The sequence below is a fragment of the Pteropus medius genome, unplaced genomic scaffold (assembly GCF_902729225.1).
Source record: "Pteropus medius unplaced genomic scaffold, Ma_sr-lr_union100, whole genome shotgun sequence".
Taxonomy (NCBI): Eukaryota; Metazoa; Chordata; class Mammalia; order Chiroptera; family Pteropodidae; genus Pteropus; species Pteropus medius.
The window spans coordinates 10,441,770-10,983,289 of NW_024342474.1; the positions used below are offsets into that span (position 1 = coordinate 10,441,770).

The 541,520-nt window shown below is 35.9% G+C and overlaps 6 protein-coding genes, 1 long non-coding RNA gene, 1 other non-coding gene and 3 pseudogenes across 32 annotated transcripts in view; 5 read left to right on the forward strand and 6 right to left on the reverse strand.

The window, feature by feature from the left end:
* Positions 1-17,656, forward strand: part of MYRFL (myelin regulatory factor like) — a 105,499-nt gene extending 87,843 nt beyond the window's left edge. The window contains exons 16-24 of the mRNA XM_039865998.1: positions 1,245-1,330; positions 3,979-4,053; positions 4,137-4,192; positions 4,314-4,493; positions 11,818-11,905; positions 13,842-13,916; positions 16,511-16,631; positions 16,964-17,038; positions 17,201-17,656. Coding sequence (XP_039721932.1) covers positions 1,245-1,330; positions 3,979-4,053; positions 4,137-4,192; positions 4,314-4,493; positions 11,818-11,905; positions 13,842-13,916; positions 16,511-16,631; positions 16,964-17,038; positions 17,201-17,287 — 843 coding nt within the window. The 3' untranslated portion in view covers positions 17,288-17,656. The remainder of the gene's footprint in view (positions 1-1,244; positions 1,331-3,978; positions 4,054-4,136; positions 4,193-4,313; positions 4,494-11,817; positions 11,906-13,841; positions 13,917-16,510; positions 16,632-16,963; positions 17,039-17,200) is intronic.
* A 30,752-nt stretch (positions 17,657-48,408) lies between these two features.
* On the reverse strand, positions 48,409-193,122 carry LOC120605063 (uncharacterized). 17 transcript variants are annotated; one of them, XM_039866012.1, is made up of 5 exons: positions 192,460-192,817; positions 191,962-192,032; positions 181,984-181,988; positions 67,704-67,805; positions 62,199-63,501 (listed from the first exon to the last, which is right to left on the reverse strand). In XM_039866012.1, the coding sequence occupies exons 1-5, from the start codon at positions 192,561-192,563 to the stop codon at positions 63,472-63,474; spliced, it is 312 nt and encodes a 103-aa protein (XP_039721946.1). In that variant the 5' UTR covers positions 192,564-192,817; the 3' UTR covers positions 62,199-63,471. The 17 variants fall into 17 exon arrangements, 5 of the variants coding, with proteins under 5 accessions (XP_039721945.1, XP_039721946.1, XP_039721944.1 ...); XR_005653511.1 differs by lacking the exons at positions 62,199-63,501; positions 67,704-67,805; positions 181,984-181,988; positions 192,460-192,817 and adding exons at positions 95,113-95,855; positions 108,561-109,019; positions 109,638-109,695; positions 136,521-136,638 and having other exon boundaries at positions 191,962-192,107; XR_005653510.1 differs by lacking the exons at positions 62,199-63,501; positions 67,704-67,805; positions 181,984-181,988 and adding exons at positions 107,910-109,019; positions 109,638-109,695; positions 136,521-136,638 and having other exon boundaries at positions 192,460-192,602.
* LOC120605149 (uncharacterized) lies at positions 113,485-113,603 on the forward strand (annotated as a pseudogene).
* CNOT2 (CCR4-NOT transcription complex subunit 2) lies at positions 192,447-295,111 on the forward strand. 8 transcript variants are annotated; one of them, XM_039866001.1, is made up of 16 exons: positions 192,447-192,594; positions 226,895-227,037; positions 252,172-252,294; positions 262,659-262,725; positions 272,716-272,863; positions 273,516-273,698; positions 276,032-276,111; positions 278,671-278,796; positions 280,524-280,648; positions 281,621-281,741; positions 281,832-281,988; positions 284,262-284,323; positions 284,414-284,463; positions 286,254-286,354; positions 288,011-288,155; positions 293,959-295,102. In XM_039866001.1, the coding sequence occupies exons 2-16, from the start codon at positions 226,990-226,992 to the stop codon at positions 294,043-294,045; spliced, it is 1,623 nt and encodes a 540-aa protein (XP_039721935.1). In that variant the 5' UTR covers positions 192,447-192,594; positions 226,895-226,989; the 3' UTR covers positions 294,046-295,102. The 8 variants fall into 8 exon arrangements, with proteins under 8 accessions (XP_039721935.1, XP_039721939.1, XP_039721937.1 ...); XM_039866000.1 differs by having other exon boundaries at positions 192,469-192,594; positions 226,965-227,037; positions 293,959-295,106; XM_039866002.1 differs by lacking the exon at positions 192,447-192,594 and adding an exon at positions 242,352-242,409.
* Positions 236,286-236,414, reverse strand: LOC120605167 (small nucleolar RNA SNORA18). Its single transcript, XR_005653540.1, has one exon. It is a non-coding gene; the product is annotated as a small nucleolar RNA SNORA18 (small nucleolar RNA).
* Positions 295,112-303,823: 8,712 nt separating the features above from the next.
* LOC120605065 (uncharacterized) lies at positions 303,824-306,292 on the reverse strand. The gene is made up of 2 exons (XR_005653514.1): positions 306,073-306,292; positions 303,824-305,528 (listed from the first exon to the last, which is right to left on the reverse strand). It is a non-coding gene; the product is annotated as an uncharacterized LOC120605065 (long non-coding RNA).
* A 268-nt stretch (positions 306,293-306,560) lies between these two features.
* On the forward strand, positions 306,561-360,884 carry KCNMB4 (potassium calcium-activated channel subfamily M regulatory beta subunit 4). Its single transcript, XM_039866008.1, has 3 exons — positions 306,561-307,243; positions 332,528-332,655; positions 357,567-360,884. Exons 1-3 carry the CDS (start codon positions 306,908-306,910, stop codon positions 357,733-357,735), a joined length of 633 nt encoding a protein of 210 aa, XP_039721942.1. The 5' UTR covers positions 306,561-306,907; the 3' UTR covers positions 357,736-360,884.
* Positions 350,876-350,994, forward strand: LOC120605196 (uncharacterized; annotated as a pseudogene).
* An 11,319-nt stretch (positions 360,885-372,203) lies between the features above and the next one.
* On the reverse strand, positions 372,204-372,322 carry LOC120605178 (uncharacterized; annotated as a pseudogene).
* Positions 372,323-383,091: 10,769 nt separating this feature from the next.
* Positions 383,092-485,725, reverse strand: PTPRB (protein tyrosine phosphatase receptor type B). 2 transcript variants are annotated; one of them, XM_039866015.1, is made up of 34 exons: positions 485,585-485,725; positions 483,958-484,353; positions 474,518-474,774; positions 462,752-463,025; positions 451,607-451,882; positions 450,448-450,705; positions 448,711-448,974; positions 446,617-446,886; positions 443,037-443,297; positions 438,153-438,419; positions 434,126-434,389; positions 430,467-430,730; positions 429,664-429,927; positions 427,942-428,205; positions 425,408-425,677; positions 421,783-422,046; positions 419,917-420,180; positions 418,907-419,188; positions 414,637-414,915; positions 413,974-414,123; positions 411,578-411,821; positions 404,629-404,735; positions 399,142-399,241; positions 398,233-398,316; positions 398,109-398,126; positions 397,909-397,990; positions 397,211-397,301; positions 396,458-396,534; positions 394,602-394,736; positions 393,455-393,577; positions 393,142-393,305; positions 391,424-391,559; positions 385,064-385,184; positions 383,092-383,421 (listed from the first exon to the last, which is right to left on the reverse strand). In XM_039866015.1, exons 1-34 carry the CDS (start codon positions 485,637-485,639, stop codon positions 383,399-383,401), a joined length of 6,648 nt encoding a protein of 2,215 aa, XP_039721949.1. In that variant the 5' UTR covers positions 485,640-485,725; the 3' UTR covers positions 383,092-383,398. The 2 variants fall into 2 exon arrangements, with proteins under 2 accessions (XP_039721949.1, XP_039721950.1); XM_039866016.1 differs by lacking the exons at positions 474,518-474,774; positions 483,958-484,353; positions 485,585-485,725 and adding an exon at positions 463,416-463,865 and having other exon boundaries at positions 383,132-383,421.
* Positions 485,726-486,323: 598 nt separating this feature from the next.
* PTPRR (protein tyrosine phosphatase receptor type R) overlaps positions 486,324-541,520 on the reverse strand; it is a 222,931-nt gene continuing 167,734 nt past the window's right edge. Inside the window, exons 7-14 of the mRNA XM_039866018.1 lie at positions 530,020-530,206; positions 527,688-527,772; positions 518,409-518,488; positions 517,824-517,961; positions 507,636-507,746; positions 506,167-506,324; positions 502,493-502,606; positions 486,324-487,525 (exon numbers count right to left, since the gene is read on the reverse strand). Coding sequence (XP_039721952.1) covers positions 487,432-487,525; positions 502,493-502,606; positions 506,167-506,324; positions 507,636-507,746; positions 517,824-517,961; positions 518,409-518,488; positions 527,688-527,772; positions 530,020-530,206 — 967 coding nt within the window. The 3' untranslated portion in view covers positions 486,324-487,431. The remainder of the gene's footprint in view (positions 487,526-502,492; positions 502,607-506,166; positions 506,325-507,635; positions 507,747-517,823; positions 517,962-518,408; positions 518,489-527,687; positions 527,773-530,019; positions 530,207-541,520) is intronic.

Here is a 541,520-nt window from a genome sequence, read left to right on the forward strand (position 1 = left end):
TTACGAGCAGAAAAAAGGGAGGCAGCAAAGCATGGTAGTTAAAAGCACAGATTCTGGAGCCAATTAATTTTCATATCCTGGCTTTGTGACTCATTAGCTGTGTGATCTCAGATAAGGAACTTGGCCTTCCTGGGCCTTATTTTTTCCTCTTTTCTAAAATGGGGATAACAGTACCTGCCTCATAGGATTGTTAAGGATTATTGTGAAGATTAAATAATTACTATGTATAAAGCACTCAGAAGAGTCTGTGGCATATAATAAATGCTGTATGAGTGTTCACCCATATTAATATTCAAGAAATTCAAAGAAAGACCAATTTTAAGCTATTTCCGAACTACCATCAACCTCCAATTCCTTTCTGATCAAAAAAAATGGTTCTGCCCTATTTCCCCAGGTGAAAGCCAACATGATCCTCCCCGTTACATTAGTAGGAAAACTCATATTTAAGGAGCACCTTATTTAAGGGAACAGAAAATCTCTCTTATCTCTCCAGCCAGATTTCCCAGCAGTTGCACAGCTGTCTACCCTGTACTTCTTGGCCCATTTCTCATATGCAAGTTTTCATACCAATATGTATCTGTTTTAAAGGTTTGTCTCATTCACTTCTGAGAGACTGTAATTTACTTATTTCCATATCCTCCGTAGTTTTGTACATTATAGAGTTTAATCAATATTTGTTGAATGGATATAAGGATAAATAAGACACAGTCCTCACAGCTGTCCTTAAAAATGGGTGGCAGAATTAGATACCGATGTTTAAGGTTTAAAGAGTACTTAGTAGCATTTCTTGCCGCAAAAACCTTTCCCACGGTTTGTCATGATGCCTGAAATACTTCCATTGGGATTTACTCCATCATGTCCTGAAGATCTTTTGATTTTTAAAAGTATCCTATTAAAAGAGATGGACATCTGGGTTCTGACAGTATCTTGTCTGGTAGGTCCTCTTCTCTCATAAAACTTCAAGAATAAGCACTAAATGAATGTTACAGATAATCACCCCGCAGGATTTTCGGGAAAAGAGAGATTACTGTAGCCTGGAGAGTCATGGAAAGAGAAGGACTGAGCGGGACTTTGAAATTGCTTTGTTTTCAGGGAGGCAGAGAGGAGGAGAGAGATGTAGTTTGAAAGGAGCACACCAACCGTCCCAAGGGAGCCCCAAAGATCGCCACGGGGAGTGCGTCTTCATGCATCCTCGCAATTAGCTTTGTTGATTTATCACTGCTCATTACTGAATCTTTTTATAGCTTTATTTTTCAGGGAAAAAACTGTTGTGTCCTAACTGGGTTTTCCAGACCTTGGTTATAACTCTCATTGCTGTGATGACATTTTGGTAAGACAAACTTCAATGTTATGCTATGTCACCTTTCCACCTTCCCCCCGCTCCCATCTTCTTTTTCTCACATGTGAACTGAGGCCTGACCTTTTACTCACTTTGAAGACTAAGAGCCCTTTAAACCAAGCATTGACCTTTGATGCAGCTTAGCGGTGACAGAGCCCTTTATAAACTCATACTTTGAAGAAAAGAAGCACAGGCTTTCTGTACTTAAATGTGAGATGAATGATGAATTTTTTTTTTTCAATCAACTGATATTTTCTAACAGCTCACTATGCCTTTCACATGTATGTATGTACGTGTGGGTGTGGGTGTTTTTTTTGTTTTTTTTTTGTTTTTTTTTTTTGATCTTGTAAATAACTTTCTCTAATTCTTTGTTCTTCTTCCTGTCTACTGGGGTTGGGGAGTGGGTGGCGGGGAGTGTGTAAGGAATCAGGCACAACCCCCTCTCCCCTGGACATTCATATTTATTAGGATTCTTCTAGATTCTTCCATGGAATTTCACACCAAAGGGACTGTGAAATTCCCTGAAGATGTACAATATGAAATTATAACCAAGTTTACTAATCAGTTAAAGCAAACAAATACAGTAAGGACAAAAGTATTTGCTTTACAAACATCGGGTCCCTTTTGACTGCTGTCCTTCTTCTGCAGAGCGGCAAAGTCACCTCCTTACTGGGATACAGGAGTCTTTCCTGGCCTCTGGTCTCCAGACTTCTGCTGCTGCTGTAGGGCCCTTGAGCTCTGGTCATCTTGCCTCTCTCCTTTAGGGCTTCTTGTTTTCAGTCTGACTATTCACATGGTGAAAAGAATATTTACTTATCCCTTGAACAGTGCTTTGTTGGTTTGGGGAAAGACTGGCTTCTGGGTTTGTCTCAGGGAAGACAATCATTCTCAGAGATAAAGTAAGAGAGGGGCCAGGGTGCTTCCACTTTCTTCATCTAAAGCAGCTTCCTAGCTATAGAAGACGGCATGGCTCTCTCTGTCTCCTTATCTCCCCTTATCATTTAACTTTTCCCTTGCTACTGCCCACTGTGGGAAGCATCCCCAAGTATTTGACACAGAATTCCCATTAGAAGCCGTTATACTTTTCTCACTCTCCTAGGGGAGCTGGTCTTCTGCTGGGATCCCTAACTGAGGGAAGTGTGAACATCTATCCTTAGCATTCTCTAGAGACACAGATTCCCGTGAAAACTCAATAGAAAAGTTATAGGAAGTCTAAATCTGATATAAAGAGGCTGCTTTTTAAACGTGCTTATCAGATCTTACGAATTCCAATATTGTTGACTGTTAAGACCATAAATGGGAGGAATTAGACTTATTATCATGTGGTCTGGCCTGTGGTCTACCTGGGAAGGGTCAAAACCAGAGTTTGCCTTGAAGGAAAGGAGCAGACGGCCTTTCTATGATCATTCTATTATCCTACAAGTTCTTGGACTGTGCATTGAAGTGGATGCCAGAGACAAATCAGAAAGAGTTTTTAAGGATTAGTAACAGGGAGATAGAGAGTGGTGGATGTGGGAGAACAGAGTAAGGGAGACTGTACCCACAGCATGCAGTTGCCAGGGTGATACAACAAATTCTGTCTGACGACATTTTGGGGGTTCAGCACCATTTTTCCCAGGCAGGGCTGTGCCTGCTGGGTGGTAACCAGCTGCTCCTGTGAACACTCTAGGAATTCTTTCATTATGAGTGGAATTCAAACATGTGGCACATACTTCGTGTATATTTAATGACAGAAATCCACCACCTTTGAAGAGAAACAACATGATGAGGAGTGGAGTCTACAGAATCAGGTGTGAAAGTCAATCAGGAAGTCAAGTTAGGTCGCACCGTGTCAGGCCCAGCACACAGTGGGATTGTAAGGTCACCAAGCAGAATTTTTGATGTGGCTCCTGTGAGAATTCTAAAGACTCTCCGAAGAGAAGAATGTTAAGTATTTGGATGCATGAGCATTGTTGGGGATAGCTTTCCAAAGCTGAGAACATTTAAGGAAAGCTTTCATTTGGGTATATAAGTTCTCATCATGGCTGGGTGGGGGGTAATATACTCAATTATTTTGAAGCCATGTCGCGTGAAAATGAATGCTTTATTGCATTTCTTTCCTTCCTCTGTCCAATTTGGTGTGTTCTGCTCTGAAAAGACAGGCAGCTGGAAGACGTCAGTGGTGGCCAAAGGAGTTGACGTCCACAGCTGACTAAACCTGTGCCGCCTTTCACTTCCAAACTCCACAGGCAGACGCCCTCCACCAGTGGGATGTGAACTTTGCTCTGACTTTTTCCTGCAAGGAGCAGAGGGCTGCCTCCAGTGACTTACACACTTCCTCTTGTAATCTTCCACTGATGACAGATGCTTCTGATACAGCTTGCCAGGGCCAGGGGGCTGCTCTGTGGAAAAATTCACCAGCTTGGATTACCCTGGGAGGCTCTGAGCTCCAGGAGGATGAGAGTTTTTTCTCATCAGGGCAGAGAAGCGTAACTGTGCTGGTTTCTATGGCACTTCTGTCAGCTATGGACCCCCCAACCCCCTCTTCCCACCCGCCCATCGCTGTGGCCTGTGAGAGTACGTCTCTGGCCAGCTGGTTGTGTAAGATATATCTGGAATCAAATCTGACACATAATGCTTTCTTATCATTTTTTTAACAGTGCCTTGACGATAGTCTCCCTTTACATACTTAGCTTAAAAGGTCAAGACCGACACACCCCAAATCTCCCTCTGAGGTGAGAGTGCTAACTTTGTTTTCCTTTGGGGAGAAGGATCCTTGAAGGCCTCTTTCATGAATCATTTCTTTCTCCTTTCCCAGCAATATCACAAGCTCTCAGGAGCCAGCCCAGCCGCCCACAGCCTCCTCCCCCTCGGGTAAGATCTTTACATTCCTCATTCTCAAACCCAGCCTGTGTTTCATGTGAATTGTCAACAGTAGAACCAGCCATTCAGGTTAACCTTGTTGCTTCTTTCTCCTCTACCCAATGCCTTGCAGCACCTAATATATCTTTGGCAACCACACAATCCTCCTTCCAAGTACCGGAAATCACTTTCTGTGAGATCCTGCCATGTCAGGAGATTTACTGCTGCCCTATCTGGGGAATGAGAAGAGTCCTCTCAAGTCCTGTGCAAAGACAGTCCAAGGAGAAGGGACCCCGTCAGAGACCATGGGCAGGTAAATGATGTTCAAAGAGAAACAACTAGCGCTTTGAACCTGAGGTTTCTTCTCTTGTCAATATTTACTTGGATAGTCTGTGAATGGGTCCACTCTTCTATTTGGAATGGCAAAAAGACAAATTTGCAATCATTTAAAAAAACAAAAAGACAAATTTGCAATCATTTAAAATACAGTCACATGCCCCATAACAATGTTTTTGGTCAATGACAGACCAAAGCACGTTCAATGGTGGTCCCATAAGTTATTATGGAGCTGCAAGATTCCTATCGCTGATGATGTCATAGCCATCCTAACGTCTTAGAGCATGCATCACTCATGTGTTTGTGGTGATGCTGATGTAAACAAACCTACTGCACTGCCAATCATATAAAAATAGAGCACATACAATTACGTACAGTACGTAATACTTGATAATGACAATAAGCAACCACGTTACTGGTTTCTGTATTTACTATACTATACTTTTTATCCTTATTTTGGAGTGTACCCTTTCTACTTATAAAAAAATGTTTGCTATAAAACAGTGTGCCGTGTTATGCCAGCAGCAGCCTCACACATGTCATGTTTACCACGTCTCTTGGTTGCATCATTTTCTCTTGTACTTGATTTAACCGCGTGTTGTTCACACAGTAACATACTGTACAAGTTTGCAGCCTAGGTGTGTAGTAGGTTATACCATCTACGTTTGTTTAAGTATACTCTGTGATGTTCGCATAGTGACGAAATCACCTAAAGACACGTTTGTCAGAAGTATCCCTGTTGTTAGATGGCGCCTGACTGTATCGAATTCCCTACCCAGGGATACAATTTTGGTTGATTCAAGTGAAAAGATCTCATTTGTTCATTGCCAAAAAAGATAGTAATAGTTGCACAACTGAAGTAATTACATGTGGATGGGTAGATTTTTTTGGCTCACTTAGAACTTAAAAAATTATGTAGTTCCTCGGCTCTCTGCCCAAACCAAGTAGGGCAAATGTAAAAGGCTTTAGAAACTCTAATAAGTTCAAGGTAAGCTTTAAGTCAGTGAAAAACACAAGGCTGGCATATCACTTTCAAAATATCCTCTTCCTCTTCCTCCTAGACACACGCACACACAGACACACACACACAGACACACAAATGCTTTTTAAGCAACAGAATTTTCATGTTAAAAAATATAGAAACTTGATCAAGGGTTGAAAGTGTTATTATTTCTGTAAATGAAATAAATACAAATAAATCTATGCTAATTTGTTGTTGTTTTTAGAACTCTTCTATAAACATACATATTAAATGTCTAAAATAATAATTATTATTGATGCAAAAATAGCAATAAATATATATGAGTACTGCTTATGAGGATGCTGTGGTAAAAAGTGACATTGGTCATGTCTAATTTAAAAACAGAGAAGTGCAGACATAACATGCACCTGGAAGAAGAAGAACCAAGATATTTTTGAGCATATCCCATAGAATATGGCCATAGAATACTGAAGTTTTGGGGTGACAACGTAGTTTCTTTTTCTTTTTGACAATATCCGATATCCTAGTCTTGAATAAATAACTTTTACCAATCATCATCATCTTCTTCTTCATGTAATGAAGTATTACTGCATGCAAGACACTGTCATAAGAGGTCAACATGAATAAAATGTTTAATCCTCACAAGCATAAAAGATAGGCACTGTCATTTTCCCCTTTTTTTCCAGTTTGGAAGCTGATGCACAGAGAGTTTTTTCACATCTATAGGAGGCAATGCTTGCACTGTTTTTCTCATGAAAGCAATTTCTAAGTGAACTTGGGTACATGCATCACTGTAGGGTGAGGATAAAAGTTTAATTTGAAGAAAGAAATTAGTTTCAGTCATCACTGACTCAATATTTTTAAATACAAAAAAATCCAATACTGTCCCCCAAATACTCCCATCTCTTGTGAAAGCACATGAAACCATGTGGCTGCTAAATCCTTCTTATCTTGGTAGTCCACCTTGAGGTCCTTTTCTGTCCTCAGAAGAGACCATCTCACCTATGACAGAAGGACATATAACAATGGATCTTGTGTAGGAAGAGATCATGGTCTGATCTAATCTTCATTTTCAAGAAGTTTCTTGACCTTTGAGCAAGTTCAATCCTATAGCAGCCAGCTCTTCACATCAAAGGAAGAGCAGCCCTATCAAACCAGGTGAAAATTTGTTGCTTTCTTCTCTAGGATGATGAGTATCTGTTTGTCTTAGTTTCCACAACTAAGGAGGACACTGAAGAGACTCCTAAGTAAAGATCTGTTCCAAGGTGCCTGGATGCGTCCTCTGAGACACAACTGTCAGCCTCTCCGGCTAAAAATGAAATTTGAGTTCTGCCTTACCAGGCTCCCCGATACACTGGAAAAGTTGTCTCCTCTATCAATTGAAGAAAAATGGGAAAAATTTAAGTGTTCTATTTACTTCCATTTTCAGGAAACCTGAAAACTTTTGGGGATTTAGAGTCACAGAACACTAGAGAGCAGCTATGCCAGTGGCATCCCAACTTTTTGAACCTGAGAATTCATTATACTTTTACAATTACTTGACTGAGAAAATACATAGAAGAAGAATGTAAATAGAAGCTCAGTTAAGCTTTCAATCAAATTACTTTTGTTAATCCAATGGCAACATTTGAAAAACAGTACAAATTTGTGAGAGATATGTCACTTTTCAAGTGCACAGACAACACCACAGACCTCTTTGTGCAATCACCTGAAATACCAAAGTCTCCAGGCCAGGAGAATCTCTGATCTGTACCAACCTACCCATTTTACACCTGATGAAATGGAGATCCAGGACCTAAGATTCTGCAGTTCCAACTAACACAGTTGGAACTGGAATCTGGATCCCCCATCTCTCTCTCCTGGGTTCCTTCCCATTCTGCCTCCACTTATTTGGGCACAACGTGTGCACGTAGCTGGGATCAACTCTAAAAATGCAGGAAGTAGCCACTCTATGGTTCTAGAAAGCCCCTTTAGCAACAGCCGCCCCCGCCAAGTTCACCTATAGCCCTTGAGATGTGTGTGGTATGGAATGTTTCTGGGGGTCTGAAGTAAGGCACTTCTCTTCTGCTGCTGGTTCATGCTTCCCCTTTGTTCAGGGCACTGTGTAACACAAGGTCCCTAAATCCAGAGTAGGAGAAACCCAGGCAAATATTCTTTTCAACCAGATGTTTCTGAGGCATTAAAGACCAATTAAAAATTAAGGAATAAAAATAAAAATGAAATCCAATGGTTAAAAAAATAATAATAATGAAGAGTCATAGTTAACAATTTACCAAGCCCCAGAACACATTCTTGAGCCTTCTTCCTGGGGCAAGGGTGAACTACTAGAAAAGAAGTGAAGGGAAATCAGAATTTTTATGACATACCGAACTCAAGCCATTATTCTTTTGGGCTTAAGTTGAATTGTGTAAAGTGTCTTTCAGAAAGGTTATCCCCTGTCCTCACATTTTATTAAAAGGTTTGGGGAAGACTAATCAGGAAATGGAAAGTGGGTATTTTGGAATACTGAGCTTCTACACTGAAGGATCAAATAAATGTGATGTATAAGATTTTATTCTATGGAACCAATAAAGATTCAAGTAGACAGCAGCATTAGATAGCAAAAAGTAAAGGGCCTGGGATGGGGAGGGAATCTTTATAGAGATTTGGTAAAGATGTTTTTTAAATCTCACAAAGCAAAAAGGCATCTGGAATTCATGCTTATTTTGTTTTGGAGGCCAGAACTTTGAGGAGAGCAAATGGCCAAAAGAAAATGGTTCCCTGTGTTAAAGGACTCAGTCATTGATTGGTTGGGCTCATTGACTTTTTTCTTGGCATGAATCTGGTTCAAACAGAAAAGAAAAAGTTATCCAAGATACTGTATTGAGACTCAACCATCAGCCCCATTTTATAAGTGGTACAAAATACGCATTCTAACACAACGGGATATGCTTCAGTTGGACACCATCTTAAATCTCTCCTCTCCAGAAGGTTCTAATTTAGTTTATTGAGAGATTTTATCTGCTGATTGTGAAATATATCTTCAACTTTACTATGAAAACCACTGGGAATGTATATTAAATTTATAGCGAACGTTGCTGGAAGGCATTTGTAAAATGAGAGCCACCCCTGTAGGACAACAGGAGGACTTATGGATTTTCAATAACCAGCCTTCTAGAATTGAATAGTCTTGCCTCAAACAAGTGACAAATTAGAGGTGTTTTATAGGTGTTTTATAGGAGATTTAAAATTCGTTATTTCCAATCCTGCTTATGAAAAACCATTTTTGTAATTCTAAATCTGCAAGATGATCTCTCCTCAATTTCATCTTTAATTACTGTTAAAAAAATATATGTGTATATATATATATACATACATACATACATACATACATACATACATACATACTGTTCTCTCATCAGATACTAAGTCCTTCATAGGGTTCTATGTCTCCAGGAACCTGAAAACACACTTCTATGGAAGTGAGGTAACTCCGTAGTTCTATTTATAGAATTTTTAATGAGCCCTTTCCCGGCAACTTCAGCAGGAAAGTAGAACAAAAGGTAGAGGAAGAAAACAGAGGGATAGAGAAGTTCTGGTTTCCCCTTCTCTTTATGCCTCATTTGCCTTGTAAATTCACAGCCTTCTGTGGAAGCAATCATAAGCAAAACTCATAGCAGGAGACATGTGCTTGAAAATTATTATTGGAATAGCTGGAATCCAAGCAATCTGGAGGCCTTTTAGATAGCACATATATTTATATATGATGAGAAATAAATATTCAATTTTCCAGAAAATCCTCATATATCAAGATCCATTTCTTCTTCACGGGAAACATCATGTTGGGGAAGATGCTCAGAAAACTTGCCTCGCCTTCAAGTTCTGTCTCATCCCCATTTGCTAATACGGTGAAGGAGCCCAGCTTCCCACGACCATTCCCAGCATCCCTCTGCATCCATCCCCTGGGAATTTCCCCTTTGAATGTGCAAGAGGAAACATTTTTCTAGAGGGCATATGATTGGCCCTCCCTCTTCTCTTCCTCCTTTCCCCGCCTCTCTTCCTTCTGTCCTTCCACAAATATTTATTGAGCACCCACAGTGGAGCCTGGCCTGGCCTTAAGTGAGGATGTAACAGTGAACAAGATGCAATCTTCCAGAAGCTGACAGTTAGATCAGTGGACAAGTAAAGAAGCCCTTCCACCTAGTGTGAGAAGTACTAACCTGGAGAGAGAGAGGGACTTAGGAGTGATTGCCCCCAAGTAATGTGCACCGTTGCTTTTGTTTTCTCTCCTGAAATTCCATAAAGAAGCTCAAACAGAAGCTTGTTTTAGATCACGTCATATTTTTCTCCCCATGAAAGCAGTACACATTGTATTAATTTATGTCTCTTGGTAAATGAGGTTAGTGTCTTTGTGTTTTGTCCAAAACTATATTGAAAAATATATAATTATGTTGTTTAATGCAAATGAAGGAATGCAATAAAAAGTACATATACATGAAAAAAGTCTGCAAATGAAAAAAACCTGCAAATCCTTGAAAATTCTTTTGTTAAATTTGTTTAGAAACCCACTAAATGATTGCTTTTATTATCCACTTTAAAAAGATACATATTGTTTTCATAGCCTTAACAACAATCATCTGAATGGTTACCTTTATAAAAATTTTTTTGAAATGCTCTATTCTGCTATGATGCTCATAACCTACAAGCAGCTCTGGCCCCACATACCAGTGATCTGATTCCTCTCTTCAGTTGGCCACAGCTCAGTTCTTACCTTAAGCTCGATTTTTTTTCTGTGTGGATCACATTATGCTCGAAGTTATGGAGAGTTCGAAGAATGTTAATAGAGGTTCCCTATTCTAGAGCTGTTGAGAAAGGGCAAAAATACATGAAAAGTTAATGACAGCGATAATGTGCCCTTTGGTATAGTGACAGATAATAACACCGATTGGTCACCGCATAAAAGATTCAGTAATAAGTGCTACGTGGCATTGGAAGGGAAGGTGCTGTGAGCTACACTGACGTAATCTGGGATGGGGGTCTTAGTCTGCTAGTGCCGTCATAACAAAATATCATGACTAGGTGACGTAAACAACAGAAATATAGTTTCTCACAGTTCTGGAAGCCAGTAGTTAACACTGAGTGTTAGCAGTTCTGGTTTCCTCTGAGGCTTCTCTCCTTGGCTCACAGGTGGCTAGCTGCCTTCTCACTGTGTCTTTACAAGGTCTTTCCTCCATGTACACATGCGTCTTTGTGATTCCTTATCTCCTCTTTTTATAAGAATACCTTGGATTAGAGCTCACCCAACAGTCTCATTTTAACTTAATTACATATTTAAAGGCCCTATGTCCAAAAGCAGTCACATTCTGAGGTACTAGGGGTTAGGATTTCATACATGAGAATTTGGGGACATGATTTAGCTCAAAGCAGATGGCTTCTTGGAGAAGGGCGAGAATCCACTGTAAGAAATAAGGATGTGATGGGTTGAAATGTGGTAGAGAGAAAGGATAGGGAAACATTCAATTGACAGAGACAAACTAGGGCACACACTGGGTGCCTTTTCATCCTGAACAAGCCTTAAAGATTGTCAGACTTTTTTCCTCTTCAGAAGACAGGAGCATACCATTCTTGGCAGGAGATGCGCTAACCATCCCTAACTGGAGGAGTGACTTACAAGTTTAAATTTAAGTGACTTTAGTTTTTGATTTGTGGAGCCAGGCAGAGTAACAAGCTATAAAAGCATTACTGGAGTGAGGAACAGGGACAAAGGCTGCAGCCCACCACAAGCACCCATGAGATTACATTTTTATAATCAAGCCAACCTAATCGTTAAGGAGGCATTAGAAATGGTTGCTCATTACTAGACAGGTTGTGGTTGATCTCCATTCATTTTAATAATTTATTCCAACTTCCTGTCCTCTTCTTCTATTTTTCTGACTATATATTTAGTTTGTTTTCTGTTTTCTGATTTTTTTAAAGCTTTCTTTTTTGGCCAGCTTGCATTTCTTGTTGCCTTCTCCATTTTCAATAAACTTCAGTTTAGTAGGACTTCCATGATCCAGAAATTCTTTTGGATATTATGAGACTGTCTATTGGAGCCTGTTATTTTGTTGTTGTTGTTCTCATTTACTTGTTTTTCAGTTTTCTTAAAATTTACTATAACAACAATAAAAGGGCTTTCTCCCCTTCCTTTTCCTCCTTTTTCTCTTTGATGCAAATGGACTCCATTTATCTAGAAAACTCCTATTTTACATTCTGCAATCTGGACACTGTGCTGGAGCACAATACTCTTTTTCCTCTGCAGAAGAGTTTACTTTCTTTTCTCTATTTTTTCTCAATCCAGGGATTGATACAACCATCAGCTCTATTCAGATTATGGAAATCCGGCAAATAATTGATCATCGTTATTGCAGTGGAAGCCTCCAGTGTGGGTGGGTAAACCTTCTCACTGCTCCCTGATCATTTCTGGAATTTACTCAGGCTCTGGGTTTTTGAGACTGAGTAAGCTAAAGCTAAAGCTACATGGGAGAATCAATGTGTGCTTACATTGCTCCTTAAGTAAAAACACATGGTGGAATAGGGAATCATAAAACAGTTGGTGTTAGCAAATGTCAATAAACCATAGCTCCAGTGATCCCAGTCTCCTGGTTAAATGGGTACGTCCAAAGCAAAAAGCTTAGGGGAAGCTTTGTGGCTGACTCTCTGAGGGCAAAAACTATAGGTGCAGAACTGCTGGTTAATTTTATAGACAAGAAAGACATCATTACTGATGGCTCCAAGTTAGGAGTGAGCTGACATTTATATATTTAAATAACAAGAGATGTCATTATTTTAATTGCTGAAAAAATATAGATTATCTTAGCTTTTTCAGCTAGGAGGAAAAAATCCCTAAACAGCCAAAGTTATCAGCAACATCCATCTCTCGTGTATGCTCTATCACCTGTATGGAGATAATGAGGTAATGATGCATCTAGAAGCATAGAATGCAAGTAGCTTCAGCAAGCACAATTTGCAAGTTGTAGGCGTTAAGAATGGGGAGTTATTTTTCTTTGAGAAATAGTCACTGGGTGCCTGCTAGGTTAAAGGCGAGGCCCTACATTTTGAACTAGTGTTGGAAATCCTATGGATTCTCAACCTTATTCCTTTTTCAACATGATTTAACTTAAGCTTCAAGCTGGTGGTCTTGAGTTTTAAAAATAAACTACGGTGCTTTATGATTTGTTTATGATCTCTACATTTATTATCTCATTGAGTCCTCACAAAATCTAGACTAGTATTACTTATCTGTATTTTGTCATTAAGGAACCTGAGGTTCAGTAAGTTTGAGAAAGTCAGAGACAGACATTAATTAATACGGTGGGGGGCATAACGAAGAAGAGTATGATGATCTAGGTTTAAATTCCAGAATGTTGACAAGATGTTTATTCTCTCTACATATCCCTTTCTCATCTGTAAGACAAAATACTATCTACGGCTGTGGGTTGCCGTGAAGCATACAGATGTTGGGAGGCACAGAGTAGGAAATGAATTCTAAGCTTCCTCCTGATCCCAGTGCAGATCTATCTCTTTTACTTTTGCTTTCTCATTTTTAATGACTTACTTTAGTATTCATTGAAGAGACTCTAAAATGACTGGCTATTTTTCCCACTTTTTCTGGTTTTAAGTTGTTTCTACGTATAATTTAAAGAATGGCCAGATCATAACAACTTAGATATGATATGCTTTTTTGTTGGAGTTTTCATTACAGTATGAATCAAAAGAACTTCCACTTTCCTCCAAATATTTCTCTTAAAGAGGAAGGTGGAAGGAATCTCTGTCTAAGCATTTCTGTCTTACAGTTTTCTGCATTACTAATTGGTAATTAGGACTATAATAATTTTAGTTGGTTCAAGTTCTGAAAGTACATAATATTTCCTGCTAATGTTTCCTAAAAGGGAGTGATTTACAGTAGAAAAGCTGGTAGTTATTATTTTCAATTCTTCTTTCCAGAGGGATTGTTAGCTTGAAGCCTTTGCTTCATTTGTCTTCTGAAATCTGTATCTCCTTAGGGGGATTGAAGTCATTTCCTGTGTGTTTAGTTTTGTGAATCTGGCCTAGAATTTGGCTTTCCATCATTTGTCTGTGTGTTCTAGCAAACTATAAATCTTTGTGGTATATTTTATATATTAAGTCCTGAAAGAGATCACTCTGAAATTTGACAGGCATGTCTCTGAAAAACATAAAACTATACTGTGTTAAATTTAACTTTCTGTATTTATTATTTATTATAGAATATTTCACAGTTTACATAGTATATAATTAGTAGCAAAAAGCCTTTTGAAACCTTTCCTGCCTATTTTGATTTGTGATTTTTTTTTCCATATTTAGGTCTGGAAATTACAATTACAATATTCCTGTTAGTAAGCACACACCCACCACTGTCAAATTCTCTCTGGAAATCAAGTAAGTGCATATCTCTAAAAAACAATTTCATTTTTATCATTATTTGAAAGCCAGTCTGAATTTACTTCACATTTTTTTTTTTTTATCAGTAAGTTAAGATGTGGAAAGTTACCAGTTCCTGTCAACTAATTGATGATGGTTGGGTTGAGACACTGGGTCAACTTGAGGAAGGGGTTTTCAGAATGAGGACTGGGACCTTCCATGCTTTCTCCAGTGGAATGGAAAGGCTCTAAGTGTACAATCACACCTGCAAAGTGGAAGTGACCTTGGGTTTTATGCTCACAAGTTGCAGACTGCCCCTGGCTGTGTCCCTTTGGATTGGGATGGGAACAAGATCAATGGTGTTGCCCCTGGATGGGGGGACTGCACATTTTTGTGAGCTCCTGATAGCAGTGCTAATGCAGACACCACCTTCTTTCCCCAGGGGAGTTAAAAAAAAGGAGTCAGAGTTTGGAGCTGAGCAAACCGGGGTTCAAATTTTATCTCTCTTACTTACTAGCTCTGTAATCTTGGAGAAACCTCTTATCCTCTCTAAACTACTGTTTAGTCATCTATAAAATGAGTTTGACATTATACCATAACAGGTGGAGCTGCTGTGGGAATCATTGTTAATAGTGAAATTAATGACTACCATTTGCTGAGCGCAAATTATATGCCAGACGCTCTACACTTTAGTACTGGGTCTGAAGTTGGTAATTTTTTTTTTTCTAGTTTATATTTTTCAGGTAGGAACACTTAGGTTTAGAGAAGGTCAAAAAACCTGGTTTAGAGAGGTCAAAAAAACCTATCACGAAACTCATCGCTAGTAAGCAGTAGAGCTGGGCTTCAAACTTAGCCTACCCTTTTATTCACACTTTCTTGCCTTCTCAATGAGTTGAGATATGAAGAATTGTCCCTTCCTGGCACAGAGTAGGCATTCTATAAATGATAGCTTTTATTATGACTACTTTTCCCCCCAAATCACAAAACTCTAATTTATTCTTATCAATTATAAATAATTATGGTACTTTAAGAATTTGACCCACTTCACCCAAAAGGTATGCCATGAGCTACTACTCACCATGCAGATAGATGGTTTTCATTTTGTATCTCTTGATTTTACACCTTTTTTCTCCTCCTTCTACCTCTCTTTCCTCCTTCCTTTCCTCCTCCTTACCCTTTCCTCTGCCCTCCCCTCTCTCCCTCTGCTTCCCCAGCTCTGTTATTCCTCCTCCATAATTTTCCCCACTGCTCTGTCTCTTCCTCTGTTTCTCTCGGGCTTTATATACCTTCTCTCATCAACTTTTTTTCTACAGTGAACTATGGACTCAACCTAGCGGCTTTCCTTGGAAAGGTTTCTTTCAAGCAGCTTATATTTCAAGACTCAGAACCCATCATATTTCAAGGCAGAGCTAAAGCTACATGTACTAGTCTTCTGAACTAAATGTACTATTATTCTCTAGCACTCCTTGAATAACCTGAAATAACATTTCCTTATTTATTCCTAGCTTCGGTAGAGGGAAATAAGCTTAAGTGGTCTGTCCCCCAAAGTGGCAGAAGATCATCTTGAGCCACTAAGTCAGACATTTTCCTAATATGGGTGATTTTAAAATAATAGAAACCTCAGATACTCAGATACTCTCTGAAATTATAGGTTGTCCCATTTGTGCAAAAAGATCATTCTGAAGACAGATAATCTCATCTTCTCGATGACGATTAATGTGCCAACCTCCAGAGAAGAACCATTCTTTCTGGCAAGCCTTCCACTCTGATGGCTTTAAAGGCTGGTGATTTCTAATGGGGCTCACTCCCACATCCCGACCTGTATTTGTTAGTTTGCTTCTTTAAACAATATCTGTGCAGACCAGGATTTTGCAGAATCTGAAATCCTGAAAACTTCAAATAGATGCAAATTCAGCTGCAGCATAAAGAGAAGGAATATATCCAAAAATTATTTTAAAATCTATGGAGATAAGAATTTCTGATGTTGAGGTGATTTAAGCTATGAGATTAGGTTTAGAAGCTGTCATATGCTATCTCAGTAGTTGTCTTAGTCAGTTGGGGCTGCTATAGTAAAAATACCATAGACTGGGTGTATTAAACAACAAACATTTATTTTTCACACTTCTGGAGCTTAGGAAGTCCAAGATCAAGGTGCCAGTAGATTTGGTGTCTCGTGAGGCTATGCTTCCTGGTGCATAAATGATCATATTCTCACTGTGTCTTCACATGGCAGAAGGGGTGAGAGAGCTTTCTGGGGTCCTTTTTATAAAGACATTAATTCTACTCATGCAGACTCCACTCTATGACCCAATCACCAAAGACTATCTGCTAACACCATCACACTGAAAGTTAAGATTTCAATATATGAATTTGGGAGGACACAAACATTCAGGCCATAACAGTAGTCACCCGAGATTGCTTTTCTTTCTGTAGTAATGAGATGTGAGCTAGCATGCTGACACCAGTGAGCTTTGTGTAATAAAATGCTTATTTGGAACTTGGAAGAATTTCCAAGTTATGTTCCCATTAGTCCCTCTTCTTATCAAGGTGTAGCCTAGTAGGAGCTGGTAACTGCTTTTCCATTTGCTTTTTCTTTCCTTTGTCTCTTGAAGCACCACAGAGCCATTGATAGTCTTCCGGTGCAAATTCACACTTGGAAATATATGTTTCCAAAGGAAAAGAGAAGCCAAAGGGATGCAGAGCCACGGAGAAGGCTCCCAGGAGATGACACAGGTGATGTTTTCCAGCTCCTCGGCATCATGTCCTTGTTCCAGGAGAATTGTGTCTAGAATTGTGGCACAGCCTTTATTTCCTACTAAGAGAGAGATGTCTTGAGCCACATGCCAGAGTTTCCCCTTGCTGGCTGACTCTGGTCCCCGGGATTTGCTCAGCATCTTCCCTGCCTACTACTGAAGCTGCCAACTGTTCTAGCAATCCTTATCAAAAGCCGTTGTCACAGATACTTCTCCCACAGTAGTCAAGGAAATACTTTCTCAGCCTATCCTCTTTCCAATTAGGTGTAAAATGTGGTCATGAAATGGATCTCCCTTTCATTCACTATTTAGGGCTATCAGCACATTTGGAGCCTCCCTGTAGCCCTGTTCTTTGACAGCGCATACCATTTCCGTGTAGCTGCACCGGTAAGGCTTTTTTTCTTTTCTTTTTAGTGAAAATGAACTATAAAGGGGTGGGGGGTGGAGAGAGGAAGGAGAAGGAGAAGGAAAAAAAGGAAGAGAGAGAAAAAGAAAATACTTTAATTAATTCTTATTTTAACGCTTCTCTCTTTTCTCCTTTCCTGACAGGATTTAGCTGACTGCTCAACGGATCCTTATTTTGCTGGAATATTCTTTACAGATTACTTCTTTTACTTCTATCGACACTGTGCCTAATTTATTCAAGTTTAGTTGAGGACTTTACTAAGGAAAAATACTCAGGAATACAGTTAACAGAAACTTATACCCTCTTGCACCTTCTTTCTGCTTTTTGTAAAATATTCACATTTATTGCCAAAGGACTTGTTCAGATGTTGGCTTCCAACAGTTTTGAGACATTAATGAGAATAAAGTGTTTTCTGGAACTTGAGATAATGTGGTGTTTGATTTTGCCATGACCATGAAGAAAACATTTCCCAGAGTAAACAGCACTCCTGGATTTTGAAATGCTGCTTCTGGTATTAAGGAAGCTGTGAGATCTAACTTTAAATTGGCAGGTCTAACTTTACTTTGTCTTAATATATTTCAAAGCTTTGGAGAAGAACAAAAAAGCTCATTCAGCCATGTCAGCTTGGACTCTTGAGAATGTGTGACCTGGTGTGTGTGGGCAGGCAGGGTGGATGGTGTCTGATGCTGAGCTCACATTTAAGCAAACTTGCTGTGTGTGTGTGTGTGTGTGTGTGTGCGCGCGCGCACGCGCGCGTGCACGCATGCTACATACACTAGACTACAGAATGTAGCTTGCTAATAAAATGGATTTAAGAGCAATAGTTGCAACTTTACTTTGTAATGTTTGATGTACAACAAACTTTCTGTGCTATGATATATGTCCTCTTGTAAAGATGGAAGCACTAGTGTGTAGCGAGTCTTTTAAAGCAACCCAGGCAATCTGATCTTCCAGTCATCATTGTTTTTCGCCATTTTTTGCTTCTCCTCTATGTGTGAGGGATTCTCTTACAGGGCATTAAGACTCACCTTAGTTCTTTCTGACTAAATCAACCTTGGATCTGTCTCTGTGGCTTATGGGTAGGTTTATATGCCTTTCCCAACCCGGCTCTAGCTGGAGTGCATTAACCATGTTTTTTATTTTGTGTATTCTGATGTTTTGACACCTTAGGGTCTTGCTAACCCTGGAGGGTCCACACTTCCCAGGGTTAGCCAGTTCCTAGAGTTAGTAAATAACTTGCCTGGAGTACTTTTTGAATACGAATCATCTAATCCAGAGCCCACAGCCCAACCACCTTCTTTGTCAGGCTCTCACATGCCACCTGCCGTAATCACCCCAGGGCCACACACCAGATGACTAAGGACAAACTCTATATCCCAGAACCTGCTGAAAATATTCAAACTAGTAAATCTTAAGCTGGTTCATGGTGTCTCACCCATTCACTCTCGTGGAAACCACAATAAAGGATCTTGCCCACAGTCCCTCCCTCTCCCTCTGCTTCCTTCGGACACAAGCACTTCCCACTGCGGTTCCCGGGGCATGGCATGTCCCCTGATCTAGGGAACTGTGAGTAGCAAACTATCTTTTCAATGCCAATCATCTGATCTGTCAGCCTTCCTATACCTCAAATTTTCTATTAATACACTGCATTCTAGAACACAGAGATTCAAGCTGCTCTAGCTCTGGTTCCAGGTAACAAGGATGCTGAATGGCTGGCCTTCCCTGTTGGCCCTTTCATCAATTAGGATGAAACAATTTGATTTTTTTTTGACAGTGGTAATCATAATCATATATCTTCTTCTTCTTTATTTTCAAATATTATTAAACATGTCCCTCATGGATAAAAATTAATTGTGAGACCACAGCTATTAAGAAAAGAAACAAAGAAAACAAAACAAAACAAAACACATTCCTTTCTCTCATAGAAGTCATTTTGAAATAAATTATTAATATAAAGGTAGTTTAACCCAGGAGGAGCTGAGACTTTGGAGCCAAAAAGCCTTCATCTTGAATTCAAATTCTGACTTTATCTGTATACACTTAGGCAAGTTATTTAACTTTCTAAGCCTCAATTTTCTCATTTATAGAAGAGGACAGTTAGTATCTATAATAGATAGTATTAAATGTGATAAAATATGTAAAACACGGATAGGCTGTAAGTAAATATGAGCTCTTATTGTTATACAAGCACAGAGCAGAATCATTATAAAGATTACCATGGGATTATAAAGAAATTGTATGACTAAACACTCACAGAGACATTAAGGCATTTTCATCAATTATAAAAAACTTAGAGTCGAAGGACAGATAAAGAGCTTCCCAGACAAAAATAAGCTAAGGGAATTTATTAACACCAAGCCAATATTACAGGAAAGGGAGGGACTTCTTTAAGAAGAAAAAAACATGTATCAAAAACAGGAATAAAAAATGGTAATAACTACATTCCTATCAAGTACTTCAAATGGAAAAGAATTAAGTGCTCCAACAAAAAGATAGAGTGGCTGAATGGATAAGAAAACAAGACTCTTACATATGCTGCCTACAAGAGACTCACTTCAGATTAAAAGACACACACAGACTAAGAGGAAGGGGATGGAAAAAGATATTGTCTCGATGGACCTAGAGGGTATTGCGCTGAATGAAATGGGTCAGATGGAGGAAGACAAATATCACATGATTTCACGTACATGTGGAATGTAAAGAACAAAATAACAACGAAAGCGGAAATAAATTCATAGATACGAAGAATATTTTGAGGGCTACTAGATGCAAGGGGGGCTGGGGGATGGCAAAAAAAGGCAAAGGGATTAAGAGATACAAATGGATAGTTGCAGAATAGACATGGAGATGTAGAGTGTAGCATAGGGAAGATGGCTAATAATGTAATAAATAGGTAAAGAGAAAGTGAGCTACTAGATTTAGTGGGGTGATCGCTTTGCCATTTATGTGGATCTCTGATCACTATGCTATACAACTGAAACTGGTTGTATACATACAACATGTTATTGTATGCCAACTATAATTGAAAAAAAAAAAACCTCATTGAATTGTACAATGTAAATATGAGCAACTAATTGTCTTTTTATATTTCAATAAAGCCAGAAAAACCAAACCAAAACCAAAACCAAACCAAACAAAAAAACAAACTGCAGACAGAACATATGCAGTTGTATTATATAATGTTTATATTTTTCCTATATTTGGAAAATGGTTTTCCTTTTTACTAACAGCATAGTCTTTGTGGAAAATAAAATAAGGGAGTTAATTCTTGGTAGGAGTATCTTAGGATTCCTTCAGTTTCTTAGATTCAAACTCAAACTTGGTTCTCCTGAGTTATATCAGCCTATCCCACCATGACCTAGCTATTGACACTGCAGTTGCCACTCCATTTTTTAATAGCATCCCAGGTGCTTGGTGTGGGAGAGACTCCATCAATTTGACTCTTCTCCTGGTAAAGAAATGCTTGTCAACAGCAGAATTGCAAGAGTTTTCCTCAGCACATAAATCCCATGTTCTTATTCATGTACTATGTTAAGGATAATATGAGGGTTATTCAAATACCTAATGCAGTTTAGTGCTATTGCTCATAAGGGAATTTCTGTAAAATGAATACAGTTTTCCCATTAAATTCCACTAAAAAAATAGAAGTCTCTTTCCCGCAGAAACTTATTACAGGAGTTGTGCTGAAAGCCTTCAGGAAAAAGGAATTGAAAATAGCAGACAGACCTGTGGTAATCCGTGGCTTCCTAGGACTAGTTAAGCTTATGAGGAAAATAGACTTTGCTGGAAGATTCTCTTGTACTTACAGCACTGTCCCTGTTGTGCGCTGTCCACTGTGGGCCACGCTGCTTCAGGACAAAGGATTTTCCCTTACGTCAGAGAATTTTCTGACTCTCCACTGGACTGTCCCCAAATTAAAGTAATTAAAGTATCTGTATGAGTTTTCCTTTCCAAATCCCATAACCCTAGTCTGATGAGAAAAACATCAGACTAACTCCATCTGAGGGACATTTTACAGAATGCCTGACCAATACTCCTTGAAATTGTCAAGGTCACCAAAAATAAGGAAAGTCTGAGAAACAGTCACAGCCAAGAGGAGCTTAAAGAAGCATGATGAACAAATATGATGTGGTATCCTGGAACCGAAAAAGGACATTAGATAAAAACTGAGGAAATCTGAATAAGGCATGGACTTTACTTAGTAGTAAGTTACCAATATTGGCTTATTTATTGTGACAGATATACCATACTAATGTTAAGATATTTATAACAGGGAAACTAAGCTTGGGTTTTACTGGAACTCTGTGCACCAGCCTTGCAATTTTTCTACAAATCTAAATTTGTTCTAAAGTAAAACATTTATTTTTTAAAAAGTCAGCAAAAACGTCCATAGAAACTGGGCTGAAATAGCACATACTGCCTCCATGTGCCATTTCTGATAGTATAGGATACGTTCAAGCCTGAAAAACAAGTATCATTTTTAACTTCAGTCCAAAGTATTTTAGTTCCTTACTTTGCTAATTATTTGTTAGATTCTATATATCAATTTAATTAGTTCCCAAATATCAAAGAAAATACTGTAGAATATAAAACATAAATAATATAAATACTACAAAATATAAAACAATCATGTAAGAAACAAATAGAATTACAGTAATTTTCCATGAGTTCTAATAAAGGAACTCAAACAAAATTTTGAAAGCTCTGTCAGATTTTTTAAAAACAATCAAACCATAAAAATTTACTTAAAACAGTTAACATGCATGTGTTCAACCCTACGGCATTTTTTAAACAAAATTATTTTGTATGCTCTTAACCTACTTCTTTTTAAATTTTAATTAAAAAAATTTTTTTATACATGTTTCAAATTTCAACTTTAGTGGCAGATTCCCAACACCACAGTATTCGAATCATGAAACTAAAGATTTTCAAGAAAAAAGCAAAGTAACAATTCCTTTGGCAGTTTGCAAAGCACTTTCATAAACCTCCTCTCACTGGATTTTTGCAATGACTTTGTGATGTTGAGAGTGAGGGGAAATATTTATATTTCCTCATTCTACAGATAAGGAAACTGAGGCACAGAAAGGTTAAGCAAGGATGACGGGTAAGCCAGGTTTTCTAGTGCTAAATTTCATCCCTTCTCGCTATTCTGTATATCTTATTCAGCAAGGGATGCCATAAAGAAATAAAAATAAGACTGGGTAGCTTAAACAACAAGAATTTATTTATCACAGTTCTGGAGACTGGGAGTCCAAAATTAAGGTGCCAGCTCCTCTATCCTTGAGTTGCAAATAGCCGCCTCTTGCTGTGTCCTCATGTGGCCTTCACTCAGTGCAGGCAGGCAAAGAGAGAGATAGATGTGGCAATCAAATTGTTTGGTGTCTCTTCTTATAAGGGCACTAATCCTATCATGAAGCCCCACCCTCATGACCTCATCTACACCTAATTACTCCCCAAAGGCCTTGCTTCCAAACACACTGGAGACTAGGGCTCCCACATAGAAATTTATTAGGAAGATGATTCAGTCCATAGCGTTACATCACTCACATTTTGGAAAATTTTTCCTTTCTTCACAACTCTTTGTAGTTTTCAAGTGACCGTCAGCTCAGATATTGACTCACCAAAAAGGCACTGATGTGTTTGTTAATGGCACTGGTAAGTGAGATTCATACTTATTAGGCCTTGTAAGCTGATAGAATTTATTAGAAGGCATTTAGTCATAACACACAATGAAGAGAAGGGAGACAGACAGAGATGAATGGAATCTCCCGTCACCAGCCATTAAGTTACATCTATTTATATTGCACCGAGGCTTAGCAGCTCTCTTAAGAATGCTAAATATCAACTTCACTCCTAGGAACACTTCAGCAAAATCTTCACTTGGCAAAACTAAAAGTGTTTTGGCTTTTATTTCTTCAAGGACATGTGTCATTGATTTTTGTGTCTGATTCTAAAGAGCCAGTTGAGCTCTTAAGAAGTATCCAAGGATTTAGAAGCTAGTGTATTTTTCATGAGTGGTTGCTTAAAGCTTGTAGACGCATAGCTTTGGAGACTTCCAATTTACCAAGTTTTCGGCATATAACTTCATCTTTTCTTGGCTGAATTATGTGAATGGGAAAGCTTTGTCAGTTCTTAAGACATATAATTGGAAGAAGGGATGGGTGCCAGAAATCACAGTCTCAATTCTTCGATTTCTTTATGGCCCCACACAAATATAAAATGAAAGCATATTTTAGAAAGATTCTTGATAACTCATCTTTGCTAGAGTTGAGTTCTCAAGCCATTTTTAGCTGCATCAGTTTGACTTTCTGTTGAAATGCAGAATAACTGGAAAAAGAACCAGACTCAGAGCCAGGAAATTTGGTCATGGTCCTGACTCAGTACTTTGCCGTTGGTGTCATTTTGGAAACTTCACTTTTCTGGTTGCAAAACTGGATCCATGATAGTCCCATCTACACCAAGGGTTATTATGAACATTAGATGAGATATTTACATAAGACCTCTTTGAAAAGTGAATAAATGGCACAGTAAGAATGCAAGAGCCACTAGGAATGGTCCCTGTAAAGACATTATTCTGAGCAAGTAAATGAAAAATTGGAAATTCTCATTTCTTTTAATGAGTTTCAGTTTTATTATGCTTAAGTTACTCACATTTCCACCCACTATCTTCTTTACCTGAAAAACATGTTGCCCAGCACACAATAAATGCTCAATAAACATTTATCGAGTGAAAGGTGGATAAACAGGAACATTTCTTCTTATTTACCAGGGAGTATGGCATGATGGCATATTAAACAGATTTTAATTCCTTTCACTCTTTCACTGTGAATTTTTTAATTGCTATTCTTTGGAATGTTAAGATGCCATTATTCTCTTCTCTAAGCATATTTAAAGCACCTCTAAATGACTTCCAATAGAATCTAGAAAATCAAATGAACTCTTTGAGGATTCCAGAACCCGATAATCAGCTATAGCCTTTTATTCATTGTCTATATTTATACTGCTAAATTTTATTCTGTACAGCACCTCCACATAAGTGCAGATTAATTGTAAATCGCTTAACGAATGTTTCATAATATATTCAAACATTTAATGCATTATGACAATAATTAGGCTGCTGTAGCTTTCCCATGAAGAGAGTTGTAAGAGTTCAGACTTGTCATTCTGCAGTTACTGAAAAACATATTTTTAGTGTAGATGTTCTTGGTTCTCAGAAGCAGTCTCTGGAATTATTTACAGTAGAGAAGCTACTCAAGTTTATGTTAGGGAGAAAAAGGCTGTTAGGTACTTCATAGAGGGTGCATTTGCCTCTAAAAAAACACTCCACTAGATCTTTCACGTATTCGATCCCCAAGCTCTGTAACAGTTTGTTCATTTTCACTCACTTACTTGCTCACTTACTCAGACACTGGGGGAGGACTTCCTATGTGCCAGTCTGTGTGTGGTGCTAGGGTACAAGAGAGGCATGGCATCATTCGTGACCTCTTTGCGGCATCCACCATCTGGTGGACCAGCCAAACAGACACCCCGCTAGCCATCGTACAATGTAAAAAGCACTGTACTTGTGGCCTTGACATTGTTCTGTGAAAGTACAGAGAAGGAGTGATAAATTCTGCTTCTCAGGTAAGTGAGAAAAAAGAATGGAAGGGAAGAAAGGGGGAGATTCAAGAAGGAAGAGACATCTGAGCTATTTGGATCCAAAAGGATGATAAGAGGATTTTTTTAGTTTGTATTGACAATGTGTTTTGTGTGTGTGGTGTGTGTGTGTGTGTGTGTGTGTGTGTGTGTGTTTAAACAGAGAAATGGGAAAAGGTAGAATTTATGTATGAATCATTTTTTGGTAAGAAAGAATCTAATTTTAAGCGTCCCAGGAACTGCAAAGTGAATAATTACCATCCCCACCCACTTGAGCTAGCTCTTCTGTTAGCTTTGCTTACAGGAGAAGAACTCTTGTTCCTGAGAGATGTCCCCTCTTTTCCTCAGCTCCAAGAGCCAGCCATTTGTCCCAGGAGATTCAAGGAAACTGTGGGAAAAGCAAAACATGTTGGGTGGGGCATGGGATGACTCAGGAACTGGCACTAAGATTCTGGGTGGGGAGGCTGAGCCTCAGGACAGTGACTAACTCATCAACAGGTACCTCTTTCTCTGTTGTAGGTGCTTGCTAAATATTTGTACAGTGGGCAAGGGCTGCTTGTATGCAGCTTACGCCCACAAATCTTTTGGTTACTCTGTACATTTTAATATAAAGAGGTTTTCCTTTCTAAAGAAAGTTAACTTCTCATTTTTAAGTCTCAGTGCTCATGGTGTGAAGAGCTAGGAGTATCTCTTAAAAGTCCTCCTAGCATGCCTCCCCTGTTGTTTTGGTAACAGTACCCCTTGAATTTCTTTTGGCAAACAATCTTGCTCCAGCTGTCAATCTCTATGGATCAGGTGAGGCTGACACCATTCCCTCACCCCAGAGAAGGACGTGTGATCCAGGCCCAAGCAAAGAAAATATTACATGCCCTCGGCAACAATGGTTGGTTTAGGAGTAAGCATCTGACACAAACCAGGCCAATCAGAAGCATCCCTGGGAGTTTGAAACTATAAGCAAAGAGGTACTTTCTGTGAGAGTTATTCAGTTGGTAGGAGAAAGCCAGGGAATACTCAGGGCCATCTTACCATCACAGCAGATTGCCTGCCTGAGAATAAAGCTAACACAAAGGAAAGTGGAGTAGAGATAGAGATATGAGGACAGATTTTCAAGCTAGATATGTCCCACTCCCCTCCACGGACTTGGCAGTTAAGTGAGCTAATACATTTCCGCTTTGCTCTAGCTAAACCAAATTCGGATTCTGCCACATAGCCAAAAGAATTCTGATGAACATTAGCCCTCATCAAGAACCTTTGAACGTTTTCCACACAGGATACTCAACTGGTTGACTCCAGATACTGACACATTATTTATGAGGGTGTTGGTCACACCTTCAGGGTTTGGAAGGTGACACCTGGGGCTGCTCTTGCCTGTCAGGCCAGGTTGCTTATCCATTCCTCTTTTCCCTAATGGCTGCTACATCCTAAGTGACAATCAAAGACAAAACTAATCTCATATTTGTATGGTGCTTTCCATTTTATAATCTGACAATTATTTTTTTTATAAGGAACAAAAACTTAAAGTAACTTAAGAATGATGGATTTATTATATTATAACATAGAAGAATTGCATACCAAATGTAGGACGTAGATTTGAATTGAGCTGCATGAGAACTAGACAGTTACCAGAACTTTCTCCCATCAACTCTCTTTCTCTTTTGGGAACTGCACAGCACCTTGTCTGTTTCTCTCTGCAAGGCCGCTTCAGTCTTCCTTCTGTAGACCAGCTTCTCTGTTCATTCATTTGCTTGCAACCCCAAAATGTAGTCTTGGACCCCAAGTCTCCAGCAACTTCCACCTTGGTTTTCCAGGGTGACATGACTCAGTCTCTTAAAGTTAAAATTCCTATGAAAGAGAATCTGACTCATCCAGCCTGACTCAGCTGTCTACCTGTGATTTAATCAGCTGTTGCAGGTCAAAGCGTTGTGTGGTTTGCAGGGCTGCCCCTGTTAGGCTCGGCGTAATGTTGGATACAATCTTTAAAAAGTGAATGTGGGAGGGAAGGAAATCAAAAGTATCTTCAGTAAAGCCTCTTTATCTCATTTGATCCCTATATTTCTGACAGATAGAAATGATTACCATTCTCATTTCATATAACTATGGATCTTGAACAATGTGTTGCTATCCATTAACAAAGAAGCAAATGAGAGTGAGAATTCTATTAGGAAAAATTCAAAGGAAAACACAGTTGGAGAATGGTGAACCCTGCGCTTGGGGCATCAGTAGCTGCAGAGGCTTTGGCAGTAGCTGATAGTACTATAGTACTATCATCTTTTTGGTAATATCCATTTTATTTTAATTTTTAAAATTTTACTGATTTATTTAAATTGCAATATTGACATATAACATCATACCTGAGACAAGCTGTGCCATTGTGTCTGGAAGAGAAAAGAGAATTAAAAACTAAAATAGAATACAACCAAATTTTATATATATATATATATATATATACATATATATATATATATACACACACACACACACACATACATTTGTGTGTGTGTGTGTGTATATATATATATGTGTGTGTGTGTGTGTATACACACACAGATATATATACACATATATATATGTGTGTGTGTGTATATATGTATATATACACACACATACACACACATATGTATATATATGTGTATATATATATACAAATTTATAAGTTTGAGTAGTAGATGACACCAACCAAATAGTTTTGTCTTGTTATAAAGTGTCCTACCTGGGCTGTCTGTAAGCATCATGGATAGCTGAATCTCAGTTTTATAGCTCACACTTCCACAAACTTAGACTTTTCCATTCCATCTTTGGCTTCCCATATCCCACTAGTCTTGAGATGGTGAGAGGGAAGCAAGAGTTCATTAATACAGTCGCAAAATTACATTTCTTTGTCTCTAATATAACCTGCTGTGCAGAACTCACCATCTCTCCACCAATCCCACCAGTCTCAAATTCTACCTTAAATAATTCTCAGTGTCATTTGTGCACGGCAGTCATTCATAGTTGTGATGTGACAATTGCCATTCCTTTTTTCTTTTTTGTGGCTTCTCAAAGTGTTATCTCTGGTCACTACCACTGCCAAATTTAGTGGCTCGCCACTAAACACCAACACCTGCCAAAGATGCCCCAAATAGCTGCTGTTACTGGCCCTCAGCATCTGCACCTTGGCAGCCTCTGCCAAACCTGTGTTGACGGCTCTGTCTGCACCAGTGCCACCAGAGGTACTTGGTCTAATGATGCCAGTGCTTGTCTTCCATGGAGTTTGTGCTGAGGCAGCTCTGTTTTGGCAAACTTTTCTACCAAGGAGTTGGCCTTGCTTGAGTTCATGCCCCATGGATCAGGGGATGGTCTGAAAGTTGGACTTTACTATATTAGAAACATCTCTCAGGAAGCTGCTTTTTGTCCAAGGACCAAACTTGTAGACATCTACTTGCTTCCTCTAGGATGAGCTCCTGAGTCTCTCATTTAAAAGACCCTAGGGACTTACTCCATGGCCAGACATGCTTAAATCCTAAGTGAATGCAGGTTTTAGAACAAAATGTGGACAGGTATATAGAAATGTACGGGCACCTCTGACAGACTTTCCACTGTTCTCTAATAATGCTTTATATAATTCCACTTCTGGGATAGAATAAAACCAACTCATATCAAACTTTTGAAAAATAAAGTTGTATCCCAGGATACACACAGCTGTACCTCAGCTCCCGTGTTCCTAGGCCCATATCTACCTGGCAGATATTTCTCTTGGTCTTGATGACCAAGTCCTCCCCAGCAACTCTCTGCACCTTACACCAGCTCGTTGGTGCCTGGCAGCTCACTTTTCAAGGAGAGGGTGTTTTTGGCCTTTCCAATATATTGGCTTCCTTTTTCTTTGTGGCAAGAGCAAAACCAACCAAACAAAAAACTTAAAATAGCACTACTCCTAAGAAGCACATAAGCCCACCTGGTATAGTCTCCAATCGAGACGTTCTCTACCTGGCAGATATTTCTCTACCCTGACGCACTTCTACATAGCACAGATCTCTGACCTTTGATGTTTCAGAACAATGCACAATTATTTAAGTCTGTGCACTAATACTTCTTTAGTGTGTTTTAGTTGTTCAGTCAAATGTTAGTCATAAGCTTTCTGGAACAAACTGTTTCTTAAACAAACCAAATTTAGGACATCTATTTAAAACACTTTTGAAATGCAAAGAATTTTTTTTTTTTTTTTGGTAAATAGTGATTTACAAATGGAATCATTCCATTTCCATTATGGCATTTTGACAGATTGTTAAAACATTCATGTGATTAATTTTTGACCAGGGGAATGGAAGATAGAGAAAATAATAACAAAAGAAGATAAAAAGAAGGAACGATGTTGTATGTGTGTGTCTGCGCACATAAAAAGGAGTTAAGCTAGCGTAAGGGAGGAAAAAAATTTTCCTTGATCATCTTAAAGTCCCTGGCTGAGTTTGAAAATGAAACTGAGAAAGATACATTAGCAGGAGAACAGCATACAAATTTATTTAGTATAAATGCTATGTGACATGGGTGCTTTCATAAGGAAATAAAGAGCCGAAGAAACAGTTAACCGTTACTGAGTATTTTTATGCTAGGTTTGTTGAAGAGTGGGCAGCTGTGCAGGAATATCATAGGTCAAAGAGCATGAGGTGAGTGTCTAAACTGAGAGAACATTAGCAAGGCCTGTTTGTTCAAATTCTTCTCAGCGATGTCCCTTTGTCTTCAAAGATAAGGACCCTTCTTTCCTCAGGGTATCGGAGGAAATCTGCATGGAAGTTCTGTGACCTGTTTCAGAAAAGAAAGGCCACTTGGGGTAAGAGGTCCTTTTTTGCTGTTTTCTCAAACTCTTTCAGCTTAATATATTCAAGGTGCTATATTTTGGGGTAGCATATCCTGAACCCTGTCAGTAGCCAAATGTCAACGGGTCCTTAGGGGTCCTATCTATTTAACCCCTGGTGTTGTAACAGGTTCACAGATATATTAAAGATCTTTTAACAATTAGGAAGCTGATAGAATATTTAACCCAGTTGAACGGGTATTTGTGAAACACCTATTATGTGTCTCTCACACACAACAGGGATCTAATAAAAGATGTATTTATAACAAGGAGCCCTCTTACTCTAACTTGCTTCCTTTAACTGTTGCTCTCAGGAACCTTGAGCGGGAAAGATTAAAGTCCGCTCCAACTCCACTTTGGCAGCTGCTTATTTTCAGTCTCATATTTACCAATCTTTCCCAGGGCTGAGACAGTTTTGTATATGCAGGTTTACCTCCAAAATGGCCAAGGATGTTACAAGACAATGCCTTTCTCAAGTGGTCCTTTCCTGAGCAAAGGAAACTACCGCTCAGACAAACCTGGTAAACTCATCAGGACCCAGGGAAGGAGGATAAGGAAGCCTTTGAGAAAGCCCAGTCCTTTCAGTTCGGTCCTGCTGTGTTTCACTAGCAGCAAATGAAAAGAAAACAGAGCCCCAAATTATAACAGGCTGTAGTTGCTCAGTGCCTTAGAGCAGAGCTTCTCAAACTTGAACATGTGTACAACTAATCTGGTCATCCTGATGAAATGCAGGTTCTGACTCAGTAGGTCTGGGGTGGGGCCTGAGAATTTGCTTTACTAAACTCCTAAGTGATGTTGATGCTACTGGTCTGGGGACCCACTTTGAGTGGCAAGTCTTTAGAACTGGCCAAGTGTTTTCCTATGTCAACTCATTCAGTCCTCATGACAAGCCTGTGAGGTACTCGACACCTCCCTATTTCACAGAAGTGCAGGCAGGCTCAGGGAGGTAAGCAGACTTGCCTAGGACTGTGCAGCTGGTAAGAACTACACTCAGTCATTAGATTTAAGCCCTGTGTTTTCCCTCCGATGTGACTAGGCTCCTCTGCACCCATTGGCCTTTGGTCCTTGACGTTACTTGGGGAAATTACCTATCAGACCTTTCGATTTCAGAGAGTTGGTTCAGCACTCCACTGCTGAGTTTACTCCTGCTTCTCCTATCTTGTTAGGTCCACTCCTTTAAGTTCCTTGTAGCATGTTTTGATCGGTGATTCTGTCATGCAACATAATTTCCATCTCTCTCCCCTTCATATTTTATCTACAGGTAGGTATAAATTTCCTGATTTCCATATTTGAATTATAAATACAGGCTTTTCAGTGATGTTTGGAGGCTCAAGTATTGAAGGACCAATCAATGAGAAGCAAAATAGGCAGTCTATATAGAATTGGGATAAGAGATTAAATATTTTCCCATTGATAATAAAAATTAACTAAGTGTGAATAATAATAGTACAAGCTAGAAGTTGACAAAACAAAGTAGGTAAGCACGTGGGCTTGGAAGTTTTGAATCCTGGTTCTGCATCTTATCAAAAGAGTAACTTTAAGCCAGTTACTTAACCTCTCTATGCTTTGATTTCCTTGTATGTTAAAAAGAGATAATATGGTTTTTGTGACAACTAAAAGATTTAACTAATTCACAACAGTGGTCAGCACATAGTAAGTGCTCAATAAATATTAGTGAACATCACTATTACTGATCATACCAACCTCTTTATTTTTAACATAGAGCCATAGAGGCCCAAAAAGCTTAAGCGATTTGCACATCCATTAACAAACAGTTTTAGAACTCTCGCTATGCAGCAGACGCTTGCCAGCTAATAACTAGACTAATGTTATGAGATGGAAAGTAATGGAGCTGATAACTGAACACAGACCCTCTGATTTCTATTCTATTATGATGAGTGTGAGCGCATGTTCACCCCACTCAGTGCCACTCCAGGTCTGTAATAATTCTTTGATATTTCAAACGGTTTCATGGACAGCATTGATTGCAGTAGCCACCAAAGGGTATCTTCTTTCCCTATTGTCTTCTTGGAGGAGCATGGAAGTGTGGACAGAAAGGCAAGGAGCCTTGAGTTAAGTCACAGGTGATGCAGAACTGATTAAAGGGGTATCTGGCACGCACATATGGGATGCTCTTAGAACCCAGTGCTTGGTAGTGATCTCTCTAAGCATGAGTTTCCAACTGTACCCAGAGACTGTTGGTTTTAGAATCAGCATAGTTTACCTGGCTGAAGTTAGTGCTCTTAGCATCTCTCTCCCCAAGGACAGTAAGGAATCTGGTTACCTTGGGTTTGTGGGTGGGGTGCTGATTTGTAGCTGACCCTTCTGCCTCATTCTGCAGTTCTCTATTTCCACTGGATTTAAAAGCGTTTATCTCCAGGGACCTCTCTGGCTCTGAGCTTCAGTACTTTTGTTTGGAGCAGCCTCTCCCAAGTGTTCAAGTTTCAGGTAAGGCATCTGGTGTATAACTAAGGGATAAGCACAGAGTGAAATAAAAATCTTTTATTACGTCTGCGAAGCCAGGTATGTGCAAATAAACAATGAAGACGTGCAAATGAATTCAAGAGAGGAATTGTATAAACTCCCAAAAGGCTATTATCCATCTTGACAAACGAAGAGTTGCTTAACGTTTCACTACTTTGTTTTCCTCTTCATTTAGAACGCTAATTTATGGTCATTGGTGGCAATTTAAGGGGTGCATTCCCTTAAAAACTAAGCTTCTTATTGTGTTTGTCTCTTATTGCACATTATTGCAGTGTTATCTAATAATTCTTCCTTCAACAATACTACCAATAATATCTCCTGTACATGAAGCCTTTGTGTGCAGAAAACTCAGGAATGTTGAAAACAGGCCTTCAGAGTTGCTCTAGCCTAGGGGAATCATTGCCCCAGTTGCAGTGCTTTTAGATTGCTCAGGATAAAGGGTCCATGTTGTGGAGTGTGAGAGATGGAAGATGCTGTGATTCTTTGCCTTTACACAGGAAATGAGAAGGTAGTAATATTGACTTCCCGATGCATGGCTTTGTGGAATTGGACAAACTTTAATTTCTAAAAATGTTGTTTTATCAGAGTAATACAGGCACATGATTTCAGAAGTTGAATGGGGCTAGTAAGCTTATCCCCAAAGCTACAGTTTTCTCCTGCACTCTCATTCCACTCTCCAGAGACAGCTATTTGTATCACAATTTTGTAACCATTCGTATTCCGTGTTTTCATTATTCTGAAAGCAAATGTCATTCATTGTTGAGCCTAGAAGTAGGATTATGTTTTCTGTAAATGTTCGTTGTTGTTGTTGTTGTCTGGGCTGTTTCCTGCAGCTGTTGGGACGTTTTCCATTGGCCGCACATTCTCCTTACTTTATTAGGCCGATGACCAGAATTTGCCTAGTCCTGTGGTCAATAAATGTCTTCACTACCAGCACCTCTTCTGGCAGCACATTAATCTAGATCGATTCCCTCTGGCTTCTGCCCAACCTCATCGAGCAGCAAAATGTGAGGCCTTATAGCCATAAATAGGATTTAGAAATAGCAAGAAGAGAGGGCAACAGAAATAAAGGCAAGAGGTAATCTAGAGCTTGGAAAGAATTTTCTGAGATCTTTAGATGTTGCATGCCATAAAATCTTACCATAGTGTAGATGTGGACACTAAGTCAGGAGTCACAGTGGGGGTTTTTGTTCTCTTCATAAATATGCCGTGTATATTCAGACCATCTAAATGTTGATTTTATTCAGAAATCTATCATCTGGCTCACAAAACTTGAAATCACTCACCCTGTGTTTAACCATTAGGTACCTTTTGGCTGTGTCCTCCTACCCCTCCTTTTCTTGTCACTAGTTGAGAAAAGACAAGGATCTAGCAGCAGTTACATTCTAGCCTCTATCATAGATCCCCTGAAGCAGTGAACACAAAAGGAATCAAAACATTTGTATGCATGCGTGCATGCGCGCATGCGCGCAAGCACGCATGCACACACACACACACACACACGCAGATGTTAATCTTCTCTGGATTTTCCTTTAATCCTCTCTGATTTATTTAAGTCTTTGAGTATACACATCAGAACACATTTTTAACTTTGGGATGGGGATATATAAGGAGATATCACATGACAAATATTATTTGCCAGATTTTATTTTCATTTCTATGAGGATTAGAGCCACCCTAAAATGCTTCTTTTTGTTTGTTTGTTTCTTTCTTTGTGTCTAGAGACATAGAAAAAGGTAATGATGAATGGAGGAAGTGGCAGGGAAGGGATGATGGGAAGCTTGAAAGCATTTTTGCTTTCAAACCCAGGATATAGAAAAACATCATTTACCATAACCAATGCAAGTTACTCTAGATCATAAGTCAAGAACATGAAAAAAAATGTTGATAAGTAATTTTAATAAAAAACTAAGAATTTCTCTGTTTTAGTTTCCCTGTTTCATGTCCCTAATAGGGATGGGACTAGCTCTCAAAAGATTTATAAAGCAGTCGGTCTTCTCATGGCCAATGGAGACTCCTAGACCTTCTTCCAGGCTTGTTACTAGTATCTAGTCTGATAAAGCATCAACCAAGATTTTTATTTTTATTTTTATTTTTTATTTTAAAAGACAAGAATTTCAAACAGGAAAAACAAAGCCTAAAAGTACATTTAAATCTTATCTAAAATAAAAAGAAATGTTTGACTAATTATTGGAATTAATATATGTAAAGATAGAACTGTGATTCATAAACCAAGTGGGGGTGGTCTGTGGAAGATCCAAAGATTGAAAATTGTCCTAAGTATTCTTCTTAGGAGCAGCTGACAAGCTGGCATTGTAAGCACTGGGTCCATTTAGTAGGTGTATCTCCAAACCTGGATGTGGATATCTGAGGATATCAACTTGAAGCATGGGCCTTGCTCTTACCTCCCTTTCCTCTGACTCTATATTTGCCAAGAATACATCTGATTATGATCTGACTTTCCATATAGAGTTTCCTTTAGGGAACAAATGATCAACATGAACATCTCAGTTGGCCTGGCAGCTTTGGTTCTCATTGCAAATGAACTTGCCTTCTGTTTGTGCACCACATGCTTAAGTGGTGGGTTTGCATGAACCTGGCCACCAGAGAGCTAGTAAGTTATGGTGCACTAACAAAATTAATTTAATTACCGACAAATTTGAGATGATCCAACTAACTCACCCCCTTACCCCCCAGCAAGCCTGTTCATGCCATTTGCAGAGCCCAGGGTAAAAATACAAATGGAAGACTCAAGCTTGTGTCTTACTCTTCACCCCCTTTTCATCCCATAGACCACTCTAACCTTCACATCAGTGGCTATGTGAACATCCACAAGGATACCCCAGTCACCAAATCCAAGGTCTGTCCCAATCCCTGCCTGCCCAATAGCCACTCCTTGGCCCTTTCTCAGGCCCATAGATGTGCATATGGCAGTGGCCATCTTTGGGAAAACAGACCCAAGGAAGAGGCCCAAGCAGGACTGGGCATTTCGTACAGGCCAATTGGTGGAGATGGTCTGGGAGGAAGGGGTTGACCTCGGGGTGGGCACATCTCCTTGGCGTTACGGACTCCTCACTGTGTAAAGAGCAGTTTGCCCAGAGGAAGGCCAGAGGAAGGCCCAGGGCAGGGACCCAGTCGCCCAGTTCTAAGGGTGATACTTCCGATATGACCATCTTTTCACCATTCTGAGGATATTCAGGAATGACCATATTACCTCTTGAAGTAATCTCTCTAGCTCAGCTTTCTAAAACTGCAGTACTTCCTAATGGAATGTAACTTGCCAAATTGTGGTCTAATTACTCAACTTACTCAAGTCATAAGCAAAACCATATTTTGTTTGAAATTGCTCTCCAGAGAGCTGAAAGAAATGTTGGGGTTCTCTATTAATATTTATAGAGGTTCCTCAGGCAATCAGACTAAATTCTGACCTGAGTAGAAATGTAGTCCAGGGTCACAGTCTCATCTGTCTTAATTACAGTGTCAAGGACAGAGGAGACTTAACTGCTAATGAAAGTCCTTAATCTGAATGAACCTGAACCATTTGGTCCAGGAAATGAGAAATTGAAAGGGATAACGTGGAATGTACTTGCTTATAAATGTGCTTTGGGGCAGAATGGTTGCAAAAGCGATCTCATTTTGTTCCAAGAGATTTCATTGCTGTTTCAGAAATACTCCATCCGGTCTTGCTTACAGAACAAAGCCACAGAGCTGCATTAAGAGTGGAGCAGAAAAGGATTTTGATCTACTCAGCCAGCTGGTTTACCATCTAGATTATACAGGGGGGGAGGAGGAAGAGAAAAACTTAAATCATAATGTGACACACAGAGCAATTTCATGTGATTATTTGATAGAAGATGCCTTAAAGGGAAATGGATGGGAAATCAATATCTACAAAGTTCTGGGTGGATTAAACAGTTGGCCCTTTCTGATAATATTGAAATGGCTAAAGAGCTGTGGCCAGGAGAAGAATTGGCCTCCTCGATAGTTCATTTAATATTATTTCATGTCAATCATTTATTCAGCAAATATCTAACTACTGGCTAAATGCAAGGCATTGTTCAACAAGAGACCACTTCTGTAAATTCTAATCTTCTCTTCTAGTCTGTCTTCAACTCTGTCACCAGGGAGGTAGTACAATGTCACAGCTAACCATGCAGGCCATGTAACTGTGAGAAGTGATTTCACATCTCTGAGTCTTGGTGAAATAGGGATAGTGATTGTGCTTAGGTTATACTGGTGGCTCAGTACACACTTCCCAATAAATGTTCTATTTGAATAATGTTATAAAAAACAATAATAATTTTCTTCTTAGGCTGCTGAAGCTAACTTAGAGACCACCTTTAGGAAAAAGTAGCATTAGCCAAAAATGAATTAAGGATAATGTTTGTAACTTCCAATGCTCTATATTTCTTGGGCATGAAGAAATACCAACATTTATTAAGCATGTGCCATGATAAGATATAAGCAAAACTTTTTGAATATGTGATATTTTGGGGGGGAGAAAAAAACTTTTGCTCTGCCATCTTGCGTTCAGTGGCTGGGGCCCTGAAAAATAAACTGATGAAAGACAGATTACTGAGAGAAAAAAGTTTATTTCATGTAAATATTGGAGGTCTCACAGAAATGAAGTAAAAACTCCAAAGAAGAGGTCATACCTGCAGGCTTATATACCATTTTAACAAAGAATGATAAGTGTGGAGACACGAAAAGACAAAAGAAAAAGGATTTGAACTTCTTAGCAGCAATAAATTGTGAGAAAGTAAATATATGAGGGAAACTAATGGAAGATAAGGGTCGTTCATTTTAGTAAGCGTTGTAATGCAGATTCATCTCAGTGCCATCTCTGGGCCAATGAGAGCCTAGAGTTGTCTCCAGGGATGATGCGCTTCCTGGTACGGGAGTGTAGGGCAGGGGGAACACCTTCAAAAAGAGAAATCGATTCCCTGCTTTTAGGCAAGTTCAGTGTATGTTGTTGCTCGATTGCCTTCAACCCAAAATAATTTTTATGCCAAAGTGTCATATTTCTGGTGGCATATTCTTATCTCCTTCATATTATTTAATAACCCTAAAACGATACTCCATTAATTGGGTACTGTTGTAATCTCTATTTTATATTTGAGTAAGCCGAATTTTAGAGAGGTAAGATATTTGCCATGTTTACACAGCTGATAAGTGATGGAACGGGGAATCAAATCCAGGTCTTGTGAGTTCAGAACCAGCACCCTCAGCCATCACCCTCCTTGAAACTCTCTGTGGACAAAGCAGTGGCAGAGATTGTGAGACAGCCAGGATTACAAATCAATTCCAGTTCTAAATGCTAGATGAGGGAAAAAACTGTTTGCTTAGGAGTTGGGCCCTGGACTCTGGTCATCATTTAAAGGAAATCATCAGATAGTGCCAGATGACAGACTCTTATTACAATAAGAAGGGAGATATGTTCTGAAATTCGAACTAAGCCTCGGAAGTTACTGTTAACTGTGGTTCAGTGGTGCCCAGTCATTCCTTCCTCCTTGGTTTGCCCCCATCAAATATCAGAGAACCGTATCTTCAGCACTTGGCAGAGTCCTTATGCGTTTAAGTAGTTCCCTGTTCATGGAATGAGAAAATTTTAATAGATTGGTGTTCCTCTCTATAGATGAGACAAACTATTATGCAACTAGAGAAAAACAATTAGGGCTATTGAAAACCTTTAAGATGGACTAATCTAGCTTTATTAGGTGATTAGTGTGTACAAAATAAGCAAATAGAAACTAGTTATAGAATACTACCATGCATAATTTTACCTTTTAACTCAACAAACCTAATTCTCAAAGTCTAACTTTAAGTCATCAAACTCAATTCTCAAGCAATTTCCTCTATTGTTTTGTCTGCAAATTTATCACAAGTCTTGATTAGTTGGTTTGCCTTGCTACTAGAAGACTTTCAGAATTTTTTGACTAGTCCTTTGGTTTCCCATTTAATGGCTCTAAATCTTGGGGGATGAGATTCTGGAACCATTTTGGGTTGGTGAACCATTTGCAGATTGATACCTGGTCAAATAGGTTTAGTCTTCATCTACCCAATGCCCATATAGGCCAAAGTAGCTGAGGCTGGAGGTAAATTAAGGTAAATTAAGACTATTGAATACAGGATTTCCAATATTGGGGTACAGAAACATATGGGAAATTGATTTGTTATTTCCACACAAACACTTTTCAGGATAAAATCTCAGCTCTAAGCTCTACACAGTCTCTGGTGCAGTGATAAAGAATGCAGTTCTAAAGACAGTCTGCCCAGCCATTGGACTGCTACAGCCACCTTGCTACTGAGAGGAAAAGGCCCCTTCATATTATGTATGAAGGGTAGGGCATGAAGGTGGGACCAAGGAGGCAGAAAGCAGAGCTAAGAGAGAATGAGAAACCAGGGCCTGAAGATGCTATGGGGATCAAAACATGCCACCCCAAATAAGCCACTTTGGCATAGGATTATTTTGAGTTGGGGGAAAATGAGAATCAACAGATGCAGCAAGAAGTCTTCTTGGAGCTTTTCTTATCTGACTAATAGTAGAAATTTCTGAGAAATGAGGACTGCCATAAACTCCCTCTCCTGAGGAAGTTTTATGGCCATAAAGAAGATGGAAAGTTGGCACTGAGATAGACTTGCACAAACAAACCTTCCTCTATCAGTTTCCCCCACATTTTTACTTTCCCACAGTTTGCTGCTCTTAGCCTAAAACCTTTTCCATTGTCTTGTCAGTTCTCTACAAATTTATTGTTCTTTGTTAGGATACTATTATAAACCCCAAGTTCTAACCACCCTTTTGAGTTTCTCATCACTGAGTTTCTCCTATATATATGTATGCTGCATATGTTAATGAACTGTTTTTCTTGTGTGTGTGTGTGAGCGTGTGTGCGTGTGTGTGTTTGTCAGTCTATTTTGTAGGGCTCCAGCTGGAGAACTGAGAAGAGGAGAGAAAAAAATTTTCTTTTCCCTCCTATATTGCTATTAGAGAGCCCAGAGCAAGCTGAGCGCAAAGCCAGAACTATCCCTAGATTTTTCAGACATATAAGCCAAAACTTTCCGATTTAGCCAAAAGCATTTTAGGTGGGGTTTTTCCATCCATCACATTCTATTTTCCTTCTATCAAAATTTCCCCTTATATACAAGCCCAGTTTAAATGCACCTCCCTGTGAAGCCTTCCTTATTCTCTGAAGCTTTCCTCATTCCCTCCAGGCAGAACGTCATCTACCTGCCTCTCTCCTTCTGCTTCCATGTAGTACTCAGTAGCCACTTCTCATATTGCCCTTATCATTTATGCCTTCGGCCATTAAGTGCCTGGGGACTCTGGAGCTAAATTGACTAGTTTGGAATACTGCCTATAACACCTACTAAGTGTGTCAAATCTTCCTTAATAGAATATAAAGGGCAGATAGAGATCTTGGCTTGAATCATTTTCCTACTGTGCTATCCAACTTGTTGTCCCATCTCCTGTGAACAGGGATTGTTTGTACACCTACCTTTGGATTTATGCACTGCCCCTCTGCCCTCACTAATCAGAAGATTGATAATCCCTTGGTCTCCATACTACACTCAGACTCCAGGTCTTTGCCTGGCTCTGCAAATATGTTGGAATTCTGGATATTTTCCATTCTGTTGATGCCTGATCAAGATTATGACATAAACATATAATCTCAGTGACTGACCCTTTTCTCTTTTCTGGATTCTGGAAACCGCTGGTGCTTGAAGACAGATAAAGTTTGCTCCAACTCTCTGCCCTGACTGCTAATGTTTCATTCTGCAGAAATACAAAGTAACTTCTCTTCTCTGACTTCTGAAAAAGGTCAGTTCCAATTCTGTACTGTCTTGTCTTTGCTTTCCCCAGAGGCAGACTGAAGGGTTAACTGTTGACAAAAACCTTGCACATGAAGAGACTGAAGAATTTGTGGAAAGAATATTATATCCAGATGTTCTACTAAGATGTTGTCCTTGAGCTAATGTGAAAATAAAAACAATTTAATTTAATTGAGTCAAAATGCATATAAACAGAGAACAGAAAAGATTAAAGGCTTTTAGACAATGGCCTGTGTTATGGTCCCATTTCTGCAGTTTAATAAATATACGACCATGGGCAAATTACACTATTTCTCAGTGTTCCCTTTTGTATAATGGGATTAATAATAAGCTACTCTATCTCTATTACACTGAGTTGTGATGAAGATCAAACTGGCTGATGCATAGTTGCTTGGCTGCTTACATAAAGTGTTGTTGCTACTGTTACTATTTTGCACTGTTTGCTACTATTATTACCAAGTGATCCAAAGTATGAAATCTAATTTTTTAGTAAGACTTACACAACATTATTTGGTATTGATTGAAATCCAACATGCTTGAGAAACTCAAGTTTAATTCTTTGTGAAATGGCCACATTTATTTTGTGGGCAAAGAATGTCTGAATTTTGACATCTATTCCCGCTACTTTCATGTTTAGAGCTGACAACAATAATTAGACTAGGTAATAATAATGTAATATGACTCCATAATTATAATTCTTATGATGGAGAATGAAATAGAGCAGAAAAGCAAGTGGGAGTATTGAACTGGAGGAATCCAAGTTTGTGTTTTCGGTTAAGGTTCTTGAGTCTTGTTGTATGTTGGGCTTGTGCTTACACCACCCTAATCAGTATTAGATTTCCCTACTGTAACATCATATAGCTATATTCAGACTCCTTCTCACCATGGTGCGAACTTAGATTCTTAGGTGTTATGGAACTTGTGTCCCAAAAGTACCCCTTAGCAAGGTGTTATGGAACTTGTGTCCCAAAAGTACCCCATAGCCAGGTCAATTTATCTAAGGTTAGACTGTAGACAGTCACTATGATGACATTTGCACTGATGATGCAAAAACAGTTCCTTGGCACAAATTAAGGGAGTAACACATATCTTACTAATAGTTGTTGATTATATTTCTCACCACCAGTAACTTCCAACCTTGACTCCCTGAACACCTGCATGTAAGCGAGATCTCACATGGGGTAGTCAGGTAGTGTCTTTGGGAGGCTGGACCGCTGAGGCACTGAGTGCAGACAAAGGTGCCCTAAGGCATGATAGGGAAGCCAGGAGCATCTGGACTTTGGTTTGGGCAACAAGGAAATCAGGAGGAACCAGGACAAACTGGAGGTTGGAGGACCTTCTCCCAGTTCCGGGTCCCAAGAATTCTCCTACTTTCTGGTTTTATCTCAGGAACAGATTCAGGCTCCAATAGTGTCTAATATGAAACTTTGCTCCAGAAAGGTGCAATGAGAGCTTAGAGGAAAAAATTAAGTTGATTTTTTTAAAAAATGAGCAAATGCAAAGGAAATAATTCTGGCACACTTGAGTTTGTGGATGGGGATGAATATCTGCTACTACAATAATAGGCACTGCATTTGTACTCTCCAATTTAGGGGACTGCTCATTTCAAGGAAGGTGTGTCATTGAAGTGCATATCTGGGTGGCATTTCTTTTGTCCTAAAGCCAAGTTGAAGTTTATTATGCTCTGCTGAGCCACTAATGTCTTGCATGGTAGAAGTGTTTTTAAGGCAATTGATGACACCATAGAAAGAGCAGAATTGGAATTTGGAAACTTTTGTCTCATTCTTTGGAGAATGGACAATATAAGCAGAAAGGAATCTAATAGGGAAAGAAGCAATTCACTAAAAGAGGAAAAGTAAGTGGTATAGAGAAGATTGAGTTTGCATACAACATTACCTACTTAGTCATTGGGTCAGAGAACAAACACAAATCCATAATTCCAGTCAATTCCTTGAATTCTCATTTCCTCTAAATAACACTCCTCTCATTTTAAATCTTCCCAGATCAGAATTTTCCTTTTGTTACCAGAATCCACTCCATTCTAATGAACCCAACTCATTTACTTTCTTCATCTGGAAAACATTTATTGAATAATTCCTAGGTGTCAGCCATCACATATACAATGGTAACAGCACATGACCTTGAGTGTAATAACAAAGACAATCTCAGCATAGCACCAAACTCTATTTCTTTTTCTTTCTAGACACACAGCTAGATGGAAATAGGCTAAAAAAATGTTAAATAAGTTGCCCAAGATCACACAGCTAGTAAAGTTGCAGAGTGGGATTTAAATTTAGAGTAGAGCAAAGTTCAAATGTAGATTATAGGCTCAAACACAGACCATTAGCTTACCGGTCCCTGTATTTAAATCTCATGCTTATCTGAATTTCAGAAAGGATTTCACTAGAAGGTACAGTTCATAAGGGCTGGCAATCTCCCCCGCAGTTAAGTGGAGCCATGTGACTGAGTTCAGGATGGTAGGGTGTAGGTGGAAATGATGTGTGTTACTTCTAGGCACAACCCTTAAAAACTTCTCTCACAATCCCCCATGGGCTCTATTTTCCCTCATCTGCCAGCCAAATGCTGATGAACTAGTGGAAGATTCTGAGGACTTAGGTGATGGGGAAATCACAGGATGGAAGAACCTGGGACCCTGGAGTGAATCACCCCCAACTAATTTCCATTGGACCATGATATAAATGCAAAAACCAAATAAACAAAACAAAACAAACCCTTTATTGTGTTAAGCCACTGTGAGAGTTAAGGTTTATTTGTTTTAGCAGCTAGACTACCATGACTAATATATGTGTCTTTTAAAAAAAGTTCATAGTCCAGTAGGGGACAGGATAATGTAAAAATATTACATCCCATAATAATACTCTTCACAAAGACATCTTGGTATTTATGAACTCCCTTTGGTAACAGATTCATAGAATCACAATCCTAAAAGGGAACATGACAAATCTTCCTATGCGTGACACTTAAAACACATAAATGTACCAGGGGCCAGGCTTCACACTCTTAAGTATAAGGATGTGAAAAACAGTCAAATGTGACACAAGAGGGATTCATGGGAAATGGGTCCAAATTAGAAAATGGCACACCCATAACAAAAAGCAATCATATTGACTCTTAAAAACATTATTGGTTAAATAATGAATGTATACAGGTAAATTTTTCCATCAGATCCACAGCTCTCACATGGGAAATTTCACCTAAATGTCCATTGGTGGCCCACTCTAGCCCTGATTGTCAAGATGTTCTTGGATGTATAATATTTTTTAAAATCTATTTTCCCTTGGGAATATCATCTTAAGAAAAATATTCCAGTCCAAGATGCTACTGTTTCTGGATCTTAGTGCTTTATTACTTTGAGACCTCAACGTTTTGATCTCCAAAAGTCTAAATTAGTAACTTGATATATAATCATTGACAGGACCATTTACCTAATTTGTGGGGCCTTTTGCAAAATGAAAATGTGTGACTCTCAGTCAGAAAGTAGGAAAAAAAGTGTGATTGAAGGTACTTAAGTATTAAACTTTTTCTTTTGTAGTTTTTCTCTTGATCTGTCAAGGTGTTTTTTAATTTAATGTTTATGTAATTATGTTAATTTACTTTAATTAATTTAATGTTGCTATTTAATGTCATGCTTCTCAGGGATGCTTCTGGGGAAATACAGATCCTCGCAGGCGCCTGGGGCCCCACTCCATGACTCCTTGCGTAGCACTGTGCCCGATATCTCGGGCCTTGGCAGGAACAGGTAAGGCCTCCAAGGCACAGCAACCTCCACACCAGAATGTACTTGGCACCTGGATCAGGTGTGGATTAAGAGGCTTGCTGCTACAGAGGCGCCCACTAAATGCACTGCCAGTCCAGGGTGGGACAATTGTTGTCATGCCCCTCTGGGAGATGCTTAGGACCCAGATTCAACCTTCCCATGCCCACACCCAGATCCAAGCCAAAGTCAGAGTCTCCTTCACCCCACAACATAACCTAGTTGCCACCCAAGGTGAGTAGTAGGCAGCCAAGAACCCAGGGAGGCAGGAGATACAGAGGTGGTGGAAGGTAAGACCCATCACATGTGAGCCAAGGCTCCACAAGTACACTGCCATGTTCCATTATCCCCTCACACTTTATCTACAGAACACAATTTCAAAGATTGAATTAAGAATTTCAAGATGGAAACTACAGAGCATTAACCCCAAGTGTGGACCCCTTCTGCGTAGGGGTGCGGTGCCACTGTCCTGCTCAGAGACCCGTGAAGCTGATTGTGATTATAGACTACCTACTACTACCTGCTAAATGCCAGGGATGCAGCTATGATAAAATAGACCAAGTCCCCACCCTGATGAGATTTACATTCTAATAAAGTCCTTATTGAAATGCAGATAAGCATGGGAGGGGCATACATCAATGAACAGTTTAATTATAGGGAAAGGCTATCATATGGTCAGCTTTCGAGCCTACCATAAAGATTTGAACTTTGTACAGCCTAAGATTTGGACCCTGCTCTTTCGCTTTTACTAGTAGTATGACTTTGGGCAATTTACTTAACATTCTTTATTTCCTCATCTGTAAAATGGGAATTATAATAACCACATGCTCACATTCACTATTACTATGTTTTAGTAGTAGTATTGATGATACTACTCTCCATTACCTTTAACTTAAATGAATAAAAATAAAATGCATGGAGTTGGAGAAATGGCACTGGAAGGAAGAAAGAGATATGGTAGAGAAAGCATCTCCTTATTTCACTGCAGCTAACTGACCCAAATTTAGGTTATTTTTACATTTAATGCCAGCTGAATTAGATTGTCTTTTTTATTTTTTCTTCATTGAATTGACTGATTTAGTATTGCATGAAAAAGAATCTAATGGTATAGCTTCCTTTTATTGTTAAATAAAATTTAGATTTTAAAGTTAAGTGAAGCAGTTTATTTCTGATTTCTAGAGGCGGGAAAGTTGTAACGTGCAATGGACTTCTCACTAAACTATGAGTCATGAAATTCCACGTTTATGTTCAAGCCCCCAGTGACTGGTTAAGTGCATTCTCTTTCATTGCTGGAGGTTTGTATTGGTAACACTTGTGACATTTTCTACTGAAGTATTTTGAGTATTAGGTCAAATTCTTAAAATATTAGCAGTTTAATGAAGGGCACTTACTCAAAGAGGAGAAAAAGCAATGTAGAAGCTGTTTCCTGATTTAAAAAAAGAATCCAGAAATTGTTTGAAATACAGATGGATTTCTACACATCTTAATTGTGACCTTCCAGAAAAGCATTCATAAGTCTGGAATTTCCCAAGATGCTTTGCCAGGAATTAGTGCTGAATTACCAGAGAATCAATATGGCACGTAGTACACATTTGTCTAGATAGTAATTCAACAAACACACACATACACACAGTACCTTTCATTGTTTGAGGACTCCGATTCAAGAGAAGAGGGAGTAACTAAACAGAAATGGAAAGGATTCATTTTACGAGTTGTTCTAAATAATCATCCATAGCTAGAAATATACCTTTTTTCATGATAAAATACAGACTTCTTAGTTTTTATGCCTACCCTGTAAGATAGATTCTGTATTTGCATTCAGACTTATTTTATTTTAGATTTATTTTCATATCTTGTCATGCAATTCTCTCAATTCCTGCCTAGTATCTCTTTAATATGAACTGCACTCAATCTAAATTATCTCCATTGTTTCCCTTCCATCTTCTTTTCTCCCATTCAGTGTGTGTGTGTGTGTGTGTGTGCGTGCGTGTGTAATTTCAGCAATTTCCCTTAAGCATCAGTCTTTGCTAGAGATTTCATCGATAGTCCTTTTCTGAGAGCATGGATGAAGTCTCTACAAATCCAGTCAGGAATCACTCCATACTGTGTCTGAAGATCTCTTTTTCTTCCCTGGGTCTGCACATTTCCTCACTGTCAGAAGTCCTTTCTGTGCCTGGCTGAAAGCCCAAGCTATTTAGACTATCTTATAAAATAAATTTCTTCCATCTTTGGTTAGTGCACTCCCTGAAAACCCATGTGCTAGAAAGAGATCACAGGGTTAAAAACTCAAAGAATTGGGAAGGGGATGAGATGGAGAAAGGAGCCTGGGAAAGTGAATAGAAAACATTTGGCTCTTCATCTGGACTGAGTTACTTAATCACCATACCTTCGACCAGATCCTGAAGAGTCCTCGAGAGAATTCCTGGACTCTCTCAGGAAACAGATTACTCCATCTGAGTGAAATCTTCCTTGGAAAATAAATTGCACAAAGAGAGAGAGAGAAAAAATGTTTCAGGCTCCCATATGTCTATTTCAAATGATTTATCCTCTCTCTGGAATACTTGAGCTTCTTCATGCCTTGGGTTTATTTTGTTTAAAATAAAATTCCAGTGTCTACCCAGAATTCAGCAACCTAGATTCTGTCCAATTTTAGATTCCTTTAAGAATTAAATTCATAGTAGTTGTCAGGCACCATAACGGAATTTTCCCATTTTTTTTTTAAGGGAAAGTGAGGAGGAAATGATTCAGTATCTCCTAATTTAAATTAGCTCCATAAGCAAGGCTTATGGAATCCACCCATTTGTCATAAAGGTTCAGTGCCCAGAAGTAAGCTGGGCACATTCTGTTGTGTCTGTTTACAATACTTATGGCCTGCCTGCCACACTTGACAGAAATGTCTATAAGATGTGCATGTGTGTGTGTGTGTGTGTGTGTGTGTGTACAGAGGAACACTTAGATGCCCTATAATAGTGGTCCCCAACATATCTGGCACCAGGGACCAGTGATCCTATGAGAATCTAATGCATGATGATCTGAGGTGGAGCTGAGGCTATGCTGCTAGTGCTGGGGAGCCACTGCAAATACAGATGAAGCTTTGCTCGCTGGCCCACCACTCACCTCCTGCTGCGAGGCCTGATTCCTAATAGGGCACAAACCAGTACAGGTCTGCAGTCCTGGAGTTGGGAACCCCTGCCCTAGACTATTGCTGACGGTTCTGTCCACACTTGAAGGCCTTTTTGGAGCTCCTCATTACTAACTAATTCTCAAAGGAGAGACCTTTTGTGTGCCGGGCCTTAAGTTCAGCATAAAGTATGGAGGCTGAAATTGTGTTTGATCCTGGTTCTGCCACTTATTAAACATGAAGTTATTTAACCTCTCTATGCTCCAGTTTCCTCATCTGTAAAATGGGGATACTTACATGATAATATCTAACACTTTTGAGTGCTTTTTTTTGCCAGACATCATTAGCACTTATGTGCATGCAAAACCCTATGAGGCAGGGAGTAGGTACCAGGGATAAAACATAGAATTTAAGTAAAGCGCTTAGCAGGTAAGTGTTCAGTAAGACTTAGCTTTTATCATTATGATAATATATCTTATTTTTACACAATATGTCTTATAGATATACCTTATCTAATTTTCTCAAACCCCTTGCCAGGTTGGTATTCGCATCCCTATTTTTAACTCATGAAGAAACTAAGGGAGGTTAGGTAACCTATACACGTTTGCTTGGCTGCTAAGACATAGAGCAGGGAGATGCAAATTCAGGCCTTTGTGACTCCAAACTTGTTCTCTTTTGACTATGCTGCAAACATTTTTTTAAACCACTTTATGATATAGAAACATTGTCATCTGCTCTGTGGTTTCATAGATCTTAGCATCTATGACCCTGCATCACAGGTCTGAGTGTAGTCCCAAAAACCTTGTTGAGGGTGCTCAGCATTCCAGGGCACATGTGCTTGAGGTGGCATGTGAGAGCATTTCCACAGATGGGTTCAGTTGTTCCTGTCATTAGTACCGGTCCCCAACTCCTTTTCTGAGAAAGCTCCTGGTACCACCACCACTGCCGCGTTCTGACTAACCCTTGCTCATCTTCCAAGTCTTGGTTCAAATGCCATGTTCTTATGAAAGACTTCCTTGACCTTTTATTCTTTTTATCATGCATTCAGCAATTATTTTCTGAGGGCCGACTATGTATCAGGTACTCTTCTAGAAGCTCTAGTACAGTGTTAAAAACTCTGCCTTCATGGTGCTTTCAATCCTGTTTAGATAAGGTTCCCCACGGCGTCCTGAAATTCTCATTTATAACAATACATGCTAGTGGTTATTTATTAGTAAGAATTTGAATTAATGTCATTAATTCTTCCCCACTATTTTCTAAATACAAAAAAGTCACAGACCATGATATTTTCTTTGTTAGTACAGAGCTTTGCACTTAGTATGTACTCAATAAATATTTGTTGAACGACTGACTAGCAGTGGGGCACATTGATTCATCTTTCTTCTAGGGAGCCGTAGCAACAGGAATTCTCAGTACCAACTGCCAGGAGTTCCTCAGGTGCTGTGAGCTCAGGCATTGAGCAAGACCCAAAAGGTCCATAGTCTAAAAGGGAAGGGCTCCATATGGTGACCTACCTCCCTGCCCTGGGGATGTGGAGACGGGGATTTTCACACAGTGCTCAGGCAAGTATAGATTTGGCAGCCATTCTGGTAAGCAATCTTGCAGAATTTAGTCAAATAAAGTATATACACATCCGCAGTTCCAACAATATAGCTCCTGGATATATATCCCAGGATATTTTCATACAGGTTCATAAGAGGACATATACAGCAATGTTAATTGCAATATTATTTGCGAGCATCCATCACTGGGAAGGCAGATGAGTAAAACGCTGTGGAGGCAAGTGATTGGGCAGTTTGCAGCAGATTAGGAACAATAGGTTAGATACATATTCATGGCCATACAGAATCTAGCAACATATAGCCGTGCTAATGTTTAGTGGGAAAGGTAAAAAACGGGATGAGAGGTTTAACAAAACTATTTACATAACTTAAAAATCCATGAACACAAAACATTTTGTGTTTTGTGAAAACATATGCAAATAAAAATATTCACACTAAACACATTAAAATGATTGCCTATGATGAAAGGAGCATGGGGGTGGTGGTGTGTATAATGAACATTAATTTGTGTGATAATTATGTAATAATGGAATTTTTTATACAAATAATTTATAAGTAAAATAAGGGAGAAGGCTTGCATGGACTACTGATGTCCCTGAACAGAAGGTTCAGAAGCAAACAGACAAAAAGTGTTTTCCAGAGCATCTGCCCTGTTTGTAGCACCACTTGCCAGACTTGCCTGTTGTGTCCATTCCTGATGCCATCTTTGGGTCACGTGACTTGCAGAATTGCTTTTAAGTGTCTTGAATTTGTTTCTTCTTCTATGCTGCTCACCCTTGTTCAATTTCCCCCGTGGTAGCTACTTGAAGACTCTGAGTTCCCAGTGTTTGCTCCTGTCCAGATTACAGGGGAATCTGGCAAAACAAAGAGTGTTGTTGCAGTCGGCTCAACTGATTCTGCTTCAGAAAATCACTGTGAATGATCAATCCTGTCTTGCTGAGAATGTTGAAGCTTAGCCTGCTCAGTCATTCAAATATGGCATCTGGGCAGGGCATCGTCTCCCAGTCATGTGGAAATGTGGACGTGACTCTTCCTTTTAGTTTGGATCTTGATGCCATATTAGTGCAGCTGTGGTCTCAGGCCATACCTGGAGTTTCCTGAACACAGGCAGGTGTCTAGTGCTCCTTGTTCCACTCCCCGCACTGTGATTCCCCATCACTCACACTGTTGTCTTGCCACGGCTCCTGAGGCAGTATTCCAAAACTTTGGTTCTGCACGCAACAGAGAAACCACAGCACCATGTGGTCGTTAGGCTCTTACTGTACTGCAACAGGCAGGCATATTTCTCATGGGGGGAGGGAGTTGATAGACTCTCCAATGTGAGAGCCACTGTGTTAAAATCACCTGAGGAACTCCTAGAATATATTTTGGGAGCTGTAAGCCCAGAGACTCAGTATAGTCTAAGAAAACTAGAATGAAGAAACACTGGAGAGTGGATAGAATGAGGTATGCCATTGTACTGATGTGGTCGGTCCAGCTTAGGACAGAGGCAGAGCCTATTACAAGGATGTTAGGAGGGGCATACGACTCCAAGTGCATATTCTCAAAGGACCTCAAATTTTAATGGATATTTTGATTTCCAATATTACCTTCAAAGGACTATATAGCCAGGCTCAGAGATTGGGTTGGAACGGGGTTGGAAGAGGAAGAACTTCATCATACTATTTAAAACTTGTGGCCCATTATAGGACTGCATGGTCTGTGGTACACTGCAAATAAAAATTCCCCATGAATCCTATTTGTCATATAAAATTATGTAGAATGTTTTTCTTGATCAAAATATTAACTTGTTAAATGTAGTTATAATAGACTATAAAATTTGTAACCCTCTTTTGCCATTTCTCCTTCAATAAGAGCCTCAAAAAAGTAAAAATGGCCTGAATATCTCAACCCTTGAGAACCCGATGGTAGAGGACCAACTAGCAGATGTCATGAAGGAAAAAGCTGTATTAGAATTAACTAGAGTGTTAAAACTAAAGGAAGAGGACCACCAGATATCACTAGCTAGTTCTTGGAGAGTTTTTGTTTCTGTACAGTTTTCTCTAATTAAGAAAATAATACACACTTATTCCTGAAAATTCAGAAAGTATAGAGAAATGTAAATATTAAAGTCAAGCTGATGCTACTCAGAAAAAACTGCTGTAAAAATGTGCTGTTCAGATTTTTTTTTCTGTGTGTGTGCCCATAGAATCAGAGCACACATCATTTTTTTCAACTTAGTAACATATAAACATCTATCTTTCCATGTCTATAGATATAGATCCATATCATTCTAGTCAATGGCACCATGGTTTTAATGGTGAAGATATGCCATAATTATTTAACCAGATTCCTATTGATAAATGTTCAGGTCATTCCAGATTTGTCAGTACCATTAACTCTCCAGTAATTAACACCTTGTTTGTTCATCTGAACACATTTATCCAACTATTTACTTAGGGTAAATTTCTAGGAGTGGGACTCTAAGTCAAAGACTATTTAAAAAGACTTTTCAACATGTCGTCAAATTTTCCTTCAGGAAAGTTGCCCTAATTTACACCCCCACCCAAAGTGCACGTATGTGCCTATTTCCCCGACTCTCAGCAGCACTATATATCATCAGTCTCCTTGACCATTCTCGTTTTGACATCTGGTTCTTCTTTTGAAGCGTGGGCTCCATCACCAGTAGCTTGACCTTTTTCGAGGTTAAACAGGCATGGCACTTTATTATTTAAAGAGCTAGCTTTCCAAGGGGACAAATCAGCTTTCTCCATAAGCCATTGAGTGTTTATTCTGATCTTCAAGGTTGAACTCAACTTTCCTTTAAATGTGTGCCTGCATTTCTGAGTTTTACTGGCAAGGATAGATTGAGCTTATTTCAAAGCTGAGTAAAATTAATGGCCAAATGGAGGATCATCTGTGGTGAGGGCTGAACCTAAACTGGAAAATCACCGCCAGGATAACACTCAGTTATACCCAAGTCACCAATCTCTGATTTATCTTAGAATTCAAGCTAAACAGTTATTTATGTTCTTCTTAAAAAATTTATCTTTGGTTTGTCATACTTTTTGTTTTAGGCATTTAAAAATTTTTGCTAATAATGAAACTGAGATCTCACACTTAACAACACAGTATTAACAATATTTGCTTCACCAGATTTTTTTTTACTAAAGTAGTGGTGAGATACTTACAGAAATTATGATATTTTATCTACAAGAATAATTTAACCTTATAATTTGTTTTTTTCCATTTTTGAATATTCCAAACATCACTTCCATAAATATACATACACACATACAAATTTTTTTTCCTGCTAAGAGTCACTCTCCTCTCAGGAATTAATTTTCTGTGCTTTATTTTTTAAAATGACATGAACAGAACTCTAAGCTTGTCCTGTCAGCTCCTGAGGTGGAAAAGTCATTTGTCTGACTTGTGTCAGTCAAGAGCAAAGTCCAGCCCAGGAACTTATGTGACCCAGGTGCCTCTTTTTAGCCTGATTTTTGGAAATACGTTGCAAGGCCTACTCAACTTCCATATTTTATGGAGCTCTTCAAAAAAGATAGTTGCAAGTGTGACTTTGCTTATTTCTTCTGGGGTGAGTTTACTGGATGGCTGTTAGGAAGAAAGTAGGGAAAGGGGCTGGCTGCAAATGATGGCTAAAGGGGGATGCATGTATGAGTTAGTGGCGAATGCTCAAGGTTATTCCCTGCATAAAAGACCCAGGATTTCAAACTGGGGTGGCATAGGCTTCTGTGCTAACTTTCAAATTAGGTAAAATGAGTTCAAACCTAGCTAGCTCTGCCATGTTCCCACTGTGTGACCCCACAGTTATTTTTCTTCTGTAAGCTTCAATAATAGTATTTATTTTTGGATAGTTTTAAGGATTAAATGAATGACTGTATATAAAGCTCTTAGGATAGCACTTGGTGCATAAAGTACTCAATAATGAGGGTTGTTATTCCTGTTCACTGAGACATAGGGATCACCTTTTCCATTTTTGACACTACTCAGTATATTATACTTCAAGGCAGTGTTAAGCGAACTATAGCCCATGGGCCAAATCCAGCCCACTGCTTGCTTGTATATAGCTGTGAACTAAGAATGGTTTTTATACATATAAATTGTTGAAAGAAGATCAAAAGGAGAATAATACTGCGTGACATGTGAAAATAATATGAAATTCAAACTTCAGTGTTCATAAATAAAATTCACCTATTCAACACAACCACACCCAATGGTTACGTATCGTCCACAGCCGTTTTTGTGCTATGAAGCTGAGTCGAATAGCAGCAACAATAACCAAATGGATTGCAAAGCTGAAAATATTGACGATCTGGCCCTTCACAAAAAGTTTATCGAAGCCTGCTTTCGGGAGCTGTTGAGCATGGAGCCAGTGAGGACTTTGACCTTGCATAAGATCAAAGAGGATGCTGCTCTCTGTCCTCCTCCACACGTTTAGTCTCATCTTTGCTAAAGGAACTACTTGGCCAAAGCTGTTCCTTGCAGCCAGAAGGATCATCCTTAGCAATGACATGCTAATAAATGCTTAATAAGCAGCTTTACAGAAGGAAAAGAAGCCCAGTTTGTACCGTTGGCTAATTTCCATGAGGTGAATACTCACACTATTTCAAGCTACCAACACGTCATCAATTGGTTTGCAAGATTCTTAAGACTCTAACCATTGGTTCTTGTGAGCCATGCCAGCATCAGCACACTATTGCCCTTGACCCTCCCTGGGAGCCTCACCACTGCTCTGCAGCCCGGAGCTCTGGGAGGCCATGTCTTTACTGCACAGGGAGACCATGATTGGTTACTGAATCACCAAGAAAGGAGCTTGACTTACATTTCGGTAAGGGACATATCTCAGAATACATGTTATTCAGAAGTACTGATCACCTATGAGAGATTTAGCACAGAGGAAAGCTGACACACATGTAGAGAGGAAAAGTACTGTGAGCAAAGAAGTTGGTGAGTAATATGGTAAGATATTTGGTACATTTAGTCTCTGATTAGAGGATGGATCTCAGGGATGGCACAAACCCTACAGATTCATTCATTTTGCCTTTGTCTCCCTGATGCAGGTCCTTATTTGAGCATAAGTGAGGGAGTGAGCCATAAGGATATCTCAGGAGAGCCTTTCAAGTCTGGGAGAGGAGCAGGTGCAAATGCTCTGGGGTGATTACCTCTTAATTCACTTCCTTCTCTGTTGTTCCTGTGGGCATTGATCCTTGAACTCTGCTTTTACCTTTGGGAAGTCTTGGGCTGCTTGTTTACACATTTATTTAGACTATCAGCTCCTAGAGGCTAGAACTGTCTTATTTGTCTTTGAATCTCCAATGCGTAGCACAATGGTAGTCACATAGTAAGTGTGCAATAAACAGGACACATCATATCAACACTTGATTAATTTAACTCCCTCTTCATGCTTCCTTTATGTGTTCTTACCAGCGATTTCTTTAAGGTTTCTGAGAGAGAATCTCATCTCCATAAAACAGATCTTCCCCTGCCAATATTCTTGCATGTTGGGGCTGAATTTTCCTCTTCACACATGCCAGGCAAAAAGTTGAAAGTTAAGACAGAGAAGCATAGCAAGGGTTTTTTAACGAGTGTTGCCAGCAGAATACACAGAGCTTCAGAAGAGGCTGGAGGCTCTACTGTGATTTTCCACCTTAAAATCAAGTCAGAAGATGGAGGGAAGAAAAGAGATGGACTGCTGTCCTCCTACTTGACCAGTGTGTGAAAATTAAACAAAATCAACCTGGCCAATGAAAACAGTCTGAAGAGATTTTATTTAGTCTTCTTTCTTCTTCAAATCAACTGCCAATCAGCCTCACACTCATCCTTCTCTCTCACTCCCTCATTCTTTCCCTGGACAGGTGATCTTAAATTTGCATGACGTAGAGTAAATTCCAGGCTGTTTTCCCAATGTGACTGGGGTTGTCCAAGGCCAGCTATAGTAAGAACTTATTTGGAGCAGGAAATACATTGACTCATAAGGGGTTATTTTTGCATTTCTTGTTTTTCTGATTACAACCGTACTCCAGAAACATACTTGGATTGAAGCTTAAGCATGACGCATAAAAGCCCACAGAGTGTTCTAAACACAGGATAATTTTAGTTCAGACCACTGGTCATGCTAACAAGCTAGGACACTTTCCACTTTAGGTTTCCATTCCTTCTGAGTCTGAACAGAAAACAAACTTCTGATTTGCCTGTGGTTTGTGTGCTAGATTATTTTGCTCAGAAAACTGGAAGGTGGGTGAGGGGTAAGTAAGGTAAGTTAAAACAGGCAGGCTAAACCAAATGAAAAATTTATTTTGTTGGGGTCAATTTCCAATTGTTGGCTTTCTCAAGGACTCTCAAATAAAGATCTTTACAGGGCCAGGAAATGCTTTTCTTCTTCTCACTTTTCTGTGTGTGTGTGTGTGTGTGTGTGTGTGTGTGTGTGTGCATGTACTACAGACTACAGAGGAAGAGATAAAGACTGACTATAGATCCATTCAACGGCTACCCAAAATTCACCATGTTCAATGTAAATACAATGTTTCATCAATTCTGAGACACACATTTATTTTTACATTTTAATACTTCTAATATCAGAATGAGCCTCAATCTACACTATACCATATTTAATTGGTAGTAGTTTTTAATTTTCTTAGTGACACACAAAATGAATGGTGTGTGTGACAATCAGTGGTGTCTTAGATTGAATGACGTGTGCCATCTGACTTGGATACTTTATCTGCGCCTGTAGCTATAAAGGCAGAGCACACCTGTCAAAGTCTTCAAAAGTCATAAAGTCAAGGTATTGCTCCATGAAAGCCATCTGTGCCATCTCTAGTATATTGTCTAACTGTTCTACTGTGTCTCTATATATTATATATAGCTCATACTTACTGAGTTCTTATGACAGTCAGTATTCTAAGCACTTCACACATCTAGCCTCACGACTCAAAGATGTAAGTGTTACTCTGTTTCAGTCAGGGTCCAGGCAGGAGAGAGAAGTCATACTAGTTATTTAAACAGGGAAAATGGAATAGAAAGAATTGTTAACCAGGTAGGTATAAAGGTGACAACTGCTAACTAAAAGGGTAAAAAGAGGGCTGTAGGTATCAAGGAGGCAGCAGCTATAAGAAGCAGCCAGCACCCCTAGGGCTTGGGGAACAAAGGGAAGAGGCTGGAGTTATTAAAACGTAGAAATATAAAGGAGGGGAGCTTCAGACCTGAGCCTCAGGCCTCTGCTGGTGCTGGAATCTCTGAGTGGGGCAGGGGGAGCCATGAAAGCTGGCTCTGCAGGTGTTAGAAAAACTACAAACTGGGTTTAGTTGCTGCTACAGAAAAGAACTGCTGACACTGTGGTGAAGAGGCTTTGGAGAAACAACGCTCTCAAGAACAGAAGCAGGTGGGAGGAACAAGGCCCTTCTTCCTTCTCAGCCAGTTGGCAAAGTGTAATGTGGTCTGCAGAGCTGCAGCCCCAGCAACCCAAAGCAGAGTATGAAAGAGTGGTTTGGAGATAAGAGAAAAATAGCTAAAAACCTGGAATGTAGCCTTATTTTTACATATGAAGAAACAGACATAAAAATCTTAAAAGTAGTGAGTACACTCCCCCAAATCATACAAATCTGAAGATGCAAAGCCCAGATCTAAACCCAGGCCCACCTAATTCCATGTGCTATATGCTTGATGAGTACTCAGGCTTCTTTCCTATCTGTTGCCTTCTATAGCTTTCTTTGTCTTGCTTTTTCATTTATTCGGCCAACAGCTAGTTCTTGAGTGTCTGTGTCAGGCACTGTGCTTGGCTCTGGGGGAAACAGCAGCAAACAAAACAGACGTGGTACTTATATACTCAGGGAACTGACAGTCTAGCTCTATTTCTGTGGACAGTATTCTTTCTCTCTCTCTCTTTTCTTTCTCTCTCTCTCTCTCTCTCCCTCCCCTCCTCTCTTTCTTTATCCTCCGCCCCCACTGTGACTTTCTCTTTTGTGGGCAAGTCTAATCTGCAGGTGTATATTGCTTTCTTTTTCAATTATTTAATGTCTGTCCTTCTCTGCTTTGCTGTTTCAATCTCTTTTATATCTTTGCAATTTCTCCTAGCCCCTTTCTCTCCTTATGTTACCTTCTTTTCCCTTTTTTCATATTTTCCTTTATTTGAATGGTTAAAATGAAGACCCAAGTGTAGGTTCTGTTTATGTTTTCTCTTTTGACAAATTTCATTGTTTTGTTCTTAAAAATTTTTAAGTGAGTGAGCAAAGTGGTTTATAGTTCTCTATCTCAACATACCAACAAATAAACCTAATTCAGTAGGCTTTTGCTTATTGGCCTTTCATTTTCTTATGTGGCTTGCTCCTCCAAGAAAATCAATCATTGAGAGACTAAAGCAATAGATCAAAGGAAGCAAGATATTTATCATAGTTTTTATAAGCAGGACTTCCGATACACCAGTCGTGACAGCATATTTCTTTCTGTTTAAGGAGAGACTCTGTGTGTGTAGTGGTTAAGCCTGACGAACCAGATTACCTTGAGTTTGAACCCCAGGTCTTCCATTTCTAGCTATGTAGCATCAGGTAAGTTACTTAAATGCTCTATGCCTTGATTATCATCACCTGAAAAATGGGGACAATAATATTAGCGATCTCATTGGGTTTTTGGGAGGATTGAGTGAATTAATATATAAAGGTATTCAGAAGAATATCATGCTTAGAACGGATGTAATTAGCTATCGTTATTATTTATAACACAAGCTATATATATCGTGGAAACAATTCCCTCACTTCCATGATCCTTTTATTCTGTCTCTCTATACTCTAGATTACTGTTCTTCAGAATTTTTGAGTTGTGAGCTCTCCTTTCTATGGTTCTGTTCACATAGTACTGAAAAGGTAAATACATATTGCCAAAAAACTATGAAGTTTGTCAGTTTATTCTGGTTGTATGTGACAGAAAATCAACTCAATTCAGTTTAACCAAAATAGGTCACATAGCTGGGAACTCCAGGAGTAGAACTGGCAGCCACGAGTAAGTCTAGGGTTTCCAGCAAGGTCATCAGGGGGCTCACCCCATGTTAGTCTCTCACCTTGGTTTCCACTGGCTTCATTCCCTCTTAATGTGGTCAAGTCTTCTCCAGGTGGTGACAATGATGTGCTCTGGCGACCCATGCTTTCCGTATTTCCAGTTGCCCTGCAGTGTCACACCCAAAAGCACTCCTCTCCTGAGAGTCTGTAGGTACCATAAGCTGTGGCCTGTCCCAGGGAATCATTGTCCTCTTGAATAATACTCTGTTCCTGGGGATTGGGGCAGCCTTATTCGCTTCTGTTTACCTGGAAGGTTAATCTCAGTGTCCTGGCTAAGATAGCAAATGTCCCCTTCACCATTTCTTTCAGTTGGGCTTGGGTATCATCATACACATAGGACTCTTGGTAGCTGGTTATGATAATCCAGTATTCCCAAGACTGGCCTGTGTGTCAGGCCTATACCGTGACCCATCCACACAACACTGATACTACGTTTGCCTCATGATTGACTTCATTTTGAAGAAGGCTCCATGTGGCAGCACTGGACAGGAAAGAAGTATAGGGAGGTAAGAAATTAGTAGGCATTGGGACACTTTTTGCCAGTTCAAATTTGAGCATCAGTAAATATCATATCCTATTTCTTCCCTCTCCTCATAACTCATATCTGCCATTCTGCCTCTTTTATGAACTTGTTTCCAGTTAAGCAGATACTGGACCTCTGGTGAACATATTTTCCAAAGATCTATTCTGATCTCTGAACCGCTTTAATCACTGAGTTAAGAAATATGAAAAATTATACTAAATGTCCTACATGTCTAAAATCATATAGAGATTTGTGATGTGCTTAAGTGGTGTCAATTGTTTGTTTTTAAAAAGTGGTTATTAGAAGGCAAGGATTAGAATATAAGTACCTAGTCACACAGTTCTTAGTTCTCAAAAACATCAGAAAAGTTAATGAACAGGCCACTACTGTGTTTCTAAACCTAAGGGGCTGCTTGGATTTTGGGGTGATCTCTCTTGAGCGCACATGATGACTTTCTGTTCTGTTCTCCTTATGGTCTTTATTGACACAGCCTGATCCCAAGGCCTGAGCAACAGTCCAACAATTCCCTCACCATGGTGCAGAGGGCTCTGGCAAAGGAGGGAGGGTAGATTTGCTGTGAAGGATGAGGCTGGATTCCTCAGAGTGGGGCCAAGAACTGAGAAACTGGGTGGAACCCAAGGAGCTTGTCAACCCCAATTTCCCTGGTGAGGACTCTGGGAGCTAAGGAGGAGACAGTGAACCAGCTGGCAGGAGTGGCTGGGCTGGGGGCAGCGGTATCTGCTGCTTTGAAAGGCTGGAAGCCTTGGATACGAGAGGCAGGGAATCTGTATAAGGCCTCAGGCCAAAGGAATTTGGAACTGGGTGGCCGAGACAGCTGTTTCTGAGCTCTGAAAGTTAGGCATGGCAAGTGTGCTGTCCTGGAAATGCAGGCAGGGGCTCCCACTGAGGCCGCCTGTGAAGCTGTTTGCACGAACTGCTCCTCGACCCCATGTTGGTGCTTCTGTGCCTTTTACCCCTGTGATTCTGGGCGTTTATATCCTGTGAAGGTGGAGACTGACAAAGGCTGTTTGTACCAGACTGTCACCCTTCAAGAATTCAGGAGGCAGGGAGCTAGTGGTGCAGGAAGAGGGCTGAAGGGTAGAAAGCCCTGTTTTCTGACCTGCCTCTGCCACGCAGGCTGCAGCAGTGTTTACATGCTGAAAGTGTGTGGGAGGAGGGAAAGCAACGCCTGTCTCTTGAATCGCTTCTCAGGGAGGTTGCTAAGGTGCCTGAAGAAAGTCATGTTTTATTTCTGACAAAACTTGGCCAAGAGCCAGAAAAGTAATTCGTTTTTGGTGGGATCTTTTTGGAAGGGAGAAATACAAAATGTTCTAATTCATCTGCTTTAAAATTATAAGCAGGGACCATATGAGTGTTCAGCAAAAACAATTAATAAAAACACATATAGCAGTTCCTCATCTATTAAACTTTGGACAGCGGTGACATGTTCAAAAGAAAAAAAATGTTGCATAACATTTTTCTTTTAACTTCTAAAAACATTATATATTTCTCTGCCCGCTCAACCAGAGTATATGGAGCACAGTCTAATCATCTTTTGGTGAATCAGCATTGTCCTTACAGACATCAATTACAGTAAATATCTCCAGACTCTTACACTTTTCCTAATTTCCTTTCTCTCATCTCTACCAGGCTTTTACTTATTGCAGGTATCAGTATTTCCTTCTAGAAGCAGTCTACGTTCCCTCTTTTTTGGTTTCAACTTTTTTTTCTTAGGCAGGAAACTTATTAGATGAGCTTATTCGAATTCTATCTGAAATAAAAAGGTGAGCAGGATGGCCACTGGAGTCTTCAGACTCTGATTTTTAGATATAGATACAGAGACACACATAAGTGCACATAGACGTGCTTTATAGACATGATTTTTTTTTAAGGAATTTAGATTAATTCATTAAATATCTATGGAACTCCTTCTGTATGCCAGGCACTAAGTTAGACACTGGAGGTCAAAGGAAATAATTTCCAGTATTTTTCCTTGAGACACATATAGTTCATGGGTCAGACAGACAGCCATGATGGCCCCTGACAAGATAATCAAATATTCTAAGTAAGTGCCAAAGAGATACTAGTGGACTCCCAAGGAGGGGCCCTAGGCAGGTCTAAGCATCTGGGGGAGGAGCTCACGGAGAAGTCCTCCTCAGGTTATGTCTCAAAAGATTATATTTATAGGACCTGTAGGCCTTCCTTCACTTCCCTCTCCTACCACAGCAACTTAATTTGAAATGTTGTAATGGGATTTTCTCCCTTTGGCCCCTAAATAGTTGAAGGCTGTAGGCTTTAAATTAAAAGCAAGCTAATGCATTTTTAATACAACTTAACAGTTTGAATTTAGGCACAAATGCCATGTTTGAAAACTAAGAATGTAATTGGCATTTAATAAGGTGGAATGTAGTCACCGCCCTTATAGCGAACAGTTAATGATTAAGGGGTCAAGGTGCTCACACTGAAGAAACCCACAAAATTCTTCAAAGTGGCACTGTCAAATGCCAGTTCCTTTTCTCTCCAGCCTGGTTGTTCCCATTCTTTCTTTGATTCCATGATCCATTCCATATGCATGCAATAAATTTCATTTACTAAAAAATTGAAATCCCTCTAGTCACACCATACCTTCATTTTTTAATTGCTCAAAGATAACAAGATATTCATAACAGAATCACAAGTAATCTGTGAGTATGATAGAAGTAATCAGTATTACTAATAGCGAAAGAAATGTGTCCTCCAAGAGCGAGGATATTTTCCTTCATAATCATAATGACTATGATTAAATTCAGGAAATTTAATGTTGATTTAATATTGTTTTCTAAAGTACGTTCTGTGCTTCATTTTGCCAGTTGTCCCAGTACTATTTTGATAGCTTTCATCCTTCCTCCGCCCCAACTCAGTATAACGTATTACATTTAGTTGTCATGTCTCTTGAATCTCCTTTTATCTGGAACATTTCCTCAGCTCTTGTCTTTCATGACATCAATATTTTTGAAGAGTACATATCAGTCGTTTTGAGAGATCTCCATCAATTTGGTTTGTTTTCTCTTGATTAGATTCAAGTGATCCCTTTGGGCAGAAATGGGATGTATGTATTTTTTTGAAGGTGAAAATTTGTGTCATCTCTCTTCATGTAACACCATGGGCTCTGGAGCCCAGTGAGACTTGGTTTGAAGTACCACCTCTGCCATGTTGTGGCTGTGTCATCTTGGGCAGGTTATTCACCCCAGCCCAGCATCCATATCCTCACCTGTAAAAGGGATATAAAAAATACCTATCTCTAAAGGCTATAGTAAAGGTTAAGAGATTTAATCAATTTAAAGAACCTAAAATAATGCCTAATCCCTAAAAAGTGCTTCATCATTTTATTTTCACCTAGTTGTTTTTCCAATTCCTGAAATTGTTGATATGACTCATTTCAGAATTTACTGAGTTTTTTCAGAAGTACCATCCTGAATTCTCTGTCATTTAAGTCACATATTTCTACGTCTGTAAGCTTATTTTCTGGAGATTTTTCTCTCTCTTTCTGAAATGCCTTGCCACCTTGATTGTTCGTGGTGTTTAATAGACTATTTCTCTGCCTAGGCGTTAATGGAAGTGTATTCTGCTGTTTTTCCAGAAAGAAGATTTATTATATAAAGGTCTCTCTTTAGCCTGCTGCAAAGAAGGCACTTTTCTTTTGGTTTCCAGTAGGTGGCATCTAAGCCTCTTGGATTCCTGCTTTATATAAAGCCTTAATAATGCCTTTATATAATGCCTTTATTTTCTTGTAGATATTTAATCATGCTCGTTACCCTCAGTTTCAGTCCCTGTCAGTGTTAGCAACCGTTTCAGTAGCATTTGCTCAGATTCCTCTGGGGTTCTGCGGTGTTCCATCTCAGAGGATATGGGGGGAGGGACCCTCTGAGTTGGGAGTGGGGGACTGCAGCTCAGCCTTGGTTTTGCAACCGTGGTCGACAAAAAGCAACTGTTGTTTTTCTGCGTCCACGTCTCTGCCTTCTGCCTGATGACTGGGCCCTTCTGCTGGCTGCGCGGAACTCACAAACTCTCCGAGGCAGGGCTGTTCAGGGAAGTCGCTGCATCATCTTCCCTCTCCTTCCCCCTACAGGGAGCTCCAGTGGCTTCAAAAGGCAGCAGTCCACTGCCTGACACACAGGGTTCTGACCTGTGGTAGCTCTTATGTGCAGATTCCACGCTCAGACATGCCGGTGTGCAGTTTGGGTATTTTTGTTGAGTTTTAAATGTTCAGCTTATTGTTGTTTCAAGAGGAGAGATCTGAGGACATCTCTCACTCTCCCGTGTTTCCCAGAATCTCATCATTTTATTTTAAATATGGAATGACTATTAAATAAACTAATATTGCAAAAATTGAGTGGTTCTGAAGAATTGTTTTGGACAATGGTAGCATTTTGAGGTAGTGGTGTAGCCTCTCCCTCAAGTGTGCTTTGGAATGTATAATTTCTGAATTTTGAAATTTATGTTAAGAAACATAAATCACAGACACATTTTTGTCAATATACTTTCTTAATATGGGAGAATAATCATGTTACCACCAGATAGTTCCTTCCTTGGAATCCCTTATATTTCTTACCAGACAAGTTTCTCAGACTCTTCCCAATACACAATTTCAAGCTGATACGCAAGTCCCTAGTGAAGGCGTTGACAGATTCCAGGTAGGCAGAGACTGGCTGAATGAGGTGATCTTGTCATTTGAACGGAATGAAGGTAACTGGGAAATATTTTGATGTAGTTTTTGAACGTGTGATCAAATTTGCTCTTCATTGATGATGCATAATGTCTTGAGGGAATTTTTTAAAATAATAAGAAGAAAAAAATCTAAATATTTATAAAGATTGGAAAGCTGTTTGTAAACAAAATATCATTCGCCAACCATTTTAATTGAAGATGCCTATGCCTCATGTGCCAGCAATTCCACTTCTAGGAGACATAGAGGAAAGCAGAATCAAGCCAAATGTTTATTGATGAAAGAATGGACAAGTAAATTGAGATACTACGACAAATAAATAACATAAAGCAGTTAAAATATTGACTAAAAAAGCTTTTTTCAAAAAATACCTACAGTATGAATGCATTCATGTAAATTCTAAAAAGACATCACCAACACTATATATATTTCTGGAGCACAAAAATGGATCGCGAGAATTAAAAATCTCCATGGGAAGGAGACACAACTTTAGAAGAATAGTGATATCTGGGGAAGAGGCAGGGAAATAGGATTAGTGACAGATTTGAAAGGGCCTGCTATCTGTAGTCTTTATTTCTTTATTTAAAAAAGAAAGAAATGAAGTAAATATGCCAAAATGTTTAATGATCACCGAGTCTAGGTGGTGTGGGTAAAGATATTTTCTATATTTTGAAAAGTATATTTTGAAAGTGCATTTACTGTTCAAAATGCTTCATAATAAAATAGAAAACTAAGGAGAGAGGAAAAAAACTTTTCTATTTGAATATAAGCCTGTTCTCCTTCCAATACTAGAGACCTGAAACCTGCACTTACGTTTCACTCAGCTGAGATGTTGCTGTGACGTGGGAAGCACTGTTATCTATGTATGTCTGGCTTTGTGGAGGGTTTATATATTCTTGGACTATGTCTTCTCTCCTATTGGATGGAAATCCTTCAAAAGCAGGAAGCAGAACTGTTTTGCACACAGTAGATTTCCTCTTTCAGAGCAGGTTCCCTTTTCGTCCCCAGAACTAGAGTATCTTGCTCACAGCCAGAGTTCAACAGAAATTGTTAGGTGAGTTTAAGCCAACTTTCATTGAGCTTAGCAGGCTCGTGCTGAGTGCTACCCTCATGCAGCTCGCATGCTAAAATGGAGACAGACACAGGCGCCTAACAGGACTGAAGAAGAGGGTGACTTAGCACAACAGGTGCACAGCACAAACGATTAATTCTGAGCAGGATGGCAGGGGGAGAGCAAACTGTGATTAAATTTTCCATATATTGGTGTCCCTCCTTGGGCTAAGAGATCGTTTGCCCTGGAGACTTGGTTAAAATATGAATCTCTTACCTGTAGGGAATAACTCATCGAGCCATTATCCTCCATCACCGCATCAGCAGGTTGACCTAATTAGATTGGCCCCAAGACTTAGCTAGACTGAGAGAAGTCAGGCTAGTAGTGCCACAGATTGGCTTCTGAGACAAAGGAAAAGTCCGGATGTTCAAATAGAAGCTGGGAAGAACTAGTTAGAGGGCAGGCTTTGGGAGGTCCTGCCCTCTGAAAGACACCGTGAAGGCACCAAGAAGGAACCGTGAGGGAAAGGAATAAGGAATAAAGGAGACAATAAAAAGTAAGTGGGACAAGGCTGCATGTTTAGGGCGCAGGACGGGAAGACAAGCTTTGGCTGGTTTATCCATCAGAGCTTACCCAACCTGATCCTACAATCTTTGTACAAAAGGTCTCAAGAGTTTATAACACAGTAAACTCTCAGTAAACGCCCACACACTGCCTGAAAAAGATGCTGGTGGTAGTGATGCCAAAGCTGCCTCAAGGAAGCCTCTAGGTTTCAGCATTACTCCCAGTGATGAAGACAGCTGTCCCTGAGTTGGACTTGGAACCTGCCTGTGCTGCCCTGTGGCTGCTTCGGTTCAGACTGAATGCTCTGATTGTGCCTCCAGTCATTCACAGCTCCCTCTGATATGGCTTGTTTTATGGCTGTCTTGTCCACATGGGGGGTGAAAACAACTGTGTTGAAGATGAGCTAGAGGGGAATTATAATCATGTTCACACTTTATGGAATACCTGAGGCACACTCTGAACCCTTCCTTCCCTTCTTTTATCTTACTCTTCAACACTTGGAGAGTCATGTCACCTTCTCAAGGATATTTACGCTGTGCCCTTTTGTGCTTCCTGGGGTGAGTTAGGAGGACCCTTCCCAGGGCTCCTTACAAACCCCCTTTGTATTTTTATCCTTCCACTGACAACGCTATATGGTATTTATTTGTTTATGTGTCTGTCTGTCCAGCCCACTGGGAGCAGAGGGGCCTGCCCTTCTTTATCTTTGTCTCCACTGTATTTAGTACAGGGTATAGTGCTTAAACTATTAGCTCAGTGGAATCAAACTGATATGGGGCTGGTGTCTCCTGTATTCCATTTGCTATGTGCTGGCCCACTGATTTTCTTTTTTATGTTTGTTTTGCTGCATTGAGTACATAAGCAATATTTGAAAGCATTCTCCTTGTAAAAATTTTTTAAAAAGTATACAGAAAAAAATGGAAAAGTCAAAGGGTATTTCCCCTATTCTCTTCCCTACTCTCACTCCCCTCCCCAAAGGCTGCTGCTGTTATCATTTGGGTTTGTAGTCTCTCAAAAGTTATCTCCACATTCACAAATATATACATACATGAAGAAGTATGCCATTTTGTTTTGTGATACTGCATTTTACTTTTGTCGCATAACAACGTTTTGGGCATTTCATGTCAGTGTGTATAACGTTTCGAATTCTTTTTAACTGCTACAGAGCAATCCACTGACACTAGGTAAGGGGCTAGAATTGGTTTAAAGAAGAAGGAAACGTATTAAGGGATATCAGCCAGTTCGCAGAATTCGTGGGAGGGCAGGAGAATGAGAGACTGAAGCCACACAACAGAAATGCCCAGCAACACCATATGAGTGAGTATTTGGGGGTCAGGCGTTCTGTAGTGAAGACCCCACTGTCGCCCCTTCCCAGTCCCAGTAGTGCTCAGGGCTGGACTTTCAGAGCTCCTCCAATGTCACGCCAAAGGGTCCAGGTGCCTCTACCACACTGTTTCTAGAAAATTGCACCCCGCCCCTCCCCGTTGCAACCTCCTCTTCTGTCACCATCATGGTCATCTTTCCATCCTCAGAGTAATCTAGCAATAGAGTGATCTTTAAGAGAAGTTCAAATCTTGGGTTGCCGAAACAAGCCATGATGTAGTGGTATATGTTAGCAATAACCAATTAACCATTAAATAGAAAAATAGATCACATACGCAATAGCAAAAAAAAAAACCCTGTGAAATGTGAGGAACAAACCATGAAAAATTAGAATCCTGGCTTCTGGTATTCAGGTCTCATATGGAGGCAAAGAAAATATAGCCAGTGACTGCAGAGTTCATCCTTTTTTGTTATTGTGCCAGGAAAGATGACATGTAATTCCACTTTGGCACCTCTCATAGGCACTAAAATTTATTGACAGAATCATAATTAAAATGACAGGTGTGTGCTTGAATTAATTAAGTACTCACTTTTATGGAAGATATAATACAACATAGAGCTCATTTTACTCTCTAACTACTCATGCTGGGTATCTCTCTACTAACCTTCACCCCATTTAAACACAGAGAGATTGAGAGTGGAGGGGAGGCTGGTATACGGCTCTTCCAATGTGATAACATGAATAAAATCTCAGCTATAAGAAGCATTTTTCATGACTTCCTGTTATATTTACAATGATCATATTTTCTGAACCCCAACTCAAATGCATGTTTTGAGTAAAAAATTTTGAGGCATTTTCTCTTGGTTTCACTGGTACTCCTGTCTTAGAGCTCTGAATTCAGTAATTGGGTTATGATTATTTGTATTAAATATATTTTTCTGTGATCTCCATGCCTTTGCATCATGTTCACTTAAAAAACATCTGTTCCAAATGGGTGTGGACCTTGGGCAAGTCATTTGGAATCCCCTAGTCTCTCAGAGACTAAGAAAATTACACATACCTGGCAAAAATGAGAGAGTTAAGAGAGGTAACATATAATAACATTTTGGGGGAGAGTGAGCTAAGCTGTCTAAATGAAATGATTTCTCTTTAGGCTGAGCTCGTAGAGGTCTGGAGAACTGTTTGGTTGCTCTTGTACCAGGTTGTCTCTCCCATTGCCTAGCCCAGTGCCTGGCGCAGAGAAAACTGAATAACAGCAGCCACGGCAGCAGCAGCAGCAGACATTATCAAATACTTACTTGTGTACGTGGCACCGGGCTGGGTGTACTCAGTATCTCACTTTAAACCTCAAAAATTCTTTTGCGTAGATATTATAATCTGCATTTTATAGATAAGAAAATGATTTATTTGTTAAATTAAAATTCTAAATGCAAAGAAGATCTCTCTCTCTGAACTTGTCCCAGCACAGTCTCTTTATCTACTGGTACGAAAAAAATTGCACAATTAGAAATCGCTTTGTTTGACATGAAGCTTTGTTGCTTCTTAAGAAGAAAATGCTTTCGGAGGAATGGCATTGCGCCTCCTCAGAGCAAACTCATTTATCAGATCTTCTGGGAGCCACGTTGGATAAAAAGGACAGAGACAGTAAGAGGAATTTTCGGGGTTGGTGGATAAAGAAATGGATTTTTCTCAGAGCTCCTTAATCAAAAAATCAAACCCACAAGCAGAAGCAAGATAGGAGAGCAGGAAAGGGGACTGGAAAATAGGCTGGGCTAGGCAGAGGCCAGATGTCGAGATACCTATGGAATAGACAAGAAGCCGAAGGCACAAGGACAGACACACACAGACAGCCACAATGCAAGCCAATAAACACACTGCACACACACAATTGCACAGTCATCTCTGAGGTACAAGCCCAGCAAAGCTATAGACCAGAGGCCTCATTGCCTCAACTAATTAGGGACCTAGACCCTCATTTCTTGCTTGCAGAAATGTATTTTCCTCTCTTCCCATTCCTACTACCCTCCCATCACCCATCACATAGCCAGTCTCAAAAAAGTTTGAGATCCCACATATTTACTCTGCACTAGGCTGCCCGCAGGTCACTGATCTACCTAATAAGAGAAGCACAGTTGAAACAAGTTCCTGCATGAACAGCAGAGAGGAGCAGGCTCACCTTGCTCAACACATTACTTACTAGGCCAGTTGAATGGGAAGGGTGTATCTCCGCTCCAAGCTTCCCGTGTATAAGGCCTCCATGTCCTATGAAGTTCCCACATTCCATCCAACAGCCCCACTGAAAGAAGGGAACATTCATCATACACTTTAGACTGAGAAGAAGGTCTGAAAGAAGGGAACATTCATCATACACTTTAGACTGAGAAGACTACATCATGGGTATGAATTTTTTTTTAATAAAATCTAGAATTTTCTCATGAAGAATACAATCATATTGTTTTGTTAAATGTATTAATTTATAATGTATATTATTCATTTATTAAATTTAAGTAATTACAATATATAAGACGATTTAAAATCTAGTTTTGGCATCGAAAAAATTTTTTTCATACAAAAGCCTCTCTGCGAAGCCCAGCACATACTTTAGCTAACATTACAGTCTGCTTTCAAATGAGGAAAGCAAGAAAATTATCCATTTGTTTGTTTACTATTCTTATCACTTAATTTTTAACATCTCTTCTTTTTTCAAGTTCTATTATTATTTTCTTTTCCCACCTACAGCTGTCCTAGGCCATTTTCACATCTCACCTAGTCCAGCTGTGTTCTCAGTTGTTAACTAGAATATATGCATTTAACTAACTTTTTAATACTCTCCCAAATCTTTTTGAGGTTTGGAGTTTCTCAGGAGTCTTTGGGCTTTCGCTCCATAAAGTTCTGGAGTTTTAATTCTCTCTCTCCCTCCCTCTTTCCCACAGCCCCGATGGCCTTCCTGGAGTCTAGAGCCTAAGCATAGGGGAGAAAGTTATTTAGCTTTGATTTTACTCCATGCTTTGCCAGTTGAATCATCTCACCATGCTCAAAAGCTGAAGTTCTAGCCAATATTTAGAAACTATTACATCACTCTTCTAGGAGGAGCAATTTGAATGAGTTAATTAGCAACAGCTGTTGCTAAACTGTGAGTGCAAATACCCTCTCTGGAAAGCAGTCCAGTGTCTCTAGAGGAGGGAGAAAGGTGGGGCTGTGGGAAAGGAGTGACTGGGAGACAGGAGTTAGAATCTCAGGCTGTCTTATGGAGTGAGGGCTTAGGGTGAGAGAGCCCCTCTGCAAGATTTTTTATCTTAGAAAGATTTGTAGGAGAATTAAAAAGCGAAATACCTCCTTTCTAATTAGCTGCTGAGGACATAGCTGGTCTAGGTGAGATAAATAAAAATTACCTAGGGCAGCCTTCAGTGGGAGAAGGTAAATAATTACAGATCTTGAAAGAAGAGATGTTAAAAGTTAAATAAGAACAGTAAACAAACACATGATAGTTCTCCTTGCTTTCCTAATTATAAAGTGGACAGTGATATTATCCAAAGTATTTGAGGCTTCTTAGAGAGGGTCTTTGAATGAAAAAGTGAAATAATGCCAAAACAGGATTTCAAAAAGCATAGTGTATCATAATTGTCTACATTTAACGAATACAAATCTGAACAAGATGACTACCTACACAAAAGAAGATTAAAGAGGGAACAGTCTCACGATGATACCCCAAAATGTCCAGGATCCAATTAAAATCACCTGTCGTACAAAGAATCAGAAAAATCTCAACTTGAATTAGAAATGATAATCAACAAATGCCAACAAGGAGATAACACAGACTTTGAGATATCTGACAGGATTTTAAAACATCCATCAGAAAAATACTCTAACAAGCAATTGTTAACATACCTAAAACAAATTTTTAAAAACTAAGAAATAGAAGATACAAGGAAGACTAAAATGGAAACTTTAGAACTGAAAAACAAAAATACAATAACTGGGGTGTGTGTATGCGTGTGTGTATAAATAAAACCAATAGAGCAAGTCTATTTACTGGAGACATGAAGAATTCATGAATACATTAATATTAAGAGGTAATGAGGAAATAGGTGTACGATTTAAAAAATTACAAAGGAATAGGTGTACAATTTAAAAAATTACAAAGGAATGCTTTGGCTAGTACAAGACTTAGATAAAATAAATTAGTTCCTACGAAAATACAAATTACCAACATTTTCTCTTAAAAAGAGATAGAAATTAGACCAATAACCTCAGAAAAAAAATGACAGTTATTTCAGATCTAAGAAAAAATTTCAGATGTCAAGAAAAAATTGACAATCAGCTTCAGAATGTTTCACAGGTGAATTGTTTTTTACCTTCAAGAAACAGATGCCACTTTAATCACCACATTATTATTACTATTCCAGAACATAGGAATGCTACAAATACTTCCAAACCATTTTTTATTGTGGCAAAATATACATAACATAAAATTTACCATTTTAATTGTACAGTTCAATGGCATTAAGTACATTCACGTTGTACAACCATCACCACCATCCATCTCCAGAAGTTGTTCATCTTCCCAAACTGAAACTCTGTACCTATTAAACAATAACTTCTCATTCTCCCCTCCTCCTAGCCCTTGGTGAGCAATATTCTACTTTCTGTCTCTATGAATTTGACTACTCTAGGTATTTCATATAAGTGAAATCACACAGTATTTGTCATTATGTCTGGCTATGTCACTTAGCGTAATGTCTTTGAGGTTCATCCATATTGTAGCATGTGTCAGAATTTTATTTCTTCTTAAGGCAGAATAATATTTCATTTTAGGTACATACCACTTTTTATTTATCCATTCATCTATCAATGGGCATTTGGGTTGTTGTCACCTTGTAACTACTGTGAATAATGCTGCTATGAACATCGATGTACAAATATCTGTTTGAGTGCCTACTTTCAATTCTTTTGACTACATGTCCTCCAAATTAGTTTTAATATATTTTAAAGCCAACTTCATGCAAAATACCTGAAGAATTTCTATTAAAGCTGGAGCTACAGAAGGACGGCCATAATCAAACTTATAAATCATCATTGTTCTGGAAGTCTCAGTCAAGGCATTTGAAGCAAATAAATAAATAAATAAATAAATAAATAAATAAATAAATAAATAAAAGAAAAAAAGAATTTGCTAAAATTGTTCATAAGTATGATGTTTATCTGGATAACTGAAACCCCAAAATTTATTCAATCAAAATTACAGGAAAAAGTTAGATTTGCAGTATATGCAAATGACAAAGAAAATGTAATGAAAAAAGAAAACTGTAGTCAATAATAATGAAAATATTGGGAAAAAAATTTGAAGCATACTTAAGAAGATAATAATTTATATGATAACGGGTAGAATTCCTGATTGCGTGATTATATAATACCCATTTCAGGATCTCTGCTGACTAGGTGGTGACTTGTGCTTTCACAGCACTGCTAAGCTATTCTCTACCAATGCAAAACCTTATGGCACTATAATTATTTACAGGTCTGTCTGCTACAATAGTCTGAGAACTCCATGGCTGGTGATGGAGTCCTGTTAGTATTTGAATCCCCTAAATCCAAGAATCTCAAACTAATTGAAGGGCCAGATTTGCTTAACAAATGTGTCTTTTCTTTCCAGCCCATTTTTTTGAAGTTTAAGTTTTAATTTCTTCGGCATGGTATGCACTCTGCATTTTAGCATAGGGTCCGCCACTCTCTATTGGTTTATAGCCAGCCTGATTCATCCATATATGTTATCAGCCTTATCTCTCTGGGAATTTTATTTTTTTACCATTGCATGAGTCTAGTGCATTCTTTTATATTTACTATGTAGTAAGTTTTCAATAAATGTTATATAAATGAGTGAATTGACAATGATTTTCAAGTAGAATGTCTCATAAACTAATTCTGCTATTCAAATATGAAATTAGACTTGGAGTTCTGGAAGAATTGTTTCCAGATCAGTTTTTTTGTTTGTTCGTTTGTTTGTTTTGCATTACTAAATAAATAAATAATTTTTACTTTTTTGGTGAACTTTTCCAAGTCTCTTTTGTGGCAATTTTATTTTTATTTATACTAAATAAAATATAACACATAGTCCTGTTCCCCTCTGTTTTTTAGTAACTCCTTTATCTCATTACGCTTATCATGTTATTTAATATGAACAACTTTAACATGATCAAAGTCTCATACAAATCTTCACTAGTATATCTGTTATATGGTTTCCCTTTGGTCAAGATCTAACCGATACAAAAAATTGATTGTGAGATTGCCAAGCTCAAGAAGATGTAGCAATTTGTCTTTTTTGGAGACTTTTCCAGACTCCAGTGGGCGAAGAAAAGCAACTCCTCTTCTGAGTTCCCAGAGCAATCTGCACCTATCTCTATACAACTTATACTATACTACTCCAATTTTTTTCTATGTCAATCTTCCCCTTAATGATCTTTTTTTATCTTCTAGTATCTAGCATAGTGCTTAACACCTAACTCACATGCAACATCTATTCCATAAACAAATGAATTAATAAAATGGATGAATAAAAAGAATCTTTAAAGTATGAGAAAAATGTGACATTGTTTTATCCACTTTATGGCCTGGTCATGTAGCATATCTGCAAGGGCTGAGATTGTCTATATCTTTGTTACAGGGGAAAATTTGTCAAACCGAAAAGTTAATGGTATCATAAAGTCTTTTAACAAACATGAGATTTTAAAAGGTTGATAGATTTGAGGTCTGTTTGGATTAACAGCAGCTTCTCAACTATTGTTTCAGAAATACGTTACTGCCACACAAGTGTATTGAGGCAAATATCTTCATTAAACTGAATCCTGTGGAATTCATCATAGTGAGAACAGCTTCAGATGTTTGTTCTCTGTGTTATTACTGAGAAAAATTACTGTTAGTTTTGACAGGACCCACTCAGCAAGGCTAGGAACACATACTAGCAAATAGGTTTGCTATTCTTATTTGTTGGAGGGAACAATATATGGTAGTTTTACAAATGATGTGGATGTTGGGTTTCAAAGTCAGCGAGAAAGGGAAAATCAAGCAGTATCGAAATTGTTCTTGAATCTCTTAAACCATCTGTGATTTGGGGTAAATAATCTTCCACCATTTATATATGTATACATATATACTATGCATAGTAACAAACATACTGGTATTTTAGGAAATAATGATGTTTCCCTTTCCTACTTTAGAGCTGATTGAGAGAGACAAAAAGTCACTTAGATGGAGATCAATTATTACCTTATCATTAAACAAATATTTGAAAACAGGGTGTGTGATTACAGTGGACTTCCTAATACACTCCCCTTAATTAGACACTGTATACACCTAGTCCCAAGCAGGATAAACAACTATAGATTTCCCCAGAGGGTAAGTCCCTAAATACAAGGCAGAGAAAATTCGTGCATGCCTGTTGTGGTCAAGCTGGATGTACATAAAGAGAGATGCCAGAATGTGTGAAGCACGCTCAGTCCCTGCAAATAAAATTCGCCAATCACATAATCAACATTCCTTCTAAGGGAAGAAATAAGTAAGCAATGAGAAGAGAGGCCGGGAGTATTACTCTAGCTGATATTCTGTACATGGGAAAATTAGGCCAGGAGAGAGTTGGTTAGCCCCTTAACAGTACAATTTGTAATTTCATAGATGGATTCTTTCTAAGAATTAAATAGTCAAGTGTTTGATGTTTGTACCACTTCAGGAAACTAATTAATATTTTAACTTGCTGATTCTACTCATTTATAGTCATCATTGTTATTATCTACAGACAATTTCATCAGTCCTCTAACTTGTCCTTAGTTAATATTTCTCTTGGCATTCAATTAATACTTTAAAAATGTCTTACTCAAACATATAATACAAAAACATTTCTCGGGCCAACTGAAAGCTCAGTGCAAGGAATGTAAAAAGACATACAGTAATACACATCCTTAGGAAAAGATAAAGCTAGAAGACAGCAGAAGAATGTCTTAAAATTTCTGACTGAAATTATTGGTATTGGGGTATAATAAGATATTTTCGGACAGCAAAGATTCAGTACTTATCTTCCATGAATCATTTTTCAGGAGGCCGATTACAGAATGTGCTCCAGCAAGAAGAGGAAATAAACTAGGAAATTTAAAAAAACATGGTATCCAGGACACAGGAATCCCAACTGGAAATGGATAAAGTCCATGATGTTAGCTGTGCAGCAGGCCTAGAAAGCAGGTAGTCTAGACTGGAGCAGAAAGAGGGAGAAGCTAGGGGGGAGAGAAGAATGGAACATTTTCTGGCATGTACAAGCATTTGGAAAATTATATATTCAAATATGTAACAGGTGTTTGAATGTGCAGAAAAATTAAGATCCAAAGAAACTAAGCAAATGAATTTATAAAACAGAAAAATTAAAAGTTGTACAAAACTAATATACTACTTGATTCAGAAGCAAATTATATTTATATTGGCATAATGAGAGTAACACTAAATATTGATTAAATTAAAAGTTATAATTATACTGTGAGGATAGGAGGAGGAGATCTGGGGAGAAAAAGGCAGAGAGGTTAATCTTCATCAACCCTGGTAAGAAGTTAGGAGATGATGTCTAATACCAACAAATCCAAAATGGCAGTAAACACATCACATTTAGAAGTATGAAGGTAGATATCAAGCTGGAAGACTTTGTTGTGATTATTTTGAAAATAAAGCAGTTGGAAAAATAAATAGCAAAGGGCAATGCTATGCAGGACAAACAAAATATATTAACAGATCCGTTTAACCTGAAGTCTACCTTTTGTGACTACCCTCTTGAAACCTTCACCTAGGGCTTCCACCCAGACCTTGGGTGCTATACCAGGTGAGGGAGCAGGTGATAAGAAGAACTGAGCAGTCACGGCTCCAGGCTCTATCTCCACATCAACTAGAGCAACAATCTTTATCTTGTTTACCTTTTGGGCTGCTGTGTAAGATCATATTTGAAAAGTCTTATACCATCTTCACAAATAAATGTTTGGAAATTATTGGCTCAGAAATGTGGCACTGGAGAAAGTTTCTGAAGGAAATATACAAGCCCATAAACCACCCAGCTTTGATTGCTACAAATGGGGTATATCTTTAGATCGGCTGGGGAGACCAGTGAGAAGAAAACACTTTCAGCTGCAGACGATGCCCCTGGCAGTTACGCAGTAATGGTCACAGGAACTGGGGCTCTGGTGAAATAATATAGTGGCCTTCAGGGTTATTGCCTCCTAACAGATTTGGAACTCTGGCTTTAGCAACATGTGAAAGCAAAAGCCTCAGGCCCCGGAATGCACATTTTAAAAACTGAGAAAGAATACACGAAAAGAGACCAAGCATCCGCTGCATCCAAGTGAAAAAACTCATCAATATAAGGGAAGCTATGGGAAAAAGAATGATCTTTGGAATCCTAAATCCAAGGGCACCGGGAAATATTTATATTCATGGCATAAATAAAAAATTTTAATGTAATCAAAAGTATAAATAGAGGTTAAACCAGAAATGAATTCAAAGCATATTTAAAACGTAAATAAGAAAATTGAACATTTTCTCAAGTAGTCCCAGTTTCACATAATTTACTCTTTTTTAGCCAAGGTGGTTTATGAAAAGTGCCATAACATGATTTGATTTTTATGCTTTTATAGGACTTTTCATATAAATAAATTCACAATGAAGGCAGAAAAGGGAAGTCCAACAAGGCTTGGATTCAGGGGCTCATTACATCAGAATTGATGCTGGCACTTCCTTAAGCATGCAGTTTATTAGAGCACAAATTTGGATTTCAGTCCTGCAAGATCACATTGCACTGTCCTGGAGAGCAACAGGCAAAGGAGGAACTGCAAACCTGCTTCTCTTCCTGCTTCTATAAGTTCCTCTAAATTAAGGCTGTTCCAGGTATAGTGTGTGGTATCATGTCATTCATCCATTCAGCAAACATTATCAAACTCTCCACTTTTCTTCATAGCTTTGTACTTCAGGAACAAAAAGAAGAGGAAAAAAAAGAAAGAGAAAGGTAGTGTTGTTTCCTAACCACACATCCAGTATTCTGTATTATAATGACTTGTTTTGTAAGAGTTTGAGAAACTCTGGCCTAGAAAGTCCAGAAGAAGATGGAAACTCAAAGCATTAAGGCATTTTTCAGTACCAGCAATGAGTTCTTACGGTAGGGATGGCAAGTGTAAATTTCCCTTTGTACCCATCGTACTTCAAAGCCATGGCAGATGTCAAGGCACTCTTTTTTGCTGATTCACTCCAAGAAGATTTTTTGCACAGTATTCCAGAGAACCACTGCAATTTGTTGGAGTTAGCATTGAATACTCTCATGTGTGCCTTTTGTGATAAAGAATGCATTGATTATGATAGTCAAAGAAGATGGATCCTGGGCATTCAGCACTGGCTGGAGGGTCAGTGCAACACATCTGGAATTTTTATTTTATAAACAACAACAACAATTTTGAAATTCTATTCACTTCCCTAATAAATTCATAAACTAATAGGATCTGACAGCCTTCTTGCTTCTATTTCATTGCTACCAGTTACATATTAGCCATCTTGTCTCATTTACTGATGGTATTTAAAGCTGAATATGATCTGAACCATAGTTTTGTAATCCATCACGAAACTAGGCTAGTATGAGATTGCTGACAAAAAAGAGATACTATGGTATAGTACAATATTGTAAATTCTAGAGTCAAACAGATGTGAATTTGTATCAAATTACCATCTCTCTGACCTTAAAGAAGTTTCATAATATTCCCAAACATCAATTTCTCTTCCACAGAATGGAGACAAGAATACTAAAAACCTTGCAGGTAATTTTTATCTGCCATGAAAACGTAATATTATATGTAAAGTATCTAGTACAGAAGCTAGAACAGAATTAGTGCCCAATTAATAACTATTACTATAACTATGTAAATAACATGCACTCAACTTACTATAGACCCCATGCAATTTTCCTATGCCAGGTAGTGACTTCTCCACTCATCATTATTAGCAAGAAAAAAAAAATATACAAGCAGCTGCTTCCATGTGGATTTTTGATAATGTGAGTCACTGTTAAAAATCTTGGCTGCCCTGGTCAAAACTCTGATAGCTTTACAAGCTGTTCCAGAAATAGGTCACAGTATTTTTTTTCCCCCTTTTAGTGGGAAAATAAAAAGATGAAGCTTTTATGTGTGAATGCTACATTGGTTAGCCTCCATGTTTTTTACAAACTTATGATATTCTAGGAGCATATAATGAGGTTGATTGTAGCCACGACTACATTTCTGTGTACAAGAGGGATTGTCCCTAGCTAACAATCTCAGTTCCAAAAAAAAGGAAGGAGGTTATCATCATGTTTTCCCCAAAGCCAAAAAAAACTAAAGCCACAGAGAAGACATCACCACTACTGGAGAGGTTCTCCTTAGTCGGGAAAAGAAAAACAAAAGCAGGAGATGGGGGTAGGTAAAGAATATCCTAGCTTCTCTCTTTTGCTCACATTCCAGTCTCTTACCAGTCTGTTCTATTGACCAAACATAGCGGAGGCACCTGACAAGATAGCATGACATGACCTGTAGGAGTCCTATATAATGTAGGAGTCTCTATAATACCAGTAATACCAGGGCCAGGGGACAGAAAGTGATCTGAGGACCAACAGGAGAACAACTGATAGACAGCCTTCTTTCAGTTTTTTGGAAAGGCCAGGTTCTTTCCAATGGCAAGATATTTACCTATTCTGTGAACAGGCCTCTGACTATAATTCTTTTCACACCACTAGTCACCTAGCTGCTTCTTTCTCATTCTTCAGGTCCCAACTTAAAATATCATTTCCTCAGAGAAATCTTCACTAATTATCAATCTAGAGTAGGTAACCCCTATTATTTTTTTTAAACCCTATCTTCCTATTAACCTTATAATTATACACATAGTTGTGTGATTATCTCTTTAACGTCTACTTATCCAGGGGCAAGACATATTTGTTTTGAGTCCTACTACTTGGTCAGAATCTAGCACAGTGCTTAGTTTGTAGTCAGCATTCAGTAAAAAGGTAGCCGTAATTTGTACCATTATTTTTAACAATAATTGAATAATCAGATGGAGATGTCAGTCCTTTCTGGAATCTATGTTAATTTCTTTCTGATGCCACTTTCAATTTTTTTTTGTTCCTAATATTTAACGCAAGTTGTATGTTCCAGTTCCATGAATACTTTTTAAACATTGTCTAGAATATCAAATTAGTACATCTTGATGCTTCTAAAGCTATTAAAGAAAAATCGATACATTTCTTAAACTGTCAAAACAAAAACTATGTTGGCAAACTAGGAATAAACAAATTCTTTTCATCAAATGATCTGTAATTGAAAAGAGAAGAATGTGTAAAGGAGAACAATTTATCATGTGCAAAATCTGTTTATGTTTTACACATTCTGGTTGAGATCTTTTGATTTTTGTTTTTAAAAACTACTGAATGATATGTTTTCCTTGACACTTCCCAAGATATCTTCATTATTTTTTTCTACAATCAATTCATTTTTTCCTCAATAAAATTCAGCTTTCTTTTCTTTCTTAATATTTTATTCTATTTGCTACACATGGAGTACAGTAATGCCCCATCTTTTGTAGATAAAAAAGATATGGATTCCACACGAGGAAGGGCTGTTTTGTCTTTAGAGACTTTGTCTCTCAGACAAAGATGCCCAGGCTGTCTCAATCCCAGGCTTCCTCAACCCCATCTGCCACAATCTCTCCATGTTATCATATGGAGAAAACAAAACAAAACAAAACAAAACAAAACAAAACAAAACAAACAAACAAACAATACCCCTGTAAGCTCAGGAAGGGAAGAGTTAGGAAAGTCAACAGACTGATTCTTTAGCCAGGGGGAGGAGCGGGGACTATCTTGGGCAACCAGCAAATATTGAGCTGAAGAGTCCACATTCAGGTTCATTTTTGCCATCACTCTGAGATTTACCCTTCAAATACTTATGGAACACCTACTGTGTGTTAGACACTAAACTAGGGCTAGAGATTAAATCATGAATAAGCTATGGTTCCTGCTCTCAAGGAGCACACTGTATAGTATAGGAAGTCAGGAAATTAACATATTTATAATTCATTATGTCAAGTCCTCTAAGAAAAGTAAATACAAAGCCCTATGGGCAAATGTTCCTAACCCGATCTTCAGGGGGTTAGGAACATTGTGAAAGCGGGGATGCTACAGCAAAAGCTTAATGGAGAAAGTGGTGCTTGAGTCGAAAGATGAGTAGGAGTTGCCTGGATGGAGAGTAGAAGAATGTCCAGAAAAAAAAACAAAAGCAACAGCATGTGCAGAAGTTCATACCAGTGTGTTATGAAAGAATTATTAGTAATTTAGGGCCAGATCTAGGAAAGGGAAGGAAGTGGGAGATAAACTAAAGAGGTAAGTACAGGAAAAGGTGTTGACAGGTTTTACATCAGGCGAGAATCCATTCTTTATGATCAGGTCTTTCTGAACTAACTCAAGTTAAAAGGAATTGATGATATACATGGAAAGTAGTCAGACTTCTGGAGTTAGACAATTTGGATTTGAAACTTGGTCGAGTGACTAGTTTGTGACCTTGGGCAAAATTACTTAGCCTCTCTAAGCTTCAGTTGCTTCATCAATAAAATAAACATAATATCTGCTCTAAAGGATTGTCATTAGGATTAAATAGCATAATATGTATAGTGTCCAGGACACTGCATGATATAATGTTAAACCTCTACTATTGCAGAATAAACTGCTATAATCAAGAATATCTATGCAAAATCTTGAGTTACAAATTTAAGTGAACACAAACTAGTAATGGTTTGTCTCCAGTAACTAGAGAAATATTTGTCCTGCCTAAACCTGTTTGTAACCTTTTGTTTGGGCTCTTTGTTTCTGTGCTTTTAATGATAATGTATATATTTCACAAGTTGGTGCTGTTTCACTGGCTAATAAACGAGTTCTTTGGAAGTGAACTATTATGTCCTCAGACTCAGACTCATTTCATTCCCTTCATGCCACAGAATTTTTTGAGCTAAAAGTGGCTATAAAATTCATCTATGGAAGTTGGGAACAGAGACCCACGTTGGAATAGAAATATGGGCTAACAGCAAACAAACAATAGTCATCAGTCGGGAAATGGCTAAATAAATTTGTTTCTGTATGCTACGAAATATACTATGCAACAGCTGAAAGGAATAAGCTAACTCTCTGTATACTAGCATAGCTAGGTATCCAAGACCTATAGTTAACAATACAATGTTAAAATGGTATAAAGCTGCATAACAATATTTGCAGAATGATATCATCATTTTTTGTAGAAAAATATACATATACATAATTGAACAATATTACATGCTTTCTAAGGTTATACACATAGTGTATAAATGCATAGAAAAACTCTGGAAGGATACACTAAAATGATGAGTGATTATATATGGTGACATGAGAAGGTTTGTTGGGGCGCGGAGGGACAGTAGTCCTAGGAGACATTAGCCTTTTCAGAAACATTTTAATTTTTTTTTTTTACAAGTACTACTCTTATTGTTTGTATAATTCAAAGTTTGTCTTAAAAAAAAGAACCAAAGAAAGAACAAGGGCTTGAGGTTGGATGAAACTTGCTCGAATCCTGACTCAGCAGCTTGCTAACTCTGACTTTTAGAAAGACCTGACCCCTCCTTCTCCATTTCTTCATCAGTGAAATGAGGATACCAACACTTGTCTTCTTGTTGTAAAGATTAAAAAAAAACTTCTTGTACATTATCAGTACTCCCTTGTGTTAGTTGTTTCTTACCCCTATCCTGATTCCAATGGCTTTTTCTTTCTTTTTAAAACAAAATTAAAAAAAAAAAATTAGAAAACCAAATACAAAGTGATTAAGTCACATTTTCAAGGTCACACAGTTGGTTAATGTGAGAGCAAGGGCTATCACCCAGGTGTCCTGTATCACAGGAAATGAGCATTTCACTCTAGAGGAGTTAGTTGGGTTACTATGTGTAATGTGGCTGTTTCTATGAAATTTTCAGATTCCACCAGGCAGGTTTGCTTGCAGTTTTATAACGTAGAGCATCATATTCAGGCTTTGGCAGCTGTTGGACAAACCGAACCAAGGAAGGCCAGGCAGGGAGCCTTGGGTAGACCTGCAAGGTTATAGCTGACACGACTTTGTTCTTTTGATTTTACTAGTTATCAAGGAAGTCTAGCAAGGACCAAGCAGACGTCGGAGAACATTGGTACCAGGCAAGTAGTCAGTTAACAGGAAAGGCAATAGGGGCAAAAATGGACACCTAAATTTATTTTTGGCCACCTTCTTCTGAACCTTCTTCTTATGTTTGGGTAATGTTTCTAATTTGTGAGGCAGAGATTGCCACCCATCACGGTAGTTGAAAATGACAAAATACTTTCCCAGTTGCCCTTGCAATGAGGGTTTGGTCAGGTGACTTAGGCTCTAGCAGTCAGAAGTACCTTCCTTGTCAGGGTCCAATTTCCTTAGAGCTACCGGGATTGCTTCCAAGCGTATGGAGAGTTACCCACCAAGAGTTCTTATCACTAATTTTAACTAAATCCAGGAATTTTAACTTTAACTGAAACTTATTTTAACTGTTACGGACTCCAGCTGGGCTTGTGACTGCTAGTATCTTGTTTAGTCCAAAAAAAAAGGGGGATTGTGTTTTCTAAAGCCATTGCATAGGAGCAAGACGATCTATCAGACTCTAGGTCAGGGAGCTCTGCAATGGCATCCTATGCAGTTCAGGGGTCTTAACCCAGATGATCTAATTCGGATGAAACCGCACCATAGTTGCTGCACTTCCCACTCCAGGAAAGAGAATGTATTTCTTAGGGACTTCTACAAACTGACTGGAACCCCTTGGTTAACATTCTTGAAAGAATTAATGACTAAATGGATATTTTATATTCCTCTTCTGTACTTTTGGCCCTTTTTGTGCTTTGTAACTGCTGTTTGTCTAAGGTGCTTGAAGACTCTGCTTTCTGGACTAGGGCATAAGAATTTACTTCATTGTCTACATGGGACTCCAAGCTAGGCTTCCCCATTTTAGTCATCAAATGGCATCCCAACCACTTGTAACATTTTAGAACTGAGTTGCTTCTTGCAATCCTGCAGAAAAAGAGGACATATATGTCTCAGATACCTTTGAAGCAATGCTTTGGATCCTCTTAGCTTCACTCATCTCTTGTTTCAACACCAGCAATTCTTCATGGGCTCCTGTTGACACTGACTCACCTCAAGCTGTACCACATGCCTCTCACCTCTCATCCCAGGGAGCTATTAATGTCAAAATACAAAATGCCACATGATTCTGCTTGTGACCTACGTATGTGAAACCCTGAAGCACCAGGAGTTAATACCTCATGAGGAAAACTTTTGACAAAAGGGAACAAGCAAGTAGATAAATTCTTCCCCCTTTCTCTATGTGGACTGTTTTGAGATGTAGTTTATGTGACTTCGTGGAGGATGATCCTGTGAATTTTGAACAATCATTCTCATTTAGCAGCCAACTTGATAACGGAGTCTTATATTGGCTTCCCCTTTTCTGCTATACCCTCTTTGTCCCTCACAACTGAAAATGCATTTCTTAATCCAATAGAAATACTATAATATCCTTGCCTCAGGCTCTGCTTGCTGGTAACCTAGTCTAAGACAACACCACAGAATTCATAGAAAAAATTATGCCAATTTCACCATGATTGGTAACTTTTTCTCATTTGGAAATCTTTTATGGCTTCTCACTCTGTTCTATCCTAAATGGTGATTTTGGGAAAGTTACTTAATCTCTCTGAGGCTCATATTCTTCAAGGCAAAATGGAGATAATAATAATGCCCATCTCATAAAGAGTTTAGTATATCATTTAGTATAGTGCTTGGCATGTAGTGAATGCTCAATAAATGTCAGTTATTATTATTATTATAAAAATTAGTCTTATTTGCAACATGATGGAGCTCTAGGAGAAATGGAAAGAGGAAAGAAGATTCATTTACAGATACTTTAAGGAGGTTGGAGAAGGTTCACCTACGAGGAGCACATGTAATACTGTTACACGATAAGACCTCTAGGCTCCATTCCATTAGCTAAAGAAAACTGATTCAGAAATGGAGCTACAACTCCTTCCAGAGTTAGACTTTCATGGCTATAGTTAAAATGATCATTTTGAACAGAGAAATAAACTTGGTAAATTTAAACTGAGTTAGGTTCACAGTGGTCCTAGGCTTTGTTGGACTGTTTCATCTGTGAATTCAGGGGGCTGGCACAGCTCAGGGATGGCCAGGCTTCTCTCATTTGAAGCTCTGTCAATTGATTCTGAACTGTGCCTGAGGCTCCTAACAGTAGATGATCTGACTCTCACATCTTGTGATCCTTTGATCCCAGAGTTTCAATTGTGTTGGTGTTGGCTTTTACTTGATGATGAAGAAATTTATGTGGATTTAATTTTCTTTATTTTCTTGCTGCCAAAAATTTTGGTGTTTGTCATATTCACAGGAAACTATACCAACTTGATCATTTTTTTGGTGTAGGTTTTCACAGTAGCGGGAAGTCAGAAGTAATTTGTAGGTTACTAAATCTTTGGCTTTGTTTAACATATAATTTTTATGGCCAGTGAAAGTCAGTAAGGTCCTAATATTTCAGAACTGCATGTAGGAAGTAAGCCAGAATGAAATATTACACTGTCCACCAACTAAACCTAGCAATTGCATAATGTATCTTCTCAGAAAACAAAATCCCGACCCCCTCCTCCAATCTCATTTTTGTCTTCCAAATCTGAAATTCCTGTTAAATGAACTTTTGGTGCTTGTTTTTCTTTAGAAATGTAGCAAGTGCAAAATGTCCCCCACACCACATACAAATGTGCAAAGCAGATGTAGTTTCCTTGAGGACCACTTAACTGATATTCTCTTCCTGATGATCCCTTAGCTTGTTAGATGACAGAAAATTAAAAACCAAGTTTCAGCCTAAATATGGAACCTTAGTCTGGTCCAATGATTTAAAATCTCTTTAGGCATTTCAGTCCCTGGTCGGTTAACTCAGGTACATGCTAAATGCTTCTGTGCTCCTTTTGCTTCTCTTCATGAGACCTCATGGTCTCAGATGTCATGGCAAGAAGAGGCTGCTCCCTCAAATGGCATTCACTAAGGGACCACTGGCCCTATTTGTCTGCACATCTACCCAGCAGCCTCTCTATTCTAACCTCGGGCTCGTATTGGACCACTCTCTCAGTACTTAGAGCCTATCTTTTTGGGGGCTAGTATGTACTTCAGAGCCCTTCAGGTAAGGTGAATTAGGAACTTCGCCTCAGACTCATTGTGGCAGACATGAAGGATGTGCTGCCTTGGTAGCTGAGAGAGTGGTCAGCAGATAGTTTCTGGCTTTCAGTTCCCTCAAGATCTGCATCAGCTACAGAAAGGCATCTTACCTGAGGACATGCTCTTCCCAGGGCCACTTTCATCCTATGACTGAGTGAGGGGACAGTATAAAGGCCTGCTCAATTCAGCAGATTACAATGCAATACTGATGGGAAGTTTTCACTTCAGAGCTTCCCTTCAAGTTGGGTGAGATTTTGTTGGGTCTCATCACAGACTTATCACCTTCTCCCTCAGCCCAATATTGCCTCCTCCGTACGTTTTCACAGGTATTGATCTCAATTAAACATTTTGTACCCAAATGCTGTCTCAGCATCTACTTCCAGAAAAGCCAATTTACAACACTCATCTATTCACCTGTCTTCTCCACTACCTTTGTGCCATCCCTGTACAACACAAGAATTAACTTCGTGTAGGCTACTATTTCCTAAGGCTCTCAGTCTCCCTCTGTATGAAGGATGCATGGTGCTAGTCTCAGTGCTCTTGGCCTCCCATTCCTGTCTGGTTAATTTTGAAGACAGTCTCTAACCCCCACTTGAAGCCTGGTGTTGAAGGAGAACAGGACAAGGACCTTGGCCTCTCACCTCCTTGATTCTCTCTCTCTCATTATACACAAAATTCCTCAAGTCAGAAAAAGTAGACTTTTGGCTTCTCTTTCTCTCTTTTCTCTTCTCTATCCTGATAAAATTCTATAATCTAGTCCACCAAGTCTGTCTCTTGATATGATAAAAGTAGGTGTTAAAATCAGGAAATCTTTTTATTTCTTAAAAAAAAAAAATCTCACTTTCAACATCCAATGCTGTCCTCAGCATGCCCTGGGCCCTTTGCTGAGCAGCTCCAAGCCCCGCAATAGTGACACCTGGCCTCGGTTTCTGGCGTGACCTCTTGAGACAACTATAAGCATGGCATCTGTGGATTGGTTGCTGAATATTACCAGGTGGCCGCAGAGGGCTATAGGCTGGAGCTAAAGTTGGCCTACAGCTGGACCCCTCCTGAGAGGGGTGCCACTGGACAGCTACTACACAAAACCATGCTAATAAGACTGGGAGACTTAGGAGCTTTGCTTAATTCATAGAAACAAACACAATAGGCAGCCAAAATGTGTAGACAAAGAAACATGTCCCATATGAAAGAACAGAATAGAGCTCTAAGAAAAATAGAGTAAAGCAATCTACCAGATGCAGAGTTCAAAACACTGGTTATAAGGATGCTCAACGACCTCGGGAAAAGTAGATAAACTCAGTGAGAAATTTAACAAAGAGATAAAAAACAAAAATGGAATTATAAAAGGGATGAAATTATAAAAGGGAACCAGTCAGAAATGAAGACTACATTATCTGAGATGAAGAGTATATTAGAGGGAATCAACAAAGTGGATGAAGCAGAGGATCAAATCACCAATATAGAAGATACGGTAGCAGAAGACACCCAATCAGAACAGCAACAAGAAAAAAAGAATTCAAAATAATGAAGATAATTTAAGAGGCCTCTGGGACAACATCAAACGTAACAATGTTTGCATTACAGGGGTGTCAGAAGGAAAAGAGAGAGCGCAAGAAGTTGAAAACTCATTTGAAAAATAAATAATGGAAAACTTTTCTAACCTGGCAAAGGAAATAGACATACAAGCCCAGGAAGCTCAGAGAGTCTCAAAAAATAAAAATAAAAATAAACCCCAAGAGGCCTACACTAAGGCACATCATAATTAAAATGCCAAAGGTTAGATACGAAGAGAGAATATTTAAAACAGCAAGAGAAAAGCAGTTAGTTACCTGCAAGGGAGCACCCATAAGACTGGCAGCTCATTTCTCAAAAGAAACTTTGCAGAATAGAAGGGCTTGGCACAAAATATTCAAAGTGATGAAAACCCAGGATCTACAACCAAGATTACTTTATCCAGCAAAGCTATCATTTAGAGTTGAAAGACAGATAAAGAGCTTCCCAGACAAAAAAAAAAAAGCTAAAGGAGTTCATCACCACCAAGCCAGTATTACAGGAATTGTTGGAGGGACTTCTTTAAGAAGAAAAAAAAATGTACCACAAGCATAAATAAAGAATGGCAATAATTACGTATCTATCAACAAGTACCTCAAATGAAAAAGAATTAAGTGCTCCGACTAAAAATTAGGGCGGCTGGATGGATAAGAAAACAAGACCTCTACATATGCTGCCTACAAGAGACTCACTTCAGATTAAAAGACACGCACAGAATAAAAGGAAAGGGATGGAAAAATATATTGCATGATGGACCTAGAGGGTATTGCACTGAATGAAGTAAGTCAGATAGAGAAAGACAAATACCACATGATTTCACATTCATGTGAAATCTAAAGAACAAAATTAACAACAACAATTAAAATGGAAACAAACCCATAGATACAGAGACTATTTTGAGGGTTACTAGATGGGAGGGGGTTTGGAGGGTCGATGAAAAAGGGATTAAGAAGTACAAATGGATGATTACAAAATTGTCATGGAGCTATAAAGTATAGCATAAGGAATATAGTTAATAACATTGTGATATATATGTAAATAGAAAGGTATTGGATTTAGTGGAGTGATCACTTTGTGAGTTATATAGACCTCTAATCACTACACTGTACTACTGAAACTAACATATTATTGCATGCCAACTATAATTGAAAAAAATCATTGAATTGTACTCTGTAAATATGAGCAACTAATTGTCTTTTATATCTCAATAAAGCTGTAAAAAAATGAAAAAAAAAAAAGTTTCTCTAAGAACCAATACAGCCAATGGGACTTAAGTAACCAAGTGACAACAACCAATGGAAAAAAAAGAATCTCACTTTTAAATCTGTCTTCTTGCACATTCAAAAAGCCTATTTTGAATGCTAGAAATAACATACTTTTTCTCTTCACATTTTTGTATAACAATTTTAATTCCTCTTCTCTTTTTTTTTCTCATAGGCTTACGGCCTTGTCCTGAAAACAACTTTTAATTTTAATTTTACTGGAGGTTGTAACCAGTTCTTGGTGTAGATACACACTATACACTGATTTTTAAGCATCCTACACAGGCCCTTACACGAGGCAAGAAGTGCAAAAGAACCATGCTTCATTATTTCCTATAATTTTTCTGTTCTACCCCAGGAGACCCAACCCACCAGGTAGCAGAAAAAACATACTATACTTTGGTACAATTCAGTAATGTCAGTCTGACCTATGGCTCGACCCCCACAATCTCTGCCTGGATGTCTCAGGAAAGTGTTCAGTCTTTCAGAGTTCTGCTTTTTTCTCGGTTCCTCTCCAAGCTGGCACTAAGAGTAAAGGGGAGGGAGGTCTACAGGCTTACCTTTAGCTATAGAGAAAATTGGTTGTTGGGTTGTCGTTGATCACTATTCTGCATTTGTTTATTTGGATTTCTCCCTGGCCCATGCCACTGAGGCGTAACTAGAACTGTCACAGTTTGTAAGGAGACGTACCAGACCCACTACTGGAATCTGCATTTTCCACTACCTGTTTCTGGGGTAGGAGTGTGCTGGCTGGAAAATTACTGCTTGGCTATTGCCCATGGGAACATAGGTTATCACCCATGGGAACATAAGATTCTAACAATAAGCTTTCTGCTTCTGTACCCCCGCTTGCAAAACCTACCTGTGGGTTGATAATTAGTAAATAGAAGAAAAATAGACTTTTGTGTTTAGACAGAATGAGGAATGGGGTATAGGGCTTAAAAACCCTGTACCCCTACATTTCAGGGCTGCTTAATTTGGGGTCTGCATATCCCTGGCAGACCCAGCTGGCTGAATAAAGAATGTGTTTCCTATAACTCACTGGTTTCTGGTGGTCCGTGTGTCTATCAGGGGCTGGCGGCTACAACAGGAGTCTCAACTTTTTGCTGTAACCCTTGGTTTCTGCTGATCTCTGGCCTCTTCAGTGCCTCTGCTTACTTTCCTGCATGCATTCAGTCACCTCTGGGCTCCAGGGAACCAGGAGTGCTGCTAAGGCTCATTGACCTGGTCTTCTCTTACCACCACCTCCATGCCATGTGAATGTCACAATCAGCCACCAACTGGGCTTCTCCCAGAGGCCTGCAGCCCTCCTACATTATACCCAGGCCAAAGAAACTGGCCATCGCGCTTAATGTTTTTGGATCTTTTCCACCTCTCTGGGTGTTTCTGAAACTGCTTCTGTCCAGGTACTTTCTGGTGCTCCCAATACTAAGGAAGAGGGCTGGTTCAGGGACTCTCCTGATTTCCTTAATCTCCTTTTGCTATGCTTCTTCCCATAATCCCTACTCCCTCTATGTTATGTCCTCATTCCAGCCTAAACAGAAAGCTAGCTGAGAGAGAATTCAGAGAGATGTCTTCCCTACTCAAAGAAATTTACATTTTAGATATTCAGGTTTAATTCTCTGTGGGCTAATAAAGCTAAAGGAAATTAAAAATTAAATTTTTTTTTCTTAGCAAAACTTGGTTTTTGAGCCTATTGTCTTCAATCTCAAACAGATAAGCAATAATCTCCTTATTCTAACGAGTATCTTTTTGAATCACTTGAGCCCTTCTGTAGGGTTAGAAGTTGACAGTTAACAAGATTTATAAGACATGGAAATATATCTGAATATAATTCAAAAAAATATTATACTGGTTGTATAATAATAATAATAAATTTAATAGCTATTAACTATGCTCCAATGACTATGCTTTGCATATATTATCTCATTTAATTTTCACAATAACTCTGTGGAGAAATTATTATTAGATCAATTTCAAAAAAAAATGATAAATGAGGCCCTAAGATAGTACAACTAATCATTAGGAAAGAATTGGCTACAAAATATAATTTTGATCACACAGAACTCTCATTTGGTGATTTAACTTTTCTATTCAGTGAGCAGGAGCTGGACATAGTGTTTGAGAACCAGGCTAGAAGATGAGCTGTATTCCTCTGCTTTATCATCTGTAAAATGGAGATAATACTACTGCTAGTCCACAAGGCTGCTGTGAGGTTTAAATGAGTTAATAAATGACAAGCATTTGGCACAGTACTTGGCACATAGGAGGCTTCAATTACTCTAAGCTATTATTGTTATGAAAGTCTCAGGATAATATTGTCTTCATTATCAGGCTGAAGATTTCAAAAATGAATGCAAAAAAAAGAGTTTTTGATTTTTGACATTCATAAATATATAAATTGTGTTCTGTTGTTTCTTTTCCCCTCTAATCTCTTAGAAATTAGCTTCTTTTTAACTGTAGGAAAGAAAATACTGTTGTGAATGTTTAGGGAGAAATAAGCTTTGAGTGTATCACCCTGTCAGAAACATCACTGATTGCTTTCATTTGTGTATTGTTTTGATCTGTGCTAAAAGCAATTGCTTTAATAAAACATTTCCATGAGTTGTTATTGTTATTATTATAATTATCATGATCATTAATATTTTGCCTTTACAGAGAGGCAAGGAGGGAGTAAAGTGCCTAGGCTTTGCAGTAAAATATGTCCAAGTCTAAATCCAGTTTCTAATTGATCCTTGGAAAGCAAATTATTGAGTCCGTTTTTGCCATTTGTGCTTGACATCCTGATACAATTGATATCAGATTAAATGATTAATATGCTTCAAATTAACTGATACATTGCAAAAGTTCAGTGAAAGTTATTTCACTTTCTTACTTCTGCCTTCTATCTGTCCTTTCCAAATACCTTTACTTTAGAAAAGTGGCCATAAATATATGTAGAAGGTGTGTGGGGGCAATTTTATTTTTGGAGACCTGCTTGTTATATGGTAAATGTAATGGGTTAAATTATATCCCCCCCACCCGCCCAATTTATATGTTGATGTCCTATACCTCAGAGTGTGATCTTATTTGCAAATAGGATTGTTGCCAATGTAATTAAGATTAATTCATACTGGACTAGGGTAGGCCCCCAACCCATTATGACTAGTGTCCTTATAAAAAGGGAAAAATCTAGGCATAGACATGCACACAAGGAGAACCCCATGCAAAGATTATTGCAGAGATTGGGATAATGTTTCTACAAGCCAAGGAATGCCAAAAATTGCCAGCAAACTACCAGAAGCTATGTAAGAACCATAGAACAGATTTTCTCTCACAAACTTCAGAAAGAATCAACCCTGCCAACACCTTGATTTTGAATTTCTAGCCTCCAGAACTGTGAGACAATAAATTTCTGTTGTTGAAGCTACCTAGTTTGTGGTACTTCATAACAGCAGCCCTAGCAACCTAATACAGAAAACAATAAGAACTAGAGCCTTCTCTGAAATGTCAAGTTTATCCAGAGAGAGTTATTAAAGATGAAGACTATAAATGACAGATAAACCTCTTATGGAAATTTATAGAGCACTACTATAAAAAATTTAATAGCTCAACACTTTTAATTAGCTTCTGATGCAATTTTACCAATTCCTCATTAAAATTATTAGAAACCACACAAAAAAATGTGACAAACATAATACTAAAATCCAATACTGGCAATCAACCTTTTGCCAAAATCTAGTACACACATAAAACACAAATTGATGGAACTGAATTGAGAATCCATTCTCAATGGTCTATAAATGTGTTCCTTTTCGACACCAAGGAAACCACTGGCCTGAATGAAGATGAAATAATTTGCTTTCCAAGGATCAATTAGAAACTGGATTTAGACTTCCTATGCCTATCATCAGGCTACTTTACTCAAGGTCTTTAACCCATAAGAAAAATGCACAGCCACAGGTTACTGTTTTGACGTCAGGATTGTTAGTCACCATTCTCCTGTCCCAATGAGTGTCTAGCTTTCCACATCCATTCCAAAATTAAATTTCTTGAATGTAATAGGGCAGAAATGAGGTGAAAGGAAGGAGTAATGATATGCTATATACTTGGAGGTGGGTTTTTCATAAAGTGTTTGTGGAAAGGCAGTTGATGACTATTCTAGTTCTTTCCTTCTTCTAGGCACATGATAGAACTGTATTTTCCCACCATCTTTGGAGGGTAGCTTTCTTGGTCAATGAAGTACAAGTAAAAGTGATTTGTGTTACTTCCATGTGGAAGCTATAAAAGCCAGTGTATGATTCACCCTCTGTTTTCTTCCCTCTGCTGTGGTTTTCAAGAAAACTCAGGCCGGGATGGAGACTTCAGCCCTGAGTAAGTATAAGCAGAACTCCCGACAACCTGCACTAGACACACAGAATGAGCAAGAATAAACGACAATAAATTTCTCTTGCATTAAGCCACTGAGGTTTTATGGCTGATTGTTACTGCAATATAACCTAGCCTAGACTGGTACAAGTGGAGGAAGAGATGGGAAGAGCCCTGTAATAGTCATTTTGGGCACTGTGATTTTTCATGAGCTACATTGGTTCAGAAAGAATAAGAAGGTTTTCAGTTTCCCATTACATATTATATCCAGCCATGTTGTTCAGCATAGCCTAGCAGAGGCCTTGCAATGAGATTAGCCAATTAAAATACTATTATTATTAAAATACTATAATAATAAAATATTTTAATTAGCCAAATAATAAAATATTTTAATTAGCCAATTAAAATACTATTATTATTAAAATACTATAATAATAAAATATCAACATGGAAGTGCCCAATATTCTCATATATACGACCCTTCCATTATCAAATTCCTGGAGAGAAATTTAAGTCTAAAGATGAAAATTCTTTGCATATTAGAGTCCAAAGACTTAAAGATCCAGGGGATTTTAAGTCTGAAATCAGATTCCCTTGTTCTTGTGAATTAAAGTTCAAAGAAATTAAATTGTGCTCTTATTTTGCACTGTGCTCAGTCTAACATTTATGATGCCCAGGCAGAATTGATGTTCCCTTGGTTGCTGCAGCCTCAGGTCTCTCTCCTGGGTTGGGGGTGGTTCCTTTAGGCCTCAGAAGCTGAAGAAGTGTCTTGTGGGACCCATTTTATCATGAGCCTCCTAAATAGTTAATGGGACATACCAGAATGAGAGAGAACCTCCCCAAATCCACTAAAAAATAAAATAAAATAAATCCCAGTATCTCAGAATTTGGTGTTGCCAAAGATCATAGCAGACTCTCAACAGTGTCCTCTAAGAGGGAGTAGGCCTTTGAAGGAATCTTGATTTCAGCCTCACCAGAATGCCAGTCAGACTTGATTGTCTGTTATCTGTGTAAATACCACATGTGCTAGGATTGGGGACGGGATAGGGGTGAAATTTACCTTTGCAAACTGTCTTCTCTCTCAGACAGTGGCATTTGACACATTGCTGTCTTCTTCCTTTCACAAATGATAAAATTTGCCATTTTGCATTTTAAAACCTCTCAATTCCCATGTGTCTAGCATCCTGGTACTACAAGAGTAGGTTTCCACCTAAGAGACACTATCTTTTGGAAGAGAGCATTTTCAGCCCCATATGCCAGAGGCTGTTGCCACTGTCTCTTGCTATAGAATTAATTAGGCCTGTAAACTATACCTCCTTGGGAAATTTTTCTCCTACCCTCATGTTTGTTTAAATGCTGTCTTTTCTCTATAATCGAATTCTTCACTCAGCTGGCCCCACTTAATAAGCCTTCTATAGCCTACCAGCATCTTCAATGCTCCTGCTAAGCCTTAGTTTGCATGCTAAGGCCAATGCTGTATAGTTAAAAGTCAAGCTCATTCGTCTTCCTTTGCAATAAATGGAGCAAAGTATTAATATATCTTCTACACAAAGAAATAATACTTATCAATAAAAAAATCCACAACATTCCTAAAAATAGGCAGAAAATATAGATAGAAAATTCCCAGAATAACAAATATAAATGGCTAGCTAGTAAGCATATAAAAATGTTCAATTTTAATAATATACAATAAAAAATATAATAAAATTTGCCTATACATTTAGAAATGTTAAGAAATTGGTTTTCAGTGTTGAGGAGGGAAATGAGCATGCAAGACACTGTAAAGTGTTATGAATGCATGAATAAAATGAACAAGTAACTGAATGAATATATAGAAGCTTTCTAAAAGCTTTTTGACAATATATATCAATGGCATTTAAAAAATTTTAACAATAACAACAAAAAACTTTAAACCCATTATCCCAGTAATTCAGCTCCTAGAAATCTATACCTAAGATATAGTCAGAGCTGCAAATGGATATTGAACAAAGAGGCTCACCACCGTGTTATTTATAATGGTTAAAAATAAAGAATAAACTAGAAACAGAAGTAATTAATAACTTATTGTACATTCATAGTACTTGACTAAATACATATTTAGTCACAAATAACTTAAGTCCTTTTTTCACAAATACTCCTTTCAGTCAGATTACATTGTTCATTTAAAATTCACTGGGTCCATTTGTTTCTGTTTGCATTCAATTTTAGAGGCTTTCCCCCCATTTTTGCTGATTTTTAAAAAATATGTATAACATTAGCATGCTTCTAAAAGTCAAAATTATACAAAACTGTATTCTCAAAGAGGTGTTATTCACTCCTCTACCCCACCCCATTTCCCTGACCCTAAATAGGCAACAAATTTTATTTAGTTTCTGGTTTATCTTTCTTGTTATTTTTGCAAAATTAATTTTAAAAATATAAATGCAGGCTGTTTTCTTACTTCCTCATTTCTTATAGAAAAGGTAGTATACTACAGATACTCTTTTGTACTTAACATATTCTAGAAATCCATATCAATTCATAAAGCAAGTCCCCTTTTAAAATATACATAGATTTGTGATACCATATTATATATTTGTATCATAGTTTATTCAATCAATTTCCTATGCTTAAATATTTAGGTAGTTTGCAATATTTTGCTATTACAAATAATGTTACCAAGAATAACCTTTTGTGTATTTTCATATTCTTGAAGGTATACCTCCACAGTCAATTCCTAGAAGTAATACTGCTGAGTAAAAAGATAAAGGCATATGTAGTATCATTAGGTATTGTCATATCCTTCTCGGGGTGTTTTCTGGCATCGACAATGAATTTTCTGATTATCCGGACACCAACTGGGTGTCCAACAATTCATTTCAATTCTGACACTAACTACGCACAATTAGCACAGAACTTTCAGGTTAAAGACTCAGTCCTATAAGACCGCTCTCCTTTCAGAAGCTAGTTGCGAGTCCTGGGCCACCTTTTGACCTACTGGCTATAAATCGGGGATTCCCACCTCCCCTCCTCAGGTTTGATAATTTGCTAGAATGTCTCACGAACTCAGGGAAGCACCTTATTTATGTTTACCAATTATAAAGGATACAACCCAGGAACAACCAGGTGGAAGACATACATAGGGCACCAGTGGGAGGAGGGGTGCAGAGCTTCTAAGCCCTCTCCAGGGCATCTCTCTTCCAGCACCTCAATGTGTTCACCAACCCAAAAGCTTTTCAAATCTCCTTGTTGAAGAGTTTTTATAGTGCTTAGTATCGAGCTTCACCTTCTTCCCCACCCCAGAGTTCAGGAGTGGAGCTGAAAATCCCAAACTTCTAATTACTTGATCTTTCTGGCGACCAGCACTATCCTGAGACTATCGAGGGGCTCCAACCTACGTCTCTTCATTAGCATAAACTCGGGTGTAATATAAAGGGACTACTTATAAATAACAAAACACGCTTCAATCACTCAAGAAATTCCATGGGATTGTACCATTTTTATTCCCACCAACATTGTACGCAAGTGCCCGGTTTCTTCTCATTCATGTTAAGCTCTTAAATTTTTGCCATTCAGATGGTTGGATATAGTATCTGTTTCTTTTCAATTTGCATTTATTTATTATGCATAAAATTGTACATCCCTACGTAGTTAAGGGTTATATAACATGTGTATGTATATGTAAATTCTCATGTCCATTTTTAAATAGGATTTTTGTCTTTTTCTTCAATCTTTATATGTTTTTTATATGTTAAGGAAATTAGTACTTTCTCTGTAATATACATTATTAATATTTATTCACAATTTGTTGTTTATCTTTTGACTTTTCTTATGCTGTGGGGGTTTTCGGCCATGCAAAAATTTTTAATTTTTAATTAAAAAAAATTTAATTTATCAAAAAATTTTAATTGCACCTGAATTCTAAGTCATATTTAGTTAGCTTTTCCTACCAAGGCTATAGAGAAAATTATTCATGTTTTCTTCCAGCATTGTATAGATCAGTTTTTTTTAACACTTAGATATCTGATTCATTTAGAGTTTATTCTTGTGTGTGGTATGATAAATTGATCATATTTTATCTTTAAAAGAATTTTCAATGACATGGAGAAATGCACCCTGTAATGATAACTCAAAAAAAGAAAAATACGAAATTACATCTTTAATATAACTCCTATATATACACAAAAAAAAAGTTAGAAGGAAATGCATCAAAATATTACAAATGTTTACATCTGGTTAATAGCATTATGGAAAATTTAAAAATTATTTTCGATATGCTTTTCAAGGTTTTTTTTGTAATAAATATTTATTACTTTATAACCAGTAAGAAAAACAGCATATGGTCTTTTAAAAAAATTTCCCTGCCTTTTTTTTTGTAGTCTGAAAAGAGACTTAGAAAATACATATTTAGTTGAAGTTAAGGAGAAAGAATAGAACCAATATAAACTTTTCTCCCTCTTCTCTTTGCAAATCTCTGTCTCTCCACATGTTTTTCTCTCTCCCATTTTCTCACTTTCCATGTCTTACACAGCAGTAAAATACATTTAGAAAATGAGCAAGCCTTCCACAGCATATTATTTTATTGCAGCAAAAGCTGCTTGGGGTTAGTTCTTTCATAAAACACCACCGCAGGTTATGACAAGAACTCAGAGACTACAAGGCTAATGGATCATGTAAAGCCTCTAGCATACAGAATACCCCTTCCTCTTTAACTAACGGTCTTGAAACCAGCAACAGGGTAACCTATTACAAGCTTTCTCTGTGTTATCTTAGAGGGTGTAAAATTCCAGCTCCTTCATTTTAGCAGTTGAGTGGTCAGAGGAGAATTATTACTTCCTTTTTCTTTTATGGTCTTAGTGATGTGCAGCTTGTCCCCAGGATGTGCAGCTGAAAAATCAATACCAGATGGCTCAGTAGTAGATAGATCTAATGGTTCTGTATTATTTTCAGTCCCCCCAAGCAGAAAGCTATACAGTGGAGCACTCAGAATTTTTGCTTCTAGCGGTTAATAATGAGTTGAGTTTTCACAGTGTGCTAAGGTCTGTTTTACATACCTTGTCTCATGAAATCATCACAGCAGCCTTGCAAGGTAAGCACTATTATTATGTCATACATATTATACATATTACAGGTATGGATAAATAACTTTCTCTAAATCAGATAACTTGGAGGTGGCAGAACCAGAATCAGAACCCATACCCATTTGGCTCCAAAGTCAGTACTTTGAAGGCTATTCTGATGCCATTGGATGGAATGTCAGTACCAAAAAAAACAGTAGCTTAACACATATGACACATCCAGATGGGGCAATGCCTCCTTTGAAGATATCTTCTATGGTCTTTCCCAGTGCAGGTTCCATAAGAAAATTAACCTCTACCAAAAAATCATTTGAATATCATCTTCTTACTTCTTAAAAACTGATGAGACATAATAATAACATTCTAGGCACAAAGAAGTTAGTTCATTACAAACAATGGATGTCTTAGGACATTAAGGTTTGCTTCTCTCCCTCTCCCTCTCCCTCTCTCTCATTGCAAGGGTAACAAGCTTATACTGCAGTTTATCAGCTGAATTCTCCCCAGTTCCATTAACAATGCCTGAAGGAAGACTTGTACTCAGGGCTTTATATTGATAAAAGAGTAAATGCTGCATTACATATTGTTACTCCACCATCAATCTCAGCAACCATTCATAACACAACAGACTACAAGTAATATTTAGAATGCTTCTGGTATTTGCTCTAATCTTTCCTTGTTAAGGGATAAGTGAATTCTGAGCTGGGAGGATCAAAGGGGTGTTTCCTGCCCTCTCCTGCCTAGAGCCTCTTCATTTTCGTATTCTTCCTTTGCTTGATGATCCTCTTCAGAGCTTCCCACTCCCTACTGGGTTGGGGGTTGGTATTTATACACAACTACTTATGTTAATGCAATTGCTCAGAGTTCAAACTTTAGTTACAAAATCTTTATTAATACTATTTTATGCCTGTAACTAGTGTTGCTTGTAATTTGCTATTCATAAAATGAAGAACTTGGAGTAGTTTGTTTCACTGGTGCATGTTTTTTAAATACCAAATACCCAAAACTTCCTTTGCTCTTTCATTGTTCTTCAAACTTGCCTTTTTTTTTTTTTCCTCAAAAGAGACTAATGTTCAGGTTAAGTATAATCTGAAAAAGTCCCTTGAATACTGATGTCTCCATAACTTTATGAGTCTCATGATTTTTGGCTAGATGTGACAGTTTGCTTGCTTCATACTGGTTTTCATTTAAGAAAAATCAGATTTGTTAGCTATCAATGATTGACGTTCCAGAAAATATCCTCATGCTAGATAGTTCAATGCCAAATAACATCTTTTTTCAAACAAAAATGAAAAGTATCAGTAATGTTTGTCTTTTAGGGGAAAAGAAAAAAAACATGACATTCTTGAAGTGTTTTCAAGATAGTTTGTAGGATGTCTTGTAGACAGCAACTTGGATTGAGTAGTCTAAGTATCAGCAGCTTTGGTGATGACATGAGAAATGTCATCAGGTGTCCTAAGTTCTCTTGTTTCCACTCTTGGATATCTGAGATAGTAGAATGATACCAGAATTCCTAAACTCTTTCTTTGATTTATCCGGACTTAAACCTCCAGTCACAGTGGGAATGGTGATAAGAGTATGGGATTTAGAGTTAAAAAGACTCAACTACAGCTCCACCTTCCAAGGTAATAATATTATCATAGGGTGCTGGGAGAGTAGAGGAAACAGATCGCTTAGTACAGTACCTGCACAAAGATGTACTAATAATCGTTTTAATTACAATCATAATTGACATTTATTGAGTGCTCAGTAAGTGTCAGATATTATACTAATAACTTCTATGGTTTGGCTCACTCACTACTCATTGAAAACAATGGCAAAGAGAGGGCAGTTTGTGCCCTTGTAGAATCACTAGGGAGGCAACCTTGCAGAATGACTTCATGCCAACAGCACTCAGTTGCAGTAGAGTCAAAATGGAAGTATAGTGTGTGTTTAGTCAAGGAGAGAGCCTGGGCTAGCACTTCCTAATTTTCATCAGTTCCTGTTTGACATGAAAGAGATACAGAAGTATACTAGTGCCCTCTATGAGGGTAAGAGGAAGGATGTCACCTAGGTTAAAGAAATATGATGTCACTTTTTTACACATCTCAGATGTAGTATATAAATTGTCAACTCTAATTTACAGAGAATATTTGGTAATAATAATATTGAGTACAATAACAAAATAGACACACTTCTAGGTAGACTTACCAAAATAAAAATTGATAAAAAAGCAATATTAGAGATTGCATATGCAATAATTTTATGCCAATAAATTAGAAAATTTCAAAAGAATAAGCAATTTTCTAGAAAAAAATTACCAAATTATTCTTCAAACAGATCAGAAATGTTTAGGAGTGTTAAACTGCTTCTTCCTCTGTTTGGAATATTCTTTACCCAGTTAGCTGCATAGCAAGGTCCTCTCATTTCCTACAGAACTTTCTTCAAATTCATATTTTTATGAAGACTTCCCTCAATACTTCATTTAAAGTCCATCCCTTTTTACAGCTTTCACATCCCTTTTTTCTCATCGTTCTCTTCTTGAATAGCAATCACTAATATACTATATATTTTACATATTAATCTTGCCTATTGACAGCTTCCTTAAATATACTCTATGAGGGCAAGGAGTTTTTAAAAATATATTTTGTTCACTGTTGTACTTCTATTGTTTAAGTGCCTGTCACACAGAAAGTGCTCAGTGAATATTTGTTAAATGAATGATATAATTAATTAATTTAAAAGTACCCAAATTACCATATTCAAAGTACACATATATGCATATATACATACATATGGACCACGACCAAATAGATTAAGACTAGAAAGGCAAGGATGATTTCACCTTAGAAAAACCTATCAAATTAAATCACTTCATTTATTGCATTAAGAGACTGACAGAGAAATGCCATGTTTCTCTCAATAAAGAAGAGAAAAAAAACTCAAAAAATGTATGTAGAAGGCAACTTCTCCTACCTAATCAACTGAATCTATCAAAAACTAACAATAAACATTAGTCTAAATGGTGAAACTTTAGAAGAATTTCCAGTAAAATAAGAAATATGACAAGGATGCCTGCAATTATCCTATTATTCAACATTAAACTGAAGTTCCTAATCAAAGGAATAACACAAGAAAAAAGGGTATAAGGATTGGAAAGGAAGAGGCAAAATTTTATTTGTGGACTGTATAATTACTTTACTAGAATATTCAGAAGAACCTTCAGAGACCTTATAAAATTAAAGAATTCAGAAGGTTATCCAATCTAAGATTGATAGACAAAAAGCAATACCATACTTAAACAATAACAATTCAAAAATATAATAAAGTTTTTTTAATTGAGCAAGACATTTATGAAGAATATATAAAACTGAGTTAAAGAACATAAAATAAATGTAAGAGCAAAAAAAAAAAAAAGAACAAAAATATAATTGGGATACATATACCAGTTGATGATGACCTTTGGAAAGAGAAGAAATGGATTTGGTGAAGAAAACATAGCTTTTAATGTTTTACTTAAAAAACAAACAAACAAATAAGCAAACTGAAGGGAATAAAAATTAATATGTGTTCATTCAGGTGGTGAATATTTATCATACGTGTTTATTACATTTCTCTTTCCTGCCTTCCAATGTAAATAAATACAGAGAATGATCTCATTAATCTGAAAAAAAAAAGTCTTATGAAAAAATATTTAGAAAGATTCTTCATTGATTACAGAACCAATTACCATCTAGTGTGCATGGCCATTTATAAAAATTTTTAGAAATGCTACGATATCCTTAAATACCTTATCCTGGGCCTTTTAGGCATGATTCACTTCTTGGGCTTCGAAGCATTTGAGACAAGATGGCATAAGCTGCTTCAATGATCCCTGAGTTTTATTCTAGTAGATTTGAAAAGTCTATTCTCAAGTGGGCTTTTTGCAGAATCTACACCCTGGTTTTTGAAGCTACAAGCAGAACATGTATATTAAATAGCTAAGCAGGACTTGGCACGCCTGGACATGTAGGAAGACCTTCCAAAGCTAGCATTTTCTGCCTTCTGCGGACCTGTTTGGCAAGCAATCTATGCCCAAATATTATAGAAAGCCTTTTACTGAAAATGAGTCAAAATTCTATGGCACAGTAAGGCAGTCTGACATGTTTTCAGAATTTTGAGTTCTTTCTCCCTTTTGAATTATAGGAAGTTTTAGTGTGTAAAGAGAGACTTTTTGAGCCTAGTTTTATTTTATCTAATTTTTTCCCAGAGTTTATGCACTGTTCAGAATATATTTTATAAGTTAATTTATATGTTAATAACAACCATCCAAAGGGCAAAATTGACATACAAATTATTAAATCAGTCTGAATGCATATTCTCTTTTTTTTTTTTTGACAGTTTCTTTTTCCAAATAACACAAGCCAATTAGACAACTGTAATTACTTTGTGCTCTGCTAATAAAGGTCTGGTAGAGAGCGAGCAGTCCGAGAAATCCTTATCTGTGGCTATAAGGAAGACTGTCCTTTGGAATGTCTTTTGACATACATTCCATTTAAATAATGAGAAAATTATTGGGCTTCTTCGACAGTGCAGTTGTAAATGTTTTGACCTAAATCACAAACATTTTGGTTTATTTCTTATTCACTGATCTACTTTGTAACAAGATTCAGCATGAAACTGCTTCTGTGCATGTAGAAGTCTGGTAAACTCAGATGTGACCACAAAGAAAAATCATTCAAAACAGGCATCGAAGTAGGGTGGGGGAGGGGAATATACTTGGAGCATTTTTCCCGAACTCTTAACTAAAAGGTTTAGCTCTGAAACAGAGCTACTGTTTGTCAAAATCATGAGACACACAAATGAATCTGAATTCAGTGCCCTTCTACTTCTTTTTGGGGGGAGGCGGGGGGCCCTCTCCCCTCTCCTCTTCCTTTGTGATCCATATCCCATGGCACCCAGCACTGTCATTGTGTTCCATATAGACTTGGGCAATTCCCAGGGCTTCAAAATGATACTTCCTACCTCCTCTACATCAAAACCCTATTTCTACAGTGTTGGGCTCTGGGGTGGTAGCTCTAAAGTAAAACAACTCCTCACTAAATTACTAAGGATTAGAGATGACTCTATCTATAGGGGCCTGCCCACAGAGGGCAACTCTATAAGAGCCATCTAGAGATCCTCTGCCTGCCTTGTGGGCTCCGCTCTGCTCACACATCCACCTCTCTCGGTAATTAGGTCAAGTCAGGGACCTGAGAGTTTGCAGAGTTGCAAAGCAAATTCAGGACCAAATTTAGAGCTAAGAGCCAACTCTACCAAACCTAGAGTGCTATCCTGACTAATATACTTAGATATGGAAGCCCCAAATATTGGGAAATGGAAACCTGAGAGAGTGACAAAAAACCAGCTAAGTTATGTATGTCTAAAGCGACCAATCCCTTTGGCATCTCTCAAAGTGGAAACTGTGAGTGTAGCATTATCTACTTCTCAGATCCAAAAGTCGTTTTCCCAGAACAAAACAAAAAGTACCCAAGAACAGGCCAAGTTGATTTTGTCTTCCTGAGTATTTTAGAAGACCTAGCAGTAAAAATATCACAGATAAATTATAATATTGGAAAACTATTTTCTGTGGCTCATGGCCCTTAGAGCACTCTGAGTGTCATAACAATTCTATAAAGTCTACCAGACCTTCAAAGCAAATTATCCTGGAATTTGAGGGAGGGAGACACACGATACTAACTAACAGCCCCAAGAAGTCATTCTTTTGCAAACAACATTAGACAAAGCATTCTGATATTTTCTAAGGAGATTATAGTCAGAAAGAGTATGGAAACTATTTTTAAAAGTAGATATTGGAGATAAGATGGTTTTTGTTAAAATTTAAAGCATAGGGAGGAGGCATCTCCTTAGACTTCAGAATAAAGTCTGGGCACCTAAAGTCTATTCTTCGTTTTGTAAGTTTTAGTTAAAGACTTTAATTTAAAGTCTATCTTTGAGAACTAAATCCAAAGTAAAGCTAGCAGGAGGATTATAAGGTAAATATAAAGATGTTTGAAGTGAGGTGCTTTCTTTTTCGTCCTTAGAAGTAATTATGTACATAAAAGAGGATTAACTAGTAAAAGGACATGGATTTGACCTTACTATTAAAACTATCTGTGGAGTATTTTAGTTTCCTTCTGTAGTATTTTAGTTTCCTTCTGTAGTGTGTGTGTGTGTGTGTGTGTGTGTGTGCGCGCGCGCGCGTGCATGATCGCACACATGTGTGCAAGCACACGTTAAAGCTAATGTACCATGAAGTGAATGGGAATTTTAGAGTTTAAGTGACTTTATTTTCCTCCATTAGAAAGTCACAGTCTCCCCATTCCCACTGCAAACTTTCATTCTGAGACATAAGTAAATAAACATCTAACAGAAATTACTATTAATGAGCAATATTCTGTTTTCTACTGCTCCTCTTGAGAAAAGAGGATAAAGACTGCAAATCTAAGAGATTTAAATGAGAGCAAGTTATCTCAGGGAAATTTTTCTTCAGATGAGTAAACTATTGAAGCTTTGCTTGCTTGCCCTCTGCTCACCACCTGCTGTGCAGCCCAGTCCCTAACAGGCCACGGACCAGTACCAGTCCATGGCCCCAGGGGTTGGGGACCCCTGGTATAAACCAAATGGCTTTTCCATATAAGTAAAAAGTTAAGTGCTAGTTCTTATTATGTGGTACCACACAGCTAGTTAATTATTGAATCTTAGGTTCAGATAGTATACTTAACAAGACTGCAATATTCAGAGACTTGGAAGGATGAACCTAGATATTAGAATGTGTTGACTTTGAGGCCTCAAGTAGCTTCCTCCAAGAAGGTGACAATTTTCAGCTGTATTAGAGATGGGGAGAGAAGCACATATATTTTTGCTCAAAAGGTGCTTTCTGTCTAATATCCAAGATGAATGACAATCTAGTAATCTGGAGATGTCCAGGATGGGAAAATATAAACTCTCTGTTTTACCCTGGGGCTGGTGCCAGGAAAAGCATGGAAGGAAAAACAAACTTGGAAACAATTCTGGAGAAAACCTGATTTCCCAGGACCTTCCTAAACATCTAATGTTTATTTGCTTTTTTGATGGAGTAAAAAATATGACAAAAAAGTTGAAAAATATTGTATATATGACTATGGTACCCTAAAGATGTCCACAGCCTAATCCCCAGAACCTGTTCATAAGCTGACTGTTGGGTGATGGAACTGACAAACAAAATGGATGCAGTCAGGCTCCCTCCCAGTAAGCCAGGTGTTTCCCCATGGCCTTACCTACAGTGTCCCGGGTGACCTTTGATACAGAGTCCTATACAACCTGTAGAACACATGCGCACTGTGATTGATTGTGATTGATTATAGTACTTGGCCTTAAGCCACTATTGTGCACCTTGTTATAAGAACAGCCCCATCTGTGCTGGCAGGGGAGCTGGAGATGTGCTTGTGCCTTGCTGGGTCCTGCTATGCCTGAATAAAACTGTGTCGCATCAGCCCAGGGCTCCTCGCATATTCTTCCAGCTGCCAGAACCACGCACCCCAAGTTTCAGTACCCCGAACCTGCAGAACATTAATTTACATGGAAAAAGGTATATATATATGACTATGGCACCCCAAAGATGTCTACAGCCCAATCCCCAGAACCTGTGAATAAGTTAACTTACACGGAAAAAGAGACTTTGCAAATGTGATTAAATTAATGATCTTGAAGCGAGACTATCTTGGTTATCCAGGTAGGCTCAATGTAATCACGAGGATCCTTAGAAGAGAGAGATAGGAGGGTCAGAATAAGAGATGTGACAACAGAAACAGAGGTTGGAGTGATGTAGGGTTATGAGCCAAGGAATATGGATAATCCCTAGAAACCGGAAAAAGCAAGAAAACAAATTCTCCCCTAGAGCTTCCAGAAGGAATGTAGCCCTACCAACCCATTTACACCTCTGAACTACTGAACTGTAAGAAAATAAATGTATGTTGTTTCTAAGGCACCAAATTTGTTGTAATTTGTTACAGCAGTATAGGAAACATACATGACAGAGGCAAATAATGCAAGTGGAAAAAGAAAGGCAAATAGGAACCCAGGAAAAACAAAACGAAATAAAAACACATGAAAAACATGGCCTAAACCAGAAACAAATTAAAAGGAAGCTACTGGTTAATAAAAGTGTAACAAAGGGTATACATTTGACCTTAAAGCTAGTAACATTTTCCTTTAAATAAGCAAGGGGTTATCGCTTCGAATTTAAAAGAAGGAAATACAACCTTGGCACATTAAATTGGCCTGGCATTGAATAAAGTTTACTATCATGATAATACAAAGACTATGTATTGCTTTTTAACTTTTGAGTGTTAACTTATGGCAAAATACAGAAGACTTCATTGTGTTTGTAAGACAAGATGCAAATTTTAACATACTTGACAGAAAAAATTTAAAGTTTCGTTGACAAGGAGCAGGATATGGAAATAGGATGAAACGTGAAAAAAAAAATAGATGCATTCATACCATCATTTTTTATAAAGTGGGAAGTTAAAAGACATTGTTGAGAACTGATGGAACAAGAAATAGAGGATTATGAATGCACATTAGAGTTAAAAAGATATACAGTAGAAAAACTAAAAGTAATATAAATAGCAAACATATGGAGGAGAGAAGAAAAGATGAGAATAAAGTAAATGAGCTAAATTCATTTTTCTTATCAAATTATCTCATTTTTAGCTTGTCAGTCCCAGAAAGTATGTTTATCTGCAAACACTGTCTCATTAAGCAGCTAATATCCAGAAGATTCAAAGTCAAAAATTGTTGAAAGAGTTTAACTGTGCTCATAGAACAAAAGGTGCGATCAGAAGGGTAGAAGATTTGCTGGCGAATTCTATCATGAATTTAAGAAAAAAAAAAGCGGGAATCCCACACAAACAAAGTAAACAAGGGAACACTTCACCACTCTTTTTTATGAGGCCACATTATCCTGACACCAAAATCAGATAGACATTACAAGAACAAAAAGCATATAATTTTGAAATAAAATATTACAAAATTAAATCTTGTAACATATAAAAACATTAATACATCTTGACAATGGGATTTGTTCTAGGAATGCAAAGTTGATTTAATTATTCAAAAATCAATCAATGTGATTCATTAAATTAAAGCAGAAAAAGCATATGATCATCATAATAGATAATGAATAAGCGTTTGACAAAATTCAAGAGCTCTCATGATAAAAAAAAATTATCAGTGATATCTATGGAAAACCCAAAGCTAACATCATACTTAATAGTGAAAGACTTTTCTCCTGTAACTGAGAACAAAGCAAGGATGTTTGCTTTTACCACTTATATTTCCCTCACAAACATGATTGTTTATATAGAAAATCCAAAATAATCTGCAGAAGCTATTAAAATAGATATGAGTTTAGCAAGCCCATAGGATATATGTGGTAGCAACAAGAATTTGGAAAACAAAATTTTAAATTAACATTTCAAATAGCATGAAAACATGAAATATTTAAGAATTAATTTAAGAAAATTTAGGTAAGACTAGTACACTGAAAACTGCAAAACATTGGTGAGAGGAATTAAATAAAATCTAAATAACAGATGAAATGAATGAGAAAACTCAATAATATTAAGATGTTACTTCTCCCCAAATTGATATGTAGATTCAACACAATTCCACTCAAAATATCTGTAGTCTTTAGTAGAGTAAGGCAGTAACTCTAGGATTTGGGTAAACTTGGCTTGACACTAAGATCATGACAGAAAGAACTATATCTGTCTTGTTTACTATGTGTTTCCAGTACTTAGCTGAGAACTGTACACCTATTAGGAGCCTATATTTTCTGATTAAATGCACTAAACAGAAATGTGAGTACAAAGAAGGAAGAAGCCTAATTTTGTTAACTAGGACATTAAATACACCAAATATTCCCTATCTGCCAGCAACTCCTTATAAGAGAAACTACCCACACTACCAACTCTCTCCCGCAACGGAATTGGCTACATAATTTACGGAGCCTTCATTCAAAAATTAAGAATTTCATGACAGTGACAGCGGAACACTGAAACGAATGCACACAGTCCTTCTGAGCCAGGATACCTATAAAGCTACCTGTCCCGCAGCCATGTTTACATGAGTAACACCTGCTCCCCAGACACAGCTGACCCAAGCCAGGACAGTTAGAGCCTCAGAAGAATTGGATCCAAAAGACAGAGAGATTAAGTCAGTTGGGTGGTGGTGGGCCTTGAGCTCTAAGCTAAGGTGAACTTTAAGCTGGTGGCCGTTTGCAGTTGCATAAACAGAAAAGGCCAGTTGTAAGAAAAATTGGAGACTGTAGCAGCATTAGGGGAGATAATCAAGACACCATGTGACCACAGAGTGTCAGAGGCAGAGAGAGAAGCTGCCTGCCTAATGAGTTCTCAGGAGACCTGACTGTATAGTTCACTTCCTTGTTTTCATGAGGCCCAGCTATACTTGAACTTCCCTATGCCCTCTTAGCAGACATATGAGTTATGTGTGCTAACTCATGTATACACACAGATCTATAATTGTTTCTGTATCTATCCATTTGTGCATATATTAATGTAATAAATAAGATGTCTCTGACTCTAGTCTGGTACCATAGGGTTCATTCTTCTTGCCTATCTGTAATTTCCCTCTCCAACAATGAGAAACCTGACTCTTACCATGCACCATCCATTTAATTATTTGTTCAACTCTTTCAATCATTTTTAATTGGATTATTTATCTTATTACTAAATTATGAGTTCTTTGTTTATTCTCTATTATTGTGGATATGTCTTTTATCAGGTATATGTGTTACAAGTAATTTTTTCCAGTTCATAGCTTATCTTTTCATTTTCATTCAAAGATGAAAAGTTTTCATTTTGATGAAGTTCAATTTATTGCTTTTTTTCTTTCTAGTTTGTGCTTTTTATGTCCCATCTAAGAATTTTAACAGAACTCAAGTTCTCAAAGATTGACTCCTATGTTTTCTTCTAGATGATTTATAGTTTTAGCTCTTATATTTAGGTCAATAATCCATTTTGAGTTAATTTTTGCCAACTTAGTACTCGCAAACAACACTTTTATTTTTACACTCATATATTTTTGGTTACATAATATTTAAATTACATTATTACAATAACAAGTACAACTATCAGGAACTGCTTGGGAAAGCACAACTGAGTCTTGGTAAATATACTACTCAATTGGGAGAGAAGACATAGAGTATACTAGAGAATAGCCGCCTTAACCTTGTTTTCAGCACTGTGGACCTCAATGGGTAAATTTTACTGAAGGAATAGAGAGTTTTTGTTAATATGGTATACAGGTGAAGAGGAGACGGTTTTAAAATACATCTACAAAATATAAACAAGTGAGCTGACAGATCGATTTTCTGCATGCCAAACTAGTCCCAAATCATGTCTTTTTTTTTTTTTTTTTTTTAGATGTCACGATTTAAGAAAAATTGACAAACTAGAACAGAGATTGACCACTGTTCTTCAGAGTTCTGTGATTCCATGGCAGTTACCTCGGTAATGTGCAAGTGAAAGAAGTTCTTAGGTTTTCTTTTCTTTCTTTTTTTTTTTTTAACTCTTCTGGTAGCTCTGTAGCTAAAAGTAAAGGAGTAAAAATTTGAAATTGTGATTAAACAGGTAATCACTCAGAGGGAGTCAATCAGATATGAGTATGCTGGGTAATATGGGTGTTTGCTGCCTCACCAAGAGCTGTTTCCTTATCTTCCCTAATAGAACCCCAACTGTGTACCAGTAACAATGCAGTAGGCAGAAGCATAGCTGCAAGGGCTTGTCAGCTGTAGAGACTCAGTGCTCAGCCACCATCCTGCTTGATCCCACTTCAAGAAAATTTTCCAGTCCTGAGACATTTCTCTGAGTTTTCACTTCTTGCTTTTATTTGGGCTTTATAACAGCCAAAGAAGGTTGACAGGTAAATGAGTAAATGGTGACAAGCTATGTGATATCATAAGAAGGCCCTGATTCATTTTAGTTATTTAAGATTGATTCATGAATTGCCTCACCAGGTTGATTCATGTTTACAAGTCTCAAGGAGACCACTTTCTCTACTTCCTTTGGAAGACAGTTTACCAGCCTTACCAGTCTTAACGTCAGGATGTAATGTATTTGTTTAGTTCTCCCAAGCAAAATTTTTCTCTGTAAAAAATGAGCTTAGAATATTGCTTTACTCACCTTCAAAATATTTTTAAGTTTGAGAAATGATGGGTTATTGAAGAAAAACCTTCTTCTTTGATCTACTTTAATTAAATGAGAAAAATCATTTTTGCTGTTAAAAGAACCTGCCTAATCCATTCTCCGAATCATGAACAGATAAATTTAATTATAAATTTCCTTAAATTGCCTTTTGAAACATTCTTTTAAGCATCAAATTATAAAAGCCAGGACTAATATTTTGACTAATCTAAAATGCAATCATTAGTAAGCACGAAATAAAGAACAGTTTAAAATACTGTTCCAGATAAATTTGAAATGACATAAAAAAGTAACAAAAAGAAAATGCCTACCTCAATTGCATCATTGGAAGGCATGTCCAGAACAGTTAATCAGCAATGATGCCAAATAAGAAGTATGAAAGTCATTTCCTCCCACCCATAATTTCACAGAAGTGAAAACCGAGGTTCAGAAAGGCTGAGTGACTAACTTTAGATCATATTCCTTGTCATCGGCAGCAGTCTAAAGCCAGGTTTCTTCATTTCCAGTCCCATATTGTTAATCATTGTTGTTTCCCATTAAATTATCTATAGTGGGGCTAATCACATCTGTTATGGCCATCTTTATGATGGATATCAATGAGCAGTCTGTGGTCAGTCATCATTCAAGTGATCAAAGTGATTAGGGAGGTTGGCTCTTTTGTTTCATTCACTTCTGATGGATGGAATTCAACCTTCTTATAGTTGACCTGGCTTTTCAGCTTGGTTATATGAGCATAAGTCCATCAATCTTTCCAGTTTTCCACTTCAATCCTGAGGAGAAAGAATTAATAGATGTTAATCTAGTACATAGAGTTGTATAAGTTAACCAAAGAATGAAGAAAGCTCATATTTGTAAAGCACTTTGCAAATGATGAAGTGCTTTTATATGTATCACAACTAAGTGGGATATTATTCTCACTTTGCAGATAAGAGATTAGAATTTTCCAACTGTGTTATGGTGCTTGACTAGAAACAAATTCTTCAAATCCAGTGCTCTTTCCACATTTTACCTTTTGCAAATCACTTAAGAAATTATTTACTTTCTATTATAATGGACATAATTAACTCATTCCAAAAAAGAAAATGAGTGAAGGCCAAACTTTTTTTTTTTTATCTATTATTATTCTAATACTTGGAAAATTCAAACCTTAACTAGGAAGGTTAAAATATTTATAGTAGAATGTATTAATTCACAACATATACTGAACATTTACTATGCACAACAACCTATTAGTTATGAAGGACAAACCTGCTGCTAGGAGTAATTTGTAAACTGTAAACACTAATGTAGAGTGTTATTATTTTAAGCGAAAACTTGCAAATTAGTTAGAGCCTGTAAATCCCTGCTGTCACTAGACAAAGGTCCAAAGTAGACTCAAAAATGCTTACTTAAAAGGAATCTTCCAAATCACCTACTCCAATAACCACCTCTTCAAGATAAGGAAACCTAGAAGGAAGAGGTTAACTGACTTGACAAACATCACATCACCAGTTAGTGTCAAAGCAATACACAGTAATTGTTTTAGAAAAGGTTAAAGTTTCAGAATACAATAAGAGGTCTTGAGACTTTTTTGGAACTTTCCCATTCAGGAACCTAACAGTAAGTTGACTTGTCTGTAACAAGTAAATATAGAAGAATACAAAAGAAGGCCCTAATTTTTTTTTTAATTTTTTCAATAATATAACAATTCCCTTACAATTACAGAAAAATGATTAATGGGTTTATAAGATCAGGCAAAATTGGTGTATTTACATTTCAACTACTTTTTTTTTTTTTACAAAAGTAAAAAGATATTGATGGTGTTGATTTCAGCTCCTGGTAAAGCTCAAGTTATCACTTTCAACTGCTAGGCAGTTTACTTTGAGCTGGGAACTTAAAAAGGTACTATTTCCACAGCACATTAGCATAACGAACACAAAACACCTTCAGTCAATGACCACAGACATAGAATTAATGGAATGTAGACAAATGAGATGTGATCAAAAAGTAAAATCTTTGTTATCAGTCCACTTTATTCATATCAAAGAGTTTCCTCATAATTCAAAGCAATTTCAACTATCTGTCATTAACTTCCAGTCTAAGAAATGGAGAAATCTGGTAATGAGCACAGCTTGTCAAATGGGAATCTCTATCCTTTCAGATCAGTGGAACACTGTAAGCATAAAACCCAAGCACATATGACTGGGTCAACAATTGGGTATCTATTCACTTTACTAAATGGCAAATAACAAAGGCATGCAAATAGATATAAAGTACGAGTCCACTCAACTGTTCTTTAAAAAACTTGTCTCAAAATAACATGCAAAGTATATGCAGGAAGATTAAAGGAGAATGAGGCAAAGGAGGAAATCAGATACAGAAAGATCTCTGCTGATGTCAGCTCTACTTAGCTGTAGCACTGAATTGGCCTTTCATTACTTAGTCTGTCCACTCTGGACATTAGGGTCCTGACTACAAATATTCATTAGGTCCACTAAATTTGGGTATTTCACCAATTAAAGTTTTTGAGGTTCATTTGCAAAAGCACTAATTTGAAAGAATTAGTTAAGGTTTCAGTAATAGGCATGAAATTACATAGTGATTTATAAATCAAGTTATAGGAATAAATATTCATAGCAAATTACAAATAACAAGCCCACTCACTGAACTAAGTAAAGAGGATAGTTTCTTTATCTTTCATGTTAAAGAATAATTTTCAAAAAAAAAAAAAATTCATGACTCTCAAGCAAATATAAAATTAACACCTGTAAAAGATTTTTCTTTAACTCATTAACTAATGAGAGAACCAGTAAGATGTTACAACAGATTCAAAAAGCATTTAAGAAGCTGGCGTATTTATAGCATATTTAACAAAGAAATTTTAGGATCAAATTGCTGGATTAGATATAAGCTGGTAATGACCAATAGACCATAAATCTAAGATTATCTGTCCACCACCATTTCTACCTGACAAAGTCTTTGAGTTACCTAAGTCTAGACCTTCCATCAGTAGTAAGCAAGCTATGAACTAAGTACATTCCCTACACAATTCTTGAATGGCCTTTGTCCGTGTTTTATATTGGAAGACATATTGCCTACGTGTGTGTGTGTGTGTGTGTGTGAGCATGTGCCTTATTTCCTAGTTTTTACTAAATTTTCTTGCATGTTCTCACATTATTTAGTTTCTATAGGACCATAATCTAGGTGAGTCCTGAGAAAAGAGTGCAGATAAGGAATACATAAGTCATTTTAGCCAAGCTGTTAAAATTATTAACATTATGAAGGTTGAGGCATGAGGAAAGACTAGAAACAAATTCTTGTTCTAACTAGTCTGAGAACTTAAACTGTTTTTGAACTTTCCAGTCCTGTATCAATGCCTGGATATACATCTGAACCTCATGATAACCCTCTAATTACCTCCTGAAAGACTCACATATCCAGCCCACCTGACATCAGTACCAGATGTAACCAGACCTTCTGGCGCCCATCTTCCGGACCACCTGGCATCCATCATCCAGAGTGCTTGACATCTGACTGATAACCATCCTGGAGCAATCCTAGAGCTAACAATGCAAGACTGATAATTCTCAAGAATGTGCTTTTTATTACAAGAACTTTTAACTTTTCTTTCTTCTTCGGGACACTTTCGAATTTTTACCTAGCTGTGTTTTCTGTTTGCAAACTCTAAGACCTTTGAATAAATCTTTATCATTTATTTTAGCCAAAGCCTCCCAACTCTTTTTGAGTTCACTTGAATTCTATGGATCAGGATGAATATTCTAATCAAGAGCTTTTATTCTCTCAGCCTGCTTTATTTAATAGTCAGTCATTAAAAGTACAGTAACTTTCAAACCTAGATACATAGATTTCATTAAATATATTTTCTATTGCCCTAGGTTTTCTGTTTCTGTTTAATTTTGCACAAATTCATGGAATTAAGATGTTGGAGACGTGCCCATCATATGTGAACACTCTTTGTTAAAGCTTCCTGAAAAATCTCTGAGAGTGCCTTCTGTAATTGTATTTGAGGTAACCCTAGAGCTCTCATTAGTTTCAGGTAGTGGGGAGAAAACAGTATCTTTCAGGCTAACCTCTGACTGAAAGACTTTCTCTCATTACTCGAAACCCATGTCCTCTGTGGTTATTTCTTGCCTTTTTACTTTATATGTTCCCTTCCCACTCTATTATTTGCCTTTCTCTAAGTACAACCTGATAAAATCTGACCACTTTTCTAGAATTTTGATGGTTCCCTATTTTATAACCTCTTACATATAAATCGTTTTAAAATGGGAGATAAGGAGCGTTATTAAATAAAACTGTAACTCAATCTGAAATCTCTCTCAGTCTCCAAATAAAAGACAAGTAGAAATTTGAAAATCAGTGGGTTGAAAGAATCTTCCTTTTACTAAGTTTGTATTTGAATTTCTGATTATTTCTTTATGATCGTTTTTCTAGAAGTGGAATTACAGCTTCAAAGGCTACAAACTCTGGAGTCAGATGCAGGATTATGTCCCCACCAATCCCCTACCCTTTTTCACTTCTTACTAGCTTTGTGATCTTCATAACTAAGGCCTTGGTTTGCTCATCAGTAATATGGGCAACATATTATAGAGTTGTTAAATAACATATAAAGTAAATTTAACCCGGGGCTCAATAATAGGTAGCAACCAAAAGCACCACCTCGCTCCCACCATACTTGACCACGTATTCCATTTAAATGTCTTTTCATAGAAGCCTTCCTTGCCAATCTCCTTTACCTCAGATATTTCCTACCAGAGATCCTATTTGTTCCTTTTATAGTATTTTCACAATTTATAATTATTTATTTATCTTTTCTGTCTTGCCCAGAAGCTTCAGGAAGCAGAGGGAATGTATATCTCATTTATCATAATGTATCCAGAACCTAGCCCAGTACCTGTCACGGAGTAGACATTTAGTAAATATTTGTTAATAAATAAATCTAAGTCCCACATAGGATTTTATTCCCCAACATCATAGAACAGGGGTTCTCATAAAATATGTAGAAACCTTCTTTTTCCTCTCAGCTTTTACCACTATCAGAGAATTGAGAAAAGAATTTCTGAAGGCTTAAATACTGTTAATTTTCTTTTTGCCATGTGCTAAAGGTATAGTATAAGGATATAGGTATTTTTGAATACCATTTAATTAGTGAATGTTAAAATGCATAAGTTCATACAACTCAATAACAACAACAAGAAAAGCCACAAAACATTTAATTTTAAAAATGGGCCAAGGGTCTATGGCCATGCCACCTTGAACAAGCCTGATCTCATCTGATCTCGGAAGCTAAGCAGGGTCGGGCTTGGTTAGTACTTGGATGGGAGACCACCTAGGAAGACCAGATGCTGTAGGCGTAAAAATAAAAATAAATAAAAATAAAAGGGGGGCTTGTAAGCTGACAAGTTCCTTGCAATCTGCAAGGTCAACCAAGGGTTGCCTCGCCTAAAAAAATAAAATAAAATAATAAAATAAAAATAAAAATGGGCAGAGGAACTAAATAGACATTTCTCCAAAGACATCCCAATGGCCAACAGGTACATGAAAAGTTGCTGATCACTAATCATCAAAGAAATGCTAATCAAAACCAAATGAGAGATAACCTCACACCTGTTAAAATGGCTTTTATCAAGAAAATAAGAGGTAACAACACTGGCGAGAATGTGGTGAAAAGTAAAACCTTGTGCACTGTTGGTGGGAATACAGATTGGTTCAGCCACTATGGAAAACAATATGGATATTCAAGAAATATTAAAAATAGATCTACCAGCAATCCCACTTCTGGATACACACCCAAACTAGATGAAAACAGAATATCAAAAATACATATGCAATAACTGAAATGAAGAAAGCATTAAATGGAATCAACAGTAGGTTAGATAAAACAGAGGAACAAATTAGCAATTTGAAAGACAAGGTAGTGAAAAACACCTAATTGGAACAGCAAAAAGAAGAATTTATTTTAAAAAATGAGGATCATTTAAGAAACCTCCGGGACAACATCAAGTGTAACAATATTCACAGCATAGGGGTATCATCAGAAGGGGAAGAGAGAGAGCAAGGGATTGAAAAACTACTTGAAGAAATAATGACTGAAAACTTGCCTAACTTGGCAAAGGAAAAAGACATACAAGTCAAGGAAGTGCAAAGACTCCCAAACAACAGGAACCCAAAGGAGCCCACACCAAGACACATCATAATTAAAGTGCCAAAGTTTAAATACGGAGAGAGAATCTTAAAAGCAGCAAGAGAAAAGCAATTAGTTAGACACAAGGGAATTTCCATAAGACTTTCAGCTGGTTTCTCAACAAAACCTTTGTAGGCCAAAGGTATTGGCACAAAATATTCAAAGTGATGAAGAGCAAGAACCTACAATCAATACTACTCTACCCAGCAAGGCTATCATTTAGAATAGAAGGCAAGATAAAGAGCTTCCAAAATAAGAAAAAGCTGAAGGAATTAATCACTACCAAATCAGTACTATGAAAAGTGTTAAAGGGACTTCTTTAAGAATAATAATAAATAAATCACAAGTACAAATAAAAATATATTGCAAAAAAGAAATTCTCAGTGACAAAGATAAACACATAATAAAAGCAGTGGATCAACCAACACTAAAGCTAGTATATAGGTTAAAAGGCAAAATTAAGAAGATCATGTGTAATTACAAAAATAAATTAAGAGATACACACAAAAGAAGTAAAAAAATGACAAAAACAAACGAGGGGATGAGTAAAAATGGTAGTGATTTTAGAACGTGTTCGAATTTAGGTGACCATTAATTTAAAATATAAACATAGGTTGGTATACAGAGGCACATGGTAACCACAAAACAAAAATCTACAAAAGATACAGAAGAAATAAAGAGAAATGAATCCAAACACAACACTACAGAAAGTCATCAACACACAAGAGAAGAGGGTAAGAGAATAAGAACAGAGAAGAACTATAAAAACAATCAGAAAACAACTAATAACATGGCAATAACTACACACCTATCAACAATTACTAAATATAAATGTATTAAATGCTCCAATCAAAGGTGAGTGAACAAAGAAGTGGTATATATACACAATTGAATATTACTCAGTCATAAAAAGGATAAAATTTTACTATTTGTGACAACATGGATGGACCTAGAGTAGAGGGTATTATGCTAAGTAAAATTAGTCAGACAGAGAAAGACAAATACCATATGATTTTGCTAATATGTGGAATCTAAAAAATAAAATGAATGAACAACAACAACAAAAAACAGAAACAAACACATAGATACAGAGAACAAACTGATAATTGCCAGATGAAAGGGATGTTGGGGGTTGAATGAAAAAAATAAAAGGGTTAAGAAGTAAATAATTGGCAGTTACAAAATAGTTACGGAGATGTAAAGTATAGCTCAGGGTTTGTAGTCAATAATATTGTAATAACTATATATGGTGTCAGGTAGGTGCAAGATTTATCAGGGGGATCACTTTGTAAGCTATATAAATGTCCAACCACTATGCTATACACTTGAAACTAATATAATATTAAATGTCAACTGTAATTGAAAAATAAATAAATAAAAAGAAAAAAGATATCTGCAATCCTATGTTTATTGCAGCATTATTCACAAGAGCCAATATATGAAAACAACCTAAGTGCCCATTGATGGATGAATGGATAAAGTATATGCAGTACACACACACACACACACACACACACTGGAATACTATTCAGCCATGAGAAAGAAGTACATTCTGTCATTTATCACAACATGGATGGATCTTGAAGACTTTTTGCTAAGCGAGATAAGTCAGACAGAGAAAGAAAAATACTGTGTGATGTCACTCATATGTGGAATCTAAAAAACCCAAACTCATAAAAACAGAGAGCAAAATGGTGGTTACCAGAGGATGGGGCAGAGAGTATAGGACAGATGTTTAAGAGTACAAATCTACAATGAGTAGTAAATAAGATCTAGAGATTTAATATAAAGTATAGGGAATATAGAAAAAATATTGTATTATAATCATCAAACTTACTAAGAGACTGAAACTTAATTATTCCAACCCCTAAAAAAAATTATAATTATATAATGTGATAGAAGTGCTAATTATTGCTACAATGGCAATCATATTACAATAAATTAATATATCAAATTAATAAATTGAACACCTTATATTTATACAATGTTATTTCAATTAAAAAATGTACAAATATCCATTTTGTGTTACATACTTAAATGTAAATTAATTCGTTTAGCTTATGAACATTCTTAAATGTAAGAGATTTATATAGTCATTTCTTAATCTTTAGTATGCTTTTCTTCTCAAAGTAATGATAAATTAGATTCCTAGATATATGAATTATAGGCATCCATCACCCTCATTTGTCACTCAGCATTTAAATATTCTTCTCTGCATTTCATTTAACAACCCAAGCCTTTAGCAAACTCTTTTAAAAAAAAGCATCAGTGTAGAAAATTCATATGACTTTATTTGAAATGCATACTGTAGTAAGTGTTCTGGGTGTGGTGCTGGCAGAGCTTAGTTTTGCAAAACATATACTTACTCAAATGACATCCACAGAATTGCATCACAAGTCTATAAATCTGATAACACCTACCCTCACTATCTATTCTTACTTAGTCTTCTGGGAATTCCAGACCACTTTATCAGAAGAAAACTATATGAACATTATGTTCACATCAGCTTTATCCTAATAAGCAATGTTTTTGTTATTTCTGCAACCTAATTATTTTAAGTAGTCAACTCATAGGCTCAAGATCGAGCTTAAGGTCAAAACCAATGAGAAAGACAAATACCTTGTAAACTAACATAAAGTGGCTTAAATAATGGCTTTAATTTCTAGATCGAAGAGAAGCACAGAATTTGTGATGGAAAAGTTTAGAATGAACTCTTCTAAGGTAAGCACATTTGAGAGCAAGTTATAGAAATTCAAACACATAAATCTATATGCATCAATTTATCCTTTTATTTTCTACACTATTTGTTCCATTAAACTACAAGAAGAAACTGTGATTTATACTGTTGTTTCGTTTGGTTACTCTTTGTGTTCAACATATTTTTCTATTTTAAAAAATAAAACAAAGATCAAAATAGAAAAAAAGAACACATTGCAACATGAAACCGTTTCAGGCACAACTTCTGCCTTAAGTGATTCCATATAGATTAAAACAACACATAGGACAGATGGTACAGAAAAAGTTTCACATTGGGATTTTAAAACTTAGGGATATGAATTGGTTGAGTCTCATGTGATTCTGTTAATAAAATATCAGAAAGATACAAAGCCTTGAGAGTAAACATTAGTCACTATGTAGCTTGGCCTAAAAAAATTGTATCAGAGAAAATCATCTAGTAGAGGGAAAGAAATACCCTCCAAAGTCCATTCAAAATAATTTTGTTTCATCAGATTCATGTACATTAGGAAACAAAGAGGCCTCGGTATGATCAGAAAGCTCTAGATTAAGAGAATCGACAGACCCAGATTCTAAAGCATACTCTATCACTGCCAAGAAATTGTAACCTTGCCTCTCAGGCCTCAGACTTTTATCTGTAAATTGAAAGAATTAAATAAGATCATACTTAGTATAGTTCTAGATGCCACCTCTAATGTTCTAGTAGTGTTCTCTACATCACAATGTTCAGACTGTCTCACCCACCTTAATACAGAAAGCTCTTAATGGACACCCTTCTTCTCATCAAACACTGCTTTCAAAAAGGGTGCGTACTGGCTGAGAAAGAGTACTAAACACAGGCGTTTGCCTTTACAATTTTGTCTAGGCGTGTCTTTTCTTTGCCCTTACGCTCAGTAGCAAAGTGGCTTCGGGATCAGGTAGATCTGAGATGAAACATCAGCTTTGCCAGTAGCTAGTTTATGACCATCTTGAGCAAGTCACTTAATCTCTCTAAAATTTAATTTTCTCATCAGTACAATAAGCATATGAATAGTACCTTTATCATAACTTTTATAAGGAGTAAATGAGGCGACACAGAAAATCTTTGGTGTGGTACTTGCCGCATATGCTCAATTATTAGTATTGACTATCTCTTTCTATTTTGACATGTGCTATGGATACGTGTGGTTGTGGGGGTTTTTGGCTTACACATGTAGGTGAGCAGAGATTGGTACAGTAGAGTAAGTTTAAAGGGGGTGAGCTCTGGGGTAGCAAATGTAAAACAACAAATTTAAGTTTCTAAAAAAAAAACCTGCAGGAAAACTATTTTAAAGGTCTCTTTATAAAGCTAAATTAAGAGCTGCTAAGGTAATTCTTGTCTTGTTTCTATTTAGCAAATTGGTAACCAAATAGGTAATATTTATTTGCTCCTTTACACATACTTCATTATTTTCCAAATTATTGTTTACTAAAATAAAGGTATTATTTTATTTACTTATTTTTACTAATTAAAAAAAATTTTTCAGTTACAGTTGACATACAATATTATATTAATTTCAGGTGTACAATCAATGATTAGACATAAAGATATTTTATATTCAGGAAATTAATCATTATAAAATATGTAATAACTGGAGAAAAAAGAATATGGATCTTCCATTGATGTTTTTCAAAGTTTTTAGATTCTCCAGCTGCTGTTTAGTATTTGCACTTTTTTTCTGTTAATAATATAATTATTTAACCCTCCTCTGAGCTTGTAGCATCAAAGACTCTGCCTCATAGACTGAAATTCTAAGATGATTTCAATACAACAAACACTCCTATTGGACACAGTAGAAGTATTCAATTTAGGAATGAGGGGGGGAAAGCAGGCAGAGGAAGCAAGATTTTGAAAAATCGTTTACACACTTACTTTCTTTCACAGACACATGCATACATAAACAAGCATACACACACATATACACACTCCCCCTAACTCACTGCCTGTTGCTTTTTATACTGGGTAAGGTTTGATCATTGCTAATGATATCCAGCTGTGCCAATTCCTTTGGCTCTTTATCCATGTTTTCCTTTCTCTCAGATGTAGTTTCTCTTGTCATTTAAATAGTCTTTCAAAATGAGGCCATTCTGACAGGCCCTGATCTAGCATATGGTTGGCAAATATCCAATGAGTTCAGGATGCTTAGCCAGATAATTCAGATACCACAGATGTGGCCTCTGCTTAAATGACCTTAAATGGACTCCAGGGCCTAGAAGCTGAAGGCATGCTAAAAGACCAAATTAGAAGTCACAGTTAATGGGAAAGTGCATTAGCCCCCAACCTATTCATCTAGAAATAGGCATATGTTCAGAATTATTAAAGACTTCTAAGGAAAGCTAGCCTTATATATTTATTTCTTTTTAGAGTTAGATGAGAAATTAGAAACCATGTAGTCCAACCACTTCCTTTTCCCATGTGAAAAAAATAAATAAATAAATAAAACCAGAGATGCTAAGTATTTCACAGAGAGCCATTATGTCTCCTGATACCTTGAATCAGATGCAAGTATATGGCTGTAAGCAACAGAAGCCTCTCTGACTAATCTAAGCAAGAAGGAATATACTGGAAGACAACAGAGTCCTCAGAGAAGGAAAGCGAAGCCTGAAGTGCCAAGATTAGAAAGGCCTTCATACAAGAGGAACCAAATGATGCTTTTTCCCTATCCCCGCATCATTCCATTAGCGTCAAAGATCCAGGGTGAGTCAGATTAACTCTTGAGTCATCTGCCCACTCCTCAGCAGATACCTTGATTTATGGTCTCATCAAGTTTTCACTTAATAGAGGAGCAGTAATTCCACAAAAGGAAACCGAAATACTATTATATCATTGCTCCAAAAAGAAGAAGGGATGAAGAAATCTCTTATGCTCATTACACTTATTCAGTGCTCATTTTACTACATCAAGCTGTTTTATTTAGGTGGAGCAAGCCATGTGTTCATTAAACACCTTCCTCATATTGCTTACAGAGTCACACGTTTTGAAAATGACTATATATTCCTCTGACTTTGTCCTGTGTTCTTTGTTAACAAGAAAATACACTGAGGGAGGTAATACATTTATAAATTAAAGTTGATTTAACAGACCCTCCTCTAAAGAGAAAGGCGAAAGCATTTGAGTGCCCTGTGTACCAAGGATAATAGGAAAAGGGGAATGAAAGAAGAAGTCGAGAACACCAAAGAAAAACATTGTCTTTTTGCATTTTTGTCTAGTTTTGACCCAAAAATTATCAGAAATTCTACTATCTAGAGGTTAATATTAGTTTAATATTCTTAACAAGAATATATCATTTCTATCCTTTATCTATGCATTTATACATAACTAAAATAGGATTATTCGTATATACTATTTTATAATCTGATTTTTAATTAGATTATATTATCAATATCTCATGATATTAAATATTGTCTTATAAAATCATTTTCAAGGAATGACTGCAAAAATGGAAGTTACCAGGCACTTGCCAAGACTGACTTACGTATTATCTCATTTAACCCTTACAACAACCTTGTATATATACTAGGTACTAGTATTATCTCATATTTTATGAATGAGGAAATTAAAGCTTAGGCTAGATTCAGACTAAGTAATAGTCTGAATCTAGCCTAAGCATAGCCTGATTCTAATCAAGCTGTCCAAAGCCAAATACTGAGGGAGGTAATACCTTTAAACACACACTTGCAAAGAATTAAAAAACTCTTGTTTCTTACCTATAAACTGGAGCTAGATCAAAGAACCTACATACCTTATAAGGTGGTTGGGAAATTTGACAGAATGCTTTATTTTTTCATCATTTGTTATTAATATTTTCAACTGGCAAATCTTTATCAAGTCCCTTAAAAATTTTATACCAGTATACTAAACAGAAAATGAATGTGAAAGAGATAAGAATGTTAGAGAATGAAGGAACCAAAGTCCCAATTCACTTAAAATAGAATAAATGCATTTATTGCATATAGTTTTGTCAACAATGTGAGATGGGAGACTAAGTCCACATGTGAGACTCAGAAAGCTTCACAGAGAAGAAAATGCTGACTTGAAAGTGTCCATATTAGTGGATAAGAGCTCCTGTCCTTGACTCTGAAAGCTCTGGATATAAATATGAGTTGTGTCACTTTATTAGCTATATGATCTTGAGTAAATTACTTCTATGAATCGGGCTATCTATGTCATAGGCCTATTGTGAGAATTAAATAAATAGTGTATGTAAGAGTAGTAATCACTCAGTAAATATAAACAAAAATAGTATTAATAGGTCGCTATGCATAGAGGGAGAGAAGTTTGAATACAAAGGTCCCGAGGCAAGAACATGTGATATCTTTAGAGAAAAGCAGGAAAAACGTAAGTCTTGAGCAAAGATTTCGTAGGGGAGAATAGTGGAAAGGAAGTTGGTAAGTTAATACAAAAGATATCATACTAAAGGTTTAGATTTTATTCTATGGTTTACGAGCAGCCTTTGAAAACTTTCCGTCCGCAAAGGAATTCTCTAATGGTAATATAAAAGATTTATTTTGTTTTATCTTCTCAGGAATATATTTATAATGATATTTTCCTTTAAAATAGTTACTTTAAGGATTTGCTGCTTCCTTAATAGTAATTTTATTATTCCTTGAAGTCAACATATTTTTTGTGGACATATCTGTCTACAGGAAGCAATGGAAAAAATTGGATTTAAAATCTTTCTTTTTTTCCCTCTTTAATTTCCGCCGTTCCACTTCCACCCCTGACCTATAGATGTTGCCATTTCCCCTTTTTTAAAGAACTGGATCTCTGAAGGTGGAGTGTCTCCTCCCACATGCTCGTGGCGTGCACCTGGGGCCAGGGGCCAGGCGCATCCAGGGCCAGGCGCATCCAGGGCCAGGCGCATCCAGGGCCAGGCGCATCCAGGGCCAGGCACACCCGGGGTATGGTCTATGGCTCCACCTGGGGCATGAACCCAGGACCCTCTGCATGTAAAGCAGACATGCTAACCACTACACTATGGAGCCACCCCCAGGATATGGAATCTTTACATGAAACCTTTAAAAAACACCTCTATTTCTTACATAGGATAGTTATTTGTTCTCATGTGCAGCCAGGGTCATATGGTGTGGATTCAGTGGTAATTGTGTACACTTCGATTTATAGCTCAAGCAATAGAATAACAAGGACAGAAATGAGAAGTGATAGTTAAATGGATAACCTATAAAAATTATATTTTTAGGCAAAGTTTTACTTTAGTGATCTTTTTGTCTACATGGGTTAAATCCAAACATACAAAATAACTATTACAACATACTGGCATGACTGGCTACACAGTCAATCTAAATTTTCAATCAGTCATAAAAATAACTGGTATGAACACACAGGCCATGCTTCAACTCCCTGTCTGCCTACTAACACAGCCATGGCACACAGGCAGTTGTGGCATTCAAGTTTGTATAAGTTTATTGTCTTGATTACATACAATAACAAACAGAAAATGATGTAATGCTAAATAACAATATCTTAGCCAAATTAGAGCACGTTGCTGAAAATTAATGCTGTACTTCCACAATTTGAAAATTACAAGATCCACCCAAATTGTAGTATTCACCACAATTAAACTGTTATATGATAATCATTATAACATCAAAGACCAGAGACGAAGATCAAAGACTAAGAACTAGGGCTGTCTTAACCCGCACATACAAGCCCCTCTCAATTTTCGCTAATCTTCCATCTCTCTTGTACATTGTATTAAATTAACCGCCGTGATAAATGTCTCAGGCATTTAGATATGGATTTTAACTCTGGGAGAAAGCTACAGTTTTCTTGTGGACTTACTTTGTATATGTGCAGCTGAAAGGAGTACTGGACTTATTTACTTTGTAAAAAAGACTATGCTATTTGTAGGTCTTATTAATCCTCCTTCATATAAGCTTTTATAGGAAATATAAGGACAAAGAAAAAGTAGTGCATTGCAATAAAGAGATCATGACCCCCACTCTCAGATCTTCCTGGCAATCATTCACTCTGGATCCTGCCATCACAAAGGATTCTACCATATCTATAGTCCAGCTAGTCTAATCTGACCAGATTGCTCTTCTCCAAAGATTCAGTACCTACCACAACCCTCACTCTTCAGCACAGATATCCACTTGGCGAACTCCCTGTCACTAATCAAGAGCCAGCTCAAGTGTCATCTATTCTATGACACTTTCATAGAATTTCACTTTTGTACTTACCACACCACATCTGTCTTAGTCGTTTTCAGCTACTTTAACAGAATACCATTGACTGGGTGCCTTATAAACAATAGAAATTTATTTCTCACAGTTCTGGAGGGTGTTAAGTCCAAGATTAAGATGTCAGCAGATTTGGCATCTAGTGAAGATTGTCTTCCTGGTTCATAAGCAGCCATCTTCTCACTGTGACCTCACATGGAAGGGGTAGAGAGCTGTACAGGGTCCTTTTTATAAGGGCATTAATCCCTTTCATGAGGGTTCCAGCCTCGTGATCTAATCACTCCAAGTGATCTGCCTCCTAATAGTATTGCATTGGGGGTTAGGATTTCAACACATGAATTTTGGGGGGATATAAACATTCAGTTAATAAAAAAGTAATAACGATTTTTGAAAATATTTGTCTCCCTTACCTGGCTATAATCATTTTTTATAACCTTAATGCCTGGTAAAATGTCTGGTGCAAAATGGCTGCTTAATAATTTTTTCTGCTTATTTATGCCTTGCCTCCTTTCAAAAAGAATTGAGTACGGCTTATAGTACAATGTGATTTTAAAAATACAGTTAAAAGCAAATAACTAAGAAGGGAATAAAGAAAAATAGATAAACAATTATATCAGAAAAAAAGTCTCAGTGAGGCTACCACCAATACAAAACTAAGCATTAAGCTTCCTGGTAGCCATGGCAACAAATAAATAAATAAGGGGAAGGGGTATTTGAAATTGCATAAAATAATTTTTAAAAGTACAAGATCATCAAAATAAACACTTTCAAAACTCTGAGAAGTCTTTACCTCTTGAGTCTTCATAATATTGGTGATATTTTCTTCGGAAGTAATAAAAACTTCAAAGATGCTCTTCCTTTGGCCATTTCTTATGTCAGTTTAATTTCTCCATTTAGTTTCACACACCATGTTCTCTCAACCTTTTATATCTTTTTACATATGGTTTCTTCTAAGTTTAATGCTCTTCCCTCTTCATCTTTGCCTCGATTACTCCTTACTGATCCTAAGGTGTCAAGCACTGCAGGAAACCTTTCCTCAACCATCTACCTCACTGGTTGTTCACAGGAGTGCTGAGGTCTCTCACTCTCTCTCACACACACACACCTCTGCTAAGTATTCCTCCTCATCCTATCATAGGGCCTTGGGCATACTTCTGTCCTAACTCTTACAGATGCTATCGGGAGTAACAGATTATAAATGAAAAAGGGGAAAGTTGACTGTTGCTTGTGGCATTTAGTCCTTGTCATGCTTCTCCTAGTAGCCCTTAGTTTCTTTATTTCTACAATGAAGAATAAACTGGGCTTGAGGATCCTCAGAGACCCTTTATAGTCCAATCATTAAATAATGGTTATTGTTTTGTTTAAAGGATTCAAAGGATTGAAGTAGCAATTGGAAACTAATGGAGAGATAATTAACATCAAGACTAAAGCAGACACAAACAAAACGACAATCATGATCTATTTCATCCATGACTAGAAGAGCCACAGACACCTGGCCTATCTAGCAAGATTTTTCCATGCTATAAGATTAAATGAGATTATTATTTAAAGTGCCTGGCACAGTGCTTCTTAGTCCCTTATTCCTTTATTATTCCCTGCCTGGTTGGATTGGCCAAGAGATAAAGAAGTGGAATAGGGATCATATGAAAGACACAAAGAAGCACTAATGAATGGGAGGAAAGACACTAAGAAAAGTAACGTTAAAAATACGAAAGTCATTATTTTACATTTGCGCAGTGCTCTATATCTTTCAAAGTACTTTGATATAAATTATGCATTTGTTTTGACCATAAAATATGGAAATCTTTTCATTGCTGATTCTTTTAATAGTTCTATTTCCTAAAGGATATTCTATTGACTTATTGTCAAAAGACAAGTGAATAGATAATATTTTATAGGGAAAATTTATGTTATAGCCTTGAGAATTAACATACTATGCTATGCAACTTTCAGGATGCGAGTTAGTAATAGAAATCAAAAGGAAATGGCAAGATGTCATTATTTTCTACTTTGCCAAAAACATAAAAATAGTTGAACTATTTCTGAGCTTTAATTTAACCTTTTCATTAGAGTAACTATAATGTAAAGCAATTACAGGAACAATTTATTAATTGATATTTATATTCATAGTAGCAAAGTTTCTCATCTAGCTATCTTTTTTTACCAAAATAGGATTTCAGATGAAAACCTTTACATTATCTTTTCAGCTTTGAGGTTTTTTGTTATTGTTGTTGTTGTTTACAAATACATATTTGCAGCAGGCTTGAATACTTTATGTACATAAAAATGGTACAAATAACTTAACCCATCATCAGTCTACTCCAGTTGATAAAAACAGGTGGTAAAACCAGGAGAAATGTAAAAGTTTTTCAAAATGCAAATTAAAAAAACTAAAAAAAAGATATTACATGTTGATTTTAGATAACTTTTGGTAGTAAAACTAGAGGCATATTTGTTTAGGTTTAAATTGTTCTCTTTTTCATTGAAATTTATTTAATAATATAAGAATGAGTAATCATTTGTCATGTATAGTCTTGAAACACATAATTTTCTAGAAATTTCATTAAAGTACATGTATATCTCATTAGAAGAAACAGCAAATTAATTGTAGTTTAAATGCAGTTTATTAGCAGAGGACACTTGATATCGAGAATGTCTTAATCTAGCAGATAGGTTAAACAAAATGCAAATATGTTTAATTTGAAAGTTGAACATTATAATCTAATTTAAAATATTAAAATATAGTGCAATAAGCTTTTTAAAAGTTTTTATAGCCAAGATTTCACATTCTTTTTTCAACCTCTAAATGAATTCTCTAAATCACAGTAGTAATCTCGTCCACAGATATAGTAACATTTTGCAAAATGCAAACATTATGCATCTTCTCTCTCTTCTCATGTCTTTACCTAAGCACAGGGAAGATAGAATTCTGCTCATTTATTATATTAGAAGACCCTTTATTATCTACTATTGCCTTAAAAGTCTATTGGACTAATGGATGGCTAAATAGTTCAGAAGCTTGGGGTTAGGTAAGTCAAAGTACACAGATACTGCAGTGTGTCAGTTAATTTAACACACATTTACTATTCACCTCTAGAGGTGGTATGTGGGGAACAAGATAATGATGAGGAGTTCTGTAGTCCCCTGCTGTGATGTGGTGGATGTGCCCTGAAAGGTCCAGAAAAAGAGGATTTCTCTGACATTCTAAGGGCATATTATGTTATATACAAAAAAGACAATAGACTGTCTCACTTAAAGCTACAGGCCCAGGATGTGACTACCCGCCATGACCTGCTTTTAGATAGGAATTTTTATGTTTAGCCCATCCTACGTGGTAAATTTTAGACTCTGCCATGCTGGCTTCCCCGAGCTTGTCAGGTTTAGCATGAGGCCACCTTTTCATTCACAAGATATAGGCAGACAATTAAAAGTAATAATACAATGTAATAAGTACTAGAATAGATGTAGGTAAGATGTCCCTGAAAGACTAGAAAAGTCTTAACATAGTAATTGATAGTAAAAGACATAGTAATTGATCTGTATCTGATGCAGATGATCTTTAACAATAAGACCTGAGATACTGCATGAAGAAAACACACATACGCTATATTGGCTCATTGGGAAGAATCTACCAGAGGACAAAAGTGGTAGAGAAAAGGAATTTTAGGAAGATGAAACAGTATGTATCAAGGTTCAGAGATGTAAAACTTCATGGTATGGCCAAGAAGCTGCAAGTAATTTAGTATAGCCTGAATTTATAGTAAAAGAACACTCTGAGTCATTTATTTTGATGCTACAAAGTCATCTCTTAGGGCTTAGTACAATGTATTTTCGATTTCTGCCTCACATAGTTTGATGTATTACTTATCTTTTATTTCTCAACTTTATATTTTGAAAGGAATATTCTCTTGTGACCTATGCCATTGAAAAAAAATAAAAATTACTCTACTCATTGTCTGGACTCCTATTGATTATCAATATTCTTATCTTGCTTATAATTAAGGGTAAAAACCCTTGGTAAAAAACTTGGAATCAATGAGGTTCTGATTAGAATATTAGAAGTGGATAGTAGTGTAGAATCAATCTTAAGAGTTCATTATTTTCCTAAGATTTCACATTTTATTGAGTCAACTCAAATTAAAATATTTAGTATAAACAATAGGATATCAAATAATGTCTAGGAAAATAAGAACTGTGGCAATAGAAATAATAGTGTGTACTAATTGCCAAACAATAGCTCATTTAATCACACACAGGTACTAGTGTGTAGTGCAGTGGTGGAAACTCTATGAGGAGATACGATTATTATTAGCATTTTATAAAGAGAAAACTAAACTTTAGAGGTTGAATAATTTTCACATGCTTGCACATCTAATAATTGGTAGAGTCACTACTCAAATTCAGGTCTGTCAGATTTCAAACCTCTTGATGACAACACTATATTACTACTTAAATTCAGAAACTCAGATAATCGCATGAAAAGATTTATTTGAAAGGGGTGAGGTAACAAGAACTTGGTTTGGACTAAGGCAAGGACTAAAAACATCACATTATTAGGAAAAATTTATATTTGAATTTTTGAAGAGCACATTATATTATAGAATATATAGGTTATTAATATAAAATCAATTGCAAGGACATTTTATATAAGCTATTCTTCTTGATGTCCATAGAATTTAACGATGAAGATCAAATCCAGTTCCAGTGTAAAGAAATATGTTCTTATTCAAGAAGAAATTTTCTTTATTTAAAAAATGCTTATGATTTTTAAAAGTAAGTAAACAGTGCTATGGTAAAATTTATTTTAAAAATTCTAGCCATATTTGCGCCGGAATGTTGCAGGTGAAAAAGTGTATCACAGGTACTAGTGTGTAGTGCAGTGGTGGAAATTACATTGTGAGATCCTAAAAGGTAAGTAAAATCTAGTTAAAACAGTCAGAAACATAGTCTTGTCTTGAATCCTCCAGGGATGGAGGAAAGAGCAGCCAAATTGTGTCTCCTACTGCTAATAAGAGAGTTCGAAAGGGTGAGATGTGAAGGGGTAAAAATTTGCCTGTCAATAACCAATTAGTAAGGTGATTGGATAAATAATCAACCTGCCGAGATGAATAGCTTTTTTACATGCTACTGATAACGTGTTTAAAAAATATTATAAATTAAAGATATCATTCACAGTTCCAATAAAAACTGTAAAATAATGAATAAATGAAACCAGAAATGTACAAAATCCATGTGAAAAAATAGAGCCTTTACAAACACATAAAACACCAACTAAATAGAGACATTTTCCTGAATAGGAAGACTCAATACTATAAAGCAAAGCAATTCTGATCCAAATACCCTCAAAATTTAAAAAGAAAAATGAATCTTAATTAGATTGTTCTAAAACTTACATGGAAGAAAAAATTTAATTTACAAATATTATTAGATTTCAAAAAGAATAACAATCGGGAAGGGAATTTACCCTACCAGAGATCAAAACATACTAAAGCATTAGAATAAAACAATATAATATTAATTAGCCTAGAACTAAATAAATAAATCAAGGTAAAAACAAAATTTAGGGGAGCAATTCTGAAGCAAATTTCTACAATTTTACAAGATTCCTCTGAGGTTTCCTCAATAAAATTAAGGCTCGATTATCTACAGTAGTAACCCATTTATTAACAAACTCTTTTTTGGCTTTCTTCCCCTTTCATTTCACTTTCTTCACTCCTTCATCTCCCAATTCAAATACCTATTGTGATATTGTGATTTATTATAAGAAATATATGTATTTGGTCTTCATCCCTATTCCTGGAACAAAGTCCTAACTCCTTAGAATCTCCTCAGTGATAAGAGAGATAAAGGCGTGTTTGCTATTCATAACAAGTCCTTTTCAATTAGGCTTGAGTTTATGTTAATGAGATTTTTGGAAAGCTCCTAGATAACCACAGGTTGGGGACTCAATGTCAGAGGAACTAACCAAGTGATTGGAGAGTTGGAATTTTCAGCTTCACCCCTCAACCTTTGAAGAGGGTAGGGGGACTGGAAGCTAAATTAATCACCAACGGCCAATGATTTAATCAGCCATGCGCACATAATTGAGCCTCCATGAAAACCCAAAAGGCCTGGTTTTGAGAGCTTCCGGGTTGGTAAACACGTTGAGGTGGCGGGAGGGCGGTGTCTTGAAAGGGAGTGGAAGTTCTGTGCTCCTTCCCTCAGACCTTCCCCTATGCATCTCTTCCATCTGGCTGTTCCAGAGTTGTATCCTTTGTAATAAACTAGTGATCTAGTAAGTAAACGGTTTTCCCTAGTTCTGTGAGCCATTCTGCAAATTATCAAACCTGAGGAGGGGAGTTTAAGAACCTCTGATTTACAACTCATCAGTCAGAAACCCAGGTGAAAATCTGGATTTGCAATTGGCATCTGAAGTGGGTCAGCAGTCTTGTGAGACTGAACCTTCAACTTATGGAATCAGATATTGTCTCCAGGGAGATAGTGTCAGAACTGAATTGACTTGTAGGACACTCAGCTGGTGTCTGCAGAGAAATGGAGAATTGTTTAGTATGAGAAAGAACCCTACATACTTGGAGTACAAAAGTTTTTAGTGAGCATTGAAGAAAGGAGGAAAACGAGAAGAGTCTCCCATTACATCTATATACTCAAGTCATTTTCTCAGACTCTGCTTTTGAGGGAACCCCAACTAAGATAAGAGATATTTAAGTTTTTACTCTGCATGCTTCATAATATTAATTTTTCACAATCACAACATATTCATGTAGAACTTGTATCATTCAAAAAGTATGATTAAAAATTATTAGCCTGGCTAAATCAGACCTGTGAGTTTAGATTATTGTTTTAGGGTTTTGTTTTGTTTTACTAAGGGTAGACCTTATAAATGGTAACTATTGTCTTCATACTCTACTAAATCTCTCAAAATTTAGATCCAAAGTCCCACAAATATTTCCAGTTCATTCTGCTCTTGGCCTTTCACATTTAGAGACCGATAACGTAGAATCATAGAAAAAGATTCCCGAAATGGAATTTTATAGATTTACAAATCTATAAAGATCTGCCATTTATAAATCTGCTATCTCTCAAGAAAGAACGTTAACAGTATTTATCTGTCTCTCATCTTAAAATATTTGAAGTCTCATGCACTATAACTAAAGTACATTTAGAAATGTTATCTCTTAAAAACATGTGAGTGTTAATCACCAAAAAGAATATGGGGGAGTGTGCAGAGTTGGATATGTAATCCAGGGAATGACAGGAGCATAGTCTCAACAATTGATGGAGCCCAGGAAATACCATTTATTTCTAGTCTAAACTGAGAAGCAGGAAGTTGAGAGCCCAGGCTAAAAGAAAGCAGGAAGTTGAGAGACTAAGCAAAAAGGACACAAGCTTAGAAACAGAAAGAGTGTGGATATGACACCATGCAGAAAAGCTGGAGTTAAAAATGAAAATGGCCAAGGTATTACATGGATAATAGAGAAAATCATTTGAAAGACTAGTATAATCCACAGGCAAGTGCTATTGGATAAACCATGGCTAAACCACACAGACCCCAGTGGATCAGCAAATGGATAGCTTTCACCACAGTTGATGCTGATGGGAAAGTAGAAAAGGGATATTGATTAAACAATACTCAAAATAATTATAGAAAAGTGGGATTATGAGTAACAGGAAGAGTTTTCAGTAAACACATGTCAGAAACTGACTACTCTCATCAAACTCCATAGATCCTTATAAAACTACCATAGTAGTAAAAAAAGAAGGTTCCTAAAAGGAGTTGTAGCAGGTATCCTTCTATAATTGAGGAATTATTCAGCCTGGATCTGTTCAGCAGCAAAATGGAATAAATGTAGTAAGAATAATAAAAAATCATAAAGACATGGCAACCAATGTCATCATACTCTTCCAAATTATAGTGGAGAAGAAGCAATAATTAAGGCCACAGCTACATGGTACACAACAATGATGTAAGATTTATTTATTAATGTGGGATCCATTAGTCTTAATTATATCTTTTTAAAGTCCCAAATTGAAATTGCTCTTTTGATTACTAATGATAAGTTCGTAATACAGCAAGAATCAACAAATAGTAGTCGAGATTCTACTACTTAGGGCACTTACACCCATAATTGGTGAGTAGAATGATATGTAAAAGTTTCCTAAGCTGGGAAATCTAGAACATGTGCTAAAAAGTTTGGAACAGTGAGAAAGGACTCTGAATCCATCTGTTTGAGTTTAGCCATGTCCTGTGCCTGTTAGAATCCTTTCTCTGTCAGAAAGTAGAAATAATCTTTCAATTCTGCATATATATATGCTTAAAATGAAGTAATTTGAAAAATGGGTGAAAGTTCAGCATAATGCATTCTGGCACCTTTCAAGAGACTTCTTGAAGAAGCAGTCAGACAGCAACTTCAAGGTCAAAGAGATGACATAAAGCCCCCCCCCTCCCCAAAGATCTTTGGAGTCTAGCTAGTTTCTTAATGATCTATGCTGTATAATAAACATAGTAGCTTAAAATGACAACCGTTTTATTTGCTGATAATTCTGTGGGTTAGAAATTTGAGCTGAGTTCAGTTGAGTGATTCTCTGCTGATCTCACTCATTCTGCTGACAGTCTCTCATTGCAGATGCTATGAACTGGAGACCATTAGGGATGCATGGTCCAAGCTGGTTTTACCCAGAAGCCTGGCAGTTGGTGATGGCTTTGGCTGGGCCTCTGTGTCACGTGGTCTCTCGACCTCAGAGAGACTGCCTGGCGCTTTTTCACAAGGTGATGGCAGTTTTCCAAGAAGACAACAGCAGAAGCTTCAAATGTCTCTTGGAGCCTATATCCGCAAGTTCCACAAAGTTACTTCTGTTACATTCTATTTGTAAAGCAAGTCACAAGGGCAGCCCAGACTCAAGGATTTGGGGAAAGAATTTGACCTCCTGATGAGAGAAGTAGCAAAGTCACAGTTGCAAAGAAACACTTGTACATAGATGAGAAGAATCATTGCAGATGTCTTTTTTAAACAATTACCACAGCTAGGAAAATGCTTTTCTCCTTTAGGAGGTGGAAAAGAAGCTGAGAAGGCCACAAGAAGCCTCATACAAGAGACTACCAAGTACATTTACAGTGGGAGCTTAGAAGCAGACTGGGCCACTGAACAAATACTAAAAGAGTTAGGGGAAATACCAAGACAAACTGAAGCTCTAGACTGACATCCATATTTAACAATCAGTTAGTTTCCCAAATAAACAATTCCCTCGTTTATCCGAAAAGTTTTTCTACCAGAACTTCAGATGGCTGACTTTTTCACATTATTTAAGAATAAACTTAACATTTGCCTCTTTCGGCAAACTTTCCCTGACCACCTCAATTAAAGTTAACCTCCCCCATTTCACTGTCACATTTTCTTCATGGTAACATCACTATCTGAAATAACTTTAATATTTATTTACTTGTTTATGATGTTTCCCTCACTAGAATGTACAGCCCATGAGATTTAAGATTCTATTAATTTGTTTAGCATAATAATATCAGCAAGTAATGGGTGCTCAGAAAGGTAGTAAGGTGAGGAAAAGATTTTGATAATTACTTCTCCACTAATATCTCAAGTTTGGCCCAAGTTTTAATATCTGATTGAAAGCACAAAGTTAGTAACCCCATCTGATTATCCTGGACTCAGAGTTTACTAATCTTTTCCTGTATAAACATGCCTGCTTAGAATTTCCCATTGTCTTTGGAAAGCATCTAATTAATCTCAATTCCCTTCTTTTGTAAACATGAGAAAATCCTCACCCTGATTATTACGTAAGTTAAATGAGGTTCCATTTGTAAAATGCATAGTATAATACCTGGCATCGGGTAGATACTCAATTAATGGTACTTACTGTTATTACTATTATTCACGATTTAATTGTGACTAAATGGGCTTGTACATATCTCAAGCCCAATCAATATTCCATCGATTTTTTGTTTTGTTTTGTTTTAAATAACTAGTTCTAGTCTTCTTTTTCTGAAGGATTCCCTGACTCCTCAGAAGGTCTTAGAAAAAGTCTGATAATTGTTTATAATTTTACAATGTCCAAAGCAGAATACAATACGGCTTGTATTCATAGGGTCAGAATAACACGTAGAATACATATGTTCTTTCATATGTGGCCATTGGTGTTCTTGCCCACTGAGCAGTCTTTCCACTTTTCTTAATCTTCTAGCCATCCCTTTCTCCCTCTCTACAAAACCCAGGACTTCTTTAGCCTAAGCTTTTATTGCTTATCTAGGTGGTGATATCCTTACTTTCTCCATTCCTTCATATTGCAGCTCTTAGTAATGACATTTTTTTTAGACAATTGAGGCCACAGACATTTTATCACTTCGCATTTATTAACATTATTGTAATAAGTTCTAGTCACATTTTGTAGTCATAGCATAAAATCCTTTTTATTAAGCTAAAACTGCATTAACGTAACAGCTGAACTATCCTGAATCTGAAAAGCCTGCTGTGTTTATCCTAGAAGGGTGTTTTCCCTAGAAACAAGAACATTAGTTTGCTCAAATCACAGGCTCCTTCTCATCCTCCTGTTAAAATACTTCTGTTTATTCTTGTGGGTATGTTAGATACAATCCCACTGGTGAGGGCAGCACATGATTATGTCCCCGTCACTTTCCTCACCATTGATTGGTCCTTCAGGGTCCCTAGAGCACCATTTTAGACTCATTGGGCCATTTCACTGCATTGATGTCTTATGAGAAAGATTTTTATTTAAATTTCTCAGCTGTTCCCAAACAGTTCCTTTTTCATTATTCATCCCTATGAGGATGCAATTCATGAACAATTAGTTTCATTTAGGTCACTTAGCTGACATAAACAGCTAGCAGCACGTTTAATGACATAAACCCAGTCTTCTTGATTCCCCTCATAGGGCTTCTTAAGAAAAGAAATAGGAACTTGTTGGCTATCAGAGGAAAGTAATTAAATAATCTATTAACCTAAGAAAAATGATATGTAACAGTTACCAAGGTAAATTCTGTTTTTTTTTTTCCTCTTGGTAAAGAGGATTAGTAATTCTGACATAGGGATTATTAATTAGGAATATGTAATCGTGGTATCCACGATGGTCAATAAGAGATCCCTATCAATGACTTCATAGTTTAAATTAAAACATTGAAGAAACTATGTGATGTTGGTGCCTTAATGAAAAACGTGATCTGCTTCGAAAACTTGGGATGATTTATAGACCAGAGGTCCCCAACCTTTTTGGCACCAGCGACTGGTGCTCCTCTGAGAAGCTAACGTCTGATGATCTGAGGTGGAGCCGAGGCGGTGCTGCTAGTGCTGGAGACCGGCTGCTCACCTCCTGCTGCGCAGCCCAGTTCCTAACAGACCACTGATCAATATTGGTCCACGGCCCGGGAGTTGGGAACCCCTGTTATAGACTATGACAATTACACAAAAGGTTTTTAAAAACTCAGGGATATAAGAAGCTATGTGGCCTGCCCTTACTGGAATTCAATTTGGTACAATACAAGGATGAGTGATAGTATTTAAGCTTCCTTTTAGTTCAGACATAGCATTATTTTGCCTGATGCCATATCCTTTTTAAGAAAAAAAGATATTTTTAATGATAACTCCTGAAAAAGAAGGAAAAAGGTGAAACTGGCTAGAGACTGAGGGATGCAAAAAAAGATTTCTAAAGAAGGCTCATTTGTTCTGTTGAGAACTTTACTGGCTTTGGATAGGCCAAAATATACCTCAAGTTGAGTTTGGCAGTAGAGAACATAAGTGAATTGCTCTGTCACTGAAGTGTAGGAGGAATTGAAATATTTTCCTTAGAGGAGAGGACAGAAAAGTAAGAAGAGTAAGAAAAGTACAGGAAGCTGACATCAAGCTGAGTTGTTTTCTGTTACTGTGATATAAGCATCCCTTTACATTACCACCTTCGGCAAGGTCATCTCTACATATACATATATGTCTCTGTGAATATTTTAATGGCCATTAAGGAAAAGACCAAAATCCACAACTGGGGTTAATATAATATGAAACAGGTGACATGAGCAGGGTGATGTATGATCTGTACACTAGACTAAGTTAAATGGAAGCAGGAGCTCTGAACTAGAAATGATTATGAGATCACAGGACCTCAGGTAACATACATAAATGTTGAGGAAAATTTCGGACAGCTAGGATCCACAGGATGATGATGATGAATTAAGTCAAAATCATCCATGACTTAGGTGGCCCCAGGGAACCAAGAAGTCATCTGAGTTACACAAGTTATGTTTGACAATTTCATCAAAAAAAAATCAGTTATTGCTTATAATCTGAAATACTACTTTTGAATTGAGTTCTGAAAATGAAACATCCATATACATGAGAAAATGTCAATATAGCATTAACCTACCTTCTTTATCTTTTTATCTCTAGGAAAACATTTAAAGATAGAAAACTTCAAAATATTAAGCACTTAGGTACATTAATGGATAAGTTTATCGGTTACGTTTGAAATTTCAGCATGCCCTGGCAATCCTTTTATTCGTCCTTGGCAACTTTATATTTTCACTCCTTACAGCTTTGTTTTCACATCTTCACTGCTATCTTCTGCTACCTTCCCATACTCACTTTTTGCAGATGACTTAGTTTCCTGATTAATAGAGAAGCTTGAAGCCATCGGATATTATTTCCCTAAACTTTTTGCCCACTCCTGTAAATATGCCTGCATTTACACAGATCTAACTTAATCTCAAAGGTACCCTGTCACCTCTTCCAGAACTTGGTACCTTCTCTCTTTCCATTGCATTCAAATGTCCCTTCTGTACTAGCAACATGTTCTCAGACTAAATATAATCAATTTCTCTTACACTAAAAAATAAACTCCTTAATTCATATTTCCCCAAACATCACCCACTCTCTATTTTTCCCTTCTCATACAAACTTCTTGTAAGCATAGTCTTAATTTTCTGTCTTTACTTTTTCACGGCACACTTATTCTCAGTTCAACAAATATTTCTTTAGCAACTACTATATATCAGGCACTGTGCTGCATGCAACCATAATAAAATTGCTCTGTCCTCGCTATTCCACTGAAACTGTACTGGGACCTCCTAATTGCCAAATATAAGGAGTATATTTTGATCCTCAAGCTTCTTGACCTCTCTGCAGCATCTGATAATTTTGTTCATTCTCATCTTCTTGAAATTCTTATCATCTGTGACAGCTCGTTCTTCTTTTACTCCTTTGACAGTTTCTTCTTTATTCTTAGCGGAAAGGCTGCAGAGAAAGGTAGAGTAGGGATTATTACAGGGAAAAATTATTCTGCCAAATTTTCCTATGGAAAAAAGTGGTAGGACCCCAATCTATGTGCAATCTATCAGGGACACAAAATTAGACTTAACAGATATATCTCTTGTAAGCTTTTTGAGAGCAGGGTCTTTGATGTCTTCAATAAATTATTTCCAGCACTTAGAACAGTTTCCAGCACAGAATGGATATTTTTATAACAGCATTATCGAGAAATAATTCATATACCATAAAATTCACTCTTTTAAAGTGTAAAATTTATTTTTTTGTATATGCACAGAGTTGTGTAACTATTACCACTATGTAATTTTATAATATTTTCATCATCTCAAAATGAAATCCTTTACGAATCAGCAATCACTCTCCATCCTCTTTCCTCCTCTCAATCCCTGGAAGCCACTAATCTGTTTTTTGTCTATATATTTGCCTATAGTGGACATTTTATATAAATAGAATTATAAACTACATGCCCTTTTCTTGCCTGTTTTCTTTTACTTAGCATAATGTTTTCACAGTTCATCCATGTTGTAGCCTGTATCGGCACGTCACTCCTTTTTATGACTGAATAATATTTCATTTTATGAATATATTATATTTTGTTTCTTCATTCATCAAATGATGGGCATTTGGATTGTTTCTATTTTTGGACCATTATAAAAATGCTGCTATGAACAATCATCAATAAGGTTTAGTTTGGACATATGTTCTCCATTTTCTTGGGTAAATAACAAGGAGCAGAATTTCTGGGTCATACGGTAACTCTCTGTTTAACATTTTGAGGAACTGCCAAACTGTTATAAAGTGGCGAACCATTTTACAATCCCACCAACAATGAATGAGAATTCTAGTTTCTCCACATCCTAATACTTGTTATTGTCTGTCATTTTTATGTTAGCCATCCTAGTGGGTATGAAATGGTCTTTCACTGCCGTTTACTATGCATTTCTTTAACAGTTAATAATGTTGCGCATCTTCCAATGTGCTTTTTGGTCATCTGTATACTCATTAAATATTTTATGAATGAATATATAATCATAGACACCAAGACAAGTTCTCAGGGATGCCATTTATATAGCTATTCAGATAGTTACAGTATAATAGCAATGAATGATGATCAGCAGGGGTAGGGAGTACATTATGAATCAGGTAATTTTATACCTAACCACCTTACTTAGTTAATGTAGCTGATGTCTATAATTGGTTTGCTTTGCTCAATACTGACATTTGATTTTTAAATTATCAAAGATGATCAATGCCTCTTATTCTGATTTCAAATTCTTTCAAGCAAATGGAAGAAAAGAAGAAGGAAAGGTCAGGAGTTATGTAGAAAAAGAATTGTCAGAAGGGATGACTGTCTTACACCATTTGGAGGTCCAAGAGTCAGGAATTATCATGACTCTAATGTCTCTTGACTTACCTGTTCAAATGTTAATAAGAAATATGTGTAGTGAATCACTTTTGAGGTAACTTATTATCTATCTTGATGTTAGAATATTATACATCTGAGGTAATGGTTTAAAAAATAATCCCAAAATTTCATAAACATTTAGTGAACAAAACATGTTCTATTTGTAATCAGAGGTACCATAGCATTTGTTCTTTTGAAATATTAATTTTTTAAAAGTCTTATATTTTGTTCATTATAAATCTTGTGTTGTCTTTAATTACAACATATTCTTGTACATATTCTTGCCTATAAACTCATTTTTTAAAATTTGTTAATTTCCTAGCTGATCGAATTTTAGAAACTTCTTTGAATGGTCTTGCCCCTTTGATAAGTTTGCTGCTTACAAGAATAGGATTGATAAATATCACATCAGGACTATCTCAAATATTTAGGAATTGTGATGTAATAGAAAAGTGGTAGGTTTAGGCTGCCTAGCATCTATTGCCTCATTCTGACAGCAACTCTATTTCCTTTTGGGAAATAAATTCTAATCTTGTGAACACAGTCTGATGAGATTGTAATTCCCTTAATAACATGTATCCCTGACCTCAAACTTCCAGTTGGGAACTTCTTTCCTGGAATGTTACTCAAAAAAAATTTTTTTAAAGCCTTTTTGTTATAACACTGATATGGTAAACCACACAAAATAAATGTATGGTTTAGTAAATTATTAAAAGCAAATACCCCTATAACCACAACCTGCATTAAGAAAAATAGCTTTTCCAACCACTTCAGAAGTCTCTTTCTGTTGCCCATTCCAAAGGCTTATTTCTCTTGCTACAAAAATAATTTTCATTCTGACTCTTACAGTGATCACTTCTTAAATTTTTTCATGATTTCATCACTCAAAGGAGTGTCCCTAGATAGTATAATTTAGTCTTGCCCATTAAAAAAAATCTGATAAGTCTTTTAAATATCTTTTAATCTACAGGCTCCCTCCCCACCATTTCTCTTTTCCTAAGACATATCTGTTGAAGAACCTTAGTACCATTTGACCTAAAGAGTACTTCAAAGTCTGGATTTTGCTCATTATACACGCATTATGCAGTTAAATATGTTGCTTTCTCTTATTGCTTACAAAGTGGCAGTGGAATTCAGAGACTTAATCAAATTTGTCAGGAAGCACATAACATCTGTTTTTCTCTCTTTTTTGATGTTAGTAGCCATTGATGCTCAATGCTTAAATCTCTCAATTCATTAAGATTGCAAAAATGCTGATATTTTAATTCTATCATTTAACTTTCATTTATTAGCTGGAATAATTTTATATTACTTGGCTATCCAGCAATAGTTTATTTAGAAAATGCAGGTTAAATACATATTTCTTTTATTTCCTTAGTTTTAAAGATAATGACTGGATTCCCTGTTGGCCTCAGAAAGTAATTAATTGGTTTTTTCCCCCCAACACCATTATGATAATTCATTATCACATATTTAAATTTACCTAATGGATTTTGATCCATTGCAATTTTTATCTCATTGACGCTCAACTTATCTCATATTTGGCCAGTGAGAGCTTATTCAAATTGTTTTCCTGTATCTTATTGACATGACTTTTTTTTTTTTAGAAAGGAGAGATTTTATTTTCAGTATGTAAAGTTGTATATTTTATGGTTTAGTGTTTTGTTTTTATTTTTAGTTACTCCTTGAAGGAGAAGCACCATAATATTTTCTGTGACTATGTGCTAACGGTCATGATCCAGTCAGAAGCACAGCATAACAAATAGGTAAAGTTGAGAAAACCTGTAGAGCTTACTCAATCCACACCATTCCACTCGACTCCACTCCTAGAATTATGTAGATTGATAAATTGAAGCCAATTCAGAGGCTAACATCAGTTCGTGTGTCCGATCTTTTATGATTAGATTGAAGTTATATATTTTTGGCAAAAATACTGCAGAAGTGGTAAAAATGTAGAGAATGGTATTTGAAACTAAATCTGGGTTCAGATGTGCTCATTGCTTTTAGACCCACTCAGTGAAAATCAGTGATTACTGAAATGAGTTCTGCTTCCAGAAATAATAGAGTAACATATACCAGACTAACCTTCCTATTGATTATAAGTTTTAAATCTGGAGAAAATATTAATAAATAAAACTTAAAAACAACCAGTTGAAGGCTCTGGAGAACAAACAAAAGGAGACAAAAACTAAAGGAGTATTGATCCTTGAAATAAAGGAAATGTACTATGTGATATTTGTGTTCATATGGCTTTTTGCCTGAGGGAAACTCCCAGTCCGTGGAGCATGGGGTAGCTAGAACTCAAGTAGAAAGTCCAGTCTTAGAGGGACAAGGACTCATAGGACAGTGTGGAGCTGCCAGAATGGCTGGGCATAAAGGGAACCCTGAGAATAAGGAAGTAAAAATCTGCATAAAAATTCCATCTAGATCGTTGGCTCATCCTAGAACTATGCACGTATAAAGGGAAACTCTGAGGCACCCAGTAGAAAACAACAGCTGAAACGGTGAGGGAATTTAACACATTTCAGACAGTGTCTATCACAAGGAAGACAAGAATTCTAAGTTTCTATCCAGTCAAGTTAACTACTGCTCAAAAAACAACTTTCTTCAGAGGAAGATAACAAAGTCCAGTGTCCATACAATGTCTAGATTACAATAAAAATATGCAAAGAAACAAAAAATATGACCTATTAACAAGAGGAAAAACAATCAATAGAAACAAAGCCTGAATGGCCTACGTACTAAAATTAGTAGACAAGGACTTTAAAATAGCTATTAAAATTTAGTTGTAATGAGTGAACTAAAGGACAGATTTCAACAGAGGAATATCAGTAGAGAATTAAAAACTATTTTTTTTTAGAAAAGATCCAAATGGAAATTTCTGATCTAGAAAATATAATACTAAGATATTTTAATTCACTAGCTAGGATTTACAGCAAACTGGAAGTGGCATTGATAATTAAATAACATCTTTAAAGTGTTGAAATCACATTTTAAGCTATATTTCTATAGCTAATAATAGTATTCCTCCAAAAATGAAGGCAAAAAAGATACTTTCAGATAAATTTAACAGAAGAAAGGATAAGTGAACTAAAGAGGCCAGTTAATTTATTTAAATAGAAATTACCTAATCAAAATAAAAGATAAAAAATGAAGTAAATAAATATAGCTTTGGTATAACTGTAAGAAAATATCAAGTTAAAAATGTGTGTAGTGTGCTTATTTCCCTCACATTTTATATGATTGTATTATATGTATATTGTTAGACCACATAGGCTTTACAAACTGGATCCTCTTTACCTGTCTTTAATATTTGTTTTTTTAAATCTAATTCCTTGTTTTTCATTTCTTTTTTCTTTTTAAAATTCGTGCCCGTTTTACTTCTTTTTCTGTTAAAGAATTATTTATTGTATTTATTCTTTTATTTATTTTAGGTTACTTTTTAATTTTTAAATTATATTTTCTTTTGCTTTTAATTTTGTCTTGAGTCTCTCACCTCATTTATGAATTTTTGTAATTGTTTTTGTTGTTTTTTCATAACTCGTATCATTTTAGTGTCTTTTTGCTTGTTTTGAAAGATGATATACAGTTCTGACCTTATATTTCTATATTTTTCATGATTTCATTATCTATAAGGATTCATTCATTCATTTTATTGTCGATGGTCCTTATTCTTCTGTCTTATAGTAACTTTGTAAGAGATTTGTGATACTTTTCTGTTCCATTTTTATATAAATTTAGTGTTCTCAAATTTTAGAAGGAGGGTTGTTGCAGATAGATTTCCTAACTACATAGAGCTCCTTCTGTTGTTTTTTACACTTAGCGTTTAAAAACTTAGAGGTTTATTTCTGAGATTTTCTGGCCCCTTATTTTCTGAATCTTCCCCCTTTTAAATTTCTATTGCCCCTACCCTTAATATTCATTTCATTCTCAAAAGTCTCTCCTTCAGTGTGGGACCCAGTCCTGCAAGAGAACTCTGACAGATCGCTTTTGAGAACTGAAGATAAACTGTTCCAGCAGCCCTTATACCATGGCTCATCTACTGGGTTGGGCAAAATTCCTTTCATTTTCAGCTGTTATTTTCATATTGGTCCAGTGGAATTTCCAGAGAATACCTGTTAGCTATTTGGGTATTATTCTGTTCCTAAGTCTGTCAGATGCCTTACTGCTTCCGCCAGTTTCTTCCACCAACACAGTGATAACAAACAGGCCTGTGGATATTGGTTTGGAGGAACATCTTATACAATTCTGTTATAGATGCTCTCCAGATAGTTTTGCTATCTAGTTGCTTACTCTACTTTTATGTGAAGATTTAAGAAAATTAAAAAACGTTGTCGCCACTCCTGTGAACTTCTTCCCAGAATTCCTGAAATTTTGATCTTGAGTAGACTAATAAAGGTACCAAAAATAGTTGAAATTCATTCATCTCAGTGATGTTTTAACTAAAATTTTGCTGATAAAACTTTTTCTACAGTTCCTGTTAATTGATGCCCAGAGCTGCCATGGCTTTCAATATCCTTCTGACAAATGCCTTTTTACTTAAGTTAGCCAGGGTTAGTTTCTTTTGTTTGGAAACGAAGATCCCAAACTGTAATGAAAATTTAATAGTCAGTAGCAAAACTTCTAACTTCAGCTATGGCATGTAAAGAGCATGGAAATTGTCACCACCATTCTCACAACAAGAAAAAACTGAGCAAACCGAAAAAAAGCAATGACTTTTTTTAGACTCATTTGAGAACTGACACCTTAGAGCAAACCACCAACTTGAAATCTAGAGAGAGAAGTGCCAGAGAGATAGAGCAACTGAGATCTGCTTACCTGGAGTAGAAGCCACTGGAAATATAAACTGGTAGGAACTCTTAAATGGAAATTTTGACAAATTGCTGAAGGTTGAATATGGACTACTGTGAGAATGAGAAACTCCTAGGGACTACAGTCTTGAGGGGATCCCACTGTTACATGGGCTTTCTCTCTGGGAACCCCACTAAGTGCTCATGGTGAGGATTCCGGAAAAATTCCCTCTTGGTTCTAGCAGGAGGAGGGGAAGAGTAACAATTTCGAACCACACCCAGTGTTTTCTCCATACAAAGGTCTAGTCTCCAGGGAAAAAGCTGTTGCCAGAGCACAATTCTGAAGATTTATCCTAGGTGAGGAAAGGGTATTCCTCCTCAATCCAGTCTCCTTTTGCCTTCCTATATCATGTAAGGTAAAACAAAAACAAACAAACAAACAAACAAACAAACAAAAACCTTAGTGAATGGGACACGACTTCAAGAAAATAGGTTGAGAACACTGTAGCCAGGGTTTAAAAGCTGTAGATGAAAAAGAGGTTCTACGGAAAGTAACCTCACAGGGTGATCTGATCATAGACTCCTAACTGGACAGGTCATGGTGGGTAGTCACACCCCAGGCACATAAGTTTTTTAGTAAAAGGTTTATCTTTGCCTTTAAGCAAGCCCTGTTCATTGTTTCTGGGCATGCAGGTTAACACGCCTTTGAAGTAAGTATAACCACCCTCAAGGAAACACATAATCTTGTTAACGATACTGTAATCCAATCCCCACCTTGCTTTCTCTCACCCTCAGGTAATCTTCCTTACATCCCTACTTAATTTTAAATGCATAAAAGAAACTGCAAAACCAGAGCATCTGAGATCCTGCTTCCTGGCAATTGTCATCAGTTTGGCTCCAATAAATTCTTATAAAAACTGTCTACAGGAATGGATGTTTCATACTTCGACAAATCTATTAACTAATGAAGGACAGAAACACTTGTGAAGGCCACAGCCCCAAAGCACAGGTCTACTAAAAGACTGAGACTCAATTAGAAGATTATAAAATGTTCCTCTTCCCACATACTCTACCACCACATCAGCAAGGCTCTTATATAACAATGGATTATTGCTGAAAGACCTGCAAGACAGATTCACATCTCCTGAAGAGGGGAGACAAAAAAAACAAGGACTCTAAAGAAATTTGAAGCCTATGACTCAAAGCTAAAACAAACATTAAATAGCATATCTCTTATTTAGATGAACATACCTCTTTCGACAAAAGCCTATTTGACTCATTTCCTACAAACTGATACAATATGTCTGACTTTTAACATAAAACTACAAGACATGCTAAAAGGCAAGAAAAAAACACTCTGAAAAGATAAAGCAACCAGACTCAGATATGTTACAGATATTAGAATTATAAGATAGGGAATTTAAAATATATGTTAAGAGATATAGAGAACATTTTCACAGTTGCCAGATGGAAAGGAATTTGGGGAGATGAGTAAAAAAGAAGACAGGATTAAGATGTACAGATTGTCAGTTACAAAAAAACAGTCTCGAGGATGTAAAGTACAGCATAGGGAATATAGTCAATAATATTGTAATAACTATGTAGGTGCCAGATGAATACTAGACTTATTGGAGGTGATCACTTCATAAGTTATATAAATGTCTAATCGCTATGTTGTACACCCGAAACTAACATAATATTATATATCAACTGTAATTGAAAATTTTTTAAAAATATTTGTTAAGGAAGATAGTGGGAAAAGTAGAAACACGTAAAAATTGATAGGTTATATAAGCGAAAAATGGAAACTTTCAGAAAGAAAATGCTAGAAATAAAGAACACAGTAACAGAAATAAATAATGCCTTCAGTAGATTCAACATGTCTGAGGAAAGAATTAGCAAATTTGAAGACAGAGCTATAGAAACTTTTCAAACTGAAATGCAAAGAGTAAAAAGAATGAAAAAACTGAACATCCAAAAATTAGAGGACAAAAGCCAAAGATGTAACATATGTATAATTATAACACCAGAAGGAGGAAAAAAAAGAGGAAGAGAAATATTGGAAATAACAATAACTAATAATCTTCCTAAATTAATAACAGACACCAAACCACAGATCCAGGAAGCTCAGAAAACATCATGCATATAAATACAAAAAAAAAAAAAAAAAGCCACACCTAGTCATAGTATATTCAAATTTCAGAAAACCAAAGGCTAAGAGAAAATTTTGAAAGAACTGGGGTGGGAGGACACCTTACTTATAGAGGAACAGAAATTGCAGCAGGCTTTACATTAGAAACTGCAAGCAGGAAGAGGGTGGAGTGAAATATTTAAAATGTTGAAAGAAAAAAAAGTCAACCTAGAATGCTATATTCAATGAAATTATCCTTCAAAAGTGAAAGAGAAATAAAAGTGTCAGTAGTATGACAATATGGTGAATTAGAAATCTTAAAACCTTTCTGCCTTGGATATCTAAAAATGTTCTATAAATGAAAGATAATTCATTTTACATTAGCGAATGAGCCTGCAACAAAGTAACAGAAATCCACAGAAGATAGGACTGAATTCAGAAACACAAGATCAGAAAGATATATGAACTTTGAAGCCAACAACTTCTTAGCCGACTTATATGAGTTATGGTAGCTTAGAACTACTATGCAGAAGATTATGTGAGAACAGTTTGTGTATACCAGAGATCATAATGTATAAACTGGAACCCTGGAAGGCCTATAATCTCAGGGAAAGAGTGAAATAGAAAAAAAAAAGAAAAACAAAAACTTGACCCTACTGATAGGATAATAGATGACTGGTCTCAGAATTGGCTCTGGATAGAAGTAAAAAAAGAAAAAGAAAGTCTTTTCACAAAATCGTAGTTATTATCTGACATTCACAAGGGTTTGGGATCAAAATATACTTTAATGGAATGTTAAAATTTAAGTGGAATTGGTGTGTTGTGTTTCTAGGCCTCTGAAAGAAGTAAACACAAACCTTCCCTGGTGGAGCATACTCATGCTAGCATCAATTTCTACAGATAGTGTTCTGAGTATTATTTAATAATAATTTTTTTAAAATCACAAACACAAAAGGAAACAAGCTGCTAAAAACAAGAGTAAAAAAAATATCAGATAACCAGACCCTGACAGACTTGATATTGGAATTATCAGATAAAAATACAAAATAAGTTGTTTAATATGTTTGCAGAAATATAACAGATTGAAATGCATTAGCAATGAAAAAAAAGGCAATTGGAACGGATCGGGAAGATTTGAAGACTAACTATGTTGAACTTCTAAAAACAAAAATGTAATAAATGAAATTTGAAACTCAACCAAAGGATTAAAAAGCAAGCTACATACAGTTGATTATAATAAATAAATGGATCATAGACATGAAAAAATATTCAGATTGCAACTCAGAGAGAAAAATAGGTGTCAAACACTAAAGATTGTTTTGGAGATGAAAGTATAGAGTAAGAAGGGCTAGTTAGAATTCCTGGAAGAGGTAGTTCAAATAAGGAAAAGCAATATATGAAGAAATAATGGCTAAGAATTTTTTAAATTGATAAAAGACATCAATTATAACATCGAGGAAGCCCATTAAATCCTGAACAGTACATATAGGTAGAAATACATACCTAGATATACAGAGTGAAGCTGCAGAGCAAAAAAGACAGGACGAAGACTTTAAAAGCAACTGAAAAGAAAAATCCACAAGGGAGACATAATTAAATTGGCAGCTAATTTCTTAATAACAGTAATGGAAGCCAGACGATAATGGAATATCATTGAAATGATCTGAGAATGAAAATGAGATTTACTATTAAAGAAATAGAAAAAAACAAAACCGAGAGGACTACCACCAAAAGACCCCCATCAAAGGAATAACTAAAGAATGTACTTCAAGAGGAATGCGTGTAGTTCTACTGAAATGGACAGTAGCACTTCTCAAGCAGGAATGTCAGAACTTTACCGAAACAGATGCTAGCAATCCTCTGGGCCACCTCTAAGGAAAACTGGTTTCTTCCAAGCATGAATTTAGATTTACATTTGACGTTGCCAACAGATTAAAAAGCTCTGTCAGTAAGACCTTGGGGTGCTTTTCAGGCAATATACTTGAAAACAAACAAAAAACAGTGGTTTTCTTAAACGCTACTAGCTGTAGTGAATTTTATATTTCTGTAGTCCAAGAGACTTGCTTTTGGCTAACAAGTGGGACAGCTTGCTCTATCTGAATCAGAAAGCAGAGAAAAGAAGCAGTCAGATCAGCAGGAAGAACAAATGTTGCAAATGGAAGAAAACACAAACAGATGGTTGAATCTGTGTTAGATCACACTGAACCATTGTGGAGGCAAGTAAGGACATTCGTTGTTGAGAGTGTTCATATAGTGAAATGGGGAGAAATTATTCAATATTTTCATAAGGATTTCCTGATAGTTTATATAGGACCACTGATATACATTGTCCTGGAGGAAATGAACAGATTTGGTATTTTCCCTCCAAACCCATCTGAGTTTCACAGTTCTAGAAGGGCCTTCACTGGACTATGTATCTTTATAGTCGTTTTTATTTAATTGTCTTTTCATTGGTCTAAAGCTGAGAGATATTCAGAAAATTTTGGAGAGATTTACTTGCTAAAAAGTCAGGTTATAAGTCCTCATTACTTCAATTGGTGGCAGATTATTGTCAAATTATTCAATTTGATTGACAATATTATTATCAAAAAATGCGAGCATTTTGCCTGTGAAAGTCAAAATTGTAAAGAAGGCAGGTTTCTACCACCCACACCCTAAACGAAAAACTATCTTTCATCATCTTCCCCTGGAAGATTTGACCTCCAAAACCAAAATTACTGTCCTGGGCTACATTTATCTCAGCGGGGTATTAAGAACACAACATTATCTAACTAATTTACACTATAGTATTTTAACTGGTATCCTTTCCGGGGTTGCATTTTTTAAATAATTCTTAACCAGAATGAAGCACTTACTAGTAGACTGTTTGGAATGTGACAAATTTCTGATCATATACCATATCAAGGTGGCACATCAACTCATTAAGGCAAGGACATGTTTTAGGGATAATTAGCTAGCCATGTGGGGGAAAAGTAGATCCCTACCTTAGATCATAGACATAACAATAAAAGATTCAAGATTAATTATCATAAAGTTAAAAATAAAAGCATTAAAATTCAGAATAAAAAATAGTAGGAGAATATTTTTATAATTCTTCATACTAAGACTTTCTTAATTTGAAACAAATCTGAGTAAAATTTTTTAAAATACTGAAAATTTCACTACATAAAATTTTAAATGTCTATACAGTGAAAAACACCATAGCTATAATGCCCTGTGTTATAAATTATAAAAAGTATACAGCAGCAAAAGTTCTCTCATATGATGCTGACAGTATCATACTCCCACAAAAAGTTCTCTCATATGATGCTGACAGTATCTATTATCATTATTTAGGGAACTAGATCATAAATATTTTCATTATTTCATTTTAACTATTATATTTGTGTATACTTTTCCCTATTACCTATCTATAGCACTCAGTATAATAATCAGTTCACCCTGGGAAATAAAGATGAAAACAGTTGAGATGAATTTATACTTGATAGCAGAGGAGTACCTCATTGTCATTTCTCTAAAACATCATGTGCTAAACTGCATCCAAAGAGATGACAAAATAGCCTATTCCTGGGTTATTGTGAGTTATTTTCCCAGTAGTGATGATAAGCAGATCCTGATCTGGCTGTCCCCACACTTCCTTCTACAAGCAGCACCTACTTGCAAGATGTCTGCCCCTGACTAATTTTAAGGGGACAGTGTGTGGTCATAAATTCAGACAAAACAAAGTAATTGATTAGAGTGATAGCTAAGCTCCCTAGTGACTCCTCATTGCTTAAAGGTCTTACCGTGATTATCCTAGAAGCTTAGTATAATTGTGCTGTCAATTCTCAATCATGAATACTAACAAAAGAAGATTTGGGGAATGAGGATTGATAAAGATAATCCAAGGATTTTAGATTGACTTTAGAATGACCTATATAAAGATAACTTCCAATATGCCTTCATAATTATGTTTCCTTTAGAATAATTTAAAATCATTAGAGATAACTGCTGTTATGTAGGTAGAGAAAGGAGCCTAGCCTGAAGCAAAAAATCAGTTGCCCATAATTACAGATGGATTACAAAGTCTAAACTAAACAGTTTTTTACAAAAGTAAATATATTCATGTGTTTGCCTGTGACTTTGACCTCCTGCCATTTAAGGACCATTTTTGCCCAGACAGAAATGAGAAGCTATAGTAATCTAGTGTTGAAACAAAAGGAGAATTCCAAAATGAAATGAGGTCAGAGCCATGTGCCATGATTTTGCAGGTAGTTAAAAATGAACTGAGAAGTCACCATCTGGTGGGAGGCATCTTAGGGAAGCAGCCACCTTCTGTTGGACATAAATAGAATGAAAGCTTGTTGAACTATTTATACTCATATGGTTGTGATCGTGTTTTGCTCCTCCACTAAAATATGCCCACCTTATGATCTCGCACTTTTAGAATGGATGTTCTTAGCTAACTCTGAGCTAGTCTAACCAATTAATTTGTCCTGAGAAGTTGTAGGAGACAGTCTCCTCTCTCAATACCTATGTTTGTTTTACCTTTCCAGGTAAAATATAAATGTTTTCAGATTTTTTACTGTTTTTGTCTACCCTACTAAAAACACTAAATAATAAATTTCAGGTAAGGTAAGAGAGCTGCTCCCTATCAAGAAGAAGAAAGACTGGTGAGCTAGTAGAATCTTGTTACTCCCCTGCAATCACAGCATGTATGTATTTAGGGCTAGAAAATACACACCTACTTTTAGAAAGCAGTTTACACATTAATAAAGTTTTCAGCTCTCTTTTCTTATAGAAAAACGTTGTCATTCAATTTCATTTAAAAGATTTGTAAATAGAAGTAACCTGCACAATAAACAATAATTCTAACTCATATTGATAGTTTTTTTAATTGAAGTGTAGTTGACATACAACATTATATTAGTTCCAGGTGACAATATAGTGATTAGACATTGAAATACTTTAGGATATCATGACAATAAACCTAGCAACCCTCTGTCACCATACAGTTTTTATAATTTTGATTATATTCCCTTCATTGTACATCCTATCCCTGTGACTTATTTATTTTATAACTAGAAGTTTGTGTCTCTTGTTCCCCTTCACCTTTTTCGCCTATCCCCTACTTCCCATTACCTCCCCTCTGGCAACCATCAGTTTGTTCTCTGTATCTATGAGTCTGTTTCTGTCTTGTTTTATTTGACCGTTTCTTTTATATTCTACATATAAGTGAAATCATATGGTATTTGTCTTTCTCTGTCTGACTTATTTCACTTAGCATAATACCTTTTAGGTCTATCCATGTTGTCACAAATGGCAAGGTTTCATTCTTTTTTATTGCTGAATAATATTCCATTGTATATTTATTTACCACATCTTCTTTACTCACTCATCTTTTCAATGCAGCTAGGTTGCTTCCATATCTTAGCTATTGTAAATAATGCTGCAATGAACATGACGGTGCATACATCTTTTCGAGTTAGTGTTTTCATTTTCTTCAGATAAATACCCAGAAGTGGAATTGCTGGATCATATGGTAGTTCTATTTTTATTTTTTTTTAGTAACCTCCATACTGTTTTCCATTGTGGCTACATGAATGTACAATCCCACTAACAGTGCATAATGGTTCCCTTTTCTCCACATCCTCTCCAGCATTATGTATAGTGTTTTAATAGTACTCCCACAAAAATGATCTTATTTCTCATAACAACTTCTGTGAGGTAGGTAAAGTAAGAAAAGCCCTATTTTACACATGAATAAACTAAGATTTAAAGAGATTAAATGGAGTACCAGCAATGGTATACAGTTAGTACATGGTGTGAAGAGAGGGAGCTAAGAGGGCTTGCATTCAAGTGACTACAATAAGAACTACCATTTGTAGAACACTTACTATACTCCAGTCATTATGTTAAGCATTTATAAGGATATTGTTACATTATAAAATATTATTACTTTAAAAAGCCCACAGTCGAGTAAGTATCTAACAAAAGGGAAATAAAAAAATAGACTTACAAAAAAATCTAATTCAGCAAAAACAGTTTAAGACTGATGATGATGATGATAACTATCATTTGCTGAACAGCTACTAGTTGCCACACACTGCGCTAAACACTTAATTTATATTTTATCGAATTCTCACCACTACTCATCAAGGTAGATATTATTTATGTAATTTACATATGAAAAATATAAGGCATAGGGAGATTAAGTGACTTGCCTAAGATTGAACAGCTGGTAAGTGATGGAACATTCTAGTATATGTCACGTAATACCAAATATCTGGTTTTACTGAATTTTTCCCTATTTAAATAATACTTTAACTGTCATGAAAATTCACCTATCATAGACCTAACTACATAACTCGTATTTAAAACAATTTATTTGTGTTTCCTGCTACTCTTTTTAAATGTCGAATGTAAATAGTGTTTCTTCTACCCTTGGATCAAAACTCAGAAAGGCCACTTGTTTTATTCTGGCCATGCTTAGGTAAAGTACTATAATCATATTAGACCACAAATACAGTCTGAGTACAGTTATTGTAATAGTCCAATAAAAATCAAAATGTCAAAATTGTTTTAATGTTAAAATCTTCCCACCTCTTCCAACAAGGGCCTGCTACAGGTTGGACATGTGCAAGCTGAGAGTGAGGGCAGCCCGCCTTTCTTTCCCTGCTCACCTTCCCCTAATTCATTAACTATGATTTCTGATTTTCTGTTTCCATCAGAGTTGAAGTTGGGATGGGGTGGGGAGAAGATATACAAGGATGAGAAAGTTCTTATATGATTATTATCGTTGTAATGTGGCTTTGTGTTCTCTGGGACTGGATGATGTGAATTTTGAATTTTGACTTTTTTTTTCCTATGAGACATTTTTCTTACCTCTTTGGAAATCTCCAACCTTGTTAATGACCTCTCAAATTTAGTTCCCTTGAGCTGAGTGAATATATGTTATTCTGGCAGTTAATTACTTTCTCCCAGTTCCTAGAATCCTGTAACATACCTTTACTTCCCTCCTGAGGCCCCATCATTCCTCCAATTAGCACTATTGAACAGAATCTAGTACAAATCCATAATGCTGATGTAGATCGCCTTTATAGCTAGCTTTAACGTTTGCCCTCATCTCATATCACTTTTACAATGTGACCACTCCACTCCTACCACAAAGAAATAGGGTTGAGAGACCAAGTAAAATGGCATAGATGATAGAAGTTTTGTTCATCCCCTCTTGCGACCACATCAAAATTGAGATGGAAACATGGAGCAAATAGCAGAATTTCTTGGGGTCTAGATGAACAGAAGCGCTACAACTAGGAAGAGAAATATTTAATCAACTTGCAATGGTAGAAGGTTGGAGGGGGTGAACATGCGAGGGTGCCGGGTCTTGAGTGACTGAGTGGGACAGAGGCTACAGCAGCTGCAGCTGGCAGCTGCACACATTTCCTCTTAAAAAGGCCAAGTCCGTGACTGGACTTTCTCCATGACGGACCTGCTCACTCTGAGTACCAGTTCCAGGTAGGCTGCTCTGGGGGCACCAGGGACTTACAGGGGGACACCGAATTGTCAGAGCAATGGCTGGAGACTTTCTCCCAGGCAGAAGTGCTGGTGGTATCCGTCATTCCTCAGCTGAGCCCTCTCCACTCCTAGTGTATGGACACAGTGCCACCTCATCAAAATGGATAACAGAGGTCATTCTGCCTAGAGGATTCCCTGAAACTCTGCCTCCCCCAACTCGCAGCCCCACCCAAGCCACATCCAGTTGTGTCCTTGGCGAGTCCTATGCCATTTGCGGCGCAGCGCCAAGACTCGCACTGGTGGCAGATGACCTCAGTTTCTGGCATGGCTTCTCGAGGCAACTATAAGCACAGCATCTGTGGATTGCTTGCTAAATCTTAACAGGTAGCCCCAGAGGGGCACAAGCTTGGGCACAGTCCCTCTCAGGACTGTGCTGCTGGACATGTACTACACAAAACCACACTAATAAGACTGGGAGACTTAGGAGCTTTGATTAGTACATAGAAGCAGACACAGAAAGGCAGCCAAAATGGGAAGACAAAGAAGCAGAAACCATAGGAGAGAAGAGAACAGAGATCCAGGAATAATGGAGTCAAGTAATCTAACAGATGCAGAATTCAAAACACTGGTTATAAAGATGACCAATGAAATTAAGGGAAGTGTAGATGGACTCAGTGAGAACTTTCAGAAAAAGGTAAAAAACATAAAAATGGAAATGGAAATGATAAAAGGGAATCAGTCAGAAATGAAGAATATATTATCTGAGATGAAGAGTATATTAGAAGGAATCAACAGAGGATCAAACCACCAATATAGAGGATGGGGAAGCCAAGGACACCCAATCAGAACAGCATGAAAAAAGTAACCAAGAGTATAATAATTTAAGGAGCTTATGGGACAAAATTAAGGGTAACAATATCTGTGTCATAGGGGCACCTGAAGAGGAAGAACAAGAAGTTGAATATATATTTGAAGAAATAATGATGGAAAACTTCCCTAACCCGTTGAAGGAAATAGACATAAAATCCCAGGAAGCTCAGAGAGTCCCCTAAAAAATGAACCCAAAAAGGTCCACACCAAGACACATCATAATTAAAATGCCAAAGATTAAATACAAAGAGAGAACCTTAAAAGCAGTCAGAGAAAAGCAATTGTTATCTACAATGGAGTTCCCATAGACTAGCAGTTGATTTCTCAATAGAAACTTTGAAGGACACATGGGCTTGGCACAAAATATTCAAAGTGATGAAAACACAGGATCTACAACCAAGAATACTTTATCCAGCAAAGCTATCATTTAGAGTTGAAAGATAGATAAAGAGCTTCCCAGACAATAATAAGCTAAAGGAATTCATCAACACCAAGCCAGTATTACAGGAATTGTTGGAGGGACTTCTTTAAGAAAACAAAACATGAATCAAAAACATGAATAAAGAACGGTAATAACTACATATCTATCAACAAGTACCTCAAATGAAAAAGAATTAAATGCTCCAATCAAAAAATAGAGAAGTTGAATAGGTAAGAAAACAAGACCCCTACACATGGTGCCTACAAGAGACTCACTTCAGATTAAAAGACACACAGAGACTAAAAAGAAGGAGATGGAAAAAGATATTGCCTTGATGGACCTAGAGAGTATTGCACTGAATGAAGTAAGTCAGATAGAGAAAGACAAATACCACATGATTTCACATTCATGTGGAATCTAAAGAACGAAATTAACAACAACAACAAAAATGGGAAAAACTCATAAATACACAGACTCTTTTGAGGGCTACTAGATAGTGGAGGGATTGGGGGGACGATGAAAAAGGGTAAAGGGATTAAGAAGTACAAATGAATAGATACAAAATAGTCATGGAGATATAAAGTATAGAATAAGGAAAACGGTCAACGATGTTGTAAAAAATATGTAAGAGGGAAGAGAGGTATTAGTAGATTTAGTGGGTGACCACTTTGTGAGTTATATAGATTTCTAATCACTAGGCAGTACAACTGAAACTAATATATTATTGTATGCCAGCTATAATTTAAAAAAATGAATTGAATTGTACAATGTAAATATGAGCAACTAATTGTCTATTACACTTCGGTAAAGCTTGTTGTGGGGTGGAAGAAACGGGGTCTATTTCCTTCCTTTTGAAACTAGGATAGTCCCAGTAAAATACAGCAAAAGTGATGCTATGTGATTTCCAGGCCTAGAATTTAAGAGGTCTTGCAGCTTCTGTTTTTTATGCTTTTGGAGTTGAGTCATCATGTAAATTAGTCCAGTTAATCTGCTAGAGAGAGGGGCTCAGCCAGACCCCAGATGTTCTAGCCATGCCAGCTGAGGCACCAGATATGGAAGTAAAGACATTTCAGATCCTCCAGCTGCACTGAGCAGAGACATTCTAATCAACACAACAGAGACAAGCCAGCCCTGAGCCCCACCCAAATTGCAGAATTGTTAGTAAATAAATTCTTGTTTTTATTATAAGCTCCTAAATTTGGGAGTAGGTTTTTTTTTATTTATTTGTTTTTAGCAGTAATAAGTAACAAATAAAAAAGGCTATCTGGTTTACAGTAAGCACTCATGTATTTGTATCCCAGCATACTCTGAGAGAGCAGACAGCTCTCCTTCATTCTGCTCCTAAAGCTGTTGGTCAATCAGCTTGCCAATTTCCCAGGTAGAGCCAAATAGCAATTCAATAAAGTTAAACATACACTTAAACTATTTCCCCAGAAACCGCCCTCCTAGCCTAGGAGGAATGAAGACATGTTCACATAAAGATCTGAATACAGCTGTATTCATAATTGCCGAAAACTGTGAACAACCAAACAGTTCATCAGCTGGTGAATAGAACAAATTCATCCGTAAAATTACCAATACATGAATGAATCTTAAAAGCAATGTTAGTTAAAAGAAGGCATATAGAAAAAGCTACATGCTATATGATTTTATTTATATGACATTCTATAAAAGATAATTCTATAGGTACAAAAACCAAATCAGTGTTTGTTAGTGGCTAAGAGTATGGAAAGGGAATTGACTACTAAGAGACCAGAGAACTTTTGAAGTAATGATATAATGTTATTCACATGACTATACATTTGTCAAAGTTCATAGAATTACACACCTAAAAAAAGGTGAATTTTACTGCGTGTGTGTATATAATCAATAAACCTGAATTACTAAATAATAAATGAATGAATGAATGAATTCACTTATAACCTTTAATCATATCAAGCTATGCAAATGACTGGTCCCACTGAAGCCTCTTTCATTAGGCTTGAGTGCCAGGATCCCTGTCTCAATCCTTTTGGATAGTAAAGGTTGGTAATCACAGCACAGTATAGATCTCTCCAAATTGGTCACCCTCAGAATCAATTCATCCTTTCCAAAATCCAATCTTGGTGTCTCAGTTGAAAATTCTGATCTAATACTCTTTCGCATATATTTATACACATTATTGTAAAGTAATACTACATAGAGAAACAATTCATATCAATTGCTAGGAAATACTTATCTACCCACGTATTTACCATTTAAAAAGCTCTTCATTCTTTCTTAAAGATCTGAATTCCATCTGTTACCATTTTCCATCTGCCTGAAGAACTTCTTTTTGCATTTCTTACAGCACAAGTCTGCTGGCAATGAATTCTCTTAGTTTTCTTTAATTCTGAAAATGTGCTTATTTTGCCTTCATCATTGAAGAATATATTTTGCTTGAGTAAAGAATTTTGAGTATTCTGTTTTTCACTTTTAACATTTTAAAGATAATCGTTCCTCTTTTTTAAGCCTCATCATTACTGATAAGGAACCAGCAGTCATTTGAATTGTTCTCCTGTACACATATGTCATTTTTCTCAGTCCTCATTCAGTATTTTTTCTTCACCTCTGGTTTTCAGCAGTTTAGCTATGATGAAACTAGGTGTGGCTTTTCTTGGATTTATTCTATTTGGGGCTTTCTGAGACTCTTGATGCTGTAAATTTCTTTCTTTCACCAAACTGAAAAAATTTTCAGCCATTATTTCTTCAAATATCTTGTTCTGCTCCATTTTCTCTCTTCTCTCCTTCTGGAATTCCAATTGCACAGTTAGATATTTTGATATTGTTCTTCAAGACCTTCAGTCTGTTAATTTTTTAAATCTTTTTTCTTTGTTCTTCAAGTTGTATAATTTCTACTGGTCTGTCTTTGAGTTCATTAATTCTTTCTTCTGTCCTATTCATTCTGTGCTGATCTCATTCAGCAAATATTTTTATTTTAGATATTGTATTTTTCTGTTCTATAATTATTATTTTTGTAGTTTCTATTTCTCTGTTGAGATTTCTTATCTTTCCAGTCATTATGAACATATTTTTTTTTTACATTATTGAGCATAATTTCAATAGCTGCTTTAAAATCTTTGTCTGACACTTCCAACATCTGAGTTTTCTTACAGTCCAGGCTCAGATAATTGTCTTTTCTCTTTTAAATTTTTCATACTTCCTGTTTCTTCATCAAGTAATTATAGATTGTATTTTGGACATTGTGAATGATGTGTGGTAGAGACTTTGGATACTGTTATATTTCTCTGAAAAGTGTTGATTGCTTTGTTTTAATAGACATTTGGCTGGACTCAAACTACAAACTCTTTCTTCTGCTATAAGCAGCAGCTTAAATCTCGGTACTGTTCTTTTAGTTTTAGTTGGCCTGTTCGAGCCTGCCCCATGCAGGTGTGATTCAAGGGTCAGCCAGAAATTTGGGAAGAAATTGGGGCTTCTCTTTCTGGAAATCTCCTTTCTTGGATTTCCTCCCTCAATTTCTAGTGGCTGTAGTCGCCTGAAACTCTGTCCTCTGGTTCTTCAGTCAGTAAGACTGCAGGTTTTTTATCAGATTTTTAGCCTCCCTACCTGGTGTAGACTGGGGGCTGCCCTTAGCCTAAAAGCTACAAAAATGAGAAACTCATCCAGTGCTGTTCCTTTCATCCAAGACTTAATTCTTCTCCAGTATCTTCCTGCTTTGGGTCATTATCCAATTCCTTCAGAGAGTTGATTTTAATATTTTGTCAGGAATTTATAGTTATATATTGGAGATTTGGTTCAATAGGCATTATTCAGTCATACCAAAGCCAAAAAGAATTATTGATATAGTATGCTAAATATCAATTTAAATGTTAGATTCCTTCCCCCATGATATCCACATACTTGATCTCCTTATTAAAAAAATGTATGAGGGAAGTATTATTTTCCTCATTTCATAAATAAAGAGATGAGGCTCAAAGAGTTAAAGAGAGTGACTTTACCAACCAGAGTCCAGGAAGGAAAAAATTTAACTTAGATGGTTCGAATGAAGATCATAATGGACTACTTACAGAGATATGGGCAAAATTAGGAAAACTGAAAGGGATGCTGAGGCATCCAGAGAGTAGAAGCAAAGGGAAGCTCTTGCTGCTACTCTCAAGCCGAAGAGCGATGAGAACAAAAAGTGTGACTAGGGTTCCAAGAGATGTAAAGCCATGTAGAAGGAACTGTCAAGCATGAGCTATAGTTATGGAGGAATACTGCCACCACCAGAGATGCTTTACTGAGGCATGGGAGAGGCAAGGAAGAAGATTTGGCCTCTTTTTCCTCCTACAGTCTTCTTCCAGTCTCTTGCACTGGCTGAATTCAACAAGAAGGCAAGTGGCAAGGGAGCACAAGAAATAGAATCATCCTCTAGGAGGGATGCAGAGTAGAGCAGAAAAGAGTAGAAGGATTTGGCAAACTGTAAGTAATCAGCGCACTCGCCCAAGAAAGGGTTGCCAGATTTAGCAAATAAAAATACAAGATGCCCTGTGAAATTTAAATTTCAGATATCTTTAAAAAGTATTTTTTGTAGTGTAAGTATGTTCCATGGAATGGGGTATACCTATAATAAAAAGTATTCATTATTTACTTAAAATTCAGATTTAACTTAGTGTCCCGTATTTTTATGTGGCAACTTAGTCTGGACCAGTAAGTAAGAGAACCTTATTTTGAATCCAAGCTTAAGAGCCAATAGAAAGATAAGTGTCTTTCTACCATCCCACAGCTTTTTTATATTTTACACGTTTACCTTGTACAAGTGTATCTCTTTCATTAAACCGGAAGTTCCTTGGGGAGAAAGACGATGTCTTATTCATCTAAATAGCTTATTATTTTTTATCTCCCCCAATTTCACTCCCAGAATTTTTCAACATCTTAGGTACTTAATACATTTTTGTTGAGCATGTTAAGACCCTTATGAATATTTCATCGACTCTGATTTTTCATTATATGTATCTTTAAGATACATTTCTGCTAAAGTCACATATTGACTTAGATGAAAGCCTGATTGTCAATTGTCATAAGTATTCAGACTCTATCATTTGCCTTTTCATCTCTTCCTCTCAGAACTTCACAGTGAGCATGTAATAAAACTATCATCCAGGCATCTTGCTACTCAGGTTTCATGAGGTTTCCATGAATCAGGTAACTAAGCATTAGGTCAATACAGCCTAAACTGAAAAACAAAACAAAAAAACTTTTAAAATGTAGTATAAACCATACATTAAGTGCTTTACATTCATCATTCAGTTTACTCTTCAAGCAATCCTATGAGGTAGGTTATATAATGATCATTACCGTACTACAGATGAGGACACTGAGGCATAGAGGATGTGTAACTTGCTTAAGATCGCACAGCTAGTGTTAGAGGTATAAATCAGACCTAAGTGTATCAGACTACTAACCAGGTGCTCTTAAGCTTTACACTTCTGATTTCCTAATTTCTTTGACCTTATACTCTAGCAGTAAAAAGAATAATAATAATAGTTTACTGGTATATACATACTCCACTAGACTAACATATTATGAACATATCATGTACATTATAAAACAAGCAAAGATTGAAATTTTAAGAGGATAAGGAAACATAAATATAAACAGAAGCACCATTAGTTTTATATATCCCATGGATCACCTTGCATATGCCTTGTGTGCTAAATGTTTACTCTAAAAATTATTACATGTATCTGAATGATTTTTTTAGTTCCTTAATAACATTATTCTCCTATATATTTTTTGACTCTCAATTATATTTTCCTTGGTCTTTTTTGGACTTTATGTTCTGAGAATGGTGCGGGGGAGGAGTGGGTACAAAAAAGGCACTTCTAAACATCTCAGGATCTTGATATTCTCTTTGACTTTTCTACTTTTAGTTTTTTAGTCATCCTTAAACCCCAAATCCATACCTTCTGAGGTTCCTTTTCAATTAGAAACCAGAAAATTCAGACCAAAGAAGGGCTTGATAGTTCTTTGTAAGGAAGATAGGTTCTCATAAACATTATATTATGCAACTGTAATAGCAGACTTTAGGAGAATGTCCCAAGAAATTCCTTAGAAAGACCAGCTAAATTTCCTAAGAAATATCAGCTAATAAATCGTTTATCCCATTAACTAAAAATCTCAGCTTCAGTGCCCAAACTCTAATCTTTTATGACAAAGAATAAGATATGGAATATCTTTTCCACAAATCTGATATTTCCTGTTCTTATTATAGATCTTTCTTCTTCACAAATAATATATATTTTAAAAGCACCAGCTCTGAGGTTCACTGAAATGCAATTGACCATTTCTGCTCTAGATTTGCAAAGACTCTATTGATATGCCCTTTCTTTAGCATTACTTGGAAGAAACCAGTCTTAGGGAAAAGTAATTGTTGCTGCTGCTTTATTCCTTTACCTAAACATAATCAATCTCTTGTGCTAAAGAAGCAAGTCATGCCTTGACCATTCTCAGAACATCACAATAAATCTTACTTTGATCATGAAACATTGAAAAACACCTTGATTTCATTAAGCTTCAACTCAATTGTATCCATTGCAAGGATTCCAGGCAAATCTGCCTTTTGCAAAGCTGTATTTGGTGTGGGCACATATACCAGAGATATTGCCTCTGCTTTTTCCAAAGTTATAATAACTACATGACAAGTTGGATTTTTTAATGCCTAAATTATTCTTGAGAAGAAAGCTCTGTGCCAAAGAAACTGATTGCTTTAATTCTTCAAGTCAGTGAGGTATAGTCTATTGAATTATTATTAATTGATGTACACATAGACTATTTCATGATTTTATTTTTTTAAAGTTTGTTCTGTGTTCCTTAATACTCCTTCACATTCATATAACATTAAACTTGTAACACAAACACCAAAGTATGTCATTTACAACATAAGAGTTAGATACATAATTTATTTTATTATTCAGAATAAGTATAATGCTGCATGAATTTTTAACTCATTTTTATTTATATTCCGATTGTTTTGACAAAGAATTTAGATGGTTACGTAAAAATTTTAGTATCTACAATATAAAGACTGAGAGCTAACAGTGGTAGATACATTGCTTTTATTTATTTATTTTTATTTTATTAATTTTTAAACATTTTTTTATCATGGTGCCATTGGTTAACAAAATCCAGTACGTTTAAGACATACAATTCAACAGTAGGGCATATACATACATATATTGCATTGTGTGTTCACCGTCCATAGTTAGATTTACAACCACATTGCTTTTAAAAAAGCAACTTTATTGTACGAAAGAAAGAAAAGAACGCTAGCAGATAATTTAATCAGCGATAGAAATTAGGTTAATGAATGCACAATGAAGATGTGGCTTAGCACAATTTAGTTACAGAATACATTTTTTAGCTTGACACATTGTTAGCTATTTAAGAGGGTTAATGTTAATATTAGCTGGAAATATTAATTACCACATACTTAATTATGTGAAAAATCAGTTATGGGGCCAAATGAAGACTCTATGGAAAATTTAACTCCCCACAGCCCATGCATAATTTTCATTAACCTCTAATCCCCCCAAAAACATGCAATCTTAGTAAAAACATTTCCAGTATAAACCTTGCTTTATCACCTTTTTTTCAACCAGATTGCCTCAAGTCCTTCCTTTGTAGAAATTTTGGAACCACCACTAGCAATCTTCAAATTCATAGATTTAAATATAACAGCCTCAGTTCAAATCTCTATTTGCTACTGAAGCTCTGTTTTCAAAGAGTAACTTAACAATGAAAGCACTTTGAAGTTAAAAAAAAAAAAAATTAAAATACTGGTAATTTAATTAAAGTGGAAGTGGAGAATGCTTGTTAAAATATTTTATATAGACCAATATAAAATATAAATCAGGAAAAACGTAAACTTAATGTATATCCAAAATCATCATTGATATAGATCTAATATTGTGTTGTTGGTATTTTTTAAATAGCAAACTGTTTTTATGGTTTGAGTTGACTCAAGATTTTGAAGTTGTTATGTATATAAACTTTCTTGAAATTCCTCTGGCTTCTATCCTTGGCCCATATTTCTCTTAATTTTACTTGTTCTTCCTGGGTGATTTTTAATATTGGCATAATTTTAACTACCTATATGCTATTGACTCCCAAATCTGGGTTTTTTAGCAGAAGTTTCACACTCACATCCAATTATCTCCTAAAATTTCCACTAGATATGTCATAGATTTCCTCAGTCTCAACTTGTCCAAAACTAAACTTATGGTATCTTACTTGTACTTACTTTTCCTCTTATAAATATTTAATTGCTGGTACCCCATCCTTATCACCCATGTTAGAAACTTTGAATTTTTCCTATTCCTCACCCTCCTATATTCTATCAATGATCAAGTTCTGTCCATCTAACCTCTTAACATTTTTTTAATCCTTATCTTCCTTCTACTACCTAAATGCAGACCCTCATTTTTGCTCCCCTAGAAGAATGGTCTCCTAACTGGTCACTCTGCCATTGATTCTGTCCCCTTATACTGCTACTGATTCTGTCTCCTACACTGCTAGAGAGTTCTAAAATGCAAATCTGTCCATATTATCGATTTATTTAAAATCCTTAAGGATTTCCCAAAGATTTTTGCATTACTTCCCAAAGTGTGCTTCTCAGAACTCTAGTCCCAAAAGATGATCATTCATAAGTGTTTCATGGTCACAAACTGTATAGTAGTATAGCCTTGTTTTGGAGAGTTACAAGGCATATTGGCATATTTGAGTTTTTAGAGACTCTACATTAAAGAATCTTTTTTGATTCAATGTTTTCCAAACTTTTTGTCCCACAGAATTCTCCTGCGAGGAATTCTCCTAGCATTAAGTATCTGCTAGGAAAGCTCCTTAACATGTAATACAGGGCCTCGCATGATCTGGTCTCTGCCTGACTCCTCAGCCATCATTTCTCCCCGCTCCTCACATTCTACTCTGTTCTCTAGTACCACTGAAGCATTGTTTCTCCGCCTTTGGCTCTAGTCAAGCTGCTACTGCTTCCTTCTATCCTTCTTCCACTTGTTTCAAAAGCCACTTCCTGCAGAAAACCTTACTTAACCCTTCCTATGTGCTTGCATAGCCCTCTATGCTTGCCTCTTTCATTATACTTACCACATTGTTACCGAATGTAACTATCTATTTATGAATCTCTCTCCTACTAGACTATGACCCTCTTGAAGGCAGCGATTATGTTTTACTCATCATTATATCCCCAGCATAACCACAATACTTGGCATATAGTAGGACTGAAATGAAATAAACAGTGCCTGACCCATATGGCAGGTACCCACAAATATATCCCTTACATATTAGTTGAATCAGAAACAAGTTTCCCTCAAACATAAAGCAGTTATTTGAAGGTCTAAATATAAATTCTTTCAGTGATGACTTAATTGTTGCACTCAATAAATTCCTTATAATCACCACTGTGTCACAGACACTGGTGGCCCTTTTATTGCTCTGATAGCACATATGATATTGCTCTACAAATCTTTGGAGTTGAGGCCTTTTCTTCAGGTTTTTTTTTTTTTTTTAAGATAAATCTTTCAGATATATAGAATTGAGTAGGCAAAGGAAAGAGGTTGTGGTTTAGGAGTCCCTGGCCTGGTTCATAGAAGGATATAGTGAAATAAATTAATGCTGATACAGTCCCTCTGTCAAAATAGTGTGCTGGTCCGAGAAAATGATCATAAGCGGCATATGTGCTGGTTGGAGAAGAGCAGACCATTCCAGATGGCTATGTTACAGCTGAATTTTTTAAACAGACAGGATAAAGAGAAAAACTGGTATCCAGATCATTCTTAGCTCTCTGAAAGATCATCTGAAATAGTTGCTTTTAAGCTCTTAGGAGTCCCGCTTGGTAAATATCGACTTTTTTATTGTAAGGTGAATCATTCTCTTAAAATTGGAGGCTAGACGGATGTTTATTAAAAATCATGCTAAAGTATCTTTTTTTCCCTTATAAGTCTGTTCTCTTCTACTTATCATACATCACTTATCATTTCTATTACACTTTTGCAGAAAAATTAAACCCCTACTTACCTGTGAATTAATGAGAATTTATGTATTTGGATCCTTTAATATTTCTGAGTGAGTCAGCCTTTAATTTAAATATCTCTTGCAATCTTTAGTGGATTCCTTCTACCATGAATTAGTGGTATCTGCTGAAAAGGGAACCTCAGTTACTCTATACGGTTATACAGGAAGGGTCCATCTCTGGTTCAAAGGTGTATGGTTTCTGAATTTCATTGCACAGCAATCACATATGCTAAATTTCATCATGGCATTACCTATACAGTGTGAGATAGACTGCTATTTGTTCTGATTAGGACACTTTGAGGGAATTCTAACTCTACAAATTCCAAAAATGTGGGAGGATAATAAAACTTGAGTATCATAGATACTCATTTCTTCAGATATCAAAAAGTGCTTTTAGAATTATAGAAGGAGCCTCCGCTTAGCCACCTGGAGCACCAGTCACCACAACAAATATTCAAAACAGCAAGATGGAAGAAGGAAAAGAAGAGGTAAGTACTCTTTTTCTTTCAATATTTTCCAGAAATACTACACAATATTTCCTCTTAAATCTCATTGGAAAGAATTCATCACATGGCCACTCCAAGCAGAGCTGTAGGCTAGGAAATGTAGTCTTTTAGCTGGACAACAATATGCTCAACTAAAATTCAGGGTTCTCTTATCGAAAAAGGGACCTTATCAATACTTATAGATTACATTTGTATGTATATTATTTGTGTATGCTTATGTGTGGGTCTATTAAATGCAAAATGAAAGGCTGTCAGTGTGAGCCAGTCTCACAAGAGTTAGACAGGTCATAAAAAAAGATGTTTCCCTTTTTTTTCTCATTAAATTCTATTATAGTTATAAGCTAGCACTTAATTATTCCACGTAGGTTTGCATCTTACTCTTAGCTCTTCAGTTAGATTTAGCTTCACTGAAGGTTTGGTAGGTCTACAGGTCTAGTGTAAGGTAGATGATATAGCAAAGAACAAACTACATAAAGATATTACCATAGCGCAAAGATAAATTTTTAATATAGTAAATAGATCCTTAAGTATGACTTCTCATCCAGCATAATGTTATAAAGATCTGCAGTTCTAAAACTCTTCGACCTGATTTCTCATGTGCTGCCTCAGTTCTGAACTTAGGCATTTGTGAAGTACAAGAAAGGCCTTAGGGAGTTGCATTCACTCATTTGTATCCTTATTTGGTGTATAGCTCCCTATCACTACTTGTTTGGTTGTTTAGTGGTAAACTAAAGTAAAAGACTTTAACTGAATCATCATTCTCATTAATCTTTGAACCTGTATTGGATTTTATAAACTGGCCCAGCTCAAAGGGAAAATGATTGATAAATAAATAAATAAATAAATAAATAAATAAATTATATATATATATATATATATATATATATATAAATAATATATAGATATATTCCCCACCCCAGAGGTTATCCTGTATTCTCTTTCCCACTATATTTTTGTATCATTAGGCCATCCTTACTCATGAACATATGACCAGACCAAAAAGAAAAGTTGATGATGCTTCAGCTCTGTTTAATGCCTCTATTCAAGGTTATCACCCAGTGTCATCGTCCTTTTATTCAAAAAATAGTCACTGAGCACTGACTATGTACTAGGCAGTGTGCTCAGACTGGAAATATAGCAAAGAACAAGTGCTTAAAGGTCTTATCAGAAATGCCTTTCCTGAAAGTATCACCTAAAGTAGTTTCCCTCAACTACCCAGTATTTTTTCTCTCTTGTTTTATCTTTGAACAATCCATTTGTCATTTTATTTTTCAGTCTTAACTTTTAAGTTCCATGAGGGCAGGGAGATTCTATTTCTTTCACCTTTGCATCCCAGTGTCTAGCACAGTGTGATACACAAACATTTAAATATTTACTACTTAATTAACATAATGGGCCCTCACTACATATTTTTTTTCTGAGTAGAATTCAGACTTCAGAATAAAGCTCTCCCCAAAAAGCTTTGAGAAAAATCTCTTTAATAATTGAAGATTCAGTTAGTAATTCAAATCAGCATTTTCCACAATGAGTCTAATAACCAGTATGAATTTTCTATAAAACAAGTTGCTTGTTCTAATCTCCCAACATAATTCTTAGTTTGCCACATTATTAGACTTAATTTACCAGCAGATGGCGCTCCAAAGTAAAGTGGAACATACCATCACTACCCACCCTTTCCTTCCTACCAACCCTCTCCTCAAAAAACTTTTTTTCATTGGTTATAGATAATTAGTAAGTGATTATCAGTCATAAAAGTCTTTCACATTTTTCTAATAAATTCTTCACATTCTTAGGTGGCATTTCGAGATTTCTTTTGCAGGAGACTCCCTAGACAAACTCATACGAAACATGTAAGAAATTTTAAGTAAAGTGTTAAAAGTAAAAAATTACGCATTACTTTCCAATAAAATTTACAAATAAGGAGAGCTAAAATGGAAAAACAAGATAAAAGGAAATGGGAAAGCAAATTGTTGTTATGTTATGTCTTCTCAAATCAACTCATTTAGAGATCAAACTTGAACCAAGTGATTGGTGATCTAGGCTATTAAACTAAAAGTTGTTCAAAAACAATTTCACTAAGACTTCATATTACATCAGATGGTCAGAACACTTAATTTTACATATATCGATTGTTATATTAGCTGTTTTATAGAAGTGTGATAGATTTTTATATAGATAGATAGATAGATAGATAGATAGATAGATAGATAGATAGATATGCCAAGTATCACATATGAGACTTTATGAAGCACTTAATATACATGAGCTTATTTCATAGTTGATCTTCACATCAATTCTGACGGGTATAGCAAATGTTTTTATCCTCACATTAAAGTTGACTCAGAAAGATTAGGTTATTTAAGCAAGGTAACTAGCTAGTAAGTTACAGAGCAGAGAACAGAACGCAAAACTTTGACAACTTCAATGCTCATTTTTCTATATTATTAACTGTTCTCTTTATGCCTTTAAGATTTCTTCTGTAGTATTTCACTGTAATCATAGATATAGGCTTTACATTAGAAAAAAATTTAAAGGTACACAATTAATGTATTAGTCAAAAAAATTACATGTTGAGATTAAAGAAAAAATCTCTCTATTCCCCCTCTAAAAATCTCTCAGACTCTGCTTAGAATTTCCACAGTAGTCATTCTTGTAGGTGCAAGATCAGTTATAATACTAAGTTATCTGGAAAAAGTTAACTTAAACCATTTTCACTCACTAATATTTTAGCAAGAATTAGTTTATTACATCAACATTAATTTCTTAGCAAAACCTTGGGGAAATAAGGCAGATGATCTGGCAATTTTATTGGAGAAGTATAAAATGGTCATTAAAAGTGAGGACTCCAGAAAGGAACAAGACACAAAAGAGTATATACTGCATGGTTCCACTTTTAAGAAGTTCAAGAACAGACAAAGCTAATCCATGGTAAGAGATATCAGAATGGTGTTTATCTTCGGAGGATTATAAACTGGGAGGGAGCATAAGAGAGCCTCTATCTGCGCTGAGAACATTCCGGTGATTATTACGCAAGTGTATAACATCGGAATTCATAGAACTATATATCTAAGCATTGTACATTTTACTATATGCAAGTTATTTTTAAAAAGTGAGAGCTCTGACGTCAGACAGAGCTGACCAACCCAGGGGTTGCCAGTTTTAAGATCCTACACATGTTTCTTAATTTCTCTAAATCATAGAAACCTCATGTGGAAAACTAGGATAGTAATAATATCTATCTCATGGGTTGTTACTTGGATTAAGAAAGCTAGCACATTTAGCGCTCAACAGATTTAGCAATTGTGATTATAATCATTAGTACTACTACTATTATAAAGGGAAGGACGAAAAGTAGGAGAGCAAACAGGAAAGCTACATTTCACATAAAAGATTAAATTAAGTGGAATATCATCAAAGGGCAACCTTGGTAGCCTGTGGACAGAGTGAAGACATGCTTCCTGAAGCTTGAGAAACAGTGTCAGCATAATCTGGTAAATTGAGGCTCTTGATGCCAGAATACCTGAGTTTGAATCTAGACTCTGCCACTTACTAGGTATGTGGCCCTGTCCAAGTTCTTTAGCCTTTATATAAAAAGTGAGAGTATTAATATCTACTTCATACAGTTTTTGCAGAGGAGAAGTATTTGTAGTGGGAGAAAAAATGACTTTGTTTTAGAACTAGTAATTTAAATACCTGAAGAGTATTTACTGCTGAGATGAAATAACACCAGTAAATTTTCACCTTGGTTGGCTCAATCTCATCATTCATGTCTTTGTTTAAAAGTCATACATAAGAGAAGCCTTCTTAAGTATTCTATCTAAAGTGGCATATGAGTTCCCTAGGGCAGCCATAACAAATTATATAAATTATACAAATTTGGGTGCCTCAAAAACAATAGAAATTTACTCTCATAGTTCTGGAGGCTAGCAATCCAAAATTAAGGTGTTAGCAGGGCACTGCTCTCTCCCAAGCTCTAAGGAAGAAGACTTTTTTTGCCTCTAGATTCTGGTGGTTGTTGGCAACCCTTGTTGTTCTTTGGCTTGTGGATCATCACTCCATTCTCTGCTTTCTCCCCTGTGTGTCTGTGTCTCTATTTTCTCTTTTCATAAAGACACTAATCATTGTATTCGGGCCTACCTTGTTCCAGTATGACTTCACCTTAACTAATTATATCAGCAAAGACCCTATTTCCAATAAGGTCACATTCTGAGATTCTGGGTGGACATAAACTTTTGGGGGACACATTCAAACCAACACAAATAACTGACCAATAAGACAAAAATAAAGTAGTCCAACATACCATAACCATTCTTTATTCTTTATTATAAACACCATAAACATATTTTCTTTAGAGCACAAATTGATCTTTTTTTCACTTATTATCTATCTCTCCCAATTAGAATCTAAGCTTTCTGAAAGTAAGAACCAAGATAGTGCCTGGGATTCAGTTGAGGTTGAAAAACTATTTGATAGATGAATTAATTGATTCTGACTAGGAGAAATAAGGAAAGATAATTTAGTATAAAACAAAAAGTTCTTAGCCATTGCCCCAGAAAGTTTTTCACCACTTTCAGGTTACACTTTGATTGAGATCAGTAGGTAACCAAAATAAATCAGTGGAATATTACAAAAGTAAGCTGATCAACCAAGTGTTCCCACATGGGCTTTAAATGACATTCTGAGTCCTGGGATTTATAAGTATTACTTCAGCGGTTACAAGGGTAATTCAGGGGAGGAAACCGGGTAGGGAGCAAACAGAGCTACAACCACCACCTCCCACTAGTACCCTTGCTTCAAACATTGTTATTTGTTTTATGTAGTTTTGTCTGGAAAAAAAAAATAGTTTTTTTTTTTTTTTAAGTTTGAAAATCACTGATCTAAAGACAACAAACAGCTTTTTTCTCTTAGATATTTTGTCTAAGTAGGTACTCAGAGTAAGAATAATTAATTGCTATTTGGTATTGCCCTCTTGATAATGAGAGCTAATTTACATCCTCACACTACCATAAAATGTTTAGCTGTTTTACAAGTTAAGCAATCATTTGGTTGGGTGATTAATTTTTAAATAACTTTTAGTCAACATCACAGATTTATAAATTTACCCAATGTTTGGATCTCAACCACTTACATAATATGATAGAGCTAAAAAAGCATGAATTTAGGAGTCGGATAAAACTGGGTTGAAATTATCTTGGCCATTGCCTACATGTGACCTTAGGTAAGTCATTTTAGTTTCTTATCTGCAAAATAGGAATAATATCTATTTCACAGGATAATTATGAGAATTATATAAACAAATTATGTAAAAGCACCTTGCACATAACAGATTCCAAAAAAATGTTAGTTTCTTTCCCACAAATAGTATATTTAAAACTTTTTTCAAGGATTTATTACAGCATTTTTCCTAACTTCAACTTTTTCATGCTGAAAAAGCCTAGTATTCTATTTATTACTTAGTAAAGTTAAAATTTTGTTTATATTTTGCTTCTACATATACCTAATTGAAAGTTATCTCAAATCAGCAAGTGGCTAAAGGTCTTTCTAAAAACATAATTCAAAGAGATTAAATAGCATATGATTTATAGTTCAAAGAATATACACTGCCTGTCTTGATTTACATGTGACTTTTTGAAACTGGCATAAACCTAATGGGTGGGCATAATGCCGTATGAACAGATGGACGTGAAAGCACAGGTGCCACAAATCCGGCATGACCACAGTTGATGTAGAATGTTAAAATGGTGACAGTTCTTGCAATTGGTCATCCGTTCTTAGCAATAATTAAGTCTACCAGAAATAGGAAACAAATTCTGAAATACATGAATGCTTATTCAATCTTGAGCAGGAATTTATAAATATTTCATATTCAAATATTTGTTGTACCCTTTAAACTCTATCAGTGCACATCTGATGCAGATAATCTTTTTCTATGGTTATAGCTGGAAAAATACCAATCTAAGCTGGCAGTTTATGGTAATAGTCCTGTTTTTCTAGTTTCTGCCTTTCTAGTTCAAATTCAGCAAAGTCATTCTTAAAATCAACAGGCAAGGGTTCCTAAATAATGTAATAATTATATTTGCAAAGATATAATGATAAAGATGTTCATTTGAGTGGTATTTACAATATAAAACAAAAACTGAAAAATGCTTAGAGGGTTGACAATAGAAGACTGGTTAAATAAATTGTTCTATCTATACCAAGGCTAAATTATGCTATATTCATACCATTTTTACAGTTACTGATTTTATATGCTGAGGAATATTTAAAGAAATGGAAAATGATCATAATATTTTACCAAGAAAATGTATAAGACAAATTGTTTTAAAAATAATATTTCAACAAATAATAAACTAAATAAATCTGAGAGCTCTGTATTCAGAATCTGACCATTTCTCATTACCTCCTCTGCTACTGCTCTGGTCCAAGTTATTGTCTCCTTTCACCTGGACTATTTATTGCTATAGGATCCTACCTGGTCTTCTTGTTTCCACTTCTTGCTCCACTCACTTCAACCATCTTCTTATCGAAACAGATCATGTCACCCTTCTGCTTCAAACACTCTTTTAGAGTAAAAGTCCAAGTTATCAAAAATAGATTACAGTGACCTCTGTAATTGAAATCTCTACCGTTTTCCATAGGACTCTCTCTCCTCTCACCTCATTTACCTCTCTTATCTTGTCTCCTACTGCACTCCCACTTGCTCGCTCTTTTCCAGTCTTATTGGTCTTCTTACTGTACCTCGAATACGCCAAGGCTTTGTATTTGCAGTACTCTTTTGCCTGGAGTGCTCTTTACTCAAATATTTAATGGTTCATATTCCTTCTTCCTCCAGGTTTCCAGTTAGTCACCTTCTCATAGTAAACTTCCATTCTTATTTAGTATTTCAATCCTTCTCCCCGCCATCCTTACCTTGAACTCCCTATATTTCTTCTCTGCTTTCTCTTTCTTCCTAGTACTTTATTGCAATTAACATACCAAAATTTGATTTATGTATTTTTGTCTATTTCCTGCCTCACTCTCTGTAGAGTTTAAGCTCCTTGAGGCAGGGATTTTGGTCAGCTGTGTTTACTGAGGTATCTCTATCTGGCACATAGTGAATTGCTAGACAGAGGGTAGTGTGAGAAGAGACTTTATTCAGTAATCCAATTTTTCAAAACCAAGATTAAATTATAAAGTCCAAGAGAGCAATTTAGAAGAGTTGAAACTTAAGTTCTGTATTTATAAAGCCATTAATCTGTTTTACAAAGAACTGTCACAGTGAGAATTATAATGCCTGTTTATCAATTTTACCCAATAATCAGGTAGCCAAACTAAAAATCCAAACCAGAAGTTAAAAAAAAAAAAAAATCAAGAAAGTCTTTCTTAACTGTTGTAAAGCTTTTAAGGAGAGAAAGGCTATCAAATCTGTTGTAAAAAATTAGGTTGAAAGGTTCTTGGTCAAATTCTACTTTCTACATTATAAAAATATGTAAACTAAACAAGCTTGATTAAGCATATTTCAATTTAAATGCTATACTCTGTAGGTTCTAAAGTCATAAGATTGTCTGACAAAAGTGAGTGTGTGTTTCCCTAGTTATTTGTCTAGTGATTATTAACGATCAGGCCAATGAAGCAGTTATTTGGTATAATACTAGGGTTTTTCACAAAAGCATACTTTTTTTATTAATGAAGCCAAAAGAATGTTCCACTGAAACTATAATTCAAGCGATGCTATTAACTTATAGAAAATAAGACTTAAGACTGCTTATTAAAATTTCATCTTTTTATCAGAACTAAGAAAAGTAATTTTTTTCTCCTTAGAAAGTCTGAATTTATATCTATTGTTTAGACAAACAATAAAAATTATGCCTTATTTTGTATTGATCTCTGAATTTTTAACATAGCTCTACATTTTAATTTGGACTATGAGAAAATAAGCTAATGACAACTCTACAATTACAATGTCAAAAAATTTTTCAAATAAAACTTTAATAAGAATAGGTAGTCTTAAGAGCTCTTGCAGAAGACAAGATTAGAAGTTGTGTTAGTTGCAACAGACTTCTAGGATTTTCATTATATATCTTCCACTTATATAGAGGGACAGCTTCATGGGCATGCAACCTGTGTAAGAGCAGAGTTCTGTGCTAGGTTGTATTATCAGATTAGCTACTTGACACCTTTTTTAAAGTAGGGACTGCTTGATTTTCAGAAGATTATGTATAGAACGAGTTAATTTTCCTGGAGAATGTGTACAGGTAAAGAGAATGTAGGGTAAGGACAAATATGGCAACAAAAAATTCTGGGAAACTGGAAGTCAGCATGAATTGCTCTATCTCTCACTGCCTACAATTGTGAACTTTAAAGTTCACATGAAGCTTCAACTCTGCCCAAGGCCAATGAGTCAATATTGTCCTTTGTTGAGAAAAATTTAGGAGCATAATGTCCATAGCTCATATTACTCTGCATCAGATTAATCAACTAATCCTTCTCTAACTTTCTATAATATTTCTGGTCAAAGCAGTTGGGTCCCTAAGCCTTGATAACTTGTGCAGGACCCAATTTCTCTAAGATGAATCTGTCTCCCTGCATCCCCGATTTGCTCTGAAATTGGAATACTGCTGCAGTAAAGAAAGGATCAGACATGAGGACCTAAAGTGAGTAAGGGGTAGGTTTCAAATATTAACTTGTTTTCTTAAAAACATCTTAGACACAGCTGATTCTGACACATGATCTAGTTTAACTTTAATAGTTGGTAGAACCAGGGAACATGTTATCTTAGTTATTTGAAGATTAAGTCTACCAGACAACAGGATTTTCATGGCTGGTTTTAAAATACGACACTAATATTTTAATGGCCTGAGTGTTTCCACTGCTATATTTAACATTTGCACAGATTAGAGGGGGAAAAAATTAGAACACCATCCTTTTATTTGCTTATACTTTGAATCTTCAGACTGTTAAAAAGGCAAAAACATTTTGATGTCAATATAAAAGGAAAACATTTAGGGGCTAAACTTTTACCTACTACACTTCATGACCAACTTTTTATATATAAAAGCTGGTATATATAAAAAGGTGGTAACTGCCAGTTTAGCTACACAATTTTTCAGGTAATAGAATCCCAATTGCCATAAAGAAAGGAGGAATGGTGAAAGCGTCTTTTTCTTCCCAAGCTCAGGGAAGCTCATGACATAAACACTTTTAAATTCAGAGACTCCAATTGGAATATAGTATAACTTTGTATACTATAGTATGATTTGATTTGATTCAATTCAATTCGATTCAATTCAATTCAACTCAGCTCAGCTCAATTCAATTCAATTCAATTCTGACACTATCTGCCTGGAGACAGCAGCAGATCCAATAGGTTAAGGATTCAGTCCCATAAGACTGCCCCCACTTCAGACACCAATTACAAGTCTAGTTGTTTATTACCTATGCTTCTGACCAACTGGTTATAAATCAGAGGTTTCCACAAACCCTTCTTCAGGTTTAATTTGCTAGATTGGCTTACAGAATTCAGGCAAACGGTTTACTTAATAGATTATCAGTTTGTTATAAAAGGATGTACAACTCAATGTGACAACATGGATGGACCTGAAAAGCATTATGCTAAGTGAAGGAAGTCAAATAGAAAAAGACAAATACCATATGATCTCACTTATATGTAGCATCTAAAGAATAAAGTAAATGAACACACAAAATGGAAACAGATTCATAGATATAGAGAACAAACCGATGGTTGCCAAATGGGAGAGGGGTTAGGGGGCTGGGTGAAAAGGTGAAGGGATTAAGAAGTACAAATTGTTAATTAAATAATCACTGGAGATGTGAAGTACAGCATAGGGAATATAGTCAATAATATTGTAATAACTGTGTATAGTGCCAGGTGCGTGCTGGATTAATCGGGGGAATCACTTCATAAATTGTATATGTGTTTAGCCACTATGCAATGCATCTGAAGCTAATATAAAATAGCATTGAATGTCAACTGTAGTTGAAGAATTTAAAAAAGGGGGGAAGGTGAAGGGGAATAAGAGGTTCACATTTTCAGTTATAAGTCACGAGTTATAAGTCACGGGAATGAAATGTGCAGCATAAGGAATATAGTCAATAACAATAATGTTGCATAGTGTCAGACGGTTACTAGACTCATGGTGATAATTTCAAGTATATTGAATGTTGAACAACTATGGTGTACACCTGAAACTGCTATAATATTATGTTAACTATATTACAATAAAAATTTTTAAGAGAAAAAATATAAAACGAAGTTCTACGGAAGTAAATTCCAGGGTGATCTGATCATAAATTCCTAACTGGGCAGGCTATGGTGGGTAGTTATGCCCCAGGCATATAACTTTTTTAGTAAAAGGTTTCTCTTTGCCTTAAAAAGCCCTGTCCATTGTTTCTATGCATCTAGGTTAACATTACCTTTGAAATAAGCTTAACTACCATCAAGAGAGCACATAATCTTAACTACCTTGTAATCCAGTCACCACCTTGTTTTCCTCTACCTTCACATAATCATCCTCACATTCCCTGCTTAATTTCAAATGCATAAAAGAGAGTGAAAAACTTTCATTCTCCTGAGCATTTGAGATTTTGCTTTCTGACAATTGTCATTAGTTTTGGCTCAAATAAACTCTTAAGAAAATTCTCTACAGGTTTGGATATTTCTTGCATCAACATCAGCAACAGTCAGAAGGAAAGGATACTTTGGGCACGCAAGGTATGGGGGAAAGGGCACAGAGTTTCCATGCCCTCTACAGGTGCAACAGTACCTCCCAGCACCTCCATATGTTCACCAACCAGAAAGCTCCCAGAATCCCATCCTTTTGAGGTTTTATGGAGGCTTCTTTATAGTAGGCATGATTAATTAAATCATTGGTCAGTGCCTATTCCTGGGGGTTAGGGGGTGGGGCCGAAAGTTCTAATCCTCCTGTGATGCAATTGTTTTCTCTGACAACCAGCCCCCATCCTTAGGGGCTTTCCAAAAGTCACTTAACATAAACTCAGGTGTAGTTGACAGGGACTTATCACTTAGGGCTGCAGTCCCCAACCTTTTTGGCACCAGGGACCTGTGCTCCTATGAGAATCTAATGCTTGATGATCTAAGGTGGAGCTGAGGCAGTGATGCTAGTGCTGGGGAGCCACTGCAAATACAGATGAAGCTTTGCTCGCTGGCCCGCTGCTCACCTCTTGCTGTGTGGCCCTGTTCCTAACAGGCCACAGACTAGTACAGGTTTATAGTGCAGCAGCTGGGGACCCCTGACTTAGGGAATTCCAAGGGTTTTAGGAGCTCTGTGCCAGAAATGAGGATAAAAACCAAATATACATATTTTATTAAAAATCACGATATCACAATAGTATAGTATAACTGAGTTATACAAGTTGTACTTGTATCAATTGAGGATAAATGTTAGTGAAACGGTTACTTTCTGAAAAATCACTATGTTAACTGATAACTAGACCTTTGTCCTTGGAAAATGTATGGTCCATTTTTGGAAGCTAAAATAGACACAAGATAGCATATACTGTTAAATGAATGGTATAGAAAATAAGTTCAGAAGAGGGAAGAGAACACTATAGACTGAGCTGGAAAGAGAATTTTATTTAAAAAAGAGTTTAAAAATTTTACTTTCATGTTAGTAAAAGAAGTATACAAATGTTTACATTTATGAAACATTCGTGACCTTGTCAGTAAAAGATACTGTACCTAAAGTTACAAAAAGTTGCCTGTTATTCAATACTGATTCAAAAGTACAAAGCAGAGATGAAGTGTAATTTTGTCTTTAAGAAATTAAAACAAAAAGCAATTTGAAAATAGAAAAAAAAAATTTAGTTACTATATCTCTATGGCTAGTTGTAATTGTCTAGTTACTTTTCTAAAAAGTCATGTCTTAGAAACATAAAAATTAGGAAATTTTACTTAATTCTCCAGAATAACAGATGTTGTATGTAAATCGACGAGGGCTGACTTAAAACAAATTTATAATAAAGTTAGCAATACCTGAAAAACAGATGAAGCAAAAATAAGACAAAAGAATCTAAATTATTCTAATTTTATTGAATGAACTCAAAAATCCATTTTTCTAACTGTTCTTATCAACAAATCATGCTTGTTTGTCCTACACTCAGTTTATAGCAGGAAGTAAGTGTTCCACTAGACTTTCTAATTTATCTTAAATTATTTTGGATTTTTAAGATAACTTTGAACAAGAAGGAAAAAATACAGTACACTTGCTGTGACCTACGCATGGTATATTTACAAATATATACATTTCTAATCATGTTATTTTTCAGTGTCTTTTAAAATGGCAATGCTTCATAATCTCGGATGATAAAAAATTTATCCATCTATAGTAGTGGCTATTGTAGGGGTTCAGAATGAGTAACCCCCAAGATGTGCCTCTGTGGTATGGAGATTATTTTGAGCTAAAGGCAACTTTAGCCACAGGCTCAGAATAAACTTTTGCCCCTCCTTAATCATCTAGAACTTGAATTAGGGGCCTTGCCTATAATAAGGAATTTTCAGAGATAACTTCTTTTGACCTATCTATGGGGCAGGACAAACTTCTATTTACTAAATATCTGCTGTTATGATCCTACAATGACTCTATCTTATCCCTAGCTCAGGATGTCTTATATGCCCATTTTCTGTTTCTATCTCTGAACCTCTCCTGCATGTGGGGTCTCTGACTCTCTTAATATGCATGTATTAAATTTGGTTATCTTCTCTTACTAATCTGTCTCATGTCTATTTGATTATTAGACTAGCCAGAAGAACCTTGAGGGTAGAGGAAAGCTTTTTTCCTCCCCTGCATTACCTTTTAAGAAAACAGATTCACACCTTCATGTAGTTATATGTAGTGATGGTATATCATATCCAATCTATTTTTTTTTTAATTCAAAGAATGAGCTTAGAAAAGAGATAACTTCCTTGACGGCAAAAGCATATATATGTGTGTGTCTTTGTGTATGTATGTGTGTCGTACAGTTATGTCAATGAGAGCTGTTCCCTCGGTTAGGAACTTAGCTAACTCCCTCATCTCTTCAGGCATTTGCTCTGGTGTAGTATCATTGAGACCCACCCTGACTAGCCAATTTACAAATGAAACCTATTCTTCTTTTTTATAATGTTTCTCTGGTCTACTTTTTTGTCCTATAGCACAAATCATCTAACACGGTATATAAATTATTATTTTTTGCCTGTCTGTTCCTGCTAGAATGTAATCACAACTTAGCCAGGGATCTTTATGTTTTATTCACTGGCATATGGCAAGAGCCTAGAATAAAGCCTGGAACATAGTAATCACTAAATATTTATTGAATATGAAATAAAATGAATGAGACCAGAAGTAACAAAAAATTAAAGTTTATATTAATATATAACTGTACATAGCAATATGCTTTTTGCAAAGACAAGTTAATTGTGTTTCTTGGATGGGGATGTTAATATTAAAAAATATTGTCTTTAACGGATAGTAAACTCATAGCTTGACACCTAAATCACATGTCTATCAAATGAACTTGATGCAACATCATTTCCCACAGATCTCTTGCTCAAATGTTACCTCCTTAGAGAAGTCTTCACTACCTTAACTGAAAGAGCACTCCATCTCCTTGTCATTCCAGCCCTTTTTTTTTGCTTCCTTTCTTCCATAATTCTTGCCACTGCATAATATTGAATATTTATTTGTTAATGTTTATTTCCTCCAGGAAAATAGGAATCTTACCTGCTTTCCTTACTGCTCTATCTCCATGAGATTGAATCAGTGCCTGGCACATAGTAAATATTTGTCAGCATGAATGCACTGGGAATTTGCATGCACTTCATGTGAGAATGATCCAATTGTCTCCAGATTTAAAGTTGCTAAGCAATCACTTGTACTGTATCATTCCCTCACAAACAGTAGTTCTTCATGCTTCAATTCATATCATATCGTGCTGGTTAAAGTTTTGCATAGATATATGCTAGATATTCCAACAAATATCAATGAACTTCAATATTGACCTGGAAGATTGAATCTTAAATCATATTAAATAAAAGTTTTAAATTTATTCCTTGCTCTTTTCTGGATGAAACTATATTTTGTTGAATTAGAAGTAAAGACACTGACATAAAATTCCATGAAATTGTTTGATCTAAAAACTTAAGCAAGGACAATGTAAAAGTAAAGAGGTAGTTTAGACTCTTTAGTCCTACTTTTCTGTTTAAAATCTGGACTAGGTGACAATGTCAGGATAGAATGACATAGCTGCCTTTGTAATGGTTGGCAAATGCAAAAAGGAGCAAGGCTTTAAAAAAATACCATTCTGTAAAGCAGGGGGTCCCCAACCCCAGGGGGTACTGGTCTGTGGCCTGTTAGGAACCAGACCACAGAGCAGGAGGTGAGCAGCAGGCCAGCTAGCAAAGCTTCATTAGTATTTGAAGACTCTCCCCAGCGACACTGCCTCGCCTCCACCTCAGATCATCAGACATTAGATTCTCATACTGGTCCCTGGAGCCAAAAAGGCTGTGGAGGACTGCTGTAAAGGGTGATGCTTACTTTGTTCTGGGCTTCAGAATCTTCACCAAAACTGTCAGTTATAGATACCTCTATAATAATTTGCAAGGATGTTTTAAATTTCAGAACTTACAAAGTTCCCAAAAGAAATTGATGAATTACAGAAATTACACTGAGACAAACTATATATAATTTCAGTATAAATGTTTTTAAATATTTGTCTTCTCACTAAAATGTGTCTAACTGTTGAGACTATAAACAAGAAATGTCTTCATTTTTTTCAATAACTCTCCCCAACAATACCAAGTAGAACTTCCCTTTATTCAGAGTGGTGGCTCCTTTAATGGTATCTTACATATATTCTGATTTTTAGCCACTTCATTAGAACAGTAACAATCTAAGATGAATCAGTCTATTCAACTTGAAAGCTTCAATTTCTAGCTCAGTTCAAAACTTTCTCCCCCTCTCTTCTCAACCACCCATCCCCAGTGCAGGTAAAACTAGTGACTTGGACGCAGCGGGGGAAAATCTGGTTCTCAGACACCTGCTTCTCTTCTGGCTTCTAGGGTTAGTGCCCTTGGTTTGTGACAGAGAGAAGGGAGAGAAAAAAGGGCAAATGCTTCCTTATTTGAAAGAGAAAAGGGCAAATGTTTCCTCACTTAACTGGGAGAGGATGTAGTCTTCATTGAAGGATACTGAAAACCTCTATGTGACAATGTCCAAATGCTGGATCTCCAGTGAGGCTTTGAGGGAGCCTCCGGGGGTTGACCATTATCTAGTTTCCTGATGGTGGTTATCTGGCTCCAGCTTACTCGATCTCTTTCATACCTCTTGTTGCAGTGGTTCCCTCTTGATGTTTGCTGTCAGTTCTCACATTGACAAAATGGCTTAAGCCCACTTACCTTCCATGGTATTCACACCACCCATGGGAAACTCCATTATTTTTGCCACACTAAATGATGGGCATGGTTGCCACTTCTCTCCTGTCCTGGTCTCTCTTGTTCTATCATTGTTCAAATTCTCTTTCCCTTACTGAGCTCCAGGAGATCAGCAAATCCTGTGGCCGAGTAAAAGTCCAACAGTGAAAAGAAATTTGTCTCCTCTTCTTTTATAAATCCAATCTTTAGAAGCAATTCTCTGAGCCTCCAGCCTTCACCCCAGTTACATATCAAGAACAGTTTGTCCACAAACACTTGTCCAATGGACCTTTTAATCTTTTTTTTTTTGACCAAGAGTGGATAAGAGTGGTGGTGGTGATAGGGCTGGGTGTGACACTACTCAGTTAATATTGTGCAGTTATTTAAAAGTTATTTTAACTTACAATGTGGAGCATTTGATGCATTTCATTTTCAACTTTGGGGGATAATCACCATTAGAGGGCAATGGTAAAACTCCCATTCAATGTTATAAATATGCCTACAAAAAATATTCAGCTATAACTACAGTGTTATATTAAATGTCAGCCAGTTCTTGCTTAAGGTATTGGTAAACCTAAGTCTTACGTGAATAAGTCTGTCTTATTTGGTCCTTTTCAAAACATCTGTGATGTCCAATTCACATCCCATGACAATTCCTTATAACAAAATTGATGATAAAGAATCCTCAATCTGTTTATAGTAACCCCAAATTCAGCCTTTCAAATATAGTATTTTCTTAAATGTAGTAGTTAAGATAGTTCACAGTTTTGTGAGGTATTAGCTGAAGTCTTCAATAAAAAAGAACTAGAGTATAATAAAAAGTTTCAATAAAAAAGAACTTAGGTGCACAAATATTAGCATATTAAAAATTCCAGCAATAATGAAACTTCTTATACTAGATTTAACTTAGCATTTCCTATGCTTAATTTACAATGGATTTTTTTTCCCCCCACAGAATACTTACCAGGATCTCATTGAACTAGTCTGAGGAACTCAGTCTGATCCTCCCTCCCTCCCTTTTTCCATAGGGAACCAGATTCATACAAGTTCTTCAAATGAAAGGAGTATAATGAATGTCTTTAGGTGGTTTATTCAAAATAGAGGCCTCTCCTCCCTCTGCTACTATAATAAGAGGGTTTTTGTTTGTTTTTAAATAAGATTACCTGGGTTTTAGCAGGGAAAAAACTAGCTTTTGGAATGAGGCTACCAGAAAAGGTCTTCCCTACTATTTAGAAGTCTTAAGTTTTCTTTCTGTGCTACGCCATCAAATTATCTCTTCAGTGGCAGCTGCTGAGTTTATAAGTGATCAATTGGCTGTTTGTATGGGTTTTATCATTCAACTGTTCTATGCTCACTTATGTGAATTTTGCTTATGAAGAATTATTTCCTAACTGTAGGCTGCTTCATTAAAAAGAAAAGTGGTTTGGGGACCACCTTCATCAGTCAAAAGTATAGCAGATGTAGCAACTTTATTACAAAACACAGTGTTTGCCTCTATTATAGGCAGGGCTTTAAAAACACCTTCATTGATTTTAAGTTCTATCTACTTCATATAGAGTTGGACACAACATAAAAAATGTAGTTATTTGAGAATTATTATAACTATCTTCTTGTAAACTGTCTTTCTTTAAAAAGTGATGGGCCTTTAAAAATCCTATTAGTAATTGTGGAAGGGCTGTCATCACAGAAACTAAAAAATATCAGCTAATATGTTTATTTAAAAAATCCCCACTATTTAAAAATCCTTACAGTAACAAAATAAAACAATCACTACTTGATGCTAAGAAATGTAATCATTTACAAATATGTTTCACTTTCATACCTTACCTGATTTATTTTTATTTCTCAACAGGAAATCTATAACCACTAGCTAGCGTATTTATGTTTCTGTTGTTTTTAAATGGCCGTTTACATAGTTTGTCATTTTCTTGCATTTTTACGTTAAATGCTTCTTTAATAATTATGGTTTTTTCCTTCCTTAAAATTCTTAGATTACATGTGGTATTTCAAATAATATCATTGTTATTATAGCAACAACTATTTTTTTAGTATTTGGTTCATTCCATATATTATGCTAAGCATTTATTTACACGGATCATCTCATAAAAATTTTAACAATCCTGAAAGGCATGGTAATATTTCTATGTATAATTTTCAAGTGACAAAACTGATCCTTGGAGAGGTTTGGCATCTTGCCCAATGGCACTCAACTTGTATGTGTTTTAGTTGGATAATATTCCAGGTCTGTGCTAATCTAAAACCCCAAGCCCTTAACCTCTGCTTCTCAAATCCCTGGTGATTCACTAACATAATCTTGAGTATGTATGATCTCTCATCAAAAATCTTTAGTTTTGAAAATTTCAAAAATAATTTAAATGTTAATATAACTGTACTTTGGATGAAAGGTCTTACCTTTATGTAAATAAATACTTTCACTTAATTTGAATGCCCATTTTTGTTTGTGTTTAAAACTGAGTTGGAGACAAGCTATAAACTTAAATCGCCCCAGGCTATAGTAAAGAATAGAAACAAATTAATGATGTATACATGCCAGGAAAAGACCAAATATTATAAATGCTTGCTTTTGGAACAAAGGTTTTTAAAAAATTATAAAAAAGAAAGGTGGGAAAAACTAAGTTGTCACATAGCAATATTGGTATGCTAAATTAAAACAAATCTGTGCTATATTAATTTCCCATGATGATTTAGGTTTGGCAAAACAAACTGTTACATTAAAATTGTTATTTAAAATATTTTCATTTCTATCTTTCCAGGTTAATAGTCAGAAAAGAGCTATAAGCATAGGTTTACACCAAGTTTCCTATTTGCACATATTAGGGTAACTTCATAATAAAAATAATTTATCACATTGGGTATACACAATAATTCTTACAAGTTATTCCTGTATTAATCAAAATTGACAAATAGTACTATATAATCTGTATGGCTGGTATATAGGAACTTGATAAATGTTAGCTGAATCAGAATTTTAATTACCTAAGTTTCCCATATTTACTTATTTGATTGACTCAGCCAAACTACCTCAGAGTTACTTTCTTCCTTATAATAAATGTGCTGAACTCAGAGAGGAGTTTCAGTGGTTCTTAGACTTTTTTTTCACTAGGGACCTCTTAAAGAATCTTATGAGCTCTATTGACCCTCTCTCCAGAAAAAGACATATAAAAATATTACATACAATGTAAAAAAATTATAAATTAAAAAAAGACTCCAAAACTAGAACTAATCTGTATATTTAAGATGACTTCTCAAAGTTTCCATTTCCTCATCTGTAAAATGCAAATACCATCTCTCATGTTATATAGATTGAGTAAAATTATGTAATTATGGTGCTTGCAATTAAGTAGATGCCAAATTAAGTGGTAGCTATAATTGTTATCAGTCCAATAATGACTTTGTTTTATCTCTAATTACTGTTAGTTGAGCTTTCTTGTGCTGATTGGTTTGTTGCAGCCACTTTCTAGATTCCAAAAATATTTTATTACTCCCACTGGTTATCTCATTTATTTGGCTTTTCCTTTTAGGAAAAGGAAAAATAGGTATATTTTTACAGATGATAGTGACCCATGAAAGCACTAGAGAGTAATAATATCTTTAATGTTTGGTTCAGAATATTAAGTGGCTTTAATATTGCTGTGATCAATTCCAAAGGTAATGAGTAATAAACAGAAATTCAATATAAGGACAAAGATACTTGAAGGGCGAATATGGCTCACAAGTTTAGATTGGAGATTTGCGACATGCCTGTGGCATACATGGAAGTGGGGGAAATTATACTACTATACCTACATCACATAGTTTTCTTTAGAACTAATGACAGTAAAACACAGTAAGTAGCACTTGAGATTTAATCACATTTGAATAATGAATGATAAATGGATACCAAAACAGCGTAGAACATCGTATTAAGATGAGGAAGCAGAAGTTCTATTATTCTCAAAATTTGTTATATTAAAAACATAAATGTATGTTTTTAATACATCTGGAAAACAATTCAAATAAGTTATAAAACATTTACAGAGTCGTGAAGAGTGCCATGAAAATAATGCAAAGCTCTGGAAACTCCCATTATAGAAATCCTTATAAAACAAGTTCCAAGGAACTGTACAAATTCATTTATTTTCATTGTCATTTTGGTATTTCTGAGCTTCAAATATCGCATGAAATGTATAGGTGACAGGTTGAAGATAAAAAATATTTTGGTTGTGTTTGATATAGTCTCACTGTAGTCATGATAATGAGATTTCACAGAACACTGAAGTTTAATAAAGATTCTCAAGCACTATAAAATGCTTTTATAAGTGAACAGTAACCTCAATCTGTACAGATCTTTAAAAAAGTGATCTTAATATGTACAATGAAACATGTCCCCCTCCCCAAACTGGCATTATTAGGCATCACAATTAACTTTCATTTTAGAATGGTGAATGCTTCATTTAAAGTACAGTATGTTCTGGTATTTCTTAAAAATTCTTTTAGATTTGATACTCTAATACTTCTATGCAATTTCTAAAAATATGTATAGAAGCTGAGCCTGTGATCTAATAACAATTTTTATTAGTTCTATTGACTGTCACAGACTAGGAAGCTGAGCTAAAGACTTTATTCTTTTTATATTTTAAAAAATTTCAGAGTTGAACACTGGCATATTTAACCTGTTGCTGACTTTTCTTAAGCCTTAGCAACTTAAGGCATCCTGGTATGTTATTAATTAGTGGAATATTTGTTACTCTTACTGCACAGACTTATTGGTGGTAATTGTTTTGTTTAAATGAAACTATCATGTGTCTTCATAGAAAATTTCTGATAGTTTTTGAGAATTAATTATTCATATTTAATCACATAATTGACACAAGGTTCCTCTTAGAAAGAAAATGTTTTTTAATTATTAACCGAGTTACTTTTGATTTCAAAAGCTGCTGTGATGTATACTGAATAACTGTAATTTTTTTTGTGCAAGACTTTTGATTGTTTGCAAGTACTGTAATGTGAGATAGTTAGAAACAATAATATATTAAGGTTTATAGTAACTCTTTCATGACTGAACTGTATCTCTTGCCAGCATCGAGTATTGTTGTAGATGTAGGGTTTATATGATCATTATTAGCTTATTTCTTGTAACTTGCAGCATGCTCTACACGTTCAGTCCTTATGGGGTTTATTTTACAAACTATGAACTCGAAGGTTTATTAGCAATCAGATGGAAAACTGAGTAAGTTTATAACATAATTTCATAGGAAAAAAAATCTGCTCAGCAACACATTTCATCCATGAACAATTTGCAATGTGGGCAGTTTCAAGGAATAAATAAAAATAAAATGTAAAAACAAAAGCAATGTAAAAATTTTAAGTAAACATAAAAACAGTTCCTGAGCACAAGAATTATTAAATAGGATGGAATCAGTTTGAAGTAGGAGGTTTTTAGACTGTTTCTCCCATGCCAAAGGTTTTCTTGGGATCTATGTGCTTCCTAATCTTTACTATCTCATTATCTTTGTAATCTTCATTTTCTTTTATACTGTATAAATTCCTCAGTTAAAAAAATATTAACATTCAACATTTGAATGGTTATTACTAAGACCATTACTATTTAAGCAGCACAGATAATTCTTTCATCAACCTATTGTATGTACATAAATTTTATTTTCATTCTTCTATTAATTAAGTATTTAATCCATGTTTCCCTTTTAAACAGGTTTTAGTTAATTTATCATTGCCAGCAAAAATGTATTGGCTGATTTTAAGTGTTTTAAATGGATTTACTATTATATATTCATTGAATCTGGTAACTTTTGGGGGAGTAATTTTAAGTGGAAGATACCTTATAATCATACGTAGCATTGGTGTTTTTATTAAGAAAACAGCTTAATGATATAAACATTCAACAAAGTTGAGAAAGCAGAGTAAAATGTATTTTGTTGAGTCTTTTGCATAATGCGTCAAAAAATAACATTGTATGAAACTAATATGAATGGGTAAAAACATTAATTTTGAGATGACTCAATTTAAAATAATTATCTTGGAAAGATGAGAGGGGTAAAAGGTGATAAAAGTAGGTATGAAAAAACATGCACTACAATAAATCCTATTTATTTTCTTCTTCATTTTTGGTGCTAAACCTTGGAATGGATTAGCAGTGACTTATCAAAAGCCATCCAAAACTTCCACCTGACATTTAAAATACTCCAAAATCCTGCCACCTTATTCTACATAAATTCCACTAGCCCTCTCTACTTATCTTAGGTTGGTTCTAGTCGCCAGTTGGCTGAACCTTTAAAATGTAATTAAGGTTAAATGAGGTCATACAGGTAATGCCCTAACCCAATGAGACTGGTATTCTTATAAAAAGGGGTAATTTGGAGACTCATATATATAGAGAACATCATGTGAAATGAAATGGCCATCTACAAGCCAAGGACAGAGGCTCTTAGAAGAAACCAACCCTGTCTCGGTCTTTTAGCTTCCAGAACTGTGAGGAAATATAAGCCACCCAGTCTGTAGTACTTTGTTACGACTTTGCTCATGTTATTTCCCTCACTGAAAATGTCCCCTCCTTTCATCCACATCTGTCCAAACTATGTTATTTAACATGGAACCTAAACAGCCCCTTGAAGTTATCCCTGACACACTACACCTCTTTCACTTCCCTTTTCTGATCTAGCAGAGAATATATAGTCTGTACCACAGATTTTCACAATTCCTTACAGATAAAGTAGATGGAAAGAGTTCATTAGTTAATATGGCCAAAATGCTTAAAATAGTGCCTGGCATATAGAGTCTTAAGTGTTTGCTGTATCTGTTGCCGCTATTATTATTTCCTAATTATATTTTTCTCTGAATACTTTTCTCCAGATCATATCGAGACTGCCTCTTTTTAGTATAATGCTGGGCATGTAAGTGCTAAAACACTTGATGTATAAAACACTTAGGGAAAAAAAAATGAGACATAGTTTTTGCCCTTAAGATAGATGCTCATTGTGCAGCAGGGCAAAATCCAATTCTAAAGGAAGATTAAGTGAAGAAAAAAGTGGGTTCAGAAAAACTTCACAAGAGTCCTGAAGGAAGATGTATTAGTTATCTATTGCTGCATAACAAATTAGCCCAAACTCTAGCAGTTTAAAAATGAATATTTATTATTTCAGATTTAAGAGGGGCTTAGCTATGTAGTTCTGGCTCAGAGTCTCTTATAGGGTTACAGCCCCTGTTGGCTGAGGCTGGGGTCATCTTGAGGGGGCAGGGGGCCCAAGGATTTGCTTCTAAGTTCACTCATGTGGTTGTTGGCATATTTCAGTTCATTATGGGCTGTTAGATTTCATTTCCTTGGCACATAAGCTTCTGTACAGGCTGCCTGAACGTCCTAAGACATAATAGCTGGCTTCCCTTAGAGTGATTCAGTAGAGTATGCATGAGAAGTCAAAATGCCTTTTATGACCTAGTCTGAGAGTCACATATACTTCCAATTTATTTTGCTTATTAGAAAAAAAGTCACAAGGTTCAATCTTTAAAGGGGGTGAATTAAATTTCATCTCTCGAAGAATGAAATATCAAAGAATTTGTGGACATATTTTAAAATCAGCATAAGAGACTAAAGATAAATTTGTTAAGACAGTTTGGAGGGATCAGGAGGTCACTCAAAGGCAGAGCAAATAAAACTGCAATGGCGTGAAATATGAAGCAGCATGGAGTATAGGGATATAACCACAACTAGTACCTGAGGCTGCAAACGTAAGAAGGTCTTATATCAAGAAGGTTTTTATACCTCATGAATAGGAGTGTGTGCTTTTATCTTGCAGGTAATGAGGCATCATTATAGAGATTTTATTTGATGGAGTCTCCTAAGATGTTTACTGTAGAATCTGGTGATAGTTTACAAGACGGGAAAGAGATTAAACTTAATGAAGACCAGTTAAACGATCTTTCAGAAGTTCAGATGAGAGATTATGAGTGACTGATTAAGAATGGCTGAAAAACTGGAGAAGGTAAACTATACAAGAACTGATAATTAGTTGTGGGGTATAGGAAGAAGAAAAGATAAAACATATCAGGCTTAACAACTGCGTATGTGGTACTATTTCCCCAAATTATCCACTTCTTTCTTTAAAGCTAAAGGCAGTCTTCTAATTAGTATTATAAAAATTTTTATTCTGTGGAAATTAAAAATTATGAAATGGTAATAATGAAATAAAACAACTGCAATAGTTATTTCTGCAAGGTTGGATTAACACTTGTACATATGCTGTTAGTACTTGTCAATTTACAAATTTTTACAAAATTGGAATTATATTTTAAAACTTTCTTTACATCTAATATATCATGTCAATAAAATTTCCTCCATATTATTTTTAAAGGCTGAACACTGTTGTATGGATGTAGCTTAATTTATTTAACTGATATTCTAATGCAGACTCTTGCAAAAAAAATTGTTACACATATTTTTATGATACACTTCTAGAAGAAGAATTGCCTGTCAAATACTCAATCTCAAGGCTTTTGATACATATTGCCAAACTGCACGCTAAAAATGTGCCAAGTTATACTCTCGGCAGCATAAGCAATCCTGTTTCTTTCTGAACCAATACTATCAAGACAATTACTTTTAAAATAAAACCTGAAGACCAAATTAATGTGTAACACTTATGTCACTCATACGTCGGACTTACTATTAAACTTTTATTATAATATTACCATTCAAAGCTTAAGATTCTTACATATATTTTAGATGACAAATCTGATGTCCAGCAAATTATATAATAAACCAGACTACTCTTTAGTGGGAATTTCTGCCCTAGATAGTATATTGCAGTGCTCTCTGATTTGCCACTCCACCTCACCAAGTACTTTTATTTTTTCTGTAATAACCTTATAGGTTTCCTAGAAAGATACATATCTTCATTATCAAGGGCTGAAAGCTAGGCATATTCCATTAGTTCAACACTATTTTTCCTAGCTGCTTCCTAGCTTGGATTTTATATATTATGTATTGAAGAAAAACTTTCAAGACATTTACTTTAAAAAAAAGAAAATAACTACCTAATTTGGATAAGGCTCTATTTCACTCATGCAATGGTTCATTTATTCAGTCTCATACATTCAACAGTACTTACCTAATGTGTACTATGTGTGGAAGTAACACAGTGAACAAAACAAATGTAGTCCCTGCTCTCTTGGAACTTACATTTTTAGTAGGGTGAAGGGTTACATAATAAAGATAATGATAAATTATAAATGCTATTAAGAAAAGAGGGTCACGTAAGAAAGAATAAATGCAAAAAGGAGCTACTTTAGATATGGTGGCCAGGCGTGTTAGAGATATCTGAGTTAAGACCTGAAGAATGAGAATGTCGGTCACACAGCTATACAAAAAGCATATCTTGGGCAGAAAAAATCCCCAGCAACCTCAAAGGTCCTGAGAAGGAGTATCAGTTAAGAATAAGTCCAACTGAGAACAAGAGATCCTAAATAGTAGCTTTAACAAGGTAAGTTTTTTTAAAATTACATCAAAATCTGAATGTAAAGAGTGCAGGGCTGGTATATTGCTCCACAAAGGTCTTAAGGCCCCATGTTTCCACCAGCTTATGGTTTCACCATCCCTAGGATGGGGAAACTTACACATGGTCCAAACTGGCAGCTCTTCCAGGGTGCGGGATAAAAGGAAAAGTAAAAGACTGAAGGCATGCAACAGCTGTCTTTTAAGGATGGTTCTGGAAGAGTGTCACATGACATACCTGCTTATATCCCATGAACTAGAACTACCATATGGCTATAGAAAGACTGAATAATATAGTTTTTATTATGGACAGCCGTGTGCCCATGAAAAAAAATGAAAAATTTCGGGGGACAATTAAGTCTCTGTTACAGAGTGAGAAAAGCTTGGTACATGACAGAAACAGAAGAGAAGGTGAAGTTGGAGATTTAGGCAGGAGCCCGAGTATGCAGTTTTAAAGGCCATGGTAAGGAAATTGGATTTTATTCTATTCTAAGGAAAGCTATTGGAGAATTTTAAATAAGGGAGTGATGTAGCCTAATGAACTTTTAAGAATGATCACTCTGGTTGGTAGAGAATGATTTGAAGCGGTATAAGGAAAAGTAGAAGCAAGGAGATAGTGAGGATACTGCTGTGTGAGAGACGATGGTGTCTTGGACAGGGTGGTGGCATCAGAGGTGATGAGAAGTGGTTGAACTCAGGATACATATGAGGAAGAGCTGATGGTACTGGATGAGTTGGACCTAGAGTATAAGGAATCACCAAATATTAATAGTTTTATGTCTAAGTGAGTGAATGAACTATTGGTGGTACTGTTTATGAGAGGACAGCTTGGATCCAAATGTTCTGTTTCAGTACCTGTTAAATTTGAGTATGTTCTTTTTATCTTTTACCATGGTAAGATTTTCATTGTCTATACCTTTTAAAAAATGTGAGGCCTCCCCGTTTCCTACAACTAGTTATTTACAAATTAATTCTTCTCCTAATAGAGAATTCTTTTCTCAGTCTAAATCAGTAATTTTTCTATAAGGTACATAAGGAATTTACCTTACACAAAACACCTACAGGGTATGGACTTTTTTCCAATAAAAGAAAATCAAAGCGAATAGTTAAAAAACACAAAAAAACGATCAAATGGGAATATTTGATCAATATTAGCATTAAAAGTGAACTTTTTTCATGCAATAGGACAATTTAAAAAAACGTACCATAGTGCTTACTAGAAAGCCATAAATTTAAGCCCTTAACAAATGTTAGCTCATTTAATACCTAGAATCAATCTCTACGGTATTAAATATATTTTCCAATTTTTACCAGATTGGACACCAGTAATAGGACAATTTAAAACTTGTTCTCCAACAAGACTTAAATTTATCCTAAAGTGTTCTCAAGAATATTGTTTATCTTTTCCTAACGCTCCTACCCTACAAATTTATGGTGAAAATGTTTATCTTTCAGTAAAACATCCAAGGTAATGAAAGCCTCAGATTAGACTTGTCCCCTTCTGAAATGATTTCTCAATTTTATCAATGTTCATGCTATTTAAAACTCGTGCTTTTTTGAGTAAATGTACGATGTCATGAATAAGGTCCATCTTTTGGTCTTAATGAAGTCCCACCTATGTTAAACTAATAGATTGAATGTAATACTTGATGTTACTATATACATATAAGCATATCCCATTTTTATCATTTCATCTTAGGATTCTAAATATTAAGTTACACTTTCAAGTTATCGATAGATTCGAATGCTCAGTAATACAGATATCTGTATACATATACCTATATGAATTACACATACTTAGAGGCATAGTCAGTCTTTTAACACATCATCTTACATAGTAGAAGAAACATCTGAAGCAGGAATGGACGGTTGGAATAAAGGGAGGAGAAAAGGACAGCAGCACATAAAAAACCTTTGTTCCTCAAACTTTCCTGAAGTAAAGAACACAGTGAAGCAGAACATTTAATGAAATGATAACCAGGCAAACATTTTCCACTGGCTACATCTGCACCATTTGGAGTATAAACAAATTTACACAATACCTACTAATATTTCAAAGAACCTTGTATTCGATAAACATGACAGTTGCCTTCTACAGTATGCTTATTTTTCTTGCTCTTTACGACTGACAGATGCCCTTTGCCCTTCAATGATAGATATATTTTAAATTGGATCAAGTGAGTTTTCTGGAAGGTGATTTTACACAATAAACAAACATAGGACGTAGAAATTTTATTTATTCCAAATAAATGGTACTTTATATTACTAAATTCTCTCAGACAGAAATAACAATATTCACTTTATGAAATTACACAACCCCCAAAACGATATGCAGAGGTTCTTAAGTCCAAAAATGTCGAGTAGTAACAAAAAGGAAAGAGTTTATCAAGGTACAAAGGAATAAAGAGAGGTTTATTATTTTTAAACAATTACACTTTGACAATTATTTTTCTGGAAAGCAGAGTCTTTTCACTCTCCTGAAGTTTCCACCAAAGACACCGTAATTCCAAATAGTCTTGCTGATAGCGCAAACTCAAGCTTACGTGAGGAGTGGGGGGAGAGAAAGTGCTACAACTCTAACTCGGTTGGCACAAGCTCACCCAAAAGTGCTTTAAAAACCTGCTCCCAAACATGCTCCCTCCCACCAAGTTAAAAAAAAAAAAAAGGGTGGTGAATAGAAAATACCAATGGTTTCAGTAGAAGAGAACTCACTTCTCAGGAGGTGATGGTGACGTGCTGCCAGTCCCTGGAAGTGCGTGCACAAGCACCGGAGGTAGCGGGGGCTGAAGGAAGAAAGAGAAACAGCGATCAATTTGCTTCAGGTGCTGGGAGTGAGGGGGGCCTTGGTTCCGGGCGGGCAGGGCGGGGTGTCCGACATAAACACAAACACGCTCTGCGTCCCCGGGGAGGGCGGACCCATGCCACCTCACCATTCCCCGCCCCTGGACCCCGCGGCCCACTTTGCACGGAGGGCCCGTGCCCAGTGTGAAGCAACTCAGCCCCAGGGGAGCTGGAGCGGCATGCAGAGGCCCCACTCGCTATAACGGCCACGGAGAAGCTACGAGGCTCCCGGTGACTCAGTGCGAGGCATGGTGTAGGCTGTGGAGAAAAAGGTGATAGAGTGAAGTGCCTCTCCGCACAGACTCGCGAACGCGCGGGAAGCAGTCTACCCAGCCCTAACCCTGTCCCGTAAGCAGTCGCCGCTCCCACCTTCCGCTGCCGCCTTGAGAAAACCCGGAACGACGGGGGTCACGGCGGGGGTCATAGGGTAAAGGTCTTGCTCCCAGCAGCCTCCGCGGTGGATACGTCGCCATCTTGGATCCGCGGAACAAGAAAATTCATGCGGTGAGTTTTTGGCAAATTTTCCGAAGTCTGGCAGCGGGGCGCGCGGCGGGGGCGGCGGATTCGGGGCCCCCGCAAGGCGGGGGAATGCCTCGGGGCCGGTCCGGTCGCGCCTGGGGTCCGCGGGCAGCGTCCCGGCCCGCCGCTTCCCGTTGCTTTTGTCTCAGCTCCAATCGAGAGAGGGAGAGCGGAGCGGGCGGGGAGGGGGGGTGGCGGCGGTGGAGGGAGGGAGGGGGTGTGTATGAGGAGGGTGGTGGACGGGACGTAAAGCGTCGCTGTACTCGGGTCGCTGCCGCGGCAGCTCGGGATCCTAGGCCCGGTCCCTTCGGCGGGCGCTGGGGCTTCCCCCAGACTCCGCTCCCACGGGCTCCCGCCAGCGCGGAGGAGTCCCCGCCGCGCCGCTTCCTGGGGAAGAAGAGAAGGCGGCAGCAGCGGTGGCCAAGGAGCCCGGGCCCGCTTTAAGACGCGCTGCTGCCCTTTCATCAGCTGCCGCGGTCTTGGCTATTCCCATTCTCAGTACACACACATCACCTGCAACTCGTGTGTGCGTGCGTGTGTGTGTGTGTGTGTTTAAAAGATGGGGGACACTGGACTGGCTAACGGGCCTCAGGACCCTCTAGGCCCTGGAATACCTAAGGCTTTGGATGGTGGAAGGAGTGCAACTGTGATGCTCCGTCTGCCACAGCACCAGTAGGGTGACGCTTCCGTGGTGTGGTAAAGGCTGAATCCGGATAGTCCTGGGGCGGCGGAGCAACCCGATACGCTTCTGTCTGTGAAGTTGCTAGCCCTGGGTTTCTACTTCCGCCGGGGCCTCTCCACCTTTTGCAGTCTTGGGTCTAACTTAAAAAAGTTTTACTGAAGAAATGAGTGGGGTTAAAATAGGTCTACCTTGTTCTTAATGGAGACTCTGTTGTCCATCTAGGAGAGAAAACCTGTAACTCTTGATGACTGTGGTCCTTTTCGAATACGAGTTGTAGTTTTCTTTTATAAAAGCATTTCCAAGGTTTTAGAATTTGCATTTATTCCAGGCCCTGTGAATATGGTATTACCACCATAAAAGTCTCATACGAGTACCACCCCTCCGAAGAAACCTAAACATCAACTTCCTTTGAGTCCTAAGAGATGCCTTCACTTTTCAACATCCAGAGGACCGAATGCAATACATTTTGTTTCATTTTCATAAAACTCTTGGTCGAAGAATCTTCCTTAATCTTCAGGACGGTTTCTAATAAGTATAAGAAAATTAGTATATATTGATATCAACCTTTAGATTCTTGGCGAAATGGTAGAAGGTATTGAGTTAACAAAATCTGTTAACAAGGGAGGCCATACTTGAATTTTGTTCAGAGTTGAACACATTTCCTGTCATACTTTATATTAGGAATTTCTAGATCTCTAGAATAAGTCCAATTTTTGATTTGCCTTTGGAAACAACGTAAGTGGAAGTAATTACGGGGAGGATAGAAATTTGAAACTACATATTTACATACCAGGTTTATGTTGAATTATTAGGGAATGTTTGCTGTATTTGATAACATTTGTTTCCCAAACATCAGTGAACACATCTCTTTTGCAATTCCAAAAGATAACTTTGTTCTAGATTTAAAGGGTTAATTAAGAATCACAGTGGAGCGCTATGGTTAAATGTCTCTACATTCAAATAGTTAGATGTCTACATTCTGATATCTTTTCATTAAAATACTTCTTAATGGACCAAGATCTTTAGTAAGCTTTGTATGTTGAACTCCTCTTCAGTTTGTAGTTCTTTTGTAATATTAAATCCGAAGGAAAAAATACAGAATGCTTGTAAAAAGGCAAAACTCCTCCATTTCTTTGATTTTGTAAGATCCTCATTTAATTTTACAGTTACTTTTCTCTCATCTTTTTCTGAGGGCTTGAATTGCAGTGACTTCTGTGAATACTTTGTATTTGAGATAGGAACGGAAAAACATTTTTTAGCGTCCTAATTAATGCTGTATCCATAAAAAAATTAACGTAAGCATCATTTGTTGGCAGAACCCTTTTATTTTAAGTGTGCTATGTAGAGATATTTGTAACCTAATCTGATGCTGTTGGGGAATGAGAATTGCCTGTATATTTAACCAAGCAACAAATATAGCCTTTAAAAAATTTCTATAATACTTTCATTTTAAAATAATTTATATGGTGGAAAAATGAGGGCAAAATGTGAGTATGTGTGACATGTTCCTTTCATTGGAAAAGTACTTGATAAAATAAACCTCAGTATATTCCTCCTCAGGAGAACCGATTACCTATGTTTTGATAACTTTGGACACTTAATTTGCTTTTTGATTTTTGAGATACTTTAGTTAGTTATAACCTGAAAGTTTTGCTTGTTCTAAAATAAATACTTCAGATTTGTGAGTAGATTTTATTAGAAATGCTTCTACCCCAGTTGTTTTCTGTTTTTATTTCATTAGATATTGGTATTAAAAGTACTTGTATTTTAAAAGATCCTTACAGAATTTTTAACAACCCATGAGAAATTATAGTTTTACCCTTTTTAGTGACAAATTTGCTTCAGAAGATTTTCTGATAATATAGAAAAAGAAAAAGTATGGTTCATATCTATATATGAAATAATGTGTAGACTATTAATAGATTAGTAAAAACAAGTTAACTTTTTTTTGCTCTTTAAAAGTAGTGTTAAATAAAATTTTTAAATTGTCTTAAACATTTGAATTGTAGAAAGTTCATCCTTTTGTGATTACATAAAAGCAAACTTTACATGTGCGTGCTTGAATAGGCATTTGAGGACAACTTATGCAAATAGTGATACAGTCTTAGGAGAAGATACTACTAAGATTTTATTTGTTACCTAGACCTCTAGTGGATTTTGTAACACAAAGAAGCAAAAGAAACCAAGGTACCTGGTAGGGCAGCTTTATAGGCAGGGTTAATCTGAGTTGCATTGTAATGTTTGAATAGAATTACATACAGTGTTGATATCAAGGGATCTAGTACTGTGATAGGAGTCATTGTGGCTGATGATACAGGTGACTGTTCATCTTTACTAAGGGTGGTTTCTTCCTGTGATACTTAAAGGAATTGAATTTCATTTTGATTTTTTCTGGATATTTTTAAAACAGCTATATCTAAAATTGATGTCTGTTGTATAAAGTATGTCTTTGGAAAGAAATGACTGGACATTAGGATTTTAAGCTTTTAAAATTATTTTATAATTTTTACTTTGATTTTGTTAATTGACCCTTTTTGTCAATTTAAATACTGTGCATAATTTTAATTTTTCTGTTTGGCTAATTTAAGCTCTTAAAACTCTTCTCATGAAAAGTCATTCCCAGATGGCTTGTTCGTTTATTTACTTTGTACTATTAGGATGACCTGGAAAAAGAATTCCTAATATATTTTTTTATAGCTTGTTCTCTGAAATACAGGTGCAAATTCTTGGTATATCACTTGCAGGTATGCTGTATTATGAACTAATAAAATGGTTTACAGTGTTTATTTTTTGGTAAGACCTCATAGCTTATATAATATGGAAATGCAAAAAAATAAGAGGAAAAGACAAAGTTTCCCTTTACTGGACACACATAAATATATAATAAGTTGTATATGCTTAGACTCAGGATCTAAGTCTATTTAAATGTAGATATTTTGGACATATTTGCCACTTACCCTGAAAGCTTTTTTTAATTCCTCTCTTTTTTTTTTTTTCGCTTTCATGTGTATGTTTTTACATGTGTGGGAGGCTTATTTTTTACTATCATTTCTCTGTTTGACAGACTTACTCTTCAAAACTATTCTAGTGTCACTTTCATGACAGAACCTTCCCTGACTCCCTAAATTTTTCTACCATACTGCTTTTAGTCTTGAAACTTCTCTTAATTGCTTTTGTCACTCTATGTTGTAATTTACTATCCAACCCTGCTATCTACCATAACCTCCACTAGACTGGAAAAACCTAAGAGGTAGGGCTTTGTCTTATTAATATTTACATTTTTAGTACATTCTATAGTGCCTAGTACTTAGTAGGTTATCAATAAATATGCAGTAGACTGAACTGGTTCCATTGTCATTTGACAGTGCTGTCAGAGGGCTTTTTGCCAATCCACAGATCAGAAACAACAGATTGGAAAAAGGGTTGGGGAGAGAGGGAGCATCCTGTATTCCTTTACTTCCTTGAATCCTTTCTTACAGTTTTGATTCTAATTACCTAGGGGAAACTAGATAACCAACGTAGAGAAATGTGTATAGAGTGAGTACAGGACTAAAGAAAGATGTTAGTAATAAAGTGCGTCTGGCAGAATGTTTAAGTCTGTATTTCTTGCTGTTTTTTGTATGGCTAAGGTCACTAAGGTCATTGAAGGAGATATTTTGTATTTATAGTTACATGGTAGTATGTATTTACCATGGCTTAACCACGTTAGGTCATATGTGTTATATACACTATTTTACCTTTCTAAAACTTGAAAATTACAATACTGAGAAACATTTGGCCTTTAAGAGTTTGAATAAAAGATTGTGCACCAGTTTCATGTCAGTTTTTTGAGATGTAGAAATCAAAACAGTAAATGACTCCCAGAATTGCATTGAGTAGAGATGCCAACATATGACTTAAGATTTTAGAAATCTTTTGTTTTATTTGCCTATATATTTTCCAGAAACTAATGATGATAAACTACGAAAGATACAGAGATGGCATATTTTTTTTAAAAGATAATTTGATCTAGTACTCAGGACACCAGTCCTTTCTCTGCTTCTACTGATTTGAAATGGTTTTCTTTATGTGAAAGTAGGTGAGAATACACACTTAGTAAATTTTTACTTTGCCAAGGAATGATAAAATAAGAAAATTATGTGTCCTGGCAGTTTAGGTAACAGTAAGTAAGTGACTTGCTCTCTCGCCCCCAAACACATTGATATACTGTTTTTCCATTTATGTATTTGAGTGTTGGAACATAACTGCATTAACTGCATTTTGTATCAGCACCTCGACAACATGTAATGACTGATTATGTAATACAATGTGTTTGGGAGAGGAACATTTGGTTTTGTGTCATATCTGGCAGGAATCTGTTTTTGTGTTACTTTTTACATTGTAAATTATACTTAACCCTGCATACAAATTTCTTATTTAATTTTCTGTTTGTAAACATCTCTTACAGGTTGGTCAAATAATAGTACTTAGTAAGTTTACCATGCCATTTAAAGTACCTAATTCCTTTTGGCTTAATTGTACTACTTTATATTTAAAAAATAAATGCTTTACAGCTTGCAAAGCACTGTAGTATGCTTCATCTCAGCTTTTTATATGTTTGTTATTTTGATGTAATTTTTAAAATAAGGTTAAATTTTAAAACAGAAAGATAAAAGTGTCAATTAGTATGAAAATTAGTAATTGGAATTATGAAGGTCATTTTATCCTCAGATGAGACTCTGGCATCTAATACCTTTCTTACCTAATGCTACTCCATAGGGAAATTCCTGAATTATCATTTTAAATAAGTGGAGAGTTTCCTTTGTTTTTAACTGATCATCTTTCAGATTCAGGATAGTTAAAATAATACAGGAGTTTGAAAGAGTAGTAGTAAATTTTTGTTTAAAGCTTGACTTTCTGGCAAAATACAGCAGCTGCTCGTATTTTTAAAAATTAAACATTTGTCAAGAAACACCAAAACTTTTATAATGAGAATAGTTAATATTCTATCACACTGATGCCATATCTTGCAGGTGCTGAGCAGATATACCTTGAACTTCACCTTGATTTAGTAGTGCCCAAAATTGTGTTTTTAGGAGTGTAGTTTTTATAATTTAAGTGAGTCAGCATGTCTGATCTGAGAAAAATATTTAGAGCTGTAACTTTTCTAATCTATGCACATTTATGAGAAATTATAGATATATGCATACATATGTCAGGCTAAACTTTGTTTGAGGTCTGTAGCAAACTGTTTAACCTGGAACAGAGATAGCAGTCTCCAAAATGTTTAAATTTGATAATATAGGCATGGGCCACGTAATGACATTTTGGTCAATATTGGACGGCATATGCAACATTAGTCTCATAAGATTATAATGGAACTGAAAATTTTCTGTTGCATAGTAATGTTTTAGTCATCCTGAATTCCTAGCACAATTCATATCACGTGGCAATGCTGGTGTTAACCTGCCAGTAGTATAAAAGTATGGCACATGCAATTACGTATAGTGCAGAATACTTGATAATGACAATAAATGACTATGTTACTGGTTTGTGTGTTACTTATTATATTCTACTTTCATTATTTTAGAGTGTACTTATAATAAAAAAAGTTTGCTGTAAAACATGCTGTTTTGCTGGCAGTCGTCTCATACACAGTTCATTTACTGCACCTCTTGATTGCATCCTTTTCTCTTGTGTTTGATTTAATCTTGTGTTGTTTTGTTCAGTAACATGCTGTACAGCCTTTAGCCTGGGAGCAATAGGCTATATTCCATATAGCCTAGCCTGGTAGGCTATACCGTTCAGGTTTGTGTAAGTGTACTCTATGATGTTCCCACAAAGATAATCACCTAATGATGCATTTCTTAGAATGTATCCCCATCATTAAGTGCCTCATGACTGTATAATGCACTTTTGTGTTCTGTATGTGTGTGAATCAACATATCCTAAAACAGATGTGTATGTATAAAACAATTGTCCAGTGCTTCAGGGAATTTGACCTCTGCCTGCCTACTCTTAAGGTATTTCAGAGTATAGTTTGAAAACCACTGGACTTGAGCTCTAAGGTAACTTCCAACCTAAAGTCTGCTTTTTAAAAAGTCAAGACTTCCTTTTCTCTGGAGATGCAAAATTCATAGAATTTGCTTGGTTTTGTGTAGCATTTGGATAGAAATTGTTTACATTAAAATTAGGCTCTACTGGTTAGATGTTAGCATCCTAGACATTTTCAACAAAATCTTTTAATCTGAGTGTTTATTCTTTTCTTGCCATTGTTGTAGTGCTGGGTACATATGGTGGTGTGTAAGATAAGTTTGCCTTCATGGAGCTAACATCTTAGAAGGAGAGAAAAAATAAATAAAAACTTGGTAACCAAGCAATTTCAGACAGTGGTAATTGTAATGAAGAAAAAGGGATAAGAGTACATCAGTTGATTAGGGATGGAAGGAGGAGACTATTTTAAGTAGGGTGATGAGGGAGGTCCTCTCTAGAGGTGTCATTTGAGCAGAAACTGAAAAAGGAGAAAGCCAGGCAAAATTCTGGGTGAATGGTTTTCCAGGCAGAAAGAAGGCTTCGAGATAGGGTCAAGTTTTACACCTCTGATGATACCAAGAAGTGTTATAAACAGTTACTTAGTGCTTTCTACATAAGTAGGAGTAAACTTTAAAGTGAAAAATAAAATAGATGATTAAGATATAATTCTTCTCTCAACTCCTGAAAATATTTTGGTGAACTCAATAATTTGTAATAAATTTTATAAGAGCTGTAGAGAGGAGGGATTATTTTTCATTAAGAGGCCCTGATAATTTTTCAGGATCAGGTGGAATTGGGGGTCGGTCTGTATTAGTAGAAAGTTATAAAGGAAAGCAAGCTTAAAACTTTGTGTTTGTATAGAATCATCAAAACCTTCAAAAGTTTTTGGTTTTGTAAAGTTTTACATTTTTTTCTTAGAAATTTATTAGTAATGATTTCATGTTGAATCAGATTTCCTTGTACAGTTTACTAAATATTACTATATGCCATGTACTTTTATAAGTGCACTGAATAATTCTTGTAAGTTTAGTTTTTGAGGTGCATGCTGTGGGTGTATACTACAGTAGAGCAATCTTGTTTGAGGGGGTTAATGTGTTGGTTCAGGGAGGTAGTATTTGAACTGAATCTTAAAGAATGATTTGGAGTACACTAGGTGCGTGAATGTACGGAATCTGCATTTCCAGTGTTCAAAGCTTGGAGAGAATATGCTGGATTTGGAGAATGGCAAAGTAATCTGCTTTTATTCTCAGTGGAGTTCTGGGACCTCATGAGAAATTGGTTGAAGAAATGAATTTGCCGTAGTGTGAAAGACTTACATGATGAGGAATAATTCACCAAAATATTTTTTTACCAATGCAAGTGTTAATCAGATTTTGCTTCAGTGTCAAATTTTAGATTCCACAGTCAATTTATAATTAAAATGACAAGCTTGATGGTGCAAATACAATATTTGTGAAATTTTTGAAGGATTATTTTTCTATTAGATCAAATATTTTTTTATTTGTATTGTATTTGCAGGATTTTTATTTATTAAGAACTGTGTGACTTCGAAACTCTAGTTTGTTTTCCAGAGAACTTGTTACATGTATAAACCAATACCAGCAGTTAAAAGTTTTACATTAATGGATGGAATTCGTTACATAAATTACAGGGCAGGCAGAGTTTGAATTGTTATTTGACATTATTTGCAGGCATGATTACTTAGATAAATTAGAGTTATACCAGAAAAAGTCTAAATTAACAACATATGGGAGCTGATACCTATATATTACTAAAAGTGCTTATTTTACAGTGCTAAAATGTGTCTTATATGTCGTTCAGATTACTGCGTAACAGTTATGCATTTATTTTAGGTTGCTAGCATTATTTGTTAATTCTGATATGCAAAAAAGAGCCCAAATGTATGTACTTAAATAAAAATAATTCATTCCTAAGAATGCAGTTTAAACAAATTACTACTTTGATAGTATGCTTTATATACCATATTTTTTAATCGCAAAAGTTAATGATTCTAACATGATGACTTGGAGTTGCCCAAGTTGCCTAATTGTCTATTTAGTTCATTTTTGGCTGAACAAATTGGAACTCATTACAACTATTTCTTATTAAGGAGAGTTATATTGTCCTGGAATCTCACATGATGTTAAAGTCTCTGGTACTAGCCAGCCTGAATCAGAGTCACTGTTGTACTGCTTTTAATTAGCTCAGTGACTTATCTGCCCTAAACTTCAGTTTTCTCATTCGAAAAACGTGGATAAATAATAATACTTACCTCATAGAGTACTAAAAGAATAAAAAGGCTCTTGGGTGGTTTTTTTGTTTTGTTTGCTTTTGAGCGAGACTTGAAAAGCTGCAAAGGAAAATGAGAATAAGCCACAATTTATTTCGTAGAGTGCACCATGCTCTTTTTTTTTTTGTATCAAATTTGTAAATGTAAACAAGAAAGATGCAGTTTTGTTAAGAGTCTAGACCTTTTTTTCCTACTAGGAATTTTGTTTAGATAACGTTGTGTTAAATATTATATGTAGTATCCTGAGTAACATCAATACATCTCAACATTGCTCTTTCTGAAGCACTTGGCAATGGTACATGGCACATAATAGATATTTAATAAGTCTTTTGTTAAATGTGATAAATCTCACGGAGATATCATTGGCTTTTAGGACTCAGACTTGTCAACCAGTTACAGCATGAGTTATGTTGAATTATCTATGGCAAGTTTCTGTTCTATGCTTAAGTGTCCATTTCCTTAAAATGGATAAAACAACAATTATGTACAACACCTGACAGTAGGTTCTTAGCGGTGTTGGTTCCCATCTCTTTTTCTTTATGCAAAGAAAATATTCCAGAATTTTGGAGAAAATTCAGAGGGAATACATAAAACAGCACCTGTCATTTAATATTTGAAAATTGAGAAACTCAAGTCCTTTATTTACCTTTGAGTATATGCTCAATCTTTACTGGCAAAATAATATATTATTTTGGGAAGACTAGTTTGGGCTCCATGAATTTATTAGCTATGTGTCTGGGCAGATCAATTAGTATTGAAGAGCCTCAGCTTTTTAGTCATTTATACCTCCCAAAGTTGCTGATGAAAATTTAGATAATGAAAGCAAAAGTGTTTGGTTAGCTGTAAAGTATGTGAAAGTATTATGGTATTGATTCTTTACTATTAATGGTTGTAATGAAACAAGTAGTATCTTAATTGTGTGATTCATTCTACCTTGTACTGCTGCGTTCATGTGGCTTGCCTTTTATTAAATTAAAATCTGACTTACTGGACTTTGGGAAGTGTGGAGAATAGGAAAAAAATGATTCTGCTATGTTCATCATAGTAGGCCATTTAATACTTGGATATTTTTGCACGCTGAAGTCCTGATACTTTCAATGTAGAAGTATATATGGCAGGAAGTCTGCCTCATTCTCTCTTCATTAAGGATGAAAGATTGTGAACATTCTTTGGGTTATTCTCATTTTTTTGTAGCTGTATTTGTGTGCTTTCTCTTTATCATTGTCAGCCAAACATATTTTTGTGACCGTCATGATTGTTTTCCCTACAAATGAAAATAATTTGTAATTTATGATTAGATCATTGAGAATGTCATTCCAATAGTTTCAGAATATTGTATGCTCTTTGTGTATGTAATGTGTATGAATAAGTTTTACTGTTTTTTTCCTTTAAATCTGTATGATCTCTTAGGTACTAAGCCTTTTGAATCATTAAAGTAATACTGTATAAGGAAAACAGACTAGTACTGAGTAGCTGCAGTAGCAAAGTAAGGAAAATGAATCTCAGAGTAATGAATTGGGAAAATAATTGTGCATTGAAAGAAAAGGTATTGTTTTTACTATCACCCTTCTAAAATTTAGTGACCAATAAATATTATGTGCTTGTGAGATCTGCTGATTAATCTCATACTGTTATTAAAAAAAAGCTGCTTTCAAGTAAAGTATTTTTTTCTTCTAAAAACATTACTGAAACTCTAGAAAATGAGCTCTTGCTACCCCAAATCTTCAGTTTGATTGCTTCTCCATTTTTTCATATTAACTCAGGCAAATAACCAAAATGAAACAAAGACAACATTCATATCTAAAACTTATAAAACTTACGTTTATAATATAAAATCCATAAGCTTCTAGAACTGCAGATCATGGTCAAGATATGTCCCTTTATAATTTTCGATGGTTTTAATAATCATTGTCAGGCACAGCAGTATGCTCAGGCATCAAATATTGATTTCTGTCCAATATAGTTTACTATTCTAAGAAAAAGGTAATTTATTAACACATTTTGGGGAAGTTTTAAATACCAAAGTCTTTTTGTTTATTTGCTGGAGTTTACTGGAAGTAACTAGAGAATTCATTCTTCATAATAGTGCACATCCCAAATTGTTTAATTAAACGGTTTTTAATTTTAATCGTATATACCAACCTTGGGCAAATAATGTACATGGCAAAGATATGTATTTTTGCTTTTACAAAATTGACTGACAGTTTTAACATTATTTCAGAAATAGTTTTATTTCTGATATATTGGTGGCACAGAAAAAGAACAGTTAAGTTCCTTTGATTTCTAACATTCAATTTGGTCCCTATTCCACCACTAGCTCATAAGAGGTCAGGTCACTCTTGACCACTAATGTGTGTTTGAAACCTCAAGGAGGACCTGACAAATATTTGTTGAATGTATGAAGGCTATTTCCCAAAACTTAATATTTACTTGCTTTTTTTCATATAGCAAAACTGTGTCAATTTACATTATCATCAGTTATGTGTGAATTCTTACTTTATTGTCAACGACACTGAGTATGATTCTATAAAAAAAATGGTCCTAAATTTAGAGAGTATAAACTTATAATTTAAAAAATTTGTATTTTTTGTTTTTCTGAAGAGTGAATCTTTTTTATTGTGTAATTTGTGTTTTCTGTTTGTATCCTTTATTCCCAATAATAGGGATAAAAATAAGAATAAGAATAAAATAGTTATAATTCTGTTTCTCGTCCTTTCCTAAGCATCATTCCATATTTTCTAGGGTAAAAAAATAAATATTTAATACCACATTAATATTAAGTGAGGTTAACATATTGAGGTGCTATTGCCAGAATTGACCACGAAGTGGTTCAGACTGCATAATTCTAACAATGTAAAAGTTTAAGAGGATTTTTGCCTAATTTTTAATTTACAGTGTGAACACTAAAAATGTAGCTAAGATGTTAAATATTAAAATTGGATTGGATTTTTACCACTTAAAGTTTATGCTGTCTGGAGGGCTTCAGTTTGATATTCATGCATGAATTTAACAAGAATAAGTTGTTTGCTAGTGAGGAGTAGGCAAAATAACATTTAAATACTCTGTTAGATACTTTGTTACTTATTCATTCATTTGGCATATATTTATTTAACTTCTGTGCCAGGCACTGTTCTAAAAGAATATGGAGTGTAAAGTAAAAAACAAAACATAGTATGGCAGATGGTGGGTGATAAGGGTGTAGAAAGAAGAAAGCAAGGGAGTATGAAGTATATGTGGGACCCAGATTTAAACTGGCTGATTACGAAAGTCCTCCTCTAGAAGGTGATTGAGTGCGACTGTGGTGAGGGAGCAACCCTGTGCATATCCAGGAGAAAGAGGTTCGAGGAAGAGAAGCAAATGCCTTAAGAGAAAATGCCATAGATTTGATGTCTGTTTTATGATTGAAAAATTACAAGGAAGTCTTTGTGGCTGGAGTGTAGTGGGAAAGGATAATGGCCTGTGGATGCAGAAAAAGGTAGGAGACCAGAGGTAAGTCAGGAAAGATTTTGTAAGCCATCATAAGAGTTTTGGCTATTGCTCTGAGTAAAGTGATGCCATTTGTACTCTTCTCAATTATAATACAAAGTTAGTCAAAATCTTCCCATTTTACAGTTGAATAAATAATGCTTCTATAGAATAGCTTGTAATTAACTTCTCCAAGGATATATAACTAATGAGTGGCAAAACTAAGATTTTTTTAGGGTTTTGATTTCAGAGCTCATGATTTTTTCATGACACAATTATTCTTCTTGCTGTGGCATATCTCTAGAGGCGTTCACTTTTAAAAAACAAACAAAAACAGAATCCAAAGTGTGGATCCAGGGTGAGTGTTAATGTACTTATGTATGATAATAATTCCCTTACTGCTAGATGCATTCACATGTTTTATGTATCATGTTTTTAAACATGTTAGCTTTGACCCACTGAGTTGATTTCATGGCCTACTGTTGGAGGCCATAGTTTGAAACTTGATGCATTATGTTTCTTTCGGAATGCTGGAAGTTCCTAGATTTATCGGTGGCTCTGAATTATGACACTAAGAGTGGCTGCTGTCTTTATTTAAAAAGAAAATATCCTTGTATCTGTTGAACTAGCTTTTAAGTTGAGAAGCAAGATAATAACGCAATTATCAGATTATAAAAATGTAAGTGTATAACATTTTAAAGTTCATATGTGACTTAAATTCCTTGCAGAAAAACTACAACCTAGGAAATTTTAAATGGCTGAATTAATCTTGTAGTAAGAGGATAGGGCAATTAAGACCAAGCAAGCAAATGCTATCACTATAACTACTGCTACCACTACCACTAGTACTACTGATTTCTGTCAAACATTTATTATACTAAGAATTTTTTAAAGCAAGTTAATATGCTATTTATTTTAGGCAGATTTGAAAAACATACGTATATCTATTAAGATCTTACTGTTTCTTAGGGCAGAGCCCATTTTCATTTAGATGTCTATAGGAACTCATACCATTCTTCCCCCCAAGGGTTTTCTTACCATTCTCATTTTTTAATCAACTTTGTCAAGGAAGATTACATATAATACAAGGCACTCATTTAAGTGTCCTTTACAATGAGTTTTGACAAATTTATACACTTGTTTGACCACTATGATCCAGCTGAAAATATTTCCATCATCCCCACTATTTCAGGCAGTCCTCATTTATAGCCACAGGAACAACTGATCTGCTTTCTGTCACTATAGATTAGAATTTTTTATAGAGGTTTGAATAAGTGGAATTGTACAGTATTCATTCTTTTATGTCTGACATCTTTTGCTCAACATAATATTTTTGGTTCATCATTGTTGTTTCATGTATTGAATGAACATTCATTTCTTTTGGGTAGTATTTTGTTGTGCTTTCTAACTGGTGCCTGAAATGTGTTTGTTGAATGAATGCATATTTGGTACGGTAAATACACAAGGTTTAGAGCTAAATGACCTTAGCATGAATCCTTTTTCCACCATCCTGTATGTATAGGCAAGTTACTTAACCTTTCTGAAGCCGTTTCTTTTTTAAAATGGAGATAATTCTACTTTGAATAGTTGAAGTATTAAAGTACTGTATGAAAACATGTAAAGCAAACATTAAGCTCTTATAAAAATGGTAGCGTAATTCAATAGTGATTTGGAGGCATTGGTGTCTCCTGGTGTCTGCTTTTTATCCAGTAACAAAATTGTCCCATAGAATTGCACTTTTATATTTTTTATTAGTATTCTAGTAGTTTGAAGAAATACATGTTTATGTTTATTAAAAGATTCATCTATTTGAAAGTGATCACTTTTAGGTCTTGATTAGTTTACTCTTAGGTCACAGAATTGAAGGTTTCTGCCAGTTAAAATAATAATTAAAGTTATAACTTATTAAACTTTTTTTTTTTAATAGCTTGGAAGGCCTAGTAAAATAGCAAGAAGAAAATCAGGAATCTAACTCTTCATTATTGAGGAATAGTTATTTTAAAGAGTAATAATATGCTAGTGGGGAGAAAGCAGCTAGGAAACTAGCATTACATTGAATCGGGTTCTGTAGTTGGTACTTTTCACATACCATTTATTCATTTGGTAAATTTTAATGATGACTTGTTACCAGATACTCTAGAAGATATGCCTTACTGTGGACTTTTGAGATTATTAATGTTTTTATTTAAAAAAAAAAACTGTTCAATTTAGGGCTTGGTACTTATTATAGAAATGTTTGTACGTTTGTTGAATACATTAATATTTTTATTTGGTTTTAGACCTGAGGAGAGTTACTGTGTGGTTTTTAGGAGATTATATCAGTAGTGTGTGTGACCAGAAGATAGTTTTTAACTTACCTAAATAACTAAAACATTATTAAAGTTTATCTTTTGACTGTAAACATCAATATGGTCTGTTACTCCTAATTGTGTTCTAATCAAATTAGACTTGACCTTTGGAATGAAAAGAAAAATTTTTAATGTTAGAGGAACAATAGTAGGTTTTGCTGCTTGTGTACAGTATATAGAAAATTTAGAATAAGAACTATGAAATTGTGAAGGGTATCCGTTTTTTCCACTATAAAATTTTACCGTGTGTTAATATGCTACTTTTTCTTAAATTTTACAGAGTAAGTCTAATTGATTTATTGTCTTATTAATAACTGGTTAAACCAAACATGCTATAATCACACATTCAGTAGGAAAAGTTTTTAGATGAAAATTGGAAAAAAGATGTCTCAGTCTGAAAACGTATAATGTACAAGAAAGTAGTGAAATAGGTGCAGGTGGAAGATTAAATGGGGTTGTAAGTGATTAAGTGAGGTTGTAGGTGAGTCAGATAATAACAGTAAATTGTGCTTTTGAAGATAAATGAGTTAAAAGATGATCCTTAAAAACTAGTATTCTTTGAAATTGAATTGGTTTTTCTGTGCCTTTTTGAAATTTTATAATTGAGTTTTGATTACATTTTATATTAAAGTGGTTAACACATGGCAAAACAGACAAACTCCCCAAAACTAGTATTTGGTTTTTATGCATTCAGATAGACTAGAAACATTTTCATTTAGGCTTATGGTTCTTAATCTTGAGTGCCTTATACCCCAAAAGGGTCATTGAAAATGAGTGCATTCGTTATTTCAGTATTTCAAAAAAATCAAACCTAATGAAAATTGTTGATTTACTTCAGACGAGACTGAACAGCCTAGTTAAAATTAGTGTTCTTGGCTTTTCTTAAAACAATTTATGGTAATAGTGGTCATCTGTAAATTAGAATCACTTGTTCGTGGTTACATGTGTTCAATAAGTATAGAAAACCATTCTATTTAATATGAAAAATTGAAATATATTTTCAGTTCTTATTGAACAGGTGAGCTACTCCCTATACATAACTGATAAAACCATCTCATCCTTCGAATGACATATCAATTGTAATCTCAGAAAGGTCATTCCTGATTTCTTTCGTGTAGTGTACCTCTTGCCATTCCTCACCACAGCATCATTAATAGCTTGTCTGTCTTAGCAGTTGTCACCATCAGAAATCATTTATTTGTTAACTAGATGAAAATTTCATGAGAACAGGTACTTTGCCTACCTTATTTATACTTAGTATTTTGTCTGTATCTCCAGCACCAAGAGCGGTGTTACATTACCACCTGCAATGTATGAGAAATCCAATTTTCCCACTTTTTCTCCAGTGTTTGTTATTGTCTTTGTGAATATAGCCATTCTAGTGAGTTTGATATCATTGTGGTTTTAATTTGTTTTTTTAATCAGTGGAAATCTGTTTCTCCTTATAAAGAATACCATTGGGATTTTGATTGGCATTGTATTAATTAATCTAGAGATCATTTAGGGTCTCCCTAATTGATCTCTTGATTATATTGAGTTTTCCAATCCTTGGACATGGTATGTCTATCTATTTAGTTCTTTGATTTGATTCATCAGTGTTTTGTTGTTTTCAGCATATAGATTCCTGCACATTTCATTAGATTAATAACTAGTATCATGTTTATACCTAAGTATCTTATTTTGGGGGACCTATTTGGAGCTATACTAGCATATACAAATAGGATTTTTTTCATACATGGATCTTGTTTGTAATAGGGCAAAACTCAGTAGTTGTAGGAGCTTTTTTGTGGATCGTTTTGCATATTTCACTCAGGCAATCCATGTCATCTGTATATAGGGAAAATTTCCTATTTGTATCTTTATAATCTGCATGCCTCTTGTTTGTTTTTTTTTTCTTTTTGCATTATTGCACTGCCTAGGACGTGCTTGCCTTATTTGCAGTCTTAAAGTGTGAAAGAATTCAATCTTTCACCATTAAGTATAGTGATGTAAATTAGTCAAATTAAGGAAATTCTGTTTTATTCCCAGTTGACGGAAAGTTTTCATGATGAATGGTTGTTAAATTTTGCCAAATAATTTTTCTGTCAGTTGATATGATCACTTGGGGTTTTAGTCTGTTAATATGGTAGATTACACAGATTGACACTATTTTATGTAACAGCTTTATTGGGTTACAATTCACATACCCTGTATTAACTCATCCACTTAAGGTGTGCAATTCATTGATTTTTAGTGTAGTCACAGAGCTTTGTAACCATCACCACGATCATTTTTATCACCCCCAAAAGAAATCTTACACTCTTTAGCAGGCCCTTCCCATTTCCTTCAGCTCACACTTCCACTCAACCCTAGGCAACCACAGATATGCTTTTCTGTTTTCGTACATTTACTTACCCTGTACATTTCATATGAGTGAAATATGTGATCTTTTGTGACTGTTTTCACTTAGCATAATGTTTTCAAAGATCGTACACATCGAAGCATTTATCAGTATCTTATTCCTTATATTGCTGAAGAGTATTGTGTGGATATACCCAATTTTATTTATATGTTTATCGGTCGGTGGACATTTGGGTTGTTTTACTTTTGGGCTGTTATGAATAATGCTGCTATGAACATTCATGTACATGTTTTCGTGGACTTATGTTTTCATTTCTTTTGATTGCATACATAATGTGATTGTTTAGTTATATAGTAACACTATGTTTAACTTCTTAAATTGCCAGACTGTTGTCCAAAGCAGTTGTGTACCATTTTACATTTTCACCAGCAGTAGATGAGAGTTTCAGTTTCTCTAAATTCTGGCCAATGCTTATTGTTCTGTCTTTTAAAATAAAAAGACATGGGCATGACATTTATCTCATTGTGGTTTTGATTGACATTACCCTGCTGATTAATGATATTAACTTTTTTTGTGTACATGTTTGGCCATTTGTATATCTTTGGAGAAATGTCTATTCAGATTAAGGTTCTTTGCCTGTATTTAAATTAGTTTGCCTTTTTATTAATGAACTGTAAGAGTTCTTTATGTATTCTAGGTACAAATTTTTAGATATGTGATTTCTCAAATATTTTTTCTTCCATTCTTTGGGGTTTTTTGCTTTTTATATAGTATTTACAACACAAAAAATTTTAATTTTGATGAAATCCAGCTTACTGGGTTTTTTTTTTTGTTGTTGTTGTTTTTTGTTGTTGCTTTTGCTTTTGCTATCATGTTGAGGAAGGCGTTGTTTAACCTAAGATCATGAAGATTTACTCCTGTTTTCTATGTTTTAGCTCATACGTGTATGTCTATGAACCACTTGAGTTAACCTTGTATATGATGTAAGGAAAGAGGTTCAGCTTGATTCTTTACATGTGGATATCAAGTTGTCCCAGTACCTACCATTTGTTAAAAAGACTATACTTTCCCCATTGAATTATATTCATATCCTGTGTAAAATGAAATGACCATAAAATGTGAGGGTTTATTTCTAGACTCTCAATTCTATTTTATTGATCTATATGTCTGTTGTAATGTCAGTATATCTTGATTACAATGTGAAATTTTCAGACTGGGAAGTATGAATCTTCCAACTTTTGTTTTTCTTTTTCAAGATTGTCTTTATTAGCCCAAGTCCTTTGTATTTCTGTGTGAATTTTAGAATTAGCTCATCAGTTTCTTCAACTAAGCCAAGTGGAATTTTGATAGGGATTGTATTGAATCAGTAGATCACTTTGGAGAGTATTGCTGTTTTAAATCTGATCTGTGAACACTGAATGTCTTTCCATTTATATAGTTCATTTTTAATTTCTTTCAACAGTATTTTATAGTTTTCAAAATGTTTCATACTTTAAAATAATTTTTTTAATTTTTCAATTACAATTGATAAAGGATATTAGATTAGTTTCAGGTGTACACCATTTAGACATGTATATAACTTAAGAAGTAATCACCTCGATAAGTCTAGTACCCATCAGACACCATACATAGTTATTTTAATATTATTGACTATATTCCCTCTACTGTACTTTACATCCCCATGACTGTGTTTATAACTGGCAGATTACACATCTTAATCCCTTCCTCTTTTTTTCTCATCCCCCACCCCCTCCCATCTGGCAGCTATCAAAATGTTTTGTGTATCTGTGAGTTTGTTTCTGTTTAGTTTGTTCATTTGTTTTTTAAAATCTACATCTAAGTGAAATCATAGTGAAATCATGGTATTTGTCTTTCTCACTCAGCAAAATATTCTCTCAATGATATTGCAGATAGCAAGATTCCATTTTTAAGATGGCTAATATCCATTGTATATATGTATCACCTTTTATTCATTCATCTATCAATGGACACTTAGGTTGCATCCATATCTTGGCTATTGTAAATAATGCTGCAGTGAACATAGGGATTCATATGTCTTTTCAAACTAGTGCTTTGGGTTTCTTTGGAAAAATACCCAAAAGTGAAATTGCTGAGTCCCTTGTCTTTTGTTATAGCCTTCATTTAAAGTCTATTTTGTTTGTTTGTTTTCATTTTATGAAATAATTTTTTTTCATCCCTTTCAGTCTTTGAATGTCCTAATATCTGAAGTGGGTCTCATGTAGACAGCATATGTATGGGTCTTGTTTTCTTATTCATTCAGCCACTCTTTATCTTTTGATTGGAGCATTTAATCCATTTCCATTTAATCATTGATAGGAATGTAATTACTGCCATTTCATTATTCATATTTTTAACTTTTTTTTCCCCTTCTTTTTTCTTAAAGAAGTTCCTTTAACATTTCTTGTCATACTGGTTTGATGGTGAACTCCTTTAGCTTTTTCTTGTCTGGGAAAGTTTTGTACTTTTGTTATACTTAAGTATTCTATTTGATGCTTTATAAATGGAATGGTTTTATTAATTTCATTTTTGGATTGTTGTTAGAAATGCAGTTGTTTCTTGCATATTTATGCAACCTTGCTGAACTCATTAAACTATTATTAAAACCTAAACTATTACTAAACTGCTATAAAATCTAATGTTTTTGTTTTTGTTTTTGTTTTTTTTTTTTGTAGCTTCCTTAGGATTTTCTATATACAGCTTCCTTAGGATTTTCTATATACAGGATCATATCGTCTGCAAATATAGTTTTATTTCCAATCTGGATGCTTTTTATTTCATTTTCTGGTCTCATTGTTCTGGCTAGAATGTTCAGTAAGTACAGTGTTGAATAGAAGTCATAAGAGTGGACAGCCTTATTGTAGTTCTTTCCTAAATGCCCTTTATCAGTTGGAGGAAGTTCTTCCTATTCATGTTTGTTGAGTGTTTTTAATCACTAAGCGCTGTTGGATTTTTTTAATGCTTTTTCTGCATCTGTTGAGATGATCATTTGGTTTTTATCTTTGATTAATATGGTGTATTATATCATTTGATGTTTGGATGTTGAACAAGTATTGCATTACGTGGTCATGGCATATATTCCCTTTTATATATTGTTGGATTTGGTTTCCTAGTACTTTTTTTGTTATTTTTGTCTCTTTTTATTAGAGATACTAGTCTACTCATTTCTTATTATGTCTTCGATGTTTGTAGAGCAGTAATAGCCTCACAGATTAAATTGGAAGTGTTCCATGTGCTTTTATGTTTTGGAAAAATTTGTGAAGAATTTATATTAATTTTCTTTAAATATTTGGTAGAATTTACCAGTGAAGCCATCTGGACCTGTGATTTTCTTTGTGGGAAGTTTTCAAATTACTAATTCAGTCTCTTCACTTGTTATAGGTCTATTGAGATTAACTATTTCTTCTTGAGTAAATTTTGGTAGTTTGTGACTTTCTAGGAATTGGTCCATTTTATCTAGTTATTTAATTTGTGAGCATACAGTTGTCCATATTATTCTTTTGTAATCTTTTCTATATCTGTAAGGTTGGTATTAATGTGCCCTTTTTAATCCCCAATTTTAGTACTTTGGGGCTTGAAATTAAAATGATTTCAATCTTTTTTAAGTTTGTTAAGGTTTTATGACTAGAATATAACTTCCCTCTGTGTGTGTCTATGTCTCCCTGTCCTTTTTCTTATAAAGATATTGGTCATCAGATTTGGGTCTTCCCAAATCTAGTATGACCTCCTCTTTACTTGATTGCATCTGAAAAATCTTTATTTCCAAGTGTGGTTACATTCAGAAGTACCAGGGCTTAGACCCTGAACATATCATTTTCAGGTACACAACTCAACCCACTACACTATACTACAATGTATATTTTACCACTGCAAGTAGAATGTGGAAGTCTTTTTCACCAATGCAGTTCCATTTCTTCACCATCTTCTATGTTGTGGTTGTCATAAGTAGTAAGTACATTGCATGGTTCTAAACTTCCTCAGACAATGATGTAAATTTTGTTTTAAATGATCACATATTTTAAAATTTAAGCAGGAAAGAGTAGTCTATCACAGAGATTGGCAAACTACAGCTGCAGGACAAATTTGGCCTGCTACTTTATTAGGTAAATAAAATCTTATTTTATACAGCCGCACCTTCCTTGTTAGTTTATATATTGTCTGTGGCTTCTCTTGTGCTACAGTACAGACTTGATTAGTTACAGCAGAGACTGTTTGGCCTGCAAAGCCTGAAAATGTGTACTATCTGGCTGGCCTTTTACAGAAAAAGTTTGCCAACTGCTGATCTATTAACGCTTCCACATATTTGCCATTTTTGTTGTTTTTCATTCTTAAATTCTAAGTTTTCTACTGGCTTGATTTCTCTTTGTCCAAGGAAATTTCCTTTTGAATAAGTCCACTCATGATAAATCAAACTGCGTTTTATTCACCTTCATTTTTGAAGGATACTTTCGTTCCACCTAGAATTCTAGGTCGACAGTTCTTTTCTTGGTAGCATTTAGCTGGATTTGAGAAGTAGCAACTACCGTCTTTAGGTGGTTCACAGACTCTTCAGTTAGTCTCAGTCCCTGCTTTTTGTTTCCTTGACATGGTTACCAGCTATTATTATATGCTATTTACTATTGTGCTTTCGCTGTTGTACTTATTGTAGATCACGAGGAAAGTAAAATTTTCACTTTGTCCATGTCTCTCTACGAAGTGGAAAAACAGACAAGTGCATATTTCTTGAAAAGTGGGACAGAGGACAATATTTTAAAAAGGTTTGAAATATTCAGATGTTTGGAATGTTTTTGCAGGTTCATTATGCAAAGAGGGTCTCACCTATTTGTTTTCTGGCTAGTCTTTTTCATTATTTGAATTGGCATGCTATCCTATAGAATTTATTTTCAAAATGCTTTAACACCTCAACCCATCATTTTCTTTTTCAGACTGGCTTTTTTTCTTGTATAATTTATTTCTTTCCTTAATAACATTTTGGCATTTGCAGAGTTATCTTTGCCCTGTCTTGCTTTCTTATAGCCAGGTCACATCAAAGTTGATTGAGCCTTGTATTATGAACCAGAAAACCTGGATTCTGCCTTCTTTGGTTCTGTCGCTAACTAGCTGTGTGTGGCCTTGAACAAGGTACTTGCTCCCATCAGACCACAATTTATCTAAAACTAGGAGTTTCAACTAAATATGATCTCAGGCTTTTTCAAGTTCTTAAAATACTATGCTTTTTGTTACCCTCTGCAAACAACCTAATCCATGCTCTTATATTCTAATCCAGGTAATTCTTATCTGTTTTTGGTCCTTGAACCCCTTTGGCTTTCTAGTGATGTATGTGGACCCCTTCTAAAATAATATTTTAATTGTGCAAAATTAAATACATATGCTAATAAAGATACCAATTATTTTAGAATAGTCTTTGAAATATCAAATAAATTCAATATTGTGCATATTAACAAAGACCCATGTTGTATATTTCTAAACTAATAATGAACAAATAATTTGAAATTTGAAACAAATAAACTGATACGAAAATTTCTGTAGTTTCTAATAGTAACAGAATCACAGGTACAGGTAGTACCACTAGAGCTTCTTATATACATTTTTAATTAAGTACTAAATTTCAATTAGAGGTTAGTAAAATAAAGATGTAATTTTTTTCTTCATCCAAGTTCATTTACCTTCTGCATTAGATCAACAGACCGAGGACTTGAAGAACCCAGGTTAAGAACTGCTCTAATCAGTCTACCAACATATTTAATTTAGTGTCTGCTGTATTTTAGGTAAACATAAATTATATTTAATAAATATTAAATACATATTTTAGAGAACGAATATTACTATTAAAGATTTGAATATTACTGCTATTATTTTCTGACCTCAAGATCTGTACAAATGGAATTCTTATTTCAGAAATAAGTTCTTCATTTGTGTGTGTTTTTATGACATTTCTCATTGAGTCCTCTTTATTTGCTACCTGGCATATAGTAGAGCTCAGTAAATATTTTTGGAAGGAAGTTAGAAAAGTGTGCAATTACTAGCATCAAGGATCTTTGGCTGTTTTAGTACTGAATAATTGTTTCAGAATTTCTGGTAAATTCCTATTTGAAATAATTTGTCTAGTATTTCTTAAAAAGGAATACAAATATCCCTTATAAATAGCAAAGTGCTATAATTATCCTTAATATGACATGATAAAATGGAAGTTGGCTGTTAAACAAATAAAGCAAGTAGTACATTTTGTCTCTATTGCCTGAAAATTTTAAATTGTGGAAATTTGTCAGTATTGTCAGTTCATTAGCAGTAAAACAACACATTTTGGGATAAAGGTTCTTTATAATTTTTGCATTCTTTTATCACTTACTATGCTGCTTGGCTGGAGTTGTGGTTGAATAGACTCATACTTGTTTGATTCTAGGTTTACTCTTTTTAATTTCTCTCCTAGAACCATATGTCCTAAGTTTTTGTAGGACTTTTTAGCTTTCCACTCTTAGAGAATATCTATTTGTTATAGAGAGAACATATCATGTATACAGATGTGGTTGCAACCAATATCCTTAACAAACCACTTAAACAGTTCTTTCAAACCGTTGTGTTCAAGTTCTGTAGTTCAGAGTATTCTGAACACGTAGAGCTAGTGAACAATTCATATTTTCTCTTGTACCCTTTCTCCTACTGGGTTAGTTATATGCCCAAGAGTCAGTTGTTTTTACACCGGTGTTAATGTAACTTTTAGTTTGTGTGACCTGAGCTAATGAAATATGAGTATAGACAGAACTGTTTCAGTGAAAAGCAAGGTGGATGCTTTGGAAAGTCTACATAAAATGCTTTAAAAATTACTAAAGGATTATTTAAGTTTGGATAAGCCTAAAGGATTAGGAAACTTTTGTTTCAACTAAACAGTAATTTATTTTCTCATATTATCTGGAGAAATGGCTGTTTTTGTGTTGGTTAATGCAACAGCTGAGTGATTAACACCAGGGCCAGATTCTTTCCCTCCTTTTGCTCTGCCATCGTTAGAGTGTAAGATTCTACATAGCTCGCTCTTATTCTGCTTATGAGATGGCAATGCAGGAAGAAAAGAGGGGCTGTATTTTCCCCCTTTCCTAAAATCCTTCCATCAGTTTTCCCCTCATTTCTTACTAGCCAGAATTGATTCAAATACCCTTCCATAAACCAGTTACTGACAAGTGTTGGAGGGGGGATTGTGTTGTGGTAGCATTATTATTTTGGCTAAGACTGATCCGCGTATTCCCTTAAATCATGTGGGAAAGATTGAACATCTAAATGACCATGGCAATCACAAGGGAGAAGGACTGTTAGGAAGTCAACGAGGACTGTCCACTATGCTGAGACAGTTATTAAAAAATTTAGAAAACATTTGTAAAAATTCAGAAAGATTCTGTTAAACCCCTTTTAAGCTCTTGTTCAGTTTAAACCAAATCAAAATGGAAAATCTTCAAAGAAGTATAATAGATGTGATTTATACAAAAATATATAAAAACCTAGTTATTAATCCTAAACTCAGAGAAAAAGCCTGGGCCTGCATCAAAATATCAAGGAGAGTATATGTACATTTATATTTTAAAAGTATGTGTTACTTTTGAGTGGTATTTGCAGTAGCCATCTTCTAAAATGAACCTTCTAAAGTAAAATAAAATAAACCCGTCGTCTTATTAGACGAGATACTTCTCCTGTAGTCTTTTTAAGGAAAATAATGTCTTCATAAAATTTAAGTTAGTAAAAGATTTAGTATGTTTTATGTGATTCATTTATTCAGTAAAGTGTATCTATTAGGTGACACTATTTTAGGTACTAATGTTAATAGTGGTATGTAGAATAGACAAGGTTCCTCTCTTTCAGGAGCTTACATTCTAAGGGGTGGGGACAGACAATAAATAAGGACAAAATTCGTATAGTGAATGTTCAGAGGAGACTGAACACATAATTATCTCTGAAGAGATAATTAAGCAGAGATGTTAATAATGGCATTTGAAGATTTGGAGCAAGATCATTCATTGAAAAGGAGAAATAGCTGTAAAGGCCCTAAGTTGCTAACTGACTTGATGTGTTTAAGAATTAGAAAGCCAGTATGGCGGGCAAATGTCAAGATATACCCTCACTTCTTTTCTCACCCATCATCATAATCACTGCTTCGTCTGTGCCCTTAATACCATTGCCTCTCTCATGCTTCATTTTACTATCTTTGGTTAAATCCTGTTCCTGCATCCCGGAAGCTGCATGTGGCTGGAGAAGAGCACAGCAATGAACACCAATCTCAAGTGCTGCTTGGCAGTTACACTGTATTTCCTCTAATCTCTTTAATCTCTTTACTCTCCCACTTAAAAAAGTATCTCACACCTTTATCTCCCTCCTCAAATCTCTTAACACCTTTTGCTATATCTTCACTCTCAGCTGATGATCTTATTTCTTATTTTACTAAGAAAATACAAAACAGTTAGATGAGAGCTTCCATACTTACGAAAGTTATAGATATATCCACTTACCTAACTCTATACCCATTTACTATCTTTTCTCTATTTTTATTGATGTTATATCTAAGGCCAATCTCTCTTACGGATTTCATATACACCTGCTCAAAGTCATTCCAATACTCCTTCTATTCTTGAGCCATCATCTTTCTCCTTCATACTGTAAGTTTTCCTATCTTATAAAAAGGCTTCTCTTGCCTCCACATTTTCCTTCAGTTGTTCCCCATTTTCCTACTCAGTTTTATGGTAAAACTCCTTGAAAAAGATATATTTTGACTCTGATTTTTCTCCTCTTGTTCTTTTGTCAACATAATCCAATCAGTGCTTTTATTTCTACATTCCGCCAAAAGTACTCATCAGGATTACCAAGTGATTTCCATGCTGTTAAATCCAAAGATTTTCACACCCTGCACCCCGCAAGCATTTGAAACGATTGGTTACACTCTTCCTTGGACCACTTTTCCCAGTAAACTTTCAAGATGTTAACCACACACTCTTTTGTTTTTCTCTGTTTCTTTTGCATCTAATCTCTCTGACTCTTAGATGTCAAAATGTTTTGGTGCCTAGACCAAATTGGCCATCACATGGTTCTTGTAGGAAAGAGTAAAGGAAAGGAAATCAATGAGACAAGGAATAATTTTGTCGGTTGAATGAGGATTCAGGTAATAGACATGTAGAAAGTGGACTTCTGAAGGAATTTTGAAGCCTCCTTCTGAAAGAATTGTATAAAGATAAGATGCATTAAATTATTCATTTCTGTGACTGAGGTAAACACAAAGACCTCGGTCGACAAAATAATCAGCCAGCTTTAAAACCGAACAAAACAATTTAGCTGTTTGCCTTACAGCGCAATGGCTGCCTGTTTTTTTTTTCTCCGCTTGAGTTCTAAAGCTGTTTCTGAAAGGATATCGTAGGTACTATACTCCTGATTAGGGTCTTTCTGAACTTTGAATCTCCAGCTGATTAATATGTTATTTGTCTCCCCTTCACTGTTTTTTTGTTTGTTTGTTTTTTGTTTTGGTTGTTTGTTTTTGTGGTAGTGGAATTGTGACACTTTTGAGTAGAAGTATTATTTAACAGCCAGAATTTCTTGAAATAGTTTCATTTTTCATGAAACCATAGTTGGTATGGTAGATATCATATAGATATATGATATGTATGATATATATATCATACCAATTATGGTTTCATAAAGAAAATATATACATATGAGAGGTAGCAAAGCACAGTGGCTATGATTCAAGTCAGGTGGGCGTGCTCAAATTCTGTTCCTGTTAATTCTAGCTCTTGACCTTGCGTAATTTCCTTATTCTCAGTTTAAGTTTTTTCATTTGTAGAAAAAGGATAGTAATATCTATATTATAGGTTATTTTGAAGATTAAAAGAAATAATACAGGTAAAGTGTTCAGTGCACAGTGCCTAATACTTGGCAAATGATAGTTAATATTACATTTCTAGCAAGGAATGTTAAAAACATGGACATATTTTAAAAACCTAAATATTGCATTTATTAGAGGAATTTTTAATTAGAAATTTCTTCTAATAAAGTTCTACTGTAACGTTTGCATCTACTTTTTAATATTATCCACTTCTGAACTTAGAATGCATGTATTTCAACAATAGAAGTCTTATGCTTTAAAAACATTTTAAAAATTAATGTTTAAGGCCTAGCATTATTTATCGGAGGTAGAGTAAGAGGCAAGGAAAGGGCACATTGGCAGGCGTAGGGAATCAATTTATAAATATATAGTGTTTCTTTTTGCTCAGTATTTAACATAGAGATGAAAATATTTTTGAATTTCATTTTTCTGTACAGTTAATCCTGACAGTCCTAACCTTTGGGTTGTACATTAGAATCATCTGGTGCACTTTTAAAAGCACCTGATGACCAGGTTCCATCCCTGACCAGTTAATTAAAATAAGGGCAAGGAAGGGGGACATCAGTATTTTTTAAAAAAAAGCTCTCCAGGTGATTCTGATGTGCATCCTGCGATATAAATAAAACCGTTAGCCTATTTCTGTCCTCTTTTCATATGCCTATTGTCTCTTCATTTCAGTGAGTGCCCTACGCAGTCATGTACCAATGTTCTGCAGCGCATCTCTGGTCATTCCCTTGTCCACTTCACAAGAAGTAGTGTACCAGTTGCCCCTTTGTCTTTTACAAAAACTAAACTTTGAGGGATTGGGCAACTGTCCATTTAGTTAGTGTTCATTAACTATTATGTTGTCTTTAAATAGATAGCTAGAATTATTCTTTTCTGTTTTTACTTAAGCTTTATTTTAATAGTTTGTTAGGAAAACTAAAAATAATTAGTTTTGAGATTTAAAAATATATTTTGATATATAATTGGCTTGTTTAATTCATGTTAAGAGCAACTTTTAGATTTTTATAAGAAGCACATAATTCCCCCATCACATGACTATCGTTTTTTCCTGAGATAATTTGGTAAGCATAATCATTATGAATTCGGTAATTCTAAGCAGTCGTCAGTTTTTTGCTGTCTTACCAATAGAACTAATAACTTATAAATTATTATAAGAAAAATTATTACCTATAAAAATTGTTAGTATTAGTGTTGCAATTTTCAGGTTTCTGTGGTTCACATGTGGTATGTTCAGTTGGTGATATAAGACAATAGAAGGGAACACATATTTTAAGGAGTTTTACTTATAGATTATAAGGTCCTTTGTTGAATTAATAGGACCAGTGTGTCTTTTCCACAGTAGATGTGAGGTTAATATGACTTGGTCTTACTCTAGAGGGACTGACTGCCTTGGCAGTAGCTACTTCAATCTTTGGTAACACTCATGGATTTTTAGCAATTATAATGAAAGGTTCTGAAACATTTCATTAATTTTAATATACTCTTTAGCTCTAACCTTGCAGAAAATTAGTAAGTATTCATAGTTTGGCTATTTACACATTCCAATTGGTCACATCTGGTAGTCTATTCTAATGAATTTAAACAACTTTATTTAAATGAGGTTTTTGTATATTGTAAATCTAGTTCACAAACTTACTTGATCATAGCCATAAGCTAGACAATGCAGATACTATTTTTATTTGAAGAAATTGAATTATGCAGAGGTTAAACAATCTGTGTAAACATCTAAATTTCAGGAAGCTGGAAGACTAGAAGGACACCCAACTGTCTTTATCTTTACCCCAGTTTCATTTAAATCTAAAACAAATAAGGAGCTTTTAATTTTCATGCCTGTGGTTTAGAAATTATTGAACTTTTGTCATCTAAGTTTAATAGGACTCTCTTGTATTTCATTTTATTTATTTAGGACTTTTAAAATTTCTGTCTTGAAATGATGGGCCTTTTAGACAGATATACTGATTTTCTACTTATAGTAAATTCTATGTATAAGGTGCTTAGAATCCTTGAAATATATGTGAGAGAACTACCCAGATATGTTAGAAGTAGTGCATCAGGAAGGCTACTACTACAGAAAATAGAAGACACACAAAATTAAGTTACAAAACATTAAATTATGACAACCAGAGAGTAAATTGGTTGAATTGGTGTTGAATTTTAAAATTTGTTTTTCTTTATAAATATAGGCAACTTTCCATTTTACATGTTAATTATAGACCCATAAAACCTGTATTATTAAAACATTCAGAAAAACTATTTTTAGTCAATGTGGCAATTTTCCCAGACTGTTTGGTATGAAACTGAAATTCTTGAGTTTTATTTATTTTTATTCTGCCTACCCATGTTTCTTTACTCCAGATTTTGAAAACATTTATCCATGTAATTGAACCTAAAATTAATTTCAAAAAATCAGTTCATAACATTATTGTAATTATAATCTATTAACAAAAAATGTAGCTTGACATAGTTCTGGAATTTGAGAAACCCTAAGATTTTAAAGATAATGGCTAAATGCATTTACTTAACTTTTATAGAGCGCCAGTGAAATTGGTCACATCTAGTATCTGTTCTAATTAGTAGGCAACCTGGAATATAATGTCCTCTTTATCAAAAAATAAAACTTGTTCAACTGGTTCAGCTATCTTAAGCTGACTAAGTTCACATTGTAGCTTGAAGTTGATGGTGGTGATGTCTACCAAAATATAGGTATTTTAGGTACTATTCTCAAACTCTAAAATATTTAGACAGTTATAAGTACTATTGAGTAATAAAGTGGGAGATAAAAAGAAAACATGGGGGAAAAAATCAGCTGTAATTGTCTACTTTCCTTAGTAGATTACCTTGACAGAAAACATTTAAAAAATCAAATTATACAAATGTAATTTTTAAAATAAAATATAAAAATGCAAGTTGCTTGCATTTAAAAGATTCATCTAAATTGAACCTTTTATTTTACAGATTAGAAAACTGAGCCCAGAGAGGAGAAATTGATCAAGCTAATACTAGAATTCAGATTTTCTGGTTCCTATTCCATTCAAAGTATACATTTTTGTATGATGAAGTGACACCCAAAATTTAATAGGATTTGGTGAATAAAGTTAGTAATTATTTCCCCTCTCCATTGAAATATTTTCTAGAGATTTTACTCATGGTCAGCTGATTTCTTGTTTTGAGAAACCTTTTTCTGAAAGGAAAATTGGTGTTTAGTAATTATTTGGATAATATGTGCTAAATTTTTATTAGGCTCTAAGTTAAGGAAACAAGCCAGATTGGTTTTTTTTTTTTTTTTTTACATTAAGGTTTGCTTTATGTTTTCCCCCTTATTGGCCTCTTTTTGGATTTTAAGCTGATAGCATGACAATCTATTTTAAGGGTTTTTCAGCACAGAAAAGGTGGTGTAAAATGTTTATTTCTTATTTATACTGATGTATTCAATAATTCTAAAAATATCTTGAATTTAAGAGAAATTATTGCATAAGTAGACACTAGTGAGATACAAGTGTCATGAATTACTTTGCATTCTTGAAATTTAATTCTGTTATTCTGTTAAAAAGATTAAAGAAACTTTTTTAACTTATTTACAAATATTCAAAACGTTTGGAGTTTTTTCAAAATTTGCTGTTTATAATGTTAAAAAAACTTTAAAATATCGTTTTTTATCAAACTTTTGTTTTTTAAAATATAATTTTAACATACTGTTAACCACCTGGCATTTTACCAATTTTTTTTTTAAGTGATATATAGCACACCAGTGAAATTAACTTTATTGTAACAGTGTGAATGATTTACAATCTATATTTAAAGTGCTTTATAATTGAGAACAAACTGTTACTGGTGGAGATGTGTCTGACTCTTATCCACATATAATCATGCTCCGCATAACAATATTTCAGTCAATGACAGACCACATATTCAGTGGTAGCCCCATAATAGTATAATGAAGCTGAGAAATTCCTATTGCCTAGTGATGTTGTACCTGTTCTAAGATCGTAGCACAACACGTTACTCATGTGTTTGTGGTGATGATGGTGTAGAAAAATCTGCGCTGCCAGTCATGTGAAAGTATAGCATATACAATTATGTATAGTACATAGTATCTGATAATAATAAGTGACTGTTACTTGTTTATGTATTTACTATACTATACTTTTTATTGTTATTTTAGAGAGTACTCTCTAAAAAAGATTGCTGTAAAACAGTATATTGTGTTATGTCAACAGCACCTTATGTATCTCAGTGCTTACTGCGTCTCTTGATTACATAATTTTCTTGGGCTTGATTTAATCTCGTGTTGCTTTTTACAGGAACATGCTGTACAGGCTTTAGCCTAGGTGTGTAGTAGTCTATACCATCTAGGTTTGTGTAAGTAAACTCTGTGACGTTCCCACAAAATCACCTAACAATGCATTTCTCAGAATGTATCCTGTTATGTAGTTCATGACTTTCATTCTTTCTTGCCTTCTCTCCTTGCTTATCTGTGACTTTTCCTCTCTTACAGTGGGAAACCTCTTACAGTTGGGCCCGTACCAACCACCATCTGTTTTACTTATTTTTTATGTCCAGTATGCATGTATAGTAGTTTCAGAATTATTAACCCATAGCCCTGTGAGGAATTACTTTACCAATTAGAATACAGTGTTTATTAGAGTTCTTTTTTTATTCTTATAGTTAATAGTCAAAACACCCAGTTACTTAGGTCAGCACCGTTTCTCATACCACCTCCTTCAGTGTGGCTGTGCCATATATTTGTAATATAGTTACAGTTGATTTTTAAAATTTGGATACATTCACATTCACTTTTTATGTTGTGAAGTTCAGTGGATTTTAACACATGCATAGCGTCAGGCTACCAGTCAAGCTACCTACCACTCCAGTACCATATGGAATAGTTCATCTCTTATTTAAAAGTTTCCCTGTGTGTTCTCTCTCTTTTTTTTTTTTTTGGTCAGTTGCTCCCCTGCACTCCTCTTCAGTGCCCTGGCAACTACTGATTTGTTTTCTATCTCTGTAGTTTTGCCTTTCCAGGCCTTTCCAAAATGTTACATGAATGGAAGTATTTAATGTGTAGCCTTTTTGGCCTGGATTCTTTCCTTTAGCAAAATGTATTTAAGATTCATCCATGTTGCATGAATTAATAATAGCTTGTTCTTTTTTTTGTCGAATAGAATTCTATTGTATTATGTACCATTTTGTTTGTTCACTTTTTGAAGGGCATCCTCATTGGTATAAACATTCATGTATAGGTTTTAATATGAACATAATTCAATTTGGTAAATACCCAGGGGCACAGTTGCTGAGTTGTATGATAAGTCTGTTTAACGTCATTAAAAACTGCCTAACTTTTCTGGAGTGGCTATATTTGTCTTCAATTTGAAAGATATTTTAGCTGGATTTAGACTTTTTGGTTGATAGTAGTTGTTTTCTTCCTGTAGTTTAAAAATGTTGATCTACTCTCCTCTGATTTGCATTGTTTCTGATGAGAAGTCTGCTGTCATTCCATCTTTGTTATTTCTTTCTGTATGTATTTTTTTCCCCTTCTAGTTGCTTTAAGATTTCTCTATCACTGTTTTTCAGTAGGTTGACTCTAAAATGATGAAGTATTTATTTTGTTGTTTTTGGTGGTTGCTGAAATTCTTGAAACTGTGAGTTTACAGTTCTCGTCAAATTTAGGAAAAATTTGCCCTTTGCTTTTTATATTTCCTACTCTTCCACTCTTTCTGGAATACTAGTTACATTAATGTTAAGCCTATTTGATATTGTCCAACAGTTCACTGTGTCACTTGATATTGTCTCACAGCTCCTTTCTTTCCTAGTCCCCTTTCTCACTGTTTAATTTTTCTGTTGCTTTGTCTTCAAGTTCATTAAACTTTATGAATAACCTAATTCCTTGCTAGATGGTAAGAATTACATTTATAGTAGTAAATATACTTATGCTTTAAAACAACCTTCATTATTTTTGAGAGACACATACTTAATTCCAGTGCTACATATAAAGTTGGTAATGAGCAATTACATTTTTGCCATAGAACCAGGCAAATACTTCAGCACACATATACAATGTAAGATGATCAAAATTAAGTCAGCGTATGGCATTCACTAACTTTGTGGTCAAACATAAAACAAGAGACTAAATATAAGTTTTCATTATGTGGATTCTTTTTAAAACTGTAATAATGTTGATTCTTAATGATGTGTTTTCCTCGAAAATGTTTCTGCCTTTATTAGATTGCTTTTTAGAGGTAATCCATATGTATGTATGTGTGTCTGTGTTTATTGGTTTTAATAAAATTGATTCATACTTTTTATGAATTTAAATTAAATGTTTTTATTATCCTCTCCAAAGTAAACTTTATATGATGTTAAATAATTGCTCTAAATTAGAATGTATTTTTAGTGGTTAGCAACTATTATTAGATCAATAGTTATACTTAACTATCTCCCTAGGGTAAGCATTTTACTAAAACTTAGTTGAGAAACATTTGTCTTAAAAATGTATACTTATAAATTCTTTGTAGATAACACTTAAAGATTTTTGATCTCTCATTTTCAATTTACATTTTTTAGTTAGCATCTCTAGTGACCATCACCTCTGCTTCAATGATATTTTTGTAACTGGTGTACACAGTGTCCAGTCATTTTGGACTTATTTATCTTGGTTCAGGTTAAGAAACAAGCCCTGTTGTTTTTCTGCTGTAGTGTAATAATAATAGTAAAACAGATTCTATTAGAGCACTCTTCATTGGAGTAGATTTTAATTATCAAGTTAGATGTGCATCTATTAATCATCACAAAAACGTTTCATCTTATAGCATAGGAATAAATGTCATAAACTGAATGAATGTTATATAAGTAAGCATTTGGGGAGGCAAGGGATTTGAAATTAAATGGCATAATCTGAATTAATTGGTTATTTCTGAGACAGGAGAATATTATTTAAAGGAAATAGATCAGTCGAGGGCTGTACTTTTTTGTACACTTCATTTTTATTTACTCTAAGTTTCTTCCTTGTTTGTGTGAGGTCTGGCAGACAGTTTTAATTGGAGAGAGTAGAAGTAGGAAGGAAGAGTTTTTTGTATTTAATAATTTCGATCTCAAAGTATATTGGCCAGTCTAGCCTTCCTCAGATGGTTAAGAGGAATATCAGTTAGTATATAAAAAATGTACGCTTTGTTTTTGTTTTGTTTTATATGTATCATATTAGATATTTTTGCTAATGTTCATATATTTACATGTTAGTAATTTTGACGGCTTTTGGATAATTCCACTCTAGAGGGAGAACTGGTGGGCGGTCCTTCCTGTGACACGACCCTTGAGTGACAGTTCTGTTTGATTGCCTCCAGTACTGTGAGGAAAGGACACGACTCTATGGTGAGGACTGATGGACATACATTATCTGAGAAAAGAAACTACCAGGTAAGCCCAATTCTTTTTCCTTTTTCTCTATTGGTCATATAGCTACATTGAACTGTTTAATGTGTTATATTTAACTGGAACCAGCAGATTGGATAGACCTCAATTTGAAAAATTTGGGTTATAATTTAAAATATATATGTTGGATTTGACAGTTAAAGTAGTTGCAGACATTTTTCAAAATAAAGCATACTTACAATAAATGTATATTCTTTATTGTCAAAACAAATTTTCTGTTGTGTGTATATGTCAAAACTTAGATTATCTGATACACAATTTATAACATCATGGCTGGATTCAGAGCTAGTATTCCATAAAACAAAATATTGATTGCTTCTATACATATTATCTCTGAAAGACTAAATTTAAAGCTTTATGCTCTATTCAGGGTAATGGAGCATCACAGAAATGTAGACAAAATTGGTTAGCATATAGAAGAAATAGAAATGAAAATCCCAGGATGCTCAGAGACCCAAATTCTATTTAATTTGTTATTTACTTGCTGTTTTTATAATGCTAGATTCTTTTCTCATTTATTAAATAAGTTAATATCCATCCCCTATGTAGTGTCAAAGGATGTTTAAAGTGGAATATTTCTTTTTTCTTTCTTAGCTTTTAAAAGGAGGTGAATTTTAAAGGTAGTGATTAAAGGAAAACATTTGAATTTAATTTCTTCAAAGAAAATATTTTTTATTCATTTGATAATAATCTTTTATCAAATTATTCAGAATACAGATAGTTTAAAGCCCAAGTAGGAATAAGCTTTAGGCTTCATGCACAGATACATATACAACCTCCTTGTCTCCCTTCCACCAACCAGTTTCATTACCTTGAGGCTGTGAAGACAACTAGTTTGATAGCAGCAGCTTTGGTTAATCTGCTGATCATTTATTTTTAGCTCAGTTAATTTTTTCTTCTTTCGAATTGGAAAAGTGAAGAAAATTGTTTATGGGTATTCATGGTGTAATGGCAGAGAGCCTTTGATTATAAGCCTTAGGTTCTGATATGGGCATTGTCTCTAATAAAAAGTAGTATCATATTTAACCTTTCTAGAGTTTCACCTGACTTTCTGTCTAAAGTTTCTTGCCAGATCTTTATGATTTTAATAAGCAACAGTAAGCTATGTGGAATCGGTTCTCCCTGTAACCCTTTCTGTTCTGAATTCTCATAAGACTTTACCAACACGGCCTTTGCTAATTATTTATACCTGCTGTAGCAACTCCTGTCTCACAACCACTTCCAACTACCTTGACTCAAAAGATTTTAATTGGTCACAGCACTTGAGCTGTTGCATCTTTTGATAGGTTACGGTAAATTATTTTAAGAACATTGTGATTCTAGTTTATGTGGCTTTTCAGTGCTCATAACCCACTTTGTAAAGAACTTTGTATGATTGCACAGTGTGATTAATTTACTTAATGGAACCATATTAATATAGAATTCCAAAATTTGCACTTGGGAATAAAATGAGATTGTTTTACACATGAAGAGAGTTCATAATTCCTGCTCTTTTACTCTAAAAATAGTTTATTGTTTCAGTCACATTATTTACAAATAACCCAGGTTTTTGAGATTAACTGAAAAATGCATTCATGGCTGAAAATATTTTTCCTTTTCTTTTATTGTTACTTATTGACACTTAACACATGTTGAAATACCCTTGGAACAATGGTTTAAATCTCCATCATAAAATTATTTTTTTTAAACCTTCTGAAAAGTACACGTATAAAAATACAATTTTCTGTCTGACATGAATATATTAAGCACATATGAGAAATTCAAAAGAATATTAAATCACTTACATTTGTCTTGGTCATGCTAAGAGTTTGTATATGCTGAGGTAAAATGACTTGGATTTTTAAAAATCCCATTTTGGAGGAATTTTTTATTTCCTGTTTTTTATGGAAAAGTGGTATTTCTTTGTATCCATGTTGATACTCATTTTATCTTGGAGGGCTTTTGTGTTTGGAAAGCACTTGATGTCTTATAGTGATATTTAAGCATCCTGATAATAGGCTAATATTCCAGAGTTTAAAAGAATAATATTTCTCTAATTCCCATTTCCTTATAGACCTGATTAAATAAAGCCCCAGGAATTCAGTTTAGGAAGGTGCATTTCCTCAGCTTTGTGCTAAAAATAAATGACTTTATGATGGGTGTTGGTTGAAGTATTAATTTTTATACTATTATATAGTCTGTGTTTTATTTCTTACTATAAATTTAAGCCCAGTTCAGTTTTAGGAGTTTGAATAGAGTTGTTGAAGTTTATTTGCATAGATAGACTGGCATACCTTAAGGTAAGATAATTTAATTATTTAAATAGTTCACAGTTCATTCCTTTTTTAAAGGACTATCAAGCTGTTTTCAAGGAAATATAACTCTGATTTTTTGCCAAATATTTCTTCCTTTGATTTATACTGATTTACTCCAGCTATGAGCATGTTCACATATAACCATGTTAATTATCAGTTTAACTCATCAGTGGCTTTCCGTCTTACATAAAAAAGCTAAGCTCCTAAACATTATATATTGTCTTTCCACATTCTGATCCTTACATCCTTTTACCTTTCCAGTGTCTGTCCTCTGACTCCCTATAGTGAGTTTATCCATTTAATAATATAGAACTGCTTTTAGTCTCTCTACCATTCACTTTACTTGGTTTGGTTCCTCTTCATATAATGCCTCACCTTTCTTCACATGATTTAAGAATTAGGTGCCAATGGCAACTTCCAAAAGCCATTCTCCGATGGACTCAATGCTCCTTTATCTTGATTTCATAGCCTGCGTGCATACATTGTAGTTATCTGTTTATTTGTCCTTGTCTTCCTATAGATTTGTGCTGTAGGCACTAGCAGTAAGTGGCTATTTATTTTGGTATTGCCAGTACCTAGCATGGTTCCTTTTTATTAGTTTTTTAAATCACAGAAGTAACAGTTGCTCATCCCAAAAATTTTGAAGAAAAAAAAGGAAACATAAAATAGAACTTGTAAGTTTACCTTCACAATTTTACTCTTGTTTAGTGTGTATCTTTTCTGATCTTTTCTAGTGATTATATAGGTACAAATGTGCAAATGTGATTTGTTGTTTTGTTTTTAACAAATATATGTTTTTTTGCAGCTTGTATAATATACTTACTCCATTAAGTATAATATGCAAGCTGCAGAAAAAGTATATTATACTTTCCATGTCCCGTCCTTACCCTACCTCCTTCCCTAGAAGTAATCACTAGTTTGAATTTTGCGTTTCATTCTTTTTATTATTATATTATTACATATGTGCGTTTCAGTATATACATCTTCATGTATTGTGTGGCAATTTTTGGAAAGTGGTGCCATATCTTCCGTTATTTCAAATGGAAAAAAAGTGAATATCTAGCCCGTCCAAAATCGTAAACAATTCACTAGGGATTTCTGCATAATATCAAGCAGTTAAAATATGTTGCCTAATTTTTTAACACATACAAATGTATAACTGTGTTTCCGTTCAGTATGCAAGAGTATTATACAGTACTGTATTATGTATTGCAATGAAAATGTAGTGTAAATAAGCAATGAAGTACCCTGTTCTTTTATTCTAATTATACATTGTTGAAATTTTTATCTTCTGTCAGAGTGCATCTAACAGCTGATACGATATCTTACAGTCATAGTTGTAACATAGTAGCTTATAACCTTCTGGTGATGCCTTCTAGAGTGAATAAAAACAGCACTAGCATCAGAGCATTTTAGAATCTGTGGTACCTTAAAGTATGTTAAAGATAAATAATGAATGTAAAGAATACTTAAAATGAACAGGAATTAAAAAAAAATGAATACTTAGCAGTTGAACAGTAGTCAGAGTAGATTTGGTACCTAGAGCTAAAAGATGGAGGCTTTAGTCATTGTTGCTGTTTTAGTGTTATGTTAAGGTGAACAAGAGTAAGCTGGGGAAGGAATTCAAAAATAAATGCCTGAAACCAACAAACTGGTTCACAGTTTACTGTTGAAACTCTTGGAAGCAAATGGCTGTGACCTATTGTCTATAGCCAGAGATGAAGCAAGAGAGAGAAAAAACTCAAAATGGATGACTAAATTCTCTTTAGTTGAGGTTATACAACTCCTGCTAAAATGAGGTTGCTCTTAAATTATACCTTTGAATGGGATGCTTCTGCTCATGTCATTAGATATTCATTAGACCCCAACCTGGTCAGTAGAGGCTGCAGGGAGAACTCAAGCCCCTTTTTACTGGAGTAAAAATTGAGATGTTTCTCCCTCAAAGGGAGTTCTGCTTCTTTTCCCAGCAATGATGTCAATAGACGTCATTTAGATACTGTCGTCTTAAATTTTTTTTTTTTTTTTAATTTTTGACATGTCATTTATGGCTCCTCTTCTTCTTCTTCCTCTGGCCAACCGAGAGTATCAAGTTAAATGAACTCCCAAGTTCCTCATTGATTGGCTTATTATTACATGATGCTAACAATGTTAGCCGTTCTTTGAATACATTATATGTTCTAATACTTTTTTCCTCATCTTTTGAATTCATCAAATGAGGTGACATTTGTTTCTCAAAAAGCAAATTTCACCAATACATGATTTATGGCACCCTTAATGTCTCAGTAATTTTTTCAGTATCTCTATGCCAAAAGAAATACTAACAGCTCTGTTAAACCAAGTAATTAGGTTCAGGCCACTAAACAGCAGTTCACATGTTATCTGACAGCTACTGCTGTATTTCCTCAAGAAGATTTAAAATATCTGGAGTGTGTGTTCACTGTGTTGCTCTTTTGAGAACTAAGGCCCTAGGCTTTTACACATGAAATAGTGTGTTCTTTTTCAGAAAATTATTTTACATTTAAGCAATTTGCTTCAATCATGAATATGGAATATATTCATCATTAATTAGAAAGGTAAAACAGTGTAAGTATTTCTATGAATCAAAATACAGAAGTAAGCAAAGTTAGCTTTTAAATATATTCTAAGGCCTTGCTTAGATTCTGGGATGATTGTACCAGTGGTGGCAGCTAAAGTTTTTTTAAAAAATCTTTCTGAATTTCTACATAAAGATAGAACAACTAGAGAGCAAAAAAATTGTAACAAAAGTTGGTGATGTATCTCCATGAACTCCAAATATAAGCAGGTGAGCACTAACAAAAAGACATGCATTTGTCAATTTTTGTGCATAAAAAAGTAGGGACAAGCATTGAGAGTCAGGACCTACAATTAGAAGCATCTCAAAGTTGTGAACAGCCCATTTGAAAGTGGTGTGTAATTAGCCAGTTTGAAATTGGAAGAGGGATTTGGCCCACTTAATTAATTAAATCAGTGTAAGAGACCCATGGTGAGGCCTAAAGTGTCTTGAGCAGCCTGGCTCTATGGACTTTCAAGACTGACCCGCCAAGACCTTGCTGAGGAGAAATTTCTGAGAGTGAAATCAAAATAGAGCAAGGTATGGACAACAACAACAGGAGAGAAAAGGTCTGGATAAAAGTGGAAGAGGGGAACAGAGCTAGAAAATCTCAGAAAACAAGCCTTTGTATTTTTAAACACTATACGAAGACAACAGAAGAGGGAGTTTTAAAAAATTAGTTTTATGAACCAAGCCATAGTCTCAAAACTTAGGAAAATTAAATTTACAAAAGATCTTTGAAGAATGTTTGGGAGTGTTTGTGTCAATTTCGAGTCCTACCAGCAGTTTTTATATGATCTGACATTTCATAATGTCAGATTTTTAATTTTTAAACAATTTATCGAGGTGGTGTTTGATTATATTTCCCTATTGAAATTAAGTAAATGCAAAAATTTTCCTATATCTTTTTCAAAGATTTTTCATTTTGTCTTCATATTTAAATTTAATCCATCTGAAATTGATTTTTTTAATTTTATTTTTTTATGGTGACATTGGTTAACAAAATTAAACAAGTTTCAGCTGTACACTTTTAACAATAAGGCATATATATGTTTACCCTGCATGTTCACCTCCCATAGTTAGATTTCTTTCTGTCACCATATATTTGACCCCTTTTACCCCATCTATCCCCCATCCCCCACTGGTAACCACTAGTCTATAGTCCATGTCTGTGAGTCTCTGTTTGTCCTGTTTATTTGTTGCTTTTAGGTTTATATCCTACATATAAGTGATATCATGTGATTTTCAACTTTTTCTGTCTGGTTTATTTCGCTTAGCATGATTATCTTAAGGTCCATCCATGTTGTTTCAAATGGCAGTATTTCATTTCTTCTTATGGCTGAGTAATATTCCATTGTGTATATGTACCACAGCTTCTTTAGCTAGTCATCTATCATAGGACACTTTGGTTGCTTCTGTGTCCTGGCCACTGTGAATAATGCTGCTATGAACATCAGTGTGAAAATATCTTTTTGGATATGGGTTTTCAAGTCTGGGGTAAATACCCAGTAGAAGGATTGCTGGATCATATGGTAGATCAATTCTTAGCTTTTTGAGGAACCTCCATACTGTTTTCCGTATGAGATGTACCAATTGCAATCCTATCAGCAGTGTATGAAGGTTCCTTTTTCTCCATATCTTCTCCAACATTTGTTATTGTGTTGTTGATTATAGCTACTCTAACAGGTGTGAGGTGGTATCTCATTGTGGTTTTGATTTGCATTTCTCTAATAGCTAGTGATGTTGAGCATCTTTGCAAATATTTGTTGGCCATCTGTATGTCCTCTAGGGAGAGTGTCTGTTCAGGTCCTCTGCCCATTTTTTGATTGGATCATTTGTTTTTTATTATTGAGTTGTATGAGTTCCTTGTATATTTTGGATATTAGGCCCTTATGGGAGGCGTTGCTTGCAAATATATTTTCCCATTTGGATGAGTGTCTCTTCACCTTGTTGACGATTTCTTTTGCTGAGCAGAAGCTTTTTAGTTTGATGTGGTCACATTCATTTATTTTTGCTTTTACTTCCCTTGCATTTGAGGTCAAATTCATAAAATTCTCTTTAAGTCCAAGGTCCTTGAGTTTAGTTCCTATGTTTTCTTCTATGCATTTTATTGTTTCAGGTCTTATATTCAGGTCCTTAATCCACTTTGAGTTAATTTTGGTATGTGGTGCTAGACAACAGTCTAGTTTCATTCTTTTGCAGGTGACTTTCCAGTTCTCCCAGCCTCATTTATTGAAGAGGCTTTCCTTTCTCCACTGTATGTTTTTGGCTTTTTGGGAGAACATTATTTGCCCATATAAATATGGGTTTACTTCTGGACTTTTGATTTTGTTCCACTGATCCATATGTCTGTTTTGCTGCCAATACCATGCCGTTTTGATTATTGTCGCTTTGTAGTATAATTTGAAGTTGGGCGTAGTGATGCCTCCCGCCTCATTTTTCTCAGGATGGCTTTGGCAATTTGGGGTCTTTTGTGCTTCCATACAAATCTGATGTTTTTTGTTCTATTTCTTTAAAAAATGCTGATGAGATTTTGATGGGATTTACATTAAATCTGTATAATGCTGTAGGTAATATGGTCATTTTAATTATGTTTATTTATCCAATTCAAGAACACGAAATATCTTTCCATTTCTTTGTATCTTCTTTGATTTCTTTTAATAGGGTCTTGTAATTTTCATTATATAGGTCCTTCACATGTTTTGTTAAATTTATTCCTAGGTATTTTATTCTTTTTGTTGCAATTGCAAAAGGAATTATTTTTTCCACTTCTTTTTCTGACACTTCATTATTAGAGTATAGGAATGCTGTGGATTTTCGAACATTGATTTTGTATCTAGAAACTTTACTGTATTTGTTTATTGTTTCTAGTAGTGTGAAATTGATTTTTTAATATGGTGTGAGTTAGCACAATTACCTTTCCTCAACACACAGAAGATCAGTTGTATTAGCATCATGTAGTTCTGCCTTCTTCAACTAATTAGCAGTGCTAGCGCTGTTGTAAATCAAGTTCTTTATATTTGCGGGTTCCTTTCTTATATCTCTATTCTGTTAATGTTGATCTGTTTTCTATGCCTGTACCAATATCATGTTTTCTTAACTACTATAGCTTTGCGTTAAATTTTCATGCCTGTCTGTTTGCCTTGGTCTTCACAAGTACCTTGACTTTCTTGGCCTTTTGTTCAGTGACAAATTTAGAATATGAAAAAAAGTATTGTTTGTAAGTGGAATTGCAGTAACTTTGAGGAAGAATTAATGTCGTTATGTTGTTCTTTCTTTCCCTGAATTCATCATATTGTGGTCTCCTGTATATTCTTTCAGTAGTTTTATTTTTAAAAATAATGGTTGTACAAATCTTTAGTCAGATTGATACATAAGTACTTTTCTACTTTTCCACTGCTTTTTTAGGGGATATAAATGGTATTTTTTATATTTTAGAGGTGTTATATTGACATACAGTTCATTTTAAATTGATATGGTATTAATGTTGCTAAACGTTTTTATTCTTAAAATTTATCTGTAGGTTCTTTGGGGGCTTTCCTGAAAATAAACATATATCTTAATCATTCTTTAGGTCTCAGCTGAATTTTGACTTCTTAAGGGAAGCATTTTCTGATTAGACCCCTGTTATACAGTCTCACTGTTCATTGTAATTGGAGGAAAGGGAGTGTTATTTTTGCTTTTTATTGTCATCCATAATTTAAAATGTTTGGTAGTTCTTTTTCTTTTCATTCTTTCCTCTTTCCATCCTTTCTTTTCCCTTCCGTTCCCTTGGTTTTCTTCCCTCCCCACTTGCCTGCCTTCTTTTCTTCCTTCCTTCACTCCCCTCTTTTTTCCCTTTCTTCTTTTTTCCTTGTAGTATCATTTCCCTTCTACCTGAAGGACTTAATTTTTGTTTTTTATATATGACACATAGGCAAAATTATTTAAAGTCAACTTTTACTTGAGGATTTCACATGCTGTGATTCCTTCCACTGCCTACCACCTTAGTTCCTCCAAAGTTTGAGTCATAATTTTCAGGATAGCCTTTTTAAAACTTTGTTTAACCCACATTTGTCATGTCAGTCCACAGTTCTTTTAGTTGGGCTTCCTTGATCTCCTCTTGAATATGGACAAACTGATGACATACTTCAAAAATTTCCCACCTATAATCTTTGGGATTCAGTTTCTTCAAGCATTTTCCTTTAGGGACACTTTTAGGTTCAGAGTAGATCTTCCTGGTTTTCAATTTCAGACACCCTCTAAGTATTGAATAAGTTTCATATTCACCCTTAAGCTATTACACCCTAGAATAATACAGATCTTTGGAGTATATCAGTACCTAATATTTAAAAAAGTAACTGTTAGATGTTTTATGTTTTTAACGTCTCTGTTTTGTGGTTCTTTCCCACAGATTTACCATAGTTCTATGAGTAAAGCAAAGTACATATTTACTCTATGAAGCATTTATAATGATGCGGGTCTACAGAAAAAGCTCCATCAGGATAGACCTAAACTAAAAAAATATTTTGTAATGCACTTTTGATGGCGATGAATTCTTTTAGGCCTTGTATGTCTGAAATCTTTTATTTTTGAAAGATTTGCTAGTATAGAATTCAAAGTTAACAGTTTTTTGTCTTAGTACTTTAAAGATTTTGCCCCACTGTCTTCTACTTAGATAATTTCTGACAAAAAGTCTTCTATCATCTTTATATTTAGTCCTCTTTATGTAATGTAACTTTCTCTAGACACTTTTAAGATTTTTTTGGTCATTGGTTTTACATATTTTGATTATGATGTGTCTTGGTATAATTTTTTTCATGACTCTTGTGCTTTAGATTTCTTGAGCCTCTTGAAATGTGTGTGTTTATAGTTTTTATCAAGTTTGGTAACTTTTTATCTATTATTTCTTTAAATATTTATTTTGTTTCTGTTCTGCTTCGAGGACTTCAGTTACACATATATTAGGTCACCTGAAGTTGTCCCACAGCTTACTGATACTCTTCATTTTTTTACAAAATTCTTTTTCTTTCCCTGTTTTATTTAGGATAGTTTTTTAAGTTCACTACTCTTTTCCTCATCGTGCCAGTTATTCTACCTTTTACATACAAAATGTGATTATCTGTTTTAATGTCGTCAACTAATACTATCATCTGTGTCATTTCTGGCTCTCTTTCTATTGATTATTAGTTTTTTCCCTTCTCTCCATTATGTATTTTATTTTTCTGCTTCTTTTCAGGCCTAGTAATTTTTACTTGGATGCCAGTCTTTAGAAATTTTACCTGTTCAGTGTTATATATTTTTTGTATTTCTGTTAATACTCTTCACCTTTCTTGGGGGAAACAGCTGAGTTACTTAAAAGCTCTGTGATGTTTGAGCCTTTTGACACTTCCTTTTTTTTAACTTTTAAGTTTTGTTAGAACCACAGTAGCCTTTAGGGTTAATTTTTACCAACTATTGAGGCTGTACTCTACTGAGTCCTTTATCTATACCTTCTCCATTACAATGATTTTTCTACTTTGGCTTGTGGGAATATCTCTGTGTGACTCTTGGAGATTGTTTCCACTATTTGGTTTCCTAGCCTCAGGTAGTTTCCTCATAAGCTATGCTGATCAGTACTTAGCTGAAGACTCAAGAGAGATCCTCTTCAGATCTTAAGAACTCTCTCTTTGCAGCTAACTCCTGTCTGGTACTCTAGCCTTCTCACTCTAACCCTCTTGGCCTACCCAGACTCTTAGCTACTCTTCCTCATCTCAGAGATTTCTGGGCTCACCAGGACTCCCTCTCCCTGCATTACAACCTGGAAATTCCTTCAGTCTGTAAGCAAGGACAGTTGTAGGGCTCACATCAATTCTTTCTCTTCTCTCAGGGCTTATTGTCTTACAATGCTTGATATCCTGTATCTGAAAAACGATTGTTTAATGTATTTTATACATTTTCAAAGATGATTCAAGAGAGGTGGAAGGGGAGCGGGTCCCTACTACTCGATCTTGGTTGGAAGTAGAAGTCCTAAGATTTCATTTTTAAAATTATATTTTGGTTGAGAAGATGAAAAAGCATTCCTGATAAAGAGCTTTGTGTCACTATTCAGTGAAGGCTTGAATACTGTTTAAGACATTACATGATATGTAATACACAGAAATATTAGATCTTTTCTCAGCAATTAAAGGTCACTTGGAAAGAAACAAAACAGTCCAAGTCAACAAATAAATTTCAGTTCATATATAGAGTCATCATAGCCTTGATTTTATTTTACCTAAAGCAAAAAATTGGAAGATTTTCCTTGAATTCCCATCCTTCAAGATTCCTGAGAATGTAATAGACCTATACAGACAGTAGCCATTTACCTTCTCAGCTGAGGTAATAGTTTTACTAATTAGTATTTCTTACTCCCAAAGTCTGTGTTTTGTAGCATAGAATAGTATATTATCTCTCTGTTGTTTAATCTGGCTTAGTAAATTAAAGACATTATAGTACATGTGCTAATGAAAATAGGAAGTTTTTTTTCAAGGTCAGAATGCTAAGAGAGACTGCTTGAGTCATATGAAATTTTCAAACTTTTCTACTAGGATAAAGGCAATGTAGTAAAGCTGAAAGAATATGCTTGTGAAAGTGAAGGACCCTGGTTTTAAGACATTATTCTTCACTTTTTACGTGTATCACTTTGGTCCAGTTAGGTAAAGTCTATGACATACTGTTCGTATTTAAAAGTGAGGTCTTTAAAAGATTATTGGTTTACTTGAAGAAGCATTTTAGTTAACAAATATACTACAAAAGAAATGAATAAAATAGGAAATCACAATTAGAACATCACAGCAATAGATGCTACAGGCAGTATCCATGGATGAATACTATAATTAATGGGCACAAATTTAAAGACAAACATATTTTCATATTCTGAAAGTATTTCTTTCAAAATATGTACTATTTAAAAAGGGAAAATAGTAATTTACAGTGGAGAGAATTCACAGATAGACCAACTTAACCAAGATCAAGGTTAATATCACCTATAATAAGACATATCATTACATGCACTCATATTGGAATACATCCATCATATATGATGCACTTGAGAAGGACACATCACCTCTGTGGTTAGGTGGCTTTTAAAATCCATAACTTTATTCATGAGAAAATATCAAACATAGTCAAATTGCAGGACATTATACAGTGTAGTTATCACATCAGTGTCACTAATGACATCAGTGTTGTGAAAAACAGGGAAAGACAGATAAAGTCTGAGGCTGGAGAAGACTAAGGAAACAAAACTAAATGGATCCTGGAATAGGAAGACAGTGGAATAACTGGTAAAGTCTGGATAAAGTTGTTAAATTATTATCTAATTTCTTAGTTTTGATACTTGTACTATAGTTATATAAGATGTTATCACTAGGGAAAAGTGGGGTATATGGGAATACTAATATTTTTACAGCTCTTCAGTAAGTTTATAATTGTTTTCAAATAAAACGTTTTTAAAAAATGAGAACAGCATTTGTGGACAGAGCTTGTTAATATGTAATTGAATTAAGCTTTTCATTGGCAAGGACCTCATTTTCGTAACGTGTGACATTTGTTTCTCAAGAGCAATTTAGTTTTTATACTGAAAACATGTACAATTGACTCTTGAATAATGTGGAGGTTAAGGGTGCTGACCCCTGCACAGTTGAAAATCTGCATGAAACTTTTGACTCCTCGGAAACTTGACTACTAATAGTCTTTTGTTGACTAGAAGCCTTACCGATAGCATGAAGTCGATTAACACATATTTTGTATCATATATATTATATACTGTATCCTTATAACAGAGTAAGCTAGAGAAAAGGAAATGTTCAGAAAATCATAAGAGAAAATACACTTATAGTATTTATTGGAAAAAATCCGCATGTAAGTGGACCTGTGCAATTTAAACCTATATTGTTCAAGAGTCAGCTATAATTTTAAGGTGGGGTATAGGTGTTCTGATTGGTAGTGTTCTGTAAAGAAAGAAAGTTGAGGATCCCATGGTTCAGAATGTAGGTCTTAACCCCGCAGTTTTCAAACCCATGCCTCACCCTTAACACTTTGACTAATTTCCAAAATTTGGAGCCTATCTACTTGGGTTTTTCTGGAGAATAAGCTTTTGGTATGTTGTGGTTGCAGGGGCTAGGTATTACATGTGATGACTGTTCTAATTGACTATAGTCTATAGGGTCTACAGTTTGAGGGAAAAGTAAGAGATTTTTTATGATTAAGCAAGGTAATATATATATAAAGTGCTTTGAGCAGACATTCAATACATATTAGTACTTATTTGCACCAGGCCCACTCTGTTGGACTGTTCAGGCCCGTGTACTGTTCCGCTAACTCCCAAGTACATATTCCCATAGACTACAGTATAATTCTTCTGATGGTATTTTATGATAAAAAAGATACATGTGTTGTCTCATCATATTAAACTGTAAGTCTGAAATACTATCAAAACAACTTTTTTTTTTTGAGAATTCTAACGAGAAAAAAATTGGAGAAATGGAAAGAAAATTGTTCTAATCTCCTTATCTGGTACTTTTCATAGTGTAATATTCTAACCACTGAAGGTTTTTGGTAGTCTATTAGGTATTTTGGAAGTGGTTATCAGTTTCAGTGGGAAAAGGCATAAAACAATTTTTATTCACATGTTTCAGAAATATAAAATTTAACATTAATTTTTACAGAATTCCAGTACTTTTTAAAATACTTATTTTGCTCATAAAGTTTTTGCATGTGCTGTAAGCACTTCATTGGTCAGTTAGTGTCAAATAATACTCAGGTAACGGCATGCATGGAGTTAGATGAGGCCACATTCATGTTATGGACCTACTCTGTGCCAGACACTTGTTCCAGATCCTGTGGAGACAGAAGTGAACAAAGAAAAAAATTCTTTTCTCATGGAGCTGACATTTTAGAGCATAGAAAGACATTAAACAAAATAAATAAAATGAGTTTCTTGCTACATGTTGATACATGTTGTAGAGAAAATTAAGTAGGAAAGGGGCTAGAGAGTGCCTAAGGGGTTGGAGAAAAGGGTAATGTAATTTAAAATAGAGTAGACAGGGAAGTCCTCCTAAGGTGACTCAATACCTGAAGCAGGGTGATTAGAGAGCATTACTGGAGGATAGTCAAGTACAAAGTCCTGGAGACAGTAGTATGCCTTATGTGTTTGAGAAACAGCAAGTGGAGGCAAGTGTGGCTGGAACACAATAAGATAAGGGGGAAATGGTAGGAGATTAGAGGAAACAGAGGGTAATTTCACTAAAGCCTTGGTGGCTCTATTCTCTCTTGATTTGTGATGTTCCTTTATTCTGAGCATCAAGTGGATAAAGTATGTAAGAAAAGTATACATGTAATATCTAGCACTTCACATAGTAGGTGCTTACTGAATGTTTATTCAATTAATTTAAATTGCAAGATGTATAGAAATATTTTAAAGGTCCTGTGTTCCCTTGCTGAAGGAGCACTTCATTTTTAACTGCTTCATATAACATAATTCAAGATTCTGCTCTTCCTCTATATTTAGTTCACTGTCTTAAAATATTTGCCATCTCAATAATGTTATTGAATAGATGTTATCTTTAAGAATCTATTTTTATTAACCTTAGTATTCATAATAGTCAGAATCTATGTTAATCAGAATCATTAATTTACTTTTTATATTATAAAACAAGTATTTATAAAAGTGAATAAATCTCATTTAAGTCCTCTGTTTAGATTGGTTTCTTTAAAAATCTTTGTTTTTCTCTGTCTAGTTTGATTAAAGTTATTTTAATTGAGGAGTTCTTTTTTTTTTTTTATGAGCTGAACAGTTTTAAATTCATTTCTTTCCAAGGAATATACTTATACCAGAAGTTATCCCTGGTTTTTAAAAAGCTCACTGGTCTGCTTTTAGGAATTAAATATACATCCATATAGTCTAGTTGTCATTCTGCTGGTTGATGGTGTTCATGTATACGAGAGTCTTAGATTTAATGCTGAGTGCTTAGGAGAGCAAGAAAGTATACAAGGAGTGGGTAGGCAATTTTTAAATGTATTGTCTTAAGACATTTTCATGATGGCCAGGTAAGCCCTATTCTTTCATTTTCTGGAAAAGTGTGAAAGTTTATAGAAAGCTGTGTGTAACCCCTCTTCCCCCATGCCCTTTTTGATGAATACTTTGAATCAGTCTGAGAGAGGATTTTGGGGTTGGGAAATAATGAAGATGTGAACCAGGGAGTCATAATATTGAAACTGGACATTTAGATCTTTATAGCATAATTTCCTTATTTTTCAAAGAGCAGAAGAATCCCATCGTTTATCATGTTCTGGTTGGACTTCTTTCTTATCGTTTGCTGGAGTTTGAACTTCAGAGCTGTGGTGTCAACCCTGCTGTAGTATCTCAGGGGAGCTCCTAGTGTGGGGCTGGTGCCATGGCTCACCCTCCAACCTTTCCTTCTTCACTTCAGCCTCCTGCTCTGAGCTTTCCAATCCCCAGAGTAGCAAATGTTGAAAGAAGTTGCCCAGGTAAGTATGTGGTGGGAGAGGCTGGGGGAAAATGGTACTCTCATCAGTATTTTGAGGGTGGATGTTGGGCCAATTTAGTAGTTATTTCGTTAGTTTAAAAATGTTCCTTAAACACATATTTTTCTTATAAATCATTAAACTTAAAAGTCTGGTGCTCTGAGATATAATTTTACTTCTTAGATGTGAAACAGGGAAAACCTTAAACCGAATAAACCATTAATGTTGTAATGCAAATGAAGGGTGTTAGGTGTGTATGTGTGTGTGTGTGTATTTTATATTCTCCACATTGTATAGCAGGACCAGAAAACTCATTTTCAGAAAAGAAACTAAGAAAAAAAATTGGAAGACACAAATCTGTACACTTAAAATTTTGATACATGTAACTTGGTCTCAGAAGGAGGCAAGTTTTAGATCGCTTCCACTAGCTTTAGACATGCTGTTCTTCTATTTGCCAAGATTTTAGGCAGGTAGCTATATTTTTAATATCTGCAGGAATAGAAATTTCAGGCATCTTTTTCTTTGACGTCTAAACAGGAAGACTGGAATATTTCTACCTATCTCTAGGTTTGGGGTTAACAAAAATAAGTATAGAAGCAGTTGAAGGCACAATATCTGGGACAAATTCGGCAAGTATTTGAATGAATAAGCTCACCTGTGTATAGAATGCCAACACTCCTGGCATCTGCTTGTTTGTCTTCTAATGAAAATTGTGATCTAACATCATAGATTTGGTTTTTCAAATGAATGATTTTTTTAGAAATAATTTTGTAGCAGTATAACCCTGGGTCTGCACTACTTTGCTTACTAATGCTATCCTTTTTGGCTCTTGACCAAAAAAAACCTTTCTTGCCAGAAAGCCTTCAAAAATTGATTCTTTAGTTCTTCAAGATCTATCATGTATAATTCCAATCCACGGGATTTCTAAATTCTTTTACGCATAACAAGACATTCAAAATTATACCCAGGAAAAATAAACTTAATATAGCCTATGATTGCCAACATTTCTTCAGAGAAAGTGTGTCATGCTTAAAGACACCAAGTATTTGGCATTTGCAGGTCTCAAAATATTGAATTCTGAGCAGTTTATCTCACCTTTTCATCGCTTAAGTTCTAGATTTGCTTTGTTTTGTTTTGTTCTGCTTTAATTTACTGGGAGCCTTGTAGAAATACATATCCCCTAGCAAAACAGACCGTACATCCAGTTTCTTCTGCATTCCTTTCCTTCCTCCCTCTTTATTAGATTGATCCCCACCCCTTAAGGATTGGTTTAAGATATTCACCCTCATTAAAAATTTCCTTTATGCTCAGAGGATTTGTTTTATATCCTAAACTTACAGGTTTTCTACTGTTACATGTCCTTCCACTTGTATTTTATAAATTTGTGTCTTAATATTTAAAAATAAAGTACTGCTTATTTTAATTTTAGGGCTTATGGTATGAGTTCACAACTCTATTGCTCAGAAGGCATACCAATTATAGTTGGTTCTTTAGTTGGTATATGACTGTGTGCTTTTGTCTTTGGGTTAGCACTTTTTGAATTGTTAAGAGTATTGGTTTTAGGATGATGCACTTTTAAAATTTATATATTGATGGTTCAAGTTTGAATCTGTATAAGGCATATTGATACAGGTGATTTTAAAGGTTTAGAATACCACAGAATCTGTTTCTTGAATTCAAAACGTGCACAACATGGTCTTCCTAGATCAAAGTCAAACTAATAGAGGCATTTAGATTTTTTGTTAACAATCATTAGAGAATTTGTAGATTTGGGGCATGCATTTTAAGAGATGGTTTTTGGGAATATCATTTGAGTAAAACAGCTTCAGACCCCAGATTTCAGTAAATGGCCTTTGGATTAGGAAGAATGATATGTTCTCTTTTCTTTCTTTATGTGCCCTCTTCATGTTTTTCTCAGATACGGGCTACCCTGTTTTCTTGGATGAGACTTTTTATAAACTATTCTTATTACCCCTGGAAAGAACTCTCCCTACTCCCCAAAATAATGATTGTGGATGTGTTCATATAAGTAGGTCCCTAGTTTTCTGCTGAATCATATTTCCAACCAGGGCCATATGTTTCCTGTGCATCTACTTGTTAACTGCCCTTTTTGTATTTATTAAGACTTTTATTGCTCATTTTGGGGGCATTTGGAAAACTTTGAAATGAATTGCTTTTATTTCCATGCTATTGATTCGTGTTGATGAGTTTAGATATTCTACCTTTAAAATTTATCTAAACCGTCACTTTCCTTAGGTCCATTCTAAGCAGATTTATAAACTATCCATTATATATTTATCATATTGTAAATATCAAGCCACAATATTCTAGAACTAGTAGGACTTCAGGAGTAATAGTGCTTCTTACATGAGGAAAGATCATTTGTTCTTTTTCTAAAGCTTTCCACTTATTAAGTTCTTTGCTCTTCGAGAAAGTAGATTTTTTTCTATCCATCGTATGTATGCTTTTCTTTCTTATTTAAGCTCATTTTGTTTTTTAGTGTTCTTCAGTAATGAAATAAAATTGGGATTATTTATGATAGTTGTGAAGCATGATTGGTAGCTCAGAATGCTATTACCAAAAAATACTGCCAAAACAAATTCCTTGGGTTATAAATAGTTCTAGGCTGTAATATTTAATATTTGAAATAAGAAAAAACTAGTTTCATAGAATGTGGGAGTTTTGACCTATCAGCTCTTCCCACTAATGGGCAATAATAATAAAACCAGATTGTCTTCAGATATCATGGCTTCTCATGAGTTGTTTCAAATGTTGATTGACTACATCTTGATAAAGGCAGATAAATGGTATTGGCAGTTGGCTGTGATTTTTATTAATTAGTTTTTGCCTACTTTGTAGACAACAGAGAACTTGTATGTTTGTACATGTGAAGTGCTTGCTGGTAGCGAATGTGGAATTAGGAAGGAAAAGTAAGCAGGAAGTCAAATTCTGTATTCAGCAACCAGAGTGTATTGTGGCACTCTTTATCCGTTATAATACAAGGTGAGTTCAAACTCTGTTGCCAGACGTAAAAAAATTGTCTGTGGAAAAGTCTTCATACTTTAATGTTTTGAAATAGTTGATTTTATTATGGTTCATATTTATCAGCATGTTAACAGTAAACCTGCTAGCTACATTAGAGAATCCATAAGAAAAAGTTGCCATTAGGGGTTTGTTCTTCTAAGCCAGTTTTTAGATGTATCCTACATATGTAATGCTACGATGTCTCTTTTAGTAGCTTGTAATGAAATTTAGAGTTTTGTTATAATCATCCTAATTCCTTGAAGGATTAAATGTTCTCTATATTTAGAACTTAAAAATATTATTTCACTTGGAAAATGCAATCAGTAATTACTTTTTAATTGGTATAATAATGTTCTTTTAAGCACAATTTAAAAAAAATGTAACTTTCTGTAAAATAGATAAAATCAGTCTAGTAGAGACTGACTTTTGTTTCACATGACTCTAGCCAGTCCATTCTCATTCTTCTGCTACAGAGATCTTCGGACATACACAGATATTTGATTGTGGCATTCTCTGCTTACCATTGTTCACCACACTTACCATTGTTCACCACAAAATAAGCGTGAGCACCGCCCTCCCCCTTTATTTTGCCCCTTACAGCTTCTCCCATCATGAAGCTTACAATTTGAGGAGAATACACACATTCAATGACTAATTCTATGTGTGGGAGTCGGTGTACTATAGTGGCTAAAAAAGGTGGGGGGTCTAGCAGATTATGTAGGTTCATATCCCATCTCTGTCACTTATCAAATATGGAATCTTGGGCACATCAAATCTATGGCCTTGGTCAATGTACCCAGCTTCTCTGGTTCTGTTTTCTCATCTAAAAATGAGTACTATATAGTAAATACATGAGAATTACATTAATTATATAATTATTACAGTTGTCCCTCCTTATCCACAGTTCTGTTTTCTATGGGTTCAATTACCTGCAGTCAACCATGCTCAGAAAATATTAAATGGGAAATTCCAGAAGTAAACAATTTATAAATTTTATATTGCACACTGTTTTGAGTAGCGTGATGAAATCTCAGACTGTCTCATTCCTTCCTAGACATGAATTATCCCTCTGTCCAGCATATCCACACTGTATTTACTACCCACCATTAGCGACTTAGTGTAACCATCATGGTTATTAGATGAGTTTTTGGAGAGAGAGAGAGCTAGCATATTTACTTAACTTTTATTACTGTATATAGTTTAATTCTATTTTATTATTGTTTATCTCTTCTTTGCCTAATTAAACTTTATCATAGATATGTATGTATAGGAAAAAAACATTATGTAGGTTTTGGCGTACTACTTAAGGTTTCAGGCATCCATTGGGGATTTTGGAATGTGTCCCCCGTGGATAAGGGAGGACTACTGTAGTAAGTAAATTATGAGGATTGCATAAATAATACATTTTTAAACATTTAGATTATATTGCTTGGCACATAGAGGTTAGTAAGAGTTATTTCTTACTACAATATAATAATTATGATAAAGTATTTTCAGTGACTGTAAATCAGGGGTCCTAATTTAGTGTGAAAGTTTCAAAAAATGGGAGAAAGTGCATTCTAAGTAGAAGTATCAGGATATGCAGAGGCCCTGAAGTGGAAAAGAACTTGTGTTTGAGTAACTGAGGCATGGCAGCAGTTTAGTGGTGGCAGGGGACCTTTGGAGAAAGTTAAGGTCAGAGAAGTTACGTAGGGCCTTGTAAGCCTTATTATTGATTTGGCAAGCTGTTGAAACATTTCAGTCAGCAGGGCCATAACAATTAAATTTTTATTTTAAAAATACACTTTGGCTGATACGGGAAAGATTTGAGGGGAATAAGTGGATTAATAAAGACCTCTTTGGAGGATACTGGAGATGCTTGTGCTAGGAAATGACAGAGAAGGAAAGATGGATGATTTCAATAAGTATTTAGAGTTAGTCTGATCAACTCGAGTTTCAGTTGTTGGAGATCACAGGGGTTACATGTGGCATTTTTCAGAGGTGGTCATGAATAGGCAGAACTGAATAACCCATGTTAAGCTGAAGTATAATGTTTGTGTTAGGTTTTGAGATAATTACTGCTTAAAAGTTATGTTAAGGTTATGATCTCAGGAAACTTGATTTGTATCCTCTAGGTAAAGAGCATTAATGAGATATGAGAACAAGAGAGTAACAAAGTTGATATAGTGGTTATTTATATGGCACCATAGTAAAGTGCTAGTCAAAGGAAGTTTGGCTTAGTTCATCACCTAGATTTTTGTACCTGGTTTTCCTGCCTATACTCTTACCCTCCTAACCTGGCAGAAGTCTAGCCTACTTTTTTTTTTTTTTTTTTTAAATCAGCTATCATTAGACATCCTCCCTCTTGGATTTATTAAAAGTTTTATTGTTTCCTGGGCTTTCTCTCACTTCTGAGCACTTGTGCTGCTGTCTGTTATACCAAAGTTTGCTTCTACCTCCCACCCCACACACTTGTATTTATTTTAAATTAAGACTTTGTTCACCTAAACATTACTTATTTTACAGTAAAATCTTTCAGTCTGTTTTCTTCAAAGTTAGATATTCCCTTGTGTTCCCAAAGCACCTATACAGATTTTTATATTGTAATTATTTATTACAGATCTGTCTCCCAGCTAGAATGAGCTTGTTCAAGACTTGGGGCTGTTATTTCGTTTTTGTCTTAACACAATTCCTGGCATAATTCATATAGTAAACCCTCAGCATGTTTGTTGAAATGCAAAGGGAGACCAGTCAGGAGGTTTAAAAAAATAGTAAATAAAACTAGTCCAGAGTTTAAACTAACATGATGATAGGAAGAATGGTAAAAATAGATGTGAAAGCCGCTCTGAGGAAAAGATAGAACTTGATAGGTGTGTAGAACAAAGCAGAAGAAAGTAACTCAGGAAATCAGTTTTAAAGATTACTGATTTAGGTTATTAAATTGTATTTCTCTGGTAGAAATGTCTAGCAGCACTTTAAAATATGTTGCTAGAACCTTGAGTTAAGACTGGACATAGATTCCGAAATCAAACTACGTTGGTTTGCTATAAGGAAGAGGACCACTCTGCCATGGGATGTGTTTCTGTCCCCTGGGAATAGGATTTCATGCATGAGCCAGCATTTGCCAGCATTATAGAGAATAAATGGGTTTCAGAGTAAGTTCCTCTTTAGAAATTTATGTAAAATTAAATATTGTTCTGTCTTGAATATGATCTAAATCTTTTTTAAACCCATATTTATCTCTTTATCTATACACATACACACATGCATACATATATATTTTCAAGTTTTATTTATAAAGTATCCTGTTTTTTTTCCCCTGGCCATTTAAAAAGCTCCACACCTTGCCTCTTATTTCTTATGTTCTGTAATTGCCATTCATTTTACTTGGATCAGGGGCCACTTCACCAGTCTTTAAAGTTGTTGATTAAAATTATCTCAAGTTTGGGGATTCTTTTTCTATGATTATTCTGATTTACTGCATTGGTCTTGAAATACTATAGTTAAATATTGAGAATATCATACCTTAAGATTTCCTAGCTAGTCCAAGTTAAATAATGAAGTGTGTACACACACACACACACACACACACACACACACTTTCTGATTAGTTCTCGTGGAATCAAAGGGAAGATAAAATGTCTTTATTAAATTTTTTAGATCTGTGTTCCAAAAAATCTTAAGAAACTTTGCTTTTGGCACACACATATGTTGTTCTTTAGTAAAATCTTTTTATTTTTTCTTTGTTATGCTATCTCGTATGAGAGTCGAGAGTTGGTCAGTTAACAAAGCAGATACAGGTTCTTGATATGTTTGCTTGAAAAAAGCTGACAAATTGTATAAACCAAAGATCCTAACAAATTTTATATGTATTAATATAAAATGAAGTACGATTTATTTTTAAATCCCCATTTACCAAGTTGACTTTAATAAAAATGATATAACCAGTCATTTTGATGTATTTCAAAATAGTGTTGACATATCTCTTTGAAATTGATAAAAATTAATTTCTAGATTCTTTTGATTTCTATTTATTCTCTTCCAGGAGGTAATGTTATACTTTTACATTATCATCTATCCATCCATCTATCCATCCATTAGTGTCAGCTCTCCTTCAAAATATATCCTTTATCTAACCATTTCTAATCACTTCTACCACTGCCATCATCTCTCATTAGCCTTTTTCCCTGTCCATTCTTGTCCCCTCTTTTGTTCAGTTCTTACAGAGTAGCTGTAATCATTTGGTGTATATATATGCCAAATTATGTCAATCTTAAACTGCCTGCAAACCCATCTCACATAGAATAAAATCCAATGTCCTTCAGGCCTTCAAAGCACAACATGATCTGGCTCCCACCAGTACCTCTGACTTCAGTTCCTACCATGTTCCACTAAGTTTATGCTGCTTGAGCCACACCACTGAGGATCTTGCTGTTCCTCTATATTGAATACTTTTCTTCTTGTTATCCTCCCTTTCTAGCTATCCTAAAATACTTTCCTACCCCATTTTATCATTATGTATGAAATAAAGGAGCAGCCATTTAAAATTAAATGAAACTAGTTTTTATGAAAAACTTACTACGTTGTCTTTTTTTCCTTTCTGATATTGCCATAGATCAGAAAATTCTTTCTTTCATCCCAGTACCTACCTATCTCTGGACTGGGGTTTGCATTTGCAAAGCAGAGTATTACACTATTATCTGTCTTTGCTTAAGTCATGTAAGAATAATTAGTATTTTCACTGATGTGTAATTTGTATTGAAGCACATAAAACAAAAATGACAGTTTGCATATTTGTGTTTTTTTTCCTCTGGCTCGTGCACATACACACAGTGAATCTGGTATTGATGAAACATTTCTGTTTTCCTTTGTGTGAGGCATTTCTTATGTTTAGTTTTGCTTTCAAAACAGTAAAACCTCTTTGCACAATATTAGCATGAAGTTTTTTATACAAATTTAATTTTGGAATTCTAGGAGTCTACAATTAGTTTTGAAGATGTTATACAAAAATTGTCAAAAGACAAGTTTATTCTGTATCCATTTGAGTTAATTTATGGGTGTTAAATTTGATTAGAGATACTCTGGTACTGTCCTGGAATTTTAATGAATTCTGTAAGTGTCATGTCATTTTTTTCCTGTATCCTTTTTTAAAGTAGAGCTCAGTAGTGTTGGTCCTTTAAAGAGAATAAATGTATCCTTGACTTTTGCAAAACAAACATCTAAAATAAGATATGTAGAGTCTTAATCTGTAGATAATAAAGTGCTTTTCTTCTGTCACTTTTTCTAAAATTAAACTGACTGCGACACACTTCTTTTTCCTGTTAGAGTCTACTTAGGGGGTTGATGGATAGGCATGTGGGTGGGATACTAGTCCCTGAAATTACATTCGGAATGACAGAATAGCTTTTATGAGATTCGCCAGGAAGTCCACTGCCCAAAGGTTAAATATGTTCAAACAAATTATTGCACCTTTTAAAAATATCTTTTATTTTTAAGGTATTTAAAAATATCTTTTATTTTATTTATAAAGAAATTAATAGCCCAAAAACATATAGTAAAGCAGTGGTTATATTCTCTTTCACACTGTTGTTCATATTTAACAGAGTAACTTTTTCTCGGACTTCAACAGGAAGAATAAATATTTGGGTTTTCTACAGTTTTAACAGGGAATTTAAGAAACAAAGCAGTTATTAGCATGGGTGCTTTCAACAAACTTGCACATCAAATTTGGCCCTTAAAGTCTATGATATTAGTTCACTATGTCTACTGATAAATAGTAGTAACTACAGTGTTTCATTTAGAAATGAGAAAAGAAATTGTTCATGTCTTATTTACAGTGGAAGAAAATACCCTTTCATAATGAGTTTACAAAGCAGATGTCAAATTTGATGTTTTCCCCAAAAAAATTTTTGTGAAAAGATGTAGTTGTCACCATGAACTCAGTTCTTTACAAATCTCCTATCATGACTGTTCAGTTTACTTTGAACTACAAAGTACTCTTGGGAGGAAGACACATTGACCTTAAATAACCTCAGTCTACTGATAATTTCGGAAACTTTCCGGAGGTAATCTTAAAGAAATTACAGGTAAAAATTAGCATAGGTTTAGTAACTATTTTGGTGTCGACTCAAAACTGTTAGTGTTGTATATGGTAAAGACTTAAAAAGCAAAAGAGTAAGCAGGTTGCATAATGGAGATCATAAATTTACACCAAAACGATGAGAAAAAATTACTGTTATATGAGTGGGTACTTGTGGCTTGAGATGAAATTCCTAGTATGCCACTGCACACTGACTCAATAAGTGCTATATCTTAATAAACTTAGATTGTAAGTGAAGATCATATACTCTACACTCTGGAAAACATAATTTAAGAAGTAGATATAGTAATGACAAAGATACTAATATTGAAGGTGTATATAAAGGTTTTGAATCATTAAACCCAAACTTAAAATATCTTTGTATCAGAAAATTATATTTGGAGTTGCAATTTTTTCAAGAGGAAGTGCTATTTTAAAGTAAGTGGAATAATTGCATAAGGCAGACTTTAAATTTCTCTTCTTACTTTTAGAGCTGGAAATAAACATTTAATATTATATTGTTATAGTCAGATTTTTGACTTTCTCACTAACCATTAGCCTTTAGTCGATCTGTTTCTTTATCTTAGCAATGCTCCCTTCGTTTTCTGTTTTTGCTTAAGAGTAAGGTAAAGTTTAATATTTTCCAAAATATTATTCTTGATAAAAGTAATATTTTTGTTTAGGTGACAAACAGCATGTTTGGTGCTTCAAGAAAGAAGTTTGTAGAGGGGGTCGACAGTGACTACCATGACGAAAATATGTACTACAGCCAGTCTTCTATGTTTCCACATCGGTCAGAAAAAGATGTAAGTTAATCAGTTACATTGTGTGTACTCAATGGTGTAAGCCTGTTTCTCTTTCTGGTTCCTGAGAAGCAGTATGTGAACTGCGGAGTGCTGTCTTTGTTTGAGTGACTATGTCTTAAGTACATTGCTAGGCCTTCGGGATACCAAGATGAGCCTAAATTCTAATGGGAGATAAAGTGTTCTATAATTCTCAAGTTAGGATATGGTAATACTGTGGTAGGAGGTACTCAAAGAATAAATGGAGTAAACATGGTGTTCTAGATAATCGATGTGTGTGTGTGTGTGTGTGTGTGTGTGTGTGTGTGAGTGAAGTATCTTATTTTTATATTAAAACACATAGTATAGAAAGCAGATTTGCACAAATTTAAAGATACAATGGCAGGCTTCAGTGAAACTTTACCTTTGCTATATAATCTTCTGATTATAATCCTAGGCCTCAGATAGGAACAGCATCTCTCGTATATTCAGTTCTAGAGATGCTTTGATAGAAAAGTTTTTGAAGAACTGTATCCAGAACATGGAAGATGATACAGAGGTATGAATTAAATGCTTTAGAAAGATAGTAGTTCAGTAATCCCATTAGGAATGAAAGGATTTAGGACACAGCCAACTCATAATTAGCCAATTGATAAAATATTTTAAATAAATTCTGTTGTTATTTTCAAATTCTGGTAAGCTAAATTATACACTGTACATTAAATCTTCACTTAATGTCATTAGTAGGTTCTTGGAAACAGACTTTAAGCAAATGACATAATGAAACCAGTTTTACCATAGGCTAATTGATAGAAACAATAGTTAAGCTCCTCTGGCATATTCTGTTCACAAAAACATCACCAAATTTCTAAATAAAACACTTCTAATACTAAACATTGAAATAAATTTGAGCTATATATACATTTAAGAAAGATTAATAAGAACGAGAATTATTTTCCAACCTGCTTATTCTAGGTTAGAGTCGAGGTTGGCGAGAGCCTATCCTGGTAGCTCAGGGTGCAAGGCAGGACCCAGCCCCGGACAGGATGCCATTCTGTTGTAGGGTGCACTCATACGTACAACATCCATCCACACTTAACTCATACTGGGACGATTTAGATGCACCAGTGATCCTAATGTTAAAACATCTTTGGGATGTGGGAGGAAACCAGAGTACCTGGAGAAAACACACACAGACATGGGGAAAATATGCAAGCTCTGTAGTCAGTGGTCCCCACTGGGAATCGATTTACTTTTTTCTCACCAACATTACAATGAAACATTAAATGACATTATTTGAGGACCTGCCGAATACTATAGTCAAACCAGTTGCAATCTTGTATTCTACCTTTTTTACCCTTTGAAATCTTTATAAACTTGCTATTCCTAATTTCTCTATCTTTATAATAATCTACTGTAGTTATTAACCTAATGAGATTCTTAATAATTTTTAAAACAAAATTCTATGATATGTAACAAATGCCCTCATTTTTCATTAAAGTTTATGATTAGTAAATCACTTTTTCTGTCTTTTAGAATTTCAAAAATTGGCTTAACTTAGGTTTAAGTTAGGATTTCGGTGGTTTTTAAAACTTTTCCCCCATTTTTGTGTTATTCCCTTTTATTTGTATTTGAAAATTGTGTCATTTTGGCAACAAACTATCAATCGCGGTATTAGGGCTCTTCAAATTATGTGTGTTGGGCTTTCTTTATAATTAGTATGCAGTTTAACAGCTCATAGAATAATGCCATCCAATTAATTTTGTTATATTACTGTTCCAGCTATTCGCTCTTTGATGTAAATTATATTTGTTTTTTACACAAGTTGCTATTTTTAAGTATTGATCTTGTAGTTAAAGAATTTGGGACGTCTTTCTGGTAGCATCACTGCAGAAACTATAAAACTAATCTACCTGTGTGTTACTGTGATTGTAGTACAAGTTAAGATTGATGGAAAAGTGGCAATGGACTGTTACTTATCGATGAAAAGCCTTTATTCTGATAAGGATAATATGAAACTTTCAAAAGTTTCATGAATCTGAAATAAAGTATGTGAAAGAAATGAATGATAGGGTTGTCTGTCTTCTAGAGAGCAGAAATACTACTATATGTTAGAGTTTTGTAGTCAGAATTATTTACATCCATTCACATACTCACATATATTGGTTACCATTCCAGTCTAGTTGTTTGTCACAGAACTAACACAGAATAATTTGCTTCAAAAAACTTTTTTTTAAAAATGAGTCCAGAAGGTAATAAGACATAGGAATTAGGAATTTGGGCTCTCAAGCAGTACAGGTATATGTTTGGATTGTTGCCTGTTAGCAAGAACTTCTCCACACTTCAGTTTTCTCATCTGTAAATGGTAATAATTACATATGTAGTACCTATTTATAAATTTTTGCTGTTGCTGATATTATACAAATTTTAGAAAATATGCATGAGGAAGAAAAGTATTTATAATGTGGATAATCAAGAATAATTTATTGCTAAGCATTTTAATTTTATACTTTACATTTTTATTTTTTTTAATGTTATTTAAATCTCTGGGACATATTGACATATTTTCTATTAGAAAGTTTGTGGCAATTTTTACTTTACTTTATTAGCGCTCCATTCCCTCAAGAATGCCATCTACCTTTAAGTCTTTGCCAGTAAACAAAAGAAGCTCGTTTTAATGTACAGTAAAACATTGCTAAATTTGTGCGCGTGCGTGCGCGCGCGCACACACACACACACACACACACAGTGATGTGTCTTTTCATGTAGTTACTGGCCAATTGTATTTCTTTCTTTGTGGATTACCTATTTTTGTGCCATTTTCTATTTTTCTGTGGTACATAAGTTATATGATTTAAATGGTTTAAGGTGTGAATGTTATGCCAGATTCTCCTTTGCCGTGAATATTCAGTTGTCCCAACACCATTTATAATTAGATCACCAGTCAGAAAACTTCCACAAAAGACCAGCTAGTAAATATTTTAGGGTTTGCAAGCCAAGAGCTAAATAAAGGATATTAAGTAGGTATTTATATAACCAATTAAAATGTAAAAAAAACCAAAACATTCTTATTTCATGCACCCTATAAATATAAGCAATGTGCTATATTTGGCTTTTGTTCAGTAATTTGGTCTCCCCTTGGTTAGACCATTTATATATGGCTAATTGAAATTTCTTCCTTAGTATATACTAATGTTTGATGTATTCTTGGGCCTGTTTCTAAACTCTTTTGTTCTGTGGCAGAACTACAACATAGTTGAATTGCTGTGGTTTTTAGACAGTTTTCACATCTTAGTCAGATAAGGTCTTTCCCATCTTTTATAAAAATGTTTTTGACTATTGCAACATTATATGATGTTTACCTTCTTTCAGGAGAATATGTGTATTTTTTATTCCTTTTGTTCTTTATGACTTTTAATAAGTAGGATTTTATGGTTGCCATTTTTATTACATTTTTCCGATTGTTTTTTTACTGATCTATAGAAAAGTTTGTGTATATACTTAAAACCAACTACCTTACAGAAACTCTTATTAATTTTTGTTCATTGGGAATGTAGATTCTGGAAATCCTACTATATGAGTTTATATCTCAGCCACATGGTTTACTAGCTATGTGTCTTTGGGCAGTTTCTGTGTGTCTTTGTTTTCTCGTCTATAAAATAGGAATCATAGTTTATGACTCATGGGTGTTTATAAGGATTGCATGAATAACTCTGCAAAACTTTTAGAAGACCAGGTAGAGGTAACTGATAAATAAATACTGCTAGTGATATGAATAACAACATCACTCTTTCAATTGCTTCTCTTGGGTTTTTTTAGGTATAGTTGTGTATATCATCTGCAAGTAATGATTATTTTGTTCTTTATAAACTTTTGAAGAGAAAAAATTTTTGAATAATAAACAACTGAGATCATTTTTAAATTTTTTCTCTCTGGGAACAGTGAGAAAATAATTTTAAATTGTAAATTACAGTAAAGGAAAACTGGGCAGTAGTTGAGGGAATCTTTAAGCTAATATCAAAAAACAAAACAAAACAAAACAAAAACACCAGTTTTCTGATTAACTCTGTTCATAGAGCATAAAATGTAACTATTCCTTAGTCATATACATGGTTGTAGAAGTATCTGAGAAATTGTTCTTTATGAAATTGTATGCTAATTAAATTGCTAAGTAGTTCTTTAGGTTACTACTTAACTTTCCAAGATTTTTTGAGAGATGCCTGTATGTGTGTATGTCTTTCTATAGAATGCTAAATTTGCTCTTTTGAAATATAAATGTAGTTTTGTAAATATTACATATATGCTACTTAAATGTTTTCACAAGACTTAATAAATCATAGGCAGATATAGGCTTGATTTCTTTTTTATCTTAATTATTTTCTTTTTGGAGACCTTACAGAAAACAATAAGCATTCATATAAGCCATGTAATTGATGACTCGAGTTTTTTTAAAAAGTATATTTGTATTTTAATTGCTAACATATCTTCTAATTTTACAAGTCTATGTACTCACATGATGATTCTTAAGCATAATTATTTTAGAAGGACAAACATGTGAGTACCTTTTTTCTTATTTTAATATATGCTGGAAAGACATGAAATGTGACACCTGTTCCTTACTTTTAAAAAACTCTTAAAACTGTTAAGAATAGTCTACTTCCTTATTTTGAGAAGTAGCAACCAGTTTGAATTCATACCTAGCTTTCATACTTGCGTTAGCCTACAGCAGGTATGGCAACCAGAATTTCTCTCATTAAAATCTAGTATAAAATAAGGATACTTTCTATCACCATTGTCATTGTCATCCTCATAATTAGCATTTTAGTGCTTTCTGGAATCATGCTGGGCTGACTTTCCAGCTCATTGAATTCATTCTGTATCAGAACCTTAGCACTTTCATTTTTCAGATCTTCACATGGTTCTCTCTCTTTCTCAATACATCCAGGTAGCTGCTAAAATATCTTACTTAAGAAACCTCTCTGATCTCTCTTTTCCTAAGTAGCCTTGTATATACTATCAATACTCCTCTCACTATATCCTTGTAAATTCTTTCTTGCATTCATTGCAACAGTCATAGCTCCTATCTCTACCTGAAAGTGCATATTCATTAAATGTTTATTATCTTGTCTATTCCACTAGAATTTAAGTTTATTAAGGACAGGACTTTGTCTAGTTTACTGCTATGTTCTTAGAACCTGTAACAATGCATAGGACATAGGAGGCTCTCAGTGAGTCTTTGTTAAAGAAAGGGAGGGAATGTTGAGATGGAAAAATAACAGAATTAACATTATTTGCAGATGATATTATTAACCTAAAAACTCAAAGACTTTCTTTACAACTTTTAATAGAAAATATGAATGCATATAAATGTGTCAAATTTTTATTACTGTGATAACCCGATAGTTAAATGGAAATAAATCAGACTATATTCTAAAGAAATTGGAAATGTCAAATCATTTGAAGAGAATGTTCTAAAACCTCTTAAGTTAACTTCACATGATCATCAAACTCAGTATATTAAAAAGTTAAAACCCTATTTATAAAAGGGAGTTAAAATGATATATCAAATTCTGGTATATCTACAAAAATGATTACAAAATGTTTTGTCTCAGTAATAATAAGAATTTATATTCATAAAATACCATTTTATTCCTATCATACTAGCAAGGAGTGTTGTGTGTAGGGGGGGTTGTTGTTGTTGTTTTTCTTCTAGTGGAATAATAGCCAGTATCTGTAAGAGATCATTGAAATAACTGCTGTGGAAGTGTAATTAATACAGACTTTGTAGAAAATGGTTTATCAATGTATATGAAGAGCCTTTAAAAATGTGAATGTTTCTTGAATCGGTCGTATGCTTTCTATAAATTTGTACTCTGGTTCTAACCTAAAATTTAGATAATAGAATATAAAGATGTTCATATCTATACTTTTTTTAATAAAGAATTTTTAAATTTTCAATAGGAATTAATTATTGACAATAATTATTGACTATTTTGGCACATTATATTTTTCCTTTTTGAAAATTTAATGTTTTAATCAAAAATACTTAAAATATGTAGTAAACTCATAATTTGTTATGATCTGATTCATAAGATACCAGGTTCTATGACTGACTTTATTTTTCTGCCGGCTTCTTCCCTGTCCCTGTCTTCTTTTGGTCTTTTTAATATATTTTCACTTTCTTTTTTTGTCTGTTTGCTAGATTTCGTTCTGACTTCAGTGGTTTCATGTTTTTTTAAACATACTATTTTTAATTTTAAAATGTTCTTCAGATTTTGTCTACATTTAGAACTTCCTTTCCTTTTTTTTCCTGTTTGTATATGTGATACAGTTAAAGTAATATTTCTTTGTTGTTTTTGTCCTGGAATAATGAATGACAGAATGCTAGGAACTATGTTATCTCCATACCTTTATATTGTACAATGAATTTTTTAAAATATTTCAAAACTTGGTTTTTTAATTGCTTTGATGGTCCAGAAATTTTTACTTAACAAAATTTTGTTGTATTTTGAAGTCATTTCTTGACCAAAATGATTTTAATGTTTCTTAAATAGTTTTTGTAATTGAAAGTACATTTATTGGAGGGAGTAATTGTGAGAGGTGGTCACTATTGGGAAGCACAAGTTGGATAGAATAATTAATACTTCTGTGCTGTTATGAATTGCTGGCAGGAGCCAGATTTGCCTGTTGTTTTTAAATACGCATTTTTTTAAACAAAAATTTTTAGACTTTTTGGTTATGGATTTCATAGTTTTATCTAGTAGTTGTGGAAATAATTTTTAAAATAGTTTCTAATCTGTTGATTTCTTTGACATTCTATATATTAAACAGGACAGAGGGGCTTTTTGTTGGGTCAGGGAAATAACTTGAAGCACATAACTAGTTCTAGTTGCTTCCTGGTTTTTATTGTTGTTTGACTGCAGTATATGTTGTAGACTAAGAAATGAGGAAGAGTACAATTGTTATGATGATTTTAGACTGAGAACATGGTAATCTCTTTAATTGGTTTCAGCATTCTACTGATTGTGTGACATTTGTTGTTTTTCTACCATTTCCTACTCCAAGAACATACACAAGTTCTTATTTTACCTGGAATTTGTGATGATAAACTTCTTTCTTTAGCTTCTTAGGCAAAAATTAATATAAATTTAGGGTACTATTCAAAAAACTCCCCAAAGGCTGAGTGCCCCTGACTGCTGTTAAAGAGAGTCCTGCATTGAGAGGAAGACTAAATTGTTAGTAGCTGCTGCTGCCATTTATTGAGCACTTACGTATGCAATATCTTACCATTTAATCTTCACTTCAACTTTATGAGGTAGGTAGTGTTATTTCAATCTTACAGGAATGAGACGGAGGCTCGGTTCTCCCATAGGTAAGTGGCAGAACCAGGATTCACACCCAGATTTGTTTCTGACTTCAAAGCTGAGCTCTTTCTACTTATGTGGCATTCCTTACTGTAATGTGTCTCTTGATCTGAAGTTCTATATTTTTTTAAGAAAAATACCTTTGTATTACTAACTTTAGCATTTTAAAATTTATAATTTTCTGTATTCTGTTAATTGTAGTTATTGCTCTGCCAGGGTATGTTTCTTATATATTTTCTTTGTCTTCATAAATAACATTTCTATCCTATTTATATTCTTTCATTGTTTTAAATCTGTTTTTAGTACTGATCTATTTCATAAAGTTTAAAAATACATACCATCAGGGATTGATTTATAAGAAATTATATATTTGCATTTTTGACTCATTTTGAGGCAGTCATTTTAACATTTACTTGTGTAGCTGATCAGTGCTTATTTTACATGGATGTTTTGAAAATGTAATGAACTACTTTTATATTCCTAAAAGCAGAGTTTTCTAATCTTCATGTACTCAAACATAGAGAAAATTATAATATTTAATATATTACTCTGGTAAATGGATCATCCTACTGCTCTTGGTCTCAAGTACTTGGTCCAGCGAGCCATGCCCCATCTTCCTTCTTATGGTGCTTCCCTACCTTATTTAGCCTCCCAGTGCTGAGAAGGCTGATATCTTGGCACAGATATAACTCATTTGTGGATATATAACCTTTGTGAGAGAGTAGACTAAAGGTCTGTTCTTAGGAGTTAGATATTCAGTAAACATATAAATTTCTGAGAAAAGTAAAATTTTAAGTAGTCCATTCTAAAATGTTTACATTATGGATCATTCTAAGTCGTGCATTCATGTTGGCAACACCTTATAGTTGAAGCCTTTGGAAACAGCTGTACTCTTTTACTTTCATTTATAGCTTATAATGATAGCAGAAAATCATGACTCTTAAGCATTTTATATAAACCTTTTACCTTCTGTCACCAAGTAAAGCTTCATTATATATTATACATTTTATTTGATATTGTTATTGCAACATGGAAATTAATCTTTAATGTGCTTAAAATATTTCTAGTTATGTGATAATAGTTATAACAATTTTATCTAACAAAAGGACTTGATCAGGCAAAAAAGAATGCATATTTTTTGTTTGTTTAGGTTGCATCCCCTCTGGATTTGAGACATTATATTTATAAGGTTTGATGCTTTTTTTAGGAAATATGTTGCTGTATTTAAATACTGCTGTTTTAGAGTAGTATGTTACTCAGCTCTACCTCAGAAGAGTCTGATGTGTATCATTAATTTAAAACCACGGTCGTTTAAAAATTACTGAATTTTAGAATAAACTAACTCAGAATTTTGACATGAAAATAGCATGAACTATGTATTGTATAACCTCTGTTGGTTAACTATTTCTCCTCCTGATTTTCCTAATGTGGTCAGTGTTAGCACAGTTCTTCACTGAAAACCAGAGTGACTTCTGATAGTTCCTTGTCCGGTGATTCTTCCCTTACCTCCTTTTCCCTATGCCTCAACCATTTCAGTAGAATATCAGATACTGTTGCTTCTACCACCAGATGCCTCTCCTTTGTAGTCCCACTTTGTTCTAGTTTAGTATGTTACCATTTTCATTCATTTTTGCTATTGGAATTGTCTTCCTTAAACATGGTTTGATTATGTCTATTCCTTAATATTATTTTTTCTCTTCACTGCCATAGTTGGTATCCATTTTTGTATGACATTTAAGAGGACTTTTGGCCCCAACATACTCTTATTTCCTATTCTTTGATGCTTCAGTGTGCATAGGGATGACCCTGTCTCTTTTCCTTAATTAACCTATTATCCAGTCACCAGTGTTTCTTATTTTTGTATTCTAATCACATCACTAATTTTTGTCAGACTTACCCTCACTGTGTTTTCTCAGCCAGGAAGACCAGTTATCTATATTGACATGAGATGTTACCATTCTACAAAGTATTTCTATTACTTCACCCTTGTTTAGAATTATTTTCTTATAGTAATTCTCTTTACTTTCTTTAGAGCATTTACCACACTGTGCCTTCGAACATAATTAGTTGTATAATTCATTCTCTTCTTTCACTAGATTATTATCCACTTGGTGATATGGTCCATGTTTTTCTTATTTATTACAGTATTTTGATGGTTGCATAAGATAAGACAGGAAATACACAAACATGCACTTACCTGTACACATTTTCATTTACTCAGTTTAAGTATTTACTTTGTGTATAGCACTGCCACATACAGTGGTGATCTATGAGGAAATAAAAAAAGAGTAAAACATGTTCCATGAATATAATATGCCTTGAAAGAATTTATATTCTAAGGGGGAAAAAAAAAGATGTTGATGCAGTAAACTGAAAGGCCTTGTACTTAAGTGCCATGAAATTCACATCACTCAGAAAAATAGTATACATTGTATACCATGTCAGAATATTTTTGTAAGTATTTTGACTTGCTCTTTGCTATTCTCATCTCCACTTATATGATTGTGTGTATATTTGTCAGATTTTTTTCTACCCATTTTGATACACATCATTTATGTGTATATGAAAGTCAGAAACCAGTCTTAGAAAATAAAAAAGTTTTCTATTTAGGTAATTTTATTTTCAACTTTAATAAACTGAATTTAGAATTTAGCTTAATGTATTGTTTAAGAATAAAGTAATTTCATTTATAAATTTAGAAGCTGACTTTTTGAGACACTGTCTTCATGTTTTTCTTTGCCTAGCTTGTTTTGTTTTAAAGTGAAATAATGATTGTCCTGCAGTTTCATTTAGAGTAACTTGAAAAAAGAAAACCTTTGTAGTGATAACTCATTTTATTTGCACAGTTTGATTTTATCTAATTGTGATAGTCTGTTAAGGAACATGGAATTTATTATATAATGTTTGTTTTATATTCTGAAGAAATGTGGGTTTGACTCACATATTGATGTACAGATATGTAACATGTAAACGCAATGTTCTGTGTACTTTCTTTATGCTCTAATATAATTAATTTGTTTCTAGATGCTGGCATCACCATCTACATCAGGTCAGCTGTCTCAGTTTGGGGCAAGTTTATACGGGCAACAAAGTAAGAATTTTGTATTTATTCTGGAATACTTTATTTAAAGAAAAAAATAACTATCAAATAACAACCAACCAGTGCCCTTATCGGTTTGTTCTAGGGTTTAAAAGGAAAGATAAATAATTTTCAGTTTATCTTATTTCACTTAAATAGCAAAACCTCATTATTTCAGACCTTTCTAATTTAAAATTTGTTATTTGGATTAGGATAGATTAATCTTTTGTATCTGTATGTTCCTTTGCAATATTTTGAAGAATTTGCTAAACATTAAAAATAGACATCATCTCAGTTTTCAATTAGAGGAAGTTAAAGGAGTTTTTTGTTGTTGTTTTTTGTTTGTTTGTTTTTGGGTTTTGGCTTTTTTTTTTTTTTGGTCAGTTGACAAGGTCGTTTTGTTTGTGTTTTTTGGCCTTTTAATGTAAGCCTATTACTTAGCAGTTTGTCAAATGTTCTCTTTGTTTAGCAAATATTTCTTTTACTTTAGTTCAGTCTGGGTATAGAATCTATATTTTTGACTGAGTTTAATGTTTTTTCCATATGTAAGATTTTATTTTTAAGTATTGTAATTTTATAGTGCTTAGCACAGTGCCTGGCGCATAGTAAGCGCTCAATAAATGTTAGCTGCTATTATCACATAAATTTTTTATAAAACTAAATTATAAAATCTTCCTATTTTTTCAGATTTTTCCAAACCGTTATATATTAATAATATTTTATCATCTCTGTTAATGTCAGAGACTGCTGATCCCTTATCTCTGTTAATGGAAGGGGAGTGTTTAAAGCTTATAAACTCCCAGCATAGATTACAGAATAATAAGGTAACTAGACAAGACAGTCTAATGACTGAGTATCTTAACTAGCTTCAAATAAAAATCAGTTATTTCATCTGAAACTCTTTCCCAGTATAATGAAAGGAAAAGTTTTGTTAGGTATCAGAATAATTGTTATACCACTTTACCCTTCAAACTTATTTTGAAGTAGGTGAAAAAAGTTTTTTTTTTTTGTTAGGCAAATATAGTCTGTCTACTTTTTTTCTCTCCCTTTTTTGTGGCCTTGCTCTTTTGCTGTGGAACGCAGTTTCGTTAATACAGAATTAGTAAATAAAATTGTTAATTGTTTATAGATATTAGCAGTTTTCCTATAGTTAAGTGAAGGACATATTAAAAAGCTTTGTATTACATTTAAAAAGGTGTTGCTTATTTACCCACAAATGTTCATCCTAGTTGTTGGGGAAATATTATTAGCTAGTAATTTGTTTCGTTTAGCCTGTTTTAGTCTGAAACCTACTTCTTTCACCTTCTTGATAACCCTTACCATGGAAATATCTAGTTATTTTAAAGCTACCCATTATTTCTGTAGATGAACTGCAAAAAACTTTTTCTTTTTATAGCTCATAATTTATCACAGCAGAAAGTAGATGTAAACAGAAAATTCTTATTTGAGAAGCTGAGTTTACTTTATGAAGGAGAATGGCATTTATTTTACAGTATAATCAACTACGTGGACTTTTAAAATCTGGTCCAATTTTTTTTTAGCCTGCAAATGTGAAATTGTAATTGAGCTAAGGCTATGGAGTGGGTTAGATTTTAAATATAGTTATTTCATTGGCATGGTAGACATTGATCGATGTCTTAATTTGTGTAAATGATTGTGCTGGTTGTTAAGAATATACAAAGATTAATAAATGAGCAAAGTTATTTTCATTAGAAAATGGATTTTAAGGTACTTATTAGTTTAAAAAGTCACATATGACATATTTGACATTGGAGTTCCGGTAGTATTCCTGTAGTATTAGTGAACTGGCATTTTTAATACATGGCTTACTCTTTTAACTGACTTTGTGAATATTAGCCTACAGAAAAATTGAACCTTAGATCAACTGGAACTAAAATGTTTCAAGTTAGGATGCAGTTATTCCTTCCCAGTGTACCAGTTTAGAAGTACAAGAAGTGAAAAAAGACAGAGCCTGGATTTCTAGTCTCTGTTACGATAGACCTGAGAGGGCCAAATAAATCATTTAGCTGGTAAATAGTCTGAACACATACCTTGTCAGAGAGTAGAACACCAGCTACTATGTAGGAGTTGAGGGCCAAGGTTTTATTAGTATAAGGAAGTCAGAATCATAAAACTTGACAGGCCGACCTTAATAAAAGATGGGGAGATAAGATAGAATAAGTAGGTGGGAGTAGATTAGTGATGTTATACCTATGGCATTTAATTGTAATTGTGCTTTGGTCTTCATACAACTGAAAGCTTTTTTGCCTCTCAAATGTATTGAGTACCACTAGTAAGTATTCAGATTGGCAAAGTTAAGTAGGAATTTATGCTGGTAAAATGGAGGTCTACTATCTGTTTTTGTGTTCTTAATCATTAAGAGAAGTTAGAAGTGGAGAAAGAAGTGTGCCTTCCCTAAAACAGACTCACTGAGATTAAACAAGGGAGGGAATTCCTTTTAGAATAGATACAGAACTGCCTAAACCTACATTTTGCCAGATTTGGGTGGAAGTGATTGTATAGTATATAGGGGTACCTAGATAATGCTGGATCACAGGTTTTTGTATAGTCACAGTCTGATTGTAATCAGATATGCAAATAACTTTTTATCCAAGAGTTCATGTGAATACTGTACACCAAATGATAACTGTAGATGCCAGTGAATGGAGTCTTACATTCAAGTTGCATGATGTTCTCTACTTTGTACATAAGATTTTAGACATACCTTATAGGTTTAAAGATCCCTGTTTTCCCTGAAATTGTATGCTAGATTGCAATAAACAGAGAACCAAGAATTAATTTTCTCATAGATATTCAGTGCATTGAAATTAAGTGGTAGTATAGTTGGAGTGACTTTTTTTTTTTCCACTTACTGACAAGATTTAGAGCCTTGGGGGGTTGGAGGAAAAGGAAACTACTATTTACTGAGTGCTTCCTATATGCCTGTTATCTTATAGGCACATAGATTAACTAGCTATCTGGATGATACACACCTAGATCTCTAACTCAGAGACAGTAAACTTGTCTTTCTGGGACCTGAAGTCCTGGCTTGAGAACAGTGGCATAGTCTCATGCTTTCAACAACATCCCTTTGACCTGTTTAAAGAACACCTATGTGAAGGCTACTTACAGTGTGATGAACCAGAACACAGGTGGGATGTTTCAGAAATGATGCTCCTGACAAGGTATTTAGTCAAATGACACACTTTGGTAGCTTCAAGAAATTGGAGGACCATTTAACAGGCACTTGAATTAAAATTGAATTCTCTGAGAATTCTTGCTCTCAAAAGCACATGTTATAGTTGGAGAAGTCAAGACTTTTATATGTAAAATACTAAATAACAGCCTACGATGCTAATACATTGGTTAAAAGGTATCAGGTTGAATGGTATGGACAGACTTACGGTTTGTAGAGAAAAACACAGTAAATTGCAGGAGTATGGGAAAACTTCAAAAAGGAGGTAAAAATCGAGTTTAAAATATTAACTGAGTGCCTGATATATATATTGCATCATGCTAGATACTGCAGATGTATGGTAGAAGAGATCATTTTTTTTATGCCATCTCCATGCAGCATACATATTGCTGAGGTATTATGATTTTATTTATTGCATGTCTTCATTGCTTTTGTATTCTCAGTACTCTACATGGCAGGCACTCAGTAAATGTTTTTTGAATGCTTGATGAGCAAGATACGGTCCCTACACATAATCTAGTAGAATAAGTATACAAGTTATTTTACTACAAAGTAGAGGAAGAAGTACAAAGTTTCATGGATATGTCAGAGTCAGGAGTAATCACATACCTTAGAGAACGATCAGGAGAAGATACACAGAAGAGGTCCTGTTTGACATTGGCCATGAGACTGTGGGTAAGATTATTTTAGTAGTGTGCAGAACATCCACAACCTGGGATAGATTTGAGAATGTTCTAGTTTTTCAAGGCGAGGGAAACTTATTAGGCTGTTACATTGATTTCAGTTAAGCTAAGAAGTACAATCTTCACAGTTTTACGAAGTATATCTCAAGATTTTTACTGCTTTCCAAGTTCAAGAACACAGCTAGAGCATATAGTTTTTCCCCAGAAAACAACTATTTTTCTTGTAAAAACCATTCCTTCATTAGACTATTTCATCTTACCTTCATCTTTAGAACTACCTGTTGACTTTCCATATGTTTCCTGCTGCCCCACATGCTAATAGTTATTATTTACTGTGTGCCAGGTGCTATTTTAAGTTTTTATATGAATTATCTCTTCGAATATTCACAAGAACCCCGTGAGAAGTTAAGGGACTTGCCCAAAGTTATACAGGTAGTAAATAGTAGAGTCTGGATTAGCCTGGCTTATTTTACTTTGTAAGTGTAACTATGTGATTATCAGTTGAGAACAGCAATTTCCTTGAAATGGGGATGCTACATATTGCTTACTGAATGTCATGACCCTAGAGGACCATTTACACATAGTAGAAACTATAAATGCCAAATACACAGATTCCAAGAGGCATTATGATAGGAATTATTCATTTACTGAGTTATTTATTGAGTACCTACCATGAGAGAAGTATTCCAAGATCTAATAACAAAGTTCCTGCTTTCATGGAGCTTATAATTTAAATGGAGGAGGACAGAATAAGCATGCAGACAATTAAGTAAATAATATAATTCTGGTAATAAATACTACAAAAATTAAGTCAGATTAATGGATGAGTGAATGGGATTTTACATGGAGCAGGCAAAGAGGCAATCTCTGAGGAGGTAATATTTAAATGGAAACCTGAATGTTGAGAAGAGAAAGTCCTTGGAAAGTTCTGGGGGAATGCTTTTCAGGTACACACAACAATAAATGCAAAAGTTCTTATGAGAGGGTAAAAATGAACTTAATGTGTTAAAGGAAGAGTGAGAAGGGCCAATAGAGTGAACAAAAAAAGTAGTAGGTTAATGGTGTAGCAGGTGTCAGTCAGATCATGGAGTCTTGTAAAGATTTGATAAAGAATTTGGGTTTATTCTAAATTGAATAGGAAGGATTTTAAGATACAGTTTCAATTTTAAAAGATAACTTTGCTCTGTAAAAAATGGACTGGGTGGGGGAGGGGTGAGTGACAAGAGAGAGGCAAGACTATTACTATAGCAGTTCATGTAAGAAAGGATGACTTGAATGAGTGGTGGAGGTGTTGAGAAGTGGTCAAATTTGGCATATTTTGGAAATAGAGCTAATACGATTTCGTGACGTGGAATGTGAGAGAGGGCGAGGATGATTTCTAAGATTTGAGACCTGTATTACTTTGTGAATTGGTGCCACTAATCCACAGTGGAAATTTAGCAAAATATATAAAGGAGTTTCACACAGATCTACAGGAAGAGTGCATCTGCTGTAAAGATCTAGCCAAATGCTGTCTGGGACTCTCAGCTGTTTCTAACATAGCAGCAACTACTCGTAGTTGATGTTGAAGCCAATTAGCTCCATCCATGCTTCTTGTCTCATACATTCTTAGTACGGAGAAATAAGCCTGCTTCTCCTCCAGGCATATCACTTGTCCTCATTACCTTCATTTTGCCGTTTTCTCAGACTGACCTGTTGTAACATTTTTCCCACCTGACTCATCATCACCACCACCAAATACCTGGCTAGGTCTGTCATTATTTAATTCATGTATTGTCTCTTCCAGGAAACATTTTCTGATCCCAAATCCATTCTACTTTCACTAAGTTAATCTGAGGTAGCGATCCTTCTTGTATACACCCAAGCACACCTTATTACATATTCTGCATGTAAACCCCTCGATTATAGCAGTTTTGTTTTGTTTTTTTATAATAGTCTTTTGTATCTCTGTAGAACAAGGGAAGTGAAGTATTCTAGGTGAGAAGAAGGATATGATAAAGGTTCAGGGGCAAATTTGGGGAGGGGATAGGGACTGAAGGGAGAAGATTGTCAAATATATTGTATGTAAGAAGGGTATCTATTGGGGTGAGTAAAATATTAAGTAAGATTGGAAGAGTTATATGTCGGTTATATCTCAATAAACTTGGGAAAAAAGAAAATGAAAGATTAGAAGAATCTTTTGGGACCTGACAGAATTTTAAAGACTAAATTGTGATTGGGTTTAATACTGTGGTTCTCAGCCCTGGCTGTACTACTAGAAACACTTGGAGAGTTTTAAAAATCCCACTGCTTATGAATTGCCCAGACCCAGACTGTCACAGTTTCCGGGCATAGACCCAGTCATTAAAACTTAGCAACTACTAATAAGTGGAAAGTGATTGCTTGAAAAAAGGGATTGAAGTAGGAATCAAGAAATTCTGTCATTATTTTTAGTCTTCTTATTTGTGATCTTGGGCAAGTCACTTAATGCTTGATACTAGTTCTTCATATATAATTTAGTTGGGTGGTGATCTCTGGAGATTTTTCTATCTCTAAATTATTTTAATTTTAACGAAACTGCATAACGAAATAATGTTATAAGGAAGGTTAACCAGCTGAGTGCAGGACAGGTTGGAGGTAGGAAGATCCTTGTCCTTTGTTAGCGTGGGTAGGACAGTGAGTTCCTAGGGGAAGCCAATTACTTTTGGGAATGGAAAGCCATCTTGTATGAATTCAGGATTATTTTCCCGCCTCTCCTTAATAAAGATTTTAGGATATTTCATTTAAGTATGAGTTTTCATGGATTTGGTTGCTGTGATTGAACTTTTTCTTATAAATTGTATCATACTGCATTGTTTATCTTTAGCAAAAGCTTGGTTTAACTGGGTTTTTTTTTTTGTTCTGTTCATAAATACTTTTTCTGTAGGATTATTATAAAGGGGAAAGGTGGTGAAGTAGCATAGTGCTTGACACATGGTTCCTAGGTGCTTAATAAATTTTAATTCTACTGCCCTTTCATAAATGCATATTTATATTTACCTGTTGTAGTTATTTTATGCCAAAAATTTTTATGAGCTGGTTTTTTTCCTTTTTTTAAATTTTCTTTAAGCTTACATGTCTTCTTCTTGGTATAATATTTTGGATGATTTTCCATGATTGTTTCTAATTTAATAAAAGAGTAAATTTTTCCCTCCCCTGACCCTGCCCAGTTGTAACAGTTTAACTCAACTAACTCTAATTTAATGACTATATTTTGTTTCCTAAAAGTAAATCTATGTATATTCTTATTTAGTGATATTAATTCTTTGTTTTAAAAGAATTTGAATTTTAAATTTAATTTAAAGTAACTCAGTTATTAAGTATTCAGGGGTTGATGATCCAGTTTGAAATTGATGTATTCCTTTCTGCTCTGTTGATTTTTTTTTTATACCTAACTACTTCAAAATGCAACTCAGACCTTTTGAATTTACTAGCTGTTTTTATGAAATTAGGAGTATTGAAGAAAAATAAAAGTAAATGTTAATCTTTGAGTTTATTTCAGTCTTCCTCCACTCTTAGCACTGTAAAATAACTCGTTTGCCAATCCTTAATTGATTAAATAACTTTACCCATTCTTTTTTCCTTCTCCAAAAGTTTTTTTGCTAATGTTTACATAATCTCCATATAATCTCCATTCTCTAAAATATTTTTGAAGTTACAAATTTTCATAAGACAGCATAGAATAACATGTATATGAAGGGTTTAAGGAAACATCTCAGTGAATCTTTTGTAGGGCTTATCAATTATTAGAAAACAGCATAAGGGTACTAGATTTTTAGAAAGTATATGTTTATTGTAAGGAAGGTATAAAGAAAGTGAAAAGGAAAGGAGAAGTAAAACTACAGGAAAGAAAACTTGACATAGATAAGAGAGGGAGAAGGAAAATGGAGCGAAGAAAACGAGATGGAGGTTTAGGAAAAATTCGAAGAGAAGTAAACATTCAAAGAGAGCAAGAGAGAAAACGATAGATAAGTGATTATTAAAATTCGGTAGGCACTCACAATGATGCTAATTTGGTGTTATATTGGGTTCTCATAGGTTGCCATTCAGAACACCAGGAGTTAAGAGCTCTAAGTTCTAGTCTTGGTTCTTTGTGTCACCTTGGAGAAGTCCATTAACTGAGGCTCAGATTCCTCATCTGTAAAATACATACATTGAATCAAGTGATCTTTAAGGTCCCTTCTGGCTCTAAAATTGTATAATATTTCTTGTGGTTAGTAACTGTGAGAAACACATTCCTGTGGGAAATTCGCAGCTATAGCTGACTTTAGGACAACATATCTGGGGAGAAGAGTATAAGCTCCCAGAGGGTAGGAGCATTTTTCTGTCTTGTTCATTGCTGTATCTCTAGCAGCTAGCACCATGCTGAGCACATTATAGACACTCAATAAATATTGGGTGAGTGATATGGGTATCACTTTGGTGATTCATTATGGGAACCTCTAGAGGACCTTGGGGAAAATTGTGTGCTTGAAAGAAGGAAAGATATTTTCTGAAGAAATTTTACATAGCCTGATATTTTAATCTCTCATTCTTCCTTATTTTGTCCCAGATTCAGAGAAAGTGGCTGCAGCAAGTGGTATAGTCATGGTCACAAAATTTGTAGTGAGCAGACATACATATAGTGACTAAACCAACATATAATCTTGGCCACTTCTCTTCATGCAACTTAAAAAAAGAAATGCAGAACCAAGCTTGGGTTTTCATGGAACATGAGTGGAAAAGAATACAAATAGAATATAGTAACTATATTGATTCGTATTCATTGGCTTCATTCATTTGAGAAGCAAAGTTGGTTTACAAGCTGAGTGCCGAGGCTGGAAAATTCCAGTAAAATCTTTGTGATGCAGTGGTATCCCTAGTAGGTTAGAAGGAGGTACATTGTTAGGATCAAAGATAAATTTTGCAAAGATATTTGAAGGAAATATTCACACACATACAATTTTCTGGAGATCATAGTTTCAAAATATTCAGGTCTTTGCAATTCTTGGGCCCAAAGTTAGACCAAAAACGGATAGGGGTCATTTTAAGTCCCTAGCACTAAAGTCATCTACTTACTCATTAGCTCTTACTTCATCTTATCACTTTTATTTAACCTCTAGTCAGAATAAGCTAATTTGACTGGTGTGCCATTCCACAGCAGACAGAAACAGAAAGCACCAAAAAGTGTGGGTCAGGAAAATGGAGGCAAGGAGGCATTCAATCATAGTGAGGTATGATCACTACATAAGTGACAGCTGAACATCCTTAACTTTGAGGGATAAAAAAGGGGAAAAAGAACCATCTGGCACATTAAACATCTATGATAATTATTCTGAGTCATTAAGAAAATAATTTATATTTCATATTAAAAGGTAGGAAACGTCATACATTTTTGAAATGTTTATCCCAATTGTTTAACTTTTTAATGTTTTCATATTTGAATGGTAAACCCTCAGTAATCTTTTAAAATGCACCTATTGGAAAACATTTATCCCTGTATCTGGCCCCAGGAGTATTAAAATAGAAGGTCAGTGTCCTTTGAAATTTTAAAACTTGTTTTAAATTTTTGTCACTTATAGCTTTACCAGGTTGAGTTTTTTAATCAGTTGCTGATATTTTATGTTGGGTTTGTAAAAATTGTAATGTTGAGAAGTATGTGTGTATAAATAGTGGTAAAGAGACTTTTTCTTAAATGCATTTAAAAAGGATCATATGAAAATTAAAGTTACTTCAGCAAAGCATGATCAAATGTCTGTGTACCTCGGTTATGATTTAAAACGAAACACAGGATTGCAAATTTCTTAAAGGCATACTTGTACAAAATGTTTTTATTGAACATGTCATCTAATTTGTTGCATCATTCTCAGACATAGTTTATTGTAAAATAGAAGTATGAAAAGAAATACGAAAGCAATATTCAGTCATAATACTAAATTTCAGATTAGAACATTATTTTTGTTAAAATTAGAGTCCATTTTGAGTGAATTGAATATATCCATTTAAATTTGAAAATTATATTATGTTAGGTCATTTTTAAATGTTTTAAATTGCCAATTCCAGAAGATGGATAACAATTTCATTCCTGATGGCAATGAATTTCCTTCTTCTGAATTTTTTTAATAGGTGCACTAGGCCTTCCAATGAGGGGGATGAGCAACAATACCCCTCAGTTAAATCGCAGCTTATCACAAGGCACTCAGTTACCGAGCCACGTCACGCCAACAACAGGGGTACCAACAATGTCACTTCACACGCCTCCATCTCCAAGCAGGTATTTATTGATGGACCAGAATATTTCTCAAAATGTATCTTTGTAGAGTAAGCAAGCTTTTTTAGTTTTTTTTTTTTTTTTTTTTTTTTTTTAAATAAGGTAACTAAATGGTTCAGTGCCTTTCACTTAGGAAAAGAAAGTTGATAACCCAATGCTCCTTTTATTTTATTGCAAATTGATAAGTCTACGATAAGATATTTTTACCTTGTAGCTGTCGTACTGGTTGTCAACTGGGTGGGTATCCAGGGTTAATCACCAACTGGGGGGCTTTTTCAAAAGTCAGCTCTCTTCCTCCACAGAGGATGTGCAATTTAAAATCACTCCTCAGATAATTCTAATTATTGTTCCTTCATCACTAGTGAGAATAAAAGAAAACAGATTACTTAAACTATGCATATTAGTATAAAGGAGATAGAATGACATTTGGAATGAAATTATTCTAATATATATGTGAAATACATTTGTATTATTTTATGTCATAGTCACACTAAAGAGCTATAATGACCAGACAGAATAATTCAATTAATAAAAATTGGCAATGCAATTTGAAAGTATATTTGCTTTTTCTAGGATTAGAGCAATTGATTATTTAAAGAGAATTTTAATGAGTAATTGTAGAGAGCTTATTTAGTATAATGGACTTCTTTTTCAGGGGTATTTTGCCTATGAATCCTAGGAATATGATGAACCACTCCCAGGTTGGTCAGGGCATTGGAATTCCTAGCAGGACAAATAGCATGAGCAGTTCAGGGTTAGGTAGCCCCAACAGAAGCTCGCCAAGCATAATATGTATGCCAAAGCAGCAGCCTTCTCGACAGCCTTTTACTGTGAACAGGTAAGATGTTTATTGATACTGTGTATAATTGTCTTTCTGGGTATTTTCAAATTTGCCTTTTCATATTCGACATTCTGTTCTTGAGTCATGGCTTCTGTCTCATAAATGTGTTTCATCATATGTTTATGACCAGACATTCTCTAAGTTACACATCACAGCTTTAACTTCCCCAAACTAAAGATATGTTCTTTTGAAAATCAGTTTGATTTTAGAAAACACATTAAAACTTTTTGTTGCTGTTGGAAGAGGATTGTTCTTTGGTTGCCACAAGGCAGATTTTTTTTTTTTGATGTGCCCTTCTTCTATTTAATGAGGCTGGTTACTTATTTAGTAAGAGTTCCAGACTTACGAATGGGACTGGAGACATGTTCGACTATTACGCCTTGCTCCATTTATGCTTTGGTTAAGTACCTTTTTAACCAAAATTCAATTTTGTGCTTTGGAGAGGAGACTTAATGGCCAAAGACTTTTTGAAACTACATCTATAAGTATTTGAAAATTATGTCTTGTCCTGATATTTAAAACAAAAAGATGAGCTATTGTGCTTTTTTATTATTTTTTGCACTATTCATTGCATATACTATTATGCAAATAATAACAATATGAAGACCAATTATCCTTTATGTTAGGATTTTTAAGCTGTTTAGATAATTTATATGAGAATTAGGTCTACAATAAAAGGCCTTCTTCCTTGCAAAAATAGCATTTAAATTTGTCAGGTTTTTTTTTTTTTTTTTTTTTTTTTTAACGAGGAACTCTAGAGGGGAAAAGGAACTTGATTTAGTTGCTATCATCATACCCATTTATTTCACTCTAGTACTTGTAAAAACTAAATTAAAATAGGTTATTAGCACATTTCCTGTTTAATCTTCATCCCATAAGCTCTAATTCTTGCTTTTATTTAGACTTATGAGTATTTCTTTTATAATTTTACCACTTTTAATTTTTTAAGTTATTCGTAAAAGGTTATCAAAGTTCTCATCTCGATAGCTTCCTATTTATATAATATTTCTTGGGCTTTATCATATCTTTCTGCATTCTTGTAGGTACTGTTCATTGATCAAATATATATTTAAACTTTTGTCTGTATATTTTTTCAAATTTTAATTGTTTTTAAAAAATACTTTATGTATAAATTGTCGAGGAAACGTGGGTGTGTAAAACTCTGCTTATTACCCTTGATGTTGTATTTATTATAGAATGTTTTCATCTTTTAATACTTTTTCAGTATTTGAGGGTACCTTATTAGCAGCAGTTCTAACACGCAATTAAAATACAAAAATTTCTATTGGCTTTCTTACTCTCTAGAGCATTATTTTTTCACCAGCTACATATTTTATGAAAATATTGTTTGGCCATAGTTAGTTTTAACAGATTTAAGCAAAACACACACACACACACACACACACACACACACACACACAAAATCCTGTTATCTTCAAACAGTTTAACCCTACTTATAATAGATACACTGTCTTTTATCAGATAATTTGTTGTTAAAGTTGCATACTTTCATTGTAGAATTTTCATTAATTCTTTTTGAAATTCTTAATTGCTTCTGGCCTTGATTTAAGTTCAGTCTTGTTTGTTGTTTTTGTTTTCCTTTGTTTAGGCTAGTGCAAAAAAGGGAGGCATTTGTAACTGTTTACCAGGTACCAATTGTGCATTAATTTGGAATTGAGGGCACTACTTAAATATTTTTTTTCTTTTAAGTAGCTGAAAAATAAACTATATTTAGATAAGAATGACGTGTTTTGGAACACTAAATTCAGTTAAAGAAAAGCACCATTTAATTCAAGTCAACTAAATATTTATTGAGTGCTTGTTATATCCTCCTGGACACTCAGGGCAGAGAATGCAAAGATGAATATGTCATGGACTCTCTCATGAGGAGAGGACATAGTGTATGAAAAAGGATCTTTTATGAAAGGTGACAGCATGCTTTCCCAGTAGCAAAAGAAAAACAAGAGTTCAGGAATAATAGTTATACACTAAAGTGCAGTTTTGAGGTTGGTTCTGCCAGTATATCCAGTATGTTGACTTTGCAAGTACACAAAACAGTACCCTTAATCTCTGTTTTCCTCAAAACTTATAAATTATTTGTTTTTTGCTTTTTAATTTGTATAAGACATTTTGGTACTCTTGTTCATGGAAGGACTTAGGGAAGTTTTTAAATAAAATTAAAGATTAAACTTAGAAAAAATAGAATTAGTATTTGTTTTAAAACATATTATTGTTTTATATGAGGAGATCAAAAGTATATACTTTTGTTTTTCTTCATCCGAAAGTTAGTGTTCTTACTGTATATCTAAAATTATTTTCTATGTACCCAGTATGTCTGGATTTGGAATGAACAGGAATCAGGCATTTGGAATGAATAACTCCTTATCAAGTAACATTTTTAATGGAACAGGTAAGCTTATTCTGAAGCTAGTACCCTATAAAAATATGGTAGATCTTTGAAATATAAAGCAATTGAACATACTGCTCTTAGAATAAATATTACAGGATTTTTTTTGGGGGGGGGATTAAAATGTAGAATTTAATTTAGTAAGATTTTCATAGGCATAGAATATAATTCAGTGAACAGTTGAAAGATTTAAATATATTTTTTACTTGGCATGATAATGGCATAATGTTATAATATAAGTATTATTTCCTTAACACCTAGAGGATCCTAAACATTAACAGTATATATTTATGCCTCAGAGTCTTTTGCTTCAAGAGCTTTTCCCCTCAATCCTGTCACCTGCCGTCTAAACTAGGTTGGGTAGTATGGCATTCTGGTTAGAAAGACTGAGATTGAAGAAATCTTTAAAATTACATGGATCACTTATAATTTTTTAATAGTTTTAATACTACTAATTTTGGCATTTAACCCTTACGAAATTTTTATCCAGTTTTATGTGTAAAATTCAGAATTTAATTATATGGAAAACCAATTCTGATTTTGACAGTGAAGAATTCCTGCAGTCTGTTGGTTTATTTTATCAACTGTTTCAGACCAAACGGGAGGCTTTGTTACTATTCTGATTTGGGTTTCACCTTCTTCTACCGTTGCTTCCAGAGAAAGGAAATAAAGGATGTCGTTATGGTCATAGGAGCCAAATGAATACGATTGTTGAGAGAGAAATGTATGTAAAGGAAGTAGAAGGTGAAAGAATGATGAGTGAAATGGAGCATATGTGGAAGCACGAGAGACTTAGTAATGAAATGTCATATGTGGCTAAGGGCTTTTTATTTTTAAATGTTATTGTGTGTTTAGCAGCATAAATTGATCAAGTGAGATTTTAAATTGTCAAGTTTTAGCATTTGAAAATTATAGTATTGTGTTCAAGATGTTAAAATAATATGAAGTATCATTGTATTTAAAATGCAAATTTTTTCATATTTTAATCTGAAATATGACTACGTATCATAGTTTAATTGCTGAGTTTTTTCTTTAATGGACCATAAAGTAACTGTCTGACAGTGCCATCTTATATTCTGAATTATGGTTTCATACAGTTCTGTAAATTCTAGAATTATTTTTAAAATGCAGTTTTAACTAAGTATATTTTAAAATAGGAAAATTGTTTCTAAGTCTTTTCCTAAAACTATAAATTGGGGGATTTATTAACTTTTTTAAGTTAAAAATATTCTTGATTAATATATGGCAATTTTAAATTCCATCCTAGAGGATCTGAAAATGTATATTAAAAGTTATTATATATTTGGAGTTTGTAATTAATTTGTAATCAAATAATTCAAGAGAGATTACTGTATAGATTGAAACTATAAATTGTTAATTTTTGTCTTGTTCATATAGATATTAAAATTCAAAATTCATAAACTGCAATTTGTTTAAAAACAGTGGGTATAATTCGTTTTACCTTTTACCCTTCATAATTTTAAATTGTTAACTAACTTGGAATGTCAACAGAGTGTATTGTTTTTCCGTCAGCAAAGTAATCTTGAGATAATAGTTTTCTCTCCTGAGATTCTTTTAATTATGAAACTTGGAGACAAAATTAACTGGAAAAAAGGGCAAAATAAATTGAAAATGGTCGTAAAACACTAGATGAAATAAAAATTAAAGAAAAGCTATAGTGCAGGCTAAAACCAAAGTAGAAAATTAAATCCTTTAAAACTTTAAATAAAACAAGATTTTAAGAATAATAGAATAATAAAAGTTAAGAAATCAAGGAAATGATTAAAATAGGCAAAGTAGAAATGTTGGGTTAAATTTTAACTTTTAAAAGGAAGAGAGCTGATTTTTTAAAGTTTAAAAGAACAAAAATAAATTTATTCATTTAATATATATTTATTGAGCGCCTACTGTGTAATAGGTAATATAAACTTTGGGCTTTATATCATACCCTCATGCTTCGCATGCATTCACCAGACATGGGAACCCTATTTACACCCCCAACTGCAAAACACACACATTCACATATGCATGCATACACATTTGTGTATGGAATCAATAGACCACAGGACAGAAGTCCTTAAGACTTCTGCTTCTACTGCCAATACCTCAGATATGACTACGGCCATTTGCAGGCGGTACTCTCATTCTCACACCTGTATATAACTGAAGCTCCAAGCATTCCAGATGCAAACTCTGCTTTTGCACATAACGAAAAGAGCAGTTACATCACAATAGTCTCTCTCTTGCTAGCTAACAAGCTGTAATTTTAAAGTACCTTCTTTCACAGGAGCAATAACATATTCCTTATTCTCTATCTTAAGTCTCCAAAATTTGAGATTTTGATTACGCTACTTACATATTGCTTTGCTGAATTGTTTATGAAATTCTTTCATGTGAAATCAATCCACAAGTATTTATTGTGTGGAAGAGAAAAAATTACATCACTGGTATAGCGCTGTGCGTTATTTAGGACGAAGGTGCTGTCATTTTATATTATGTTGGTCTTTAATAATCTGTTTAAAATGTTTGTAGAATCAATAACTAGTGTTCTTTCTTATTTAGATGGAAGCGAAAATGTGACAGGATTGGACCTTTCAGATTTTCCAGCATTAGCAGATCGAAACAGAAGGGAAGGAAGTGGTAACCCAACTCCATTAATAAACCCCTTGGCTGGAAGAGCTCCTTATGGTAATTAAGTTTTTAAATGATGGTCAATGGAAAGTTTCCATTGCATACACACACACACAGTTTGTTAGAGTTGATATATACAAAGTTCTTTTTCTTCCCGGAATAGTATCTTAGCATTTTGGGAAAACTTAGTTTGTACAGAAACCCCAAAAGGAAGTCTTCATTGGTATTCAGAAGTTATTTTCTTTTGTCAGTTCTGCCTTAATATACCTTAATAATTATATTGTGGTCTGCCTTTTTTTTTTTCATTGATCACGCATTTTTTAAAAGAACACATTCTTGCATTCCTAGAGATTAATAATGACTGACCATCCAGTTAAGATTTTTTCTAAGCCAGTTTATTAACCTCCACACTAATGACATTTGGGTCAGATAATTCCTTGTAAATGTGGGGCTGTCCTGTGCATTATTGAATGTTTAGCAACATCCCTAGCTTCTGCCTATTTGATATCAGTAACACCCCCTATCTTCCAACCTTCCCCCATTGTGACAAGTACAGATGTCTTCATACATTGACAAATGTCCCAAGGGAGAAAAAATTGCCTCTTGTTGAGAACCACTGCTTATAGGTCATGTATAATTTATGTAGACTCTCGGTCACCGTTAATACCCCTTTCTTACTGTCTCTAATAAATAAGATATCTGGCTAAGACAAGGTAAATGAAAAGAAGTGTGGGGGGGGCGTGAAACATGCAGTAATGATTTTAGACATGAAAATTATGTAAGAGCAATGTAGCCATATTGTTTTTATCTTTTACACCTATTTATTTCCTTTTGGGAGAACCTGATAGAGACCAGTAGCAGAAACAATGAATTTAGAGGGATCAGTTCATCACTTTTATAACGGTTTTTCCCATTTTCAACTTAGAAGGATTTCTATGCCTTTTAGAATATGAATACAAATAACAATATGTCAAGAATGGAAAAATTAATTGTTCATATTCTAAAGTTTTTAAATCACTCTTCCAAAAATAAAAATATGATCTGCCCTGAAAGTTGAGTACCTAGCTACTTGATTCTCAGTTCAGACTCTAATATTTTTAACCTTTCCTCATAGGTCCATTTTTTCATCCCTTTAATCATTCCCGTTGCTCTCCTTGGACCATCTCTAGTTTCTCCATATCGTTCTTGAATTGTGGAGCCCCATACTGGATATTGTTCTCCAATAAGGGCCTGACTAATGCCAAGTATAGTGGGAGGATTACTTCCCAGTTCTTGCATGTTTTACATCTATTTCATGGAATCCAAGAAAATCTGAAATAATATGGAGTTGTTTTATAATTGATTGCAATTTGCTCATTCTGTAAGTCACTTTCAAGTAGAATACTGACATGTTCTTTTAAAATTTATTTTGTTCCTTTGTATTTGACAATTAACTGGTATCAGTAATAGCTAGTCAAATGTTTAAATCAAGTTTTTAAACCAAAAATGTTAATAATGATTACTAATATCAAATTATATTTTTAAACATCTGTATATGACATTAGATTAACTATAGGATTGCCACTTCTTTCTCTTGTATTATTTTGTATATTAAGTTATTAATCAGTATACAAGAACTTTAGTTCTTCATTGTTACCCTGAATACTAATTTTTTTGAAATATGCTTTCATAGCAAAATGAGAATCTTTTTGGTATATTCTCATGAGGAAAGTTAACTTTTTATAATTTATAGCAAAGTATCATAAATATCAATTGCAATTCTCTGGATTATTTTCATTACATAGTTGGAATGGTAACAAAACCAGCAAATGAGCAATCCCAGGACTTTTCAATACACAACGAAGATTTTCCAGCATTACCCGGTTCCAGCTATAAAGATCCAACATCAAGTAATGATGACAGTAAATCTGTAAGTAACTGAGAATTATATATGTGAGTGATGTAGTTTTTTCCCTTCAGACTTCTCTTATATTAACAGTTTTATCAACTGTATTAAGGACATATTAAATACTATTACAAAGTTGTTTATCTTGAATATCTGTAATTAACTTCTGAAGAATATGGAAAAGCTTTATAACTTAGAAGATAGCCTATTTTTTTCCTATTTCATATAGGTTTGCAAATTTCTGTTGAACTTCTCAGAGTTAATTTAGACTTTTATTGTAGTCCCTGTCAGCTGGATCCCATGAAGTTTGATATTATAGCCTTCTAAGGAGCTGTGTTTTTCTTGAGTAAGTTTTCTCCTTGAAGAATCTTTATACACATTTTTATTCCTGTGTTGATTCAGCCAACTCAGCTTCCTCTTTCTGACTTAACGAATATGTTTATTTCTTCCACATTTCGCTGAAAATAACTTTTTGTGTGTGACGGGAGTTTGTATATCATTAAAATAATTAATAAAGAAGAATATTGGGTAAGAATTAAAGTAAATATGAATTTTAAAAGTGCATATATTCTGACTTATCCTGTATATTTTTATGATGATATTTTAGGTAATATACTATGTTTAGTAGTTTCTCTTATAAATGAAAGTATTGAAGAGTAGATCTTCAAGTGTATTCCAAAGCATAAAGTACTGAGATGATAGATAGATAGATAATATATTTTATCCGTGACTGAAGATCTGAGATGAATAAGAATATTTTCCATATATTGCTTGTTCTTTAAATACTCAAATTGATATCATACAGGACTTAATTTATATACCATGGCACATTTGTGGAAACAAAAAAATTTCATGTAGGCCTTGAAAAACAGGTAATAATTTATTACCAATTTAAACATAATAAAGAATGAATAGAAAGTTACTAATATATGAACTTGAAAATTTTTACACTTAACACATTTTAATGTTAAATTTAATTTTTTTTTTTTATGTTAGAATTTGAATACATCTGGCAAGACAACTTCAAGTACAGATGGACCCAAATTCCCTGGAGATAAAAGTTCAACAACACAGAATAATAACCAGCAGAAAAAAGGGATCCAGGTGTTACCTGATGGTGGGACTCTATAAAATATGTCAGTGATGTTATAGAATTCATTTTCTGTACTTTTCATCAAAGAAAAATGACCACGTTTTTCTTATTCAGGTCGGGTTACAAACATTCCTCAAGGGATGGTGACGGACCAATTTGGAATGATTGGCCTGTTAACATTTATCAGGGCAGCAGAGACAGACCCAGGAATGGTACATCTTGCATTAGGAAGTGACTTAACAACATTAGGCCTCAATCTGAACTCTCCTGAGTAAGTTATTTTCTTTTCTTCCACATTTATGTATAATACCTCCCTGCACACTTGCAGTTTTTAATATCTTGTCATTAAATTATATCACCTGCTACCACTCATTATTGCTGTTATCTACTGACTCTCTGGGTCATTCCCTCTCATATTAGCTCCTGGATCAAAATCCTGAAATCTCAGGTCCTTGAATTTCTCTTCAAAAATCTTGCCTTTTACCATACCTCACCTGTTCACTTCTTTAGTCGTCCTTTTGACCTTGCCATTAATAGTCACTGTAGTTTCTCTGTAATTTTAAGTCTGTCCATCCCACTTTCTGTTTTCTGTCTCTCTCCCTCTGGTACTGGCTCCTGTTATCATTCAACTCCATTGGGACTTTCAATTGATGCTTTTACCTTTTTGTTGTTCCTCGACATGCCTATCTCTGTTTCCCCACATGAAGTCACTTCTTATTAAGTTCAATGGTCAGTCATACTGCCCATTACATATATCCTTGACTATTTTGCCCTCTCTTGTTTTGTCATACTTGGATGGCAAAAACTAACCCTGGTTATATTTCCGCCTATTCCATTTTTGATGTTTGCTACTGACCCTGGTTAGAGGAAAACACATAACTTCACTGATGATAAATTTATGGCCAGGAACCTCAATAGTGGGACTTTAATTTTGCCAAACATAATTAGTGCTGGCATGCCTAGTCCAGTCATTCTTTTTGTTCTCCTATGCAGCTGTTTTATACTTGCCTATTCAAACCCGTAATTCTTTTCCCCTGTTCTTACTCTCACATGATGACGTTGTTTATTTCTGCTTTACTGAAATTGAAGCAGTCAGAAGAAAATGTTAGCCTAGTCCTCTCACCAAATCTAATTACTTACTACCATCTGTACCCCCCCCTTATTCTTTCTTGTCTTCTACCCTCTTGCCTTAGTTAATCCATGCTTTCACAATTTTTTGCATTTTGTTGGATTATTTCCCTCAACATACAAACATGTTATTACTTTTTCCATATTAAATACTTTTTCATGATCTGACTAATGATCCCCATTTCTTTATTCTTCTTTGAAGCAAAATTCAAAAGAGCCATCTCTATCTCTTATTTGTCTTTTCCTATTCTCCATTAGAACACAGAATTTTAGTTAAGATTTTGCCCCATTACACTAAAACTGTTGTCGTCAAGGTCATCAAATGGCCTCTGTGTTATTAAATTCAGTGGTCACTTCTAGGAACTTATCCTTTTTGACTTGTCAACAACATTGGACATAATGGAATCATTTCTGTGTTGCATCTCACTGCTTTTAACTGCTACCACCCTGATCACCATCCTTTCTTGCCTGGATTACTTTATTAGCCAATCACTAGGTATCCTTGATCTTCCCTGTACCCCTTCACAATCTCTTCTTTATACAGTAGCCAAGACAATTCTTTTTGAATAAGTTAACTGACTGCTCAATACTCAATAAGGGTTTTCAGTTTTGTTATGATTAAAAACCCAAAATCTTTACAGGCCTCCTAATCTCTATAGGCATGTTCTGTGTTTCTCTCTTACCCCTGCCTCAAAAGCTTCTTCCTTTGTTCACTCTGCTCCAGTTTCACTGGCCTTCTTAGTGGTCCTCACAGATGTCAGTCATATGCTGCCTTAACTTGTTCTAGCAGTTTCCTCGGACTAGAACAGTCTTTGCCAGATAATTAATTCCCTTAAATCTTTCAAATCTTTGTTCATATCTGACCTTCTAAATAAGACCTAACCTAACTACCTTATTTAATTATGCAACTAATTTCCCCTCGCTACCTCTCTACTAATGTGGAATATTATTTATTTATTGTACAAATTGTTTTTGTCTACCTCTCTCCAATCTACCATCCCCAAACAAAAAGTAAGTTTCATGTTGTTAGTGATCTTTGCTTTGTTCACTGATATATCCCAAGCACCTAGAAAAGTGCCAGGCATATAATAGGCATTCAAACATGAATATTTGGTGAATTTGAACTTTTGCTTTTAATACTTACATATAAATGGAAAGTAATTTTACTTGGGAGCATGGTATTAATGAATTTAAAGCATTCCGAGTTGAAGTAATTTTTTCATAATGTATATATAAATCTTGTATCAGTTTTCTGCTGTATGTATATAAGTCATAGTAAACCCAAGAAAGGAAATTAGAACTAAAAATGCTAATTTTACATTTGAAGTAATTGGTATTCCTGATTTCCTGAACTAAAATTAGATATCTTTTTTGTACTTTGGACTTCAGAGTGTTTTTTTTCCCCCCCTTATTCAGAAATCTCTACCCCAAATTTGCATCACCCTGGGCATCTTCACCTTGTCGACCTCAAGACATAGGTAGGAGAATATATTTGTGATCAGACCTTTTTAAAAATATATTTGTAACTGAGAATCAGTTAATAAGGCTTTTTTCATTTTATTATCCAGACTTCCATGTTCCATCTGAGTACTTAACGAACATTCACATTAGGGATAAGGTGAGTGTAGTTTATTATTCTACTCAGTCAGCATGAATTTATCTTTTTCAGGTGCTATTTTCCCAGTTTAGACAGCATAATATTTTTGAAATAATCCGCAGTGGTCTTGGGTATGCTTTCTCATGTTCATTCAGTTATATATAACAATTTTATTTCTATTTTTGTTTGTCATCTTAATGTTTTGATGAGTTCCTGGGTTATATTTTTCAATATTTTTTTAAAAAACAACATTAAGACTGGTAAATATTCTTATAGTTATAAAAAGATTTTTCTTTACAAATAGTACAGATAGTGTTTTTAATGGAACTTTAAATATTTAAAACTGTTACTTTGGCTTTTTTTTCTTTATTTTTTTTTCTATTTTTTAATTACCTAAAATTCTAATTAATACAATAACTATTAACAAATAGGGTTAATCTTTTTTTTTTTTTTTAATCAGAAAATGTTAAACATTTGCTTTAGGGGAAAGTTCATTTTTGTTACCAATTGTATCTAGATTTTGGCCTTGTGAGAGAAGAGTATAATCTATTAAAATTGTGTATTTGTGTTACTCATGTGTATAAATGTCTAATGTAAATAACAGTATTTTGCATCTGTACCATGTAGTTGTATAGTCAAATGGATGTTGATGTTGTGGACAGCCAAGTAAAGAGAGATATTTCTCTTTATGTCTTTCAATACTGGGTAGGTGGAAAATAAGAGCTGTTAGCTAGAGAGAGCTAGTTTTTTTCTATTTTTGGATCATGATTTGCTGCCACCTCCACTGTAGTGTTCTTTTGCTCCAAATACCTAAGGGTTCTAGAACCATTTCTTATGCCAATTTAAGCAATACTGGTTTAGGAGAATTTGATACATTTGGGACTGACCGCTACCTGAATGGGATAATATGAATAGAGAGAAAAATTATATTCAGAGAGTGCATAACAGTTAGGTAAACATTTAGATACAGGATTAAGTAAAGAGATAAAAGTATTTTCATTTTGGTGAGTTTTTAATAAAACTTTATCTTAATGGGAGAATTTGAAACTGTTGAACTCACTTATGTTTTATAGTTTGATAGATAATTATGTTTCTGCTTTGTGGAAGGACATGTAAAGCAGTCATCTTTTAGTCATTCATTTAAACAAACTAAAGAGCAAGCGCTTTATTATTTTTATACTTAACGTCTATGATTTGCTAAAAATTTATAACCAACTGATTTGTGAATCCCTGCCAGATGTAGATTCAGTTAACATTTCCTGTAAGTCTTCTATGTATTAGACACTCTACAAGGTGCCTTCCAATGCAACCACGTATTTAATTTCATTTTCATTTTTAGTAACCCTTATAGATGTCATTGTCTACATTTTATAATTGAAGTTCAGGTACATTAAATAATTTGGACCTGGCCTATTAGTAAGTAATGCAACTAGGTCTTGAATGTAAGTCCTGCATCTCTGAGCACAGGGTTCCACTGCTACTGCCACCTTGGGTAATTAATAAATCCCTCAAGTAAGATAGTCACCATTTGAACTTGCTTAGTTTTTATGTAGCTTTTTTACCTATTAGGACATAAAATAGATGTACCAGAAATAATTGTTAAATGACCTTAGTCATTTAAATGATAACACTCCCATAAATAATGAAACTCTCCTTTAGAGTTGTAACTACCTGTGTAATCATGTAATAACAGTTATCTGCTACAGAGAACAGTTTCTGTTTCTCTTCCTGTTTTTATTCTAATGGTAGCAATTATGTTAGGATTTTTAAACTCGCTTTACATTTCCAAATAATTTATTTATCTTTTCCAGCTGGCTGCAATAAAACTTGGCCGATATGGAGAAGACCTTCTCTTCTATCTTTATTACATGAATGGAGGAGACGTATTACAACTTTTAGCTGCAGTAGAGCTGTATGTTCAAAGTATTTTTAAACACTTTTGTATTATAGTGGATCTTGTTTATTCTGAAAGCTGCTTTTTAAAAATAATAGCTGTAGTTTGTCTTTTGTTTTAAAGTGGAACTATTTCTCCATCGAGAAATTTAAGTTGTTTATTTTTACATTTATACAGTTAATTTAGATAGAAACCTTATATTACCATGTCTTCATAATCACTGTATACATGGCGAATTTTAAATTTAAACAAATTTGCAAAAAGACAAAATCAACTTGACTAATGAATTTGCTGAATCTAATTATACATATATGAAGTATAGGATATGGTTCATAACTGTGGCTCATCTTGTGGAACCACATGTTAATGACAGTGAATTTCATTTAATAAACATCTATTAAATCACTCTACATATTTCTTATGTGTTTTGAAGTGTTGATAAAGTCCACATTCATCATCAGGAGCCTACTGGCCAACTTAAAGAAATTAGCATTAAGAAGTTGGTCCATTGGATATGTTTTTCTTCTGAGCAGTTCTGTTTTTACCTGATGCCCTAAGAAAAAAAATTGTGTCATTTCTTGTATGTCCTATCGGTAACAGTTTGTTACCAGTAGTATGTTTACTAGAGAGTGAGTTGTTAGTAAAAATTTATGATGTTATGATTGGGAGACCTTTTTACAGATTTAAGTATTTTATAATATTCTTAATAACATTTTTACAAATGGTCTTGCATCAGATACTTAAATGTAAAATTCACTGTGTTGATAATAAATTGTTTTTTATTTCTCAATTGAGAATTTGTTTTTTTCCCATGTTTTCCTCTCATTTTTTGTAAGATAGCAATTGTTTAATTTATTCATAAGTAAATAAATGTATTTATTTATTTATCCATCCATCACTGGCAATTCTGTCTCATATCTTATTTCTGTCTACAAATTTCCTCATGGTATTGGTAGGGAAGTATTTGTTTACATGGAGGTTTGTTCTACCAAAGATGGTTTTTGTAATACATTTACCTCCTTTGAATGTTACTTCCCCAGTTTACAAGTGGTGGTTAAACCTCATTGATTCTTGCATGAATTCTGATGGACATTCTTTTGGCTTATGAGAATTTAGGATCAATGAGATTTGAATAAAAATTAAAAGTAATATATTCATTAAGACTTTTTAAAATGGATATTCTGTTTTCGGCATAGTCACGGAATTATATGAATTTAAATAGTTAATTCAAATAGTGTATTTATATTTAGTTCCTTATACAGAATAATGTAAATAGCTGGTGGGCTGTTTGTTTTAATAGATACCTCAATTTCTATTGAATATTAAGAACAAGAAAGGAGTGCAGTTTCTCTTTCTGGAACACAAAAGTATCTTTATTTGGTCTGCCTAAATTTTTATCACATTGCTTATAGAGCTTTTAAGATCTCGTTTTGTTTGCATAAAAAATTTGCTCAGTTAAATAAAGATGTATGTATTAAAGAGTGTGGGTTCGGGGCAAATTAAGAAATTATTTTCCTATATTTATTTCACTATGGTTGTGTTTAATAACAATAAAAGTTAGGATAAAGAAGCACTCATTTAATGTATTTTATGCATAATTATTTTCTTAGAAAAGTTTTATAAAATGTGAGCCACAGGAAAAAATTAATTGTCTTTTTCTCTTAAAAATTGAAGTTTTAACCGTGATTGGAGATACCACAAAGAAGAACGAGTATGGATTACCAGGGCACCAGGCATGGAGCCAACAATGAAAACCAATACATATGAGAGGGGAACATATTACTTCTTTGACTGTCTTAACTGGAGGAAAGTAGCTAAGGTATATATTTTTTTCATGTGCAAATGCAAATTCGTAAATGTGTAACTCTAGATTTTGAAAAGAAGTGACCTCTTTTATCTGTTTATATGTACCATTATATTCATTCCAATAATATGCCAGATGTTTGTTAAGTCTCTTGTCTCTACTTTCTTGGCTTGATTTAACTCTAGTCGAGTATGCAGAAACAGTTTATTTCACCCATAGTTAGAAAACTGATTGAACTTGGTAAGAAATTTTGTAATTGTTCAAAAACCTGGTAAACTTTTGAATTGTTTGTGCTACTCAGTTATAAAATAAAGATACCCCCTTGCAATATCAGTCATGTATTCTTATATTATTATTAGTTCTGATTAAGCAAGTATGAGATTTTCTTAAATCCAGTATTTAAACAGATATAGTCTTTTTAAAACACTTGCACTCATTAAAAAAAGATACTTGAGTTTTTTAAACAGAAGAAAAATATTTCTTGACAATTCATTGAGTGATTTTTTAGTTGTTGGTTTGGGCTTTTTTTTTCCTTTGAGTCAGCTTTACTAAACTGATAAAAAGGTAAAATGTTCTAAGAAGACAGTGTAAAATGCTTACCATGTGTTTATCACACAAAAAAATTTTACATCACAAGATTTTATATAAAACTTGAAAAAAATATGAAAAGATCTGCCCAACAAAGAACACCAAAACGAGACACATAAAAGAGGTTGAATTTTTATTATTATTATTTTTGGGTGTTTCTCATTGGTAAATGTCATTATTTGTCAGACCAAGTCCATATACCACTGTACACTGTTTGAGTTATTTTAACAATTCTCATTATTATGCATATCTTGATTTCAAAAGTTAGATATGTGACCTAATATTTTAGTTAAATAGAAATAATTACATTATTTATAAATAGTGAATGAGACATTGTGCATGTTACCTGTTCTTTAAGAAGTATAGTGTAATAGCTATAGTCTTTGTGTCATGGATTTGAATATAACTCCTGTTTCTGCTATTTGTCACCTTGTGCAAGTTTCCTTTATTTTTTTAAATTGAAATACTTGTCTCTAAATTATCATGAAGATTAAATGAGAATACAAACAAACATTTACACTGAGTGCAGTGCTTGGCCTGTATTGAGTATTTGATACATGGGAGTAGTTGTGGTAGTTTATTGCTATTGTTTCTATCATCGTTATTACAGCTTATTACTATTTTTCTAAAGATGAAAAAATGATAATTGATTGTTGTTAGGTTAGGTCAGTGGTTCTCAAATTTTGGCTTGCATCAGAATTAGCTGGAGACATTGTTAAAACACAGATTACTTGGCCATACCTCCATTGTTTCTGATTTAGTAAGTCTGTGGATGGGACCTGAGAATTTGCATTTCTAACAAGTTCCCAGGTGATGCCAGTAATGATGCTAGTCATTTTCTGGAGCCATATTTTTGGTTCTGTAGGAGAGAAAGTATCTTTGGAGGGACAAAAAATTCTACTAGGAAATAACTGAAGTTTTCTCCATTTATTTGAAGCTTTTTGCTCAATATCATTGTAAATCACTCCAGACTTAATGTATGCAAAAGGGATGGATGTTTGAAGTAGATAAATGCATAATTTTCGTTAAATTTTAGTTCATTAAGTGTGAAGAAATCGACTTATGTGAAAAAAATTAGTTTTCTAGAGAACTAAGTTCTCTCCATAAATTTAAATATTCAGAAACCACTTAAACATTAATACCGCACCTATATTTTCTCACAAAAGCAATTCCTCAGTCAGGTAAATGTCGTTTTAAAGAAAATTGTGTGTGTGTGTGTGTGTGTCTGTCTGTCTGTCTATTTGTCTTTCTCCCTCTTTCTGTATAAAATAATAATTTTATCCAGTTTTATCCCATAGCTCCAGCATAGTTGAGCTTTTGTATTGACCTTTACCTTTAAAATGTTTAGCAGCAAAGTAGGAAAATAAAATTGGGAAATATCATTAAACTTCCCTAAGAAATCTCTCTTGAGATAGTTTGCTGGCCACTTGAGATAGTTTGCTGACACTGTTTAACAGAATTATTTTCATAGTGATGAAAGCAAGCAGAATTATTAGTTTCTATCAAATATCAAATTATTTTGCTTATATTAAAATACAAATTCATAAACAATAAATTTTTTACAATGATTTCTGAGTATATTTTTTAAGGTTGTTTTCAGTGTTTTCTCAGAAACTAGATTAATAATTAAGAAATGTAGTTCATTCATAGTCTGTTAACAGACTTCATCATACTACAGAAAATCCATTAAAATGCCTTGTCTCCAGTTAACTTCAAAGTTAAAGTCCCCACCTGTAAAGTAGGTGTGGCTTATTTACTATGCACAGGTAAAGAACATGCGTTAAGTAGCTACAACTCATTGTAAGAGGCCTACAGTATGCGTTAGTATTACAAGTAATAGCTTAATGTTATCATGGTAATCGTGGAAAGTATTGACCTGATTAGACCATAATCAGGTCTCCCCATTCAGAATATCTCATATGAGGTTCTTTGTCTTTTGCAAATCACTTAATATTTTCAGAGAAATGAAGAATTGTAATATTAAGGGATTCGGTGATTTAAATTAGAAGTATTTCTTATCCCCTTAAAATTCTGACTCTTGAGTTCTAAGATGCAGCCCCTTATTTGTTTAAAGAATTTTACATAAGTCCATGATGTATGTACATAAACATTTTGACACTATATTTGCTTATTTTCCCCTTTTAGATAATCTTGACTCGTCAACAGGCTGTGTAGTCTGTCCTGTGTAATTTAGCTGGAACTACTCAATATCCCACTAGTTAAAAATTTGTGGTCATTCAGATAGTGTGTATAATCTTAATGAGTAAAATTTTTGAAACAATTACATCTACAGAGAATTTTTAGGCAATGGAGGCTGCCTTGTTATCAATAGCTTCTCAAACTTAAAGACTTAAAAAATTTAAGAATTCTGACTTCACCTTGTGGGTCCAACATTGAATAGGATTTTTAATGCTTAGGATTTTTTATCATATTATAATCTGATACAAATGTGATTTTTTTTCTTTTCCCATTAACTTTACTGGTACACTTCAATACATCTTTATACTCTAATCAGTAATATGTACTTTTCTTCAAAGTAAAAATTATTTCTAATAACTATAGTTAAAATAGTTTGCTACTTCCTGAAATTTAGTGAAGATTTATCATAGTTAAGAGAAAACTGATAGTTTTGAGAATTTGAGAAAACATTTCTGCAGTGTATGTTTCTCTGTGAAATTAGATCAGTGATGACATTAATGCTTTTGTAGTAATTTATTTGACCATTTGAGTCCAATGCAAAATATTTCAATTTTGCTTCACAGTAACTTTTTGAGAGTATGTAACCTAATTTTAATAATAGAAAAACTAAGACATTAAAGTTAATATTTTTTAAAAGTATCTAGAACTCTTTCTGGCCTTTTAAATCATTAAACTATAAAAATCTTTTTTCCATTAAAGCAAATATATACATAGACCTTCTAAATACCTAATCTTTGAATATTTCAAAAGTTAGGTGTTCTCTTCCTTAAAGAAATTAAGAAAACTTGTGTTTAGTAATTCATCAGCCATTAATTATACACCTGCTACAGAGCTAGCACTATTCTAGGCAGTAGGTAGTGATATACAAAACAGACACCCTTCTTGCCTGTAGATTATACAAAGGTATGTATGTGTGTTGTGTGCGTATATATAACATAAATGTGTAAAAGAGATGTTATCAACAATCAAAGTGAGGTAACAGATACCAGTGTGTTGTAAGCTTTATATTTTTTAATAATACAAGTACATAGAAAACGGAGGGAGGAGAGGAGATGTAAAAATGGAAGGCAATTTCTGAAACTCAGATATATAAGGTCTTTGGGATTTTCTTAATTATTACATTAAAATATTTATGCTCTCTAAATTTAAACTGATTGTTTTTAACGTGTAGGGGGAAAATGTATGAATTGATGAAGTTACCCTAGTTTAAATTCTAATAATAGAATGTAAGTTCACCAGTGTACAATAACAAGGTCAAAATAATTGAACAAAATTTTAATTTTTATAACTTAGAAGATAGTGGGATATATGATTTGTCACAGTTACAAGTAGACTTTTTACTCTATAACTACACATAGTTTAGAACTAAAATGCTAATTTTAATTTCTAAAGAATGATAATACAAGAAGACATTTTCTTTACTAACTTGGATATTCATCTTCAAGCCAGGCAATACAATTCCTTTAAAGTCTAGACAGAAAGAAAGAGAGTGATGCTTATTACACAGTGCATCAGGGAGGGCTATGGTGATTGCAGTGATGATTCTGGTCTGGTGTTTGCTAGTTTTTACTGACAAGCAAAATAACCACTGTACCTTACTCTGTCAGTCCTATAAAGTAAACCTTTTTACATTTAAAGTCATCACAGTGTGCCTTCTTTATAAACATTTGTCAGTGGACTGAATTTTTTCAACATTATTTCTGGATAAGGGTTATAATGAAGTGAATCCTTTGGATGTTGGGCTAGAAATATTAAAAATAATGTGTTGTACTAGAAAAGTCATGGGCTTTTGTGTCACATCTAATCCTGGATCTACCTGATACTTACACGACTTGGGCAAGTTACTTGTGAGCCCATATTCTTCAGGTACAAAATGAAGATAATATCTAATTATAGAGTTACTATAAAGATTAGAATAAAATCAACTATATCTCTAGTTCTGACACATATTAGGCTTTCAGTAAGTCATACCTGCTATTTCTATAATTATTAATATAATATCCTTAAATTTCAGGTACTTGGTTTTATATCTCAAAATTTAATCATTATGACCTAGGTTTTTATTTTAATTAGTGAAATTTTCCCTTAATTTAATATTGGAAACATTCATTATAGAATCAATTTGAAACAAGACAGATAAGGTAAAATATGGTGCTAATATTATTTGTTGGCTTTCTTTAATATATAATACATATTAAGGTTTATAATTTTTAAACGAGATTGAGATAGTTTGTGCTAATTGAATGCAGATTGTAGAATTAGTGATTTTAGAACCTCTTGCTCTTTGGATTTACAAAGTATGTTTTTGTTTTAATATGCAGTTATATTGTGCATCTCTCTTTGATCTTAGTTCAGTGAAGAATTGGTTTCACTATTCTTAAATTTTAACACTCATGAAGTTAATGTAGTACTTTGAAAGTTTAGTTGAAATGAGCTCTGTAGTTCATCTTCAGATGTGCCTACATCAACCACTGCCTGGTTTGGGGTGGCAGTTACATCTTTTCAGGGTTTGGGGTTTGTTACGTGAGAAGTGTGGAGCTGTGTAAGTTTTAAGTTCATGTTTTCCCCAGATTTTAATGAGATTAGAATAACTTTTTTTTAAAATAAGACAAAGTGGAAAATTCTTTATTTCTATACCTTTTCTATGAAGATAAACTTTTAGGTTGTATACTTCAGTGAAGAGGCTTCACTTTAAATATTTTATGATTTTCTGTATTTTTTATTGGCAGTATAGCAGTTGCCACTTAAAACTTATTTTTGAGCAAAAAAAAAATAGAATGTATTTTATAAAATAGGTGTTTATGAGAGGTCTCTGACTGACATAGAAAGTGTATTTTACCTATCAGGTAGAAACTACAGCACATTATTTTTATTCAAGCTGTACTTTACTTAAGGGAAAAAAGAGTGGTATATCTGAGTCTGTTCATTCTCAAAAATATAAGTGTTTTGTTCACATAGTAAAATATATTTTGACAGAATTCTGAGAACAAAGGAGAGGAAATTATCTAAATTCTTAAATTTGGTTTTATAGGAGTTCCATCTGGAATATGACAAATTAGAAGAACGGCCTCACCTGCCATCCACCTTCAACTACAACCCTGCTCAGCAAGCCTTCTAAAAAAAGACTTCCCTTTTCTTGGGGTATGGCTGTCTCAGCACAATACTCAACATAACTGCAGAACTGATGTGGCTCAGGCACCCTGGTTTTAATTCCTTGAGGATATGGCAATTGGCTTACGCAAAGGGTCACCATTTGAGGTCCTGCCTTACTAATTATGTGCTGCCCAACAACTAAATTTGTAATTTGTTTTTCTCTAGTTCGAGCAGGGTCTGAATTTTTTCATTTATTTTCTTTTTTGCCAGCAGACAGACTTGGGTCTATAAAGACAAGCAAGTACACTGACAGAAGTTTACCATTGAGTTTCTAAAATGTAAAAAAGAAAACCCACAAAGACTCAACAAAATTAGACCACAAAATTTGCATTGTTCATTGTAGCACTATTGGTAATAAAATAACAAATGTTTGTGCATTTTTATGTGAAGATCCTTCTCGTATTTCATTTGGAAAGATGAGCAAGGTCTGCTTCCTTCATTTTACTTCCCCTTCTGTTTTTGAAAGGCAGTTTCGCCAAGCTTAACGCAAGAATATCTGACTGTTCAGAAGAAAGATATTGCCACAATCTCTGGATGTTTCCAGGGTTGTGTTATTACTGAGCTTCATCTTTCCAGAATGAGCAAAACACTGTCCAGTCTTTGTTACAATTTTGTAATAAATGTGTACATTTTTTTTTAAATTTTTGGACATCACATGAATAAAGGTATGTATGTACGAATGTGTATATATTATATATATGACATCTATTTTGGAAAATGTTTGCCCTGCTGTACCTCATTTTTAGGAGGTGTGCATGGATGCAATATATGAAAATGGGACATTCTGGAACTGCTGGTCAGGGGACTTTGTCGCCCTGTGCACTAAAGGGCCAGATTTTCAGCAGCCAAGGACATCCATACCCAAGTGAATGTGATGGGACTTAAAGAAGTGAACTAAGACAATTCACTCTGGCTGTTTGAACAGCAGCGTTTCATAGGAAGAGAAAAAAAAAAAAGATCAATCTTGTATTTTCTGACCACATAAAGGCTTCTTCTCTTTGTAATAAAGTAGAAAAGCTCTCCTCACTGCAGTGTTGACTTTGATTTGAAATTGTGAATTTATTTCTTCAACATGAAAAATAGAGGGAAGAAACCTAAAGTTTTACAAATAACAAACTGAATGGTATGACTAAACAATTTTAAATGTCTTTTTTTCAGCTTTTGACAAGTAATTTAATGGAACCATTCACCATTTTACTTGTAAGTCAAAAAATGTAGACATTCTTAACCAAGTTCAAAACAGAACTTTTTAAAAAATAGATTATGGAATCATTAGAAATAAAACTTCCCAAACACTCTTGGTACCCAATCAAAATGCTTTCCTGTAACATTTATGAGAAATTTCTTGATAGACCTTTAAGATTTATCTTTAAGAAGTAATATTGAAAAAAAGAAGAAGAAGTAATACTCATTAAGGTAAGCCAAAAGCAGTGGTGGGATAGACTTTACCTTCAGTTTGCTGGTCTGGATATTTCAGATTTACAAGTTGATACATTCTATTCCATCTAAAGATAAATATACTGTATTTTAAAATACTGTAATATTCTGAAGCTATGAAAGCAGAACTAAAGATAGTAAAAAAAAGGCAGTGAGCTTTTATCTTTAAATTTTCATTTTTAATGTATTTTTCTATGAAGAATGAAAGCTTGTTGACATTTACCAAATTATGTTTGAAAATGAAACATTTATGACATTTTTGTGTTTGTGTATCAGGCATATAAAATAAGAGTTACCTTTTTCTATGTATTTTGAGATAAAAGAAACTGACATAAAAATATCAGGAGTTTTTAATCTTTCAAATTTAAACCAAAGCATCTCTCCTCTGAAAGAAAGATGGCATTTATGTAATTATAGTTTTACTGTTGTGCAAAAAAACTTCACCATATTTGACATAAACTAATGTTAAATCCTATAATTTTTTTTAAAGATTACATTTTTTCACAATTTACCATGTAAAATGTAATTTTTTGTTTATAACCATGAGAAACAGGAAAAAAAAATGGAAAGGGATCTTTATTCTTATGACTGCAAACAACATTGTGTCGCCATGATCATGATTGGCACTATGTGAATGACTCAGAAAAGCAAGATAGCTCATATTAAGTAGTTTGTTATCTTGGCTTGAGTTGTTTATTTTAATTGCCATATACAAAGTTTTAAGTGCACACTTTTCCAGATTTCTGAGTTCAGTCATCAAAATGAGAAAACTCTTACATGTAAACCAACTTTTTATACTTGTCAATATCAGAAATTACTGTGCTCTTGACTTCAAATTCAAGTTTTAAAATTCTGTGTGAAATCTTTAATATGATATTTTAAACTCTTTATATAACACACTTATATTTCTTGTATATGTATAACATGCTTATACATGTACAAAAGTAGACCTAAACTAATATTTCACATTTTCTTTCTTGGTTTAAAGTTTCCCAGTTTTTCCCTATATAACTGACATAAATGTGTACATTATGTTAAATATTTTTTGTGATTATTTTATCATTGGCTTTCTCGAACCAAAAGCTATTTAGTTGCAAAGGAAAGTCCTTTCAGCTATTTAGTCTCATATATTCTATGCTTTTTGTTGTAATACTGTATATGAAAAACTATTTTCAGGGATTTTTCAGTGCACAAAAAGTTTGATATAACGAATTTAAAAACTGAAAGTTTGAGTTCTTACATATATATAAAGGCAACCACTTATCTAGTCTTTTCCTTTTTGCCACTGAACTTGGAACACAAGAGATGCTTGATAAATACATGTCGATTAAATGGTATAAATTGATATTTCAATTTGAAAATAAAATGTACAAGTTAAAGCATTGAGCTTTGAAACAATTTACTATTTTTTGCTGTAATTTCATTTTCAAAAGAATCTTTTTAAGTATTTTCGATTAACTTTTCAAAACTTCAAATTTTTCCTACTCTACACCTTCCTCTGAATCCTCCTCCATTCAAAAATCATAGATCTTCCATTCTGTTACACCCATCGCTCATTAAATGTGTCATCTGAGCATGGCCCTGCAAAGGAGGACTCATTTAACTTAGGCTTAATAGCATCAGTTTTGCAAGAAAGTTGCTGAAAACCTAAATATGCATGTGTGTAAAAGGGGATGTTCATATTTAATGTTCTCTTAACCATGGTTTGTTTGTGTAGTTAATAAGACGCAGAAATACTAACTGGTTCCATTAAGACAATCTCTGGAGAATGTGATAAGCCAGACATACCTCAATATCTTTTTCAAAGCTAGATGTTAATGGCATGTCACTAGGCTCACTCTCTCCTTGCTACTAGCATTACCAGTGAATTAGATCATACCATAAATAAATGACAAATCTAGGAGATGAAGCAAATAAATACAATTAAAATCAAAATTGAAATCTACATCTAACCCAGTAACTTTGTGTTGAGTCACATCAAAAAGGATACATTGAATCAGAATAATTAGTTTTACACTTCAGTTGCTAAAAGAAAAAGGATGGTGGAATATAACATGGCTTAAAAGTGATTCATATGTAGATCAATGTAAATTGCGATTCTGTTGCCAAAGATACTGATGTAATATTTGGCTTCATTAGAAAACGTATACTGCACAGAACAAGGTAAAAAGTCTGCTGTATTTTAAGAGCTGCCCATGACCAGGGAAGGCAGGGGAAGAGTATGTGGCATGCCTTCTAGCTGCCAAGTAGTATACTGTTTGACATGCTTACTGTATCCTGTCTTCAGCATAGTGTCATGAGGTAGGTTTTAGTGTCCCCATTTTATAGTAAATTTAAAATACCATATGAAAAAAATCCACCCAAGAAGTAGAAATGTTTAGCATTAGAAAATAAACTTTGGAAATATGGTATCTGTCTTCAAGTATCAAATTCAAGAGCTGTCAATGAAAGATGAATTCATTTGTGTGGCTGAAGAGCACAACTAGGACCAGTAAGAAAGAGTTTGGTGCAATATTAAAACAACGTCATTAAGATATTGAAATGAATTGCTTTATAAGGCATTAGGTTTATTCTCACAGAACATTACCAAGAAGAGACTGGATGAAAAAGTGTTCTGCATAATAAGCTAAAGAGTTGAACTGAATGATCTTGAATGTTTCTATTAAAGCAATAAAAGAAGTGAGGTTACTGTATTTTGGCAAACCTAATTGCTAACAATTGTAAGGTACATCATTATTTTGTGTACCACTAAGGAAGAAATAGCTTAATAAAACTATGAAAAGCCACATGTTAGAAAATGCATACAGATTTCAAAGATGCCATGCCTTCAAATATAGGAAGGACTTAAGATGTTGAAGAGGGCACATCTCAAACTAGCAGGTAGAGGAAGTTGAATGAGAGATTTTGGTTCTGCATGTTAAGATGCTGTCCCAAAGTGCTAACTGCTTTGTGAAGTGAGGATTTCAACAAGAAAAATGTTCAAGCAGAAATTGGATGACTATCAGAATTGCTATTGAGAGGACTGCCTGTCTAAAAAGTTGGATTAGATCGTTTCGAGGCCTCCTTTCAGTTCTTTAACCCTTTTCTCATTTGCCCCACGAAAACTTGGAGATTGCCGTCCTAACTTCACCCCCAAAGTTTGCCATGAAATATCTCATTATTTTCACATTGCTCTAGTATATCAATAGTCTTTGGAAACAAATGACATCATTCTACTTACAGCATTGTTTTTAGTTAAATTACTGAAAATGTCAAATCTTAGGAAATGTAGCATTCCTACATGAGCTGCATTATTTTTTTTCTAAACAGGAAAAGAATGTTGGTACCCTTTTCTTGATCTAGAGTTGAGGAAGATGATGTGATCAGGGCTAAAAGTATATGAAGTATTCACCTAGTCTAAAATGCACCCCTCTGTGAATCATAGATAAGCTTTAATTTTACTGCTAAGTTTTAATTAATTTTACTGCTATATCTTTGGAAAGAAATTTAAATAGTTACAGAAGGCAACTTTATTCACCTTTTTTCTTAAACTTTAGGAATAGGAACATGAAACAGTAAAGCACAACAAATAGTCATAATGTGTATATTCACCAGATTTGTTATGTACGTTTTACATTCAAAAGAGTTTTTGATAAGTTTTGAGGTAAATGTTTAGTCTGAAATTATACATTGCATTAGTGTTCAGTCTCCAGTTTTCAGCTACAGTAGTGATCACAAAAATTAGATTAAGCAGTAATCCTATTTTTTATTTTAAAAGTGATCATTAAATTTGATGTATAAAAAGCTCAATTTGGATTGAAATAACTGCAGGAACTAACCAGCATCAAAGTTATCCTCTAGCTAGGTAATTTTCAAACTTAACGTGCATAAGAATCACTTGGGGAGCATGTTAGAAGTGTCGATTTTAGGCCTTATGTTCAGATAATCTGATTTTCCAAAGTCTAGAGAGAGGCCAGGAATATGCTTTAGTAAACACCAGAAGTCATTTCTCAAGTTAGTGAACTACCAATTACACTTAAACTACTTGGCCTACTGTACAAGTACTAACGAAAATAAAATCTTACGGTTCTGGTGAAATCCAACAGTGAATTTTGGAATAATACATTCCTGTGTATCAGCTATTTTTTCTCGTGTCCAGTGTTCTAGTGCAGAACCACATTATTACAATAGTATTTATTGGAATACAAAGAATGTTAAATCCATTCCTAAGTATAAAACAGCAAAGTGCTATACAAGAATTGAAACTTTTAAAAGATATTTCAGCTTTGTTTAAAAACAACAAAAAAATTTTAACCTTATTTCCTGAGGATGTTTTTGCTAGATCTTAGATTTCCACTTGAGTTTGTGTGCATAAAAACTGCTAAGGGCAACGATGTGTATAATTCTATGTTCATCAACTGAAAGTTTTTTTTTTAATCCGGTCTTCCTATTGTATAAATACTATAATCTGACAAGATTTTAATGATATATTTATCATAAGAATTCAATGTTCACTTTAAAAACCTAATCATTTTCAGATGTGTGCCATATAGTTTTCCCTCATTTGTTTAAATGACTTCTTGGAAGTCGTAAAATTCACAGTGATAGTCTTCATTGTCATAACTTCCTATCTGTTGAAAACCCAAATTCTTGCAGTCTCATAGCTTATGATCTATCACCAGTTGACACATGCCAAAAAACTTTACCTAATAAACTACTTACTTTCTATATAGCAAAACTTCATTCTTCACAAAATTTATCTTAGTTTTCATTTCTAAGGCCTGATAGGCATCTACCACACCACAAATATTTTTGACATTTTTGTTAGAGAAAGTGAAATAAAACTGACCTTATTTATGCCAAAAGTGGTAGTTCCTTTAAACAATAATTGAACATACAAACTGAGGAAAACAGAATTTTTTACTGTGAATCAGAGCTGGTCTCCGATCTTCATAAGCATATCCTGACATGTAATGTTCCAATTCTTTGCATTTGTATTTAGCATAACATTTTTGACCACATAATTTAAAAAACAACTTTTAATTAGTGATGTTTTCTCCAGGCTAATCTATTCTCTAGTATATATGAAGATAATTTTAGTAATAACACTTGAGATATCTTTAAACATTTTGGAAGAAATGCACCAAATTTCAAGGGTGATATGAAATCAACAAATGACTGAGTCTGAGTCTTCTTAGGATCAGCCTTATAATCATTTATAATGAAAAAAACTTAAACACTGCTTAGTCTTTAAAAATTACAGCTCAGTAATAGAAGATTACGTGCAGAAGTGACATAGTTTCATCTTTTGCATAAAAATAAAGATTTGGGGCAGCCAGAATGTTTGGAAGCTACCATTAAATCTGTTACATACTGAACATTTATTTTAAGATGTAGTTTTAATTACCATATGTAACAGTTGCATGAAAAATGGGCTGTCTTAAAATTTGAGCTGCTAAATATTTCTCCTCTCAAGAATCAGATGTGTTAGGGTTTTTTTTACTTTAATTATCTTCAATTGGTTAATATTATACAAATATGAAATAAGTTATGTCCCTTTATTGGATATTATACCTATTTTTTAAATGCAAACCATATTAATCCTCTGCTCAAAAAGTTATTTCCATATTTCCCTTTTTAATCTGAATTTTTATATGATTTTTATTTCAGCCTAAAGGATTTAACATTTGAATATTAGTTGACTTGCACATCATTTTAAAATCCAAATTGTAATGACGATGAGGCAAAATTTTTTCTACATTTGTAATGACATTGTTAATGAGCAACAAAATCCACTATCCTAGATGTGTTTCTAGGTTGGTTGGGTAACATGAAAAAGAAAGGTACAGACGTGTTTCAGAGAATGTTAAAATTCGGTATCTTCCAAGTTTGAGTTATCTATATTCTTTAGCAATTGGAGGTAAAGCTATGACCTTAGTTTTCTAAACCATTTCAGAAGTGAATACTGATAAAACTGAAGATTAGCCTAAGAAGAAAAGGCCTGGGAGGGACAAGATAGTTGTCTTGCCACATCTGAAGTGGAGTCATTTCTAAGGCTGATTATCTTTATCCTACATAACACCAGAGGGCAGAATGAGGAACTTTACATGGATGTTATGGCAAGGTGGGTTTCAATTTGCAAGAAAGTACTCCTTCGTAATTTCCTAAAAGGTCCCAAAATCAAATGGGTAGCATTTGGAATTAATGCTTTCTTTCCTAAGCAAAGGAAAGAAAACTATTAGAACTGTTGGGCAAGTTCCTGCATTAGGATAGGTTTTTTTCCTGCCCTAGAACTATGACTTATTAACATCTGGTGGTTCTCTGTGTTCACTTTTACTTTAAGTCTAGTTTGAATTTCTAATAAGTCACTCTGAAACCTAAATACTACACTTAATTTCCCTCTCCCACATAAAACAGTACTACTTATATTTGCTATACATCTAAAAAAGAGCTGTTTTCAACACAAGTGATTTAGAGTAAAATGAGGACCAGATTAAATCTTTAGCTCCTTCATCTCTACCCACTGTTGGTCCCCCCTTCAGTCAGGTTTCACAATTGGGATTTTTATCAAGCCTAAATATACTGGAATACAAGTAAGCACATTTTAAATCCATTTGTATTACCTACACTTCCTTTTTATTAAATACAGACGTATCTAAGAGATAGCATAGTATAGTAGAAAAAGAATGGGTATTGTAATCTGCCACTGTCAATATGTGTGCAGCCTTGGAATCACTTAATATCGGGGCATTTGTTTGTATCAGGTGTTCAGCAGATAGATATAGGCCTATTTCTCCAAAGACAGACACTCTTTCGTTAGCCATTGTACCAGGAGGTGGTCTCCATATTTTGAAATTATTAAAAGACCTTTTAACTTGACTAGGTTATATAGTAATACTTCAGTTTGTGAAGAGCGCGAAGAGAACAAAACTTAAAAATCATAGAATATTAAAACTATCAGTACAACCCTTTTGTGTAAAGAGAAGGAAACAATCTAAGAACATCGATTATTTATCTTACATGAAATTGTTTACTGTGAATATTGGTACCAAAACCTCTTAGCTTCTTGCTTTTTAGTTCTAAAGATGATTTCCCTTCTATGGTATACACATTGTGTGTGCGTGTGTGTGTGTGTGTGTGTGTGTGTGTCCTACAAAAGTTCACTTCCTTTAACATAAAAGACTAACAAAGTGATGAACATTTAGGAAATCTAGCCAGTACTTCCACTACGGTGTGAATTTACTAATAAGAAGTGATTATTTGTGCTTTTTGCTTTCCTTTCTTAGTTGCAAATATAAAGGCCATATGCAAACAAATTTTAACTTTTAAAAAATATTTTTAATAATCATTCTTTACTGTTTCAAACAAAATGCAGTCTCTGGGAGCTTCCTTTCCTGCTTAATTTTAAACTAGGTGATATTTAAGATCCCTTCCTGTTCTAATATTATAAATATCTAGAAAGTAGTGTTTGCAATAATAATTACATGCTCAATATATTTATTCCAAAACTTCTTAAGCTAATAACAAATATTTAACATTTACAATGAAGCATGGCAAGAAAGTTAATTTATTGATATCAGTAAGCTGGAAATGATTTAAATACAACTGTAAACATTTTTAAGTTGAGACCAAATAAAAAAGAAACTTAATTTTCTGTGATAATAACAAAAATATACAATTACAGAAGCTAAATGAAAAAGAAAAGATACAATTTTTCTAAAAGTTTTCTTTTACTCATTCTTTCACTTATGTTTATTGGTATCTATTCTAGTTGCAAACATTTAAAACCTTTTTAGAATGTGAATTGTAATAAAAAAAGGTGATGGTACAATATTAATTTTCTCCCTTATGTATTTTAGCTATTCGAATGTACAGTAGTAGTTTGTTATTGAAAAACTTCACAATGTGCCAATTTTAAAACAGCGCATAAACATTTTCCAACATGTTCTAAATTCTCTCTTATTCCTAGGATACCAAAGCCCACCTTATGATAATTCTTTTTAGAGTCTTTTAATAAAAGTGTATCTATATGTGACATTTATATTGCAACTTTAACATCAGTCACGGGACTTCTCAGTCACGGACTTCTTGATGAATATTGATCGTAAGAACAAATTATAAGAGTGGTTTTAATGTTTTTGTTAGGTCTTTTAAAAAGAATTTTGTCAAGTATTGGCTGTGATTCTCCTTCAAACATTGCTGCAAAGAGTGGTGTACATCAAACAAGTCAGTCTGGTTCTGAATATTACATTTTACTCTTAATTGGTGGAAAACTGTAAAAAAAAAAGGACGTGTGTGTGTGTGTTTGTGTGTGTGTGTGCGCGCGCGCGTGCGTGCTGCCTCCACAGGAAACACAAGATGCTAAGTGACCTCAGAGCTTAGTACTCTGAGGTCCCTGGGGTTCCTACTACTAACCTAGAGTAAGCGGTGACCCATTTTCAGAAAATGAGGGTCTGACATCTATCTCTTGTGATGTGATAAGGCAGCCCATCTCAAATAAATGAAGCTAGTAACAACCATAGTGTTCCATTAAGGGTAAAATAAAAATTGACTTAATTTGGGAAGTCTTTTGATAGGTTTGACTTTTAGTAAAACATGATGATAGTGAAAGAGTTCAGAAGAGTTGTTTACATTTCCTAATTTAAAACTAGGAAATAAGAGGAGAAAAGTAAATGTTTAAAGAACAGACGGCTAGATGGCAACAATTTCTTCAAATACTTTAAGAATCATCATAAGGAAAGAAAAGGACTAAATGAAGAACTCTAAAAGAATGGATTTGAAAGCCCTTAAAATTTATATTAAGACAGAATTTTCTGATATTTCTTTAGACTTAGAAGTCCATTTTGCTTCAGTTTTGAGGCAGAGAGTTCATTCACAAGACTCTCCAAGCTCTGGAATCATCAAAAAATGAATTATATTCATTAAATTATTTTAGACACCCTCATCCCTGTGTTTTATGAGCACTAACAGGAGTTAACTCTGTCTCAAGGTTAAATTGTTCAGTATACCAAGCTAGAATAATTGGGTCTCACTACTGCCTCACATCCTAGACTGGCTTAGGCTTCTTGAAAAGGCAAATGTTTATAACCTGCAGTAGGAGAGAGATTCAGACTGAAGAGCTGTGATCTCAGGTTAAGCTGTTTCAACTATTAAATTAGCTTTTCCTTTCAGGTAATGTAACCACTAACAAATTGTCTTTATGTCAAAAAAAGGGAAAGAAAGAATATAATTCCTAGGTAAAGAAAGAAGGAAATCTACTCTCTCAAAACTTGAAAAATATTAAAGTACAAAGTGTCTTCCTGATTTGAAAGTTTTCCAAACCCCACATCTTCTTTATTTATTCAGAAAAATACTTAAGGTCTTGTCTCTTGCTTGGAAATTCTTTTGTGTGTAACCTGCCCCATAAGGAAATGTTGTACTTCAAAGTCTAACATATCATCAGAACTGCAGTTGAAAGGTCTTCAATACCAATTAAGTAACGTGTGAAATCCAAGAAAAGTCAAGAATTCCATGATTCGGTGTTTCCACATTCATCAGGAAGATACTTGATTCAAGTCTTTTCCACATTCATCAGGAAGATACTTGATTCAAGTCTTTTTGAATCAAGTATCTTCCTGATGAATGTGGAAAAGATATAAACATATCTTTTCTCTTTATTTGCAAGTTCAAATATTCATTTGGAACTTGAAAATAAAGAGAAAAGATATGTTTATATATTTTGCAAAGAAGTGAACATTCTGATTCTTAAAAATGTGGGTCGAAAAAAATTCTCGAGTTTGATATTATGACAGAAGTGTGGTTTGGAAAAAAAAAAAAATCCTATAAAAAAAAAAAGTCACGAAAATAATAGAGGCCGGAGGTATGCACAGGGAAGTGGAGGTGCGGGGGAGCAACCGAAGAATTGAGAGAGGAGAACGCAGCTCTAGAAACGGTACCTGTCCCAAAGTGGGTCTGCACGCTGCTGTCGCCTTGCACCGCGCTCCTGGAAAGCTCATCTACAAATCTCGGGGCGCGCCAAGAGGGGAAAGACTCCTAAGAAGGAAAATAGAACAGAAAGTATTCTGTTCCGTGGAGTCTCGGAGCAAGGGAATGGTCCTAATGGGGAAAGTCATGTCTCCTTCCAGAGCTGCAAGACTTTCCATCTGTTTCTTTAGGTCTCTACTCAGTCCCAGCCTTGAAGCAAATTGAGTTGGGGTCGACCCCACCGCGGAAGACCTAAGTTGCCAAGAGACCTAAGTTGTCGCAAGTTCCACCCAGGACCCAGGCAGCGAGTTTCCTTGGTCTTGAAAGTCACAGGCCCCTCTCCTCACACGCGTTGCCTCCAGAGCAAACTGCCCCCCAACGCAACCTCTTCTACTCCTATCCTGCCGCCCCACGGCCCCGGCTGGGGCCGCGGGACGCGGTCCTGCGGCGGGAGAGTCACCGCGCGCACTGTGGGTGGGAAGTTGGAAGGGGCGCGGGAGAGGCGGGCGCGTCACTCTTCCGGCTGGCCCCGTGCCCGCCCTGGCGTGGGAACTGGCGGCACAGTCTCCCCCAGGCGCGCCCCAGCGCACGCCGCTAGCCCGGGGGCTTTTACCCCAGTCCGCCGCATCCGCGCTGCCGGTTTTCCGTAGAGCTCCCGTTACGTGGCCACTGGCTCACTCTCCCTGCAGGCTGACCAATCGCCGCGTGGAGTTCAAGATTCCCGCCGCTCCACTTGCACTTACACCCTCTCTTTTCTTCTTTTCTTTTAACTTCGTTCCAGTTAAGCTACATTGATGCTAAGCTTTCATCTCGAACGTCCCTCCAAGGGGGTTTCACGAGGATCTCGAGCGCAAGCCGCCAACCCGGAGCTCGCAGACCCTCGCCCACGGAGACGCCCCCGGGCGGGGCGGGGCGTAGGGCTCAGGTCCGCGGCGGGTGGGGCTGGGCGGAGCTGCCTCCGGTTCGGGGTGCTCCCGGGCTCGCTCCGGCCCGGCCGCTCCTGACCTCTGGGTTGCTGCCCGGCGAGTCCGCGGAGAAGCGGCTGGCGGGCGATGGAGGCCGGGAGACACCGGGCGAGAGGAGGCGGGGTGGGGGAGGCGGGGAGAGCGCGCCGGTGGAGGCTGGCAGGGGGCGCTGGAGGCAGGAGCCACCCGTGCGCTCCTGGCGCCCGAGAGTGCAGGAGGCTCTGAAGCCGCGGCAGCACCGCGAGCCGCCGGGGCACGGGCGGCGGCGAGGCTGGGGGCTGGGGGGCGCTGCAGCCGCCCGGGGCGTCGCTGGCCTCGGCCCCTTTGTTCTCGCGCGCGCCCCCTCGCCGCCCACTCCCCTGCTGTCGCGCGGCGGCGGCAGCGGCGGCGGCGGCGGCGGCTCCTCCCGCCCGAGGCAGTCGGGCTCGGCGCCGGGGGCGGGAGGGGGCGGGGGGAGCGCGCCAGCCGCCGGAGTTGGGGGCGATGGCGAAGCTCCGGGTGGCTTACGAGTACACGGAAGCCGAGGACAAGAGCATCCGGCTCGGCTTGTTCCTCATCATCTCCGGCGTCGTGTCGCTCTTCATCTTCGGCTTCTGTTGGCTCAGCCCGGCGCTGCAGGATCTGCAAGCCACGGCGGCCAACTGCACGGTGCTGTCAGTGCAGCAGATCGGCGAGGTGTTCGAGTGCACCTTCACCTGTGGCGCCGACTGTAGAGGCACCTCGCAGTACCCCTGCGTCCAGGTCTACGTGAACAACTCGGAGTCCAACTCCAGGGCGCTGCTGCACAGCGACGAGCACCAGCTCCTGACCAACCCTAAGGTAAGGATGCCCCGCGAAGGATGCCGCGCTCCTGCGGAGTCTTGAGTTTTCGGGGAGCCTCTGGTAGACCCCATGAAGGGTGGCCTCGAAATATGTTCGCGTTACTAGGAGTAGACAGGGCGTCGCAGGCTGTACTCGAAGCAGAAGTACATCGGGGAGCCCCGGGGCTCCGACCTTCAGGTGAGTTTGTGTGCAGCGACCCTACCCCGAGGTTTTCTTTACACACCTGTCTTGCCTGGTCTCAGATTTTGAGGCCTTGGCCCCAGGACGGGCTTTGGAGAAAATGCAAGGAGCGGAAAGTTAACTTTTCCTCAGATTAAAGCCAGTGTGTAGCGAGGATCCACCTTCTCTGGCGCAAGGTCCAGGCTCTCGCTGGCCGAGTCAAGAACTCACCCTGGAAGGTCGAGGGGCGTCTTTGAGCCCCTCGAAGGGTATTAGAGTGTTCCTTGCATTTTAACTCTAGACAGACGTCTTTAACTTGGGGTCAAAAAATGAGCTTTTGGGGGTCGACAGACGATGTAGAATCAAATGCGAAATTCTGTACAGGTCCGTTGTTGGCAGGGAGTACGGAGGACCCACATTTTTCATGAAATAGAACCTCAAAAAGGTCTAGGGGGAGCCTAGTGACTTTGTGTGTCTAGAGAAATTGGGAGCCATCTGGAGAATGGTAAAACTTACTGAAAATAGAAAACCCTCCGTGAGATGCACCAAATATTCCTTCCCTGGCAACTTTTTTCGTTCTCACAAGCAAAAAAGAAAAAACCTGGTTAGGACTCGAGGGATGGAGAGCAGCGAGAGGAAGACTCAGAAAACCGTTCCCCGTGGAGCAAAAACTTATAAAAAGCAGTGTCCTCAGTCTGAACTAATTGAGCTTTGTAGTAAACCTGGTTCTGCAAGAAGGGTTTTCTTTCTTCTTCTCCTGGTCTTTTTTTACTACTCTTGTTGCTTGACTGTGGTAGTGAGGGTGTGTGTATTCTTTAAAGTTACTGACATGTTCCCTCTTTGTGAGGGCTGTGCTGGAAGACCAAGCAGGTAAACAGGCCAAAAGAGAATGACTCTTGTGTACACAGGACAACTTTCTGTTAAATGTGACAAGATATAATTACGTCAATCCAAAAGAAAAAAAATTATTAATATTTTAAAAGTATTTAAGTAAAGTTACCATTTCTTTGCAGTAAAACTAGTCTTGTCTTCGCAACAGTAAATTCTTGAATTGGGGAAACTTTTTAAAAGGAATTCCTTTGAAAAAATATGACTCCTCTTAAAAAAGATGCTCCTGCTGACAAATGAATATTCATTTACCTTAAAAATGAAAATAATATATAAGCAGTAAATATAGAAATACAGAATTTAGATAGAGTATAATATTCAAAGTCTTGAAGCATAATGTCTCACAGACGAATGTTTAATGCTGCTTAAGAGATTTCAAAAAAATCTCAGGGTTTTAGAACATCACTTCTCCCCCCAAAATTAAACCGTTAATATAAAAGAAATGTGCTAAGCAGTAAGAGTGATTTAGAAACTATTTGGTAGTTTATCATTTAGGAGGTGTTGTTAAAATTAGTGAAACATTGCTAATAAGTTTAAAATAGCTGTCACTAAAAAATTATATGCACATAAACAGGGAAATGGCTAATATCTAATCAAGATGTTGAGAAGTTAGAATTTACTTTAAACGGCTGCTTCCCAATTTCCAGGCAATTTTGAAGGATCTGGCAGAAAAAGTAAATTGGGATCATTAGGATATAGGTTTTTAAATCACTTGGAAGAAGTTGCTTTAAGTAACACTACAATTTTCTCTGCTCTTTTTGTTACAAATAACTTGTTTTCTTCTAGTGCCAGTTCAGATTCTAGCAACCATTGTTTCAAAGAAGTCTCTGAACAAAATAACATTATATAAAGTAAAGTATTCAAGAAATGATAGAACTGGAGAAACATCTATTTCTGTTACAGAAAATGATGAAATACATCCCAGTCAATTTAGTCAAGGTTTCCTGGGCCAAATCAGTATGCATCTCTATATCCAAATTAGAATTGTATTGTGGCATTTATAGGACATATGTTTGTTCTTTCACAGTTATCTTTTTACTATTGGGCAATTAAATGCTCAATTTGGAAATTCTCATAAGCAATTAGTGATGGAAAACTTCAACATAACTGAAGTATTGCACCGGAGTCCAGCACATAAGCAGACTGTTTCCATAGCGCCCTTGCAATTAGGTGGTACCCATTTCCCATCTCTGTTGTGCTTTGACTGCCTACATCTTACAATTTTTTTCTTCTATTTGCCTTACTTAACCTGTTTATTGAAGGCCTGTTACCTGCCCATTCTCTTTGTGGAAGATCCGGATTCCCTACAGTGTCATGGATCCCAATCGCCTTCAACCTTCTCTTTACGACCCACTACCACAGGAAATCACTTCTTAGAAAAAAAAGAACAAAGATTTTTCTACTTCCTTTGAGTCTGCTATCTTAATTACAGTAAAAGGCAGGGGAAGGGAAAACATAGTGCAAATATATAACTTTTTAAGCCATAGACTACTAAAGAAGACAGCGTGAATAAATTTGACCTTTGACTAATAATTTCTATACAATATCTTCAAGTCCTAGTCAAGTTATTTATGTTTTGAATCATATCTTTATTGTCCAGAGTAATTACTCTATCGAGTCATGTAATATAGTATTCAAGTCAACTAATCATACACACAGCAATGATCTGCTCTGTGCATTTACTATAGCAATATCTAAATTTGGGGTCAGCTTCCTCTTGCTACTATTGCCATCACTGCATTCTTTCTTTGTGACTTGCACATGCTAAAGGCTTTGGTTCTCATCTATGACTGCACATTAGAAACACTGTGGGAACTTTAAAAAAAAAACTTTGATGCCCCAATCCAGCCTTCGGAGATTTGTACTTGGTCTTGGGTGGGTCCTGGGTATTGATGTTTTTTTAAACAGTTCTGCAAGTGAGTCTAATGTGTAGACAGAGTCAAAAACCACTAGCTTAAAGAATGTACTTATCTAGTGGGCAAGAAAAGTAAAATAAGAACCAAAAGGATCCATTGCGATTAATATTTGTGTTTTTAGTTTAAAAGATGTTACCCATGCTACTGAATGAATATAGGGAGCTGGTATAAAGAAGGAAATTCTGAAGGACAAGAAGAGAATTATTTAAAATTACAGATAACACTTGAACAACTTGGGTTTGAAATGCATGGGTCCACTTATACGTGGATTTTTTTCAATAAATACAGTAAATGTATTTTCCTTATGATTTTCTTAATAATTTTCTTTACTCTTAGTTTACTGCAAGAATACAGCATATAATACATATACAAAATATGTGGTAACCATTTAAGTTATTGGTAAGGCTTCCGGTCAACAGTAGGCTATTATTATATTTGGGGGAGTCAAAAATTACACATAGATTTTTCGACCGTGGGGAGTATTGGTGCCTCTAATCCCATTAGTGTGGGAATAATCATTTTAAATTGATTAAATGTAAATGAAATGAACTTATGCCGTTCCAGACATTTGCTTTAGCATCAGTATACACATTGGATGGCAAAGATGAAATTTTTAACTGGCCTTTTGTATGTGGAACAAGACAGAGTGGGTGATTAGAAGCTATATGTTTTATTTTTGCACTGAATTCTTTTTTCTTTCTCTGATATGAAAGACCTAGAAACAAAAGACAAAAGTCTGTCTGAGAAACCGGTACTGTAAAAGTGAGAGAAATCCATTGACAATAAGAAAAACAGGTGGAATTAGAAGAGGCTTTAAGCTTTAAGTATATCCCCCAAAACTGGATGACTTAACTATTGTGGCTTACGAACATCCTTTTGGTGTCCTTCACGTCCCTACTGGTGCGCCCCACCCCTCCCTGCCACACACACACTCCCTGTGGGTAGACAGTGTGTTCTGCTGGGGTTAATCTCTGGACTCCATCCTTGAAATAAATGTTCAATGTGAAACATTTTGTGCTCTAGGGAGGTTCATAATATCAAAACTAAGTAATAAAGGCTAAGCTGAATTGTGACGACTTTATTTCTCCACAAAAAAGTAGCTTAGGGTAGTTTTGTCTCTGGTGATTATTTCAGTTAATTTTTGTTAAGAACATACAATTCAGTTTTGCAGATACTTCTTTAGAATCTATTATGGTCAAAGAACTGGGCAAGAAACAGGAGGACATACAAAGATGAGGTCATTCATTTAACAAGTAATTATTAAGTGCCTACTCTGTGCTATGCATGCTTGTAGGTGCTGAGTCTAGAATAGGGATCAAAGTAAAGTCTCTGCCCTCCTGAAGTTTACATTTTGGTGGAGGGTGACAGACAAGGAATAGATTTATAATGTAATGTCTTGTAATGAAATGTATGTAGAGAAAATTCAAGCCATGTGAAGGTATAGACAATGATACAAAAAATGAAGGGCTGCTCTTTTCACGTAGGATGGTCAGGGAAGATGGCTCTGATGGAGTGACATTAGCAGAGACCTAAAGAACATAAGGGAATGAGCAGAGACCTAAAGGACATAAAAGAATGAATCATGTGGCTATCTGAAGAGTGTTCCACAGGCTGAGGAAACAGCAGATGCGAAGGCCTTGAGGCATGTGACTGCCAGGCTTGTGTGAGGAACGGTGAGGAAGACAATGACGTAGAAACACAGTGAGCAAGATGGAGAATGGTAGGAGATGAGATTAGGGGCTTGCAGAACATGATAAGGACTTTGGATTCTATTCTAAGGGTGGTGGTAAGCTAACTAACAGTAGGCAGGACTGATATATAATCAGATGTAGATTTTTTTAAAAATGTAAATGATTCCTCTGGCTGCTGAGTTGAGAATAGAATTTGTGTGTGTGAGAGCACGTGTGTTTGCACACATATATTCACATGTGCAAGGTAACTGATACAGAGACAAGATTGGCAATAAAGAGTCTAGTAGGACAGGCAAAATTGATGATGGCTTAGATCACGGGTAGTATTGGTAAAGTGAACTAATGGATTAGATTTAAGGAATGAGGGAGAGAGGAGTTGCGGATGACTTCAAGGTTATGGCAAACACAGCTGGCTGGATGGAGCTGATTTTGCTAGATGGGAAAACTAAAGGAGAGTAGTTTTCAAGCAGCGTGGATAAAGAAAACAAAGGCTCAGTTTTAAATATGACTATTATACATACAAGTGAGGATGAATCCATGAGTTTCTACCCTCAAGAGATCACTATCTTGCAGAGGAAATAAGAACACAAATAACTATCAAATAAGGCAAAATGTCAGGTTCTACAGGGAGGTACAAACAGTATGATATGTACACCTAGAGAGGAAAGGCTAGGGGAAAAGCTTCGTGGAGAATGAAACATTTGCCTTGCTTTGGAAAATGAATAGAATTTTTATCTTGGGAGGAAAGGTGGGAGGTATGAAGAGAACAAGGAAGAGAAAACGCCAGAAGATAGGCTGGTATACCTGGAACACAGGGCACAGAGAGTGGAGCCTTGGGGGTAAGGCGGGATTGTATATTGGGGTCAGTAATGTAGAAATCCTTGACAGCCAGGATGGGTTTGGTGAAAACTGGGAAGCCCTGGTAGGAAGAACAATGCTCCAGTGTCCACATTCTAATCCCCAGAACCTGTGAATATCTTATGTTACATTGGCAAAGGGGAATTAAGATTGCAGTTGGAGTTAAGATTTCTAATTAGGTGATATTAAAATAGGAAGATTATCCTGGTGGGCCGAGTGTAATCACAGGGTCTTAAATGTGCAAGAGGAGGTCGGAATAATGCAATCTGAGCAAGACTCAATTGCCCATTGCAACTTTGAATACAGAAAGGGAACCATGAGCTGGGAATGCAGGCAGCCTCCTTTTCCAAGGAAGTGGGAAAAGGCAAGAAAGTGGATTCTCCCTCAGAAAAGCATACAGCCCACCGGTGTCTTGATTTTAGCTCAGTGAGACCCATTTCTGAATTCTGATCTCCCAAATTGTAGAATAATAAATTTGTATTGTTTTAAGCCACTAAAGTTTTGCAGCAGCAATAGGAAACTAATACAGAAGCCAAGGAAGGTTTTTGAGTAGGTGACTAATATGGTTAGATATTTAAAGACTTGGTCAGAACATATTAATAATCCACCTGTATTACTGCTCTTTGGAAACAATATAATCTGCAAACTGCTGGGCTCTTCTTGTCTGAGATTACTTATCATGATCCATCTCTGACCTCCATTTGCGGATGTGATTTATGAAGATCTCAATTATTTGTAAGAGCCCCCAAAATTATGTATTTAAAACACTAATCACATGCTTTTTACTTTTATAAAAGAGATTGCTCATGTTACAATATATTTTAGTTACAGTTTGGAAAAAAAGGTATTTTATCATTAACTTGCCTCAGAGTTACAAAGCTTTTTATAAGTCATTGACATTTTATTTATTTAAAATGTTTTTGGCATTTATATATGAATGAAGATGTCAAGCTTTATTCACCTTGGGTTTTAATTTTTTTTTTTTGCAGTCTTTAGCAGTTTCGTATTCAGTGGCATTCCTAGGTAGACAGTACATCTATATTATAATTACCATCATTACAGTAAAATACTAAACAGAATGGTTTTTAATATTACATATGTTTCTAACTATTCTCATGCTGTGCCTTAGGTATTCTCTAGGACACATAAATCAATGTGTAAAAATTTGTAGTTTTGAATTGTAGTAGTATCCTCTTTTTTTAAATAACCAATATTATATTTAAAACCCTGTATTTATTAAATTATTTAATTTTGTGACTGTTTTGTAAATAAACAATTCAGATAAATTCATTTTATGTATTTGCTTTGCTGAGTAGAAGAATTCAGCAGATTGAGTCACTGGAACGTCTCTGTATATTGATATACATATCAGGGAATATCCTTTCATCTTATTCTTTCATCTAATTGATGAAGTAGACCAAATGGACTTTGAAACCTTATGTGATATCCAGTTTACTAGTTATAATCTCACTGTTTTACAGCAGCATAAATTGATGTTGTATCTCAGAGAAAATTAAATCCTAATTCCTAGAAGTTTAATCTATTTTTTCCCTCTGTAATAAATATATAGCTATCTCTATCAGGGCAACATTATTTTTAAATGGTTCTAAAGAATGGAAAACCAGACTATAGTGAAAGCTAAATCCTCAGTTTAATTCTGATTACAAGTACCTTATGTTTTCTCTATTTCAAGAATAAAAATGGCAACAAAATTCATCTTTATCTCTCCAAAACCTGCTTCTTTTGATTCTGTCAATGGTACCATCATTAATACTTGTTAACATTTTCATTGCCACTGTCCTAGTCAAGGCTGTTATTGTTCGCTTCAATTATTACCTCTCTTTACTGATCTTGTATCTTGTCCATTTCTTCTTCCAAACCAGTGGTTCTCACAGTGTGGTCAGTGGACCAGCAGCATCAGGATCATCGTGAACCTTAAGAATGCACATTCTCAAGTCCCATCGTAGACCCTCTGAATCAGAAACTCCACTCCAGTTTCTGATTTGGAAATTCTGGGTTGGAGTTCAAGAATATGTACAGTAAAAAAGTGTGTAACTACCAAGCTAATAAATGGGGTAAATGAAATAATATAAAGCAAACAATCAAAAAGAAGGCAAGAAAAAAGAAAAAGGAATGAAAATAGATGGAGCAAATGAAAAATAATAAGATAGTAGATTTAAACCCAAATTTATAATTATATTAAATGTAAATGGACTAATACTTCCACTTAAAAGATGGAGATTGTAGACTGAAAAACAACAAAAAAGACAAGCCCAAATATATGCTGTTATCAAGAGTCACATATAGAATATAAGTAAACATAAACTTTGTAAATTAAAATATGGGAAAATATACACCATACAAACATCCCAAAAATATATAAAAGAAAGAAAAGCTGGAGTACCTGTATTATATGAAACACAGTAGACTTCGAGGCAAAAATGCGTTACTAGAGATAAAAAGGGCCATTTCATAATTATAAAAGAGTTAATTGAACATAATATAGCAATTCTATGTTGAGATATACCTAAAAATATAATATCAAACTACATGAAAACAAAAAGATTAAATAAAAAAATTAAAGCAACTCAAAGAACAAACATAAGTCTATCATGATAATGAGAGATTTTAATACACTTCTGTTTGTGACTGAACAATCAGACAAAAGTAATATCAGTACATATCTAACAAATTTGAATAATGTGTTTAACAACTGACTCAAAGGACATATATAAAACAGTGTATCCAGTAGCCACAGAGTGCACATTATTTCAAGAGCCCATGTAACATTTTAAAAAACTGATTATATTCTGGGCCATATATTGCTTTAGCAAGCCTCAACAAATTTCAAATATTCTCAGTGAAATTAAACTAGAAATTATTAAATTTTACTGAAAGACATAGAAGATGCAGGAAATTCATCATGGAAACAATGAAGTTATGAACAAATGGTGTTTGAAATATTAGCTCTACATAAAAAAGAAATAAAATTTAATACATACTTTACACCCATAACAACAAATTCCAAATGGAATAAAACCTAAATGTGAAAACTATAAAACTTTTAAAGACAGCATATCTTTATGATATAGGCTTAAGAAAAATTTCTTAAGTGAAGCTTGAACAAATGTTAACAGGAAAAGATCGATATATTTGAGTACATTAAAACAATTTCTATATAACTAAAATTATAAACAAAGTGAAAATGAGTCATAGACTAGTACAAGATAATGACAAAATAAAGGATTTTACGAGATTTACGAAAATGTACAAATCATTAAGAAAATGACATAATGCGGTAATGAGCAAAGAATGTGTACAATTCATGACATTAAAATGGTCAACACATGTGAAAAGATGCTGAATTCCAATAATCTCAGGGAAGTTTAAATGACAACAATAACGGAATACCATTTCACACCCATCAGATTGGCAAAACAATGCCAAGTGTTGGTCTTATGGCAAAACATAAGACCAAGCAAGTGTTGTTGAGGATGCAAGAAAATAGTAAGTCTTACTCATTGCTGGAGAATTTGTTCAACCACTTAGGAAAATAATCGGACATACTCAGTGTAACTGAAGTTGGGCATATCTGATAACTCAATAATTTTACTTTAAGGCGTTTACCCTAAAAGAAAAATCTCTTAACATGTACTCAGGGAAATACATATATTATTGCAGAACTGTTTGTAGTAGTGAAAAGTAAAAATAACCTAATAAATTCATTAAGATATTGGATGGGATACTTTAACAGAAACCTAATAACAGCAACCTAAACTAAGCAAATACTAGTTGTTGTTGTTTTTCCTTTGATAAATGTCTGAGCTTGTAGGCAGTTCATGGAGTTGAGCTATTCTAACCAGAAGGTCATCCAAAGACTCAGGTTCATACTATTTTGTTGCTTTTCCCATTCTTTAACATTTTTTCCTAACCTGATCATGTCTTTTTTGGCAGTAGGAAAGGGGAAAAGAGAATGTAGCGGGCAGCAGCTTCCTTTTTTTTTTTAATGGAGATATAATTCACATATTATAATATCTCCCCTTTTTACATGTACAATTTTTAGTACATTCACAAAGTTGTGCAACCATCATCACTGTCTAATTCCAGAATATTTTCATCATCTGTCAAAAGAAATCTCATATACATTAGTACTCACTCTCCATTCCCCCAGCTTGGTCATGGAATATAATCCTTTTCATATGTTCCTACATTTGGTATGCTAGCATTTTATTGAGGATTTTTGCATGTATTTTCCTAAGATATGTTGGTTTGTAGTTTTCTTGTGTTGTCTTTGTCTGCTTTTGGTATCATGGTAATAGAATGAGTTGGGAACTGTTCCCTCTTCTTCCTTACACCATGATCAAATGGAGTTTATTCCCAAAATGGAAGGTTGGTTTCAACATGCTAAAATCAATCAATGTAATACACCATATGAATAGAATAAAAAACAAAAATCGCATAATTATCTCAGTATATGCAGGAAAAACATTTGACAAAATTCTTTCATGATTTAAAAAAAATCATGACCAGAACAGAAGGGAACTTCCTCAGCCTGACATAGGGCAATTATGAAAAACCCACAGCTAATATACTTATGGTGAAAGACTGAAAGCTTTCCCCCTAAGATCAGGAACAAGATAAGGATGTCCACTTTTGCCACCCCGAATCAATATTTTATTGGAGGTTCTAGCCAGGGCAATTAGGCAAGAAGAAGAAATAAAAGAAAGCCGTAAAACTATTCACATATCGCATGATCTTGTATGTAGAAACTCCTAAAGAATCCATCCTCCTCCCCCACCACCCAAGAAAAAGAGCTATTAGACCTAATAAACAAATACTGTAAGGTTGCAGGATATAAGATCAACATACAAAAATTATTGTAGTTTTATACACTAGCAATGACCAATCCACAAATAAAATTAAGAACACAATTATATTTACAATAGCATCAAAATAATAAAACACTTAGGAAAATATTTCACACATTTAATGAATATAAGACTTGTAACTTGAAAACTATAAAACACTAGTCAAAGAAATTAAGACCTAAATAAATGGTTCGATATCCTTTGTTTTTAGATTGGAAGATTTCATATTGTAAAGATGGCAGTACTTCCCAAACTGATGTACAGATTCTTTACAATCCCTGTCAAAAACTCAGCTTGATTTTATTTTCCCAGAAATTGTCAAACTGGTCTTAAAATTCATATGGAAATGCAAGCGACCCAGGATAGCCAAAACAATCTTGAAAAAGGGGAATAAAAATGGAAGACTCCCACTTTTCAATTTTAAAACTTACTAGAAAGCTACAGTCATAAAACTGTGTGGTACTGGTATAAGGATAGACATAGGAATTTAACTGAAAATCGGGAAACAAACCTATACATTTATGGGTAATTGATTGTTGACAAAGATGTTAAGACCAATCAACAGGGAAAGAACAGTTTTTTCAACCAATGATGCTAGAAAAACTGTATATCCAAATGCAGAGAATGAAATCGGATTTCTACCTCAAACCATACAAAAATTAACTCAATGAATCAGAGACCTAAATGTAAGAGCTAAAACTGTAAAGCTTTTAGAAGAAAACATAGATGTAAATCTTTATGACTTTGAATGCACACACAGTTTCTTAAATATGACACAAAAAGCACAAGCAATCAAATGAAAATTAGATAATTGGACTTAATCACACTTAATCACATTAAAAACTTTTATGCTCCAAAGGACACCATCAAGAAAGTGAAAAGACAACCACAGAATGAAAGAAAATATTTGTGAATCATATCTGATAAGGGTCAGGTATCCAGAATATGTAAAGAACTTCTACAACTCAACAATAACAAAAAGAGCAAATAACCCAATTAATAGGCAAAAGATGGGAATAGATAGTTTTCCACAGAAGGCATACAAATTGCCAGTAAGCATATGAAAATATGTTCAGCATCATTAAGGAAATGCAAATTAAAACCACAATAAGATAACCACTTCCAACCGACTATATATATATATAGAAGTAACACAAGTGTTGGTGAGAGTGTGGAGAAACTCAAACTTGCATGCATTGCTGGTAAAAATGTAAAAGATACAACCGCTTTGGAGAACAGTTGACAGTTTCTCAAAAAGTTGAACGTAGAATTATCGTATGACCTAGCAATTCCATTCTTAGGTATATACCCAAGAGAAATGAAAACATATGTCTACACAAACACTTGCATATAACTATTCATAGCAGCATTATAATAGCTAAAAAGTGGAAACAACTCAAATGTCCATCAACTGATGAATGGATAAATAATACGTGCTATATCCCTACCAGAAATATTATTTAATTATAAGAAGGAATGAAGTGTTAATACATGCTATAGCATATATATTTTAAAAACATGAAAACTGAAAGAAAAATGTCAAATTTGGAAGAATATTTGCACTGTAGTAGAGAATTGATTCAAAACTCAACATGTAAAGAAATCTTAGCAATAAATAACCATCTCTTCAGTAGAGCACTAGGTATGATGGTTAATTTTATGTGCCAGTTTGACTGGGCTAAGGGGTGCCCAGATAGCTGGTAAAACGTTATTTCTGGATATGTTTGTGAGGGTGTTTCTGGAAGAGATTAGCATTTGTACCTGTAGACTAGGTAAAGAAAATCCAATCTGTTGAGGACTCGAGTAGAACAAAAAGGCAGAGAAAGGGCTAATTCGCTCTCGGTTTGAGCTGGGACATGACATTGCTGCTCTGGTTCTTGGACCTTTGGACTCGAACTGGGACTTACATCATTGGCTGCCCTGGTTCTCAGGCCTTCAGACTCAGACAGAACTACACCACCAGCTTTCCTGGGACTCCATCTTACAGAGAACACATCATGAGACTTCTTAGCCTCCATTATTGCATGAGCCAGTCCCTCATAATAAATCTCTTTCTATATATTTATATCTTATTGGTTCTGTTTTTTTGGAAAACCTTGACTACCAAAGAAATATTAATACAATGTTGAGATTCTTTTCCTGCCTATCGAGTTGGCAAATATTACATCGGTTAGGATATGAGTGCAAGGGCAGTCTCGTGCCCTTGGGCACTGCTGCTGAGAGCACATTGTCAGGGAGCGATTGGAAATACATAGTCCTGAAAAATACATATATTATTATCCTAGAACTGCAGTAACCAAATACCATAAACTGGGTGGCCTAAAGCAACAGAAATTTGCTCTTTCACAGTTCCGATGGCTATAAGTCTAAAATCAAGGGTCAGCAGGGCCATTCTTCCCCTGAAGGCTCTAGAAAAAAATTATTCTCGCCTCTTTCTAGTTAATGGTGGTGGCCTGCAATCCTTGGCATTCCTGGGCTTGGAGCTGCATGACTCCAAATTCTGTCTCCTTCACATGTCTGTCTTCCACTCTGTGTGTGTTTGCATCTCCCTCTCCTTTCTCTTATAAAGACAACAGCCATTAGATTTAGTATCCACTCTAATCTACTATGACCTCATCTTAAGTATATCTACAAACATCCTATTTTCAAATAAGGTTACATTCTGAGGTTCTAAGTGGACGTGAATTTAGGGGAAGACACTATCCTGGTACAATATGTATATCCTTTGACCCAGTAATACTATTTCTAGCAATACATTATAAGGAAAAAATATGGAATTGTTGAAAGATGTAGCAATAAACATATTATTTACAGCACCTTTAAAAATGGCAAAACATCTGAAACCACCTAAATGTCTAATAAAATAGTACCGGTTGAAGGAGTTGATGTAGACATACATTTATATGAAATATTATGCATTAAATTATATTGTAGGTCTATCTTTTTGACATAAAAGAATGTTTGTGGTATATTCTTGACAAAAAGAATTATACGAAACAGTATGATTCTATATTTGAAAAAATAAAATGTGTTTATGTATTTATTATATAGATATATATTTATATACACACACCCTCCATTATTTTTTTTGACTACTTCCAGTTTTTTTCCTCCAATAAAGATGGCTTACTTTTGTAATGAGACAAAACCCAGAAATGTCACTTCAAAATAAATGCTCTGTGAAACACATGGAAGGAGACTAAATAATACAACTGCAAGGATCAGTGTATTGAGGATGAAGCTACCTACTGGAGAGAACCATAGTGTGTTGTACCTGGATACCCATCTCACACAACCAATTTACCTTAGCACAATATTGAGAGAATGGAAAGTGTTTTCTACAGTCCCCATTTCTAGGACTATCTTAGGTTTCACTGACAGAGTCCAAGACAGAGCTTCACACACAGTAGGCATTTAGAAGCTGCCTAGTGTAATGGAAAAGGCTGTGGTGCCTACACCTGAATATATGTGTGCATCTGCAGGTCAATCACCTAACCTTTTAGTCCTCAGTTTCTTCACAGAATAGGGGTTGTAGATAATATATGTAACATTCCAAGAAAGTATTATTGATAAATACTAGTGGAACAAATAAATTTTGGCATTTACACTTATAGTGACTATGGCATCAAGTGGGGAAAATTTCGCAGATGAGGAAAGAGTTGAGGGACTTTGTCACAAACTTTATTTGTAATAGCGAAGCAACAGCATGGTTTCTGGTATCTCAATATCTCCAGTTCTCCATTCCTTAATTTTCATAGCCGGTTGGAAAATATCTACTTGTACAAATTACTACAGGTTGTATTGTTTTAAAATATTTGTAGAATCATTAACAGATGTTTATTGAGTACCAGTAAGTGGCAGGCAGTACTTTAGGGTATGGGGACGCAGTGGTAAAGGAAATCCCCACTGGGTTGGAACTTTCTGTCTGGTGCAATCTGTGGAAGACTTCACTCAGTGTAGTGGTGGGTGCACTGACCGCGTAGGTGGCATCTGTCTGCTCGATCCAATAAGCTTTCTTTCATACAGCTTTATTTCCCCTGCCTACATGATATACTGAATGTTTTCTGGTTACTGTCGAACACCTTAACATTCAGTGTTTTTCAGCTGGTATTTATTTGATTTTGCAAAGCAGCTGGGCAGAAAATTAACACAAATTTATGGCATTAAAGTCTTGCAGAGCTTTAAAATTCCCCACTGGAGATATGCTGAGCATTTTCGAGCAGTGCAGGATTGGTTTTTTTGTTTTTTCCCAGAGAAAAACAAGGTCAAATATAAATCTTCAGCAAGTTTAGTTACCAAAGAAATGCTCTTCAAAAACAAAACTTAGAAACAAGAATGAAGAAATACCCACAAATACAGGAAACGTTAAAATAATTTCTAGTAAATACTTTGATCAATACTATGCCAATAAATTTGAAACCATAAGATGATATGGTGATTTCATAAGATAATATAAACTTACAAAATAAAAATAATAGATGTTTAAAAAAAATAGATCATCCTCATAGAGGAAAGGGAGAAAATCCTCAATAGAACTGCTATTGGGATGCCTCTGTCTCAACCCGTTTTGCTACCCATAGACAACTGTTTTTAACTATTTTTAGTTTTTTTCTTAGTATTTATTTTCATGTTTCTAAACAGTAGACTCTCTGATGGATATATTTTAGACACTGTTACCCGTCTATGATAGAATATGAAGATTTAGCTTTCTTACACCATCCCATTCCACCCCATTTTCTTCCGTCATCCTTTAAATATGGGCCTATCATAATTTTTGGCTAAATTAATATTGTGTGCTTAACTTATTTTAACTATGTAATTGTCTATTTCTGTAACTTTATTTTTGTTGAGCTAATAATTATTCCCTTTTCATATTTTACTTTCTTATATACTTTTAGTTTTCCAAAATTCTCCCACAGAATAATTGTAAAACTCCTTTGTACACTGTTTTTCAAATGGTAATTCATAATAGGTAACCATTTCATTCTCCTTTTTTCTCTTTTAAAAAAATTTCCTGGGACACCCTCTGGACTCCTTCGGCCTACTGTCCCAAACTAAACTGGTTGCGCCATAGGCCTGCCGTGGCTCTCCTCAGTCGGGTACTGTATCCTTGACCGCATGCCTTCCTCTGTCTTGGTTTATACTTTTGTTTTGGTGGAGTACATCCTCAAGTAGCTTCTTGAGAAAGGCTGCATAGGAAATACAGCTTTTAGACCTTTTGTACTGATTAAAGATCTGTTTCTGAGAATAGAAACATAACTCTAATCAGTCTAGTCAAAATGCAGTTTATTACTTGTAAGCCAATGCCCATAAATCAGTGTAGGTCTGTACCCCCTACATCATTTCGCACAAGGAAAATAAACAATCAGAAGTTCTGTTCAGTGTTCATTGAGCTCAAATTTTTCATCTGCCAAAGTTGGTCGTAGGCTTCAAGTACCCCCATTATAATGCAGAGTACTCCTGGAGATATATATATCCTGATATGAGAAAAACAGATCTAGATTAGCAACTGCATATTTGGACAAGTTGGGGAAGACGATAGAACAAAAAGAGAAGAAACATTGGGACTGTGAGCATTTCGTTATGAAACTTATTTGCCTGCAGGATCCACTTCGGCCCTGTAAACCCACCCTTATGTCTTAGTGGGTCACAAAGCACAGTATACAATGGATAATATGGTGACTTGATGTTCTATGTTCAGGCATTCAGACTCTACTGGCACTCAGTAACAAACCTTAGTGGTTTCTCGAAAGGAGCATAGTTATTTGCCAAAGAAAGCATGGGTTTGCTTTATGCTGTCAGGGCTGTCAATAGGCACCCTATATCCTCCAACCTGGCACAAACCCCTTGTATATTGTTGGAGGTGCTGGGCCACAGTGGTGAACCGAGAGAGCTTTTTGTAGCCTGGAGCAGCTGGAGCAGATTCTCCTGCTCTGGCTGCCACTGAATGCTCGCAGCATTATGGGTCTGTAATTGGGTCAAAGTAGCAATCCCAAATATTGTTTTGTGTTTCTTCCAAAATATAAAGAAGCTCACCAAGCATCGTGCCTCTTTCTTAGTTTTAAGGAGTGAAAGATGCAGTCTTTCACTTTGGAAGGGATATCCAGAAGTTCCCTAGACCACCAGACCCCCAGAAGAGTCATTGAGATGGCAGGCCCTCAAATTTCCCACCCTCTGGCATGCCTGTGCTTTACTAAGGAATCTCAGGCACCTTGTATTCCCTGCTTTCCAGTTCTGACCAGCATGATATCATCAATGTACAGGCAGTGTAACTCCCCCCTCACCCTCCCATGGGTCTCTGCAGACTATAGAATAATGGCCAGAGAGTGTTCGGGCAGTCCTGAGTAAGACAGTAAAGTCTACACCATCTCCAGTGCTCTCTGTCCACATGGATGAAAAAAAAAAAAAAGCATTTGCCAGAGCAATCACCATAAATGGGCCCCAGAGGTAAGTTCATTTGCTAAAGAGACTAAATCTGAAACAGCAGCTGAAAGCAGAGTCACCACTGATTGATATAACAATACAGTCATTCTCCAAGACTTTTCTGTCTTCAAGAGCCAAATAAATAAGTTAAATGGGGATATGATAAGAACCCTCACACCTGTAATCTCTGTGACTTCCCTGGGATGCAGTATTGCTTTCCTGGTTTACTATTTGTGGAAAGAGCAGGTAGTTTCAGTCATCTACCATCATAGTCTTCTGTCCGTGGGTAAGGAAGTCGAGGTAGGAATTACGACTGGTGCTAACGTGTATCGCATCTATACATTCAGGATCTGTAGGTACAACCACAAGAGAGTTCATGGACTCACTGGGCCCCTTGTGACACCATCTTAGGTCAAAGCTCCATTTTTCCCTGACCCCAAGAGCCCCCATTCTGAGTCATACTTAAGGTTGTCAGAAATTAGGGTTAGCAGAGAGTCAGTAATACTCTAAATGTCTGCTCTTTCCTCACTGCACAACTACTCTCGTAAATGCTTGCATGTTCTCCCAGGAAAGGTTATGAGAAGATTTTCAGTAGGTGCTACTTGAGCTGCCACCGTGGGAATCTTTCTTCAAGGATAACCAGCCTCCCCTTCACTCAAGGAGCTTTAGGCCTGGGGATTAGATGAGGAGTCCTGTCTGACATCACAGTGACTCATTTGACTTCATTTAATGAAATCTCAAGGATTTTCAGGTATGTAGATCAAGGAGAACCTTAGAAGGCTGTCCACCTCTTCAGTCCTCAGGGCCCTCTGATCCGTTAGCCACTGTCAAAGATCTCTGTGGATCAAATCATTTTTATTATGCTCACAAATTCTGTGGGTCAGCAATGCAGACAGGGCGTGATGGGGACAGCTTATCTCTGCTCCATGATATCTGAAGTCCCAGTGGAATACTTGAAGGCTGGAGGCTGGGATCAGCTGAAGGCTCATTTACTCACATATCAGGAAATTGATGCTGGCTGTTGGCTGGAGGGCTGGTTTCGTCTACACCTGGGCCTTTCCATGTGATCTCTCTGCGTTTCCTCACAGCATAGTGTTTAGATTCCATGGACAAGCATTCTGAAAAGAGACATACAAGCAGAAACGATGTCACCTTTTCTGAATTAACCTTGGAAGTCACACAGCATCGCTTTTTCTCTAATCACAGGCTCATTCATGTTCTAGGGAATGGAAGGTAAACCCACATCCCTACATAAAGAAGTGACAATGTCACATTGTAGGAGCATGTGAAATGGGATAGATGTTGCTACAGTCATCTTTGGAAAATACATTCTGCCACAATAGGAAGCATCAATTTTTCATCATTACCATTTATCAATCCTGGTTCTAGGGGACTTATCAGGGACAGGACTTATTGGTCTCCATGCAGAAATGACGGTTGTAAAATTTCATTAAATATATATATATATACGCACACATACATACACATATTAGATTTGTGTACCTTACAGTACACAAATAATGTCATCAGTGAGGCATATCTGAATGCATGCATGAGCATTTAAGAAAGTTTTATTTTATTTCCGTGTTCTGTATGGTCATAAGAGGATTGGCCATCTCCTCAAGGATTTTACATTACAATCATAAGCCATTGAACAAATTTTTACATGTATTGTCACGCTTGTTATAAATAATAACTATTGAGCTTCTTCTAGATTAAAACTTCTTGTTTTGGTCTGACTTCTTCTATTCAGAATTGACCTTTATGTTTGACAAGACAGTGCATTTTTATTTTCTAACTCTAAAGCTGAATGAACCTTTTTCTCTTGAAAGTGGAATATTATTCCAGACTTTCGTCAGCTTTAATAATATCACCAACCTTAGCAGTCTTTTCACATCAAGAAGTTAAATGAATATTATTAAATCATAAAAATGCAGATGTAATATCAACACATGATAATAAATTCTAACTAAAGGAGCATTGGTGAGTGGGCAGGAATCCTCTATATGTGATTGTGAGCAACTTTTCATGGAAGCCTTTAAGGGGAGAAGAACAGTTCCTCAATGAGTAGTAGTTTGGATAATTTGAGCATTTTCCAACACCATCTCCCATGCCCCCTATGCTCCAAACACATTAGATGACTCATTCTTTCTGAAATTTCCGTATACAAAGTCTCTTCCACATTTCATTTCTTCTTCTTGCAATGTTACCTTCCCAACTCATTCACTGAGAAGCAAACTCCATAAAGACACAAATCAAAAGTCATCTCTTCTGTGAAGCCTATCACAATCTCAAAATCGTAAAACCAAATCTTCGCTTCCTCGTCTGTAATCAGAAAGCCTTTTGAAAATATACTACTATTACAACACTGCCTGCTCCTGGGAAGGGAGGAGGAAGAGGGGTAAGGAGTGAGTAATATCTAATCTCTGTATGCTGTCTGGCATTCAGCAATTAAGAGTAGTGTGTTGCATAAATTATTAATTCTAAAAACCTGTCATTCCAAGGGAGAAGGAGAGCCATTAAAAATTCAGATTCCTAGTCCGACTGAATCAGACTTTCAGCAGGTGGATCTTTTTGACAAGCGATCCAGTGGTCTGTGGAGCATGCTTTGATAAACACTCTTCTAGGCTGAGCACCACTCTGTTCCTGCTCATTTTAGCTTCTCCTGTTCTTAGGTAGCCTTGCTTTTCACATTTTCTAAGCCATTTATTTAACCTTCAAATTCTTCCATGTGATTATTTTCATTTAGCTTTCAGATATGGATTACACTCTGAAACCACCTACCCTAGAACTTAATTTTTTAGCTGACATGTAATTTTGTGTTTGTTTAATTAACCTACATTCATAAGATACATGTGTGTGCATGCGTGCCTGTGTGTGTGTCTCTGCATGTGCATATGCGCGCAGTTAGTGAAGTCTTGAGGCATACGAAACATTGTGGAGTTTATAAATGGCTCAGTTACACTCTCTATTCCACAGTGCTTTCCTGATTATAAGTTTATATTGTCAAAAAAGTCATTAAAATTACAAATCATAGCTCACACATAGATGTCTAACAGGAGTTCAGAAAATGGAGTTTTTAGTATAAAATGTAATTAGACCTATGTTCCAGTAGATAATGTTTTAAGAATTCATTATCCAACCAAATTTACTTTGGAAATTAATCAGCTAAACCCATTCAGTACTACCCTCCCTGCCCACGTGCAGTCAAGAAAGAAACTGGAGAGAGAAGCCAGTTTCTCCATTTTTGTTTTAGCTAATGCCTAACATAGAACTCGGTTCCCAATGTTTATTTAAATAGATCACGTGTTTTGTTCAGTGGTTTTCCTTAAATGACTCAGTAAAGAAAGAAAGTGAATTCTGCCTACTCTGCCCACATAATTGAAATGCAACCCTGAAGACACTTATCACACAGAGAACCCACTCAAGAAGAGTTTTATTAAAATAAAAATCCATTGTGATAGGCTGGAAAAGAATGCTGTTATAAATCTTGTTAAACCCTAAAATAAGATAATGGAAAAATAAGTGATAATCAAAAATAAGTGTAATCAAATATTCCACATCAAGTATCTTTCCTTAATAAACTCACTGGAAGCCTTTATGTTAATATACTCAGAATAGCCCACTCAATCCCATCAACTTTGTCCATGAAAGCAGAAGTTAAATTTATCCTAAAAGGTAAGCATTAAACAAATATATTAATATCACATGCCTCTTTTTCTCCTGACTTTTTAAAGAAAGTGATTTCATGCTAGTTTAGGCACCAAATGACAGACTCCAGTGAAGGTTATTTGGTCAATAGTAATATTAGAAGTTGGGAAATGCTGCCTTTGCAAATGAAAAACAAAAAAGGTCAGAATGATGGGCAAGTTTCTCCAAGGGAATGCTCATTGTCCTCCATGACCAAAGACATTGTGTCTATAAATTCACCTAAGTGAAATTATATTCATGGCACCAAAAACCAACCCTGGAGCCAAATTGAGATAAGAGGGAACACGCAAAGACTTACAATGCATTTCTCTTGAGAAGGTACCAGGAAAACAAAGGATTGCGAGAGATTGCTTCAGCTCCTTTGTCCTCAGGAGGACTACACCAATTTCATTCCCAAAGAATCATTATACTGGTTCTTTAATGCAAAAGTCAGCTTATCTTCCCTAACCCACAAGCCTTTAGTAAATATACTACTATTACAATACTGCCTGTTCCTGGGAGGGAGGAGGGAAAGGGATAAGGAGATTCATTCCCTCTTAGGAAGCACCAAAGAGAGAAAACAGGGAAACCCTAAAGATAAAGACATGGGAGACAGTGTGATGCAGTGGTTAAGAACACTCTTCAGTCTGAATCTTAGCTTTTCCTCTTGCCATTGTTACTTAGGGAAGGTTTTCTTAAACCCTTTTCTCTCTCAATTTTCTCATCTGTAAAATGAAGGTGGTTATAACATTTGCTTACTTGAATTAAGTGAAATTTGGATTAATGATATACTTGACATACATAGTCAGTAAATGTTGGCTATGATGATAATAGTGGTGATGATGATGATGATGATGATGATGATGATGATGAGGATGGTGATGATATGTTGTACATTATTCTTTGTGTCCCTCCCCCAAAGGAGAGAGATTCATGGTGGAGCTATTTTGGTGTCCGGAAAACCATCAGGCTTGAATAACCTAGAAAGGAAAGGAATCTCTATGACTGAATTTTTAAAATTTTTTTCTAGAACACTGCTTTGACGTATCATTTATAGCTTATTTAAAATTTTTAACAATCTACACTGATCCACTTAAGTAGAATTGAGAAGAAATCTAGGGAGAATCTGAGTTTGGCTTCAGAAATTTTAAAGACAACTAACTGGAGAATCAAGATATAGGAAAATGAACAATAATGATTTTTTTAGAACATAAAGCTTAGCCTTAAAATTTTTTTCTTTTCAAAGCGATGCGAGCTTTAAAAGTTGCTAGAGCATTATAAGCTCATTATTTAATCTATCATACTCTTTGAAAAGAATGCAGTCCATGAAAAGAATACTTGGATTTTGATCTCAGGTTATTTTCCCCAACGAAGAAAAGTACTTTGCTTCCAAAAATCCATCCACACTAGCTCGAAGTTTCCTAAAGGCAAAAAAACATTTATTTTATCCCACATGAAATCACGACATATCTAATACAAAACTACACCTTCAGTGAAAGTTTTTATCTGACCTTTTCAGAAACATGTAGGTACGATTCTCCTAGTCGGATCATAGAGTTGTTGTCATTTGGTAGAGACATTTCTTTTAAACCCATCCCCAGTTAATTTGCGAAATTTTTAAGTGCTTTAATTACATTCGTTTATTAATTGTTATTCCCCAAAATGTTTAGTGTTGAGTATACTCATTGCAAAAAGGGCTCCGATGAATTTTTAGGGCTTTACACCTCACAGCTTCTACCTCTAAATCTAGAAATTTTTCCATCCTACAAAGAACACAAATGATTGGCACTTATTCTCCCTTTATAAACTAATTGGCTATGCTAATTAAAAAAATGTTTCAGTAGAAGGAAAGGAAATGTCCAATATGTTATGAAAAATAAGCAATAGGAAATTCAGAATCCCTGTATGAACATTTCCCTAATGCAAAGTACAGGTCCCCAGGAAAGGACCTACCACACTTGTCCTTTTCTTTGGCCGAGATGGTGTCTCAGTTAGACTTCCCAGCCATCTCTCCGAGGGCAGGATCTCTTCTGGGAAAAATATTGCAATAGCGTTTGTATTCCTGCCTTTTGCTGGGAACTTTCTTGGTGTACCTCCAAAAAGAGAATCAGAAATGTAGAGCTAGAAATTATTTTGGAGACGTTACAGATTAGAAAAAAATTAAATCCAGAAAAAAGGATGTTGTTTTCTCAAGCCCAAACACCTAACAGATCATAGTACTGGAGCCCTATCTAATGATCTCCGTTGCTTCTAAGCTGAACTCTGCTTTGGATGAACTCAGAATTTATAATTTCACAGAAATGCTTAGCTTTATATTACTGTTGTTAATAGAAGTGGAACTATATATGCAGAAGATAAATATGTGGTGATTCAATTAAAATAATATTTGCATAATGTGAATTTGCTATATATAATAGAAAATAACCAAATCGACTCAAATTAAAATGTGTTTGAATTGTTTTTTAAAATGTTTAATCACTGTGAAAATAACAATGATCTTGAATAAAAATGTATCTAAGTGTGTTATTATTTACTTAAATAGAGTTGGTATACAATATCATATTAGCTCTAATAGTTTCAGGAGTACAGTATAGTGATATGACATTTTTAAACCTTAACAATGTGATCACCCCAATAATTCTAGTAATCATCTGTCATCATGCAAACTTATAGCAATATTATTGCCTATATTTCCCTTCACCTTTTTAATCTATCCACTCCCTTCTGGTAACCATCCCTTTAGTCTCTGTTTCTATGAGTCTGTTGTTGTTTTGTTTTCTTTGTTCGTTTGTTTTGCTTTTTTAGATTCCACATATAAGTGCGACCATACAATATTTGTCTTTCTCTCTCTGACTTTTTTCACTTAGTATAAACCCTCTAGATCCATCCGTGTTGTCACAAATGACAAGATTTCATTCTTTTTTATTGCTGTATGATATTCCATTGTATATTTATACCGCATCTTCTTTATCCATTTATCTATCAGTGGACACCTAGGTTGCTTCCATATCTTGGCTATTGTAAATAATGCTGCAGTGAACATAGGGGTGCATATATTTTTTCAAATTAGTGTTTTTGTTTTCTTTGGATAAATACCCAGAAGTGGAATTATTGGTTAAGTGTGTTATTATTTATTCTACCAACATTTTTGAAACTTCACCATTATTAGACGTAGTTCTAAGTGTGAAGATACAGACAGAAAAAATAATAGCCCTTGTCCCAATATGCCAGCAAACTGGGAAGGCTGACATAAAACAGACAAGTATACTACTGTGTGATTCCAGTTGTGACAGCGTGGGGTGCGACACCTATGGCCACACAAATGAGGGGGCCTTAACTGTGGCGTAAGAAGGAGAAGGCTCCCCCAAACAAGTTACATTAGAACTGTATCTTTAAAGAAGGGAACTAAGGGAAAAAGGCATTAAGAGGAGAGAAAATAGTGTGTGCCAGACAGGTAGCTGTGGCAGCAAATGGCAGATTTGGGGAGCAAGTGCTTCTACATGGCTGCACCATAGGCTTAAATGATGCCAAGGACAGGTAGGGATCAGATCATGATGAGCTTTGTACATCATGCTAAAAATATTTTTATATTTTATATTTTACCAGAAAATAATGGGAAAGTATTGATAAATTATTTGCTCTTAAATAATACAACTCAAATTATACTATAAAGCTAAGAATTTTTTCCTGCTCCTTCATATCGGATATCTTGGTAAAACATCTGAGAGTAGAAATCACAAGAATCTAATTCCAGTTGTAGAGCTGACAAAAATATCAATTTTCTCATCTGTAAAATGGAGATCATTAAAGGGTTGTTGTACAAAGTACATAAGTTGAAGCCTGTTAAGCATTTATTACGGTGTCTGACATATTGTAAACACTCAATAACTACGCTGGCATTGTCTTTGTCGTGATCATTATTATAAAAGACTGAATTGGAGAAAATGGATGAGAATGCTAAGGGCTAATTTTAACATCTAGAGTTAAGAGTAATTTTCCAATTCTGCTGAATCTATATTGCTTAGAGTAATAGAGTCCCTTCAGAGAGAATCACTTTGTCAGAGGCAAGGCTGGGAAAAGGCATCGGTTAGCAGAATGCACTGATTATGTACTTGAGAAGAACTTTTCTGCTGATTTTGTTGTCCAAGAAAATGTAAGAAGAGAAAACTGGAGTTTCAACTGTGGAGAGCAGTATCTAGGAGAGTCCACGCTTGCTTTGTTAGTCAAAGGTGGAAGAGGAAAATAGCAACATCCATAGATAGAAATTGGATATAAAATTAACTCTTTATGTTGTACTTCCCTATGTTGTTTGGCAGGCTCTCCAAGAGAGAGTATGCTTTTAGTTTGCTATTAGATTGTAACTAATCGTTTATACTATATCCTTATACTGTAAGGACAGAGGTTATTTTTTGCTGTGTTTTTGTTATTGGAATATTTTCTGTAATTGTGCCAAACTGGAACTTTGGAATATACAGCAGGCTCTTGAATAACGTCATTTCGTTCAATGTCATTTCATTATAACGTTGATGAGATGCCGCAGGAACTTAACTCTTGTTTATATCCATTAGCCCATGGTAAAATTGGTTTTGCTATACCAATTCCAAGAACCTATTGATGATGTTGAGTGAGGACTTGCTGTAGTTTAGCAATCTCAATTTGGTTGTATTAAAAATTAAGTAGGTCAGAATTAGATTTACTATCTGCATAACGCCATCTCTCTATTAAAAAATAGACCGTTTCAATATTCTATAGAATAATAGGATTACTTTCTGTGTTCTGTTTTGTTAGTGCTCCTACATCCCTCCCTGTAAGAGAGAAAATCAGAAGAACTTGGAAAGTGTCATGAATTGGCAACAGTACTGGAAAGATGAGATTGGTTCCCAGCCATTTACTTGCTATTTTAACCAATTTCAAAGGTAAGCCAATGTTTGCATGTGCATATTAAAAGTGTAGCCTCTGTAGTTTTTGACATTAATAAAATATAGATTGTGCTCACTTGACAAAATATACAACATGGAGATAGTCTCAATTCTTTCCAGCATGTAGTTAGGGAAGCCCCGTCTTACTCTATGGGAAGGGAAGCATGAAAAGAATCTGCAGGCCAAAAAGAAAAAGAAGAAAAAAAAAGCTTATGTCATAGAGTTTACCCTCAGGATACGCTAAACAAGTGCCTTAAGTAGGATCATTGTATACTAGTATTGTTCCCTGAGAATTACACATTAATGTATATAATGTAAATAACCACAGGTTTGTCAGCCTTTCAAACTGTATCAAATCTTATCTTTCATTTTCCTTTCTATTCTGATGAAGTATAATAAAATGAGTTCATACCATTAAAACTTTGCCTTAGAACTCAAGTTATTCCGTATAACAACAGCTCCTTGGACTAGAACACCAGTACCCACCCAGGTTAATCATAGAAATTTACTTATCAAAACTTTACTGAATCTTCTTAACTCCTTGCTGTACATTTCCACTTGGACGTTCTACACTTATGTCAGCTTTCTCGTCCTTTTAGTGAGTGGTACTGTCATCGCTTGTTTACCTAGGCCAGAAACCCTTTAATAATTCTTCATTTACTTTTCTCCTTTTTACTCTGTAAACTATGTTCACCATCGTGTTGATTGTACCTCTGTAATGTTTCTTCTCTGCCTTCCTTCTGCCCCTGTCTTAGTTCAGATTCACATTATTTCTTTATTCTATGAATGCAGTAGTCTTTTAACAAATCCTTCCATCTGCACCTCACCTCCACTCCAAACCATTCTGCATGCTGCTGCCAAGGGGATCTTTCTAAAACATGATTCTAATCAGGTTTTTTAGTAAAGTCCAAACATTTTGGCTTGGCCTATGTGTCAGGTAGCTATTGCTATGTAACAAACTACCCTAAATCTAGTGGCTTACTACAACAATGATTTATTATTTCTTATGATCTTGCGGGTCGACTGGGAGGTTCATCTGCTGATCTTTCCTGGGCTCACGTGCAGTCAAATGATGGCTAGAATAGCTGCATGGTCCAAAAGGGCCTCTTCCCTTACATGCTAAGCACTTGGTGCTGGCTCAGAGGAAGCACCTTAGTTCTCCTCCCCCTGGCCTCTCATTCTCCAGTAGACTAAATCACCATCCTTATAATATAGCAGCTTCTGACAGCATTTCAAGAGAGCCAGGCTTTGGCTCTAGAACTAGCCTAACATTTCTGACATGTTGTACTGGTCAAAGCAAGTTACAAAGCAGCCCAGATTCAGGGGGTGTTGAAATAGATTCTGCATCTTGATTAAAAAAAAAAAAAAAAACGCAAAAAGATGTTGTGGCTATATTTAATCTACCATATCACACAGGTTCCTCAAAGTCTTGCCCCAGACTACCGCCTCTCCAGCCTTGTCTCTATACTCATGTTCTTTGCAATGGTCTTTCTTTTTTTTTAATTTAAATTTTTATTTTTCAATAGAGTTGACATTTATTATTATTTTATATTAGTTTCAGGTGTACAGCATAGTGGATAAACATTTATATAATTTAGAGAGTGATCCCCCCATAATCTAGTGCCCACCTGGCACTACACGTAATTATTTCAATATAATTGACTATATTCTCTGCGCTGTACTTCATATCCCTGTGACTGTTTAGAAACTACCAGGATGTACTTAATCTTTTCACCATTTCCACCTAGCCTCCCAACCCCCTTCACACCTGGCAATCATCAGTTTGTTCTCTGTATCTATGAGTTTGTTTTCATTTTGTTTCTTAGATTCCACATATCAGTGAAATCATGTGGCATTTGTCTTTCTCTGTCTGACTTATTTCACTTAGCGTAATACCTTCTAGGTTTATCCATGTCATTGCAAAGGGTAAGATTTCATTTTTTTTATGGCTGAGTAATATTCCATTGTTTATATACGTACCACAACTTCTTTATCCAGTTGTCTGCAATCGCCTTTCCGAACTGTGTGCAGTTCCCAGAATATCTTATACTTTTATATTCATGCCTTTTTAGTTGCTTCTCCTGCTTCTCGACTGCCTTGATGGAGACTCCCCAGATATCACCTTCTCTGGGCTGCTTTGCTCGATTTCCAAAGTTTGATTTAGTTGTATGTCATTTAGGATGCCATCTGCTGCAGGTAAACATAAAGCTGTGACTGACTCAAAGTACCATAAATGGGAAATTTATTATTTCATACATCAAGAAATGCAGAAGTGGATCAGGACCTTAGGGTTGTTTGATGCAATGACTTAACAGTGTCATCGAGAACCCAGCCTGATACTGAACCCACCGCTGTCCGAGTTGGGTGACCCCTTATGCTTCCGGCCCCTGACCAGGAGTGGGTTTCAGCATGTGGGTGAGCTTGAGCTTGAGCTTACAGTTGGAGACAAACAAGGGTGCCCCCTCCCATGGGCTGTCCTGACTAAGTAGCTGTCATCTTAATAAACTTCTCCTCACTCCCTACTCAGGCACTGAGTTCTCTAAAAGCCGCCTCCCCCAAACAGGGTTGCCTCCTGTGAGGGCATGAAGCCTGAATATCCTCAGCACCCAATCAGGACTGTTCCTCCAGAATGGTGAGAACCTATTTGAAGAGAGCGAAACCTATGTTATACGCTAATTGTGTTAACTTTGGTAACAGTAAAGTTAAGCCTACCATACCTCCCTCAGAATGCAAACTCATTGCCTGTCCATCATCTCACTGTCTCATTCTCAAACTGTCGGGGTGTAGATAGACGTGGGGGCGGTCTGTCACAACCAGCGATACTTGAGACATGATTTTAAGTGACTCCGGGAAAACAGGAGTTTGGAGTTTGGCTCTTTTACCATGACATATGCAAGAGGAAACAAGAGTGCTGGTTGGAGGTGTGAAAAATGGCAGCTCCCTGGTGCCATCTTCTCTTAATACACTTTTTACTACTGCTAAATATGAGATAAAAATAGCCTTCCTGTAGAGACTCCCAGATGCTCTCGATAAGATGAACTTTATATTTAAAGTAACCTTTAGATTTCACGCACATGCAGGAAATTAGGGAGAATAGTTATCAAGAAGTTTCCGTTTTCAGGAAAAGGATGGTATTTTAAAAATCAAAGACAAAGATCATTGGAGTCTTAGCTTTCCACTGTTTAAGCCTTATTTAGGAGAGCTGTACTCAAGAGTAATGTCTGCAGTGGGCAGAGCAGCCACCAACAGCCATGCCTGCCATGGGAGACCAATCCCCATGTGGTCACCCCTCCTACGCCAGGAAGGACACAGGGCCTTAGGTGAGCCTGACACAGGCGGCTTCCATTCATGATCTTCCCATGTAACCTTTCAGCTCTTTGCCTTCCTCAATGTTGGGGCTTACAATCTCCTTCCAATGTGTAGATTTCTGTTTTACACATTTTTACACATTTTTACATAGGCGAGGTTACACTTTTACCCTCCTCGTACCATTTTTTGTCTCTTAGCGTTTCCCTAGCTTATTTCTTCTCAGCAAAACCCGAATTATGCCCCCTTACCGAATATGTTTTGATATCTTTCCATTGCTGGAAAACTTCCCTGGAGTCTTAGTCTTCTCATACGACTCTTCTCTTGATATTTGCTTTAACTGGCTTCCCCTTGAAGAAGGGATGTCCCTGGAAAATGGTTACTCGCTCCGCAATTTCCTTTGGATCAAAGGGCCAGGGGTAGTGATCAGTCTTCATTTTTTGAACTGTTCCTCTATACAGTTCCTCTATACAGTGTTTCTCTATACAGATTTACTTTTTAATTTTTATTTTATCCTTCTGAGTGCACAGAGCAGCTTTACATACACACACACTGGGTTCGGGCCCTCACTACTTCTCATCTGGATCGTCGAAGTGATCTTCAACAGGTTTTTCAGCCTTGGTCTTTCATCTATCACCCACGCTACGCTAGGTTTTGTTTTTCTTTGTTTAAAACATTATTTGATCTTGACACAATCCTCGATTAAAACTTTCTGCCTTCTTATTGTTCATAGAATAAAGTCCATGCCCTTCCAATTCCAGCTTCAACTTCTGTTATTTAATTATGTGCCAGTCATAGGGAAACAAAAGCAAAACAAAAGGAAAAAAGTAGACACGGTTTCCGCCCTCGTGGAGCTTGTAGTCTATCATCACACCATTAGATAAATAATTACAAAGTAGGGTAAATGCTATGAAGAAAGAGCTGAGGGTGCTACCATGAGATAATTATAACAAGGTGGGGAATTTCAGAGGCCTGTCTGAATAAATCATAATTAGGTGGAGACCAGAGGATGCTCAAGAATTAGTTAGCTAGGTAAAAAGCGAGGGGAAGAGTATTTCAGAATGAGGCAACATGCAAATATGCAAAGGTTCTGAGACAAGAAAGAGCTTCGTGGCTGTTAGGAACCGAAAGGCCAGCGTGGCACAGGAACCGTGAGTAAGAGGGAGATTAGTGAATGTCGACATTGGAGAGAGTAGGCAGAGCTTAACTTTCACTTAAATGCAGTAAGCAGCCAATGATGGGTTTTAAGTAGAGTGGTGACATGATCTGATTTAAATGCTCTTCCAGTCACCTCAAATTACTCTTGTTTCTCACGTACTTCTATGCCTTTGCTGCTTTCTCTCTCCTCTTCCCTCACCTGGGGACACCTTTGCTATTGTTCACTTTTAGGAATTAGCACACCACAATGGTTATAGAACCAGGCACATTCTAGAGTGCGTGGTCTTGGGTATGTTGCTTTAACCTACCTGCGCCTCAGTTCTCTTTGTAGAAGGGAAAAACAATAAGGCTCTTGTGAGGTTATCAATGAGATGGCATGTGCGTAACCTGCAGTAATTCCTATAAAAGTGTTTGCTATTGTTATTTTTATTACTATTAATAAGATTTGCCTCAAATGTCACTGTGTAACATCTCACCTGTTCAGGTACAATTAATTACTTCCTCTTCTGTGCTCCCACACTACGATGGTTGCTTTTCCCACACTGTTACAGAGATAATTGAACAGTACCTTTCTCCTTTTACATAGATTATGAAATCCTTAAGGGCAGCCTTATGGCATCGGACATCTGGGTTTACATTTCTCCTGTACCACTGATTAACAGTATGATCTTGGGTAAATTGTGCAACTTCTTGATCTTGGTTTCCTCATTTATAAAATGAGAGTAAAATACCCACTTTAAGGAATTTTTTGGGTAAGAATCATATCTATATAGTCGTGAGTATTTAGTAAATGTATGTGTGTTTCTTCCCTGCCGTATAAATTTGTAACCGCTAGGGTAGAAATAAGTAATCAGTGAATTGCCTGGTTATTCACTGGAGGCCAAGTGAAGTATTGAATTAATAAATAATAGAGATTTTATTAATGAGCAAAGCAATAGAACACACATAAATAACTAAAAAGAAGAGATTCTATTAATAAATAAAATAAATATGTTATACTTCTGCTACTGAAAAGATATGTCTTGATTTTTAAGTTCATTCAAATTATGTTTGTCCTGTAGTATATATTTTAAATTAAGTTTACCCTTAACATTTTAGGAAAAGATGAATATAATGGCCTGAGTTAACACTGAGTAGAGTGCAGAACATAGTTTGAAGCTAATAAAATAGAAGATTAAAAGCAACCAATTAGAAAAGGACTGCTCACTTATTTAGGACTTAGTTTTCTTCTCTATAAAATTTGATAAACAGATAGATTAAATGATCCCTAAGATTCCTGAAGCTCTCTAATTTTGTTTGTTTTGTGATTCTCTGGTTATGAAGGGTTGTACAATTACAACAGCTGAAGAAGCTAGATAAAATCCTAATGGTGGAAGAGAAAAAAAATTAGCAAAGAACTAAATGGTTAACAGTCTGCAGCCATTTAATAGAGGAGCAGACAGTCCTCCTACCTCAACAATAATTGAGTTTCATAATGATGACACTGAGTCTTCAAGAAAGGTTAAATTTGGTTCAACACACTCTCCTTAAAAGGCAAGGAAATGTGTAATGCATTTTTAGAAAGATATTACCAATAATATTTTAACATTTTTATTAGTTTTCATTCAATTTAAAACATTAAACTTCAATTATTTGGAAAATTCACTTTTTTATATGAATAACTACTTCCTCTTTTTGAAATAAACAGCATCATTTTAGGCAAGATCTTCCACAAAATAGCTTATCACTTTTCTGTCGTGGCGTTCCCCTTTTCAGTGTCTTAGATTTCACCCATAAAATTATAACCATTTCAGTCATTTACTCTTTCATGTATTCGACAAGCATTTATTAATCACCTGCCGTGTACCAGGCAACAGTAGTCAGATAATAAGATTTTGTATCAGTCTTCAAGGAACTCATTGCCTAGTATGGAAGACAAATGTGTAATTGGGATGCATTGTAGTAAGTGCCATAATGATACCCACACACAAACACGCACGGTATAATGCTTGGACCTATGGTCAGAGATAAAGAGTGGAAAGAGAAGAGCCTTCACAGGGGAAAAGTTTGAGTTGAATTTAAAGAATGAGTAGAAATTTTCCAGATAAATGAGGCAAGAGAAAGAGATTTCAGGGAAAATGCATATTCAAAAGCATTAAGATTTGAAATACCATGGCAACTGGAGGAAAGTTAGGAGCTTTATGTGCTTGGAAAGTGCATTTAGGGGAAAGCTGATAGATGAACACGAAGAGGCTGAATTAAGTAATATGTAACTTTATGTCATGCTGAACATTTTAGATTTTATTCTATGTGCAGTGGAAGAGTGATGGTCACACTTGTGTTTTAGAAAGACCAGTCTGGTGGCTGCATGAAGGATAGACTGGATATAAGTTGGGGGAAGGGTATGCAATTTGAAGATTATTGTACCAGTCTAGCCATGGGACTGAAAGAGCCTGAGCAAAGGCAGAATTAGTCAAGGAAGGAAAGGAGAGTATGGACATGAGACTTTAAGGAAGTGGAATCCACAGACTTAGAGATACACATGATGCATGGGGGAGGTCAGGTTAAGAAGATGATGGAACTGGGTGAGTATGACTTTCTGTCCTGGGTGACTATATTAGAGGTGTGGGGAGGAGCAGTCTTTCCTCTACTCTCGAAGTTCTTCTGGCTAGTCTAATAATCAAATAGACATGAGACAGGTTAGCAAGAGAAAATAACCAAATTTAATACATGGCATGTAATATAGGAACCCATACATGAGAGTTAGAGACCCCCACATCCATAAGAGATTCGGAGATAGAAAGGGAACATGAGTATATAAAACATCCTGAGCTAGGGATAAAGTAGGGTGCCTTGGGGGCTTCAAAGGTTCATTGCAGGATGATAAGAAGAGCTGATGCTTAGTAAATAGAAGTTTGTTCTGTCCTGTAGATAGGTCAAAAGAGGTTATCTTTGATAATCACTTATTATGGGCAAGGCCCCTAATTTAAGTTCTTCTAGGTAGTTAAGGGAGGGGCAGAGTTTTCCTTGAGACCGCTAAAGTTACCTTCATCTCAAAAACAACTTGCACACCACAGAGGCACGTCTTGGGATGACTCATTCTGAACCGCCACAGAGGTAACATCAACAGGGGGGATTCTGGGAAAGTGTTCTGGGAAACAGCCACCTTCCCTTTCTACTAGCTTTGTCCTGGCAGACAAGTGGATATATGTGGCTTGATGCCAGGAGTGTAAAAGCCATGGTGCAACTTTGAGGTGATAAGCGTACGGATGGGCATCCATACATTAAGAAGAGTAAAGCAAAAAGACAGAAAGAGCGTTTCCCAGCACCATCGTTGATCAGCTGCTTCTGCCCTGTCTGCCTCTGGAGTTATTATGTGAGACAAACGACACTTACATGCTTAGGTACATGCCTCCGAATGCATTTAAGACCAATACAGTGAAAAATGATTGGTTAATTATAATTGACTTTTGCGATGTCTTTGCGTTTGTTTTTGATTTATGAAGCCCTAAATACAGATTTTTTAAAATATATGTTGAATTTAATTGTTCTATTAGCTTCTAAGTTTTCTTTTCTTTTTTAGAACAAATTACTAAACAAAACAAAACAAAATAAAACAAACCAACAAAAAACACAAAAAATCTTGCCTTTGCTGGATACAAATGAGAGAAAATGTGCATATAAAGATGGGAACTGATATTTTGAATAAATTCCATAGGGCTATTTTATTGACTTTTGAAGGAATTACTAGAATCTATATTTGGTATTTAGTAAAATTTTAATTTTTAATAGAGATTTTCACTTTTGTTTTTTATTTACTCCAAAAAATATTTCTTATAATCTATCATTAAAGAAGAGAGTGGTTCTGTAGTTATTTTTTAAAGGAACACATATAGAGGCTTTCTATTTAGGCACTGAGTCCAATAATATATCTTAAGTCAAAAAAAAAAAGAAATAGTGAATCTAGACTCTTACTCAGATTGAGTCTTTTCTATATACATTTTGAGTCTTTACCATGTACATTTGTGTCTGAGGGATTACATCAGAACTGAAGGCTCTCTTTGTTCTCAAACTTTGTACTTAAAAAGAAATCAGTAAATGTTTGGCTTCTTCAGTATGCTATGGAATATGTATGGAATCCATTCCAGTGTTGCTTTGAGTCTGACATCCACATATTCTGCAAATGTTGTTGATATACATTTGAGGATCTGTTTTCTGATGGTTATTCAAAGTGCTTTCATGCTTGCAAATTAATTTTCTAACAGCTTTTATCATCATGGCAATAAAGTTAAGAATTTAATGTTATTAATCACTTTCCATTTAAGATAGTTTATGCGGCCATCAAACAAAGCCCTGAAGGAATTTGGGAGGAAGTCTATAAGAACTGTAGGACAAGTAGGTCACAGTGGAGCACTGTCAGATGACGGAATGCAGGGCAGGGCCGGGCGTCAGGAGACTTCGGTTCTATCCATAGCTCTCTGTGACTCAGTGTATGACCTTGGGCTACTTAGTAAAGAGCTCTCACCTCAGTTTCATCTTAGATAAAATGGGGCCAGGACTAGCTTCTAACACATTACAGGGGATTGTGGAGTTCCTAGACTCACACACTCAAATCTGGGAGACATCTCCCAGTTACTTACTCCAATCCAAAGTAAATCCCCTCTACAATGGAAAGTGTTTTTTTTCCATTCTCTATCTTAACAACTCTGGTTGCTGTGGACATCACCTCCTCCTGAAGAAGCCCATTCCATTTCCAAACATTTTTAGTTGTCGAATGTTTATCTTGGGAAATATCTAAAACAGGCACATTCATAGACACAGAAAGGTTTAACAGGGACGGGGGGGGAAGAGGGGAATAAGAGTTACTGCTTCACCGTTACAAGGTCCTGTTTGGGGTAACAAAAAAGTTTTGGAAATAGATAATGGTGATAGTCGCACGACATCATGAATGTACAATGCCACTGAATTGGGCACTTAAAATGGCTAAAATGGCAACTTTTATATTATTTATATTTTACCACAATAAAAAAAAAATTCGTCTTGGTTAGTCTCTGGTCTCAGTGTTATCCAAGTTCTAAAGAAGAGGAAACAGTCCTTAAGGTCACATGGCTAGGGAGGAACAGATAAGGATCTGAACCTAAGCCCATGACCCTCCAAGCATAGGCATCCCCGAGTCCACACTGCTGTTACTGTTGAGAATAGGCTTCTCATTGTGACGCTTTTTTTTCTTGTGTCTTGAGCTGGCCTGCGCAAGGGAAGGCAAAACATATGAGCCACCATTGTTTAATCTAGAGACTAAAACTCAGTTAATGAAGCCTGACGTGACATTAACTTTTTGGCAGCCATAACACGCTGTTGATTCATACAGAACTTATAATTAATAAAGTTACTTCCCCTACATCTGTTTAATACATGCTATTTTTCAAGCAGTTTCCCCTCCATTCTTAAACTTGTGAGAATGGTGTTCTAGATTTAAATGCAAGTATTTATCATTTATCCCTATATGGCAAATGCACTTTGTTGCTTTTTGACTGATTGTTCCATTCTCTTCTGATTATTTTCCATCTTGATTCTGGCATGTATCATCTTTGTTATTTCTTCCATCATAAAATGTTATTCTAACTGTAAATCAAAAGGACTTCAATCCTGTTATCCAAGTTACTGGTAAAAATGCTGAAAAGGATGGGTCATAGACAGAAATCTGACACCAGTGATTTTCCTCTGGCCTTACCCAGTAATGGCCAACACCTTCATATAGTGCTTATTCTTCTCCAGAAACTGTTTAAAGTCTTTATACATTGAATATATTGAATCTGCATAATACTCCTACAAGGCATTATTGTCATAATGTTCATTTTATACATGAGGGAACATAGCACAGAGCGGTTAAGCAACTTACCCAAATCACACAGCTAGAAAGTAGCAGAAACAGAATTCAAACCTATGTACTCAGCCTCCATAGTTAATGCTCTTAAGCACTCTGCTGTGCTGCTGTTGACATTGGCCAGGATTCCAGCCCATACTAGGATAGGAGGGACTCTGTTATATCTGATCAGTGCGATTGCTACTGTAACATTCTTAAGTGTACCATTGGTGGCAAGATAATCTGAAATGCCAGACCAAAGCACTTGTGCCTTGGTATGTGCTACATTTTCTCCTAAGAAACTTGGATTCTAAACTCCCGTTCTTCTTTCATGTCTGCTTGAAAGATATTTCCTTTTAATTTCCCCAGGCACACTTAAGTACTCTTTCTCTTATTGCCTCTGTACTTTGTACAAATGTCCATTGCATTTTGAAATATATTTCAACAATAAACAATAACAAATATTTACCGAGCACCTAGAGCACGTGCCTGGCATTGAGCTGGGTAATGGGAATACAGACAGGACCAGACAGTGTTTTGTGACCCAGAGCTGACAACTGGCTAGTGAAAGCCAACACAACAGTATAGCTCTGGTGCCCACCTCATTGTAGGTGTTCCACAGATGTTGAATAGCTGAATGGAAGAGAATTGAGTATCAAGAAAGCTTTATAAAATGCTCAAATGTGTACTGTAAACTGTTTTTTTGCTTTAGATTAAGAGGACTCATTTTGACTATCATGGTTATTTACTTAGTGAAATTGTAGGATCCCCAGCTCTATATCTGTGCATTTTGGTGAGTTTAGGCTAAATTGTGCTGTGGTAATCTGAATATTTCAGTAGCTCATAACAAGAGCTACTGAGAGTTTATTTTCTGGTTATAGTACATGTCTGTTTTGGGTCATCTGCAACTTTGCTCCATGCTTTTGTCACTACAGGACCCTGGCCAAGAGTGGCCCCTATTTGGGACATTAATACTAGTCTCATGACAGAGGAAAATAAAACGAATTTCCCTAGGAATGCACATGCCTACAATTTTTAGTGATTTTCAAACTCTTTATCATGTTCAGTCCAACAATGTGATGACAATTTACATGTGTTTTCTTGAATTTTGAATATCACTTGCTACCAGGGTAAAGTTAAGTTACTGGCACATCCAAGAGAAACTTTAAGATTGACTGATAGGGTCTTTCTAATTACTTGTTTTTAAAATTCTATTATTGTATCGTAAGTCATCACTTTAATTGTTACATGTATTTCTCTGTAAAACTTCTGTTCTCCAAACATACGTTTATAAGCAATTTATCAGTTAGGAAAAGAGCTTCATAATTAATTTGGCTAATTTTACTATGCAGAAGTATTTCAATATCTGTTCAATGCACTTTTACCAAGAAAGAGAAATAATTGCTTAACAGACTACAAGAAAACTGAATGTAAAGCTATTATTCATGTAGTCTTTACAATATAATTTAGGGATTAGGATGAATGATTCATTGCTAGCCTGTATAGAAATGCTAACCTATTTCTAACTTCCAACATGCAGCAGCAAAGTATATGTACTCTGCTAATTATTTAATTAAAAAAATACTGTTTAGCGCATAAAACATTTTAATGGGATTTTAACAGTTGAGAAGCTTCTAGAATGACAATATAATAGGAGGTAGCCCTGTTTCCTTCAAGTTTTCATAATAATCAGGAAGATATGTGATTTACTTTCTCCCCTACCCAGTATACATTTTTCAGATCCTTTCTTCAGAGTTTCCAAAAATAATGGAGCCATAGTGACGTGAGAGGTATAGAAAATACTAAATTGTGTCGACTGGCTGATTTTTCTTCCTTGAGGATCTAATTATAGGGAATTGGACATAACCTAATCAGACATTAATAGTGATTTCCTTAGAGTAAGTTGTGGAATGAATTATTGTAGAATGAGTTGCAGCAGTGATCCCCAAACTTTTTGGCCCTAGGGACCGGTGCTCCTATGAGAACCTAATGCCTGATGATCTGAGGTGAGCTGAGGCGGTGATGCTAGTGCTGGGGAGTGGATGCAAATACAGATGAAGCTTTGGTCATTGGCCCACTGCTCACTTCCTTCTGTGTGGCCTGGATATTAACAGGCCACGGACTGGTACTGGTCCATGGCCTGGGGGTTGGGGACCCCTGAGTTACAAGATCTTTTTCAGAGGTTTTGAAAAAACAAACCTATTCACCTGTTTGGGCTCATTTAGTTTTAGTTAAACTGGGTTCTGGCAGCATTTCCTAGCATGATAGGTCCGAAACAGTGACATGTATAGGAGTAGTAGTGTTGAAAGGCATCTCACGGAAGGGAAAGCACCTAAGCAGGTATGGGACAGGTGAGTTGAAGGAAGAGGAAACATGAGAGACGGTAGTTAGTTACATGCATATGGCTTGATTGGGCCGGATAGATAGGTTTTAAAATAACTAAGCAGGAAGAAAAGAAATTTTGTAATGACAAAAGAATAGTAAACACAATCACTTTCTCTCGGAAATTATCTGAAAATATTTGGCACGATCTGTAAAAACAAATACATATGACTATTTATGCAACTACATCTATAATAGTTACAATTTCAAACAAATATATGTAGACTTTGAAAGAATTCCCTTGAAGTCTAAGATCCTACTCCCTCCAACCCCCGCCACCCTTCAACATTTGCTTAGCAGAAAATCTGTGGCACTGGATTTTTATTCCCTTCTTATTCCACTAACATTTACTGAGCTCTTACTTCAAGCTTTGCACACTGTGATGCTCTTTTAGGTGTGGGAATCACTGGAGAAAATGCAAGCTTTGCAGGGTTGGGCAGACCCTCTGGACTGTTGTTTTAAGTAGGGGCATTTGTGTTGGAGCCATGGTGGGTGAGGGAGACCTCGTTGCTCTGCCCCCGCTTCTATTTTGCTAGTTAAGGAGTCTATGCCATCTTGATTTTATATCAAAAATCATGGGGAAAATGTTTTTCGACCTCTTTTTAAATGCTACTTTTCATCTGCATACAACATGCCCAGTATTGTTCAGATGGTAAGTTACATTGACATTTGGGGGGATTCCTTACCCACCTCATTTCCTTGAAAACCAAATTCTGAAGCTCTTGCCAGTCTTATCAACACCCAATGGAATCCCTGCTTACATGCATATTTTTGGTGCATCAATATGTTTGTCGTTTTCTCCCTGGAAACGGTTTCTCACACCCACGTTGCAAGTGTGTGATCTGTGATGTATCTCCTGCTAGTTTCTATATCCCTTTGCCTGGAGCGAGGGCTGAGAATATGATTCAGCAATGTGTGGCTGTTAAAGTGATCTTTCAAAAGAGTCTTTTTCTCTGTGTGTAGTTACTATGCTGGGTGCAACCTGTGACTTGCTTCACCTGAAGCACTGGAGCAGGTTCGAACACTAGGATCTCAGAATCATGAGCCTAGAAAACACAGGCTCAATTTTAAGCCTTTGGATGTCATCTTACTTAATTTCAAAGGGGAACCTCTACTCTGTTTTTGAAGATACTGAGAAAATGGCACATGACTCTGATCAGTGATTATCCTTTCAGTGTTGCAGCCTTTTCTGTAAGGAGAACTCTTCCTCTTTGTTGTTTTGCTTCACAATGTAAACAAGGGACTCTGTTGTTTTGTCTTAATCAGGGAGGGGAATACGGAGGTGTCCTGGTTTAATTAGTGCTGTTGTTTTTAGTCCCTTCCAGCCCCCAGCTTGTTTTGAGAGTCCCTTTTGTATCACTGTTTCTCAGACATGCTAGGCCACAAGGAGCACCTTTTGTTGTTTAAGCATTAATTTCTCTAAATGGGGAATTGAAAACGGAAAGATATTTTAAGCATTACCATCATAAGTCAACATTTCCATTTTCTGAGGATGTTTCTCCAGGAATAGGCATTACTCTATTGAAGGGAAATGGGTTCTGCGCGACTTCCTTTGGGAACATAATGATCAGACCCTTTAACGTCTCTATTTCTGACTAAAATCTGATTTAATAATACAGTATTGATCTTTATGAGAAAAATAATTGTGTGGAAGAATTCAGGTTGTTAAATAGTAGAATGGGTTGGATAGAAATTGTAAAACATTTAAAAAAAATAAAATAGAAGTAAAAAGATCAGAAATCAATAGTATTAAAACTACACAAAGATCTGATCAAACTGTACACTTACTACCTCTGAATTTCCCTGTGTGGATGTTCTATCTTAATTTTTAAATTTTAAAAATTTAAAAAGATTCGAAGGATAGATAATGAAAAAAAAAAGTTCATGATGTGGCATAGGATTGTGGTTAAAATTAATATGGAGAATTGGACATATTGCATTATGAAAGATCTGAGTAAAGAATTAAGAATCTTTGTATACACTTGATGAAGAATAAAGTCAAGAAGGAAGTAGCAAAGATGTATTGCTAAGACAGAAAGGAAAGCCTATAGAAAGTAAGGAGGCAGTTCCTTAAGGAGGATTAGAATAGGGGATTGTATTAAAATTTGTGAAGTTCCATTAATAAAGTGGTTAGGAACACAGGATAGTGAAGGGGTTCTGGAGCTCTAACTAGGCAAAGGCATAGTGTATGAAGATGGTGTAGATGAAGGAAAGAGAAGTCTTTCATAATCTCTTCAGGCAGATGTGTTTTGTATGTAAATACATTTGTAGTAAAAGGGCAAATGTGAAAAAAAGAATGAAAAAAATACTTTTTATAACTCAGGTTGATACGATAGAAAAGAAGTTTAAAATAAATAAATAAATCTTTTGGTTAAAAAAAAAGACTTTTCCCCCCTCATTTTAAAGTTATTTTAAAAATTCTGGTATCTTTCTAGAGCATTCATAGTTTATTTATTTATCTAATTGAAGACATGATTTAAATATTTTTCCCCCATCTACCTCCCCGCTCCACCCACCCCCTACCCTCTGGTAACCACTAGTCCATTGTCCATGTCCATGAGTCTCTCTGTGTTTGTCCTGTTCGTTTGTTGCTTTTAGGTTTATATCTCACGTATAAATGATATCGTGTGATTTTCAACCTTTTCTGTCTGGCTTATTTCGCTTAGTATGATTATTTCAAGGTCCATCCATGTCCATCTCTTCTTATGGCTGAGTAATATTCCACTGTATATTTGTACCACAGCTTCTTTAGCTAGTCATCTATCATAGGACACTTTGGTTGCTTCCATGTTCTGGCCACTGTGAATAATGCTGCTATGAACATTGATGTGCAAATATCTTTTCAGATATGGGTTTTCAAGCCTTTGGGGTAAATACCCCAAAGGGATTTCTGGATCACATGGTAGATCAATTCTTAGTTGTTTGAGGAAACTCCATACTATTTTCCATAGTGGCTGTACCAGTTTTCAATAGTTTGTTTTTTACAATTAAGTTTTTGATCCATCTGGATTTTCTTTTCTTTTCTTTTCTTTTTTTGGTGGGAAGAATATAATGGGAACCAATGCTTTTTCTCCAAATGACCAGTATCGTCCCAACACAATTTATTGAATAATCCATCTTTCCCACACTGATTTAAAGTGGTATTGGATTTTTACTTTAAAAGTGGAACTAGACAATAGGTACACAAGGTGAGAACTAATATGACGATAATCTGTGTCTCAAATAGAAGAATGCAAATGTCTTCTTTTCTCCAGTTTTGGCCAGAAAATGCTTACAGCCCTACGTGAAATAAATGGCTTACCTGGTAACTCAGAAACATCATAGACCAAACTACCCTGAAGAACAGTAATACTTTCTTAAGGAAAGCTCATAGGAATTGCTGGACCAAAACTGTCATCTAGTTTACAAAATTCTTCATTTCTTTGATGAACTCAGTGAACTGAAAGTCATGCTCTCTAGCATTTAGTCCCCGACATAGATGACTCTTCCTGAGTAGTTTGCAGAGGTGGGTGGAAGAAGAAAGAAATTTAATATAAATTTAATGCAGTTTCTTAGGTATGATCTTAGAGAATATCTAAGTTCTCTTTAAAAGTTCTCTTCCCATTTTTTTTCCCCCAATGGAATAAAATCAAAGGATTTATAATAATAAAAAAATCTTTTTATGCCAAGCTGACTCTAGGATAAAATGGATTCATTGATTTGCTTTTTTTTTTTTTTACAGATAAAAAGTCATAAGCATCCTCCTGGTTTGCAGATCTTGACAATAAACGCCATCCCTTCCCCTTTTTACTGAGAACTCAGACAGGAATTATCCCTAATAGGCCCGACTTAGAATCAGAAAACAGACAGATGTATAAAAAATAATTACCTCACAGTGTGAACACAATCTCAAAAGGAGTTTGTAGCTCTGGGACACAAAGCTTCAATGGTTTCTCTAGGCCTCTGCTTTAGAAGATCTGGGTTGAGACAATTACTTGTCTGGGCTGCAACTGTAAGGACAATTATCTTAATCAGGAGGAAAACATTGCTAAGCCCAAACACCATAATAATTTAATGTTGTTAAATGATGGCTTTGGGGATAATATTAGTGAATAACTTCTATTTGTGTTCTTAAGGGAATAGTATGAGAGATTTTTTTTTTTTATCTCTATCTGAGATGTGTATATTAAAATTGAAAGTAATCATTTATTTGTTAAATCTGTTTTGTTTTTTAACATCCCTGCCTTTAAGCCTCCCTGTATAGGACTGGAAAGCTGACTACGAGGGGCAAAGGAGGGCAAAAGGGAATGAAGACGTCTATACCAAAATTATAATTTGCTTGAAGGAATTTCCTGTGACATTAGCCTGACAGCCTTAAATTGAAGAAGATATTTGGAAAATATATGTTATTGCCAACATTTAAAAATCATGAATTATGAGCCCCAAGTTTATAATAATAATCATCATTTCCACCCCATATTGGATATTGAATACTCACTCACTATTAGGCAGCCATCCGCCTAAGCATCTGGCACACATCTCTTTTACTCCTCAGGACAGCCCTGTAAGGTAGATATTATTATCCCCATTCTACATAATCCCCATTCTACAGATGAAAAGTTAAGATTCAGAAATAGTTTTCTTAATGTCATGTAATTAGCAAGTCGTAAAGCCCATATTCAGATCCAGGTTAGTCTAACTCATGATCTGAAATACTGTCCTGCACATGCAAGGCTACTTAGGACTTTCCTTTAGGGTAAACTTAAAGTATAATCTTTCCTATTTATAATTAAGTCAACCCTTTATTGCTTCAAAATAAAATACTTGCCAGTTTGCTGCGTGTGCTGCCAAAGCTGAAGGCAAGTTTTTCTCCCCAGAAACTGTATGTTTGGGCCTCGATTTAATTTCTTCCATGAAGAATAGGCAAGCTTGAGGAAGAACTTTTTTACAATTAAACATTACTACTCTAAGTTCACCTAATTGGAGAAAATTGTTAAGAAAATGTAAGGATGTTTATAAAATTTATGGATCTATAATCAGCCTTCCATCCATAGATAGGAACCATCTGTATGTAGAGCAAAGCCATAAATTTGATAAAATACCTCCTAAGCTTTTAAAAGTCCTTATCACAATATCATGGCTGAACTGGAGTGGGCAAAAATGGGCTCATGATAGAGCAAACCACCAAAAAAAAAAAAATACTGCAAAGGGTCTCTGTTCTTCTGGTCCTTATATTTCTACTGTAATTTATAACAGAACTTGATACAGCTTCTAGATTATCTGCTTAAGTGCCTTCCTGTGGTCACATAGGAAGACGAACACACTTTTTTCTTGTTCAGGCTAATTGTTTCAAACAGCAACTAACTACATTGGCTAATTACTATCAATAAGATAACTCAATTATGTCAAAACTAAATTCAATGTTATTATAAGCCAATCTTCGACATCTTTTGGTAGAAAAAAATCTTTCGAAATCTTTTAAAAATCATTAGTCAATAGATCCAGTCAAATGTTTTCCTGAGGTGCATTTTAATTAAATTTTCTTCTAGAGTCTATGGCCATGCCACTCTGAACAAGCCCGATCCCACCTGATCTCAGAAGCTAAGCAGGGTTGGGCCTGGTTAGTACTTAAATGGGAGACCACTTAGGAAGACTAGGTGCTGTAGGAGTAAAAAATAAAAAAATAAGGCTTTGTAAACTGACAAGGTTCTTGCAATCTGTGAGGTCAACCAAGGGTTGCCTCGCCTAAAAAAAATTTTTTTTAATTATAAATAAATAAATACAAATTAAAAAAAAAAAAATTCTTCTCGAAAGCCCATAGCATGGAGTCTTGCTAAAAATCAAAGCCTTTAATAATATCCACATCAAAATTTTCTGGATTAGATATCAATAATGAGCAATTCCTGCCTGAAAATCTTCTATGACACAGTCAGTCGCCTCTCACCTGTGGCATTTTAATTGAATATTTGTTTATACATCTGTGACTTTTATAGAAAACTTTCAAAGGCTGTCTGAAATTCAGCTCCAAGTAGACAGAGTTATCCAGGAATGAATACATGTCAGGGTTCTTTGGTTTTCATTATAAAATATCATTTTGTCCCTTCCATGTCAAGAATTAACCTGACAGGAGATTCTCTTTTCAACCAGTAACATAGCATGTTCCTCAGTGATTTCGGTTTCGAACAGTTTGCTCTTCAATCGTTGTCAGAAACCATTCTTTGATATTTAAAAAGGCTTAAATCAGTTATTCCCAGATGTGAGTAATTGTTAGCATCACCTGGAAAGCTGTTTAAAACTTCAGTCTGATTCGGGAGATCTGAGACCTTGGAATTAACGTTAAAAAACTCAAATGATTTCACTAGCCGGGTTTGTAAAACTGCCATGAAGGGCCTTTTAAATGTGTTATGCAGCTTGCTTTATGTAAAAATACACACAATTTAATTTATTGAGTTAGCTGTAGCAAAAAAAAAATGTGTTCTGCTGAATTGACATCTTCCTTTTTTATAAAATGGCAGCTGTATAACACATCTCTTTTCTTTTCTTCCTCGGGTGCTGGGCCTTCAGAGGTAAGTTCCACTTGTTCTTAAGGCAGGAGCTTTTCTTAGCCTGGGGTTTCTATTTTTTTTCCCATCCTAATTAAATTGCACTTACTCCTTTATTGTCAGTTTAAAGATTTTATTTTACTTAAGTCTTTTGTTTTTATTGTTATCTACTCCAGGTTCTTTTTAAAAGTAGGTCATGTTATAAATAATAAACAAGATTTAGAGTAGGAATAGATAGCACCTATTCAAAAGATTTGGAGGAGGAAATCATTACATTTTTATGTCATTTGGCTATGCTACTATACCAAAAGCCTGGCATATTGGACTGACATTTTGCCTGCAGAATTTTTTTTATGATTGTGATAATGACGAAGCATTTGTAGACTTTAAAATAATATTTCATCAAAATACATAAGGGCAAATTCCTGTAAAGATATAGTGTATTATTCTCATAGAAATACATAAGGGCAAATTCCTTTAAAGATATAGTGTATTATTCTCATAGAAATACATAAGGGCAAATTCCTGTAAAGATATAGTGTAGTATTCTCATAGAAATACAACTAAAAAAGTTTTCAAGGTTTATTGTATGCCTGATGTGTAAATATAGATAATTGGTATATACGCCTACTCTAAGAAAGGTTTAATGAGTGCCCTAAAGCTTGACAGAATTTAGCAAGACAAAATAAATCAGAAACATGTGAAGAAAATGAGACAAAGCATGAGGGGTCTCATTGGCACAAAAAAATCATATAGTTTTGCTAGAAATGGCCCAAAATTTTAACTTAGCAGCCTACATGAAAGGGAAAATTCTCTGCTCAGATAAGTGAGAAATACTTGTGATAATAAATCTAGAAAGATTTTATTTCCTGTAGGATCTCATGAGAAAGTACTTTGAAGTAGATCATCTTGTCTCTTGAGGTATAGTTACCATCATGCAGTACTACAAAATTATAATGCAGTTCAGATTTTTACATGAACTGGTTAAGTTTAAAATATTTTTCAGACCATTAAAAAAAAGGTCACCTTTCTCTCCGTTAGCCAATAGAACAAGCATCGTGGGATAGAAGAAATCTAATTTGATGAGACAAAGGGAATATATTTTCTACTAATTTTTTTCTTATTAACTTTATTGAGGTAACATTGGTTAATAATATTACATAAATTTCAGGTGTACAACATTATAATTCAATATCTATATAATACAATATTACATGCTCACCACCCAAAGTCTAGTTTCCTTCCATTACCATATATTTGTTCCCCTTTACCCAATTCACCCTTCCCCCACCTTTTCCCCTTTCATAACCACCATTCTGTTATCTGCAAGTTTTATTTTTTATATTTAGGATAACATACATGAAATCTCTGTGTCTTTATTTGGTTTAACTAGATCTGCTGCCAGCGTATGGGATGCCTTTTTGCCAAATAGAACAAAAGGCTCCCACTGGCAAATTCTAACATCAGGGTCTGGATTTCCTACTCCCTACCCTTCCCCCCATGACCCTCAGCCCACTCTCCTGTCTCATCTCAGGGAACGCTTATGCAGTGCGCATTCTGCACAAAAGCTTGTGGAGGCCATGAAAATGATCTGGACATAAGAAGGAATTAGGCAATTTCAGAAATAGCCAGTTAAATAGCTTCATGTTTCACATCAATTTTTTTAAACTATTAGAACTTTACACAGTGCTTCTTAAACTTTACCATGTATTAAAATCACCCAGGAGCGTCTCGAAAATAGAGATGTCTGGACCTCACAACCTCAAATTCTGATATAGATAACCAAGGGCTGAAACCCAGGAAGCTGCATTTCAACAAACACCAGAAGTGATGTGAATTTGAGACAAGCTAGCTGAGCGGTAGATAGTACAGGTTTAATAATCATACAGATATGGTTATTCATTATTTGTGTCATTATTTTAAGGATGTGTAATCTTGGGCAAACTAATCTTTCTTTGCCTTAGTTTCCTTGGTTGTAAAATGAAAAAAATTCTTTCAGCACAGTCTCATTTTAAGGATCAGGTGAGATTAAATGACCTACCATAGCACCTGGAGGGTAGTAAATGCTGTTATTATCACAATGTTCTTTCAAAGCTGGACTCAGGGTAGGACCAACCCTTAGGAAGATATTTCTAAGGGTACCCACAGCTCTTTTGTTTATGATATTTGTAACCACCCCCACACCAGGAGTAAAAAGTGTTTTCCATTAGTGTTTCTACATACCCCAAAAGAGAGCCCTTGCTTACTTTTTTGAAGTCCTTGGATACAGAGTAATCATCTTTGTTTTGCTTATTGCTTACGTCCTCATCACTATCCTGATGTTACTACATCATATTCAGATCTCATCAGGCCATTAATCCAGTTTGCCAAATGCTAAAAAGAGTGATTTTTTTTTTAAAGTTCCCTTTCAGTCCCACCATCATGGAATTTTGAAAAACTGAATTCTAAGCCAACACCCCTTTGCAAATAACTTTTGCTAACCCATCCGAAAGCTGCCTAATGAAATTGGAGGAAACTGAGGCAGGGGAGCGCCTTCAATTAAGGCACTAAAGGCCCAGTTTGAATTAGACATACTTTGATTCTGTGGGGAGAATCAGTTTAGAGATAACCTCAATAAATCCTATAAGTGAATGATGAACTTAAGCATTCTAGTGCAGAGAAATAAGTTTTTTTCTGCGGGGAGATAAAACTGTTCTCCCTGTACGCATCTGAGGTCCATTGGATGAAGCACGGTAAATTAGACCAACAAAGATATATTAACAAGAGAAAAACAGAGGAGTTTATTAACATGTGCATCATCCACACTGTGGCAGTACTCAGTGATGAGCAACTCAAAGAAATAGTTAGAACTTGGGCTTATATACCATCTTTTTTTAAAGAGCAATAAATTTTAGAGACGTGACAAGACAAAGGAAAGAGACTTTAAGTTTCTAGGACAGCATACTGTAGGAAAATAAATATATGGGGAACTAATGGAAGGTAAAAGCTAGTTAGTAAGGTTTGTTATATAGATTTCTCTGGTGCCACCTCTGGGCCGATAAGCATCTAGGGTTATCCCCAGTGATGAACTTCCTTTCTGGAAGAGAAAGGAAGGGAAACACCTTACAAATTTATGTGCTACTTTTAGGCAAATAGGGAAAGGGTGAAGAGCTTTTCTTTCATCTGTTTCTTTTCAATGCCTTCAGCTAAAAATAGTCCTTATGCCAAAGTTGCATGTTCTGCCACCCTTCATTCCCATTGAATGAAACTGGGGTATCTTAGAACTGTGTGAAATGGAAGCAGACATTAATTATTTTTAAAGAAATGGGAACATTTTTATATAATATTTTTACCTCAGAGAAGGCTTTTGAAATGGTTGCAAATTCAACATAGCTAACTCAAGTGAAAGATGTTTTGTCATTTGAAACATTAAAATAAAGTTCTGCCTCAAGGGCTCTTGATACAGGGTGGAATGCCAAGAAGCTTCTAAAAAAACCAAATATCTGGGTCCAGCATTTTTCAGTTATTTTCTCTCCTTCTCTCCTTTTACCCACATTCTTTTTTAGTAAATGGTCTTCAAATTGTGTTTCAGAAAAAAAGATGTAATGTTTCTAATCACCTTCATCTGTGGCTAATTTTCTAGCTCAGTTGTATAGTATTGTGGTAAAGGATTCAACATCAACAATAGTGACTAGAGGAAGAATAGAAAACATTATACTTACTGAAGCATTTCGCTAGGAATTTAAATGCAAAATCACATTACTTATAGTGTTAAAGATATAAAATAGTGTAAAATAGTGTTAAAAATATAAGTATGTTCCCCACTCACCTACCGCTGCCTTTTTTGTTGTTATTGTTGAACCATTTTAACCACTTATAAGAGTACAGTTCTGTGGTAGTGAGTATATTCACACTGAGCACTCTCATTCTTTTGACGAAGAGTCTAGTTTGTCTTTGTACCAGTAAATTCTGGAAAAGCAGAACAGTTCATGACAGAAGGAGAAGAGAGGTGAAGGGAAAGGAAGGTAAGAAGGAAAGTAGGTAGAAGTGAAGGTAGGAAGGAAGAGAGGGAAGAAGGTCATCCCGAAGCAGCTTTTACCTTCCCTTGCACATTGGGGTTGAGGTATCTGACAGCCGTGAGTTCTCGTAGCTGGGAAACGAATCGTGGCAGTGCTGGGGGTTGGGATTTCAAAGACTGTAAAATATGACTACAGCTCTATTATGTCCTGATTATTTTTGGACCTAGGCCTCTACTTTCTTACACTGTTTGCATGGATAACAAGGCTGCAGCAGTGACAGTTTCTCCTTCATCAGTAGCAAGCAGTTATTTAGCAACACCTATGTGTAGAATAACAGGCAATGACAAAGTCAAGGTCCTTACAGGAAACAAGGATATGTATATTAATGTATATCCCAGATTAATGATAGCACAATCTTGTTGCTATAGGAATTCAGGAAAAGGAATAACTTCTGGAAGCTGGAATGATTTTTGCTTGTTAGAATGACTCTGCATTCACTTAGTACACATTTTTATTGAAATAACATGAAATAAAATATCAATAAAAATCACACTTCATGTGCAAAGTTTGAAATCATGTTGTGCACAAAAAAGGGACGAGGATTGTGTAATTTCAAAGCCAATCTGCAACAACTTCTTGTTAATGCCTTGTGATGGCTGCATTACAGGTAGAAGAGCCATATACACAACATTCTTTGTCATTCTTCTGGGAATATAGGTCTCGAATCATGAGAGCTATGATTCGTGAGAGCTCCTCAGGAAGCATCTCTCTGTAAAATGCACTGCCCTGTCCTCTAAAGCTTCTGGTGTTCTTGAAGGCAATTGAACTAATTTTCTTTTCTGGAGGCAGCACTGCTGCTCTAGTATAACAGAACAAACCTTCCAGTGGATGAAATGGAAATATCTTGCAGAATGTAAACCTCTCATATGAGAGCTAGATTCCCAGGATCACTCTCTAATGGCCAAAGATGAGAGATTGTGGCTGTGGAACATAACTCATCTTCATTTCCTGTGAATAAGACTAGTGATGGAATTGAAAATAGAGCCCCTCATTGATAAGATGGAAATATATTGCTAAGACTTGGTAAAATTTATCAAGAAAATGGTTAGTGCTTTAAAATGATGGCTAATCCCACCCAGAACCATGGGAAAATATATTAAATTCATCCATTTATCTGCCCGTTCATTAATAAAAACCTTCACATAGTGAAGCTGAGTCCACCTGAAAGCTACACATAGGTTGTTCTATCTAAATTCAAACAGTGGCTTTAACTGACTTCGTGTGTGTGTGTGTGTGTGTGATTAAGATCATTTGGGCCTCACTTAAGTGCTGAGGTCTAGTTTGGGTTTGTTTGAGAATGCCACTTTAATCAGCAGACATTAAAGGATAAGTGAGAAAATGGAATATGTTAAGCAATTTAGAATGGAGGGAAACAATAGCATAAGAGGTTGCTACACTTTTGGCATTTTGCAACATGTAAATTACATTATAAATAATATGCAATTACTTGATCAAGACCTCAGAACTTTCAGTAATGGGTTTGAAGCACAAAGTACAGTATTTATAGTCAGAGTGAGGTCTTCACTTTTAATTATGCCCTTTGGTCCAGAAAGCAAGCTGGGCTCCAGGTTGTAAAGAGTTTTTGGTGCAATGCCAAGGCAGTTGACCCCTCTTTCCTTCCTATTTTCCACTATCTTGCAGACCAGATGATGTGCTTCTGCATCGCACGCATGATGAGATTGTCCTCCTGCATTGCTTTCTCTGGCCCGTGGTGACATTTGTGGTGGGCGTTCTAATTGTGGTCCTGACCATCTGTGCCAAGAGCCTGGCAGTCAAGGCAGAAGCCATGAAGAAGCGCAAGTTCTCTTAGAGGGGTATAGGCTTGTGGAAAGCAAAGCACAGAAACTGCATCCATCGGCACACATCTCCCTGCAGAGCCTGTTTCCGACGCAGGGGATGGAAGGGGTTATGAGAGGTCTCTGAGAGGCCCCTCCCTCAGTGGCAGCAGCAACAGGCACAACCGGAAGACTTAGGACCTCATAGATTGTATTCTGTGTGTTGTAGCAATGGCTAAAGAGTCAAACTCTTGGCTCTGTGGAGTAATAGTTTCAGAAAATCCGATAAGATGTTAATTTTGGGGGAAAGTAACAATGTATAATTGTACAGTGTAGTATATAAATCATTATGATTTATGGTATTTAAAAATATTAAAATAGAGTGGTCTGTGTTCTTTTCTATTTCCTTTTTTATGCTTAGAACACCAGAGTTTAAAAAAAAAAAAACAAGTCTTCTGGGTTTCATTTGATTCTGCTAGACTAAACTTTTACTTGGAGATGAAGATTCCTGCACAAATCTTGACCTCACTGTATCATCCCATTTCTATTAAAGAGTACTTTTTGACCCTTGCTTGAAAAAGGAATACTATGCTGTTAACTCAGTCTCCAGTCACTTCTGTGACTCTTAAACAAAGGATGTTCAAAGGTTGGGAAAACATATCCTCCAGCGCCTGCTTTTGCCTACTCATTATTTTCCACCAGATTATTTCTTAAGAGAGGGAGATGATTCTGAACAAGGCCTATTCTAGCTCTCAGAGCCTCGCGCTCCTTTATTTATCTGTTCATGTTATTTTTGATGGATTTTATCCTTGTGCAATAGAATGTACATGATGTGAAAGATACCTTTCAGCTTAGTTAAATGCTGTTTTCGATTCTTTTTTCTTTTAGGTCAGAAAAAAAATTCAAAATCTGTTCCAGCATTTTGTTTTGATTTTCTCTGTCCTTGCCTTGATGTTACCAGTATTAAAACAAGAATATTGCTGCAGCTGTTCAGTTTGCTTAGACAAACCTGGAGATGCAAACCAGCTCACATCACTGCTGAGCTTTCTGTGCCTTTATCAAAAGTTCACTGAGGAGACCAGACTTCTTTGCATCTGTTCATGAACTCAAATTCCAAATATGAATCACAGGTCTCAGTGAATATAAAACCTACCCTACTTATTTACCAGGTAGAATCAAACATTTGTTTAGACGAAATGTATATTTTTAGTGAAGGAACAACTGACGATATAATTTCATTTTGCTTTCTTCTAATATTCTTTAAACTTGTGTCTTGTAGAATAAAGGCAAATTAGAATTTAAGGACAAGCTCCCCTCAGTTATTTGCTTGAGGTTCTAAGAAAGATACATCTTAGTAGAATGAGGATTTCCTGACTTTTAGTCCACATACACTGTTTTATTAATTTTAGAATACAAGTAATTGAAAGAGCCATAGTTTTCTGTGAGAGGGTGCTGGATGAGTGTGATAATTTTTATCTGAATCACGTGCTACAGGTCACACTGTGGACAAGGCCCTGCACACACTATTTGTGACATCCTTTGCAGCAGCTGTAGTGCCTTGACTTCAAAGTTTTCTGTTGCAGAAAGACATCCTTGTGTCTTAGCAACACAATGAACTGTTCCGAAGCAGAGTCACACGAAGATGAGAATGAGAAAAAAAACATCACCTTTGAATCACATCATGGGAAATGAAGTCTACTTTATCCATTTTATCTTAATCCAATAATCTATGATTAATTGATCACAGAGAGTAGATAAAAATAGGACATGGACATCTGTGTTGGAAAAGGGGAACAATCTGAGTTTTCGTTTATTGATTTGGTTGGTATTCATACATCTATATTAACTAAATGCCTATACTGAGGCCCAAAAAGTATAAATGACTGTATTCTGTAGGTTGATTTTTGGAAAAGAGAAGCAGCACAGTGAATTCATGAGGTGACATGTAGTTTTAGGGTCTTACTTGCTTACAGCCAGTTAAATTTGAGACTTTTTAGTTATCCTTGTCATTAAAGATAAAATCTAAAGGAATAAGGAGAAGACATTTTTAGGATCATAAAAAGTAAAGAAGCTTAACTTCTTAATACTTTAATTATATTTTTTGTATAAGTGTTAGGCACCTCCAAAATATGATCACTCACGTAAGACAGAAGTTTAGTTCTTCCTTAAATAGCTATCCAGAGGTAGTTAAGAAGCCTAGGACAGCGAGGGCAGCTCTGTTTCACAAGGTGATCAAGGGCCCCAGGATTCATTTACCTTGTTCTCTTGTTACCAAGGGTAGTGGTCAAAACTGGTTCAGAGAAGCACATCCACCGTGTGCTTATATAAGAAAAGGACATTGGAAGCAAGCTATTTCCTTTTAAGGAAGTTTCAAGTCATCACTTATGCTCATAGTCCATTCATAGCTATTTACTACATAGCTATACTCACCTTCAAGGAAGTCTGGGACATGTTATGTCCAGCTACATGAACATATGTTGTTCCATGTGTTCTACTAAGACTCCAGGGTAAGGGATCTGTTACAAAAAGGAAAAAGGGGAGAATGAATGCTATAGTGAAAGGAAAGAATGATGTATAGCCATCAATGGCCCATGCCATGATGAAAATCTGAGCAGGGCTGACAAAGATCCCTTGCCTTGGCAGGAAATAAGATCCTTGATTAAACCTTGAATCTGCTATCGGGGAGAAACTCTTCTCCATTTTCTTCTGTGGTCCCTGGTTTGACTTCTAGGAAATTCTTGTTCATCAAGCTCAAAGCCACATCTACAACTTTTGGGAGGCATCACAGCTTTTGCAGACCTCTGCCTGTTGATGCAGATTCGTAGACTTAGATTTCCTTAGAGACTGAACAAACAGGCTTTTCTAGGCCAGGATTATCTGGCCGTGATAAAGAGGCTGACTCCATTTTTGATATTTGACTGCTGACAGCTTTCAAGCCTCTTCATTCCCCTTTCCCCCTAAGCTCCACATCTGGGCAGGCAAGCTGATTAGAAAGCCTGGGTGCCTCCTTCTTTGGCCCATGTGGGAAGATCAAATCACACAACATCTGGCCCGCACACAGGAACACTCACCCCGAACTCACACCCTAAGAACAATAAAAGCCAAGCCAGTCAAGTCTGGGGACTCGCCTTGCTGTTCCCAGAAAGTCTCATTATGTGAATAATAAACCTTTTCATACCCTCTTGATGTGTGTGTGGTTATTAGTATCGACATCCAAATCAAATTTTGGGTTAGGTAGTACCTCTGAGTAAGGAGTGCTCACAACATTGGTGATAAAATTTCATCAAAAACACAATTGATTTCTGCTCTATTTGCTTTCAGTTAGTTCATATGAAAGTAACCACAGCCAAAAGACTATTCTTACAGTTCTTAAGCCAGCATCGTCTTGCTTATTTGTCTCTGTGCTTGGCCCATACCCCCATTCCTCAATGTAACAGCAGCCACTTTGAAGCCTTCTGGAACAATAAGTTTAAGTGGGAATGTAATATCTTTATTTGATCTTGTCTGGTCAGTGATACTTAATGGAGACTCTTTATTTAAAAAGTTACTTTTCAGATGGACCTCGAGATAATCATGCTAAGCAAAATAAGCCAGACAGAAAAAGTTGAAAACGACATGATGTCACTTATATGTGAGATATAAACCTAAAAGCAACAAACAAACTGGACAAACAAATAGAGACTCATGGTCATGGACTATAAATTAGTGGTTACCAGAGAGTAGGGAGGAGGGGGGATGAGGGAGGTAGATGGGATAAAAGGGGTCAAATATGTGGTGACATTAAAGAATTAAAAATAAATAAAAATAAAATAATAAAAAGTTACTTTTCAATAACAGTTGACATACAATATTATATTAGTTTCAGGTGTGTAACATAGTGATTAGACATTTGTATAGTTTATGAAGTGATCACCCTGATAAATTCTAGTACCCATCTGCCATCATACTTAGTTATCACAAGGTTAATAACTATATTCCCTACACTGTACTTCACATCCCCATGACTATTTTAATAACTGCCAATTTTTACCTCTTAATTCCCTCACTCTTTTGACCCATCTCCCCAACTCCTCTCCAATCTGGCGACCACCAATTTGTTCTCTGTCATGTATGAGTCTGTTTCTGTTTCGCTTGTTTTTTGGATTCCACATATAAATGAAATCATGTGGTGTTTGTCTTTCTGTTTGACGTAATTCACTTAGCATAATACCCTCTAGGTCTATCCATGTTGTCATAAATGGTAAGATTTTATTTTTTTATATAGCTGAGTAATTTGAGAAAGACTCTGCGTAATAATCTCCTGCTGTTTGGAGTACAGAAGCAGTTGAGCTACAAGACACAGGTAAAGATCTTATACCAAAGTTATATTATCTACTTGTAAACTAGTTCTTCTTATCTCACTTCAACTATTTTTCATAGTACCTGACCAAAAATCGACAAAAGGCAGTCAATGCACATCATCGCTCTGCTTTCTTCTACCCACTTTCCCTGTTGCTACAGGCCTGCCTTCCAAGTTGCTGCTAGTGACAGTTTTACCTAAAAGTAAGTCAAAGCATAACAAAGTTCTCCAGCTTTCCAGCCTGCAACATCTGTTTCTTCACTGCTGGCTGCCTGGCTACAATGCTAAAGCCACATATATTAGATCTGTGTTATGACAGGGATATAATTTACATTGACTATCTCTAAATGGTCTCATTCGATGATCTCAGATGGCGATTCCCAGATCTGTGATCTCCTGTCCTTATCTGTTCCATGTTCTGGATGTATATTGCAATAGCTCTGGTGCATCCTTAGGCCTCCGACTCAACCTTAGTGATGGGCAGAAAATGCAGTGACAGAATAAGTAATGGGACAAAATATTATCAGACAACATGGACGGGGAACCATTTACCTGGCTCAGATAGTTTGTCTTGAAAAATGATGAAAGATATCAAAGAATTTGACAGCCTTTTCCAATAGCTCAACATTCCTGTCACATGCCCTGCAGTCTGGATGGACTGTGCTCATCTCAGAGCCTGTGCATATGTGGTCCTGTCCTACAGCTTGGCCTCTCTTCTCACCATATGTGTATATCTGTTTTTTCTTATCCATTAGGTCTGAAGTTAAATGTTGACTCTCTCTAGAGGCCTTCCTAACCCATCCTGTATAAATAGCTTTCTCCTGTCACCCTCTTCTACTTTATCCTGCTTTTTCCCTTTGTGCTACTTATTGCTGCTTATATTTATATATTTGTTTGTTTCCTTGTCCATAAACATATCTATTTATCTCTCCTATTAGATGATAATATCCTTGAAGGTAGAACAATGTTGGTGAAACTATTTTTCACGACTAGCACAGTGCTCGACACATTAAAATGCTAAATAAATATTTACTGGACGGATAAATGAATGAATGCTCCCCAGGTCCTCTGTACGCATTGTTTCCCATACCCTTTCCTGTCTTGGGAAATTCTACCTTGCCTTTAAGGCCTGACCTCCTGCCTTCATTCTACCTGCAAAATTAATCACTTCCTCCTCTGTTATTCCATAGCAATTTATCCATACCTCTATTATTTTAAGAATTTAGCATGCGTTATAAAATTTTATCATGTGTTGTATGGCTGTTAATCCACTTATTCTTCCTTATCTCCTCACCTTATGAGACAAGAAACATCTTTTTACACATAATGACAAAAAACATATAATAATAACCCTCCACTCTTATTCAGTGCTTTCTGTACGCATTAAAACTCTTTATTGTATATCCAGGACATAGTTAACCTTGGAAAAAGTATAAAATTAATGAATAAACAAATATATATTGTAATTTTGGCCTTAAAATGAAAATTTATAATAAAGATTGGCTAATGTTTTTGTATTTAAATATCCTATGCTACCCTTTAAATAAGTGAACAGTAGAAAAGTCACTGTATTTGTTTCAAATTATCCCCAAATTTAGCAACTTAAAACAACAAATATATATTATCTCATACAATTTCTGAAAGTCAAAAATTAAGAAGAGGCTTAGCTCTAATTCTAAATTATTCTTGGTGAAATTTGCCTCTTAGAAAGGTAAGTGCATGGGTTAGAGTTACAGTGGAATAAACATCAGAAGCAGGAGTCCAGCAGGATTAAAATGGAAAACTCTTGATAAGAACACACTTGTTCATTTGATAGGCACGTTGGAACACAACATGAGCAAAGCCAATTGTCTGCATTTTTTAATTGGTACGAAGAGTCTTCCTAAAAACGTTCACTTCAGAATAGGCTTTTCAATAACTTTAGATCGCTTTCAAGAGTAGATATGGAAACTTATGTGATTCTTGCTCTTTCCTCACTTTTTGTTAATAATGATGTCAGAAATAGGGGATTTAACACTCAAACAAAGACTAAAATTGGAAATAGCCCCATTGCCAGGTATTTACCACCTCAGGGAAATTTTTGAAAGTATCCTAGAAACCTAAGACTCAAACTCATGTCCTTATAATAAAACCGCTAGAAGTAACAATGGAGGGAAACTATTGATTAAGATGCATGTAGATGTCGTTAACAGAAAAAATATTGGGAAACAATTGTGCTAGTTCGTAAACTGAAGATAGAAAAACAGTCAGTGAATTATAAAGACGCTATAAGGGGAAACCAAGTATCCACTTAACAATGGGTAAGAATGCAGGTTTGTTCAGGACCTCAGGGTAATAAGTAAAATAGCCATTTCTTACTTCTCTGTGATACTAAACCCAAATACTATTTTATTGTAGGGTTATATATTCTAGACTCATACATCTGTGCTATGCTTCCTTTAGTAGTTCTTAGGTTAGATAGAAATAGTTAACCTTGCTGTACTTACCTGAGAAAATCAATAATATGCTTTGACAGTTATTCTTCAGTAATTTAATGAGGTACCCTCTTACTTTTTTTCCACAAGGCCCTGACTAGGACCTGTGGAACTTAAGTTTCCCTGAAATTCTAGTCTTATCCAATATTTGGATGACCTCTTATTAGTTTCTAAAACTGAATGAACTCTCTCAATTTGATCTATCTTCTTAACAGTTTTAACTCAGAAAGAACTTTAGGTTAGAAGAAATGTTATGCTTTTGTCAAAACAAATTATATCATCTAGGACAATATCCCAAGGAGGTAAATCCTTCACTTTGGACAGACTAAAAGTCATTCAGAACCTTCCCGGGCCAGTAATTCAGACAATTAAGGAGTCAATTAAGAGGGCGCCTGGGTCTCATAGCTATTGCAGGCAGTTAGTTCCCAGTCTTTTAAAAATATATTATAAACTCCTCTAGAAAATTCAAAATTAACCTTGTTTGTAGATAGGTTATACCTTAAGACAAAAACAGGAAATTATCAGGCTGGATATGTCAAAACAGATCTCAACTCACTCCTAGAATAATGATCCTTTTACTGGAGCCAAAGTCACCCAGAAGGCTGAATTCATTGTATGCACCAGGACTTCTCAACTAACTATACATAAGAGCATTAATATTAATGGCAAGAGGTGGAGCATGTTTTAGAAATAACTAAGGATCTTAATCTCTGCAGGAAATAAAACAAAAAAAAAAAGTGACCAAAAGATTAAGAAACTCTCAAGTGTTTTAACATTTCTTAAGGAGGTAGAATGCCATACAAAAATGGAATGACAGGAAGGTTAAAGGAAACAACTTACTTGGTCATGAGGACAGTCAACTCCTAAGCATCCTGTTTCCATAATGCCCTGAGGGCCGAACCTTTGGAGAGATTCAAAGAATTTATTACAAAATGCCAGGGATTTATTCTAAAATTAGGGAGTTGGGGGAGACGACAGTTAATCAAGATTTATCTCAAGACCCTCACCTCATTGCTTCATCAGTCTTCAAGTATTGTCTTATGAACTTGGCTCCGTCCCAATAATTTCTGCTCCTTAAAAGAACAGCCTTAAAACACTTGAGTTCAAATCCCCAAATCCTATACTCTTTCCTTTCTTTTTCTTTTTCAGAGACTACCAAGACAATCTCCCTTGCTCTTATGAATTTAATAATCTCAGCTTTGTTTTCCCAACAGCTTTTTCTGGGATCTCCAACAAAATTTATCTTGTTGGAGCCATAAAGCAGTATTTGGTTTCTTTAAAGCTTATTTACTATTATTAACCAGATCATCTAAATCTCTCTTTTTGGAAGTGTGTAAAGACACTTTGAGAAGAGTATTTACTCTTCTGGGGGGCCTTTTAGTTATGGTAACTAGTAAGATAATGTACGGAAAGATAACATATGCAAAACGCTTAATGTTTAACAGAGTTCCTGGCACAATATAAGTATTCAATGACTGTTAGCTATATTATATCCCTGAACTCCCCAATTCCTCCTTACCTGGACCTCCAAGCCATCTGCCAACTCCAGATTAATTGTCTCTGAATTCAGAGTTCCATTTCATGGGTCATCACTGGTTTCCTGTCTGGTGTGATTAGCAGGGACCATCTGCTCCCCCTCTCCTCCCTTTCAAGGTTTTCACTCCATTCCCCTTCAGTCCCACCAAGAAGCTGAATGAAGAATTCGATTATTTACATTTGTCCTCCTTAGCCATCTTAAGGTAACTTTTTCTTGGGGAGGACTGACTGAAGAGAGGGCCTCTGTTCAGTGACATTTGATTTTAACAACAAAAAGTGAAAAATACTTTGCCCCTGATAATTGGGAAGATTTTCTTTCCTGCCACTTTCTCCAAACAAATGAAGAAAAATCACAGTCTCTCCAAAACATTTTGGATGGGGTTGTGACTAAATAAGGGAAACTTAAGTTGTAAGGTGAATGAAATTGGGAGTTTAGAGGAAACCTTGGTGTATCTTTATTGATGGGGTTCCAGAACCATGGACATAAAAGATAATTTAGGAAAGGGAATGTCCAGGAAGGTTTTCCATACTGTCTCATACATCAGAGACCAAGAGACACCAAAAACACTGCAGCAGTATCTGCCTTGGTTCCTAAAATTCTCCTTTCCAAAACAGCATATCTTAAATGCCAACTCCTTGTTATTATAAAATTCAAATCTACTCTGAAATTTAAAGAGGAAACAGATGAAGTATAAATGTGTGAATAAAATCTTCCAAGCCGGGAAAAAAAAAAAAAAAGCTTAAAGCGGGGTGAAGGGGGAACCCTACAGAGATGTTTACTTTGTCTGTTATTATTATTGGCTGAAATGACGAGGCCAATAACTTTATGCTTTGATGAGGCAAGTGGAGTGCAGTATTTGAGTGTGTTTGGGGGTGCGAGGTAGAAAGGTTTACTGATGAGAAGTGTGTTGGTAAATGTTTGACACCCAGCCAGAATGAGAGCGGTGCCCTCATTCATAACATTTGATGATTTCTGTGGTGTAGATCTACCACATTGTTCGATTGTAAGCTATTAGTATGACATCCTTGAACTCGGAGTTGGGAAGAGATGCACAGTAGTACACCATTGTATGGTATTTCAACCATATGGATATAGACAAAAATAACCTCCAGGGCAGAGATAATAGTAAAATGTGGTAAAATAATTAGAAAGTGATAAGTTTTCATTATTTAGTACCTCTGTTTAATATACTTCATGAAATTCTAAGTATATATAATTTACTTTTTAATAATGGCTGTATTTAACAACTGGTTCAGAAAAGTTAACATTTAGCTCTCTTGGGCCAATACCAAAACATCGCTGTGAGAGCTGAGTATGTTTCCTCTATCTCTGCTTTCTTCCTCATGATTTACTAGCAGTTCTTATTGACCTCGTGGATTGTTTCAAACTTGAAGATGAAATCTCTTACCTACCATTTCTAATAAAGGCCTTATCTCTAACAGAGCATGTGGTCCCATTGAATCTGTTTCAGGCAACAATTTATCTCTCTGGGTGGTTAGGATAGGTGAGCAGGATAGGGGTGGTGGCCCGGCGGACTCTCATTCTTCCAAAGGGGCTTTATTACATCTAGGATCTGAGAGCTAGGGCGGGAGAGCAAGAAGAAAGCCTGAGCTATTACTACCACAGCCGAATGTCAGGACTTTTTTGAGATGATCTGTGTAGGGACAGAGCAATGGCACTTTTCTCAGAGAGATGTGGACCCGGCTGCTCCAATAAATTAATGTTCCAATTCAAATGACTCATTTTGTAGGAACATTAAGTTCACAGCCAGTTCGTCAGTGTAAGAAAACTATCACCTCGTTTTTTTAAAACTCAAAAAATATTGGTTAAATTTTATGAGTTACAAAATCCCATTTTGGCAAAAGATGTATTGAAATGCACAAAGGCGATGTTGGAGCCTTACTAGAACTATGTTTAGCTTGGCTGCCGTATTTTTGAGGATGGTTAGGGGACCAGAAACTGTCTTCTGAGAACTGGTTAAAGAAACTATACTTTTTCTAGGGGAGACTAAAGGAGGACATAATACCAACTACAAATATTGAAAAGCTGTCACGTGGAAGAGAGACTAGAACTTGTTTTACAAATTATTATGGTAGATAGAGATAGGGGCTCTGTGCTATAGAGGCTTGACTTCCAGCGTTGGCTTAATCACTTATTAGTTGAATGACCTCGGACAAATTATATAAACTCTCTAAACTTAGATCCTTTATCTGTAAAATAGGATATATTAGTTTCTCATTGCTATTTCAACAAATTGTCATGAATTTATTGGCTTAAAACAACCTGAATTTATCATCTTACAGTTCTGGAGGTCAGACTCCAATATAGGTCTCCCTGGGCTAAAATCAAGATGTCAGCAGGGCAGCATTCCTTCTTGAAGCTCTAGGAAAGAATCCATTTCTTTCCATTTTTCAGCTTCTGGAAGCCACCTGCATTCATTGGGTAATGGCCCTTTTCTTCTATCTCCAAAAACAAAACATTAGACCAAATTCTTCTCGCACTGCTCTCTGGTCCTTTTTCTCCTGCCTTCTTCTTCAGTTTATAAGAACTCTTGTGATTACATTGGGCCCACCCAAATAATCCAGGATAATCTCTTCATCTCAGAGTCGTCTGATTCACAGCTTTAATTCCATGTGTAACCTTGATTCCCTTTAGTCATGTAATCTGACATATTCATAGTCACAGATTTCAAAGATTAGGATATGGTCATGGGGGGGGCCATAATTCTGTCTACTTAATGGAAATAATAATATAATGAATATAAAAGCAATACCTACTTCATAGCATTGCCCTGAGGAAGAATTCTTGGACAAAGTAAGGCCTTAATAAATATTAGCATCTATCATTATTATTATCTTTAATAACAATCTGCATTACTTTGCCAGGCTGCCATAGCAAAGTACCATAAAACTGGGTGGCTTACACAAAGTACCATAAACTGGGTGGCTTACACAAAGTACCATAAACTGGGTGGCTTACAATTTAGAATTTATTGTTCTGGAGGTAGAAGTATAATACCAAGATGTTGGCAGAGTCGGTTCCTTCCGAGGGCTGTGAGGAAGAATCTGTTTCATGCTTCTTTCCTAGCTTTTGGTGGTTTGCCAGCAATCTTTAATGCTCCGTGGCTTGTAGATGCATCACTTTGATTTCTGCCTTCGTGTTCACAAGGTGTTCTCCCTATGAGAATATCTGTGTACAAATTTCCCCTTTTTACAAGGACAGTGGTCTTATTGGATTAGAGGCCCACCCTACTCTAGTATGACCTATTTTAAACTAATTATGTCTGCAGCAACCCTGTTTCCAAATAAGGTCATAGTCTGGAGGACATTATAAATGAACCAATGGATGGAAGACGTAGGCAGAACATATTTACCTCAGCAAAAGGAAGTGCTTTCTATCAGAGATATTTGAATGTGGAATGGGGAGCTGAGTTTCCCAATATTCACCAACCACTTGGTGAAGACAAGGTTGATACAGAGCATATTCAAGCATCCCAATACTGCTTAGAAAAGATCAGCTTTAAAATCCTCTTTTAACCTAGAGAGATTTTTGTATAATCCACTCCAGAAAGCTGCATCACTCTTCAGAGGTTTATGAGTGCTCAGTTCATTTAACCAGCATTTCTAATGTGTACCCCCAGAGGAGCTTGCTCTGTGGGCATCTACTCTGGCTTTTCATTACAGGCTATGATGCCATCACATCCTAGTAAGTCACAAGTTGTAAAAGTGAGCACTTCAAAGCTTTTGTTAATTATAATTCAGGGGAATCAGTTATTGTTTGAATATGCTGTTTTTGGATTGTGCCTAAGTGTATATCTAGGATTCCATGTAGGTGAGAAATCACATGCATTTCCAGGCAAACCCAAAGTAGTGGCAAATACAAAATAAATTCAGATTAGGTAAGGAGAGACTTTATTTGAAAGGATTATTGTAAACGGGGAGGGGAGAGATGACTAATGGGGATAAGGGGACCATTGCGAGGCGAGAATGCTCCAACCTTGCGATCTGTAAGCGTCTCAAAGGTCAGGCAGCAAAGGTCGGTTCTCTTACAGAGAGGAACAAACAGGCTAGAAAAAACTGGGTGTGGGGATGTGGGGGAAGCTGGTGAGGGTGTAATCAGAGAAGTCGATCAGGGGATGTTTTGCCCTGAGCTCAGCCTGTTCCTAGGAAGCTGTTCTGGAGGGGTTATATGCTGGCTCAGCAACTTCAGCCGGTTATTTACTCCACTGGATGCATTTCCTCACTGCAAAGTAGGTGCTAATACAGAGGGGACTTTTGAACCCAGATCTGTCATACTCTGCCCTTCCAGAGAAAAGACCGGTTACAAATGAGAACTAGTCTTTACAAAGTCCTCTTTAAAGCTGACTTCTTGTAAAAAGGTGCAAATTTAAACTCATATCTAAAAAGATATTTGCACACCGATTTTCCTAGCAGCATTATTCACGGTGGCCAGAACATGGAAGCAACTGAAACGTCCTACAATAAATGATTGGCTAAAGAAACTGTGGTACATATATACAATGGAATATTACTTAGCTATAAGAAGAGATGAAATACTGCCATTTGCAACAACATGGATGGACCTCGAGATAATCATGCTAAGTGAAATAAGGCAGAGAGAAAAAGTTGAAAATCACATATCACTTATATGTGGGATATAAACCTAAAAGCAACAACCAAACAGGCAAACAGAGACCCATGAACGTAGACAATAGACTAGTGGTTAACAGAGGGTATGGGGGAAAGGGGTGGGGGGAAGTAGATGGGGTAAAATGGGTCAAATATGTGGTGACAGCAAGAAATCTAACTATAGGAGGTGAACACACAATCTAAATATATATATGCCTTACTGTTAAAATGTACAGCTGAAACTTACCGGATTTCATTAACTAATGTCACCATAAAAAAATAAATCAATTAAAAGAAAATAGACATGTACCACCCCCCAAAAAAATAAAATAAATAAAAACTAAAATAAAAAGGTACGAACTTATTTTCTGAAATATGGATATCTATTCAATTCAATCATCAAAGAATTTAATAAAATAACTTAAATTTTTTTGGTTCATTATTTTTCATAATACCAGAGCATAGTATAAATCTACTGATTTAGAGACTCTGTGGATGAGGCCTGGCAATCTGCGCTTTAATAATATTACAGAACTGAAAGACTTTGTCCACCTGGCCCTAGCAGAGCCAAGCACTAAACACTGAGAATTGTAGTGGGGAAATATTGACTATGTTACTATGAATGGTACCACCCAGAAGAATGGGAAAGTAACTCTCAAAAGCCCAAACCCCCTGATGGCATGCAAATTACAGATTATATGAGGCAAAATCACAAGACATGGTGGGTTAGGAGTTTGGGTCATGCTGGGAGCCGATTGGTCTGAGTTCCAGGCTTCTATGTTCTGGTGCCTTGGGAGTTGCTGGTGTGTGTGTGTGGGTGTGTGTGTGTGTGTGTGTGCACATGGGTGTTTACATATATATGAGAGAGAGAGAGAGAGCATGCTCTAGGATTTAAAGCTAAATTTAATCAAAGTCATAATGACCCTTGGTTTCAATGGTAAGCCCTGCAGGTGATTCTGATACACACTGAAGGTGAAAACCACAGGTAGAGTGCTTGAGCACACCTGCTCTGAGGCTAGATTGGGGATGCATCCTGGCTCTGTCATTTATTGACTGTGACCTCTTTAGTCTGTTTCTCCTTTCACAGTTTTTGAGATGAGGATTGTGTTCTGGGGAGGATTGAGTCAATTAAAATATGTTAGAATAATGAATGGTGCCAGGAACTTTGTCTGTTGGTATTAGATATTACTGTATTATTATTATCATCATATCTAGAATCAATCTCAAATTTGTTTGCTTGGTGCCTTGGGGAACCTGTTAAAGGAGCTCACAGTCTAGTAGGGAAAACAACAAATAATTTCAACATAATATGCCATGGGCAATGAAAAATTTCTCTATACATACAGAAGTAATGACAGGGAGGAGGGGAGTTTGGGGAGACAAGTTAGGGACCTGGTCAGTAGCAGTCTTACATGTTAAGGAAGGTCATTGCCTTTTTTTTTTTTTTTTTTTTAGGCAACTCTTGGTTGACCTTACAGATTGCAAGGACCTTGTCAGTTTACAATCCCTTAGTTTTTATTTTTTATACCTATAGCACCTGGTCTTTCTAGGTGGTCTCCCAACCAAGTACTAACCAGGCCCGACCCTGCTTAGCTTCCGAGATCAGATGGGATCAAGCTTGTTCAGGGTAGCATGGCCGTAGACCGTTTTTTTAAAAAAAAATTTTTAAGTTTATTATATACTTGTATTATTAATACAAGTATATAATAATATAATAAACTTTATTAATATAATAAACTTAATAAACTTAAATAAACTTAAGTTTATTAATATAATAAACTTAAAATTTTTAAGTTTATTATATACTTGTATTAACCAATGTTACCCCAATAAACTTTATTGGGGTAACAATGGTTAATACAAGTATATAATTTTCAGGTGTACATTCTAATTTGACATCTATATGTCTTTTTTTTAAAAGGCTTTTGGTATAGTAAAAACTAAACTTTAAATTTAAAAAAATCTAAATAGGGTTATAAAATTAATTCACAAAATAAAGAATTTATTTAAAACTTTTTTCCTTATAATATATTAGAGGTAGATTGATCCAATAAGGGGCCTGAGCTTAAAGTTATATGAAGAATGTCTTTCTCATTCCTGTCTGCATCTCTGTGACTCTATGTTTATTTGTAGATAAATCAAAGCGCTATATTTACAATGCTTTGTGAGTGTGAGGCCTGGGCTAATGACTAACCTTCCTGCCCTCTCTATGATCGGTCTTGGTTGTCAGAGAAGAGATAAGAACTATTTTAGGGGAGAGAAAAAGGAATATAAAGGGGCAAAAATGTACAAAGCAGGAGTATAAAATCTAGAAACCACAAATGGTTTGAAACAGTAAAGCATTAATTGCAAGGAGAGGAGTAAAGCTGGGGAGGAAGTCACAGGCCAAGTCATGAAAGGCCTTTTATGGCTACTGAGAAGCCTGGGCTGCACCTTGTAGATAATCGGGGGTCACTGGTCAATTTCAGAAGGACCACAGTCAAGTTTGTATTTTAGATAAATCGCTCTGGTGGTAATGTGGAGCGGGTACTAGAGTGCCTGATGGAAGCACAGAGATCATGCAGACTTCTGGGTTTGGCCGTGATGGTGAAACCTGAGCTCAGTCAGGACAGTGATATAGGAAATGGTTGGCTATCTAGAAGGTTAATAGAAACAGCAACACTTTGAGAGACAGATGATAACTTCCTGTTAAGGAGGTGTGGGTGGAAAAAGCAACTGGTCCTTGAGACTTAATAAAGTCACATAACTTTTAAGTGGGTCTTACACTTACTACTCCACCCACAACCCTTGTGCCATATTGCGTGGCAGAGTGCGTGCATAGCTTGGAGTGCTGAAGCCAATGGGGAGCTGCTTGGAGAGGACTGGCCCAGGGAAATTCCGGTGGAGCCAGGAAGACTGCCCATTTCTTGGCCAATGGTCCCTTTGTTAAGCTCTGCTTATCACCATGTTTGAGTACGCCGTCTGCTTCCTGCTGGGCCCCACACTAATGTATGGGTGCTGTTTTCACTCAAGTGGAAGTGATGAGTGAGCATTTCATCACATCCTCCTTGCTCACGGCTGGGGTTTAGGGGACACAATGGCATGGCGCCTTTAAAGTCCTGGCCTCCTGCCCTTTATTTTTTCTCATTTTTCACAGCCTAGGTAATGCTTCTTTTCTTTGTCTTGCTTGCTCTGAACAATGTTGCAGAGCCCTGTTTTTCTTTCTTCTCCTTTCCCCCAATGGCTCAGCAGTTGTTTGGGCCTGACATTTATAGAATGTCTGAGGGTTGGGAGCTGCCTTTTGAAGATTCCTTACTTCTGCCCTACTTGTGGATTCCTCTTTGTAGCTACTTCTCTTTCTTTATGTTTCTTGTTTTGAGTTGACACACCAGTTCTTCATGGGACGATCACCATCCTTTGCCCCAAGAATTTCCTATTACCTTGAGGATTGTTTAGCAGCATGCTCCTGGGACCCAGAAGGAACAGATGGGATTGGATTTAGAGTAGGCAACTGTGTTATCACATGTAGTCTGAAAAGATGTGAAATCCACTATCAGGACTATTGGACAAATGGGACTTTTAGTAAGAGTCTATAGGGTAAGGGGGCAGGAAGTGATTTGAAGCGTATATGTGAGCCTGCAAAACTGAATTGAAATCTGGAAGGCCAAAGTTGAATTTACTTTAAGCTGTAGAGCTTAATCGACCTTTTCTCCAAGCCATGATACACAAGGAAGTGATTAAGAACTCAGGCTCTAGAATTACACTGTCGATGTTCGAAGTAAAGCACTGACATTTGCTAACTATGTGAACTAGAGTAAGATATTCTCTCCATGCCTCAGTTTATTCAGCCGTAGAATGGGAATTCTTATTGTCCTTGCCTTATTTAATTTTGAGAGGTTTAAATGAGATAATGTAGGTAAAGCAGTTTAGGATAGTACCTGGCACACAATCATAACAGTACCTAACATTTATTAAGTGCTTGTTATGTGCTAGAGCCCCAAAATATTACACATTACTATTCCTCTTGGTCAAATCGGGTTTGACAGAGTTTCTTCTGGAAGAGTTAGATTTGACTGATGAGAAGCTACAAAGCAGAGAGCCTCCCCAAACTCCATGCAAAATATCATGCATGTGAATCATCTGGGGCACTTGTTAAAACAGATTACTGGACCCCATCTTCAGAGTTTCAGATTCAATAGGACTGGGGGGTGTGGGTCTGAGAATCCTCATTTCTAACGAGGCCCCAGGTGATGCCTGTACTGCCGACTGGGGACCAAACTCTGAGATACACTAGAGTAGAGATTATGTGGTCACATTTTGAAGTCAGAAGGATTCAGATTGGAAGCTGAACCTTGGCACTGTATGGCCTTGGGCAAATTACTTTGTCTCTTTAAGCTTGTTTCCTTATCTCCATATAAATCTAATCACTAGGGTGTGTGAAGAACTAAATTAGATGATACATACAGAGCGTTTAGTGTACAGTTCTTAATGTGCATTAACTGTTGTTCCTCTTCTACTAAATATTGGGCACTACCTTGCCTCTACTTCCTTATTTATAAAGTAAGGACATTCAGTAATCTGTATTATATGACAGTTGATGGCACTCAATAAGAGGATAGTCTTGAATGCTTTTGTGGACCAAAAAAAAAAGGGGAGTTTTGTGGAAAGTAACCTCACAGGATGATCCAATCATAAATTCCTAACTGTGAAGGTTGTGGTGGGTAGTCATGTTCCAGGCAAATAACTTCATTAGCAAACAACTTATCTTTGCCCTAAGCAAGCCCTGTCCTTTGTTTTTGTGCATGTAGGTTAACATACCTTTGTAATAAGCTGCAACCTCCCTCAAGAAAGCACGCCATCTTGCTAAATACCCTGTATTCCAATCCCTGCCTTTCTCTCTCCTCCACGTAATCTTCATTAAGTTCCCTTCTTAATTTCAAATGCATAAAAGAAGCTGCAAAACTGTGATTTTCTGGAGCATTTCATATCTTGCTCCCCAGCATATGTCGTCAGTTTGGCTCAAATAAACTCATTAAAATTCTCTACAGGTTTGGATGTTTCTTACATCAACGCTTTTTAAAAGTAAAAAGCACTGTCTAAATGTCACAATTTTAATGACCATCCTAGAGATTAAACATGCAGTACCATTCTGTAGCACTTAAACAGGACTTGGAATGTCTTTCTCTTGGGATAAATTTCAAAATTCTCTGCTACTGGAAGAGATCTAAGATTCCCAATAGTTCCTTTGGATTCTAGCTCTCACCTTTAAGCTTATTTCCCTATTGTCTTCTCCTCACAGTATTCCACCAAAGCAGGATCCTTCATTTTATTTCTCTTCTGTTTCCCAGTTTATTTATCCCTTTATTTATTGCTGATGTGTTATCCTTTGCAGTTAGACAGTTGTCTCTTTCCCTAGCCATGTGTCATGAGTGGGGAAGGCACATCTACTCCTTGGGTGAAGACTGGGTCAGAGGTCATTGGAAAATTCTTTAGGAATGAAATACAGCTTAAAATCTTAATTTATATTTCTCATAAATGGTATTTTGATTGAGGCTGAATTTAGAAATGTCCCCTAGCTTCTGAACTTTTCTACTTTTAATGCCCTTTGTTTCTATAGTTGTATCGTCAGTCTTTTGTTTTTGATTTTTGTTATCGTTATATTTTTGCCTTAGCTCCTTGGCAAGCCCTAAGACATAGAGATTCCTTGGCCACTAAAGACTTGTGGCAGGATAGCAGAGACAAGGAACATATTTCATTGCCAGCTCTTTTTAAAAGACTGAAATATTGCAAAGTTTCTTTATGGGGTCAAGAACTCCAAGAGCAAAGTAATTTTATATTAAGATAATTTACGTAGAGGTTCTTGCATCATTACAATAAACCCCATTAAAAAAAGCAAGCTCTACTCAGATCAACAATTCTCTGCTATAATAGTAAAAATTTCCTCAAGAGATACTGGGTTGGAGAGATATTTTAGTGCGCATGACCTTTGGGCTTTGTTACCTCCTTTGGTGAGGAGATAAATGTTCATTAATTCCTACACGAAACTATCCCTACATGGTTTTCTCTATTATCCAAACTTGAATTTTACCTATTAATTTTTACCCTTCTATTATAAATGCTCTTTTTATTGACAACATCAAATGCCTTTAATTGGAAAATGCCTTGCCAATTCTTTTAAAATCCAGCTGGGGAACCTCTTCTGGATTTTAGTGTTTTGGTTTAATTAGCTTTAATAATTTTTATAACAGTATTGTGTTAGAAAATCATGGTCTCTCCTTTTCTATTCAATAATATTTCAGCTTTCAGATTGTGATGACTTTTGCTAAGGGTATGACTCTAAAATACAGTCTGAGATTTGCTTAACAAAAGGACATCTCCGACATAGGAGATACAAAAATAAGAGGAATAATCACACGAAATGTTGAAAGCTCTATGGAAGATTTTTTTCTTAGTGTTGGAGATGGCTGTTGCATCCACTGGCTTCTGAGCAGCTTTCATATTTGTCTATATTCACATGTAGACAGGTCCTTCCTGTGAGTAATAGGAAGACCAGGTTCAATTCCAGCACTGTCTCATTTTGCTGTATCACTTTTAAACTTGGGTTTTGGTTTTCTTCATTGTTCATCCCTAAAGTGGTCCTTCCAGCTCTAACATTCTTTGATCGGGAAGGATGTATCAGCAAAATTACTAAGTGATTATTTCAGGTTGTAATATTTTTTTCTTTCAGAGGAAGTTCCACGAAACAAACAGTTACTTTGGAAAAAACAGTCTAGCTTCATAGGTCAAATTATTTAGGTCTAATTATCTGAATCCAGAAACGGTGTTAAAAGAATTGCTTTGATTTATTAGGTAAATCTATGATTGCACATTGTTTAAAAAACAAAGATTTCTGTAAGTTGTAGAAAAATGAAATACTGAAGTTGTGAAGGACGTTGATCTTTCAACTGAAATATGAAAAGGCAAAAGGGCAAAATAATAATTCTGGAAATGGGCACAGCAGCTCTTTACCAAATGTCACACTGCCCACTAACTGTAAAGTGCCAGGGAAAGGCTCATGGTGGTCCAGCTAGGGCAGCACCTCTGAGAACACACCAGCGCTGTTGGTAATAGATGACATTTTGGTTACTAATGAACTAAAGAACTAAAACCAAAAATTTAATTGGAGACATAATAGAGAGTCTATTCTATGTACTTAATACCGTACATAACCAACTCAGAACTCATAGGAATAAAGGTTAAGACAACCATTTTCTTTATGACAATGGCCTAGAAACTTTTTCTCATTTAAAAGCAGTCAGTTCTGACCTTTCTTCTGAGGAGAAGGGTGACAGAAATTGATAAATGAGAAATAGATGAAGAGAAGACAGGACACTTTTCTTCAACAAACAGTTTTATTCCTATACTAGTGAGAAGGTATGTACGATACTGAATAGATTTTTTTCACCACAGTTACAGATATGGAAATATATTAAGCAAATACGTAATTTAAATAGAAAGACTAATGAAGTTCTTTGTTCAAATAGAGTTGGTTAGAAACACAACATTGTGGGGGAGGTTTTATAGTATGAAAAAATAAAATAATCTACTGCCATTTTAAATGATCAGATTTGCAGAGAAAGAATACATGATATTAAAAACATAAAAGTGCTCTATTATAGAACATAATAAGTTCAGTTGCTAGATTTATTTACATTATTTATTTAAGCTCCACACAAATCAAAGAACAGCCAGATGAACCTCCATGGATGATAGTGTTGTTAGACGCTGACTACATAACATCCTACATATTGAGCCAGGGGCAATTTCCACTCAAAAAGTGTATGTGGAATATCTATGAGCCGTGCACCGATTTCTACAAGGTAGGAGGAGAGAAGAGATAAAAGACTTAGTCCTTGTCCTTGCAGAATTTGTTAGCCTGATGAGTCCTGCTGGAAGACTAGAGATCAAGAGCTCTTCAGGTAAGAATAGTGATGCGATGGTTGTCAGGTGTGGCTGAGACTAGGAAATCTCATGAAGGCTGCTGCAGACTCTCCCACTGGCTTGCAGATGGAACACTGTCTGACTCTACCACCTACTCCTAAGGCCACATTTGCATAGTTTCCTTTCTTGTTGGGATGCTTATCTACATACTCAGCTATTAAAATACAATATCACAAGCATAATAGAAAGCTTACTCTTAGGGTGAAAATAGTATTTCTTAAAAGAAATTACTTAAGGCAGAAAACAGCCATAACTAACCTTTCTTGTGAATATTCTAGAAAGGACACATTACATTTGTCTGACATTATTCACAGTTTTGAACAACTTATTTTGGTATCTTATATAAGATCATGTACATTGACATATAGCATATAAAAATAATCTTTGGTAAATCTGTTAATAGACTTCTTTTATTTCCACTACATAAACCTCTAGTTTAGGAGAATTCACCAACAATTTCCTTATTTTATGAATGTATCCGTATAGACAACCTTTAAAAAAATAAAATGCCTTATATTTTATTGCATTTATTCTTAGGGAGCCTCCCTACAAGTCAAGAGTATTCTTCCAGACAGAAATATTTCCATTGCTAGAAACATTTTTAGAACAGCACAGATTTTGCTATTATCATGGCTGCATCAAATGATACCCTCCCTGCATTTCCCTAAATGGCCAAACGTTTTCAAAGGCATCATTCACTACAAGAATCTAAGGTACTGTGTTCAGAATTCCAAACTCAGCCAAATTGTCAAACACCTGGTCAATTTACAAAACTAAATGAATCAATTTAATTGCTTAATCAGCCAAATCACCTGGCCAACGTGATCAAAGCGAATCCCCAAAAGGATAATAGGTCCTGATAGAAACATGATATTTTCAAAGGACACACAGAAGTGATGCCATTTCCTTTTCAAATATTTCCCCTTCTTTGCTTCATTTCTCTTGCTATTGGCAGTCACTGTTTACAGATTTTCCTTTGATGTGAAACATTCTTTGGATACTTGATGTGATTTGCAATCTTGGGTTAAAAATACTCAGAAACTTAGGGCATTTGGGCCACCTTTTCTATTCCGACTCTTCAGGAATGAGGTAGAGTTGAGGGCTTGCTAACAGCCACCTGGGGAAGATCAACCATTCCTTATTGCCACTCTGTCTTGGCTGATCATTTCCTCAGTGAAATGGAACCTGGAAAGACCTTGAACCACTGTCTCAGACAAGCTGCTTATTACCTATTGCTTTTCACCAAGTCAAGTCTGGTCTGGCTCATGTGTGTGAACTTAACTCTGGAGCACCCCAGGGTTGGGACTCAGATTCTATTCAGATTTGCTGTCATATACATCTCGCAGGTTTATGATTTCAGGACTCCAACTTCAAAGACCCAGAAAGCCAAGTGCATGCAAAATTAGTATGTGGCTGATAATTTTCTTGCAAAAGGTAAGAAGAATGTTTAATATAAGAAATTGTTTTCTGAGGCACTAAGGCGAGGGAATCAGACTGTGAAGTATAACATGTGAGGTCTATTTTTGTGTTGCTGGACATCTGCTTAGTGGCTTCACATTATTTCCACATGTCGTTTTGAGTTTTCTTCCAAGAGGTAAGAACGAAATTAAGTAAAGACCCTCCCAAATAAAACTGTCCCCAAAATGTGTGTGTGTTGTGGTCATTTCAGTATTTATTTTATTTTATTTTCAATATTTATAAGTGAAATCATGATCATTTCTCCTATAAGGTAGAGCCTGAAAAGGTTATGAAATACTAATGGGTATAAGGAGATAAGACAAACAGAAAATAAAATCATGTTTGACTGGGAAAGCAAACATATTCAAAAGGGAGGAGGGGACAAGTAGTGAAAAAGAGGAACTCAGAATCGTTACGGGATGGTAAGTTACTCAGGGACAAATACGTGCAGGCCCAGACAGGGCAACAAGTCTTTGATAAATCTGATTCAAGGGCTGAAGAAAAATTGGCTGCTATCCAGAGAATAACAGAATGATAATATGAAATTGACTTAATGAGTAGATATTAAAGAAGTTAATTATGAAGAACTTGGATAAATAATTATTAAGATGCAAGATGGGCTTCTCCCAGGATTTGATAGCTCAAAAGCACTTTGAAGATGGATGATTAAAGTGTACTGCACAGGTGCATAGACAGGATGTCCAGCAGGACAGGAAATGGAGTGTTTACCAAAATATAACGCATGATGGGATTAAATTAAAACACATTCAATTGAGCTGAATGTCAAGGAAACCTTTTTTCCCGCTCTTAAATTTAATAAATAGATCAACTAGATTATGTACTTAGTCTCTGGTGGCGGTGGGAGGGAAGATAGTGAAATACTTGTTGCTAAGGAGATTTAAAATTAGATAGGTGGAGGGTAGGAATAAATATTTCCTGGATTAGACCAAAAGAACATACAGTTTTTCCCTTGCCATGTCCATTTCCTTAACTCCGATTCCACCCCTGATATGCCAGCCTCTTTGAGTAATATTTACTGTTACAGATGTGCAGATTTTTATGGCTTCAATTCTTGGTTTGTGCAATTAATTGCTCTCTCTTCTAGATCCAGTGGTTTGCTGTGGAAGTAGCATCAGCTCTCTCCAGGGTGGCCTGGGGAAGGTAGCCTGCTGCCTGGACTGGCTCGGCTGTCACTTATCACGTTGCCTCACTCAGGCTCTCTTTCAAGCTTAATTGAAAATAGTAACAATACTCCTAACTTTGTTATTGTGATGCATTCTCTTTCTGTGAGTAGAAACATGTAGTTTCTACCATACTGCCTAGCAGGTTGCAGGAACTTACTAAAAGGTTTCTGATGAATAAAAAGCCAAAATGAATCTATCTTTCCACGTATGTGCTTTGCACTAGTCAACGTTAGTTAGAAATTCTTTTTTCTCTCTTGCTTTTACCTTTTAATGTAGGAGAGGTTATTCCTGACTGACACCACGCCTCATAAATCTCTGACCTCTATTTTCCTTCTTTTGGTAGGTCTGCCACACTTACATATACGTTCCTTTTCATTTTTAGAAGATCCACCTAGTTCCCTGAAACAGAATCAAAGCCTAATACTATCATATTACAAGGGTGTTGAACACAAGGAAACTGTAGAAACTTGGAATCTTCCTATTGCTCTTCATATTCACTCTTATAAAGGTTTTTCCTGTTTTTATAAATGTCAAATAGCCCTGAAAACTTTTCCGGTTTGGATGTGGCTTTACATAACATAAATATTTTGGATATATTTAATGATTTTCAAGTACTATGCTAATTATGCCCATTATATTACTTATGGGATTTATGATTTAAAGCAAAAATATATACTTTGAAAAGGAATGTAGTCCTCTTGCAAATGAAATTGTGAGATAGACAAACTTGATCTCTAATTTTTAAGTTTATTCTAGAGAAATTTGTGTGGGAAAAGAGCAACATTTCTGGCTCGTTTCTCATATAGCTATAAGGATTCCAGATACCTTTTGACTTTTTCCTGGGCAGACCCTCGGAACTGGACCTTGATGAGGGCGATGCCCATTTGCTGAGTCACTGAGATTTATTATAGTCAAAATAGGCACAAATACTGAAAATAAACTTGGTAGAGTATGTAGTACCCCTTATACAAATGCAATTTAAGGTGACCACTTAATATTTTAACCTCAATGATTTACTAAATGTCTTTTGGAAAATTTTATAGTAAGTACCACTGAGTTTTTGCTTTTGTTATTTGTTTTTAAATTAACTATATCTGTTTGTGGACATTTCTATAAAAAGTGTTGATATTAGGCCCTTCGATTGGGAGTATAATCTGCCACCACAATCTTCTTTTAATGGGAAAACCAAGTATGACCAGGATAACTTAGACTTTTCCAGGAATGCAGCCCACTGGAAATTAGACAAAGATTAAGTGTGTGGACATCAGCCAACGCATGCATTACAGTAAGGGTATGCGTGTTTGCATGCCACACTATGATATAGTGAAATAATCTATCACTACAGATGGTGCTTTGCATGTTGATTATGTCGGGGGTACAGGTGCATTCTTCTTGCTATAAGGACTTCACTTCTGTTTGGATCCTTCTCTGCCGAACCCTCAACCCTACAGCCTGGACTTGCACTGCAAGTTACATGGCCTCTGAGTTAATCACTTTGGCTTGAACCTCTGGCAGGAGAAAGGGGAGAGAGTAACTAGTTTAGGCACAACCTCCTCCTTCAGCTTTGATGCTGCTTAATCCCTTCTCCCTCTTCCCAAAGCCTTTTTTTGAATGTTATATATTTGTCCGAATAGCATTTGAATCATCTTTGGATCCCAAGAATCACAGGACACCAACGTGGCAAAGCCAGCCATACTACATGCTCTCTCTCCAGCCCTGCCCTTTATCCTGTCTAGTAAATATGAAAACTGGTAAAAACCATGGACCAAGGGATTGCCTCTGCAACCACCTCCATACACATTTATGCATTCCTACAGGTTGAATTAGTTTATGTATAACAACCCATGAACACTTTAGTGTGGAAAAATAGTATTATATAAAGCTTAATATTAAACATTATGAAAAATACATATTTACAGAAGAAACTACAAAATACAACTATATACAATAATATCTGTTACCTTTAAATTACATAAATTCTTTAAAATTCTCCAGATTAATAAATTATACATAGTATCAATAGAAATAGCTGGCACCACTATAGGGCATGAAGCGAGTTTTTTAAAAAAATAAATCACACAGTGAATAGCTTTTATCCAGGAGATGTTCGGGTACATTCTCAATGCCTTGAATAGCCCGCATCTGAAAGGAAGGACACTGTCATTAGAGACTATAGCAGAGTGTGTCTTAGTTGTTTGTTCTGTTTATGAAAATTACAAGTAGGAAACACCAGCAGAGATGACTAGACCTCAATATAGTTTAGGATAAGGTCATCCCTGTGGGGGCCTGGTCATTTCATTCAGAACCATCTAGAACTGAAAAAGACCAATGATTCTAGTCCATCCCCTCTGGTTTTACAGATGAGCCTATAGGCCCAGAGAAGCAGAATGACCCACTCAGGGTTACACAGCTTATTAATGTAGTTAGTTCCAGAGCTAGGATCTGAATCCTAACTTTCAGATGCCTGAAGCTAACCATACCATAGTTAGCTTCCTTCAGGAGCACCCAGGATTACTCTTAAAAAAGACTCTAAAAAGTCAAAACAAGGCAAAGGAATCTCCAAGATCCTAGGAGCTCCCGCCTTCCTGGAGCTTCTTAAAGAACCTGACATGCAAAAACCTTAATTTATTATACAGATAAATTAAGGGGTAATTATTTACAATATAAAAGGATTATCTGACTTATAAAGGACTCCTTTAAATAGCAGCTCTCTCATGTATTTGTGCTTTATAGTTTATTAACTATTTAATATACTGGCTAGGTGTGCGGGTAAAGAGAGTGCAGAGAACTAAATAAAAGATCATTTAGAAATGGAGATAAAATAGCGCTGGAATAATGTTTGTAAAAAAAAAAATGGTCTGACCTATAGATATCAGTCCATGTGGCAAAGAACTGAAACCTCTATCAGCAGCTATGTGAGTGAGCCATCTTGAAGTAAATCTTGCAGCCCCAGTCGAGCCTTCACATGACGGTAGACCTGGCCAATGTCTTGACTGCAACCTCATGAGAGACCTTGGGCCAGAAATACTCAGCTAAGCTCCTTCTAAATTCCTGATCTACAGAAACTATGAGCTAATAAATAAATGTTGAGTGAAGCTGCTAAGTCTTAAGGTAATTTGTTAGGTGGTCATAAATATCTAATATGATGTAAATTCCAAGTATTGCTTTTGTTTGTTTTACATTCTGCTTTTCTTATGTGTTTATAAGAATATCCATGTTATTATAATATCCTCAAAAACATTCTTTTTGACGACTGCATTGTATTCTGTTCAGTAAATGCACCATGGTGTACTTAGTTCTCCACTGTAAACATTCAGGTCTTTTTTTCACTCAAACTTTTAACTATAAAAAGCTTCATGCAAAAAGCTTTTACAGTATTTAGAGTGGTAGTATAATACTGGGTGACAAGATAAGAACATATTAAGGACCTTGATAAATATGGCCAAGTACTTCTCCAAAGGGATTTTAAAATTTGAATTAGTTGCAATTCAAAGCATCTTCCATGGCAGAGTTTAGCCTTGGCATTTAGAAAAGAAATGTTAAGCAGAGTCCTTAACAGAGACGTCCCAGGCCAGGTAGGAAGAGCGGGCACGTGAAATCAGTGCTCAACTGTGGGAGTCCCTTCGCCACTGCTCCTCTCTTCCCTGTTGCGACTCAGTGAGGGCCTTTCCCTCAAGCCTTTGGGTAGAGGAAGAAATGGGTGGTACATTTTGGAAGAACTTTAGGTTTTTAATGATTTCCAGATTGATAAACGAACTTATAAGTTAGTTAAGTAAGCTCCTACCTCTGTGATACTCTGGATTCACATTTTCATAGATTGGAAATAAGGGGTTTTCTTGTTCACTCCGTAGCTTCCTTGCTCTGAGGACATCTCTTACACATTGATGTAGGTATACATACTGGCACTATGAAAAAGCAGAAAACACATCAGAAGGCAAATCCTCAAGTGTAAGAAAGGTGAGGGATTCTCACGGAACATCGACATGGCATTCGGTATGGTTAGCAAATGTCTTGATCATCACTTCAATAATAGTCTCTAGTACACAGAGGAGTGACTGCTTTCTATAACCACTGAGAAGATAGTAATGGTAACAGAAAGAAAGGTGGTGTTTATTCATTCTTTCTTATGTGCATAAATATTTAGAGAGCATGTTCTTTGAAGGCCTACAACTATGTCTGGCACATAGTAGGTCCCCCACAAATATTTATTAAATAGATGAATGAAAAACCGTGCTATGCATTTTACATAAATTACTTCATTTGATTACTGTAACAAACTCATGAAGTAGATACAATCATCCATATGAATGGAGACTCAGAGAAGTTAAGTGACTTCTCCAAGGTCACACAGCTAAGAAATGGGATCCTAGGACTTGATCCTGGGTGTGTGACCTCAAACTTCATGTTCTTTTCACTATACTAGTTTCTTAGATGAATCCTAATTTCATTGAATTATTGAATGAGAAAACCATTTCGCTGTGTACTTCACTGTTTTGTTCCCTGTCTTTTGAGAATATAATGAGAAAAAGGAAATGTATACAATAGATCCCACTGGACTATCAGTTCTTTGAGGGCTAGTTAAGTGTTTCATCCATCTTGGTTCTCTCAGCACTCAAGTCTGGCTCAGGGAGGAATCTCAAAGGTGTTGGCTGAGTGCAGAGAACTGCAGGAGTTACATAGTAAGGACAGACCCACCTGTCGATTATCTGGGAACTAGCTACTTTCAACATAGAAACAAATACAGAAGAGTCAGTGTTTTGATGACCATGAAGACATCTCAAAGACCTCCATAGACAACAGAAGCTCAGCCACAGAAAGCTAACCTTGTGCATTGAGCTCCTTCATCTCTACCAACTGAACTCTCTAATAAGGAAACAAATGTCTCTGCAAACTTAGCACTTGGCCTTAGGCTCCCTTAATGATACAGCAACTGCTCAGAGCCCAGGGAGAGAGGAGGTCAAGAAAAGAGCATGACACTATGTGAGGATGCTGGGCTCTTAGTCTGCCTCCATCTAGCCTTGGTTGAATCATAAGGCTTTGCAGGATCTCAGTTTCCCCATCTATCAAACAAGAGGCCAAGGTCTCTTCTAAGGCTAACATCGTCTGACCATTAAAAGGTATAAGACTTTGCGTTGCTGTCAACTAGATGGACTCTATGTTTAAGATGATCAACATGGTAGAATATTTTAAAGCTTGGAGATACAAAGTGAGTCTGACTATAAAATCTTCCCTCCCAAATGATCTTTAAAAGTGAACAAGTATTGATTGTTATGGGCACTAGGCATTGACCCTGATTGGCTAGCTTGGTCATCTACTCATGGGACTTTATAATGTAGGTCTGGTATAATCATTAGATTAGGACCATTCGAAGAAAGAGAACAATCATAAATGAGGCCTGCATTAAAATTAATTACTATTCACTGCCTTTCTTCTCAAAAGCCCTGCTCACTTGTTATGAGAGCTTTATGACACCTTGATCTTGAAAATTCGAGGAGGGTACTATCCTGAAACGGTTGCTAGCACAGGCAGTCTCTTTTTTTGCCATCTTGAAAACAATCTACCATGTTATAGACAGACACATCCCTGCCTCCTCCCATCCAAGGCATAATTCATACTTTCAGTTCTATTGGGATGTTAAATTACTTTGGGACCTTAGCGTTCAGCTGTGAATGAGCTCTTGTACCTCTATTCTATGCCTTGTTAATATATTCTTCAACAATGATCCACCATGGGCTTTGAAACTAGTTAATATCCATTACTTTGCCTTGTCTTAAATATAAATTCTTTATTTCCCAATAGAATGTCCCTTTGAAAATGATTACTACTAAAACCTTCAGCTTGCTAATGTGCTTCCCACTTAATTCATGAGAAGTACTCAAAGTCTAATATATAAACTTCAGATCATAAAAGATCATTTTTTCCTCTGTCTAGCTAACTGGTGAAGCCTCAGTTCCATTCAATTTTGCCAATAGTTGCAATAGTAGGTAATATTTATAGAATTAAACTTAAGTCCTTTTAATTGTCCATGAGTGCAGAGTTTAGCAGAGGGACAGACGTGTGAACAAATATCTATAAGGTGATAAACATAAGACAGAATCGTGTATAAAGCTTCATAGAGAAGAAGAAGCCATCAGGTTCACTTCGGGGGAGGCAAATATCGAGCTAGAGAGAAAAGGTGACACTTGTAAAAATTTGAGCAAAGAAGTAGAACATTCAAATGATGTAAATAGCGTGAAAGTGCACATATATTCTGGAAACTTGAGTAGCCTAGTGTAGCTAAAACGTAGGGTTCATGGGTCATGAGAAACCCCCAGGACGACCTCCCAAATGAGCACTGAGTTCCTTTGTCCCACAACATCCTACCATTTCCTTCTCATGGGAAGCAGATGACAGACTGTGACTTTCACCTATTGTTCTTTGCTCCATCTGAGTGTCTCTCTCAGAGTTAGCCTGCCCCAAGTCAGGCTCGAAGAAGTAGGGACACACTTGTAAATCCCCTTTCTCATGTTTCTTTGTTTAGAAATCCTTGCTCTTTGGTATATCTATCAAAACTCGTGAAGACCTCCATCCCACGGTATCCCAAATAAGGTAGAACAAAGTTGAGGCCGTCTATTACAAGGACCCAGAAAGGTAATACCAGGGGTCAGAATGTCCTTCCTCCTTTGCCGGAAGTCACCCACGGGCGCAGCTGTGGGTCACAGCCCCCTCCACTCTCTGCCAGGCCCAGGTGAGCCCTGTCAGTTCTGGGGCCAGGGCTCCTGAGACTGTAGCAGCCCAACTTCAGCAGAGTCTTAAAGCGAGACAGATAGTATCTGGATATTGTTAGGGATTTCATTTGCTAGAAGAAAAAAAAAGTCAAGAGAAAATTTCTATCTATCTGCAATGTTTACTTCATCATGAACGGAAGAATCAAAGTTGATTCTGGCTCAAGGAGAGAAACTTTCCTTAATTTTGTCAGGCCCTAAAACGATGGGGGTGGGTGGTGTTATAACATGAAACTGGAAAAGCAAGCTGCGGCTTGTACACGAGGATGACAGTTTGAACTTTATTCTACAAGTGATAGCTAGCTAGAGAACTTTGTTGGTGACGGTGGTAATGAAGGCTGTTAGGACAGAAGCTGGAGACAGGGAACCCACTGGGAGGCTAGAGCACTAGGCCCTGATGAGAGTTGAGAAAGGGCTGTCAAGGGCAGCCCTTGTGGGGCGGGAGAAAGATGTCAGGTAGAACTGACAGGACTCAGGGGCTGCTCGAATGTGGGAACTGCAGGAAAAGAAGTCAGACCCTTAGCTCAGGCAATCAGATGAATGGCAAGGTAGATGGAGACCCGGTCACCTGAAACTGGAAAAAGCAAGAGCAGGAGTGCTCTTGTTGTTGTCATTTTTGTTGTTTGTTTTTTGAAAGACAGATAATGAGATTTTTGAGTTTGAGATGAATGTAAGGCTTCCAGGTGGAACTGTCTCTCAGGCAAGTACTTAGGTGGATGCTGGGGAAGGAGAATGAGATGTGGGAAACATGGACGCGTGCTTGGTTCTCGAAGCCATGGGAGTGGGGACATTGCAAAGAATAAAGGTGGAGTGAAAGAAGAACAGTGCCTTGAGGATAGAACCTTGGGGAATCGAACAGTGAAAAGGCAACCTGAGGAACAAGAGCCACACAATCTTCAGAGAGGCAGGAGGAGGAGAGGATGAGAGAAGAAGGAGTTATGTCCACAGAAAAGGAGGGAGAACTTTGGCACATCGTGTTACCGCTGCTCTGGAAGTCGCCCAGTGATATTTACAATAGGGAGTGCTCATCACCGAAATGTGTCTCCAGAGTTCTGGGCAGGTGTGTGGAAGTGACACATGGCCCAAGAAGCCTTTGACAATAACTGGGGAGCCTGAAAACACACACACACTTACTCACATCCCTCGGGCTACTTCAAATGTGGTAACCTCCTTTTCCTAAAATAACAAATTAAGTATGATTTGAGTCTGTGGAAGTGACAATAAACTAATAATGAAACATTGATGCCGACTTTTTAGCAACGTAAATGTAGAGTATTTGTTCATTCGATTGACAAAATATTGAAGATAAAGAGAAGGAAAACATGTTCCTACCCTCTAGGAACTCCGAGTTTTGTAGAGAAACCTGAAGGATGACAATTATGATACAGTGTGATATAATTCTGTAACCCTTAATAAAATAACAGGGCTAGGCAGTGGTCATCAATGGTTGCCCAAGCTGTTAAATGAAAGGCTGATGGGGAACATGTTAGCGGATGGTCACTGTCGATTTCATCAGCACTGAGACAGACACCGACAGGAAGTATCTGAGCAAGAAATATTCGGCACGACCTGTGAAGCACTGCGGTGGTAAAAAGAGACCTGAATTTAATCGAGCCTCATGGTGGTTGACAAAAACTATAGAGAATAGAGGAATACATTACCACTGTGAAAAAGCAGTCAGCCATATCCAGATGTGGGAAAGTCTATGGAACAAATGAGCCGGTTTCTTTAACAAATATATGGCATGGAAAACAAATTAGAGGGAGGGTGATTATAGATTAAAAGAGATTTAAAAGAGACTTCGACCACATGCAATGTGTGGACTTTGTTTGGATTCTAATGCAAACCAAGTAGAGAAAGTAATTTTTGAGATAAATATATTTAAACACTGACTGGATATTAGATAATGTTAAGGGATTATAGTTAAAATTGTTAGATATGTTGATACTGTGGTCATGGTTTTAAAAAGAGTCCTTATTTATATAATGCGCACACACGCACACACACACACACACACACGGCTTTTAAAGATGAAATAATGCGACAAGTAGGATTTTCTTTAAAATATTCCAGTGAGGTCAAGGGGTGGGGGAATAGTATATGTGGGACGTAAATGAAAAAAGAACACAGAATACTGATAATTGCAGAGGCTGGAGCTTAGGTAAATGAAATCCACAATACTATCTTCCTTTGTTTCACATATTTAAAAAAATTCCATAATAAAATCAAAATATGGTGTAATAATTGTTATAATGAAAATACTCCCAGCCCAAGACAATGGTGGTGGCAGAGGATCCCTGGTGGGGTACCTCCTGCAGGAGACAATGACACCAGTGTTTTCCCAAATGTGTTACAGAATATGAGTCCTGCAAGGTATTAATATGTGCTGCCCCAAAAAAGAATTCAGGAGTCAACGTGGTTTTGGGAAGAGTAGGTTTAACAAAGCTTAGGGGGAGCTTTGCTGCAGGACACCCCTGTTTTGTGGGGTGCAGCAACCTGCACAGTTGACACATGTACTGTGACCATAGAGGGAGATAGAAGCATGTAGAACCTTCCACCTTTCTGACCATGGGAATTCTTTTTTTTTAATAGAGGATTCTGCAGTTATGTGGGAAACACAAGGGTAAGAGAACTTGGGCCTTGAAAGGCAAGTACATAAGGGAGTGACTTGCTTGGGCTGTGTGGGGACACAGGCCTGACCCTGAGGCTGTGGGCAGTGGACTTGGTGCTTAGGGCTTAGGGTTCTCTAGAGTAGATTCAAGTCCCAGCTTGGCCACATCACAGCTGTGCAAAGTCCTTTAGCCTCTGAACCTCAGTTTTCTAGCCTGGAAATGGAAAATAATACCTCTCTTATCTGATTCTTGTGAAAATTTAACATATTCAAAAATGCTCTGCAAATGCCAAAGGACTGTACAAATGAAAGCATTTATCTTTCACCAACAACATACACTTCTTCAGTGTCGCCCGAGCTGGGCATGCAGCAGGGGTGGGCTGAAGGAGAGAAGAGATTGGAATCTGTTTCCTCTTTACTAATTGAAGTTCTTGTGCTCACCCACCAGCCTAACCGAAAATGATCTTCAAGATGGCCTGGCCCGGCTTTCTCCCATGTATAATGCATTGATCAAAAAAAAAAAAAATCTATCTTTCTTCCTACCCACTCACGGAAGATGGGCAATCAGCTCAGTAAAGATAAAGATACACACCCTTATCACTGAGATTTGTTTGAAAGCAATAAGTCCTAGAAAACATGTATATTCAGAGCTCTTTCTCTTCCTAATGAGACATAGTTATTTTCCTTGTCAGAGTAAAGCTCTGGGCATTTTGTGGTGTCAGGGAGAGCCAGAGAGAGTAGTCTGTGTCCTTCAGCCTGTGACCCTTACCTCAGTCTTGACCATGTGAACCCTGTGAAGTCTTAGGTCGTGTACTGCTCCATAGATGTCCACAGAGTCTTTGGAGTCTAATTGCTGGAGAATTCGGTCCAAAGCGATAAAGGTTCCTGTCCTACCCACGCCGGCACTAGAAGAGATATCGAAGGAAGCTGAACCTTTTTATTAACTTGGTCTTTAAAGTCTACATCCAGAGACTCAGCACAATCTTTCTTTTCTCTTCCAAGTTATGGGAGAATATAGGAATACTTTTTCTCCACGTGCACTGTCAATGAAATATGGCTTAGAGCCTCAGCTTCCACCTCTTTCCTCTACCTCCCTCATCCCACCAGGGGTAAGTACTGCTCTGCCCTTGGTTTATATCGTTTCCATGCATGTTTTTATACTTTTCCTACATCTATGTAAAAAACAATATATTTATTTTTGTCTAAAAAATTTATTAAAATGGTAACACATTTCACGTATCCTTCTGCCAACTTTTCTACTTGATATTATGTTTTGAGATTTATCCATGTTGTTACAAGTAGGTCCAAGTTCTTCTAATTACTCTATAGAGTTCATAAACCACCACTAATCCATTCACTGCTAATCCATTCCTTACTGATAGGCAGTGAGATGATTTTTAGTTTTTCTCTGTTAAAAATTGTGTTGCAGTGAACATCCTTGTGCACACGGGGGCATTTCTCTAGGGTTGATATATAGAAGTAGAACTGCTGTATCATACATAGGGTGTGGACACCTTCCACTTCACTAGGGATTGCCAAATTGCTCCCCAAAGTAACTGTACAGCCTGGGGATTTTCGATGCACATATTTGTAAGACAAAGAAGAACAGTCTGCCAGTGGTCCTGGGTGAAAATGCCAGCCATTCTTCAGAAAGCAGGAAGCTCTTGAGTGCCTCACATTTCTATTAAAAGCATCAAGGTTCCAATGACATATAAAAGCAAGGCTCCTAGGGTGCTGGACTGATTGGGAGAAAATGACTGCATTTGACATTTCTCTTACTGTAGCAATTCCCTGCTCCTTATTTATCGGTGCCATTCATTTAGGGCTATCAAAGTGTTGCTGCAAACACTAATTAGCTAAACACGAGGCTCCCCAGAGAGCGAGAGAGAGATGGATTGCTTGTTAGGTTGATTTTATAGACACACAGTCTGAGGCAAAGAGAGATCAAGAGAAAATAGAAATTTAAGAGCAAAATTGGGTGCTATAGGTGACGAGCGTGACTTGACCCGGAGGGAGGTGTAAAGCAGGGATTTTGAAGGATAGTTAGGGTTTATATAGGTACAGGAGAGAGATAAGGCTATTCCAAGAGTAAGAATAGCAAGAGGCAAGAATAAGCATGTATTCTGCCTCTAGCTAGAGTGGGAGGGGATTTTCTGGGAACTTGGACTGGAGGTAAGATGGGGCCCAATTATGAAGGGCCTGGAAGTCACATAAGGACTTTGCATTTTGTACAATAGGAAAAAGAGCAAAAGGGAGAGAGAAGGATAAAGAATGAGGATGAGAGAGATGTGGGATGTGAAGAAAGTGTAAAGAAGTCAGTAAAAAGGAGTGAGGTTGGGGAGAAGGCGGAAGAGAGAATAACGACATTCTCTGGGCCTAGGCAAGCCGGTTATTCCAGATGAATCCTCCACCCACCAGATTCCCCTTGCTTCTGCCATTTTTTCAGACTCCTGGCTGCCATTTTATTGGCTCCCAGTCTCCGAGTACCTGCAGTGCACCACCGTGGGCCCAGCACCGGGTGTTCTGTTGATGTAGTCCCTGACGGTTCTCACAAACTGGATCAGGGACTGGGTAGTCTCCGGGACTCCATGGTCTGGCCACACCGTATAGTGAAATTGGCGGATGAGTCTGTGTGTGTCGAGCTGTTCCTCCTGGAAGAGCACAGAAGATAAGAAGAAGAACTGACCCAGGACGAACCTTTAAATTGGATAACTGTGTGACAGGAGTGGATCCAGCAAAAACGGATGTCTTTCATCTTCCCAAGCTAGGTTATTAAACAAAGTCAAACAAACTAACATACGCTGCATATCTTAAACTCCCGGATGGTCCATTCGGGCAGCACGGACTCCGAGAGCATCTGCAGGATGAGGTCCCCGTAGTAGAGGGAATCCTGGTCCGCTGGCCAGTAATGGTCACATTTTACCTAGGGGAAGACAGACGGAAACAAGTGAGTCCAGAAGTGTGACTCTCCTATGAGCCTGGACTTTCTCTCCTTGAAATGTCTTCCTGAGTTGGAATCGAGGATCAGCTGCTGAAGCAACTGCCCATCTGCTTTGCATTAACTGGCTCACAGCCAGTGCTGAAGCTGGGCTGCGGCTGCTAGTGAAGGAGGGACACTGAGCGGGCAAGGAGCAAACCCCCAATCTCTGGATTCATTTACCTTTCAGGTACAATGTTCCACGGTTGAGGGTTTTTTTGTTGTTATTGATTTCTTTAGCATTTCAGTTCCACCAGCAGATAAAACACATCTTACAATGGTTCTTGCTGAAGAAAGATCTAGCTGGGCAGAGGGAGGCCCTGTTTTGTTTATAGTTTCATATCACCGTCCTAACCTAGACCCAGTGCCCTGTGCCAAATGACCTTTGAAAAGTCAGAACATTTAACTAAGCTCACATTTACATGTAGAAAGACAAGAGAAAGAGGATTATGAACACTTATTTATTGACCAGAGGAACTGGGCACTTTGCATGTAATCTCTCTTTTAATCCTCAAAGTAACAATATAAAGTAGAGGATTATAAGTGCATTACGAGAGGTTTGCTTAATTTGTCCTGTTAAGTATTTTACTTTGTGTCTTCAGACACAGTCCAAAGCTCACTCCTCCTTCTTTTGTAAAAGTAGGGGCAGAGCCAGCGACTCCAGCAAGGCATTTCCTTTCATCATACACTGAAGGATGGAGGTGACAAGTGCCAGTTAATCTTTCTGTGTCATGGGCACTTCTGATGATCCCAGTCCTCAAATGGAAACACCTTTGACTGAAAATTCAGACCCAGAATCCAAACTGGGCATCATCGATTAGAGCCTTTTCTAACTGAGTGGCTTAATTCACTAACCATGCTCTCACATGCTCCCTACTTGGCTTTTGTGGGTTTAACTTGTGATGATGGGGAAGAATTCCTTTCATGTGTAGGAAAGAAAGTTTGGAAGTCAGGAAGGCTGTTTACTCACTCGGCCCTTCTCGACACACTGGGTCACCATGACAATGTTGTGAACATTCTGTTCCCACGCCATTTTCCAGAAGTCATCCTTAGTGCCAGGAAGAGGTCCCTGAGTAGCAATGTATTCTCTTCTGAAGTTGTTCCCCTGCGATGAATTTACAATATGGAGAGTCAGAAACAATGGGCCTCTTCAAAACTATAAACAAAGGATTAGCACTGCAGATTAGGTGATAAGTAGGTCTTTGCCAAGCCCCTGCCTTTAGAAAAAGATACTAACACTAGTGTCAAGGCTTGGGAGGAGGAAGGACGAAGGTCAGTACAGGGAACTGTTGTTAAGAGCCCAATTCCCTTTTATTAGGCCGGGTCTATTCTAAAAGGCAATGGAGGACTCAGGCGATAATCTAGACGACATTTCACTTGCACTTGTGTGTGTGTGTATGTGCGTGTGTGTGTGTACGTGCGTGAGTGTGTGTATAGACTGTTTGAGGGACTGACTTTGATCGGTCTCTTTCCCTATTTAACTTAGAAGATTTTCGTCATTTTGGATAACTGACATTAGAATGTTGGTAAGAGGTGTCATGCAAGGGAAACTTAAAGAGAAACCACTGTTTATTGAGCACTCACCATATAACATGCTGTGGGTCAGGATTTTCACAGATCTCATTTAATGTTAACCACAACTCTATGAGCTAAGATATTTTCATCTACTCGTTCTGTACTCTAGCAACACAGAATTCCTTGCAGATCCTAGTCAAAGCTCTTTTTCTCTTTGCCTCTCCTCAGGGCTTCTACATTATGTCACCTCTGCCACTCCCACGCCCCACCCACCCAAACACTGACTCTCATCTGGCTATTCCTTATTTATCCTCAAGTCTCAGCGTGTTGCCTGCTCTGCTGAGCTTTCCTTTATCTTTCTCTCTGCTGAGTGATGCTCTCCTCCCAGAAGCTACTGTGGCAATCTCTAGCTTCTTGCTACTCGGAGAGCAGTCCTCAGACTGGCAGCACGGGCTCACCTAAGAGCTTGTTAGAAATGCAGAATCCCTGGTCCCAGCCCAGTCCTGCTTTATCAGAATCTGCATTTTAACATGACTCACAGATGACGTGGATGTTTGTTAATGCTGGAAGCACTGCTCTAGCCTGTTTCTCACGCATCATCTTCTCATTTCCTGATGCCCCAACTCTGCTGAGCACTTACCTTATCTATCTTACCTTATCCTGTACATAGCTCAGTATTTGACTTATTGCTAGCACTTATCAAATGTTTATTGAGTGAGGATGATTATTTGAGATAAATATTATTTATCCTCATTGTTTGGAAAAGAAAATGGAGGCCCAAAGAGGTGATATAACTTGCCCAAGGTCACAGAGTCAGCAAGGGGCAGAGATGGGATTGAAACTTGGATCTGTCTGACTCTAAAGCTTTTCCACCGTAGTGTGCTGTAGGAAGTTGGCAAGATGCTAGCCAGAATCAGAGCCCAAAAGTTTGACACAACCTTTGAATTGTGTCTGTGGTTTTCAAAAGTCCAAATAACTTTGAATTAGCTTCCCTACCTAGGCAATCTTATCAGGAGAAGTCCAGATTCTTGAGAGAGCATTAAATTTGGCTAAGGGCTGCAGAGAAAAAATGACCTGTGAAAATGCATCCTGGGCCCATTAAAGTCTCTTGTGACTACAGCCATTCTGGAAAATGGGCCTTAGCAGTTATCAAATAGGGCACCCCATGTTTTATGCCAGTCGGACATGGTCTTCTAAGACCTATATGTTTCCAGACCTAGGAACGCTGACGGAGTGTAGGAGGAGAAGTATTGCCAGTGTTTCCACCTATCAGAGCTTCATCTGGGCTCTGCGGCCTAGTGGTTCACTTACAGGGATGTAGCTGGCATTGATGTAGTCAGAGCACGGGTCATCATCTACATTGGACAGCTTCACTCGAGCGGCATCATCTGGAAGGAAGTTTATCGAGACAGATTTGTCACTGAGGCTTGAGGTGATTTCTCTATAGTTTATGGAATGATTATTATTTGATGTACATTAGCTCCGATCCTCACAAGAGCCCCGTAAGGGGAGTATTCTCATCTCCATTTTGCAGATGAGGCTCAGACGGGATAGCTAACTGGCCCCAGGTTGCACAGGTGGTTCATAAACACACACACACAAACAAACAACCAAACACCCTTTAAAGTCCCCTCTGTGCTTTCCTTTGTAACACTACAACATTTGCCCAAGGAGGGACCAGCTCTCTCTCACTGCAGGAATGAATACAACCCAGAAAAACTACCTTCCATTGCTTCACATAATAGGGTAAGAATAATAAAAATACATATAATAATTGCTAACTGGAGACTAGGTTTGCCTTTGCTGTTATCTCTGTTACTGCTTTGAGGACTCATGGTGAAACGTCAACAGCATAAGAGTCCTCTGAGAACTTGAATTTAAGCTGGTCGTTGCCCATGTGGAGAGAAGTGCAATAACATACAAGTCATTCCTTTTTAAAAGCATTTAGAGCCTCACATCTTCCAAATCCAGCTATATCATATTTCTTTAGCCCCATTTTATTCCTGGAAAAGAGAAAAAATGACTAGAGGAAGACAATGTTACGAATTTCAACACAAAACTCACAAGGCAGTATATTGTTGTATCGATTTTTCCCTCTATTCTCCGGCAGGAGTGCAATGTCACACGATTGGTTTCGACCCACGTCTTTTAAGTCCTATTAGGTCAAAAAGAATTTTGCAAGTGGAGAATGTGAAACAGGATAAGGCAAATCATACAATTCTTGGGATACTAATATGAGAATATATACTAGGATATGTACTACTTACTGTTTACGGAATGCCTAGTATTCAATGTGCATTAGCTCTGATTCTCACAACAGCCCCACGGGAGGCATTTTCATCTCCATTTTATAGATAAAGCTCAGAGGGATAACTACCTTGCCCCAGGTCACATGAGTGGCCAAGCTGGGAATCAAATCCGAAGCCTGGGCACTTTTCACTAAACCACATTGTCTCCTAGTCAAGCAAATGGCCAGATTAAGTAACTGAGAGCATTAGTTTTGTATTTACAATTTGTTAATTCTTTCTGACCATCTGATCCAGGTAGCACTTTGCCATGCTAGTCTGGAGATCAAACTGGCCTGTGAGACTAGGTGGTATGTTATGCAGAGAAGGGATTTGGGCATAAAAGAGTGCTCAGCTGGGATCCTAAGTGTCATCCTAACTCCCGAGTCCATTCGGTTTGTGATTCCACGGTAAAAGTTGGGAGAGAAATTCTGCTAAGGACTAGGGTGCTAAAGCATCATTGCATCTGAGTCGTACCTCGTACTCCTTAGATAGGAGGTAGTTGGAGTCGGCCTGCAGCTTCATAAAGTGCCCTTCAAACTGATTTACTTTTATCGGGCTAGAGTTAAAACATAACACAAAAGGAAAGAAAATTACTGAAGAGAAAAATGCCGTTACCAGTTGAAGCTGTATTTCAAAAGCAGGTAATATAGTAATTAATGAGTTTTCTCTCTTACCAAGAAGTTTTCCGGTTACTGTGCAGGGAAGCCAAAAGAAAAATAAAGACCTTGTTAACAAACCTTGCATAATACAATCAACTCATCTTTCAATAAATTGTGTGAAGGAAGATGTGGTGCTCACCCTTTCTGGCCCAGGTTCAAGTGGACAGATAACGGTCGGTCCCGGCGGATGCTCAGGTGGGCAGAGGGCCTTTCTCGACCATGGCTGCAACGTAAGGAAGAGGATTATATTCTGATTATGAAACTTGTCTTCAACAAATTTTTCTATTTATGGTAAGGCTGTGCATGTTTGTGCAAATATGGATTTTTCAGTATTCATGTAGATTTACACTCAGCCAACGTCTCTTTGAGGGAGGGAAAGAGAGGAAGAGCATAAAGAAGAAATAGATTTTTCCCACTCAGAAACGGATCTCTGCAATAGCTGAAGATTTTTCTTCTGGTTTTTGGCGACAGGTCACAATCACCTCCCACAATCTCAATAAAACTTTCCTTAAAAAAAAATCCCAGTAAACCTTAGATGCAAGACATGACTGCAAGAGAGAGAACAATGTGCCAAATAAAAGAAGTTCCCTAAGAGAAGAGAGTGTGGCATTGGGACCACATGCTATTTGGTCCTTTTTGGTATCTCCTTAAATTAGCATGACAGATATGGTGATGTCAACCACATTTTTCAGCATAATTCAGAAAAGTACTTGGGCACACAGTTTTTGTAGACATCTCTGTCTTCATGAGGAGACTGAACTGCACACGACATTTTTTTTTCCTGTGCAAAGGGGTTATTTCACATTCAGATGAAGCTACACAGGGCCTCTCAGTCATTTGAGAAGGTAACATTCATCAATGATACATAGATAGGCTGAAAAAGTGAGTCATGGTTTTAGGGTTTGACTTTTGTTTTTCTTGAGAAACAAAGGTCATTTAACCTAGAGAAATTAAATTACTTCCCCTTCTTACTGTTCAGGCTAAAGGGCTTTTTCAGTTGTATGTTTCAAGGTGCGAACCCAATCACCAAAGGAACCTTTGTACTCACCCCGATTTCTGTCTGCAGATGAATAAGGCAACAGCGGCCACCAGCATGCCAATTAAGAACAGACCAGCACTCACACCTTCAATAACTCCAAACAAAGGCTCTACAATAATCCAGATTGGAAACAACAAACCCAGGTGGGAACATTAGTGTTAAAGACCCAGTAAGGGAGCTACGTAAGCCCTACCTCCCTACGAACATTCCATAAGAATTTAACCGATACCCACACTGAGCCATGTACTATCTAAAAGCTGGAAGTTCAAGGCTGAGAAGATGAAATGCTGGCTACTATCCTGTCGGCCACTTTTGAAATTAATGGTATTTAGCTTTTAAAGGAATTTTGAACTTGTTTGTGCTTATGTAAAGTGTGGCGCATGAGAGATAAAGGCCAGCAGTTTGCTACCAAAATAAAAATGCTATTTCATTTATATGAAACAAGTAACAGCATCTGGGACTTTGGCAAATCCAGTGAACATCTGAGTTATTTTAACAAAATCTAATTTTTATTTTCTGGTATGATACTGCCACTAGGAGTTTATAAACAGGTAAGAGTAGCTCACTTTTAAAACAGTTTTATTGAAGTATAATTCACTTACCATACAATTTACCAGTTTAAATAGTATAATTCAATGATTTTTAGTATAGTCACAGTTTTACGAACATCATCACATTTGATTTTATAATATTTTCATTATCCACTACCAAGGAAACCCACACCCTTTAACCATCATTCTCTATTCTTTTCTCTCCCTAGCCCCTGGAAACCACTACCTATTTTCTGTCTTTATAGATGTGCCTGTTCTAGACATTTCGCATAAAGTGAATCATAAATATGTGGTCTTCTGTGATCGGCTTCTTTCACTTAGCGTAATGTTTTCAAGGTTCATCCATATTGTAGCATTAATCAGTATTTAATTCTTTTTTTATGGCCTAATAAGATTCCATTGTATGGCTATATCACATTTTGTTTATCTAATCATCCATTGATAGATATTTGGGTTATTCCTATATTTTGGTTATTATGAATAATGCTGATATAAGCATATTTACAAGTTTTTGTGTGGGCATGTGTTTTCATTTCTCTTGGGTATATACTTAGGAGTGGAATTGCTGGGTAAGTTGGTAACTCTAGGTCTAACATTTTGAGGAACTGCAAAACTGTTTTTCCAAAGCAGCTACACCATTTTACATTCTCACAAGCAATGAATGTGGGTTCTAATTTCTCCATATCCTCGCTAACACTCGTTATTGTCTTTTTGATTACAATCATCCCAGTGGGTGTGAAGTGGTATCTTATCATTTTGATCTGTATTTCCCTGATGACTAATAATATTGAGCATTTTTTCATGTGCTTACTAGACATCTGTATTATCTTCTTTGGAGAAATGTCTATTCACATCCTTTATTATTTGTCTTTACGTTGCTGAGTTACAAGGTAAGAGTTCTTTAGATATTCTGAATACTCAAATATCAGATATATGATTGGCAGATAGTCCCCATTTTGTGAGTTGTCTTTTCACTTTTTTCATGGTCTCTTTTTAAATTTTGATTAAGTCCCATTTATCTGTTTTTCATATCTAAGAAACCATTGCCTAATCCAAGCTTACGAAGATTTACTCCTATGTTTTCTTTTAAACATTTTATATTTGGCTCTTATATTTAGGTCTGTGGAGTAGCCCATTTCTGAAGTTTCATTTTAAGCCTCTGAATTTGTTTACTCAGCGTTGCTTTTCAAGACTCATCAAATCAGCACAACCATCTTTCCTTTAATGTGGTTAATATTCTATTTTAAATATATCTTTACTATCTTCCTTTACTGGATTATATACAATTTTTGTTGTATAACAATATTTCAAAGGGGAAAAATTGTGTTTATAAAGCCCTTACTTAACATTAAATTATAAGCAAATATGCCTAAATCCTCTTAACTGTGCTCTGATTTCTTTTTGGTTTGAAAAGTGAGAGATTATCCCTATATTTGGCATAAATAGATGGGAGTGTTTGTGAGACTGAGTCATTTTTTTTGTCATGCAGCATGACAGATTGTTTTAGCTATAAAGAAGAACTTCCTGAGATCAAGCATTGTGAAACACTCACTACAGGGAAAGGCTGGGACAGATAATGGTTTCAAGAAACAATGTGCTGAAAATAATGCTATTCTCAGCTTGATGGAAATATTCCAAGGCAGTGTAGTGCAGAGGTTAAGGATTCAGGCAGAAAGTGTCAGAATCCCAGCTCTATTATCTTTTCCAGCTCTACTAGGCTTTATTCAGTATGATCAATGACAGTCTTCTTGATGAGAGGACATTTGCAAAGAAATCTGGGTTACTTAAACTCTTAGTACCTCAGGTTCTCAACTTTAAAATATATGATGTAATATAGAGAACCTTAAGGATTTTATCAAAAAAACTATTAGAATCAATAAATGTATTTAGTAAAGTAGCAGGATACAAAATTAATATTCAGAAAATGGTTGCATTTTTATATACCAATAATGAACTATCAGAAAAAGAAATTAAGAAAACAATCCCATTTACAATTGCATTTAAAAAAATACCTAGGAATAAATTTAACCAAGGAGGTAAAAAGCATGTATTCAGAGAATTATAAGACATTGAAGGAAGAAACTGAAGAAGATACAAATAAATGGAAGCATATACCATGCTCATGGATAGGAAGAATTAACATTGTTAAAATGTCCATACTACCCAAAGCAATCTATAGATTCAATGCAATCCCTATCAAAATACCAATGGCATTTTTCATAAAACTAGAACAAATAATTTTAAAATTTATATGAAACAACAAAAGACCCCAAATAGCCAAAGCCATGTTGAGAAAGAAGTACAAAGTTGGAGGTATCAAACTATACAAGGCTACAATAATCAAAACAGCCTGGTACTGGTGTAAAAACAGACACATAGATCAATGGAACAGAACAGAGAGGACAGAAATAAATCCACACCTGTATGGTCCATTAATCTATGGCAAAGGAGGCAAGAATATATATAACGAGGTAAAAGATAGTCTATTCAATAAATGGTGTTGGAAATATTGGACATAAACATGCAAAAAAAAATGAAACTCACTACCTTCTTATATCATATACAAGAATAAACTCAGAATGAATTAAAGACTTAAATGTAAGACCCCAACTCATAAGACTCCTGGAAGTAAACATAGGCAGTAAACTCTCTGATATTGCTCTTAGTAATATTATTTCTGATATATATCCTTGGACAAGAGAAAAAAAATAAACAAATGGGACTATTTCAAACTAAAAAGGTTTTGCACAGCAAAGGAAAGCATCAACAAAACAAAAAGACAACCTACTGAATGAGAGAAGATATTCGCCAGTGATACATCTGATAAGGGATTAATATCCAAAATTTATAAAGAACTCACACAACTCAACACTAAAAAACAAACGTCTAATTAAAAAATGTGTAGAGGACTTGGATAGGCACTTCTTCAAAGAGGATATACAGATGGCCAATGGATATATGAAAACAATGCTCAATATCACTAATCATCCGAGAAATGCAAGTTAGAACCACATGAGATAATAATGAGATATTACTTCATATCTGTTAGAATGGCCATCATCAACAAATCAACAAACAACAAGTGCTGGCAAAAATGTAAGAAAGGGAATCTGTGTGCACTGTTGGTGGGATTGCACATTGGTGCAGCCACTACAAAAAACAGTATGGAGGTTTCTCAAAAAATTGAAAATAGAACTACCTTATGACTCAGCAATTCTACTTCTGGGTACTTATCTGAAAAAATCTAAAACACTAATTCGAAAAAATACATGCACCCCTAAGTTCACTGCAGCATTACTTACAATAGCCAAGATATGGAAGCAACCTAAATGCCCATCAATAGACTACTGGATAAAGAAGAGATGGTACATATATACAATGGAATATTACCTGGCCATAAAAAAGAATAAAATCCTACCACTTGCAACAATATGGATGAACCTAGAGAGTATTATGCTAAGCAAAGTAAGTCAGACAGAGAAAGATAAACACCATATGATCTCACTTATTGTGGAATCTAAAGAACAAAATAAACAAACAAACAAGACAGAAACAGACTCATAGATAGAGAAAACAAACTGATGGTTGCCCAGTAGAAAGTTTGGAGGGTTGGTGGAAAAGGTGAATGCATTAAGAAATACAAATTGATAGTTAGAAAACAGTCATGGGAATGTAAAGTGTAGCATATGGAATACAGTCAATAAAACCGTGATAACTACGTATGGTGCCAGGTGGGTACCAGACTGATCGTGTAACTTACGATGACTTCGTAAGTTACATAGATGTCTGACCACTGTGCTGTACACCTAAAACTAATATAAAATAATGTTGGATATTAACTATAATTGAAAAATTGAGGACGTAGTTCCATAGTGTAGTGGTTAGCATGTCTGCTTTACACGCAGAAGGTCCTAGGTTCATGACCCAGTGGAGCCACAGCTCACGGTCTACGGCCATGACATCTTGAACAAGCCCAATGTCTGATCTTGAAAGCAAAGCAGGGTCGGGCTTGGTTAGTACTTGGATGGGAGACCACCTAGGAAGACCAGGTGCTGTAGGCATAAATAATAACAATAAATATTTTTAAAAATTGAATTTAAAATAAATAAATAGATAGATAGATAGATAGATAGATAGATAGATAGATAGATAGATAGATAGATAGATAAATAAAATGGAGATGATAATAGTATCTACCTCAAAAGGTTGTAGTGAGGATTGGATAAATTATTATATGTATAATGCTTAAAACTGTACGTCCACAGAGAAGATGACTGGTAAATATTAGCTGCTATTATTACTCAGGCTTTCCCTTTAACACACTAGAGAAATTTCTTTCATAAACTTATGTAAAGACTTTTTAAAAAATTTTTATAAGTGTTTATTTGAGTCAAACTGATGCAATATGCCAGGGAGCAAGATCTCAAATGCTCTCACGTAAAGCCTTTTAAGTTAACATCTCTTATAATGTAAAAACAACATACGGTAAGCGAAAGGAAAAAAACCGTCTATAATTCCACTGCTTTGAGATATTCATTGTTAATTCTTTGCAATTTTTTTCTTCATTTTTTTCTATTAGTTTTTATGTATATCCATATATACATCCCCACTTATGATGGAAAGCCTTTTGCATCTACTTATATTCTGACCTGTTCAGGCTCTTGATTTGACTGTTTTTCACTGAATATTTAAAAAATATTTATCTTCAGTAGAAAAAAAATCTGATACTTCTATCTTTTCTAGATTGATCCTCTTTCAACCCATTCCCCTATAGAAGATGTACAATTCCTCTAATCCACATAATTCATAACCACATAAAGATTAAATTCTAAGTGAAAATAAACCCTCCCTCCACCATCAGCCAAGTTAGCAGGTATTACCACTAGAGGCTTTTGTAGGTGACTTGGTGGTTTGTAGAATGTGTAGATGGAAAAGTTAGCCTTACCTGACTCAGTGGTGATGGGCAAAGAGAAAAATGTGTCTGAATAGAGTGGCTTTGTGAATTCCTTCAGATCCTCATCAAATAGCTGTGTAAAAGCCCGAATGCTGATTCTGAAAAGAAAACAGATTTATTTAGGTACAAATTAGTAGAGCTGACTAAAAAATGTGTTCAAGGAGAAATAGGGCAGGCACCTGTCAATAGGTATGCAGGGTAGGATACAAATTATAGAATCAGACAGACCTGGGTTCGTTTGTTCGTTCATTCATTCATTCACTCGTCCAATATCTATAGAGCCCCTACTGTTGCTAGTCCCTGTTCCAGGAACTAGAGATACTGCAAGGAACAAAGTAAAGTCTCTGCTACTCAAGAAAAAGTCAGGTAATAAATACACAAATATAACATGCCAAATGGTGATATATATCATAAAAAAGAAAAGAGCAGCATAAGGGAGATGAAAAGCAATGGGCAAAGGGCATGTAGACTGCTTTATTCACCATGGTTAATGAAGGGTGTCCTTGACAAAAGGACATTTTCACAGAAACCTGAGGAAAGAGAGGGGGTGAGCCAGGCCCGCATTCCAGGCAGCAGCATGCCTGGATGCAAGGAGGCCAGCATGGCTGAAGCACAGTCAGTGAGTGAGAGAGTGGTAGAAGTTGAGATCAGAGCTGCAGATGGGGCCAGACCATCACTTGAGGTCTTGATGAGGGCTTTGGTTTTTGTTCTGAGTGGCATAGAAAGCCACAAGAGGGTGTTACCAGGATCACTCTGGCTGCTGCAGCATGGGGAATAGACAGAAAGGGCAACAGTAGAAGAGAAACTACTTGGAAGGGTACGTGATAGGCCAGGTGGGGCATGCTAGCTTGGGTCAGAATGTAGTAGTGTCGGTAGTGACAAGTGTGGCATATTTCAAAGAAAGAGCTAAAAGATTTGCTGATGGGTATGGAATCTGGACGGGTGGAATCAAGGATGACTCCACATCTAATATCAAGGAAACTGTGGAGGAGACTGTCAAGGGGCTTGGGAATTAAATCTTGAGGTGTCCATTAGAGCAGTTGAATGGGTCAGATATCAATATTATTAATATTATTGTTGCTATTGTTTTTTAAAATAACATTATATATACACGAATACAATTTTACATCAAACATTACATTACAAACAAAATTACCTACCTCCCCATCTTTTCGGCACTATTTTCTAAAGAGCCTTTTATCTAAAAATATTTTAAATTCCCTTGTCATTATGATACAAATTTATTAATTACCTTATTTATATTCATTTGCTGAGGTTATAGTGAGATACATGGTCACTACTCTTGCAACTAGTTTTCCTTATTATTGTTTTCTTTATATTGTTTTCCAACATAAAGAAATAAGGCAAAGAGTAAAAGAAGCATATACTACAATGCAAATGAGAATTACTGAAATTTGGAGGAAAACACGTGTTTGGGCATGGAGCACAGGGCTCCAAGTGGGGGAACAGTTTGAAATCAAGAGGAAGAGCCAGAAAAGGGTCAGCGGGGAGCAGAGCCGTCCACTAAGAGACTACTGTGATAGTCCAGGCCAAGAACCTAGGGCCCTGGCCTGGGCCAGTGGCACCGAGAACAGAGAAAAGAGTAAAAGGCACGGAGAGAAGAGGGACCAGACAGGGCATGGTCTGTGGAGGAGAAGGGAGGAATCAAAAACAGTTCTAAGATTTGAGCTCAGGTCATTTGGGAGAAAAATGGCATCACTGGTAGAAATGGGAGCTAGACTGGAGAAAGAGGAGCTTTGCTTGGGCTATCCTGGATTTAAGAGTGACAGTGACACATTGATTTAGAACGCTCCAGCTGACAGTTGGAGTTATTCCAGTCACCTAAACAGGAGAGCTGCTGAGGTGGCTGTCCATGTGCCCATGTGGGATGGGGCGTAGAGATCCGCTGGCCCTAAATTCAATAAGCGAGCAAGGTGCAGCTCTTAAAACACAGAACTGTAACCTCAGCCTGGATGGAAAGCCTATTTATTGTCCCTACCATTGGACTAAAGATTCATGCTCTCTGGGTGAGTCGGGTCCAGTCTGAATGCCTGTCTCAATTTCTAGGGACATATTTTAGGAAGCATTAGAGATCATTTGAAGTGACTGACCAGGTTGATAGCAGACAAGACTCAGAAGGACATGATAGTTGATTTCAGATTTAAGGAAGGCTGCTATGTAGAAGAGGAAACAGATGTCACGATTTTTCTTCTTGAAGGGAGAAGCTCAGTAGACTGAAGTCAGAGAGGCGGAGTTTAGGAACATAAAGTCACTTTGTAACATCCAGAGTCTGAGCTACCCGCATAGGTCGTGAGCTCGGTCGCTGAGGCCTTAGCAGAGGCTGGCGTTGAACCAGCTTTCAGGGAAGCTGCAGGACAGCATTGCTGCACTAAGTTAAAAATTGGCTTGAGACATCTCTTCAGTTCTTTCTATCTTGAGATTCTCAGACTATCAGATAGAGTATCAGACTTGGTTTACAAGGAAAAAATTTTTCCTAGTGTTAATTTTCATCCCATGAAAGTGAATGGAAGACTACTTTTTCCTTTGAAAAAACATCTAGATTTGTTGAACCCCAAAGTATCTGGGCATGTCCTGTAATACTGCACAAGTAGTAACAGGCCAGGGAAATTGTTCTGACCCTCTGTCCCCTCCTTCTAACTCATGCCCGGGTCTAAGCATAATCTTATAAAATGAACAAGATGACATCGATCAACCACATCTACGATTTCCATCTCTAAAAGACACTTTCCAAGTTGGACGCTGTATCAGGAACAACAGACTTAACTGAATTACCATGAGATGTCCCCAAAGGGTGACCAGCAGTCAACATATGTTAAATGGGAAGGTGAGGAGTTGAAGCGTGTTGCTAGTGTACTGTACCTAAGAGTTTCTTATATTTGTATAGTGATTTATAAGTGTGGAAGAACTTTTACAAACATGGTTTTAGTTGATCATCTCCAACCTCTCTAATATAAGGAAGCTTACTGTATTACTTTAGAAGTTCAGAACTTCAAGTTTGGAGAGTCCATGTCTCATTCAAGATTATAGAGAAAGCTGGTGCTAGAAAACCAAACTGTATTTTCTGATTCCTAGTTCAAATTTCTTTCTCTTATTTTCTCTTGGCTTAATTTTGGTTTAACAGTAATAACTTCTGTTAGAGGGATGGTAAAAGGGCCCAGGCTAGGAAGCAGAGGGCCTGAGGCCTAGTTCTCGCTGTTGCTGATAAGTTGAATTGTCCCTAAAGTTCTTAATGCCTCAGCTTCCTCATCTGTGAAATAAAAGCATTAGATAGAACAACCTTGATATATTCTGCTCTGAAATTCTAGGATGCAAATGCATCCTAGGTGCAAATGCAAAGTATGAAATGGATCCAGATGAATAAAAACCTTCAGGAACCCAGGAATGAGACAATGACCTAGTATGGGAATGGCTTAAAATTACTGGGTCACCAGGAACTCTGCCCTTAGAATCCTTTCCAAAAAAGAACACCACAACCACATTCACTAGCCCGCCACTAGGCACTCATCCAGAATCCAGAACCGTGTCCCATCCTCTCTTCTTGGTCCTGTCTTCCCTGCCATCTCTTTTCATGCCCCCCATCCCTACTTGAAGCAAGTCTATTTGTTCTTCTCTAAACAATTCTGTGTATTTCTACCTCAGCACTTTGACTCTCTCTGTTCCGTCCATCTGAATCTCTTCTTGTCTCTATCTCCATATTTTCAAATCCTTCTGTACTTTTTAATGCCTAGCTAAAATAACACCTCCTTTGAGAAGCTTTCAAACCTTCACAGAATCTATTTACCTATGCCCCTCTTACGTTCTTCAACATTTCTGCTTATGTTTTACAGACACGTTTTCTTTCTCTCACTACATTATAAACCCCTTGAAAGCTTCATCTTACTGATCTTTCTATCCCTCGCAACACCAGGCCAAATGCTTCCCACAGAGGAGGCATATGTATTGCATATATTATCAGCATGATAACTATAATAATATGAATAAGATGATTTCGCTGAATAGATATCTGATAGTAATTATTTCAATGTTAAATGTGTCTAGAATCAGAAAATTCTATAGCACAGTTAGAGATCGTGTGGTTTAATTTCCTTTATTTGAGGAAAACGAGGACAAGAGAAGCTGACTTGTGGTCACATTGCTATTCTGCTTAGAATAGAAAGAAAACCAAATCAGCACTTTCCTAACCTCCAGACTGCCTCCCACCCATCATGACCTGCCCTTTCTCTCCTATATGGAACAATGCTAATCATACAAGCGGATAATAGGAATGGAATGCAACAATGCACGGGAATACATTCTATTTGTTGATATAATAAACTTGCAAAGCAGCAAAATCTAGCATTTCCCATTTATTTTCAATCCTGATTTTTCTTTTTCCGTGTTCTTTCCTGTCCACCTCTTCTCCCTGGGAAAAAAAAATGCCTGACAGCATTGAGGGTCACCGTGGTGATTACTGTCTTCAGACAGGAAGAATGCTGACTGCCCTGAGCCAGGGTTCGGCAGCCACCACACAGGAGGCCACCTAGCATGTGGCCCTCCCTCATGCTTTGAAAGGCTATGCCTCTCTTATCAAGCATCATCTGCCTGGCATGCTTTCCACAGGACTGAACCAAGTGTGTATTGGAGAAATCTGGGAAAGCTGTGTCCTAGAAAACAAATATGTATGGCATAAGTTGATTAACCTATAATAAGAATGTGTGACTTTTCACAGAGCATCTTGGCTCATTCCATTATTTGTTCATTAACATTTAATGAGAGCCTCTTTCTGTCTCTACTAGACTGTGAGCTCTCATGGCGTAGTGAAGAGGGTAGGTGAGTCAATAAAGGGTTAAAAGCCACTAGTAAATGGAGGATTAGAAAAATGTAGAGACAGGGTGCTATAGAAATGGAGCTGAAAGCCCAACTGCCCAGCTATGGGTTGGCAGGGATAGCGTGGGGCTAGTTGAAGGTTGAGCTGGCTTTTGAACTGTACAAAGGAATTCACCAGCCAGACAAGGGAGTGGTAGGCATCCCAAATAGAGTAAAAAAAAAAAAAAAAAAAAGTGCAAAGCCTCAGAAGTATAAGTGAGCCATGTCACATTCAAGGGAACTACGAGGAGTGAGCAGTAGCAACTGGGCAAGATGTGCTTGGGGCAAATGGTGGGAGGCAAAGCTGGCAAGGCAGGCAGAAGGGGGAAGGTGAGGGCTTTGTGTGCTCTGCTCTGGAGCTTCACTTGCTCCTAGAAGGGAACAGAAACCACTGGAAGACCTTAATCTAGAAGGGACGTGATAATGTTTGATCTATTCCCCAGGACAACTCTGCAATGTTTTGCAGATGAGAAAAGTGAGGATTATAAAACTGAAATGCTGTTTACAAGTCCAACCAGCTAAAAAAACAGCAGTGCTGGAACTCAAATGAAGGGGCTCTCTCTAGGATCCTAGTGGTAGTTATGGACAGGAAAGAATGTGCTAGAAAACCGGCGGGCTCTGGATTAGACATGAACTGCCTATAGCTTCCTGATATCTCTCTCTCTCACTCTCTCTCTGAAATAGAGTGATGACTCATCTTTTCTCTCAAACAGAAAACAAGCAAACAAACAAAAACAGCCTAGGCTTTACAATTCGCAAAGAGAAAATAGCCCTGGGGAGCCTTTTGCTCAAATTTCCTTGAGCCTAAGTGACTAAGGAGCTGAGGCATCTCTTGATTCTTACAGGAACTAACTGAAGGATTCCAGTGTTCTGGTCTCTTATGTTTCTCCTTTGTTCTGTCCGAGATCTCACCTCCTTCACATAGACTCATATGGTCTCTTCTTGAAGTAAACATCATTAGTAAGTGTGCGTATGTTTACTCTAGAGGTGCCAACCTTGGATTGGGTGGCAATATCATTTTGTGGTGAGTCCTGGGCAGAGATAGTTATATAGAGTGAGCGCTCTGTTTTAGGAAAACAATTGGCCTGCCTTTGTTGATATGAGGGAGGGGCTAAGAATGCTTTCAGGTGTGATGTCTAGTTACTGTCTCCTTTAGGAGCTGGTAGAAAAGTTTCTGCTGTGACTTGGGGGTGATTCTCAAAATATGTAATAAGAGTCAATAAGACCGAGGCACCGACCAACAAGAATGGACACTGGTCCACAGAGAACCTGATTAGCTGCCACACTGGCTGGATACCAGCCCTGGGAACACACAACAAACAAGGTACATCTTTCATAGAAGTACTAAGGTTGGATACCTGTATCCTTCTATCTAAGACACCAGAATAGGTTCTCTTTTTCTTGAGGACCCTGGTTTGAGATGCTATGTCCTTCTGCTTATACCTGCTTTTTGGGACCACAGTGCAGACCAAGGGCACTGCCAATTCCTACAGCTGGGAGGGCCTCCTTGTGTGCTTCCTGAGACCAAACCAAACAATTGCTCCTTTTCGTCCGCCATCTTAAGATGAGGAATGGGTGCTCCCAGTCATTCAGAGGACTTTCCCGTCACTAGTTTTGTCTGGACCTAAGAGCACTTTCATCTTTTTATGCCTTAGAAGTAAATAAATAAGTGTAATTTCAGTCCTCATCAAAAAAAAAAAAAAGGAAGATAAAACCTCATACTTCTTGGGTCTCCTTAAACACAATCTTTCTATTTGGACTTTTTCACAATCGTTAACCTGGGAAATGATTTGACTTTTACTAAAGAAGTTTTAGGAGAAAGAACAATCCATTAAGAACCTTCGCTTCTTCACATAATGAATTAGAGCTTTTGCACAATGCTCAAGGTCCTTTTTACACATTACCTGTGAATGGAGGCAGGAACACAACTTTTATAAATTACCCAGTAAAATGTAGCTCATGCTTTTAACGTAGGTGATCAATCTACAGGAGCTCATGTGCATCAGATGACCAGACAGCTGAATGTCTAGTAATGTTATGTCCCCTCTAGCAAAATGATGGCAATACATCTAACCTGTAGGCAGTGCGTGGCTTCAACGGTCCATCACAGAATTTTTGCTCATTGGGATCACATTTTCCACCCAGGCTCTCCATCTCTGCTCCAAGCTTAATGTTAAAACTCTTGGAGTTGCTGTCAAGACTTTCGGCACATTTGCTGGCAAAATAATTGGTCTGATACACTCGAATGGAGGCATTGTGCCTATATTCCATGTAGGAGGGCAGAGGGTGCTGTTGTTCTGGCTTCAGCTCATCACTGCCTGGAGGGAGAAAACCTACAGTGAGGGATTTTCTTGTGATTTCAATGATTCCATCTGGGTTCCTAAGGCTGCCTCCTCACCCACTATCTCTGATCATCCGCAGATCGCAGAATCTGTGATCTCAAGGGATGCTGTGAAATCCTCCCAGTGAAAATAATTTTAAAATAAATTATAAATAAAGTGTACATAAGCAAAATTATATATGTATACACACATGCCTACGCACACACGCATATATATATCATTTTTCTAGGAAATAAAATGTGTGTGAGAAGATAGTTCATTAAATCAAATGACAACGTGTTGTCATTTGATTTCAGAAAGTCGAACACTCCCCATTGTGAGTCAACCCACTCAATAAGCTTTCCACCTTGCCAATAACCATTGTAGCTGAGCTAATAAGGAAATCCCTATGACCTGGGAAATAAGGAAAAGATAAGAGAAATCAAGTCCAAGGCCAGAGCAGTTGCTCCACCAGCACGCTCCATGTGCCATGCCTAGTCTGATATCTGCTCCGGGTACAGCTCTGTTATCTTGAGTACAGGTTAATACTGGCTTGAATTTGGCCCCTCATGCAAAACACTTCCCAGAACTCTTCCCCTGTCCACCCAGCCTGTTGTGTGTTTTGGCACTGCAAACCAGTTTTGCTGTTGGCTGGAGGAAAGCATCATTAGGAAGATAAATATTATGGAGATCGGATACCATTTACAATGAACTTCAAGAAGTAGTATGGTAGGGGTTCATCACATCTTAGACTCTTGTTTAATAAAATTTGCTCAAAATGAGTAGATCTTGGAGATATTATCTCATTGGCAGTAGTTGAAAAGGAAAAAGCCTTCAGGATGAGCATATATGCTATAAATGACATTTATGTGAGATGGATTGTTATCTCAGACCACCAGGGGAGCACAGCCCATCTCTGTGGACATCAATAATTGAAATCCACATGGCTGGAGAACACAAGGCTGCTTTCTGGGGTGTGACTTCTTTTTGGTCACTGCCTTATATTCATGTAGTAAAACATTATCTTCGCTGCAGCCTACTTAAATCTAAGGTCTCTCAAGAGTTCATTAATTTACCTCCAATCATGAGGTGTGAGGAAATCCGAGATGCACCACTGACCCATGAAATCATTTAATTAATTATTCATGCCCCACTTTAGTACAATTAAATAAAATGTAAAAGCACATAGACCCAGTGAGACTAAAATACTATTTGGCTCCAGCATTTTTCAGGTTTAAAGTTTCCACCGCTCACAAATGGGTTAAAATAGTCAAGGATGCTTAAAAACTCATGTGCAGCACCTTAAACAATTTTGAAAACTAGAAGATATGTGAAATATATTAATGCCATTGCAGACACAAACATCTATTTTGGAGAAATGACACACAAGATCTCAGTGGCAAATACATTTATGGACATGTGTGCTGCCCAAATGCAAGACTCCTGCAGGTGGTTGACAAATGCTGATACATATAATAAACTCTAAAGGTCATCTTCAGTGGTTGTGTGGAATGTTGTCATAAGTGTTACCTAGTATTTGCCTGGTCCATAGGAATTAGGTAGATATTAAATAATTAGTAAACTAGAGAATGAAACATACTATTGAAAATTCAGTAGAGAAAGGAGGGATGCTTTTCATAATCATCTTTTCCCTCTTTCAAGATTTTAAATAATTTTTTGAATTGGTGGGTGCGTGTTGGTTGAGGTATTTGAAACAGGGAAGGAAAAAGACAGCTGAAGCATACTGCTGCTTCGTAGCAGACCAAGAGTAGTAAATAGGACTGAATGAGGAGCGAAGACGAATGAATGAGTCTATACACACAATGCACTTCCAGCAGTGCCTGGCACATAGTATGGGCTCAATAGATGATAGTATTGTTATCGTTGTTGTGGTTGCTATTATTATTATTCACTCATTTAATAATTAAACCCAGAAGATAATAGGTTTTACTGCTGAAAGAGCCTTTGAACAATTTTTTTTGTTTTTTGTTTTTTTTGGTGTGTTACATCTCCTTGTATATAACAGATGTAGAGCGAATGATATAAAAAATGTTTTCTACCCTTAAAAACTTGTCACAGAAGGGACCCCCACAGAGACCTTTGAGAAAGCAATCCCGTGTCTTAGTAGAGTGAATTCATGATCACTTACCATCAGCCTCTCTTACTACCACTGTGAAGTATTTCACAGCTCCATTGGTGTCGCTGAACCAGCTGCAGTTGAAAGTAAAGTTGATGGAAGATTTGCTAATTAGCACGTCCTTTTTATTCACACGAATATATGGAGGTGGAGGAGGAGGGCCTGGAATAAAGGAGAGGAAGGAACCATGAAGGGTCACAACTCTGCTTTTACATATAAACACTCAGCGAAATGATGGTTCCACTCACATCAGCGTGTGTGTGTGTTTAAAGCTTATAATCAAGAAAACCTCCTCTCCTGAAGGGAAGCAGGTGGAGGAAGTGATTTGCCAGTGGCACATTAAACATAATGGAAGAGGCAGCTCCTCAGCAGGGTTTCCTGAAGGTGTAGCATCAAATTGCTTAAAAGTTCCATTATAGCTCTAACTATATCAGACAAAGCGATACATTTAAATAATAACTAATTCAAGATCATTTACTTTAAGATCATTTAACTTGTTTGCTGCCAGGATACTTTACACAGAGAAACGTTTTCATTTCCTAGGGCCTTTTAGGGCCTCTTCTCTGAGTGATGACAAGATGCGCTAATGCGGAAGTGAACTGTATACAAGCGAATGGGGTGGCAGATGCGAGAGAGAACAGCGCGTGCTCAGTGCGCTCTCCCAGGGACACTTACGGTCTATCATTGTGATAGTGCTGTCTTCAACCACCTCACTGGTCATACCAGCCGACTGCACTTTGATGGACACCAGATATCTCTTATGGGGCACTAGCATCATAATATTGAGCAGAGATTTTTCTTTCTCCAACTTTCTGGAAAACTCAACTTCTTGAGTATCCATTTTCCGGCATTCGATGCTGTACCCATCAAAGTCAGAATCAGGAGGGATCCAAGAACAGGCAATGGCCGTGGAGTTCTGAGGCCGGCAATGCAGGTTTTGTATCTTGTCTGGCTCTAAAGGAGAGAAAGGGACACTTTTCACAACTCTGCGAGACACATTATTATTATTATGTGTTGTGCTCTTTTAGGTACAACTAGCTTGGAGCGCTAAATAAATAATTACCAAACTTTATTTGGATTATTTTTTAAGGAAAAAATTCTCATAGATCTCCAAAGGCATTTCTGCCTGCCAGCCCCCACTTTGAGAAACATAAAGAGCCAAAATGCTTTCCCTTTAGAAAATCACCAGGTGCCAGTGTGAAATACAAATGCACACGTGGGCACTAAAATCAAGTGGCAGAAGTCAGATAGAAGGTGGAACGGAGTAGATTAGAGGTCAAAAGTGCAGGTTGTCCTGCTTGAATTCAAATTCTGTTTACCACACATGTGCTGTTGGGCAACTTACTTAACAAATCCCTGCCCCATTTGTAAAGTGGAGAAATTAAGATAAATGATACTCATTTGGTTATTGTGATGATTCAATGAGTAGAAACATGCACAGCAACCTAGAACAGTGAATAGTATAGTAATCGCTCAATAAATTCTAGCTCTTATGATGAGGAAATCAAGAATCAGCATTGCTGACCTGTTACCCTCTAGGCTCTGGCTTCTGTCCCCCTTTTATTTTTGCCTGCTGCTCCCTGCTCACATGCCATGGCTCTGAAAATGCTTGTGGTCCCCCACATACTCCATGCTGTTCCATGCCCCTATGCTTATGGTTGTTCAGTTTCTTCTGCCTGACAGAGTGCCTGACCCAAAAAGGACTCAAGGAATTGTAGTTGATCTTATTTGTTGTAATTGACACAACAATGAGTAAAAGATTCGGTCTGAAAGAAAAGCACTTATGTGACTGTGCAGATTAATAACCAAACCCTGTAGGTTGCCCACCATCTTTAATTATATATGTATTTCTGAAGCTAAACTATATGACTTAGATAAGTAATTTTTTAATTTTAATTTTAGCAGCTGAGCTATTTAAAAAATGAAAGTTCTCGGTTTCCCAACATGTAAAATCAGAGGTTCTGGTCTATGTTTTAAGTGTGTGTTAGGGTCAGGGGTGCTAGGGTGAGTGAGCTCCCAAAGACCTCCCTGGTCTTGCCCCGTTTTCTCAAAAATTTCCACAGAGCCTTCAGGCTCTGGAATAGAATTTGAAAACCTATGTCTAGACCACCTTATTTTGTTCCGGGAGTCAAAGACTTATAACGGTTAAAATTTAGAAGACTGCCCTTTGTTCTATTGACCATAGCACAAAATATAGTAACAATTCTCAGACAGTAATAATCAATGATGTCAGCTCATCAAAAAGGTTCGCAAAAACAGTATATAATATGGAGAGGGACTGAAAAAATAAAGTGAAAAACAGCTATGCTTAATCTTAAGAGCACCAAACAGGAAAAACCATTCCATGGTCCCAGTTACAAATTTCATCCTTTCCCCTTTTCTCCACCTCCACCACCTCCCTAAATTAGAATCGTACTTTCATTCATAAACCTTATAGATAGGACTGGTTACATAATTTTAAGGACCCTCTGCCAAGTGAAACATGATGCACCTTGTTCAAAATACTATTAAGAATTTAAGATGGTGCTAGCAGAGAATTAAACAAAGTGTGGGGCCCCTCTAAGCATGGGGCCCTGTGTGCCTGCATAGTCAATGACACCAGCCCTGCTTGCGGAATAGGTCATTCCTTCAGCTCAGGAAGAAACCACTACATAGGTGTTCTTCTGGGAACTATGTGTAGATCTAGTTGTCCCTCCCAGAATAGTACGTGTTGCTCTGATCTGGAACCCAACCTACCTTCCCCTGACACATGCTCTGTCAGAAGAGTCCTTGTCCTCAACACCACAACTTTGAAACGCTCAGCATCTGTGTACCACTGAATGAATTCCTGTTTCATGTCAAGGTCTACAAATGTCAGCTAAGTCACATGGGCTGGATAAAGATGATTTAGAAAAAAAAAAATCAACCCAAAGATTTTTCAGGATAAGGGAAGAATTCACCTTTGAGGCAAGCAATATTTGTGTCTTTTCAAACATTAACTACTTGTTAATCTTTTGAACTCCCTTCAAACCAAGTCACAGCTGAGATCATCTTCTCTTTCAGCCTTAGAGAAAGTCTTTTAAACCATCCGGCCTAAACGATAGTTATAATAATTCATGCAAAGAATTATATAGAAACTTGCTTCAACCTCTTCCCTCAGTGCCATCTCTCTCTCCTCTAAATCTCATCTGTCTTCCAAGACTCAGGTTCTGTCCCTATTCACTAAGAAATGAGTCCCCTACAAAGCACTTTCCTAGGGACCATCAACAGTAAGAGGTGACATTTGCCCTAACCTCTAGAAGGAAAAGGAGTCCAAAATAGCCATAAGACAAGGTAGAAAGGAGAATGTACCAGGAGAAAAGGGGAAAGATGCTGTGTGGCATGACAGACAACTTTCTGCCGCTGGCATTAGTGGTGGGCGTGAGCTAGCAAAGGCTTTCTGGCAGAGATGACACCTCACCAAGATATTGGGAAAGGGCATTTTAAGCAGAGAAAACCACGAACCCAGGCACCAAGGGTAGGGCGGGAAGCAGTGAGAAGGTGGATGGATGATCTAGAACTGCAAGTTATGCATCACGGCTGCAACGTATTTGTAATTGGGTAGTGGAATCGTTTTACATGAGAATTAAACACTTCTGTTTTGTTTAATCCTCTTATTTCGGGTTTTCTGTTACCCACAGCCAAACCCAACCCTAACTAATGCAATCTTTAAAGTTCCATCAGCCATTCCTCATAAAGTTCAGCACCAAGTCCCTCTGCATGCTGGTTGCTTTTCTCTTCGGCACGCCCCCTTTGGTAAATGCCTCTTTTAAATCCTAGCATCAAGAACTGAATACAATACTCCAGATGTAATATGACCTGCCCAGCCTCTACTGAGCTATCAAACTATGCACCTGTGAGTCAATTACACAGCCCACAATAAGAAACCGAAAACCTGCTCTGAGCTCTTGACACACAACTATTTGATCCCAAACTGCTCTTTGGGCACCATACGGAGCACAAGTTACAATTTTTACAGCATTATTTATTAAATAAACAAAACAACTACTTGCTTAAATTTCTAATTTTCAACTACATATTTTATCAATAACCACTAACTATCTGATCTGATCTGATCCTAGAAGCTACATTTACTAGGTATTACTGAAAAATAAATATTTGGATTGAGGTTCTTATACTGAAAACCTTTGTTTCTTTAAGGTTTATTGCATCAATTCCCAAATGCCTTTGGGAATAAACTGACATATACTTTGTTGTTGAAATATTTTTTATCTTTAGGATTTACAGCAACATGCCCAAACTGATCCCTCTGCTTCTGGCTTGCCCCCTTTCAATTTATTCACTACACTGTTCCCAGAGTGACTTTCTAAAGTGAAGATCTGATTATGATATCTCAGCCAAAAATCCTTCAGTGGCTCCAATTGATTGAAGATAAAGTTCAAAGTTGTTACTATGGCTCACAAGACATTTTATGACTTAATTTTCCTAATCTGCGCTTTTTATGCTCTGGCCAACTAAACTCCTTTCTGCTCCTCTCCCCTGTGTGGTCTTAGAATATTTTACTTTCTCTATCTGTAATATTCTCCACTTGGTGAATCTACTCTTTCCTTAGGTTTTGATTTCAATGTTTCTTCTTCCAGGAAGCTGCCTCGCATTGGGTCAGATGCCTCTGACATGGGTTCTATTGTGCCAAATATTTCCTTCATCACACCCCAAATTATTTTAATGTAATTGTTTTAATGATAGTAGCTCCCACTCAATTGTAAGCTGCATGAGGGCAGAGATTATTTCTTTACTATTCACGTTGTTAGTGTTGAATGAACAGACCTATATACAGTTCTGCCTGAATTTTATCCAACCAATCCCCAGTAAAATATAGATTTAAACTACGCCCCATCATAGTAAGACATTACAACACATCCTCCTCGCTCCATCTGAAAACCGAAAGTAGCAAAACATGTCATACTTGTTCTCACAGATCCAAAAATTGGTCTGCTGTAGGTTTTCCAGGAATCACCGCTGACAGTTTTGACACTGAATTGATAGGATCTCCCTGGACGAAGACCATACACGATGCGTCCTTCTGATTTTCTGTTGCTGTAAGGGTTGAAGACCGTGATTGCATCTCTGGGTAACCACTGCAGCTCAAAGTCATCGTAGTCTGTCCAGTCTGGTGGTCCCTTCCAGGTGATGGCCAAGGATGTGTTTGCAACATCAGCAAATGACATAAGGCTGGGAGGACTTGGGGCTGTATGTAGGAGAAAGTAAAAAATCACTTCTATGCCATAACATATACAAATAAGAGAGCCGAGCAACATCAGGCACACTTTTAATGTACTTTGTAGGAAGAGATAATATGATAATAGGAGCTTCGATTTATAGTGTTTACTACATATAAGGCAATGTCCTCGAGTGTTTTATGTATATTTTCTTTAATCTTCATAACCAGAGCTTCCTTACCAGGGTGCTGTGGAGCATGAGTGTGCCCCGAATGGGTTACAAGTGTGCAAATGGGTTACATCCATCAGATTTGGGGATGTGAGGGCTGGAGCCCACAGACTATGTCCAATTGCAGATGGCCTTGTTCATTGACCTCAGGGTGGTGCACAGATATATTGTTATCTGCATGTGCCCAAGAAATAAGAAAAAAAATTTAGGAAGCACTGCTAATAGCAACACAATGATGATGTATATGATTATCTCCATTTTACCGATAAGAAAACTGAGGCTTGGCGATGCTCAAGGACCTGCTCATCTTCACTTAAGTAAGTGGCAGAGCTAAGTTAGGGACCTAGATCCTTTTAATCAAAGTCTGTTTTTCTTATCCACTGTACCACAGTGCCTTTCCAAGTTCAGGGGGTAGGTCATGGCACAGTGTTATTGATTTTTATTTCTCCTTATTAAAACCATAATTAAAACATGTTTTTGGAAGCCGCTTCCCACCAATACTTGGCCATTGGCAACTGGGCCTCTTACCTGTTCTGCTCTCCCCTGTGACCCTGTTGCTCAGATCTCCACTGTGAGTTACCACACACAGCATGTACTTCCTTCCAGGAACAAGGCCATGAAAACGCCACTCTGTCAGGTCCTTGTCTTTCCAGTTTTCCTTCTTTGTGCCATTGAAGTTATAGAGAATCAGCTCATAAAAGTCGAAGTCCCCAGGGGCTGGACTCCAGCTGAACCAGAGACTGTCTGTCGTGTTCCGATTTGATCCCTTGAGGTTACTCACCGCGGCTGGGACTTAAACGGAGGGAAAAACTTTACTGAAAACAAAACAAGAGCAGAGGCATTTTGGCCCACATGTGAAAATATGAGCTATACTGGGCACATGGATGAGCAGTTCCTATTGCAGAGTCGGATCTTGCCTATATTTCAGGTCACTTAAGTATAGGGGCACGTGGTCTAAAGATGTGGTACAAATTAAAATAAAACAAATCACAGGTGGTTATGTCTGTATACATGTACATGTACATGTGCCTGCCACATGTACTCTGATGAACATATAAAATAAAACCTTCAGAAATGATTAATTAAAACTGGTCAGATAGTTTATACCTTAGCTTATAAAAAGTCCCAAAAGTGTTTATAAAAGGTTCCAGCCCCTTCTAGTTGGACCCATCTCGCTCGTGGCCACTATCCCATACCTTCCTTTTCTGGGTCTCTTTACTGTCTCTCCATCCACTTTTAGGTTTTCAGTTCTCACATGCTCTTTCTTACCCAAATCTTTATTAGCAGTCACTTCTGTTACTTTATAAATTAGTTATGCTAGCTCCTGTTCCACAGATATTTAAGCATCATCACTCTTTGGAGAGTGAAGATTGTTGTCTCTTTTTGGAGGAACCATAAATGTTAATGAGAAGATAAGGAAAGATATGCAGAGTGCAGACTGCCCTGGAAATGGTAATGTCTAGGCAAGTCTATTCATGGTCTAGGTTTATCTGCTGCTCTTTTTCTTTCCTTTCAAGACAAACTGAGGACTTCTGCTGGATGCCTGGAATGTGCTCTTCACATGGCACCCCTCACCTTGAGGTGTCAGCAGAAACTCCTTCTCTGTCTAAAGTCGTTTCTTGTCCTGCCAAGTCGCTCTCTGACAGAAAGTACTGTTAATTTCCTTCATAGAATTTAAGGTATTCCAAAACCATCTCCCTTTAAAACCTGCTGTCTCTCCCCCTCCCCTCTCTCCACAAACATAGAGCTCTGCTAGGTCAGGGCTTCGTCTTTCTTGTTCACTGTCAGATTCCTGCCGTGAGCCCAGTGCCTGGGACACAAGTGCACTCAAAAACTGTTGTCAAATGAGAAAACAAATGGAATAATAAAATGAGCTAATGGACTCAAGCTATGGAAGAAGAGTAGATGCAGTTTCTTATTTGCAGCCTAGAGAGATGTTTCTCTCTCATTTTTCTGGAACTCTCAGCGTTCATTTCATCAAGTGCCGTGGTTTTGATTCACAGCAATCTTTGTTCATTGGTCCCCTTTGTAGTTGTCCTTCTCTGACCTGCCCTCTACTCTGTCTATTCCTTGTAGAAAGATGAAGGGCACAGCTTGAATTGAGCCATGATGGGTTACAACCCTCTTGCAAGTAGAGGAGCCAGATAATTTTTTTTTTTTTAACACCAAACCCCATGAGATAAACAAGTAGAGGCAACAGTGCAGAAGCCAGTGCAAAAACTATTCTGATATATAATCAAAGGTCTGATTTAGGGTCAAAAAGCCTGAAAGTTACAGATTTCATATAAAGCTCGATCCTGGATAGAACAGGAAACTAAGTACAAATCAAGGAAAAGCCAGTGTCTACTGTGACAATTTCTTTGCAATTCATTACTGCTTGGGTCCGGGTCTTACCTGTTCTACCGAATATGAAAGACTCGTTAGACAGCTCCCCACTGTGAGTTACAATCACCATTTTGTACATTCGGCCTTGTAGCAAGTTCTGGAAAGAAAATCTCTGAACTTGAGGGTCAACTTGAGCTCTGTCCTGAAGAGTTCGATCTGGGTTGTACAGAAAAATGTGGTACCAGTTGAGCTCTCCCTCTGAGGTGGTCCAGCTGAAGGACAGGTGTCTGGTAGAGTTCTCCGTGATCCTCAGATTGGTGACAGCTGCTGGGACTGGAAAGGTCGAGGAACAAGAGAGTGAGACTGAATTTTGGCACGTTCCTGACAAAGCCCAGCACTGATGCCTGGATGGACTCATTCAAACAGCACCTCAAAACACATGGTCTCTACCTTTAAAAAATATTGACTTCATGGGGACCCCAAAGCAACGAAATCTGAATATTGTGAATTATCGATGCTGAAACAAAACCACAAAGAGAACAAAGAAAACTAGTAATGGAAAAGTATCTTCAAAGACCCTTTTTGGGTACAGAATAAATGTTAATCTGACCTGTGTAACTAAATGTGTTTTTCTAATTCTAAGAGCTATATCAGAGATCAAAAAACTAGCTCTGAATGCCATCTGAGAGCTAAGTAATGGCCATCTGTAGGAAGGGCTGTGAGGAGAAGAAAACGGGTGGGAAAGAAAGGGAAAAGCAGATAGAAAGGGGAAATTAGATTCAGGGATATGAGAAAGAGAAGCAAGAGGAAAAGCCAAAACTCTTATGTTTTTAAAAGTTTTCATTAGGATTTTGCAACCCCTTTGGACTTTAGAGCTACCTGTTGGCAAGGTGGTCAAGTGCCAACAGAAATGACCTGCTTCAGAACTGTTGGCACAGATGCTGCCTGTTTTTGCAGAACTATTAAGATGCTGGTGGAAATAGAACAGGACATCTGTCTCCATCTCTCCTTGATTCTCTTCTCTCTACTCCAAATACTTTCTCAGGCTCTTTTGATTTCTTCCTCTCCTAATGCCAGGCCTTCAAAAGTTGGTATTTTCCATGGTTCCATCTTTTGTGCCCTTCATATCCCCTAATGCTTTATGAATTACTGTGATCTGAATGTTTGCATCCCCCTAAATTCATATGTTGAAACCTAATACCCGAGTTGATCGTACTAGGAGTTAGAGCCACTGGGAGGTGATTAGGCCACGAGGCTTGAGCCCTCGTGAACAGCGTTAGTGCCCTAAAGAGAGGCCCCAATGAGCTCTCTCCTTCAGCCACACGAAGACTGAGAGAAGGTGCTGTTTATGAATCAGAAAGCAGTCTCTCACCAGATACCAAATCTGCTGGTGCCTTATCTAAGACTTCCAGCCTCCATAATTGTGAGAAATAAATGTTTGTTGTTTAAGCCACCCAGATTGTGGTATTTTTCTTATAGTGACCTGAACAGACTAAGATATGAAGTCAAGTAGAATTTTTGTCCAAATCTTTATCTTCAGTTTATCTTTCTGAACTTGGGCCCATATTTTCCATTACCTATGATCACCTCTCTCTGAAAGTCATTCAGACATCTCAAACTCAGTCCAGAACTGAACCCTGTATATTTCTCCTTGAAACTCTCTCCTCCTGCTTTTTGTATCTCAATTAATGGCTTATCTTCTACTAGACACCCCAGGTAGAAGAAACTCTGGAACCTTCTGTTCCTCTTCCTATACTCCACTCAGCCACCAAGTGTCATCTTATGTAATGTGCAAGTATTTCTTGACCATATCTGCTGTTCTTCATGAGGGCCTCTGCGTTAGTTTAACTTTTGGCCCTCATCATTTCTTCAACTGTAATTGTCTCATATCCCCATTACCTTTCTGACCACATCCCCCAACTTTGTTCTCACTCACTCTGCTCTGGCTATTTTGACCTCTTTTTCCTCCAAACAGAGGATCTTCGCATCTCAGGATCTTCACCTTGCTGTTCCCATCTCAGGATCTTCGCCTTGCCGTGCACTCTGGGTGGGGATACTCTTCCCCAGGTATCGGTATGAGCCTTTTTCACTTCTTCCATATTTTTACTGAAATGTTGCCTTCTCAACAAAACTTTGAAGACTCTACAATCTAAAATTTTAAGACTTGCTATCTCACTTTCCTGCTTTAATTTTCTCTTTGATATTTATTATCATCTAACATTTTTTATTTACTTATTTTGTTATTGCTTTTCCCCCCTACTAGAATATAAGCTTCATGACCATGAGAGTTTGTTTTATTCAATTCTGTGTATCCAGCATCTATCTAGGACAGTTTGTAGCACATAGTAGGTCCTCAATAATGAATGAATTAATGAATAGGTCTCTTGACCTCTGATCTCTTCTCCTTTCAATCCATCTCATTGTCATCTGATTTATTTTTTTTAAGGTACAGATTTTTATTACAAAACAGTCGCTCTCTGGCTGAAAAACTTTTATTGCCTCCTCACTGCTTACAAGATGAAAAGTAAACTAGGGAAGGCACACTAGACACTCTCTAATCTGGCCCCAACCTGCCTTTCAAGCCTCATTCTCCATCCTGCAACATACACTTCAGCCACCCACAAAATCTCACTGTTCCTTCTCACGCCTTTTTGCTTGGCACAGGATAGTGTGTCTGCACAGGGTGTCTGTCTACCTTTTTTCCATGTGAAGTGTTTTATCCTTCGTGACAGTACTGAAATGTCACTTTTATGAAGACTTACCAATTCCACCCAATCTCCATGCTCCCTTTGATGTTGGATATTCTTCTCTTATATAAAACCCTTATCACGATGTATTGTCATTATTTGTTCATGTGTCTGTCTCCCACACTAGTCAGTCAGCTTTTCCAGGACAAAAAGCATGCCTAATGCATCTTTATGTCCCTATAGCCATCACCCCCCCTTTCAGACCTAGGTACTTAATAAATAAGCAATCAATTAGACCAGTGTTGTTGTCTGAATAATGGTCCCCAGAGATGTCCCTGTTGTAATTCCCAGAACCTATAAATTTATTATTTATGTGGTAAAAGGGACTTCGTAGATGTGATTAAATTAAGGGCCTTGAGACTGGGAGCTTATCTTGGATCATTCTGGTGGTGACCAATGTAATCACAAGAGTCAAAAGATGGAAGAGGGAGGCAAAAGTGCAAAGGAGATATGGTGACAGACACAGAGGTTGGAGTGATGCCATTGCTGGAATGGCGCCATGAGCCAAAGAATGGAGTGGCCTTTAGAAGCTGATAAAGGCAACGGATGCATTCTCCCCCTGAAGTCTCTAGAAGAAACATAGTCCTGCTGACACCTAACTCCTTGATTTTAGCCTCGTAAAACCTATTTTCAGATTCTGACCTCCAGAACTATGAGATAATAAATTTGTGTTGTTTTAAGCTGCTAAGTTTGAGATAATTTATTATAGCACCCATAGGGAACGAATAGAGCCAGTTTTTATGAAAAATCTAAACCGGAGTGTGGCAGGCTGAAAGCTCAGTGAACAGGCCGACTGACAGGGAAGTGGTAAATCATGGAGAATTTTCCTACCGTGTCAAGAAGTATACATCGTCTCCCAATTTTGCTTCATCCCTCTGAAACTACTGTTCTTAAGGAATAGCAGACAAGGAGATATCTCATAGGCAATAATAAGCTGTTTGAATTACCTGTTCGGCCTTCGGTTTGGGCTTCCTTGCTAAAGAGGCCTCCACTGACAGTTAGGATCTGTATCTTGTATTTTTTTCCTGGAGTTAGGTCTTCAAACTTGTGCTGCTTAGTGGTGGCTGGCTCTGATGTGTTACTCAGAAGGACCCCATTTTCATTTAGAAGCAGGATATCATATCTTTCTGCCACGCCAATGGCTTTTTGCCAACTTACTATTAAGGAATGACTGCTGTAAACATTGTCTGCAATGATTCCCTGGACAGATGCTGGGACTGAAAAAAATAAAAATAAGCGAGTTTCATCACTTAGGGCAAAGTAACCAAATGAGAAAAAAATGCTCTTAAATCAATTTCAGATAGAAGACAATGCTTCATTGTTGCTTTGACACTTTCCGCATACCCATAGGAGAAAATATTTCTTGACCTTAATTATCTGTATAACTGCTTTGCTTCTCTATTTTTTTTCTCTGAATTTGGGCAGGATCTTGAAATCAAACAAGTAGAAAAATTAGTGAAAGTGAAGCTGATAAATATGCAGAGTGATACATAACTATGTATCTAGAAAGTGGAAAAATGCTGAACAAACTTACATTCAATGAATATCGTTCGGATGACTGAACTATGTTGCTTATTTGGGTTTTCATTCCCAAGATTAACTCAAGTCAAAGCTTCAAGCCTATATATGACCTAAACAGTTGTATATAAGTGTTTGTACTATGGTTCCTAATGTGAAAGGCAAAATAGCATTATTTGTTTATAATGTTTTCTATCCGAGGCTCCTATTTTTTCTCATTCTACATAATCTCCTTAGGAGATCTCATCCACTCCCATGGTTTAAATTGTTCCCATACGGTGATGACTCCCAAATTTGAACTTTCAGTTCAGATCTGTCTTCTACTTTTGCAAACGACATCTCTCTGGAAGTTCCATAGATGCCCAACTCTCAAGATGCCCAAATCAGACTCCTCATCTCCTTCCTATAACTTCCTTATTGTTATTGCCCTTTATCTCTCTCTCTTGGTCCAAGTCAGAAATGTGAGTTGTCACTCTCACCCTTCTACACAGAATTAATTATGAGTCTTATAAAATTTCTGTCTCCTATATCTTATTTCTCTTGCATCTCTCCACTTCTCTCCTCTACTGACACTACCCTAGGACAGTATCATCTCTCACATACATTACTGCAAGTCTCTTGATCAGTCCCCTTGATTTCTTACCTCTCACTGTTTCAAACTGCACACTGTATCTGGCACATTCTCATAGAATGCCCATGCCGATGGCCCTTCAAAGGCTCTCCATAATTCTACATAACTTAATAAGGTGTACAAGGCCCTTCCCAATTTGACCCGTCTACTCACTCGGCCACATGGCTCACTGTGAGTAGACGGGTCAAATTGGGAATATTCTAGCATATTAAGCAGCATGCGGGTCCTCAAATGTGCCAAGCTTTCACCTCGAGGCCTTTGATTTTTCTTTTGCTGCAACCAAGTCAACATAAACTTCATCGAGATGACTTCTTAGAGTCTGTTTAAATGTTACTCCTCTTGGAAGCCTTCCCTGACTCTTCCTCTTTGCTCCTATAGCACCCTATAATTACCTCTATTTTAGCACTTAACCATGTCATACTGTAATTGTCTTTTAACATCTCTGTCTCCTTCACAAAATATAAGATTCTTGAGATCTGGGGTTTTATTTTGCTATTGAATTCTCATTTTCTAGCATATGGTTGGATACACACACACATACACGTGCGCACACACACCTGTGCGCACGCGTGCACACACACAACACACACACGCACACACACACGATACATTGTAGGGCCCAGACCCCGCAACTAAATAAATGGTAATGAGAAAGAAAGATATCTAATAAGTACCGTTTCACAGTAGAGAGAGAATGAGATTTGGAACCAGACAGACCTAGATTTAAATTATATGTATCTTTGATAATGTTTCATAAACTTTCTCAGCTGTACTTTCCTCATCTGTAAGATGGAGATAATCATCTCTACTATGTAGTGTAACTAGAAATCATTTCAAATGCTTGGTATGTAGCAGGTGCTTGTGGATTATTTTTGTTTTGAAAGTAATATATTTATGGTAATATTAATGTAAATAAACATATATTATTCATTTATCTGTTACTTGTTCTTCAGCTATCATAGGTGAGGTAGATGGTAGAGGTATATATATATTTTTTTAAAAACAAATTTTGAAAAAGGGGTGAAATTTTGAAAAATGCATATATATACATAGATATGTATATATATGTGTGCTTGTTAAAAATTTACGTCCTTTAGCAAATTTAATAAAATTTATTCAAATGATTTGGTTCCTAATAATCTTTCTTTTGTTTTGAAAATCTCTATTAAGAAAAGAAATGCAAAGAAAAACCATGAGAGGCTGTTGAAATCATACTGAAATGTATAAATTTAGGTGGCTTTGAATTTGGATATTTTCGATTTGTGACGAGCCAAGCCCATTCATTGTTCCATTATGGAGAACAATTTGGCCCTTCTCCAGGGGGACTCTTACCTGTCCTCCCGCGCGCTTCTATCTGGTTCCTCAGGGACCCGCTGACTGAGGTAATCACGATCTGGTACTGTTCCCCAGCCTCTAGTCTGTGAAACGTGTGCTCAGAGACATGCTTGGGGACAGTCTGAAACTCAACCTTTTGATTCTTCTTGAACGCTGATACTGTGTAGGAATCAACATCTCCTCCACCAGGAGTCCAGTTAACCGTCAGGCTGTCTGTCGCCCCATTGGGAGAAATGTGAACATTTTTGACAGCGCTAGGAACTAAAAGCGAAAATAAATGTAAAAGTCATCACTTAGAGAATGAACTGTGAAAATTTCAACCAAAGTTTTTGCGCTTCTTATATTTTGGCATCTACTAAAAGAATACACACGGAAAAATAATGGTATCAATTTATCATCTTTCTCTGACTCTTCTGCCTGAACTGAAGTTAATGGAGGAAGTTTAGAGGGACATCACAGCCAGTGAGTAGAAATGAACAATGCTAATAATAGAGCCAGGGGCTAGTTGGATTGCCTTGGTCTATGTTTTGGTTCTCATTTACTAGCTGTGGGACTATGGGCAAATTAATTAACCACCGTAAGTTTGTTTCTTCATCTGAAAAATAATAATAATAATAATAATAATAATAATAATAATAATAATAGTAGTAGTAGTAGTAGTAATAACCAGCCCACAGAGTTGTGAAAATTGAATAAAATGTATGTGTAAAGTGCTTTGTTGTGGGTCTGGTTCATGGTAAACTGTCAATTTAACTATTACAAGCATTAACTATTATAGCAATACTACTAATAGAGTTCCAAAGAAGTGAGAAATTTATACTTAATATATGGAGAAATTTATACTTAACCTGTATGCCTCACAGCACCAATTATTCACATCGATTCAACAGTATTTCTTAGAAAGCTTTACTTACTTTCCCTACATCGTACTTTACTTTCGTTAATCCAGCTTGGACAACGTCTTCGTCATGATCAAGATAGGCTTCTCCCTTCCTGCCATTTCTCTTTCATACTTCCATATCCTTAAGCAAAACTCCTGGCTACCCAACCTGCTAAATACAGTTGACCCTTGAACAGCACGGGGGTTAGGGGTATAGACTCCACCTCTGTGCCATTGAAAAGGTCTATATAATTTTGACTCCCCCAAAACTTCACTACTAACAGCCTACTATTGATCGGAAGACTTACCAATAACATAAACAATAGATTAATTCATATGTTTTATGTTATGTGTTTTATACTATATTCTTACAATAAAGCTAGAGAAAAAATGTTATTAAGAAAATCATAAGGAAGAGAAACTATATTTACAGTTCTGTGCGGTATTTATTGATACTGTAAGTTTATGTTGTCTGTTTAAAAGATGAATCGTCTATCAGTACCTACATCAATATTCTATTATATGATACGAAACACTGCAGACGTTACATGTATTACTAACACTAGATATCAAAAATGAAAAGATGTGAAATTCATACTTATTTACAGGTATAATGATTTATGCATCGATTATGAAGCAGCAAATATGCTGCTTTTATGGTAGCCTAGTATAATCTATACAATTGCTTCACAGTAGTAAGAAAATCAAAAAATTTTTCAATATAGTTATTGAAAAAAATTTGCATTTAAGTGGACTCACACAGTCCAAGCTCATGTTGTTCTAAGGCCAACTGTACACCACTATAACTAGTCAGGTTCAAGAGCCGTATGTCTAATTACCCGTGAAGCCCTCAATGAAGGCTGACTGCTGTACATCTCCACTGATCGTCAAGACAAGAATTTTATACTGGCGCCCTGGTGTTAGGGAGGTGAATCGATACTCGGTTGCAGTATTTACAAGGTGAAAAGGAGGAAATACTTTCATGTCATTGAAGAGCAGCTGAATCTCATATTGGTCCACATCTCCGTCAGCTCGTGACCAAGTCACCTGAAGGTCCTCAGTGCTTCTATTCCGCAACATTAGATCCTTAACAGCCTCTGGGACTAGGAAGAAATATTAGAAGACACTTCAGGAAAATGACTGATCAGAGTTTACCTACACAATAATTTATGAATCACATTCAAGGAACTGGCAAACATCTCCTTTCCCAAATAAACTACTTAAACTACTTCATGCATAATTAAACAAGAAAAATTGGAAGCAACTGTTAAAATTGTAATTTTTTCCTAACATAAATCTTAAAGGATAAATGTTAGTAGAATATAATTATAAATGAGTTACGATCTCAATAGTAAGATAAAACAAAAAGTCCAGAACTTTAAATGTCACAATGCAGGAGGACAGGGAAGAAAAATGGGACATTCAGCCTTCTTGCTGGCCCACTATGCTTGCTTTTATCTCCCAATAAATATTCTGTAATTATAGGCCATGGCTTGGCTGAATGATCTTAGCTCCAAGTGAGACTTACTGGAAATTTATTTACTGATAAGTAAGTAGAGAAAATTCAAGGTTCAAATAAATTATTTCCTCAATGATCTTCAAGTCCCAACCAACCATCAAATTTTGCAATCTTTCCACTTACTTGTTCTCCCACTCCCTTGTTCACTGGCTTCATAGTGTCCACTTTTTGTACTAACAGTGACACTGTACAACCGTCCAGGGACTAGCTTAATAAATACACACTCATTTTCAGACTTGGGAATGATTTTCTTTTGAATGAAGTTGTTTTTGTTTTTAATGGTAATTTCGTAGTGATCAAAGTCTCCAGTTGCATGCACCCAGGATACCTTTAAAGAGTCACTCCTGGCTGAGTTGCTAATACTGACTCCCTGGACCTTGTCAGGCACTGAAAAAGAGAACAGAGAACAGCTAAAGATTTGCTTATTCTTAGTGAGCAATTGATCACAGATGATAACCTGGAACAAGAAGAGAAAGTGAGTAGATTTTTATTGTGTACATTTAAAAGAAAAATCTTAGACCTTTACATCACAAATTGTTGGCGGGGCAAAGATTGTTATACTAGCTGAAGTGATTAAATGGGTCTTTTAACAGAACCTGATGAATTGATTCTAATCTTATTGTTAGCCTATACAAAAATGTCATGTACAAAATGGAACATTAAACAAGATAACTGATGATTAATATGAATGATGGGGATGATATTAATACTTCCAGCATACCTTGGTGATTCAAGAAATGATGAAAAGTCATCAAAAAGAGTCTAAACAATCCAAAAGAAAAACAGAAGAGAGAGCACATGCAGTTAATTAATATATGAAGAGATGTCCAACATCATTGGTGATCAAGGAAATGCAAGTCAGGGCCATGGCAAAATACCATTTTACATCTATTTGACTGGCAAAATTTAAAAATCTGATAAAACCGAGTGTGAGAGAGAATGCTCATCCACAGGAGATTGGATGAATGAACTGGTATATAGCAGTCATAATTAATTTCTTCTTAACTCAAAACAAAAATATGGGTTACTTGCCTTTTACATTAAAACACAAAATAGGGATAAATCTTATCGATATACTATTAAGTGAAAAATCTAAGTCCCCAAAGATTACATATTGCATAAAAAAATACCTTTTCCAAAATAATGTTAAAACAACTAAAAATTTAAAAACCCATAATTTTAGGATTATATCGATAATAAAAAATGCAAGATGGAAAGCAAGAGATATGAAAAGAGGAGTCAAGCTGATGGCAACCTTAGGATGGTTTAGTGGGGTGGGAACCATATGATTTGATACAGATTATTGTCAAGTTCCAAGTATTTATTTTGGGCAGTGGTCTCTCATGTACATATTAAATTATTAAAAATAATTAATTATCTAAATTAAATTAAATGCCTAAAAAAAAAAGTAGCAAGTGATGCATGGTTTTCTGAAGGAAGAATTGTGATTAATCCTATTTATCTGAGGTTCCCCCATACATATATAAACAAACAAACAACTCTGTGTGTCTGTGTTTTTTTCTCATTTTATCAATTGATCTCTCTATAAATAAATGCTCATTAACAGGGACACTTTAAAATAAGAGCATAAGATTAAGGATATTCTAAATTTTCACTTGGAGTTGTATTTTAATTCAACAGTAGGCCATAGATTCATTACTATTTGGCTATAACTGGATATTATAAATATTAATGAGAAGGAGCACTGGAGAAAGGTACAGACTCAGATCCAGGGTACTAAACTCCTATCCCAGCACTAGTGTGTCCTCTAGGTCTGTGCTGCCTCTTTCTGTGTTTGGTATATGTTCAGAGATTTCTGCTCTGATCACATGCTGAGCCTATGTCTAAGTTCTCTTCCACCGTGTTGTAGAATTTAGTCATCACATGGTTAAGGAGAAGAAATTCTGAAGTGATGTTGTATGCATGGGCTAAGGACGGTCAATGATCCAAGCAATTTACTGAAGGCAAAGCAACTATTAGAGGAAGAAACACCAAGCTGAATACCACGCTAAGTCAATAAAGGGCCCTCCAGGTGAAACTGGAGGTAATTTGTGAGACTTGCCTTGCTTCGCAGTGAGATGATGTGATACAGAATTAGAAATATTGACATTTTCACCCAAAATGTAGAACAAGAACATTAGAAAAGGAAAATGGCATTGAGACAATCAGCCGAAATCAACAAGATGACAACTCAGACACGACTCTCTAGTTAAACTGCTTTGTCAGGGGTAATGGTTTGCCTTGATTAGTCATGTGCCAAATCCAAGTTCATGCTGGTAAAGAGTCAAGAAGGTGCTTTGAAAAAAGGATTGCTTTTCTTGCATTGAAAAAAACCTTAGCAAAAGGCCTTGCAATATGAAATGCCATATGGATAGAAAACATTCATGAGTTGACATAGATCCTTTAATTTTTGGTGACTTTTAGGCTGCAAGTTGATCAACATAAGACACTGCCATAAGGCTGCTTTGGAAATCTGCTTTTCAGATCTAAGTCATTGTGATTATCAGAATAATTAGACTTGAAATCATTTGAGGGTAGCAAATAGCTCTATGTCCCTGACTATGATGGGGTATGATGCAGTGGAAATCGCACTGGAGCTAGGATTAGCTTGACTACTGGTCAGCCATATGACCTTGGAGAAATTAGTTTCTTCCTGGGACTTTATCTCCAAATGCGAAGACATTAAATCGTTCTACAGATGCTAGAAATATGTAACAATGTAAATCAATGGTTCTTAAAAGTTTTTGAAGTTGCAGAAACAATCAGAATTTAATAAAAACCACTCTCTCCTCATCCTCCCCCACAAATGTACATACCTTCCCTATCCCCAAGAACTACACAGACAATAACAAGGGTTACTACATTCCTAAAGTCTATTCGTAAAGCACCAGGTGAAAATCCCTGATCTAAGTGATTTCTGAGTTCTCATTCATCAAACCTTTATTGAGTGCCCACTAGGCTCCAGACTCTGTGCTAGGTAGTAGGATGTTGTCAGTTGTCTCAGATCCTTACAGAAAAACTGACATTTTTAAATACAAATATCAACTCCTAGCTCAGCAGGAAAGATTCTACAAAAGGTTGTCGGCCTTAAGCAGAAATCTCAGATGCGAGCCCAAGAAACATAAATATATTGGGGAAGTGCTAGCTATCTAAATGTATTTCTTTCCAGTATGTGGGATGTCTGGTTTCATTGCCTTTGCTAAGATTTTGCTCCTGGCCCCAGAGCTATGAAGGTGCACGTTTTCACCTTGTGTGAAAAAGGATAAACAGTGGTCTTGATCAACAGACATTTCAGGAAGGACTTTAGGACAGAGAACTTAGTAGACTTTAGAATCACTCAGAACTGCATTGAAATCCAGGATCTGAAATACACTGTCAGCAAGTTAAACAGTTGGGCAAATTACTTAACCTCCCTGAAACTTGGTTTCCTAATCTGTAAAATGAGAGTAATAACAACTACTTCAATAAGGAGTTTATAAAGGCTAAGGAAGTTAACATACGTAAAACCAGGATCTAGCAACCAAAAAGTACCTCCTCAAACAGAAATACTTGTTATTATGTTTGAACATAATATGAGCTCTAACTATGGAAGTGGTATTCACCTTACTCTGAAAGTAACATCTGCTCAGGTAAGGAGTTTCCTGGGTGAAATATGAAGACTCCGTAACAGTTTTGTGACCTCGGTGGCTTTTAATCCCATCATACAGAAATGCGGATCTATGATGCCCTGAGTCACATAGCCAGCTGGTTCTTACAGAGCTTGAACCTCTTTATAGCCTTACCTGTCCACTCTTGGCTGAAGGAATGATTTTCATACTTGCCACTCCTTGTAGTTATGGTCACATTGTAGAGACGGCCTGGGGTGAGAGAGCTGAAGGAACATTCACTGACAGACTTGGCAATAACGAGGGACTGAACGACCTTGCCGTCATGAGAGAGTGTCACTACATAGTTATCCACATCTCCAGGAGCTGGCAGCCAGGATATGCTGAGGTAGTCATTACGGCCAGAATTGTTTACCGTTACTCCACTCACGCTGGAAGGGACTGTCATTTTAAAAGGGGAGAATATGTTTTAAAAGAAAAGCACAATCAAAAGTTTGAGTCATCTATCATGGTCAGCAAAACCAGTCTGGACTCAGGAGGTCTAATCTGATTACCCAGGAGGTCAAGGAATTGTTCTGGAAGCTGAGTGTTCTTATATCAGGAGGATGATCAAAATAAAAATGCAAGGAGGCCTTTTGGGTGCCTCAGAAATACAAGGATGCCCCTATTGCATTTTTGTGGTGTTGCTATTCATAAAATATTTTAAGTGGAGGCATTTTTATGTAAATGTGTCAGGAGGTTCCCCCTGTAGGAAAGGGAGCAAACGTAACAATCCAAATAAGTCATTTGAACCAAACTCATCAATAAAGCAAAGGTGTTTGAGGGAAATGGTGAAGAACGCAATAGCTTTTCAAAAAAACTTAGACTTTGGGGTAGCTTTGATCTTCTTGTGATGAAGTTATTTATTCCTGGGGTGTCTAATAGCTGACACAATAAGGGGTTGTGTTTTCCCTTTGCAAAGCATTTCCTGCCCTCTAGTGGCAAAAAATAAACCCAAACACCTATCCTGGAAGCAACAAGTCTCTTGATTGGACCAACTGTGGGCAGAAAGAGCTATTGTGGCAAGAATGGCTTTTCTGATGTCAACCATAATCATTTGCTTATTTTAATTTTGGTTTATTGCCACGGACATTTACTGAGAACCTACTATTTTCCAAGTATACAAAACGGAAAAGATGTAGATGCCCTGAAGGAGTTTCCTGGCTAGTAGTCTGCAAATTAATCATTATGGTACTGAGTAACGGTTGTACCACGTGTCAGAAATAACTGCACAGTAAACAGTACTGCCAGTAGTGAATATCAGAATAAAATCCTATAGTATACATGAACTGCACTACTGTTTTCATCATTAGTTGATTAACTTCAGCTAAATAGTTTCATATAATTGTCAATATCAGTATATCATGTATAACAGGTGAGATTTGGCTAGATTACCTCTGAGAATCCTTCTAATTTAATATGTTCTGACTTTGTGATTTAAATCCCGAAGTTTCTTTACACTTATCCATCACCAAAAATTATAAACAGCACCCTATGGAACAACTCTGCTAATGCTGTTCCATATATATAGACATTTCCTAAGTGTAAAGATGAACTTCTAGCCATAGTATTTATGTAATGATGCCTGCCTTCCTTCTTTTCTTGTTTTCTTCCTTTTCCTTTCTTTCTTCCTTCCTTCCTTCCTCCCTTCCTTCCTCCTTCCCTCCCTCCCTCCCTCCCTTCCTTCCTTCCTTCATGTAACCATCTTTACATTCCTTGTATGCACTCAAGGGAATTACGTGTTTTTAAAAACTTCTAGAAATATTCATAACTACTAACATTTTATTAGAAAAGATACAATTACCAAATTTTTGCCAAAAAAAGTATAAATTCACAGTTAAGAAAAAAATAGATATGAAATTTGTTTGTTTTTCCTTTAGAATGAGCATCTTCTCAGGTTAGAATTGGATTAGTTAAGCATATCTGATATCGTTAATTTAAAATATTTTGCCACCTTATATAGGCTGAGAGTGTTTCTCTATATGTTTTAACTCTGTGGAAATATAAGTGAATAAGAAAACCTTTCAAAATTATTTCAGCATTGAGCAATATTTTAGCAATTTGAGTAGATGGTAATGATTATCAAGGCTTTAGTACTGAATTTTCCCACTCTTGCCACAATAGCTCTTTCTGCCCACAGTTGGTGTACAAAATTTACTAATTCAGGCACCTTTCAAAATCTCTAGTTACTGTTTCTACAGTAGTATCCCACTTTTCTCCTTTCTCATGATAATGTCTATACTCTTAATGTAATTGAGTAAAATAACTTATGCTTCTATTTATTAAAATGTTCCCTCTCCTCAAAACTTTATGATTATTCTTCAAAGAATTTCTTGACTCTTTGTTGTGTACTTTTGTCATATAATATGGGTCAAATACCGATACCTCTGTTAAAATAAAGGTATAAAAATAATTATAAGTACCACTTATTTCAAGTGATGCTAGGCACCAGACTATTTTAGTATGTCCAGTAAGTTAGAGAGCACTTGTGGTATTTTAAAATAGAAATTAACTTGTGGCAGAGTCTGACTAACTGTCATTAAACCATTTCCTTTTCATGCAGCTAGACTGTATTTCCCAGCTTCCCCTGCAGTTAAGTGTAGCCATGTATTCCTGCCAATGAAATGTGGGTGGAAGTGATGTATCTACTTCCATGTCTGGTAATCTTCCTTTTCCCCATGACCACTATTCTCCAGAGAAATGGAGAGAATTCTGAGGACTGAGGAGAAGTGAGAGCCACAGATGTAGGACCTTGGATCCCTGAATTACTGTTTGGAGAAGAACCAACCAACAGAGTTGTCCAATTAGAAACAACCACATTCTACAGTTGTGTAAACAGGAAATAAATCAGTCTAATCTGACTAATACAACTTCAATTCACTAGGAAATGGATGCAAGCTCCTTTTCAACTTTTCTCCTCAACATTTTTGTTATTTCTTTTTCCCCACTTTGATACCCAGCATGGGGGTAAATTACTGGAGACAGATTAGAAAATGGGAGGCTTAAAGAAATAAGTTAATGGCAGAGCTAGTACCAGCATTTAGGCCTCTTAATTCTCAAGCTAAGTTTTTCAGTTCCCCACCCGCAATGATGCTACACCAATCAATGCTGCCGAGAACTACTAAAAGAAAAGAAAGAAGGTATCGGGGGAAGGATGCAGGTATCACTATCGGCTGCCACAAAATGGGAGAAACGGGCATACATAAGTGAATTTCTACCAAAAAGATGAAATATCTTTTCAATGAATTAGTTGCTTTTTTGAGAGAGTTCATAAAGTTCATGTTCCTTGGGTTTATTAAGTAGCTGAGACTCACGATTTTAAAAAAAGAACATATCTATGATGCCTGCAGCTGATACTCAGAATCTGAGCATTAGAGATGTAGAAGAAAGAGCCTGATATCCAACTTATAATGATATAAAATTAAGTAGGCAAAGTTACTGACCTGATTCTGAGTTCATTAATAATTATCAAAGCTTCTGTTGAATTTAATTTTTTTCTTTCTATGAAGCTAGAATATAAATTTTATATAGTTTACTTGTGATCTTCATTCATGTTATGTAGAAATTATATTTCCTTCCTTGGTGCCATGCCTCTCTCTGACACATATGACCATATGACAATTTTTTTTGTTTACTTAGCTCTCTGCCCTCTTTGATTGTGATCTTTTTAAGGTCAAGGAACATTGTTTAGGTGGCATACAGTATTAAGCACTTGTTTAATGTTGCTTATGAAAATTTATGTGATTTGGAAATTTTATTAGTTTATTTTTGACCACAGAAGTTGGAAATCATTTTCTTTCTATGTCTTAAAATATGAATACGAAAGAGTGGAATACATTTTTTTTTTTAAGTCTCATTACTTATTTATCTTAACGGAGACATAAGCATTTCAAAGGACTGAATGAGGGGAAAAGCTTAGGCATAAATTGACTATCATGTCATCACAAAGGTTTTTTTCTAGCGTTCTGACACACTTATTTGAGATTTTACAAAATTCAGAACTCATTCTCTCCTATCCTCATCTACTCCTCAATTTCCATTCATGGTGAAACAACATGTTCCTTCAGGATGGTACTGACACTTGGCTTTTATGAAGGTCAGAGATGAATCTGTTTATAAAATGTTTTACAAATGGAACTCCAAAGGTTCCTAGTGCTCTTCTTACCTGTTCTTCCTTCCACCACCACTTGTCGGGAAGAGATCCCACCGCTTACTGTTGTTACTACCACAGAATAGAGACTGCCTGATTTGAGAGAGTGGAAGCTGTATCTGCTGATTTCACTGGAGACACTTTCATTTTTGATGACCACATTTTCATGGATGAGTAAGACTTGGTAGAATTCTATGTCTCCCGCTGCCCGAGTCCAGTTAGTAAACAGGCTGCTGGTTGTCCCTTGGTTAGCCACATGCAAATCAGTCACTTGGGCAGGCACTAAAACACAGTAGACAGAGAGAAGAAAAAAACAGATGATACTTAGTCACTCTAAGGAAGTGTAACAAAATGAGTCAAAAATGGAGACAGTCTTGAAATTGCTAAATATATGGATTTTAAATATTTTTTGCTATAGACTCTCAGCTCAGTTTCTGTGGCATATGGCAAACTACTCCTCTATAGAGATTCTATCATTGTGAAAAAACTGCCTACATGGGAAATCAGAATTATTTTGAATCCAGGAATGAGATGACATATGCCTATTAAGTAGTCTTGATTTAAAATTTTCAATAATGAAAGGCTACTACTTTTGAAGATTGCTTACTTAATGTGATTTTATCTGTCCTTACCCCATGAGAACTCAAAACCACATCATCTACCTGAGTTGATGGTTATAGGAGGTATTATGAAACTCCTTCAACCTGATGATTAGGTTGTAGTCTAGAAAATTGGTTAATTCTTTATTGGCACATTCTCAAAAGGGCTATTATTATTATATATGAAAATGCCACAATAATAGGAACTATATTATCATATATTGATAGTAATCATAATAATAACAACAACTACTGAGTGCTTGCTGTGTGCCAGTTATGGGTTCTATGTTTTTATAGAGATTGCATTATTTGATACTTATTCAAAACTTTGTGCAGTCGATTGTATTATTTTCTTTAATGAGGAGAGAATCAAAGATCATAAAATGTAAGTAACTTAGCTAATATCACAGTGCTAACAAATAGTTAACCTGGGGTCCAGAGCCTTTTCTTAATTAGCAACTATTGTAGTATTATGATTTCTAACCTATTTATAAACAAATCTTTTATATAGATCTTGAAGTTGGCACTCAATAGACATACATCTTCTTTGTGCTTTTTCCCTGAATTATGATAATCAAAGGGGTTGAGATCTTGGCACCACTCTTCTCAGAATTTGTTGACTTGGATTCAAATACAAACATATTCATTAAAAAATATTATTTGAGAGGAAGGTAGTCAAAAGGTACACATTTCCAGTTATAAGATAAATAAATAATAGGAATGTAATGTACAATGTGGTGACTATAGCTAACATTGATGTATAATATATCTTTCTTTTCTTTTTATTGTGCCTATAAGAAAAGATGGATGTTAGCTGAATCTATTGTGGTAATCACTTCACAATATATGTAAATCAATCCATCATACTCTATGCTTTAAACTTATAACGATGTATGTCAATTATTTCTCAATAAAACTAAAAACATTATGCTATGCATAGATCAGAAGATTCAATTTTAATTAAAACTTTTGTATGTAAAGCAAATAAATTTTAATATGCCAAAACAATTTTGGAAAAGAACAAAGTTGAAGGACTAACATAATCTATTCGAAGACTTACTAGAAGCTACAGTAATGAAGAAGACAGTGTGATACTAGCAAGAAGATAAACACGGATCAATAGAACAATTGAGAATCTAGAAATAGACAAACACATATATAAATCCATTTATTTTTTACAGAGATGCAAGGGCAATTCAGTGGAGAGAGAACAGTTTTTTCAACAAATAGGGTTAGAATTATTAGATGTTCATATGAAAAGAAATAAACCTTAACCCACATCTCATACACATATAAAAATTAACATAAAATAAATTATGCATCTAAATTTAAAACCTAAAACTATAAAACTTGTAGGAGAAAATCTTTGTAACCTCGTGTTAGGCAAAAAATTCTTAGATATGACACCAAAAGCATGATTGATGAAAATAAATGATAAATTGGATGCCAAAATTAAAAACTTATGTTCTGCAAAATACACTAATGAATTAATGAAAAAGTAAGCCACAGACTTTGAGAGAAAACATTTCAACAAACATTTGAGACCAAGGACTTATATCTGGAATAAAAAATTCTCAAAGTTCAATGTTAAGAAACAAATGACCCTATTAAAAAAAGGGGCAAAATATTTGAAAATATCTTCTTCCCCAAAGAAGATAAATGAATGGTAAATAAACATCGGAAAAGATGTTCAAAACCACAAGTCATTAGGGAAATTAAAAACACATGAGGTACCACTACACACATTAGAATGGCTAAAATTAAAAAAAAACCAAAAAACCTGACAATACTAAATGTTGCTTGAGGATATGGAGGAACTGGAAATCTCATACATTATTGGTGAGGATGTAAAAATCTCCAACCATTTTGGAAAACAGTTTGGTAGTTTCTTACAAAGTTAAATATACACTTACCACATAACCTAGCACTATTGGTGGTGGGGATAATGAAAATGATCTTAAGTCTAAAATAATGTCTTAGACTTTCATTTCTGGCATTATAGTAGGCTACACACCATGAAAATCCCCACCAACAAGCACAACGACATGTGTTGGATAAAATATAAAAATGTAAATGCATGAATGAGTTGTCAAGAATGTAGGGACTTCTCAGACCTAAAAGTAAGTGATACAGAGGTAATTGGATCACTGAAGCAGACTTTCATCCTGAGGGCATCTTCAAAACATAAATTTAAGCTTTGATTTTATAGCTTTTTAAGATCTACTAAATAGAAGGTAAAGTGTAGGGCTTTCTCAGGGTGAGAAGTCTTACAGATAACACTGCATAACATAGGAATTCTGAAACATAACATTCTAAATAAAAGTAAAATAAAAATTCCCTTTCCACTCCCCACATCACTCTGACCTCCTTAGCATTGGATGGAGAAAAAAATTTCCATTGAATTCATAACCTCAAGACAGCTTCAGTGAATGTGTAACCCAAATTCATAAAACATGAATAATCAAAAACCTCAGGTTGATAATTTAGATTAAAATACGTCTAGATTGATAGTAGTCTTGTGCACCTGAAAAAATCAAATGAAAAGAAAATTCCGAAACCCACTTTCAAACGAGGCATCAAAGAATTCCCACACAAAAAATTCTCAAAATATATGTTTATAGTAAAAAAAAAAATCGCAAACATTTAAGGGAGTAAAGCACCATGAGGGAAAGGCAACAAACTCAATAGACAACAGAATTGAACTCGTGAAGATTTCAGATATTATAATTACCAGACACAAAATATAAAATAAAAATTATTACTTTGTTTATAGCTATGAAGGAAGAGAATGGAAATATGACTAAAGAGCAACAGAACACAAAACAGATTTGGAAGAGAACCAAAAAGGATGTTTAAAAGTAAAAAACATACCAATTGAAATTTAAAATTCAGTGAGTAGATACATAAATAGTTTAGACAGAACCAAAGAAAGAATTAATGACATAAAACAAAGAGCTGAGGAAATTATCCAGATTATAGGCCAGAGAACAAGTACATAAAAATATTATATGTATTAAAACATTGCATAATTTTAGAATACTAGTAGGAGAACAAAGGGAAAGGAGAAGAGGCAAGAGACAAAATTAGAGAGTTAATGAATGAGAATTCCCAGGATTGATGAAAGATACTAATCTGCCAGTACAGAAATTCCAATAATCTCAAGCAGGTTAAATAAAAGAGTTTCTACTTAGATCATTACTGTGAAAAAGCAGAACACCAAAGGCAAAGAGTAGATCCTAGGCAAAAGCATTCCTAGAAAACAAATTACCCCATAGAGAAATAAAAATTAGACTGACAGCTGACTTTTCAACATCGGCAATAAATGCCAGAAAGTTTAGAATATTATCTTCAATGGGCTGCAAGAAAATAACTTTCAACATAGATTTCTAACCTAAGGAAAATATCTTTCAAGATTGAGAACTCTGTAAAGACATACCCAGAAAAACAAAAGTGTAGAGAGTTTGTCTCTAAAAACTCTTAGTAAAGAAATTTGAAGAATACTCTTCAAGATGAAAGAAAGTAATCCCAGATGGAACATCTGAGATACAGGAAGGAAAGATGAGGGAAAAAGTGGGAAATTGGTGGGTCAATCCAAGGACATATTATATAAAATAATAATTATATTTTTGTGGGGTTAAAAAAGGAGAAATAAAATACAGGACAACCATAATACATAAATTAGAAAGGGGAGTCTTGGATGATGACCTTACTTCCTATTTTACTTAGAAAATGAGAGAGTTAATCAAAAGATAACTGCCCACACTACATCTATCTACTTACTGCATCTGCACCCATATACTCTTTTTCCAAGCTGACCCTAAAGTTCAACTCGTCATGCTCCTTTCTAAAGCCAATTCTTTCACTTATGTTGTAGATCCCAATACCTCTTGCCTACCCGTGGAATAAGTGCAGCAATTGTTCCCTCTCGTTTTACATCATCACTATTCCTCTCTTCTGGAACATTCTCATCAGTATAAAACATATTGATTTTTATTCTATCATTAAAAGTAATCCTTATTTCAAACACACTTCCTCTTTCAGATGGTGCCCTATTCCTCTGCTTTTCTTTGCAGCAAAACTCCTTGGAAAGGTTGTTCTTTGCTCTGTTTCAATTTTAGCAAAATAAACTCAAAGTAAACAAAACAAAACACAGAACTAATAAAGACGAGAGCTGAAATTAGTAAAATAGAAAACAATAGAAAGAATACATAATAGTCACTTAACGAACATTTATAAGTTGAGTATTAAACAGTTCAGCAGATAGGATATTTTTAAAATCTAAACTTTATAAGAATATTACCTGTCCTTCCTTTCGTTGAAGATGAATTTTTTAAGTCTCCGCTAATACTGGTGACTGTAGCTATGTATTTTCGTCCAGGCACCAAATCAGTAAAAGTGAATTCTTTGGCATCTTTGGGGAGTGACTTGTGGATGAGCAAGAGGTCTCTGTCGGCTAGTGAAATGATGTATTTCTCCCATTCTGTGACAGGGGCCTGCCACATTATGCCCAGTGAGGTTTCATTGGCATGTTTGACACGAAGCTGGAGGACAGCCAGGGGGACTGAGGAAAAAGTAAGGGGGATGCGGGTCACTGACTGGCTCAGAAACACTTGCATATTCTTTAGAGAGCTGTCTTTTTTCACAGGAGTGTGCTAGTTCAGCATTTCTTTTCTGAATACTTACGAGCATTATGAAAAAAAGGAAAAGCTAATAGCAAAAACTTTGTTTATATAACATAACCGGAAATAAGGATTCAAAAGAATACTGTTGGAAAATACTTTCTGGGTCTTCTATTTTTGACCACATATTACTTTATGAGGGTTTATCTCTACATAGGAATTCTATGATCCTACAAAAATTTAATTCAATCTTGTCATCCACAAAACCACAGAGAAAGTTCCAGGTTTGAGATTTGGGGTGGGGAGGGGCGAGTTAGGAGAATTTGTTGTTCCTAGAGCTTGGAAAGACCAAGTGCTTCTTCCCTTCATTTCTGAGGAGGGGACATTGATGTGTCCATGAAAAGGGAAGTAATAATAGTATAGCTGGTAACTAATAATAGTACTTGATTAAAGACTTCCATTATCCAAAGAACTGAGTTGCTTCCATTTCTTTAAAAGGTTTTATTACAATTTGTAGGAGATATTGTTAAGAGCAAAGTGTTGACACCACAAAATGAGAGGGAAATAAAATTTTGGAAGAATCAAATATGTAAAATTACACTGTGATTTTTGCAGCAAAGAAATTTTCTGTCATCTCCTATGATAACAATGTCTTTCTCTGGAATACCTCCTACAGGGCCAGCCTGAGGCTCTTCTTGAAGAGGCTATCCTTCTTTTCAGAAACATGTACATGATGGTTTGCTTGATTTGTTTATTTTTTTATCACAATTTTGCTTGTAAATAGATAATGTACCAAGAACATTCCTATCTACCAATGAAAACTTTTTGATGTAGGGTCCATGTTCTCAAACATTTTAAGGAGCTTGTTGAGGTCTGCAAAAGTTTCTGCTAAACCCTTCACTGTCAATTTTCTTGGAGGTTCTTTTTCTTCTCTTGCAGTTTCCTTTTCTCTTGCCTCTTGATCTACGTTTTCTTGTTCCAGTTCCAACAACACCTTATTAGTCAATTCCTCAGGAACCACCTCTAGAAATTCTTCAATGTCATTCTCATCTACACACAGATTAAAGTTGTTTGCCATCTTGTACATAGCCTTGTTGATTTTTGCAACCTCCTCATCCTTGGCAAATCCCTTGAAGTCAAGGACAGACCTCTTAAGCGTCTTCTTCCAGATGCCATTCATACACTCCTTGGGGACATCACCCCAAGCCCAAGCAAGGTTCTTGATGTTGTCATAGATGTAATCCTTCCAGAATTGCATCAGTGTCCTCCTCAGCTGCAGCAATAGCCTGGGCAAAGGTCCTCCTCAGGTAGTAAGCTTTAAAAGCTGCCGTAAGTCCTTGATCCATTGGGTGGGTCAAAGAGGTGGTGTTTGGGGATAGAAACACCACTTTGATAATGGGATGAAGATCACCAACAAAAGGAAGATGTCAAGGAGCAATGTCAACAATAAGCAAAATCTTGAAAGCTATGTTATTCTACAAACAGTACTTCATTTTGCTGGCAGAGCCACTCAGGAGGGCATCTTGGAAGAAGAACTGGGTCACCCATGACTTCTTATTGCTCCTGTAGTACACTGGCAGTGTATGCTTATTGGTATGCTTCAAGGTCCCTGGTTATCACTGTGACGGATCACAAAGGATTTCAATTGTAGCCTGCAACGTTTTTTTCCAAGAAAGACTGTTATCTTGTCCTTAAAAGCCTTGAAACTTGGCATTGACTTGTCTTTCTAATGGGTGAAAGTCCTTTCAGGCATCCATTCCCAGAATAGAGAGCTTTCACCTCTATATTGAATATTTGTTCTGACAAGTAATTTTCCCCCACAATCAGCTTATCCATAGTTTCCAAAAATTCTTCAGGTGCCTTCACATCATCACTCGCAGACTCACCACTTACTCTCACATTATGTAATGGATAACAATTCTCGAATTGTTTAAACCATCCAGAGCTAGCAATAAATTCAACATTGTAGTTGGGTCCAGCCTTTTCTTACAACATCACAAACAACCTTTTTCCTTTGGCTGTGACCATCATGGTGATGAGAAGGATACACATCTCTGTCTGGTCTTTGATTCAGGTCATTAGAAGCTTCTCCATGTTGGATACAGGCCCTTCTCAAATTTTTGTTAGTCTCACTGCCTTCAATGAAGCAGATCCTTTAACAGCTTCCATCACCTTGGTCTTGCTCTTCAAGATTGTTGCTGTGGTGGAATGGGACATGCCTGACTGGCGAGCAATAACCATCACTGATTTTCCACCTTCGTAGTCTTTAATCACTTTTAATTTCGTTTCCAGCTCAGTCATGTGATGTGGCCTCTTACTGGTGACATTAGCAGTGGATTTTGTACGCTTAGGGGCCATGATGAACAAAACAACATGAGATTAAATTAAGCACACAAAAATGATGCAGTCAAGAGACAGTAAACATGAGATGCATGAGGCTGCTGCTGTTGTAACATGGCATACTGTTTCACAGCAAACTTTTAAAAAATAAGTAGAATGAGTATACCCTAAAATAACAATAAAAAGTATAGTATAGTAAATATATAAACCAGTAAAAGTCATTTACTATCATTATTAAGTATTATGTATTGTACATAATTATATATGCTACACCAGGGGTTCCCAACCGCCAGGCCGCAGACTGGTACAGGTCCGTGGCCTGTCGGACACTGGGCCACACAGCAGGAGGTGAATGGTGGGCGAGAGAGGGAAGCTTCATCTATATTTGCAGCCACTCCCCAGCGCTAGCATTATCCCTTGCCTCCACCTCAGATTCTCATAGCATTAGATTCTCATAGGAGCACTGGTCTCTGGTGCCAAAAAGGTTGGGAACCTCTGTGCTATACAACTGTCAGAGCAGTCTAATTTATACCAGCCTCACCACAAACACGTAAATAATGCATTGTGCTATGATGTTATGACGGCTATGACATCACTAGACCATAGGAATTTTTCAGCTCCATTATAATCTTATGGAACCACTGTCATATATGCAGTCCGTCATTGACAGAAATGTTGTTAAGTGGCCCATGACTATAAAATAATGAAGTTACTAGTGGAAATTATTTTTAATCTTCTTATTTGACAAAACTAAACATCGCCAACCCTATTTTGGCCTGCAAGTCTATAATATCTCAAATTCAGAAAACACCGGGGTACTACATTGACAGTTACCTGGGTTAGCTGGTAAAAAAAAACAAATTAAGTTACCCGGGTTACCTGGTGAAAAAAACAAATTAAAGTTCCTTGATATTTGCTTACCTGTCCTGCCTTGGCAACGCTTAGAATTCTTAAGATTCCCACTCTCAACAGTAACTTCTACCTCATACTGTCTTCCTGGTATGAGCCCTATGCCGTCTATGACATAGTGTGTTTCTTCCTTTCCCAAGGAGATGTTGAGCAGCACTGAAGAATCATTGAAGAGCAGGATACGATACTGCTCCCAGTCTCCAGCAGGGGGCGACCAGCTCACTACTAGGGACCTCGGGGAACTATCGCTGTTTGCTTCCAGGTTCCCAACTTTCTCCGGAACTAAATGGTGAAATGATGTCAAAAAAGAGATATTAAAAACAAAATGATAACAATACTCAATCACTTTACATGAGCAACAGTAGATAAGAGACCTAATATCTGCAACATTTCTATCCCTGCTTGATCTTCGTGGATTGCAAATGAGTGTTCTTTCCTCATTTTGGAGACTTTTGACAACTCAATAAATATGTGCTAAAATTATTTTATATATTAAAATCATTACTATATCAGTAATGCGATCTTCTGTAACACTGTTAATAATCTAGTGATATGAATACTGTGTTTTACTGATTGCACACCAGTTCTAGAGACAATTCTGATGTTGGGTCTAATAGTGATATTAATAGATGTAGCATTTTTGGAAGAGATACTGCATGTTGTGGTTATGAACCATTCTTCTTCTTCTTTTCCAACTGTAAAGACCAATCTTCCTGCAATAGAGCTCTGATCTTATTATTCTTTTGCTTAAAACATTCAAGATCTCTCCATTAACTACAGAATAAAATATCGAGTCCTTGGGGCGGCACTTGTAGTTCTCCAAAATCAGACTCCATATCCTTCCAGGCTTACTTCCGGCTACTCCTGCAGCCACCCTCCCTCCTTCCCTATGCTCACAACCATTGTCCTCCAGGTGCTTGTTCCTCAGACCTGTAAGTCTCCTGGGCTCTTCTGCCTCTATGCCTTTGCTTATCTCATTCCTTTCACCTCAAATGCCCTTCTCTTTTTTCTCTCTTCACTTGCCAAGAGCTTCACTTTTTTTTTAGGTTCCAGTTGAAGACCGCTTCCTCTAAGAAGTCTTTACCGATCTTCTGAAAGAAAAGTTTGTTCTCTTGTCGGTCTGATCATATCGTTCTTATTCAAGACCTCTAATAGCAGAGAGGATGGACTCTGGAATCAGAGAGCCCGGTTTAAACTTCAGCCCTCCTGTTTACTGGCTGGATGACTGTCGACGAGTTATTTGACCTCTCCAAATTATCTGTAAAATGGCGGTAATAATAGGCTTTCTTGTGGTTTTGTTGTGAGAACTAAATGAAATAATGGTGTAAAGTATTTAGTCAGTGCCTGCAATATGGAAATATCAATACAATTACCATTGTTAAAATGTACTACAGTATTTTTATTATTTGTGTGCATATTCTTCTACACTCGTGTGATTAAAATGTAACTTCCTTAAAAGCAAAGGTCAGCAAAGTAATTATTTTAGGCTTTGTGGGTCACATGTGGTCTCTGACTGACATTTTTCTTACTTTTCCTTTTTTTTTTAAACCCTTAAAAAATGTAAAAAACACTCTTAGTGTGGGACTATACAAAAACAGGTCACAAGCCATATTTGGCCAAGGGTGTAGTTTGCTGAACTCTGCCATTTTAACAATTCCCAAAGCTCATAGTACAATAATTTACACATCGAAGGCATTGGATAAATGTTTGGTGACTTAGATTAATAAAATAATTTAGGGAAAACATGGTTAAATGCTAACTGGTTCTCACTTCAAGAGTTAATCAGAAACGTTTTATTCATTGGTATCAATGCTGATGAATTTATGCTACTTAAGTGGTGTAACATGAAATAGCACAGGGCAGAGCTAGTTATGCAGATCATGCAGGAATCAATCCAAACAAATTTGCTTAAATAACTCAGATGAATGCAACTAACCCTTTGCTTTACTCTGTATTTGGGGCCCTGGCCCATAGACACCCTCAATCATGTAGACCAAACTTCCCAGGGTGGGAAAAGAGTTTCCCTTCTAACTTATTCTGTCCTATTCCAAATGGATCGGAGACTAATTTGGGCAACCAAAGAATATTCTGGAGCCCCAGACTCACCTGTTCTGCCCACTGCCATCTTCGGAGTGGCCAATTCACCAGAGACACAGCTAATGGTAACTTGATAAAGTCGTCCAGGGGTTAAGTTTTTAAACTGAGTTTCAGTAACCTGGGGTGCTAATATTCTAGATTCTTTGATGGTCCCTTGGTGAGACAGGGTAACATTGTAGGAATCCACATTTCCAGAAGGCCTTTGCCACTTGACTTTTAGAGAGGTCAGACTGCCATCATGTGTCACCTTCAGATTTGAGACTTCCATGGGAGCTAATTAGGAAGAAAGGAAAAGACACTTTACCTCAGGATATCTTACCAGTTCTTGTGGCCAAATTTTGACCTGAATTTTAATCCTGACAAGCCATACTCCTTGCACAGAAGAAAACAACTTCACGAGGCAAAAATAATACTGTAAAACCAAAGAAAGACTATCTGGCTAGTGGAAGGAGCACAAACATGGCGGCAGAAGTCTGGATTCTGGCTCACACTGAGTCATTAGTTGAGTAGGCAACCCTGAGTAACTCTGCCTATCTTACTGACCTTAGAGATCCTACTAGTAAATAAGGGCTTGGTCAAAAGACCTCGAGTGATCTTTACCAGTTTTAAAATTGTTTAAGTGGAATGCTCAAAGAAGTCTGTCATCTGCCTAACTTCCTCCCCTCCTTATGTATTTAATAATAGCAAGCACATAATAAATAGATGGGTCCGTTGGCCACAACACAAAAAATACTTCATTTTTATTAATACTTTATTATCATGAAAAAATTAAAGTGTAAGAGTTGTGTCATTATTTCATCAATGGAAAATGATCACAAAATAAATAATTTTTCTACCTCTTCCCCAGGCTGTAATTTTGGGCCTCAACAATGGTATAATATAGATTAACAACACTTTATTAAAAAAATGAGCATAGCACACTGATTTTGCATAGCCCAGTTAGATGTGCAATTTGCTCTTGATATACATAGATATTTCTTAAGACATATACTACATTTTTGTTGAGAATGTCTACACATCTTTGAGATATGATAGTAAAGGTATATGTAAAAAGATATCCCCAAGTATCATTCCCACTGGCCTCCTATAGTTTCAGAAACTCTCGTCACTAGAGTAATTTCTAAGGCACTACATATTTTAGAGTTTCTGTTAAAATTAGATAACTTTCCAAGAGAGGGGATTTATTAGACCCACTAGAAGCATGTAGTTTACACTCAATAAATATTGAATGAATTAATTAATGTGTATATGAATTATTCATTAAAACAGCACTGATCTGTTTATTGAGCTACATTAGGCTGTGAGAAAAGGTCCTTTAGTCCTGGATCTCATGACATGTTTTGTTGGATAGAAGTTTGGATAAAGGAGTAGGTCTTCGCATAGCACTGAGAAACGTAATCCTGGATCATGGTGAGTGATGCCACAAAAGCAGTAGATGCCTATTTAAGAGAAGGAAGTGGGAGTTCTTACCAAAGAGATTGGTATACTTAAAAGAGAAGCTGAGACTCTATCAGTTATTTACTTTGCTATTTCAGAATGTTGACAAGAGCTAGTCTAAACTTTAGAATGAAAGGGAATCAGTTTTTCTCTAAGTAGAAAAGTGGATCTATAATATGGGGGTCCTTTATAACATATAAATTTCAATTTGTCCTATATTACCATTATTCAAATAATTTAATAAGCCTTGTTTATTAAACATTTCCTTGATTCTTGCTTTTTTTTTGTTCAGCCATCTAGGGAACTTACCTGTCCTGGCTAGTTTCCATCTGTAGTTTTGCAGCCCTGCGGCCTCGGTCACAATGGTGAGATTATAGAGGTGACCAGGCGTCAGCCCGTTAAAAGTGTAAGAAGCAGTAGATTTGTCCACAACACTGCTATGAACGAGGATCCCTTTATCCATTAGCATCAGCTGATATCCTTCCACATTCCCAGAGCCATGGGACCACGAAATCAGGAGAGAATTAGTTTTTGCTGAAATACCAATATTTTTCACCGGGGATGGCACTAATGGGATAAAATGCATTTCCAAAGGGTCATTCATAACTTCCTTATAGAAGATATAGACACATTTAATTAAAAATCACACATTTATTTATGCTTCTCTGTATATCTAACTTGTATAATAACAAATGAAAACATCACTTTTGAAATTTCACTGGAATCTGGATTAATACCCTTTCAAAGTCCACAGCCTAACGCGATATCATAGTTTACCTATCTCCCCCACTGAATATGGATTTGGTAGTTTTTGCCAATAAAAGATGGTGTGGCATAGTAGAAAAGGTAAAAGGAAAGAACTATAGAAGATGAAAAATGGTAAGAGAGCAATAAAGCAGGAGAGAAAGACAGTACTTTATGGAAGGAAGTGGTGATGTGTAATTGATATTAGGATGTGTGGGTGCAAGCAAAGACTTGTTCCAAATATGGGAATATTTAGGAAACATGACTTGCTCTTGTGGGAAGAATATGCAAAGGAGGCAAACATTTGAAAAATAAGTTTTATGGCACAAACTCAGAAAATGCGGTTGCCTAAGACTTGAGTTAGAAAGGCCATTAGGAAACACTGACTTCATTTTGGAAAAAAATTCTAGTCCCAGAGAAGTTCCATGACCTGTTCAAAATAAGCCAGCAAGTTAGTAGCACAGCCACACCTGCTCTTTATTTTTAGTCCAGTCTTTCCACTGTATCACAAAAACATTTGTCTGTCTGTCTGTCTGTCTATCTATCTATCTACCTACCTACCTATCTACCTACCTACCTACCTACCTATACCTACCTACATGTCTATCTACCTACCTACCCATTTTTCACCTGGGAGCATTCTTACTTCCATTTCTTGAATTTAATCTAATTTCAAAAGGAGCATAGATTATTAAATATCCGACTATCTGTAAACAAGTCTTACCTGTTGATCCATTGGTATGAATTGTAGAGGAACGTTTATTTCCAGAAATAGTTGTGATGGCTATATTGTATTTGTTACCAGCAGTAAGGTTAAAAAATGCATATTCATTCCGTGAAGTACTTCCTTGAATTTGGGGCCCTCGTATCTTTTGGTTATCATCAAATAACTCCACCTCATACCAGGTGACTTTTCCAGAAGAAGGAGTCCACCAAACATGCAGGCTGGTTGAAGTAGTCTTCTCTTTATTGACCTCGAACCTAGCAGGGGGTAAAGGATCTGCAAGGTAAAAACCAAGAAAGAGAATGTGGCTTGAGACTTCTACAAATACATGCCTACCTTGCTATAATCCAGATTTATTTTCCTTAAAAAAAAGTTAAGAATTTGCTACTCATGAAATAAACTGGCATTTTATTCCACTTCTAAACTTAACCATTTCGTTTATAAAAGAAACCCACTCAGTCACTAGTCATATAAATTCTTTTTTCTAATAAAACTTTTTTGTTAAGACAACTCTGAGCTTGAAATTCCAAGTTAGGTGATATTTTCTTTGGCTTGTAAGTTTAGCACTTTTCAGACATTGACAAACATCCAGGCTACGCCTGGTTAAATACTGAAACTCTCAACAGAAAATACAGATATTAAGAAAAAATTTTGAAGTTTGTACCAAACTTTTTCTTCTTTAGGCTAGGATTTTGGAGGCTAAGTATACATAACTTTGGGTTGTTTTTAGATATCAGAAAACCACAAAAGAGACAGACCTGATTATGAGCCTAGGCTAGGTTTGCTCACCAAAATGAATTCTCCCAACAGATGGGATTCCCTATGTCCCTAGATTTTCAAAACTTGAGTTCTGGAGCTGCTGATGCCTCCAGAACAGGTGGAAATGGGTTAGTCCTGCACCCAGCTTCTCACTTAGTTTCAACTCTCAAAGCCATGGGTCAGTATGAGGAGTCCCATTTCTCATGTATTGCCTTCACTTTGAAACCTGAAATAGATGAATAGCATGTCTCCAGGATAGGAACTAAGTCAATAGCGTTAATGAGCAGCCATCCTATGCTACAGTGAGACCGTGTGAGAAATAAGGCTCTCCCTACCCTGAATGCTGTGAGTAGAAACATCGAGAGACATTTACATATGAGTAATTTTCAGAAATCCTACATGGTTGTAGAAAGTGAAAGTAAGACTTTGGAGACTCAGTTTGAAGAGTCAGATCAGATGTTTTAGTGGCATGGCTGTAGAGATCTCAGTTCTTACCTACCTCCTAGTAAATTATGCTTTTCTCACAAAATAACTCCAGGAATTCTAGAATGTTCTTAGAACAGTATATGTTTTAAGAAGGTGTTTGCTTGTGACTAACATTAATACAAATAAGAACAGGGTAATCTTAGTATATATTCAAAAGGCATTTATGACCAGACAGCTCAAAGGACTATGGTCACCTAGAAGACACTATACATAGACTAATTTCAGCCTATAATCACTCTAATGTCTTCATCTGTGTTTTTGGCTGATTTATATGAATACATCATACTGCAAAAATTCAATCAGTCACATAACATTTTATAATGTCAGTAATAAATAATATAAATGTTAGTTAACAAGTAAGCGGAGGTAGCAGTAACTTTTAAGAACCCAAAGCACAGGTGAGTCTGGAGGACAAGGTTGTGTGGTTTACACTCTAGCACAGCACAGGTTCACCTGAAGAGTACAGACTCTAGAGCTAGATGACCTGGGCTTGAATACAGCTCTCCTGCTTTGTGGCTGTAAACTCTGGGCAATTCTTTGCCTTAGCTGTCTCATCTATGCAATGCTGATAATAATGCTATCTTTTTAATAGAATTGTTATGAAGATTAAATTGAGCTAAACTTTATCTAGGGCACTAAGAACAGTGTCTGGCACATAGTAAGTGTTCAATGTTGGCTGGTATTATTATTCCTATAATCAAGAGAAGATCTTGTCCCAGAAGCAAAAAGATGCAGTGGCAGAGAACATGGGTTTTGGAGTCAGAAAGAACTTAATTCAAATAATGGCTCCATCCAGTATCAGTCATGCAACTTTGGTCAAGTTATTTAACCTAGCTAAGCCTCCATTTTCTCATCCTTCTGGGGAGAATAATAATCGCACCCATATTCTCAGATGTTTTGAGGAATAACAAAATATAGAGGAGACTTTACCTCTACACAATGGGCATACAATGGGCATCAGTAATATAAACTTATTATGTCTACTTGACCATAAAAAAAATATATATATCCTCTAAATCACTGACAAAATGGAGACAAAAGTGGAATACAATTTTTAAAAACTAAACCGATAAAAGCCTTAATTGCCTTTTTCATAAAAAGGAAACCTTGATAAAATCTTATCAATATATTCCCATGAACTAACTTTCTAAGCCTTAAGATAAAATAACAAATTCTCAAGGTGATTCTCATTCATAGGCTCTTGAGGAAAAACAGTAGTTTTTTCTTCTGGCAATATTATTTAAAATTTCTACCCTATATAATAGTCTATAACTAAGAATGTCATAATAAAAGGAAAGAACATAATTACCCCTTGCAGAAAGTTCTCTTGTTGCCTGGCAAGGATAAGGTACTACCATGAGATTCCAATGGCCAGTGAAACTCAAGAACAACCTTGTCATAGCCAATGGAGAGGACACATTTTTGCTGAAGAGGCATTTTAAGGACAAAGATAAGGACAACTGCTTTCCAGCGATAGCTTGAATGAGATCAATACTGTCCTGTCATCTATGTCTACAACCAAACTAGATAAAGGCTAAAGAAAATGATGTTATGATCAGTATAATCTAAACATATATAATCTGAAAAATGTGAGCTATAGAAAATGAATTTAAGGTTGCGTGCCTTGAGGGTGAAGTTCAGAAATGCAGACTTTATCTAATCTTTCTGAGCCAGAAAACAAAACAGTCAATCCTTTGTACATCCGCTAGAACAAAGGAACAATGAGATTGGGAAGTGCCTGGACTGCAAGAACCTGCTCTGGAAACAAACACTTAAAACCCCATTTATACCGTGATAAAGTCCTTTGCTGGCAGTTGTCCACTATTGCTAAGCATGCTGCCGAAGTTAAATAGTTCTCAGACACCTTTTCAATCTAAGCCCAATGAAAACTGTGCTGTACTAAAAAAACGTTTTCAATATTTTATTAGAAACAAATTAAATGATTTCATCAGGGATGCTAATTACACACACACACACACACACACACACACATATGAAAAATTTTAATACTATTTGAAGACTTAGTTATGTTTGTAATCTTCTGGTCATATGGCAGATCATATGTAATTAAAAAACCCTACTTGACTTATGTAAGTTATGCTGTTGGCTAGAGGTATCAATGCACATACGTGTGCATTAGCCTTTCTGGTTTTTCCACCAATCACTCTCCTATATACAGTTACCAGTGCAGTATTATAAACTATGAGAACTATTGAAAATCATAAATCATTAATTTAATCTCAATCAATATATCAAAATTTACCATTAGCCATAAATTTAAGACATCTTTGTGCTTCTTAGTTCCAGAGACATCTGCAATATGGAATGCCAAATACAAAGTTATGCCATATTCATCTGCTGTATTTCAATGAATCTACCAGTTTAAGGAAGCCCCAGAATTTCATAAGTTAGCTTGATGTCAACTCAATTTTTCTGTTCTCAGAGGAAAAGATTAAGTTTAGCTAAATTTCTTAACCAAAATGAATTTTTCCTTTTTTCCTTTTTTTAACAATGTGACTTAGGAAGATATATATATATATATATATATATATATATCAAGCAATGTTTTTTTTTGAAATTCTTTTGTATGGCTATTAAATATTATAATCAATTGATATAGAAATTTCCAGAGTATTTAGATTCAAAACGATAGTATTTATTTTGGACATAAATCCAACCTTATAACCAGAGCGCAGGCAATCCACGGGTTAGTGCCAAACACTTTTCTTGAAGTCATAATAGCACTGCAGTATATCTGTGTAAGACCTGATCATTTACAGTATGCTTTCTCAGTTTCAAAAACCTGCACCAAGGGATGGTTTGTGGCTTTTGCCCCACAGATGAACAAAATGAAAAAGCATTTGTTCACAATCTCCGGTTAATTAAACATATCTCTTTTACTTTGTGATTATTGTTGTTTGATTATACTTGTCAACTTTCTGACTTATTTTAAGATGATATACTATATTATGCTAATATATCAGATTAACATGCATTTGATTTATCACCTTTATACACTAGACATGAAGTTCAGGAAGGAAAAATCTTGAAAGGGAATTTAAAGCAGTTTTGACAATTATTTGCATCATCATTAACAACAATGCAGGATGCTTCATTATTTTGCAGGTCATCATATTCGGACCTAGCTATATAAGTTGTAGATGGCCTGCCCTCTGAGAGTTTAAGTTAAGACCCATGTGAAAAAGGTAAACAAAACATGCATTATCAGGGAGGTTGACTTTGAAGTCAGACTAAACCTGAGTTCAAATTCCAACACTGTCACTTATGAGGGTGATTTTAGGGAAGCTGCTTAACTTCACTGATGCTCAGTTTCTTATCTGTAATACGGGACTAATGATACCTACTTTACAGAGTTGTGTTAACAGGTAATGGAGGTAAAGTGTTAAGTGCAGCCCTGGCACATGGTGGGCTCTCAGTAAATGGCAGTTGGTATGAATGTTGCTGCTGTTAAGGGTAATACAGGCAAACATTAATGCTAAATATGCAAGTGGAGAATGACATCCAAGGGCTAAAGTCTCAGAGGTGGACTTCACGAAGGAAATGAACTTGAGCAAGTTTGTAAGTTCAAGTATGACTTAGAAATCAGAGAAGAAAGGGCATTGCAGAATGAGAGGGCAGTTTAAGCAAAGAAACTAAAAAGCTCATTTCTAGTGAGTATTCGAGAATCATGTCAGCCTTGAGAGTACCCTGACGACTGATGGAGACTTTAACCCCCTTATCCCCATGATATCTTTCAGCAGCCCCACTCCAATTCTTGGATATTAACAATTGAGGCTTTCTCAATGTTATCTAAGTGACACATAAATGCAGCATAAAGAGAAGTCTCTTGGCTTCTTCTTCCAATTAGATTGCCTCTCTTATGTAGAAATTCACGAACTGTCACTTGATGTGTACTTTCAAACCTGTATATCTAAACATTAAGAAATTGTTGCTAATATTAGGTACAAAAATAGTATTGTGGTTGTGTTTAAAAAATTCTTATCTTTCAGAAATGCATATTAAAATATTTATAAATGAAATTAAATGACTTGGGTTGCATCAAAATGATATGCAGTGGGGGAAAGGGTGGGGATATAGATAAAATGAGACTGGCTATCAATTGGTAACTGTTGAAGATAGATGATGAGTACGAGAATATTTCATTATTCTATTGTTTACTTTTTTATTTGCGTTTTTCCATATAAAAGAAAGAAAAGCAAAATTAAAAACAAAAATCCCTGGAATTCTATCTGTATGGGCAGCAGGAAAAGAGGAGAAGCAAATACAAGATGGATTGACTCTATGGAAGAAGCCATAGGCATGAGTCTATGGGGGTCTGAGCAGGACTGTTGAGGATAGGACAGTGTGGACATCACTCATTCAGAGGGTCACCAGGAATCAGAGCTGACTCGATAGCACATAACAAACACCTACTTACCATGTTAATTTTAGTTGCATATTATATGTTTAGGGTCATATAATTATCTTTATTTACATATATTTACACATATAAAATGTACTTGATTTCTCCTCAAAGGTCAGAAAAGTGTCAGAATTATTCTTTATTCCCCAGGGGGATTCCATCAAATTAGTGTCTGGGAATGAAAGGTGAAACAATTTTTGTTTGTTTGTTTTCCTCTCATTCTGTCTGGACAAAATCAATTTTATTTCTTTCTGGCTAACCAGCAGAATGCCATGCCCACCAAAAGAGGTCAGACTGAAGGAAGAAGCTTCCTAAGAACAGAAAAGAAGGTCAAGTTCAGAGCACTAGGTTGGCTCAGTCCATATACATAGCTCAGCTTCACTTTAGAACCCCTGAAATGACTGCAAATAGCTGGTTGCTAAATACTGAAGTCCATCACCAAGAGTTCAACACAACTGAAAATCAATAGCTGCTTATAATTTCTTCACACTAAAACATATTTAATCATTATTCTACCCCTGTGTAGGCTATGAATGTATAGATTTAAGGTATTTTGTAATATATTTTTTCCTTTTTTAAAAAGTTGACTTGAAAAATAATAATAAAATATTATATGATAATTTAAAAAAACTAATACCAACTTAAAATTTGTATCCTTGGAGTTGGAGCCAGTAAACCAGGGTTCAATTTCTGGGTCTATCCTATATTAGCTGTGTGGATTTGTGATCTGTTAACTCTTAGAAATATCAATCTCATCTCCAACGTGAAAGTAATAACAGTAAATTTACTGTATACTTGGTATGTGACAGAAACTATTCTAGAATTTATGTACAAACCACTTAAAACTTCAAAAAGATCCTATAAAGTAGGCACTATTTTTATTATCATCTTCATTTTACAGATTCGGAAAACAGTCTTGGAGAGGTTAGTAACTAGCCCAAGGCAACTTGGCTAGTAAGTGAGAAGGAAGAGGTGCTAGCTTTCAGAACTCAACTCTTAATCACTATGCAACCTGCGCCTTCACAATACTTCCTCCACAGGATTTCCATGAGGATAAAATTAAACAATATATGGTCGGTATAATATTTATTTTATTTATATAGATCTAACCATGCAAAAAGAGAAATGGTACCAAAATCTTAATGCCAACTAAAACTACAAAAACTGTCAATAACTCTTGAACCTTAGTATGTATTGAACTACTCTGATATTTGTTTAAAATTATATACCCTAGGCTCAACTCTTTCTAAATCCAATACATGTGGGATAGAAAACCAAGAATATGCTTTGATAACAAGCTTTGCAAGAGATTTTGATGCAAGTCGTTTATAGACATTATTGAGAAACAATGGCTTATGTTTAAAGCTATATAAATGTTATGGGCTGAATTGTGTCCTTCTAAAATTACTATGTTGAAGCTCTAACCTCCAATACTTCAGAATGTGCCTATATTTGGAGATAAGGCCTTTAAAGAGGTAATAAAATTAAAATGGGGTTATGGAGGGTGCCTAATCCAATATGACTGGTGTCTTCATAAGAAGAGATTAGACACAGACAACACAGAGGGATAACCATGTGAGGATATAGCGAGAAGGCAGCCATCCGCAAGCCAGTCAGAGAAGCCTCAGAGGAAACTTGCTAACTAACACCTTGATCTGGGACTTCTAGGCTCCAGAATTGTGAGAAAATAAATTTCTGTTGTTTAAGCCACTCAGTATGTCGTATTCTGTTATGAAAGCCCCAATAAACTAGTACATTAAGCAACATTTTGAAGTGGAAATAATAGCTGATATGGTGATTTGGTAAACACAGCTTCTCAAATATTTTTTTATTAAAGACAAAGGAATTAACCACATTAAAAATGCTGTTTTTTTTTTTTTCTGATTACTAACTGACTAAGAAGAAGGCATATGCCCCTAAGATATTCTTCTTATAAGTAAAGTTGTCTACCACCAGAATACTCCTCTGGCCCCTATAACTTACCCATAACCCAAGTAGAATAGGCACATTCTCCCAATAAAATATTAATTTCATTCATTCATATTTACTTACCTATGTATCTATGTATATCTGTCTATCTATCTATCTATCTATCTCTCTATCAATCCATCTATCTATCTATCTGTAATCTATCTAGTCATCCATCTATCCATCCATCTATCCATTTAATCAATATTTATTGAACATGTACCATGTGCTAGATGCCATTTTTAGGTACTGAGAAACTACTGCTTATTGATGGGAAGATAAAAGCCTGACAAAAATTCTAAATGAAAACTCAAAAGTTTCATTTAAACAAACTAAAATGTCCTTAGGAGGCATTCAGGTAAGGAAATAAATGAAGTGGTCCAGGGGGATTCCAGTGAATTGCTATCTAAAAAGAGAGAAACCATAACTTCACTCTAGAGAGTTCTAGGCATAGTGGCTCAGTTTTGCCAAATCTTCTAATATTTTAAAAGAATCCATATATCTGTTTTTTATGTGAAAAAAATTTTTTTTTAATGCTGGTGAAATAATCTGAAATTTCCACAAACACTTCATGACCCAAATATAACGTATCTGTTATTTAGACACTGAGACACCCCCAGGGGCTACCAGGTTGCAGCTCCTGCTCTAGACTGAGGAGCACACAGTGCTGCAAAAGTACTGAGTTCTTCATTATCTACTATCTTTATACCTGCTTTGTAATGAACTCACAAATAAATAATTTAGCTTTCAAATTATTCTTAGTCACCACTAAATAATTTGGCTTGGCTTTCAATTTATCTTGGTTGTTTCATTGACCATTTAGTGGCCAAAGAAACCTGAGAACTACCCAGTGTCTTCTCTATGGTTATGAAAATATGGCATATACCAGGCAGGACAATTTCACCCAGAAAAGATGAGGCAAAGCTCTGATCACCTACATCATGACCTTCTCTCATCTTCACACAGGACTGCAAGGGCGAGGATCATGTATTGTTTGTCATCTTTATAAGCTCACCAGTCACTACCTGGTGTAATTTTCTGCAGAATCCACGCTTGATAAATGTTTGCTGAACTGAATTTGAATCCACATGTGTTTTTTGACTCTGATTTAAAATCCAGAGTGAAAACTGATTGTTGTTGAAATAGTTCCCATTTAATTAAAATTTTGATCTTTAAGGTCATGTTTACATGACAACAAAATAACTAGCTATTTTAGAAAATTTATCAGGAAAACAATCAGACAAATCACACTTGGAACAATACAGAGATAATCTAAGCAACTGCTGTATCTCTAGCCAAATCATGTCTTGCTCTCATTTTATTTTATTCTAGACCAAAAAGAGAGGCAAATTGGCATAAGGAAGAAAAACGCACTTTGAATGACATTTTTTGTTTGAAGTTATTTCTCAGAGTTAATATTATACTACTAGTTAGTCCTGCTTTAATATAGTAAAATATAATTTGTAGAGCTCATATCTGTAGCTTAGCAATTAATATATAGGAAGACTAGTAGTTTCTCTTAAATAAAGGAAAAATTCATATATTTCCTTAAAATATAGAAAGCACTAAAGACAAAAATAAATAACTAACCAAAAAAACTCCCTAAAACATTTTTTTATATCTTAAGTTTAAAAAATTTACTAAAAGTTATTTTTTAAATGCAGAGAATCCTAAGAATGGTTATACCATCATATGAATAAGTGTGAAAAAATTATCATTATACAAATGTCACCTGCAAGTTTCATTCTTCACATTTATCATGGATCTCATAAAATTTGTGGTGAAAAGTATATTTGTGGTACTTTAAAAAGTAACTCCTTAAGAAATATGATGAAAATCTGAATGCCAACACATTGTGAATGTTGATGAAGTTTTTTTTTAACTCAACATAGTCAATAAAATGCAAATATTTCTTACATTTCACAATATCTCTGGACTTGAAACACCTGCATGCACAACTAAACCCAAAGCGCATTCTAACTAGTAACATCCACACTAAGTCCTTTTCCATCAACGTTTTTTTTCCAAAAAGTAAAACTTCTAGGTTAAATGTCTGTATTCTGGCTTCTGAATGTCTTCATCTTTTCTTCCATAAGTTACTAAAGACTCACTTATTTTAAAAAATCATTCTGCTCCATTCAACATAGACATCTTATCAAATGTAATGAACACTTTTAGAAGTTCTATGTTATAAATTTCACAGTATTAGCAATCTGAGTGTTCACAAAACTGTCTTCACATACCAAGAAGCCAACAACTTTATGACTAAAAATCCAGCTACTTAAACTCCTGTAGGATGTTCTAATTATGTGGTTGATTTCAGTCTCCTTGATTCCACATAAAAACATAACCAAATTCCTAACAAGTGGTGTCTCTTTTCAATTTAAATTCCTGAAAATCTCAGAAACTATCTAAAAGTTTCATCTGAAGGAAGTCAAGTCATGTAACTGGGCATTCTTAATTTTTTTCTTTGAAAAACGTAAGAATTAATATTTGATTGACTTATTACATGAACTCAGTTACATTTCCTGACCCTGAGAATGGAAAATTCTTACTCCTCTTTAAAAAACCAGAGCTAAAAAAAAAAAAAAAGTGATCTTCGTTCAGGTTGAATGAGAAAGAATAGTAAGGACAACACATTTCTAAATTTAACTTCTGGAATTTTTTAGTTAAATTTGACTTTCTAGATGAAAGTAAGCGTTCACTATTGTAATAAATAAAAATAATGTTTAAAGGAAGACCAATGAAGTTATAAAATATTAGAGATGTTAGAGAATTTAGAGCACATCTGAGGATGGCCTGGGGATTAATGGGTAATGTGAACAACAGTCCCTACCTAAGTTGTTGGCACTTGGTAAGAACTTGGACCTGAATGACTAAGTCTAACACTCTCATTTTACAGGTAAGAAAATTGAGGCCAGAAAGACATACTTAGTATATATATGTATGCATGGAAGGGTTTTCCGAAAGTGTGAGGAAAATCATTGAATTGAGGTAACAGAGTAACCAAAGGACATTCTCTGATACTATGCAGTTTTAGTTACATGATACGAAATAACTTTCATACCCTCATTTCAAGGGACTTTTCTAATTTTCTCTAATGAATGGCTCTATTCTGTTTCTGAAGATTTTATGTATTGATTCCAAAAATAAAACTAAATTAAGGAAATGCATATCCCTAATCATTGCGCTCCACTATTTATTCTAAAAACATTTACTTAAAATTGTTCCAGGGCTTGACAATTTAATCCAATGGAAGCTCAAACCACATCACTTTAACAGATTTCCCCCACAGCCCACAGTGTCTCTTTGCTGCACTCCCCCTCCCAGCGGCTGGTCTGCTGTTTTCAGCGCTAAGTAAGTCCTCAAAATTTAACCAAGCTGCTTCTGGCCAGATCTGAGGATACTTATTTTCATCTTTATTTTTTGTATGCCTGGAATTCAAATGAAACACCAGCTTGATAAGCCCTGGAGTGGCCTGGACATCCAACAGCACCTGTCACCCTTACCTGTTTGCAAGACCTCAATTCTCTCTTCTCCATCCAGCGACAGAATTCTGAAGTTATAGATGGTTCCCGGTTGTAAATCCTTGGGTTTACATTCATAGGTGGTGTTGTCTATCTGAATGGGGTGGCACCTCACGAACCCTGACGTATCACTGCTATAGATGAGGCTAAAGTTACAAGGAGGACCCAAAGTTCTCCACTGGAGAGATGCAGACCGGCTGAAGACCCTGGACTCCGTCACGGTGAAGTTACATCTCACTTGCTCTCCCAGTCCAGTCTGCAAATGAACCAGAGACAACAGCTGAAGCCCACAGTCTGGACTGTCCAAGGACATGTCCACAGCAAACTCCCTGAGATGCCTTCAGTTACCTCTCGCCCCCAGTTTCAGCCCATCTCTTTACTCTCCAGCCAAGGAAAAGGTAGCAACTTTCTTCCTGGCTGCTCTTTCTCCAGAGAAGCTAAAGAAAGGTGGCTTTTTGACTTTGACAGTAGGACGAGTTGTCAAGTCTGGCTGCGGGATCAGAAGAGGATCTTTCTTCTCCAGGGAGATAAAGAAATTATGCCACCTCCCTCTCCAAAACAACCCAGGAGACCAGAAAGTGGAGTGGAATTTGGTTCTTGTCGGGGAGGAGGCACGTCAGCCTGTGACCTCTCCTCCGCCACTCACCTGCAGCAGGCTCAGTGCGGTCCACAAGGCCAACCCCGCTCCATGGCTCAGCATCGCGCTCAGTGCTTCCTACCCAGACTCGGTCGAGGGGCTGGGACGAGGGTGGCCCGACGGCCTCGTGGGGAGCCACTTGTTGCGCGCGCTCAGCGCGCGGGGCGGGCGCAGAGCGCTTCCCTCCGGGCAGGTGACGCGCAGGGGCCACCGCGGCCGCCTCTGCTGCTGCTGCTGCTGCCGCCCCGGACGGGCTGCGGACGCAAGAGGCGGCAGGGGCAGGCAGCGCGCCGCCTTTCCCACGCTGCCATTCTGACCCGCGCTGCCTCGCCCCGCGCCCCGTCCGCGGACTTCCGCAATCAAAAGGCAATTTCCTTGTCTCCCGGCAGAGGAACAATGCGCCGGCGAGGGAGGGAGCCCCGAGGAGCCAACGCTTGAGGCTGCCAAGAGGGCCCGAGGCGGGCCAAGTTACCCCCTGCATCCCCCCGCCCTGCGCCGCAGTCTCCCGGGCTAGGGGTCCTGTCCGGGTCGGCTAAGACCTGCCTCCTCTTTCTCCTCCCTCCTCCCGCCTCCCCCCGCCCCGACTTTCACTTTTTCCCACTCTGTGGTCCTCAACACCGCTGTCTTAGCCACAGTCAATACTTGGCTGCCTCTCACTTTCCAGCCCCTCACCCCTGCCTCTTCCTCCATCCACACCCAGAGCCTCCCCCTCCTTATCTTCCTTCCTATCTTCCTCATCTGCTTTCTCCAGGGCCTCTTTTCCTAGGAATAAACTTAACCACAGCAGATTTCCCTAGGTCGTCTACACTCTTTCCTGAAACTTTTTATTAGAGTGCTTTTGCCCTTTTCACCTCAAAGCATTCATTTGTCCCAGTGCGCATCCTCCTGACACTAGCAAGAGAAAAAGACCCCCAAAGGATCTTGTTCGTTGTCAACTTGACCTTTTTTTTTTTTGCCATTCTCTTTCCCTGTTCTCTTGTGTAGGGGTCTGTCTTCTCTAAATCTTATGCAAATGGTGCTAACCAAGAACAAATATAATCACTGCCAATTGTTCAACCCACAATCAAAGCAGTTCCATCACTCACCATCCAGTAGGTAAAGCCATTTCATCCATAATTGTCCAAGCAATATAAAAAAGCAACATAAACTCTCACAGAAAATACTATTGATGACTCAGCTACCCCACACATTACAAAAAAATTGGAATTTATTCAGTTTCAGCGCTAACTTTACGCTTTTTACCAACGGCCTCATTAACTGAATGATTAGGTATCCGAAAGTGGATTTAAAAAGTTCCCAATAACTGTAGAGCAAATATGTTTAATTTTGTTTAATAATACAATATTGCAATAACTTTTATAATATCTGATTGCTTTTTGGGGGGTGCTATCCCTGACAACTGGCAAAAGAGATGACACTCCACATTTTAATTTTCAAATCAGAATACTCTGGAGCTAAATCAATGGGAAAGATGATATATTCCCTTCTTTTTCGAATAGATTATACGTAAAGCTATATTATTGACTACTATATTGACTGTAACTATTTGGAGGAAAAGCAGAAGATAGGGAAAGAGTGAAGATTGTTTCAATTCTTTTAGGAAACATGTTTTTTAAAATTTTTTGATGAAAAATGAAGTTTCTATCCCTTTCAGAGATTCTATGGGCTTTCAATCTTCAGCCACGAGAGATCTCGAATCTTCTTTTCAAGTTAGCAAACACTCAGAAGGTCAAACCTAAAACATGTGTGTATTTCGGGGAAAACCGAATCTTTCCTATTTCTCTGCATGGGTCTCTTGTTTTACAAAAGGGCTTTCTCCCTCTGTAATTTGTGCCCCGCCCCCTCCAAATTCAGTGGCTTTTCACAGCCTGACATGCTTTTCAGCATTATCTGAGAAGGCCCCTCCTCTCTTTTAGATACTGCAAGCCTACAGTCTGACTTCAGCCTTTACAGGGATCTTTTTTTAGCTTTATTTATTTCGACATTACCTTTTTCTTTTCTTACTAAATTCAGAAAACAATGTGGTTTCCTCATCTGTAAAATTGGAATAATATCTACTCTGAATACTTCTCAGAGCTATTAGAAAGAATAAACAAGATCATATACATTAAAGCACCTTTGCAAATTTTACTATGCTGTACAAGTATCTGTTTGCCTAGTAATAGATGGCATCTAAATCACCTTTTTTGCTCTTTTAAATTTATCTATCACATAGGTTGCACTTTCTTAATTTCTGGTGCTTATTCTTCCTTTGTCTTTTCCACTGAAGTTTATAACATTTTCTCATAATTACCACTCAGATTTGGAGTCTTCTCACACAAATATACTAAATGCTCTTCTGTTCTTTGAGGAAATCTTCAGTAAATCCTATCTCCTACGTATTGTACCCTATAAATTAATTTTTAAATTATTTTTTATTTCTAATATACTATCTAACAATTCTTCCTGATAAACCTTCCTTTGGTCCAGGTAAATGCACCAAAAAGGTAAAATTTGAAGAGGACTAATCAAATAAGGCAATAACAAAATATCCTCACAAAAACATAGTTTAGATACTTCCAAATTCTGTTGCTAACAGTCATCTGCTAATAATGCCCTTAGGAATAGGAATTTGGGAAAGGAGTAATTTCTTTAAATACAATTATTTTATTTTTGATCTATCAAAGAAACAAAAATTTAGAATCATGTGTTGTCTTTTATCTATTTTAATATCAACGTATACGAAGAATCATAGCAGTACATGAAAGAAAGGATCAGTAGTCACATATGTAACTGCTAGTTCTTTTTTTTTTTTGGAGATTCTTAAGACTCACAACAGAGTGCCCAAATAATTAGTGGATCCTAAATAACCTGTAAGAATTAACATATTCTGAAACAACAAGGAAAATTTAATATTAGACTTTTACTGTTTTTTTCTTTGTTCTCATCTTTGTTTGGAATTCCTCAACTTCTTTTTAATCTATTCATCCTGCATAATGACACTGCATTTGCTTTAGAAGTTACTGCATTCCAGGAATTTGGAATCATCCACTCTGAAATTTTCAGGGGACAACCTCTTCTCCTTGCCACTAGGAAACCTTTCCTAGACTGCATGGAAAGGGAGGGGCTACTTTTGATTAGATAAGAGTGAACAAACAGGTGTCTTTTAAACAAATTGTCATGGCAATTAATGATTATGTTATAATTTACGTATTTATTAATTATAAATTCATGGGCGAAAGCATGGATCTCATCACATTAAGAACATAGATGTCAAATGATGCAACCCGTCGTCAGGAGTCCAGGGGCTACACTTTGAGAACTGCTACTGCAGATCATGGTTTGAGCTTGATGTGGGGAAGGTTGAGGGGATAAGGAGAGGACAGACTGGACTGGTAAAGTTGATTGGTTAATTCAGACACCTCACCCATGACCTAAAAGATCCTTTATGACCTGGCCTCTGCCCACTCCACACCTCTCTCCTGCTTGCTTCCTATGCTCTAATGGCCTGGGTCTGATAATTGACTTATTCATTCAGCAAATACTGACTGAGCACCAGGCTCTGGTTTAGGTTTTGGAGACTCCCCCATGGAGCTTTATTCTGCCCCAGGGCCTTTGTGCCTGCTATTTCATCTTCTTAGACCACTCTTCCCCAGGTTCTCTGCTTGGCTGTCTTCCTCTCACTGTTTACATCTCAGCTTAAAAACTCTCATAGGAGGCAAGCCATTTCTGACTTCACAAGGAAAAAGTGTCCTTGTATTATCCTTCCTCTTAGCAACCCATTAGTTTAATTCAGAGCATGAATGACATTTGGTAATAATCTAATTATTCATAAGTTTGTGCACTACCTGCTTTCCCAGGGCATATGGGGAATTCCCTTAGAGCAGAGTCTTTCTCTGTCTTCTTGCACAGAGCTTGGCAAAAGGGTAGTTTCAACAAATATTTGTTAATGAATGGATGAATGAATGAATGAATGTATCTTTGTAGTGCCTCGGTAAATATTTTTATGCAAATAAATACTTTAAACAAGTCCTTCTAAACATTAAATATCTTGGAAGGGAGGGAAGGAAAGAGCAGAGAAAAAAAAGAAAAAAGGAGTAAAAAGAACAGAAGATTGATTTTGAAGAGAAAGAGGAGGGAAGGAAGATTAAAGAAGGAAAAGGAGAAAGAGGAGGAAGTAGTAACCTTTAGGACACCATAGCAACCTTTAGGACAACGGTTCTCAGAAGGTGTCATCAGGGTCATCTAAGAACTTGATAGAAATGCAGATTATAGGGCCCTACAACAACTCTGAGGAATCCTGTGGTGGAGCCAAATAATCTGTTTTTATTTGTTTGTTTGTTTGTGAGAAAGAACTATTCAAATTCCAGTCTTAGATGATCAATCCCCATACCCTAAACCTTGCCCTGGATATCATTTTATATTAAAGAGAGTTAATAATATCTCATTGTTCTTTTTCTTTTAAATTTCACTTAGATCTTTAGTTACAAGAGGCTACGTGAGTGATTTAGAAGGTCTTGAACAATTTTAGAATGTGTCGAATAAGTAAATTGGTGATATATAATATTTTATATAATATATATTTATAATGCATATGCATATATAATATTACATAAATGTATACTTATATTATATAACATATGTTATACATATAACATATATTTTCATATATAATATTTACATTTTGTTATTTATAACTTCTCAATAAAAGTCAAGTGCAGGTGCTAAAGAAAAAAGATCAACATGCAGTAAACTTAATAAATGTTAAGGTAAATTCTGATGTCTTTTTCTTCAAGGAAGAAGAAGTAATTTTGTTATGGAACTCTCATGTGTTTCCCTAGATACTTTTTAAAAGAAGAAAGCCTAGCAATCAGGGAATGTGTTAACTAAAAACTACTACAAGATAGCAAATTCGTTTCTAAGTTTTAATTTGAAGTGGCTCAATAGTACATTACAACAAGTGAATAGAATTTTAACCTGAAGCAGGTATTATGCATTTTGAAAAAGGTATATTAAAATGTAAAGTGAGATAATTTTGATAACCAGTTTTCTAAAAAGGACTGTGACCATTCTTTTGTATTTAGAGATAGCATTTGGGGATACTTATATTTCAAGGTCTCTTTCTAGTTTCCTAGGTCATAGATCTCCAGGAAAATGTAAATATTAAAGGCATTTGGGAAGCAGTCACAGGGATTAAATAAGGTGCATATTATATATATAATGCAGTTCCTGGCTAAAGGGCTCAACAAATGTTAGATAGTATGATTTTTAGCAGTACTAGTAGTATATGAATACCAATAAATCACGGAAACTAAGCACCCAGTAATGCTAGCACCCAGCATGACAAAGTCCATGGATGTCTTTCTGAGAAATTATCATTGCTTTCAATCTTGTACCCAAGAGTATCTCTTCAGTAGATCAGCACAAATGACATTTAAGGCCTCCTGTGACTATTGGCCAGCCCAAGATTTTTTTTTAACCCTGTAAGGGAGGGGTTGCAAATATAGGATGTGTCTCTAACAGCAGGCTCCACCATCTCAGCCCCATCCGTAAGGTTTCCTGATGCTTTTTTCTACACCAATTTCTCACCCTCTTCCCCTCCACCATTTTTTTTAAATCTGGAGGAAATGTGCTTTGCATAGCTTTGTCATAGCTTTTTAACCATACACAGACGGATGACTTAAAACCAGATGTGACTGTAAATTAATCACCTTTTCAAGCTCAAGTGCCTCTGCTGCATCTTCATTCCCACTTTGCAGTCTGTGCCGCCCCACCCTTGGAAATGAGTCTCCTCACATATGTGCGTAGTCAAGGCATTAATGCCTCCCGTGGGGCTGTCTGTATGAGCATGGCTGTTATACATGATGGTTTTAGAAGCTATGTCATGATTTTCATAAATATCCAAATGCTAAGATAGTAGATAAACAAAACATAGCTAATCCCGGCTTTAAGAAAAAGGAAAACAGAAACAAGAAAGATAATTACCCTTTTCATCTCCCTTAGAAAGTGATGATTGGAGGGTAAAGAATCTATCTTCTTTTTTTTCTGTATATCACATTGGTAGAATATTATTTCCCATGAATTTTCTGGAGGTTACAAACAGAGGACTCACTATTTGGCCAGCATAGATGCCTTTTCTGGCTTTTATAGTGTGATCTTAACACTTTTAAAAATTGGAATAAGTAGGCAATGTTGAGAAAAATAGATTTTACACATAAAAACACCTGGATTTGAATTAAGAAAAAAAAAAATCAAATGACAGAGGCTTGTCGGGCCCATACTGTGTCTGCCCCTTTCATATGGCCCCATATCCCTTCTCCAGCGGATAAGGCAGACAGGGCATTTTAGAGTCCCCTCAATGTTGGGCCCGAGGGTGATCAAAGTGGAAGAGCAAAAGATCTTATCATATTTTTCAAAAATGTAATGATAAAAAATATCAGCTAGATTATAAACCTCTTGAGGGAAGTAGCCATGTCTCTTCATTATCTCTCCCACTTCTCTAGGCTGTGGAGACTCAGCCTTACATATATATGAACAAAGTAAACATTCACACCTCCTCCACTAAACACGGGCATGGCTAAGTATTTGTAAATCTGAAATGAAATTGTATTCTTCCCCTGCTTCAATACAGACCTGGAATCTTTAGCATCACAGAATCCAAGGATACCTAGCACCATAGGATATACTAGTGCCTGGCAGTCTGTGCTCCAAATATACAGATCCTGACTCCACGGAAAACTTAATCCTTCTCCAGTAATCAAGATGTCATCTGATTTAGGCCACCAAGTTCAAAACTTTAGCAAAGCCTACTGTTTTGGTATTTTATCCACAGCTCTTCCGTCCTAGACTGGAAGCATAACTTTGCAGAAAGAGGAGCAAACAAATGTTCATAGACACACAGATGAAGGGCAGGCATGCAGCAAAACTACACACATGGGGTGTGCTCATTGGCTCACATCTATTAAAGATCCAAATCAGAAGAATTCTGATGGAAAAACAGGTGCCTCCCGTGCTCCCTGTGGGCATGTTGTCTGGATTTAACAATCGCACTATTGTGTTGCCAGCTGCCCCAAAGTGTAAGAAGAATAGGAAAGATTTTTACTTCAAAGACAGCTCCTGGAATTCATAGTATTTCCCTTTTCTTTTACTTTCCACCATACTTCACATAAACTAGTTTTCAAAGCTATTATTCGGTGAATGGAATATGCTCATGCAACCAAGATGTAGCTAGGCTAAATTACAAAGACTTAAAAGTATTGACCAGACTCTTTGAGAATTTCTTTGTCTTATCTTCATACTTATTAGCTGGCTTATCTTCCAGTGCTGACCCTTGGCTTTGCTGCTTTTTTTTTTTTTGCAAATTCATCACCATTTCTCCTCTGTCCCAACTCCTCTTTCACCTGGTCCTTGAAGAAGATAGACAGGTCTTAATCTGTCTCAGTTACTGGTCTGTTCCTAATTCAATAACATCCCTTGGATTCCACCCTCTAAAACCCCTGTAGCAAACTACTCTTCATTTAAAAAAAATTTTATTTTGAAATAATTTCAAACTTACAGATAAATTGAAGAATTGTACAGAGTATTTCCACATACCCTTACTCAAACCCACTAGTTTTTTTTTTAACATTCTGCCATATTTGTTTTATCATTCTTTTTCTCCATATATTCTATTTTTACCTGAACCATTTCAGAGTGCACTGCACATAGCCTGAATTAAATGTGTAATCTCAGTAAGTTATCGAATTCAGGAAATTTGAAATTTATATAATGTTTTAATATATAATTCATATTTCAATTTTGTCAATCATCTCAATAATGTCCTTACAGCATTTTTTTTCCTCTAATAAGGATCCAGCTCAAGATCTTATATTGCATTGAGTTGTCAGCTCTCTTAATCTTCTTTAATCTGAAACATTTCCTCAGCCTTTTAAAATGATCATTATGACATTTATCTTTTTGAATGATACAGGTTGTTTATTTCAACAGTTTCTTCCTTCATTTGCACGTGTCTAACATTTCCTTGTGGTTAAATTCAGGTATACGTCCCTAGCAGTACTTTCCTTCTCTTGAGTTCAATGTTTTTCCAAACGAGCTGGTCATTCAATTATTCTCCAATGGAATGCAGACCTAATTGGACATTAGAACCAATGGGGAGATTTTTACACTCTGGTGTTGAGGTCTTACCTCAGTGAATTCTGATTCAGGAGGTCTGAGGCATAATTTTAGAATCTGTATCTCTATAAAGCTTCCCAGATGATTCTGACGTATAAGGCCAGGGCTGGGAACCACAGACTTTCTGTCTCAATGAGCACATCCTCCTCTCTCCTTTAATCTCATTTTTCCTTTCCTGTGCCATTCTTTCTGCCCAGTGCATCAATCCGTGTCTGTCCAGGGAAACCAACATACCAGAGAGCCACTGGCATGTTAAAGAGCTCATTTCAATGTACATGTTCTGTCTCATGGTTGCATTTTATGTGCTCAGTATTTATATTCTGACAAAATATGAATACAGCCATTTTTTATGTGCACAAAACGGAAAGTAGTGCAAATTACTTATAACTAAAATAAAATGAAAGAAAAAATCCTTGAGATTTTAAAGCTGGAAAGGGTCAAGCAAATTATAAATCATATTATGTTATTGGCACATGGTTATCCACCTGGTAAACCAAGAAAACTACAGTCCTTAGTCAAAATTAGGCTTGAATGATACTAATTATAAATTAGAGTCTTCAGTCACATCTCTCTCATAATATATTACTCCCTCTCATGGCCTTTTTGCACTGTTATTGGTTTCAGAATCTGCTTATAATTTTATCCTATTCATACTAGACAATTTGAGTCCTTGTTCATGAGGAATGATTAGGGGATGTTTTCTTTTTTGTTTTTGTTTTTGTTTTTTTTTTGTTTTGTTTTGCTACATCTTTGCACTTCTCCTTCTAGGTGTTTGCCTCAGTAAAGGGGAATATCCTCCCATCTTTGGTTCTGGCCACAGAACAGTCACAGCAGTGGAGAGACCTCCCTGTATACTTTAATTAACACAATAAAGGTGGTTCCTCAGACTTGAGGTGGGCCAAGGTGGGGATTTTCTGCATTTGCCTTGCCACTTATTCGGAGGCTCACATTTGGCTGTGACCTCTGTAAAGGCCAAATGGGAGGAAGCACAGAACCAGCCCCACAATGGCTATTCATGAGCTGAGGAAATGTAATCCCTCTCCCAGGCCAGAGCTGGAGCAGGAAGTAGAGGGGAAGAAGGAGGTGTGCCTCCAAACAAGATTTAGGGATATTTAGCAGACTCAGAACCAGCCCGGAACATTTTTAATGCACGTTTAACATTTTACCCCTCTCAAAGTATTTTTACATAATAATATTACTCATTTGGTTATTACAATCACCCTTTGACATTGACAAGGCAGGAATGATGGAGCGAAAACAAGAAGTTAGTATTAATTGCTAACATTATTGAATACTTGTCCTGTATAGCCAATGTACTAAGCAATTTGCTTAATCAGATTTTAATCCTCACAACTGTCTTATGAGGCAGACAGAGTAGCCTCAATAATTGTTATTTTAAAGAGGAAGCAAGTATGACTTGAGCAGCTAAGAGATGACATTACTAGGATTTAAACCAACTTTTCTGACACCAGGACCCTAGCTCCTTACCACAGTATCAACCATTTCTAACACAGTCACATGGCTAAGAAGAGATCCAAACTGGACTTCTCTTGAGAGTCCACCACTCAAACGATATACAGAGCCTGGTCAGGTTTTGAAGCTAATGTGAAGTCTAGGGCCTACCCTCCCTCTTTGGAGGCCACTTCTCCACATTTAACTCTTCCTCCTATACCCCATCACTCAGGTGCTCAACAGATCAACTTCCTGCTGCTGCCAGCCTGTCCTGTCTCACCTTGCCCATAGGGAATGACCAGTATAAGCAGAGCACATTTCCGACACCTACATCTGGCATGATCTGCAACAGGGTCCACACACAAAGGCATGGTATATCTTCATGTAGGTGGTATATGGGAATGCTTGGCTAACGGTGTGCATGGGCCCCAAAATCCAGCCCATGTTCTACTACCAAGTCTTGTGTATTCATGGCGGAACTGTGTGCCCAGAAACACCTTTTGCTAACTAACACAAACACCCTCGGGTCTAGTAGCAGTTCCTTATTTTCCCAGGTTTCCACTTATCCAACCTGGGACCCATTCCTTAAAGAATGTACACTCTGCAAAGTAACAGCAGGAGCCTGTAATTTGGTAAGTAAGTTTCTGCTACTTGATTATTTAGAATTTATAGCACTACCCAAGAGTTGTTCAATAGACTGGCTATATTTGTTTTGTGATCAATAATGAAGTATGGGCTCGCTATCTGGGCATCATATACAATTTTTAATACTGAACAAAGCAAAAGAAACCAGAGCAGTAAAACAAATATTAAATGAGATGCATTAGTATGGGGCTTTTATGTTCTGTAAGTTTTTTTGGTTGCTTATTAGGAAACATCTAGACACTGCCAAATTAAAACTTAGCTTATTTGATTTGCTTTAATTACACTGTTATTGCCCAAAGCCCTGAGTAAAAAGCAAAACCAAAGAGTTGAACACTTGAAACAGAAACACTATGCCAGCAAACTCTATGATCGTACCATCTCTGCTTCTCAGCCGTTTGATTGATCTGTCCCCCGTGGATGCTGATGTGGAATTGGTATGAGACTTAGCTTACCTTGACCATGTCTGCCAATCAATAATGGTGATTCCTAAATCTTCCATTGCTGTGTGACTATTTCTCCTCCCTTAGGAACATAAATGATTGTGGCATCTATGCAGGGGGACCTGTGAGGTACTGATTTCAATTTGTATTTCCTGGCTTTAGGTAATGCCTAAGACTGTGAACCCCAACTTTAGCTCAGAAATGTGGCCAACCTATAGGAGTGCGGTTCTGACATGGTGACCTACTTATCTTCACCTTATAAAGACTTAGAAATCTTTACTCTTTCAAAGATGTTCTCCTTACACAAAATGCATTTACGTAGAATTAGCAACTAGGACACAGAGTGCTCAATCACTGACTTGAGTCTTTTCAAGGTTTTCTGAGACCTTCACAAACCATATCTCACGCCCCTTCTCCCCTTACCTTTTCGGTGGTGCTGGACATGGGCGGAGTAGTCCAGGGAGCCCTCGAAGTTGCTGCACTTCTAGTCACCTGCCGATTAGGATGCTGCCTCAGGCTGCTGTTCTGGCTGTAATTTTCAGTGGTATCCCTGCTGAAGGCCTCTGTAGTATTGCTAATAAGGTGTTTCAAGCTGTATGGAACAGCATCGAAAGTAGTGGGAATTTGGGGAGGAGCTGTGTTTCTAATGCTCCTTACTGAAACTTCTGCTCCCAGGCCAGCTGAGGTGAAGAAAGGACAATTGATAAAATTACCCTCATGTTTTATGGATTCCTCACATAAAAGCAATTTTACTTAGAAAAAGACCTCTTTAGTAATTAATGGGCATGTGGATAAGTTTCAGTTACACGAAAAATCAAAGATACTTTGTGACAATGCTTTTTGCCCTGATCAGTTTACCCATCCTTTATTCATCTGGCAATTTTATAGGGTAAAGGGAGAGTTGTGAAAACTGTGCTATCACAACAACAACAACAACAAAAACAACAACAACAACAACAACATCCCAGCACTGTATGAAACACAGAATTAAATTTCCCCTATGAACATTTAGGGTTCATTGACTTGGTTTCGGGGAGTTCCACAAATCTCTAAAAACTTCATGCAAAATTCTGAATATCTGTACATTCAGTACTTTTCTTCTGTGGGGGACTCCTCAAAAGAGTCATTAAACAAACTACCAGACTGAGAATCACTGTTAATGACTTGCCTAACTTTGTCATGAAGATTGATGATTCCTTAGAAAATAATGACGTTTCTTTAATCATAGTGCAAACTTCCTAATCCTAATTGTATGAGTACCAAATCATTGGACAGTATCATTTTCTAAGCTACTTATCTTCTGGAATAACAGTGAATTGATTTAAAGTTTACTAGCTGGTGGGATTAATTTACAGCTTTGCTTTACAAGGCTGAATTGCCCATACTTAAAAAAAAAATGGTTTGTGAATTATATCTACCTAGTCATAATTTTAAAATGTGCTTCCATCTCTTGGGAATCTTGCAAACATGTAAATTCTGATTCAGTAGAGATTCTCAGATTAGCTCTCCTAACAAGCTCTCAGGTGATGCTGATGCTGATGGTCTTTGGATCACATTTTGTGTAACAAGACTAGAGAATGGCACATTATATTTGGCACATTATAATGGCATTGGAAAGGTCTGTAAATTATGGGCTGAGGTGATATGTTTTGATGCTTTCATCTTGCCCAATTAGATAAACATAACTTTGAAGAGTTTCTGGTTCAAAGAGTGGCATGATAAAGATTTTATTTTTCACTGCCTCTTTCTTAGTTCAGTCAAATAACTACTTATTAAGCAACTACTATGTGTAACATGGCAGTCTCTTGAAGAAGCTATTAATTATCTCATTTTCCCTGTTCTGGTCCACCTTACTGACCAGTCTTTTGCATCTTATTCATTTCTAGTCCAATTTCAACTGACTAACATATTTCATATGATAATGTATACAAAGAAGAGGGGGATAAGACACACGAAAAGAATCAAATGGAAAATATAGTTTTTAAAATTTAGTAAGATATAAATGACAGTGCTCTTAAAATTTAATAAAATAATTATGGCTCTTAAGCATTCTTTCTTTGAAATATGGAGGGTTGTGCAAAGTAATTTGTACATAAGTTTGCTAAATTTAGCAAATAAAAACACATGATGTCTAGTTAAATTAGAATGTTAGATAAACAACCAATAATTCAGTATATTTAATATATCTTAAGTACACAATATTACAAACATTATATTATGTATTAATTGCATATTAGGAATATGCTTACACTAAAAAGTATTAGTTATTTATTTGAAATTCAATGTAACTCGAATGTAACCAGATGTTGTGTATTTTATGTTGACTCTCCTGCACATCTACTAGGTCTAGACTTTGATAGATTTTTGAACAATTCTCTTAGTTTGTTTGTTTTTATCCTTCCGAATTCTCTGCCACTATTACTGCCATTGTGCCTAGGTAAGCCACTCTGAACATAGACCAGGAGATTTATTTATCCCTGGAGTGTTTTCTACATGAAAAATCCAACTGTAGTGTTAGGAAGATTTATTTACAACAAACTCCATGAAGCAGTCTTAATCCTGCAGTCTTAATTGATTTAGGTGACTGAATGTCCCCTTAAGTAGACAGTTGTCTATTATTTGCATGCAGAAATTTCCATATGTGGAGATTAGTATTTTGGTCATTTTGAGCCTTGGCCAACACTGATTCTCTGAGTCGATTACCACCCATGACAATTTTAGCTCTCAGACCTTTGCTGCGAGGTGGGGTGGGAGACAGATTTAATGATGGGGTTAGAACAAAAACAAGCTTTCAAATACCTAGCATGTTATTATGTGTCTTAGCATGTCAATCTATGCTTACTCTTCTTTGCTAAGGAGCATTTGCTAAGCTCATCCTAAGAACTTTTTTTAATTAGTCAACTTACATAATCAATTCAATGGAATCTCTCAAAACTGGTTGAATGATCAAAACATTCTTGAATTTTCTTCTGAGAATAACATAGCTTATTACTATTTCATGTAGCTTTGGAATATTTTGTGGAAAATTTTTCAGTCTTCTGTAATTGTCTTTAATTAACCTTCTAGATTTGTTTTTAAAATATCCCAAACCAAACAAGTCCATTTTCCTTTTTAGGTCACCACCCGTTTTCCAAAGAAAGAATCTACAAAATATCCAATCCAGTACCTCTTCATTTTGTATCTGTGTTTTTAACCTGTGCTATTTAGAGGCAGGAAAGAAGTTTTAGTCTTAACATTTAATTTCCCAATTTAGTGAATTTTAAAGCCATGGTTTTCAAACTTTGGTAGGCATCAGAATCACCTTTGGAGCTTATTAGAATATTGAAACCTTGGCCTGCCCCCTAGAAATTGTGATTTAGTAGATTTGGTGTAAGACCCAGCACTTGCATTTCTAATGAATTTCTCAGATTATTCTAATATACACCTAAGTTTGATTTCACCCAAATGTACAATATGAGCCAAAACTAAATTTTAACCATTCCTTATATATGTGGGTATCGAAAGATTACAAAGTAGATGGAAAGAAAGAAAATTCATTATTGAAATAGAAAAAGTGATCAAAAGAAGTTCACCTTTCCATCTTTGTTGAAATGGATGCTATTACTTAGTAATAGTAATAGATTTTTGGATGTTTTGGTATCTACAAATTTTTATGTTCTTTAAAAAGCATATACATATTATAGTTTATGAAAGAGCAAGATGTGTTTTGATAAATACAAGGAAAAGTTCTTATATGATGGGACAATATGTTGAAACTATTTTTATCATTTATTTATTTAGTTAGTTATTAATGGTGACACTGAAAGCCATTTTTAAAAAAGCTTTATCGTACCATTGCTATTACATTGTTTCTACATTATATACAATTCTTCTTAGAACATGATACAAGAAAAAGTGAATTATCCTGGGCCAATCTAAGAAGCTTTGCATTTAAATTGTAATTAGTTCATCTATAAGATGATTTGCAATCAGTAAACCATATAAAGACCTTATTTTAAATACACATTTTTAAAAAGCAACGTGTATTTTAGTTTATTAGTTAGTCTATGATAGGTTCAGATGTAATCAATAATAAAAATAGAATTTTTGTATAATGATAATAAAGGCAATACACGATTTGTTAGTTTAAATGATACAAATAACATTCAAGCATGTTGAAAACAATAACCTGAATAAAATTTATTTTGGAGATATAAAATTTTAACTATATTGGTACTTCCTATTCTATAGGAAAATGCCAAATATAATGTGCCTTTTAGAAGTGGGAAAATAATCTGGAAAAGAGATAAACAGAACAGATACCTTAGAAAAGAAAGATTTATGTATATATACTTATATATGACTAAATTAAACATATTAAACAAGATTGGACTGAAATAAAGGTGAAGTAAGAGGGGAATTATAATACTTTAAATAATTATTAACAATACTAAACAGAATAATAAATTTTCAAAAAATGTAATCAATGAAAAAAGTGTAAATTTAAAAATATCTAAAATTGGAGAACATGAATAAAGAAGTGAAAGTTTCTGAAAATAGATATCAAAGATGGAGAATCTGCAAACAATGGGAGACATAACAAACAAATCCAAAGTCATAATAAGAGGTTAAAATTTTTTACAGTACTTAGAAAAGATCCAAGATTATAAATAAAGTATAATTAATAAATGGAAGTTGATACAACGCATAGCATAGTAAAAATTTTAGATTAAAAACAACAAACAAAAGACTAACCAATCAAAAAATTCTTTTCAATAGCCAATTATTACTCAATTACTGTACTAGCTGAATATAGGTTGCATTGTGAAAATGTGCCTGCTTATTATAAGTCCCCGTGTTTTCTTTTGGGGAGGCAAGGGTGTGCGAGCTCACACGAACACACACACACACGCACACACACACACACACACACACACACACAGAAAAGGCTGAGATGGTAGGGTAGAAGGAAATCATGCTGGGTGAAGGAGGAAGAATGGCTTATAAGTTCATGGCTAATAGGTTGTGGGAGAGAGATGCTGAACCAGAGGCTACTTAAACAGAGTAAAGGAAAGGCGAGGTGGGAAGTGGGTGAATAACTTGGTGTGCCCTGGTCTGACTTGTCCATCAGGCACAATAGACACTGTGCTCAGCGCCCATGATATTTTCAAATCCATAAAATGATTCATTTTTTTAATTGGAAAAAAAAAACTTTCCAAGTTTAAAGAAAATATTTTAATTTTTTCACCCATCAGGGAAAACAAAAAATTTTAGGGCTCATGAAAATCTATTAAATTATTTTATTATTCTTTTTTTTTTAATGGAGGGAAGACATAAGAGCTCAGGATCCATGAAAATCATATATGGCCCTGGATGTACTCTGATAAGTTCATTGATATGTCAGAAGTTGAAAATGCTTGGGAATCTTTGAGTGTTGTGCCAGATATTTTTCAATGATCATATAAATCATATAGCAATAATCAATGATCATTTGATTTTCAATAATTAGATAAATAAACGGTCAATTGCAAGGCTCACATTATTAACAATGCAGGGAGAAGGTAAACCCTAAAATGTCTGTGACAGCCAACTTGGTTAGAGTCTATATACACAAAAGACACTTTCTGTTTTCCCCCACCCTCTCAAGCTCTCTGTGTTTACAAGCACTCCTACGGATCACTAAAGGAAATAGCTTCTACTCTCTTGAGAATATATATGATTGTTTACCTACTACAATGCTTATACATTTTATTTCCTCACCCAAATTACTATAATTAACAATTACTTTAACCAGCAATTATATGAAGTCTGCCAACAATATGGTTCACTTTAGCAGCAAAATCTCTCTTAATGATTTCACGAGGTCAGCCATATCAGGGACACTTGAAAATATGTCTGCAAAAATTTGCCTGTCTTTGGATAAATATGAGATCTGAATGAATGAATCTGTAGTAGATGCTGAATAAATGTTGACTGATGTTTACAGTGTTACTCTTCATACAATATGAAACATCTGAGTGTGACTTTTTTCAAATGAATTTCAAGTGAACTTTTCTGGATATGTACAAGTACCCCTCAAAGTGCAAGCCAGTATGATTTTCTCTTTAGCTTATAGGACTTACGCTATGAAGGAATCCCTCCACTTATCAGTGTTACATTTCAAGTGTTTGTAAATTAGAGATTTGGACCTCAGAATGTATTTGTACTACTAAAGTACTAGTAATACTTTCAAAAAAGTAAAATGTGTGATGATATAAAACTGCAATACTACTGAATAGAACAAAGTTTGTTCTTCCGTTATTCTTATTGCATTATTGATAACTGCCTTGTGTGTTTATCGAGAGACTAAGAAATTATATACAAGGCCTTTCTAAAAATTATACTCTTAATACAGTGACTCTGAGGGTGTAGCTACACAATATAACACTAAAATATATAAAGAAAAATTGGGAAAGTTTGTCAGTCACTTCTCTGATTTACTGACACATTGCTAAAGGTATCTGGCACCTGACTGACAAAAGAATATATGGGAAGAATAAAATTTTTCAATTTTTAGCTAGATGTGTTGGCATTCTGGAGACAATGCTTTTATTATCACTCTCAGGACTCAGAATAATAACTATGACACTCTAATATTTAAAATTGATTTTTAAAAGTTGATTTTTTTAAACAAAGAGTTTATCTACTAGGTATACTCTTTTTTGTCTTTTTGAATGCATACAGTATACTCTTTAAGGATATACTTGAAATTCAAAGGGAATGGTAAAAATCTCAAGCCCATCTTTAATTTGATAATCTGCTATGTATAGGTTATCCTGTTTCCACACTATCTATATATTCTATTTAATTAGATTTCTATTAATTAGGTCTCATTAAATTTTACTCTATTATTCTACTTGTCCCCTTAAATGATTGTTTTAAAAAAATATTAACTGGATGAAAATCAAGAAAGACAGGACTATTTCATATTCCTCTCTTAATGAAAATTATTTAAGGTACTATGACTCCAGTATAGTTAAAAAAACTCCTCTCAAAAAACTTTACACTACTTTTTAAATTGAATTTTAATCCCTTTTGGAAACCTATTCAATTCAACCCACTATAGAAGGGCTCTTAGTAAAGGAGAGGAAGAAGAAAAAAGGTAGCTTAAGAAGAATGGAGCACAGCTAAATTATGACAAAATCCAGTGGGCATTCGAAGGACTGTTTAAAAAAATATGTAATTTAAAATTTATCCTTAAAATATAAAAAATATTTTAAACACAGTTGCTTAATAGGACATAGTGGCAAGAGTAATTATTGGAGGAAGGAGTACTGTTTTTCTATTTACACTCTATTGTAATTAACTATTTACTTATCTGGCTTCCCCATTACCCTAAGGAGTAACACATACTGATTGTCAATCTTGGCTGTACATAAGAATCACCTTGGAAACAGTTTGAAAATACAAAGGCTGATATAACTGGCCTAGAGGATTAAGCTTAGACATTAATATTATTTCAAAGCTCCCATGATGATTCTGATGCAAAGCCTGGGTTAAGAATCACTGGTACTTGTAGCACAAGCTCTAGCATATAATAGGTATCAGAGAAATATTACTTAGTCATCATAAATGACATCATGAATGTTTTCTCTGTGAAATAAATAGTCCAGATTTTGACCTTCACAGCTATGCCATCTTTCACTGAAGAACTTAATAAAACAATTTACCTGTTATAGATGAATACCATGCATACCTGTGCTGAGTTAGACTATAGTATTTAGTTATCAACTCTTTAAAAAATGACATTTGGAACTAGTCATTGCAAACATTTAAATGCAGTTTAATTTTTTCACAGTAGAATCTCTAGCAAATCAGTGAGTTTTCATGCTATGTGTCAACCAATATCATTCTGTATCTTTAATCAATGATAAGTTTGAGATGGAGCAGAAAAATGTGTCTGTTATCTTATAATTGTGTTTAAGCAAAAGTGTGTGTTGTACCTGTGCATAGTCAAAAAAAGATTTTTTTTATCACAATTGTGCAAATTTTAACTCTGCTGTTTCTAGAAGTCCATTTTTTTCCCCAATACACATTACTGGGTACATATTGAATATGTCATGTTCAGTGGTTAACTGTATATGATTGATTCACTTACTTTTGAACTGAAGTTCATCATTGGACATGTTTTGTATGAAAGTCAAGTGAGATAGTTTTTCCATGAATTATCTTCTATCTTAACTCTCCACTGAATCTGTATCTCTTTTTTAAAAATTCCAATGAAAGATTCTACAAAATAAGATTTGATCAGGAGCTGGGGAGGAATCTCTCTTCTTATATATAATGGTACGAGAATATTTACAATGATTCTATGTTGTTTACGACAGGCCTCACTAGATGAATTACAGAAAAGGAATTGAACAAATTGGTGATATAAGCTATATATTCTCTGATAAAGTTAAAATTTTTAATCGACTTTTATATTTTTACTTAATTCTCATAGTCAGAAGTTTTATAAGAACAGGGACTATAACGCTCAACTTCTATCATTGATGAACCCACTGCATTTAATTGGCATCTAATTAAATGTGTATTTAATTTAAAAAATGAATGAGTAACAGAAAACTGTCCAAAGATTGGCATGGTGGAAAGACTCCAATAAGCCTGAGAAATCAACATCTAATAAAAAAATTTAAAGGTACGGTGGATGCTGATCCCTAAATGGGATTATAGGTCAAAATTATCTGGGAAAGTTTTTTAAAAAAAATAAAATATTATGCCCAAATTCTTATTTCTTAAAACAGAATCTTGGAGATGGTAGTGGGGGAAGAAATGATGGCAATGAATCTCTCACGTGATTCTTCTGTAGCCAACTGAGCAGAAGTCTGTGGTCAAGCATTTGGAAGACACTGTATGATGGAATGTACACTGGACAAAGAGTTAAGATTTGAGTTCTAATCAAACCTCTGCCACTAAATTATCTAGGACAATTTACTTAACCTTGACAAATTTCAGTCTCCTTAATGAAGGTCTTCATTTCTAGATAATTTTTCCAGTGCTTTGTAAGGTCCATTTGTACCTAATACATAATGATTTTGTTAGTTTCATCTTTCATGACTCCCTAAAGCAAACCTCTAATAGAGGAGTAAATAGGTACTATGTTATTGTATTTTAATCAATAAAATTATTAAAATAAGAAAAAAAAAGCTGTATCCAAAAAAAAAATTCCTAGTGCAGGACTAAACTATGTGTTGCACCAGGATTTTGTGCACCTGTATACAAGTCTTTATATGTGTCTATCACCTAGGTCATATCCATCGATGGTCAACAAATTAGAAAACTCTGTTGCTCATTGGTTCTTACCATCTCAAAAGTATGTTACCACCCCCCAAAGCTATCTGCTCATAAACATTAGCACAAGAGATTTTCAAAAGCATAGTTTATTATCTTCCCAGTCTTCTCAAGCACCATATTGATGTTCTAATAATTTCTCTTAATCAGAGAGTAACAGTGTCTACATCAGCAAAATTTTTAATTTCCTAATTTAAATTTTAATTGGCTTTAGTCATTACATGTTTATGCCTAGATCTGTATTCTCATATCTAACAGTACTTAACTGAAATGCTTGGTGTCTGGCACAAAAGAGAAATTCAAGAAATATTGTTGGATTAATAAAAGGAACAAGAAAAGAAGGGAAGGAGAAATGAGAGAAAGAGAAAAATTTGGCTCATTTTAATGGGAATAATAGAGTTTTCCAAGTGGGTGGGCACCACATAATTCATTTCCATTAGCTTATGATTCTTCCATAGGAATTGTGTTGGAGCATGTAGAATTCTCTTGAATGTGAAAACACATGACATTTAGCAAAAGAACCTTCAGAATTAATTCTGAAAGGAATAGCTCACCTTTTTTTAAGCAGAGGTTTTCATTGACTGGTTTTCCCTCTTTGTTGACATCTATTTTCATCCAGCTATGGAGGTATTTCCTGCCTCTCTTGACCACTGCTTTGTTGCCTTGTTTCTTGAGAAAGAAAGAAGTATTTTCCACCTCAAGGTACCCTTCCTTCTCATAGCAAGTCCATCGGGGTGCCTGGGAGCACTGGACAAAAATGGCTGATCGGGAAGGTCCACCAGAGGAATTGGAGATGCCCAAGCATAGTGCAGATTTTATATGAAGAAGCTTTCCATCCTCAGTCCACATCCACTGCTGGTTTTGGTTGGTCCCATTGCACGAGCCCATGAACACTATATTATTTTCAAAAAGGCACTGTCGCTTCTGGATATGTACAATCTGAAACCCCTCTGGAAGATGAAAAGCTCATATAGTACCATGTAACAAATTACAAGGCCTCTCAGAAAACAAAACCACCTATCCACAGATCAGCCAAGTAAAAAATATGAGGTTTACTTATCTTTTGCTACTGCTTTTAAGTGAATATTCCCAGAGTCAACACATGTGACTTAAAATCTCAAGGTCGACGATATAAAATTGTCAAATGTCACACTTAATGCACTTTTTTTTTTTTTTTTACTTTGACATGGTTTAGGGAAGAAAACACACCTCCACTGAAATCATGAAAGGAAACGTGAAAAAGAAACAAAAGTTTCCGAAGACTACAGTGTGACATTTTAGTACAATTAGTTAAATATGTTGAAGTTATGAAAAGCTCAGTTCTCTTTTTAACCATTTACTCCTTTCATCTCACCTCCACTTTAAAAAGCACCCCTTTTTGCAATCTTTAAGTTATCATTGCAATAAATATTTGTATATAGATTACATAGATTGGATGCAAATTTTAAAATTGCTTACATTCACCCCAGAATAAAACAACTTTCCCACCCTTCTAGCTAACAGCAACCAATAAAAGTATTGATTATTACAAAATAAGTTTCTTATAGTCCTAGAGAGAAGCATTTCTTTATTTCGTGACAATATCTACAATTTTTGCTCGAATACTACCAGATTAAAATATCAGCATTTCTTGATGTAAGAAAATTAAATACTGTTAATTTGTTAAACATCAGTATTAAAAGTGAGATATTCAGGCTTAGAAACCATTTTCAATGTACTTTCACTTAATTTGTCCAGCTCTTCCATGAAAATATTCAGACCTTCCTGCCAAATAACAACTTCCAAATAAAACACACCACAATTCTTCATCCTCTTTAATTACATCTCTTATATTTTTCTTTAGCTCTCACACATAAAACTCAAAATCATAACCTAATTGAAAAAAAGCATGGAGAATGCCCCAGACTGTCATATAATAATAAGATCTCTTTTCTCAGGACACTTTACTCTTTGCTGTAAAGGTGCCATTTCAGGAGTGCCCTAAGCATTTGGAGAACATGAGGAGGCTGTTTATTTTCTTTTGGAGAGAAATTTCAACAGTGTGGGCAAAGCTGGCTCCTTTATTCCCCCTCCTCATCTTCTGCCGTGGCTCCATTTCCACCTTATTTTCAAAGGACAGACTTTCCTCTGCTGGCTATAGGAAAAATTAATGCCTGGGGACATCGAGGCAGGTTCACTCACCTGAGTTCCCGAAGATCAAGCAGGTAAGAATTGCCACGTAAAATTCAGCCTCCATTTTCCACTTAACAACTGTTCATGTTTCGCTTGGGGAAAAAAAAAATCTCCCAGATAGGAGAAGCAAAGACTAGGGAAGGAAATGTGCCTTCATGGTGGGGGGAAAAGTCAGTGACGAGCACTTCCTCCTATTGAATTGTTTGGGGAAGTTTTACACCAGTGTCCTTTGTCTGTTTCCTTAGAAAGGAGGGATTATGATTACCTCTCTTTTTTATGTAGAAAAATTCCAACCTTCAGGAGCAGAACGAAATTCTGTTAAGTTTTCTCCTACCATCTCTTTGGCACGTGACTACTTCTTAACTTCAAGGGGGAAGAAAGGAATTATAATCTTAGATAATTGAATGTTCCTACAATGTTACATCTCTTCAGGTGATGAGATTCTGCTGAATAAACACAAGCCAGGTGATTTATGAGCATCTATAACAAGTGATATAAAGGCATAAACATGTACTGTTCCTATAATGATATGCTGGGAATCTAATGAGGAAAACTACATAATGATGGCACTTCTAGACCATTATTTCTCAAATGATGACAATAGGTATTACATTTGAGATAGTCATCTCCACTGGGGGGAAGCAGAGATTAAAATTAAACCCATCACATATCTCCTTCAGACTTCCCCCAAAAGATAATAGCCTCTCTCCAAATAGGAAAAAAAAAAAAAAAAAAGTACATGCTTTCCTCAATTTTTAGTATTAAGAGTAGTTTATTGGCAGTATGAAACAAAGTCAACATAACTGCATTAAAAATTCATATTTGAGCAGAACATCTAGTGCTTGCTGAGTGCAGTCTTTTTTTTTTTTTAACTTTGTCTCTTGAGAATTAAAACCTTTCAGAAATTTAAGGATCTCCATGGCAGCATCCTTTTGAAGAATCTCTGGAAATGCAACAAATTACACCATTCCCAAAAGCAACTGCCTTTTATTGGGTGAGAGATTCCAGGTAGACAACATATTCAAAAATCTTCTTCTTAGTAAAAGAGAGACAAATATTTAAAATTCTTGATACATCACAGTTGCTACAAATTTGTTTTTCCTTTTTAAAATAAAATGACTCACAATGTAGAAATACAGTGGATAGAGTTCTGGAGCAGAAACCATCTCTTCGCCCAATAATAGATAATAAATACATATATACCCAGTGACAATCGTTGTGCTCTGTAATTGATTTATAGGAGGTATTGATAAATACACATTTAATAGTTAATATTATTAAGACACATTTCCATATAAAATAGTTACTGCTTTTGATTTTTTTCAAAAACAAGGACTTATTTATTAAAAATCCATTATCGATCACTTGCAACTTTAGTGGCAAGATTCTGGTAACTGAGAAAGGTAATAGCACTTAAAACAAGAACAGTGTTACAGCTGATAGTCCATTCACAAGACAGATTTTGCAAACATTAAAGCGTCTAAACACAATAATAATTTCTTCAGCAGCTTTTCCAGTTGTCATGTGATGACATGTATCACTGAGTATTTCATACATACATTCTGTGTGGCAGATAATCAATACAGGCAAAACAAAATCCTCCTTAGCTGTGTGAGAAATATATCATACCTTCATCAGCATAGGACCTTCAAAACAATTTAGAGATGCTTACAAGTGCATTCACATACACGAGGGGCTGGCAATCTTTAATATGTTGCCATCTTCCACAGTCCATGCCACGGCTTGGCTTCAGGGCTTCTCTTTCCTTCTGTTGCAGGAAGCTCCTGCTAGAAGCCTCAAGTGGGTAATTGATTAATCACCCCTAGAGATTGATGGTCTGGTGAATCTTCAGAGAATCATTGGACAGTTTCTCCCGAAAGTCTGCTCTCGTACAGGCATAGAGCATGATGCACAAATTCATACTGCTCACTGGTTTGGACCATCCCACCCCTGTAAGGGAGAGATAATACAGCAACTTTTTACTGCTAACACCTTGTAATCTCAAATCACACAGAGACCACATCCAAGCTAAGGCGTTATGTCAAAGACACACAGAACAGGCAGCCTGGTGATTTCTTTTGTTATCCCTCTTACCTGTGTCCAAATGACCGAACTGGTGAATTTAATACACTAATGTACATACAGGGATTAACACACAGCCTGCTACACGCTAGGTACTTGATGAATTTTACCTACACATAGCCTCATGGTTAAATACTTGGACTTTGAAACCAGCCAGGCTGTCTTAGTTCAAATCTCTTCTTTGCCAGTTCCTGGTTGTGTGATCATGGGCAAATTCCTTAAAACCCTTTGTGCCTCAGTTTCCTCCTTTTTTAAAGTGGGATAACAGCACCTGTTTCATGGGATTGCTGTGAGGGTTAAATGAACTCAATGAGTTAATTAAATGAATATCTGGAAGGTTAGTATTACTTCTCAGGTGATTTATCATTCATCTTACGTTAAAATGAATTAAAATTAATCAAAGTAGGTTTTTAACAAACAAAATTCATCCGTGAAAAGTTGCTCTTTCTACAAGTGAAAAAGAACAACTTCCTTGGAATGGTCTGAGTCTGTTATGTGGAAACGACCTCAGCCTTTGAGTGGAGTATGCTGGATATCTAAATACAATAGCGGGTGGGTCCTTAATTGAGTTGGAAAAAGGGAATCGGCTCTTGCTCTTCCCCCTTTGTTATTATCATCATCATCACTAGTTCCTCAGCATACCTTTTGTTATCGGATTAGTAGAAGGTAGCTGCCTTCATGAGAAATAATGATGCTTCTCGTTATACTTTTATATATAAAACAGTGATCTCACATTTTGCTCTTTATAATAATGGTCTGGTACTTGGCAAAGCTACTAGATAGTAGTATAAATGCTACTTATTTTTCCTGTTCACCGAATAACAGTACCATTGTTAGTAATTATTTGAAGTCTTATAAAGTCTCCATAACTCTGCAATTATACAACTAATTTTGAACTGATGTTTTAGCTAGTTCTTCCTAGGGCTGTTGTTGCCATTTAAAACTATTATTTTTAAGTCATGTAAGCACTTCAACTTAAAAACAAAGTATATTGCCTCACTGTAACATGATTTCTGGTTAATGATAATAACTAAAACTGGGCTTGTGTCTATATTTACTTGTCAACCTCTATAAATATAAGCTTACAGGATATTATTAAGATATTAAGACTTCACCCTTCTAAACTAAACTAAACAGGTCGACATGATGCCAAAATGGTGCATTTGGTAAGCAATAAAGAGGTAAATACACAGTTTTTGGTGACGGCAAATTTTTGGCAGAAGTATTTCATCAGTTTTTTCCCCTAAATCTGTAGTGAAGACAACTTTCTGGCCTAGGGTTCCTTGGACGTAAGTTGACAACAGAAATGGCCAAGTGAGAATGTGGTAACTTTTCCTCTTGGCTGGATGATGACATCTGGGCACACCTAAGAACATAGCAGCTGTCCAGAAAACTCTGGCCTTAACTGTGGAGCGTGGGAGATACAGCCAGAGTAAATTTTAGGGCAGCCTTAGAGAGCCGAGAGGTGCCTCCCTTCCTCAGGCATTCTTACAACTCAGGGAACTCTAAGTCCTCCCCCTTGATCTGCAGACGGTATGTGGAGCCTTTTATGCGTTTTATCTCATGTGCTCCAGCCTGTGAACTTCTTACCTTACTTTGAGGCAAGAATTTCTTTTTCTTGTCTGTTCTGAAGAACACAAGTATTTACATTTACAAGTGATGAATAAACAGAGACACAGTCTATATTTTTATAACCATCTTGCCCCAAACGGTCAGCAATGTATTTTAATGTTTGGAGTATACTTTCTATGACATTTTTTTAACTAAGTCAAGGTTGTCTCAACCAGTGAAGGTGGGGAGATGAGGCAACGAACTCATTAGTTGTAGGCCAGAAAAATTCTTGCGCATCTGAAGTCTTAAGAAAGGTATGTGAAAAATTACGTTATTTCTCACTCAATTTAAAAAATAAAAATTAAAAAATTAACGTCAAAGAGATTCTCAGAGATCATTCATTTTAATTGCTGACACGACATAGCCTTTCCAGAAGGGAGCAGTCTACATGGCAGATGGTCAGCCAGTTTCTACTGGAATGCTCACAGGATGAGATATTTTCAGAGGCAGACTTTCCCAAAGTCGGTAAAAAACTTTTGAACAGATTAAAATGAATCTGCTCTTTTCTAACTTTCACCTCATTGGTTGAACTAAATAACCTAAAAAAGTCTTAAGTCTCCTCTCGTAGTCACACAATAGCCTTCTAAATGCTGGAAAACAACCATCAAAGTCCCATAATCTTTTCTTCTCTAGACTAAACATCCTGTGATTACTCAATATTCTATCCAGCCTGGTTTCCCTGTTACTCACAAGTCTAGTCTTCCTCTTCTATAGGCTATTTTATCAAATATGACCTTCTTAGCATGTTGTGTCTACTTCGGATGAAATCTAGTCAGTGGGAACATTTTTTCCCTTGAGCTGTACGTTATTGGCCAATGAGTTAGCATTTGCAGGTGTGTCAGATGGTAATATCCCACAGTGACCACCTGGTTTCTGGAACTTAGCAAGCATTTTAGAATATTGAGTAAAGGTTTAGGTTAATGAAAAAGTGCGGGATTTTTTGAATGTTAAAATTACAGCTCTCTCTTATCTGAACTTGTGCTACTGCATTTTTGAAACTAAATGAAGGGTTTTCTATTTATTACTATTAATTTCAACATCTTGCTTTTAGCACAATGTTCTCATTTACTGATGTCACTATTTCTATCATTAAATATATTAGCCTTCCATTTCTCACTCCCAGCTTTGTGTCTTCCAGATATTTAACAAGCTTGCTCTATACATTTTTTCATTTGTCATTTATAAAGGAGTAGAAAAAGACAGAACCAAGGTAGAGTCTTTGCCATAAGTTATTTAGTAGCATGTTATGTACCGTCTAATTCCATCCCAAAATTGTTTCCAACTAGGTTATAGGTCCTTTAAGGGCAGGCATGATGTCATAATCTTCTCATATTTGCAACAGTGAAAAGCACAAGTCCTAATTAAATATCTATCAAGTAGGTGATCCAGGCTATGTCATTTTTATGTCCCATGACAATAGATAAGTTCCAAGCTAAAAGAAGGCAAAGGGCTTCCCATAATGCATTCACTGGAGGCTGATTCAAATTCAGGAACTCATCATTATCATCTTTGAAAATATTTAATAACCGTCTACTTGCATATATTTGTATATAGAATACTCTGTTGACCTTTGTAAGAACTTAAAATCTAAGATTACCTGGAGATTTTACTCTATTATGGGACAAATGCAGTTTTTTTTATAGGTTGGTTGTAGTAAAGAAAAAAAAAATATATATATATGTATGTATCCAACAAGCTAATATTGTACCTGTATACAAAATATATTTATGGAATAAATGAATAGTGTTAGATTAATTATGGAACTCTTAGGAGAACCCTGTAATAGTGCATCCTCCAAGAGAGCTCTGACTTGACTCCCAGGAATCTTTTAGTCAGAGAGGGCTCCATGGATTTGCTGAAGTCTGGATCTAAATCACTGATGTAAAATTCCTAGTATAAGTTGGTCCTCAAAGATAATAGCAAGGATGCTCTTTGTTCGTTTGTTTTACTTTTAAAGGTAACATCTAGCTCCCTTTTAAAAATTAGGTACTAAAATAATCCTTGACGTCCAATAGATTATAGTTTAAACTCAACCAAGGTTAACATTTTAAAAGATTTCCATGTTGATTAAGATGATGCTTCAGTGGAGAAGACTTATGGGGTCCAAAACAGCTGGACCATCATCAGTCAGGCAGTGTGCCTGACATCATCACCATTACTCAATACATTGTAGCAAGGATCATCCCTCCTGGAGAATCCTCTTTAGGTACAAATCTGTTTTCCCAGGAAATATAACAAACTAGGGTATGATACCTACTGCCCAGCAAGAGTTAGTTTATCAAAGAAGAGTAAGGTCACATAAAAACAGGGCATGAGAACTCAGCGGTGAGCATGATCATGGGTTTGAAAAGGTTTGGAATAATAAAGTATCAGGTTCTTTACCAGTAGGGACCAAAATGTGTTGAGAGGAAAAAGACACCATACACTGTTGTCAGGACAAATCCTGTCTCTACCACTTATGTTACCTTATTACATAATCTTTACAGTGCTCAGTTTTCTCATCTGCAAAATGATAGTGCTTATCGCATAGCACTGTTGAGAGAAATAAATGGGACAATGCATTTAAAATGGTTAGCACACAGTCAAGCACATACAGACACCGTATTGTTAGCTATTTGTACTGCTACTATTACTCTTTGGTGCTATCTGGTCAAACAGAACTGGTTAGAAGGCTCTGGTTTGAGACCTATGAAGGCCTTGGAGAACTAAGAAAACACCTGGCAGAGAATAAAATATTGCCCAGGTTGGGCAAGCATAGATGGAAAGATCCAAATATGTTTCTGAATATTAACCAGCTTAGAAGTTTCCTGTGGTTGAAGCAAGTGATGTTGTTGAAAGAAGTGGGCTTGGAGCCTGACAGATTCAAGTGTGGATCCTTGCTTTTGAACCTACTAGCTTTATGATTTTGGTCAAATCGTTTACATTCCCATGTGGGGTTTCTTCACTCATAAAATGACATTAATGATAAACCTCATCTGATTGTGAGAATTAAAAGAGTCAGAGCATATCAGTGTTTAGCTGAAGGCTACTTACAGAAATTCCAGGAGCCCAGGGTTCTGCAGTGGTGCCCGAGGGGCCGTGGCTGGTGCAAGAGAAGGTTGGGCCTTTAGGATTAGCTTCTAATCTCTGCTGTACCACAGCAGTTCTGCTTTTTGTTAGTTTTCCATATTAGTATTTTATGGAAGATTTTGTCTGCCCATTGTTTTGTTTCCCGTTGAAAACCACTGGCCTGGCAAACGGTATTTACCTAATGAGGTTTCAAGTTTTGTGAAGTTTAAATGAGATAATCTATAAAATGCTAAGCACAATGGCTGCCATTTAGTAAGTATGAAATAAATGCTACATGTTCTTTTTCTTATTAAATGCTTAGCTAACACTATGCCTAGGGTGATCATGCATCTGGTTTGTTTGACATGGTTCTGGTTCACTCCTGTTGTCCTGGTGTAATTATTAATAGGGCCATCTTTCTCAGAGTGGCTTGGTTTGGATGATAAATTATTTGTTTACCCAAATTATGGACCATTCCATATGAAGGAAAGTCATTCCATGTATTGCAAAAGTGGTGTTGGCTATGTGGCTCTGATTGCTTTGTGGACACAGAATATGAACACCGTGTTTGGCCAGGCCAGAGAGGATTCAGATAAACTGCCATTCTAGAAATGTGAGGTATCTCATATCACATTAGCTCCACCAAACACAAAAATCAGTGTCATCTCTGTCTCCATGTAGAGAAGCACGTAGCTGTGTCAGCTGGGAGTAAACTCAGGTTAGAAGGCAAAAAAAAAAAAAGTAGTTTTTTCCCTTCGCTACTGGGAAAATGTTTTGGGAGGGAAAAAAAAAACAAACCAAACCCCTCCAGATGCCCAGGAGAGAGATTTGGTTTTTAACATGTTAAAATTGTGACCTTTTGTGACTATTAACTCACACATACAGAGAACAACAGCCTTTCCTGCCGCACCACCCAGCGCGTATCCGGTCTAATCAGTAGACAGAAGAAATTCTGCAGCGGTGACTCACTTCTGGGCTAACAATGGAACTTATGCTCCTTGGCATTTTATTATTTTCAAATCTGGAATTCTTTTGGTAAAATTTGGTACAGTAAATTTAGAACAAAAGGTGTGGATGTTAATGTGTCTCATGGGCAAACCTCTGATAGCTTGGGCATGAGTCAAGCAAGGCTAATGTCTGCTGCTGTAACTCGGGGTGCCTTGGACAAAGGTTTTCTCCATGTCTTTATACAGATGTCATGTCAGGGAAGGAGAACTTAAACATAAAAATTTTGACCAATTCTGATCAGGTATTTTGAACCTAGATACTTTCTCTGAATAGCTTCCAAAGTATTTCTAGAGTATAAAAGCCAACACATGTCAAATGATAATTCGATGATAATTCAAGCATTGGCATATCTTGAGTTCCATTTTTTTTCCCCCTAAAAATTAGCCAATTTTGTTCTGAACACCCAGGTTAACACTCAATAAACTCCTAACTGAGAAGGAAAAAAGGTTGTCCTGGCAACCATTTGGGAGAGTCAGCTGGCATAATCTATTTTACAAGAGGACTTCTTGTTATGGTCTCAGGCACTGTGACGTCAAGTAAATAAATCCGAACCAATTTCCAGGGCTTTAAGGGTCCTTAGAATAAGTAAACCAAAATGTTCAGTTCCTGATCTTCAAAAGAGATCTTCGAAATTCACTAATCAAAGGATCTCTGTGATCGGTAGGGAATATGGAGGAAAATGGATAAATGTAAATTTAGGGTTGATAAATATTATACCAAAGGTGGAAATTTGAGTTGTGAAATTATTTTTAACAAGTTTTGGAAACACAATATTTTCAGGACATGTATTAGCCTAGAAAACTGATGGCATATATATTCCTCCTCTTAGATTATTATAGTTAAAAAAAAAAGATAAAATCATCAAACTAAAGTGATTAATCAAACATTAAAACAATGACATGACGCACACTGGAAGCATTTTTCTATCCTGTCTGGGAAGCGACAGTAAGGCCTTTGGATGTCATTCCAATTTAAGGCTTCCAAGGTAAGGATGTACAAAGACAACTGCAAATTTTACCACTGACTTTTAAACAGGAGGATTAGACAGATTATTTCCTGTTTCTGGGGAAGAAAAAAAAAACAACAACAAAAAACCGGAAAAGAAAAGGACTTGGGATTGCATATTATTTCATGTGTTTCATTTCCAAAATTATGGTTTCAAGTTCTTCCAGTGTCCAGAGGTGCCAAATGAAATTAAAAGAAATACGATGAGGAAAAGTTGCCAGAGGTCAACCCTCAATGGAACACAGTCCTTTCCTCCCTGCCTAGATGTCTTCTGATGGTCACGTATTACTTCTTAGTCATTCTCCTACAACATCTATGTGCATGTGAGCATTTTCTAAATTTCCTGGGCCGTTTTATTACTGTGGATTATTACTGTTATTTTTTAAAGGGACAGGTGCATCTTTCCTACTCAATATGTAAATGACCTCCTATCACTATCTCACATTGTAAAACCTTGGCACATACAGGCCTAAATGAATCTCTTGTAGCAGAAACTAAATATGGTCAAAGCTCCTTGATTTAGCTTTAATAGCAACTGCAATTCTTAATTAGGTGATATAGTCACAATAACTTAGTGGTATAAGATTAGAAGATTTAAGCAAGATATGGAAAGGCTTTCTAAGTAATGTATCCGGTCTAGTACTAATGTTATGGGTCCTTTTTTTTCACCAGTTTTTGAAAATTGTTGACTTATGTATATATGGTAACCTTCCATTAACAGGAAAACGTGATTTAGCAAAATATTTTCACAACCATGCTGGCCAATAGAAAGGTCATCATACTTATCATATTCAGATATTAACAATAAGTAATCTAAACTGAAACCACCAGAGATAAACAATTTTTCCTTGTATATATAGCAACTAGTTCAGAGTCATTTTCAAAGGCAGGATTAGAATGTGAACTTCCTCTCTCTTAATCTTGTACTTAACCCTCTTAGCTCTCCTACTCCATAAAACAATAGCCTTTTGGGAAGAAAACAAATTCAGAATATAGTCAATCTCATTTGAGTAAAATTGGAAGTTCAGTTCAGAGTATTTTTTTTAAAAAGTCAAAATTTGTTATGTGAGTTTGAATACATCATTCATTCTTGTTATGTCTTGAATTCCTCCTGAAAAAATGAGAGATTTGTATAATATTCTTAAGGCATATTTTTCAAACCATCCTTTTCTTAATAGGTGTTTGGCAAATGTTACAATAGTCTGTTATGCCATTCTGTTGTTTTCTACAAAAACTAAGGTTCATAGACTCAAAGAATGCAACAGCAAGAAATTTTAGAGAGCCAGTCAATCGCTTCCCAATCACTGAATCCCAGGATGGAAAAGGCATCTTATTGGAGGAGCCCTTGAATTCACTTGTGCCCCCAGCATTATCAGATAGTCAAATAAACACACATACGTATATATGCATCACTAATTGTTGTGAGTAGCAGAATGAAAATTAATTTATAAGCATTATGGATTTCAAAATTCAACTATCAGGTTGAAGTCCATGAAATATTTTACTCTTAAAAAGGGGGTCCTCTTACCAAAAGAAGTTGGGAAGACCACTGATATTCCCTACCTCTCTTTTTACAAATGTAGACCTAGAGGTATAGAGCGTACAAGTGGTAACTCAGGAAATTAGGGGCAGAGCCAGGATTAGCGCCAAGCTCCTTGACATCTGGTCCAGCAGTCGCTGGCATCTCATGCTCTAGTGGCTGCTTTGCTTACCTGTCCCACTAGCCAATGCTCAGACCCAACTGCCTGCTACCCACTTCATCTTTTAATTAAAAATTAATATGATCAAAAATGAAGGAGTGATCCATTAATGTGCTTCTAAAACACTTATGGGTGCCTTACACTGAATTTGAACTCATACTTAGGAAAAAAGAAATTCTATTTAGTTCAAAATATGCTCAAATGTAAAAAGTATTATTAAAAGGAAAATCACAGACTCATGAATCTGCAGTGAGAACTGTAGTATCTATTAATAGAAGTTGCCCTAAAGCCAATAAAAATAACGTCTTGCCAGAGAATGAATCCACCAAATGGCTTTGTCATTGTTGTTACATTGGAAATATCCATTCAACACAACACACTCATCTCCAAACCAGACCATTTGAATTTATTGCTAAAATGCAAATTTGTGATCTGAGTACAAATTGCATATTTTTGTCATGTTGGATAACAACAAACAGGCACTGTAATTTTTTTTTTTTGAACAGGATTTGGATCCTGTCCAATGCTTAAGCGCTTGACTTAGTCATGGAACTAGACCCACTTCAAGTAGCCAAAAAACTTGCTTTGTCTTTTTCTTTGCTATTAGTCATGCCCTGGGCTTCTCAGCAGAGGCAGCTCTACGTGGTGGGGGCAGATTACAAAAAAACCATGGACAGTGTGCAGTCTTGGATCATTGGGATCAGAGACTATTGTTAAAAGATAGGAAAAAGCCTGTGAAGCTTGTACTCTGCAGAGTACAAAATATTTGCTCTCTAATATATTGGCTCTGTGTTTTGTATCCCTTATTATATTCAGCTGTATATTTCCAATTAGTCAGCCCACTCTATCATTTCTCCTTTTTTAATAGTCCTATCCAGACTCAAATTCCCATGCCATCTCCAGTCTTCTCTTCGCCACCAAACTTCTTGAAAGAATACTTTATATTTGTCATTTTACATCTTTCTCTCCCATTTAGATATTCTTTGAGGAAAGTTTTGTGTGGGCAAATAAATGTGAGAGTGCTTAATGGAAGTTAAATGGGTTTCTAGGTTGGGAGACTTTTCACATCTTTTAATGCATTAATACTTATTGTGAATGAGAAATATAGTATATAGCTTTTTCTTGATCTTAATTGAGAATCTATATTTTTTGTCTGAATACAGTCTAAGGGAGTTTGGTACTTAGCAGGTTCTCATAATTTTTATTTTTTTCAATTTAATTCCCCCACCCCCCACTTCCATCCCTGACATACGAATGTTGCCGTCTATCCTTAAGAACTGTATCTCTGAAGGTGGGCGTCTCCTTTCACATGCTCTGGCCAGGGCCTGGCACACCTGGGGGGCCTGGCACACCCGGGCAGCCTGGCGGACCTGGGGTATGGACGATGGCTCCACTGGGGTTGGAACCTAGGACCTTCTGTGTGTAAAGCAGATGTGCTAACCACTACTCTATGGAACCACCCCAGGTTCTCATAATTTAACTGATTACTAAACTGTGCCCTGAGAAACACAGTCTGGAAAAATCTGTTAAGGAATTCACCTTTACATGCCCAGGTGCCTGATGCATGTTTAGTAGTAGGTGTTCAGCAAATGTTTTTTGAGTGAATGAACATATACATGATTCGGGAGGACCACTTTGAGCAGAGATCTCGGGTGCCTGTTTCACAGGACACAGGATCCGGGCCCATCTACAAACACCCCTCCTAAAAGCACCCCAAGGTGGGTCTGTCTTCATGGGCTTGTGACCTGTGCAATCATATATGCCCCTTCTCCCTGATCCTGCTAAGAAGCACCCTGCACTTAGGTCAATGCTCTGCTGACACTTTCTCGAAATATTTAATCATTTTTTAAAAAGGAGGTTCACATTTCCATTTTGTCCTGGGCCCCACCAAATGAGGTAGCTGATCTTCGTGAGGCATCCCGTGCTAGGGTTCTTCTGCTCCCTCTCCGTGCGCCTCCCTCTTCCGAGTGCCCAGGGGATATCTACCAGTCTTCTCAACTGCAGGCCCTCAGGTGTACCCAGCTTCTAGAGCCTTCTCTTCAATTTCTCTTTATCAAAACCTATATTCTGAATATACTGATAATGCAGAGTTATACTCTCTCTAGCTACCACGATGGAAAGGACCGATCATCCTGTTTACATTAAAATGTTAATAGCCGAGAAGACAAAGTGTTGCCTTCAGCTCCCATCTCTAGGTTCAATGAACTTTAAAAAGAAATGATTCTTAAAAAAAAAAACAACAAAACAAAACCTGATTCTTTTATCCAAAGATTGACCTTCTAATAACAGTGTTTTAGATATTCACTATAAACAGATTATTTTTGGCACCCTCCATAGACATACGTTGGGATGAATAAACTTTCCTATATCCCTCAAATTTTATACTCAGGGCAACTGCTGACAATATCACTCTATCTTTTCGTGAAACAGCTTCGTATTAAACACTGTTTCAAAAATTACAGTGTCATTGTGTTTTTTTAAAATGGCAAAGCATTATCAAAGAGATATGTTTTTGTCAAGCAGTTTAACAATAAATATATTCCAAAAGTCTGTATACTTTTATCTATAACTGATATGCATTTTGAGTTAGAAATCAGAAGTCCTTGGTTCCAAAGAAGTCTTTTTTGCTATTTCCTAAGCTCCATGACCTTGGGAAAGTTACTTGATATCTTGAATTCTTTGTTTCTAAATTAAAAAAAAAAAAAAAAAAGCGAAGCCAAAGAATACCTCTTTCCTACTTGTAGGTTCACTTTGTGAGTTAAAGGAGACATGTATGTGCTTTGAAGACCACGTAATGAAGCCACAATTAAATACACTTCTGAGTGTGAATGGTGCATTCTGGAACGTCCAGAAGACAGATCCAGAACTGAAGGCAAGGATGACCAGGCAACCTAGGCTGGGGACGAGTTCTGAAGAATGATTCTGATGAATGTTAACTGCAAGAGCAGAAAGGTGAATATCTGGATTTTCTGAGGCCGGTTTTTCCCTTCACCGGCATAAGTTAAGGACATGGTCAATGGCAACGGTCAGCTACAAACTGGAATTTTAAAAATGAGATGTGATAGGAAAAACTTAAATGGAAGCAAGAGGCAAGGGGATGGGGGAAAAAGAAGTTGGATGGGGTGAAGGAAAGGAGGAAGGTTTTCTGTGTTGCTTTCTATAACAACTAGGGGCGGGCACAACAGAAGGAAGAGACAAGAAAAGTTAAATTGATGCTGATCCTGTGAAGGAAGGAAGGAAAAGGAAAAATCTTTCAAGGAAAGTTTTGAGGATCTGTTTCATAAACAACAGCTGCTCAGAAAGACTTTATGTAGAAGGAATCTTGATTAATAAAGCAGAATGATTTTGAGACACATACTGGCAGTAATTCAAGTCCATAAGCTTCAGATCAGCAGAGAAGTTGGCTATGTTTTGAAGATCCTATCAGGAGTAAAAGGACAAGCTTTGTGGGAAGACCTTTGTGGTGATAGAAGGCCAAGGCTATATTTTCTGACCATTTGCTTTAGGAAGGAAGGAGCAGATAGAGGAGCCATTGTGATATAGTTTTTAAAAAATGTATTTGTGATTCCATTCAAAGTTAGAGGACAATCTGGTAGACTCGACAGGGTAATGTGAGCGGGAAGTGGAAACCAAGGTGGAGGTCAGGCTACAAAAGCAGGTGTGTGGAGGGGAAGATGGGAGGGCAAATAGGCAAGGTTAGGAGTAACAAGAACAACAACAAAAAATGAGCAAACTGAGCCCATTGTTTTTCAGGATCCAAATAGGATCAGAGCAGGTATTGGAGGGCAACTTGGTTTGGAGTCAGTTTAGATCCATGCAGGTATCTAGCATTCACGGAGTTCCAACATTAGCCAATAGGAAAGCAGGATGCTGACCCTCATCCTCTGGCGCAGGACCCCTTTCTGGGTGTTTGTCGGTCCTAGAGTCTGAGGTAAAACAACTGCAACATATTCCAGCTGGGGTGGACAGGACTATATGGAAAGCAGGGGCGTCTGAAGAGACTAAGACAGTAATTGTAAGAGGAGAAGAAGAGGTAATTGGAGCTGATCTTCTTATGTACAAAAAGAAAACATTTGTGGAAGCAGCGACACGTGTGGTATGAAAAGGTGGGAGTGGAGCAGGTAGAGAAAGGAAAACATAGGCTAAATGCTCTACTAAGTCACAGGTGTAATCTTGTCTTTATGTCACTGCCACTTTGTGGAGCGTAGATTATAAATTCAGTTTATAGATGCGTGTTCAGGTTTTTTTGCTGTAGATATTGATAATAACTGTAGCTAAACGTGGTTGCACAATTGTTATGTACGAGTCACTTTGCAGATTCTCTCTTAATCCTTACAACAAAAAATAGGAAATAGATACTATCATTACTCCCATTTTTCGAATGAAAAAACTGAGGAATGGAGAAGTCTTAAAACTTGCCCAAGCCACACAAGCAGAAAATGGTGAGAATCAGGATGCGAACCCAGGCAATCTGTCTCCAGAGTCCAGACTCTTTACCACCATATTGAACAGCCTCTAATAAGCCAAAGTTAAGAGAAAAATAGAGGGATGATATACTTACTAAGACTTAAATACTATTATTTAAAAGGAGACAAGGACAGATAGGGATGGGGAAGGAAAACCTCATTCAGGAAGGGGAATTTGAATATTTAACTTTTAGAGATAAGAGAAACTTTATTAATAATTTTAATAATGATGATTATAATAACACAATGAACATTTACTGAAGGCTTACTGTAGGCCAGACTTCATTCTAAATGCTTTAAATATATTATCTCATTGAATTTTCAGAACAATTCTTTTGTCTCATTGATATCCTGTGACCTAGCACATAGTAGGTGCTATAAATATTTGTTGAATGAATCTTAAAAGGTGACTCTACAGTTTTACTTGTAGGAAACTCTAGGTCATAGAGCAAAATCCCTCTTATTTTATTACCTCACAACATTTATCTTTGTCTGAAATTACTCTGTTTATTTCTTTTACTATTTTCTTTCTCTCTCTCTCTTAGCTTCATTTATCTTGTTTAATGCTCTACTTGCAGCATCTGGAACAATGCCTTCAGCCTGGGAGGTGATTAATAAATATTCTCTGTATGGATGAAACATGAGAACCCAGTATTTCAGCCTTTAGAACAACTCTTCTTATAAGCACTGAACTTCAGAGCAGAGAGGTGGGCTGCTTGTGTGCTGGTATGGCATCTTTCTCTCTGTGTTCTCTAGGAGCACCTGTTCACTTTCCTCACCATATACCTAGGTAGGCTTAGTCATAGGGAAAGGAAGATGAGAAATTTCTTGTTTGTTTTGTTTTTAACACATAAACAGAGATCACAAAGATGATCAAATGCTCTCTGTATAAAAGTGACTTTTTCACCTTACTAGGATGGCTACTATTTTTAAAAACCTCAAACAAACAGAAAATAACAAGTGTTGACAAGGGTGTGGAGAAGCTGGAACCCCTGCATATTATTCGTTGGACAGTAAGTAGTGCAGCCACTACAGAAAACAGTATGGCATTCCTAAAAGAATTAAAAATATATTACTATATGATCTAATAGTTTTATTTCTGAGTATATAACCAAAAGAATCTCAAACAGCTATTTGTACCCGTGTTCATAGCAGTATTATCACAATAGCCAAAAGATGGAAGCAACCCAAGTGTCCACTGATAAACACAATACGATATACACACAATGGAATATTATTTAGCCTTAAAAAAAGGGGAGGAGGATTCTGATATAACATGGATGAATCTTGAAGATATTATACTAAGTGAAATAGTTCAGTAACAAATTGACAAACACTTTGCAATTCCACTAATATGAAGTATGTAAAGCAGTCAGACTCATAGTGTCGGAAAACGAATGGTGGTTGCCAGGCACAGGTGGAAGGAGGAATGGGGATTTGTTGTTTAATGGGTACAGAGTTTTTCAACATAAAAAGAGTTTGGGAGATTGGTTGCACAACGATGTGGATATACTTGACACTACTGAACTGTACTCTTAAAAATAGTTAAGATGGTAAATTTTATGTGCATTTTTTATAATTAAAAAGGGTAGACTACAAAAAAAGATGACTCTTGATAGTATGACATATTCCTCATTTTGAAAGATCAAGATCCTAAAGTGAATGATTCAATTAAATCGATGAAAATGCAGAGTACATAGAAAGGAATAAGCATGTAAGACTAAGAAGGAAGAGCTACTACCATCAACAACCTGTATCAGAAACAAGGAAGGATAAACATGAAGTTTGGGTTTTGGACACCTGATGGTCAGAGTTGAAAATAACACTTTCTTTGATGGCTTCTTAATGTAATGTATAGTCTTAAGCACTTTACAAAAACCGCTATAGAGATTTAGGACTTTGGAGCCTGTGATATTTACGAAGTCAGGCTAATGAGAGCAGGTTGCAACTGATAATGTTGCTCTGAAGTCTGTGACACAAACTTCTCAGACACCCACCTGTCTACACGAAGCTGGCAGACGATGCTCAGCGCATCGACAACTCCTTCTTCTTTCAGTTGTTGACAGCCAATGGACGTAGCAATAAAACACCCCGTTCTACCTATCCCCGCACTGAAAAGAAAGGACAAAGAATAAAAAGATGGAGGGAAAGTATCAAAGGTAAAATATATTCTTTAAAAAGAGTTCTTTTAAATTTGAAACAACAGATAGGATTAACAACAACATCAACAACAACAGGTCTTGAGGGCTGAGTATCACAACCCTTGCCTTGTGCTAAGTGCTTAAACGACATTCTTTCCTTCAGTTACATGCTGCAGTAGGATGAGTGGGGTGGAGGGAGGTGATGGGTGGGGAGAATAGTGAAAAAGGCATTGTAACTGTTCTGCAGAGAATAATTGGGACCTGAATTTAGGTAAGGTATGGGCACTAGGAAAAAGGAAAAAGACTTAGACACATCACAAATGTGAGTCTGCTGAACTGGAGCTGAACGGTCAGAAAAGCAAAAACTCAAAGATGATTCGGCTTGAAGGATTGGTAGAATGGTAGCCCCAATGAGACAAAAGGAGAATTCTGGAATGAGAGCTGATTTGAGGGAGAGAGAGCGGAGTTTGGTTTTGGATATATTGATGTTGAAGATTCTAGTGAATAACTGAAAATTCAATTCAGTTTAGGAGAGAGGAGGTGGCTAGAGGCACATATTTCCAAGTCATTTACATCCAGATGATAGCCGAATAGCAGCCTTATCAGTCCAAAAGTTTTTGTTTACACATTCATCTGCTTTGGAGAGTATGTCACCAGTCTAGCAAGCTTTCGATAGGTAAATTAGATATATAGATAGATAGATAGATAGATAGATAGATAGATAGATAGATAGATAGATAACTAGATAGATAGATGACAGATGATAGGATGGTAGGTAGATGAGAGAGAGAGAAAGAGAGAGAGAGGTAGGTAGATATAGTTCTCTCTCTCAGTCTCAGTAATTTCAACCACTAATAGTTTTTATGTAAATTTCTCTCAAATCTACATCTAAATTCTCTGAATTTTTCCTAAACTCTAGATTGGCCCTCCGTCTCCTAGTTGAAACTCTTGATGTTACTATTTTGCACTTGCTTCAGTTCAGTGTGTCTAAAACAGAATTATCTTTTCTCTCAATGGCATTACCAGCCACAAATTTTCCAGCTTAGAAATCTTGGTGCCATCTTCAACATCTCCTTCTCCTTCACCTCCCACATCCAATCTGTTACCAATTCTTATATTTTCCACCTCTACTGAGCTTTTGAGATTCATGCTTTCCTTTTATAGTCTGTGCTCACATTTTTAACATCTCCTTACTTCATGATTAGCAATGATCTCATTATGGTTTTCAAGTCTCAATTCTTTTCCTGGGCTAATTCACGATACACACAGCTGCTAGGAACCTATCATATTACTCTCTACTCAAAAACTAGATGGCTCCCAATAGTTATAGCACTATGTCTAAGCTCTCTACCATGGCATTCATGACCTTGAATAATATGAATGTGACTAACTTTCATGCTTTATGTTTTTTTATTGTCCTTGTACCCTTTGTGCCATTTATTTTTCATTTACATGAATCACTGCCGAAAAATACCTTTTATTTTCCAATTTCCCTCGTATGTGTTAATGCTACTTCTTCAGTCAGAAATGCCCTCTCTACTGCCTCTAAAAACCATACACATTGGTAATTTTTAAAGATCCCATTTGACTTTATTCCGAATTTTTGAGGCTTTCATCAATCCTCCTGGTTTAAATTCATAGCTCCCCTCTTGGCACTCAAATAGCATTTATTTCTCTATTTGGAATTTGTTTTTGTTAAATGTGAGTGCATAGAAATTTAGAGGTAGAATGGGTCCCTATTAGTTGAAGCATCTATAGTTTGTTTCATTAAAGAAATAGGATTTGAACTGTACCCTGTGAATGGCAGGCATTTTTATTATCCTGAATGAGAGAGAATGTTTCATGCATGAGAAGGGTATAAGGAAAGAACTGCTGCAGAACAGAATATATGAGGTGTGACAATGAGTAGACTACCTTGTCTTGAAGAGTATGTTACTTTAGAGAAGAAGTGGGAAATAAGACTGGGAAGGTATATGGGGTTGTAAAGGATCTTACATGGAAACCTAAGAGGTTGGACTTATCTTCTAAAACAGTAGTACCTTTTTTTTTTTTTTTAGAATTTGATGAAAGCTATGAACTTTCACTCCCCAGAAAAATTAACATGACTTTGTGTACTCAAACTTGTTCGAGTAATTTCAAGGCTTTCACTGACCCTTGTAGCTCCTTCATAGACCTAAGATTAAGAACTTTTTCTCTAGGCAATGAGAAGCCATTGAGAAGTTTTGAGCAGGGACTCCATGTGATGAAAGAGTTTTAACAGCATCATCCAAGAGAAGTGCATAGGGTAGGCCGTAGTTGGGGTGGGTGGGGAAAGGAAGTCGGGGGGGGTGAATTACAATTAATGACTACTTCTATAATACATGGATGAGGTCATGAGGGCCTGAACTTGGGTGTTTGGACAGGAAGTGATGATAATGGGAGAAGCTTTGAAGGGACAGCCACTCTGGTGACTGATTAGATACTGAGACTGAAATTGAGAGAAGAGCCAAAGATAACTGTCAATATTAGACACTGAGTGTCTGGAAAAAAAAGATGGTCTCATTCTTAGAAATAGTAATCAGAAGGGGAACTGATTTTATAGGGGAAGTGGCTCCTTCCTTTTAGATATCCTGAGTGTTTTATGATTTGAGGTGGGGGACTGTTCCAGCCCTAAAATATGGCCAATTAGATTGTTTTCTCTTGGCCCCAAGCTAAGTTTAGAGTGAGACCTAAGGCTAGAAACTGGATAATAATGCTTTGGATAAATAGACATACAGTAAATTTTACCCTTAATTAAGCCATAAAGGTTCAAAAGAGAAGGAGGCTAAAATTATCATCTAAAATAATGTATTTTATTTATTAAAGATATTATCAAAATCTATCTTATAAGACTTTAGTTAAAGAAAGTGACCCAAATTGCAGTATTTTGAGGAAGTATGGAGAATAAATGACTGGTTATCTAAATAACTTTAAAAAATATTTGCTTTTGTTTAGGTATAATAAAAGGAAAACAAAGGGGGATAAGATATCGATGATGAGAAGAGACCTTTAAGCTAGACATTAAGTAAGGGAACCACCACAGACATCTATCGCTTTTGTCAGCCTAACCCCCAGTAACCTATGTTCTGGTAATAGCACTTTGTTTTCCTTCGGGAAAAATACCAATTGCCCACTTTCCATTTCATAATTTATTCCCTTCTGTTTTACATGAAATAACTTTAAAAATAATTGACTGGTTTTCATCAAATTTGAAATAATAATAAACGTCACTAAGATACAATTTGAGTATAGTTCAGGTGCCATCTAGAAACAACAAAAAGCTACTAATAATAACAAAAAAATCATATCTGTCATTCCCAATGTACATTAAGCTGATGAGACTAAATATCATCTTGATCAAGACTCAAATATTAGGAAGTTAACCAAATTCGATAAGTATTTAATTTACTGATGAAGTCACAATCAGGAAGCAAAACTTAACTTCCATCTGCTCTATAACTTTTCAAAGAATGGATAGTTTGCTTAGGCAGAAAGGACAGTTCATGCCTTACCTGCAGTGGACAACCACAGGCCCTCGGCCCACAGAAGCAAGTCTGTCTTCTTCTACATCCAGCATGAGCTGTAGAAGGGGCTGGGCGCTATCTGGAGTCTTGTGATCGGGCCATGAGGTATACCAGTAATGTTTCACATGTTGGGTGTGACTTCCTTGCTGAAAATAGCAATAGCCACCAAATGCCTTATTTACTTGTACAACTAAAAGTCATCCAAACCACAGTACTACATGCCTCCTATCATTCCCAACTTGCTGGCAACTTATTTCTAAGTGGGGAAAAAACCTAGGAGATTTTTGAAAAACAACCCTGCACCTTGAGAAGACGTTACTGTAAACATACTTATATCAATGTTTGACAGTATTATCTCTATTAAGTGAGAATATATATTTAGTATAGAAAGTGTATATGTGACATATGCTCAACATATGTTTGTAATTTATTACAATAAACAAAATGGTAGATAAAAATGTAGCCAAGAAAGAATTGGAATATAGTGTGTTTCCTGCTCTTTGCACATTCCTGAGAAGTTATTACAAACATATAAACAAATATAAAAACTCTAAATTTTATGTTCAATCACTCTAATACTTCTACACTTATTCCAAATTTCGGTAGTGAAGGAGCTACAGGAGGCACTAAGTTAGAATCACTTTGAGTGAAGGTCCATGCATATCATCTCAAAACTCAGTGCCTGGTTGGGGGCCTGGCCTGGACTAGGCACTTGAGGACATGTGTTGAAAAACAGGTGTTGGCAATTGCCTTCCTATCCTGAGCTTCCCATTAAAAACCATTGGTACAGCTCTGCCTCTACTCCCTCTCTGTGATGATTATGTCCCAGAGGTGAGGCTGTAGATAGAATTGAAAGAATCTGAGATAATTCTTCTCTAGAAACAAAAACAGTACCATGGCAACATTTCTCAACATCTGCTGCCCGTAAGTTAAATAAGATAATTTTCCTATGATGTTATCTGGTCTAGGGAAAGTCCCTATAAATTACTGTAACTCCAAGTTTTGGCAGATTTCATCAACACTTCGGGCTTATCTTGCCTCCCACAGCCACCCACAAGCACAGATTTTCTCTTTCACGGTTTCCAAGCCTTACTTAAAGCTGCTTAGGCTAAGATGATGTTAACAAAATATCGTGATAAAGTCTCCAGAGCAAGCCTTTAGTAAAAGGCATTCAAAAAGTTAAACTGAGAGATCTTTTATTTATGCAAATTAGATCATGACATCCTGCTTAGTGACTTTCCTGAATATCTACTTATTTAATTATTCCACATGCTAGTAGTAGCGGACCACAAAGAAATACATGAGAGAATATTTATAATTTCTCTTTGATCTTGACATTATTTCATTTGTTTAAATGGAATCTGTAGTACTTATGAGGATGCACAATTCAAACTAGAAATGTAACCCTCTAACATCATCTACTTGCTTGGTAAGTAGCTACAGCTACATAATCTTACCTTTAATACAAGGTTTCGAACAGTGTAGTTATCACATTCATTTACACTGATAACCAGAACCTCGACTTTCCCGTATATTCCTCTCTTTTCAGGCCAGTATAACACACATTTCTGATGAAAGGGAAAGAAGAACACAGCAAGTATTAGTGATTTTTGTTGGCCTTAGAGCACTTTTCATTCAAGCATCTCAAGAGTTTTTATTGAATAATAAAAAAAAAATCAAGTATCGATTTTCACAATTTTGTAAATGCTCTAAAACCACTGAATTGTATATTTTAAACAGATGATTTTTGTGGTATATAAATTACATCTCAATAAAGTGATTTTTAAAATAAAGGACAAATTTTTGCATGTGTCTGTCAAACGCTGTTGCTACTAATTCCATACGAAAAATAGATAAAGGCAAAATTTCCCCAAACTCCACAGATAAATAAGAACAGATTAAGAACTGAATTATGAATTAAGAAATTAACATCCAAATATAGAGCTTATCATGTGATGACTAGAAATAAGAAGAATGTTTTATCCTGATGATCGAGGCAAGTATTAATTCTTGCTTCATCAAATAGAAGCATCTAATAGAAGTATCTGTAATGTGTTAGATGCTACAGAATGAGGGTTTGCTTGTACGTAAAACAGATGTAATGGCCTTTATACCTCTTTGATGGTATATTTTCCAGTATCAGTAGTCTTTTCACTTATGGGGTCCATTAAAAATAAATGTATAACGAATTTATTTTTAAAATATTTTTTTATAATGGATCTTCTTTGAAGGGTTTAATAACAGTAATAATAATTATAGTGCAAGCAAGGCATTATAAAGTGGTGGATAAGGTGCAGGCTTTGGAGTCAGAGAGCCTGAGTCCAAATTTTGGTTCTACCACTTAATAGCTGTGAATCCATAAGTAATCTCTCTGGCCACAGTTTTCTCGTGATTTAATACATAGAAAGCACTTAGGACTAAGCCAAGCATACAATAAGCATTCAAAACATGTTGCTATTATTGTTATTGTTGTTGTTGTTATTATTACATTTTATAATTACTGGGCTTTCTGTTTTTTATCTAAAGTGATTAGATCATTAATTATGCCTTAGATCATACATTAAACATTATATTTTTATATCCAAGCTACATTATTTAAAGAAAACTGCAAAATGAAATTCAAGTGTACATATATACAAATATTATTTATTATTTTTCCTTTTAATTGACTGCAAAAGACCCATTAATTTTTTTCCACATATTTTAATGATTAATGTAAAGTGTGAAAGTTGATGTTTTATTGCAAGTGCCCAGGGAAGCAATGTTAATTTTATAAGTATTCTTTAAATAGCATTTATTTTCTTCCAAACACACATGCATTTTTATAGAGAAATTCTGTCACTTGTTGCCTTCAGTTGGGACCTTTTAGTACTCAGGGCACTTGTTTCTTCACATTTATGTCAAAGGCATATGACCACACTTGAAACAAATTAAGAACTTATGATTCAAAAGAGAAGCAAAAGAATCACAGAATTATAGAACTAAAAGAAAAGACACGTACAGTATCAGAAACACATCTCCGGACTCTATCATGCTAAGTATTAACTATCCCACAAATTAGAGCCAGGAAAGGAGTCCCTTTACCTGGTGGAATCGCTGTTTCTTTCATCCATTAGAATAAAAACGCATTTGCATCTTCTATATTCTGGTTTCTTTCCAAACAAAGTAAGTCATTTTCACCTCTATTTACATGCCACCCCACATCCAAGACTGTCAGGCAACCAGGCTAAAGGCTTACTCTGGTTAACATAACCAGATATTGAGAAAAGTAAAACCTTTTAAAAACAGAGCATTTTATTTCCCTCCTCATTTATGAGTTGTCAAATGTCTAAAATTTCTCCAGTTTGTTAAAGATAATCATACTAACCGATTTACTTCGTTTCTTTCAATGGAGCATCAATTATTTCGCTACAAGACCTGAGCTATTGTGTATCTTAAAACCCATGCCTCCTGGATAAATCGAAGAAGAGACAAAGAATCTTGAAACAGGTATTGAACAAAAAAAGAGGTATTCAGTGGTCCAGCAGTCCAGCATATGTGCCACATTGTCTACAATCAGACCTGAACAGCAGGCCTCTCTTTTGGAAGGTGGCTCTCGAAACCAGCAGGAAAAGCTTCGAGGCAGGAGCTCACAGCCTGCACCCTGACTTTTAACAATGCCTGAACAGGCTTGTGCACCTACTTGATAAATGGAAGTGCTGCCTGCTTCTCTCCCAAGCTTGCTGGGGCCCTCTTGAATGTTTTTCTTGACTCTTTACCAAAAATTCAATTGGCAGCCAGCTCTCAGTAGACAATGCAATGTGACTTGTTCATTCAAACAACCCTTAATTAGGCATCCCATCTCCTTTCTGAGATACAATAGCTTATTTTTACACACTGAATACATTTTTCCTCCTTTCAGGAGAATTTAGAAAAATAGACCAGATAAGTGTGGGTGCTTTTGAATATGAGGTAGAGAGAGCTGCAAATGTAGTTGTTTCTAAGAGCACAAGTTCATGTTTAAAATATTTTTGTGAACAGCTTTGTAGGGTTTCTCTATTGTGGTGCTAATGACATGAAAGAGGCAAAAAATGCAAGGAAGAAAAATGCTCTCTTACAGATAATATTGTGAAACCACACTAATTGTAGGTAATTCAAAATAGCATGCTATCTAGCAGATTATAACCCCAAATCATTATTATTCTGCTAACTGGCTGATCCTTTCAGTAAAATTATCTATTAATTCCAAGAATTCATAATTTAGAGGAAAAAGAGGTTTTCAGAGGGCCATGTGTCTCTTGTGCAAACAAGTAATTAGCAAACCCTAACTCTGAGGATTCTGGACTCCAATCAATTCTTCATAATCAGTGATTCATAGCAAAAGTAGAATGCAAAGCAAAGCAATGGAGACTCATATTTTTATGATCTTTTTTTCCTGACCCTCCTGCTCACCCCTACCATGTTAGGATTATTCGTATAGAAAGAAAAAGGAGGTCTAGCTAGTAGTTTAGTTGCCTGAAAAAAAAAATTTTTTTAAAGCAACTTTCTTTTTAAATTCTATGCATTTAAAAATCAAAGAGATTTTGCTGTATGAGCTAAAGAGATATATCATAACATAGAAAGTGGCTCTAAATAAATAGGGGGATGGTCAGTTTCATTTGAGTTCATTAGCCTATGAGAGGGATAGAATGGATCAGATTATGTACTATTACTATTGTTGTAGTTAATCTTATACCTGGTTTTCCAACTAAACATTACTGACATTAAGGCAGCAATTTAATATTAAAAGTACCTTCACCCACATATCACTTAATCTCTTTCACAATCACTTGAGTTAGGTGGAGCAGATATTATTATTATTATTATTATTATTATTATTATTATTATTACATCATTTTACAGCAGAGGAAACTGAAGATCAGGTGTTTTGCTAGGGCTCTTTGAGGAAATGCTCATGGGGGCCAGGACCCATTGAACAAATATCACTGTGTAAATTCAACTCGTCCAGTTTCTATCTCTTATCTGTACATTTGTCTAGAGCTCTAGACACTTATTTCTAATTACTTGGTAGGCTTTACCATCCTAAAGTTTCCAGGAGTCCTCATACAACATGTTAAAAATAGAACTCTTTTCTCTCACAAATCTTCCCTTCCTGCCCACCAAGGTTCACCTTCCACTGTCTTCCAAGGCAGAAATCCTGAAGTCAAACTCCCCCTTGTTTCCCATTCAGTAGGAAACTAAGCACTGTGACTTCTATCTCTGGAACAACTTTTGAATCTGTTCCCTTTTCTCAATATGCTCTGGCATTGCCTTCATTCCATACTTCTTACCTGGACTGTTACTACGCCTACAACTTCCTAACCTATTACCCTGCTCCCTCTTGCTTTTCTCAAGTCCAAATCCTATATCCTGCCAAAAATTATATTCCTGATACGCAAATATGTCACTCCATTTCAAAAACAGATTTAGTTTAGTGGCACCCTGCTGCCTATATAATAAAGCCTGAAGTATTTTTTTTGTTTTTTTGTTTTTTTTTTAAAGCGTAGTCCTACATTTTTTGGCACAACTTAACATTCCAGTCTCATTTCCCTTCACTTCCTACTGTGCTACTCTTAAGCCACACCAAACTACTCAATTCAAACAGGTCATGTGGCTTCTTTGTTTAATTAAAAAATTTTTTTTTCAGTTACAGTTGACATATAATATTATATTAGTTTCAGGTGTACAACATAGTGATTAGACATTCAACTTCTGGGTATTTATCTGAAGAAATCCAAAACACTATTTCGAAAGGACATATGTATCCCTATGTTCATTGCAGCATTATTTATAATAGCCAAGATATGAAAGCAACCTAAGTGTCCATCGTTAGATGAATGGATAAAGAAGAGATGGTACATAATTACAATGAAATATTACTCAGCCATCAACAAGAATGAAATCTTGCCATTTGCGACAACATGGATGGCTAAGTGAAATAAGTCAGACAGAGAAAGACAAATACCATATAATTTCACTTATATGTGGTATCTAAAAAAGAAAAAAAAAACAGAAACAAACTCATAGATACAGAGAACATTTTGATGGTTGCCAGATGGAAGGGGGGTTAGAGGGACAGGTGAAAAGGAGGAGGGGACTAAGATGTACAGATTGCCATGCAGTTTCTCATCTGCCTTTGTATGCTGTTGCTCTGCCTAGATTGTTTCCTTTGTGTACCTACTCACTCTTTGGGACCCTATTAAAAAGCTCTAAGGCTTCATATGAGCTATTTGGCTAAATAAATGTAATTAAAATGAATCTTTTCTATAATTTTATCAGATAGAGAAAGGAAGGGCATGAAAGAAAGGAAAACTTTAAATATGATTTCTTAATATGTCTTTTTGAGGGTAAACTGACTAGGTCAATCAATGGGCAAGCTGAGGTTTATAAGTAACGTCACATAGTTAACTCAGATGAAAGATGCATGTAAATATAGAAAAACATATGTCTGTGTTAAATACTTGAGAGAAGTATTATGTAGGCCAAATCACCATGTGATTCCTTCACTTCATGAAAGATAAATTCAGTGCTGCTCTCTGAGGTCAAAAGTGAGTTGCTTGCCTTCTAGTGTCTTGCTTTCTTATTTGGCCCGTTGTTCTGTTGGGGCAATAACTAAGTGCATGCGCTTTGGAATCAAACAAACCTGGACTAAAATTTGGCCTCCATTACTTGCTAACCTTGAGGCTTGTTTTAGTTAAATGTCTTCAGATGTATCATTCATAACATAGGGATAGTAAAATCTACTTTATTGAGTTAGAGTGAAAAATAACTGAATGAATGTATGGACTGTGCTTTGCATATACATTCAGTAAATAGTAGTGGGTAGAAAATATCTTCCACAGCATATGTAATATGAGCAACATTTATAGCTACTTCCCTCATTCTTAGAAGGGGATGCCAGAGGCACCAAGTAACCTCCAGAGGTGGTCAGAGTACTTTGGAAATGTGCAAATACTATTTCCCACTTTTGGACTGATCTAACTCTAATTTTGCAGTTCTTCTCTAGCAATGCAATTGCTGATGTTAAAAGAGTTTGAACACTGTGTTTTCAAGATTCTCTTTCTTTCAAGAGGAATTCCCTTCTTCTTGAGATTTATCTAAATGAAAGAACTCAAATTTACCAGCAATATAATCTCTTTGCTTGCTATAAAACTGATTTTTCTGCTCTATTTTTAAATTTTTTATTTATTCTCATTTTATATAAAAAAATAACTATGAGGATACTGGGATTATTAAATAAGAGCTAGCAATTGTTCATTTATTTATTAATTAAAAATTAGAAAGAGTCATGAAAATATAAAGCCTGGGAATTTCTAAAGATAACTCTACCTCCATTTCTGGGGGGGAGGAAGTGATTTTTGCCTATTCTAAATAATGAGGCTTAACAAAATTGAAAGTTGGCACACTTATGGTAAATAGCATTTTCCTGGTAGTTTGGAGTCCACTGCATTTTTTTTTCAGTCAGACTTCTCAGTATCATTTTGATCTGTAAAACATCAAAGTTTCCTCTGTAATATTTTATTTACATCTTCAGAAAGTCTGAATGGAAAGGAAGTCTTATTTTAATTTAATGAATAATCAGCAATAAAAAAGTCAAAATTTTTACTACAATATTTGGGATTATGACTGGCTACAGGAAAATACATGTAGCAAATTGCACATAGAAAACCTGTAACTTAATATATTTAACTTTGATACTTCCAGAAGATATATCACAGACATTTTAAAAGACAAGAGGATAAAAATGGTAAGAGAAAGAAAGAATACCTCTCAAATTTCTAAATTTAGCCAAAGAGAAAAATAAAAACCTCAATCTTCCTTTCATGTGGCCATTATTATTTTTTTTAAATCTAGCTTTTAACAGACTCACTTGGTTTTCCTCTGGAGATTGTGAATTCTGAGAATAGTACCAACAGGTTAACTCCAAGTATGATGCACTTGAAAAAAAAAAAGAGGGGCTCTATTCTTTTGAAGACTCAGAATGGAGAATTCTGAGCATCATCAGTCAACCAACTCAGTATCACACTGAAATTCATATTTATTGCCTACGGCAGCTCTATTATAATGAAAACATTAGTCTTGGGGACAGAGGAGAAGAGAAACTGTCTGTTGGGGCTTTGGCGTGTTCGCCAATTGCTCATATCATCCCTACCAGACTTTTAAAAAAATATGTCACGTATTAGTCAACCTTTAGGGAATGCTCTCTGACTAACCAACGATCTTAGCTACTTCTATCCTAATGAAACCCTGACTCAAGAACAAATTAAAGCACTAAAGACATATATCTAACTTTTTCCGTAAAAGAAAACGAATATATCACAAGAGTCAAGGATTGAAATGCTGAAGACAACATTATGATTCAGTTTACAGTAACTACAACCTATTCTGTAATCCTTGTGAGATATTGTTTCACATATGCTTTGCCAAGTGTCAGTCCTTAATAAATATGCAACACTAACAAGTAAGAAATGTTTTCTGTGGAAAATATAATCTGTTTCAAAACATCTACATACTATATTTACATAATTACATAAAATTACAGGGCTTTTTTATGTTCATTTTATATTATATTATTTTATTTTATTTATTTATTATTTATTATTATTATTTATGCCTACAGCACCTGGTCTTCCTAGGTAGTCCCTCATTCAAGTACTAGCCAGGCTCAACCCTGCTTAGCTTCTCAGATCAGACATTGGGCTTCTTCAGGGTGGCATGGCTGTAGAACATGGACCATAGACCATGGCTCCACTGGGGCGCGAACCCAGAACCTTTTGCGTGTAAAGCAGACATGCTAACTGCTACACTATAGAACCATATCCTATATTATTTTATTTTTAATTGAAGAAGAAATAGATAGTTAGTGTATGAATGTGCTTTGAGAAAAGACATCGTGACAATCTATTCATTCTACTAAGATGCAGGAAATGTTGCTAAATCCTGCATGAGTTCTGGGTCTTCAATTATTTTCTTTCATCTCTTTGTAGGTATTATGCAGTCGATTTTTGGCTTCTATTGTTGGTATCGAGAAGCCATTCGTTAGTTATCCTGGTTGTTAAAATTGTCTCAATAGTGTTTTTCAGTTCCATAGATGTGTCTAGTTGTGGATTTACTTTGATCTATCTAGTCTAGAATTTATTGTGCTTTTCAAATCTTTCATCAGCTTTGGAAAATCCCTAGCCATTATTTCCTCAAAGATTACTTCTTTTTTATATTCTCCTTTTTCTTCTTTCAAAACACCTATTAGATATATATTGGACATTTAAATACTCTCCTCTACTTATCTTAAACTCTCATATTTTTGGTCATTTTGATCTTCTGGGTAATTTCCTTAGCTCTATTTTTTAATTCAGTAATTACTGAGTTGTGCCCAGCCTACTATTGAACCTGCCTGATGAGGTTTTCTTTTTCATAACAATGTCTATATAATAATTATTTCTAGGACTCTTTGGTTTGTTTAAAAATCTCCCTAGTCTTTTTTGATAGTAATTTCTTCCTTTTCAAGTTTTTTATATTTTATATTTTGTGTGTTTAATTATAAAAAAATATGGTTTTTACTGTATAATTTCTATTATTCAAATTTTTGTGGATCTATTTCTACTTTTTGTTGTTTCTTCTGATTTTTCCTTATGTTGCTTATTTACTTGTGTATCTTATAATTTTGATGTATGAGTTTATATTTGGCTGGGCTTTTTCTGTGGAAATTCTGTAAAGTGTAAGTTGAGAGTATATGTATCCAGAAAGTTTTTGCTTTTGTCTCTGTAAAGTGCCACAAAGCACTACAAATTGGTATTACTTTTTATAAGCTTTTTAAATGCCACTTGGCATTTACTGGTTTTTGAATTCTGAATACCCAACAGAACCTTTTTATTTATCCCATGAGGAGGCCAGACTTAGATAGATTAATTTCCTGTTATACTCCTATTTTGGTAGGCAGGTTTATTTTTCACCTTTTCACTAAAGCTGTGGCCCTTGCAGGTGCTCACTTGACAGAAGGTCCCAGTTTTAACTTCTGCTTCTGCAAGTCCAAGGCTTTGTCTCCATTTTTTGTCGCTATAACACAAGCAACCTGTAATTTTCTGGTTTTATGCCTTTTAATCTATTTTTGACTGCTTGAATTTTCTTTTCTTTTTTTTTCAAGCTCCCCTATGCATGCTGTTTCATATTTTACCCACTATAACTGATTTTGTAATGGAGGATTTTTTGGTTTATCTAGGCTGCCATATTATGTAAGTCCCATGGATGTATATACACAAAGAACACATCTTTTAGCCTTGAAGAATCTTTTTCTGCCATGAAGGTAAAATGTCATGGATATTAAACAACTGTGCAGGAATTGTCAGTGGCTTAATGTGTTTGACAGATTGATAGTGGGTGAAACAGCTAAAAATATTATGGTCTATTTTTATTATGCCACCTCAGGCTTTCAGATAAGATTCATAGAATCTTATTTAGTAAGCCATATAGTTAATTAAGTATATAACTTCATATGCTGCTCCAAATATATGTTGTTTTCCAAGATAAGTTTCATGAAAAAAATCCCTCATCTATTGTTGCAAAAAATGGAAGAAAACAACAAACTTTGAAAAACTTATAAGTTGCTGTTTGTGGGTCTGGATTGTCTTGAGTAGCAGCAGGATTATACTATACTCGAGGTTTATAATTCACCAAAGAGACATAAGGGAAAATTCAGTTTTCTTAAATTCTTATTGTCATGGTGAAGCCCTGGTATAATGATTTTGCCAAGAAAACAAACACAGATGCTGACTAAAATCAGACTGTAAACTATCCCAATAAGATGCTCTAAAATGTAAGCAGTACCTAGGACAGCACCTTTGGGCATGACATAATTTTATTTTTATGATGCAAATACAGAATGAGTATTCTCTAAACTAGATCTTTAGAAAAGATGACGAGTATGGAAATGGAATCCAATTTTGTCTCTTTCTTGGATTTCTTATTATGAAAATATCGAGAAAGTTGCTTTTATAATTTCCTTCAAATCTTTCTTCAAATCTCATCTTCTTAGGGAGGCCATCCTGCCCACCCTATGTAAAACTACAGTTTACTCTTCTCTATTATCCCCTCCCTACAGCTCAGCACATCCAATGCCCTTATCCCACTCTTTTTTTTTCTCTATAGCGTTTATCCCTTCTAATGTTTTTATGAATTTATTGTTTATTGTGTTTTTTTTCTTTTTTCTTTTTGCCTGTCTGCCCCAACTCATCTACCAAGGACAGGAATCTGTGTGTGTTTTGTTTACTAGTATATTGACAACAACTAAAATAGTACCTGTCACATAATAGGTACCAAAATTACTTGGGACACAAATGAATAATTTTTTATTTTGCTGCCTATAAGTCAGGGTGATACTTCATGGTCTTTCATTTCCTTACTGAGACATGTGAGTGTGCATGAAATATGTGTATGACATTTATGTTGATTTATCCGAAAGAAAGCAGCCATTCACAGGATAACACCAATGGGCATGTTTTGAAGCATAAAGTGACCTAGCTTTTAAATATCTTAATGCTTCCACCTTAAATCTATTATTAAGTACATGGCAATTTTCCTTATAATAATATCTCTTCTATACCAACAGAAAATATGTAACATTTAGTACATACCTCATTTTTTTCTTTGAGTTTTGTGATCATAACAATCACGGGACTGTCTTCCTGCCAAACCATCTGCCAGAAATCATTCACGGTGTTGATCATGGGGCCCTGTGTGGCGATGAATGCTTTCTCTTTGCCACTGTAGCCCTAGTTCAAGAAAAGATAAAAAAGAATAATTGGCTTTGAACTTCATGCCTTGCACTGAAAGTTTAGGTGAAAGATCTTCAGAACAAAATTGCTTTGCTAGTCCAAAAGCAACACATACATCTGCGGTTTCATTCTAGCATCACAATTCACATGGCTGTTCTCCCAGCAAGGCAAGCATAGCATATGGTTTTGAGGGTCATAATGCTTAGTCCTCACCAGCACACCTCATATGGAGCTCTGTAACCATAGATGCACAGGAAAGGGAGGTGCATTATAAAAAAAACCCACTATCACTGTTGATTATGACTAAGCAAACAACAACAAAAAACTTGCTAGTAACTGAGTTAAGTCAGCATCGATCTACTTTGAGGGGAAAAAATATAATCAACAATTCCAAATAGTAAATCGACGTGCCCATCAGAAAGAAATTTATATTTATTTACTTACCCTAATATAATTAGCATTAATGTAGGTGCTCAAAGAATCAGTTACATTTTTTGGTCTTAAACACACTCTGCTGAGGGGATCTATGAAGAAAACAAGAAAGAATACATTAAGCAGATTTATTCTTTTTACAGTTTATTAGAACACCAATGACCAATACATAAGATACCAGTTAATTTACATATTGACTGTCTAACATTTGTCAGTGTTTGTTGTTGGAGCTTCTGTCTTGATCCATCCGTGTATTGAGGGACATTTGGGCCCATGTTGACGGCTGTTCCGTATATAAATCTCACCCAAAAGCTTGAGATGGTGAGTTTATACTTCATGTTATTTTTTATGGGTTTCTGATTCTTGATCCCATTTCTCATTTGTGCTCCTTTTCTTGTTCTTTGGGTTTGGAGTTTGCTCCGTATCTCCCTACTCCCATCTCTCTCCTATCCTGCCCAGTGACCAACATTTGGTCTGATCCAAGTCTTCTCTCACTATTTGGAAGAAGCCGTTCTTAATTACCATGTGTTTTTTTACTGACAGCTTGAATATCTGACATTGAATAGATTATTATAGTTCTAGCAGCATTGTCTTAAATTCTGAAATCACTTTCTATCAAGAAATTGAAAGGCTCTTTGTGAAGCATGGTGTTATGAAAAATATGGTAGTTATTTTTACCAACATTTATATAAATTAATTAAGATCAAATCACCCTTTTATGATTTTTTTTTTAACCTGGTACACTCTGAGCTTCTCAAAGGCAAGAATATGGATTTTTTATGATCTCTACAAGACTTAGAGTCTAGCACAGTATATGTGTATATGGAAGGGATCACTTAAATCAGTATAATAGACATTTAAGACACTCAATAAATGTCTATTGTATTGATTTAAGTGTTCCTTTCCATTTTCTAAAAAGCCGGTTCTATACATTTCTCTCTAGCAGTTGTTCTATTACTCTTCTACTCTTGACAGGTAAATTCTGGGAGTTTATTATACCCACTGTTCCTACCTCCTCATCTACAGTTCAGTTCTCCTCATGTACACTCCAGTCTATCCTAACCCTAGTCTCATGCAGACACTGCTCGTGCGCATGCCACCACTGACTCTTTTGTTACAAAACCCAGTGAGCCCATGATGGGCTTTTTTTTCTTCATGTGCTCTTTGTGGCATTCAAAAACTATTGGCCATATATCTTTTATGGAGTTCTCTTTTCACTTGGATCCAGATCACAGTATTATGATTTTCCTGCTAACTCTTCGATGGTCTCTTTTCCATCCTCTGCTTATTTCATTGGCCTCGCTTAATGTTGATAATTCTAGGAATCAACTTGTCCCTCTTCTATGCTCATTTGACATTGCCTTGTTGGGTAATTAATTCATTCCTATGATGCGAACTATTACCTATATCCTGAGGACTCCCAAATATCTTACACCAGACCACTCTCCTTAGCTATAGACCATGTTTTTCTATTTCTCATGTGTTCCTGAGAGCCCTGTTATTCTTTGTTATGTGTGCTATGACAGCTCCAGAGCTCATGTCTGAAAATTAGTTGTCCTACTGAACTTGACCTTCCCTAACCAATCCCTCATATTTGGTCTGTTCTATCTCTTAAATGCTGTGGGGTCTGTCTTGACTCCCTCTTCCCATGGCCGTCTTCTTAGACTAGGACCTGAGCATCCCATTTGGTCTTACTGCCTTTGACTTGTTTTTTTTTCCCAATCTTTCCTTCTTGTAGTTTCAAAGGCTGTCTTTGTTAAAAAAAAAATCTGATCATATCATTCCCTTGCCTAAATGAGATTTTTAATTATCTCTATAAGACCTAGTAACTAATACAGTGCTTATATATACAAGCAGACACTCGATAAATGTTTATTGCATTGATATAAATGGTCCCTTCCATGGTTCCTGATTGCCTTAGTAGTTTTTCCCAAACTGTTATCTGTAAGTAATTTCTTCTGTAATGTGTAGGATTAGGACACATAACTTATAAACTAGATCATCTTTTAAAAAGAGGGTTCAGTAATCAAATAAGTGTGCGAAACACTAAAAATAACAAAGTTGAACCACTTTTCTTTCACTGTAGGCCTTCTCAGGGTCTTTAGTATGCTAATTTACTTTGTGAATTTCCAAGAAGGCATTGTATGTAAACTTAGTTATCCATTGAACTCATTTTATTATCAATACTTATTGACAATTCAGACATCCTAGAGCAGCATTGCCCCCAAAGAACTTTCTGTGATGATGAAACTATTCTCTATCTGCACTGTCTAAAATTATAGCCACTAGCCACATGTGGCTACTGAGCACTTGAAATGTGGCTTGTATGGACTGAGGAACTAAAGTTTTAACTTTAATTAATTTTAATTTATCTTTACATAGTCACATGTGGCAAATGGCTGGACAGTGCAGACATAGAGGATGAAATCCAAGTTTCTTACTTATTGGATCTGGCAGGTCTCTATCTTTTCTCACAACCTCATCAATAGCCACTTTTTCATGTGTACCATATGATTCGCTCACACAGACCTCATGCGTCTCACAAATACTACATGTACTTGCATATTTTATGCTTTTAAACATATTTTTTCTGTTGCCTTCTCTGTATGATAAAGTCTTCCTCATTCTTCAGGGCTCAGTTTAAGAAATACCTTCTTTCTGAAACCTTCCCTGAACTTTCCAGACAGAATTAGGCATTCTCTTCTTCGCTCAGGCTTCCTGATCTTCCTGATTCTTATTTTAGTATTTACCATCTTGTATTTTAGATACTTAAATTTTTGCCTTCCCCCAATGGGTTGTGGTGAGCCCCTTGAGTGTAAGGAAGGATATATTTAATTAACTTTTGTATCTTTTGTGATTTCTATTTGGTATGTGGCTCATAGAATGTTTAATATCAGAATTAATTTCTGTTAGAAAGAGTTAACACACTGCTTTTGACTTTCTAGATTTTTTTTTCTTTTCTTAGCAAAGGAGACAGGGAAACTTTCATTCCTTCTTGATTATTAGAAGTTTCTACAAATACCCTAAACTACTTAGAGTTGAAAAGGCCCCACTTCCTTCAGTATTTTTAATGCTTATGATGCTTATAATTTACTTGATCCTATAAACTGCTTAGAAACAGGTTCCCTGTCAAGATAAATTAAGTTTATGTTGGAAAAGAGTAATTAATAGTATTTCCAAGTATGAAATGTTTCCAAATACATTTTTTAAACAAAAATATAACATATGACTGAGTAAGTGAAAATGTAAGGTTCCAACCAAAGCCTTTTTAATATTAGCTTGGACTCACAAAACAGCTAAGTATTAAAAAAAACTTTATTATTACTGTCAACTTTTTAATATGATTATTTTCCTCACTATTGTTATAATTTTTATGTGATGCATTTGTCTATATATTAGTCAAATTCATTATAATAATTTTTATCAGATATTTCTGGGTTATGTGTTAAATATTTAGCACACAATTTATGATACATCTAGGCTGTATCCATAACAATTACAAATATTATTTGAACACTGGTCATTTTTTCTCTTTCTCTTCTGTTCCTCTTTTAATTTTCTTCCTTTCCTCCTCTAGTCCTCTTCCCTCTTTTTTCTCTTCTTTTCCTTTCCTTCCTTCCTTCCTTCCTTCCTTCCTTCCTTCCTTCCTTCATGCCTTCCTTCCTTCTTCCTTCCTTCCTTCTTTCCTTCCTTCCTTTTCTCCTTTCTTCTTTTCTTTTTCTTTTTTCCTCTCAACAAATTATTGGACACATATAGATTTGGAAAATAGAACACATAAAGTTTCCCTACCTTGGTCTCTTTAAAATATCTTCTTGCGATCTTACGTTTTTCATTTAACAGACAAAATGGTACCTAGGTCCTGATATTTTGATTGGCATCATTTTCAATTTTGTCAAAGGCTATTCAGTGCTTAAGGTGTCCTCTCCAGGGAAAATGTGTTTGAGGTCTGGAGTCAAGAGGATAAACGATTAGATGAGGGACAAGTGTGCTACCGGTAGTGATGGGCAAAGGCAGGGATGAGAGAATAGGATAGTTTTCATAGGTGAACTCAAGAAAAATGAGGAATGGGAGGAAAGGCAGGGACTGGCCATACTCTTGAGGTGATTGGGAGTCATTTTCAAATATGTTGCAGGAGAGAGAGAAGACTTAAGCTTGGCATTGTCCAATATGGTAGCCACTAGTACATAGCTAATTAAATTTAATTAAAATAAAATAAAATTTAAAAATCAGTTCCTCAGGTGCACTAGCTATACTTTAAGCACCCAAATACCACATGAAGCTAGTGGCTATCCCAGTGGAAATGTAGACCATTTCCATTACTGTAGAGAGTTTTAGTGGACAGTGCTGATCTTGGCAATGGAAGATGGTGATTATACAGAAACTCATTTTTTAAAACCCATGTGTTTTTATAAGAGAAAACAGGCTCTTGAATATTTAGCTTTTGAAACTGTAAAATTTTCTCTACATTGATAGTGTCCTTTATGGAATTGGTTCTGGGGTTAATGATGGATTCATCTTAATGGGTAGAGAGTAAAAGGAGAAATTAACATCAGCTGAGGGCTTACTATTAATTAGGCATTTTTCCTAGGCATTTTACCACTACTATCATTTAATTCTCCAGTAGTCCTATAGGGTAGTATTATTATCACCATTTTTAGAAATAATGAAAGGATGGCACAGGAAGATTAAGTAGTTTGCCTTAATTCGTAACTGTTTTTGCCGGGGTGGGAAATCAACAATTGCACTATTTTGCTTTAGCCACATAACTTGTTGCCTTAGTGACTACTTCACTTATTTGCATAACTATTCTGTTCTATGCACTTAATATAATAAAACAAGAAACTTATTTAAGCAAGAAACATTACCAGACATTAATTTTTAAATATGAAATGGCAGCCTGAGTAAATATGGTTCTTTATTTATATTGCTTTATATTTGTACATATAAGTTGATGGCATAAAAAAATACTATTATTTATTGCTATTATACTTCATCGTTGTACAAAACAATTTTATACTGATATATAATTAGTTTTTCCCCATTGCTTTTGTTATTTAGGATGTAGACATATTTCATGACTAATGTTTATTTATGTTGCAAAATAATTTGATATAAACTTAACCTTAGCACTTTAATCTACCACTTGGAGTATTCTGAGCTAGGTTGACACTGTCTTTAGAGAAGCAGCTATAATTTAATTGGTTCTTGGCCATCCATATTTCTGCTGCAAAACATCCTCAAAATTATATAACCTCACTATTACATACAAGCTGACAAACTTCTAAACTTAAAAGTTTTTGTTGGTCAAATCAAAACAATCATAACATTTAAAATCTTAATCACTTACTAATTTTTTAATGTGATGTTTCAAATTTATCTCATACTACAGTCTAAAATAAACCATAAAGAACAGTTTTGTATATTTGCTCCAGTTTTTTCCTGATGATTTTCAACCAACGGTGTGGCTTATCCAAGTCTTACTTACTAAGTAATATTTTGTGCAATCGGGGTGGGTGTGGTGGTATTCAGGCTACAGACATTTTCAACAGAAAATTAATCATTTGCAACGTCAGCTGTCAGCACAGGTGCCATGGCTCAAGTGATCCACCCAGTTCTGGGAATGGAAAAGCTGACGCGGGACTTTGAAACTTATTTTCCAAATCATCTGGGCAGGAAATAGAGAAGGCTGCACTTTTAAACAATCCTAATAATTTTCGAGTCTTTTTGATATTAGGTGGGTAATTATAATAACTGCAATGGATATATATGCCCATTATGTTTGGTAAATTTTAAATTAAAAAAATCTTAGAGAGCAGTTCTAACACATACCATGTGTTAGTTTCATCCTATTCAGCCAGTTATAGTTATAAAATCTCTTTCACGGTGGCTATATTTTACGTAAGTAGATTTAACTATACAGACGAGTTAAAAATATGCTATCATAGAGTGACTTTAACAATGCATTTCCAAGTCCACCGTATTTCTTGCTATTATCATAAATATGGAGAATTTGATGTCTTATGAGTGAATTAATGGACTGAATTTATAAAGACTCCATAATTTTCAATGTCAATACTTTAAAAAATCTTTGTGGTTCCATCTTTCCACAGCTATTGCTGTGAGATGTTTATGGATTTCACCAAAACCCCAACTATATTCATTTGTTTAGTTATTCAAAATCCTACTTCCTCTCTAAACTATTTTTGCCACTCTAGGCAGAATTACTCACTCCTCTCTGTACTCCTACACCACTTGGGCCAGATAGCTATTCTGGCTCTTATTAAATTGAACATAATTACTAGTTTCTATGTCTCTCCTCTCTAGTCCATGACCTCCTTGATCTTACAGACTGCTCCTTATTCTAATCTTATAGTCTGTTCCTTATTCCCGGCTAGCTCTTGGCAGCCGGTTCATATCTTGACATCGATAAATTTCGTGGAGCTAAATTTAGTTTTAACATAGTCTATAGCAGTATTACTCAATATGGTATGATTTCAGATGGTTCTGGCATCATCTGAATGAGAATAACCTGAGTGTTTGCTAGAAGTACAGATTCCTGGGCCTAACAGCAGACCTACTTAAATAGAGTCCTTAGGGTGGGGCACAGGACTCTGGACTTATAATGAGGGCTAGGGGACTGTTATGCACAATGAAATTTTTTGGTATCAGCTTCAGTGATATATAATTCACATACCATACAATTCACCTGTTTAAAGTGTGCCATCACAGAGTTTATTTATTTTTATTCACAGTTTGCAATCACCGAACACCATGTATTATAATATTATCGACTATATTCTTAAACTGTACTTTACATCTCTGTGACGGTTTTGGAACTGTCAATTTATACTTCTTAATCCCTTCAACTTTTTTATCCAGCCCCTTAATCCCCCTCCCATCCAGCAACTATCAGTTTGTTCTCTGTATTTATGAGTTTGTTTTTGTTCTGTTTGTTTAGTTATTTTGTTTTTTAGATACCACATACAAGCTAAATCGTATGGTATTTGCCTTTCTCTGTCTGACTTATTTCACTTAGTATAATACCCTCTAGGTCCATCTGTGTTGTTGCAAATGATAAGATTTTATTCTTTTTATGGCCAAGTAATATTCCATTGTATATATGTACTACCTCTTCTTTATCCACTGGTCTTTTGATTGGAGCATTTAAACCATTTACATTTAAAGAAAGTACTGATAGGTATGTAGTTACTGACATTTTATTAATTGTTTTCTGATTGCTTTTATAGTTCTCCGTTCCTTTCTTATTCTCTTGCTCTATTCTCTTGTACGTTGATGACTTTCTGTAGTATTGTGTTTGGATTCCTTTCTCTTTATTTCTTGTATATCTTTTTGTAGGTTTTGGTTTGTGGCTGCCATATGCTTCATATACACCAGGTTATGTTTATAGCAGTGTATTTTAAGTTGATTGTTGCTTAAGTTCGAACACATTCTAAAATCACTACCATTTTTACTTACCCTCTCCCCTTTCATGTTTTTGCCATTATTTTTTATTTCTATCACGTATATGTATGTATTTGTATGTATCCCTTAATTTACTGTTGTAATTACACGTGATCTTCCTACTTTTGCCTTTTAACCTTCGTATTAGCTTTAGTGTCAATTAATCTGATTTTATTATGCGTTTGCCTTTGTCAGTGAGAATTTTTTTCTTTGCGATGTATTTTCTTATTCAGAAAAAACCTTTTTCTTCTTCTTAAAGAAGTCCCTTTAACATTTCTTGTAATACTGGTGGTGATGAACTCCTTTAGCTTTTTACTTGTCCATCCCCATGTTTGCCTCTCGTGCCTCTGACTATTAATTCCCTGTCTTGTTCAGAAACTTCTGCTTTCCTCTGGTCATTTTTGAAAAATATTTCCAACTTTATTTTTACCTGGAGCTTGTTTTTTCAAACCATGTGATGTTAGTCAAATCACTTAATTTCTTTTGCCTCAGTTTCCTCATAGTTCTGGAGGCTGGAAGTTTCAAGATCAAGGTGCCACCACAGTCAAGTGAGGGCACTCTTCCAGGTCACAGACCTCTCGTTGTATCTTCACATGGTGGAAGGTAGTACCAGATTCCTTTTTATTGCCGAATAATATTACATTGTGTGGATATAGTGCATTTTTTTTTACCCATTCATCAGTTGATAGGTATTTTGGTTATTTCTACTTCGGGGGCTATTATGAATAATGCTGTTACAACAATTTGTGTACAGCTTTTGTGTGGACACACATTTTCATTTCTTTTGGGCATATACCTAGGAGTAGTATGTCTGAATCACATAGTAACTCTTGGTTTTACCTTTTGAGAAACTAGCAGACTACTTCCTAAGTAGCTGTACCATTTTATATTTCTATCAGGGATATATGAAGGTTCCATTTTCTCTACATCTTTGCCTATCTTTTGCCTATCTTCTATTTTCTATCTTTTTTTTTTTAATATCATAATCACATATATGTGAAGTGTTATGTCATTGTGGTTTTGATTTCCTCGATGGCTAATGATGTTAAGCATCTTTTCATATGCTTATTGGCCATTTGTTTATCTTCTGTGGAGAAATGTCTATTCAAGTTTTTTGCCTATTTTTTTAATTGGATTGTTTTATTGAGTCATAAGAGTTCTTTATATATTCTAGATACAAGTCCTTCATTTGATGTATAATTTACAAATATTTTCTCCCATATCGTGAGTCACCTTTTTATTTTTTGACATCCTTTGAAACACAAAATTTTAATTTTGTCGAAGTTCAATTTATTTTTTCTTTTTAGTTTTGATTTTTGATGTCATATCCAAGAAATTATTGACTAATTCAAGACCTCGAAGATTTACATCTGTTTTATACTAAGAGTTTTATAGTTTTAGCTCTTATCTTTAGTTCTCTGATCCATTTTGAGTTAATTTTTGTATATTGTGTGAGGCAGGATCCAACTTTATTTTTTTTGCATGTGAATATCCTGTTATCTCAGCAACGTTTGTTAAAAAGATTCTCCTTTCCCCCATTGAATTGATTGACACCCTTGATGAAAATGAATTGACTCTAATGTGTGGCACAATACAATTCTAGCACCATGTATCTACTGAAACTGTGAGCTGACCATTATGATAAAAGTAATACAAAATAAAGTTATTAACCTCAGACCATTTTAATGATTATTAAAGTCTTGATATGTGTGTTGTAACTCCAAATTTGGTGTGTATTTAAAAATCGTGATGATGGAAAATGGTGAGGTAGGGGTAAGTGGGGGAAGGCTTGTGCTTTATATTACAAACTATTTAATTCAAGAAACTTACTTGGCAAAATGGTTTTATATCGATTTTTAGTTCCATGACGTGGAATGTCAATTTCTTTGGGATCCACAAAATTCATTGGTATTTCCTGCAAAAAAGAATAATATCAAGTTAGTGTATCTAATGCATCCACAAAGAAAATCTTCACAGGGGGCCGTCTGACCCAGGACTCTATTGGACTTCAAAGTCACTTATAAAACAACAGACTACCCACCACCTCTGGTTGACCAACACCCTTCCTTTCATAAACATAGCAGCTGCAACCTGGCAAGCTGACTCTAAGAAACAGTTCTCTGTGTTAGAAAGTATTATTTTATATGTAGTGATTTAAAAAAACATAAAATTTGGTTAGATTTTAAGAATCCTATTCTGTGTAATTGCTGAAAATACATAAATAGGAAGCTGAAAATTGATATTTTAATAATGTATTCAAATTTCTTTAAATCTTTGTGTAAGTTCAGTACCAAAAATTTCACTATAATGAATTCTCTTTTCACACTAAGTGTGACTTTTAAGGATTATTAAAATTTCCCTCCCCAATGGTAAATAAAAAAGCTTTTTTGTTGATTTGAGTGATGATGATATGATGCTTTTTTTGTATTAAATAGTTTATAATCGTACTGTTCCTATTGTGGTTGTAAATGTAATATTTTTCGTGAAGGACATCCAGATACTGTTTTCTCCACTTTATAAGAATATAAATATTCTTATTCAGCCAAAATATATGTCATGTACCTTAAACAATTGGAGAGAGAAGAATTAGAGCCAAACTAGCTCTGTGAAAATGCATTCGACCTAAAAGGTGAGTATCTGTAGCTAACTGAGGCAAAAAACAAAAAGCTCAAGCTTTCGAAAAGGTCAAAACAAATATTTAAAGATTCTGTTATACAAAATGTTCTCTGACTTAAAATTCTGCTAAGGATTGCTTAGATAAAATTAATGTGAAATAAAATGACTTTCATCTCTAGACCACATAAAGTAATATTTTTGTTACTTAAACTTTCTTCAATGGAAAATCTTAACTCAAAAGCCTAATATTCATTAAAAGGAAAGAAATTATCTATAAATTAATTCAAAATGTATAGTTTCCAGCCAATCTCAATATTTGAGAAAAGTCTGACTATATTATGAATTTGAGACTTGGTCTACAGAGAGAAGTAGCTTACTTTTAAAATATCATTTCCTAAACTTGTATTACTTTAGATATTTATAATATTTATCCCTACTCTCTGCTCCAATGAAATGTTATACCTTCTCAGTCTAAGTTACCAAAATAAGCAAAATTGTTGAACAGTCAGTAGCAACCACATATCCATGTTTAGTGATTTCAAGCAGGTCAGTCTGTTTTGGCAAAGCCACGGAGTAGGCAATATCTTTATTCCTGTTTTCTGACTCACACTGACAATTTGTCATCTTCCAGTATTATCTTTCTCTTCCATACTCCCTGTTGGCCCCATCTTTCCTTTAAGGGAAGTAGGTTATGTTAAGGGCTTATCTCAAAAAACAAAGACTATCTGTGGTTCTAGAAAAAAAATACTAGATGTACCTTTGGCTAGTCATATAGTCATTGACTGCTTGTATCATCTAAGTCTCATTTTCTTCATATATAAAAAGATGACACTACAAAGTCTAACTAACAAATTGTACATTTATGTTTTTCTTTAAACACCTAATAATAGCTGATGAAGCTAACAGTAGATCTAACTATTGCTGGATCTTTCAGCATGAGAATAGTTGCAAACATATGTACTGACCCTAGAATGATCAATTTATTATTCTTAACAGTTATAGCTTAAGATGTAGAACCAAATTAAGATTTAAAGTAATCTATAAAATGAATGTTTCCTTTGGGCAACAATTAGAGCTAATTGTTAGAAAGTATTGTTAGAAAGCAACACTGATGAGTCACCATCATTTTCAGCTGAAACTTGGAATCATTTTTACCCAAATCTGATCTTCCCTGTGTTCTTTTTTTATTAAAGGACCCTATATGCACCCTGTTTCTCAAGTCAAAAAACTGGGATGTCATCCCTGACTTCTCCAAACTGTTACAGCAAGGCTGTTCCTTCTTCCTGTAATGCCCTTTCTCTGCCCAGCTCCTTTTTGCCGCTTCTTTGTCTGGCCAGCTCTGCCTTTATTTAGCCATCACATTCTAGTTTGAACACATTAATAGTCAATGAGTAGCAGGGTGGATCTAAAACCCTTGCACTTAACCTTCTGAACTGTAATCATTTCTTTACTGTTCAGTGGAGTGTTGTGCCATTTTAGTATGTGCCTCTGATGCCTCGTTTATCAAAATACTTAATGAAGAACAATTAATAAACAGCAGGCTCACCATGAATTCACTTTGGAGTAAGTGTGAACTTGCCACGACGTCCCTCAGCTGTGACCTTGTGAGAATTCTGCTGGCTGACTGCAGATACTCCATTGTGACCTTCTCCCGTGGGGTTGGAATAGCCACAAAGGGTTCAATATTCCCCAAGCTACTCATGTCTAATGTAAGAGATACGTTGGACCCTCGTCTATATTGGAGAAGAATATTATTAGATTTAATCATCAAATGAATTATTTTGATTGCACAAAATTACCTTTCTGTACATATGCATAATTCAGTGAGCACTTTTACAGAAATAAGGACCAAATATCTTTTTCTCTTATGGTGCCATAGTTGACTATAGCATCTATACATAGTTTCTCTACAGGGAACTGACAACTTTATTGTTGGAAATATGTACTATCATTTGTTAATGGATATGTTTTTATTTATAGAAATAATAAAATGGCTAATCATATGAAGTGAAAAATTTAGGAAAAATAAATATCACACTCAAATGAAGAAATCAGATGTAACACAAACCAACTATTTTTATGTTTGTCTGAGAGTCCAGTATATAAATCATATAGCCATCTGATATTTTTGACACCAATATTCTGTTGTCATGATTTTACTAGACATGGAAAGCTTTGAGAAAACACATCCCTTTATTTTGGTTCAAATTATCGTTATTGAAATAGAATTTAAAGGTTTAAAAATGTATGTATTTTTTATAACTGACTGATTCCCTAAAAGATAGCATTTGTATCCTGCATTTATGTATGCATGTACATATGCATGTATATGTGTGTATGTTTGAATATGTATGTATGTATTTCTTTAATTCAGTGATAAATTCATAAGGACCATAGAGATCACAGACCCTTATTCTGAGTTACAATTTATCTTCCCTCTGTAATTTCCTTCCTTTCATTGGGAGGAGTGGTAGGGCTCTTCCAAGTTTATAAAGGCCCCTTGTGTCCTGAATAGAAGGTGTGAGTGCCTCTTACCAGTAACATTAGCTGTGTAGGACCAAGGAGTAACTATAAAATAGCATGTGTGAGACTGAGGGTCAAAACCAGAGACTGTATTCATAAGAATTGTTAAATTTAGAGGGGCCTTAGATATGTGACAGGTCATTAAATATGGTGCCAAGTGGTTGATGTCTCAAAGAAATGGAGAGCAGGGGAAAACAGGTCAAGACAAATGAGAGTAAAGACAATAAGAGTAGATACTAGGCCCAGCATATTATTTCCTTTGAATGATGTTTTACATGCTTATTATGGAATACTACATCAGAAACTATTCAAGCAGCCAGAGCTTAATTTTAAACTGGAAAATTATTAGAACATAGAACAAAAACCTTATTAAACCATAACATCAGTTCCTGCCTCCTCTGTATCTGCTTCTGGTTGCAGCTTTGCTGTCATTCTATGATTTTGTATGTGATGTTGTCATTTTGGTTAATTTCGAAATGGTTTGTAGTTGTAGTTTTTAATTCCTGCTCTTAGTTGGCAGTTATTTAAGTATTTGTACTTACTTTTTTTCCTACCGGATTTCTTAAAGTCTGGGATATGTATGTGAGTCTTTCACATTAATTATGTTTGTTATTTTTTCTTATATTTCGATCAGGTTTTACTATATGTATTTTAGATAATTATGTTTCTTGAAGAGATTCATAATTATATCTTCATTATAAATTTTATCAATATTAAATACTTTCTTTACCATTAGTTTTGTTTGGCATCACTTCTGACTTTTTAAAAAATTAATATTGATATACCTGCTTTTTTTGGCATGTTTATAAAAAACTTTTTCTAGTTCCTATTATTATTTTTCACTCTTTTGGATCACTGCATTAGGGATTATTGGATAACATTCTGGATACCCATAAGATGTCACCAACCTATTAGGAGGATGTTTGTCCCCCTCCCTTTTTCTGTGTATGTGGAGGGCAGGCTGTTGATGGTGATGGAAAAGGCTCCTGTATTTCTGGGTAAAAGGTAAATGGTTGAAGAGAAGCAAAGATTGGTTCTGCTTTGAGGCCAAGAATTTTAATCTATTTTTAGTGGGAAAGTAGTTTTTAAAGTTTCTCAGTCCAGTTCTTCTGGCCTTTAAATTGTCAGAAATTTCTTCCTGATTCTGATAATAAGCTGTCTATTGGTTTTACTTTAATTTTGTTCAACTGGCTATTTTTTTTATTAGTTTCAAGTGTACAGTATATTGGTTAGAAGTTTATATATTTTATAAAACTATCCCCTTTTCTCTCCTCTCACTCTCCACCTGGCCATTACATTAATGCTAACTGCATTTCCTGTGCTGTGCTCCCCATTCCCATGACCATCTATCAGCTACTAATTTGTACTTCTTTAACCCTTCACCCCTTTCTCCCAGCCCCCAATCCCCCTCCCCTCTGGCTGTCACCAGATTGTCCTCTATATTTGTGAGTCTATTTTTGATTAGTTTGTTCCTTTTGTTCCTTAGATTCCTCATGTAAGTGATATCATATGGTATTTATCTTTCTCTGTCTTACTTTATTGGTCTTACTTTTTAGTGTACTTGTGAGAATTTGGTTTTTGCTGGTTTCATAGATATTTTAGAAAGAAGTTGGGAGAGGCTACTTAAGGGATTGCCAATCAGACACCATTTTAAACCATTATTCCATTCAGTCAACTTTCAGTTCCAAAAGACAAAAGTATCTGCAATCTGTCAATTGAGTGACCCCAGTACTACAGGTGTTTAGTGGAAGGTGAGCTCTCATCCATCTAGAGTGGTCAGAGCAGATGTATGAAGGAGGAGGCATTGAATTGAGCCTTGAAAATAAAAGTTCAACAGAGACATTTTGGGTAGAGGGTTATTTCAGAGAGAGACCCTGGCAGGAGAAAAAGTGTGGGAACAGGAAATGATAAGGCATCTTTGAAAAATGGCATATAAGCAGTTTAAGCTAGAGTTCAGTGGTATGAAAATGTATTTTGGAATTGGAGGACAGGGTTATGTAGGAGAGATGAGAGGGAGGCAAGGATCATGAAACTGCAAGACTAGAAAAGTCTGTTCAAACCCATAAAAGAGAGAATTCAGAACATCAGGTTATACCAACTTCTGTTTTGGCTTCCTACAGCATATCTTGCCCAAACCTGGGATTTAAAGCCTCTGGGATCCCACACTTAACATCCATTTGATTTTGTAAGTAACTTTTCTAAGGATTCTGTGATAAACCGTGAACAATGGAAGCATTTTCATGTAAATTGACTTAGTAAAGGAAGAATGACTTTTGTCTGGCAAAGGAAGAAAGGAAACTAATATTTATTAAACATCTATTATTTGCCAAGCACTGTTCTAAGCACTTTCACATATGGTATCTCAATCTTCACAGCAGCTCTCTGAGTTATTATTTTTCCTTATCTTACAGGTGAAGAAATAACTAACAGGAACACAATAGTGGAGCAAAGGTTCAATTCAACTTAGAATTTAAAACCCAAGCTCTTTCTGTTCTGCCACTCAAAAGCCAGGGTATAATGGGCAGGTTATGTTAGACTATACAGTGCCTTACATGGAGTTGGAGTCAGTGGTTGGGAGGAAAGTCAAGATTACTGAAGTATAATGTGGAGGCAATACAGTATTCAAGAGTACAAATTCAATTTTACCGTCATATATGTCTGGGCCCAAATCCTGCCTCTCCCATGGCCCCGTGGCGGATCTCTGGTTGGGCTACTCAGCCTCGTTGGGCTACTCATCTCAGTTTCCTCCTCTTTTGTAAAACAAATGATTAAGTATATTTACTTCAGAAGGTTATTACAAAGATTAACCAGATAGTGTAAGTAATGTAGGGAGGAGGAAAGAGAATTCGATTGTTAATCAAGCCACAATCAGAGACTGCAATGTGCTGATCAGCCCTACAGCCAGGCCAGAAGGACACCTTCAGCACAATGGAAGATTTCTACTGGGATCGCTAACAGCCCATTCCTCACACCTGTGGAGGGGAAACAGAAACCAAGAGTCATTCCCTATGGCTAAAACCATGGGGGAGCCTATGGATTAAAGGCTGGGAACTGCCAGCAGGCCTTTCACTCTACATATTCTTACTTTTCACACTACATACTCTTCTTCTTCCTCACTGCATGTCCATATCAAAGGAAATGGGAACTAAAGGATGACATATAGACTGAATTCCTCGAACACTCAGGGTCCCTCTCAGTGCCTGTTCTCTGTCTCTCTCACTGTCCTTGTCTCTACTGTTTCTCTCCCTCTGAGAGTCCCTCTCAGTGTCATTACTCTGTCTCTCACTGTCTCTTGCACTGTCACTCTCACTCTCTGCCTCTGAGGAGACCACACTCTGTCTGTGGAGTGTTACCCTTTTAATAAACTTTCCTTTGACTCAAACTTTGGCGTGTGTGTTGAATTCTTTCTTCACTCTCCGTCAAAGGACATTTTCTTGGTGCAGGGCTTGTTCTCCCTGTCTCTTGGGAAAATTTGCCCTGTCCTGCATCATAAGAAAACTGCTTATAAAAAGTGATGACTGTTATTAAATTTGAGTGATAATAAATAAAATTCTACATAACTCTCACCTCCTGCTTCTGTAAGAGATCTATTTTAAGAGATCTTCACAAAAACTTGAAAATTGTTTACACTGAGATTATTTTTAATGCTTGGAGATCATTGGGTAGAATCTACACATTTTTCACGAAAGAAAAATACATTCATACATCCTTCTTGATAACCTATTTATCTTAAAATTTCCCTTTATTATGGCAGACCCATTTCCCCCCAATCCTAAACAATTCCAGAGCACTTCACCTCAACACTTCAGACAATGTCGTAAGTTCAATTATGGAGTCAAACTTGCACAGACTATTGACCTTACAGAGAGCACTTTCTACAAAACAGCCTTTGTCAGGATAAGTACTCATCTACCCTGGCTGTGACATATTATCAACGGATGTCATTAACTTGGAAAAAAAGCCTCTTTTCTTAATTCTTATTTTTAAGGAACAAACTATTTAGGTTTATCTAAATATGGTGAAATTAGGAAATTGTGTGAGTAAAATCAACTTAAAAATGTGACAATTTCTTAGTCATGCCTTGTGCTTGGAGAGGAGAGTAAATATACATCCATATATATTTTAAAGTGTTATTTTTTCCATTATAAAAATAACATGCTCATTGTAGAAAATCTGTATAATTTAAAGGTTTTAAAAAAAGGAACTAAATCACTCATAGTCACATAAACACATTTAAATTGACTTAAATTTTGCTATTTTATAGGCAGTAATGGCCGCAGCCTACGGTTTTGATTTTTCTTTCCTTAGAGATACATTTTCATATGACTATTGTTTGTTTATCGATCCTTACCTTTGAGAATGGTCTTCATGCTCTCTCAGTGTTTACATTATAACACTGATGTATTTACTTTTATTAGTATTATCTAATATATATTAATTATTTTTCAGACTATTTGTTGCAACAGTTTATTGTTGCCTTAAAATACTATGGATTTTTAGAGTTATATTCAGTTAAATATACTCATATTTTCTTTTGTGGTATCTTACTTTGCTTTAATACATAGAAATTCTCCTGGAAGTTAAGATGTTTTAAAAGTTAATCCCTAAATCTATTTGTAACTTATCTTGGGTTATGGTAAAAGTGAGAATAACTTAGGTTTTTTTCCCCCCTCATATAAATTATCAATAATTCTAACAGTTTACTGAACAATTTAAAGAAGTGATGATTTTTATATATGTGGGAATAATAGGTTTTTAACTAACATCACTGACTAATAATCTGGAGAAGAAAATACTACCTTACTGAAAGAAGAGAATATGAATTTTTTCCACAGTACCTATAAACCAAAATGGCAAGAAGTGAGGATAGAATCAGAAGGACATTTAAAAAATGAAACAAATATAAAAATTTAAGAGAAAATTCAAATTAAGATACAAGGAAAAAAAATCTAAAGGATTTAGAGGAAAAAAGATCAACAGAAATATTAGAAAGAGACTTAGATCTTTAAATAAAAACAGAATGTGTTAGACTAAGAACACAAATTCTTATTAAAAACGTTGCCTCTCTTCTGTTGTGTAACCCTGGACATACTGTTTAGACTTCTTTTATGACTCTTGATTGCTGTTGGACAAAAGGGAACATAATAAAAAGCTTTATCAAGCTCCCGCTGTAGCACCAATTATTTTTTATGCCAAAAAATAAATAAGAAAGAGGAAATTCAAAAGATACCGATGCAAACAATTGAAGGAAAAAGCAAATTCTTAAGGAAAAGTAAAAGGAATGCAATAAACAGCATGCTAATTACAATTAAGTAAAAAGGAAAACATGTATAAATATTATGGGCCAGGGCTACATATCAATTTCAGCAAGAGAATATAAACAACTCTTTGCTGAAATTATTCAACTCTGTATAACTGCTCTTAATGACCAAGAGGTGAGGAAAAAAAAAACCAGCCAAAAATACAAGAACTCCACAATTGAGTGTTGGAATAACTCAAAACTAGGCATTTATTTTCCTGGTAATTGGGGCTCTATGCTGGATATTAGAAGCTGGATTTAGGCAGAAGAGATAGACTTTCCAGCGATGTGGCCATGGGCTATGTCTAATTCTCAGATCTGACTGCTCCTTTAGCAGTACCTTGGCTACGGAGAGCAATCAGACTTCCAGCCCACCACCTCATTTAGTACCCAATAAGGAATGGAAATGGGATTCAGAGAATAAAATAAAACAAATAAGCATTTTGCTTGTAGTCCAGGAAGATATACTTCTGAAACTACTGAATTATGAAATTAAGTTTCGGTGGGAAATGGTGGCGGCTGCTTATCTTGAAGTACTTGAAACTAGAACGGAAAAATATGCATCAAAAGATTATAAGAAGAATTTAGGACAGAATGTAAGCAAACAGATTTGATCTTTGAGAACTTTTAAAATCTTAATTCTTTTTTTGTTGTTGTTCTGTAGGAAATACACAATTTGTTCAGAGCCTTCTTTATTAGTTATTTATATCTTGCATGATGAGAAGTTAGAAGTTTAATATTGACATTCTCTCGAGATCTGAAATGTGATTCTAGGACCTTCAGTCCAATCTTCTCTCCTTGTGCGTTGTAATGATAATGATCACAAATCTAACAATCTTGGCTTGATGGGAAAAATGAACTTAAGCCTCCCTGCTGCCCCCAACTTGATTTTTCTTATTTAATTTTGCTCATTCAATTTGTCCACAAGTTTAGTTTCCTGGGGGACTTTTAATAAAAAAGAAAAAGATAAAAATTTTCTTACTCATTTGAATAACAAAGGAGAAAACAGCGGGGAAATGGAAAGATGGAATTCTTTTACTATGTGTAAATGTACTGGCCTCCACAATTCTTTAAAACTCCAGATTCCATCACTTAAATTTCAGGGGTAATGGTATTTAATGAATAGTTTGCTGTTTCTCTCCATCTCTTTATCTTTGAATACACTATATATAGTACTAATCACCATCCTGGATCACTTAACATATGAGAGGGTAAAATTTTTTTTTAAATAAAAGATATGGAGTACTAGGAAAGTTAAATTGTGACATATTCAAAGTTCTTGGAAAGTTAAATATGACATAAATGCAGTGTTACTAATTTCTAGAAGCTGAAATAAATGAATAGGTACTGTGACCATCTGTAGTAAAATTTCCCAAAGGAAATCCTGTAGACAAGAATCGTAATAAGTAAATATAAAAGGAACCAGGCCCAGGCCCAGGAAGATGATAAATGAATTTCCCTCTGAAGCAAAAAGAAAATCTTAAAATGTAGAGAAGATTTTTGGTGTGGGAAATGATCAGTTTCCCTACTTGAAAGCACTCACTTTGTTAAGTAGAATGTTGCTCTCCCTTTTGAGTGATTACATAAAAAAATTTTGAATTCAGACAGTAATATTTGACATTTTACATATGTATGGAACAAGGCAATTTTACTATACTTTTTTTTATTTTACAAAATTAAAATAACAGTCATTAAAAAAAGAACTCCATCACTTCGCATTGTTCTTTGAACATTGAACTTGGAATGTGAGTTTAAGTCAATGCTTCACTTAAGGTCTTTTGGTCTCAGACTCTTTAATCTGCAAATAGGGATTATAATAAAACTCACAAGGTTGATTCACATTATAAAGGTTAAAGAAACAAAAAGATGTAAATATTTCCAGCTTAGCATCTGGCATATAATACACATATTTGAAGGATTATAATAATTAATAATGACCACATGGTAATTCTTACTTCACTCCATGCACTCTATGTGGGAGCTACATGGCATATACACTGATAAATATTTGAGAAGGCCAAGGTTGGAAAGATTTGTTAATGATGAAGGGTCAGCAGCAGTGTCACATATGCAAAGTCAATGGTCATATAAATTGGGACTATTTTTCATACTTCAAGCCCTTAAAATTCTTACCTCATATCCTTAAAATTAATAACTTTTTCAGATTCAAAAATAATACATACTCAATATATAAAAACTATAAATATAGATAAAAAGAAAGAAAAATATCTCATAATACCAACACTTAGAGTAACTGCTAATAACATTTGTATATCCTTCAAGTCTACATGTGTATGTGTGTGTGTGTGTGTATATGCATGACAAAATCTAGATTTTTACTTTATGTATTCTTTCATGATTTGATTTTTATTTAACTGAGTATATCATGAATATCTTTTCATGTCTTCAAACACTATTTAAACACTATTATCAAACACTATGGTATTTTATTGTATGGATATACTATAGTTTATTTAATATCTTATTTTTGGATGATAAGCTGTTTTCAGCTTTTCAGCATCATAGACAAGACTGCAAATGAATAGCTTTGTATCTAAATGTTTGTGCATGTCCATGATTATTTTTAGGTCAAGGAATTTTAGAAACTAACTCAAAATCTTTGAGTTTGGAGAAGTCATTGGACACATGCAGTGTAGAAGCAGCATAAAGACTGACTCTTAGGGCTCGCTGACATTGAATTAGCTCTGACCCTCTTCTTCTCTTGTTCAGAACTTGCAGTAGCTCCCTAGCAAGGTTTCCTAACTCTAAAATATCCTAGTCCAATATGTTTTCTTCCAGATTTCACCAGAATGATATTTGAGCACTGTAAATATGATAAGACTTACAAATAGCCATCTTTTGACATAAGATGTTTTTTCATCCATTCCCCGTGCATGTGTGTCTCCAGCCTCATCTACTGTCTTGTCTTATCCAGATCTGTGCCCCAGGTAGGCCAATGAACCTGCAACTCTGCTTTCTATGCCTGAAATGAGCTTGCCCTAACTTTTTCAGAATCAATTACCCAAATGCTAGGATGTCTTTCCTCTGAAACTTCTTAGCAATTTTTAAAAATGTGTCTTCAATACATCGTACTCACTAGAAATGATTTACTCTAAAGTGTGAACTCCCAAGGGCTTTGACTTTAATCCTCCCTCTGTATCCAGTCTTGGATACACGGAAAGCAAAACTTTTGTCTGCATGAATGAATGGTTGCAAATGAATTGGTTGAGATAATGCTGTGTGTAATTATTGTGCTCTATTGGCTTCTTTAATCCTTCTGAAAATAGGAAAATTGCAGGATCATGTTAGATAGGAGTTCGAAAATTTAGGATGGAGAAGCCAAGCTTAACCAAGTACAGAAAATATTACAATCGATATTTAGTTTGAGTCTTATTTAAATATCAATGAAGTCTGAGCATTAACACTAAAGAGCTGTGGTAATTTTATTCTACAAAAGAAAAAAAATGTAACACTTTGTCTTGTAACTAAGTATGATTAATTTTAACTCTTTTTTTGGCATTTGGTATTGTTTTGACTGTCACTCATGGTGAGGAGGCTGTTTCCCTTTTAACAAAAGAACAAAATGATGAGAACTCTAATTTTAGTTCCCAAGTTTAGTTTTTCCAAGTTCATATACTTGGTAAAGAAAAAGATGGTGCTGAAGCAATTTTCAAAATTATTTTATTATTCAATGCTGAAGAAATATTAATAAGCCTCAATGAATAAACCATTTTTTCTGAAATGAGGAAATTTTCTTTTAATTTTAGTTTATACACACACACACACACACACACACACACACACACAATGATATTTTCTAAGTAACACAATGATAACTTCTTGTTTCTTGAAGCAATTATCAAAAAATTCTTTTAGCACTGAACATTACAATTAAATTAAATATACTGATTTACTTTCAAGACCAGAAATGACCCACATGATCACAATGATCCATAGAACTCAGCTAAAATGTGAGTCATCATAAAATATACTTCTCACCTTCTTCGTTTTTTTTTTCTTTACAACTTCTAGTTGTGCAGCCTAAGTTTTAAAACTGAATTCTGCAATCTGCAGAGAAATCTCTATTTGCAGATGCCATGATCTCATATGTTGAAAACCCCAAGGAATCCACACACAAAAAAATTGAAAATAATACTAGCATTTGGGAGATTGATTCTGAAAAAGTTGAGACAAGCTCATTTCAGGTTGTGTGATACAAAATCAATCTAAGAAATCAATTGTATTTCTATAAATTAGCAATAAATAATCTGAAAGCAAAATTAAGAAAACAATTCCATTTACAACATCATCAAAGAGAATAAAATACTTTGCAAAAACTGCACTTTCTATCATCGAAAGAAATTAAAGAAGACTGAAGTAAATGGAAGACATACCATGTTTATATACTAGAAGACTTAATATTGTTAAGATGGCAATACTTCTGAAATTGATCTGCAGAGTGAACACAATCTCTGTTAAAATCCCAGATGATTCTTTTGCAGAAATTGACAATCTGATCTTAAAACTCATATGGAAATGCAAGGAATCCAGAATGGCCAAATTCATTTTGAAAAAGAGCAAAGTTAGAGGACTCATAATTGCTGAGGTCAAAACTTATTATAAAGCCACACTCACCAAAACAGTGTGGCATTAGCATAAGGATAGATGTATAGATCAGTGGAATATAATTGAGAATCCAGAGGTAAATAAGAAAAAATGTTCAACATCATTAGGCATCATGAAATCAAAACTGCAAGGAGATACCACTCCGGACTCACTCACCAGGAAGGCTATAATAAAAAGATAAACAATAACAAGTGTTGGTAAGGATGTGGAGAAATCAAAACCCACATACATTGTTGTTGGGAATATAAAATGGAGTAGCTGTTTTGGAAAAACAGTTTGGCAGCTCCTCAAAAAGTTAAACCTATAGTTACCATATGATTGAGCAATTCCTCTCAGGTATATATCCATGATAAATGAAAACATCTTAATATTGTTAAGATGGCAACTGGGGAGTCATGATAATGAGTATGGGGTTCCATACTCATTTGGAGTGATAAAACTCTTCAGGAATTAGAGAGCAGTAAAAAGTTGTCAAGATCTTATGATCAATCTTTGTTATAATTTTATCATAGCATCATTTTAAGGAAAACTGTGCACTTATTAAAAGTTTTATTGAGAAAGAAAGAAAGAAAGAAAGAAAGAAAGAAAGAAAGAAAGAA

Coding starts and splice junctions, on each gene's coding strand:
- KCNMB4 (XM_039866008.1), top strand. CDS start 306,908: ATGGCGAAGCTCCGGGTGGCTTACGAGTACACGGAAGCCGAGGACAAG. Junction 307,244..332,527: donor AGCTCCTGACCAACCCTAAG/GTAAGGATGCCC, acceptor CTGTTTTGTTAG/TGCTCCTACATCCCTCCCTG. Junction 332,656..357,566: donor TATTTTAACCAATTTCAAAG/GTAAGCCAATGT, acceptor ACTATCTTGCAG/ACCAGATGATGTGCTTCTGC.
- PTPRB (XM_039866015.1), bottom strand. CDS start 485,639: ATGGAGGCTGAATTTTACGTGGCAATTCTTACCTGCTTGATCTTCGGG. Junction 430,731..434,125: donor CTTCAGCCAAGAGTGGACAG/GTAAGGCTATAA, acceptor TCTCTTTTTCAG/TGCCTGACAAGGTCCAGGGA. Junction 414,124..414,636: donor CACTATCACAATGATAGACC/GTAAGTGTCCCT, acceptor CCTTTATTCCAG/GCCCTCCTCCTCCACCTCCA.
- LOC120605063 (XM_039866010.1), bottom strand. CDS start 192,182: ATGGTGAGGTGGCATGGGTCCGCCCTCCCCGGGGACGCAGAGCGTGTT. Junction 63,502..67,703: donor CTTCCCATTCAACTGGCCTA/GTAAGTAATGTG, acceptor CTGCTTTTGAAG/GATTTCCATCCAATAGGAGA.
- CNOT2 (XM_039866000.1), top strand. Junction 227,038..252,171: donor CTGAGAAAAGAAACTACCAG/GTAAGCCCAATT, acceptor ATTTTTGTTTAG/GTGACAAACAGCATGTTTGG. Junction 272,864..273,515: donor ACGCCTCCATCTCCAAGCAG/GTATTTATTGAT, acceptor CTTCTTTTTCAG/GGGTATTTTGCCTATGAATC.